Raw genomic sequence first — 503246 nt, forward strand, 5'->3', positions numbered from 1 at the left:
CCGACACGCCCCTTTTAAAAAGCCCCGGGACTTACGCACGTCCCGGGGCTCTGCGTGCGCCGACGGCCTATGCAAAATAGGCGCGCCGGCACCCTGCTCGCGTAAATCCAGCCGGATTTACGTAGGCAGGGCATTTAAAATCCGCCCGATAGTCCACAATATGTGAAATGTTATTCAAATTCAGGATTAATGAACTACTGCAATGCATAACCATGCAAAGCAGCTCAATAATGATGAAGTCTACGAAAGCAGCTTTATAGGTGAAGTTGCCCGAACAAAAACAATGCATGTAACTTTTCGACCAGGCTCACTTGCATACGGGTCCTGGCAAAAAATTATGCATTAAAAAAAAAAAAAGGACATCTGCACTTAAAACTGCACATCACTTTCTTCCCATAGTGAAGGTAATTTTATGATTCATTCCTTCATATATTTCTGGGGGTTTGATTTTTCCATCCATCGCATGTCATCACATTTTCATTTCTTACTGGGCTGTCCTATCTGATTGTAAACATCCAAAATTTAGCAACATCTCTTCCCAGAATAAAATATTAGAAAATGGTAGGAGAGCCAGCCAATCCAGGATCAGAAAGGAATCTTTGGGTTGTTTGATATGTAATTTCATTGTTATATGTTTTACATTGTTATCTGCCTAGAATATACCAAAATGTAAATAAATCTTGATTTCACTGGACTGCAGAACTGGCTACAACATGCCAGCATTCCTGCTCTCTCTCTTCCGGGTCAGCACAGGGAGAGCCATGAAACCCCCGGCCTTCTTTCAATAATCAACTCCATAGTTACTTGCTGGGGGCAAGGTTTTAGCACCTCCCACTAAGTCACTGACCAGGGAAGCAGCCATTGGTCACTGAGGCCTGGCCACTCCTCCTTGCTCAGCTTCCAAGACCTCACAGCATACCATCTGTGGACTTTACCTCCTAAAGCTTACAATTTACATGAATTATTCTAGTGGGCAAGGATTCAATATGCTGTAATTAACTGCAATAAATGATGCCCAAGCTATAAACGACTGCAAAGCTCCTTCGTTTGATAAGCCAGATGCAGCAAGTTGAAAACACTGAATCTAACTGGCACATGGTTACAGCCAGGGCTGGATTTAAGAGTTTTACACCCATACGCAGGTTTGGACAGTAGGGGGTGGGAGACCCAGGAGACTGGAAAGTAGGGGACATCCCCTCCCCCCACCACCTCCCAGAGTGTCATAAGAGTGTCCCTTTGAAGTAGATTGCTGGAGCAAGTTCCTCCTTGACACAGAGGCATTGTTTCTGGCCTGGATATTTGGTGCTTTGTTGCCTTCAAACTTCGGCAACCTAGGCAATTTCCTATGTTGCCTCTTCCTAAATCCAGGCCAGTTAAAGTGCTTTTCACCTCTAGGTCACCAGTTTAAATCCAGCTCAGGTTAGCAGTGAGAAAAAAATAAGTTGTTACCATCTGAAAATCATTTTGGCAGCCTGTGACATGGGCTGATGTTCTTAGTCCAGTTCTTGGGTATCAAAATCACAAAATACACCATCCCAATTTAGCCTCAGCTGGCACTATTGTCGGCAGTGTCAGCAGAGTTGCCAAAGATGCTTGGGTTGAGGGGGGGAAGCTTGGACTTTCACTAACTGTGCAGTGCCTGTTCTGTGGATGAGTGGAAACATAGAAACACAGAAATGACGGCAGAAAAAGACCAATCGGCCCTCCAGTCTGCCCAGCATGCTCCCACACTTATTTTCCCATACTTATCTGTTTCATCAATCACCAAGTTCAGGGCCCTTGGTGGTAACTGTTTGATTCAAATTTCCTGCCATCTCCTGCCATTGATGCAGAGAGTAATGTTGGAGTTGCATCAAAGGTGAGCATAAGGCTTAATGATTAAGTATCAAGCAAGTTACCCCGATGCTTGTTTACCCAGACTGCACAGATCAATGTCTTGTTGGATGTTGTCTGAATGTAAATCCTGTTTTCCACATTTCCCCCTGCTGTTGAAGCAGAGAGCAACGCTGTATATGCATTCAAAGTGATATATCAGGCTTAATTGGTTGAGGGTAGTAACTGCCGTAATAAGCAAGCTACCCCCAGGCTTATTTGTTTACCCAGATTGTGAAGTTCAGTCCTTGTTGGTTGTTATCTGAATGCAAATCCTCTTTTCCACATTTCTCCTTGCCGTTGAAGCAGAGAGCAACGCTGTATATGCATTCAAAGTGATGTATCAGGCTTAATTGGTTTAGGGTAGTAACCGCCGTAATAAGCAAGCTACCCCCACTCTTATTTGTTTACCCAGATTGTGAAGTTCAGTCCTTGTTGGTTGTTATCTGAATGCAAATCCTCTTTTCCACATTTCTCCTTGCCGTTGAAGCAGAGAGCAATGTTGGAGTTGCATTAACCGTGCAAAGGCTTATTGAGTAAGGGTACTAATCATCAGGTAGTCGCTTCCACTTCTGTAAACCACCCCCATGGCTCTTCTCTTCATTCCCATCCTCTAGCCTTTATGGATCCACAGTGTTTATATCCCAGGCCCCTTTGAAATCCTTCACAGTTTTAGTCTTCACCACTTCCTCCGGAAGGGCATTCCAGGCATCCACCACCCTGTCCATGAAGAAATACTTCCTGACATTGTTTCTGAGTCTTCCTCCCTGGAGCTTCAAATCGTGACCCCTAGTTCTACTGATTTTTTTCCCCAACGTAAAAGGTTTGTTGTTGACCATGGATCATTAAAACCTTTCAAGTATCTGAAAGTCTATATCATATTGCCCCTGCTCCTCCTCTCCTCCAGGGTGTACATATTTAGGTTCTCCAATCTCTCCTCAAAAGTCGTTTTATGAAGACCATCCACTTTTTTGGTCGCCCTTCTCTGGACCACCTCCATCCTGTCTCTGAACCTTTAGAGATACGGTCTCCAGAGTTGAACACTGTACTCCAGGTGAGGCCTCACCAAGGCTCTGTACAAGGGGATCATCACTTCCTTTCTCTTATTAGATATTCCTCTCTCTATGCAGCCCAGCATTCTTCTGGCTTTAGCTATCGCCTTGTCACATTGTTTCGCCGACTTTAGATCGTTAGACACTATCATCCCAAGGTCTCTCTCTTGCTCTGTGCACATCAGCCCTTCACCCCCCATCAGATACAGTTCTTTCGGATTTCCACATCCCATATGCATGACTCTGCACTTCTCGGCATTGAATCTCAGCTGCCACATCTTCAACCACTCTTCCAGCTTCCTTAAATCCCATCTCATTCTCTCCACTCCTTCCAGCGTGTCCACTCTGTTGCAGATCTTACTATCAACTTAGAGAATAGCCACTGCCATTAGCAATGGTTACATGGAATAGACTTGGTTTTTGGGTGCTTGCCAGGTTCTTGTGGCCTGGATTGGCCACTGTTGGTAACAGGATGCTGGGCTTGATGGACCCTTGGTCTGACCCAGTATGGAATTTTCTTATGTTCTTATGTTCATCTGCAAAAAGACAAACCTTACCTTCTATCCCATCCACAATGTCATTCACAAAGATATTGAACAGGACCGGTCCCAACATCTATCCTTGCGGCACTCCGCTTAACACCGCTCTCTCTTCAGAGTAAGTTCCATTTACCATCACACATTGTCTTCTGTCCATCAACCAGAAGGCTTCACTTCTTAGTGATGTCAATGTGGCATATTACATGAATACTTGGAAATACACAAACACACACAGAGAAACACAGAGTTCTTAAAGAGAGGAAAATATTTATTTAGGTAGTGATATCAACCAGGAACTTTAAATTATGCATATTTAACAGAAGGGCCTATTGCAACTGTATTTGGCCTTCACAATTTATTAATATACTAAAAATATACATTAAGATTGGTGAAGGTACATTATGGTCTAAAAATAGTTCTCAGCCTTATAATACAGAGTGCTTTAAGCAAAAGTAAGTAAAAATTATTTGAATTCCCTTCAAAACAGATCTTTGTATTATATGATTTTTATATGTAGTTTTTACACTAGCAACCTGTATACAAATAATGCCACAGAACTACTTATACAGCAAAAAGTGCAAAATAAAAATATATACATATACATACAGGGCAACAGCTACAATAACATTTCTAAGATGTGAGCAAAAACAAATGCACAGTTTATATGCCATGTTCAGATGTGATGTGAAAATGCCTTCCCATGTAATGTTCAGTCAGTCAGGACGGTTATCATAAACATCCAGTACAACCGTTGAAGGTGGATGGTGCTAGTCATGTGCCCACTACCACAGACAGGAAGAATGCAAAACCCACTCACCTGAAGCTTGCTCGTCCAGACAATCAGAAGACAAACAAACCAAGCCGTCCACCAACCAGATGGCTCAGTTTTACAACACATCGGATACGCTTCCAAGTTAGTGTGAGCCTTGCACACCATTCCAACATTACAATCCTAGGAAGGCAGCAACAAACGGAAAGGATTCCTTTGGGCAAAAAGTATTTTCTTTCCTTGCTGTTCCCTTGGATTGATGATATATTAATGGTACCCAGCGAGGCTCGCTTACAACCAGAACTTATATTTGCTGTGTCGGGCTGGGTCAACTTTGCTTTCTGGTTCACTCTCCCTAACAAATGAGCATAAAACTACCTCCAAAACAATGAAACTCACAAGGATATTTATTAAAGACATGGAGGTCAAGATTTAAAAGCTTTGTCTGGGTAACTTTTGGAGTTACCTGGCAAAAACTGAGATTTCAAAATTTACGCCTCTCCCTAACTGCTGCTAAATATTTTCCTAGTACCTGATTGCCCACACAAAATGTAGCCAGGTAGAAGGATGTGGTGCTGGGGGAGGCTAGGGGCGGGAACATTGGTTGACCTCATGAATTATCCCCAACAAAACACATGCACCACATGAAACCCAATTTAAGTATCACTTTCTTTTGCCCTGGTACTCCCTGTCCTAATCCTGCGGCTTGGTAAACCTGGAAACGTATCCCAAAGAAATCTAACTGCAAAGTTTCTCACAATGCAAGATGTATTAATAATAATCTGAATGTGAAGGTGAGAGCACATGAAAGCCCTCAGAACTGGTGACTGGGGCAGTAAGCCAGTCCTGATGTTTGTTGATGATGGTCAGCTCATTACTAACTCATGACTGAAATCTACAACCAGGATTCTTTCCATGTTGTGATACCTCTTGGTGGCCCGAACAAGAATCAGCCAGAGAGGCAGTGCTTTCGAGACCACATAGACCTTTGCCCCAGAACAGCAAATTGACTAAGAAATTGTCCGACACTTGCCTCCTGAGACTTGCCCTATGTGGTCTCAAATGCACATGCCCAACATCATCCTTGGCTAACTCTTATACTGGTTCAAGAGAAGTATTCCAAGCTGCAGAAACATCCAGCTTTCTCCAGCGCCAATGGGGCTAGTAGATCTCTGCACCATGGACAACAGAGATCCTCTCCCTTCCACTCAGGTCAAGTTTCATTTGAGGTAATGGACAGAAAGGTGGTTCCAACCAAATGACTAGAGCTCTTGCTTTTTACAGGGCAGAATAAGTGGCTAAACTAAACATGCAGCTAAATCGGAAGCCTAATGGAAAACAATATTTTATTGGCATTACTGTTAGATAAGTATTTGCGAGTAGCTTGTGTGTCAGGGGTGAAATGTCCGTCAGTCTTCCCCATTAGAGCAGCGCGCGACAGATGGAAAAGGTGCTCAGCAACAGCACATCTGACAGAGCTAAACAGCAAAACGTCAATCCATTCCAATCTAAACAGCACTGGGAAAGCAGTAAAGGAAACGAGGACATAAATACTTTAGAGAGGTCCATATAAATATATATACATACAGACCCCATTATATACAAATAGAACATTGCCTTAGGAAGTAGTTTAAATTAAGAAAAGCAGAACATACATAACAGGCTTAACTGAACTGGAGAACAAAGGTAAACTTGCCTTACCATCGGACTCTGAACGAGCGCAGCTATCTAACAGGAGTTGAAAAGCTCAGAGTCAGCAATATTTTCGGAAGCTTTAGCCGTCTGCCTGGCCTTTGATTGTATGGATCATTACATTTTATAGAGGCTCACAGCACAGTCCACTCCGCATTTCATTGCCTCACTGAAGGAACAGATCCTTATCACCATTAATACAAGAAACCACTTTTGCCCTCCGAGGTCCTGGTGTTTGCTATTATACACACCCTTTCTTTATATCTGGACATCAAACCTTTCATGAGGAAATAATTTCAGCTACGCAAACAAACAAACAAAAAATGCTCTATCTACCCTTGTCTTAGAAAACATAACATGGAAATGTTAGAGAGAGGAAAGGTTTTATTCTGACTTATGAACTAAAAAAACTAACCTTGCTCAAACCTACTAATATTGTAACTCTTTCTGCAAATCCAGGTAGTTAGTCCTTTATTTTAAGAACTTGTGTTTAAATATCCCTTTTTCTTGACCTCTTTCAGGCTAGATTGAAGGACAGAGTCTGGGCTGCGTCTTGGCCTTTGGGTGGAGATTGAGACCTTGTACACTACAGTGGGAAGGGATAACCACCTGCCACACAGCCCTATTAGAGGAATAATGATGTAATGAATACTGCCAATGCAGGAAGATTTAACTTCTTGGCTAAATAATCACCTATACTTTAGTCAAATGAAATCATGGCAGCCTTACTTCCAGGATGCAGCCCACCTCAGCCTAGTCACTTGTTTATCAAGAAGTTACATTATTTTCCTGTAACTGGGAGTAAGTGCTGACACATAACCTTGCTCTGTATTTATTGTCCTGACCTGTAGCTGTTATGGAAGCAAATCACAAAAAACGCCCCCTCCCACAGGAATGGGGCTGAGACACAACGCAGTCACTTAGTCACAGCCAAAGTGAGTTTATGCACCCACTTTCAATTCAATAATCTTACCTACTGTAACTTGAAGCCATATGTGGTTGTTTGCACCACCAGATTTGTAAAACAGAACAAAACAAGTAAGAACTTACGTTTTAGTGCTTAGAGGAATTTTAAAACATCCCCTCTGAATGGGGCCTGTTGAGACTTGGCTTGTTAAACATCTGAAAACAATGTCTGTCACTGCTAATTGCTAAATAATGTTAAAGACAGCATGTGGTTAAGAACAGATAAGACTATCTAAAATGTAGACTCCTTCTTTTTAGCACTGGTGAACACTTGAGAACATTGCTTATTTATCCTTACACTTTATATATGGCTGCTCGCCATGAAAACTCAAATGTACATCAAAACCTAAAACCTAATCCACTGGATTTGCCCAACGTTCTTACCAACAGCAGCAATGGAATTGTTGCACATTGATAGGAAGTGAAACAAGCATCTAAGAGAGAACCCATGTCTGCCGTTACTCAGCTTTCATGCAACCCAGAAACCAAGCTTTAATTTGTATATCCAGCTTAAGTACTTTGAACTATGCTGTGCTTTCAGGCCCCTGAAAAGATCTGCACCACGAGAAACAGATTTTCTTGTCCCTTTGCTCCTTATGCTTCTGCATCATGTACAGTAAATATAACAGTCTATTACCTTTTATTCATGCTACCAACAAGCACAATCAAAATGCTTTAAAGTGTTCGACATAACAGATCATTTCTTCAGCACAGAGGCTTTTCAAGCAAAAAAACAAAAAAGCCATAAATGAAAACCAAACATAGGAATCCAATATTTAAAAATAACATGCTGTTCACAAATGAACATTAAGTCAAATTCGCCAAGTGATTCTCCTGTCTCTAAATAAGTGCCACAGTATTTCAGAGCTGAGACAGGGGTGAAAGAAAAGTTGCTTCTGCTTTCCTGCTACAGGGCTTCTAGATTTATTGTCCAAAGCTTGACGCCACTGCCTGCCTCTTCTATGAGCCTTTCAGAAAAAGAAGGCATCAACACCATAGCCAGTGCCAAAAGCAAGAGTCACATCCGGCGATATTTCAAACCAAGCGAGGAAAACATGAGAACTTCAATACAGAAACCATGTCGCTATAGTGGCAGCAGATGGGTCAGCTTCCAAAAGTATTGTGTCAGCAGCATCTTGGTTACCTGGTTTATAAAATTTCAAATAGTTCTCAAGTCATGAATCAAAAGTTGTAGTGACGTGAGCTTCGGCTAACACGGCGCGGCCTCCTCACTCTTTCCAAAAGGAGCACGGCTCAGTGCATCAATCCTCACCAAGACGCCACTTCTGCGACTCTTCCTGCCGAACGTCTGGCCTGATCTGGTTTCTCATTCCGCCAAGAACATTTGAGGTTGCCTCGGTGGCCATGATGAGAGGTTTCACCACAGCAGGAGGAATCTGGCGCAGAACCCCTCCGACCGCTCCAGTTACCCCTCGGTTCTCGTGCTCCCGCGCAGCCGTTTCATAGATGGTCTGGGCAGTGTCAGTAATTCCCTTTGGGAACAAATGAAAGGGATAATTATCTAAAACAGAAAAAAGTGCTCTTATACATTTCTTTTGCTCAAGAAATCAATATTAATTTTAATGCACTTAGTTGAAAGACTGCAAGACACTAAACTGAGTAAAGACATTACCTTTAAAGAATCACAGCTGTAAGCTTTCTGGGCTACACAGCTCCATTGCCTAGGTATACAATTGTGAGCAAAGGTTTACATACCCATGATCAATGAATCTCCAAGTGACAGAACATCTACATTGTACAAGTTAAACACATCTTTCTGCAATGTTTAATGCAACATTATTACTTACTACTTACTTACTTTTAGCAGATTAAAAGTAATAAAATGTGAATATGGCATGTACAAAAGTTGGACACCCTTCCAGTTGATTCATTACTACTCCTTTTATAAAAAGTTGTTAATGCAGCCCATAACATAGACTTGTTAGGCCTTCTGTTAGTCAGGTGAAGACAATTCCACAGTTTAACAAATATTCTGACTCTGATTGTTCTATCTACTTTCAAGAACCATGGGTTCCTCTTAGCAGCTGTCTATGTATTTGAAAATGAAGATAATTCACTCTTACAGAGCAAGGGATGGCTAAAAAAAACCTCTATAAATGCTGCCAGCTATCACTTTCAACTAACAAAAACATCATTAAAAAACTGAAGTTACATGGAACAGTAGTGATCAGAGCCAGATCTGGGGGACCAAGAAAAATCTCTGGTGGAACTGCCCCAAAACTGGTCAGATCTGCACAAGAGTTCAGATTCACTCCTAGCAACAAATTCTTGGGAGTCGCCCACCATTCCAGGCCCTCTCTAATTGGGAGGGGAACCAAAAGACAAACTATGCAATTCTGTAACCTGAAGGACAAGGGAGTCAACAAGAAAGTCTGCAGAGGATGCATGTGAGCTCTGGCCCAACATGGCTGCCATCAAACCCAGAAAATGGAGGTAATCCCATACCACGGGTGCCTTTTGCAAAATAAACTCTCACACCTGCATCAATAGCTTGTTCTAGGTCAGAAAAACGTGACCTACCCTTGTGTCAAACTGGGCTCTCAGGTACTCCAAGGACAGGGAGGGATTCAGCTTGCTCTTCACATAATTCACCGCCCAGCCCAGTCCACACTGGACCACACTGGTCGAGGCATACTGGCTTTCCTGAAATGACTTGGCCCCAATAAGCCCATGATGCCATTGCTGCAATGATTGCCCTCACTTTGGAAAAGGTTCATGGTGCTGTGCCGAGTCCAAAAGGGAAAGCTCTGAACCGAAAATGTTTTCCCAGGACATAAAAACTGAAGAAACCTCTGGTAGGCCTCCCGGATCAGAATGTGAGCATAGAAATTCTCCGACAGCTAACGCTGGTAGCTTAAGCTTCCAATGTTACTGTCAAAACAACCCTGGAAACCACCGGGATCACAGTACAAACATACCACAATCCTGAGGCCGCAGAGGGTTTTGGAGTGGGTGGGAAGGTTAGGGTTGTAGTGGCATATGCGGGGTGGTGGCGAGGAGTGGCTGATGCCGGTGCCCACACCGATGCTGGGGCCATCCCCGAAGACAAGACAAGCACAGATGCCTGGACCAGCACCGATGCCAATCCCGATGTCATTCCCGATGACAGTACTCATGCCTGGGGCTCCAAGGCAACTGGAAATCTCAATTTTTCAAATGCTAATGGATAGACTCGACGCCCTCGTCGGTGCCATCCCACCACAACCTCTCCCTACTAAGCCTGCAGGACTAGGAGATGTTTCTGGTCAAGGCCCACTTGATGAACCTCAACCAGGACCTTCAGGACTCTTCAGACCAGTGGGTCCATCACTTCTACCGAGGTCTTCTCCTACCTCTTCTTCCAGACAGGTACCATATGACTCATGGGAGGAGAAAAATACAGATTCTTCATCTGAAAGCTTCATGTTTGAGCCATCTCCTCCTGAAGGAAGAAAAAAGTCTCCACCAGAAGACTTGTCCTTCACTACCTTCATCAAAGATATGGCAGACACAATTCCTTTTAATTTAGTGTCTGAGGAAGATACAAAGCAGCAGACATTACAATTCCTACAATTCGTGGATCCACCCAAGGAAGTCCTAGCCATTCCTATCCACGAAATCCTCCTGGAATTACAACATAGGCTTTGGGAACATCCATGTTCTGTTCCGCCAATCAATAAGAGAGTGGACACTACATATCTTGTACAACATGTCCCTGGTTACCAAAAGTCACAACTACCACACCAATCCGTAGTAGTTGAGTCGGCTCAGAAAAAATCTAAAAGAGTACAACCTCATTCCTCTGCACCACCAGGGAAGGATCATCGATTCCTGGACTCTCTAGGGAGAAAGGTATTCCAAGGAGCTATGCTTAACTCCAGGATAGCGCCTTACCAACTCTATATGATGCAATACCAGAGGAATCTCTGGAAGCAAATGCAGGAGCTCACTGATTCCTTACCTCAGCAATACCAAGAAGCAGCTCAAACAATAATCCATAAGGGAATAGAAGCCGGAAAGCATGAGGTCCGTGCGGCTTACGACAGCTTCGAAACCTCTTCAAGGGTTGCAGCTTCAGGGATCAGTGTACGCCGCTGGGCCCGGCTAAAAGCCTCTGACCTCAGGCCTGAGGTACAGGATAAGTTGGTGGACTTGCCCTGCGTGGGCGACAACCTGTTTGGGTCAAAGGTACAGGACGCAGTGGCCCAATTTAAAGAACACACAGAGACACTGCATCAATTATCTGTGGTCCCGCAAGACTCTTCCTCTTCAGCGTCCCGCCGTCCAACAAGAAAGGACACCAGAAAACCATACTACAGGCCGAGAAGGTATTATCCACCGGCATCTAGGGGTAGATCTTCTCGACCACAGCAAAGATCTCAGCCCAGGCAGCCTAGAACCGCTAGGCCTCAACCGCCAGCGCAGACAGGACCAGCTGCAAGTTTTTGAGGTGGGCGCCAGAGAGCAAAAGCCATCTCCACAATCCCAACCCAAACTTACCAGTAGGAGGTCGAGTCTCCTTCTTCTAAAATCATTGGTTCTAGTTGACAACAGACCAATGGGTACTCTCAATAATATCACGAGGTTACCAACTCAATTTCCTATCAATTCCAAGAGACTCTCCTCCAAGGCCTTTTTTGCTAAACGAAAATCACATTCATCTGCAAGCAGAATTATCCACCCTTCTGAGAACCAGAGCTGTAGAACCGGTACCCCAGACTCAGCAGGGCAGAGGATTCTGCTCCCGTTATTTCCTCATTCCAAAGAAAACAGGAGGCCTATGTCCCATTCTAGACCTCAGAAATCTCAACACATTTCTAAGGAAAGAAAACAGGAGGCCTATGTCCCATTCTAGACCTCAGAAATCTCAACACATTTCTAAGGGAAGAAAAGTTCAGGATGGTTTCTCTAGGCACCATGCTTCCCCTTCTTCAGACAGGAGATTGGCTTTGTTCTCTGGATCTACAAGACGCTTATGCTCACATTCCAATATTCCCTCCTCATCGCAAATATCTGCGTTTCCTGGTGGGTCAACAGCATTTCCAATACAGGGTACTACCATTCGGACTTGCCTCAGCACCCAGAGTATTCACGAAATGCCTAGCATTAGTAGCAGCTCAATTACACAAAGAAAGTGTACACGTTTTCCCATATCTGGACGACTGGCTCATCAGAATTCAATCTCAACAAGGAGCTCTTGTTTCTCTCAGACGAACAATCACTCTGCTGCACTCGATGGGGTTTCTCATCAATTACCAAAAGTCCCATCTCATTCCATCTTACCTGCTTCAATTCATCGGAGCAGAATTGAACACCATCTTATCAAGAGCTTTCCTACCCGAAGATCGGGCAGAAACACTCTCCTTATTAGCAAACTCGCTACGTTCGTAGAAACAAGCGACAGCTCATCAGTTTCTCACTTTACTAGGTCACATGGCCTCCACAGTTCACGTCACTCCTATGGCCAGATTAGCCATGAGAATAACCCAATGGACATTAAGGTCACAATGGGTACAAGCCATTCAACCACTGTAGTCTCCAATTCAAGTAACCCACCAGCTACGTTCATCTCTCCTTTGGTGGGCAAACAGGGACAACTTGCGCAAGGGCCTACCCTTCCAACAACCAGTCCCACAAATAACTTTAACTACGGATGCATCCACCTTGGGTTGGGGAGCTCACATAGACAATCTCCAAACTCAGGGTACTTGGACAAAACTCGAAGCAACTTTTCAAATCAATTTCCTAGAACTTCGAACTATAAGTTATGCTCTACATGCGTTGAAGGACTGCCTTTCACACAAGACTGTTCTAATTCAAACAGACAACACAGTAGCCATATGGTACCTCAACAAACAGGTGGGTACGGGCTCTTATCTCCTTTGTCAATAAGCAGCACAGATTTGGGACTGGGCCCTGACACATTCCATGTTTCTCCCGGCCACTTATCTAGCGGGCATCCACAAAGTAGTTGCAGATCGCCTCAGTCGTCAGTTCCAACCTCACGAATGGTCCCTTAGTAGTGACCAGGATCTTTCAACGTTGGGGACAACCAACGATAGACCTCTTTGCATCAGACCTGAATCACAAGGTGGACAAGTTCTGCTCTCTACACAATCAGAAACACCAGCCAGCCAAGGACGCCTTTGCTCGCCCTTGGAACTTGCGCCTCATCAGGACCATGTTACGCAGGTAACATGGCGCTCATTATCACCTTCAGCCTTGCAAAATTCGGCTGCCCCTTTTCTGCCTCCTTATTTTTGATGCCCGCACAAATATGTACATGCATACTTCCCGGATTCTTAACATTTGTGTTGCTCGCGAGTGGCCCACAAATGTGTGCATGGGGCCGTTTTTGCACAACGCTTTTAAAATCTGTTGGGTCTTGTTTTGATTGCTCTTCATAAGAGAAAAATTACCCTGAAGGGTAAAGAATTCCATGGAAATTTAATTTTCTTTCTCTACAGCCTTGCCCTGAGGGGTTGCAGAGTAGCTTTTTAATCAAGTTTGCCTGGAACTGGTAGATTTTCTGGTTCCAAGTGCACTGTAGATATCTATACAGATTGAAAATGTGCTGTGTGCTTAATTTAATTGATTTTATTTGTTTGACATTATCTTTCTGATGATTTGTAGTATAATATTTTTATTATACATTATGAAGTTGATATTCAAAGGGTTTGTCCAGGTAACTTTTCGATTTACTCAGATAAAACCTGAAATTTCAATATTCCCCCACCACTAAATTTTGTCCAGGTAACTCATTAAAAAGAACTGGTGATGGAAGAGTTCTAGGGCTGTAGTTACATTTTAGCTGGCGAGCGCCGATATTCAGTGTTCGGGACAACACCAGTCATAAAGTTTCTTGGGTAAGTTTAGCTGGACTTATCCGGCTAAGTTCAGCTGATTTTCTAAGCAAATTCCCATGCACCTGCCCACTAAATATTGAGCTCTATTTAATTAGGATTTTTTTGTATTTATATTTCTGTTGTACTTGGCTTAGAGCATCAATGGTGGTTAGGCGAGAGACAAAGGGAACCAAATAAATAAATACATTTCAGATGAAAGCAATAATGTTTATCTCATAATGGGAGCAATTTTCAGGAATCTGCACTGGGCCCAAGTCCACGGGTACTGTTTATCGCAGATTTTGTACCATGTTTAACCAGCTTTTTTTTTTGTGCAGGTATATTTTCCATGGAAAATAATGTGTGGAGACTTGAAAAACAGTCTTTGCATGTTAGTTTATTCATGTAAACTGTTTTGAAAAATTATCCTCCCTAAATTTAGCAAAGACAAATTTGGGTCTTCCTCCCAAGGTGAAAAGGAAGCATCATGTGCAGTGATCCAAACAGTTCCTAATGCAATAGGTACTCCTTCTCCACCTTCACGGGGCGCTCAGAACTGGGCATTGATCAGTAATGAGTGATACATAGCTCGAGAGATGAACTTACCTCTTTTACCACACTATATGCTTTGGCCACGCCCTCCCTTAGGTCGACTGGCTGCTGTGCTAAATGGTGATGAGAATAGCGTTTCAACCTTTTGGCCTCAATGGGACTGGGACCAGGGGACACCATGTCATAAGCAGTCTCTGCAGCTGCCTGTCAAAACCAGAAATAAGGAAAACATGTATCAGGGGTCTTTCCTTCTGTTATATACCACTCACTCACTCACTCACACACACACACACACACACACAATTCTATCATTGCATTTTGTAAGTATGGCAAATGCTCTAAATGCTACTCAAATTGGAGTCTCCTGTCTTGGGGGTGCTGTGAAGCGGAGCACTAGGGCTCTCATGACAACCCTTTATTTCCCACAAACAGTGCCAAGGATTTGTCTCGTAAGACTTCTGTTTGGTTCTCAATGCCAGCAAGGAGATAAATGTCACCTAAATATGCTGTATGGGCATGGATTACATAAAGAGAAAGAGACAGACGTCTAAAAGGTACACATTAACACAGTACATTATAGAAAATGTATATGAATATTTGGAAAAAATTTTTTTTTTTTAGTAAAAACCATAATGAAATCTAGCCTATAATTATTATTGTGAAAGTAACTTTATTTTTCTCCTCAGATATGCAAGGGTATTGTATAACTAGGAATCATAATTATAGTCTCTTATATTAATCCATTATTGTTGGAAGTCGGGATTTTTTGCCTGAAAGCTCCCCACAGTCAAAATGGATCAGAAAATCTTTCTGTTGCATTTATTTATAACAAATTCAGTAGTAACAGATCTTCATAAGAACAGAAGAAATGCCATACTGAGTCAGACCAAAGGACCATTAAGTCCAGCATCCTATCTCCAACACTGGACAAACCAGGTCACAAGTACCCTATAAAATTCCAAAGAATAGATCCAATCTTTCTTGCTCACAACCAGGGATAAGCAGTGACTTTTCCAAGTCTACATGCTAATGAATATCTTCAGAGTGTCTATGAAGCCAATATTTAAAGCTAGCCACCTCTGTAACATAGCTGGATAAGACTTATCTAGCTAACTGTAACAGGATATTCAGCAGCATGGCAATGCCGCTGAACATACCCAGATAATTTTTAAAGTTAGCTGGATAAGCTTGTGTGGCTAACTTTAGACCTGCTATAGGCCACGTCTAACTTATTTGTTTAACTTAACCGGATAAGGCTGAATTCACTATTTATATCCAACCCCTAGATTCATCAAAATGCGATAACATATGGATATCGCCCGTACTAAGAAAAATGTGTGTGTTTATGGAAATTTGAGAATCGGTATTATCGTGTGGTGTGATAAATTTTCTACATCTGAGGGAGAGGGAGAGAGTATCTGTAAGGCCCTCATAGAAGTCAAGTATTTATATCTCTATAGAAGGAGCATCTAATAGGACGAGGTGAGGTGTTGGTGATGGTTTAGGATTTAGGGGCCAGTTTTCCATGCAGAGTGAGACATACGAAGAGCACAGTACACCTCAGTGAAGATTTGACATCATTTGGAGTGAGGGAAGTCTCACAAAGATGATATTTCTACTATGTTCTCTCACCCTAGCTTGATGGACTCTATAACAGGGTACCATCAAGCTAGGCTGAGACTAGTTTGATGAGACTTTGTGAGACTTTCCTCATTCCAAATGACGTCAATTCTTCACTGAGGTGTACTGTGCTGTTCGTACGTCTCACTCTACATGAAAAACTGGCCCCCTAAACCCTAAACCACCACCACCACTTCATCTCGAGCTATTAGATGGCCATCCTATAGGCATATAAATAGTTGCACACTGTGAGGACCTCCCCAGAGGCGCACTCTCTCTCCCTCCCTCTCGTTTCGGTCATATCGCACAGCTGAACACCAGGAAAAAAGGTGTAGTTATTTCCGGCATTAAAACCATGCAATAGCATATGTTATGCTACCGCATGGTGCGACATTGCCCCTCATTTTCATACATCTATTTATTTATTTAAAAGTTTTTGTATACCGCGTAATAACGCATATGTATGCCCATCCAGGCAGTTTACAAAAGTACAAACATAATTTATGACAAAAAGAAAAAGAGTAAAATACAATTAAAATTAAAATACATACATTAAAATTTTAGTTCTTCTAATGATATCTTCACAGTGATATATAACTGCAGTTATTATGTTTTATAAGCACTATTAAACAAATCTGCATTTGTACCGTGTGCTAGCGCTATTATCGCATGTGTTATGGCATTAACGCGTTATTGCAAGTGTTAACACCATAACACATTTTGATGAATGACCCTGTAAAACTAAGCTTTTTTCCCATATGCACAAAAGGGAGAAAACCATTAGTAAATATCCTCCTAGGTTAGCTGGATAGGTAGTGCCATCTGGTTATGCCCACTGACTATCCAGATATTCAGCAGCAGCCACTTAGCCGGATAAGTCTGATTTATCTGGCTATGTAGCGTTTGAATATGGACCCCTATAATTCTGCTCACATCTAGAGGCAACCATTCATAATTCTGAACCCAGTTTCTTCTTTTTGTTGTTTTACAGGCTAAGAACGTTTTGTAAATGATTGCTACATAAGTTTGCATATACCTCCTTGAGAAAACTGTGACAAAATATGGTCCAAGACTACTGTAACCAGTCTCGGAGGTCCTCGCTCTTAGCTACTCCCTTCTTGTGGATCCAAAATGGCTGCTGTTCCTGCTGTGGCAGCAAGAACTCTAGTGGAAATGGCCTGCAATCATCCCAGGATAAATGACTCCATGTGCTGCCCTCTCTCTCCCTCTCCTTCCCACAAAATTTACAGAGGCTTCCCTCTCCCACTGTCTGACAGCACAACCCACATGAAATGTAAACTAGTGAGTGTTTCCCACACTCCTGAAGAGACACCACTGCGTCCTCCCCTACCTTTCTTGTCTCAATCCATTGCCAAGAAACAAACAAAACTAATACAACTCATCCTCAGGTGGCAAACCATTCATCTTCAGCTTTCCATTTTCTTTCTCTCTCTCTTTTTTTTTTTTTATTAACAGTTTTAATAAGCAAGAACCAGGCATAGCCACAGAAAAGGAGAGAAAAAAATGGGCAGGTAGGGGGGGAAGAGGGTAATTGCAGCAACCGAAGCTGGGATGATTCCTGTTCCAGTAACTGTAAGCCCTCTAGTCCATTGGTTGTGCTCAACCGAGGGAGGGAGTACAAGACTTTCATCCCAGGAGCTGCCATCCAAATTTCTATCTTCTTCACCAGGCCTAGCCAGGCCTCAGCTGGCCTCAGCTCAGGATGCTTGCCTGTCCTCTGCTGGAGACAGAGGTTACTGACAGGCTGAGAGCCTATATAGGGTGACATCAGCATGTCTATTAGTCTCAGTCTACATTTGTCGGTTGGGAGGCATAAACCCATGCGTCTGGACTGGTCTGTCTGGAGGAATGGAATCTAGATTTAATTCCTAGTCTGGGTGCCTGCTACATTGGCTGAACTGAGCTGGGAGTACTGTTGAAGCATAACTTGCAGCTCCTTGGGGATCAGGCTGAGCAAAACTCCTTTCATTGCAACACTTGCTGGCCAATGAGAGAAGAACAGGGGAACTGCCCCTGGCTGGAAATCATCCTATACCATTGGTCACAAGACAAGGATATGGTACTTGACTATATACGTAACACAAAGGAGCATGAGAGGCTAAAAGTGGAAACGATGTTTGTTTTCCTGATCAACAGGAGGTGGAAGAATAAGGAATAGAAAAGTTAAACTGAAAACAAAAACTACCTGAATAGTTTGAACCATTCTGTTTGTCAATTCCAAAGCTGCCATCGCAGTGGAGGTGCCAAATGAAGCTGCTCCTCTCTGAAATCCTCGCACAATGCGTCCATCTTTTCGATATTGCTCTATTGGTAACCACACCAAATCCTTAAGACCTTGAACTGAATATACAGACAGAAGAATGTCATTTGTTAGGTAAAAGCAGGGATTTTAGAAGAAAAAAAATTCCTTTCATGTAAACTCTGGAAGTGTACAATACCTGAAGACAAAGCCTTACGTCTTTCAGAAGCTTGCATCTTCAAATGCTTGCTAACCCTATAAAAGTATATTCTCAATTCTTTTAACAAACTGCATTTTTGGAAAGAATTAACCTCTATTTTTGAAGTATGCCCATGATTAATTAAGTTAAAGTTATAAGTAGAATTTTTTTAAAGAAAAAAAATGAAAAATTATTACTTTTGGACGTTCAATATTGGTACCCTTTGAGGTTGATATTGAAAAGACTTGTACAGCTAGCTTTGGGAGCTAGCCAGTGAAATCTCTGGGTTTAAAACAGTCCCCCTTGCCAAGTGAGTACATCTTGTATGGGAAACATTTACGCACACAAAAATTTATGTGCACAAAATGGGCCTGAGCTGGAGGAGTTACCAGGGCATGGCAAAACTTTAGCCAGTGCGTGCAGATATCCACTGCATAACGGCTAAGGTTGCGCGGGCAAGTCTGCCGGAAAATACTTGGTCTAAAGTTATCTTGGTGAAGTTACAAGCATGACTTTACCTGGTTAACTTTCCTGCTCACTGGCTTTCTGCATATTGGCCTCTCTGACTTTTGAAGGGTTTTCCATGCATTTGGTTTATTAAATACTTTTAAATGAAGGTCAACTCAATCTCTACACATACCATCATATATCAAGACCCACTGCATAAAAACTTTATACAAATGACAACACAAAACAAAGAGAGCCTCACTGTACATCAGGAAAAGGGAACTTACCTAACTGAACCAAGGAATGCATGGGGCCTACTCCTCCCAGAATTCCTGGCAGCTGATTCTTCTTAATGTCATTTAGCCATTCATTGACAGCATAAGCAAACAACTTATCCACACCTAACAAACTGCAATAAAAAACAATTAGTACATAAGGAAATAGTTAAAAGAAAGGCAGCAGGGTGGCGGGATGATAAGAGGATAAAGTGTAGCAATGATCCCTCCCCCTGCTAGCACTTGTCCAGATGAATTATATTTGTGATGAAAATTTTCATTTATTAATGTATATCTGAAGAGGGGAGCCTCTCTGGTCTCAAAAAATCCCATGCACTTCATTGTTTTTTGATGTTGGTTCAAATAAAGATAACACAACCTATAGAGAAACTACTTTTTTCCATGGCCAATAAGGCAATTACAACATTTAAGTGGTATAAAGCCTTCTGTAAATTGGCGAGGGAACAGAATTTCCATTAGAACAAGCCCTTCAGTGAATAGGGCAATTAAATCATATGGCCTCTGTTAAAACATTAAAAAGAAAACAAAAAACCCATAAATCCTCCTCCCATATTGAAATTCATCCTAAATTTAACATTAACAAAACTGAACAGCAAGTTCCGTCAGATTGAAAGCAATCTCCTTGCCTGGAACATGAATGCCAAGAAATGCTCTGCTGATTACTGCTGTATTTGAAGGATAAGAACATAAGAAAATGCCATACTGGGTCAGACCAAGGGTCCATCAAGCCCAGCATCCTGTTTCCAACAGTGGCCAATCCAGGCCATAAGAACCTGGCAATTACCCAAAAACTAAGTCTATTCCATGTTACCATTGCTAATGGCAGTGACTATTCTCTAAGTGAACTTAATAGCAGGTAATGGACTTCTCCTCCAAGAACTTATTTTGCTTTTATAACACCATAAAGACCACCTTTAAAAAATCTTAAAACCTTTACATTTTAGCTTACACCAGCAATAACCCCCTCTAGATAGGGCATTAATGGCCAGAAAATGCCCCAGTCATGGAAGATGGCTGCTGAAGTATGAATTTTAGTCTTACCCATGTCGATAACAAAGCCTCTTCAGCTTCAGCTCTGAGCAGCTCAACTGAGCAAGACCAATCAGAATCCCAGCTAATGTGCCCTGCAAAAATAAGGAGGCTGCTAACGAGAGAAACACACACACACACAAGCTACACATTCAGGCACTGGAAAAGAGAAAGCCCCTGAGGACTGGAATGAACTTCCTGGCATAGACAGGAGAGTCACTTATGTCCCATGTGCACCCAATGGCTCCTTCTCTCTAACCTTCTGGGAGAGAAACTGAACTACCCTTTGAGAACTTTCCCCAGAAAATGGGATTGTGCATTATCCTACACACTAAGAAAGTTGTGTGTGGAGCTAGCTTGTGCTTGCATTAGTAACCCGTTTCCAAGGAAAAGGTGTTTTAATCATGCTGGTATTGCCTTAGCAACTCAAGTGTCTTGTAGTCCTACCCACCCCACTTCCCGTTTTATCCTATAGACTCTTCAACAGGAACAAACACTACTTGCAGAATGCAGCAAGTAGTTTTTGTGGGATAATTTTCAAAGTGAACTTACGTCCGTAAATTTGCTTTGAAAATTGGTGTAACTTAGGCCTATAAATGTATGAAGGCTGTTACAAAAATGTTTATATTGTTATTATTCTGTTTATATTTTTATGTTATGTGCCTAGCACAGCTGGTCTGCTATAGTATTTTAAATAAATAATTCAATTACTCAGTGGTTAGTAAAGGAAAGTTTGGAGAAGCTTACCTAAAATGTAACAAGAAAAGTAATTCTACACAGAAATAAAAAGGTTGGATGATATGGTAATTATTTAGTGTAATAAATAATTGTGGGGCTTCAGGCCTTAGACAGACCTTCTGGAAGCTTAGATATTGCCCTATCTATAAGCAGTTCTCTGGAATTTGGGAGTACATGACAACTGAAGGAGTAATTGTCAGAAACTAGAGGTCTGCTTTCTCCACCATATCCAGCATCCAGAAATTATGACCCCACTCCTACAAAGTAATGGAAGGACTAAGAGTATATGGATTATGGCGAATTCTGTGAAACAGACACATATCCCTCAAATGATTCCAATACAGAATGCCTCCATGGTAATGGAAATAGAAGACACTCCCAAAAACGGATCTGTATGACGGTGGATACTCATTGTAAAAGGGAACCCAAGGGTAATGTCAAAAGATCCCAAAAAGGCAGGAAACCTGTCCTGGTGGGAGACTCAACCATCCAAAGCACTGACGTGGGGGCATGATCGGAGGCAAACAAAGTTAAATACCTGCCAGGATCCTGGGCTAGCAGGGATACTAACCCCAAGTAGATAATGGGAAGCTGATGTCAGAGTTTGCCTGGGAGCCAATGACCTGGCAAGAAACCATGACAGTATAGTACAAGGAGCTGAAGAAATTAGGGGAGAGTCTTAGGGAGTAGAAAAGGACAGTAGAATTTTCTGAGGTATATCTTGGTAATAGCAAGGGGAAAGGCCTATTTCACCTCAGCAGCTTCCATGAATGGCTGAAGAACTGATGAAAAGAAGAGAATTTTATTTAATTTATTTTAAAAGTCTTATATTCCTCGTACATTGGAAAAACCATACTAAGTGGATCCCGATAAAATATACAGAAAGTTAAAAGGAAAACACTGACAGAAGACAACAGACACAAAAACTTATCAGTAAAAGCAGACAACATGCACTTAATTGGGGAAGGTCTCAGAAAATAGAAAAGCTTTACATTTTTTCCTAAAGGACCCTAGTCCTGGATAAACAAGGGAAAGTATCTTAAATTTTCTCCTCTGGGCAACAGGGAGCCAGTGCAGCTCTTTCGGCCATGCTGAAATATGGTCTTTTATGGAAAGTCCAGAGGCAAGTCTTGCAGGGGCATTTTTGAAGTAGCTGCAAGGCTCTGAGCAAATATTTGGGGAGGTCTACGAAGAAAGAATTGCAATAAGCCATTAAGAACAAGATACATGCTTGCACATACATCTCAAAACAGCAGACCATCCTAAGCTTAAAAAAATTCTACTTTGATGGCCGCCTTTATCTGTGATCTAAAGGACATGCATGTATCCAATTACAGGCCCAGGTCTCTGACCACCTTCTTAAAGGGTACTGAAATTCCCTCAAAAACTGTGCACACATATAAAGAGGGAGAAAATGAGCAATCCAAAGAACCCCTGTCTTGGAGAGGTTTAGAATCAAACTGTTGTGCCTCATGCAATGGTTCACAGCATGTAGGCGACACGAAAGGTGATCAAATGTGGCAGAAAGATGGGTATCTGTCATCAAAAGCAGCTGTATTTCATCAGCAAATATTCCATTAAAAAAAATTCCAAACATAGTCAAAACATTACAGAGCGGTAGTAAATAAACATGAAACAAGGCTGAGAACAAGGAGGACCTCTGGGAAACCCCCGATGAAATGGCTCTTCAGGATAAAAGGAAAATTTGTTCTTACCTGCTAATTTTCGTTCCTGTAGTCCCACAGATCAGTCCACACTCCTGGGTTTTTTGCCTCCCTTCCAGCAGATGGAGACAAGAAAGCTTCGCTGAGACTGGCATATAACCTGGTGAGCCAGCTGCAGTCCCTCAGTATTGACCTGTACCCAACCCAAGATAACGCTAAATCTAAAACAAACACCCCCTCCCCCCCATAGTCCATTCCTCCAAGCGAGCAGAAAGATGTGGGAAAAAACCCTTAATGGGAACAATCCTTTTCAACAAGACAAAAAACAGCAGAAATCTGGACCCTTCTTTAGTCTAATTACAAGTACAGAACAGATCGAGTGGGCTCTCCAATCCTCTACTCCTCAATGGGCGGATCTCTATACTGATCTATGGTACTAAAGGAATGACATTTAGCAGGTAAAAAACAATTTTCCTTTCCCTGTACATACCCAGATCAGTCCAGATTCCTAGGATTTACCAAAGCTTCCCTAAACGGGATGGGATTGTGAGAGTCCTCCTTGAAGTATACTTTCACCAAACCCATAGAATCCTGAGCCTGAACATCCAAAAGGTAATATCTGGCAAATGTGTGCAACGACTTCCAAGTATCTGCCCTACAAATCTCCTGTGGCAACACTTGCTGACATTCTGCCCAGGATGCTGCTTGAGAACGAGTGGAATGAGCTATCAACCCATCAGGGACAGAGCAACCTTGACATATGTAAGCCGAACCTATCGCCTCTTTTAGCCATCTCGCTATTGTGGATTTAGATGCTTTATGTCCTTTCTTTACGCCACTCCATAGTACAAAAAGATGATCTGATAGTTGAAAGTTATTCGTGACCTCAAGATAGCACAGGAAGACCCTTCTTACATCCAACAGTTTCAACTCCCTTGTGTTAAGTGAAGACACTTCCAAATTGCTGCCTCCCAGATCCTTGGCCTTTGGGTTCCTCCTGTAGCCAGATTCAAATGAAAATGCAGATTCATCCGGAAGCAGGACCGCGAGGAGAAGGTACCTTTGGCGCCCTTCGGTTTATCTTCCAGCAGTTTATGTGACTTATTCTTACCCAGATGCTTCACCAGCTCCTCTAAGCCCTCTCCAAACAACAGCTTTCCCTTGAAGGGTAATGCTCCTAACTGGGACTTAGACCAAATGTCTACAAACCAGTTACACAACCAAAGGAGTCACCTGGCTGACACCGCTGACATCATAGTCTGTGAGGACGTTCTAATGAGGTCATATAATGTATCTGCTCCATATGCTACCATGGCTTCCAGCCACTCAGCCTGCTTTGCTTCTGACTCTGACATTGTATTATCAGACTGCAACTGTGAACCCAGTGTAAACCAGCTTGAAGCATAAAACTGCTGCATATCGCAGTTTGAATACCCAGAGCAGATACCTCAAATATCATTTTGAGATGGATCTCCAGCTTCCTATCCTGCATGTCCTTGTTGTTATTACGTATGTTTTAGTGGATCCTTGGGTGCTGTGGAGATGACCACGCCCATGGGGAGGAGCCCCGTGAGGAGCCACAGCTCTGGGCTAGACTCTGATACACAAAACACCGGAATTGAACTCTTTTATTACATAGCTTGAAGTAGCCACCAGGTGGCAGTGGTGAGTTGTAGTCTCAGGGACCTCACAGAGGGAGCTCTTCTCTCCAAGATGACGTCAGGAGGTTCCACAGCAAGGAGATACTGTGGATGAGACAGATGAGAGATTAGAGTACTCACTCGGTGTTAGCTGTTATGGATGCGATTCCACCAGATAGTTGTCGTTGGTACAGGCACTGAGGCAGGGAGAGCAGGCCCTTGAGGAGTGAGTACCTGTTCCCTGAATGGCACCTAAAAATAGAACAGAGGGCCCCCGAGGAGCGGGTACCCATGTTAGTAGTAAAACCCCGAAGGGCAGAAGGAAGGCTTCCTGCAGGCAGCAGAGAAGCGGCAGAGTAGCGCAGACAGGAACAGATTGTGTCCATTCGAGCCTTTGCCAACTCAATGAGCTAGCAATCTTGAGAAGTAGATATACCCGGAGTGGCATGACGTCAGATGAGGGAACACCCTCGAGGTTCGCGCCACTGAGCGTACTTAGACATGGGTTGCGTGTGCGCGTGCACCCTAGCAGATACCTGGGAGGAGCAATGGCGTATGGCTGCACCATAGCCATTCCGGGGACGCCAGAGAAGTCGGCTTGACGATGCTGCGGTAGCCATCTTGCCCAGGTAAGCAGGAGGAGCCGAGATAGGGGTGAAACAAGTGGGGCGAAGCCGTCGAAGACCAACGGACACAACAGTACCCCCCTTGAAAGGGCATCCACGCAATGACCTACCAGGTCTAGGTTTTTGCGGATGTAGATGATGGAAATCCTGTAGCATCTTCTTATCCAAGATATTGGACATTGGAGTCCAAGAGGTTTCTTCTGGGCCATAACCATCCCATGACAGGAGGTATTCCCATACTCTGCCTTGTTTTCTTACATTGAGTACTGCGTCAACTTTGTATTCGATGTCTTCTTTTGCATCTACTGGAGTAGAGTCAGGTATCTTGTTGTAAAATTTACTGAGTATCATTGGTTTCAATAGTGAGATGTGGAATGCATTATGGATCTTTAAAGTAGCTGGTAGCTTCAGACTGTTGGTGAGGTTGCCCAGTCATCGGAGAATGGGAAATGGTCCAACGAAGCGAGGAGCGAATCGAACTGAAGGAAGTTTGATTCTTAAATGTTTTGTTGAAAGCCAGACCTTGTCACCAGGCTTGAAGTCTGGAGCCTTGCAATGATGAGCATCATATCCTTTCTTGGCTCGTATTCCTGATTTCACAAGCATCTCTTTAGTCTGAGTCCAGAGTTGATGGATATCTGTAGCAGCAGTCTGTGCTGCTGGGGACGACACTGATAACGGAAGTGGCAGTGGTGGTAGTGGTAGTCATCCGTAGACCACTTAGAATGTGTTGATCCAATGGATGTTGCTGGATGAGAGTTTAAGGCAAATTCTGCCCATGGCAACAGTTCGCTCCAATCATGCTGTCGGGTGTTCACATAGGCACGAATGAACTGTTTGAGTGTCCTGTTCATCCTTTCTGTTTGGCCATTGGACTGAGGATGATATGCCAATGTGAAGTTGAGAACTATATCGGACTTCTTGCATAATGCCTTCCAGAAGTTAGCTGTGAACTGAACTCCGCGATTGGAGACTATGTGCTTAGGCAAGCCATGCAGGCGGAAGATGTGCATGATCAATAATTGGGCGAGCTCCATGGCGGTGGGTAAGCCTGGGAGAGCCACGAAATGTGCCATCTTCGAAAACCTGTCAATGGTTACCCAAATGGTGTTGCTCCCTCCTGATGATGGTAAACCTACCACAAAGTCAGTGGTAATGTGTCCATGGTTCTTCAGGGACCGGCAAGGGTTGGAGGAGACCCCATGGACGTCCTGGCGGCGTCTTCTGTTTAGCGCAGTTTGCGAAGGAAGCGACGTAGGTGAACGTGTCCTCTTTCATGGTGGGCCACCAATGAAAGGTTTGCAGTTTAGACAACATCCTTTGTTGCCCAGGGTGTCCTGAGAGTTTGGAGTCGGGGGCCCAAGCCAATAGCTTTTTCCTGAGGTTCTTGGATATGATAGTCTTTCCTGCTGGCACCGGATGGGTAGCTGCCAATATGACCTTCTCGGGGTCAATGATGTGTTGTGGCTTTTCGGGTACGTCCTCGGAGAGGAAGGAGCGTGAAAGAGCATCAGCTCTGATATTCTTGTCTCCTGGACAATACTTGAGCGCGAAGTTGAATCTGTTGAAAAACAGAGACCATCTCGCTTGTCTATGGTTCAGGCGCTGTGCGTGGCGGAGATACTCCAAGTTCTTATGGTCTGTGAAGACCGTTACTTGATGTTTCGCTCCTTCGAGCCAAGGGCGCCATTCTTTGAATGCCATCTTTATGGCCAAAAGTTCCTTGTCTCCAACTTCATAATTTCTCTCGGCAGGAGAAAAGCAACGGGAGAAAAATGAGCATGGAAGTGGAACCTTAGAATCACCAGCCTGGCTTAGCACTGCCCCTACGCCAAGGTCTGAGGCGTCGACCTCTACAATGAAAGGTTTTGAGGGGTCTGGATGTCGAAGGCATGGCCTGGTTGAAAAGGCATCCTTCAGCTTTTGGAATGCAGCAATCGCTTCGGGAAACCAATTAGCTACGTTGGCACCTTTTCTTCTCATAGCGGTCAGCGGAACTGTGAGTGAGGAATAGTTCTTCATTAAGGTCCTATAATAGTTGGTGAAACCTAAGAAGCGTTTGAGAGCCTTTAACCCGGTGGGTTGTGCCCATTTCTTGATACTCTCCAGCTTCTGTGGGTTAATTTGAAAACCTTCTTTGGAGACAATGTAGCCTAGGAAAGGCATTGATTCCTTATAAAATTCACATTTAGATAGCTTGGCATAGAGATGGTTCTCACAAAGCCTCTGTAGTTCTCATGGTGAGTGGTGATGTCTTGTGAGAAGATTAAGATGTCATCTAAGCAGATAACAACACATTTATAGAGGAGGTCTCAGAAAATGTCGTTCATTAGATTTTGAAAGACGGCCGGAGCATTGCACAGGCTGAACAGCATCACCAAATACTCGAAGTGGCCGTCTCGAGTGTTGAAGGCCGTCTTCCATTCATCACCAGCTTTATTGCGAAGTAGATTGTATGCTCCCTTCAGATCCAGTTTTGAAAAGATCTGGGCTCCTTGCAGTCTATCAAAAGGTTCTGAAATCAGAGGCAGGGGATAACGGACCTTAATAGTTATTTGGTTAAGGCCTCTGTAATCTATGCAAGGGTGCAATGTGCCGTCCTTTTTGCCCACAAAGAAGAAGCCTGCGCCCGCAGGAGACTTGGACGGTCTAATGAAGCCCTTGTTGAGATTCTCCTGAATGTATTAAGACATGGCTTTATTCTCGGCCACAGACAAGGGGTACACTCTGCCCTTGGGTGGCTCCATATTCGGCTTCAGACGAATGGCGCAGTCATAAGGTCTGTGAGGCGGAAGTATATCTGCAGCTTCTTTTGAAAAGACATCTTGAAAAGATGCGAATTGAGGTGGCAAGCCCGGCATTACTGGGGTGGTGGGCATGCAAGGTAATGGCTTTACCTCAGTCAGGCATCGCCTATGGCAGTCTGAACCCCAACTTGACAGTTCCAGAGTGACCCAATCAAATTGAAGCATATGCTGTTGTAGCCACGGTAATCTTAGTACTATGGGGTGCACAGCCTTCTCTAAAATAAAGAAGGAGATGGTCTCCGTATGGAGAGCACTGGTACGTAGACACATTGGTTCGGCAGGGTTCTCCATGGATGGATGAAAGAAGTAGAGGAGGCGACAAGGTGGAAGTGGGGATCCGTAGATGTTCCACTAGTCGTTGAAGAATGAAATTGCCTCCTGCCCCTGAGCCCACTAGGGCAAGAGTCTGGTACTGTACAGGACCGCAGATGAGAGATACAGGAAGAGAGAAGGAGTGGAGAGATACATGAGGAGGAGAAGGAATGGTGAGACCTAAGAAGAGTCCTCCCGCAGGACTTAGGTCTGTCCGTTTCCCGGACATATAGGGCAATTTTGGACAGCATGGCTAGCTTGTCCACAGTACATACACAGTCCTAATTTCTTCTGCATTCTTCTCTCTTTTGATGTCAGGTGGCTGTGGCCTAATTGCATTGGTTCCTCTTCGCTAGCTGCTGGGACTGTAGGGGCAGCCCAGGATGCAGTCCTGACTCGGACTTCACTCAGAAAGGGTCTCCTGGAAGTCTTGGTTTCTTAAACTTTATCTCAAAGCCGGCAATCTATTCTAGTTGCCAATTTCACCAGTTCTGCCAAGGTTTCAGGCATCTCTCTAGCTGAGAGTTCATCCTTCAGGCGAGTGTTCAGTCCTTCAAAGAACAGCGTCTTCAGGCATCTTGGGTCCCAGGATAATTCAGACGCCAGTGTCTTGAATTCAATAACGAAGTCAGCTAGGGTCTTGTTCCCTTGCTTTAGGTGAACCAAAAAAGATCCTTCAACAGAATATTGGTCAGGATCATCAAAAACTGAATTAAACAGTTCAAGGAATCCTTCAATGTTATGAAAGATCGGGTCCTCGCATTCCCACAGCGAAGATGCCCAGGACAGGGCTCGTCCATCTAGGTATGACAGGATATACGTAGGCTTCGCGTAAGCTGTGGGAAAATGTCCAGGTTGTAAAACAAAGTTCATGCAGCACTGGTTAATGAAGTCTCTGCATCTCCATACTTCTCCCGAGAAGCGGGTAGGAGGTGCTAGAGGTACAGTTGTCTTGACTGTCACCTCCGACAGTTTAGCCTCTTTACCTGAGGTGGAAGGAGTGTTCATCTGTTCGTGTAACAAATTAAATGCAGTGGTCAGTCCTTCCAGCATAGTCTGCTGTTCGGTGATCCGCTGGGCCAGGCCTGGAATGGCCTGCAACGCCGTGAGCTGAGCTGGATCCATGGAGTTGGCAATCTATTGTTATTATGTGTGTTTTAGTGGATCCTTGGGTGCTGTGGAGATGACCACGCCCATGGGGAGGAGCCCCGTGAGGAGCCACAGCACTGGGCTAGACTCTGATACACAAAACACCGGAATTGAACTTTTATTATACAGTTTGAAGTAGCCACAAGGTGGCAGTGATGAGTTGTAGTCTCAGGGACCTTGAAAGAGGGAGCCCTTCTCTCCAAGATGACGTCAGGAGGTTCCGCAGCAAGGAGATACTGTGGATGAGACAGATGAGAGATTAGAGTACTCACTCGGTGTTAGCTGTTATGGATGTGATTCCACCAGATAGTTGTCGTTGGTACAGGCACTGAGGCAGGGAGAGCAGGCCCTCAAGGAGTGAGTACCTGTTCCCTGAATGGCACCTAAAAATAGAACAGAGGGCCCCCGAGGAGCGGGTACCCATGTTAGTAGTAAAACCCCGAAGGGCAGAAGGAAGGCTTCCTGCAGGCAGCAGAGAAGCGGCAGAGTAGCGCAGACAGGAACAGATCGTGTCCATTCGAGCCTTTGCCAACTCAATGAGCTAGCAATCTTGAGAAGTAGATATACCCGGAGTGGCATGACGTCAGATGAGGGAACGCCCTTGAGATTCGTGCCACTGGGCGTACTTCGACGTGGGTTGCGCGCACCCTAGCAGGTACCTGGGAGGAGCAAAGGCGTACAGCTGCACCATAGCCGTTCCGGGGATGCCAGAGAAGTCGGCTTGACGACACTGCGGTAGCCATCTTGCCCAGGTAAGCGGGAGGAGCCGAGATAGGGGTGCAACAAGCGGGGCAAAGCCGAAGACCGACGGATGCAACAGTCCTTAAGCACAGCAGAACCAGCCATTGGGATAGTCGTCTTCTTGATGACAGCCGACACTGAGGCATCCACTGCCAAAGTGTCCTCTGGCAGTAGATATAACTTACCCATAGCTCTGCCAACCTTCAGACCGGTATATGGAGTTTCCCACTCTCCGAGCACCAGCTTCTTCACAGATTATGGAATGGGAAAGCCTTGGCGGGAATTCTTAAACCTTCCATGTCCGAGTCCACCTCCTCATGATCAGATTCTTCACTTGGTTCCTTAATACCTAGCTCCTTAAGGACATGTGGAATCAGGGGCCACAACTCCTTTCTTAAGAAGAGGTGAACCACCTTAGGATTGTCCCCTTCAACTGTTGTGGCTTGGCCCCTCCCCTCATCCGGGTCTTGAAGTTCCGGGGAAGCACCTATGTCTGGAGGGTCCATTCCCGGAGAGTGCTCTTCAGGCCACCGCGAAAAGCCCTGCAGTGAGTCACGCCAAAGGACAAATAAAAGAGCCTTTCTTTTTTTATTTTTAAACTTTAACTAACTGCCAAGAAAGAAGAAGAATAAACACTTCCCTGAAGATGGGCAGCATGCTCCAGGCATCCTCCTGAGAGGGGGAAGGGATCTGGCACCACCAGTATTCCCCCTCTGGTGAAGCAAAGGACTGAGACACCAAAAGGGGTTACCAATCCCCTGCTCGTCCACCTCTCAACCAGAAGAGATGGCCCCACCAGGGCCTGCCAACCTTCTGGGAGGAACTCCTGATAAGATGAACTCTAACTCTTTTTCTTAAAAACCTATTCTAAGATTGCAGGTTTTGCACCGCTACCATCTGCTGGAGACAGAGAAATACTGAGTGCCTGCAGGTGGCACACCAGGTTATATGCCAGTCTCAGCGAAGCTTTCTCTGTTTCCATCTGCTGGAAGGGAGGCAAAACCCAGGAGTCTGGACTGATCTGGGATGCTGCTGATCCACCGTAATGTAATAAAACTGGATCAGCAAGTTAGGGTGAATCAGCTGCATTTATTCTGAAGAGCCATTTCATCAGAGGTTCCCTAGAGGTCCCTCCTTGACCTCAGCCTTGTTTCCTGTAATATTTTGACTAAAGTCTGAAATTTTTTTTTTTTTATAGAATTTATGCTGCTGATTAGTCAAAAATAATCTGAACTACTGTAGAATGGTACCTCCAAACTCCAAGCTTGGCCAATCTTGATACTAAGATGAAATGACAGACTCTATGAGAGGCAGCAATGTCAAGTAATAATGGCTCTGCCCCTAATTCCCGTAAAATGAAATCAAATATGAAAAAGTAAGAGCTTTTTGGTGATCCACCTAAAACCCACTTTGATAGACATTTAGGACCTTGTTATCCTCAAGAAAATCATTTAACTGTGCCAAGACAACTCTTTTCAAGTGCGGCAAGATTTGATATGACCTATAAGTAGAGAGTTCACAGCTGGGAAGACTGGATGCACCAATGCCTTCTTTGGCATGACCAGGACAGACTCTTTGGAAAGGGAAAGATTTACAGGTTTTGCAGTTACTTCAGAAAAGATGGTTCGCAAACTATGGAGAACCCCAAAAGGGGAGGCAAATAGTGGACAAAAACATTACTTCATTCTCCTTACTACATTGGCCACTTCAGATAGTGAAATCAAATCAAATTATCCCATAATATATCCTAAAGACTGGCATTTGACTCAGGGGAGACAACAGATCAATCAATGGTCATTCTTTGTAGGTCAGATACTTTTCAGGAACAGTCCTTGGACAGCTAATCTCCAAACCTTCATGATAACCTCTTGGAGGTTCCAAGAGCCAGATAACTACCTCAAAAAGTTCACATGGATAATTAGGTGAATTCCAAAGGCATGCAACAAAATTTTTTTTTGAGATCTCTTCAACTCAGCTCTATAAGTGGCTTGAATAGTCCCAAAATCAACCTTATGCAGTAGGAGGTTGGCAACTTACGCCATTTCTGTTCTGTTCAGTTAAAATTCTCATCTCTTTCCCACCAGGAACTAATTAAACCAAAGAACATGCATCCTATATGGCAGTAATTTCATTTTTTATTGGCGCTAATGTCTGATTGATAGTTGTTAAATCCAGCATCGAGGATTCAGTTAAGGTTGTTGGGGACACTTCAGGCTGCTGTCAACAACCCATGTCTCCTCAAACTTAGCAAGATCAATGGGGCCACAATATTGCTTCTTACCTACCCTAGTGGGAGAAGAAGAACCAAGCTTAATGGGGAAAACAATTAAAACTCAGCAGCAGATGATCTGACCATAATACTGGGTTGACGTTAAGGTCAACAATATGGCCCATAGTACCAAAAATCTCAGGAATTTACAACAGGTTCAATATATGTGCTGCACGATGGGCAAGGACATTAACCAGTTGAAAATCATGGGGGCTGTCAGTATACATGGAAGAATGTATACCGACAGGTCCATGTAACAACGGCAGGTCCATGGATGGATCTGTCCAATAAGAGCTCAATTTTCAAAGTGATTTACGTATACTTTTCCAGCAAAATTCTACTTACAGAAATAGCAGGTGCAAGTAATCACATGTATTTTGCAGCCCCTGCAAGTCTCGAATAGAAAGTACACGCATATTTCCTCTCTGAATGGTGCAATGCCTGAGGGTAAGAAGTATGCATGGTCTTTGTCCCAATGCAAATGGTTTAAAAATTGGGCCCCCCCCCTTTTATTCTTTGGAATTGGGGATGGTTCCACAGAGAAAAGGGAAGAGAAAAATTATAGGTTGGTTAGTTTGAGCCTGGTGGTGGGAAGGCTAATGGAGAGTCTAGTAAAGGAAAGGATGGTGAAGTACCTAGAGTCTAGTACATTGCAAGATATGATGCAATATGATTCTAGCCAAGAGACAGCATGCCAAAGAAATCTGATTTTGATGGGTGACCAGGCAAATACATCTAAGGTGTGTACTGTACATGGCATACTTGGACTTCAGCAAAACTTGGAGAGGATAATTTTCAAAAGCCGTTTATTTGGGCAAATACTGATTTATTCGGGCAAAAGGCTTTCCGAAAATTGCCCACCCTCTATGTGGCTAAAAGTATATGGGTTGCTCCAACATTGCATTGCATCATACCTGATCCATTGATACATGTTTGCCGTGATAATCGAGACGAATTGGAACTTCTGAAGTAAATCGAAATTCTCTGAAAGGTTATAGACAACAGAAAAACAGTGCTAAGCTTGCCAAAAATGAATTGTCTACATTGGAATGATATAAAGTAAGTACAAAATTTCTGTACAGCATGAATTTATGCTGTGTCTGTTTTGTAATATTTCCTGTTGTTCACATTTGTAAAAGAATCCAGACGTGTTTCGGGGCTATATATGGGTCTGTGCCCATCAGACAGGATCGAGAAGATTAGTTAAAAAAAAAAAAAAGAAATTTATTGCTTCCAATAGGATCTTCCTCCCCATTGCTTCCACTGGTTTGGTATATAACTGACAGCAATGCAGCTGAGCGGGGTGATAGAGCTAACTATTGGGTGGGTTAAACTAACTTACTTTCTTAAAGCAAGACTACTACACATCTTCTTTAAAGAATATTATACAAAATGATTTCTCTTATAAAATGGATGGCAGGCTGGGATTCTAGAAACAGCACCTGGTTTAACATCAGTCTTTGATTTTGTTTTTGTTTTTTTTTAATACAGTAGCGAGATACTGGAAACCTAGCTTTTCATTTTACCACACACATGAAGTTTCTGCGGTGACATAACCGAAGTTTAAAGCAGATGTTGTTCCTAAAAAAAATCACAATGCATGCTAAGCGATCATCTACGGTAATACTCTTTGAAAACATCTGCAGAAACTTAAAATTTGGCTTTTTTCATTAAAAAAGACTTTTTTTTAAATGAAAAAAGACCTTTTTTAATGCTCTGAAATTTTCTTTAGCAGTGTTTTTTTCTTTTGCCACCTGCTGTGCACAGAGTGGTGCGTGGAGAAATGACTACCCTGATATAATGTGGGGCCACTTTAGGCTCTTTCTAAGGAGTCTTCTAGCAAAATAATCAACCTTCACACAAATGCCAGCCACCCTGCTGAAGCTGCGCTAACAAGTTATCTTTACCTAAAAAAGACGGGTTGATCACTAAATGATGTCCGCATCTCATGGACGTCAGGCTCGTTTCCGTTTACTCGATCACTGGGATCTGTGCAGCCATTCTGGACCGACTGACTCTGTCCTAGAGAAATGACTGGGCTTGGCTTCTTGAAGCTGCTGAGGTTTCTGGGCAAGCTGCAAGTGACATCGGCACCCGGAGACTTTTTCACTGCAATTATACCAAAAAAAAAAAGGGGGACCAAATCAGAGCAAATTTATTAAATGTCATGTATTTATTTTATACGTCTGTGAATAAACTCAGTAGGAGAAGGGGGCTCAAGGAAAGAAGTCCAGAGCAACACATTAAAATATAGAGAAAGATCCCTCTTATGACACTTTAATGCTTTAGGAGGCACGTTTCAAATGTTGTGGCTTGCTGGCACATCTGTAGGTACTGCAAGCAGAGGGAAATTACTTTTTACCTGGTAATTTCCTTTCCTTGAGTCCAGTCAGTCGGCTGGGTCTGTGTCGCAGGCGGTTCCGATTGTGCCCTGACAAAGGTTTGCAGCCCTTTGAAGAATTCCACCCAGGAAAAGGTCCCTGGGCCGATATTGAATCCAGGTGGGGTTAAGGTGGAGGCCCCCGAGGTGCCCTCCTGTGTAGGTGCTGAGTCAGAGATAACAGAGGTCCAGGGTGCTATCATTAGTGGATCTGGATCCCTCTAACCCTTCAGGTTACGCAGCTCTCAGGTGGCAGGTTGGGCAGAGGGCTTGTCCCTTGGCTTTCTTGGCCGGCGGTGCTATGATATGTGCGCGTGGAGTGACTCAAAACTTGTCTATGCGCGTTGGTACGCGCGCCAGGAGGCTTAGTTGTGCGCTCCGGTTGCGTCAACGAGGTGCATGCGAGATGCGCAAGATGTGCGCGTAGGCTACTAATTTGTGCGCCTGGCTAAGATGCGCGCGCCGCAGTGCGCACGGGTCTATCTGTGCGCTCAGGCCATTTGTACGTGCCGCTATGCGCCTGGCACATTTGTGCGCGCAGCTGTGCGCACAAGTCGGTTGTGCGCACGGCTCACTTGAGCGGGCAATACGGCGGTCAAGGGGGGGGGAAATGGCGCCGACGACCACACGGACAAGATGGCGACCCCCCAGAGGGTCTCCACATGTGTGGACCCTCGCACAGGATCGGGGTCTAGCCCAGACAGGGCTGCTCAACCCGATTTAACAGATGCCGGAAGGGACGATCTGTGTGCCTATTCGAGCCTCAGAGACCAGAGACTTAAGAGAAGTTTCTACCTTACCTGGTCTCAGCTTTTCCCAGTCTCGTGCCGGGCAGTCTCTGGCTGCGGGAGAGAGGGAATTACCTTCACCGCCACGCTCGATTCTACACCCGCTGCCTCTCAGCTGCCCTGGGGGCTAAGTCCACGCCGGGAGCCGGCTACCGGACCAAGGCTTGCCTCTGAGGGATCGCGGAAATCACCCAGGAATTCTCGACTGGTGGAGGGACCATTAGCTTTCACCGCAGGAGAGTGGGGCTCGTCTTCTAGAGGTAAGTTTTATTTCGTCTTTGGTTTAAAATTTCTAACACTATTCTAGTGTGTGTAGTGTCCCTATCTGCTTAGGAGACGGAGAAATAATGAAGAGCTAAGTTTCCTGCACAGGTATACGTAGACTGACGTCAGCTTTGAAATCTGACTCCGTCTCCCATCTGCTTTCAGGAGTACACTATACCCATTGGTCCTGAGTCCATCTGGCTACACGCTAGGAAATCCATACTTGTGTAGTATGACACCAAAAAAGGACCACAAAACTCTATCAAAACTCTTGTCCACATCAAAGCTTATGAGAATGGGTCCTTATTACTACACTGAACACAGTTGTCCAATAAAACAATCAATCTAAGGACAATAATACTAGATCTCCTAGCCCAAACAAAACATATCTGGTCGGAAGAAGGGATGGTAAAACTTATTTAATCGGATTTGCTAACATCTTTGCAAACATTTTTATATCTTGGTTTAAGAGAGAAATTGGGCAATAGGAGGCCAGAAGGACCAAATTATGGCCAGGTTTAGGAAAAACCATAATATTAGCTACTTTCAAAATTGCTGGCATTCATCCTTATGGACATATCCTCAAATAAAGCCTTAAGACTATCAAGTATGCACAGCTTAATAGATTTATAAAAATGAACATCAAACCATCCGGGCCTGGTGATTTAAAATTGTGAAATTCTGAAATAACAGAATCAATTTCCTGCTTCAAAATAGGTACAGTAAGAGATTCCAAAAGTAATGAAGATACTTGGGTCAGAATGATATTAGATAAATGCACCCTCATATTAACATCCTCCCTCTCAGTGGAATGTAACTTGTAATAATAATCCCTAAACAGAGCACAAATATATGTGAAGGAAGTCTTTAATTTCCCTAGATCATCTTGTATTGCAGAAATAAATGTAGAACCAAATCGTCCCTTCACTAAAATGGATAGCATTTTCCCTGCCTTGTATCCATAAAGAAAAAATGTGTGTTTTAAAGAAGTTGAGGAAAATGCAGCTCTTTGATGTAATTTATCATTTAAAAGGTATTGTGGAGCCAAACATTTCTGACATGACACTAGCATCAGGCTCAGCCATACCTTGTTTGTAATTGGCTAATTGTTGAAGGAAATCATGAACCTCATTATCCAACTCCCTTTTTTGCAATAGTATAACTAATAGTGTCACCCCTTAAAACTGCCTTTGCAGCCTCCCAGAAAAGAATTGGATTATTCTTATGCTCTGCATTATTCATTCATTTACACTGCAGAAACTCCTCAAATTTTCATGTCTTGAATTAACCAATGTGGCATTTTCCACAAAGCATAGTTAGAGTCTTCTCAAAACCACAAGGTACTGGGCATTAAAAGGATTTAATAGTGGCATTTCTGACCTTAGGAAAAAAACATTCAGAAACTAAGTGAAATCAATCCTTGATTTAGCGTCATCAGATCTAGCAAAATGTGTGAAATACTTTCTCTGGGGTGAAAAACGCTCCATATGTCAATAACATGCAAAGTTTTACTTAGAAAGGATCCAATACTGGGTCCACAACACAATTCAAGTCTTTTCATACCCAATATAATTGGTGCAGGCCCCAGTGAAGTTATATCAGGGACTTAACAAACAATGAATGATCATACTGATTAGGAACATAAACTAAGGCTAAAATAGTGTTTTTCCTGACTAGCTTCCCCATGCCAATTACAAAATTGGCCTTTTGCGTCCTTTATAATTTTAGTCATTTGAAATGAAATATTCCTATGCATTAGAATGGCCACACCACAATTTTTAGAGATATCCTGAGCACAAAAAAACCCCCATGCAACCCATTTCACCTTAAATATTATTTTTCTAACATATGAGTTTCTTACAAAAATACTAGGTTACACCTAAATCTATTAATGTGAGATATCTTTTCTCTTTGGATAGGAGTGCCCAACCCTGCAACACTGCAGGACGTGCACAGTATGAGTCCCCATCCCAAATATCAGGCATGAAAAACAGTAGAAGATACAAAATACATACTTGGAGCCACATTGTGAACCCTGAATGAGCAGCTGGCTCCACCAAGATGAAGGCTGTTCACCATAAAACACACAGCGATTGTAAAAGGGTATATAACCAACCCAACAATGAATCCAGCTTCAACAACTTTACCACCCAAATCCTCTCATACCCATCCTCACACATCTCACCAATTTCCTAATCAAGCAAATAACCATCAGCGTCAACATGGCCTTGGAAGGCTAGGGATCAGTATCAGACACACATGGGTGCCATCCCATTAAATGCAAACTTCCCTGGACTGTATTCGAGTTGGTAGAGTCATATGTAGTCCATTGCTAAAAGCAAAATACTAGCCCATAAATGTCATATAAGAAATAATAAAAATTAAAAATAATAAATAATCCACTCTTTGAAAAAGAAAGAAAAATTACATAGGATTCCTGATACATCAATAAAACCAAAGAAGGCTCTGGTCTCAGCTCTAAAGAGATCTCAATCATGTCGACTGCCATTCTACCCAAGTACAAGGGTAATGCAAGTACAAGCAGCAATAAGCATGTGCTGACTACGTTCTGCCCAGAAGGGAAATAATAAGAAATCACAGTTATGACGAAACTAGAAGGCCGAGTTTGCAAGTCTATACAAATCCAATCAGACATGTATCACTAAGCAAAATGCTCTTGGTCAAGAGATCTCAAGAATTCACAGATGTGCCCATATTACTAGGCTCCATCATTTTGTATAAGCGCCACAAAGGCTTTTGCCTCTTCAGCAGTATCAAAATCATACATAGTTCTTGATACCAGATTTGAAACCAGGCCAGGTATTGCAGAGTGAATTTCTCATGGAGCTTTACTAAATCTGAACATATAGGCACACATTCCTTCCTTTTCAATGAAAGTCTATTGGAAAAGTCTTGGAAAGCATCACTTTTTGATTCTGATATTGCATATTTCTATTTTTGTGATAAACTTGAAGAAGAAGAATTTTAGGAACATAATTGAGAATTTTAGCTATAACAATGCAAGGCCTTGCCTGCCCTATTGTTTTAGACCCCAGTTCTGCACTCATTCAAAAACAGCTTTTTCTTGATAATCTGCCAGCTTAGAGAAGATAAGGCTATCGCGGAAAGATTAAATGATTTCTTTGCTTCGGTGTTTACTGAAGAGGATGTTGGGGAGGTACCCGTAATGGAGAAGGTTTTCATGGGTAATGATTCAGATGGACTGAATCAAATCACGATGAACCTAGAAGATGTGGTAGGCCTGACTGACAAACTGAAGAGTAGTAAATCACCTGGACCGGATGGTATACACCCCAGAGTTCTGAAGGAACTAAAAAATGAAATTTCAGACCTATTAGTAAAAATTTGTAACTTATCATTAAAATCATCCATTGTACCTGAAGACTGGAGGATAGCAAATGTAACCCCAATATTTAAAAAGGGCTCCAGGGGCGATCTGGGAAACTACAGACCGGTTAGCCTGACTTCAGTGCCAGGAAAAATAGTGGAAAGTGTTCTAAACATCAAAATCACAGAACATATAGAAAGACATGGTTTAATGGAACAAAGTCAGCATGGCTTTACCCAGGGCAAGTCTTGCCTCACAAATCTGCTTCACTTTTTTGAAGGAGTTAATAAACATGTGGATAAAGGTGAACCGGTAGATATAGTATACTTGGATTTTCAGAAGGCGTTTGACAAAGTTCCTCATGAGAGGCTACTAGGAAAAGTAAAAAGTCATGGGATAGGTGGCGATGTCCTTTCGTGGATTGCAAACTGGCTAAAAGACAGGAAACAGAGAGTAGGATTAAATGGGCAATTTTCTCAGTGGAACGGAGTGGACAGTGGAGTGCCTCAGGGATCTGTATTGGGACCCTTACTGTTCAATATATTTATAAATGATCTGGAAAGAAATATGACGAGTGAGATAATCAAATTTGCAGATGACACAAAATTGTTCAGAGTAGTTAAATCACAAGCAGATTGTGATAAATTGCAGGAAGACCTTGCGAGACTGGAAAATTGGGCATCCAAATGGCAGATGAAATTTAATGTGGATAAGTGCAAGGTGATGCATATAGGGAAAAATAACCCATGCTATAGTTACACAATGTTAGGTTCCATATTAGGAGCTACCACCCAGGAAAGAGATCTAGGCGTCATAGTGGATAACACACTGAAATCGTCGGTGCAGTGTGCTGCGGCAGTCAAAAAAGCAAACAGAATGTTGGGAATGAAGAACGGTGCCGCGGGGGGGCCCGAGCGGCCTGCACTGCCCGCCGATGAACGGTGCCGCGGGGGGGCCCTCCTGGCCTCACAACCCGCCAACGAAGATCTCCCCGCTCACCTCCGCAGCCCACGAGGAACCGGCAAAATGGCTGCTGGTGAGGGAGAAAAACGCGGCGAAGCCGAAGCAGCCGCGAGCAAAATCAGCTGTAAAGAAAAACACAGAAGAATGCACTTACCCCGGGCCACAAGGTACAGCTAGCACCGAGAGAGAGAGAGAGAGAGGGAGAGACAACGCAAAAGGAAGTCATGCCGTCCCAAATTGAAGCCTTTTTAACTTTTTTTTTTTTTTTTAAAATAAAACAAACTTGATCCAACAGAAACAGTGAGAGAAAAAAACAGAGAAGACAAGCAATCACTGTAAGAAATGGTTTCAGGCAATCTGGAGCAACCCAGATTCTACTACTCGCATCTGCTGGAGTCAGAAGATACTGAACTCCTGCAGAGGGGGTAGTAGTACTTATGGTGACGCCCCCTCGAAGCTTTGGCTGACTCCATCTGCTGGATTGGGGACATAACCCACTGTCTGGACTGATCCAGGTACGTACAGGGAACCCATGCTATAGTTACACAATGTTAGGTTCCATATTAGGAGCTACCACCCAGGAAAGAGATCTAGGCGTCATAGTGGATAACACACTGAAATCGTCGGTGCAGTGTGCTGCGGCAGTCAAAAAAGCAAACAGAATGTTGGGAATTATTAGAAAAGGAATGGTGAATAAAACGGAAAATGTCATAATGCCTCTGTATCGCTCCATGTTGAGACCGCACCTTGAATACTGTGTACAATTCTGGTCGCCGCATCTCAAAAAAGATATAATTGCGATGGAGAAGGTACAGAGAAGGGCAACCAAAATGATAAGGGGAATAAAACAACTCCCCTATGAGGAAAGACTAAAGAGGTTAGGACTTTTCAGCTTGGAGAAGAGACGACTGAGGGGGGATATGATAGAGGTGTTTAAAATCATGAGAGGTCTAGAACGGGTAGAGGTGGATCGGTTATTTACTCTTTCGGATAGTAGAAAGACTAAGGGGCACTCCATGAAGTTAGCATGGGGCACATTTAAAACTAATCGGAGAAAGTTCTTTTTTACTCAACGCACAATTAAACTCTGGAATTTGTTACCAGAGGATGTGGTTAGTGCAGTTAGTATAGCTGTGTTTAAAAAAGGATTGGATAAGTTCTTGGAGGAGAAGTCCATTACCTGCTATTAAGTTCACTTAGAGAATAGCCACTGCCATTAGCAATGGTTACATGGAGTAGACTTAGCTTTTGGGTACTTGCCAGGTTCTTATGGCCTGGATTGGCCACTGTTGGAAACAGGATGCTGGGCTTGATGGACCCTTGGTCTGACCCAGTATGGCATTTTCTTATGTTCTTATATTCCAATTTTTTAAGCAACCAAGTTTCCAACAGTTGGGGAAAGTCAGCATCTAATAACAATTCTGGAATGTCAAATGATTTTCTAAAATTTTAAAATTGTGCATCCCTTTCTTTTACCTCTACTTCCAACACAAACTGTGTCCATAAGTGATTTAACCTCTTCTTCAGTGGCATTAATCTGGGATTCTGCTACATCTAACCTTGTCCCAAAGTCACCAAAAAGTTTTAAGTTCCTGATTTTGCACCTGATATTTGATCGAGCTTCCCATCAAATGCTGCTACCATCACAATAGTTAGATTCGCCACCATTGAAGCATCTGAAAGCTGTGGGCCTGCAGTTTCCTTAGTGTCAGTCATTTTATCATCAGCTTCAATTTGTCCTTCAACTTTCTAAGAGTTTTTGTGGACATTTTTCCCCGATTTTTAAAAACAAACTTGCCATACATCTAGCGAGGCTCTGATCCGCAATTTTGGGGTTTAAAGCTCAGCAATGATGCGATGATATTTATATACAATAGGGTGGCACCTAGAGCTGAGTCACATGTCTCACTGAGATCAGGGCATCCCGTGACCCCCATGGGTATTTTTTATTATATATGTTTTTATGTAATCCACCATGCACTGTGGATATATGCAGAGTAGAAAGCTTGAATAAACAAACACATTCAATCCTTCTGTTATGGAGGATCTTAAAGAGTAGTAGGGGGGAATGAATAAAGGTGGATCTATAGTCAGGCAACAATCAACAAGGACTGCATTACATAGTCTGGATAAACAGATAAGCATGGGTGTAGCTTGCTTATTGTGGTGGTTAATACCCCTTAACTAATTAAGCTATTTCACTTCGATGCAGTTCCAACACTGCTCTCTACATTAATGGTGGGGGTGGAAGGAAAATAGAATAAAAAAGAGAGAACATAAGAGAAACAGAAGTATGTGAGAGAAAAAATAAAGTGCGAAAGCTTGCTGGGCAGACTGGATGGGCCGTTTGGTCTTCTTCTGCCGTCATTTCTATGTTTCTATATTAAGTACTCCCCTCTATTGCAGGGCTTCCCAAACTTGTCCTGGGGACCCCACAGCCAGTCGGGTTTTCAGGTTACCCACAATAAATATGCACAAGATAAATTTGCATATACCGAGTCTCCATGGATATGCAAATGTATCTCATGCATATTCATTGTGGACATCCTGAAAACCCAACTGGCTGTGGGGTCCCCAGGACAAGTTTGGGAAGCCCTGCTCTACTGGAACAGTTGCTATGGGTGCACAGGGGTAAAAAATGTTTCGTTTTTTAATTTCGTTATTGGGGTGTTTTTCTTTCCACAAATTTCATTTTTGTTTAATGTTTATTTTGTTTTCTTTAGTTCATAAAATGAAATAAACATTTAAAAAATGCCATATATAAAAAAAGAAACCGGGCAATTTTGTTGTAGGACAGTTTAAATGAATTGCCGTACATCAAAATGGTGCCCGCTGCTGAAGAGTGAGGCGTCAGAGTTAATTAACACCATCCTGTCCCCAGCAGACGTCATTATCGTAAAGAAGAAGAGGACAACACGTACAAGGCTTAGGTTTCTAGTCTCCGGGCCTGGGCCTGGGCTTAGATCGAGGCCCAGGCATCAGGACCTGGCCTCAGGGTGGGTCCTGGTCTCCAGCATCGGGCCTAGGCATCAAGATCTGAACTTGTGGCTGGGCCTTGGCCTAGGCTAGAGCTTTCCAAACTTTTCATGTTGGTGACACACTTTTTAGACAATCATAATTTCACGACACAGTAATTCAGTCTACTAGCAAACCAGAGGTTAAAGGTTAAACAGGGGCGGTTTGGAATCCTTTTCCCAATTGGAGTTTCATCAGACAGTCTGTGTGGGACATTTCTTGCTGCAGTGTGAGTTATTGCCTGCTTAAAGATTTCTTCTTTGAATTCGGACGCCAGTGGGAGGAGCTAGAGGCGCGCATAAGATCCGCGGCCTGAGAGAGCTCACTGGGCGGTTTGGATTCCTTTTCCCAATTGGAGTTTCATCAGACAGTCTGTGTGGGACATTTCTTGCTGCAGTGTGAGTTATTGCCTGCTTAAAGATTTCTTCTTTGAATTCGGACGCCAGTGGGAGGAGCTAGAGGCGCGCATAAGATCCGCGGCCTGAGAGAGCTCACTGGGCGGTTTGGATTCCTTTTCCCAATTGGAGTTTCATCAGACAGTCTGTGTGGGACATTTCTTGCTGCAGTGTGAGTTATTGCCTGCTTAAAGATTTCTTCTTTGAATTCGGACGCCAGTGGGAGGAGCTAGAGGCGCGCATAAGATCCGCGGCCTGAGAGAGCTCACTGGGCGGTTTGGATTCCTTTTCCCAATTGGAGTTTCATCAGACAGTCTGTGTGGGACATTTCTTGCTGCAGTGTGAGTTATTGACTGCTTAAAGATTTCTTCTTTGAATTCGGACGCCAGTGGGAGGAGCTAGAGGTGCGCATAAGATCCGCGCCCTTGTGGCGCCCCGCTGCCGCCGGCGCTCCGCCAAAGCCGCGTGCGCGGCTTTGTCCGGCTTCGTCCGGATTTGTATGGATTTTAGGGCTGGTAATTTTCTCTTTTTTAAAGGATAAAATTTTTTTATTCTTGTTTCTTGACTAGGAAAATTCCAAACCTCTTCATAAGAGTTTTTTCTGTGTATTAGCTTGTATGTATAAGAGCTAACTCAGGATTTTAGGTTAAGTGTTAGAAAATTTCCTTTTAAGATATGCCTCATAAGAGAAAAGCCAAGGTAAGGGTTTTTCCAGCTGAACCCTCTCCCTTGTTACAACAACGCCTAATTCCTGAATATGCGTTATCAGCCATACCACAGGGGAGTGCTAGTCCCATTGGTGTAGCGGGGGTAGGGACACCGCTATCACCGGGCGAAATATCTTTAAGCCCCCCAGAACCTCGCCAGCTGCTTACAGCTTCCCCCCCAATACCCTCCATGGTTGTTGTTGGAAATGGAGCTATTTCTACCACAGTACAACAAACAACTGGAGACCATGGAGAGGATTTAGTGATAGTTAGGTCCTCTACACCAGAAGGCAAATCCGGAGTAGTAGAGGATGAAGGGATTAAAGAACTATCAGCTGTGACCATAGAGTCCTTGGCGGACATGATCAGAAAGCTGTCTGTTAGCATTCAAGAACAGTTACTAATTTTAAAAAATGTTTCCCAAAAGTTAGATTTTGTATCTCAAGACCATCAGAAAATTCTTACAGACCAGTGTGTGCAGATACAATCTCTAGGAGAAGAAGTAAAGGGATTGAAAGATTTGTCATCAGTTATTTCCCGAGATAAATTGGTAACATCTAGAAAAATGGAGTTTTTGGAAAACACCATTAAATTTCTGAATATCCGGGTTTTAAATTTTCCAAAAATTAAAGAAGAATCGTCGTTTATTACTTTTACGAAATATTTGATGGAAAATTTAAAAATTCCATCAGATAAAGTTCCAGATATAAAGAAAATTGTACAATTATCTAATAAGCAATCTTCCAATGATAATATAGAAAGAAATCCCATAGATTTTCAGAATTTAACAAGATTTCTAGAAGAATCTCAAGTGGAGATACTCACACACATTACACTCTTGATTACTTTCCAATCTGAACAGGAAAAGAATTTAGTGATGAAAGCATATTTTAAAAATATAGATATTAATTTTCTAGGTAATAAGGTTAGGTTATTCCCCGACCTAGTAAGGTGTACCCAGGTACGCCGAAAGGCTTTCCTATTATTAAAGCCTAAAGCTGAGGCATTAGGTGCTATAATGAAAATAAAATATCCATGCAAATGTATGTTAAAACTTCGAGGAACAACATATATTTTCTTTGAAATAAATCAGTTAAAAGATTTCTTGAAAGCAAAACAACAGGTTCTGAATGAAGGAAATGGTAATGAGGTTAATAAAGAATAATGGCTGTAATCTTATACAATTTTTAATGTTAGAATATTCCTGGATATCCCTATTTAAATGTTGCACAGAAATCTCTTGCAAGTATTACCTCTTTGATGTTTTAGCAATGACAAGCACAAAGATTAGATAGTATTTCTTGAAATTTATATTTGTAATGCTATTGAATAATATCATTGTGTTTTGTCAGCTATTGTATTTCACTACAAAGTGTTAAATTATAATTATCTTTGTAATTTGTCAAAAATTTAATAAAGAGAAATTGAAAAAAAAAAAGGTTAAACAAACGAAAAGTATTTCGACAATTTATGTATGTTTCCTTAAATATATACATAAATAAAATGTTTCACGAGACCACCTATCTCATGAAAACCTTTCATTTATATTAAAAATATATATTCCAAGATTAATGTTATTGTTATAATGTATGAGTAACAATAATAAAACAAATTGTATGTCCCCCACACACTCATCTCTCTCTCCCCCCCCAAGCACGTCTGGCCCTCACACACTAGCATCTCCCACCCCCCCGCATGTCTGCCTCCCACACACTCATCTCTCTCCCCTCAGGGCACATGTCTGGCCCCCATACACTAATATCTCCTCCCCACAACACATCTGTCCCCCACACACTCATCTCTCCCCCCCCCCAAGCACATGTCTGGCCTCCACACACTATCTCCCCCCCAGCACATCTGTCCCCCACACACTCATCTCTCCCCCCCCCCCCCCCCCAAGCACATGTCTGGCCTCCACACACTATCTCCCCCCCAGCACATCTGTCCCCCACACACTCATCTCTCTCCCCCCCAGCACATCTGTCCCCCCACACCATCATCTCTCTTCCCCCCCCACACACTCATCTCTCTCCCCCCCCCCAAGCACGTCTGTCCCCCACACACTCATCTCTCTCCCCCCCAAGCACATGTCTGGCCCCCACACACTCATCTCTCTCCCCCCCAAGCACATGTCTGGCCCCCACACACTCATCTCTCTCCCCCCCCCAAGCACATGTCTGGCCCCCACACACTCATCTCTCTCCCCCCCCCAAGCACATGTCTGGCCCCCACACACTCATCTCTCTCCCCCCCAAGCACATGTCTGGCCCCCACACACTCATCTCTCTCCCCCCCAAGCACATGTCTGGCCCCCACACACTCATCTCTCTCCCCCCACCAAGCACATGTCTGGCCCCCACACACTCATCTCTCCCCCCCCCCCCAAGCACATGTCTGGCCCCCACACACTCATCTCTCTCCCCCCCAAGCACATGTCTGGCCCCCACACTCACGATCCTCTTCTTTTTGATTGTTGCCAATTAGGTGCTTCACTTCCTTCAGGGTTCAAGCCTGCGGTGGTGCATAACACCTTCCATGATCACCAGACACTGTTGCTTGCAGTCAGTACTCCTCGTGGCCAGGCCCTCATCGGCAGCAGCAGCAGCCAATGACAGGGACAGCTGGGCTCAAGTCCCACCCACCAAGCCCAAAAATCCGCGATTTATAGCAAAAATCGCCCAATAATAAGCAACCCGCGAACTGAAAAAAAAAAAAAAGTGAATCGCTGGAGGGGAGCGGCTATGTGGACTGGGCTTGCGCGCACACCTGCACACTGCAGGTGACACACTAACGTGTCGCGACACACAGTTTGGAAAGCTCTGGCCTAGGCATTGGGACAGTGTCTCTGGGCCAGTCCGGTGTTGGGCCTTGGACCAACACCGGACTGGTCAAGGCCCAGGCATCTAGACCTGCTGTCTAGGTCGAGAACCGACATCGGGCCTGGTCCTGGGCTGAGGCCCTGTCTTGTGACCTAGCCTCTGGCCTGGGTCCAAGCCTCTCTGGATATGGGCATGTGTGCATGTACGCCCGCGCACAGCTTCCGCTCCCTCCCTCCTGAAGCAGGAAGATCGGTGAGCCGTAAGGCCCAGAGGCACAGGAGGTCCGCACGCTCTCCTTCTTCGGCCACCGGCTGGTTAGGCTCTGTGAGTAGCCCTCGGCCTCTTCTGTGGTGCCGGCCTGCCGCCTCCCCGAGTGTGCCACTCCATGCAAGTGCATGATATGCACACCCATTCACGCCGAGCCTGCTCCCATCTACCTTCCCCCTAGCTATTTTCACATACATACCATCCTTTCTTTGACACAATCCCACCCCAGCCCCTCTTTCCCATTCCATCAACCCCCAGCTCTTCTATTTGTATAACTCCCCACTGCCCCCCATCACATTATCCCACACTCATCAAGTGACAGGAAGACGAAGAGAAAAAGAGTGGCAGCACATCAGCCTGTGTCTTCTTCCTCTGCCGCCTGGGGCTGACTGCTCATTTGAATTGCGCAGATGAAAGATGTAATCGGCCCTGGTGGCAGCCGAGGAGGACGCAGCCTGATGGGCTGCCGTTCTCCTCCTCCTCTTTCTGCCGCCACCTCAGCTAATAAAGGAAGGTAAGAATAAACACGATGTTAGAACATCTAATTTAATGAAAAGACATGGATACAATAGGAAACAAGATGGCATGTGGTGCTTTTCTGTATCCATCCCAGGTTCGTGGTGTGGTCACGCACGACTTGACCACATTGTGCTGTGGCACACAGAGCCTGTATAATAAACTGAAAAAACATTTGCCTCACAGCATAATGCAAGTTGTAAGCACAAGAAGGGTTAAATGCATAGGCCTGTTTTTCGCTCTCTCTCACAAGATCCACATATGGTAATGTGGTCTAGTAAATCTGTCTCTGAATTCTAACTGACCAATCAGAATGCAAGGTTCATGAAGCCCATGCTTAGGCGGAATTAAAAATGACTGCTTGTTCTACCAAAAGTACCTTCTGGATCCGGTGTCACCAAGATTTCTACTTCTGTAGAAAGGCTAGCAAAGAAATCTTTCAGGAAAAATAAAGCATCCTAAAACACAGAAAATAAAGTAACATATTATTAGTTGATAACCATAATGTCAATTTGGCAACAGTGTATATAGTGCAAGATATTACTTGGTCATAATGTCTCTCTCTTCAGTTTGAGTGTGGGCAAGTTGAGTGAATTTTTAAGTGGAACTAGGGTCTGAAGTTTGGTCCACTATGAATTGCCTTAAATCTGACATGTTTTCGCAACATCCACTAAAATTAATTTATAAACATAAGGCACAGTAAATTTGATCAAATTATGTTTATTTTTTTCCTATAGGTAAGGGAAAAGCTTGTATCAATGAAGTCCTATATATGTAAACACTGGTATTTATTTAATTATAAATTTATGCATCTCTTATCAACGTTTCTAACATATACAAAATATATAGATACAATTTGTTTTCTTGTTCTGAGCATGGTCAAAATAAGCAGCATGCTCATTTCATCTACATTTGCTCTACTGAAATCTGAAAAACTTTTCCTTTTGCATGCCATTTTAAATATATTTTAATTTTTGGTGTTTTCAACCCAAATGATTACAATATGTTCATAAAAATAATACATAAAGAAATGATGAGGTTGATATTCAGAGAGACGATAAGTGAGTAAGTTATCTGGGTAAAATTAAGTGAAGGTAATTTTCAAAACAGCTCACAAAAGAAAATTGGCAAAAACATGCACAAGTTACACCACTTTGCAAAGCAGACCTACGTGCACAAGTCTGCTTTGAAAATGATCCCACTACATCTACCCAGCACAAGTTACAACTGTTTGGTGCACACAGAATTCTCCTAAAAACCTACATGCATAACTGTCAGTTTAAAGAGTATGTCTAAGTCCAAGACCCACCCAAACCCCATCCCCTTGTAAATGCACAAATATGACATGCTTTTAAGTTTTTTTGCATATCAGGCATGCGATTTTGTAATAGGTGCTTCTGGGCATCAGGAAGTCCCTCTGAAAATTACCCCCTTAAGGAGTAATTTTATATCAGGCCCTTTGGGATCCTGCCAGATTCTTGTGACTTGGATTAGCCACTGTTAGAAAGAGGACACTGGGCTCGATGGACCTTTGGTCTGACCCAGTATGGGAATATCTTTATGTTCTTAGGTCACATAAATTTGTGGACTGTTAGGCGCACAAGTTATACCATATTTCAAAATGAACTTACACATGAAAGTTCCTTGTGATAATTAGCCTGACAAAACTATGCGCACATGATTACATCTATTTGGTGTGCATACTTTGCTCGGAAAATGTATGCACATATCTGCTTTTTTTTTTTTTTATTTTAATAAATCCCAACCTGTTCACACTCAAACCCCTGGAATGCTTCTCCACTATGCGCATATTTTCTTCGCATATCGGTTATGTACTACTTTACAAGCAGAAGTCCTTTTGAGAATTATCCTCCCGCTATATAGTATTTAAAGGGCTCCATCTGCAACCAACCTGGTCAATATTGAGGCGCAGGGGCATCAGAGACACCCGCAAACAGCATTCCTGGGGAGACTGGACAGACTCTGGACGCACGTGCAAGGCTTTCACCGTCAGCTGTAAAACAGCAGCAAGCTCTAGGTGAATGCAGCAAAAATAAACCTGCAAAATACCTACAACTCATTTATACTGAGAAGGTGAAAAAAAGCACAGGACTGTTTCTACGGCCAAGTCCATAAGCAAAGCATGTCAAGCAATACTGAATTTTCAAGAAAGCTCGTCACCCAGTAAAAAATGTTACTAGCTGAAATTTTTATGGGTGTCATAAGGTTTGGAGATAACTGCAAGGAGCGGCAGTTATTACCCTTAAGAAAAATATGGGAGAAACTTGCACAGAGTGACAGTTACTACCTTAAGCTTGCTGGGCAGACTGGATGGACCATTTGGTCCTTTTCTGCCATCACTTCTATATTACTAATGTTATTATATTTGTTTCCTGTACTATGTTTACAATCTATTGATTACACTTTGGCCCATAAATGACAGCACAGAAACCAGGATACTCTTCTAGCATTCCCAGAGTTTCACCTCTGCAAATCTAAATATGAAGTCAATCACAAAAGTAAAAAATATATGCAAATTTCTCAGCTAATTGCTTGCACCATGGAAAATGAAGCCCAGGGTCAAGGTCTCATGCAGGTAGAGGGAAGAAGGTTCAGTGTAAATCTGAAGTACAGCTACTATACTGAGATGGTAATGAACGCCTGGAATTGTCTACCAGCCATGGTGTTAGTGACCAAAACAGTGACGGAATTAATGTATGATGGGGCAGATATAAAGGACAATGGGGAACGATGGTAGATGACAGAAGGCAGGGCAACTAGGCAGAATAGGTGGGCTAAGAGGGTGTTAGGCACAGACTACTGTGCTACTGTCTACAAAAACTGTATTATCAAAATCTTTCTCCAAGTCTATGATCATAGCCAGGAGATTTTTAAGAATATGGCCCTGAGTGTTAATAACATAGGAAAGAGCAGAATGTGATGGCAGGTAACTGAGAATATGGCATCTAAACATATGTTGTGAGTTTCCTTTGAACACTTGCACCTTCTTCACAAGGAGTGAAAATAGTAGAGATGTAGCACGTGCAGACTGATGCACCCTGGCAGATCTGCGTGAAGGAGCCATCACAACTCTTGACTGTGGGCAAAAACACTCACCAAAATGTAAAGACGGTAATTTACTTCTTCATCGTAAGCAGCAGCAAATAGTGTGGGAAATCTGAGTTATGAGTGTCAGGAAACATGAGATGCAAGACTGGCAAATGGGAGTGGCTACACCATGCTCAAAAGTTCATTGTTGATTTCTAACTTACTGACCTTGAAGTAACTGAAATACGTTTGAGGATACATAGTTTTCGTAGTCTTACCATGTTGGAATGTGCTTTCCTGGGCATCTCTTTGCTGCAGTAGAGATGGAGAAATTTATTCATCTGTGATGAAGCCAAGCGATCTCTGATTTCTAAGTCCTGAACGATAAACACTTGGCGGGATACTGGTTGCTCCTGTAAACTAGATTCAGAGTCTAATATATTCTGTGGATAAACCTCATGCTGAAACTTGACCTACAATGGAGGGTAAAAAAATTGAAATACTTTGCTTCAGCATGTGACACATAACCTGTGTATGTTTGACTGTAAGAAGACAATAGTGATACTGTGGGGGAAGCTTTGTACTCGTGGGCCTGCAAGCTCAATTTCAAAGAGAAAACTTCCCACGGAGTTTCCCTTTGAAAATAAGAGCTGCCACACACACATCACGAATAAAGTACCTGTGAATCCTGTGACTGCAGTGAAGCACATGCGATGATTTGTGAAAAGGCAATTACTGTACACAGTGTCTCCCCTGCCCGCTTTTACCCAGAGTAAGGGGCAGGGCCCCGGGGCGATAATCAAACCTCATTTATCCACGTTGAAACTTTTGATTATTGTGCCTTAGGATATTGTTTGTACAAAGTGCTGCAAGGAGAAACATGCCAACGATTTGAAGTCAAGCTAAAACCAGGTGGCCTTCAACCTGGGTTAGGCTGATGGAAATCTCACCTTACTGAGCTTTATTTCCATTAAATAGTCTTGATTCCGTCCTCTTCCTCTGCGTATTGTGCCCTGTCTCTGTTTCGTTGGTGTATGAGAAGGAGAACTATGAGGAGTGCTGAAGAAAAAGACATAGGTGAAATTCTTCAAGGTGAAAGTAACCCAAAGATTGCCACACCTCAGTTCTCAATTTTACAGAATGATGCTCATCCTCTTCAATACTGTGCTATAATCTTAAAAGAGAATGCAAGGCATGAAGAGTGTTGGAAAAATGTCCCCGGTAACTTACGTTAGCTGAACGAGTTTTTATTTACAGCAACTTCATAACACGTAGAAAGCAGCAGTTCTTTTTTTTAGGTAATTCAACATGCAGTTAAAGAAAAACAATTATTACCATCCACCTCTTTGGTTCCAATTTCTATTTCTTTCCTTTAGGGATGTTTAAAGTACCTGCAGACTGTGCATCTGCTGTTTATGCAGGTCAGATCTGCAGGGAAGACATGCATGGGGGTCTGTAAATCAAAGCCCTGAGCACTTGCTCATTCCCCTGACATACACCTGCCAATTTTCAAAAGTCCCTTTTATGTGGGTAAACACGGGTTCACCTGTGCAAAACACTTCGAGGTCAATATAAAAAAAAAAAAAAAGAAAGGAAAATGGATAAGTTATCCAGAATATTTAGCAGGATAAACGTCCTAATAACAAAGTTATCCAGGTGTACATAGCCGGATAACTTTGAAACCCAACAGGCTATGTTTTAAACTTAACCAACAATATTCAAAGGTATTTGCGTAAATTCTGATGGGAAAAGTATGTACACAAATAAGGGCAGGCCTGTGTGCATGCTTTCCCCAATTCAATTTTCAAAGGCAACTGTTTTCCCTTTGGAAACGGAGGAAAAGTGCGCAGGACTTTACCCTTTCTTGCATAGTCTTAAAATTGCTCCCCTCATGTACCCGGCCTGCCCATCTTTTTTATATTGAGCAGACAGGATGGGCCATACTGGTCTTTATCTGCCATCATTAACTATGTTACATGTATCCAAATAACTTCAATCTTGACTAGCTATATTCAAAGAATACAGTGGTTAAGTAGCAACGAACCCAAAAAATATAACATAGCAGGCCAGCCTCAGTCCCAAACCCTAGTGTCAATGTCAGGCATGTTGACCTGATCTTTCAGCACCCCAAGATGGATAACAAAATTTAAGGCCTTTGGGGCCTTATAGCTGTGCCTCCCCTCACCGCAATTTCTCAAAATTAACCATCCTCTGGGCATCCTCCCCATTCCCCCTTTCACCGCCCATCAGCTACTCTAATGTTAACCCTCCGGGCTGCCGGGATCATGGGTCAGAGTATTATTCTAACAGCAACACTGGTAGCTTCATCTTCCAGCACTGCTGTCGTCGCCATGCTGCAAGCCGCCAGTAGTGGTATGAGTGAACCATGATCCTAGTGATCTGAAGGGTTTTGGGGGTACTGGGTGGTTTAGGATTGGGATGGTGGGGAGGGAGAGTAGGGATGAGAAGGATGGTGTCTTTGTATATACAATGGATGGTGAAGGTTAAAATTACTCAGAATAAAAGTAAAGCATATGAAAAAACACTGAAATTATAAATGTATTTATTTATTTTACCAAACACTAGTGCGATACTAAAAGGGACCTTCATAGAACTCGTGTAAATGCTTTTCTTGCAATACTGGAACCTTTTATATCTCTGGGTCATAAATAATCATTGGTCCACAAAAATCTGCCCTACTTATTCAACTGCCTCTTATTGAACATTTTTTGAATTTTTCATTGATGCAATTAAAATGAAAAACAGTACTTTCCCCTTAGGATTGACAAGCACTGATCTCTTAAAAGTTACTTAGGAATTGTATGTGAAGGCAGTTTAGTGAAAGCACATGAAGCACTGCCACCATGAGGCCCAGAACAAACAGAATTTCTCTGCAGCTGACTGATCCATAGTCAACAGTAGGTACCCAAGATTGAAAATAAACTTTACATTACTAACTCATTGATTAAAGAATACTCACTTCTCTTCTCTTTAGAAGTGGCTACATTCCAATTGACTTAAATACATTCTTTATGACATACAAATCTTGGAAAGTGAGAAATATACGGAATTTTATTTAATTACGATGTTGGTTTCAGATCTGGAAATTTCTGTTTTGATTTGATCATCCCAATATTTACATACTTTGATCACCCTTTCTCCTATATAAGTTAATTTTGAACATAGAAACATAGAAATAACGACAGAAGAAGACCAAACAGCCCATCCAGTCTGCCCAGCAAGTTTTGCACTTTTTTTTCTTCTCATACTTATCTGTTACTCTTGGCTCTTAGTAACCTTTTGGTTCTATTTCCCTTCCACCCCCACCATTAATGTAGAGAGTTGGAGCTGCATCTAAGTGAAATATCTAGCTTAATTAGTTAGATTAATTAATTAGAACCGATTCTGATAATGTATGATTACCCATTGCCACCCCACAGACTCCCTTTCTGCAACTGAAAATGAACTTTAAGCATATACCAAAAGTTCAAGATTGCCATTATTGTTTGGTGATAATGGACAGAAGCCTACACTAAAGTGACCACTGCAATAATGTAAAATATAAACTTTACTGACCAAACTGGAAAGATGAACTAAATAATTAAAACTGAACTGACTTAACTGATGCCTTAAAAATACTGCCAGCAGCCCTGCAAAATGTTAAATGGAGTGGCTAGACACACTAATCTGAACCCATTTGAAGTGATTACTGGGCATCTATGCCAACACCTCCAGCTCGGAACATAAATTTGATTGAATGTGATTTATTTTAAATCAACAGAAAATTATTTTATATTACAAAGTACTTTTCAACAGAGCTGTGCTGCAGTGCCAAGACCACAAGCTGACATCAAGTATTACTCTCACACCTACAGCCGCAAATGAAGAAGACAAGAAAGCCTGGATCCTTGAATCACCTGCTAAAGCTTGCACCCTATCGCTAGGCCGATAAGCAGATGTCTGGACTGAACTGTTCTCGCAATGCTACTACAACCCACGCCCTTACATTCAGCTTTACAACTACAAGGACTTGACCACTGGGTCCACGCCAGTCACTGTAAAAAGACATTTGCTCCGATTACCGCAGTTACAAATGAGACCTTATTCAGTAAGGGGCGGAAAACGCGCGTCCAACCCGCCGAACCTAATAGCGCCCTCAACATGCAAATGCAAGTTGATGGCCCTATTAGGTATTCCCGCGCAATTCAGAAAACAAAATGTGCAGCCAAGCCGCACATTTTACTTTCAGAAATTAGCGCCTATCCAAAGGTAGGCACTAATTTCTTCGGGCACCAGGAAAGTGAACAGAAAAGCAGTAAAAACTGCTTTTCTGTGCACCCTCCGACTTAATATCATGGCGATATTAAGTTGGAGGTCCTGAAGGGTAAAAAAACAAAAAAAACAAAAAACAAAAAAAAATTTTAAATGGGCCGGCGGTTGTCGGGTAGAAAACCGGACGCTCAATTTTGCCGGCATCCGGTTTCCGAGACTGTGGCTGTCAGCGGGCTAGAGAACAGACGCCAGCAAAATTGAGCGTTGGCTGTCAAACCCGCTGACAGCCGCTCCGGGCCAAAAGGAGGCGCTAGGGACGCGCTGGTGTCCCTAGCGCCTCCTTTGCCTGTTTCTACCGCCGGGCCTCATTTAAATATTGAATCGCGCGCACAGGCACCCGCGGACTTTACTGAATCGGCCTGTAACTAGCCTTTGAAACGACTCAGAACAAGGAACAATCTGTATCGTTCCTGAAGGAAAGAATGAACTGAAAACAAACCACAAGTAGGCAGCCCAGGGTGGGATTGTGGATTGCTTGCCTTCCTTAAAGGAAAGAATTATCAGGTAAGAAGTAATTTTACTTTCCTTTGCACTCAGGCAGGCAAATCCACACAGGTGGGATGTACCAAAACTATTCCCAAAACAGGTAGGAGGTTGCCTGCACCCCCGTCAACACCATCCTCGCAGACTGCATCCTTTTGAGCTTTAACATCCAAGCTGTAATGCTTGGAGAAAGTATGTAAGAAGGAGCATTTTGCTGTCTGACAAATCTCGGAATGAGACCACAGTCATGTGTCCACCTACGAGACCGCCTGTGATCTAGTGAAATGTGCCCTGACTTGCCTAAGGCAATGATACCTCTGCACCTACATAGGCTGCTGTGATAACCTCTTTAATCCAACAGGCCACTGCAGCCCACGACACTGATTCTCCATGTATATCTCCACCATGGAGAACGAACAGTCGAGCAGTCTTTCACAAGTAGCGAGAGACCCTCAGGTACTGCAACAATGTCGCTTATCTAAGGTACGTAACAACCTATTTCCACTCAATTCTGCTCCTGTCTAGTGTCGGCAGGGAAATAGATTAATTCAAGTGGAACTACAACTCCACCTCCAGTAAACAGGAAGGTACAGACCTAATCTGCACCGCCCCTGGAGTTATCCAAAGAAAAGGCTCACAGCAAGAGAAAGCTTACAGCTCGGAAATGCGCCTCGCTGAACATATAGCAACCAGGAAAACCATTTTCATGTAAGAAGCCACAAGGAGAGACCACGCAGCTACCGAAAGATGGGGCCTGCCAAAAAATTCAATACCATGCCGAGGTCCCAAAGTGGCACTGGCAGACGCCAAGAAGGACATAGATGTTGGACTCCATCCAAAAACAGAGACGCATCTGGATGGGAGAACAAAGGTCTAACATTAATATGACCTCTATACCAAGCCAATGCTGCAACCAGAACCTGTAAGGAATTTAGGGCCAGATCCTTATTAATCCTTTCTGCAGAAAGCCCAGGATTAGTGTTATATGCACTCTGAAAGAGTGATAATCTCTCACTTTGTATCAACTTTCGTACCCTCTCCAAACCCTGATAGCCTCAGTAGTCGAGCCCTCTCAAGGGCCAAACCAAAAAAACAGAATCAACCTGGATTTTCATGTCCGATTGGTCCCTGCTGTAGAAGAACCTTCAGGTATGCCTCCCCCATAGGACTGTCTATCAGTAACCAAAACACAGTTTCCATGGCCAATCCAAGCCACCAGGCATACAGAATTGAGATGACTTGCAATCCTTCATATTACCCTGCAGAACATCGGCCAGGGAGGGAACCCATACAGCATCTCACTCCGTGGCCCACTGTAATGAGAGCATTAATTCCTAACATCCCTGGATCCTGTCTACAACTATTTAACATTTGCACTGTCGCGTTGTAGTAACACACCATCAGATCCAGATACGTCTGGTCCCATCAAAAGACTATGAGCTGAAAAATGTCCTCCGCCAGCTCCCTTTCTACTGATCTAAGTCATGTCTTCTGAGAAAATCGGCCCTCGCATTGTCCGTCGACACAATGTAAGAGGCTGATTGTTGTGGAAGTGGATACTTGGACCGAGGTAGAGTTGGTGCAACCTGCAAGGAGGAGCCCTGCAAGTCCTCACCTTCAGCAGGCAGAGCTGGCTGAAGCAGAGGCCCACCAGCAGCTTCACAAATACCAGCCCTCGTTCCCTTTAAGTTGAGCCCTCGGGTCATGGGCCGGCTGGACTTAGGCACAGGCCTCTGAGGAGGTGAAGATCCGTTGCGTAGAAGATGATGCAGGCCAGCACATTTAGAGAAAGCAGAATCAGGTCAAGCAGTGATATGGGCAGGCGGCAGGCAATCAGAGTCAGGTTCAGGCTGTGGTCAGAGAACACTTAGCTTCAAGGCCAAGGCACAGGGTCAGGCCAGGCAAAGGTCAGTCAACAACAATAAGCAGGCGGAGGTCGGAGGCAGGCAGGGATCAAGCAGTGTCAAGTCAAAGCCGGAACAAGGAACAAGGAGGAACACTGGGAGGTGGATTAGGAGAACTGTCCAGGAAGACGAGGACTCAAGATGAAGACATAGAAGAACAGGAACACAGCAGGAACCAGGAACAGACATCGGGTGAAGAATGCCAAGGCAAAGCACTACTCCAAAGAGACGACCTATTGCAGAGACAAGGAGCGATAGGAGAGATGGTCTTAAATATTCCCAGTCCATGATGTCAAGGGGCATCGCGGGAGAGTTCCCACTGCGGGCCCTTTAAATGCTGGCAATTTGGGGGCGCATGCAGCGTTGCTAGGCGTCAGTGGTGTGGGCATATTTGCTTCGCCCTGGGTGGCCACATCCTTGCTGCAGCATCTAAGATCAGCGTGCCAGGGTATGGGCTGGAAGAGTGTTGGGCCATAGGACAAACCCGCGATCCACTGATTGCAACACTGATATCGTCTGGATATGTTGTTCTACCCATTTCATGAGAGCATCTATTTCCTACGACATCTGGTGACTACTGCTACCGCCTTGATGGTTTATATAGGCGAATGTGGTAGCCTTGTCTAACACACCCTTATTGCTCATGCTGACAGCTGCTCAGTGAACCATAAGAACCCCAAGCGACCCGCATGAGCTTCCAATCGATTGATGGTTCTGTCGAACTTCGACATTCTACCAAGCTTATGCCATCAACTCTTGGTAGAGAGCCTCTCAACCTAGGGGGCTCACTCCCATTTTGAGCACCTACCATTCCAGGGTCTCTAAGGGTACCCTGCTCGAGAGGAGTTCCCTTTTGCAACCACCACTGCAACGTCACGCTCACTTCCATTGGCCAGGATAGCTTCACTGCCTACACCTGTGACTGTGGATTCCACTGCAGCAGCAGAGTCTACTAAAGTGGACGCTTATGCACCCTTGCCCAAGGTACTACCTCCAACATTGCTGCCTTCGACCCCAAGACCTAGATATCTCAGCAGCGTTTGACACGCTGGATCATAAAATACTGTTGTCGGTCCTTCACCATATAGAAATACAGTCCATAGTGTTAAAATGGTTCGAGAGCTTTCTATCCAACCATTCCTGTCAAGTTAATATTGGTTCTTGTTCCTCCCAATTTTTCATTCAACCAACAGGTGTTCCGCAAGGGTCTTCATTATCGCCCATTTTATTTAACATTTATCTTTTACCTCTGTGTCATATCTTATCGTCTTTGAATGTACACTTTAAGCTCTATGCAGATGACATTCAATTGTTTATCCCATATAAATCATCCTGGACAGGGACGTTTTCATTGATTCAGTTATACATCAGTACAATTGAACAATGGATGGCTCACAATCGCTTAAAATTGAACAAAAAGAAAATGGAAATCCTTTATCTCAGTTTCTTATCAAATTCTAGCAATGCCCCCCCTGCTAATATAACTTTAGGTAAAGATGTCATACAAATTACCAAACTAGTACACAATCTAGGAGTATGGATTGATACCAATTTATCTCTATCTCAACACATCTCCAAGATAGTAAAAAATTGCTTCTTCAAATTGCATGTGTTAAAGCGACTTTGTCCCCTATTATTTTTTCAAGACTACCGTTCAGTGCTTCAGGCATTGATTTTTTCTGGCATTTATTATTGCAACGGACTATACATAGGTCTACCTGATACAGCAATTAGACCTCTGCAATTGATCCAAAATTCAGCAGCCAGACTCCTTACTGCCACCCCTCTAAAGCAGCATATTTCTCCTGTTTGCAAAAACTTCACTGGTTGCCAGTCAAATTCAGGATACGTTATAAAATCATCACCCTAATACACTCTTTGCTAAATAATACAGATTCTATCTGGCTATGCTCCATCTTGCGAGTGTATAGACCTGGGAGAGAACTCAGATCAGTGGGAAAAAATCTTTTAGAAGTTCCCTCAGTGAAAATGGCCGCTTTAAATATAACAAGGCAAAGAGCTTTTTCTTTTGCAGGCCCCATTTTGTGGAATGCCTTGCCAGACTCCTTAAGATTAATTTCTAATCGAAAAGAGTTTAAGAAAGCATTAAAAACACACTTATTTAAGGAACATAGAAATTACCAACTAACAATCAAATTGTCATGAAGCCAGTTCATCTTAACCATTATTAAGAACTGAATGATGCCCCTATCATCTTTAGTTTTTCATTTTTCTTTTTCCTCCTTTTGGTTTTGTAATGTAGTAGCCAATTGCTTACTATCTCAGGTTTCACCCAAATTTTACGTTATTGATCATGTTATTAATTGTATTTTTATTCAAACTTTGTTTATTTATTTATTTTATTATGCTTCTTTTATTTTATGTTATTCTATTTTTATTTTATTATTTTAAGAGAGTGTTGATTATAATTATGTTGTTATAAACCGCTTTGGTCAATTTTTACATTGGTAAAACGGTATATAAATAAGTTAAATAAATAAATAAATAAATAAATAAATAAACTCCACACTATTGGACAGATGGCCAATCTCAAGGATTGAACCTGAGCCTCCAAACTGTCGGATACGATGCTTTGGTAGGTCCTGCCTCATGCTATATCGAAGCTCATGCTGATGTAGTCCAAGTCTGTGTTGGCTGTAGATTGCTTTTGACTAAGTTCACTATGCAGCCCAGCTCGAGAAGGAGGCAGAACACCTTGTGAGATGCCCAGATTAAGAGACGTGAGAAGGTCCTTGGGGGACCAAACGGTGATTACCACAGGCCTGGAGACAAACTAGTCTGATTCCAGCCTTTCTTAAAACAGTATAACTTTATTACAGCTTCACACATGCACAACAGTAGACTGTCTTCCCTTCAGAACAATGTACTCTCTTTACTTACAGTTCAGTACTCACAGTTCAGCTTCGTCTCAGCTCAGTGTTACGTTACAGGAGCTGCCTTCCTCCTGGAGACCTGGGCCTAGTCTGCTTATCCCCACCTGGATCCCAACTCTTTTATTCCCTAGACTCTGGTTGCGCCCTCTGAGCCCCACCTGCCCCACAGGATCCAGCCCATAGAGCATACTCTCCTTAAGGAATTTAAGGGGGACCAGGCATCTAGCCTCGTCCTGCACAGGTAAATAGGGGAATACTAGGGGCACTGTCTCATTGCCTCTTTCTGCACTGCCTTAATGATGGAGTGCAAAGTTCCACTCTGAAGTGCCCTATGCACAAATGCCATTTGACCCCTTTCAGATCCAGGAGGTGTCGAAAGGTGCCCTCTTTCTTCTTGGGCATGACAAAATAGATAGAATAGCACCCAGTATGTTCCTGCAGTTTGGGAATTGGAATTATAATCCTGAGGTTGGTCAGCCTTCTTTCCACTGCCCCTCTCCTCACTAGTGAGTTGCATGGATAAACTATAAGGGTTATCCATGCCCCGCCCCCTTCCCACCCCTTTGGTAAAACACTGGGACTTACACGCATCCCGGGGCTTTACGCATGTCACCGGGCCTTTTGACAATAGGCCCGGCGCACGTAAGGCCGGTTATGCGAGTATACTTTTGAAAATCCGGCCCTATATCTATGCAGATGACTTAACTATTAATTCCCATCAAGAACACAATTGAAGACACTCTAAAAGAGGTAGCCATGTATATGTCAATTATCAAACAGCTTTTAACAAAAATGAAACTGGTTCTTAATACAGGAAAAACAGAAATCCTTTTAGTGAACAGGAAAAATATTGACAATAACCTCCCTATATTAAAAACAGCTGCAGCTTTTAATATTTTTTAATATTGACTACTGTAACTCATTATTACTTGGACTCCCTAATAATACACTATGACCATTACAAATACTCCAGAATGAGGCCGCAAGAATATTAACAGGGGCAAAAAAGTTTGACCGTATGCCTCCAATATTAATATCATTACATTGGTTACCTGTAAAATATTGGATCGATTATAAAGTACTTTGCCTGTTACCCAAAACAATATACGGAGAGCAAACAGAATGGTTAAATGCGGCAATTCATTTACATACACCTCAATGTAACCTTAGATAGACAAATAAAGGGCTATTAACGGTCCCGTCAATAAGTACTGCACACCTGAGCGAGGTTAGATCCAGAGCTATATCGACAGCAGGCCCTAAAATATGGAATTCCTTACCAACTGAACTATGATTACAAAGTAATTTTAAAACCTTTAAAAAAGAATTAAAGACATGGCTATTTACGAAAGCATATCAGGAACAAGAGCAGGAATGAAATAACATTATTAGCATGGAGATGACTTAACAACTAGGAAGCAAACATTGATATGGAAAGTATTAATACTAGTGAGGTTTTATTTGAATAATTTTATTTTCCTGTTTTATTTCAATTTTATTTTTTACGTATTTTAAGTTTATTTTAATGATCTATTTCATGAATATTTAATGAATTACTGTATTTGATTTTAAGTTTTTGGTATTTATAATTTTATTTCACTTGTACTATGTGTTTGGTATTTATAATTTTATTTTAATTGTACTATGTATTTTGTTTAATGTTTTGTTAACCGTTGTGACAGAATACTGAACGACGGTATATAAAACCAATAAATAAATAAATATAAATAAATAAATCCATTCATCTGTACTGGTCTGACTGGATGAAGAGGAAATCCCTTTCAATATTAACCTCTCTGAAAGCTGCCCTCTATGGGGGCTATATTCAAGCTGCCCACACTGAGGTAAAGTCCATGCCTAAATACTTACCCATAACTTTTAGCTGGAGAACCCGAAGGAGCAGTCCCAAAATCCTTTCCCCCATAAAGATGCCAAACGAGTGAGATTTCCTTCATAACATATCGCACAACAGGAGTGGGGAGATGCAAGGGGGGTTTGCTGGTGTCTGTCTTTTTAACAGGCTGGCTAAAATGATTCTCTTTAATCAGGATGGTTTCCTCTATCAGTTTCTTCACCACAGGCTCCCCTTCTTTTTCCTAAGAAAAGAAATTACAGCCAGTTAAAAACTGAAAATAGAATGTTATTTTTTTGTTCCCAAATATTTGTTACAATTTTCAAGGTGTTTCCAGAATAATGCTATTATCTAGAATGAGCATATCAATTAATTTTAAGTTGGATTCTTATTTCCAAAAATAAAAAGGTGGAAGTAATTGACGTTGAGAAAATGTATTTGACCCTTTAAAAACAGGCAGGACCCTAGTTTTCTGTTCTTGTGGATAAATACAGACAAAATTCAAATTTTCAGTTTCACCTCAGTTTTTTATGTAGAAAACAGAAAATATGATTTATGGGAGGGGAGAGCAGATATGCCCTTAAATGTTTTTAAAAATGAAGAAAAATATATGCTTAGAAGCAAAACAGTGAAAGTAGAAAAATAATATGTAACAACTATGACAAATCCAGAGCACAAAATGGGACATGCTAAACAATTTGTGATTTAAATTAGACCCACATGAGAATATTTTTAAAGTCAGATCCATAGAGTCATCTGGCTTGTAAAAGTAAAAACGTAGCTAAACCTCTTCCTGGAACATGCTGATTTTCAGCTTCTCGACTGACAGGAGCTGCACAGAGTGTGGGATGAAATTATATAGCCACATGGGACCAATCTTAAACAATTATGTAAGTTAGCCGATAAGACTTATCTGGCTAACTTGCATGGGATATTCAGCAGAATAGCTAAACCGCTGAATATCCAGATATAAATCGCCAGTTAGCCAGATAATGTATATCTGGCCAAGTTAGACCTATTGTATGGCAGATCTAACTTATCCAATTATCTTAACTGGATAAGTCTGAATATCGGCATTTATACAGCTACGTTAACCAGATAAGTAGCACCGCCCTGATATGTCCATTGCCCACTTCAGACTTATCTATTTACTTAGCCGGATACATGTATTATCCTGCTAAGTGGCAACCGCTGAACCTAGCTGGATATTCAGCAACTGCCACTTAGCCGAACAAGACCCTACTTATCCAGCTAAGTATCGGCCTCCATGAATTTATGATGGGCCGGTGATAATGCTGCTGCTCGTTTTTCTTTACAGGGCAATTTTCAGAAGTCATTTTCGCAGGTAAATGGCAATTTATTTTGGATAAGGGAGCTTTTTTGAAAATCACCCATCCTCCCCTGATGGTAAACATACAATTGTTGTGAAACAGGACACACACTTTAACCCGCATTGAGTGGCGATGTTCCTGGAGGTGAAGCATGCAACTACACGTGACGTTTTGAAGGGAAAAATTATCCACAGAAAAATCAGGTGCCAATCTTTTCCCCTCAGTTATTTTTAAAAAAGAAAGTATGCACATGCTTTCCTTTTTTTTTTTTTATCACTATTGCAAAGTCTGAAAGGAAAAGAACTGGTGGATTTTGTAACCACCTGCAGACATTTCAAAACTGCCCCCGTGCACCCCAGGTTGACTTTTCACAGCTATTTAGGAGCATAAAAGTACATGTGAAACCTGGGTGCACATGTATTTTTATATAAACTGAGTAGAAGAGTTCCAGGGGACAGAGTTGGAGCTTAACGGCTGGATTTACGCACATGGCCTTTACGCGCAAGGCCGGGCCTTACGCGCACCAGACGAATTTTTGAAAAAGCCTGGCCATGCGCGTAAAGGCCGGTGAGCGAATAAGTGCTGGGCCTCTTTGAAGGGGCAGGCCGGGGGGCGTGTTCTGGTTGGGGAGGGGAGGGGCGGGATGGCGGGCGGCTGGCCGGGACAGTCCCAGGGACGCGCGCGCCAGCAGTCAGCGAAGCAGTAAGCAATAAAACAAACAAACAAAAAAAAGGTAGATAGGCGAAAGAGTTTAGGGGGTGGGGAGGAAAGGGGAAGAGGGATGGAGTATGGGTAGGTGGGTAGGGAAGTTCCTTCCCAGTCCGCTCCTTAATTGGAACGGACTGGGAGGGAACTTGTGGAGACCAGATTGCTTCACCGTGCATAATCTTACAAAATTGGGCCCCCTGCGCGCACTGCCTGTTGTGGAAGTGGACCCTTGGCCCGATGTGGTGTTGGCGCTACCCGTGGGGAAACCCCCGCGGGGCTGAACGGGAAGCAAAGGCCGACTGGAGCTTTGCCAATACCAGCCCTCATTCCCCGCAGGTTGAGCCCTTGGGTACCGGGGCCGGCTGGTCTTAGGCAGGCCTCCATGTGGTAGATCCAGGAGAGAGTGTCCAAGGCAGGACGCCAGGAAGCAGCGGAGACCCATGATCCATAGGAGCAAGGTTGAAGACAAGGCCTGGTTCCAGAAGTCCGGACAGGCAGAAGCAGGCAAACATGTAGGAACAAGTAAAGTCCGGGCCTGCAAGCAGGCAGGTGCCTAAGAAAGGCTAAGTCCAAAGCAGTCAGCTGGAGACAAGGGCAGATCCAAGCTGAAGTCAGGGCAGGCGGCTGGAGACAAGGTCAGGTCCAAGCTGAAGTCAGGGTAGGTGGCTGGAGACAAGGTCAGGTCCAAGCTGAAGTCAGAGCAGGCGGCTGGAGATAAGGTCAGGTCCAAGCTGAAGTCAGGGCAGGCAGCTGGAGACAAGGTCAGGTCCAAGCTAAAGTCAGGGCAGGCAGCTGGAGACAAGGTCAGGTCCAAGCAAGGGTCAAAGCCAAGGAATCCATCCAGAGCGTGTCAGGAAGAAGCGAGGGTCAAAGCCAAGGAATCCGTCCACAGCGTGGTGAGGAACAAGCGAGGGTCAAAGCCAAGGAATTCGTTCAAAGGATAGTCAGGAAGCTGGAACTGGAACACAAGGACTGGAACAGGAACATGAAAACTGAAACAAGGTCGGATACAGGAACAAGAACGCGAACGAGAAGCAACTAAGCACACAACAGGAAGCGTGGTGACCTTTTGCCAAGGCAAAGACCGAATGGCAGAGCCTGCCTTAAATAGTAAGGCCAAGAGAAGTCATCATCCGGAGCCGCAGGAAGGTTTCCCGCCACGGCCCCCTTTAAAGTCAGTGAAGGTGCGTGCACACGCGCCTAAGGGGGACTGGCTGGAACTAGGTGATGGTGGCGCCGCCCCTCGATGCACATGGGAAGACCCGGCTGGGACCGGAGGAGGCCGCAGAGCTGCTGGAAGGGCCTGGGAGCGTAGCAGGAGCGTGTAGATGACTGCCTACCACTGCCAAGGAGGAAGGGCCAGGTTCAGAACCCAGGTGTCGGGGATGAGTGGAGCCAGCTGCGGGCCTACCATGACCGGGAAACGCAACACCGCCCGTAAATGCACACACGATTATAAAATCCAGCGCGCATGTTATAAAATCGGCGTGCACATGGACGTGCGCACCTTTTAAAATCTACCCCATGCATATATTTTTTTATTTTAAAAAGCATGAGTGTAATTTTCAAATCTATTCATGGTACTGGATTTGCACATTTAAGTGGACGCATGGAGACTTATTCCAGTATTCTATAAACCATGCAGTGGGTTGCTGCACCTTTTATAGGTTAAACTGGCGATTCCAAGTACTTGTGCGAGTATTTTCAAAATGGTAAACGCACATACTTTATAAAATACCTGCCTATATATGTATAAATCAGGAGTAATTCTGCTCTGAAAGTACATGCAAACCCCTTTGAAAATGGGTGAATTTACCCGCACAAGTTATGCCTTTTGTGCGAGTTAATCTGTGCACGGACTGGGCTGATTACCTGAAAATTTCAAAGCAAAGTTCTGTGCATAAGTTTGCTTTGAAAATTCAGGGTCAAGTCTGTAGGAAAAAGGTACCAGAACATGCTCAGTTATAAAATTCCTTTTCCTTTATGATGTAATGTTTCAGAAGCATGCAGTGGAGATTTGTTTAGATGAAATGCATTATACAAAACCAGGCTATTAATGTAATTAACACTGCTTCACAGAGAAGCTAATTGGCAGGTGATGCACAAGCTTTTCAAATATTACAAAGAATTGTTTGAAGTGATGAGGCAAAGTGCTTTGTTTTCACTTTGCACATGATCTATTTCTAAGAAGTTTGAAATATGAAACAGCAAAAGGGTTTTCTTCTTCACGGTTCAACATTTGAATAAAGTTGGGACAATTTTTTGTTTAAATCTGAGCTAGTATAAGCGATACTTCAACATTTAGATTTAAGTGTGTTTTACAAGTTCAAAGGCAGTAAGGTGCAAGCAGCCACGTCCCTATTAAGTGCACAATGAGACACACGTGTACAAGATAAACACAAATTCATTATGGGGGTAATTTTCAGAAGACTTCACACTAATTTTCCAAACAAAAGTATGCACGTTCTTTCACTTTGTAAATTACTCTGGAAAAACTACCCACACCCGTTTACACCTAATGTGTGCAGGTAGTTTCTTTGACACAATCTACACACATACTTTTTAAAATTAAAAAGTATATATGTAAGTCCAAATCCCTGCTCAGACTCTGCCACCCGGAAGGCCTCTCTGATATAGGGGGGAAAATATATGTGTACAAGGTGTGCACGTACATTTTCCCTGCATATGGAGCAGGCAATTGTTTAAAATTATCTTCTAAATGAGAATAAAGCAAATTTGCTTACCGTAAATGATGTTCCCTGTAGACAACAGATTGACATATGGAGTGACGTCATCCGGCAGCACGGAGTAGACCTCTCTCTCTTAGCCAGTAGAGCTTATGCGAGAGTTCCCACATGGGCATTGCCTCGCAAGTCCCCTCAGTCAATTTTAGAGCTAAATCTAGCTAAGTAGTCAACTTTCCAAGAAAATGGACGGGTATTTAGCAAGGCTGATACATCCTACTGTCTACAGAGAATACAGTTAATGGTAAGCAAACTTTCTCCATTGACAAGCAGGGCTGAATTAGCCATGATACAGTATGTCAGGAGTTCCAAACTGAGGGTTACTGCTCTAACCCTACCATGGACAGTAAAGTACTGGGTGAACTTGCTATGCAAACCTGCTTGTCCAAATTTGCTGTCACTCCTTGAGAGGTTACCAAGACAGTAATGGGATGCAAAGGTGAGCACAGATAACCAAATTGCAACTTTACAGATGTCTTCAAGATGCACAGCTTGCAGATCAGCAACTGATGTGGCCATGGCTCTAACTTGATGAGCTTGATGGTGTTTGTATAGCAGTGTGCGATAGTCTGCTAGCCAGTTGGACAATGTACATTTGGTCACTGCTACACCCAGTCTGTTAGGATCATAAGAGATGAATAGGTGCAAAACCTATTGATGGGGCAGAATTCTTTTTTTGTAGTAACAAAGGCTCTTTATACAGTCTAAGATATGGAGGGCTTTCTTACCTTCAATGTGTGTGTAGCCTTGGGAAGAACATTGATAACATGATGGCTTGCCAGATATGGAAAGCTAATATCAGTTTTGGCAGAAATTTCAGCTGGATGTGCAGCACCACCCTGTTATGGAAGAATTGCATGCAAGGCAGATAATGAACTTAAGCCTGAAGTTTGCTGAATCCTCTGGCTGATATTATTGCCACAAAGATTATTATTTGCCATGTTAAAAACTTGAGAGAAGTCCACTTCAATAGATCAAATAGTGTCTTCATCAGTTATACCAGGACCATGCTTAGGTCTCATGGAACAGGTGATTTCACAAGTGGAGGTTTAATATACCATAAGCCTTTCATTAACTTGGAAACTAATGGATGAATGGATTGAGGCTTACCCTCAATTTGAGTATGATAAGCTGCTATAGCTCTAAGATGTACTCTTACTGATGAGGTGCTTAAACCTGAAGCAGAAAGAATGAGCAAACAGGTCAGTAATTGGGTTCATATGAGAACATATCCAAGGTATTGTGTAGACACCATGTGGAGAATCATCTCCATTTAAACCCATAGACTCTTCCAGTTGATGGTTTTCTGGCAGACACCATTATGACTTCAACCTGCTTGGGTAAGGAAAACGCTGCGATCATTGAGTGCTCAACATCCAAGTCATCAAGTTGAGGAAGGGAAGATTCAGATAAAATATGCTTCCCTCTTCTTGAGTTAACAAGGATGGATCTGACCTGAGAGAGATCATAGGACTGCTGGACAGCTATACTAGATATGTGAACCAAACTTGTCTGGGCTATGCTGGAGCTCTGAGGATCAGACAGGCCCAGTCTTTAAGCATGTTTTGCACCATGCTGGATATCCCTGAAATTGGTGGAAAAGTGTACATGAGATCTGCATTCCAACTGAACAGAAAAGCATCCTGAGCTGATCAGAGCTCAGCTTTCTGGGAAGAATGAAGAAAAACCTTTCCAGTTTTCTGTTTTGCTCTGATGCAAATAGGTCAATTGCTAGAAGAACCCATACACTGAATATTTTATTGGCTGTTGACTACTGCAGAGACCTTTTATGTATGTAAAAACTCTACTGAGGTGATCTACTAACGTTTTGGAGATCCCTGGAAGGTAGGTTGCTTGCAAGATAGCTTGATACTTGCATACCCATTCCTGTATCTTTATTGCTTCATGGCAAAGAGTTCATGACACTATGCTGGCTTGCTTGTTCATAAAGAACATGGTAACTTGGTTGTTGGCTTGAATGAAAAGGTGCTTCCCCCTGGAGGAAATGAGTGACTGTTAGAGCATATCTGATCGCTCTCAGTTCTAGGAGGTCAATTTGAAACTGTCATTCTATGATTGACCACGTTCCTTGAATTTGAAAGGGTTCCATGTGGACACTCCAACGTTTTGTGGAGGCATCCATTACCAATGTAATTTGGTGGGGAGATAGATGGATCCTGAAGGATGTAGGGATCTAGCCACCAGTGTAGATCCTGTTTCATTTGCTGTGGAATTCTCACTATGGTTGAGCGAGCTGGTCTGATTGATAATGGAAACTCGACTGCAGGAGTACGTGAAGGTGGGTTAGTGAAACTACATGAATTGGTACTGCTATATGGCCCAGAACGACTAGAACTTGTCTGGCTGTTGACTGATCCATAGTCAACAGTTTATATACAAAGGATCTGAGAATGTGTACCCAATCTGACGGAAGCAAAGTTCTCTCCAATAGAAAATTTGATTTTCCAAGAGGGAATCTGTGCTGATTTCTTGAAATTCACTAGGAATCCTAGTGATTTTAGTAATTTTTCCAACTTTTGCAGAGAGGTTAGCACGCCTTCTTTGGAGTCTGCTGTCACAAGTCAGTTGTCCAGGTAAGAGAAGACTCAAATACCCTGACGCCACAAATGTGCTGCTACTACAGCCAGGCACTTGGTGAAGATCCTCAGTACTGCTGAGAGGCCAAAGAGAAGCACTTTGTACTGATAGCGGGAAGAGTCCTTCATAAAACACAGGTAAGGAAAGATGGAATTATGAATGTAAGCATCCTTTAGATATAAGGTGCACATCCACTTCCCCTTCTGGGCGAAGGGCAGAATTGTGTGGAGGGAATTCATTTTGAATTTTTCATGGAGTATGTGCTTGTGCAGACTTCTTAAATACAGCATGGGTCTCAGTCCTTTGGATTTCTTTGGGATAAATACTTTTTTACTGAAATTATCAGTAACCAAAGTTCCTTCTCTGGCACAACACTGATCCATGATCCCAGTGAAGAAGGAGGTGACTGAGGAAGAATCCTTGGTCACTTGGAAGGGTATACTCCTGGTGGACATCCTCTTGACTGGTTGGACTCTACTGAAAGTGATTGCCATGGACTAGAACTACCTCTTGGGGGTTCTGATCATCATCATCATCACTTTTTATTTATTACATACTCTTTCAGCAGGACAAATGTTCAAAGCGTGTTACAAACAATAAACCTGACAATTCTTAAATCAGGATTAAATCAACTCTTAAATTGCACTGAAAGGAAATTGAAAGAGGGGGTACAGAATTTGTTTAAATAACAAGGAGAATGATCAGAATCAGGAAGAGGTTGAGGTCTTTGCTGGGAGAGAGTTGGTATTAGGAACCAAGAAGCTCAATTGGGAGGGATCTGATTGGTGGAGATCGGAATTATGGTCCAAATGTTTCAATGAACAGCCAAGTTTTTAGCCTCTTCCTGAAGGTAAGGAGGTCAGATGCAAGTCTAATGTTCAGGGATAATGAATTCCAGAGGGATGGGGCTGCTCCTGTGAAGGTTCTCTTTCTTGTGCTGGAGACCTGCATGTCCCTGGGAGCCGGAACTACCAGTCAAGGGTGAGGCAGAGTGCGCAGAGATTGGGAGGGGGTGTACATGAAGAGACGGTTTTTCAGGTAGGAAGAGGTAAATCTCCTGAATGCTTTGAAAGTCAGGACTAGGATCTTGAAGATGATGTGGTGAGAGAGTGGGAGCCATTGTAGAGTTCTGAGCAGTGGGGTGATCTAGGTGAACTTACTGGTGTTGAGCATTTTTCATACTCTGTAGGCAATGGTTCAGCTTTTTTGGGAGACTAATACACGGAATTGTGGTAGTCCAGGCAGGAGATAATGTATACCTGGAAGACTGTGGTGAAGGCTAAGCTGTCAAATAGTGGGCGAAGATGACAAAGTTTACGTAGTTGAAAGAAGGCCAATTTTGTCACTGTTAAAATTTGAGCCTAACAGGAGAGTTTTGAATCTAGGACAAAGCCTACGCTCTGTTCTTGGTGGTTGAAGGGCACAATGGAACCTTCTAGAGTTACTCTTGAGTGGATGTGCAAACAGTTGGTCTTCCCAATCCAAAGCCCTTCCGTCTTTTGGGGCTTTAACTTGAGCTTATTTTGGTGAAGCCTGGCTGCTATAGATTTCAGGCAATTGTTCAGGTTAGCGATTGTTTGGTCACGGTCAGAATCTAAGGGGCATATAGAAACATAGAAACATAGAAACATAGAAATGACGGCAGAAGAAGACCAACCGGTCCATCCAGTCTGCCCAGCAAGCTTCACACATTTGTTCTCATACTTAACTGTTTCTCTTGGCTCTTAGTAACCTTATGTTCTAATTCCCTTTTCACCCCCACCATTAATGTAGAGAGCAGTGCTGGAGCTGCTTCCAAGTGAAATATTAAGTTTGATTAGTTGGGTAAGCGGCAGCATAGCTCTCTGCCATGAAGCAGAGGGCAATGCTGGAAATGTGTGAAGTATCAGTTTTTCTTTTCCCCTGTCATTGAAGCAAGGAGTCATGCCGGACATGCACCGAAAGTGAAGAATGCCTTGAAAGTCACATTAACTATCATCAAATATTGAAAAGCCTAATAATTGGTAATACCTATAAGCCCATGAACCCATCCCTGTTTTTTTTTCTTTTTTTCTTTTCTTTTTTTAATTGGGAGATGGATGCCCTTCATCCTTCTACTCTGTGAAGGTGGACACCTACCACCGGCCACTGGCATCCCGCTCCGTTAATGCCTCTGTGGCTACTGCCGCTCCATGCAGTGTTTTACTACCTGCTCTTTATATGCGTCCTCTAGAACTGATGGATCCCATCCCTGGGTTTTTTTATTATTTATTTAATTGGGAGATGACAGCCCTCCATCCTTCCGCTCCGTGAAGGTGGACACCTACCACTGGCCACTGGCATCCCGCTCCGTGAATGCCTCTGTGGCTACTGCCGCTCTGTGCAGTATTTTACTACCTGCTCTTTATATGGACACCTACCACTGGCCACTGGCATCCCGCTCCGTGAATGCCTCTGTGGCTACTGCCGCTCCGTGCAGTATTTTACTACCTGCTCTTTATATGTGTCCTCTAGACCTGATGGATCCCATCCCTGTTTTGTTTTTTGTTTTTGTTTTTTATTTAATTGGGAGATGACAGCCCTACATCCTTCCGCTCCATGAAGGTGGACACCTACCACTGGCCACTGGCATCCCGCTCCGTGAATGCCTCTGTGGCTACTGCCGCTCCGTGCAGTATTTTACTACCTGCTCTTTATATGCGTCCTCTGGACCTGATGGATCCACAATATTTATCCCATGCCCCTTTGAAGTGCTTCACAGTTTTGGACTTCACCACTTCCTCCGGAAGGGCATTCCAGGCATCCACCACTCTCTCCGTGAAGAAATTCTTCCTGACATTGGTTCTTAGTCTTCCTCCTTGGAGCCTCAGCTCGTGACCTCTGGTTCTGCTGATTTTTTTCTGTTGGAAAAGGTTTGTCATTGTCTTTGGATCGTTAAAGTTTTTCAAGTATCTGAAAGTTTGAATCATATCACCCCTGCTCCTCCTTTCCTCCAGGGTGTACATATTTAGATTCTTCAATCTCTCCTCGTATGTCAACCGATGAAGACCCTCCACCTTCCTGGTCGCCCTTCTCTGTACCGCCTCCAACTTGTCCTTGTCTCTTTGTAGATACGGTCTCCAGAACTGAACACAGTACTCCAGGTGAGGCCTCACCAAGGACCTGTACAAGGGGATTATCACTTCCCTTTTCTTACTCGATATTCCTCTCTCTATGCATCCCAGCATTCTTCTGGCTTTTGCAATCGCCTTGTCGCATTGTTTCGCCGACTTCATATCATTAGACACTATCACCCCAAGGTCTCTCTCCTGCTCCGTGCACATCAGCCTTTCCCCCCCCATCGAATACAGTTCATTCGGATTTCCACTCCCCAAATGCATGACTTTGCACTTCTTGGCATTGAATTTCAGCTGCCATATCTTCGACCACTCTTCCAGCTTCCTTAAATCCCGTCTCATTCTCTCCACTCCTTCCGGCGTGTCCACTCTGTTGCAGATCTTAGTGTCGTCCGCAAAAAGACAAACCTTACCTTCTATCCCGTCCGCAATGTCGCTCACAAAGATATTGAACAGGACCGGTCCCAACACCGATCCTTGCGGTACACCACTTAAAACCGCTCTCTCTTCAGAGAAAGTTCCATTTACCATCACGCATTGTCTTCTGTCCGTCAACCAGTTTGCAATCCAGGTCACCACTTCGGCACTCACTCCCAAGCTTTTTGTTTTATTCACCAGTCTCCTGTGCGGAACCGTATCAAAAGCTTTGCTGAAATCCAAGTAGATGACATCTAGCGCTCTTCCTTGATCCAATTCCTTGGTTACCCAGTCGAAAAAGTCAATCAGATTTGTCTGACAGGATCTTCCCCTGGTGAATCCATGCTGCCTCTGGTCCATCAATTCTCCGGACTGTAGATATTTCACTATTCTCTCTTTCAACAGTGACTCCATTACTTTTCCCACCACCGAAGTGAGGCTAACCGGTCTGTAGTTACCAGCCTCTTCTCTGTTCCCACTCTTGTGAAGCGGGACCACCACCGCTCTTCTCCAATCACTCGGCACCACTCCCGTTTCTAGGGATCTATTGAACAGGTCACACAGCGGACCCGCCAGCACATCTCTGAGCTCCCTCAGAATCCTTGGATGAATCCCATCAGGCCCCATGGCTTTGTCCACTTTCAGATTCTTTAGCTCTTCCCATACATTTTCTACTGTAAAATGATTTTCATCTATTCCACTACCCTCCAGCTTCTTGTGTAGAAATGGTCCTTCTCCAGGGTCTTCTTTAGTGAATACAGAGCTGAAGTATTCATTTAATATTTCTGCCATTTCTTCGTCTCTCTCCACACATTGATCATTTCCACCTTTCAATTTCACTATACCACTATGGACTTTTCTCTTTTCGCTGATGTATCTGAAAAATGTTTTGTCACCATTTTTTATCTCCTTGGCAATCCTCTCTTCCGCTTGATGATATTCAGCATAGCAGCTGAATATCATCCGCATAAGTGTGGTAAGGGATCTGGAAGTCCCTGATTAGTTTACCCAAAGGTGCTAGGTAAATGTTGAAGAGTGTTTGGGATAGGATAAAGCCTTGTGCTACCCCACTTAGGAGGATGTATGTGGGAAGAGACCTGACCAAGTGAGATAGCTTGGGAGCGGTTGTGGAAGAATGATCTGAACCAGGAGCGCACCAAGCCTGAGAGGCCTAGGTTACTTAGATGTGCTATGATGAGTTGGTGATCAATGGTGTTCAAAGCTGAGGAGAGATCAAGAAGGATAATAAGAACCTGCTGGCCTCTGTCCAAGTATAGGTGTAGGTCATCCACGAGGGATGACAGGGATGGAATATTCAACCACACCGGGGATACTGAGACTCCTTCTCGTGAGAATAAATCTAATATCCTGAAAAGGAGACACTGGAAGGTACCCTCCTTATCCTTAGCCATTGCAGAGGTAAAGTAATCCTTCACCAACCCTGCTACCTGGTCAAGGTGATGATGTGCGCTTTGTCCTGGTGTGGGTGGTGGAAAATCATCTTGGTTCTGCAAAATCTGTCCAAGTACAGGTGTAGGTCATCCACGAGGGATGACAGGGATGGAATATTCAACCACACCGGGGATACTGAGACTCCTTCTCGTGAGAATAAATCTAATATCCTGAAAAGGAGACACTGGAAGGTACCCTCTTTATCCTTAGCCATTGCAGAGGTAAAGTAATCCTTCACCAACCCCGCTACCTGGTCAAGGTGATGATGTGCATATCCCCATCTGCCCTAACAAAATTCTGTGCAGGCCAGCATACAGCTGCGTTGGAAGCCCTGTAGCATGATGTGTCAAATGTGAAGCAACTTGCCCTGATGGTAAAGACATTGAAGACTGATGCATTTCATGTTCCAGAACTTGATGTGTCGAGGATTTATGTGCTGATGTTACCAGTGTCTTGTGCTTTGCCGATTCTGTGGAATTTTGCTTCAATAGTGCTTCTGCTTTGACAGCATTGATTAACCATAGCTCAATGCTTTATGCATGCTATTTGCTCTGGTGGCCCCACAGAGTGGTGCTATTTCTTCATCGACACATGCTGCTTCTGACTACTTGACTCTGAGGACTCAGCTTGTTCCACTGATGGGGAAACACTTTTGAGGCGTTCCTGCCAATTCAATACCCAGAACTGTGCTTCAGGAGAGGACTGACTGCAGCATCTGAGTGACGCAGTTCAGTTATTCTCCAGGCTCTTGATTTCTAGTATGTGGGGACATCCATCCACAATTGTAACAGTTAGACTGGTCATTATCTAGTCCCAAGCAGCGGTAGCAAGTCATGTCCACCAGTAATGGACATTATTCTACCACAGTCTTTTAACCCACACATAGTGGGTTTCTTCTTATCAGATATGGTCAAGAAAGAAATTTTCTTAATTTCCTTTCTTTTATTTTTGGTAGCACTATAAAGTGCTTTTGGGGGGCTCTTAAGCCAGCAAGGCAACTTTAAAGAAAAAAGTACCAAGATTTCCACAGAAAAACAAGACAGAGGTACATGTCCTTCAACTTCAAGTTCTATAACACAACCAGCTCATTTAACTGTTCGTTGTAAATATTTAAAATGCTATTAACCTTTTCTTTTTCCTTCCTCTCCCAGTTTAAGCATCCGTGTTTTTTGTAACTGCTTTCTTCCGCACTACAGTTCCAGTTTGTTTTATCTTTCTGTGCACCACTGTTTTAATGTAAACCAGCATGATGTGATTTTATCATGAATGCCGGTATATAAAAACCTTAAATAAATAAATAAATGTCCATGCTGGTGCTCAGATGAAAATACTGAGTGGGCTCACAAGGCAACACCCACGTGAGAACTCCCACACATGCTCAGTAGAGCAAAAGCTCTCATAGTTAAGAAACAGAGGTTTATTCAGTGTTGCCGGATGAAATCACCCCCACATATCATGGCTAAGTTAGTCCTGCTTGACGACGGAGAAAACTATGTTTTGACAAATTACATCTTGGTGTATTAGATCATAAACCATAAATTTTGTAATTTAAAAAACCCTACAGATTATTTAACAATTATCAGCAGAAATTCCTATCTTTACTTATTTTCTACCTTATACCTCCAACCCCAAATACCCCTCAATGCACACAATAGATAATTAATAACTACAGCTTCCTTTCCCTTGCCAACATACAGATTTTGCTCTGCAAATAACATTTAGAATTCCTTACAGATATGACTGCCTTAGGTGCATAAAGAATGCAAAAATCATCACTTTCAGAGGGTACATCCATCATAGCATCATTAACTAGGTGATGAGTGAGGGAAGAGTAAGTGGGACTTGCGTCTTGGGAAGCATTTCCACTTTCATCCGGAAACAGGAAGAGATCGGAGCAGGAAGGTTCCTGAGACTGAGATTTTTCATCCAAAATCCCTACGGGAAAGAATACATTAGCATGTTTGAAACTCTAACAGCTATGTTCTTGTAAAGAGGTACTGCAGCCTCGCCTTCTCAAAAGCTAGCAAGGCCAAGATGTTCTCGGAGGATATGCAGCACTAACATACGGGCAGATACAGTACAGTGCGCTCCAATGGAGCGCACTGTTAGCCGGCATTTGGACGCGCTAGCTTTACCCCTTATTCAGTAAGGGGTAATAGCGCATCCAAAATGCGCGTTCCCCCCCCCCCGAACCTAATAGCGCCCGCAACATGCAAATGCACGTTGATGGCCCTATTAGGTATTCCCGCGCGATTCAGAAAGCAAAATGTGCAGCCAAGCCGCACATTTTACTTTCAGAAATTAGCGCCTACCAAAAGGTGCTTTTCTGTGCACCCTCCAACTTAATATCATGGTGATATTAAGTCGGAGGTCCCGAAAGTTTAAAAAAGTAAAAAAGAAAAAAATTTAAAATGGGCCGGCGGCTGTCGGGTCGAAAACCGGACGCTCAATTTTGCCGGCGTCCGGTTTCAGAACCCGAGGCTGTCAGCGGACTCGAGAACCGATGCCGGCAAAATTGAGTGTCGGCTGTCAAACCCGCTGACAGCCACCACTTCCATCCAAAAAGAGGCTCTAGGGATGCGCTAGTGTCCCTAGCACCTCTTTTTACCGCCGGGCCTAATTTAAATAAATTAAAATACTGTATCGCGCACAGGAGAGTGGCCTGTGCGTGCGCCGGGAGCTCTCCCGCGATTTTACTGTATCGGCCCGATATAATGCTAGATACCCATGAGAGCCTAATATGTCATGGGAACACAGACTCCCAGAGTGTGAACCAAACCTTGTCTCATGAAATTATACTTGATTTAAGGTATTGTCATCTTTTGAACATGTATAATTTTTTTTTTTTAATTTACCATTACACACCTCTAAGGAATGTTTTTAATGGATGAGCTTGAAGTGCCAACAAGCACTCAAATTCTACATCTATGCTGATGATGTCCAGATCATCATACCCCTCCATGAAACTATTTCCACTACCCTAAGCTTCTGGGAGGAATGCCTATCATCCATCAACTCTCTACTCACCTCCCTACAACTTGCCCTCAACACCTCAAAAACCGAGCTCCTCCTCATCTACAACCATCAAACCTTTAAGCTCCTCCCCCCCAATGACCCTAAGACCCTCTCCTTAACCTCACAGCCTTCTGTCCGAAACCTTGGTGTCCTAATCGACCCTCTTCTGAACCTAAAAAATCACATCAGCTCCGTCCTTAAAGGAGGTTTTTACAAACTTAACATCATCAAAAAGCTCAAGCCACTACTTCACACACATGATCTTAAAACACTCGTCCAAGCCACCCTCTCATCCAAGCTGGACTACTGCAACTCCCTATACCTTGGACTTCCCCACTCCACCATCAAACCCCTACAGATACTTCAAAATGCTACAGCAAGACTCCTCAGCAACAGATGTAAAACAGACCACATAACCCCTGTCCTTAAGGACCTGCACTGGCTCCCCATCTCATTTCGTATCCTCTTCAAAACCCTTACCATCATTCACAAATCTACCGTATTTTTCGCTCCATAAGACGCACCTGACCATAAGACGCACCTAGGATTCAGAGGGGGAAAATTAAAAAAAAAAAAAAATTGTGCTAAACCGGCTCTGCGTCTGGGCGTCTTATGGAGCAAATTAGGGGAGTGCATAGTTTTTTTTTTTCTCCCCATTTTGTTTTCGGGTCTGGGGAGGGCCATTTCGGTCCACTCCCCAGATCAGAAAATTTTTCTTTCTGTGGGAACCCCCAAAACCCCCCCCCCATCCCTTTAAATTAACAACCTCCACCCCCCTGACCCCCCCAAGACCTGCCAAATTAATTTCCTGCAACCCCCCACCCTCCTGACCCCCCCAAGACCTGCCGAATTAATTTCCTGCAACCCCCCACCCTCCTGACCCCCCCAAGACCTGCCAAACGGCCCTGGTGGTCCAGCGGGGGTCCAGGAGCGGTCCGGGAACGATCTCCTGGGCGTGAGCCGTCGGCTGCCAGTAAACAAAATGGCGCCGACGGCCCTATGCCCTCACTATGTCACTGAGACCGACCGCTGCTATTGGTCGGTCTCAGTGACATAGTGAGGGCATAGGGCCGTCGGCGCCATTTTGTTTACTGGCAGCCGACGGCCCTATGCCCTCACTATGTCACTGAGACCGATCGCTGCTATTGGTCGGTCTCAGTGACATAGTGAGGGCATAGGGCCGTCGGCTGCCAGTAAACAAAATGGCGCCGACGGCCCTATGCCCTCACTATGTCACTGAGACCGACCAATAGCAGCGGTCGGTCTCAGTGACATAGTGAGGGCATAGGGCCGTCGGCGCCATTTTGTTTACTGGCAGCCGACGGCTCACGCCCAGGAGATCGTTCCCGGACCGCTCCTGGACCCCCGCTGGACCACCAGGGACGTTTGGCAGGTCTTGGGGGGGTCAGGAGGGTGGGGGGTTGCAGGAAATTAATTCGGCAGGTCTTGGGGGAGTCGGGGGGGGGGGGGGTGTTTGTTAGATTTTTGTTTGTTTTTTTTTTTATATTCGCTCCATAAGACGCACATACATTTTCCCCCCACCTTTGGGGGAAAAAAAGTGCGTCTTATGGAGCGAAAAATACGGTATTTACAAAAATGATTCCTCATGGCTCAGCGAACCACTCCAACTCACTCAATCTGCCCGCCCTACCAGAGCAAACCTCGCTTGCACCCTTCAAGTCCCACCCCTCAAGAAGGCCCGCCTCTCTGCAACTAGGGACCATGCCCTATCTATTGCCGGTCCAACTCAATGGAACGTCCTGCCCTCCCACCTCCGCCTCGAGCCATGCCCACTGAAATTCAGAAAAATGCTCAAAACATGGCTCTTCCACCAGGCCTTTCCAGACTAGCCTACCCCCCTCCCACCTACGCCTTCACCCCTTTCCCCCCCTCGCTGTAAATATGTTCATATCATTTTCAATTTTGTAAATATGTTCATATCCCACCCCTCCTCCCCTCTCTTCCTTGTTTGATTTCTCAGGCTCTTCCCTAGAGCCCCTATTCTCTTGTTCTCTGTACTCACTGTTTCCCCCGCCCCCGTTCAATGTAATTTCAACCTTTTGTTGTGATGTAAACAGATATGATGCCTATTTTAATGTCAGTATAGAAAAGATGTTAAATAAATAAATAAATAAATAAATAAATAAATATAAAAATTAGCAAAGAAAATATGGTTCACACAAGAAAATCAGATAGGGCCTACTACACCAACATGAAGCTCGGGAGTTATGTGTGACACCACAAACCTAAGGGGCAGTAATAAAATTGTCCCTACTGATGCAAAGTCCACGGGTCCATTTTAGCCACAGGTTTTGCACCAATAGTCATGGCAAAAGTATGTGCACACTTTTGCTTTCATTATTGCCCAGGAAAAATGTTCCTGACAGATCAGTACCTGTTTTTAATGTGGGTATTTTTCCCCTTGGAAATAACACATGTAGATTTGAAAAAGTCATCCATGTTCCTCCCTCCGAACTGAACATGCCCTCAGGGAATGCCTCCACACAATGTGAATAAAATGACTCTTCTTTATTTTAAATGCTCATGGCATTATTTGCACGCAATGGTCCTTACATTACTTTGTGTAATCCTTTGATTTTTGTGTATTCACTGGATCAAAATTTGTACATCACCCAATAACTCAATAAAATAGTTGAGTACAAATATTTTTGTTCCCCACAAAGAACATCTTGTAGTTAATGCATGCACATGTAAAGCAGAGTTACTTTCCTGTAATAGATGTTCTCCTAGGACAGCAGGATGTTAGTCCTCACACATGGGTGACATCATTAGATGGAGCCCGGCACGTAAAACTTGTTTCAAAGTTTCTGGAACTTTGACTGTGCATACTGAGCATGCTCAGCATGCCCTATTCCACATGTCCAAGCGGAGGTTCCTCTTCAGTTTTGTAACAGAGTTACGATAAAATTAAAACAAAAAAATAGGAGAAACCCAACTCTATGGGGTGGCGAGTGGGTTTCGTGAGGACCAACATCCTGCTGTCCTAGAAGAACACTTGTTACAGGTAAACAACTCTGCTTTCTCCTAGTACAAGCAGGGTAGTAGTCCTCACACATGGGTGAATCCTAGCTACAGGCTGATTAACAACAGGCACTAACCAGATGCCAATGGGTACAACATCCACAGTGCTGTTGTTAACAGAGGGGAAGACAGCCTGAATCCAAACAATGGTCCCTAGGCAGGGAGAGTTGGGTTCTATACCTTGAAGAGATTCCCGAGGACAGACTGGCCAAAACTACTATCATGTCGGCCATCCCTACCCAGCCAGTAGTGAGATGTGAATGTGTGGAGAGAACTCCACGTTGCAGGCCTGCAGATCTCCTCCACGTGAACTGCTCGCAAGTGGGCCACAGATGTTGCCATGGCTGTGACAGAATAAGCCTTAGATTTAATTCCGCTTTTCGCACTTTTTTTTCAGCTCTTCAAAGTGGATTACATTCAGGTACTGTAGGTATTTCCCTATCCCCAGAGGGCTTATAATCTAAGTTGTTGTACCTGAGGCAATGGAGGGTAAAGTGACTTGCCCAAGGTCACAAGGAGCGACAGTGGGACTTGAACCCTGGTCTCTGGTTCGTAGCCCACTGCTCTAACCAGTTCTACCTCGGCATAACAGAAGGAAATGCAGTCCGCTAGCCAATTGGATAGTGTCTGGCAATGGCAACTCCCAACCTATTCCTGTCAAGAGAAATAAAAAGTCGGGTGGACTGTCTATGGACTTCTGTCCATTCCAGAGAGAAAGCTATGGCTCTCTTGCAATCCAAATTATGCAGTGCTCTTTCGCCTCGATGCAAATGGGGTCTGGGAAAGAATGTTGGCAGGATGATTAACTGGTTAAGATGTAAATCAGTCACCATCTGAGGCAGGAACTTAGTGTGTATACGCAGGACCACCCTGTCATGAAAAAACTTAGTGGAGCTTGCTGATCTTGCGCGCTGAAGTGACCGCCACCAAAAATATGACTTTCCAGGTCAGGTACTTCAGGTCACAGGAGTGCAGCGGCTTGAAAGGAGCTTTCATCAGCTGAGAGAGTACCACATAGAGGACCTAAGACACAGTGGGTGGCCTTAGGGGGGAGGCTTCAACTGAAGCAGGCCCCGCATGAAACGTACAATTATAGGTTGTAAAGAGATGGGCAAACCATCTACACCAGTGGTTCTCAACCTTTTTTCTGTCAGGACACAACCTGATACATAGTTCCAATATGCGTGACACACTAAACACATGACAGTCACAAAGCTAACCCCACCCCTGACTCTCAGTAATGGGTATAAAGCAGAGCTAGAACATTCCCCGTACAACTCAGCATATAAAAAAGAAATTCTGGTGTTAGTTCAATAACAGCAACACAAACTCCCTCTACTACCAGGCACGATAGCCCTACTTATTAAAAGACAGCAGTTCACCACCAATGCATGACCTACTGAGAAAACACAACAAATAAGGTGAGGTATTTTACTAGCCTACATGCTAGTTAAATACCTCACCTCGGTCATACACACAAGATCGACCTTCACCAAGTACAGAAAGACCACAACTTACACATATGGAGACAGAAACTAGAATGGAAACCCAAAAAGGCCACTCTGCATGCAGTACAAAACTGGAGAAATGGAAACAGAAATATAGCACCTAACAAAGTCCCAGGATCTGCAATAATGCACACAAACTAATCTGCACAAAGTTACACCTGCATTATGGCATGCATTAACAACCCTACCTATAAAAAGGCAACACTACAAATATTAAACCAGGCCCTAAACACCAATACTCCTCCAATTAGGAAAACAGAACACGCCAAGTTGCTATAGATCACCACACAGAAATAATTGTAAAACTATATAAATAAATGTTTCAAAACAGTTGATGAACAGAACATATAACAATTAAAAACTCTTAAAAATTATTACAAATTCTCCAAACACCAATAAAATATTTCAAAACAGCAGACACATCACATACTACCGAACAATTAAAATGGCAGTCAATCAAGAAAAATGAAATTAAAAAGCCACCTTTACTTACCTTTGCCAGCAGTTCTCCTACTCCTTTCCCTTGGAGGACACACCAGAAGCAGCAGTAGTTGCTGAAGCTGTCCTCACAGTCCTCTTACTTAGGGACCACAACCACTCTCATGTCACCTCTCTGACCAGTCTCTCTCAATCATACAATGCTCTCGCTCTCTCTCACTTACACACAGGCTTTCAATCACACACATGCTCTCTCTATTTCATTTACACACAAGTTCTCAATCACATACATGTTCTCTCTATCTCACTTACAAACAGGCTCAATCGCACACATGCCCCTTCTCTCTCTCACAGCCACAGCCCGCCAGAAACATGCTCCATCTCTCTCTTGCACACACACACAAAAGCACGCTCACTCAATCACATTGACACACAAAAGCACTCTCCCTGTCTCACATACACACCACACACATACATAGAAGCACCCTCCCTGTCTCACATATACATCACACACACACACAAAAGCACCATTCTTGTCTCACATACACACCACACACACAATCACCATCCCTGTCTCACATATACACTACACACACACACAATCACCATCCCTGTCTCACATACACACTACACACTCACAATCACCATCCCTGTCTCACATACACACTACACACACAAGCACCCTCCCCGTCTCACATGCACACCACACACACACACACCCTCCCCATCTCATATACACACCTCACACACAATCACCATCCCTGTCTCACATACACACACACACACAGAAGCACCCACCCTTTCTCACATACACACCACACACTCACACACACAAGCACCCACCCTTTCTCACATACACACCACACACACACACTAAAACACACACAGAAGCACCCACCCTTTCTCACATACACACCACACACAAGCACCCTCCCCATCTCACATACACACTACACACACACACCCACACAAACACCCTCCCCGTCTCACATACACACCCACACAAACATCCTCCCCATCTCACATACACACCACACACACACAGACATACACAAGCACCCTCCCTGTCTCACATATACACCATACACACACACACAGAAGCACCCTCCCTGTTTCACATACACACCACACACACACAGGCCCCCAACTGAACGGCTCGTCTTCAGCCCCACCAGCCTGGTCTCGGGCAGCAGTGGCCAACGGCGCCGATCTTCAGCCCCGCCGACTGCGGGTAGCATGAAACACACCTGCCAGTGCATGGCGACAGGGGTGTCACTACACACTGGTTGAGAATCACTGATCTATACCATGGTTAGGGTTAGGGTCAGCATTTGACACCGTCAACCACTCCCTTCTCATCAACCAACTAATAGCCATAGGTATCTCAGGCACTGCCCTCTCGTGGTTCAGAACCTTCCTCAGCAATAGAGGATACAAGGTTAAGATTCATAACAAAGAATCCTCACTCTACCCCGCGTCAGTAGGAGTCCCTCAGGGCTCATCCCTATCTCCTACCTTATTTAACATATACCTATTACCCTTATGCCAACTTCTCACTGACCTCAAGCTCAAACATTTCCTCTACGCGGATGATATCCAGGTCCTGATCCCCATCAAGGAGTCACTCGCGAAAACACTGTCTCATTGGGAAACATGCCTCCAAAATATCAAACAGCTTCTCACAAGCCTCAACCTGGTACTAAATTCATCCAAAACGGAATTACTACTCATCACACCAGAGAACAGCTCCTGCACCCCCACTCATCCAGCCATACCAAAAACTACACAAGTGAGAGACCTAGGAGTTCAAATTGACAATCACCTGAACCTGAAAGCCACCATCAACAAAACCACCAAAGACTGCTTTTATAAACTCCAAGTACTGAAAAGAATAAGACCTCTGTTCCATACTCATGACTTTAGAACAATCCTACAATCAATCATCTTCGCAAAGCTGGACTATTGTAACACCATCTTGCTTGGTCTCCCCTCTCTACACACCAAACCACTGCAAATGGTTCAAAATGCCTGTGCCCGTATACTCACTAATACCAGGAGAAGAGACCATATAACCCCTATCCTAATGGGCCTCCACTGGCTACCCATCCACTTCAGAATAATATACAAGGCCATTCTCACCATATACAAACACATTCATCAACTAGCCCCAATTGACCTTCATTTCCCCCTCCGATTACACACTTCAACAAGACCGACAAGAGATGCTTACAAAGGATCACTTCAAGTCCCCCCCAGCCAAAACTACCAGACACATTACGCTAAGAAATCGGGCCTTCTCCACAGCCGGTCCTACCTTATGGAACTCTATCCCCCCAGATCTTAGAATGGAACCCAGCCTCTCAACCTTCAAGAAAAGACTCAAGACCTGGCTGTTCAGGCAGGCTTTTTCTAACTCCAATATCATTTAACTCCTAACAATCATCACATCACCATCAACATCACTATTAGCTACCTCTTACAATGTAATTATATGTAATTAGCTGGTTTTCCTTTTTCCTTTTTCCTTCTCATTCCAAGTTCAATTTTCCTTGTTACATGTAACTGCTATTTCCGCACTATTGTTCAAGTTTAAGTTTATTTTGCACTCCTGTTTCATGTGAACCAGCATGATGGGACTATTGTCTTGAATGTTGGTATATAAAAAACTTAAATAAAAAAATAAATAAAAATGGTGGTATGCGCCAACTGCATGCGATGAACTCTAAAGGAGTTGGTTTTTAAGCCAGCCTCCAATAGGTGAAGAAGTTAATCAAGCAGTTTTTGTGTGGGGCAGGAGAACGGATTTAGGGCCTTCTGTTCTCACTACACGGAAAACCTCCTCCACATCAGTCCACAGGACTTTGTAGTGGAAAGCTTTTAGAAGCCACTAGAACCCGAGACACATCCTCTGAAAGATCAAGCAGCTGCAGGATTATCCTCTCAACATCTATGCCGTGAGCGTCACAGCCTGGAGGCTGGGATGCCACAGCCTGCCCTGATCTTGTGTGATGAGATCTGGGAAAATCCACAGACTGATTGGTCTCCGATGGACAACACCCGAAGGAGTGGAAACCAAATCTGTCTCAGCCAACGAGGGATATGAGGATCATAGTCCCTCAGTCCTCGTGAAACGTCAAGGGAGTTTTCGTCACCAGAGGAATTGGAAGATATGCATACACAAGACCCCTGCCGCAATGTCGGGCAAAGGCGTCTGAGGCTGGTTTGCTGTCTGCTCTGTACAGGGAACAGAACCTTTCTGTTGCAGGGGGATGCGAACAAGTCCTCATCTGGGGTTCCCTAGAGGCAGAAGATTGGGTTTGCTACCCCCTAGTCCAGAGACCACTCGTGGGGTCTGAAGGCATGACTCAAGTCTGTCCACTATTACATTCTCCATTCCAGCCAGATACATGGCCTGAACACCATCCCGTGAGACAGGGCCCAGAACCAGTTCTGGACCGCTTCCTGACATAGGAGGTACAATCCCGTGACTCCCTGCTTATTGACATACCACATCGCTACTTGGCTGTCTGTTTGGATCAGTACAATTCTGTTGGACAGCCGATCTCTGAAAGCCCATAGCTTGTACCTAATTGCCTGGAGCTCCAGGACGTTGATTTGACACCGGACCATAGGCCTTGGGTGCAAAACCCCTCTACATGAGCTCCCCACCCCAGGGTGGATGCATCCATGGCTAGAATAATTTAGGTAGGGGGATTTTGGAAAGATATTCCCAGTTCCAAATTCGAGAGAACCGGCCACCAGGACAAAGAGTCTCAGAGAGACAGAATGACTCGGATGCGAGCCTGGAGGCTCTGTGTGGCTTGGCGCCACTGCAACCTCAGGGTCTATTGGGCTCTGTGCATGTGTAAGCGTGCCAAGGGAGTAACATGTCAACATTTGGGAGTGGAGGAGTAGCCTAGTGGTTAGAGCAGTGGGATACGAACCAGGAGACCAGGGTTTGAGTCCCGCTGTTGCTCCTTGTGACCTTGGGAAGTCACTCCATTGCCTCAGGTACAAACTTAGATTGTAAACCCTCTGGGGAAAGGGAAAAATACCTACAGTACCTGAATGTGATCCACTTTGAAGTAGTGTGAAAATTGGAATATAAATCTAAATAAATAAATAATAAAATAGATAGATGCCGAATGTCCTTTAAAATCATTTATTGTAGTGGAGATGCAAAAAGTGCCCGACTCAGGCCGAGTTTCGCCACTCCTCAAGTAGCTGCCTCAGGGGCTGACTTGTTCAAGATCTGAACATACATATATTGTTCTGTTTGAAGGTGAAACAACACCAGTCAATGTATGTCGTTTTGTAACTATACGGATATGTAGTCTCCACTCTTGTTGGTATGATAAAGGACATTCGGCATCTATCTCTTTTGTTGACTCCTTTACGGCTTTTATAGATCGCTTCCTTTCTTGTTTTTTTAAGGGAGTAACATGGACAGTTGCAGCCATATGGTCCAACAGCCTCAATATATGCTGAGCTGAAACCTGCTGGCTCTGTTGAATCACCGCTGCTATGGATACCAAGGTGCTGGAATGCAGCTGGAAGGCTCTAGCCTGAGCTGTGTTTAGCAGGGCTCCTATGAAGTCCAATTGAGGTGACAGGCTGAGATGGGACTTTGGATAGTTGTTAACAAACCCTAGTGACTCCAACATCCGGATGGTCAAGCACAAGGACCGATTGGCCTCTGCCTGAGAGGTGCTCTTGACAACCAATCATCCAAGAAAGGGAAAACATGCACTCCCAGTCTGCGGAGGTGCGCCTCCACCCAGCTAGACATTTTATGAATACACGTGAGGCCGAAGCTAGCCCGAACGGCAACACTCAACACTGGAAGTGCTGTTTTCACACCACAAATCAGAGATACTTTCTGTGATCTGGGAAGATCCCGATGTGAGGGTATGCATCCTTAAAATTGAGGGAGTATAGCCAGTCCCCTTTTTACAGGAGGGGAATCAGGATGCCCAGGGAAACCATCCATCTTGAACTTTGCTTTTTTGTTAAAAGCCCTTAGGTCTAGGATGAGACGGAGTCCCCCTGTTCTCTTTGGAATCAGGAAGTACTGGGAGTAGAATCTCTGCTCTCTTTGCCTTGATGGAACAAGTAAGATCGCTCTGGCCGTTAAGTGGGCAAAGCGCTCCCATTAATAGTACCTCCTATACATATAAACATAGAAATGACGGCAAAAAAAGACCAATTGGCCCATACAGTCTGTCCAGCAAGCTCCCTCACTTATTTTCCCATACTTATCTGTTTCACTAACCACCAAGTTCAGGGCCTTTGTTGGTTACTCTTTGATTCAAATTTCCTGCCACCCCCTGCCATTGATGCAGAGAGTAATGTTGGAGTTGCATCAACGGTGAGCATAAGGCTTAATGATTAAGGGTAGTAACCGCCGCATCAAGCAAGTTACCCCGATGCTTGTTTACCCAGACTGCACAGATCAATGCCTTGTTGGATGTTGTCTGAATGCAAATCCTCTTTTCCACATTTCCCCCTGCCATTGAAGCAGAGAGCAACGCTGTATATGCATTCAAAGTGATGTATCAGGCTTAATTGGTTTAGGGTAGTAACCGCCATAATAAGCAAGCTACCCCACATTTATTTGTTTACCCAGATTGTGAAGTTCAGTCCTTGTTGGTTGTTATCTGAATGCAAATCCTCTTTTCCACATTTCCCCTTGCCATTGAAGCAGAGAGCAATGTTGGAGTTGCATTAACTGTGTGAAGGCTTTTTGAGTAAGGGTAGTAATTAACAGGTAGTAGCTTCCTCTTCAGTAATCCACCCCCATGGTTCTTCTCTTCATTCCCATCTTCTAGCCTTTATGGATCCACAGTGTTTATCCCATGCCCCTTTGAAATCCTTCACAGTTTTAGACTTCACCACTTCCTCCGGAAGGGCATTCCAGGCATCCACCACCCTCTCCGTGAAGAAATACTTCCTGACATTGGTTCTGAGTCTTCCTCCCTGGAGCTTCAAATCGTGACCCCTAGTTCTACTGACTCCTAGTTCTCCTGATGCACTATTGCCCCCAAAATGAGCACGGAGGGCAATTTGGCGGGACCCCCAATAGGTTCAATTGGTACCCTTGACAGATGATGGACAGAACCCACTGATTATACTGGGCCACCGATCCGCAAAGAACCATAGCCTGCCCCCCCACTGGGTGGGCCAGCATTTTGGGTACAGGTGGCTGGCTCATGCTCCCTATGATCCAGTCAAAACCCCATCCCAGGATTTGGCTGGGGCTTGGGAGCTCTCAAACTTGGGACAGCCACGGGAGCTCACCATCTGTGAATGGGAGTGAGGGGGCCGGAGGACAGTACTTCTCTGGCGGTAGAAAGATCTCCTCTGTCCCTGCCTCACAGACCTCCTGGCTGAAGTAGGGAGGGTCTGAAATGCTGGTGAAGGGCGGGTGGATGGTCTCATGGTGGTCCCGAAGCTGGACCACTGCATCCCTCACCTTATCTCTGAAGAGATTATCTCCTGTGCACGGCAAGTCAATGAGTCTTTCCTGTACCTCTGGTCAGAGAGCCAGGGCCCACAGCCATGCCATTCTGCGGGTGCTGATTCCCACTGAAGAGACTCTTGATGCTGTCTCGAAAACATCGTAGGTTGAACGAATCTCATGTTTACCACACTCCAGACCCTGATGCACCAGTGATAAGGAGGAGTCTTGTTGCTGTTAAGGCAGCCACTCGGCCACTTCTTGCACCTGCTTCCAGAGGTTGTGTGAGAATTGGCTCAAGTAGAGCTGGTAAGAGGTGATTCAGGCAATGAGCATGGCCCCTTGGAACACTTTCCTCCCAAGAGCGTCCATCGCTCTATGATCCTTGCCTGGGGGTGCTGAGGCGTGGGTCCGAAAGCACTTGGCCTTTTTGAGAGCGGATTCAACCACTACCGATTGGTGTGACAGCTGACGCTTCTCGAATCCGGTAGCCTGTTGGACGAGGTAAACCGCATTTGCCTTCCTGTTGATGGGAGGCACTGTGAGGGGTTGTTTCCAGATCCTCAGCAGCAACTCCTTAAAGATCTTGTGCACCGGGACCATCACAATCTCTTTAGGAGCCTCCACGAACTGGAGGATTTCCAGCTTCTTGTGTTTGGCATCCTTCTCCATCATTAACTGAAAAGGGATGGCCTCAGCCATCGCCCGTACAAAACCTGTGAAGGTCAAGTCCTCCAGAGGAGACCTCCTTAGCTTGTCTGGAGGAGACAGTTCTGAAGGGAGACCCCCTGAGTCCTTAGAGGAGGATTCTGCAGTGCCGTCCCTCCAGGGGTTCATCCTCACTGTAGTCCACAGGGATGGGGCCCTAAGTGCTCGGCCCTCGTCCAGAGGCCCAGGAACCGATGGCACTGGTGCCAGCCTCGGCAGTGCAGGCCTCGGTGTCCCTGCAAGCCTCGCTGGAGCTTCCTCTTAGGAGGAATAAACAACGAGCACTGTATTGGTCAGGAGAAGCACTGGCACCCCATTGGGCATCGATGGCCTCCCGGGAACAGCCGACAACTAGGTCGGTAACACACTGAGCCGTTCCAGCAGTGGTTCCAGCAGGGTGGGGCCAGGCACTGATACCGTCTGTACCATGGGTTTGGCACCCTGCAACACCTGCTCCACCGCCAGCTGAAAACTCTGCACTCCAACTCCCCGAAAATTGCCGATGCTAAAACAGACTGGGAGGCAGGAGGGGTGGCCAGATCTTCCTCGGATCCCCAAAGTAGACTGGTGATTGGCACCAGGATCGGTGAAGACCGTCACAGACCCCCGGCATCGATGGAGAATGAGCACTCCTCGCTGCAGGATCACTTCAGGGGCATCATGGCAAGAGCCAGCGCCTTCCCAAACCTGGCACTGTGCATCGAAGGTGACCGGTGCCGATGTTTCCTCAGCTTCCCTCGATGCTCGGCCCGGGCTTTCCCCAGTGCTGAGGTTGATGACAATGAACCCAATGTCGTTGATCTGGAAGAGACCAACAAGGGCTGGTCCCTGGCGCCCCTACCCACCGACGGCATCGACGGAGCCGACAGACCCACCAATATCAATGGCTTGGTGTCCATCAGTGTGGCTCCAATGTTCATCGGTGCCGATGCCGCCAATACTGATATCGATGGCTCGGACTTCCTCATCTCGAAGAGCTTCTCCATCTTGTTGAATCGAGTGCGACGTCCCATGGAGGACATCTGGGCTCACATTGTGCACCAAGACACTGCCGTCACAGGGGTAGATTTTAAGAGGCGCGCGAACAGCCTACTTTTGCTTGCGCATCAGACTCAAGCAAAAGTACGCTGGATTTTAGTAGATACGCGCCGCGTAAGGCTATCGATTTTGTATAGCCTGCGCGCGCCGAGCCGCGCTGCCTCCCCCCGTTCCCTCCAAGGCCGCTCCGAAATCGGAGCGGCCTCGGAGGGAACTTTCCTTTGCCCTCCCCTCACCTTACCCTCCCTTCCCCTACCTAACCCACCCACCCGGCCCTGTCTACACCCCCCCCTTACCGTTGTCGGGGGATTTACGCCTCCCGGAGGGAGACGTAAATCCCCGCGCGCCAGCGGGCCTGCTGCGCGCCGGGCCGCGACCTGGGGGCGGGTACGGAGGGCGCGGCCACGCCCCGGGCCGTAGCCACGCCCCGTACCCGCCCCCAAAACGCGGCCGACACGCCCCCGAAACGCCGCGTCGACCGGGCCCGCCCCCCGACACGCCCCCGACACGCCCCCCTCCGAAAACCCCGGGACGTACGCGAGTCCCGGGGTCTGCGCGCGCCGGTAGGCCTATGTAAAATAGGCTTACCGGCGCGCAGGGCCCTGCTCGCCTAAATCCGCCCGGTTTTGGGCGGATTTAGGCGAGCAGGGCGCTGAAAATCTACCCCACAGTGAGGGAACGGAAGCAAAATAAATCTTACTGAATTGCCGAAAAACCTGACTGAGGAGACTAGGGGTGAACTGAGAGGCACCTGGCATTGGTGAGTACATGAAAAAAACCTGAAAAGACGTGGGGAAAAAGTTTTCCAGGCAATTTCTGAAAGAAAAGCCACAAGCTTACTTAAATCGCGAGGCGAAGGCTCTGCGGAAACAAAGAGACTAAAGTGGGACCCCGCGTGGATGCTTGGAATAGGGCATGCTGGGTATGCTCAGTATGAATAGTCAAAGTTCCAGAAACATTGACATAAGTTTTCTGTGCCGCGCTGGAAAAAAGTGCAAAAAGTGGAATATAAATCTAAATAAACAAACAAACAAACAAATAAATAAAATCCTGCTTGTCCTAGGAGAACAGTGCTGCTAAATTTTGTAACTCTTGCTACAGAATCTTTCCTTGGACTGCCATAGGAAACAGAAGGCCTCTTTTATAGCAGCATTGAAAAGCACAGAGCGAATGCTTACACCTTCAGGATTAAAAAGGAAAGAACAAGAGAAACTGGCTCTTTGTCTCTCAGCTCTCTGATGAAACTGATCCCTACCAATGGGCCTAATGCCAACCTAAAGCTTACTTTATTTTTATGTAAAAATTAGCATCAGCATACATGAGAACTTCAAGAGCAAACTCATTTTAAATATTCAGATATAAAATAGTACTTCACCCGTGGAAATGGCTTCTTATAAAAATGCCAGTCTGATATGTGAGTAAACTTATTCAAATATAGCCTGCATGCGTGCGTGTTTACCCAGACACAGCGGAGATGTTCCTGGGCGCAGAGCTAGGGAGGGGATGGGACTTGCATGCATACTTTTGGGTTTTCTAAAGTACGCATCTCAAAAACTTCCAACGCAGGTAGTTTTGGTGAGATAATTTTCATCCATTTGCTCTGAGAATTGGTGAAAAACTTATGCATGAATTGCCAACTTTCTTATGCAGGCTGTTATAAAATTACCCTTTGAGTGTTAAGAGTATTTCAGCCAAATGAACATTTTCTGGATTTTCCATACCATTAATCTGTGGTTTTATAGGAGAGGCAGTTTGAAGAAGATCTGTTTCTTCCATGGCATCGCTCATTAAATCTCGTAAAATCTGCTGCTCGGCCTCGGCCAGGAGAGGACCTTGGGATGAGGCTCTACCAGAGGCATCGGCCTGGAACATAAACGAGATTCAGATGGAATGTCTCAGTCTCAAAAGAAAGCTTACTGTAGTAAGTTTGCGCAAGCAGGATCCCTGTATGGGGCCACACAGTGCTGTCCACTATAAACTGACGGCTATTTGTGGGCAGTCCAGTGCATTCTAGATCCTCCTGTTTGAAAAGCTGGCATCGTATACAGTGCAGCTTATTCTAAAAAATTACATTCAAGGGTCCAATTAAACAAAACTGTGGCAGCAAGATATCTAAATTTCACTGAATTTGCTTTGGACAATAAAGCAAGTTAATCAAGCATATGGCCATTCAATTTTAATATAATCGTCAAACTATTAGCTTTTCATGGCTGTGTTTCTTCACTGATGAATGAGCAAAGATGGGAAATGTATTCCGCAGATTATAGTGTCTGAGGCAGTTGGAACAGTGCCTTTTATTTATTTAAATTTAATATACCACTTGTAAAGCAAGTTAATCAAGCGGATGGCCATTCGCTACCAATCTGACTATCCGAATCTAAGTGTGTAATGATAGCACAAGGGATTCTTGTCAGCAAGGCCTTCAGTAGACCTGGTAACCTGTATTACAAGTGGTATATTAAATTTAAATAAATAAAAGGCATTGTTCCAACTGCCTCAGACACTATAATCTGCAGAATACATTTCCCATCTTTGCTCATTCATCAGTGAAGAAACACACCCATGAAAAGCTAATAGTTTGACGATTATATTAAAATTGAATGGAGAAATTTGTTCTTACCTGATTATTTCCTTTCCTTTCCAGGCAAACCAGTCCAGACACATGGGTTAAGCCCACCAACCAGCAGATGGAGACAGACTAAAAGGCTTGCTGATGTCACTCCTTATAGGGTCCCGTGCCGACCTTAGCCAGCCAGTATACTCTGAAAAAGCTAAGAAAATTCATTAACTTTCCCTCCCCCCAAGTCCAGGGGGCTTCCAAAAGAATGCCAATTGATTAACCAGAAACGAACAATTATCAGAAAAGAATCAAATTATTTTTTTTAAACATACCACTGAGAAAGGGTGACTCCTCCAAATTTACTTCATACACTAGCGGATAATCCCATTTTGCAGAATAGGGAGGATCCTGAAGTCAAGGAAAGGAAATTATTAAGAAAGAACAAATTTCTCCTCTCTCTTCATCCAACCAGACCGGTCCAGTCACATGGGATGACCAAAGCTACTTCTAAAGTTTGCAGGATACTTACAAACCTGCTCTCAAAATTTCAGAACCAAAAGATACTTCTTCCCTGATAATGATTTGAGAAGGTATGTAAAGATGACTAAGTTGCTGCTTTACAAACTTTCTGTTGGCAAAATGAAGCTAAGCTCTGCTCATGAAACTGCCTGTACTCTAGTGGAGTGCGCCCTCACATTCTTGGGTAATAAAAGTCCCTTATCTATGTAGGCCGCTCCAAAGATGTCCTTGATCCAATGCGCTATGGTGGCCTTAGAAGCAGCAACCCCCTTCTTATGCCCTCCAAACACCACAAAAAATGATCAGATTTTGTGAAACTATTTGTGAAATTCAAGTAATGGATGAGAATTCTCCTTACATCCAAACAATGAAGTTGAGAATACTCTTCTCTGTTTGACTTCCTATTGAAGGGTGGAAGACACACCATCTGATTAAGATGAAAGGTCTAAACCAACTTTGGAAGAAAGGAAAGGACTATGTGAATCTTCAGCATATTGATTGTGAATCAAAAAGGGCTTCCTGTAAGAAAATGCTTGTAATTATGACATTTGACTTGCTGAACATATGGCTGTCAGGAGCACAGTGGGTTTTTTTGTTTTGTTTTTGCAAAAATGATTTTTTTATAGGAATACATATTTAAGAGTACATATTTAAGAGTACATAAGAATACATATTTAAAAAAGGATTGGATAAGTTCTTGGAGGAGAAGTCCATTACCTGCTATTAAGTTCACTTAGAGAATAGCCACTGCCATTAGCAATGGTTACATGGAATAGACTTAGTTTTTGGGTACTTGCCAGGTTCTTATGGCCTGGATTGGCCACTGTTGGAAACAGGATGCTGGGCTTGATGGACCCTTGGTCTGACCCAGTATGGCATTTTCTTATGTTCTTATGTTCTTAGAGTGAGTAGCTTATCAGAAATCCCCTTCAATGGCTCAAAGGATAGACCAGTCAAATAGGTTAAAACTAAGAAGAAACTGGATCCCTTACCAGAGGTAATACATTTTACCACTTTAAGAAAGCAAGACACATCTAGATAGGAGGAAAGGGGTCCACCCAAAACCCAAACCCTAAAACATGCAAGCGCCGCTACCTATACCTTCAAAACGTTTAGCAACACTCCTTGGGAGTGAGCAGCAAGGTGGTGGTATGGATTACAAACTGGTTGATGGAGAGAAGACAGCGTGTGATGGTAAATGGAACCTACTCTGAACAGAGAATGGTGTTAAGCGGAGTGCCACAAGGATCGGTGTTGGAACCAGTCCAGTTCACTATCTTTGTGAGCAACACTGCAGAAGGGATAGAAGGTAAAGTTTGTCTGTTTGCAGATGATACCGAGATCTGCAACAGAGTGGACATGTCGGAAGGAGTAAAGAGAATGAGATGTGATTTAAGGAAGCTTGAACAGTGGTCGAAGATAAGGCAACTGGAATTCAATACCAAGAAGTGCAGAGTCATGCATCTGGGGTGTGGTAATCCAAAAGAACTGTATGATGGGGGGGTGAGGGCTTTGAGCAAGAGAGGGACCTTGGGGTGATAGTTTCTAGCGATCTGAAGATGGTGAAGCAATGTGACAAAGTGATAGCTAAAGCCAGAAGAATTCTGAGCTGCATAGAGAGAGGAATAAGCAGTAAGAAAAAGGAGGTGATAATCCCTTTGTACAGCTCCTTGGTGAGGCCTCACCTGGAGTACTATGTTCAGTTCTGGAGATTGTATCTCGAAAGCGGTTCAGAGAAGGGTGACAAAAATGGTGGAGAGTCTCCATCAAATGACTTATGAGGAGAAGTTGAAGGACCTAAATATGTATACCCTGGAGGAGAGGAGGTGCAGGGGAGATATGATATAGACTTTCAGATATTTGAAAGGTTTTAATGATGCACAATCGACAAACCTTCTACACTGGAAAGAAATTAGTAGAATTAGGGGTCACATAATAAAACTCCAAGGAGGACAACTCAGAACCAATGTCAGGAAATATTTCTTCACAGAGAGGGTGGTGAATGCTTGGATTGCCCTTCCGGAGGTGGTGGTGAAGAGAAAAATGAAGATAGATTTCAAAGAGGCATGGGATAAACACTGTGGATCCATAAAGGCTAGAGGATGTAAAAGAAGAAAAGAGTGCATGGGGATAACTTGATGGTGTAGTGGTTACTACCCTTAATCAATAAGCCTTCATACTGTAGATGCAACTCCATTATTGCTCTGTGCTTTAACATCAGGGAGAAAAAAGGAAAAGGGGAATTAGATTCAGACAGCACCCAAAGACATTGAATTTTATGGTCTGGGAAAACAAATAAGCATGGAGGTAACTTGCAGACACAGCTGTTACTACTCTAAACCAATAAGCCTGATACATTTGATGCAATTCCAACATTGCTCTCTGCTTCAATGGCAAGAGGTAATGGGGAACTGGACTCAGACAGCAACCAACAAGGGTCCTGACTTTGACGGTTTGGGAAACTAAGTATGGGGGCAACCTGTATGGCACGGAAGTTGCTATCATTATGGGGATGACCTGTATGGCGTGGCAGATGATACCATAAGCTTGCTGGGCAGACTGGATGGACCACTTGGTCTTTTCTGCCGTCATTTCTATGTTTCTATCTAGGCCTTCCTGTAAAGATTGCAGGATTCTGGGCAATAAAACGTTCCTATCTGAAATCCTCTAATCAGCATAACAACCTTCAAAAACTCACTCTACTCTTACATATGCTAAAGAAGTAGAACTCTTCATAGATGGCAAAGAGTATGAACCATCTCCTGAGAATATCCCTTCTTAAACAAACAAGACCTCTCAAGGGCCAATCTGTAAGACAAAATCAAACTGAATCATCATGTACATTGGATCCTTGAACAAGAAGCCCTTGACCTGAGGTAATGGTAACTACTTCCTATCTAGTAACTTAACTAGATTTGCATACTAAGGCCATCATGGCCAGTTGGGAGCTACAAACTCACAAGATTTGTATTTATTATTTTATTTAGTTATTTTATATACCGTCTTTCCAAGTGAAGATCACAACGGTTTACAAAAGTAACAATCGTCCTTTAAGTCATTACATATTATGGTGTAACAAATGTTGGTATAATACATACTACTGTAAAATATATTTTGGAATATGATATATACATTGGAAGAGCTAAAGCGGGTCATATGAATCTAGGGTGATGTCCTTATACATTTCAACTGAGGATGGGGACAATAGGTTAGTAGGATAGGTATTCTATTTAGTAATTTACATGGTTGTAGGGAAATTGTCATGAGTTACTTTGTTCTCTCATTAATTGATGGGTTTTTTTGTTCTTGTTAACTCTGCATTCAGATAGAATTTAAATGTAGATATAAGATCTTGTTGACATAGCATTCTTATAGAATTTAAGATATATTATAAGCATTTTTAAAAAGCCAAGTTTTTAGTTCACATTTGAATATTTTTCTTTCTGGGATCAGACGTATTGTCTCTGTTCGTGAGTTCCACAGTTTAGGTCCTGCTATGGAGAACACGTGATCTCTTATCTGTGTCAGGTGTGTGCTCCGGATTGTAGGTACAGTTAATAGTCCTTTGTTTTGGGACCTTAGGGTTCTTGATGTCTGGGAATCTTCTGAATTGCTCTGCTCATCAGAGGCCAAGGGGGAACACATACAGCAGGCCTACCAGTGGCCAGTTCTGAACCAACGCATCAAAATCTGATGAACTCTTCTCTTCTTCTGCTGATAAACCTTTCCACTTTTGTGATCTTGTTGGATGTCATTAAGTCCATCACTGTATCTCCCCAATGATCCTTTATCGGAGAAAAGGCATATGTGAAAGGGTCCATTCCCTGGAGTCATAAGAACATGCCATACTGGGTCAGATCAAGGGTCCATCAAGCCCAGCATCCTGTTTCCAACAGTGGCCAATTCAGGCCATAAGAACCTGGCAAGTACCCAAAAACTAAGTCTATTCCATGTTACCATTGCTAGTAATAGCAGTGGCTATTTTCTAAGTCAACTTAATTAATAGCAGGTAATGGACTTCTCCTCCAAGATAGCAGATAATGGACTTCTCCTCCAAGAAAGTCTGACTAGTACCCACTTTCAACTTCCCTTTCTGTTTCCCAAAGCTAGATTCAAACTCACAGCCCTTGATACTCCAAACACCTCTCCTGCCAAGCTAGGCCACAGGCCTGAAAAAATTTGCTTCCATGTTGTCCACTCCCGCTATGTGCAACATCAAAATGACCTTCATGTGCTTCTCTACCCATTCCAAGAGAGAATTTGCTTTGGCTGAAACTTGAGTGCTTTTGGTTTATATACCCTACTGCAGTTGTGTTGTCCAATAAACATTTGACTGCTTGGTCCCAGAGAAGAATTGCATACTGGAAAAGCACCAACTGCATCTCCCTGATTTCTAAACGGATGATGGACCCAAGTTCCTTGAGTCACCAGGCCCTGTCAGTGAACTCACCAATCTAGCAAAAAGGCTAAGATGCAAGACACTGAAGCCCTCTGCAAGGCACCATGCCTCAAACACTTTCCACACCCGGACATAAGCCAATGATGTGATCAGTCTCCTAATCTGCAACAAAGTAGTAATGACCTCTTCTAAGTAGCCTTTCAAGCGCAAACTGTGCCTCTCGAAAGCCAGGCCACAAGACAGAAGTGATCCACCTGATCCAAGAAAATGGGACCTTGATGGAGCAATCTGGTCAGATGCCTGGACCTTAGAAGCCCATCCACCGCTAGATTTATCAGGTCCATGAACCATGGCTGAGGCGGTCACTCTGGAGTCACTAAGATCACTTCCCTCGGGTGAATCTCAATGCATTGGTGCACTCTTCCTACGAGAGGCCAGGGAGGAAAGACATACAGAAGAATCCTTGGTGCCACCGGAGAACCAGGGCATTGAGACCTTCTGCCCCACTCTCCCATCTGCGACTGAAGAAGCGCTGGGCCTTAGCATTTCCTCTCGATGCTATCAAATCTAATTGAGGAATTCCCCACCTGATGCGAATGAGAGCCATTGCCTCTTCTGCTAGCTCCTATTCTCCGGATGAGATAATCCGCTTAGATGTTGTCCACTGCGGCCACATGAGACACCAGCATAATTTTCAAGTGCTGTTCTGTCCAACAGAACAGTCCAACAGAACAGACAGTGTGCCTCCCTGGGCACTGTCAGACTCCGAGTTCCTTGTCGATTGAAATAAGCCTCCAAAGATAAGAATAAAATCAGTACTTCCCTCTGCTGGTCTTCTCCAGTGAGCCATCGAGAGGAACTCTGTGGGGACAGAGGGACCTGGACCACTGGGTTTCAACCCTCACCGACTCTGGGCAGAGACATACAAGGCTACCAACCCCTTGCTTGCCCTACTACACTGAGGGGATGGACCCTCTCAGGTCCTAACACGCCCGAGAGCAAATCCAACTTTTTTTTAAGTCTCAGACTGAAGGTGCTTTTCACCTCTACCATCTGCTGGAGACAGAGAAATATTGAGGGACTACATGACACACTGCCAAAGTACCTAAGTGCCTAAATGTTCTTATGTTCTTAAGTATTACAGGATCAGTAAAGATTTTCTTCTCTGTCTCCATCTGCTAGTCGGGATGCAAAACCCAGTCATCTGGACTGATCTGGGTATGAACAGGAATGTCTTATCCTCCAGCGGCCTGGGCACTTTAGCATCACTCCATGCTTTATCTTTTTTCTCAATGTCATCGTCAACAATGTCTTCCTTTTGAAGGGAAGCCTGGTCAGATTACTCTTAGAATCTAGTCTGCTGATCAATTACAAAACCATAGTAAATGCCGTGCTTCAACTACAGCCTTTCCAAAGTGCAGACCAACTCAAAGGAAGGATGCACCAAAAGAATTGCTCCTGGCATCATCTGAGTTGCTTCTTCCAAGGCAATGCCAGAATCCTCCAAAGAGCTTTTCTGGATTTACTGTGACCAGCGCAAGCCTGCCCTTGCCACCACACAACATGCAACCACCTGCAGGCTTCAAAGGCCTGCTTAAGTACCGACTCTATCCTCTTGTCCTGTGCATCTCTGAGAGCAGCGCTCCCTCTCCACAGGGATAGTAGTCCACTTAGCAACATCTTCTTTAGGAAATATCAATTTTTCCCTCTCCTGGGAAACCAGCAGATACATCTTAGACAATGCCCGTCTGCCCTTATAATTGGTCTTCCGCATCTCCCATTCCAAATTAATCAGATTCTTAACACATCTGTGTAAAAGAAAAGAGCTAGTCATAATGGAGTCCTCTGATGCTTCAGGGCCCTCCTCTACCTTTTCTTTAGCAAGATTAAGAATTTGTAACGAATTAGAAATTAATCCAAATAGTTCACTTCTGTGAAACAATCTCACCATGGAAGAACCATCCTCCATGACGGGGGGATACTCTCCTTTCTCTACCTCCCCTTTGCTGTCATTCCCTTTTGAGATCCTCAGGTCCAAGAGAGAAGTATCACATGGAAACCGATGTGATGTTGTTAACGAATGTCGGTATATAAAAAAAGTTAAATAAATAAATAAAGTATCCAATTTAGATGACTTCTCATCCCCCAAATCCTTCTCCTCTTCTTACTCTTTTCTTTCCCATACCTCCAGTTCCAGTGGAGAAGGATCCACCTCGGGACCCCCAGAGCAGAGTTCTGACCCATGCAAAATGCCTGAGATAAACGTCACAAAAACTCTATTGCTATTGAGGCCCAGGAGAAAGAGGGAACCATTGAGAAAAGGAGGATGCTGGCCCTTTAAAAGAAGAAGAAGCAAGCACAGCTCCAAGGGAATTAAGGGCAACCTCCTGCCCTGTGGGAAGTAAATACAGCAGCCCTGCCCGTGGTTGTAGAATGGCTGCCATTCTTGCTGCAGCAGCAAGCACTCCAATGGGAGCAGGCTGGCTCACTTGTTCTGCCACTGCAGGCCCCCATGGACGGACACCCATGTTTGCTGCACTGCTTCCTTCTTTTCTAGAAACCTATGGCAAAGCATCCCTCCTCCTACCAAATGCCGGTGCAGAGCACAGCTTGGGCGGAATGTGAGCTTCTTCCTGCGTTCTGAAGGGGCTGCCATCATACACGTTTCACTGCCAGAAAAATGGCCCCGGGCGGAGGAAAAAAAGTTTTCACCACTCACCAACTGCCAAAAAACTGCCCCGATCAAAGCCCTGGTAGCTGCCAGCACTCACTCAGATTAACTTTTTTTTTTTTTACTTTATTAGTTAGCTACAGAAAAAAATCCCAAACAAATGCAGCAAAAAAAATCATCTTTTTTTCCTTCAAACACTACTAGAGAGCAGGAGGAGGAGGATTCTGAATAGGGAAGGTGGGGGAGATGATATTGCAGAACAGTCATCCTATTTCAGATTACTGGAAGCCCCCTGGTCCAGGATTATGCTCAAACGAGGGAAGAAGTATGTAACTTTCCCCCTAGTTGCTTCCCATTGTCACTAAAATGTTTCTTCTTCATCCGGCCTAACCAGACCTCAGATTACAGCACAGGATGCTCCAACCTTTTGCTGAGACAGAGAATATGGACAGACTGAGGCCAGCACGGAACTCTAGAAACAGTGATGTCAGCAAGACTCTTAATCTCCGTCTCCATCTGCTGGTTGGTGGGCATAACCCATGGATCTGGACTGGTCTAACTGGATGAAAAGGAACGTGGGAAAAGACAGACTATGGCAGAATTCCACAGTGATAAACTATGTCACAATCTAGCAGGTAAGCACTGTTTGTGAACTTGGGGGAAAAAAAACCCTTTTGTCTTTCCAATTGTTCTCAGTACCTTTGCTCGCTGCTTGCGGGCTCCAGGCTTAACTTCTGTCCTGCTGGGAGGATGCAGGTCACCATAACTGGCGATATACTGGATAAGATTCATTAAGGCAGCGCAAGAGTCTGAGCATGTTCTGATGTGGATCACATCGCTGGAGCAGTGCAATTCAAAGCGGGGCTTACGCTGGATGGGAGCAAAAGACAATGATTATGAAAGAAAGACAAGGATACAACTATTCACCTAACTTGAAAAGTTGTGATTAAATGATAATAGCTTGTACAAAGGGAATCAAAATAAAACTGTCTCTATAGATTTATTAATAGAAAAGTGTGCATTTCTGAAAATTAGGTCACATTTAATTGTAAATCAGAAAAGCAGGCACTTCAATTAACTTATTTTTATACAAGCTATATACTGGAGGTCATTCCGTAACAGCCTGCATAAGAAAGTCTGCACATAAGTTACACTAATTTTCAAAGCAAATTTACACACGTATGTTTACTTTGAAAATTCCCCCACCAAACACAGTAACACTTGCTAATTTGTACACTTAAATTTTCTGGGAAATGTACTTGTCTACTTTTGAAAATGCAAAAGTATGTGAGAAAGTCCAAACCCATCTCCATCCCTGCCTCTGGTCAGTCCATTCCCCCGGATCTTAGAATGGAACCCAACATCTCAACATTCAAGAAAAGACTCAAGACATGGCTGTTCACGCAGGCCTTTCCTAACTCCAATTCCATCTAACTTCCTTCTTTCAACACGCTCCGCTAGCATTAGCGTTAATAGCCACCTCTTACAATGTTATTTATACATATATATAACTATCTGATCTTCATTTCCCTTCTCATTCCAAGTTATTGTTTTCCTTGTTATTTGTAACTGCTTTTCTGCACTATTGTTTAAATGGTAAAGTTTATTATAATTACACCCCTGTTTCTTGTGAACCAGCATGATGGGACCACCGTCTTGAATGTTGGTATATAAAAAAGTTAAATAAATAAATAAAATAAATAAATAAAAGTAAACTTAGGCACAAACCGGACACAGACATGTAAGTTTCCCATATCGGGCAGGCAATTTTATAACAAGCCTCATTCACAGGTAAAGCACTCTGTGTTTGGAAATTATCCTCCCTAATATTTAGAGGGTAATTTTCAACTGTGTGTGTAAGTCGGCACATGCATGTATGTGCACACAAAGTTATATCGGTATTTTAAAAACTGTGGCGGGAGCTGCAGTTTATAAAATACTGCATATTTCTGCCCTAAAAGTATGTGTGTATTTTTCAGTACTGCACTTTTTTTTTTAATGCAAGGAGTCGCATACTTTCTGTACCTCTTTTAGAAAAGTACACGCATGTACTTTACTGCGCAAAGAAAAATTGGTTCTTACCTGCTAATTTTTGTTCCTGTAGTACCACGGATCAGCCCAGACTGCTGGTTATGCCTCCCTTCCAGCAGATGGAGACAGAAAACCTTGAAGGGCACCCCCTGTAAGTACGGTGCACCTCCTGCAGTCCCCTTCAGTATAAACAGTATCAAAGCAGAAATTAAATTCTAACAGTTAACAGTAATCCAAATACGGTCAAATTTAGTGGCTAAATCAAAACTATGACCAACAACCTTGTACAGATTAAGAGCACTGAAGCCTTCGCTCTGGTATAGTCTGACAGAAAAAAAAATGGAAAATTTCGAGTGGAAAGAACCTCTACTCTGGGCGGGCGTCTGGGCTGATCCATGGTACCAAAGGAACAAAAATTAGCAGGAACCAGTTCTCCTTTCCCTGTACGTACCCGGATCAGCCCAAACTGCTGGGATATACCCAAGCTGCCTTACATGGGGTGGGATGTAGAAAGCCCCACTCGAAGCACCCCGCTTCTGAAACTCTCAGAGTCAGGAGCCTGAACATCCAAACGGTAATGCGAGCAAAATTATGCAAAGATTTCCAAGTCGCCGCTCTACAGATCTCCTGGGGGGAAACTCACTTTCTGCCCAGAACGCAGCCTGAGACCGAAGCGAATGAGCCTTAAGACCCTCCGGAACTGGTCGCCCATGACATATGTACGCCAAAGCAATAGCATCCTTCAACCATCGGGCAATGGTGGCCTTGGAAGCCTTATGCCCTTTCTTAGGACCACTCCACAAGACAAAAAGATGATCAAACGAAATTCGTTAGTTTCCTCTAAGTAACAGAAAAGGACCCGCCGAACATCCAACCTCCTCAATTCGCGTGCATGTGGAGAATCTGGATCCAAATCCGGAAAAGCAGGCAACTCAACCGAATGGTTCATGTGAAAAGCTGATACAACCTTAGGAAGGAAGGATGGCACCGTTCGCAGAGAAACACCAGAATCTGAAAACCTAAGGAAAGGTTCACGACAAGATAGTGCCAGACTCTCCGAGCCGAGCAGATAGATACCAAAAACACCGTTTTGAGCGTAAGGTCCTTTAAAGTAATGTGCTTAAGCAGCTCAAAAGGAGGTTCACACAACGTCTGAAGGACCAAATTCAAACTCCAAGATAGACAAACTGCCCGGAGGGGAGGATTCAAGTGCTTAGTACCTCTAAGAAAACGCACCACATCAGGATGAGCCGCTATGGACACTCCTTCCACCTTCCCTCCTGTTAGCGTTTTGAGGTGTTGAAGTGGATTCTTGGGTACTGTGGAGATGGCCACTCCCACGGGGAGGAGCCCCGTGAGGAACTGCAGTACTATGCTAGACTCTATACACGCAGACACAGAGAATTTGTATTTATTATACAGCTTGATGGTACTGCCTGATAGTAGTAAGGCAACCCAGTAGAAGCAGTCCAGGGGTCCTCGGCAGAGGAAACCAGTCCCACTCTTGAGTAGATGAAAGGCAGCGCAGGGTAACAGAGGCAGGACCCGGATGTAGACTCCAAACGCTGAAGCTGAAGGTGGAACAGACTGAGAGTGTTAGTACTCACTGAGTAGTTAGCTGTATTGATGGAGATCCTGGCAGGCAGAAGTGATGCAGTTGCAGGCACCAGTGTAGGGAGCGCAGGCCCTCGAGGAGTGAGTACCTGGTTTCCCAGATAGGTACCTGAAAAAGAGAAGATGGGCCTCCGAGGAGCGGATACCCAGGTTAGCGATGAATTACCCCGAAGGGCAGAGAGAGAGCTTCCAGCGGCTGCTGGGAAGCGGCAGAGCAGCTTAGACCGGAGCGAATCCAATCCTTGCTAACTCAGATTGTTAGCAAACGAAGGGCAGGCTAAATACCAGGATGTGCTGACATCACTCAGAGGGGACGCCCCTGAGGTTCCCGCCATGACGTGAATAAAGACGTGGGCGGCATGCGTGGGCGCGCGCACCCTAGGAGGCCCTTAGGAGAAACATGGCGAATGCCGTCGCCGTTGCCGATCCAGGGACACCGTGGAGAGCGGCATGAAGACGCGGTGGCAGCCAACCTCCTAAGGCTTGAGGAGAGAGAAGGAAGAAAAGTGAGGCACAAAGGTTGAAGCCGTCTGTGACCGACGGACACGACACCTCCTAAACAGCCTAAAGCTGCCACTTGCAGTCTTAGAGAACTGAAAGCCAACCCCTTCACCAAACCCTCTTCTAAGAAGGCAAGGATGTGGACTATTGAGGTGTGCTGAGGGGAAACTTTCGACCTACTGCCCCACGAATCCAACCCTTTCCAGACCCGGACATATGTAAGAGAGGTTGAGGTTTTGCGAGCCCGCAAAAGAGTGGAAATTACCGCATCCGGATAACCCTTCTTTCTCAACTGCCGCCTCTCATAAGCCAAGCCGCTAGACAAAAGTGATCCACCTGGTCGAAAAATACTGGACCTTGCCTCAGGAGATTTGGAAGATGATCCAGACGGAACGGGCTGTCCACCATGAGGTTGATGAGATCCGTGAACCATGGCCTCCGTGGCTATTCCGGAGTCAATGATCCTATATGTTCTCGCGGAGCTGGGAATACTGGCAATGCAGGCGTCCCAGGATCAGGATACGGTGGATCCAGTGCTTTCCAGCCTGTGTCCCCAGGCTCGAACTTTCCCGTTCCATCCCATGTTATTTCAGCTTATGTTTCGGACGTGGATGCTCCAAAGGCTAGCCTTCGCGTGGGCCAACCTATGGACAAGTTATACCCGCTGTCAAACGACTCTCTGGACCTCCTCAAGGTTCCTTAGGTGGATGCGGCCGTGTCGCTCCTTGTGACCTTGGGCAAGTCACTTTACCCTCCATTGCCTCAGGTACAAACTTAGGGGGTCATTTTTCAAAATGCGATAGGGTGTTTTCGCATGCGTTAAGGGCTTATCACATGCGAAAAGCCCTGTTAACGCATGCAATAGGCCCTTACCGCATGCGAAAACGTATTTACTGCGTGCGATGCAAATTCCAAAAATAGGAGGAGTTAGGGGCAGAGAATGGGCTGGGTTAGCCTCTCTGCGAAGAGCTATCGCACAGCCATAACGCCGATTTTAACTACACCTCTTTCAAATGCGTTAGGCTGTGCGATAGCTGCCGTGACCATGCGGTAAGGTTTCATCGCCATTTGCGATGTCTCCCGTAAGTCCGATTTCAGCTGAATTGACAGCTTCAGAGCCTTGGGGGGGGGGGGGGGGGGAGGGAGAGAGAGAGAGAGAGAGAGAGACAGAGAGCTTGGCCATAATATCATGGCCCACAGGCAGGTATTTGTATCCCTATGGTAGGCCCACCTTTTGCTATCGCATGCGGTACTTACCGCATTTTGATAAATCCACCCCTTAGACTGTAAGCCCTCTGGGGATAGGGAAATACTTACAGTACCTGAATAATCCACTTTGAAGCGCTGAAAAAAGGGGAAAAGCGGAATATAAATATAAATAAATAAAAATAAATAAATAATTCGGCCCTAGGAAAAAGCCTAAGGACTCGAGGATCATCCCCTTCCACCGGCACCACCCGCTCGGAATCCTCATCCGCGTCAGTCTAAAGTGGATCCGCCAGAGCGGTCTGCCCTGGGTCCCTGGTACTGGACAGTCCCCGGACCACCCAGATACAAGAGACCTCGGGAGGATCCGCCCTAGGAACTTTCGCGGGAGGAGAGGACCCAGCCGCAGGCCGACTTGGAGGGGGCTCGGGTTCCCCTGTAGGCATAAGGCTCCCTAGATAGGCCTTATGCATTAATAACACAAAGTCAGCAGAAAAGGGTGGCTGGCCCTTTAAATTTTCCCAATGGCGCCGGAGGGGTGAATCAGGAGTCCTGGGGGGGACCCAGGGCTCTAATCGTGAGGGAACAGCTAAGGAGGGAGATCCCCTCCCCCTGCCGAGAAATCTGCATTGGCGCCGGAAGCATCCAAAATGGCTGCCGATCTCGCGCTTGGCGGGAACAGCACAGGCCTTGTACCACGAGGCAGCAACTGGGAGCCTGCACCATGGGACCGTGCAGTTTGCCTCCCCCTCCCACCGACCGCTGTTGCCGACAGGCCATCACCCCGGGGAGAGACCGGGAGCAAAGGATCTCGCGGGAGAGTCGGATCGCCGGCTCCCTGCAGGCACAACATGCTGAGGCACGCGGCAGAGAGCAGGGGAAGCTAAACAATTCGTCTGGAGCACAGGAGGCCGAGAATCAGCGCTGTCTAAGGTCCTGTTTGGTTTTTAATTATTATTTATTTTTTAGCGCGGCAAATGAGCCATGCGGGCCTCACCAGAGCACACCCGGCTATCGGCTCTGGGCCAGGGGGGGGAGGGACCGGCCCACCGGTAAATCCTCCCCAATAACTCACCGTCTGCCGCTCTGGGAATACGGGTTGTCAGGCGACCTCCCACCCAGCCTACCACCGAGGAAGGAAGGTGAAAGAGCCTTCGCCTCAGGAGGTGACATGCTGTTCTCCTAATCAACTTTTTTTTTTTTTTAAAGGAACAGTGCCTGTGATTTAGCCCCAAAAAAAACCAGGATTCCTGTCTTCCTGTTTTTACTTCTTTTTTTTTCTTTTTTTTAACAAAGAATCAAGCTACCAGGACCGCAGGTTCTGCCACCTTCATCTGCTGGAGACCGACAAATACTGAAGGGGACTGCAGGTGGTGCACCGTACTTACAGGGGGTGCTTTTCAATTTTTTCTCTGACTCCATCTGCTGGAAGGGAGACATAACCCAGTGGTCTGGACTGATCCTGGTATGTACAGGGAATGCAATTAAAGTGCGGAAGCAGGTGTGGTACATAGCTTGCATGTACTTCATGTATGAAGATACTTCTGTGCGTACTGTTAATGACCAGTTTTGACAAGGCCGCCACCAGTTCACCCACACTTCCACCAGTTCATCTACATCCTCCACTACTTAATTCAGAGCTCCCACCCAAAAACTGCGGCCAAAAGGCAAGCACAATTTCATCTGCACGACTCAATTAGCAGGCGTAAAAACCTGCGAAAAAGTTTGCTAACGTATGAAGTATACTGCGTACAAAAATACTAACCTGTATACCAGGGGTCAGGAACCTTTTGGCTGAGAGAGCCATGAATGCCACATATTTTAAAATGTAATTCCATGAGAGCCATACAATATGTTTAAAACTAAATACAAGTAAATGTGTGCATTTTATGTAAGATCACACTTTTAAAGTACAATAAGTCTCTGAAAATATTACACCAGGCCTTAAGACACAAATACATCTCCTATTAGGAAAACGGACCAAGTCAGGCTGCTATAGAGTCCTACACAGAAACAACACGCCAGCAGAAAACCTCACCTGAATCACGTGCTGTCCCTCACCTAACATAGAATAAAGAGACCAAAACGCATAACAAGAAGCATGCAGACAAAAACTGAATTGGAAACTGCAACAAGCCAGAGTCTCTGTACGCAGTGTAACAAAGGAAAAAAGAAACATCACCCATCCTTATAAAACAAATCAAGAAATATAAAATCATCAGCAGTAAAACTGTACTAACAAAAAGAACATATTTCAAAACAGCTGATGAGTGGAATATCCAATAATTAAAAACTCATATAAAACATTTCCAGATACCAACAAAATATTTCAAAATAGCAGACACAAAGACCCAGTAATGAAAAATAATAAGGATACAAACATTTTTTTGCTCTGCATACCTGGGAACGTTTGATATCCAGGTGTCCTGAGATTGTTCTGAATTAGCAGGAGGTGGGGTGGTTTGCTTGGAACTTTCTCCTCTCTCAGTCACATACCAGCGCTCTCTCTCACACTGGCTCTCAATGACACACCTATACACACATGCTCTCAGTACTCACATATACACATGTTTTTTCTCTCTCACTTATATAGGCTCTTAATTACACATTTACACACATGCTGTCTATCTTTTCACGCTTACACACACACACAGGCTTTCAATCACATAGATACATGCTGTCTTTTTCTCTCACACACAGACTCTCATTCACATGCTTACAAACATGTCCTCTCTTTCTCTCATTTACACACAGGCTCTCAATCACATACTCACATGCTCCCTCACCTAAATCAGCTCTCAATCACACACAGACACACATGGTCTCTCTCTCTCATTTAAACACAGGCTCTCAATCACATACTCACATGCTCCCTCACCTAAACCAGCTCTCAATCACACACAGACACACATGATCTCTCTCTCTCATTTAAACACAGGCTCTCAATCACATACTCACATGCTCCATCACCTAAACCAGCTCTCAATCACACACAGACACACATGATCTCTCTCTTACTTATACACACAGGCTCTTAATCATATATACACATGATCTCTCTCACACACAAAGGATCTCAATCATACACACATACTCTTTCACACAAACAGGTTTTCAATCACAAACTTACACATACAGGTTCCCAATGGTAAACTTACATTCATGCTCTCTCTCTCACAGGCAGGCTCTCAATCACAGACATACTCTCTTTCACATATACAGGCTCTCAATCATTCACATACATGCAATCTCTCACTCACACACACAGGATCTCAAACACACATGCTTGCTCGCTCATTCACTCTCTCTCCCCCACCCCCACCCCGGGAACTCGCGGCAGCAGCAGCCTCCTCCCAACGCTAACCTCCTTCATTTTCAGCCCTCGCGGAGGAGGAGTCCCATCGGCCGTGGTTGAAGCTCTTCATTTTCCTCCGAGCCGCGCTGCAGTCTTCTTTTCGTGGGACCGACGCAGACCACACTAGCGTGGTCTCTTCTTCCCGCGCACGCACCCGATGCTCACCACTTCCTCTTCCGGGCCACGGGGGGGGGGTGGGGGCGGGAAGAAGAGAGCATGCCGGTGCCGCCGACTCCAGCTATTCTGCCGCGTTCCGCCCGGGCTGACAGCATTTTAAGCCCGGGCGGAGGAGGATCGGGGAGCAGCTGGGTCAGCGGGGGACTGGAAAGTGTGGCGACACTTGTCTGCGAGCCAGATGCAGCCCTCAAAAGAGCCATATCTGGCTCGCGAGCCATGAGTTCCCGACCCCTGCTGTATACGAACTATCAAACTCCAACCCGAAACGGCTTTTTTTGTTTGTTTGTTTTACATTTACACGCTTATGTCAGGCTTTAACAAAATAGTACTTGTGTGCATTTTACTTCCAGTTTTACACACACAAATCTTTTGAAAATTGCTGCCTTAAAGACTGGATCTAGGATTTTTAGTTTATGTTTTCAGGGCAATTTTCAAAGCCATTTTCACAGGTAAAACTGTGTTTTACCCACAAGAATGGGCTTTTTAAAAATTGCCCACCCTCAGCAGGGTCACCCCTGGGAGCAGGGTTAGGTTGGGGAAGACAAGAAAACATAGATTTGCATTTTAAAAAATACACAGAGGGGCGGATTTTCAGAGCCCTGCTCGCGTAAATCCGCCCAAAACCGGGCGGATTTACGCGAGCAGGGCCCTGCGCGCCGGTAAGCCTATTTTACATAGGCTTACCGGCGCGCGCAGAGCCCCGGGACTCGCGTAAGTCCCGGTGTTTTCGGAGGGGGCGTGTCGGGGGGCGGGCCCGAACCGCGCGGCGTTTTCGGGGCGTGTCGGGAGCGTTCCGGGGGTGGGCCTGGGGGCGTGGCTACGGTCCGGGGCGGCCCGGGGGCGTGGCCGCGCCCTCCGGACCCGCCCCCAGGTCGCGTCCCGGCGTGCAGGAGGCCCGCTGACGCGTGGGGGATTTACGCCTCCCTCTGGGAGGCGTAAATCCCCCGACAAAGGTAAGGGGGGGTTTAGACAGGGCCGGGTGGGTGGGTTAGGTAGGGGAAGGGAGGGGAAGGTGAGGGGAGGGCAAAGGAAAGTTCCCTCTGAGGCCGCTCCGATTTCGGAGCGGCCTTGGAGGGAACGGGGGTAGGCTGCGCGGCTCGGCGCGCGCCGGCTATACAAAATCCATAGCCTTGCGCGTGCCGATCCAGGTTTTTAGCAGATACGCGCGGCTCCGCGCGTATCTGCTAAAATCCAGCTAAAATCTGCTAAAATCCAGCAGATACGCGCGGAGCGCCTGGAGCGCAAACAAAAGTAGGCTATTCGCGCTCCTTTTAAAATCCGCCCCATATTGTTTTACACAATGAAAGTGCTTGGGAAAAAAGAAAAACAGGCATAAACCTCTTCTGCTACTTTTCCCAAAGGCAATAATCAAAGTACACACAAACCCTGCAGATTACAAGTACCCACGTTTGTACTAATGCGGGCAGTTTAGTTAATTCCCCCTTTATATATAGAACTTACCCTCTCTCGATCCGAGCCAGGCTTTATCGCAGTTATGGTTAACTCTAAAAGTCCCATATCCATAGCACGGACATAGTCTGTAAGCAAAAAAAAAAAACAAAACATGTCTACCAGCACAAACCAGAAGATCACCTCAGTGAAATTTTACGCTCATAGCTACAGAGCAGCCTGAACAAAGGCTTTCCTCCTTTTAAACCCACTCTTTGGATGCGGTACACGAGATAGGCCTGTTCTTCATCCTTACATCTCAGCTTCTCATTTTTCTTGTCCTGTAATTCATTGTGTCACATTTACAGTTTAACACACTCGTTTTAGACAAAGTCGCCAATAAGGAAATGCTCCCAGAGGGCTGGATTTTCAAAAGGTTTAACTGCTGTTTTCAAAAACATTCCTCCACTGACCAGCTAAATTCCCTCACCTAAGCTCCCAAGGCAGGCTAATTTTCAGAGCTAACCAGGTAAACTTAGGCGGGCAACCCCAGCTGCACAAAACGAGCTGATCTAGATCTAGCTGGTTAGGCTTGGCCGAAAATTCACATAAAGAAAACCGGTTGAAATAGCTGGTAATCTTATTCCTTCAGCAGCTCTTTGAAAAATTAACCCCTAAATATCCCCATCCTTCAGCTCTCAACAGTAAAATCCTTCCCACCCATCTTCCTGGATGACACTCATGTGTGACAGTATGAACACCGCCATTTAAACTCCATGCACTATTGTGGAGGGCAATATTCAAAACTTTTTACGTGGGTAAATGTGTTCACGCACGTATACTTTCAATTGATTTACGTTGTTTAGATTTATATTCCACCTTTCTAAATAGATCCTTTGAAATAACGTCCCCTCCTCCGAAGTGCGCCTACTTTTACCGGAGTTAGGTCGGGGGAATGAAAATGCTCATGGAGATTTCACGTTGCTCCTACTTCCATGCGGTGCAAAATCTGCGAGTGCAAAAGTCCCTGCAGCATGTGCATTGGCCGACTTTCTGCAGGGAATCTGTTTTTGAAAATGAGGCTGTAGGCTCGCAGGTACAAAGGAATTACTGCAGGCCTGCATCTTCATAATGTAGAAAGGCAAAAATAATTCATGAGGAACCACGATGAAATATTTTTTAGCTGAGCCAAACAGTTTCCTTAAAGCAGCAATGCCTTCTGCTTGAAGCAAAATAAAGTCCTGCTAGAAGCAGGAGCCTGGGAAATGAATACTTACCTCCTGATTTTAAGAAATAAATCTTTTGCAATGAAATAGGGACTGATAAAACTGAAAACAGAGCTTCAGCCTATGAATTTACTGGGCTCCAACAGAACAGCAAGTGGCCAGCTGCGGTATCACCTGCTCCTCCTGGTTCCTCGGCCATTACTGCCACAGGGTGTTGTGCACTGCATCTTCTCCTCCCTCCCCCCATACTCATCCTCAGTCTCAGGAGCCTTGCTCGTAGGATTTTGATGCTCATCCATAGTCAAGCTTACCTCTGTGCAAGTTCACCGTCACTGCATTGCATTTCTCAGACAAATACAAAGCCACCTCATCCAAGATAATTCTGCAGATTAAAAAAAAAAAGTGCATTACTGACAAATGCAAAGCAATCTTTTGGTTTAAAAACTCTTAAGCAGAAAGCTTTTACTTGAGAATAAGAGCCAGTCATAACCATCAAGCCCTTCTAATCAAAAACAATTTTAGCTTAGCACTCTGCTAGGTTGAAATGCTATTTTGCAGGTGTAAAATGCCATAAAAATGATTGTTCCCATTATTTGTGATTAGTGAGTATGATAAACTGTAAATTTCCTCCCCAGCAATGTCCTATTCTCCTGCCTTGTTCCATGCAGAAATCCAGACACGGCAATCAGAAGGAGCTGGAAACTACAGAGACGAGGCATGATTCCACTAACAACCAAACTAAAATAACTATAAGGCCTGCAGTCAGTCATCTCAAGATCACAGCCCATCGGTTCTCAGACGTTAGGTAGGGCCTGACTACTACTTGGATTGGAGACCTCCAAAGAACAAGCAGTGTGCTGCTGAACGGGGTGCTGGTGGTTTACAGACGGAATGCTCTTCTCTTAGCCAGAAAATTTTTGTTTTGAATTTATGAATTGAATTTCACCAAAGGATGGCCAATTAGGCTGATACTGTAAGGAGCGCAGAAGACGGGTGCTCAGTGTTGAGCACCCGCTCTCCCAACGCGCGCCCAGCCACCTCTCCTGGGCACACGATCCTGTATTTAAATGAGGGGTCTCGCTAAAAAGGAGGCACTAGGGACAACAGCGTGTCCCTAGCAGCTCCTCAGCAGTAGAAACTCAGGAGAGGTGGCTGTCAGCGGGTTCAGAAAACTCACATTCAATTTTATGAGTGTCTTCCGAATCTGCTGACAGCCATGGGTTAGGAAAATGGACACTCGTAAAATTGAGCGTCGGTTTTCCTAACCTGACCCGCCGGTTAATATCGCTAGGATATTGAGTCAGAGGATGTACAGAAAAGCAGTATTTTCTGCTTTTCTGTACATTTTTTAGGGCTGTTCAAAAATGAACGCCTGCCCTTGGGCAGGCGTTCATTTCTGAGCGTAAAATGTGTGGATCGGCCGTACATTTTTTTTCAGTATCTTGGGCTAATTACTAATAGCCTCATCAACATATATTTGCATGCGATGAGTGCTATTAGTTTTGGAGAGGGGGCAGATGCGCGTTTTTGACGTGCTGAACCCCTTACTGTATAAAGGGTAGTGGACGCACGTGGAAAACGCGCGTCCAACTGCGGATAAAACAGTGCACTCAGGTGAACGCACTTTACAACATCAGCCTGAATGGGATTTACAACGTTATACATAACTATAAGCAGCAAACAATCCTCAGGACAAACCGTATCTCATCATTCTATGACGTAAATAATCATCATACCCAATGAACCGATAACGAATCGTGAGTAACATGCTGCTGACTATGCCATTCTATGGAGGAGAGGTTCACCTAAAGCCTTGACTGTGCTGAGGACAGAAATGCTCCCAGGGCACTTTTCGCAAGAGAAGGAATGTGAGGCCAAGTGTCACGGTGGATTTCCAACACAGGTTATTTAACCTGCCCTGACAAATCACCCCCCCCCACAGCCACCCAGTAAGAAAGAACCCAGTTAGGATCAGGAAAAGCTTTTCCTCTTTCTATTGTAGTATTCCTTTACTGACTCAAATGTACAGCAATCTGTATAAAGACACTGCAATATAAATATAACAATAAAAGGAATAACATGCAAATACCGGAGAGTGGAAGAGGATTTATCCAGAGCAACACTGCTGGAAATACTGAATGTCTCTACAGTGAGAACAGACCTTGTTGGCAAATATAAAGGCCTAAAACAAAAGAAAAACATGCAATTTCAATTTCTTTACATATGATTAGCAAGTACAATAGATGAAAGATCTTTTTAAAGTGAATATGTACACATGTACTAGGGACACCCATGAATTTTCAAAGCTGAATTATGAGCATACGAATGCTTTGAACATTTGGGCATAATCTGTACCAGCAGACTTTAGCCATACGTGGGCTGCTGAGAATTTGCCCTCCCTTTGTGGATATCCTGAAAACCTGACTGTTGGTGAGGTTACCAGGACAGAGCTAGTCATCAGGAAAACATGCCAATCCCGCCATTCTAAGAGAAGGCGCCACATTTGGAGAGGGAGAGGGATTTGTTTTTCATTGCTGCCAAACTGGCTAAACATGCATGGTGCATTTTTGCCTTTCCTTGGATCACCGTGTGGAGAGAGCTGTAAAGCAATCACAAGAAGATTGGACTCTACAGGATTTCTTTCAATCTAACCAACAGTGTAACAATGCAAGACAGTGTCTGTCTAATACAGAGTTTTACAACATTGTTTCCAAGCACAGCAAAACATCCTCTGAATTTACATTACCCCGACAGAAACTCCAGGTTCCAAGAAGCTTTGATTATTCTGCTTAACCCCCATCCTAGCAAGTCTTTGTGCTTGCAGGGAGAATAACTTTAAAACAACTGTGCATGCATATATACGCATGTATATGGGTGCGAGGAAATCTACTCCTGTATTTTATAACCTGCCCAAATGTACCCAGCAACCTGTGCGCAAGTGCAAAAACAAAATACATATTACAGTTATCTGGATAAGTTCCAACCTATCCAGCTAAGTAGTGGCAAAGCTGCTAGTTAGCTGGATAAGTTTTAAAAGGGCTATTAATCTGGCTAAGATAGCCAACTTAGAAGTGGATTTTTAAAGACGCGCCAATTTTATAAAATGCACACGTCGCCGCATTCATGCTATAAAATTCGATGCCCGCGTGTGCATGTGTGGGCAGACTGCGACTCGCACACATAAGGGGGGAGAACTTAAAAAAACAAAAAAAAAAACGCAAGGCGAAGTCAAAGGTCCATTCCCAGTTCCCTTTCTCCCTACCTACTCTTCCTCCCTTTTCCCCTCTCCTCTCCAACCCTTATTTCCCAGCCAATCCCTGCCACGCCCCTTTCACAGGGCCCAGCATTTCCACGTGTACCGGGCGATATGCGCACGGCCGGGCCATTTTTAAAACGTGCTCAGCCCGACCAAGCGTGTATCTCCCGGTTTTTGTGCGCGCCGGGCTTTTAAAATTTAGCCATTACTCTTAAACACTGCTACCTGTCTGAATAAGTAGCTTTGTTTGAGACTTATCTATGTATCTTACTCAGCCAGATAATAGCACTTTTAACTTATCCAGCTAAGTAGCAGCAAAGTCTGAACTTATCCAGATAAGTGCGTAACGTCTATACTCTTGCACTTTTACTTCTAGCTTTAAAAATGTACATGTAGAAATTTTACCCGCGTAATTTACATGCTTTTTTGGGTTTTATGCGTGTTATGTGCTGATTTTTACATGCACAACTTTGGGAAATTCAGCGTAAAGGGTCTTAATATAGTTCCCTCCAGACACTAGTCCACAAATACTCATTTTTGTTATCCTTGTTGTTTAAACCTTGTTGAAGACTTTGTTTTTGTGAATTGCTGGTAGAATGCTGTTTTGAAGTTTTTGGTTTATGTATTGTTCATAGAATATTGTTCTGGAACTTAGTTTCATTGTGGTAGTAAATTATATGTTCTCGTTTGTACACTTTGCAACGTGTATTTATTGTTTAATTGTAACCAGTCTTGGACTTTGTGTTTTGGAAAGCTGGGATACAAACATTTCATAAATAAAAACACTGCTTAGAATGATTTTGGAGTTAGAGGTATACAACAAATAAATAAATAGACAAATAAATAAACAAACATACATTTGTGTTTTTACCTGTAGTCAAGTGCACAACCCCAGAGATGAATATGAAAGGTTGTAATGGAGGCTGGAGGACTATATCCCAAAACTGGCTCGTCAGAAATATTCAAAAAATACAAAATCTACAATCACAAAATCCAAACATGGTTACAATGAAAACCTGTGTCATAGCTGTAAGTACATGTTGAAGAAACGAAATGGGAGTGAGCGGACCTGTTCATGCCAGCTTAGATCTGAAGGCAGCACTCTGTGCTGAAGAGTGGCTCCTCTTAAGCCCACCGCAACCAGAAATTCCTAGAGCAGGAAATACAAATATACTGCATTAATGACCTGACCTTTCATACCCTGAACAGCTAGGGGCAGCAATAGCGAGTCTCCCCAAGGATCTGGCTGTCTGCAAGCTCATTTTCAAAAGGAAACTTCTTGCAGCTTCCCTTTCAAAATGTGGCTGGTGCGAACAGGGACGGTAACTTTCAAACGGGCGAGCGTGTGCACGTTTGCATGCATACGTTAGCCTGCGCCCAGGGATGCGGCCATTTCATAACAAATGTGCGCGTGTTATAAAATAGCCTGGCTGCACACATGTGCGTAAATGCCACTTCTATTATCGGGGATTTTAAAAGGGGCGCACGCTGACGCTATTCTCAGTTTCACCACTTCGTCCCCAGTTCACTCAGTAAAGAGATAAGTTCTCCAAACACCCCCCAATTTAATAGCCTTCACTCCCACCAGTTAGCCCGGCCCTTTAAAACTCCACATATCTGCCTACTTTTCTTTTTTCTAAACTTACCCGTCATCCATAGCAGAAATAAAGTTACGCAGCAGAGGGCTTCAGCGCATGCTGAATTGCGTCAGTATTCACACACACATCTTAGGTTCACGCCCCAAACTGTCCGCTCAGATGACATCCCTTTTTGAAAACTTTAGAGATGTGCGCGCTGCGGGAGATACGTACGTTATCTCGGCAGCTTTTAAAATCCGCTCGGTGTGTCCAAGCCCGACTTCTTCGCGCTACTCCTAATTAATGTGCACGTCAGGCTTTTAAAATTCAACTCAATGCGAGTACGTAGGTACCTGCAAAACTCTGCACCTTTTCACTCCACTCTGCCTCTTTTTTGTTGGGGTAGTGTTCCAATAACCGAAACCCAGATTTTATACAGGCAAACACACATTTATCCAGAGGTTCGACTATTTTTCCCTTAATGATCTGTATTTAGCAATGTTTTAGGGATAAATAATTCCAGCCTGCTAGAAGACATACTTTTATGTATCCAGCAAACAGAAGAGTACAATTTTGATGACTGTAATCATCTAAATACTTTCTTCTTTAATCTAGCATCCAACAAGGATAAATGCGAAGGCTACCCTTTAACATCATGGAGTGAATATTTAGACAATTGCAGGGCAATTTTCAAAAACCATTGGCCTGGGTAAACTGGCTGTCTGAAAACTGTCCAAAATGCACAGGAAAAAGGTAGGCCAGCTCAGAGACAGGTTAAGAGGCAGAGTTAGGTCAGAGAAGACAACACCTTCGTAGTTTTGCATTTTCAAAAAACAACATGTGTGGGTTCAAAGGGAAGGTCTGCGCGTACTTCCCGTTAGAAAACTGGTGCAAAGCCCACGGGTAAAAGCACCCGCAGAGTTTGTACCTGGACGGATAAGTTGTGCAAATAGCCCCACCGAAGAACAGTGCTTTATCTAATGAAGGCGAGACAACGCAATACAACGTGCAGAAGAAAAAGAAAGAAAAGAAAAGCGGCACCTAGAATAATTAAGAAGGTTCAGGGGAGCGAAAGATGCTGGGGTACTGAGAGAGGAATATTCCTGGAGGAATAGAACAAACTCTTGCCCCTGCTGATCTACCAGAAACCTGTAAAACCTACTTTGGGAGTAACCTGAGCGACGTCCATTTCCAAGAGACAAGACCACCATCGAGTAAAGGCTTTTTACCCAGTATGTCTTGGGAACACTTTAAACAAACAATATACGATAGACAAACATTTCCATTTAACAAAAAATCATTCCTATTCATATCCCAGATAAGTCCAGACAAGTGGGTTTTGCATCCCTACCAGCAAATGGAAGCAGAGAATAAAAACTTTTCAGGCACTGCTACTTAACCGAGAGCGCCACCTGCAGACTCTCAGTATTTCTCTGTCTCCAGCAGATGGTAGAGGTGCAAACATGCAGTCTGAACTTTAGTTAAAAAAAAAAAAAAGATAGATAGGAAAAGAAGAGAAGAGAAGAAGTGAAGACTGGTGCTCCCAGAAGTTTTAGATTCCTTCGTGGGCCATCCCTCTGGTTGAGCAGGGCAAGCGGTTTGGGGGGGGGGGAGGGTTGGGGGATTGGTAATTCCTAGGCAAGCTTGACTCTCGATTTCCAGGGGGCGGGAAAGCCAGGGGTGCCAGTTCCTTCGCGCCCCCTAAGGTCTTCTCATATGCCCTGTCGACTGCACCAGCCGGGAGCACCCAGAAGCAGGAAAGTATTTCTTCCTTTTTCTCTCTGGGTTGCTCGGTGGCTGTCATTTTAATAAAAAAAACAAAAACAAACAAAAAAAAATGCTTGTGCAGGCCTTCTTTGATGGTGTCGGCGGTCGGCTGGGTGGTGCGGTTAGCATCGGGGGCGAGACGGACTCGGCTGCAGCACCCGGGGTCGGGACAGTGCTGGCAGCAGCATCGCGGTTTTATTTTCTCCGTGCTCGGGGCTTTTTTTGGCCAAAGGACCACGACTGATTCATGGTGCCTCCAGCGGAGCGTGGGAAAGTTTGTTGGGCCTATGGAGTGATGCAATCACACCTTAGTGGGGCCTTGCTATATGCCGGCTGTCTCTGGAGGTAAAGGGGCCCCAGTGGGGTTGACAGAGATGGCACAAGTGGGAGTTTCTCATGTCCTTGGATCTAACAGAAGTATATCTGCACATTCCCATTCGAGCAGACCATCAAAGGTTTCTACGCTACATGGTGCTAGGAGAGCATTTTCAGTTTTGAGTGCTTCCCTTTGGGCTGGCAAGGGAAGGGGTCCCAGTACATCCACACCTGGACAACTGGCTCATTCGACTGAAGTCAGAGATGTAGTGTCGCTATTCCATCTGATGAGCCATTCGTCCTGGTATAGGTGAACCAAGATCCCCTCCCGCCGGAGGGCCGCTGCTAGGACTACCATTACCTTGGTGAAGACCCGAGGCGCTGTCGCTAAGCCGAATGGAAGAGCTTGGAACTGATAATGCTCCCCCAGGACCATGAACCGGAGAAACCGCTGATGGTGCTTGCGTATCCCAATGTGAAGATACGCCTCGGTCAGATCCAAAGAGGCCAAATATTCTCCTGAGTAGACGGCCGCAATGACTGACCATAGAGTCTCCATGCAAAATCGGGGAACCCGATGTGCTCGGTTGACTGCCTTGAGATCCAATATTGGACGGAAGGACCCCTCCTTCTTCGGGACTACGAAATAGATGGAGTACCTGCCGGCCCTGCACTCTTCTGGAGGGACCGGAACAATAGCCCCCAGGGATTTCAAGTGACTCAGGGTTTGCCAGATTACTTCTTGCTTGGTCAGAGAGCTGGCGGGAGAAATCAGAAAAAGATCCCTTAACGGGCGGGCAAAATCCAACTCGTAACCATGGGCGATGATATTGAGGACCCACTCATCCGACGTGATCCTGACCCACTCCTCGAGAAACAGGGAGAGACGACCTCCCACCACTGGAACTGGGGAGAGGGTCAGAACACCTTCATTGGGACTGCTTACCTCCGGTGGCCCCTTGAGAGCCTCCCTCCCGAAATGGCCTCCGACCACAAAAGGAAGTAGGCCAAGACTGAGCTCTCTGAGTCTGTTGTCGGGGGGGAAAGGTGGGCAGCCGCGATTACCGAAATCTGCGCTGTCCTCGGAAACGGTAACGCGCTGCCCCAAAAGGCCTGGAAGACTTAGGCTTCTCTTCTGGCAATTTTTACACCTTATTCTCCCTGAGAGACTTAATAAGGGCGTCAAGTTCCTCCCCAAACAACAATTTTCCCTTAAAAGGAAGATTACTCAACTGAGTTTTGGAAGAAACGTCCGTGGACCAGTTCTAGAGTCAGAGAAGCCGTCTAGCCGAAACTGCAGTGGCCATGTTGCGTGAAGATGGCCGCAACAGATCATGTAATACATCCGCTGTGTAAGCTACCGCAGACTCCGCCTGAGGAAGCCTGATCTGCTTCCTCAGGCGGAAACACCTGTGATGTGAGCATTTGCTGGACCCACCCGAGGGTCACTGGCTGCATGAAGCTACTGCAGACCGCCGCTCCAACACAGAGCACTGACACCTCAAAAATGCGCTTGAGGAGGAATTCTAGCCACCTATCCTTTAAGTCCTTAAGAGCCGTCGCTCCCGTAACACGAATGGTGGTCTGCTTGGTGATCGCAGTAACCGATGCATCCACCTTGGGAATCCTGAGGATATCCAAGGTTTCCTCGGGTAAAGGGTAGAGTTTGTCCATCGCCCGTCCCACCCGCAGGGTCGCATCCAGAGATTCCCACTCCCGAGTGACTAACTGCTTAAGCATTGGGTGGAAAGGAAAGGTTTGGGGCAGGGCACGCAGCCCCGAGAGTACTGGTTTCCCCTTAACTGGCTCCGAACTGGGGACTGGTCCTTCCACTTCCTCCAGGACATAGGGGATCAAGGGATCCAACTTCTCCCGGTGAAACAGCCGAGAAACCCGGGGGGGTCATCCCCCTCTACTGGAGCGGACTCATCAACACCCCCATCTAGGTTTTGGAGGAGAAGATCCAGAAAAGATCCCAAAGGGGCAGGATCCGGAGCCCCCCCAGGGGCCGAAAGGGCATCCAGAGACATGTCCCTGCCGCACAATCTTCGCCGGAGGGGGCTGCTCATCCTGCTGATGAGCTTCCGCCTCCAAAAAAGCCTTATGCATAAGTAAAATAAATTTTGCAGAAAAAACTGACTGGCCCTTTAAGGGATCCGATAGGTGAGGAGGAAGAGGAGGGGGGAGCACTGGGCTCCCCGAGGGGGTGGGCCCCGGATCGCATGGTCGAACGGGCTCAGACTGGGAGGAGAAATCGGAGAATCGTCTCCCCCAGTCGGCAGGCAGGGCTCCGACAAAATGGCCGCTGTTCCCTCGCGCGCCGGCGACGGACCCAGTTCTGCGCCTCATGGCAAAATGGGCCCAAAATCTCCCCCGGACGAGCCCTCCCCCCTGGGGAGGCAGCGGGCGCAAACCCCGTCCTACGAGAGGCACAACCCCGCCTCACATGCTGAGCACGATAGCCCTCGTGGCATCTCGGGGGGGGGGGGGGGGGGGTGTTTCCAAACAGCGCGTAGAAAAAAAAACGGAAGAACTTAAAATACCCTGCCGACTCGCGGCCTTCCGGAGCTCTGGGAACGCTGCAGCACCCGAGGAAACTTGTCTCGGGGCGCCGAGGGGAGGGACCGTCCCACCAGTTAATCCCCTTCCAGAGAGAAACGGCCCTCCAGGAACAAGGCTTTTAGAGCTGCCAGCCCCTGCCTTACCTCTACCTGCTGAGTGAAAAGCCTGGGAAAATAAAACCACACTGAGTTTTTTGTTTTGTTTTTTTTTATACAACCAACTTGCTGTAGCCGAAGGTGTTAACTAAAGATTCAGAGCCTTAGAACTCTGTAAAAAAAAAAAAAAAAAGATGTAACTAAATTTCAAGAAATTGAAAGATCAGGACCCCAGGTTCTGTCAACCCTTCTGCTGAGAGTCAGAGAAAAAACTGGGGGATCGCAGGTGGCACACCAGGTTAAGAGGGGTACCTTTTCAGTTTCTCTCTGACTCCATCTGCTGGAAGGGAGACACAACCCAGCGGTCTGGACTGATCCTGGTACATACAGGGAAAGGAAAATTGGTTCTTACCTGCTAATTTTCGTTCCTGGAATACCCCAGATCAGTCCAGACTCCTGCTCCCATATTGTTGCGAAAGACCTTTCCCATTTCTGGACGCTACTGGTGATGCTGAATTTGAATGAGTGATGCAGAATTTGAACAAGATTGTACAAAGTTTAAGAAATTTTGAGATCTGAAATTTTGTTGGGGGTTCCAACTTTAATCCTCAGCTTGTTCTAGGGAGAGAAATCCTTGGAGTTTGGGAAGTATTCATCGTGGCTTGGGTACAGGTCAATACTGAGGGACTGCAGGTGGCACTCTCTGTTAAGTAACAATGCCTGAAAAGGTTTTATTCTCTGCCTCCATCTGCTGGTAGGGATACAAAACCCACTTGTCTGGACTGATCTGTGGTATTCCAGGAATGAAAATTAGCAGGTTAAGAACCAATTTTCCTTTTGTAAACCCATGTGCACCAGCAAGTAAGTAGGACATTCATTTTTGTTCCATGACCCCGGCTCACAGTAAACCCCCTTTAATTATTTTTTATTTTAAAAAATTGTCTATGAAATGCTCATCAGTGAAAAAACAGCATGATTCTCCTACTGAATCTGTCACAAATAAAGACCTCTATAGATATGTATGCTGCTATTATTATACAGCATCTTGGCTTCTTCTGATTGTTTCTCCCTGTACAACCGAGTTACATGATAACCCACACCTATACGCAGTCACCAGAGCTGAAACCCAAGCATACAAACCTTTGTATTGCTCTCAGATTTATTGGATTGGATTTTCACTGCAATAGACAGCATGCTTAAGCTGTCTACACCAACCCCATCAGAAGCACTGTGCGTACTACTGCTGTCTTCTCCAGAGGAATAAATGGTAGGCTCCAACCAGTGCGGACGGAGCATGCTGGGCAGCTGTGTCTCACCTGGAAGGACAGCTCCATCTACCATACCTGCATAAACATGAGATTTGGTTAATAACTATGAAAGCATACAGTCTTGCTCAGATTTAAACACAAGCAAAACAAACTACTCAGAAAGGTTCCTTTATCCCACTCCAAGGGGTAAGAGCCGACTGCTATACTACATGCATTTCAATCATTTTCTCAGTTTCTAGTTAATTTCGCCAGAATGAAATTGCATTCTGAAACAGGACCATTTGAAGAGAAAAATAATTCAAACTTATGCTTCTTCCTGCTTACCACATTGATAGCTATTCTCCTAGTCACAAGCAAGAGGTACTGGGCTGCTTTAAACTCACATGGAAGTTCCGCAGATTACCCCAAGTACGGAATTCAGTTTTTGGGACAAACCTCAAAAAGGATAAGTTATCCGTCTAAGTCCAAATATAGCTACTTAGCTGGATAACTTATCCAGCTAAGTAGCGCCACCCTAATCCACCTATTGCCCGCCCACTTTCAAGCTGGTTAAGAGATAGCTGGATAAGTGACTTACTCAGCTAACAGCCACTGATATTCAGCAGACCGTTAGATAGCCAGATAAGTCCTACTTATTTGGCTATTGAGCGCTAAATGCACTTTCAATATTGGGCCTAAAAGGTTTTATGCAGTTAAATGCATGTTTGCATGCGTAAAAATAGGGTTTGAACATTGCCTCCCATTAACGCAGCTAAAAAAAAAAATATACGTGCTGGTTGATGGCATGGGGGACATCCAAGTTCACTAATTGTCCAGATAGCAAATTTAGCTGGGACAGCTCTTTCACCCAACCAGACTTAGCCCAATAACTTATCTAGATAACTCTGAAGTTAGCCGGCTAACTCAACTCCTCCCAGTTATGCCTCCAGAATTCCCCTAACTTATCCAGTTAAATTATTAGCCTGCTAGAATTTAGCTGGATAAGTGCCCAAGTCGTCATTTAGCCAGATAACGTCTGAATTACCTGGCCAAATGCTTTCGAATATGCACCTCGGTATATTTAGCCATGCTGGTGGAGTGGGGGTAGGGGCAGGGACAAGACAGTACCTGCTTCAATGCAAGTGCAAAGTATGTGGGTACTTTACACTGTCGGTGTGAGTGCATGGCTGAATTTTCAAAAGAAAACTCGCCAGGGAATTTAGCTTTGAAAAACTACTTGCAGGTGCATGGGTACCTGCAAGCTCCCCACAGGATTTAATTATTGCCCTCCCCATATTTAAGAGAGAAAATTACACTATACAAATGTATCAGTCCTGCAGGTGATTTATCTATCTCTTGAGAAGAAAGGATTCTTTATCTAGAAACTGTGGCAGCTACCATATTACATCAAATTAAAAATAAACTGGACACATTTTTAGAGGAAACAAATAATGGCGAGTATAAGGATATCGCTGCCGAGCCAAGAAAATTTCAAATTTGCATCAATTCAAAGGAGACTGCCATATTTGGGGCCACTGGGAAATTTGTGTCATTACTGCAAGATGCAAGAGGTGCTAGGAAACCTGCAGAAGATGAAGCCTGATGGAACTCTGCTCTCCCTTTACACCTAAGGAGCTACACAGTTGTGTGGACAGATCCCAGCCACTCTCTCCTACCTTGATGGTAAAGGCTGAGGCTGCTTGCATGCAGACAAATGTAGTGTTTGTTTTCAAAGCCTTCGTATTTTGTCACGCTGAACAATGAACCACTGCTAAACTCCAACCAGAATTCGCCATGTTTGCCTTCCATCCTGCTCCCATCATCCTGCTGAAGGAGAACTCAGAGATGTACTTATTACGCAGTGACTCCAGTCAATGAAAAACACATGAAATTTGAAGCGGAGATATGGGACTGGCACAGCTACTGTTATCATACTGGTTTCACTCATCCAAAGAAATAGTGGTATAATCCGTCACATGACATCAGATTCCACATTTGGAAAGTGAGGCTGCAGGATGTAATGTTATTACTGCTTTTCAAATCCAAGCTGTTACGACCAGGTAAAGGAGACAGGAAATCCCACTTATGCCCTTGTCACACCCGCAGCCAGCTAACTATTTAGCCGGATAAGTAGCTATCTGGCTATGTGGTAGTTGTTGATCCCAGGTACATTTCCAGCCGTTGGACTTAGCTGGATAAGTAGCGCTGAATATGGACCTCTAGATTCCTAAATTTAAGTGAATTTTCAGGTGAAAACTTAGGCTTCTGAGTTTGGCTGAAATTAAGTGCCTAGCTTAGGTGCCTAAATTTAGAAGCTCAACTTTTTTTTGACTACTGGTCTCTAAATATTATGACAATAAAGCACAAAATGAATATCTCAGGATACTGGTTAAATGGCTCCTCACAACTATCCTTTAGATATAATTAATTATTCACAGTTCTGCATCTTGTTTCCATCAGCTAAACATCTATTGAAAGCAACTTTATGAAGAGACCCTTGGATCACGTTAAGAATGGCTGCACTATGTTTTCTGACCTACACTAGCTCCATTTTCTAGCTAAATGTTCTCTCCTCACCCTCTACTGCTCAGTCAACTACCTAGAAAACTCAGAAGGTGTGACCTGGGAGTGGGAGAGCTGTTACAAGTTTCACATCCCCACCTGCAGGGAATGAAAATGGTGGAGCAGCACAATGATTTCCACTCCTAGAAGCTCACCTTCACATCTGAGAATATGGATACCAGTCCATGGTTGACATTGAGAAGAAGAGAAAGACAGCTCTGGGCATTCTTGTTCGGCATGTCCAGTTTTTTCTTCCTGCGAGACCGACTGCTTGGATCACTGGTGGTACCGAACTGCAGTGTTTCCTCCTCAGAACCACTCTCCTCATCTGCAAAGGGGAAAAAGACAAAACAAAACAAAAAATCTTATATCATCAACACACCCTAAATAAAGAGAAACCAATCAGAATAAGAAAGAATGCAGAATAAAAGGCACTAACATTATCAGACACAGACCTAGAAAACAATTTAGGGAGGTCATTTTGTACCAACAGGAGACCAAAATGATAAAGGGGATGGAACAGCTCCCCTATGAGGAAAGGCTAAAGAGGTTGGGGCTATTCAGCTGAGAGAAGATATGATAGAGGTCTATAAAATATGAGAGGTCTCCAGGTAAATGTGAATCGGTTATTTACACTTTCAAATAATAGAAGGACTAGGGAGCATCCATGAAGTTAGCAGGTAGCACATTTAAAACAAATCGGAGACAGTTCTTTTTCACTCAACGCACAATCAAGCTCTGGAATTTGTTGCCAAAGAATGTGGTTTGGGCAGTTCGTATAGCTGGGTTTAAAAAAGGTTTGGATAAGTTCCTGGAGGAGAAGTCCATTAACTGACTTAAGGAATAGCCACTGCTATTACTGGCATTAGTAGCATGGGATCTTCTTAGTATTTGGGTAATTGCCAGGTACTTGTAACCTGGATTTGCCACTGTTGAAAATAGGATATTGGGCTTGATGGACCCTCTGTCTGACCCAGTATGGCAACTTCTTATGTTCTTATATGTGCCAAATATGGGCAAAAGTTACACCAGTTTGGAAGATTAAGCTACTGCTATTTCATGCACACAATTTTTTTTCTTGAAAATGTACATGTATACTTTTCAAAATCAAAAGGTATGTGCTAACTTTAGCCAAACTCCAGCCCCTGAAATACCTCTGCTCTGTGAGGGTCAAAGTAGGTACCAAATAGTATTTTGTGCATCCTTTTACCCACACAAACCCTGGGCAATTTTGCAACAAGTCTTTTCAGTGCATAAACCACAGTTTTATGCATGTAAAGGGCTTTTAAAGTTACCTCCCAACATGTCTAAGTATGCATATAATGGCCTGCACAACCTTGGAAGCCATTTTGAATGACATCAGCTCCAAGAGTCTCCACTGAATAAAAAAAAAAAATGAAAACAAAGACAAAGGCAAATATGTATTAAAAAAATATTTCACACTGTAGAACAAAAATGTTATAAAGTAAACATGGTAAAAGCACAAACTGCAGTGGGAGCATTGAGAATCCAGTGGGAGCATTGAGAAGAGAAGAACATCTTGATGGTGGCTGAAGAGAATCGGTAAGGATTACTTTGGGAAATATAAGAACTTAAAAAGTTTGAGGGCAGAGGTAAACTATTGGGGTATATTCTTTTGTGTTGTGTGTGATTGTTATAAAAAGCATACCAAAAGGTAGGTAATAGCTTAAAGTTTGTATATTTGTTTGTCTTTAAACCCTAACTCATCCTTTGATTTCTAGGCTTGAGACACTTTCATGTTAAAAATAACTCAGCCGGGGGGTCACGTGGGGTGATGTGCTGAGGAGGACGTGCTTCTCACCAGCTCCGGCCACCCCGCTGCTCTAACACCGTAAAAACCGGCATTATTCATCGCAAACCACCACTCCTTTGCTTCACAGAACACCGGCTTATGTCGATAGTGCGATATATGCAAAAATCTCCGCTTCCGATGGCCTCCAGGAGCACAAAGAAAGATAAAGACAAAGACAAGAGCAAGCCGGGGGACCCTAAGATGGCGGCGGTTACTAACGACCCAGACCCGGGCCCTCCTCCCCCACTTACCGTCGAGCTTTTGCAGGAGACTATTGCCAGCACTTTAGATGAAAAACTGGCCAGTATCCACTCGAAATTGGCGGAGGTGAGCGCGGTGATATCGGAGCTAAGCCCGCGACTTGACCAGGCGGAGGGCCGGATTTCGGCGGCAGAGGAGGATATGGCGGTGGCCCAGGTAACGATCCGGAAACACGAGGCGGCGATCACGGAGCTCCGCGACAAACTGGATGACCTAGAAAACAGGTCGCGGAGGGCGAACCTGAGATTTCTGGGTCTCCCTGAGGTGGTCGATGACAAAGGCTTGGGTCCTTTTCTGGAGGACTGGCTTCCGGAGGCAGTGGGCCTCCCGGACCTTAAGGGCATTTTTCACGTGGAACGGGCCCATAGAATAGGGCCGAAACGACCCGCAGACCAGCGCCCAAGGATTGCCATCGCCAAGGTACTAAATGCGGCGCACCAGTGGCAAATTTGGATGGCTTTCAGGGCTAAGAAAGAACTGAGTTATAAAAACCACAAAATACGTCTCACCCAAGATTATTCAGCCAGGGTGACGCAACTGCGGCGCCATTTTTCGCCGATTTGTTCCAAACTAGTGGACCGGAACATCAAGTTTGCTCTACAGTTCCCAGCACTGTTGAAAGTGTGGATAGACGGGACAGTTCAGACCTTTCACACCCCAGAGGAGGCCCAAAAAATTTTTTCCACTTGACCCTCTGTTTATTTATTTATTTTATTTATTATTTTTATTATACCGAGTTTCATGATGGAATCACATCAACCCGGTTTACAATTAACAATGTGAGTAAAGGCAGAGAGTAACATAGTAAAACATTTCCCAATTCAACGTCACATATAGAATGAGACTTAACAGGTATAATAACAATATTTAGGATGTGAGAAAGTTACAAAAAACAGGGAAAAATAACTAGGATCTGAAAGGGGAGGAAATTGAAGGAAGAATATTAACATTTTATCCAACTGTATCAATTAATAAATATGTATAGTATAAAAATATAGATGAGTAGCAAAAATGATCAAATATGATGCTGTTGTGAATTATAATAATAAGATGCTGTGACTGCGTATGAAGTTAGTGGGTTTATTACAGTTCACTAACTTTGTGTTTGTGCTGATGGGTGGGGAATTTAATCCAGTTCTGGGAACGCTTTTTTAAAAAGCCACGTTTTTAGTCTCTTCCTAAAAGTTGGGGCGCATGGTTCTTTTCTTAAGTCCGGTGGGATGGAGTTCCAGAGGATTGGACCTGCTGATGAAAGAGCTCTTGAACTGTAGGATTTATGTTGGTAAGTTTTGGCATGAGGTACCTGAAGTGATTCTTTGTAATGTTCCCTGATGGGTCTGGCGGCTGTGTATTTTTTAAAAGGGATTTGTAAGTCAAGTTGAGTGTGTTGATGGATGTTCTTGTAGATAATCATGATGGTTTTGTACATAATTCTGAAGTGGATCGGTAACCAATGAAGGTTTTTGAGGATGGGGGAGATATGGTCGATTTTCCTGGAGTTTGTAAGTATTCTAGCTGCTGTGTTCTGTACCATTTGTAAAGGCTTGGTGTAAGAAGCTGGGAGGCCTAGTAGTAGAGAATTGCAATAATCTAGTTTGGAGAAGATTATTGCTTGCAGGATTGATCTAAAATCTTGCGCGTGGAAAAGTGGCTTTATTCTTTTCAGAATATGTAATTTGTGGAAGCAGTCTTTTGTAGTTCGGTTTATGAATGGTTTGAGGTTAAGACGGTTATCTAGGATGGCTCCTAGATCTCTTACATGGGTGGTTTGTAGGAGGGTAGGTGGCTTTGAGAGCGTGATGTTGTTTTCAGGTGCTATAAGGAGATATTCCGTTTTCGACGCATTAAGGACTAGGTTTAAGCTGGTAAGGAGGTGTTTGATTTCTAGTAAACAACTATCCCAATATTCCATTGTTGACGAGATTGAATCTTTTATAGGGATCACAATCTGTACGTCGTCCGCGAAGAGGAAGTGTTTAAGGCATAGTTTTGTGAGTAGTTGACAGAGTGGTAGGAGGTATACATTAAATAGGGTGGGTGAGAGGGATGAACCTTGTGGCACCCCTCTGGTGGAGTGGTGATATTGGGATTCTGTATTGTGAATTTTGACCCTATATCCTCTGTTTTCCAGGAAGGTTTTGAACCATGTTAGTGAAGTAGCTGTCACTCCAATATTTGCTAGTTGTTTTAAGAGGAGGTAATGGTTGACGGTGTCAAAGGCCGCCGAGAAGTCGAGGAGGATTAGTAAAAATGCTTTGCCTTTATCGATGCCGGCGAGGAGGAAGTCTGAAAGTGCAAGAAGTAGTGTTTCTGTGCTTGCAGCTTTTCGAAAACCATATTGGTTTGGAGACAGAATGCCGTGGTCTTCCAAGTAGTTGGAAAGTTGGGTGTTCACCAATTTTTCCATTATTTTGGCTATGAATGGAAGGTTGGAAATAGGGCGGAAGTTGTTGGGATCACTTGGATTTAGATTCGATTTTTTTAGGAGGGGTTTGATTGAAGCTGTTTTTAGATCATCTGGGTAGATACCCTGGGAGAGGGAACAGTTTATAATTTCGGCAAGGGATTTTGATATAGTATCAGGAATGAGAAGTAGCATTTTGGAAGGAATTTGATCAAAAGGGTGTGATGAAGGTTTCATTTTCTTCAGCACTGATTGTATCTCTGTGAGAGTGATGGGTTCGAATGCTTTAAGCTGTATATCTTTGTTAGGGAGAAGGTATGTGTTGTCTTGGGAGCTAGTGGTTAGTGATAGTTGATTGAGGAGGTCAGAGATTTTTTTGCTGAAATGAAGAGCCAGTTCGTCTGCTTTGGTCTGAGAGAATTCGGGTGGTATATCAGGAGTGATCGGTTTAGTGAGATTGGAAACGAAGGCGAATAGGGCTTTTGAGTCAAAGATGAGGTGATGAACCTGACGGGCATAGTAGTCTCTTTTTGTTTTCTGTGTACTGCTTTTGTATTGGTGGAGCGTGCGTTTGTAGTCTGAGAGTGAGGCTGGTGAAGGGGCTTTACGCCATTTTTTTTCTTTCTGCCGAAGTAGTTGTTTGAGATTTCTCAGTTCATCATTAAACCAGGGTTGTCTTTTGGATGCCTTTGAAGAGTGTTTTTTGGTGGTCAGTGGGCAAAGTGTGTTTGCTACTGATTTTGTTATTTTGGACCATGATTGAAGAGCGCTGTTAGGTGTAGAAACATCGATGGATGGTAATTCTGGGGCTAGAAGTTTGCTGAGGAGATCAGAGTTACATGTTTTTTTGTAGTATAACTCTGTTATACTACAAGCAACTAAGGGGCTTGGTGAACCCTGTAAATGGCGCACTTTTAGGAGTCTGGTGGTTTGTAATCTGTAAACATTTTGTTTTTGGCCGGTCTTGTTCACAGCTTGTCAATATTTCTACCTAACCGAGCTAAATAAGTTCAATTTTTTCTGTTGAGACTGTTGCTGGCCCAGCCGGAGTGAGTCACGACGCACCGGGACCAATTGTTGCTGGTAGGAGCCCGCGTGGGATATGCGTGCCTGGCGGTGGGCCGTACAGCTCCAAGTCGTCCTTAGTCCTGGTCTCCCCCGGGCGTAGGATTGGGGAGCAGAGCGACCTGATGTGAGCGGTCTTCGGGATCGGAGTCGGGCTTCGGATGCCAGAGGAGACGGAGCGACGAGAGCGGCGGGGTGTCCGTACATTCCAAAACGGACCCCACCTCTTCGCCAGGAGCGAGGACTGTTTGTGGACTGGTTGTTAGTTTTGGGAGTTGGGTTGAATGTGTGGGGGGTTTGTGGGTGTGAGTGGGATCCAGACAGGGGGGGACGGGTGGGTGCGGGATAAGGGAGGGAGGGGGGGTCCGAAGGAGGGGAGTTAAGGGGGAGGGGCAGTGGGTGAGATGTTGGAATGCGGGGGAGGGGGGGGGAAGAGGCAGAGTGTGTCCGACTGTTGGGGTCCATGAAGCCTATTCCTCTCTTTACGGCACAGGGGTTCTTATATTTGCTGTGTTTGCGAATCCTATGTTTCAGGGGGAGGCTTTATTTCTTTGGGAGTACGTGGGGGCACGGTGGGGGGGGGGCTGAGCTGGGGGCTCCCTCCTACCCCTTGGGGAGTACACCTTTCCACTTCACTAGCGCCCGGGCCAGTTCAGGATGGCTAAACTTATCTCATGGAATGTTAATGGCCTGGGATCCCCGATCAAAAGGAAAAAAGTACTGTCCCATCTTCGACGTTTACAGACTGACATAGCTTGTATCCAGGAAACGCACCTCATAGACACTGAGAGCGCTAAACTCCGTAGAGATTGGGTAGAAACTTGTGTGTATGCACCAGAGGTACACAGAAAGGCGGGAGTAGCTATCCTCATACGTAGGTCACTAGACTTTGTTATATCACATACCACCCTGGACCCAGGAGGCCGGTATATTATATTGCAAGGGATCTGGAATCAGAAACCTGTCACTATATGTAATGTTTACGCTCCCAACGACTACACACACTCGTTTTTTGAGGACTTGACTAACAAACTTCATGTACATACCCGGGGAACTTTGTATGTGGCCGGTGATCTTAACTGTGTTCATGATTCAGCCCTGGACAGGAGTCCTGCCTCTACATCGCCCCAGGGAAAGAAACGGAAAGGGGTTGCATACTTATGCCATCAGCTAGGGCTCCTTGATGTGTGGCGCATTCTACACACAACTGAACGTGATTATACCCATATATCGAGAGCCCACGGGTCAATGGCCCGTATCGATTACATCCTTCTCTCACAAGACGCGTTTTTTCAAGTGACCGCGGCGGTTATTGAAACCCAGGCCATTTCTGACCATGCCCCAGTGTCCCTTACATTGGCCACACCAGCGGCCTCGCGCACGACACGGCTCTGGCGTTTTCCTGCTTACCTTAAAGATGATATCCCATTTCAGAAATTTTTGAAAGCTAAATGGGCAGACTATGCTCACCATAATCGCCAACATGTTGATCACCCTCAGTTATACTGGGAGGCGGGAAAAGCGGTGATCCGAGGCGATATAATAGCCTATGTCCATAACCGTACCAGACTCTTAAACCAAGACATCCTACACCTTGATACCCAACTGAAACAGGCTAAGGCTGCGTTAAACCGTTCCAACACGACGGACACTAGGACTACCTATTACAGCGTGTTGGGCCGTTTGAATACTCTATTGGACCTCCGAACTAAGCACTACCTGCACAAGGGGCAACAGCATCTCTTTAAATATGGGAACAAACCTAGTCGACTCCTCGCTAACCTAGTTAAGATTCAGAAACCCCAGTCTATTATCCCTACCCTGACTACCCCTTCGGGTGCCCGGGCTAGCACAGAATCGGAAATTTGTGAGGTATTCCGGCAGTTTTATACTGACTTGTATGCCGCGGACCCTTCTGTGGGGTGGGCGGAAGAGGACAGTTTCTTTAGAGATCTGCGCCTCCCTACGCTGACGGCTGCACAACGTGAATTTCTGAATCGCCCCTTACAGACTTACGAAGTAACACAGACTATCTCAGCGGCTCCGACTGGTCGATCTCCCGGGCCTGATGGGTTTACATATGATTTTTACAAGATACTTCTCATTTCCATTGGCAACCCCCTGACCCGGTACTTTACGGATGGGCTTGCTAATCAAAGCTTTTCCCCTAGATTCACCGACGCACATATTATAGTCCTTCCCAAGCCGGGTAGGGACCCGACCAGCCCCTCTTCCTATCGACCGATATCCCTACTAAATTGTTACCAAAAGATATTGGCCAAGGTTCTGGCGCTGCGATTAAGTATTTTTCTCCCCCGCCTGGTTTCATCCCATCAAACTGGCTTTATCCGAGGCCGCAAGCCTCAGATTAACATCATCAAACTACTCACTGCTCTGACCATCTGCCAGAATCAGGCTATCCCTGCCCTGGCCATCGGATTCGATTCGGAGAAGGCCTTTGATCGCGTGACCTGGTCTTACTTGTTCTCCGTGTTACAGCGGTTTGGTATTAGCGGGGACTTTTTACGCTATATCTTGCTCCTATATGATAACCCCTCTTCCTATATTTTGACGAACGGTAGTTTATCGGGTTCGGTGGATATCCGGCGGGGGGTTCGTCAGGGCTGCCCACTTTCCCCTTTATTGTATATACTGTCCATTGATCCTTTACTCCGGAAAATAGACGCATGCAGACAGGTGAAGGGTTTTGGTGGGCCTCATCAAATCTTTAAAATTGCAGCGTTTGCCGATGACCTGTTAATGTTTGTCACTCAGCCGCAACATTCTCTCCCAGTGATTCTGGAGCTTATGCAGGATTTTGGTTCTATTGCAGGCTTGCGCATCAACTATGATAAGTCGGAGGCGTTAGATGTCACTGGGACTCTCCGCGGCGCGTGGGCAGGGGACTTCCCCCTTCGGTGGGTGTCTGACACTCTCACATATCTCGGCATACGGATTCCGGTGCGACTGGCCGATTTCTACACTGTTAATATAAGACCTCTCTTGAAGCATATGACGGATAAGCTACGGGGGTGGGCTTCGCTCCCGTTGTCGCTGGTGGGCCGTATACACCTTTTTAAAATGGTCCTTCTCCCCAAGTGGCTCTACACTATCCAAATGGCCCCCCTGTGGATCACAGCGAGGGATCACCAGACGATTAACAGGGCCCTTAAAAGGTTTCTGTGGCGCGGCAAAAAAGCCCGTTTACCTATGGCAGTTCTCACCAGCCCTGGGGAGTGGGGAGGGCTGGGATGTCCTAGTCTGACTTTGTACAACTTAGCCTGCGGCTTACGTTATGTTAGGGACTGGATTTTTTCGACGGCGACTTTTTCCCCACATCTCTGTCTCTTAGAATGGTTCGCGGTGCCCTCTTTAAATCCGCTGTTACAGATGCCTACACAGGCCCTACCTGCACATGTCAAACCACAGGCTATCCTAAGTACCTGTCGGGAGGCCTGGAAGCTGTTATGCAAACTTGGGGGTATGAAGGGTATCCTAAATTCTGCTCTCACTATCACCGGCCATGATTTGTTCCCCCCTGGGGCAACGACGGGCACTTTTAGGCGTTGGAGACGCAAAGGCCTTACATACATTTATGACTTATATGAGGGTCCGGCTGGGACCCTTTCTTCCTTTGCTTCGCTTCAAAGCCGTTTCGACTTGCCAGCCACTGACCTTTATGCATACTTCCAAATTACACATTTTATTAAGTCTAGACAGACCTCGTTAGCGGACACCCCAGCGGCTCAGCGCCTCCGAGACGTTGTTCAGGTGGGGCGGGGGGGAAAACCTGCCATCTCTTACTTTTACAAGGAAACCCTACGCTTAATAGACCCTCATTCAATGGATTCTCTCTATGAGAAATGGGCAACCTGGGATCTTTTCTCTCTCACATTGTCGGAATTTAAGCAATGTTTCCTGGATTTGTCTACTGTGTCCGATAATATCATATTGCGGGAGACTCAGTATAGGTTTCTTTGGCAATGTTACATTACGCCACAACGGGCCAAGCAAATGAAAATAACACCCTCTTCCCGGTGTCCCAAATGTGCTATGGACCCGGCCTCATACTTTCACTGCTTTTGGGACTGCACAGTGATACTCCACTTTTGGAGAGAGATTTGTGCCGCCTGTTCAGCTTTTCTGAAAGTTAAGCTGCCGCTCCACCCCCATCTTTGGTTATTTGGAGCGGACGTTCCTGCTTTGACACCATTATCCACCCCCCGGCGACTTTTTGTGGCTAAGGCTGGCCTGGTGGGCAAACGACTTATTTTGGCGGAGTGGCTCCAGACACACCGCCCCAGCTATGAACGCTGGTTTGGGCGTTTGGTGAATCTCTGTTCTATGGAACACGCCCTGGTTACGACGGCCACGCCAAAGAAGCTTATACAGACTTCTCAGATTTGGGCGGCTTTTACCGAGCATTTAGGGCCCCACACCGGTCCTATACCGGCAACCTGGCGCTCGGTCCCGGAGGATGCGGGGCTCGGGTAGACGCAGTGGTTGTTGCCCGCTTTGCCCTTTCTTTAGCAGAGCTCTGTAGTTCCCAGCCCTGTAATTGGAATCAGTACACGTACTCATACCTCACCCCTTCCCTTATGCCTTATACTGGATACTGTGGGTGGGTGGGAGGGAGGGAGGGGGGGGGTGGGTTAGTTTGTTCTTTAGTATCATGCTATGTTTTTGCTGTTGTTCATGTTGGTTATTGTTGTCATTGAAAACCTTAATAAAAATATATTCAAAAAAAAAAAAATAACTCAGCCTTTTATCTAAAACATAGGATTGCCCCAGCAATTATCCCATTGCAGGTCACTAGCAGATTAATAGTGAATATACCAATATACACATTCCTACTCCCTTAGCAAACATAGACTTAACTAAGAACTCAACAGAATTAGGATGAAGGCAGCAATGCAGCAACAAGAGGAGGGCCTTCCAGTCTTCTGCATCAAGTGTCACGTGTGATTTTTTACTCGCCGGTGAGAGGTTGTATGTGTGCACCTGATGCAAAGAGCTCCTGTCTCTCAGAGAATAGAGTCCAGACCTGGAGGAGCTGAGGCAGACAGATGAGACCTTTAGGGACATAGTAGCCAAGTCCCAACTCCTGTCTGGCAGCCTTGGAGGAGGAAGGTCTCCTGGTCAGAAAGCATCATCCTGATGCAGCAGGAAGTGATCCTGTAGCAAAGACCTGCTCTCCAGTGATGCACTGTCATCTCACACCAAGGATATGTCTCCAGGAGGGAAGGGTTAGGTTGGCCGCCATAGTTGGTGATTTGATTATTAGAAATATAGATAGCTGGTGGATGTGAGGATCGCCTGGTAACAAGCCTGCCAAGTGTGACGATGGCAGACCTCATGTGACAACTAGATAGGATTTTAGACAGTGCTTGGGAGGAGCCGGCTGTCATGGTACATGTGGGCACCAAAGACATAGGAAAATGTGGAAAGGAGGTTCTGGAAGCCAAATTTAAGCTTTTAGGTAGAAAGCAAATCCAGAACCTCCAGGGCAGCATTCTCTGAAATGCTCCCTGCTCCACGCGCAGGTCCCCAGAGGCAGGCAGAGCTCCGGAGTCTCAATGCGTGGATGAGACGATGGTGCAAGGAAGAGAGATTCAGTTTTGTAAGAAACTGAGGAACCTTTTGGGGAAGGGAGAGTCTTTTCTGAAGGGATAGGCTCCATCTTAACCAGGGTGGAACCAGACTGCTGGCGCTAACCTTTAAAAAGGAGATAGAGCAGCTTTTAAACTAGAACAAAGGGGAAAGCCGACAGTCGCTCAGCAGCGCATGGTTCGGAGAGAGGTATCTTCAAAGGATAGTAATGATGCATTAGAATTAGAGCATCCCGACAGTGAGGTTCCAATAATAAAAAAAGTAGTCCAAGTGCCTGTAACTAAAAACTCGCCTGAGCTAAAAAATTCTAACTTATCCCTATCAATTAAAAAGCAGAATGAAAATACAAACAAAAAACACACTTTGAAATGTTTGTATGCTAATGCCAGAAGTCTAAGAAGTAAGATGGGAGAATTAGAATGTATAGCAGGGAATGATGACATAGACTTAATTGGCATCTCAGAGACATGGTGGAAGGAGGATAACCAATGGGACAGTGCTATACCGGGGTACAAATTATATTGCAATGACAAGAGCGGAGCACCTGGGAGGAGGTGTGGCGCTTTATGTCCGGGATGGCATAGAGTCCAACAGGATAAAGATCCTACATGAGACTAAATGCACAATCAAATCTTTATGGGTAGAAATCCCTTGTGTGTTGGGAAAGAGTATGGTGATAGGGGTATACTACCATCCACCTGGTCAAGATGGTGAGACAGACAGTGAAATGATAAGAGAAATTAGGAAAGCTAACCAAATTGGTAGTGCGGTAATAATGGAAGATTTCAATTACCCCAATATTGACTGGGTAAATGTATCATCGGGACATGCTAGAGAGATAAAGTTCCTGGATGGAATAAATGACAGTTTTCGAAGCAATTGGTTCAAGAACTGACAAGAGAGGGAGCAATTTTAGATCTAATTCTCAGTGGAGCACAGGATTTGGAGAGGTAATGGTGGTGGGACCGCTTGGCAATAGTGATCATAATATGATCAAATTTGAATTGACTGGAAGGGGGAAAGTATGCAAATCCACAGCTCTAGTGCTAAACTTTCAAAAGGGAAACTTTATTAAAATGATAAAAATAATTAGAAAAAAACTGAAAGGCGCAGCTACAAAGGTAAAAATTGTGCAAGAGGCATGGACATTGTTAAAAAATACCATCCTAGAAGCACAGTCCAGATGTATTTCACACATTAAGAAAGGTGAAAGGAAGGCAAAACAATTACCGGCATGGTTAAAAGGTGAGGTGGAAGAAGCTATTTTAGCCAAACGAGCTTCATTCAAAAATTGGAAGAAGGATCCAACAGAAGAAAATAGGATAATGCATAAGCATTGGCAAGTTAAATGTAAGACTTTGATAAGAAGGGCTAAGAGAGAATTTGAAAAGAAGTTGGTTGTAGAGGCAAAAACTCACAGTAAAAACTTTTAAAAATATATCCGAAGCAGAAAGCATGCGAGGGAGTCAACTGGACTGTTAGATGATCGAGGGGTTAAAGGGGCACTTAGAGAAGATAAGGCCATCGTGGAAAGATTAAATGATTTCTTTGCTTCGGTATTTACTGAAGAGGATGTTAGGGAGATACCCGTTCTGGAGAAGGTTTTCATGGGTAATGATTCAGATGGACTGAACCAAATCACTGTAAACCTAGAAGATGTGGTAGGCCTGATTGACAATTGAAGAGTAGTAAATCACATGGACTGGATGGTATACACCCCAGAGTTCTGAAGGAACTAAAAAATGAAATTTCAGATTTATTAGTAAAAATTTGTAACCTATCATTAAAATCATCCATTGTACCTGAAGACGGGAGGATAGCAAATGTAACCCCAATATCTAAAAAATGCTCCAGGGGTGATCCGGGAAACTACCGACCAGTTAGCCTGACTTCAGTACCAGGAAAAATAGTGGAAAGTGTTCTAAAGATCAAAATCACAGAACATACAGAAAGACATGGTTTAATGGAACAAAGTCAGCATGGCTTTACCCAAGGCAAGTCTTGCCTCACAAATCTGCTTCACTTTTTTGAAGGTGTTAATAAACATGTAGATTAGGTAAACTAGTGGATGTAGTGTATTTGGATTTTCAGAAGGCGTTTGACAAAACTCCTCAAGAGAGGCTTCTAAGAAAAGTAGAAGGTCATGGGATAGGTGGCGATGTCCTTTCGTGGATTACAAACTGGTTAAAAGACAGGAAACAGAGTGGGATTCAATGGACAATTCTCTCAGTGGAAAAAGGTATACAGTGGAGTGCCTCGAGGATCTGTACTAGGACCCGTGCTTTTCAATATATTTATAAATGATCTGGAAAGGAATACGATGAGTGAGGTAATCAAATTTGCAGATGATACAAAATTATTCAGAGTAGATAAATTACAAGCAGATTGGATTAATTGCAGGAGGACTTTGTGAGATTGGAAAATTGGGCATCCAAACGGCAGATGAAATTTAATGTGGATAAATGCAAGGTGATGCATATAGGGAAAAATAACCCATGCTATAGTTACACGACGTTAGGTTCCATATTAGGAGCTACCATCCAGGAAAGAGATCTAAGCATCTTAGTGAATAACACATTGAAATTGTTGGCTCAGTGTGCTACAGCAGTCAAAAAAGCAAACAGAATGTTAGGAATTATTAGGAAAGAAATGGTGACCAAAATAATAAAGGGGATGGAACAGCTCCCCTAAAGAGGTTAGGACTGTTTAGCTTGGAGAAGAGTCGGCTGAGGGGGGATATGATAGAGGTGTTTAAAACCATGAGAGATCTAGAACGGGTAAATGTGAATCAGTTATTTACTCTTTCGGATAATAGAAGGACTAGGGCGGTGATGGCGAATTCCAGTCCTCGAGTGTCACAAACAGGCCAGGTTTTCAGGATATGCATGAGATAGATTTGCATACATAGGAGGCAGTGCATGCAAATCTTTCTCATGCATATTCATTGTAGATATCCTGGCCTATTTGTGGCACTCAAGGACTGGAGTTTGCCATCATTAGACTAGGGGGCACTCCATGACGTTAGCATGTAGCACATTTAAAACTAATCGGAGAACGTTCTTTTTCACTCAACACACAATTAAACTCCGGAATTTGTTGCCAGGAGATGTGGTTAGTGCAGGTAGAGTAGCTGGGTTTAAAAAAGGTTTGGATAAGTTCTTGGAGGAGAAGTCCATTAAAGGCTATTAATCAAGTTGACTTAGAAAATAGCCACTGCTATTACTGGCATCAGTAGCATGGGATCTACTTAGTTTTTGGGTACTTGCCAGGTTCTTATGGCCTGGATTGGCCACTGTTGGACACAGGATGCTGGGCTTGATGGACCCTTGGTCTGACCCAGTATGGCATCTTCTTAATCTGAAATCTTCAGAAAATGTTCTCTGCACGATAACGCCTGAAGTTCTGAAATCCTTCGGGCAGAACAAATGGCTATAAGAAACACCACATTCAAAGAAAGATACTTTAGCATTGCCTTTTTTAAAGGTTCAAAAGGAGCTATACCCAACCCTCTTAGGACTAGATTGACATTCCATGAGGACATATTTTCCAGAGAGGAGGATGCAGATGTTTTGCTCCTCGAAGAAAGCGAACCATATCTGGGTGAGCAGCCAACGACAGATGATGCTCCTTGCCTCGCAGACAGCCCAAGGCCACAACCTGAACCTTAAGAGAGCTAAAGGCTAAGCCTTTTACCAAATCTCTCTGCAAGAAAGCCCAGATATGAGCTATCGAAGCCTGAGTCGAGATTATTCCTTGACCTGTGCACCAGGACTTAAAGACCTTCCAGACCCATACGTATGATTAAGAAGTGAAAGTTTTTCTAGCCTGCTACAAGCTAGAAATGACATCCTCCGGATATCTTAACGCTCTCACACATCCCCTCTCAAAAATCAAGCCGCGAGACAAAAACAATCGACCCAATCTGAAAATATTGGACCCTGCCAAATAAGCTTTGGTAAAGAGCAAGTCGCAGAGGCCCGTCCACTGTCATGTTGACCAGGTCCCCGAACCATGGGCGCTTTGGCGCCACCATAATCACTTCTCTGGGGTGATTTTCTATTTGTCTTATCTTTCCCACCAGAGGCCACGGCAGGAACACAAAGTAGAATCCATCATGGCTAAGAAAGAATTAGCAAAATTATAGAGATCCTGCTATACAAAATATGAAAGGGTTAATTCTAATTTTATAGTGACCTCATATAGCGTGCCCAGAGGTTATTAGCTTTTGAATAAAGCTCTGGAGAATGCTAGGTCTTTTAAATCATTGGTCACTATAAATGTATTAAAGATTCTTCAATATGAAGCTATCATGGAATGCACTTATCTGAGAAATAGGTTGAAGTCCAACTTTTAGTCCAATTTTCTGGTATTGGCAGTCAACACGTAGTCCACAACCAGGTCGGGCTGGGCTTTGTAATGAAATATTCTGCTCTATCCTGACACTGCAGTGTTTCGGAGGATGCTCCTTCTTCAGGGAAACAACAAATGCTTGATGCCGGCAAACTAGAGCATCTATGCTCTCCACTCAGTATTCTCGTCTGCGACTGAAAAATAGGGGCGCCTTGGCATTTTTCTGTGATGCCATCAAGAGCATATCAGAGCCATCACCTCCTCTGACTGCTCCCACTCCCTGGGATCCAGCTTCTGGTGACTGAGAAAATCTGCCTGCATATTGTCCATCCCAGCAATGTGAAACACTGCTAGCATAGCTAGATGCTGCTCCGCCCAAAGAAACAATTCCTGAGCTTCCTGGGCCACCACTCGACTCCTGGTTCCCCCTTTGCTGGTTGATATAAGCCACTGTGGTGCTGCAGAGTAATTGTTCTCCTGGAGGAGAAGGGAAATGGCTCCTCTCCTGGTGGCCACTGACCGAGCCAGCCAAGGGTCCCTGACCCCTTGCTCGTTTCCCTCAACAGCAGGAGGGATAACCCCCACCAGAGCCTCACAACCTCCTGGGAGCATAAATTCAAAAGAATTTAAAATCTTTTTCTTTTCTTTTACACAGACTGCAGGGTTGCACCTCTACCATCTGTGGAGACAGAGAAATACTGAGGGACTGCAGGTGGCGCTCTCAGATATGTAGCAGTGCCTCAAAGTTTTGTTCTCTGCCTCCATCTGCTGGTAGGGATGCAAAACCCATTTGTCTGGACTGATCTGGGTATGAACAGGAATTAATGTTTGGGTATTTGTAACTTGGATTGGCCACTGTTGGAAACAGGATGCTGGGCTTGATGGATCCTTAGTCTGACCCAGCATGGTATATCCTATTTTCTTGCTTTATTCTTATGAATTAGCCATAACATGGACCAAAGCTCGATGATAAACTGAGCTCGCCTCACTCCCTTCCCAGCCCTCCCAGGCCTCTTCAGGACTCTTCTTCCCCAGTTTCTACCCCCCGCTTTTTTCCCTCCTGCCCCCCTCAGCCCCTCCTCCCTCCCTTCACTCCTCATATATTCCCTCTTTCTCCCTCAAATCCAAGCATCACGTCTAATGTTTTATATACTTTTATTCTGTATTGAAGTTTTACAGTTATTCCGCACTAAGCTTCTTACGGTTTGCAATTGTTCCGTTGTTTCTCCATACGTTTCGTATGTTCTTACGCTCTAATGATCAATGTTTAATGCTCTAATGTTTAATGTTTCTCCAACGTTTCGAATGTACTTTTGCTCTAATTGTTTAAGGTTTAATGTAACGCCATCCGGCAGCAGTTCTGTTTCACTATAAACCGGTGTGATCTGTATATTTTACAGGAATGTTGGTATATAAGAATTCTAAATAAATAAATAAATAAATAACACATTAGTGATATCATCTGACGGCACCAACATGGATCTAGCTTTCAGTGCACGCGAGGGAGCTCCTGCGCAAGCAGGCACTGCTTCTTTAGTACCTCAGTCTCTTCCAGAGCTTAAGCTTTAGCAAGGTAGTCGACTCTCTAGGGAGGTGGATCGGTATTAAGTATGACTGATTCATCCTATTGTCTACCGAAAACACTGTTTACAGGTGAGCAAACTTGCTTTCTCCATCAACAGCAGACACGAATCAGCATTAATACGTGGGGAGTCCCAAGCTGAGGGTTGCATTGTGGAGCAATTACTTAAGACAATTCAGACACGCCACGTTGAAAGAGGATTACTGGTTGAACAGGCTGTTCAGAACTACTTGACCGAAGTTACTGTCTCCTCGGAACATGCATCCATGTGAACAGACAAGCAAGTAGCAACTTTGTGTATGTCTTCGATGGACGTGGCCTGAGGTGAGCTACTAAAATCACCATGGATTTCACTTGATGAGCCTTGACAGTCTGTATTCTGTAAGCCAGTCAATGTGGAATAGTGTGCTATGAAGTAGGCAACTGTCCTTCCAAACTTAATAGGATCAAAACACACAAACAGTTGAGAAGCTTGACGAGCCTTCTTATAGTTCAAGGAGTGAAGAGTTCATTCTTTTTGTGCTCATGTGGTCTTGGAAAGAAAGCTAGCGGCATAATGGCTTGGTTCATGTGGAAAGCAGACACTACTTTTGGAAGGAATTTAGGGCGAGTCAGTGGAAACCAGCCTGTTGTGAAAAAACTGCAGGTATGGTCAAGTAGGAAACCAGAACCTGCGATGGTCTTACTCTTAAAGCCAAAGTGACAGCTACAAGAAACACTATCCAGGCTAGACACTTCAAGTTTACCAACTCGAGAGGTTCACAGAGAGGTTTCATGAGGGGCATGCGAAAAATTCAACTAAGCATGTAGATTTGGGCTGAAAAATTATGCACAGAGAAAACAGATGCAAACTCTGCAGGTAATTTTTCCTTGGACAATAAACCATGCAAAACTCTTTCTGTAGTTTTGTTTTATTGGTGCAAACCCCACAGGTCAAAGGAGCGGTGGAGTTTGTACCATCTCATCCAGTTTTGATTATTTGTCCCATAAAGACCAATGACAACCTGTGACCAAAACTGATTTTAGTTCTGCTCTATAACTTTACTTTGATATCACAAACTTGAGCAAGATGAACAGACTGGACATGAAAAACCAACAAAAGAGGCAGGTAAGAAGAGAGTCCCATAAAGACACCACCAGCATGTATGCTGAGGGTCACAGTTATATTTAGAAGAATGAGAAACTGACCTTTCCATGGAACATCTGGTTTGCTTTATATATCGATGACTATAGCAGCCAGTGGGGATGAGGTGAGACACAGAAATCATTACAGGATAGTGCAATTTTTCAGGAGTTAGGAATGTCTCAGAGTGCACACCACAGAGAGGGTAATTTTATAATGGTGCACATTTTGGTAAAAGTCTGCATGTACCTTTTACGTGAAGACTTTACCCTGAATTTTCTAAGCAAATTTATGCATTGAAAATTTGCAGATAAGTGCCCTGGTATGTGCACAAAATAACTCGCACAAAGTTATACCTGCTCTAGCAAAAGCATAATTTTACAATAAAAAAAGGATGCATTTAAGTTCAAAGTCCGCCCCGACTCTGCATCCAGGAAAGCCTCTTCCCAGTTAGTGTAAAAAGTACAAGGAAAACCAGGTAACACATGTACTTTTACAAACACTGAACCCTGGGCTATTGTATAAGTCATTTAAGCGCATAGAAAACCAGGCCCAACCAGCACATTTGTATTTATGGGCAATAACCCAAAGGGAATGTTATGTCGACGCAGCACACAGTGAAGAAACATTTGAACACGTTGGCTGGATCGTCCCACCAGAGTTCATTGGGCACACTGGATTAATTCAATTCCACTCTGCAATCTTTTTGTCGTTATGCCAGTTTCCTACAGCTTAAAGCTTCTCTAGTTTGCTAAAGGTCAATAAGAAAAGACTTTTTTTTTTAAATCAGCTGATTTGAATAATATAAAGAATGTAATGAGCCCTAATGAAGCCGGCAAACAGAAACACAATAAAACCAACACATTAGATTCAACTTGCACCACATCTGCTGCAGTAACTCTTTTTGCTTTTACCAGGAACATTACCATAGTGATTCGTTGACTTAAACTGACTGAAGTTATCCTTGCTGAAGGTGTTTATCAGCTGACTGGCCACAGACAGCCCAACGCCATAGGAAAAATTTTCAAAGGTTTCAACAGGAGAAGGAGCAGTGGGTTCCCACAAAAATAAATCATTGTTGATTCTAGAAAAAGAAAGTTCGGACACAATTAGACAGCTCACCCTATTGCAAACTTAAGAAGCAATTTGAAAATGTGCTTATGATGATCTATCAACACTGAACATTTCCAATCAGGATCCTGCATTTTCATGAATGGAAAAATATCCAAGATGTTTGCATTCTCACTGTCCACATTACTAGAGCATACTACATGTCACCCATCTTTTTAGACAACCTCGGGATAAATTTAATTTTAGGAAAAATGGCCGCTATCAACCAGAGTCTACATGTCTTATAAAGCAGCAATAGAAAACAGTTGGCATTGTTTTTTTATTTTGGGAAGAGAAAAAATTATAAAATGTATCTAGAAACCTACTAAAATAATCTGCTATGGGCCTTTATCCTCAGATGTTCTCTTATTCATTCATCTATCTCCAAAGCAAAATCACTGAACACTTCTCAGCTGCTGCTTTACTAGAACTCAGCACCTTAGAATACCTGATCAGGTAAAGCAATGTAACAGAATGATTAAGGAATAGACAGCCTGTATCCTGTACCAACCACTGTGACCTTGATAAAGTCACTTAACTTCCTTGTGCTCAAACAAAATGTAATATTGTAGAGGCAGGGCCACTGGACTCACATGAATTGTCACACATGGTGTTTATAGGAAAATTAGTTCTTACCTACTAATTTTTGTTCCTGTAGTACCACAGATCAGTCCAGACTCCTGGGTTTTGCCTCCTCTCAAGCAGATGGAGACAGAGAAAGTTTTTCTGACACTACCACATAACCCGAGGTGCCAACTGCAGTCACTCAGTATTGAACTATGCCCAAGACAGATGTGAAAAAACTAACAATAACTGCTGAATTAAGTACTCTACCCCGAACAAGCAGGGTGAAAGAGAAACCTGGAAATCCCAACTATGCCCATACAAAAAAACTTATGCAAGACCCAAAACTGCCTGTACCATTCTTCAGAGAAATTAGAACTAAAAAAACAGGATTGAGCAGACTCTCCAATTCTCCTCTCCCATAGTGGGCAGGCATCTGGACTGATCTGAGGAACTACAGGAACGAAAATTTGCAGGTAAGAACCAATTTTCCTTTCCCCGAATGTAACCAGATCAGTCCAGACTCCTGAGATGTACCAAAGCTTTCCTAAGAGGGATGGGACTGCGAGAGTCTTGCTCTAATTACACTTTCACCAAATCCCATGGCCTTTGGTGCCTGAATGTCCAAACAGTAATGTCTGGCGAAAGTGTGCAATGACTTCCAAGTCACTGCTTGACAGATTTCTTGTGGCAAAACTTGCTGACATTCGGCCCAAGACGTCGCCTGAGACAGAGTGGAATGTGCCCTGAGCCCAGTCGAGACAGGATGACCCTGACTGATATAAGCAGAGCTAATAGCCTCCTTCAACCACCGCGCAATGGTAGTTCCTGAAACCTTATGACCCTTTTTGGCACCACTCCATAGCACAAAAAGATGATCCAACAGGCGGAAATCGTTTGTAACCTTCAGGTAGTGTAATAAAGCATGCCTCACATCCAACTGACGCAATTCCTGTGCCTGAAGTGAAGAAGAATCCCAAGTTGTGAAGGATGGAAGTTCCACTGACTGATTCAAGTGGAAAGACGAAACCACCTTTGGTAAAAAGGACGGGACCAATCGCAGGGAGACTCCTGTATCCGAAATTCTCAAAAAAGGCTCTCTACATGACAAGGCCTGAAGTTCGGAAATTCGACAAGCCGAACAAATTGCCACCAGATAAACCACTTTCAAGGTGAGGTCCTTCATGGAAGATCGCTTCAGGGGTTCAAAGGAAGCAGCACACAAGCCCCTAAGAACCACATTAAAGTTCCAGGATGGACAAGGTTGCCATATCGGAGGATGCAAATGCTTGACGCCCCTAAGAAAACATACCACGTCTGGATGTGCTGCCAAAGAAAATCCACCAACTCTGCCCTGAAGACAGCCTAAAGCCACCACTTGAACCCTGAGCGAATTAAAGGAAAGACCTTTAGTCAACCCCTCCTGTAGGAAGGCCAAAATATCCACCACAGAAGCTCGCCGAGGGTCTACCCAGAGCTGTGTACACCACATGTAAAATATTTTCCAAACTCTCACGTATACCAGAAAGGTGGAAGGTTTCCTAGATTGCAAGAGGGTCGTGATAACTCCTTCTGAATAACCCTTATCCTCAAACACTCCCTCTCAAAAGCCAAGCCGCTAGACAAAAGCAATCGGCCTGACCCAAAAAGACGGGGCCTTGACGCAGAAGATTGGGCAGATGAGCTAGCTGTAATGGACCGTCCACAGCCAGGTTGACCAAGTCCGTGAACCACGGCTGCTTCGGCTACTCCAGAACAACAAGGACCACCTCGCCTGGGTGGACTTCTATGCGACGCAAAATCTTGCCTACCAATGGCCAAAGGGGAAAGACGTACAGAAGGACTCCTGTCGGCCAAGGTAGAACTAATGCATCTACTCTTTCTGCCCCTCTTTCTCTTCACCGACTGAAGAATTGTGAGGCTTTGGCATTGCGAAAAGTCACCATCAAATCCATGCCATGGCGTGCCCCACTCTCAGCGGATGAGATCTAGCACTTCCTCCGACAGTTCCCACTCTCTGGGGTCCAACTGATTCCAGCTCAGAAAGTCCGCTTGCACATTGTCTGTGCGCGCTGTGCGAGAGGCAGCTATGATATCCAAGTGCTGTTCTGCCCAGTAGATCAACTCTCGAGCTTCCTGAGCCCACCGCCTGGCTCTTGGTGTCCCACTGCCGGTTGATGTAAGCTACTGTGGTTGCATTGTCCGAAAACTCTCGCACTGGCTGCCCCTTACTAGGGCAGGAGCTTTTGCAGGGCTAAACGCATAGCTCTCGTTTCCAAACGATTAATAGACCAGGAGGCTTCCTCCACCGTCCACCGGCCTTGCACAGACTGGTTTCAACATACCACTCCCCATCCAGAGAGACTGGCATCTGTGGTGACTATCCAAGTCAGGATTTCCAAGTCCGCACCCCACTGTAGCTTGTCTGGTAGAAGCCACCAGGCAAGACTGGAGCGAGCGACTTCCGGCAGGGGGAGCGGGAGCTAGAAGAGTTCAGATCGTGGATCCCACCGGGACAGCAAAGCTGACTGTAGAGGCCGCATATGGGCAAACGCCCACGGAACCAACTCCAGGGTAGAAGCCATAGATCAGAGTACTTGCAAATAATCCCAGACCTTGGGCACCCGCTTCTGCAATAAGCTGTGCACTTGGTGTTTTAATTTGGAAAGCCGATCTTCAGAAAGGAAAATCTTCCCCAACTTGGTGTCGAAAAGCGCCCCTCCGAAACTCCAAATTTGGGAGGGAACCAGCTGACTCATGCCCATCCAACTGAGAGAGCGCAGTCGATGGAGAACTAAGGCCATTGCCTTGGTGAAGGTCCTGGGCGCTTTCGCCAGACCGAAGGGTAGGGCGCAAAACTGGAAATGTTCCCACAGAATCATGAATCTCGGATATCTCTGATGATTGGGCCAGATGCCGATGTGCAAGTATGCGTCGGTTAAATCCGGAGATGCCAGAAACTCTCCTTTGCGCATTGAGGCAATAACCAATTATAAGGTCTTCACTCGAAAACAAGGGCCCTTGAGAGCGATGTTCACCTTCTTGAGATCGAGAATGGGCCTGAACGTGCCTTCCTTTTTGGGGACCACGAAATAAATGGAATAACGACCCAATCCCCGTTCGCTTAGGGGTACGGGCACGATAGCCCCAGGCTGGCGTAGCTGAGCAACAGTTTCCTGCACTGTTAGCCTCTTTTCTTGATAAGCACAGGGGGAGACGAGGAACTGATCTCTTAACGGACGAGCAAATTCTAAAGTGAGCCTTGACTTATTACATTTAGGACCCACTTATCCGACGTGATCTTGGCCCACTCCTCGTAAAACAGTGCCCGATCACTGGGTCTGAGGAGTGGGCTAGCCTCACCTCATTATGCAGACTTGGCTCCTCCACCGCCAAGGGAAGGGGTCTCCCTGCCCAGTCTACGTCCCCGAAAGGGCTAGTTCCAAGATGATTGCCTACTCAAGGGATGTTGCTCAGATCCCCCCAAAGGCCTGGACGGGCGAAACTGTCGGCTGGCTCTGAAGTGGGAGTGGGAAGGCAGGGAGCTCTTCACCCTTGGCTTGTCCTCCGGCAGCTTGTGGACCTTGTTCTCCCTGAGAGACTTTATCATCGCCTCCAAATCCTTGCCAAACAGCAACTTCCCTTTGAAAGGCAAGGATCCTAACTGGGCCTTGGACAAGACATCAGCCACCCAGTTCCTCATCCAGAGGAGGCGCCAGGCAGAAGCCGTCGACATCATAGTTCTTGAGGAAGTATGGATGAGATCACATAGGGTATCCATGCTGTACGCCACCACAGCCTCCAACTGCTCAGCTTGGCAGGAGTCCGACTCAGAGAGGGACATGTCCGACTATAGCTGTTGCACCCAGCGTAATCCAGCTCTCAGCATAAAACTGCAGCACATAACCGCCCAAACGCCCAGGGCAGACACCTCAAAAATGTTCTTGAGGTGCACCTCCAGCTTCCTATCCTGAAGATCCTTCAATGCTGTCGCCCCGGCCATGGGGATGGTCATCTTCTTAGTAAAAGCAGACGCAATGGCATCCACCTTCGGGATCTTCAGAAGCTCCAGTGCATCCTCGGGAAGGGGTTACAACTTATCCATGGCCCTGCTGACCTTTAAGCCAGTGTCTGGAGTATCCCACTCCCTGAACAGCAAGTCGGTGACAGACTGGTGGAAAGGAAAAGCTCGTGTAGGACCACGCAGGCCCAACATGAACAGATCCACTGCTCCCAGTTCTGATGGCTCCTGCAGAACTTCAGTACCCAGTTTTTTAATACAGCTAGGATAAGGGGAGCCAATTCCTCCTTGAGAAACAGTCTGACCACTTTAGGGTCATCATCTTCGACTGCCTGGGCCTTCGACCTCTCCTGATCCATATCCTGGTCCCCCAGGGCTGGATCTGGTCCCAAAGGTACTTGCGCTGGGACCTCATCCACCCAGGCATCCTCAGGAGCGTCATCTGTGGTGGGTAACGGGGCCGGGAGCCTAGGATCGCGTCTAATTCTGGTGGCCCCCGAGGTCCCAGAGGGCCTAGGGTGCTTGGCCGGAGGGGCGGGCGCATCCTGCATTGCCCTGCTCCACTGGGACCTCCGAGCTTTATAAGATTTGTACAAAAGTAGCACAAAGTCTGAAGAAAATGAAGAAGAGGAATCAGACTCTGGAAGATCCACTTCACCTACTAAAGGAGCCCTCCCCCCCCCCCACCACTGGACTCCCACTGGAGGACCTGGCTCCAGCGACAACTCAGGAGGTAAATCCCCCTCTCCTCTGCGAGCCATATGGTAGATCTGAAGGAGGACAAAATGGCCTCCGTTCCTGCGCTGAGCAGGAAGCCATCATTGACTGACCTCCACGCCAGGGAAAGCCTCCCAGGCTCGTGGAGTCAGGAGGGCTTGCTTGTTGCTGCATTTCCAGAAGGACCCTCCCCACCGGAGAGGCATCTGGAGCATTGTCCGTCTCTGGACAGGTGTGCACACGCGTCCCCACACGCGGTACAATCTGCAGCACAGGGCAACACGATCAGGCCCGGGAAACTCAGGAGCCCCGCTGGAGGAGAATAAAATGAGCGCTGAGCCGATCGCTGAACACTGGTTGGCGCGGGTATGTCGGGGAAAAGTGCCGTCCCACGGCCTTTCCCCGAGACTGCGGTGCTCCACTGATGAAAAAGAATTTCCTCCTTTTTTTTTTTAATCAAAAAAACTTTAATAAACAAGAGGTCCTTCCCTCAAGAATGGCCGGAGACTCCAGTGGTCCTGCAGGGTGAGGGAACTGGCACCCCCAGGTTTCAGCCCTGCACATGGACGAAGGGCAGCGCAACGAAGGGTTACCGACCCCCTGCTCGTCCGCCTCAGGGACCCTACCAGGATCTGGCAACCCCTTGGGAGGCTCAATGATGAGAAGAGGAGAAGTCCCTTTTTACTTTTTTCAGTCCAACTGCAGGCTTTGCACCTCCACCATCTGCTGGAGACAGAGAAATACTGAGTGACTGCAGGTGGCACCTCAGGTTATGTGGCAGTCAGTAAAACTTCTCTGTCTCCTTCTGCTGGAGGGGAGGCCAAACCCAGGAGTCTGGACTGATCCGGGTACGTACAGGGAATATAAATAACAATTAATGCTATTATTTGCTCTAAACCAAAAATGAACATATGCTACTGCAAACAGTTTCTAAATACAAATGAATGCCAGTAGAGGCCAGCATGTTCAGTAGCAGTGAGTGCACTACCATGTGCAGGGTCCTGAGATCAATTTCCAGGTGGATTTTTTTTTTTTATTTCCCAGGCCCACTGGAAATGCTGCAAAAACAGAGTTCAAGGCCCCTAGGAGAGGTGGGGGTGGGGGGGAAGGTATAGTCATCATGCAATGGCAACACCTGGTAATCAAATTCAGGGTCCATGAATACAGGATTCCAGAAGGAGCTCTGGTATATGGGCCCTGGAGCCGCCAATGCCGAAGAAGCTATTGGGGGAGGCGCAAAGGAGCAAGACCGACCATGGAGCACATACTTGGTAGCTACCCTGTGCGATGGCACACCAGGTAGATAGCTCTCTTCTCCCAACAGGCCTCGCAGCGGCGCATCGCGGTCATTTCCATTGCTGCGATCCGACAAGAGGGAAATGAGAAGGGAAATGCCCTGTCGCTGAAAAAGGCTGCGCGCTGTGCCGAGGCTGCCCCGCACTCCCCTCCTGAGCTGGCACCTCCCAGCACACTGCAAACTGTTGCTTTTCTTTGGTTTTGTTTTTTTTTAGACCGGGAGAAGGGAGGAGGGGAGAAAGGCAAAGACAGAACCAGGGAAGAAGACAACCCACCCCCAAGGGCCTGGAAAACAGTCAGGAAAGGGAGAAGCCAGAAAGAAAATCCATGCTCTCCTTTTTTTTCCCTCCCCCCCAAAGGTAGTCACGCTCCCTGGCCAAGGCTCAACCAGGGTCCCCTTAATGGGGTGTGGGAGCAAGACAAGGGCTTGCACTCCTGACTGTTAATCAGTGGCTTGGCCCAGGGATCCGACTGCAGATTCACCATCGAGCTGTTGCACCAGTTCAATCCTACCATCTGCTGGAGGCAAAAATACTGGATTCCTGCTGCTGGCACCACCTCCTAACTAGTGGCTGTGATGTCAGGCAGGAAAACAGAGGGAGGGGGAAAGAACCCACTGGACTGGTGTAGCAGGATGATATGGAAACTAAAAGTAAGCTTGAGAAAAACAAGCTTGGTTCTGACTTAGCTAGAAGGGCAGAGGAGCAGAAGCAAACTGCTGGAGCAAAAAAAAAAAAAAAGTATAAATGCTTGCACTCTTACCTGTTGTACAGCTTCTCATAAAAGCTTTTGTTTGGCAGCGTCAGGTAGACATTCGGTAGCATAAGTTCCAGTACATAATGGGAGTTGCTGATTGCTTTATCCTGAAATTCGTTCATTTCCCCAGCATCTCCTGGCATCACCATCTAAACCAGAAAAGGAGAGCTTGGTGGCAGGATCTCTCTTTCAAGCATGCAGTCCTTTTATTCAAGAAACATTTTCTCTTTGTACAGAACAGAAGCACTCTTCAAGAACACAAACACATCCACTCCAGCACCAGGAGGCAAGGTTGCAGCAATGTCCAGGCGCGCATTTAAAAGCATCAAGACAAGCCAGCAACAGTAGTGCTGTCACTATTCCTTTTTTACGCACTCTTTCTTCAATTTGGAGCCCGATACTACTGATAAACTTCTTTACGAAAATTGAAATGACTTCTTGGTGTTAGAGAAGGTCGGTGATCCTGTTTACTTCTCTACCCCACCTATCTCTTTTAGAACTTGCAGATACACATGCGAGGAAAGCCAAGCATTGGGCAGCGGAGAGCAGCCAAGAGAAAAGCACATCAACACATGCATCTCAACTGCTTTTTCAGCACAGTGGCCCTGGGAAGAGAGCAGAGCTCTACAATAAACTGTGGATGCCATCTGAAGAAGGGATCTATGCCAGCTGGAAAATTCAAGCTCTCTTTGGAAAAGTCTGATCTTGGCATCACTCAGTTATATGTGTAATTCTGTAATCCGTTGAGATCTGTGGATCAACGGAATCTAAATTTTACAAATAAATAAATAAATAAATAATGCAATCACAATCCAGTGATATTTACCTTGGCAAAACAAATCCCTTTTTTTTCACCCAGAACTGATACAGCTAACAGAACCATGCTCTACTGGAAGAAAATACAAACGCTCCCCAATTTGAAGTCTTGTATTATGGAAAGAAGTATCTTTTTGTTAGTTTCTTTTAGCTTGTAAGAATCTATAAGAACCTAAGAAATGCCAGACTGGGTCAGACCAAAGGTTCATCAAGCCTAGCATCCTGTCTCCAACAGTGGCCAATCCAGGTCATAATCCTTCTTGCTCATAGCCAGGATAAGCAATGGCTTCCCCATATCTACAGGACTAATAGTGGTATACATGGGACTTTTCCTCCAAAAACTTTTCTAAACTCTTTTTAAACCCAGCTACTCTAATTGCTTTCAACACATCCTCTGGTAACAAATTCTACAGTTTAATTATGTGCCGAGTGAAAAAATACTTTCTCCAAATTTGTTTTAAAACTGTTATCTATTAGGACTAGGGGACACTCCATGAAGCTATCTCTATTGGAAGGGGTAAATCACTGAAGGAAAATTGGTTCTTACCTGCTAATTTTCGATCCTGGAATACCACACATCAGTCCAGACAAAACATTTTAGGCACTGCTAAATAATCGAGAGTGCCACCTGCAGTCCCTCAATATTGACCTGTACCCAAGCCAAAGTAGAGCTAGATTCTGAGCTTTCACAAACAGCTATCCCCCACTAGGGCGAACATGGAAAACTAGGGTTGAAGCCCCCTGAAACAGAGCCCTCACATCCAACCTAGGATCCGAAAACCTTTCAGTCCTCAATATCCAACTATATACAGAAAAAAGCTCTACAGAAAACTCCTATTGAAACCATAAAAATCTTTCAGAATACAGGGGATGGGTCCCTGGACTGATCTGTGGTATTCCAGGAATGAAAATTAGCAGGTAAGAACCAATTTTCCTTTCCCCAGATCAGACCTGACAAGTGAGATGTACCCAAGCTCCCCTACATTGGGCAGGTACCCGAAAGACTTACTCACAGAACACTCTCACCAAAGCTTGCTTTCTCTGGGGCCCGCACATCTAAGCGGTAATGCCTGGTGAAAGTGTGACGGGAAGATCATGTAGCTGTTCTACAGAACTCCTGAGATGACACCAACTGACACTCCACCCAAGAGGAGACTTGTGCCCTGGTAGAATGCACTCGAAACTCCTCCTGAACCTTCCGACCTTTACAAATATAGGCTGAAATAATAGACTCTTAACCACCGAGCAATAATGGCTTTAGACACCTTAGCTCCTTTGCTTGCACCACCAAACAAGAAAAATAGATGATCTAAATGCTGGAAACTGTTAGTGACCTTAAGGTAACGCATTAGGGTCCGCCACACATCCAAAAGGTGACGCTCCCGGCATGCGCTCCATCCACTGACAAATTCGGAAAAGCTGGCAGCTCCACAGTCTGGTTGAGGTGTAATGAAGAAACCAACTTCGGCAAAAATGAGGGCACCATATGGAAAGATATGCCATCCTCAGATATCTTCAGAAATTGCTCCCTGCAGAACAAGGCCTGAAGTTCTGAAATCCATCTGGCCGAACAAATTGCTACCATAAATATCATTTTCAAGGTAAGATCTTTCAGCGTCGCCCTCTGCAAAGGCTCAAACGGAGGACTATTCAGCCCTCGCAAGACTAGGTTAAGATACCAGGAGGGATACGTCCTTCATACTGGCAGTCGCAAATGCTTGGACCCCTTAAGAAAACGTACGATGGCCAGATGAGAAGCTAAAGGCTTTTTCTGTAACTTCTTCTGAAGACACCCCAAGGCCGCCACCTGCACCTGAAGCAAATTATAGGCTAGACCCTTTGACAATCCCTGCTATAAAAAGGCCAAGACATGCTTAAACATCTACCTGCAATGCATCTAAGCCCTCCTTCATAAACCAGGACTCAAACACTCTCCACACCCTGACATAATCTAGCGAGGTGTAAGATCTCCTTGCTTGTAGCAAGGTAGCCACAACTACCTCAGAGTATCCTTTAGACCTTAAAACGTTTCCTCTCAAAAGCCAAACCGCGAGACAAAAGCAATCCAACCAATCTGAAACTGACCCGAAACTGGAAATGCTGCCACAGCATATGGGTACATGCAGGTAAGCCTCCATCAAGTCCAATGAAGCCAAAAACTCTCCTCACCGGACCGAGGCTATTACTGTCTGCAATGTCTCCATATGAAATGTGCTCATAATCCCACTGGAACTGGCCGACCCTTACAGATATAGGCCGAAAAAAAATTTCTTCCTTCACCCATCACGCATCATGCTCTTAGAAGCCCTACATCCTTTTCTTGCTCCAATGAGCAACACGAAAAGATGATCAGACTTCCTGAAGTCATCAGTGACCTTCAGATAACACAAAAGCGATCGACGGACATCTAATCAGTGAAATTCCTTCGTCTGGTGTGCATCTGATGCAAGATGTAGAAAAACTGGCAACTCCATAGTCTAGTTAAGATGAAAGGAGGATTAGACCTATTGCAAAAGGATGGGACTGTACATAATGACACCCTATTGTCTGAAATCTTCAAAAAAAAGCTCACTGCACAATAAGGCTTGGAGCTCTGAAATCCGCCTAGCCGAACAAATGGCCACCAGAAAAAAAATGCCTTCAGGGTAAGATCTTTTAACGAAACTCGTCTCAGCGACTCAAAACGAAATTGATGCCTCAAGATAAAGGCGATCCGCCAGCTCCGAAAAGATGGGCCCCTGACGCAGCAATCCCTGTAGGTGACCCAACCAGACGGGACCATCTACTACCATATGCACTAAATCGGCAAATTACAGATGGCGTGGCCACTCTGGTGCCACCAGAATCACCCTTCCTGGATGTAGCTCGATGCCATGTAACACTCAACCTACGAGAGGTCCTGGGGGAAATATGTACAGTAGAAGTCTTGACAGCCAAGGCTGAACTATAACATCAATCCCTTTGGAACAGACTTCCTTTCTGCGGCTGAAAACCCTGTCCGCTTTGGTATTCCCTCAAGACACAATGAGATCCAGCTGAGGCTTGCTCCACCTATCTCGAATGAGGGCAAAGGCTTCCACTAACAACTCCCACTCCCTTGGATCCAGCTGTTGTCTGCTGAGGAAATCTGCTTGCACATCTTCTACTACGGCCACATGGGACACTGCTAATCCTTCTAGATGTCTTTCTGCCCAGACAAACATCTCCTGGGCCTCCTGAGCCACTAAGCGACTTTTTGGGTTGTCCCCTTCCAGGATAGAAACCTTATCTGCATCAAGACCATCATCTGCTGGTACTCCCGCAGGATCAACACCTGGATCATCTTGTGGACCATTTTGTGGGCCCTCCTAGAGACTGTTAACATTGGAATTGTCCAAAATCTCCCAATCCATACCGGCTGGGCATCCCAGGCCGAGGAGCCTCCCTCTGGATCATGCTTGCGCGTCCGCTTTAGGCTTCTTAGCCGAGCGATGGGACTTCTGGGAGGTTGCTCATTTATTTGTCGCTTCCTTCTATGCCCTATAAGACTTATGGAGCAAAACCTCCTCAGACTCACTGGACCCCTTGTCCACTGTGTCCTCTTCTGACGCCCCCAATTGTAAATCCACTGGGGACAGAGGGGGAGGGGAATCTCTAAACTCCCTAGCTGCTGCCCCACGTGCAGTCAAAATGGCCGCCGTCCCTTCCAACCCCCTCCAAGGCCTCCTGAAAGTGACCCGATGACCGGATGCAGTGCTTGCTCCCTGTGCCTCCTGCAGAGGTCCCTTCCCCTCCAGAGGCACAGACAGCACACAAATAGGCCTTATTGAGACGCGATCACCTCAAACTCTGCACACTTTCCCATGCTGCTGCCATGGACAGCACCAAAAATAGCTTGAGAGCCATCTGTACAGTCACCACTCCTCCTGGCACTGACCCAGACCCCTGGTGCTGCTGCCAAAGTGATTGAAACTCCTCTCCCTCAACCGCCACGATCCCTGGTAGAAGTAAAGTTGTCCCAGCTTTTTTTTTTTTTTTTAAACTACTTAAAGGAGCAGCAACCAACAAAAGGAAAAGTAACAGAATACTTCCCTGCTTTTGACTGCTCCTGGTTGATAGCTGACAGTGAGAGGACCTCAGAGGGAGTGAAGGAACCACAATCTCTGGCTTTCCCTCCCTCTGGAAGATGAAGGCCGAGACAGATCAGGGATGACCAACCTCCCTCTTGCCCTTCTCTATCCCAGGGATGGCCCACGAAGGAACCTGACCTCTCGGGGAACCTCTTCTTTCTTCTCTTCTAAGAATTTAAGAAACTTCTTTTTTTTTTTTAAACTCCAGACTGCAGGTTTGCACCTCTACCATCTGCTGCAGACAGAGAAATACTAAGGGACTACAGGTGGCACTCTTAGTTATGTAGCAGTGCCTGAAAAGATTTTATTCTCTGCCTCCATCTGCTAGTAGGAATGCAAAACCCACTTGTCTGGACTGATCTGGGATATGAACAGGAATGTCCATTTACCCCACTCATGATTTTATAGATCTCAATCATATCTCCTCTCAGCCAACTCTTTTCCAAGTTGAAGAGCCTTAATGGTTTAGTCTTTCCTCATAGGGGAATCGTTCAATCTCTTTTAGCATTTTGGCCACTCTTCTCTCCATCTTTTCTAGTTACGCTATAATCTTCTGTGAGATGGGATGACCAAAAGTTCACACAATACTCAGGGGGTGCGGCCCCATCATGGATTGATACAAAGGCATTATGAGATATTCTGTTTTATTTTCCATTCCTTAATTTTATTGGCCATGTAGAAGCCCAGTCCCCCAGTCTCAGAAGGTCCTCTTACAATTCCTTACCACTGGCTTGTGATTTAACTACCTACTTTGAACAGTTTTGCACAGTGCTGTAAGAGAGCAATTTTCAAAGGGGATTCTGCAGGTAAAAAGTATTTTAGAAAGTATTTTACCTGCATAAGTCAGCTGTCTGCAAACTGTCCAAGCTGTATGCACGTAGTTCCATAAGGCATACTTTAGTTTTACCTGCACATTAGTGGACATGATCCCAAGGCGGGGTTAGGTCAGGGGAAAAAAAAAATATGTGCATAATTTTGGATTTTCAAAACCACTCGTGTAGTATTGGTCAGAAAAGGTATCCATGGAACAAGCAGGTACAAATCTCGGTGGGGTAGGGGGGCACTTTTTTCCTTAGACAATTTTCAAAGAAGAGCATGCAAATTTTTCCTTTGAAAATTGGTGCAAAGACCGAGGACTACATAGCAATGCGGGCAAGTTTAAAAATTGCTCCCTGGCCGCAAAGGAGAGCACTTCAATGTGGAAGGCTTTCAAGTCAGCAGTGATGAAGGAATACTTTACTTCTTTTGCCCTTTACCTCTTCGTTTTCAAACATAACTCTGCGCGAGGAAAAAGGAGAGGGTTCGGGTCGCCGGAGGTCGCAGACGTCCTTCAAAGAGTGAGATCCTCCTTCTTCATCCTCCTGGAAGCGGCCATCGCCCTCCTCTTCCTCCTCGGTGGTCATTCTCTCCAGGATGGAGTGGATGGCAACTGGATTAATTCTCAGCACAATCCTGCGCAGTGAACAAAACAAGAAGACCTGCATTCTTCCATAATCATGGCACCATGAAAATGATATGTACGCCAGCTAGAAAGGCTACGGAAGTGCACAAACAAAGTGAAAGGGTTTTTACGTCAATGCTCATGAACATTAAAAAGCAAACTGCACATTATGAACACAAGATATAATGCATGGACAAAACCTGCATTTGCAATAATCTTGTGCTCCCAACAAAGGAACAAAAGCTAGGAAATTCATATAGTCAGTGATTTTTTTTTTTTTTTTGGTATTAGCAGTTTCAGTTCCGTTGCAGGCAGATAGCTTTCAGCAATCAGTTTCACTCACCTTGGCCAATCAAAATTGTCAGATGAGGACACATCACCGTCCATGCCACTGGACACTTTAAAAAAGTGGATGGAAGGCACTTCTTTGTCTTCTTGCAGGTTTCCTAAAGTGAGCAAGTGGGGAGAGAAAGCCCCTAATCAGGACTGCTGTTACTAATTTTAACAACTGGAAGCAGATCACTCAGAGAATCAATACGCGTGTTTCTTGGCTCCCCTGCTTTCTAGGTCCCCTTTCTTGTATTCTGTTCTCACTTATTTCCTAGGCTTATACACCTCTGTTTAAAATAAGGTTGTACCTTCTTACTGTGGCCATCCTTCACAGAATCCACCGTTCGTGGACGAGTGTAATGCAGATAATGCCCAAAGAGGGATTTGATGAGGAGTGCCCTGATTTACTGAGATGGACAATGTTCTCAAATGGATAGGTAGGAGTGGATATGAAAAATGCATACATTCATGTTCTAGGAATGACACACAAATCAGAAGAAAATAAGTATCTTACTGATTCTGTTTGGTTTAACTGATTATGGAATTATTTTAAAAAAAGGGATTGAAAAGGATGTGTCACAATACAGCAAACAGACTGTATATGCCTGCCTTCAGGCAGAGCCTACTGGGGCAAGTTACGTACTGGCTGCATTGTTGGGAAGTCCATGGCCACTTTTTATCCACCGACTTTCCATGAATTTGCACAGATTTTTACTTTGAAAATTGCCCTTGCACCTCCTTTTTCTCCCTAAAAGCATGTGCATGTTCCTGGAAGTACCACCGCATGTACATTGCTGCAATCCCGCCCTTACCTGCACCCCCGGGGAACGCCTCTCCCAAACATGGCTAAAACCATGCACCTAGCGGAACCATGGGCATGCTTTTACCTACACGCGTGGGGGTGAATTTGCAAAGAGCCCACTTCTTTCCTGCAGAAACTTATTTGAAAAGTGCCCTCGTTATGTTTAAGTTTAGTAGTGTCAATATTTATGCATTTTAAATTATTTCTGTGCAATCACATTTTCCCTTGCTAGTGCACAAATGGGGATAAAGGGATCTTTAAAGCCCCAGAACATCAAACCATTTTCAGGAAATGCTTATGGGTCATCTCCTGGCTCCAGAACCTAGTGGTCAGAGCTGCATGCTGCCAAGACAGCGGTCAAGTCCTGCTGCCACGCCTTGTGACCTTGGGCAAGTCATGTGCCTCTCCATATTTCTGTGTCCATGGGAAAAATGCTTAGTACATGAGGCTCTTAGATAGTAAACCCTCTAGGGACAGGGATATACCTAAAGTGCACCAATGCAATGTGCCTAGAGCTACTACTGAAAAATGGGAGCTAAACCTATATGAATCAAATAAATCAATAATCCAGTACAAAACTCCATCCTCCATGAGCTCCTCTCCAACCCCAAAGCCTGAACTACAGTCTCATTTTCTAATGTTCCCCTTCCCCTAAAATGAGAAAAACTGAAGCTTTAGCAGCTGAAAAGCAGGAGACATAAGAGGAAGAGCAAACAAGAACACATTATACACAAATAATTACTCTCTTTTACTCGTAGACTTTAGCCGGAATTTTCCCAAGTGAATTTATGCGCAGAAATCCACTCTGAAAACCTGCAGGTGTGCGCACCCAGCATACCTGCTCAAGAGCAGGCGTAATTCTGTGTGCGTGGATCTGCGTGACTCCTTTTGAAAATCAATAGCGTATGCATAAATTATTTCATTGCCTCTACCACGTCACCCTCCTCCCCCCCCCCCGGAACACCTACTCACTCTGCGCAGAAAAGTACGCACAAAACTGGGTTTCGCACATGCACCCAGAACTGGTTTTCAAAGGGAAATTTATGTGCCAAAGCAGAGCTTCTGTGCGTAAATTCTTTGGAAGATTTACCCCCGTCAATTGTGCCCGCTCAGAATAAGGTTTCTTTTGCTTCTGTTGCACCTTACCGGTCAGTTCTTTAAAAGTAAGCTCAAATTTAACTTGTTCTGGTGAGGAGCCACCGAGGAATTCAGTCTTAAATTCCACATCCAGATATTTCAGAAGAAGAATCTCTTTCTGCAGCGATTTCTTGAACCAGGGCCCCCGCTCCTGGTCCGACCGTAGATCGGGGATGGGAAAGCGGATCGCGAGATTCAACAGAGGCGCGGTCACCAGCACGGAAACGCGACAGTTCACGGGCGTGCGGGAGTCCTCCAGAAACATTTCAGTGAAAGCCTTGTGCTAAGAAAAAAAAATTCCAGATAGAAAACTACTAATGGGTTTTACATTCAACTAAATAAGCAAGCCTTTTGGGTTTTTTTTTTGGGGGGGGGGGGGTAATTTGTAAACCCCTCAGCTAGGCTGCAGGCCTGCAGGTACTTTGCATCCGGAGACACGGCCATTCCGTGCGCACGTGTACTCTGAATTTTATATCAGGGTATTTTATAACGGGCGTGTGTCCATGCCATGACCAGTTTCCTCAGTTCACCAATGTTAAGTGCTAGGTCCGCCAAACCCCCCTGGTTTGAGAGCCCCCAGTTAACCCAGACCTTTTAAACCCGGCAGAAGTAGCTAAATTCTTTTAAGTTACACCTCCTCCAAAGCTTAAGTAAAGGCATGTGGCAGTGAACCTGGGTGCATGCCGAGGGCGCATAACACTATTTATGTGTACATTTTGTGGCCATGCCCCGAAACACCACACCCTGCCCAGACCATGCCCCTTTTTGATTCTGAGTGAATATGTGCGCAGCAGGAGATACACACGCGTCTGGGCGGCTTTTAAAATTCAGTGGGTATGCAGGAGCCTGACTTGTGCACGCATCTCCTGATTTTGGCATTCACAAGGCTTTTAAAATTCACCTTTAAGGATCTGGCTGTGTTTGGACTCAATGACCCACAGAGCTCTGCAAATTCTTGAGACAAGTCAGGAACCTTCACCCTGTGATAAAAGCACGCAGTGTGCACAATGCGAGTCATTTTCAAAACCATTTCCAAGGGTAGAACAGGGTTTGAAGAGCAGAACTGGGCTGTTTTAAAACTGCCTGCCCGATACGTGGGTAAACTTATGCACTTATGTCCTATTCACCTGTAAGTTTTCCTGAACTCAGAAAGGTCTTCTTTGGCCGGAGGAGTTGGGGAAAGGTTTCCAATCAAGTGCATTACTTTTGCATTTTAAAAAGCCTGCACTTAGGAAAATTGGTTTTTACCTGCTAATTTTCATTCCTGTAATACCACAGATCAGTCCAGACTCCTGGGTTTTGCATCCCTGCCAGCAGATGGAGACAGAGAAAGTTTTACTGACACTGCTACATAACCCCGGATGCCACTTGCAGTTCATCAGTATTGACCTGTACCCAAGCTTAAAAAAAGTATACCGAAATCTAAGAGAACCAAAAGTATGATCCCCAACAAACAAGTTTGTATTCCATGCCAAGAAAAAAAATGAGCAGACGACTCTCCACCTTCACAGACTGAGCAGGACTGATCTGTGGTACTACAGGAACAAAAATTAGCAGGTACAAACCAGTTTTCCTTTCCCTGTACGTATCCAGATCAGTCCAGACTCCTGGGATGTTCCAAAGCTCCCTAAATAGGGTGGAACCTGGAGAGTCCCGCTCGCAAAACACTCTCACCTAAGGATCCCCAACATCCAAACAATAGTGCCTTGCGAAAGTGTGCAGAGACTTCATTGTCGCTGCCCTGCAGAGAAACTTGTGGAGAATCCGCCCACAAGGCCGCCTAAGAGCAAATTGAGTGGGCCCTCAAACCATCCGAAACCAGACGCCCTTTAGCTATGTATGTCGAACCAATGGTCTCCTTATGGCCTTAGGTGCTTGACAACCTTTTTTCGAACTGCTCCACAAAACAAACAGGTGATCCAACCTCCTAAAGTCATTAGTCACTATGAGATACCTCTCCGCACATCCAAAAGCTTAAGCTCCCTTACATGAGGTATGGAGGAGTCCATCTCAGGAAAAGCTGGAAGCTCCACAGTCTGATTCACATGAAACGCCAAGACCACCTTAGGCAATAAAGAAGGTACCGTATGCAATGACACCCCCAAGTCTGAAATCTGTAGGAAGGGATCACAGCAAGACAAAGCCTGTAGCTCCGAAATGCTTCTAGCTGAACATATGGCCATAAGGAAAATGACCTTAAGGGTCAGAGTTGCTCTTCTGAGCGGTTCAAAGGGAGCTTCACACAAACTCCTGAGGACAAGATTAAGGTTCCAGAACAGACAAACTCTTCTCACCAGTGGGCATAAATTATTTTTCCCCTGGAGAAATGGAACTACATCCAGATGAGTAGGCAGGGGAAACCCCTATACCTTACCTCGAAGACAACCCAGAGCAGATACCTTGAACCTAAGAGAGTTAAAGTCCAAGCCTCATGAAGAAAAGACAAAATATGAGACATCATAGCTTTGAGAGCTTGCACCCCATTAGCGATATACCAGGTCTCAAAACCTTCCAGACCCGCACATACAAAAGAGAAGTAGACCTTTGGCTAGCCAGAAACAGAGTATTCATAATCGCTTCAGGGGATCCCCTGAGCCTCAATCGCTGCCTCTCAAAAGCCATGCCGCTAGACAAAAGTGTATAGCCTGGTCTGAAGATATGGGGCCCTGACAAAGAAGATCTGATAGATGGCCAAAGTGTAGCGGCCCATCCACGGCCAAGTTTACTAGATCCGCAGACCAAGGCCGACGGGGCCACTCCGGCGCCACCAAAATTACTTCGCCCGGGTGTTTCTCTATCCATCGCAATGCCTTGCCTACTAGAGGCCAAGGAGGAAAAATGTAAAGTAGAACCTCCCGGCACTATGTTCTCTTCTGCAACTGAAAAACTGAAACGCCTTGGCATTTTGACGAGTCGCCTTTAGATCTACATGAGGACAGCCCCACTTCTCGCAGATGAGCTGCATTGCCATCTCCAACAGCTCCCAATCTCCCAGATCTAACACTCTGCAACTTAGAAAATCTGCTTGGACATTGTTGACCCCTGTGATATGCGATGCTGCTATCCTCTCCAGGTGTTGCTCCACCCAAAGAATCAACTCATGAGCCTCCTAGGCTATTGCCCGACTCTTAGTTCCTCCCTGCTGATTGATGTAGGCTACCGTCGTTGCGATGTCTGATAGGACATTCGCTGACTGACCTCTCATCAATGGCAGAAAAGCAAACAAAGCGAAACACACCACTCTGGTCTCTAACTGATTGATAGAACAAGAAGCCTCTTTCTTGGACAACCAGCCCTGCGCCGACTGTCACTGACAGACTGGCATCAGTAGTAAGAATCACCTAATCCGGAACTTCCAGCTCCACTTCATGGTCCAGATTAGAATGAAGGAGCCACCAAGACAGACTGTCCCTGCCGACGCCCTCAAGTGGCTGGGGAAGATGAAACTCCTCCAAGAGTGGGTTCCACTGGGCAAGAAGAGCCCTCTGCAGGGGCCGCAATTGCCCAGGGCACCAACTCCAAGGTTGAAGCAACAGATCTCAGGACCTGCAAATAATCTCAGACCTTGGGCACTGCCAGTCTCAACAACCGACAAACTTGTCCCTGCAGCTTCTGCACCTACTCCTCCATGAGAAACGCTTTGCCACTCCATGTGTCAAAATGAGCCCCTAGATACTCCAGGAGCTCCAGTTTCACCACCCAGCCGTGCGACTTGAGCCTTTGGAGCACTTTCTGAACCAACTGACAATAGAGGGCCTCTGACTTCGCCCTGATTACGGGTGATAGGGGTGTTCCAGAACTTTTTTCAGATATAAATCTGCTGACATCACCACCACCATAACCTTGGTGAAAGTTGTGGCACCGTAGCCAGAGCAAACGGAAGAGCCTGAAACTGAAATTGCTGACCCAGAACCATGAACCACAGAAACCATGATGGTCTGGGTGGATGGCTATGTACAGATACACTTCTGTCAAATCTAGTGAAGCCAGAAACTCATTCTTGCGCAGCGCCGCTATCACTGACCTCAGGGTCTCTTTCGGAAATGCAGAATCTTCAGCGCTGCATTTACTCTTTTTAAGTCCAGAATTGGGCAAAAGATGCCATCCTTCTTTGGCATGATGAAGTAAATGGAAAACCTTCCTGTACCTAGCTTTTTGTGGGGGACCTGAATTACCCCACCTAGCCTCTGCAACTGGTCCAGCATTTTCCGAAATGATAGTTGCTTGTCTAGAGGCCTGCAAGGGAAAACTAGAAACAAATCTCGAATGGAACAAGCAAATTCTAAAGCATAGCCATCTCTTACTACACTGAGAACTCAATGGTCCGTGGTAATTTTGGTCTACGCCTCCTAAAATCACGCCAATTGACCTCCTATGACAGGAACGACGGAGTGGACCAGCCTCGCCTCACTGCAAGGACTTAGCCCCAGCTGCACTTCCCCCTGTGGTATCCAGGAAAGGTCTTCAGCCCCCTTGACTGACCCCTGAGAGAGAATTGCTTCTGCGGATCTGGAGCTTCCCTTGCCGGGCAAGACCTCCTATTATCCTGAAAGCGGGACAGAGTCTGAAAGAACCTCTTGCCCTTAGGCTTATCCTTTAGCAGCCTGTACACCTTGTTTTCTCCCGGATGCTTCATTAACTGCTCTAGGTCCTCGCCAAACAAGACCCTCCCTTTGAAATGCAGAGACCCGAAATGAAACTTGGACGACACAACTGCCGACCAGATATGCAACCATAACAATCTCTTGGCTGATATCAAAGACATCATAATCCTAGACGATGTTCTGACTAGGTCATAAAGAGCATCCGCTCCATATGCCACTGCTGCCTCTAAGCACTCAGCCTTCTTAGACTCCTCACCTGAATGCATCTGAGCATCCTGTAGCTGCTGTATCCAGCACAGACAAACCCATTGCATAAAACTAGTACACATGGCTGCTCATAAGCTCAAGGCAGACACCTCAAAAATCCAATTGAGATGAATTTCCAATTTTTGACCTTTAATGTCCTTCAAAGCCATGGACCCCGCAATCGGAATAGTCATTTTCTTAGTGACTACTGACACCGAAGTATCAACTTTAGGAAGGGATAGGAGCTCCAACATCTGCTCAGGCAAAGGATAAAGCTTCGCCATAGCCCTCCCCACTCTATAGCTGGTGTTGGGAGTTCCCCACTCTTGATCCACCAGCCTTTTTACAGACTTGTTTGTACAGGATGGCTTTCGCTGGACCCCTCAACCCATCCAGGACTGGATCAGCATCTTCCAAATCAGAGTCCTCCAGAGGAACCCTGAACCCGAGCTCCTACAGAACTTGAGGAATCAAGGGCCTCAGTTCCTCCTTACGAAAAAGATGGACCACCCTGCAGTCATCTCCTTTGGTAAATGGAATCTTTTCCGGATCATCTACCTGATTCATGCCACACACATGCAGATCAACCGCCTGATCATCCACTGGTGGCCTCCCCGTCCCATCTGGGGCATCATCTGAGTGCTCTGACTCATCCACCTGATCTCCTGAAGATGGAGAAGGGCCCAACAAATACTGGACAGGAGAAGTCCGCTTTCTCTTTGTCTGGCCAGGTTTGGAACCCTTAGTCTGAAGGCTGGACCCGGGCCCCCAAACATGACTGTGCAGCATGCTGCTTAGCTAAATAGGCCTCATGTAATAACAAAACAAAGTCCGTGGAAAAAGGCTGAGAGGACTCAGGAACCAGGAAACTCCTTTCTCTATCCAAGTCCCCCTACCCCCCCCCCCCCCAATGGAGTCTGAACACACCGGGGAAAGCCTTGGAGAATCCCTCTCCATCCGCCGGCGCAGCAAAGGCTGCATGAGTATTCAAAATGGCCGCTGTTCCCGCACCAGAGAGAGAAGCCTCGACCCAGAGCGAACCCCGATACGCTTGAGGAGAAGGAGCAGGAGCCAGTCTCTGCTTTTTTGAGGCAGTAGGGCCATATGATGACCCCTCACTGCCCGAATGCACAGCCCAAGCACAGCCCGATAAGATTCAACCACGACTGAGCTGAGCCGCACACCATCACACACGAGGGGGGAAGCTTACCTTCAATCAGCCATCCAACTTGCATGCTCTGCCTTTGTAAATCCAAAAACCCCAGCCACCAGAACAGAAAAGGCAGGAAGTCATATGTTTATTTATATATATATATATATATTTATTTATTTATTTATTTATTTATTTATTTTATTCCCCCCCCCCCCCCCCTTTTTTTTTTTTTTTTTTTTAATAACTTTATAATATTTTCCTAATAGGCTGGAACACAGAGCTGAAAGAGGGACAGGCTGACAAACAGTTTCCCTGAGCCTCCAGCCACCTCATGACGAGGAGGGATCTGGACCACCAGATTTAACACCCAATGAAAGTAAGGACCGAGCGTACAAAAGGGTCCCCAACCCCCAGCTCGTCCACCTCACCCAAGAGGGATAGTCCTACCAGGACTTAAACCCCCCTGGGAGCAAGGCTCTTAAACCAAATAATTTTCCCTGACTGCAGAACTGCAGGTTTTGTACCATCTACCATTTGCTGGAGACAGAGAAATACTGATGAACTGCAGGTGGCAATTGGGGGTTATGTAGCAGTGTCAGTAAAACTTTCTCTATATCCATCTGCTGGCAGGAATGCAAAATCCAGGAGTCTAGACTGATCTGGGTACATACAGGAAAAATGTTTATATAAAATGTCTGCATGAATTTTAGCTGGTGAAATTGTGAGCGAGCAGATTTGCCAGGGTAACTTTTAAAAGCAAACTTATGTGCTTAAGTCCACTTTGAAAACTGGTATAGCTTCTGTGTGATGTTACAAAATTACCTCTCCCCCCCAATAAGTTCTGGCTTTTGTTCACACACAAGCTAGAGACAAAGGTTGCATTTTTACAGTTACTTGACTGCCAGCACCCTGGATGCTTCTGGCCTCACTGTCGTGCAGTGTGGCTGAGATGAAGAGCTTCAAAAGAAAGCGGACCTTTGCATGTGGTTAAAAAAAAAAAAAAGCCACATGTGTACTAATGCCGCTAAAACATGCGCTGCAATCGACTTCAAAATGGTCGCTGTTCCCGTGTTAACCTGCTCTTGCTGACATCCTTCCCACCGGAGCTGCATCCTTCTCCCCCCGAGCTGCCTTCAACCCTGGAGACCCATCTTGCACACAGCCCCGCCGTGGCAGGTTTTGCACACGTCTCCCCACACAAGCGGCAGCTCTTGCCGGTCTTCTTAGCCCATACCATAAAGCCTGCCGCACGTGCTGCTGCCTGCACCCTGCACGGCCTCACCGGTGGTAGGAGCACTAACTCATTGGTTTGGTGGAGATCGCCGATCCCCCATTCTGACAGCGGCTGCTCTGATCCCTTACTGCTGTGCTCCCCCAAAGCACCGCTCCCTTGCGATTTTTTTTTTTTTTTAATACATTTTAATAAAACAAGCAAAGTCCAGTATATGCCCCTGAAGGAAGTGCTGTACAGGTCACTGCTGAATTGGAGAATCAGCCAAGGACAATGAGGAAACTGGACTACCAGCTTTCAGAGTCCTGCACTCCAAGTCCTCATAATGGGTAACTAACCCCTTGCTCGGCTGCTTCAACCAGGGGGGATGGTCCAACCAGAAACCTGACAACCCCCTAGGAGGAAAAACTGGAATCTACTATCCTTTTTTACTTTTTATTGTTTTTTAATATCCTAGTCTGCAGGTTTTACACCTCTACCCTCTGGTGGAGAAAAAGAAATACTGAGGGTCTGCAGGTGGCACACTAGGTTAAGTAGCAGTGTCAGTAAAGCTTTTCTTCTCTGTCTCCATCTGCTGGTAGGAAGGCAAAACCCAGGAGTCAGGACTGATCTGGGGTACGAACAGGAACATATGACTTCTGTGCCTCAGGGAAAGGACATAACACACATACAAAGAAAGGGCCGGATTTTCAAAAGATTACACACGTAACCGGCCTTACGCGCACCGGGCCTATTTTCAAAAGGCCCGGCAACGCGCATAAAGCCCCGGGACGTGCAAGTCCTGGGGCTTTACTAAAGGGGCGGGAAGGAGCGGGGAGGGGGCGGGGTCAGAGGTTATAAAATCGAGGGTACATGTGCGCGCGCCAGGTAGCGCGCGCACATGTAGGCCGCACACACTTCTTTTAAAATCTACCCAAAGTGCAGTTCAGAAATTAATCTAGTGAATATACATGGACGACTTATGACACTCACCAGACTAATGTGTTTGTTGTAAGATGTATACAGGTGAGATGCCATCATCTCCACGGTGGTTAGCTTCTGTGCTTGAAGTAAGGAATTAAGTCTATCCACGATACTAATATCCAGTTCACAGGACACAGGACTTAACTGAATTTGTAACTCCGCTTTCTGGGGAATAGCGCTCAGCCTCCCCTGGCTGCCCTAAAAGAAAAAAAAATATTACCATTCTCAGAGGCAGTCTTACAAGATACAATACAAGCAGAAGATTAGATTAAATCGTGTACACTTAAAGGTGAATTTTCAAAAGACGAGCATGTAAAATAGTATAAACACAAGTGCATGCTATTTTAAAAATCACTAAATAAGAAATTTATTGATTATTTCAAAGTTTCTGCTTTACACAGGGGTTTTTTAACCCTTATTTCAAAAATCACAGCATCTGCGCGTAAATCAGGGTCCACGAGTGAATTTGCATGTGTAAAAAAAAAAAAGGAGTGCCAGGGCATTCCAGGGAGAGGCCAACAAGCTCGCATGTAAGTTGTTATTTTACAACCTGCCAAAGTGATGCGCCTAAGTCTTCTATTTGCATATATTTACCCTGGGTCATTATCAGGCATAAGTAATCGTAAACATCTCAGAAATGAAAAAATGACTGGGTGGATGTCTGGGTGAAGTGGGGGGGGGGGGGAGGGGCAGACTTCAAGCTGAAGAGCCAGGAAGGTCTTCACGAGCTGCAGATGGACCGGATGAACTGGTAGATCAACTGGTAAAACTGGTTATTTCATTGCCACCCTCATATTATAAAATACCCTGATATACGCGTGTAAAATCTGACTTACGGGGGTAAATATGTCTAAATAACGCAAGTAAAATCTACTTGCATACTCCTTGAAAACTGAAAATACAAACTCACGCTGGTATATCATTTACACACATTTATTGCCTAATTGCGACTTATCCGGCTAAGTAGTGCCTTTGCCGCTACTTAGATGGACAAATTTATTTATTTTATTTATTTAGGATTTTTATATACCGACCTTCTCAATACAAGTATCAAATCAGGTCGGTTTCCATAGAACAAAACTGTCGCGGTTAAGGCGTTACAATAAACAGAGTTTCTGAACATAAGAACATAAATAAATATTACATAGACAACAATAACTCGTCAAAATAATGTGAATAAATATAGATTCAAATATAAATTTGAACTTATCTGGATAAGTAGTGGTTTTATTTCCTTTTTAAGACTTATCCGGCCATCTTACATATCCAGATAAATCATAAAATGCTACGTAAACAGACAAGTAGCACTTTTCAGACTTATCTGGCTAAGTGCCGCTACTTAGCCGTATAAATCAGAACTTATCCGGACAGGAGCTGCTACTTTTCCAGATTAGTCCAAATGTGCGCGGCTAGTATTTTCACATAGGCGAGCATGAGTGTGCGCATAAGTACTTGTATTTTATAACCTGTGCATATCGTATCCGTGCAGGTTATAAAATACAGTAGCAACTTTGTGTGCGCCCATATACAAGTATAAATGGGCGCATGTGAGCAGTTTTGAAAGTTATCCTCTTAGAATATTTAGAAAGGATTTCAAAAGGCATTTTGACACTGTCATTATCTGGTTATAATAAGCAGTTTCCTTCATAAATTTACCTGAGGTCCTCTGTTATCTGAATGCTTATAATGGAGATGGACACATGGAACGGAATTAGAATCCGTTTCTTTTCCATTGTCAAATGTTAGAAGCTTTGAGGGAAAAAAAAAAGTAGAAAAAATTATTCTGCATGCAAAAACAACACAAGGTTTAAGACAGGCAGCGGTGCTTGCAGGCACTTTGTACCTGAAAGCCACTTTTCAAGGGGAAATTTCACAGCTGCTAGTGCCTTGGAGATGTTTTTATTCTGCAGGTGCAAACTATGCAAAGTGAGGAACATGGCAGAACTTTAAAATTAAATCCTCGTATGCAATTCAGCCAGCCTGCTCTGGCTCCACCCTCATTCCCCACATGGGGGGGAGGGGTCTGTGAATAAACATTCATTTCCCTGAGGAAATCTCTTTGAAAATTGCCCTCTAAAATGTACTTCTCCGGGGATCTTTCCATTCCAAACTGCTAATGCAGTGAGTGGGAAGCAATTCCAAATGAGTATATCAGGTATATGTAGAGAATTAAGCTGATAAGAGCAACTTCATTGGGCTCATCAAGTCAGCTAAATTGCTGATACACATATGGTTCTCGCTTCAATTTGAATGTTACCCTGACCTCATTATGCAAATCACTGAAGATTTCAACATGTTAGGAGTCCCCTATGACATTTTGGAATTGCATGCCAAAGAGCCTAAATTACGTCTCTACCTCTGTGTACTGAGGAGGAAAGGAATGAGAATCGGTAGGAAAAAGGCATTCGAGGAGTTCCATCTGTCCAATGGCCATATCTGTGCTGAAATAGCGAGAGCTTGATCTTTGCCTTTGCTCGTGGGAAACTTTGATGCCGATGCCCATAAACCTGTGGAATAAAGCAATAAAAAAAAAAAATGTATGTTGGCCAAGGACCATGGTATGCTCAGAAACCTGGGTACACATATGCTTAGAGAGTCTGACTACTAGAAGTCATTGCTGTGCGATGGCTGAGACTCCAGCCCCTCAGGGGGGTCTCGAGCTGCCTTGCCAACATCCTCAGCTCTACGGCCCATGGAACAGAACTCGGGCTCAAATGCTGAACCCAAGTTTCCTGTGTGGCTGTGCAGAGCACTGCCGCTGGGCTGGTCTCTTTCCCTGTTGATGTTCCACTCTGGGTGACCTTTCAGAGATCCTCAATAACCCTTCCTTCCAGCGTTGGAACTGGTGGCTCTCTCCCTCTCCTCACAGGGGCAGGAATCAGGTCTGATCAAGAACGTTATAGATTTCTTTCACCCAGCCCGACTACCCTAGTTTTCTCTCTTCTCACCACTTGAGGATGCTGACTTAGTTCATTTAGTCCTTTTTTCTTAATGGAGTGTGCCATACTTTGCCCTTTCCAATAACTATAAAGCATCAGTGGGATTCACATCGCAAAAAAAAAAAAATTACTATATAAAATTAAATTATATTAAATATATTTATCAGTAGAAAACAGGAACCATAGAGGATATTTGAGTGAGTTTCGTACAATGCTTCAGGCTTTGGTTTTAACCAGTCTCAACTACTGTAATGCCCTTTACATAGATCTTCCAGCAAAGATCCTACATCCATTGCAGCTTGTTCAAAATGCTGCTGCTAGGATCCTTACTGGTACTCTTTTACAGGATCATGTTTCACCAATTCTTTTTTCATTTTAGTGACTGCCCATGAAGTACAGGATTCAGTTTAAACTGTCAGATTAATACATTGACTTATTCATGGTGATCCAGATTGCTGGGTCAGCACAATTCTGCGGATATATAAACCAACTCGATCACTCAGGTCCAAGGGAAACGTTTTGCTGGAAGTTTGCAAGTAGCACATTTAAAACTAATTGGAGAAAGCAGAGTTGCTTACCTGTAACAGGTGTTCTCCAAGGACAGCAGGATGTTAGTCCTCACAACTGGGTGACATCATCGGATGGAGCCCAATACGGAAAACTTTTGTCAAAGTTTCTAGAAACTTTGACAGGCACACTGAGAATGCTCAGCATGCCGCTAACCACGTGTCCACCCAGGGTCCTTCTTCAGTCTTATAACACAGAGTTTGCGAAAAGTGAAATAACAAAAATACCACAAGAAAAAACCCAACTCTGTGGGGAAAAGGGCAGGTTTTGTGAGGACTAACATCCTCCTGTCCTTGGAGAACACCTGTTACAGGTAAGCAAATCTGCTTTTTCCAATTAGCTTTAAATGTGCTGCTTGCTGACTTTTAGCAACCTTCCAAGGATAATCACGATGGTAGTCCTCACAACTGGGTGATTAAGTAGTTTCAGACCTCTCCGAATATGAGCAGCAAAGAACAGGTGCCAATGTGCACAACAACTGCAGCTACAGCAACTAGAGGAGCAGGCCGGCACCCAAGAAAGGGAACTCGGAGGAAGAGTTGAGTGTTTATGGCTGGAAGAGGTTCTGGAGGACGGATTGCCTGAAATGAGAGTCCTGCCGACAGTCTTTGTTTAGGCAGTAAGGAGAGGTAAACATGTGGAGGGAACTCGGTTGCCGCTCTACAGATTTTGTGGATGGTAAGCACCCGCAAGTGCACCACTGAGACCGACATGGCCCGCCAGAGTGAGTCCTGACATGGCCATCAAGTTGCGGACCCGCCTACGTGTAGCAGAAGGTAATGCAATCGGCTAGCCAGTAGGACAGTGTCTGTTTGGAGACAGTGACATCCAATCTGTTCCTGTCAAATGAGATAAACAGCTGATTGGAGTTGCGATGGGGTGCTGTCTGTTCCAGGTAGAAGATGAGCGCCCTCTTATAATTCAAGGTATGGAGAGCATGTTCACCACGGTGAGTGTGAGACCTTGGGAAAAATAGACGGCAGCACGATCGACTGGTTGAGGTAGAACTCCAAAATCACTTTGGGTAGGAACTTCTGGTTTGTACACAGGACCACCCTATCATAACAGAACTTCATGTACAGCGGATACGAAACCAGTGCCTGCAGTTCACCTACCCTGCGAGCCGATGTGACCGCCATTAAGAAAAGCACTTTCCAAGAAAGGTACTTCAGGTTACAAGATCGCAACGGCTCAAACAGGGGTGTCATGAGTTGAGAGAGAACCCAGGAAACTGACAGGGCACGAATGGGAGGTTTCAATTGAAGCAGACCCTTCATGAACCAGCCCATGAGCAGATGGCAAGAAATTGAGGAACCATCCACACCCCGATGGGATGCCCCTATGGTGCTGAGGTGTACTCTCACTGACGTGGTCTGCAGACCAGAGTCAGAGAGAGACAACAGGTAGTCCAGAAGGGCAGAGGGGGAGCAAATGAAGGGATCTAAGCCGCAACCCTTGCACCAGGAGAACTGTTTCCACTTCAGATTATAGGATTTTCTGGTGGAAGCTTTCCTGGACTCCAGAAGAACATGGGATACCTCCTCCGATAGGCTGAGGGCCTCCACCATCACCCAGACAACATCCAAGCCATGAGGGCCAGTATCCGCAGGTTGGGGTGACAGAGCCTGCCCTGGTCCTGGGTGATGAGAACCGGTGCCATTCCCAGACGGATTGGGGGATGCACTGCCAGCTCCCGGAGGTTTGGAAACCAAACCTGATGGGGCCAGGAGAGAGCGATCAGGATCATGGAACCTTGATCCTGTTGTAACTTCTGAAGTGTCTTGGAGATGAGGGGAAGGGAAGGATAAGCATACAATAAGTCCGTCCCCCAGTGGATCGAGAATGCGTCTGCTATCGACCCTTTGCCCCTCCTGCTGAGGGAGCAAAAATGGCGGACGTGCCTGTTTTCTGCGGAGGCGAACAGGTCTATGTCAGGGGTTCTCCAACAGCTGAAGATGTGGTTCGCTACCTCCTGATTGAGGGATCAGGGTATCGGCTAGGAAGTTGTCCACTCCCGGAAGGTACACAATTTGGAGAGTTATGCCATTGTCAATGGCCCATGTCCAGACCTAGATTGCCTCCTGGAAGAGAGGAAATAACCTGGTTCCTCCCTGCTTGTTCAGGTACCACATGGACACCTGATTGTCGGTCTGCACAAGGATTACCTTGTCCACGAGAAGTTCTCTGAACACTCGTAGGGCATAATGGACCGCCCTCAGCTCCAGAAGGTTGATCTGAAGTCACGCCTCCTGAAGCGACCAGAAACCTTGTATGCAAAATCCCAGAACATGCACTCCCCACCCTGTCTGAGAAACGTCGGTGGTGAGCGTGGCTTGGGGAGGAGCTGCCGAAAATGGAAAGCCCCGCACCAGATTTGCAGGGATTGTCCACCATAGAAGAGATCGCCATAATTAGTCCATGACCTAGATGCGGGCGAGCAGGTCCTAGGACACGCAGTGTCCATTGCACAAGGCGCATGTGTAGCTGAGCGAATGGGGTAACATGCACCATCGCCGCCATATGACCCAGCAGCCGGAGCAAATGGCGAGCAGAGACTTGATTGCAGCTGGAAAATGACATGCAAGAGCCACTAAGGTCTCCACCCTGTCATGAGGTAGGTAGGCCTTGTTCTGGATGGTGTCCAGGTGTGCCCCAATGAAGTTCAGTTGAATGGCCAGCTGAAGGTGGCACTTGGGATAGTGGATCAGAAATCCCAGTATCTCCAGTGTGTTGATCATGAGACCCTTGGAAGTCCAAGCCCCATGGAGAGAGCTGCCCTTGACAAGCCAGTCGTTGAGGTAGGGAAATACATGAATTCCCTGCCTCTGAAGATGGGCACTGACAACTGCCAGACATTTGGTAAAAACTCAGGGTGCAGATGCCAGGATGAAGGACAGGATTCAGTATTGATAGCATTGTCTGCTGACCAGAAATCTGAGGTACTGCCGATCCCTGTGGAAGATGGGGATATGAGTGTACGCATCTTGCAGATCGAGGGAGTAGAGCCAGTCCCCCCCTTTGAGAAGGGGAAGTAGGGTGCCCAGTGAGACCATCTTGAATTTCTCCTTCACCAAGAAGCGGTTTAAAGATCAGGTCCAGTATGGGCTGGAGGTCACCCGTTTTCTTGGGAATTAGGAAATACCTGGAGCAGAACTCTTTGCCCTGTTGGCCATCGGGCACAGGCACAGGCTTGACCACATGTGCAGAAACAAGGGCAGATAGCTCTGCTTGAAGTATTTGATCACCCCCTGCTGTTCCCCATTTGGGAGATGGATGGAGCAGGGTGGAAGTCGCTGGAAATGAAGCTGGTAACCCTGGCGAACAATGGATAGGACCTAAAGGTCCGATGTGACTGAAATCCAACAGCAATTAGAAGGGTACTGATTCAGCTATGGCTTTGATGAACCCTGTGAAGGAGAGATCCTCAGGGAGGGATCATCGCCGTTCCTCCGGGGGGAGGGTTTAGAAGGTAAATCCTTCGATTCCTCTGAAGATGATACGGAGGCTTCCCCCTCGCTGTGATCCTCCGGGGATGCGGGAGGATGAAGGCTCACCTGGATGCATGGCCTGATGCTCGACGGCATTGAGGGAGGCACTGGAGGCATCGGAGGACCTTGAATTCTCGAGGGATCTGATGGTGCCATTGGTATGGGGGCATAGAGGGAATCGGTGGACTCGACCCCGAGGGCCCTGAGAGAGCTGGTCAATGAAGAGCCACCGCGAGCCTCCGGCCCGCCATCGAGCCCGATGGCCTGTCCTCCTCCAAGGAGTCGCTCACTGGTATGGGGGCCGGTGACGATGGCAGCAGTGTACCCAGGGGCCTCTGAGGGGCTTGTGGCACCAGTGCCGGCTGGGTGGGTAACATACCGAGCAGCATATCGAGTCGTTACAGCAATGGTGCAAGCACCAGCAGACTCCTGCGGCAGAGGCGGTACCCGGGGAACCGAAGGCTCGAGGCCCTGCAGGGCCCAGCTGACCGCCATCTGTACATGCCTTTCTAGCTTCTCCTCGAATGCTTGGGAGGAAAACACTGTCTGAGGAGGAGCCGGCAGAATCAGGGAATCCTCTGGCTGAGGGGGAACAGAGCCCTCCACCGGTGCCGGTGGAGGCAGCCTGGAGGCGTCAGTGGAGTTGGAGGGGATGATGTCCTCCGCCCTTGACTGCTTTGTGGGAGGCACCGAGGTCGATGCCTTCTCATGCTCCAGCTTGGAAGAAGAGGAGGATCAATGTTGATGCTTCCTGAACTTATCTTGGTGATACCTGTGATCCTTCCCCGAAGCCGATGGAGACGTCGAGGAGTCCGGCCGAGAACGGGATGAAACAGAGAACAGGCGGTCTGCTGCACCAATTTTGAGACCGGGCCCAAGAGGGGGAGAGCCCAGGGGCGCTAAAGCCAGGGCCTCCTTACTGAGTGGGGTGGAGGTCACCAATGATGAGGATGGCTCCAAACGTTTGGCCCCGAACAATTTTTCCATTTTGTTGAGGTGGGCTCTCAGGGTCATCTGGGCGCAAAAGATCACAAACGCGGACATCGTAGGAGGCCCCTCAGGCAAAGGACACAGATGTCATGGGGGTCTGTGATGGACATAATCCGAGGGCACTGGAGAAAGCTGGGTGATGCCATTGGGAAAAGAACGCGATGCGCGTCGATGGTCGGCGGGAACCAGGGGGAAGCGCTGTCGGCGATCGACCACGATGACCCAAGAAAACTTACTAATCTCCGAACGAGAGAGTGAGGGCCCCTATGGACACGTTGGAAGCAACAGAAACAATTTTAGCAAAAAAGAAGCACGAGCTCCTGAACCGCATGGCAACAGCTTCATGGAAAAGAAAAGACTGAAGAAGGACCCCGCGTGGACACGTGGTTAGCAGCATGCTGGGCATGCTCAGTGGGCCTGTCAAAGTTTTTAGAAACTTTGACAAAAGTTTTCTGTGCCAGGCTCCATCCGATGATGTCACCCAGTTGTGAGGACTACCATCCTGCTTGTCCTTGGAGAAAATTCTTTTTCACTCAACGCACAATTAAGCTCTGGAATTTATTGCCGGAGGATGTGGTTAGTGCAGTTAGTGTAGCTGGGTTTAAAAAATGTTTGGATAAGTTCTTGGAGGAGAAGTCCATTAACTGCTATTAAGTTGAGTTAGGGAATAGTATGGCAATTTCTTATGTTCCATCAATAAAATCTGTACAACTGGAGTCCATCTGAGAGAGGGCATTTTCAGTTGCGGGTCCAGTTTTGTGGAACTCCTTGCATGATAATATTAGATCTATTGAACGCCATAGTTCCTTTAAAAAGGCCTTGAAGACCCATCTGTTTGAGATAGCATATAAGTAAAAGGCATGATCAACCATGAACTGACCTTGCTGGGCAGTGTTAACATCTTGCAGACACAATCTGCAGTGCAGATTCTAATGGGTTGTCTTATGTTACTTTTTGATATGTGTATAATGTCATAATATGGATTGTGTATCTTTTATTTTGTAATCCGCCTCAAACAATGGTGTGACGAGTGGGGTCATTACAATTCATTTTACCATTAAGTTATATCTCTCGAAAATCTTTTAAGTAGCTCCTTGCAACATACCGAGACTTTTGGGAACAGCCAGGTTAGCAAAACTGTTACAAATTACCTAATAAATTGATCTAATTGGTCCATAGTGACTACAAAGATGCAAATTAATACCAGACAATCACATCCCATAACGTGTTAACAAATTTCTAACAATATTCCATCAGGACTGGATACATTTGGGGTGTTCCGGCGGCGTAACTGGGAGGAGTTGATTTAGCCAGATAAGCTATCCGGCTAACTCCGATATTCAGAGTTGGCTGCATGACTTATCTGGATGACCTATCTGGTTAACTCTAGTTGGCCTGTAAACCTGTCCTAAAGGTAGCTAGATAAACATATCTAGCTAACTTTAAGATAGCTGGTTATATTCAGTCGTATGGCTGAGCTGCTGAATATGCAACACTAGTTAGACAGATACATTTATCTGGTTAACTAGCCGAGCCTCACAGCAGCTAATATGGACCTCCATATTTTTAATTCAGGATTGTTATGTGTACTTTTGAAATATTTCCTTAGAATACAGAAGACAGTTTTAATTTGAATTTACATGTTGAAAATCAGATTTACAGCTTCGCTGCAGTCCAAGAGCCTTGCAAACATATTAACAAATACAAGATAATTTCTATTTTCTTCCTTATTTAATATTTTTCCAAGGATTCCTTTCTTTTTGAGTCTAGCATATTTCTTAGATTTAAAAATAATCTCTTTTTTGTTCCCGCTATGTTCCCCTTCACATTTAGCAGTGTGAAGCCTACGGGGGGGATCCGACAAGGGTCAACACAGGAAGTGACAAAGGAGGAGAACTTTCAAACATATTAAGCAGTACAGTCTTCTCAGACATTAAACAAAAAAAAGGAGGAAGCTTTCTAGCTTCAAGTACCATAATTATCATTTACAAACTGGGGTTGGTTTTTTTTTGCTAATCTTGATGTTTGAACTCAGCAATAAATAAATGCACTATATGGAAGGTACTTAAAGAAGGCTAATAAACAAACCTATAAATATTAAGGAAATAATAGAAAATGATTGCATTGACTCGTCGATGTCTCACAAAGAGAATAGAAATGCGTACCTGAGATGGTCATGAGAGCAAGCCTTGGCAAATACTGTGCGGATGGACACCAAATCATCAGCTGAAAACGTAACTGGGCAATTTTTTTCTATCTGACCAAAGAACTCCACTGCCATTGGGGTCAGAGGGTTATGGCTCACTAAGGTTTCAGCTGGTGGCAGAGGATCAATGTGGAGCACCGACACGGACATGGTTTCCACCGTCAGCCTGAAAACCAGTTCTGGCCTGGATTCATCTACTGAAACAGAACGGGAAGGGAGGGCTGAAAAACACAAGGAGAGGTCCCACTTAATCAAAGGGTGAAAGATGACCCCCGTTCTTTGATACATCAGGCACTAATATCACAGATTCCTGTATCACAATCAGGACTGTAACATGAAGATGTACCTTTCCATCTACATTAAGGTTGAACTCTTCCTCTTAAAAAAGGTTTCAAACATTTCCAAAGCAATTTACGCAGGTAAAAAGTGTTTTACCCTCGTTAACCATCTGAATGAAAACTTTCATTCCCTCTGCTGATATTCCACGACATGCACACTTAAAGCCGTGCTGAGAAGACGTCTTCCCAGGGGGGTGGGAGACATAATGTATGCAGATTGCACTTTAAAAACTTTACCATGTTTATTTCCTTGGACAAAGTACCTGCATAAAAAAGCAGATGCAAATGTACCTGCAACAAGTTTCAAAAGGACTGTTCTAGTGGAAAGACGACTCTTTGAAGAGACCGCTTATTTTCCAGAAACACACGGGCTGAATAAGGTTTGCATGGGAACCAGGACTCCATTTTTCTTTACTCAGACTGACTGCTTGGCAAAGGTCAGCAGATACTGCAGACAGAAGCCATCCTGAAGGTCAGTGGGTAATATATGGACTGATACAAGAAAATAGATTGTGAGGAGGAGCCCTGCTGTGTCTACTATAGTCTTTCTGTAGCAAGAATAAAAACTCCCACAGCTAATACGGATGAAATATATACTTATCATGGGTGCACGAAGGCTGCTGCTCATTTATGCAGAAGGCATTGTGCATAGATTCACTCCATGTTAAAAGGGCGCTATCACTTCATTAGGCCACAATTCATGAGATAATTTTCAATGGCGATACTTTCCCTATGGTTAAACCACCCATGGTATAACACTGCTTCATGCTCCAAACCTCTCTGAGATGGCCAGGTGGTAGGAAATGTTTTGCTTACAGGTTCGGCGTAAAGGTGTTTGGTGAACTAAGTTAGGTGTAAATGAGGACCCTCTTGAATGGTCTTCTGATTTACGATTATCTAGGAAATCACCCCAAGTTGGCTGAAGCTAGAGAAAAAGAGACAAAAACACATCAAAACTAAAACTTTAACAGAATACTAACAAATCCAATCACAACTGTGCATTTCATTCATCTAAACTAATGAAAGAAAGAAAGAGAATTAAGCAGTCTAGACCTATGAGAATATCACCAGATCAATATAAAAAGTATTTATTTTGCATGAATTTATTTGTGTACCCTGTTTTTCTCCAAATTGTCATTATGGCATTTTGTTGTTTTCTTGTCACTTGAATAGTTCTGAAAATTCATTCTGGTGTGCAGTACTTTTACTTTTATATCTATCAGTATATCATTCATAGAAGCATTCCAAAATGAATCAATCAGTGATGTGCCTGCAGAGACCAGATGTATCTGGAACCAGAAGGAACGCCCCCAGAAAGAAAAATTGGTTCTTATTTGTTAATTTTTGTTCCTGTAGTACCACAGATCAGTCCAGGCTCCTGGGTTATGCCTCCCTGCCAGCAGATAGAGAAAGTTTTACTGAAACCGCTACTTCTCCACATATGCCACCTGCAGTTTCACAATATTAAACTGTACTCAAGCAAAAATCAAACCGCCAAAATTTCAAAACTTAAAAATATACCTCAACAATACTATATTCCATGCTATAAAAACAGAATGAGCGGATGACTCTCCCCCTCAATAGAATGGGCGGGCTCTGGACTGATCTGTGGTACTACAGGAATGAAAGTTAGCAGATAAGAACCAATTTCCCTTTCCCTGTACATACCCAGATCAATCCAGACTCCTGGGATGTAGGCAAAGCTCCCTACTCAAGGTGGGACCTGGAGAGTCCATCTCGCAGAACACTTTCGGCAAAAGATGGGGAACCCGTATCTCCCACATCCAGATGATAGTGCCTTGCAAAAGTATGTAGCGACTTCCAAGTCGCTGCCCTGCAAATCTCCTGTGGAGAAATTAGCTGAACCTCCACCCACAAGGTTGCCTGAGAATGCATAGAATGAGCACACAAGCCCTCAGGAACCAGACGACCACTAGTAATGTAAGTAGATCCAATAGCCTCCTTAAGCCATCGTGCAATAGTAGTCTTAGATGCTTTCAAACCTCTATTTGAACCGCTGCACAGAACAAAGAGGTGATCCAACCTCCTGAAGTCATTAGTTACCTTGAGATACCTCAACAACGCTCTCCTTACATCTAATAGCTTAAGCTCCCTCGCTTGAAGAGTGGACACGCCCATATCAGGAAATGTTGGAAGCTCCACTGTCTGAGTCATATGAAACAGCAATACCACTTTAGGTAAAAAAGAAGGTATTGTCCTCAAAACAAGCCCAATATCGAAATCTGAAGGAATGTATCACGGCAAGACATGGCAAGACACGGCAAGACAAAGCCTGCAACTCAGATATTCTCTTAGCCGAACATATGGCCACCAGAAAAACAACCCTAAGAGTCAAGTCCTTAAGCATCGCCCTTCTAAGTGCTTCAAAGTGGGCCTCACACAAACCTCTGAGGACAAAATTAAGATTCCAGGATGGACAAACTCTCCGCACAGGTGGATGTAAATTCTGAAACCAAATCACATCCGGATGAGCAGAAATAGTAGAACCTTCTATTCTGCCATGAAGACAACCCAGAGCTGCCACCTGCACTTTAAGTGAGCTCAAAGACAACCCTTTGGCCAGGCCTTCTTGAAGAAAAGCAAAATATCAGGAACTGAAGATTTGAGAGGCCAAACCCAGTTAGCTGAACTGCAGGACTCAAAAATCTTCCATACCCTCACATACGAAAGATTAATAGACTTTCTCCTGGCCTGCAACAACATAGCAATTACAGCCTCAGGATAACCCTTATGTCTCAATCTCCACCTCTCAAAAGCCAAGCCGCCAGACAAAAGTGAGCAGCCTGGTATGAAAATATGGGTCCCTGATGAAGAAGGCCCACCGAAGCAAATTGGGCCGCTCATGGCCAAGTTGATTAGATCCGTGAACCATGGACGACGTGGCCATTCCGGAGCCACCAAGACCACTTCGTCCTGATGCTTTTCTATTCAACGCAACACCTTGCCCACAAGCAGCCAGGGAGGAAAGACAAAGTAGGATCTCCCGAGGCCAAGGCAGTACCAGCTCATTGATGCCCTCGGGCCCGTGCTCTCTTCTCTGGCTGAAAAACTGAAACGCCTTGGCATTCAGATAAGTTGCCATTAAAGTCCACGTGAAGGGAGCCCCACCTCTCGCAAATTAGCTGCATTGCGGATTCCAACAACCCCGACTTCCCGGATATAACACTGTGCGACAAGTAATCTGCTTAAAAGTTTTCGACCCCGGTGATGTGTGATGCTGCTATTCGCTCCAGGTGTTGTTCCTCCTAAAAGAATCAACTTTTGAGATTCCTGGGCCACTGCTCAACTCTTGGTTCCACCCTGCCGATTGATATAAGCCACCGTCGTCGCATTGTCTGAGAGAACCCTCACTAAACGACCTCTCAGTAATGGCAGAAATTTCTGTAAGGCTAAGCGGACCATTCTGGTCTTTAACAGATTGATAGACCAAGCAGCAGACTCTCTCACGGGCCAGCAACCCTGAGCTGACTATTGCTGACAAACTGTTCCCTAGCCAGAAAGACTGGCATCAGTAGTAAGCACTACCCAATCCGGAACTTTGAGGTCTATCCCCCGAGGGAGACTGGGGCCTAGAAGCCACCAGGACAGACTCTTCCGAGCAACTCCCTCGAGCAGCTAAGGAAGATGAAATTCCTCCGAGACCAGGTTCCATTGTGCAAAAACAGCCCTCTTGCAAGGGTCGAAGCCATAGAACTCAGAACCTGTAAATATTCCCAGACCTTGGGCATCGTCAACCCTAACAAGTGCCGAATCTGCCCTTGCAGCTTCTGAACATGCTCGTCCGAAAGGAACAGCTTGTCTGACCGTATGTTGAATCGAGCTCCCAGGTAACTCCAGGGACAGCGACGATTGCAGGTGACTCTTTGCCAAATTTACCACCCAGCCAAGCGACTCAAGAATACTGATAACCTTCTGAACCAACTGGCGACAAAGAGCCTCCAACTTCGCCCTGATAAGCCAGTTGTCCAGATAAGGATGCACCAGAATCCCTTTGTTGCGTCCGTCAGTTGCAGACGGCTGCGACCGCTCTGCCTCATCTCTTTTCTACCCTTTTCCTCCTTCCTGGGAAGGATGGCTGCCTCCAGTGCTGATTGCCGAAACCCTCAGTGTCTCCGACACAGTATGGGCATCCCCGTCCAACATGCTTCTTCCTGAGGCCTCCTCAGCGCGTGCGCATGCCACCTACACTTTTGAATACGTCATGGCGGGAACCTTGGGGGCGTCCCCACCGCATGACTTCAGTACCTCCGAGTATTTAAATCTCCGCTCCGCTATAGCCCAGCGAGTTAACAAGGACTTCGGTTTTGCTACTCTGACCGCTTCTAAGCTGCTTGCTTGGATTCCTCTCTCCCCTCCGGGGTGACTCACTCCTACGGAAGCTCTGTGTACCCGCTCCTCGGGGACCTCTCGCTTCTATCAGCCCTTCGGGGTTCAACTACCTAACCTGGGACACCCGCTCCTCGGGGGTCCTATCTATTTTCTTCCAGGATCCTTCGGCGCTCTTAGGTACTCGCTCCTCGAGGGCCTATCCTGCTCAGGGTATCCTGCACCTCAGACTTCGGGTCCCTCTCTCCATTCTTCTACCAAGGAAGTTACCAGCACTGCCACTTTGTGAGTATCGCTACGCTCCAGCTCTCCTTAATCCACCCAGGTTCGGCTTATCCCGCGCTGCGGAACACCACCCAACCTTGCTACATCCGGGTGCTGCCACCACCACCACAATCACCTTGGTAAAGGTGCATGGTGCCATGGCCAACCCGAAAGGAAGGGCCTGAAACTGACCCAGAATTATGACACTCAGAAAACGCTGCGAGTCTGGATGAATGGGAATGTGTAGATATGCTTCCGTTAGATCCAGAGATGCCAGAAACTCTCCCTAGCGAACTCCCACTATCACTGACCTTAAGGTTTCCATCCAGAAACGCAGCACCTTGAGTGCCACGTTTACCTTTTTTAAATTGAGAATCATCCAGAAAGTGCCTTCTTTCTTTCTGACTACAAAGTAAATAGAATATCTTCGCATGCTGGGGAAGATGGGAATCACCATCCCCAGCCGTCACAGACAGTCCAGTGTCTCCCGAACCACCACCTGTTAGTCTAAGGAACCGCAAGGGGAAACTAACAAGTCGTGAACGGGACGAGCAAATTATAAACGTAACTGTCCTTTACCACACTGAGAACCCACTGGTCCTAAGTAATCTTGGTCCACTCCTCGTAAAACCGCACCAGGAGACCTCCTAACATAAAAACATGCCATACTGGGTCAGACCAAGGGTCCATCAAACCCAGCATCCCATTTCCAACAGTGGCCAATCCAGGCCACAAGAACCTGGCAAGTACCCAAAAACTAAGTCTGTTCCATGTTACTGTTGCTAGTAATAACAGTGGTTATTTTCTAAGTCAACTTAATTAATAGCAGGTAATGGACTCCTATAATAGGAACGACAGAGTGGACCAGCTTCACATCATTGCGAGCTTTAACTCCAGATGCACCACCCCTGGTGGTGCCCTGGAACGGTCTTCGGGCACCCTGAAAGGACTGACCCCAGGACTGTCCCCAAAGAGAAAACTGCCTTTGCGAACCTGGCACTGCTCTTGCTGGACGAGTCCTCCTATCGACCCAAAAACGAGAACGCACCTAGAAAAATCTCTTGCCCTTAGGCTTATCCTCCGGTAACCTGAGGACTTTATTGTCCTCCCAGAGACTGCATCAAGTGCTCGAGGTCCTCACCAACAAGAGCCGACCCTTAAAAGGCAGTGAGCCTAACTACGACTTGGAGGAAATATCTGCCAACCAATTACGCAGCCAGAGCAATCTCCTGGTGGAAACTGCTGATCCCATAATCCGAGACGAAGTATGAACCAAATCATACAGAGCATCTGCACCATAAGCGACCATCACCTCAACACTTTTGGCCATGACCGCCTCCTCGCCAGACTTCGGCAGGCTTTTTTGCATCTGTTGCACCCAGCGCAGACAAGCACGCTGCATAAAGCTAGTACAAATAGCAGCACGCAAACCTAGAACCAAGACCTCGAAAATCCTCTTGAGGAGTATTTACAATTTACTATCCTGTACGTCTTTCAAAGCCGTAGACCCTTCCAACGGATAATCATCTTTTTTGTAACCGCTAAAACCACAGCATCGACTTTAGGCAGGGCAAAAAGCTCCAACATCTGTTCAGGCAATGGATAAAGCTTCGCCATGGCCCTTCCCACCGTTAAACTAGAATCAGAAGCTCCCCACTCTGTTTCCATCAGCTTCATAACCGACTTGTGATATGGGAAGGCTGTCGGGGGACCCCGAATAGCATCCAGGACCAGATCTGCCCTCTCCAAAACAGAGTCCTCCTCGGGCATTTTAACCCCAAATACCTGAAAAGCTTGAAGAAGTAAGGCACCTAGCTCCTTCTTCCTAAAAAGACGGACTACCTTCGGGTCATCCCCCTGGGGACCAGGATTCTCTCAGGATCATCCCCTTGACCCACACCTTCTGCCACTGAATCTACCGATAAATCCTGGCCAGGTGAATCCCCTGCCCTCACTGGAGCTACATCAGAATCCTTTGACTAATCCCACCTGGTCTGATCCCGAAGGAGGACCCAACAATCTCTGGACAGGGGAAACATGTCTTGTAAAGAACTATTCTGCCTTGGCCCCACAGAATAGCTCCCTGGTGGCTGAGACCTAATATGTATACCAGCATAAAAGCCTCATGCAGCAGTATAAAAAGTCTGCTGAGGACATGATGTCCAGCCCCCATAGGATAGGAGCTAGGGACTGGCAGCATGGGGGGGGGGGGGAACATCCCTCTCCCCCCCCGATGGTGCGGGAACGGCCAAAAGTGAATCCAAAATGGCCACCATCCCTACGCTGAGCAGGAAGGGATCAGCACCCCAGCCTGAACCTCGGAATTGTGCAAAGGCGGGAGCGGTGGACCTCTGACACTTTTTTGTGCTTTCCGGGCCATTGGATGATCCCTTTCTGCCCTCTGAGCATCCGGCGCACAACCCGAGCTGGTTGAGACGCAACTGTGCCAAGCCGCACGCACGGCATACTGACTTGCAGCCCATTGCAGTCGGGGAAAAAGTTGTCTGACAGCAGAGAAAAAAGAACTACCTCAGCACTAAAACAACCCCACAAACAAAAATAAACACACCAGCCGCCAAAGCAATGAGGAGGAAGCTGCCTACACAGCAGAACTGCGCTACTGCCTTAAGTACTTTTTTCTTTTTAACTTTATTCAACTCCACAAATTAATAATATAATAATAATAACAAATATTAATCTCGGCACAAACACCTCAACTCCGACAAACGTTACTTTTTGAACTATCATTAACAAACACACAAGTAGTGTGACTATTTACAGGTCCCAAATGCAGGAGTCTGCTGCTGTTACAGGACAGGCAAGAGGAAAGATGCTGAAAATAACGGGGAGGGGGGAAAATGGAACAGGGGTACAAAGTCGCTTTAAGCAGAATGGAACACACACCATTGTAGCTAATGTTGCCATTAATTTGACAACCTGGTTTGAGTTGCTTCGGATTACACTCAGTGCTATTCTTTATTCACTATATCAACAATGATAAATTTAAGAATGTAAAGTTTGATTATAATACAGACAAAAACAATTGTCTAGGAAGATAAGACATAAAAATAGATTATACAGAGTAAAAGGACTGTTCCCTAAAAGCCAGAGTCATAACTAGGCATTTTAGTGCCCAGGGCAGGCAAGCGTATTTGTGCCTTCTGCCCCCACCCTGATCCTCGCTCATGTCCCACTCCCTCCGCTCAAATTCCCATTTCTCTTTTCCTAACCTGTCCCCCACCAATCCAAAATGGTACAAGAATAACACTCTTCCAGGCTTTTCATCCATTTGCATTTCAGTCATGTTTCTGCCTCCAAGGGGCTTTGCACCCTGGGCATCTTCCCCTCTTGCCCACGCCTAGTTACAGCCCTGCTTAAAGGTCTCTATCCTTAAATAATCAATTCTGTACCACAGTAGCACTGAGAGGGGATCCTGCTGGAGTGTTGGTGTATGTACTTGTTAAAGACAGATCCAAGTCCACAGTGGGAGGGTCTCCGAGGGGAGGAAGACATGACAGACTGTGAGACATGTCCATATCTGCCATTGAAAAGAAAACCTCTTCCTCTGCAGACAAAAAAGGAAACATAATTCAATTCATTTCTGTCCAAAAGCAAGTAAGATCATGTCAATGAAAGAAGAAAAACATATAAGGTGAAATTTAAACTTACCTGTTAATTTCCTTTCTTTTAGTCTTGTCAGACCAGTCTAGTCAAGTGGGTTATGTACCCCCTGCCAGCAGATGGAGACAGAGAATAAAAAGCTCAAAGACGACTTCTCGCCCTCTATAGGTGTTGGGGATGTGCAATCATTGGTCATTTGTTTCATTCATTTCACAGTACACGTGTACATTTCCCACTGTACAAGCACAGACACTTACATGCATAAAGGAGATACAGGCATACTGTAAAACGAATTAAATGAAAGACCAACAAATGCACATCCCTAACAGGGGTCTAGTGCTGCCTTCAGCTCTTCAGTATCTTATGTCAAAGCTAAGACAACCAAATGCAATTGTTTGTTTTGGTTTCCAAATCACCACCAAAACCAAAACCTGCTGCTGCTAAGAAACTGCACTCCATGGTCGTTAACCCAGGAATTAGATAATCATATACCAAGGTCTTGATTAGGCTAACTACTTTTATGGTGAACAATGCACTTGCAGCTAGTTTTCTGAACCTGTCAAACTGAGAACCCTTGATTGTTGCAGCTTCCTTGGGTGGGTTCTGGATTGGTATGGCAGGACTAAAGGAAAGGTAGTTAACAGGTCCATGCCAGACCAAGCCAGACAAGTGGGACATACCAAAGCTCCACCTAGACTGGGCAGGTGGATGCTACAATAGCTTTCAGTTCACCTGCATCCAAGGAATAGCCTTTCCCAGCTTGCAAACCTACACTGAAGTCCTTAGAGCAGGGTTGCAACAGAGAAAAGGGCGCTAATCTGCCATTTCACTCTGCAAAGACAGGTGCTGATTCTGCCTATGAGGAGTCCTGCATGCTTATGGGATTGACAGCCCCTTGAACCTGAAAATTCTTGATGCAGCACGTCGAAGTGTTTCTAGATTTCCTCAATTTATTCACATCAGCTACTGGTATTTCACCGATTGCCCCCATCCAGGCTGCCTTCTCCTGAGCTACAGGCCAGGTTTTCTGAATAGATGATTGGTTTTGGCCCTCACCCCTAGACTTGAACGCATTGGTTCTACACTAGGACTCCTGCCTACTTCAGCTGACCTGAATCATAATCCCCGCCTAACCTATAAAGCTCATGCTAAAGGTGTGAAATCATCATAAAGGAGACTGCAAATCCAGTCCCTGCAGCAGACAGCTAGGAAACGTCATCTGTTCAAGTTTCTTCTCACCTCCCAAGAGGCAGAGAAAGTAGCCTTGTGGCACTGGACTACTGGATATTACCCTGAGAGGAGTGTAAATTGAGTGAGACACATAAGTTTGCACTCGGTGTACTACTTTCAGGATCTTTGCCCTGGAGCCTAGGACCTGCAGAATGTGCATGCTCACTGAAATGGAGGGGTCTGGGAACTGGGAGTAAGGTCTTCATCCCTTGAAGTTCAAGGCCATAAGACCAATTTCTTCTTTGGATATGAGAGGGTTTCCCTATACTCCAGAGACTGGGAAAGCCATAAGAACATAATATATGCCATACTGGGTCAGACCAAGGGTCCATCAAGCCCAGCATCCTGTTTCCAACAGTGGCCAATCCAGGACACAAGAACCTGGCAAGTACCTAAAACCTAAGTCTAACCCATGCTACTGATGCCAGTAATAGCAGTGGCTATTTTCTAAGTCAACAATTAATAGCAGGTAATGGACTTCTCCTCCTAGAACTTATCCAAACCTTTTTAAAACCCAACTACATTAACTGCACTAATCACATCCCTAGCAACAAATTCCAGAGTTTAATTGTGCACTGAGTGAAAAAGAACTTTCTCCGATTAGTTTTAAATGTGCCACACGCTAACTTCATGGAGTGCCCCATAGTCCTTCTATTATCCGAAAGAGTAAATAACCGATTCACATCTACCCATTCTAGATCTCTTATGATTTTAAACACCTCTAACATATCCCCCCTCAGCCGTCTCTTCTCCAAGCTGAAAAGTCCTAACCTCTTTAGTCTTTCCTCATAGGGGAGCTGTTCCATCCCCTTTATCATTTTGGTCGCCCTTCTCTGTACCTTCTCCATTGCAACTATATCTTTTTTTGAGATGCAGCGACCAGAATTGTACACAGTATTCAAGGTGCAGTCTCACCATGGAGCGATATAGAGGCATTATGACATTTTCCGTTTTATTGACCATTCCCTTTCTAATAATTCCCAACATTCTGTTTGCTTTTTTGACTGCTGCTGCACTGAACCGACGATTTCAATGTGTTATCCACTATGATGCCTAGATCTCTTTCCTGGGTGGTAGCTCCTAATATGGAACCTAACTATAGCATGGGTTATTTTTCCCTTTATGCATCACCTTGCCCTTATCCACATTAAATTTAATCTGCCATTTGGATGCCCAATTTTCCAGTCTCACAAGGTCTTCCTGCAATTTATCACAATCCGCTTGTGATTTAACTATTCTGAATAATTTTATACCATCTGCAAATTTGATTACCTCACTCGTCGTATTCCTTTCCAGATCATTTATATATATATTGAAAAGCACTGGTCCCAGTACAGATCCCTGTGGCACTTCACTACCCAATCTCCACTGAGAAAATTGTCCATTTAATCCTACTCTTATGTTTCCTGTCTTTTAACCAGTTTGTAATCCACGAAAGGACATCGCCACCTATCCCATGACTTTTTAGATTTCTTAGAAGCCTCTCATGAAGGACTTTGTCGAACACCTTCTGAAAATCCAAATACACCACATCTACCAGTTCACCTTTGATCACGTTTATTCACCCCTTCATAAAAATGTAGGAGATTTGTGAGGCAAGACTTCCCTTGGGTAAATCCATGTTGGCTGTATCTCATTAAACCATGTCTTTCTATATGTTCTATGATTTTATTCTTTAACAGTTTCCACAATTTTTCTTGGCACTGGTCTATAGTTTCCCAGGTTTCCCCTGGAGCCCTTTTTAAATATTGGGGTTACATGGGCCACTCTCCAGTCTTCAGGTACAATGGACGACTAATTACTGCTCAAGATAGTTATACCTAGAGGTTTGACACTTGCATAAACCTGGCTGTTCCCAAATGGCTTTTCTGCTCTGATTCAACCTGAGTAGTCAAACATCTGACTATAGGAGGAATCAGAGTCCCTCCCTGCATAGGAAAAGTTCTTGGAGGAGAAGTCCATTAACTGCTATTAATTAAGTTGACTTAGATAATAACCACCGCTATTACTAGCAACAGTAACATGGAATAGACTTAGTTTTTGGGTACTTGCCAGGTTCTTTTGGCCTGGATTGGTCACTGTTGGAAACAGGATGCTGGGCTTGATGGACCCTTGGTCTGACCCAGTAAGGCATGTTCTTATGTTCTTTACTATGCCTTAATCAACAGGTGCCCGTGGTCATGGTTAGCTTTCAGTAATGGATCCAGGATAACCCCTACAGTAGATAAGAGGGAATGCCTTTGTATATCCATCCTGAGAACCCACTAAGAAGAGGATGGCCATTTTGCATGGGGAAGAATAGGAGAAACCACTATCCTTTCTGGGAGACCTGAAATAAATATTACTATATCCCTGACTTCTTTTGGCCTCAAAACACATGGCTGACTGTACCAGTCTAATATCCTCAACCCTAACGCCTACACAGAGGGGAACAAGGAAGTCCTCTTGAGTGGTGTCCAACCACTCAGAGCAGAAGGCTCCAAGAATCGATGTGAGGGAAACGCCAAGAACACAGCAGCCAAACCCTTTGTCCTGAAGGAGAGAGAGATTGCCTGAGCAGATTGCTTATAGTCTCTGAAACAGCCCCAACCAGGACTGGTATTGAAGAGCTAGAAGGAAAGAGGGTCTTCCAATAAGCACCCTTAGCCAACCTCTGAACTTTGGTCCCTAAACTTCCAGGACCACTCCAAAGGACAGTTAATCTCTTAGAGAGCCTAAAACTGTAGAAAAGGTCAATATAGCAGTGGCCATCAATCTGTTGGGGAGCTCCAGAGAAGCACAAGTGTAAACACTGTGGCCCCATCTTGAACTGTGCCAGGCCACATAAGGGATCTGACTGAAGGAGCTCCTAGCATCACTTATCTCCACCGTGCAAGATTTACCAGCTGTAAATCCATCCAAGAGTTGCAGGCTTGTGAACTCCCCCCTCAGCACACTGTTACCTGTGGGGAAGGTGATCATGGCTGCCTCTGACAGATGCTGGACCCAATGCAGGACTGAGTCACAAAATCATTACACTTAGCTGCCTGGGAGAGAGACTACAGAAAAAAGAAAGATTGTTTATGTAGTCTCAATCTTTCTATCATGGGGAACCTTGAATGTTGTGATTCTAGCCACAGACTGTGATCTTAAAAGATGAAGACAACCCCCCCAGGGGATCTAACACCATATCCTTTCTCTTCCCTGAGAGGGAAACATAAATCCCTCATAGTCTTGTACAACTTAAGGCTGGATCCAAGTGTCTCAAACTGAGGAGATCCCATTTCCAAACGGTCAGAAGGAGCGGAGGGGGTCTAACAGCACCCAGGATAAAGGGATCCCTCTATTATTGCCTCCCTTTGCTCATCCAAGAGCAGCAGAAGGTCATGCCCTAGCATTAAAGGTCATCAGCTTCTCTCTCCTTAACAGTCTCTCCCCACTGAGGCATTATCCTTTTCTGAGGAGGCAACTGCCCCCTGTCTGCTGGATCGGCTATCTTTCTCCTCCTTTTGCCAGCCAATTCCCAGTGGCTATCCTAGCACCCCAAATGATACAAAGACAAGCTAAAGTTCTTCTGTGCAAGATCATGGACAAGAGTTAGGAAGGGCTTGAGAAATCCAAAATTGCTGCCCAAGGTGAACCACCCTGGAAGGTTTGGGTTTTGGTTTTTTTTATACAACAGGCTACAGAAATCTACGGCCTCATAAACCTAATTTAACCTTAAAAGATACTTTGGGAATCTTTATTTCTGCAAAGGATAAGAGACATTTCTGCAGGCTGTTCCCTCCATCACTCAGCTATCAAAGCGGGCAAGAAAGAGCAGCTGCAACACATGCATGTGAGGTCACCTGCTGAAATAACAACTCAGTAGAGAACTAGAGCTGTGTAGGATCTGCTGTGTACAACAGGAAATACGTAGCCCCACAGAAAGTCTCTGTTAGACTACCAGAGGGAAGAGGGAGGTAAAGATTCTGGAATGCTTAATTTATTATTTATTTTTGGCATGAAACAGCAATAAAATATCTGCTAATTTGGCCAAAAATGGTGCCGACCAGGCTCTGTTCTATATGCACTACAGTGTTGCTGTCCATTGTAGAGGCCAGGGCTCAGTCTGGGGAACCCACCCAGGTTTGCTCTTGGCAGAGTACTGACTCACTGCAGTTTGCAGTCAACTGCCTGGTGCCTGCCCAGTCAGGCAAATGTACCTGCTGACATGCTGAGCCATCATGACTTACCTGTGGCACCGCATTTCCCACTTTTTACAGTCATAGTGGAAGTCAGCAGAGGGCGAGAGATGGGAGAGTGATCATCTCAGATCCCCTCCATAGGAGACTGAGAGGGTGTCCAGAGAAAAGGCTGTGCTGCAAGCCTTTTTTGTTTTCAGAAAATAAACTACTGCCTCCCTGTAGCTCTCCCAGAATAGAGGGAAAGTGTACAGTCAGTAACTCTTGCTGTCAGATCCACCAAGAAAACAAAGTCACCTGGGGTTCACCTAGTGCTTGACACATCAGTGGGGGGAACTCAGACCCCAAATGAGTAGGTTCCCAAGGGGGAAGGGAGAATCAGTCCCACCAGAAGCATCACCTAGAGTACCCCCAAGACATGACCTCTGCGCCACTGGGAACTTGAGCCTAAGGCATTCTCGGGTGCGGCCTACTCATAGCTGCAGCACCGTCCACACGTCTGCACTATCTGCTGGAGACAGGGAAATACTGAAAAGCTGAAGGCAGCCCCAGACCCCTACAGAGGGAGAGAAGTCACCTTGGAGTGTTTTCTTCTGCTCCATCTGCTGGCAGGGGACACATAATCCATGGGTTCAGCTTGGTCTGGCATGAGCGAAGAGGAAAGCAGGCTTGCAACAAAAAATCCTTCCCGCTGTAATATGATAAGAGGAAAAATCCACAATGCCTTCCATGCTTTACCCACCAATGACAGAAACAAATGTTGTAAAATCTTTTAAATGTCACAACAGTTTTACTGCAAGCTGTTTGTGGAACGATCCATCTGAATCCTAAGTGTTTCAGAAAATAAATCTCAAGACCCTAAAATTCAAAATTATTCTGCAGGAACTCCTGGATCTCTTCAACTGTAAATTCACAAGTCTTTCATATCACTTAAGTGAACCAGTCTGAGGCCTTCTAAATGGTTCACAAAACGGTTGTGGAAACGAAGTAAGACTGCCGGAACGGCAAACATAGCAAATTCTTACGCAATTCAAAAGGATTTTTGAGCTACAATGCTAGAATGAACGATATGAGGCACATTTTCTCTAATTCTGTTTGTTGTGTGCTGGCATATCTATAAAATAATGAAGGTCACGCCAAAAAAAAAAAAAAAAAAAAAAAAAAGCGTGTCTGCACAGAATTTTAGGACTGCGAAGCGAGCCATCTGCCGATTTTGTATCATTCTCATCACTCACCACGGCTGGAAGGGGTTCTTGCAGTGTCTGTTTCATAGAAACTCTGCTCAGATGATGCTCTTCCGGACAAAGACTCTTTCCTTAAGCAACGTTTCAGCTCCATCTGAATGCGGTACTCATCCTCCTGCTGCATGGGACGGTTCTTTCTGTCTTTATTTGACAACGCTATCCTGCTGCAGCTCTCTAAACAAGAGAACAATAAAAAAAAAAAAAAGAGATATAATACACGGTCAATCTATGATTTCCAATCGATCAGTCACCTCTCCCTTCTGCTCCTTGACTTGCAAAGAACACACCACCCGGCGCACAGACTTTCTGTCTGTCGGCAACTCTAGTCCATATTTCAAGTCTGAAAATCCAGCTCCAAGAATCTAGGAGCTAAACAGCCCCAACCGTAGGAGAGCGGAGAATATGATGTATTTATTTAAGCTGGGTTTTTAAAAAAAAAAAGGAAAAGGAAGTCTAGCAGAATTCCCACTAATGCTTTCAAACCTGAGCAGAAGCCTGGCTACAGCTGTTCCCTCTATAAACCATGACAAGAGCAGAAACTTGTAGATCTGTTTCCCCTATGGCATTCTGGGGCGATTTCTTCACATGGTAGCTTATAGGAAAGCAACTGGGCTAACTGTTACAAAATGTGCTACTCTTCCAGCAAACATTTTACCACTGCTGCTGTACTTAAGATATTCCACAAAGGACTAATGGAACTTACTTTCCAGAAATGCTTGTCAAGACCACGTTGATCTGTCCTGAAAATGTGGTCTGGCTAGGATATGAAATAAAGGGCCAACTCTAGGCTAATCAGCATCCTGATTAGCATCCTAATACAGTCCACATTAAATAAGTATGTTCCACATTATGTAGGTGCAAAAAGTATATTTTATTCATTCAAAAAAATTTTTTTTCACTAGTATTTGCAAAAATCTCATTAATATCAGCGATAGAGGTCTTAGCCCATGATTTTTTGTATAATCAGCATCCTGAGCAAAAATTGAAACTGGTACCCCCCAACTCCAGCATAGTGCTCCCTTGTTCAGTAAATGGTTCTGGCATAGCATCGCCCCATCCAGTTTGTTGTAGTGAATTTAACACACTATTCACAGGAACGGTAACTTTAAAATGAGCGCACAGGCGCCCGCATATGTACTTATGTGAGCGCAAGCGCACAAGCACTTGAATTTTAAATTACCCATGTAAGTACGCACATAGGAGTAGATTTTTTTAAAAATACGCATGCGTGCGCACACATGGACACAAAATTTTATAACGTGCGCGCTGGCGCGCACGTTATAAAATCGGCGGGCCGCGTGCACATGCGCACCGGATTTTGTAATCTGTGCGCGCTGCGGGGGGGGGGGGGTAGATTTTAGCTAGGTGCATGGCGACGCATCGGAGCTTTCCCCAGTTCCCTCCCAGTCCACTCCAATTAAGGAGCGAACTTGGAGGGAACTTCCCTACCCCCCTAAACCTAATCTACTGGTTTTATTTTTTGATAAGTTGCTGCTGCAGAAGCCACTTGCACGCGCCGGCCAACTGCCGGCACGCGTCCCCCCGACACAGTAGCAAATGACCGCTGTACCGGCGCCTCCAGCCCCACCCTTACTCGCCCTCTAGACTGCCCCTCTCTGCCCCCCCGGACCGCCCCCTTTTCAGGCCCCGGCACTTACTCGCGTACCGGCACATGTAAGGCCCGGCCACGTAAGGCCCAGCCACGTGGGTAAACCCCAGGATTTACGTGTGCCGGGGTTTTAAAATCCAGCCGATATAATTTAAAATACGCCTATCATGTGCATGCATATATGCTCCTAATTTTAAGCGATTATGCAAGGAAACTTTATTCGCGTATTGGACCTGTCGGCTTTTACATGTGCAAGTGAGCACATTTTAAAACATGCGTGCATAAAGAAAATAGCCAGTTTGACCATTTCGTCCACCAGTTTGCTCAGTCTATCTCTAGGTCAAGACCCCTCTGGTTCTTCAGCCTGCACTCCCCCCAGTTTACAAAGAACCCTCACCCAGGCAGTTTTTGGCTATAACGAGTTATTTTCAGACTTACACCTGACAAAGAGCAGAAGTAAATTAGTGCTGGTCTACGAGCAGTGCAGTCACCGGTTTTAAAATCAGGATTTACGTATATAAATATTGGCCCTGCACTACTCTAACTTCGCCCCTTTATTTGTTGCTTGAGCAAATGCATATACTCATGTAATTTGCCAGTTTCAAAATATGGGTTGCTCGTGCTCAGCCCTTATACTCGCGTATATGGACCTTTTAAATGCAAGCAACTCTTAAAATTCACCCTGAAGATGATAATTTTAAAAGGAGTTACACATGTAAATGTACCCTATCATCGTAGCAATTTTAAAAAGTGATTTATGCATGTAAAATGCTCTTACCAGTGAATTTCCTATGGACAATTCAATGGCACAAATTGTAGCAAATTTTCAAAAACCCACTTACACAAGTAAAGTTCATTTACACATGCAAAACCCAATTTTAAGCATGTTATGCTCTTTGGTGAATAGAGCATTAAAGCGCTTTAATAATGCACATGAAATGCTGTTAAAAGTTTCATGCATGCTTTAAAGTAATCCACATTATACTTAAATAAGCTACTTGGCATAAATTATTTTAGCAGTTCATGAACAGTGAAAGCGAGTCTGGATTGATCCGGGTACGTACAGGGAACGCCATTTAAATAGAACCTGCCATGTAAAGCCCTCATGCTATCTATACCACCCACCAGGAGTTAAATCCTTGGCGACTTGAGGGTCCCAGCAGGCAGTATGCAGGCTTCTCCTGCACCTGTGCCCTGCTTCTCTCCTGGCAACCACTCACCTGCCAACTGGGTTTCTGCTTGCCTCTGGGCAAGTATCTTGTACACAAGTTACTCCCAGGTCACAAGGTTCTCAGAAAGACATTCACAGACCATTAACTAAAAATACTGGGTTCCTATAACAACTCACTACCTGGTCACTACTCAGCTGCAAACACAGTGCTAATAAACTAAAAAGTTTATAACTAAAAAGGATTTACACTGAACAAAAAAAAGATTAAAAACTGCAATACAACACATAGGGGTGAAAGAAAAGGAATTTTTACAATAACATTAACTGCTATCTTAAATCAGTTTGCTCACAGTTAGATATTGAGGATTCTGAGTAATTTGAGGAAATTACTATTTACCTGATAATTTTGTTTTCCTTAGTGTAGACAGATGGACTCAAGACCAGTGGGTAATGCACCTCTGCCAGCAGAAGGAGATGGAACAAGCTGATGTCACAGTTTATATACTCCTACAGAGACATCAGCCTGCCAGTATTCTCTTCAAAAGCAATTGTGAACAGACTAGCAAAAAACCTGATTAAAAACCGTCAACCATTACTGCACTCAATCAACAGGAAACACTGAACTCAGGCAATGAATGTATGTACCCCAATCTAGGAACTTGATGAACACTTACCAGTAGTCCCCTGGAACACGTAGCCCCAGAGGAGGACCATTAACATAATCTTTCGGCAGCCAAGGGCAGGAAGCTGAGTCCATCTGTCTACACTAAGGAAAACAAAATTATCAGGTAAATAGTAATTTCTCCTTTCCTAGCATGTAGACAGATGGGTTCATGACCAGTAAGATGTACCCAAACTACTCCTATATAGGGTGGGAGACTGCCCATGGTCCAGTCAACACTGCACGTGCAAAGGCTGAATCCTCCCAGGCCTGCACACCCAGACAATAATACCTGGAAAAAGTGTGTAAGGAGGACTACATCGTAGCTCAGCAAATGTCAATGGGAGACAACAATCTAACATCCGTCCATGACACTGCCTGAGCCCTAGTAGAATGAGCCTTGACAGGTAGATTCCACTGCCTACTTCTTCTGTGGCGAGTGGCAAGGAGACACCATGAACACATCCTGAGGAACACTGTAAAATTCCAGTGCATATCCTTCTCGTATCACCTCCAGGACCCACTGATCCTATGTGATCTCTACCCACCTCTGATAAGAGAGAGACGTCCCCTTATCTCTTGTTCCCAGGGGTGGGTTGGCAAACCTTCATTGTGAGGCTCGGGACCTGAGCCCACGCCTCGCTTGAGCTCTCTGGAATGAAAGGACTGAGACCTGCCGAAAGGCCAAGTCCTCTGTAGGAATGAAACCGCTTGGAACCCCTGAGATGACCCCTCATACCAAAGGGGTGCTGCAACTGCTTCTTATCCAGCAACCAAGGAACTGGGCATTCACCCCACTTACTGGCCAGTTTCTCCAATTTGCTCCCAAACAAGTGCGAGCCTTTAAAAGGCAATATCGTAAGATTAGCTGTGGAGGTCGTGTCAGTCAACCAATTTCGCAGCCACAATTGACTGAAGCCATTCCTCTAGCCGAGGTACAGACCAAAACACAGCCTGCATCTGCTAAAAAGGCGGCAGCGGATTACATAACTGCTCTGGAATTCACTCCAGAATCAACAACCTCCTGAGAGAGAAGCAGACTAGAGCAGCCACCAGGGCACAACAGGAAGCTATCTGCAGTACCATTGCCACTGCTTCAAATGCTTGCTTAAGGATGGCCTCAATCCTCCTATCATGCACATCCTTCAAGGGGATAGTCGTCCGCTTAGAGACGGCACAGACAAGCACATCCACTTTTGGAAAACACAGACGCTCTCTAACCACTGGATCCAGAGGGTACAGGCCTTCCAATGTCTGACCCCCTTTGAAATTTGCCTCCAGAGCATCCCACTCAACATCAATCAATTCTTGAATGGCTTCTATAACTGGGAAAAAACAAGAGGTTTTACGCAAGGAAACCAAAATGGGATTTTTCTTTGGTTTGGGCACTTCCAGCATCTTCAAAGTCTGGGAAATCAGGGCCAGCAGTTCATCTGTATGAAAGAACCGCAACATAGTCCTGTACGGTTTCAGTCCCAGAGGAATTTCCCCATCTTCCAGAAAGTCAGGATCTGCCTCATCATCAGTGCCATCCGGATTCCTGTCGGGAATACCCGTAACTAACAGAGCTGTGCTTCAGCGCTTAAACATAGAACCGGAAGAGGGAGGGGCCACTGCCTGAGGATCTGACCTGACAGGATTGGGCGGGGTTGAGGACGGTGCCTGAAGAAAAGATTGCAATCCTAGAAAAAGTTCTACCCAAGAAAAGGTAGAAGGATCCACGCCAAAACCAGAAGGCACTTGTGCGGGGTGCACTGAGCTGCCATCCCCTGCTGAGGAACCGGTCAAGGGAGTTCCAAGGTCAGGAGTTCCTCCGGGCAAGTCCTTAACCAGGCCATCATCAATCTGGGAAGAACCAGGCTTAGCAAAATCAGAGGAAGATAATTCTCCCTGAGTCTCTAAGTAGCGCTGACACATGTTAGAGGGCACTCCAAGCTGAATATGACAGACAATGCTGAGAGAAAGGCGCTTAGGTTTCTTGGTCACTGGCACCATTAGTTTGTCAGTACGCTTAAAAGGCTACTGAAGATGTGTGTCCAGGCGATTCATACAGAAAAAAAATTTAAGCCCACAAAATTTATGTGAACAAAAGTTAGGTGCCCCAAGTCTATGCACCGTAAAACTAAGCCAAACCTGGGCACACAACCGATACGTTTTAGAATGTATGCACAGATAGCGCGCCGAAAAGAAACTGGGAGCACAATTCAGATGCACAGCTGGATGCATTGCACACACCAATGGTCCTGTAGAGAGCAGCCGAACACGCATAAAAGCACGCAATAATGCCGCTGCAGCTTACCAAGCAGTGCACAGGAAAAAGTCTAACAGCGGGGCCTTGCCCACCCGAGCTGCTCAACCTGCCAGGCTGCCCAGTGCCCTTAAACCCAACAGAAGCGGGAATGAATGTCGGAACAGTGGGCCGAGCACAGAGATCAGAGGAAATCCTACACAATTCCTCTGCTCTGTCTTTCTTTTTTTTTTTTTAAATTTACGCAAACCCAGCCCTTCCTGGCTGAGTACAGAGAAGGTCTCCGGCTGTGGGGAGAAAGGGCATCTGCCGTCACCGCTGTGCTAGGCGTCCTGCACCTGCTGCCTTTAAGCTGTATTATCAGCTAAGTCCATGCTGGCTGAAAAACCAGCTACTGGACACATCTGAGGGACCCCGGAAATCACCTCAGGAATTCTCAACTGGAGAGGGACCATTTGGTATGACCGCAGGAAAGAGGGGCTTTTTTCTTTTCTTTATAAAATTCTTCTTCTAAAATCTGAAGTAATCCCCAGTAGGGAGATGCATGTCACCATCTGCTGGAGACGGAGAATACTGGCAAGCTGATGTCACAGTAGGAGTATATATACTGTGACGTCAGCTTGCTATGTCTCCATCTGCTGGCAGAGGTGCAAAACCCACTGGTCCTGAGTCCATCTGTATACCTGCTAGGAAATTTGCTGTTGGCACAAAGCTATAAATCCCAGCTGAAAGGATTCTCAAACTGCCTCCTCTCACAGCATGATGTCAGTAACTTGCTCTGGCTCATGGATTAACCCCATCACTCTGTCTCCTTTCTGAGCTTGATATCTGCAGCTCACTCTGGTTCAAGATTAACCCTGTTGTCTCCAGCTACTAGTGCTGTAGAACACAGTACTGTTAGGCTATCATCTGCTCTCCAACTTAAAATCATCAGGGAAATAAAAAGTTCTCACACTAAAAAGGAGTTTTACACGACACATGAATATTAAAACTCCCGTTTCACCACAGATTCTTTTATCTGAATGTGACATCTATGGAACAGCAGGATTTGTATGACAAAATTCAGACTTCACAAAAATAAAAAACGAATAAAAAAAACCATTGCCCTAAGCTAACGCCACTGGTCTTATTGAAATGCAATCTCCACTATCTCTTGGTGTTCACATCTGCTGATTTTAAAACTCAATTTCCAAGCTCTGAGAACAGCCTCATGACCCTTTTCTATGCCTTTGCTCTACAGTCAGTTCCTTGATAGGGTCCAGCAGGACATTAGAAGGCTGAAAGAAGTGCAGGAGAGGTAAAAACCTCTCTCAACATACAAAAAAAAAAAAAAAACTTTTAGGAAAAAAGTTATAACTTGTAAGGATGTAGAAAGTGGCAAAGAGGGAAATATGTCAACTTCTACAATTTTTTTATGCACAAGGTTATAATATAGCTTTAAACAGAAATCCAAAATTTACTGCACAGCTCTCTGTTGACATTAGACCAGTGGTTTTCAACCCAGTCAGCCAGTCTTGTTTTCAAGATGTCCACAATAAATATGCATGCAATACATTTTCATATAAATGAGACAGTGCATGCAAATATACCTCATTCTTATTCATTGATGATATCCTGAAAACCAGACTGGCTGGGTCGTCCCCAAGTACTGGGTTGAGAACTCTTGCTTTAGGTGGTTAAATGCAAAAAGGAAAACTACACATTTCTAACAAGACAGTTGCACAGGTGTCACATGCATCTTCGCATAGCACATTCACTATTATCTCAGAGGTCAATATTTAAAGAGCTTGTCCAGGTAACTTTTGGAGTTACCTGGACAAAACCCAAAACCTAAGTATTTCCTCCCCATCTAAGTTTTGCCCAGGCAACTCGTTACTTGCACAAACTTTACCAAGGTATAAAGAGTGGATATTTGGGGATTTCCCAGAGTGCAGTTTCACTTTGTCTAGGTAACACTGAAATTCAGCACTAAATGCACAAAGTTAGCCAGCTTAGGCCTGGATTTTCTAAGACCTTAGAGAATCCAGCGGTAACGGGGGCGAAGCGGGGGGCGGTCCTGTGAAAGCCAGCAGCAATCGCACCACCGCGGTGTTATCGCTGCCGGCTTTCGCACCCAATAGCGCCACCGTGAAAGGTGGTGCTATTGGGCGCGCTACTGGCAGCCACAACATGGCCTACCGCCAGCAAAGTCATCGCGGAGTCTGCCCCCACGTTGCCCCGGCTCCTCCTCTTCCGGTGTGGACTCGGCCCCGACTCCACCCCTAGTAAGCTATCGCGTGTGATCCCGTTAGAAAATGACCCCCTTAGTTTGGTTGAAAAAAATACTTGCCCTAAAAAGTTACTGGGATAACTTTATCCAGATATATTTACCTGAACACTTATCCAGGTATAAATTTATATGGAAAAAGTTCCTGCTCGCCAGATTATTCAATATTGACCTCTGATAGTCTATATTCAGCTTTTTTCAGACACTGAAGATAAATTACTTGCCTGGTCCAGCAATAGCTGCTAACATGTCCAATAGCAGATGTACCTGCCGAGGTGACAGGAAAAGGTGAAAAGAATCTATGTGTCCATCCACATTGAGCTAAAACAAAAAAGGGAATAGACAGCCTTTATAAAGAATTTGAATTAAAATAATTTTATCTGCTAAATTCATCCATAATCACATACAGAACAGTAACTAAATTCCCTCTAGACCTCAAACTGATGAAGTAAGCTCAGAATAGTGCATTCCAATAAACAGACACGCTCAAGCTCCATTCTGCAATAAAAACTGCTGGTCTGTAAATACCTTCCAAAAGGAGACAATCATAGGTCAATAAAGAGAGGAAAGGTACTTGGTGGCACTGTTAAATTTATGTGTGTTTGGTTACCCCATGGGGTTAGATTGGTCCAGGCATCACAAAGACAGTGCTTGGAGGCCTTAGGAGGCAGTTTGCTTAACATTAGCATGCTAAAAAGCAACACTGATGGGTTAATAATACAGGAAGAGAAAGAAGCAACAGAATTTGCAGAAGAGAAAAAAAGTATTTAAGGAGCTGGATGAGCAAACAAGGAAAACCAAGTGGCAAAATGCACAAATACACTGGGAAATACAAAACGTTACTTCAGTAGCCCAATGTAGATCTAAGTCTGACACAGAAATGGTTAAAGAGAGGAGAATGTAAACCTAAAGAGGAGAGAGTGATAAATACAGCTCTGGACTGTGCGTAAATAGGTTAATTAACAAAAAGGGTAGTCAGTGGGGTTTTAAGGGTCGGGGTTAATAGAGTAAAAGGGAGGCAGGTCAGGTAGGGGTTTAGGAAGTCCTCTCTTTTACTGGGGCGAACTGAGAGGGAACTGGGAAATAGGCCTAATGCATCACCAAGCGCGTCCTTGAGACAACATTCACACGCATATGCACGCGTTGATATAAAATCAGGCGTGCATGTACACGCGGAGAGCTGATTTTTTTTTTTAATATGCGCACATAAACGCACATAAACGCACATAAACGCACATAAACGCGCGCATGTTATAAAAACGGTGTGTCCATGTATGTGCGCTGGCAAATGCGCGCCACTTTGAAAGTTTCCACTTTTATGAACTCTATAATATCACTGAACCAGAGAAACACTGTGATCTCAACCCTGACAGACATGCAGAAGTTGAACAAGATGTGATCGCCTGGGACATTCCCATTCCAACCAATAAAAAGCTTGATGCTAGAAAACTGGAGAAAAGTACAAGATCAGCATTGCTAATAGAAGTGTCAGTACCAAGCAACTATTCTGAACCACATATGGAGAGACAGAAGCTCATCACGTACCAAGAGATACAATCAGAGCCCAAGAAAAATTGTGGCAGAAAGATACAGAAATAGTCTGAATCGTATTAGGTGCAACCGGCTTTATTAAAAACCAAAAAAAAAAACAAAAACCTTTCAAGCACGCCTCGATAAACTGCCTGTACAGATTACACCCTATGTACTTAAGAAGAAAGCTCTTTGGCACAATACAAAATATATAGAAAAGCATTAGCAGTAAATCTGAGAGACTGAGATCATACACAACGTACCCTGGCCTAGGAGTGAGGTTCATTCCGGTCATATTATTTGGAAAAAAAAAAAAAATGTGGAGACACTAACACCTAGAGTAAGCTTCCACTATTGGCTGCCAATGGAGAGGGGGAGGGAAGAAAATGAGAAACCCAGATAATTTCCCCAACCTTTTTTCTGTTGGGAAGCACCTGACAGCTGATGCTCACACGAGTGACACACTGAACACATGACCATCATGGGGCTACATTTAAACATATATTCTGCACCACAGGAATCCCACCACCCCCAATAACAGATTCATTTCCCTGAACAACTCACCATCCAAAAAAGATATTCTGATACTGGTATCATTTCAGTATCAGAAAAAAAAAAATCTCTCTACTGCCAGGCACATTGTAAAATACAAACCTGGAAAAAAGAAAATGCTCAGCACATGTATAGCAAACCTGTCATATAATAAGAGCACTAACTCCGAGGACTCAAACAGCAATAGCCCTACCAATAAAAAGGCAGTAGTGCACCACCAACGCATGTCCTAATGAGAAAACACAACAAATAAGACTGAAACAAATGCTTACATGCTAATAAAATACCTCACCTCGGTCATACACACACACAGAACAGGCTTTCACTTAAATCGGAATAAAAGATCACAAATTACAAATGTGGAGACAAAAACTGGAATAGAAAGCCCAAAAAGCCACTCTGCATGCAGTGCAAAATTGGAGAAACAGAAATATATTCTCTTCTACACTAAGCAAAGTACAGAGCAAGAAGAAATGCACATTCTCAAAACTGACATATTATGGCTCTTGCATCCTGTCACTCTCCCTCCATGCTCCCATCATTCCTCATTTCTCTCAATTATTCCATTTCAATCATCCCCTCTTTTTCACTCAACGCACAATTAAGCTCTGGAATTTGTTGCCAGAGGATGTGGTTAGTGCAGTTAGTGTAGCTGTGTTTAAAAAAGAATTGGATAAGTTCTTGGAGGAGAAGTCCATTAACTGCTATTAAATAAGTTGACTTAGAGAATAGCCACTGCCATTAGCAATGGTAACATGGAATAGACTTAGTTTTTGGGTACTTGCCAGGTACTTGTAGCCTGGATTGGCCACTGTTGGAAACAGGATGCTGGGCTTGATGGACCCTTGGTCTGACCCAGCATGGCATGTTCTTATGTTCTAATCCCTTTCCAGCATTCCTGACCCTCAAATCCTCTTCCCTGTGCTCCCTCTCTCCCCTGTTCAACTCTCCCTACCTCCTTCCTCCCCCTCCTTGCCAAATACCCTGACTCCCTGTGTCCCATCCCTTCCTGTTTAACAGCCCCCACAATCCCTCTGTCTTCCACTTCCCTGCCCAGCATCTTCAACCTTCTTTGCCCCACTCCTTAATAGAGTGAAGAGAACATCAGTAATATCACTTCCAGGCCCAGCGGAGGAAGACAAAGTTAGTGCTCCATCAGACCCAGAAGAGCAGGAGTTGGCAATGTCTCGCTTTGATCTGGGTGAATGGGGAAACAGCCTCTCACTGAGCCAGAAAGAGAAGAAGGAAGAAAGAGTAGCCTCCCATCAGGCCTGGTAAAGGAGAAGTCAAACAACCCCCATCTCGGCTGATGAGGAGAAATCAGCCCCTTCTGGCCCTATGACACACCTCCAAGGACCTTGTGACACATAGTGTGTCCCGACACACCTATTGAGAACCACTAAACTTGACAATTCTTTTGCTGCATGCATACAATACAAACTTGTCTAACCTTGGCTCCAGGAATGACTTCATTCTGCTTTAGTGTCAGTCCAAACTCCAGTCTCCCAGTCAAGCTCCCTATCTGCACCGGGCCGGATGGCGCAACTTCTGGTACATTTCTCATAAACTGCGGGTGAGGCTCATATACAATTTTTGGGTTCCAGCTGGGAGAAAGTTTTGGTTCAGTCTCCTTTAAAACACAATATTGGTAAAATATCAACATTTATCCCTCCATCTGTTATAAAATTATAAAAATGGATTTATAATTTATTTATTTAAAAATTTATAGCCCACCTACCTTCAGTTCTAGGCGGGTTACAAGTATACGGTACACAGTAAACACATCAAATATTAAAAACAAATAATTACTAAAAATATCTTAAAACCCAAATATAGACACAAAACTAAATACAAGATAAAACAAAATACTTTTTTACAGGTCTCTAAAACTCTTTAACAGTCAAGAGCAGGAATTTAACTTAGTAACTTCATATTTAAAAGTGCTTACTCAGCTGTCTCTAGCAAAAGAACATAGTTTAAAATCTCGGTAAAGAATAAAATGTCATTACTTTTCTGCATTTAACTGTCCCCTCCCTCCATGAAATAAACCATTGCTATTTATACTTCTACAACCCCACATGTTTAACAAACATGAAACCTCATTAACAGATCTGGACCAAGAGTTAACATGGAACTACACTGTTGAAAAAGAGAAAACAAAATCATGACAGGCAACCAATTTTATTAAAAATCTGCAACTTTTTTGGTTTTCTGAATTTTTTCATCAAAATGAAGATCAAAGAAGTTCATACAATCTGCAGGCAAACACTCAAGCCCTGCCTGGATGATTCATGCAGTTACGTTTCCTCAGTTAGACTAAAGCCCTTACTATAAACTCATCTAGTCAATGTGTTGCCTTTCAGGGGGTAGTTTTGTAAAATCACGCATGGTAAACGATACATCAATTTTCAAAGTGGACTTATGCACATTAAGTGCGCTTTGAAAATTATCCCACCAAATCTATCCACACAATTTACACCTGGCCTGTCTCCACAGGTGTTTTTCTATTTGTTCACAGTTGACCTGCTTCCTATTGCTAATGTGTGCCTGCGTTTATTCTGCCAACTGGTGGGTCAGCCTGCACGTTCCCAGCTTCTACTATATTCGGTGCAGCTGGCTCTAAAAGAACTTCGAACTGAAAGCAGGAGTGTCTGGGAGTATTTTGCCTGTGTTTTCGCTCATCTCTGGTCAATCTATGTGGCATCAGCAGCTAACCTGACCAACCTTGCAAAATTATTCTCATTTTACCTGTCCATATTTCTGCTGGTCACTGTTATAGGAAACCTGCTACTTTTCATTCCTGAAGTACCACAGATCAGTCCAGACAAGTGGTTTTGCATCCCTACCAGCAGATGGAGACAAAGAACCAAAGAGATTGAGGCACAGCTACTTAACCTAGAGTGCCACATGCAGTCCCTCAGTATTGTCCTGTACCCAAGCCAGATTATAGATCAACCACCCCAACTATTGTAAAAATAAAGGAAAAACCACTTACTCAAACAATAGGCAAACCCCTGAAGTCCAAGGGAGAGACAAACAACCAGGTCATCTTCTGAAGGCTCTTACTATGTACAACCAGACAGTTCTTCCCAAAAAAATGTGACTTAAGATGGACTTGCCACAATGGTCTTGAGCAAAACATTACACCAGGATGGGTCTCTGGTCTGATCTGTGGTTCTTCAGGAACGAAAATTAGCAGGTAAGAACCAATTTTCCTTTCCTGTTTTTACCCCAGATCAGTCCAGACAAGTGGGATGTACCAAACCAACCCTATATTGGGTGGGTCCGTGAAAGACCCCTATGCAATACACTCTCACCAAAGGATCACCCTTTTGGACCATGGAGTGATTATAACCTATGGCTTGTATAGCCTGAACCTTTTCTATACATAAGCAGGTGCCTCCTCAGCCTTTTTTAGGCGATTCTGCATTTGGGGAATGTAGTCAGTGAGGTTCTGCCCAGGGTTCCCTTCGTCTTCCTAAGTCTCGCAAACTATGTCCAAGATTCTTCTCAACCTCCTCCCATATAGTAACTCAAAAAAGGAAAATCCCATCGAGCTCTGTGGATTGTGAACAGAATGTAGGGTATCAAAGCAGCCCAGTTCTTGCTATCTTCATCCACAAACTTCCTCAACATTTATTTCAGGGTCTGACTGAAGCGCTCATCGAGGCCGGTCTGTGGGTGATACTCCGAGGTACACAGAGTTTTTACCTTGAGCAAGGCGCAGAGTTGTTTCATTACCTTGGACATGAACAGGGTTCTCTGATCCCATTAAGATCTCCTTGGATAGCTCAAGTCAAGAAAAAAAACCTCCATTAGGGCGGTCGCCACCGTTGAGGTCTTCATATTCCATAACGGCACTGCCTCCGGACATCTTGTGGCATAATCCATAATTATAAGGAGGTACTTATTTCCTCAAGTAGATCTCTCTAGTGGCCTCACAAGGTCCATTCTACTGTTTCAAAAGGTGTTTCAATTATGGGTATGGGGATGAGAGGTGCTGCCCGGATACCAGCAGTTTTATGAGCTGGCAGGTAGGACAGAACTGACAATACAACTGGAAGTGGTTATGTAGGCCTGGCCAATACAGCTGTGCCAATATTTCCTCCCAGGTCTTTTCCTCCCCTAGGCAACCCCCTAGAAGGTAGCTAGTTGCATGACCTGGCGATACGGTTTGGGAACCAGGAGTTGTTCTAGCAATTCCCCTTCCACACTTCCCTTATGGGTGAATTTTAAAAGCTCTATGTGCGCCCAAACTGGGAGATACTCGCATACATTGGCCCAGCACACACCGCGTGAATTTTAAGAGGTGCCCGGGTACGTGCATATCTCTCAGCATGCAAGTAAAATTTTTTTTACTAAAAGGGCTGGGGCATGGGTGTTCCAGGAAATATGAATGAAACCAGTGCGCAAGTATTTATGCGCACCAGTGCGCACCAGGGTCCCTTTCCATGTAACTTTACTTCTGCTACGGATGGCGTGTAACTCGTGAAACAAAAAAAAACTAGGATAGTCAGCAGGGTTTTAAGGGTAATAGGGTAAAAAGAAGGCAAGTTAGCTAGGGGGGTTTAGGAAGTCCTCTCCTTTAGTGGGGACAATCACACACGTTATCTACTAAAATCCCCACCACTTATGCGATCGAGGCGGCATTTGCACGCAGATGGACGCGTCAATGTAAAACTGTGCGCACATGTATGCATTTATAACCGATTTTATACCATGTGCGCACATACGTGCAAATGTTATAAAATTGCCATGTCCTTATGCACAAGTTGGCAAATGCACATACACGTGTGCCCGCGCACAGGTCTTAAAATTTACCATTTAGTGACTTGGTAAAGTAAGTCCCCTTTCATCACACAACAAAGAGGAACAGGGTCTGTAACCTGCACCTCAGGAACTACTTTCTGTCCACTCCTAGGCCCACTTAAAGGACTCATCCTCCCTCTGTGCCTGTCTGAAGCTTCCCGGGTCGCCGCCCTTTTCCCACTCAAAAGGGCCAGGGAAGACATTCTGAGTGGGTTTTTGTTCTTTCCCTGACTCTGCCCCTATCTTCTGGGCTGACTCTAAATTAGCAACATAACCATATTTTTCCTGTTGGCATTGCATCCAGGACTTAGGAGCCTTAGAGTCTTTATGATACCTATCTGGATCCTTCAAAAGAAAGAAAGGGTTATGGAAAGTCCAATTCTTCACTGTTGCGGTTGGATAAGCCCGTTGTGAACTGGTTCAAGAGGCTCTTGAAATTTAAACAGTCCCATCCTATCACCACGGAGTAGGGTAGCCAAGGAGGAAATTCCACCTCAGTTTGGTCTTGGCTGACTGGGATCTTTAGTTGTACCCGACTTGTTGGATAATGCTGTTGGTCCCTATGGATGCATCCCAGGGTTACTACTCTGTCATAGTCAATCTGGACTTGCTTCACTCTCTCTCTTCATTTGCGCGTTTTCACACTCCTAGAGTCCACTAATGTATGGGTTGAAACGCCATTCAACTCAATCGCAATCACAAAAGTAGAGACTTCTTGGCTGGGGACATCCACGAAATTACAAAAAAGTGTGGGGCCATGGCATTAATGTTCATTGACTCATCTTCCCTGCAGGGACAGTCTCTGGCAAAATGGCATGGTGGTCCAGCTGAGGTTTGCAGGAATTGTGAAAAGTCCTGCTGGATCTGCATTACTGGTTGTTGAGAACTCTGACTTTAGGACTCCACCATCTTCTATCTGGCTTGAGTGGCTTGTCTGGGAACCATGGTCATTCAGGCATGGTCAGGGCCTGATAATAGGCCTCCCCTGCTTCCAGCACCTTTTCAATCATAAGGTTTAGGTGTCAGCAGATTCACTGCCGCTTAGGCTGTTCAAGTCTGTCTAGGAATTGTTTCAGCAGCAATGCTTTAACTACTCCCACTCCGGTCTTCTCTTTCAGGTGCAGCTACTTGCAAGTGACATCTTTAAGTCTGTGGAATAGGTTCCTTGGGTTTTCTCCAGCCTGCAGAACTCCCCGCTGAAACTGCTGTTGGTAGACTTCTGGGGTGAATACTGCTCTTTCTAGAATGGTCCTCCCTTCAGGATAGGCAGTTTTGAAGGTATCTTGACTACTCCTGGTGAGTAGATTCCCCAGAAAGGTAGCCTACTGGTCCACTGGCCAGCCTGCCAGTTGTGCTGTGCATTCAAAGTTTTTCAGGAAACCATCGGCATCTTCTACTGGGGTCATCATAAGTAATGTTGGTGACACGGGAGGCGGACTGGTTATGGCGGTTTGCACAGCTTATGCTATCTGGGTTAGTACCGTACATAAGAACATAAGAACATAAGAAATTGCCATGCTGGGTCAGACCAAGGGTCCATCAAGCCCAGCATCCTGTTTCCAACAGAGGCCAAACCAGGCCACAAGAACCTGGCAATTACCCAAACACCTAGAAGATCCCATGCTACTGATGCAATTAATAGCAGTGACTATTCCCTAAGTAAACTTGATTAATAGCAGTTAATGGACTTCTCTTCCAAGAACTTATCCAAACCTTTTTTGAACCCAGCTACACTAACTGCACTAACCACATCCTCTGGCAACAAATTCCAGAGATTTATTGTGCGTTGAGTGAAAAAGAATTTTCTCCGATTAGTCTTAAATGTGCTACTTGCTAACTTCATGGAATGCCCCCTAGTCCTTCTATTATTCGAAAGTGTAAATAACCGAGTCACATCTACTCGTTCAAGACCTCTCATGATCTTAAAGACCTCTATGATATCCCCCCTCAGCCGTCTCTTCTCCAAGCTGAACAGCCCTAACCTCTTCAGCCTTTCCTCATAGGGGAGCTGTTCCATCCCCTTTATCATTTTGGTTGCCCTTCTCTGTACCTTCTCCATTGCAACTATATCTTTTTTGAGATACGGCGACCAGAATTGTACACAGTATTCAAGGTGTGGTCTCACCATGGAGCGATATAGAGGCATTATGACATTTTCCGTTTTATTAACCATTCCCTTCCTAATAATTCCTAACATTTTATTTGCTTTTTTGACTGCTGCAGCACACTGAGCTGACGATTTCAATGTATTATCTACTATGACGCCTAGATCTCTTTCTTGGGTGGTAGCTCCTAATATGGAACCTAACATCGTGTAACTACAGTTAGGGTTATTTTTCCCTATATGCAACACCTTGCACTTGTCCACATTAAATTTCATCTGCCATTTGGATGCCCAATCTTCCAGTCTTGCAAGGTCCTCCTGTAATGTATCACAGTCTGCTTGTGATTTAACTACTCTGAATAATTTTGTATCGTCTGCAAATTTGATAACGTCACTCATCGTATTCCTTTCCAGATCATTGCGATCCTTTCCAGATCATTGCGAGAGCAGGTGGTGCAGCACCGTATGGTGCTGCACCACCTGCTCTCGCAATGCCCTCTGCTGATCAATTTGCGTTTGCAGGGCGGTCTGTAATTGTTGCTGCCCTGTAGCAAGGACCTGTATCACTTGCTCCATCTTCTCTGCTTATCGAGCTGCCTCCAAACTAGATACCTCTTCAGGAAAGGGGGGGGAGAACCAACAATAACCTACTAGCCTGTCCAGCCCTTACTCACTGCTTGACCCCTGACTACACAGGTGTCGCTAGCCCCCTTGGCCTATTGTGCGAAGGCTGACTGAGTGGAACTAAGAGGCCCCAGGAAAAAGAAAAAAAATTCTGCAGAGCTTTTTTTCTCTACTGCTGTGACTGTGGGCTCTTGCCTCTTGCCTGAGCTTCCTGCTTAGGCAAGAGATCCCACTGCTACCACCATATGTGGTAACTTAGGCGATAATGGCTTAGAAATAGCCCGAGAAATAAGGAGGCAGATTCTGGCTGTTCCTTAGGTGTAGTTTATTTACAGTGGAAAAAGCAAAATCTGAAACAATCAGCGCAGCTCACCTTAACGTCAGGTAAAGCACAGTCCTTAAACATAACAGGTCTTGGCGTACGGTGGGTCTCTGCCTGCTCAACCCTTCTAGGCCCTTATACTCTGGTAAAGGGATCCTCCTTTCACCCAGGATTCCCTGTGGGTCTGAATCTTAAGGAGGACCAGGTAAGACAGCTATGCCCGGTCCCTTAGGGTAGTCTGAGGGAGTTTCCTATAGACTCCCTCACACTCACTGAGGAAACGGTTTGAAAATGACCCTCTTAAACAGAGATATCTGCTTAATGCCTTAAAAGGTGAATGACTGCAAATGAACCCTATACTCTTTTGAATAGGAGACTCTGATTTTGGACAAAGTGCCAGGTTTAAAAACAAAACAAAAAAAAATCAGTCCTTCTCTATAGCACAACAATGGTGAAAACTTGGTTCCTGTTACAGTACGCATGCAACTGCTGCAGTGACATCTCTGCAGCTCTGTATAGAGAGCAGCTTTTCTACAGCAATAAACAGGAATCATGCACCTCACTCTCAAAGTTGTGCTGGAGTCAATTACAAGCAGCAAGTTAAAAATAACACTAAAGAGAAGGAATACTTTTTTTAATTCACATTGGGCCTTATATAAAACAAACTCACCTCCATTCTGTATTTATGGATAAAATCTTTATTGGCTAACATCTTTTTTCATTTCCAGAAATATTCCTAAAAAGTAAATCTGTAACCCCCCTCCCCATATAAACTACAAGGATGTGCATTCGGTAGATTTGTTTTTGGATTTAGCACACATTATATTGAAATAGTGCGTACTAAACTGAAATAGGATGCACTAAATGGAAATGAAAATTTCCCAAAAGCAAAAAAAAAACCAAAAAAACCCCCACCAATGGGACTAATAGGGAACGTTTAAACGAATGTGAAAACTTTAATGAATATTTTCTGGCTGCACACCCCTAATAAACTGAACACTGTCACAATGCAAATGCCATAATAGTACACAAACTACCACTGAAGCCTTACGATCATTTTTTTTTCCCTCTCTTCTTACCACTTGTGTTGTGGAGCACACTGGGGAGGATTTTGCAGAGGCTGGAAACTCATCCCAGAAGAGAGAGACTCCCAAAAGTTCTAGCAACTTGTGGGCAAAGGCTGTAGGTTGATGTACATTTATTCCAGAGCATTCATCTGTGGTTTCATCACAATATACCGTTCTGGGAGACAAAACAAAAGCATATGAGGGGATATAACAGCCATGTTTCTTGCAATAAACAACCTCTAGTTTACTAACCTGATATTATTTTAATGGATTGTACATCTAATAAAGGAAAATTGGTACTTACCTGCTAATTTTCATTCCTGGAATACCACGGATCAGTCCAGGCTCCTGGGATTATGCCTCCCTTCCAGCAGATGGAGACAGAGAAAGTTTCACTGGCACATAACCCAGAGAGCCACCTGCAGTTGCTCAGTATTGACCTGAAACGAAGCCGAGATTATTCCTACAACAATCCTAATAAACATGCAAGACAACTTCCCATAAACGAGCAAGGGGAAAAGAGGATAAAATCCCACCTTGAAAGAAAACTCTTCATTTCATAACTCCCAACCAGGAGAACAAACTTGAAATCTGAATTAACACAGCAGCCTATATACAATATAACCATGACAAAAGAACAAGCGGACTCTCCCCCACACAGGGCGGGACTCTGGACTGATCCATGGTGTTCCAGGAACAAAAATTAGCAGGTAAGAACCAATTTTCCTTTCCTGTTCATACCTGGATCAGTCCAGACTCCTGGGATGTACCCAAGCTTCCCTAATTAGGGAGGGTCTGTGAGAGTCCCACTTGAAGAACACTTTCACCAAAGCCCATGGCCTCTGGAGCCTGGACATCCATACAATAATTCCTGGTGAAAGTGTGCAACAACTTAAAGTAGCCGCCCGACAAAATTTCCTGCGGTCACACCAGCTGGCATTCGGCCCAAGAAGTCGCCTGAGACCAAATTGCATGAGCCCTCAATCTCACCGGGACAGGACGCCCTTTACAGACATAAGCAAGCTTATTGCCTCCTTCAACTATCGTGCTATCTTAGACTTTGAATTCTTCTGCCCCTTCTTAGGACTATTCTACCGCACAAACATAAGGTCAGATATCCTGAAGTTATTAGTAACTTTTAGGTAACGCAACAAAGCCTGCTTCATTTTTTTTGAAGGGGTTAATAAACATGGGAAAAAAGGTGAACTGGTAGATGTAGTGTATTTGGATTTTCAAAAGACATTTGACAAAGTCCCTCATGAGAGGCTTCTAAGAAAACTAAAAAGTCATGGGATAGGAGGTGATGTCCTTTCATGGATTACAAACTGGTTAAAAGAAAGGAAACAGAGAGTCAATTTTCTCAGTGGAATAGGGTAAACAGTGGAGTGCCTCAGGGATCTGTACTTGGACTGGTGCTTTCAATATATTTATAGATGATCTGGAAAGGAATACGACGAGTGAGGTTATCAAATTTGCAGATGATACACAATTATTTAGAGTAGTTAAATCACAAGCGGATTGTGATACATTGCAGGAGGACCTTGCAAGACTGGAAGATTTGGCATCCAAAAGGAAGATGAAATTTAATGTGGACAAGTGCAAGGTGTTGCATATAGGGAAAAATAACCCTTGTTGTAGTTACACGATGTTAGGTTCCATATTAGGAGCTACCACCCAGGAAAAAGATCTAGGCATCATAGTGGATAATACTTTGAAATCGTCAGCTTAGTGTGCAGCAGCAGTCAAAAAAGCAAATAGAATGTTAGGAATTATTAGGAAGGGAATGGTTAATAAAACGGAAAATATCATAATGCCTCTGTAATCGCTCCATGGTGAGACCGCACCTTGAATACTGTGTACAAGTCTGGTCGCAGCATCTCAAAAAAGATATAGTTGCGATGGAGAAGGTTCAGAGAAGGGCAACCAAAATGATAAAGGGGATGGAACAGCTCCCCTCTGAGGAAAGGCTGAAGAGGTTAGGGCTGTTCAGCTTGAAGAAGAGACGGCTGAGGGGGGATATGATAAAGGTTTTTAAAATAATGAGAGGTCTTGAACAAGTAGATGTGAATCGGTTCTTTACACTTTCAAATAAATAGGACTAGGGGGCACTCCATGAAGTTAGCAAGTAACATATTTAAGACTAATTGGAGAAAATTATTTTTCACTCAATGCACAAATAAGCTCTGGAATTTGTTCCCAGAGCATGTGGTTAGTACAGTTAGTGTAGCTGGGTTTAAAAAAGGTTTGGATAAGTTCTTGCAGCAGAAGTCCATTAACGGCTATTAATCAAGTTGTCTTAGGGAATGGCTTCTGCTATTACTGGTATCAGTAGCATGGAAACTTCTTAGTGTTTGGGTATTTGCCAGGTTCTTGTGGCCTGGTTTGGCCTCTGTTGGAAACAGGATGCTGGGCTTGATGGACCCTTGGTCTGACCCAGCATGGCAATTTCTTATGTTTTTATGTTCTTATGTTCACATCCAGGCATCGAAGGTCTTTAGCGTGCGGAGCTGACATGTCCAAATCCGGAAAAACTGGAAATTCCGTGGTCTGGTTCAAATTGAATGCTGACACAACATTCGGGAGAAAAGTGGGCACTGTCCTCAAAGAAATTCCAGAATCCAAGATCTTCAGGAAAGGTTCTCTACATGACAGTGTTTATAGTTCTGAAATCCAGTGGACGGAACAAATGGCCACCATAAACATCACCTTCAACGAGAGATCCTTAACCGTTGCCTTTCCTAAAGGTTCAAAAGGAATCCCACATCCCTCTGAGGACCAGGTTTAGTTTCCATGAGGGACTTATTCTTTGCAACGGGGGACGCATATGCTTTACCCCACAAAGGAAGAAAACCACATCCAGGTGAGCAACCAACGACACACAGTGCACCTTGCCACAAAGACAGCCCAGGGACACAACCTGCACCTTAAGGGGCGGATTTTAAGAGTCCTGCTCGCCTAAATCCGCCCAAATCCGGGCGGATTTAGGCGAGCAGGGCCCTGCGCGCCGGTGAGCCTATTTTACATAGGCCTACCGGCGCGCGCAGAGCCCCGGGACTCGCGTAAGTCCCGGGGTTTTCTGAGGGGGGCGTGTCGGGGGCGGGCCCGAACCGCGCGGCGTTTTCGGGGCATGTCGGGAGCGTTCCGGGGCAGGCCCGGGGGCGTGGCCGCGCCCTCCGGACCCGCCCCCAGGTCGCGTCCCGGCGCGCTAGCGGCCCGCTGGCGCGCGGGGATTTACGTCTCCCTCCGGGAGGCGTAAATCCCCCGACAAAGGTAAGGGGGGGGTTTAGACAGGGCCGGGCGGGTGGGTTAGGTAGGGGAAGGGAGGGGAAGGTGAGGGGAGGGCAAAAGAAAGTTCCCTCCGAGGCCGCTCCGATTTCGGAGCGGCCTCGGAGGGAACCGGGGTAGGCTGCGCGGCTCGGCGCGCGCTGGCTATACGGAATTGATAGCCTTGCGCGCGCCGATCCAGGATTTGCGCGGCTACGCGCGTATCTACTAAAATCCCGCGTACTTTTGCTGGCGCCTGATGCGCCAGCAAAAGTACGCCAAATCGTGCGGTTTGAAAATCTACCCCTAAGAGAGCTAAAGGCCAGATCTTTCTCCAAACTCTTCTGCAAGAAAGCCAAGACGTGAGATATCGAGACCTGAGTGGAGATTAATCTTTGGCTGGTGCACCAGCACTCCAAGACTTTCCAGACTCTGACATTTGATAAAGAAGTAGAAGTCTTCTTAGCCTGCAAAGTGGTTATAACATCGTTCAGGTATCTTTTTCCTCTCAAACGCCGCCTCTCAAAACCCAAACAGCGAGACAAAAGCGATCCGCCTGATCCAAAAATATTGGGCCCTGCAGCAAATGATCAAGCCACAGTGAACCATCAACTGCCAGGTTGACCAGATCCGCAAACCAAGGGCACCTTGGCCACTCTAGCACCACTTGAATCACTTCTCCGGGGTAATTTTCTATTCGTCTTATCAGTTTTCCCACCAGGGGCCAAGGAGGGAACACGTACAGGAGAAATTCCCAGGCCAAGGTAGAACCAGAGTATTTACGCCCTCTGCTCAGTGCTCTCTTCTACAACTGAAAAACCGAGGCACCTTGGCATTCTTCCTCAATGCCATCAGGTTCAGAATGGGTGTACCCCACCGGCGACATATCAGTCATTGCCTCTTCAGATGGCTCTCCCTGGGCTCCAGTTTCTGCTGACTGAGAAAATTCGCCTGTATATTGTCCACTCCGGCAATGTGAGTTGCTGCGAGCATTGCCAGACGCTGCTCCCCCCCAGAGAAACAAGTCCTGAGCTACTGCCAGACTCCTGGTGCCCCCTTGTTGGTTGATGTGAGCCACCATGATCAAGTTGTCTGACAATATGCGCGTTGAGCGGCCGCTCAAGAAAGTCAGAAAAGCAAGTAATGCGTACCGCACTGCCCTCGTCTCCAAACAATTGATAGACCAGGACTTGTCTTCTGTGGACCACTGCCCCTGGGTCGACTGATTCTGGCACACTGCCCCCCAGCCAGAGAGACTGGCGTCAGTAGTAAATACCACCCAGCCTGGAACCTCGAAGTCCACTCCGTGCCCGAGATGTTCTTAACCAAGCCACCATGAAAGACTGGACCTGGCATGCTCTTCAAGCAATAAAGGAAGATGAAACTGCTCAGACAACGGATCCCAAAGCAAAATAAGGGACCACTGCAGAGGCCTCATATGCGCAAAGGCCCAAGGGACCAACTCCAATGTCGAGGCCATAGAGCCCACATTCACTTTCTTCAGATCTAAAATTGGACGGAAGGACCATAAGAACATAAGAAAATGCCATACTGGGTCAGACCAAGGGTCCATCAAGCCCAGCATCCTGTTTCCAACAGTGGCCAATCCAGGCCATAGGAACCTGGCAAGTACCCAAAAACTAAGTCTATTCCATGTAACCATTGCTAATGGCAGTGGCTATTCTCTAAGTGGGCTTAATAGCAGGTAATGGACCCTTCCTTCTTTGGGACCATGAAAAAAATGAATTACCTTTCCGTCCTTTGTTTCCCCATAGGGATGGGAATACGGTTCCCAGATCTTGTAACCGATCCATGGTTTCTTGAACCACCTTTCTCTTGCAGCAATGAGCGAAGGAGGAAACCATAATTAAATCCTGGAGTGGGCGAGAGAATTCTTATGCATAGCCATCTCTTATTACACTGTGGACCCACTGCTCTGTTGTGATTTTGGTCCACTCCTTGTAAAACAGAGTCAGATGTCCTCCCACACGAGGGAGAGAAGAGTGGATTGGCATCACTTCATTGTGAAGACTTTGCTCCACCAGAAGCCTGGCTGAGACCTTCTCTGCCTGATTTCCTGCCCCCTCAAAAGGAATGATTCCAGGATTGCTGCCTCCTGGCACCCTGCCTCTGAGCTCCTGCCAAGGACCTACATGGACGAAACTGCCTGTGCAACTGAAACTGGGAGCGTCCAGCAAAGGAACCCATGTTCCCTTTTGGTTTATCCTCAGGCAGCCTATGCCCCTTTGTCTCCCTGAGCTGCTTCATGAGCTCTTCTAAGTCTTCTCCAAACAGAAGCTTTCCCTTGAACAGTAGGGCTCCCAACCAAGATTTAAACCAAACATCTGTTGACCAGTTCCTCAACCAGAGGAGCCTCCTGGCAGACACCTCAGAGATCATAATCCTGGAAGAAATTCTGATAAGGTCATATAAAGCATCCACAACATAGCCCTTCACCTCCAGGCAGTCTGCCTGCTTAACCTTGGACGGAGATAGCGTCCTAGTAGCCTGCAACTACTGCACCCAGTATAAACTGGCCATCTGCATTAAACTACTGCACACCACAGCATGAATGCCAAGGGCAGACACCTCGATCTTCTTGAGGTGAATCTCCAATTTCCTGTCCTGCATATCTTTTAGCACCGCTGAACCAGCCACAGGAATGGTGGTCTTCTTAGTGACCGCAGACACCAACGCGTCCACAGCTCAAGTGTGTCCTCAGGCAATTAATACAACTTAGCCATCGCACGGTCTACCTTTGGGCCAGTCTCTGAAGTGTCCCACTCTCTCACCACCAGCTTTTTAACCAACTTGTGAAAAGGGGAGGCCTTCACTGGACCCCCTCAGACCATCGATGACTGGGTCCACTCCATCCTGATCCTACTCCTCCTGAGGAATCTTGATCCCCAGCTCCTCGAGAACATGAGGGATCAAGGGCCACAACTCTTCCTTCCGGAAAAGTCGCACCACCTTTGGGTCATCCCCTTCTGCCACCGGCAACTGGTCCAAACTTCCATCAGGATCCTGACCATCCGGGCTGCTATCAGGTACCGCCGGATCCTTGTCAGGCACAGCCAGGTCTGGAAAGGCAGGCCCCTGAGGAGCTCTACCCTTTGAATCACTGGAGTTGACATCCGGACTGCCTGGAAGTACCCTCATCCCGAGTACCCTGGGCGCCTTTCACAGCACCGGACCAATGGACCCACCAGGTCTTTTGCCCAGCCACAGGCTCTCCGAGAACCTCCCAGCTGCCTGGTGAGCCAAATATGCCTCATGCATAAACAGAATGAACTCTGCTGAAAGTGGAGTGGGGAGCCTCCAATCCCTGACCGGGAGAGCCCTACACCTTGCTGTCACAATCGGCCTCTTCAACCCCCCCCCCCCCCCCCGAAACAACCCAGGCAAGCCATCAGCACCCAACAACATGGCTGCCTTTCCCGTGCCCGGGGGGGGGGGGGGAGGGGCGGCCGACTTCAAAGACTCTCCCGCACTCGAATGCTGCTGAGGCTGCTGCTCCGACCTGCCTTCACCTCCAGAGAGCCAGCGGGAACACAGTCTGGCGTGGGACAACCGCACGTGAGAATCACCTCTCGAGCGGCATGCACTGCCGTTTCCCATCACAGAAAAGAATGCCACGCTGCCCGCAACCAGGCCTGGCCGCGTGTCAGCAGTCCTACCGCACCGCACAGTGAACTGCAGCACTGCCCGCTGCTCAAGAACTCACCTCCTAGCAGCCATACAAGCTTAAACACAGCCTTCCCGGCCACTAGCACCCTTGCCGCTCTGATACCTGTTCTCCTTTCAATTAAGTTTTTTTGTTTTGTTTTTTTTTAAACTTTAATGAGACAGAGGAAGGAAAAGCAATGCAAAGGGTACTTCCCTGACTGAAAAGCTGCCAGATTCCACCTGTTCTCCTGTGGGAGAGGGAACTGGCCCCATCAGCTATTCATCCCCCAGTGGCGAAAAGCTGAGACAGACAAGGGTCCCCGGACCCCTTGCTCGTTCCCCTCAACACCAGGAGGGATAGCCACACCAGGGCCTAACAAACTCCCAGGAGGAACATTAACAAATATCTTCGTTTCTCTCTCCCTCTTTTTTGTTTCTTCAGCCTGCAGGGATTGCACCTCTACCATCTGCTGGAGACAGAGAAATACTGAGCAACTGCAGGTGGCACTCCGGGTTAAATGCCAGTGCCAGTGAAACTTTCTGTTTCCATCTGCTGGAAGGGAGTCATAATCCAGGCGTCTGGACTGATCCGGGTATGAACAGGAAATGGCTTTTTCATATATGCACATGCAATGCAGCACAGCAAATCATGTGTTTTATTCACTTTAAACATTATGGAAGTAACCATCAAAACTTTTTTCTGTAGGTAAACAAATGTTTACCCATGTAAAAAGCCCTTTTGAAAAGTTTACTAATTCACAACATGTGTACCGTTCCTTGTGTGAAAAAAGCAGCAGACTTATGTCAGGGGAATGAATGCTTCTGTGTTTACTAATGAGGATGTTGGAAAGATACCAGTTCTAGAGATGGTTTTCAAGGGTGATGAGTCAGATGAACTGAACCAAATCACTGTGAACTTGGAAGATGTAATAGGCCAGACTGGCAAACTAAAGAGTAGCAAATCACCTGGACCGGATGGTATGCACTCCACGGTTCCAAAGGAACTAAAAAATGAAATTTCAGATCTTTTAGTTAAAATTTGTAACCTATCATTAAAATCATCCATTGAACCTGAAGAATGGAGGGTGGCCAATGTAACCCCAATATTTAAAAACAGTTCCAGGGCTATCTGGGAAACTATAGACCAGTGAGCCTGAATTCAGTGCCGGGAAAAATAGTGGAAAGATCAAAATTTGAGAGCATATAGAAAGACATGGTTTAATGGAACACAGTGCATGGATTTACCCAAGGGAAGGCTGGTGAATAAAATGAGAACCTTAGGAGTGAGTGCCAAGGTGGTGGTCTGGATTACAAACTGGTTGACGGACAGAAGACAATGTGTCATGGCATATGGAACTTACTCTGAAGAGAGAGCGGTGTTAAGCGGAGTGCCGCAAGGATCGGTGTTGGGACCAGTCCTGTTCAATATCTTTGTGAGCGACATTGCGGACGGGTTAGAAGGTAAGGTTTGTCTTTTTGCAGATGACACTAAGATCTGCAACAGAGTGGACACGCCGGAAGGAGTGGAGAGAATGAGACGGGATTTAAGGAAGCTGAAAGAGTGGTCGAAGATATGGCAGCTGAGATTCAATGCCAAGAAGTGCAGAGTCATGCATATGGGGTGTGGAAATCCAAAAGAACTGTATTCGATGGGGGGTGAAGGGCTGGTGTGCACGGAGCAGGAGAGAGATCTTGGGGTGATAGTGTCTAACGATCTGAAGTCAGCAAAACTATGTGACAAGGCTATAGCTAAAGCCAGAAGAATGCTGGGCTGCATAGAGAGAGGAATATCGAGTAAGAAAAGGGAAGTGATTATCCCCATGTACAGATCCTTGGTGAAGCCTCACCTGGAGTTCTGTGCTCAGTTCTGGAGACCGTATCTCCGAAGGGACAGAGACAAGATGGAGGCAGTCCAGAGAAGGGTGACCAAAAAGGTGGAGGGTCTTCATCGAATGACTTATGAGGAGAGATTGAAGAATCTAAATATGTACACCCTGGAGGAAAGGAGGAGCAGAGGTGATATGATACAGACTTTCAGATACTTGAAAGGTTTTAATTATCTAAAGACAATGACAAACCTTTTCCATTGGAAAAAAATCAGCAGAACCAGGGGTCACGATTTGAAACTCCAAGGAGGAAGACTTAGAACCAATGTCAGAAAGTATTTCTTCACAGAGAGGGTGGTGTATGCCTGGAACTCCCTTCCGGAGGAAGTGGTGAAGACCAAAACTGTGAAGGACTTCAAAGGAGCGTGGGATAAATACTGTGGATCCATAAAGTCTAGAGGATGTGAATGAAGAGAAGAGGCATGGGGGGTAGCTTGTGGGAATGACAGCTATTACCTGGAGATTAATAAACATACTCACTGTCACTGCAACTCCAGCATTGCTCTATGCTTCAACGGCAAGAGGAAATGTGGTAAAAAGGATTTGCATTCACAAAAAACTGGGGAGTAGCTTGCTTGTTGCGACGGCTACTACCCCATACCAAATAAGTCTGATACTTCACTTTCAATGCATATCCAGCATAGCTCTCTGCTTCAACGGCAGGGGGGAAAGAGGAAAAGAGGATTTATATTCAGGCAACAACCATCAAGGACTGAATTACATAGTCTGGGTAAACAAATAATTATGGGTGTAGCTTGCTTGTTACGGCGGTTACTACCCCGAATCAATTAAGCCTGATACTTCACTTCGACTACATATCCGGCGCAACTCACTGCTTCAACGGCAGGGGGGAATAAAGAAAAGAGGAATTATATTCAGACAACAACCAACAAGGACTGAATGGCACAGACCAGGTAAACAAATAAGCGTGGAAGTAGCTTGCTTATTGCAGCAGTTACTACCCCTAACCAATTAAGCTAGATACGTCACTTAGATGCAGCTCCAGCACTGCTCTCTACATCAATAGCGGGGGTGGAAGGTAACTAGAACCAAAAAGTTACTAATAAGGGCAAAGAGTAATAGATAAGTATGAGAAAAAAAAATAGTGTGAAAGCTTGCTGGGCAGAGTGGATGGGCCGTTTGGTCTTCTTCTGCCGTCATTTCTATGTTTCTATGGAAGTCTAGCCTCATAAATCTGCTTCATTTTTTTTAAGGGGTTAATAAACATGTGGATAAAGATGAACCGGTAGATGAACCGGTATTTGGATTTTCAGAAGGCGTTTGACAAAGTCCCTCATGAGAGGCTTCTAAGAAAACTAAAAAGTCAGGGGATAGGAGGTGATGTCCTTTTATGGATTACAAACTGGTTAAAAGACAGGAAAGAGAGAGTAGGATTAAATGGTCAATTTTCGCAGTGGAAAAGGGGAAACAGTGGAGTGCTTCAGGGATCTGTACTAGAACCCATGCTTTTCAACATATTTATAAATGATCTGGAAAGGAATAAGACATGTAAGGTAATCAAATGTGCAGATATCACTGCTTTATCTCAAATTGATACTGATAGCTTAAATGGGCAAGGCTGGAAAAACATTTTGAAAATATGGGCACCAACCAAAACATTTATGAGCTTTTTTTCCTTCCCTTTTGTCTAGTTTTTGGGGGGGGTTTTTGTTTTTAATTTAATTTTTGTTTTTGTTAGTTTATCCCTCTCTGCAGCTTTTCCTCTCCCCAATGCCTCAATCCATTCTTTTGATCCCCCTCTGCATCCAGTCAGGCATCTTCCTTATAGACTCAAACACAGTGTACTCTACAATTTTTTATAAGATCAGAGGGCAATTTTTTATTTCCCTGCAGTAGGTGCTTTGTATCCATGGGCTGTTTTAGGTAGAAAAGGCGGGTACTTTGCACTTACTTTTCAATTAAATATCTGGCATACTTTAAGAACATAAGAAATTGCCAGACTGGGTCAGACCAAGGGTCCATCAAGCCCAGCATCCTGTTCCCAACAGTGGCCAATCCAGACTACAAGTATCTGGCAAGTACTCAAACACTAAGTAGATCCCATGCTACTCATGCCAGTACTAGCATGGGTACTTGCCAGGTACTTGTAGCCTGGATTGGCCTCTGTTGGACACAGGATGCTGGGCTTGATGGACCCTTGGTCTGACCCAATATGGCAATTTCTTATGTTCTTATAGTCATCCAGTTTTAGCTTCTTTACATTGGCTCCCTATAAAATGGTGAATACTGTCCAAAGTTTTATTGTTGATATTTAAAGCACAGCAGCTGTGCAGGTGTGTCAACCTGATCGTGTTCTTCGACCTGCAAGCAAAAAGTTTAGAGAAGTTCATACTATAAAAGTGGCTTAACAGAATCCAAAAATCAGCTATTTAAGGTGGCAGGTCCTTCTTTATGGAATAATTTACCTGTGGACATTAGGGAAGACCAAGATCTAATTCGTTTTAGAAAAAAGCTGAAAGCACATTTTTTATATTTTAGTTTTTGGTAATTAATATTTTATAATTTTTTTTAGAGGCTCTGTCCATTTTAAGTGTTATGTCTGAATTATGGTTATTGTTTTTAGTTTTGTATTGATGTGTTTGTTAACTTAAGACTGTGTATATAATCATGTAATCCATCAAGAGTTTCAGATTGGTGGAATACTAATATATATATATATATATATATATATATATATATAATGTTTTGTTTTTTCTTACTTTGGGAGTGTGGGTGGGGAGAGTTGGGTGCAAGGTCAGGCCGTGCAACCACTACTTAACTAGTGATATTCTTTGAATGTCCCCCGTTAAATATAAAAAGTTATCCATGTTAATCCTTCTAGATAATTTTGCAACCTAAACAATGATGTTCAAATCTAGTCAGTTAGGCTGCAAAGTTATCCAGTAGGAGTACCCAGATAACTTAACCCAGGTATATCCCTAAATAAAGTTATCAAGCTAACTTTAGCTGGATAAGGTAGATGATGGAGGAGGATTCTTTGAATTTTGGTGTCAGAGTGCACAACATGAAGAGAATCAATATTTATCCCTTCCAACAGAACATTACTACTTTTTGATAAAAGCAAGCAGCAATACAACATAAATGTTACTGCCTTCTTGAAAGGACACAAAGCTCAATGTTACAGCTCTGCATATTCAGGAAGGGACTGGGGGTACCCATTTCACTCTAGCTGAATTTAAGTGCTCTAGAAATATTTATGTAACAAATATACACACTGGGGCAATTTTCAAGCGGCCTGCATTGCTGAAAAATTGAAAGAACTCTGCCTTTTTTTTTTTTTTTTTTTTAAACTTAATACAAACTTGATACAAACTTGATCCACAGAAAAAGACAACAACAAGCCATAATCAAGCAAGAAAGTGAAGGAAAAGGAGGGGAAGCCTGATTCCCCTACTCGCATCTGCTGGAGTCAGAAGATACTGGGCTCCTGCAGAGGGGGTAGTAGTATATATGGATACGCCCCCTCAAAGCTTGTGCTGACTCCATCTGCTGGATTGGGGACATAACCCACTGTCTGGACTGATCCAGGTACGTACAGGGAACTGTAGATACTTTATACCCACGATCTTTTAAACCAATTTTCAAAGTAAAAATATGCATGTAAGTTTAAATTGAAAACTGCCCCAGGAAAATGTACTGAGATTTGCACCCCCTGCTCCTGTGGATAGTTTTAAAAATCCAGAACTATGTGCAGAGCCATAGCGTGCCTATGGCCGATATGACCTCAGCCATAGGCGCCGCTACCTGAAGGATACCATAATGATGCTGGTGATGTTACCCTGAGGAGGAGGAACACCACCGCAGACTTGCTGGAATCGCTGGCAGGGCCCATGGAGGAGGAGCAATGCTGTGGCCCTTCTGGAATCGCCGGTGAGGGCCTGAAGAGGAGCAATGCCACGGCCTGTCAAAATAGCTGGTGAGGGTTACTACCCCAAACCAAATGTACCTGATACTTCACTCTCGACGCATATCCAGCATGGCTCTCTGCTTCAACGGCATGGGAGAAAGACTGATACATCACGAATTTCCAGCATAGCTCTCTGCTTCAACGGCAGGGGAAAAGAAAAACTGATACTTCACGCATATCCAGCATAACTTCAACGGCAGGGGAGAAGAAAAAAGGATTCACACTCACAAAGCGGGGAACAGCTGGCTTGTTACGGCGGTTACTACCCCAAACCAAATGTGCCTGATACTTCACTTTCGATGCATATCCAGCATAGCTCCCTGCTTCAACGGCAGGGGAGAAGATAAACAACCAATAAGGGCTGTATAACATAGTCTGGGTAAAAACAAATAAGCATGGGTGTAGCTTGCTTATTGCGGCGGTTACTACCCCTACTACCCCTAACTAATCAAGCTAGATATTTCACTTGGATGCAGCTCCATCACCGCTCTCTACATTAATGGTGGGGGTGGAAGGGAAATAGAACCAAGAGCTAAGAGAAACAGATAAGTATGAGAGAAAAAATGAGACGCGCAGAATGGCAAATTCTTATATTCTTAACTCTGTTTCCAATCTTTTAATCAGCTCCCAATCCACAAGAGTGGGAATAGATGGGTCATAGACCACCTATTTAGGACTCAACCTCACACAATCAGGGCTGCCTGTCACCAGAAGAAGAGACCTGCAGGATGGTCACCGCGATTCCCTTCCTATGTCGGCTAAAGAAGAAGAGGGCTGCTGTGGTCCCCCCTCCTGGTGGCTGACGAAGATGGTATATGTGTGTGTGTGATGGGGTGTGTGTGTGTGTGTGATGGGGGTGTGTGTGTGTGTGATGGGGTGTGTGTGTGTGCGTGATGGGGTGTGTGTGTGCGTGATGGGGTGTGTGTGTGCGTGATGGGGTGTGTGTGTGTGCGTGATGGGGTGTGTGTGTGTGTGTGTGATGGGGTGTGTGTGTGTGTGTGATGGGGTGTGTGTGTGTGTGTGATGGGGTGTGTGTGTGTGTGTGATGGGGTGTGTGTGTGCGTGATGGGGTGTGTGTGTGCGTGTCTGTCTGAGAGCCAGGACTTTGCAGACAGGGCATATTAGCAAAAAGTATCCAGTGTTATTCGTGTTGTCTGGTTCACAACTGTTGTAAATTTTCAAAACAAAAGTGTAACCTAGATAAGAGATTAATTTTACTTATTTAGAAACACTTTTCAACTCTGCCCAAGTAAAACTCACTGCCCAAGGCGATGTACAAACTAAAATCTCAGTTCCAACAATACAAATATACAGCAAACAACCCAATAAAACATAAAAGTTAACGAGCCCCAGAGGGTACATCATCCCCAAAAAGTCACATGAATCCATCAATAGCAGTAAAAACAAAGAAAAGGAAAAAAGTTGAGTAAAAACCAAGGTTGAAAGTGTAATCTAGTAGATGCAGCATAGATCTGGAAAACATAGAAACTCGGGCTCTTTCCCTCCCACAGCTATCGTGACCTTTAATAACTCACTTAACCTTCCTGGGTTGAAAGCTAAACAACTGGCCCTAAGGTGGAAAAAGACTGGGGTCCCTTGAGCTATTCTGTATTTGGATGGTAGTATATGTAGGGCTTCTGTTTTAGATGCTTATAAATTGTAAATGCAGTGTTTATTTTCAGCTAATTAGGGGTTCTTGGGCAGTACAAAAAACAAATGTTTACCACTGTTTTTGTGGGATATCTTTCCTGGATGAACCAAATACCTACATTTGAGCACTTGAGGAATCAGTGCGGAAAAGCAACAAAAACAGAGTAGAGGACCCAGGCAGGTAAGGGCAGGATAAGAAAGTACTAGAGGAAGAGGGTAACTTTCAAACAGCTACATGCGGTGGCATTTAGGCACATATATGGCCATGCGTAGATCAATAGTATTATACAGTATAACCTGCACATATCATACACATGCATATTATATAATACATATATCTTTATCCCAGAAGATATGCACACATGTATGCTTACACATGGATATTAATTCCTTAATCAGACCTTCCTTTCTAAAATGCGTATGCTTCTTTCTCTGAAGACATTTCTTTGCTCTTCTGATTTTCTTACTGTTGCACAAGCTTTGGTTCTCTGATCTTTGGACTATTGTAATTCTCTCTCTACCTAGGTTTACCTGCGTCTTCTATTAAATCTTTACAATCCAAAATTTGGTGGCACACCTAGTGATAGGTACCTCAATTTGCGAGCACTTTTCTCCAGTTTTGGCTACTTTACATTGACTGCCTGTGGTTAGTCGCATTCACTTTAAGGGGTTATGCCTAGTCTTTAAAGCCCTTATAACCTTGCTGCACAATGTATTGGTTCTGCTTTTCAGAAGTATCACTTGCTGCTTCACAAAATCTCTTGGAGATAGCAATTTTAATGGATTTATGAAATGGTATATCTCAAAACAGAAAGCCTTCTGTTGCTGCCCCTAGTCTGTGGAATAACTTTCCTAATGATATTAGGGTACTGTCAGACTTATTTTGTTTTAAGAAATTACTGAAAACACCCTTGTTCTGTACGGTATATACTAGAGAGCATCTTCTGCTTGTTGTGAACTCTGTTGGTTTTCTGTTGCCAATGTTGTGCTTGTATGAATTTTTCTGTTTTTATTTGTTTTATATTGCTAATATTGTTTTTTGTTGTGTTTTAGACTTGTATGTGCGAATGTAATCCGCTGAGAAATGCAGATCAGCGGAATACAAATTTATCAAAATAAATAAATACAGGCAATACCTACAAATGTACTGAACGTGTGTACTTTTCCTACCTATTTTAAAAATATAAGCACATATATTTTATGTGCAAAATTAAAGTAGGACATACGTAAAACCTGATTTACGTGCCCAGGTCGGCATACTTTAAAATATGTGCATGCAACTGAGATTAACAGTTCATCAATAAGTCTACCAGTTCCCCCAGTCCTTCTCCTAGACATCAAGACCCTCCCTGGTTCTTCAGCCTGAACGCCCCCTGATCTCCTACCCAGCCATTAATAGAGAATCAACAAATCAGATATCAATTACGCCAGAAAACTGGCAGACGTAAAATTACACAACTTGCCTGAATGTATGAGCGTCTTTTAAAACAGCAACATAGGCGCCTAACTGCTGGCCCTACCTTGGAATACCCCTGTGCGCACATATATGTGCACACTTTGGACTTTTAAAAATAGCAATTACAAGCTACTTATGCACGACTAAGCTAATCTTTTTACACACAGAACTCTGAAAATTACCTCCAAAGTGTTTTTCCGGTGTTTATCCAATAAACACTTTTTTTTTTTTTTTTTTGCATCAGGAGTGTTCCATTGGTGCTTATTGGTAAAACCTAAAATCAGAAGCCTTAAATTATAGGGCTTAAGTACTAAAAGGTTTCTTTTCTTTTCTTTTTTAACCATTGTCTTGCTTTAAGAAATACCCTAATGGCTGGATTTTAAAACCCCCGTGGGCGTAAAAAACGGGGGTTATGCGAGTGGCTGGGCCTTGCACACATTTTAGAAGAAGCCCGGCCTCGCGCTTCACCCCTGCTACGCGCACAAGGTGCCAGGCCTCTGTGAAGGGGCGGTCCCGGGGCGGGGCGGAACAGCGCCATTCCTCACTGTCCTGGCTGCCGGCACGCGCAAGTTACATCAGGTCGGGCCCAGAAGTAACTTGCCCATTAAAAGGTAAAAAAAAAAAAAGGGGGGGGGGGTGGAGTTTAGAGGGTGGGGAGGAGAGGGGAAGGGAGGTTACGGTAGAGGGTAGGAAAGTTCCCTCCCAGTCTGCTCCTTAATTGGAAGATATGCACGCATGTTATAAAATCACGCGTCCATGTGCGCGCGCGTATTCTTTTAAAATCTGCCCCTAAGTCTCTTGTCCTGTATATTTATCTTATTAGATTGTAAGCTCTATTTAGCAGGGACTGTCTTTTTGTATAGCGCTGCGTATGTCGTATAGTGCAATAGAAGGTTAAGAAGTAGAAGTAGTAGTAGTAGTAGTAGTAGTAGTAGTAGAAGTAGTAGTATGGGACTAATGCTTAGTACACATGGCTTTATGAGGACATTTTTCAAAGCGATTTACATGGGTAAAAGTCTTTTTGCCTACGTTACCCGTCTGTCTAAATATTGCCCTTCCTCCATGCGTTCCCGGGGCTGTGTTTAGTGGGGGGAGGAGGGAGGAAAAGTAGGCAAGTTATGCACGCATATCTTTTCAGGAAAAATCTGCTCACAGAAAGAGCTGATGCCGGTGACTCTATGTTCTTTTTACCCTTGACAAGTTTCACCATGAAAGTGCACGTGTGCTTTTGTTTTGAAAAAGGGTATCCACAGTCTTTGTCCCCATGCGACCCCTAGTGAAGCCGTGCACCACTCTTCTGGGTCTGCCGAGACAAGAAAAGCCAGATTCAATCCTCCAGCACCCCAGAGGTGAGTCACTGCCACGCTGAATCCGCTTCAGTCTCAGAAGGGAAAGGCCCTGCTCCCCTGAGCAGCCGCTCTTTCCCTGCCACCAAGGCACACTATCAAGAATTCTTTGGGTTTCTGGAAACCTTCATTCTCAAAGCCCTTACCTGCCGATTCGAATTTCGAGTGCTGTTCCAGTTTTAGAATTTTCTGGCACGTGTTCTATTCTCAAAACTGTATCTATAAAAGTTACCTTGACTCTTCTTAGAACTGAAGGGGAAAAAAGAAAAGGCAAATATAGACATTACCCAAAGTGTTTGATCACAGGATAGTTATCTACAATTAGCAAGCACAGAACTTTGATGAAACTCATGTTGATCAAGCATTTCATTTACTGTTTATTTTTGCATTAAGTTTTCCAAGTGTCTGGTTCACAGCTGCTCTATAGTTCTCTATTGAGTCTACTCAGGAGCTGCAGAGAGAGCCAGCAGCTCTTTTATGGGTAAATAGAGTAACACAAACCTACATGAAAGGAAGAAGAGTTTAAATGTAGAAATGTCTTTAACATGCATAACAAATGCAGCAAACCTGGGAATACAGAGAGCAATGTTCAAAGCCATTAGCAAGGATAAAAAAACTACATTTCTAAAAAGGAAGACTCCATATTATTTTAAATTGACTCTTTTTCATGATCTTGACATATACAAGGATTTCCCACCGACTAGATTATTCGTGTTTACTGTGACTGAAATAACTTGCTGCTGAGAAAAAGTGAGAACAAAAGTATTTTGCAATTTTCATTACCATCAGACCAGCTAACCAGAGATGATAACTTATTCTCTGTCAATAAGAAGGGCTGAACTAGCCATGACATTTGGGCGATGTCATCCGGCAGCATCGAATGGACCTTGCTCTCTTAGCTAGTAGAGCTTTTAGTCTACTGAGCATGTGCAGTAATTCCCGCTCAGCTGTTGCCTCGTGAGCACCCTCAGTATTTTTTCATCCAAGCACTAGCATGAATGTGAATCTCTGTCTCTCTGCTTTTCTGTGAAAATCTTATTAAAAACCTTTTCTTTAAAAAGTTGCTTTGTTGCCTCAGCAACCCCCAGTCAGCACTTTTCAATGCTACCAAAAAAAAAAAAGAGGAAAATTAAGAACATTTTGTCCTTACCATGCAAGAGGAAATCCACAGAAAGTGAGTTCAAGGACTCTATTTGTTATGGTGAATATATGTCCATTATAGATGGATATGAATTCTGCTACCTCTGCATGGGATTGGACCCCAACCATACAACTGTTACCACTGTGGACGGATGTCCCCATGTACCCAAAGACTGAGGGCCTGGAAAATGACAAACTGCTTAAGTCTCTCAGAAGCCACAGTCAGACCTCCACCTGAAGTGCAGCCTAATCTACCTCCCCAATATCCCTAGTTCAGGGGTGGACACCCAGTCAGAAGCCCTGTGAGGTGTTTCTAGTCCATGGCATTCGCTTGCAGCGGAATCCAGCCAGTCAGAGGATATCCACCAGGATCATACTCCTCCAAGGTGACCAAAGAGCCCTTCTCAATCACCTTCTTCATCACTGGGGTCCTGGATATGTGTTCCCATATCTTTAGGCTCTGAAGAGGGCTCGACAGGGATCCCTTCCAACTACCTTCCAGACCCTCCAGAATGCTCGATTCCACTGGATGACCTTTTTTTTACGCAAATTTCTGGTCAAGCTGGAAAAAGCATTTGGAGTTAATATGTGTAAGGACAAAAATCCTTGTATGAACGTTTTTGGGCCTCGTCCAAATTCTGGAGACATTGGAGAAACCTGCAGCAATCCCAAGCTATGATATCGTGCAAGAAATGCAAACCAGAATGTGCCCTAGTTACAAGGAAACTAGACCACAATAATAAAGTACAAAAATATCTGTGGTTTGAAATGGTACAATTACCCCACCAATCAGTTGTGATAAACTTGACTCTTAGAAGAGCAAAGAAAACATGGATATACTCGAATACACCACCAGGGAAGAGTCCCAGACTACTGGACAACATTGGTAAAATGGTTTTCCAAAGCTCTATGCTAAAGCAAGAATCTCCGCTCACCAATTCTACAAAGTTCAATACTTACACGAGTGTATATAAAACCTGAAAACATTTCTTCCACCCAGCGAAGGCAGAGTTGCATACCCTCAGCCACTCTTAGATGCAGCTAGGTATATACACCAGCTTATTCGATTCATCTATAAAGAGTTTGACACCACAGCACACAAATTGACAGCGTCCTTTGGAAAACAGTGTATGGCTTGTTTCAGAGCCAATCGCTTATGCAATGATGCCCATGACCAGTTGGTGGACGTCCTATGCCTGGATGATCACCTTTTCAGAGAAAAAAAACTTAGAGGAACAGTTGCTCAAGTAAAGGAACAGAATGTGATAGTGCAGTCCCTCTCCATGGAACAGAAACAGTCTTCTTCGAAGTGCCCTTATTACACTTTTAAAAAATCATTTTCAGAGGTGCACCTTCTGGAAATGTCAATGATACCAGATACCACCTCTGCTTTGGCAACAGCAAGAACTTCTGGGTCACGCTTGTTAGCATGAGCCCAGTCAACCAAAAACGATGCAGCAAGTCCAGCCAAAGCCTGGACCTTATTTTTAATCACCTTTCAAACCTAGCAGCAATCCTCACTGGTAGAGGGAAGAATCCAGCACTGCCAGGAGGAGTGGCACAAGCCAAAATCACAGAAAAAGTAGTCAACATCTGTCTTTCCGAATACTTGGACAAAGACAAAATTCTATCCCTGTCTCAATTTGACTTCCGGAAATTCTTCATTAGGGAAACACTCCTACTATCACTCACAGACACCATACTCAAAGGTATGGACAATGGGCATTCCTACCTCCTAGCAATGCTCAACATATCATCAGCATTCGACACTATCAGCCATAAAATACTATTAAACCAACTCACAAACATCGCCATAACAGGAACCGCTTTCCACTGGTTTGAATCCTACCTCACAAATAGACACGGTCAAATTGGGTAATTTTGAATCCGACCCCATCAACCTAACCCGAGGTGTACCTCAAGGCTCCGCCTTATCCTCTACCCTCTTCAACATTTACATGTTACCCCTCTGCCAACTCCTATCTGACCTAGGCCACATCCATTTCATATATGCGGACGACGTCCAAATTCTCATCCCCATCTCTGATTCCCTACACACCTCACTAAAAATCTGGGACAACTGCATTAATGCAATCAATCAACTACTCACAAAACTTAATCTCTCACTCAATACCACCAAAACAGAACTCCTCATCATTTCTCACAATCCCCACACCATTACACATCTTCACTCCAACACCTTGCCACCTCCTACACCCATCGCACAATATGTACGAAATCTTGGCAACCAACTAAACTTTAAAACCTTCATAAAATCAACCATGAAAGAATGTTATTTCAAACTTCATGTCCTAAAGAAACTAAGACCCCCCTCCTACACTACAATAATTTTCGCACAGTCCCTCAGGCCATAATATTTTCAAAAATTGACTATTGCAACTCCCTCCTCTACCATCAAACCTCTCCAAATGCTACAGAATACTGCAGCCAGAATCCTCACAAACATATGCAGGAATGACCACATTACACCTATCCTAAGAGACCTCCATTGGCTCACCATATCCTGCAGAATTCTTTACAGGAGCCTCTCCCTTATACATAAGACCTTACACAACCAAAACATGCAATGGCTCAACGACTCACTTCATTTCCACTCATCCAATAGACCCACCAGATCCACCTATAAAAGAACCCTTCACATACCACCCCCTAAACTCACACACCTTTCCTCCACAAGAGATCGAGTCTTATCGATAGCAGGTCCCATAAACTGGAACTCAATGCCGCCTGACTTCCGCATGGAACCATGTATTCAGAAATTTAAAAAAAAATTAAAAACATGGCTCTTCAAACAGGCTTTCACCTAATGCCCCTTACCTTCCTTTATCCTCTTCTCCCTCCCACCTATCCCCCCCTTTTTTTCCACTCTATCTCCTCCCCCTTCCTCTCTCCCGCCCCCCTGCTATCCTCCTTATGGATACCCCCCCCTTACTTTTTCACTTGTTAATTATTATTTGTATTCCTCTATGGAATTACTAAATTTTTCTCATCATACCAAGTTTTAATATTTTATTACTACTTTCTTAGCTATGTTCCTATTTAACCATATGTACCTATCTTATCTTGTTATAAACTGTTCCATGTAAATGTTTCATCCTACATTATTTAATCACCCAGTTCCATGTAAACCGATACGATGTGCAAACAGTTATCAGTATAAAAAAGCCTTAAATAAATAAGATCACCAAAGATCACTAGGTTCTTAGGATTGTACAGTCTCAATATCACTTGCATTTCTCCTGTATTCCCATGCTTGCTTGTTCCTCAGCCTTCAATCCGGATCTGTCTCATTCGTCGCAACTCAACCTGGAAGTGGAGTCATTCCTCAATCAGCAGGCAATTGAACCTGTTCTGCTATACCATAATGACCAGGGATTCTATTCCTATTACTTCCTCATCCCCACAAAAACCAGTGGATTGAGATCCATTCTGGATTTAAGAAGCTTGAACAAGCTATACTCTGGAAGAAATTCAAATGAATTCCCTTCACACAATCCTCCCCTTCATTCAGAAAGGGAAATGAATGTGTGTTCCAGATCTAAAGGATGCTTATGCTCATATTTCCATCTAACCCTCCTACTGGCATTACCTGTGTTTTATGGTGAACTTCTCCCAAAATTAGTAAAAGGTGCTCCCTTTCGACCTCTCAGCAGCACAGGGGTTCATCACCAAGTGCCTAGCTTTAGTAGCAGTGTATCTACGGTGTCAGAGCATTTGAATCCTCCCTTGGACAACCGCTTTGTGACAGTGAATGCTAAGGAAGGTGTGTTAACTTCCCTACAAAAATCAATACAACTGCTACAATCACTAAGGTTCTTGGTGATTTTTGAGAAACCTACTCTAATTCCTTCCCAAAACATCAAATTAATTGGAACATGGATATATTTTCTGTCAGATTGGGTGAATTCGCTCAGGTCCCTTATATATGAACTGTTGAATACAGATCAGTCAATGGTCAGGGAGGTGCTGATTGATATGGGCCACACTTCAGCTGTGATTCACGTAGTTTCACTAACCTGCTTCACATATGGCACCACTCAAAATGCGACCAGCTCACTCAAACCCTGACAACCAACGTGAGAATTTGACAGGAAATGAAACAAGATCTACACTGGTGGCTACAGCCCTACCTTCTTCAGAAGGTATCACCCCTTTGTCTACTTTCTCACCAAGATACCTTAGCAACAGATGCCTCCACAAAAGGCCCTTTAGAATTCGAGGAACATGTTCATTCATAGAAAGAATTTCAAATCAACCTCCTAAAACTGAGAGCAATCACAAATACTCTAAGAACTTTCACTCGCCTTCATCAATGAAACAGCATTCTCATTCAAACTGACAACCAAGCAGTCATGTTCTACGTAAACAATGGGGCATAGGGTCATGAACTCTTTGACAAGAAACGATAAAGATATGGGCAAGCAGATATCAAGCTATCTTGCAAATGACCTATCTTCCAGAGATCTCCAACATGTTGGCGGATCTCCTCAGCAGAGTTTGTTAACCTCACAAATGGTCTCTACAGCAATCGACAACTGAAAGACTGTTCAGCAAAAGGAATTCCAGCAATCAATCTGTTTGCCTCAGAGTAAAACAGAAAACTAGAAATGTTTTGCTCCATTCTTCCCAGCAAAGTCAGATCTACTCAATGCTTTTCTGTTCACTTGGAATGCAGATCATATGTATTCTTTTCCACTAATACCACTGATAGCCATAAAGTTGCATAAAGTGCTCAAAGACCAGGCCTGTCTGATCCTCATAGCTCCAGCATAACCAAGACAAATTTGGAACAGCTATTTAGCAGTCCTCTGATCCCTCTCAGATCAGATCCATCCTTATTAACTGAAGAAGAAAGACATCTGTTCATCTGAATCTTCTCTCCTCAACTTGATGACTTGGATATTGAGCACTCAATAAATAGCTGAACTGCCTTTACCCAAGGAAGATGACGACATTCTAGTGTTGGCTGGATCCCACAACCACAGGAGCCTATGGTTTTAAATGGAAAAGGTTCTTCACATGGTGTCAACACAATACCTTGAATCCATTCGCATGCAAACCCAAAGAGTTACTGAACTATTTGCTCATTCTTTCTGCTTCAGATCTCAGTACCTCATCAGTGAGAGTATATCTCAGTGCCATAGCAGCTTACCATGCTCAAATCGAGGGCAAGCCTATCTCAACTCATCCATTGGTATTCAAATTCATGAAAAGCTAATGGCAAACTAAACCTCCAGTCATAGCACCATCTGCTCCCTGGGATCCAAACGTGGTTCTGGCACAACTGATGAAGCTGCCAAAGAAACCATTAGATTCAGTTTCTCTCAAGTTTCTAACATGGAAAATATTCTTGGTAACAGCAACGTTAGCCAGAAGAGTCAAAGAGCTTCAGGCTTTTGTTTATTATTCACCTTATACACAATCGTTTCACAATACACAGGTGCTCCATACTCACCCAAAAATTCCACTAAAGGTAGTATCAATTTTTCATATCAATCGAGCCATCGTGTTGCATTTGTTCTTTCCAAGGCCACAAGCCATGAAGTTGAGAAAGCCCTTCATACCTTGGACCAGCGATTCTTAACCAGTGTGTCGCCAAGCACCAGCAGGTGTGTCGCGGCTTCCCGGTGTCTCACTGCCCCAGATATGCTTCCCTCCCTCTCCTCCAAAAATGCAGATATTCTTCCACTAACAATTCTACTGTTCCATCCAGACAGAAACAACAGTAGCATTAGTGGAAGCTAGCAACATCAGAAGCATGGCCCTTTCTTCTTCCCGCCCCCCAGGGCCCGGAGCAGTGGGCACACGGGAAGAAGAGAAGACCATGCTGCATAAAATACTGGCAGCAATGCGGGCCTGAACCAAAATGAAGCACATCCAGTGATCAGTGATGGAAGAAAGAACAGAGTTAGCCTTACAGATGATGGGATTTTTCGATCTCGGGCCACAGGGACTGGAGGAGAAGACTATTGCGCTGGCATTTGTGCTGGAGAGGAGTGGGGGTCAAGCGTGAGAGCAAGCCAAAGGGAGAGAGAGCATGTGTGTGATTGAGAGCTTGTATGTAAGTAGTATGTTTGTGCAAGTGTGATTGACAGAGACTGGGTCGCGGATTTGACGTGTGTGTGTCTGTGTGTTGTGGGCTCTAAGAAAGAGGATTGTGAGGACAGAGCTTCAGCACCACTACTGCTTCTGGTGTGTGCTTTTGGCCTGCAAGGGAAAGGAGTAGGAGAGTTGCTGGAGAGGTTAAGTATAGGTGGCTTTTTAAGTTTATTTTTCTTGATTGACTGCCATTTTAATTATCGGGTATTATGTGATATGTCTGCTATTTTGAAATATTTTATTGATATTTGGACAAGTTTTAATAATTTTTATGAGTTTTTAATTGTTGGATGTTAATATAACATTTATTAGTATAGTTTTACAGTTATTTCTGTGTGGGGATCTATAGCAGCTTGGCTTGTTCTGTTTTCCCAATAGGAACTGAATTAGTGTTTAGGGCCTGGTTTAATAGTTGTATTTTTAGATAGGATTGTTAATGTTTGAGTGTGCTCCATAAAACAGGTGTAACTTTGTGCAGATTAGTTTGTGTGCATTATTGAAAATCCTGAGAGTCTGTTAGGTGCTATATTTCTCTTTCCATTTCTCCAGGTTTGCACTGCATGCTTTTTTTGTTTTCCATTCCAGTTTGTCTCCATATTTATAAATTTGTGGTCTTTCTGTACTTGGTACTAGCTCAGTTCTGGGTGTGTGACAAAGGTGAGGTATTTAACTAGCATGTAGGCATTTATATCAGCCTTATTTGTTGTGTTTATCAATAGGACATGCATTGGTGGTAAATTACTGTCTTTTCATAAGAAGGGCTATTGAGCCTGGTAGTAGAGGGAGTTTGTTTTGCCTTTACTGAGATGTCACAAGAACCAGAACATCTTTTTTTGTATGGCGAGTTGTACAGGGTAATGCCCTAGTTCTGTTCTGCACTAACTGCTGGGGCTCGAACAGGTTGCGGTGGATGCAGAGTGTATGTTTGCATTTAGCCTCGTGACAGTCACATGTTCAGTGTGTCATGCATTTGAGTACCATCTGTCAGATGTGTTCTGACCAATAAAAGGTTGAGAAACACTGCCTTGGACTTTAAAGGGCCTTGGCTTCTACAAGAGAAAAACTTAGCCTCATCATTAGACTTAATTATTCATCTCTTACAACCCCAACAGACTGAGCAGTGGCCAAACGCACAATGCCCAACTGGCTAGCAGACTGCATCACGTTACATGCTATTAGGCCTACAAATTACAGACACCATCAAGGCTCATCAAGTTAGCGCCATGGCTGCATCAGTAGCTTATTTCTGAGCAGTCCCACTTGAAGACATCGACAAAGCTGCAACATGGTCGTCTGTATACACCTTTGCAGGACTATTTCTCAAAGAGCATCAGAAAGTTTTGACAAGCAGTTTTGCTTAGCATATCTTATGTTCTTATGTTGCCTTTACACCCAGCAGTCCACTCTTCATGGTGGGGTCCAGGGTGCTTATTCAGTAAATGCTCCGCTACAACCCTCAGCTTGAGACTCCCCATGTCACGGCTAATTCAGCCCTGCTTGTTGATGGGAGAAAGCTGTTTGCTTACAATAAAAGGTGCTCTCCACAGACAGCAGAATGAATTAGCCATGCTAAATACCCACCTGCCTCCCTAAAGAATCGACAACCTAACTAGAATTAGATCTAAAATTGAACTAAGGAAGTTCATGAGGCAACGCCCAAGCAGGAATTCATGCACATGCTCAGCAAAGCAACAACTCTACTACCTAGAAGAGAGGTCCATTTGGTGCTACCTAACAAAAGTTAGATGTAGCACCTGCAGCTGACAGTCAGGATCAAGGCACCAAAACAGAATCAGGAGGCAGAGACATAGTCAGACAGGCAGGGTTGAGGCACGCAGAGTTTATACACTGTGAGGGGGGCAGGCCAGTGTCAGGGCAGGTGGAGTTCAATTAGAGTCAAGAGGCAAGGAAGATGTCAGCAGAGGAAGCAAGCAAGGCAAAGATAAGGATCAGGCCAGGTCAGAGCTGAAATAGTAATGAGAATAGCAATGCACAGGAATACGTAGAACCAAAACCTGTGGCTCAGGCATCGACTTTGGGACTGAAGCAGTGATGAGGTCATCAAGTTGTGCCCATAGAAGATCCTGTGTGCTAGGCCTATAAAACTGCTGAGTTGGTGAGGACCCTTAGAGAGAGCTGCAGGATGTATCAAACAATCAAGATGCCAGGAACCATGTTGGAGTCAGGACCTTGAGGTATCTGACCGCTGACCGCTGTGCAGCAGGCTGCAGTTAGCAGCATATTACACTGCCAGAGGAAATCACCCCCATGTCATGGCTAATTCATCCTGTTTCTATAGAGACTACCATGTACAGTAAGCAAACTTGCTTTACCCACACCAGCCAACTCCATGGCACTGCACCAATGTGCATCAAAGAGTAATATCCAATATCTTCCCTCTAACAATCACTGCTCAAAATCCCTACACTGAACCTAGTAGGCAGCACAAGGCCCTATCTTGGCTCAGCTCCCCTGTGCAGTCATTTCATTGGTTTAATAACCCAGCTTTTTCTGTGCCGGTAGGCAAATATTTAACCAGCATTATCATTAATTAGCCCCCAGGTTAGAGGGCATCAACTTTTCTTTGGACTCTAATAAAGCAGCAGTCTGTAAATCTAAGTATCCTCGTGAATTCCAAACTTGAAACATGTCCAAGATTTTAACTCACTTTTTTCTGTAATGAACAGTCAAGTTTTCTTACATTAAGGTACAACAAAATCTAAACACAAATGCATGTCATTCTAGACAACAAAACTCCATCTGATACAGAGATGGTAAATATGAAATTCACATCTAAATCAGATCCTGCTTCAAGATGTTCGTAGAGGAAACCTTCACAAAGAAATTCTCCTATCAACAATTCAAAGAGGAGTGGAGTGGCCGACTGCAAACCAGGGAAGCCGGGGTTCAAAATCCTGCTGCCACTCCTTGTAATCTTGGGCAAGTCACTTCATCCTCCCTCACCTCAGGTACAAACTTAAGGCCGGCTTTACTCCCATTCTGTGTCTATGGGGAAAATACTTTGAAAATGAGGCCCTAAGATTGTAAAGCCCTCTGAGGACAGGGAAACAACCACTAAGCTCGAATGGTGGCATATAAAATGAAAGAAATAAACAAAGCCGAAATGACAACGTGATCATCTGACATACCTGTTTCAATGGTTTCGGCAAATTTTTCAAGACCCTCAAAAGGCTGGGATCCTTCGCCCTGCTCATCTGTCAGTTTCTGGCTAAGACACTCTTTTGCAAGTTGCATACTACTGGCCATAAAACTTGACCAGTACATTGGCTCAGATCCAGATGCTGTGGAAGAAAAGACACATCAATATTAAATCACTGAAACAGAGTCAAAGGACATGATACAGTAAAAATGGAAAAGAAACAAATGGTGGATATATTATCAAACCTAAAAAAGCAATCTTTATTATCACACTTAGAAATGAATGCATCACACAGTTTTGCAGATTTTGATTTGCAACATACTAACTGTATATTACAAAAGAAGAACAAATACACCTCCATTCTGCAAAATGCCAGAGCTGAATGAATGGCCGACTGCCTGGATATATTTAGTCTAAGGAATCTTTTTCTCATGCACCAAAAAATATTCAGTTTGGGTTGAAGGGATAATCAGCTGTATTTCTTTGGAGATTTACTCCTGCAAATAATTTTTTGCTCAGCCCCAAATTTTGTGGAACAGGAGACACTGCATTCATCAAACTTCAGCCCTCTTCTAATTCCACCTTTAAGAACATAAGAAAAATCTATTCATAATCAACAATCTATTCATAATAGTAGAAACCTGTTGCTAATTCAACAGAGGAGGTAGCCCAAATCCAGCACTTTGCCTTTGTTTTCTTTCCTACTTCTGAATCTGAGCATTGTCTTTACTGCAGTCCTTTTGCCCCACTGCCTCCCTCCAGTCCTATGATTCTGCCTGCAAGATCTGCAGGTACTTTGCAAAGAGCATTCTTGCAGGCACGGCACAATACTGACAGGTATTTGAGGGTGGGTGGTATCTATTGAGGCACCTGCCTCAATAGATACCACCCACCCTCAAAGCATATTATAGATTTAGTCCTGTGGGAATTCTGCACTGTGTGTGTTCTGTGCAGAGTGTGTGCAGTTGCACCCACTCTGCACAGAATTTGGCAGGTCCCAGTGTGCCGCGCACAGGAGTGTGTGAGAGTGTGTGTGTGTGTGTGTGTGTGTGTGTGTGTGTGTGTGTGTGTGTGTGTGTAAAAGACTGCGAGCCTGGGGGTGACAGAGAACACATGTGAAGGTGCATGGGTGAGGTGCCAGAGAAAGGGAGCCTATATGAGGAGCTTGTGAAGGACTGTGCATATGTGTGAGAGATTGGGAGCTGATGTGTGTGAAAAAGGGATTGTGTGTACGTGAGGTGATTGTTTGTGAGAGAAAGAGCCTATGTGAGAGTGTGTGTATATGTGAGAAAGAGAGGGAGCCTATGTGTAGGGGGTAAGAGTGAAAGAGGGGAGCCAGTGTGCAGGGGTGGGTGAGAGAGAGACATAGGTATCCTGAGTGAGGGTGTAGGTGTGAGAGAGAAAGGAAGCCTGTGTGGGTGTGTGTGCAAGAGAGAGAGGGATCCTGTTTGAGAGGGGGGGTGTGTGCGAGACAGAGAGAGAGGGAGTCTGTATTAGGGATGTGAATCGGATCCGATATTGGATCCGATTCACATCCGATATCGGATCCGATTCACATCTATAGAGATGTGAATCGGAACCAGAATCGGATCCGATATCGGATCCGATTCACATCCCTAGTCTGTATGAGGGTGTGTGTCTGCATAATAGAGAGAGTAGGGAGCCTGTATGAAGGGGTGTGTCTGTGCACTAGAGAGGGAGCCGGTGTGCATATATGAGAGAGAGAGAAAGACTGAGGGAGACTGTGTGAGGGGCTGTATTGAGAGAAGGGTCAAACTCTGGCTGTGGAGACAGAGTGGAAGACACTGAGCCTAGAGGGGGAGGGGAGAGATAGTGGCAGGTGAAGGAGTTGGGGCCTGAGAGGGCAAAGTGAAAGGTGACTGACTGGCCAGGGCAGTAAGGAGAGAGGGTGGAAGAAATACTCTTACAGTGAACGTCTAGGGAAATTCTGCTCAAAATATTTAAAACTCTACATCTTTTAGTAATAATTTTTTTCTGTATTACATTTTAAATTAATTACTTAAAAAGATTGTCATGTATGTTGTATTATTTTGACCCAATATAAAATATGCAGAATTTTAGGGGTAGATTTTAAAAGAAGCGCGATCAGCCTACTTTTGCTTGCGCATCAGACTCAAGCAAAAGTACGCTGGATTTTAGTAGATACGCGCGGAGCCGCGCGTATCCACTAAAATCCTGGATCGGCGCTCGCAAGGCTATCGATTTTGTATAGCCTGCGCGCGCCGAGCCGCGCTGCCTCCCCCCGTTCCCTCCAAGGCCGCTCCGAAATCGGAGCGGCCTCGGAGGGAACTTTCCTTTGCCCTCCCCTCACCTTACCCTCCCTTCCCCTACCTAACCCACCCACCCGGCCCTGTCTACACCCCCCCCTTACCTTTGTCGGGGGATTTACGCCTCCCGGAGGGAGACGTAAATCCCCGCGCGCCAGCGGGCCTGCTGCGCGCCGGGCCGCGACCTGGGGGCGGGTACAGAGGGCGCGGCCACGCCCCCGGGCCGTAGCCACGCCCCGTACCCGCCCCCAAAACGCTGCCGACACGCCCCCGCAACGCCGCGCGCTCCGGCCCCGCCCCCCGACACGCCCCCCTCCGAGAACCCCGGGACGTACGCGAGTCCCGGGGCTCTGCGCATGCCGGGAGGCCTATGTAAAATAGGCTTCCCGGCGCGCAGGGCCCTGCTCGCGTAAATCCGCCCGGTTTTGGGCGGATTTACGCGAGCAGGGCTCTGAAAATCCGCCCCTTAAGTTTTTGTGTGCAGAATTTTAAATTTGTTTGCACAAAATTCCCTCAGGAGTAAGATATATATATATATATATATATAACGTCACTGTGAGCTCCAGCGACGGTTGAAAAGCGCCTCACCATCAGGCGCCGGCGAGCGGGGAGGCCACCCTCCATCCTGAGCCCCCGCAAGAAGTGAACATCAAATTGAATGGCAGGGGGGAAAAAGATACCGAACCAACATCAGGAGGAAATGAGTGACTGCGATGTGTAACCACGCCCCCCCGACGTCACTGTGAGCTCCGGCGACAGTTGAAAAGCGCCTCACCATCAGGCGCCGCGCGCCAAAGGGGCGCGACAAAGGGGCTCTCCCCTTTGTGCACCCCTTCGTGCAACCCTTGTGCTTCTTGTAAAAAAAAAAAAACCTTTTATGTTTTTCTGTTATTTAACCTTTATTCCAATTTTTTACTTATTCTTTTCGCTTGTTAACAATTTTGATTAGAAATGTTCATTGTATTAGACTATGGAAATTTATTTCCTGCTTTTCTGTTTAATGTAAACCGGTATGATTTACATCGGATGTAAGAATGTCGGTATATAAAAATTAAAAATAAATAAATAAATATGTTGGTTAGTTCACTATTTCAATAAAATTTCTTTTCTGATGCTCCAAAATCAAACAACTGAACAATCTCCTAGAACAATCACATCTGCGGTCTCAATATTTTACAGCTTAGTGGAGGGAAAGTGTTTAAAGCAATGGGCTGAAAATCATGGAAAAACCAGGGTTCAGATCCCACTTCTCCCGCTGACATTTCTTGTGACTTTGGGCAAGTCACTTTCTCTCCCATTACCCTGGAAACTCACCTAGATAAGCCCTTTAAGATCTGCACTTCTTGTCCCTGAACGTTAACAATGCTGTAACCTGCCTTGAGCATTATTTGGAAAGACAGCCTGAAATCTAGAAATGATTACTCTAACTTCCAAGATCTCCAATGTTTTAGGAGAGGGGTTTCCATTTTTTTTTAGATAAAAGCATGCTTACCTGGTCGGGGCCTTGGTCTGAAGACCATCTCTAACCCTTTCACTTCTAGTGCACAGTTATCCTGCAGCAGTGAGCCCCAAGGAATAGACAGAGATATTGTCTGAATAAACCCCTCGGTAACCTCCAGCGGAGCATCTGCAGACTCCAGGATCTCATTCAGGCACTGGGGAGAGAATCCAGGTTCAGGGTCATAACTCATACGCTTATTACTGGTTTCTGTTTTGTATTTATAATGCTTTTATGCAAAGCATTCTACAACAGTGAATAAAAATAACTGTTCTCTTAACCATCATCAATAAATCGAGAACGTAAAGTGGAAGAGTATTTATTTTAGAGCATATAAATACTATTACGTACATTTAATATGCAGGAAAAGTACTTTATGTAGTCTTGTGGAAACTGCACAATAAATCAGACATGGAGACAATAATCTAGACTGGACTTAAGCAGCCCATGGATATTGCTAGACTTCTGCAGCTCTCTCCTTGTCAGCCTCCCCACAAAATGGGGCTGTGTATTTGACATCTCAGTCTTCTCCATGTCACAGTACCATCTCAGAGCATGTATCTGCTTAAAAGCCCCCTGGACTGAGCTTGTTGGCTACCCACAGACATGGCTGCAACCTGCTACCTTCCTCTCTCAGAACAGCTTTCTGCTCGTGATTTTCCCCATCGCTGCCCTACACTTACTGTGGATGCCCATAGCGTAGAAGGATGGATACTAGAGATGTGAATCGGAACTGAAATCTGAACCGATTCTGGTTCCGATTCACATCTATAGAGATGTGAATCGGAACTGAAATCCGAACCGATTCTGGTTCCGATTCACATCTATAATGGATACCATAAGCTCTAACTCCATGGAGAGCAGGCAGACAGACAGACACAGCAGGTACTTTGGCAGGTGCAAGACAGACGATTTGGTTTTACACTCGCAAATGAAAAACCAACATTTTGGTGCTAAGAAGAACCATCATCGGTCTTAAGTTTCGTGTTACGTGAATAGTGGGCATGTAGAAAAAAGATCGTATGCATTTAGCAACTATGAGGAGAATATGTGTATGTGCAAGAGAGGAGTGGAGGTTCAGATGTGAATGGAAGGAAAAATGCTCCTTTAATATAATGCAAGAGCTTCTATGCATATTAAACAGGTAAATGCAGGCATTAGGATAGGTCAAAGCAGTTCTTAAAAGGCAGGAGTAACGATTTCAGGTTGGGAAAAGAGTGATAGCCCTTTAAAAACAGCACTGCCATGGAAAACTTTAGGAAATCATTAAAAACAATGACTGGTTCCTCTAATTTTTGAGAAGTGTTATCTGACAGAGTTAAAGAAGAGTTGTGGTTCAGCTAAGCTTTTCTTTTTGTCTCCAAGTGTAATAAAAAAAAATATTGTGTTTTGTCAAAAAAACAACCAAGAACATAAAAAATTGCCATGCTGGGTCAGACCAGCATCCTGTTTCCAACAGAGGCCAAACTAGGCCACAAAAACCTGGCAATCAAGACATTTGGCAACGAGAAAGGCATTTGGATTGGCCTGACAAAAATAAATATCCCTTCAGCCAAGTCCATATGCAGCATTTATTTGCCTTTGACTATCAAACCCAAATATATTTACTCTTGCTTCAGGCAGTCATAACGCTGGGTCTGGGTGCTGTCCCAGCCTGATAGCCCCCAGTATTTCCTCTGGGAATGGTGCTGAGAAAAATGAAGACTTTTTCAGCTGTTAATTTCCTTTCCACAAGTCCTGCTACATCAGTCCAGGTCAGCCCATAACATTGGGTTTTATTCAGATGAATAGAGAGAATACTGAATTTTTCTCTGACATCACTGCCACTACTTGCAGGCTGTGCAGCCCAGAGAAATCCAACTACAGCAAACCAAATCAGAATAATACAATTCCAGCATTACAGGGGAGATATCCTCATATACTGAATCACCTGCAAACAAACTGAAGTCAAAGAAGCATAAAAAATGCAAGACAGGAAGAGGACCACTCCTGGCTGAATAAGACTCATTCCTCTGCAATATATATATATATATATATATATAAAGGACAGAAATTCGACGAAATAAAGACGTCTGCTACTAAGGTGGCTCAACTTCCCGGGAGGGTCCTGGACTAGTGTAGCGGGACTTATGGAAGAAAATGAACAGGTAAACAGTTCTCCTTCCATTTCATCCTTTATACCCTACAAGCAGGAAGTATCAAAGCTCCACTAACTAGGAAGGGCCCCCCGAGAAATCAAGCTCCAAAGACTGCGTCCTTTCGCCTGAACATCTAATTCATAATGGGGTAGATTTTTAAAGAAGCGCACGCGGGTGTACATTTGTGCGCACTACCCGGCACGCACAAATGTACACCCGATTTTACAACATGCGTGCAGGTTGTAAAATCCGGGGTCGGCGTGCACAAGGGGGTGCACACTTGTGCACCTTTGCGCGCCGAGCCCCAGGGGACCCTCGATGGCCTTCCCCGTTCCCGCCAAGGCCGCTCCCCCCACCTTCCCATCCCTTATCTAACCCACCCCCCAGCCCTACCTAAATCCCCCCCTACCTTGTTTCACTTTTTACGCCTGCCTATGGCAGGCGTATCTTGCACCGCCGGCCAGCTGCCAGCGCGCCATCCCCCGGGCACAGCCGCTGTGCCGAAGACCTCGGTCCCGCCCCCAGATCGGTGCCACGCCCCCTTCCCGCCCCTTTTTCAAAGCCCCAGGACATACGTGCATCCTGGGGCTTGCACGCGCCGTTGAGCCTATGCAAAATAGGTTCGGCGCGCGCAGGAGCAGGTTTTCGGAGTTACGCGCGTAACCCCTTGAAAATCTACCCCAATACTTTGAAAAGGAATGCAAAGATGACTACGCTGCTGCCCTGCAGGTATCAGCTGGGATGTCTGCAACTGCCTCCATCCAAGACAAAGACTGTGCTCTAGTAGAATGTGCATGAACAAGCTCTGGGGTCCACCATCCCTTTAGCAGATAAGCAAAATAAATGGCATCCGTAATCCATCGAGTCAAGGTCATTTTGGAGGCTTCCTCCTTCTTACGCGTCTTCCAAACAACAAAAAATATCCCAAACAATCCGATTTACAAAAGGAATTTGTCTCAAGATACTGAATGACTGCCCAATGGACATCCAGGAACCACAAAGTCCTAATTAGCATCTCTACACTGCTCCTTAGGAAATGCTGGAAGATAGACCGACTTATTATGGAAATCTGACAAGACCTTTGGTAAAAAGGAAGGTACAGGAGAAAAGAACTCCGAATCTAGTGAAATAATGAGAAAAGGATACCTACAGGACAAAGGCATTAAACTCTGAAAGATGGCAGATAGTCATTAGAAAAACCATCTTCAAAGAAAGATCCTTAAATGAAGCTTGACTCAGAGGTCAAAAGGAAGCAAAACCAAGGCCTTCAGGACCAGACTGAGATCCTACTGCAGGACTAAAGGCCAAAATGGAGACTGCAGTCTTTTGACAGCTTGAAGGAACCAAGAGATGTCTAGGTGAGATGCTATTGAAACACCACCAAGTTTACCTGTATAGCAGGAGATCGCTGCTACCTGGACTGTAAGGAAATTCAAACCCAACCCCTTATTCAGATCCTTTTGAAGAAAAGGCCAAGATACAAGGAATATCGGCACACCAGGGGGAAACCATGCAATCTGAGCAGAAATATTCAATATCCTCCAAGCTCAAATAATAGGCCAGAGAACTGGAAGTTTTGCAAGTGTGTCCTCTCAAGAGCCAAGCTGTAAGACAAAATGGAGAAGGATCCTCCATGTGGCTGAAACCTAGTATCAAGGTCTGATCCACAGGCAGATGCAGTGAATGGTCACTGTGAAATCGCCTTTGATCCCCAAACCACAGACTCTGAGGCTTGTCTGGGGCTATCAGAATCACATGACTGCTCTCTATCCAATGCAGAACCTTCTTCATCTGGCCACGGTGGGGGGGAGGGGGGGAGATGTAAAAAAGCTCTCCCATTGGACAAGGTTGAGCCTGAGCATCTATGCTCTCTGCATTGAGCTCCCTATGATGGCTGACCCCCCCACCAACAGATTTTGAGGAACAGACCATCAAAGAAGACTGTCCTTTATTAACAAAAGCTGGGGAATGCAGACCTCATAATCCTGAGTCTGGAGTGACCACTGAGACAGAAGAGAGGACTGAACAGGCCTCATGTGAGTTCTGGCCCATGGGATTAGATCCAGAGATGCCACCATGGAGCTGTAGGTAATCCCATACCCTTAGGGCTAGAGAAGAAATCCTCCTGGTCTGAGAGATCAGCTTGCTCACCCTTTCTGATGTCAAACACTCTTTACCCTCCTGTGTATTGAAGCGAGATCCTAGATATTCCAGGGTGTGGGACTGTGAGCAGTCAGTATGGCCAGAGAACAGATGCAAGCTAGGCTCTGGTTGAATATTCATGAACTTTTATTAATTCACAACAGAAAAACAACTCTACCTGTCTTTGTAGCTCATAAACAAAAAAGCAGTATCATAATTCAGTGTTTCTCTGTCTGGGCCTTTCCTAAAGTTCCTCCTGTTTCACCAGGGCCCCTGTTCCCTCTTTGGCCTAACTAAATATACACCTTCCCAAGGGCCTCCTACCAGACCAGGATTCCCTGTTGTCTGGGTCTTAAGGTATTCTGGGGTTTTCTTGTGAATATCTCTTTACACAGATCTTGGGAAGGAACAACTTGCTCTTTGCATAATTGATCACCTGGCCCAAGACTTCTAAGACCTAGATTACTCTGTTGGAAGCCTGAATCACTTCTTTGTATTTGATTCACTCAATCATCAGATAAGGGTGAACCAAAACATCACCACTACCACCATAAACTTCGTGAACGTTCGCAGAACCATTGCCAAATCAAATGGTAGCACTTGAAACTGGAATTATTCCCGTAGAACACAAAAATGGAGATACTTTTAATCTTCCCTCCTGATGGGAATGCAAAAATAAGTATCCAAAAGGTCCAGAGAGGAAAGGTACGCCCATTTCCAAACTGCCTAAAGTACTGAATGAAGCCTTTCCATCTGGAAGTTGGAAACCTGGAGATTGTTGTTCACTCCTTCAAAGTGGAAAATGGGCATGAAAGACCCATCCTAACTAGGGAACACAAAATGGATCAAATATCAGTCGAGGCTCTGCTCAGATGAGGATACTTCCACTACAATCCGCAACAACTGAAGTCTGAGCAGGGTTTTACATACCACCTTTTGATTGGCAGCCAAAGCACCAGGAGAGATCATAAAGGCATCAGAAAAGAAAGCGATTAACTCCAATGTGTAATTGAGGCAGATTATTTCCAATATCCACAAGTCTAAAGTTTTCAGATTCCACTCTTAGAAAAACCCCTAAAAGTGACTGCCCACCGGAAGAACCAAGGTGTGGATCCACTGCTCGTCACTGAGAAAACTGGCTGGCTTCTAGGAATCTTAATACAAGTGACCCTTGCCTTTTGCATCCTGCAAACCTTGGAAGGAATAAGAACCAGAAAACTTCCCCAGTTTATACCACCTAGAATATCGAGACTGTCCACAACCCCTGCAAACCCTAAAAAAGGATTGGCACTTGTCCTCAGGAAATATCTGCAGCTTGGGGAACCCAAAATTCTTTAAGAACTGCTCCAAATAAACCTTTCCTTAGCTACAGAGCCAAACAAGTCTGGCCACAATAGCCGAAGCCACTGAGGTAAAGGAAATTCTCAGATCATCACAGAAGGCATCCGACAAGAAGGTGGCAGTGGATTCCATCCTTGCCGTCTCCTCTGGGAGCTGCTGAATCCAGTACAGGAGTGACCGAACTACCATACTGCCACAAATAGAAACCTGAACTTCCAATGCAAAGGAAGTATAGAGATGCATCAAACGCAACTCATTCTTTCTATCTTGTGACTCCTTAAGTGAAGTACTTCAACCAAGATTGTAATTTGTCTGGTAACAGCAGTAACCAAAGCATCCACTCCAGGGATCTGAAACAAACACTGGACTGCTTCAGGGGAAAGAGAATGCAACTTCCCAAAATGTTTTGCCCCCTTAGTGTCTGCTCTCTGGAGACTCTCACTCTGCCAGGACCATCTTCTCTAACTCTGAGTGTAAAGGAAGGACTTGGAGGACTTACCTTTCCCTTTAATGATGGAATCTCAAAGAGGAGCCTCCTTCTCCTTCAAATCCTTAATCTGAAGGCAGGACACCACCTGATCAATAAAGGCAGCAATCTAGTTTCTCCTGAAAAGATGACTTACTGAGCCAAAACATAAGAACATAAGAAATTGCCATGCTGGGTCAGACCAAGGGTCCATCAAGCCCAGTATTCTGTTTCCAGAGGCCAAACCAGGCCACAAGAACCTGGCAAATACCCAAACACTAAGAAGATCCCATGCCACTGATGCAATTAATAGCAGTGGCTATTCCCTAAGTAAATTTGATTAATAGCCGTTAATGGCCTTCTCCTCCAAGAACTTATCCAAACCTTTTTTGAAACCAGCTACACTAACTGCACTAACCACATCCTCTGGCAACAAATTCCAGAGCTTTATTGTGCGTTCAGTGAAAAAGAATTTTCTCCGATTAGTCTTAAATGTGCTACTTGCTAACTTCATGGAATGCCCCCTAGTCCTTCTATTATTCAAAAGTGTAAATAACCGATTCACATCTACTCGTTCAAGACCTCTCATCATCTTAAAGACCTCTATCATATCCCCCCTCAGCCGTCTCTTCTCCAAGCTGAACAACCCTAACCTCTTCAGCCTTTCCTCATAGGGGAGCTGTTCCATCCCCTTTATCATTTTGGTTGCCCTTCTCTGTACCTTCTCTATCGCAACTATATCTTTTTTGAGATGCGGCGACCAGAATTATACACAGTATTCCAGGTGCGGTCTCACCATGAAGCGATATACAGGCATTATGACATTTTCCGTTTTATTAACCATTCCCTTCCTAATAAATCCTAACATTCTATTTGCTTTTTTGACTGCTGCAGCACACTGAGCCAACGATTTTAAAGTATTATCCACTATGATGCCTAGATCTTTTTCCTGGGTGGTAGCTCCTAATATGGAACCTAACATTATGTAACTACAGCAAGGGTTATTTTTCCCTATATGCAACACCTTGCACTTGTCCACATTAAATTTCATCTGCCATTTGGATGCCCAATCTTCCAGTCTTGCAAGGTCCTCCTGTAATGTATCACAATCCGCTTGTGATTTAACTACTCTGAATAATTTTGTATCATCCGCAAATTTGATAACCTCACTCATCGTATTCCTTTCCAGATCATTTATATATATATTGAAAAGCACCGGTCCAAGTACAGATCCTTGAGGCACTCCACTGTTTACCCTTTCTCTCTGGAGGGAGCTCGCCCTCCTCCAAGAGAGCACAGCTTACAGAGTTCAGCTCCTAAGGAACCTCCTCCTACTTCTTAGAGAATGGCTCCATCATTCCCTCAGATGTTTTACCGACATTAAAAATCCAAAAGGGGATGAATTCACTCCAGAAGGAGATGTGTGCTTACCTCCAGGCTTCTGGATCAAACAAAAGGCCTGATGGTGAAACCCGACTACCTCAGGGCTAAACCCTCCAAATTCTTTACTCTGATCTCAAGGAGCAGGATCTCCAACAGGAATCAGAGGGTGGGGCAGCTCTGACCCTACATCAGGCAGCTACAGAGACTGCAGGAAATTCACGAGAGGTCGTTTTCTGCCTAAAAAGGCCCATTCAGAATCTCCTCAGGATCGAACTCCAACCACAAAACAGCCGCTAAAGACTTTGCCGCTGCCGGAGATATGGCCACCAAGACCCCCACTGACTAGGAGGACTCCCGCAGACCTCTTTTGCTTGCACACACACAGAGCACAACGGTTTCCATAAGGCAACGCTGCATGAACCACCCCCTCAGAGATCACTCAGCTCACACAGTGTTCAAGCAAACATCTTACTGCTGCAGTCAAACTGAGCATGGAGTGTTCCCCTGCCCAGGCCTCACTCACTGCAGTGACAGGTCTGCTTCAGAGCCTCTCTAGCCCTCCTGCTTTTGTCCTTTTTAATTTAATTTTTTTTTTTTTATAGAGCACTGGGTGCTCTATAAAAAAGTTATTCTCTCCACCTTCCCCAGGTTCAACCAAGAACGCAGAGGGACTAGAAACCCCTTATAGGCAGGCTCGCTCTGCTGGTAGAACCAGTGACTTGGCTCTTGGACCACGACAGAGCCTTGCCAAAAATCCTACTGCACCAGCAAGGAGTCCACCATCAACTGGATGCAAAATACACTTGATTTTTCTGGGCTACACAACTTATATATAGTGGCAATGATGTCAAGAAGAATTCAGTATGCTCTGCATCCATCTGCTGGTAGGGCAGTGATGGCCAACCTTTTGCGCTCAGTGTGTCAAAATTCATAAAAAAACCGAGCATAACTCAGGTGGTGTGTCACTTCTAGTAAAATCCATAATTTTGTGATATTTGTAGCTCTAATTAATAACAAAAAGTTATAATTTTAATATATGTTCTGTATTTATTAATAAAGCATAAACAAATAATTCTTTACCTTACCTGCTTAGTGACTTTTTTGTTGCTGAATTTCATTGGCTAAATCTTCAATTAAAACACTCTCCCCCCCCCCCCCCCCCCCACCAAACTCTTACTCCCCTGGATTTTCTCATACACACTCATGCTCTCACACTCACTGGCTCCCTCACATATACACACACACACACACACACACACACACACACACACACACACAGAACCCCAGGCAGGCTCCCATTCATTTTCACACCACTCCCACTCCATCCTCCAGGCAGACACCAATTCAATCTCACGCAGGCACCCATGCATTCACACACATACACCCCCATGCAGAATCCCATTCATACACATACACACTAAAGGCAGACCCCCTCTCTTTTGCCAGCAACCTCAGAGCCTCTCTCATTCCTCTGCTGCCACTGTCACTGCTGCCGCGTGGCTATTGGGGAGATGCCGATTGCTGCTACTGACACTGAAGCCCATTCTGCTGCCTCCTCTGTGCAGGCCCCGTGGTCTTCCATTTTCTCCATGCTGATCTCGTACATTGTGAGATCCGCATAGAGAAAGTGCTATTCTTGCACATTCCCAAAGATTACATGTGCCAATCACTAAAAAGTAATTTATTTTGTTTTTTACCTTTGCTGTCTGATCTTCATTTTCTAATTGTTTGGTCACAGGCTTTTTTTTCCCACCTTCCATTTCTTATTTTTTCCCACCTTCCCTTTCTTATTTTTTTTTGCCAATTTCTTTTATATTGTCTTTTTTTCTGTTTCTTTTCTCTCCATCTTCTTCCCTCAAACACACAGGTTCTCATTCTCACATGCATTTCTCTCTCTCACACACACACACACAGGCTCTCACTGGCACATGCTCTCTCTCATACAATCATTCATACACAGTCTCTCACTGGCACATGCTGTCTGACTCTCACACACACAGGCTCTCTCTCACTCCCACATGCTGTCTTGCTCAAGCACATGCCGTCTCTGCAAACATTCAGGTCCTCACTCTCACACACAATCTCTCAACTCATCTCATACACGCACACACACACACACCCCCTCTACAGACCCTCAGCCTCTCTCTCACCTCTGGGCCTCCTCTTCGCGGGTCGTCGCAGGATGGGCTCTGCGGCAGCCCTGCTACCAGGCCTCTTCCTCTTCTCGGGCCGCTGCGACTTGGGATTCGCGGCTGCCCGTAAACGCAAGCGCTGCTCCTCTTCTGCACGCGCCGATGCTTCACCTCCTTCCAGCCCACGTGGCTCTGGAAACATTTACTTCCGGGGCCGCACAGGCAGGAAAGAGGAGGAGCATCAGCGCGTTTAAACACGATCTTTTTCTTCGGGCCACGGCCCTGCCTATCTGCCTGTCTCTGCGCCCGGGGGCATTGGGGGGGGGGGGGGGGGGGATACTAAAAAACTAGTTTTAAATGGTCGGTGCAGCCGATAAAAAAAAAAAAAAAAGGCTCAGCGCAGCCGATTAAAAAAAAATTCTCGAAAGTCCACGAAACGCTGCGCGTGTCAGCAAAAAGTCTCGGCGTGTCATAGGTTAGCCATCACTGTGGTAGGGGGACAAAACTGACTTGTAAGACTGGTGCAGCAGGATGAAATGGAATACATTTCCTGTTTGCTACTTTTTAAAGACCAAAAAAGAATGTAGCTCAATACAGCTAGGCTGGAGGCGGTCCAGAGAATGACAACTAAAATGGTATGGGGTCTGTACAGGGTCAGTGCGACCATTAGGTGGGATTAGGCGATCATCTAGGGTGGCATCAGTGGGCGAGGTGCCACCAGGGTACGCAAGGGCACCATTTTCAAAATATAAAAGAAGCGACAGCAGTCACGAACAGTTGCTAGGTTTGTGCAACAAGAGAGACAACTGTAAGAGGTTGACTATAACTTTATATATCTATCACTTTCAGAGTGCACATTCAACTCAGGGGGGTTTGGGAGGGGGGGTGTTACATTGGTAACCCTTACACCAGCTCTGGGTCTGCACCAAAAGCCATAGGAACAGTTGGTGTGGTTGGGCAGACTGGATAGGCTGTATGGGTTTTTTTCTGCCACCACTTTTGTATGCTTCTGGATGAGGCTGACAGATCTAAATATGTAAATGTTAGAGGGGAGAGATGTGGTATAGGGGATATAACAGACATTTAAATACCTCAAATACATTAATAATAAACAAAACCTTTTTCAATGGAAATGAAAATGTAGAACTAGAAGTCATGGTCCAAGAAAACAAACCAGTAATCGATCCAGTTGGATATCAGCAACAAACACAGATAGCTGGATCGGTGTAAAACAGGATTTTATTGAAGCTTGCCCGACTCTGGCCGAGTTTCGCGTTAACCTAAGCTGAACGGCAAGTGGGTATGCAATACCGATACTTTTAAAACTTTTTTTAAAAGTATTTGATCAATATATTTCTCTTAAAAAGCCAGCTGGTTCAATCCTTCCTGACTTTGTCACGTGATGTCTAAGCCAATTGAAGTGGCTTGAAAGCCCCCGAGGCAGCTCTTTGAGCGAAACTCGGCCAGAGTCGAGCAAGCTTCAATAAAATCCTGTTTTACACCGAAATAGAAGTCATGAAACAGAACTCCAAGTGGGGAGAGTCAAGAAATATTTTTTCACAGAAAGAATGGTAAGTGCCTGCAATGTTCTTCTGGAGGAGATGGTAACAAAAATGGTAATAGAATTAAAAAAAAAAAGCTTTTGATAAACAAAGGACCCCTAGTAGCAAGACAATGGTAATCAGGATCTGGGATAACCTGCACAGAGCACTGGTTGAGCCCAAAACTGCAGTAGCATGATTTCATCAGGCTTCCAAGGAAGAACTGGGGACACCTGCACAATGCAGCAGTTGCATCCCTAAACAGCGGATGTACAGCAGCATTGGGCTTCCAAGAAGGCTGCAAGATATCATGAGGGAGGAGAAAATTGGAGTTGGGTTGCATATTGGAATTCGTCTGCACGTCTACCCAAAGTGGACAAATCTCAACTGGGCAAACTGGATAGACCATTCTGGACTTTATCCGCAATCATTTATCCAATTCAGGGCAGGTTTTTTTGTTTGTTTATTTATTTATTTAGCACTTTTATATACCGATATTCAAGTAACAGAGTTACCAATCACTTCGGTTTACATTTCAACAAAAACCATGACATGAGAAATGTCTTACATTAAACCAGGGTGATCAAACTTGGATACAAAGAACTGGGTTTAACATAGAGTATGTCAAAGGAGACCTGACCAGCGAGCCTAATGTTAGTTGGTGTAATGTTCGGTGACTAGGAATAGGGCACGGGGATTAAGTGCTACTATGGTGGGTTTATTAAAGCAACAGTACCATTAGAGATTTTCCAAGGGCAGAGACTACAAGTGTTTACAATATTTTGCATGAGTCTGACTAGAAAAAGTTCACAATGTGTTTGAATTATTTTTCATCTAAGCTTTGAAACAATAACTAATAAAAAAAATGATATGGCCTACTCTGCCAGTATTTATGTGCAGGGCCATTGTCATGGGAGAGAGTGATTACCACCCGGGGCCCCATTACCCATCTCCTAAACTGGCCACAAAGTCTATGAAAAGGCATTATGACAAACATTATCCAAGTACCTAGATCACCCTAGAATTCAGATCAGATCTGAAGATGACGCACAAAATTATTCCAAGTAGAAAAGCTTGCCCAGCTATCCTGTCACATTTGGTTCTGCTTGATATCAGATTGCTAAGTTGGGCTGAAGTACAAAATTTGGAGTTTACTGTTAGCACCGAGACTGTAAACTGATTCAACCCGAGTCCAAAATGGAGTGAAGCACTGGCTATTATAACCAAAGAGTAACACAAAAAAACCAAGTGAAAGCAAACGAGATTTGATACACAGAAGCAAATTTAGAAACAAGTCTCAAGGTAATACAAAACCAAAGAAAGAAGAATACATGAGGGAAGCAATAAGGTGCAATAAAAAGATCACCATCAGATGCTGCCGGAATGGGAGGCGGGAAGGGTTCCAAAGTAAGTATCCAAAGGTCTCCACTCCAGCAATGACATTTAACAGCAACATCTTCTTCATATTTAGAATACATACAAATTGAGTTCCGCCAGTAATGCTCATCAAGTTAATCACTATTCTTCCAGAGCGATATCAGTTTTAAAGTAACCGCTGAAAGAAACTCTAAAGGCTTCCTCTGTGGAATGGAAAGGTGTCATGGAAGTGCTGCAGCTCTTTGTATCACTATACGATATGAGATGGGACAGTGTGAATCCAATATAAGAGATATGGGGTACCAAACTTTAGTACAAATCGGATGAATTATGGGGCAGAAAAATAACAGAGTGGTTTGAGGGGCAAAGCAGGACCAACAACAACGATTAGGGTCAAGCCAGCTCTGAATGATTTCCATGGCATCCAGACAGCTCTATGCATGAGAAAAAATAAAGACTGAATTATGCTGGAAGAAAGTGAAATACGTAACGATGTGTTCCAGAAATAACGCCAATCCACATCATCATCAACACAGCCTACGTCAGTCAGCCACGCAGCCTGAAGACCTTTCACAGCAAGAAAGTTTGACTTTTTCAGCAACTTATATATCTGGGAAGCAAGATGCCCTAAGGGGCCATAACCATGACAGAAACCTAATAATCGTGGAAAATGTTGAGAAGTCAGGACCAATACAATCCTGAATTTGTAGCCAAAGATAAAACTGAGATACAAGTAAGTGAAACTGAACCATTAAATTGTCGAGAGATAGGAATTTTGCATCCTTCTGGAAGGATGTCAAAAAACAAATCCCATGTGATTATCATACCCTCCAATTCAATCTTCGACCAGCAATTTTAATATAAGCATGAAATCAGGAAGAGGCAAACTGAAAAAAACTTCCATTTAGGAGAGGAGGAGGCTGGCATCCGGTCAAATTCAGAATATGCCCTGTGGATAGTTTTAAGTATGGGCGTATCAAAACAAAAAGAGTAAGGGAGGGTCATGCTAGGGATAGCCTCAAATGGAAAAGGAAAAATAAGATGTTGTTCAATGCTTACCCATCAAGGAGTACCTAAGATATGCAAAAAGTCAGACATCTAATAATATCCTTGTTGAGGAATGTAGGCCTGATAGTAACAAAAAAAGAGGAAAGTTTACTCCTCCACAACTTCTATCTGCTTTCAATTTAGAGCGCGCAATTCTCGGAAGTTTGCGTTGCTAAAAAAATTGAACAGCATACAATCCACTTGTTTATAGAAAATGCGAGAAAACAAAATGGGGATCATGGAGAAAACAAAATTTAATCTAGGGTTCATTACCATCTTAATTGTCTATAAACGTCCCCACTATGTAAAATGAAGTGGAAACCATTACAAAAAAGATTCTCAAAGCATTTGTAACAGGGATGTTTCGCAATGAGTAATGGTATCAAAAAAGAATATCCATAAATATTTAAGACCTTCCCTCACCCTTTTAAAAGGGTAATTAGAAATGTCCACATGTGTAACTAAAAAATTCATAGGTAGAAGCTCTGTCGTTTGCCAATTCACTCTGTTACCTGAAAACATGGAATAATCTGTAATAAGTGAAAAAGGTAAGGAAGAGAGTCTCAAGCAAGATATTTAATATATAGTAAGACATCATCTGCATATGCAGAAAGCTTATAAGTATCTTCCCCCTACATTCATTCCCGGAATATCGGGATGTCGTGTGATAGCCAGCAACAGGGAGTTCTAATGCCAAATTAAAAAGAAAGGGGGAGAGGGGACATCCATGTCTAGTGCCTCTATGTAGCGCAAATCTAGCGGCTTGTGGTTCAGAAGTCATACTCCAGCTATAAAATTATTTTCAAAACCAAACCAGTGCAAAATAGAAAAAAGATAATCCCATTTGACTCTATCAAAAGCCTTTTCAGCATCCAGGGGAAGAGCAATTAATGGAGAGGGGTCGGATTTAGCCAAATTAAGTAAATGCAAAAAAAGACGAGAATTATTTGAGATATAGCGCCCCTTAATAAAACCAGACTGGTTCTTATGGCTCAGATCACTCATTAAGTCCATTAACTGAAAAGCTAAAGTTTTAGCAAAAATGTTATAGTTGGCGTTAAGCACGGAAATAGGCCTATAATTGGAAACAGAGGTAGGATCTCTACCCGGTTTGAGTAGAAACACTGTGCTAGCTTTAGAAAAGAGAAGATCTAAAGTGGGAGATAAGTCAGTAAAATAAGTTTGAAGTCTCAGAACAAGGGAATTGCTAAAAGCTTTATAGAATTCTACAGAAAAATCATCAGGTCCAGGTGCCTTCCCAACCTGTAAGGAGGAACGAGCAGTAGAGATCTCATTCACAATTAAGGGTCTTTCCAGCATACACTTTTGGTTAGGGGTGAGAGACAGATGAATCACCTGAGAAAGAAGACGATTACAGAAGGCATCGAGTTTTAAGTTTTGATTTGTATAAATTATTATAAAAATCACAAAACTGTTCCAAAATATACAAATAAGCAGTAACCAAATGAGTGTCTGAAGAACAGATAGCACGTATGTGCTTCTTTTCCCTCTTTTTCTTAAGATAATTAGCCAAGAAGTGGCCACATTTGTTATTTTTGGAATAATAATGAGCCTTTTGGACAAACAAAGACTTTTCAGCTTGTGCCCTCAAGAGTTTGTTATACTGATATCTAGCTGGAGTTGTAAGCTTTTTCCAGACATTCAACTTCTGCATATAGCAAAGTCAACTCCCTGCTAAGTCTTTTATGGGTTGAGACACTATAACTAATTATTTCACCCTGAATAGTGGCCTTGAATGCAGCCCACACCATAGGGAAAAAAGACATCTGGCGTGATATTATGAATAAAAACATTCCCCATATATGGGGAGGAAACAGTCCTTAGTCCTCTATACAGATACCTCCACTCTATTACGAATTATCGTACTTTGTCCACTTTGGCATTGGGGTGGAATTTTGAGCTTGGAGCGATCTAGAAGATGATCTTTCTGATAGCTTGGCCCTGTTCAATCGTAATATTCCTTCAATGCTGATTTGGGACCAACATTTGCGAGTTATTCACAGGTTTATAATATCAGCACATAGAGCATTCCAAATGAAATTCCTTGAGAACGCGAGATGTAGGTGGTGCCCTGAACCTCAAGCTACTTTAAGTCACAGGATGTGGAATTGTCCACCTATACAGCAGTTTTGGGAAGAAGTCAGGGATTTCTGTCAAGACAAATTGAACTTATGAGTCCCAGAGCAGGCAATGGTGTGTGTCTTGGGGGTGTTGCCCGATGACTATTTCCGCAATGGATTTTAAGACATTAGTACATGCATTTGTAATGGCTAAAGTAAAATATTCTTTATTCTTGGGTTCAAAATGCAGCTGTGAGAATTATAACAGGTGCCTGAATTACTCAATGTATTACACCTAAACTAAGGAAAGTATACTGTGAAGGGTCAGGTCCAGGCAGCAGGCAATCATGTCCAAGTCCAAACAAGGGGGTCACGATCCAAATAGTCAAGCCAATGGTGGATGAGACACACTGAAGACACTGGACAAGACAAATAGGACGAGGCAAGACACAGGAACCAGGAATCACGAAGGAGTAGGAGAGCTGTTGCTGAGGTGAAGCAGAAAGGTCCAAGGAGCGCTTATAAGACTGGGCTGCTGCTGTCATCCAAGGGTGCCGCAGGTCTTTTCCTGCCACTGGCCCTTTAAGAGGAGCCGTGCACCAGACGCGTGCAACTAAGGAAGCTGCAGAGAGGAGCTGGAACAGGGTGACGGAGAGCAGCATCAGAGCCATAGAAGAGCTGGGGCCTGCATGGTCATTGCAGCGTCGGGAGTAGGTGCAGTGGCTTGCAGGGCCGACTAACGAGCCGCAAATCTTAACATGTACTGGTTGCCAATACATTTAAGAATTCAATTTAAATTTATTACAATTATCCATAAAATTCTTTATAATGAAGGGTTGCATAGTTTAGCAAAGCAAATATCCTCCCAGACATCTGTTACAGTTATCAAGGCAAAATTTGTTGGATATCCCAGCACTGCATGAGTACAGGTTACAAGCGAGCCATGGCAGAGCATTTTCATAAGCAGAACCTATGTGAGTTAATTCTCTACCTCCTGCACTGAAAGAAGAAATTGAAAGTTTATCATTTAGGGAAAAAGGCAAAAGCACTGCATTTTTTCCAAGCTTATACCTAGTTACTGAATCAGCGAACTATGCTGGTTAGGCATTTTTGTACTCTGTTTTGTCAATGTTTTATTCTGACTGTGGATATTTTTATGTTATCCACTCTGAACAATTTTTGTAATCTGTGGAATATAAGAATGTGTTAATAAATAAATCTTGACACACATTGTTCCGTTTTCCAGATCATTTATGAATGCAATACCCTATATCAAGCCACTCACCTTTATCTAGATCAGTGGTTCTCAACCTGGGGTCTGAGGGTCCACCAGAGGGAAGGCATCCAAAGTGCAAGTGCTGAGAAACACAGCAGGCTCACCTCACCTCTGAGGAGCTCTGCTCTAAGGCTCCTGGCTGCCTAATCCCATGCCAAAGAGAGAAAGATTGCAGCCTCAAGAAGCCCAAGTTGGTGCAGATAAGTGGCGGGGAACAGAGAGGCTGAAGCTGCACTGAAATGAGGAGGGGAAGTCTGCTCCTCCAGCACCTTCAATGACCAGAGGCAGCAGCAAGCAGGGTGATATTTCTCAGGAATATTGTATGTGCTCTGGCTATCCTGCTGGCCTGACAGTGAGGGCAAGAAGCTGCACTGTAGGAGTAGTATGGACATGGTAGGGGTTGGAGAGCAGGAGGGAAGGGGCCATAGTGGGATCAGCACTCAAAGAGATGGAGAAGGTGTCACAGGGAAAGCATATGAGGGAAAACACTTGGAAAGGGCCTTAAGAGGGTAGAGGGCAGAAGGGAGTGCTATAAACTGTTTGCCATGCTATAGGGGTGACTTAAACATGCTGCTACAACCTATTTTACTGAGATGTTTGTAGTCTTATTCCTGTTGTTGACTTATTTCAAGTTTAGTCTTGTTCTAGTCTAGTTTAGTTCTATCACTGATAGACACTAAGTATAGTCCTTACTGAAATCTAATTCAGATTTGAATGGTTAAGTCTCCTTCAGACTGTATTTTACCTTTTGAATTTGCTGTAACCAGCTTTGGACGAGAATCTTATTGAAAAAGGGGGTAATAAATCCAAGCAAATAAAATAAAGATCACCAGGGATGGGGCAGACCAGGAAAGGGGCCACAAGGAGAAGAGGATAGGAGGCAAGGCACACAGGAAGGGGCCATGGAAGAAAGGCAGGAGGATCAGGGAAAGGGATTCAGGAGGGAGAGGACAGAAGGGAAGGGGGCAAGCAGGGCAAGAGAGAAGGAAGAAGGGAAAGCGCTCAGGAAGGGTCTGTAGGTAGAGGGAAGGCTCTTGGTAGAGATGTAGAGTAGCATTCATGAGAGAGCCAGAAGGTGAAAGCAGGAGGGAGAGCATAGATTTTACATTTTTGACATTACAAATAATTCTGGAGTGCACATTTTTGTTCTTACATTAATCAGTTTTTTGTATGGCACTTAATGGCATGTAAAAATTAAAGACACATCTAGGGGTGCATGAAATTTCTGGAGGCTGAAAAGGGATCCATGCTCTCAAAAGGTTGAGAACCCCTGATCCATTACATCCTCCACTATCACAAAAATGTGTTTTACTTGCTCAGAATCACCATCAAAGAATGTTTCCGGTGTGGGTATGTTCCCAAAAATGTGTTAAATAAATAGCTAGATAAATCCTCCTCAGTAAAGACAGAGGCAACGAATTAATTCAGTTTTTTCCTATGATTTTCCTTGTCCTCCCTGAGCACGCCTTGCTATTCCTTGGTCATCTGGCAGCCCAAACGACACCCTCAGAGATTTTTTGCTTCATATATACTTGAAAAGGTATTTATTATTAGATTTTGTTTCTAGAGCAAGTTTCTTCTCAAATTCTCTTTTGCCCTGTCTTGCTACTGTTTTACATCTAACTTGCCAGTACTTATTCTCGTACCTATTTTCTTCATCTGGGTCCTGCTTTCTATTTTTTTGGAAAAATGCCCTTTTGGATCCAAAGGACTGCTCTGCGTGAGCCAAGAGGTAAGGTGAGTGAAGGACAGAGAGCGATGTGCGTTGGGCGACTAGCAATTTTCTACATTGGGGGGTAAAAGCTAATAGCCTCATCTACATATAATTTACATGTGATGAGTGCATTTGTTTGGGTGCACATTTTGGATGCAATAATCTCCTTATTGCTTTGGGTGCTAGGCTGGGTGCACTTTATTGCATCTGCCCCAGTGTCTTTAAAGGTTGCTAGGTCTGAGATTGCCAACCACCACCAAGGGCATGGTAGGCAGCACAACTACAGTGTTCTCTACAGCATGTCAGCTCTTAGCTCTGACTTGCAGCTGGGAGATAAGTAAACATGTTAACAACTGAGGTAAGCTGGCTACATTTCGATATTTTTTTTTCAAGATTCTCATCTTCAGGTTAGTTCTGAACACTTTAAGACCTGTTAACAACATACTTGCTGTTATCTCATATATCAGTGTGGAGTTATTTGTATCGCAGAGGACTCATGTATTTCCTTGTGTTGTGTAAGGGAAGGCAGTGCTAGAATATGAATTCGGGGTCCCCTGTTTATTGGGCCGGTGCTTTAACCAACTAAAAATCAAGAACAACGTGTTACGATGAAATATGTGTATGAATGCAGCCAGAGGCAAATCGTTTGGACCATTCTCTAGGCAACAACGGTTCTTTCCGTCATGCAGGAGGATCACTCTGTAGCCCCTTAGGGCACTGAGCTATATACTGTTATAGACCGAAAGATTTCCAAGCTCTGAGATAACAGTACTCTACTAATTACCAATTAACCAGAGCATTATAAAATGTTTGGTATCTGCTCCTACGGTAGCTTTCTGGAGTCTCATTATTGCTACTAGGTTAGCCCTTGAACTGTAGATTCCTTTGTACAACCTGAATTTGGTTTCCTCACCCCCACAGTGAATAAGCACACTCAGCTGTTGCTCTCTCAGCTGCATGCACATCCAAGCGGCAGACATCAAATAACTCTTTCCTCCCCACAGAAATAAAACACCTCAGCCGTTACTTACCACCTCCCAAGAGCCACTGTCTGATGATAGACAGACACGACTTCTGCTGTTCCTTTGCCAGAGAGAGGGAAAGAAGAGAGGGAGAGGAGCAGACGCAGACAGAGAGAGAGAGATCTGCATTTTTTTTAATAAAGGGACTACCAGGTTCCTGAGGATATAGGAATTGCTCTCCAGAGACTCCACAGGACCGACCCCAGGGTCTTGGGGTAGTCATCACTTCTGGAGGCTCCTCAGGGCCAAAAGGGTCCTGGGATAACCATTGTTATCTGGAGGATCCACAGACCCCTAAGGGTACTGGGATAACCTTCAAGGAGCCTGAGCTAGGCAAGCCCTGGGAGAATCAACCCCAAAGGCTGTTGTCCCAAGAGCAGCAAGAACTGAACAAGGTCGAGGCTGCACCCTGACTCTGGGAGTTTAATGACCCCTTCACATGTCCACAGTTGCTAGAGATGGGAGACTACTGGTACTGGACCAGGACCACACCTTCTTTATATCCCAGACTGAGGTCTTTAGAAGAGGCATATCCTCTCCAGCAGCCATGGAGAAGGAAAAATCCCATTTATAATGACTGATCTAGCAGGATGATAAGGAAGATTGCTATTGCTAAACTGCCCCACAGTATTAACTCTTTACACCAGATTTTACATTCCACTAAGGACTAGATCTGTACAATATCTGTCCTTCTTGTCGGTTTTAGGATCAGCTGCTCCATAAACAGTAATCAGGAAAACTGAACTTCTCTAGCCGGTCCTGATGAGACACTGACATATCTGAAATCTCCATTACTACTTTGCCAAATTTTATTTGCTTTTCTAATTTCTGCTAGCATTTCACAATCTGTATGCTGACTAGTGTCTTTCTGTTAATAGGTTGTGAATACAAATTTAAAAAAGACATACTTTAAAATGTTAGCATGCAAATGCCAGCAGTTCAAATAGTAAGACTGGATAATTAGAACATGAGGCATTATACAAAGCTATAGACATAATAAGTATCTCAGAGAAGTGGCGAAAGGAGGTAACCCAATGGGACATAATGATACCAGGATATCAATAAGTGGTGAGGAATTCTGCTCTTTAAAGGCCACTAAATGGTTGGATTTTCAGGATATCCCCAATGAATATGTATGAGACATATTTGCATACAAATGAGACCATGTGCATGCAAATCTATTTCATGCATATTCATTAGGGTATCCTGAAAACCCAACCTGTTGGTGGCCCTTAAGGACTGAAATTGCCCATCTCTGGTATGTGACAGGGCAGATGAAATTGGTGGAGGGTGGTATGATATACAAAAATGGCATAGAGTCAAACAGAATAGAAATCATGCAGGAAACAAAATGCACTGTGGAATCATTATGGATAGCAATTAAAGGTGTGACAGATTAAAAGTGTAGCAGTGGGTGTATACTACGGCCGCCGGGCTAAGATGAAGAATCATATTTTCTGTAGTTCTTAATCAGTAAGATGGCATGTGACTATACAGCAAGCGATAATAGCCCCGAGCAATGAAAAATACTACTATAAACAGGTAGAACGAGTAGAAATATTTCAAATAAAGCTATAAATGCAGTTAAGTGAAGATGAAAAACATAGCATACAAAATAACCCGCAGTTGACAGTCTCAATTTAATCATCTTAAAAATCACACACTGAACCTGAACAGCCGCTAGCGAAGATGCACCACAAACTGTCATCGCTTATCTTTCAATTTCTGAGTAAATGACTATTTCAGGTTTTTTTTCACTGCAAAATCGTACCATGTGACTCAAAAGAAACATGATTGCCCGGCAACAGGATACTCTGATACTTCACTTACCCATTTATCCAAGGGAACCTGTGCCAGAGATCCCGTGCCTTGGTAGAGATCCAAGGTGAGCTGCTCCAGGCTCAACTTCTCCTGCAGGAAGTGCCCCAGGTACCTCTGCAGCAGGTACCTGCAAGCCCTCTTCTTAATCGATTCCGAGAACGGCCACGGCATTTCTCTGAGCGGCTCGCCTTGACTCTCGGCTAGCTGGGCTGACTGTTCATGCGGCGGACTAACACTCGGCTTCCCCCTCTTCGCTCGTGGCCTAGCTTGATGTAAACAAGGCGGTCATGATGGGCTCCTGGTCACGGCTCCGGGCGCTAAGTAAAACAGCGCCGGGTCAGTGTCGCCCTTACCTTTGCAGGCGAGGCCCTGCCCACCACAGGACGCGCCGCCGCCGCCGCTACCACTACTACAACTACTACTACTACAGGCCTCCGACGGCGCTCAGTCGGAGACTCCGCCAGCGCCGGCGGTGACAGGAGCTGCCAAGGAGGAGAAAGAGGAGGTGCAGCCGGGAAGACCAGCCCCCCACACCGGAAGAGTGGGAGTTACTCTGCGGAAGTGACGTCAGCGGATCGGCTCGGTAGCGGAAGTGGGAAGGAGTGGGTGGGTGGGAGAAAAGACTGTGGTCCTACGTAGGCGCGTGACTGGCTGGAAGCTCGGAGACGTTGCTGGACTGGAGTTTCAGGTAAGTGTTGCCCGGTGGCGGTTGTCGCTTGGTCGCCACGGGCCGGGAAGGGGCTGCGCTGCGAGGTCACGGCGGGTTTTGAACGAGCGAAGGGGGACGGTGGTTGGGTGGGGGCGTGGTTCTGAACTGCGGCAGAGCGGGCCTTGACACTTTTCTTCGTATATTTTGGCTACAGTTTGGGAAATACCTTCTGAACTTGGCGGTGTTTATGGGGCGCAGCAGGTGAGAGGGAAGCAGCCTGGACTCGGAGAGATGAGGGAGAGGGCCACACCTTGAATTGCACTGCATTGCATTGCACTGCACTGTGGGGAGGAAAGCAGTACCATCATTAGAGATTAATATTTTGGGTGGAGTGTAGGGTTACCAGCCGGCTTCAGGCACCTAAGAAAATCAGAATTACAAGTCCATGCATGCAACAGAACTGTCTGGTAACCTTAGGTGTGAGAATAAATTAGAAACTACTTGTGAGTTTAAATATTGTGTTGTCAACTGTTCAGCAAGGTACTGATATTTCTAACGTTGCTTGTTAAAATGCTGTTAGGTGACGTGCAATGCTTTATTAGAGCTGTAATATAGTTTAGTTCTTCTTTTTTTTTTTTAATAAAAAGCATTTTTGGCCCTAAGTCAGAAAATGTTTTTACATACTTTTTTTTTTTTTTTAGCTTTTTCATGTTTCAAAGAATCTGTTTAAAATAAAGAATTTAAGAACATAAGATTTGGTACACGAGGTCAGACTAAAGGTCCAGTACCCTGTTTCCAACAGTGGCTAATTCAGGTCATAAGTACATGGCAGGATCCCAAGGGGTAGACAGATTCCAAGCTGCTTATCTCAGGAATAAGAAGTGGATTTGTGCAACTCCACCTTAATGGTTTATGAACATTTCCTCCAGAAACTTGTCCAACCTTATTTAAATGCACTTACTCTAATAACTTTCACCACATTCTCTGGCAACTAATTATGAGTTGAATAAAAAAAAATATTTTCTCATTAGTTTTGTCTCAACTAGTAACTTTATTATGTGTCCCATAGTCTTTGTACTTTTTGAAAGAGTAAACAACTGATTAATGTTTACTCGTGCCACTCCACTCATTATTTTATAGACCTCTAACATATCTATCAGGCATCTCTTCCCCAAGCTGAAGAATTCTAACATCTTTAGCCTTTCCTCATAGAGGACACACATTACCCCCATCATTGTACATCCAGTTACCATAATTAACACTAACTTAAACAGCATATAAACTGTTCCAGGGATTGCAGGTTTTCAAATAAGATGAGGACAGACAGATTTGTAGAGACTAACTGAACTATGTGGTTGGGAGGTGATTATGGGCAAGCTGTGCGGGAGACTGACAGTTTTTTTGGAAGGGGAGGTACTGTACTGAAGATTGACTGGTGATGGAGGGCTGTGCTGGCACAAAATTCCTTCAGCAGGAGTAAGTTCTTTATTGGGTAATGGATGCCTGGAATCTCCTACAAGAAGAGGCAGTAGTAACTGAAACAGGCAGATTCACGAGGTGGTAATAATAAGGGGAGGAAATTACTGCAGATAATCTGTAGTGATACAGTAGAGAATTTGGTCAAGTGGTCCTTATCTGCTGATGGCTACTATGTCACAAACCTATTGCTCATGTGTGTTTGAGCACAATGTTAAGACTGAAGAAAAATACAAAATATTAGCCACTGGCGAATAATAAATCAAATAAACTGTGGTGCTATTAGAAAATAATCAAGATTGCTCCTAACTAAGAGAAATATTTTTCTGTTTGTGAAAATGCAATTTCATTTGGAATTTAATTTTTTTTCATTTATTTTATACAGAAGATGGAAATAGATTATAACCCCATCGACTTGCCAATTAATAGTGACTTTGAAGAAGATTCAGAAGTTAAAGACATGGTGGGAACGGATGTGAAGGACATGAGATTAGAAGCAGAAGCTGTAGTAAATGATGTTCTTTTTGCTGTCAGAAATATGTTTGTCTCAAAAATCTTACCATGTGCTGAGGATGTGGCATATATCAATGTCGAGATCAGGGAAGGAAACAGATACTGCTTGGAACTCACAGAAGCGGGACTTCGGGTAAAGGCATCTCTTTGTAAATCCTTATGCATAATTAGGAATGGTTTTTACATTTTTTTAAATTTAAGTATTCAAAACTTTTTGCTACAATATACATGTATATTACAAGGTTTTTACTTAGAATTTATGCTGTTAGTGTTTATTTTCTAATTCAGTATGTAATTTTAAAAATATATATATTAAAGGGTCAGTTTGCTGAGCTGAAACCAATGCAGCTATCTCAGCATTGCTTCTTTCTCTTCTTGCTCTCTGTAGGTTTTGAATATGAGGATTCTATCTATTGATCCTTTGAGAAATACATATTCAGTTACACAAATGCTTCTTGTTATGTAGAAGCTGATTGCAGTTGCTTTTAATATTCTGTCTCTGATTCAGAGAACATTGTTGTAGTCTTTTAGAACAAGATTTATATTTATATACCTTTTTTGAGATGATAATGTGGTAACTTTGCACCATTCTGTGTGTTATATTGCTTTCTATGATAAACATTCTGTTAGAATGCTGCCCAGTACTCCAGTCCAAATGCCCTTGCCTCACTTCATCCTACCAGTACTTTGCCATGGAGCAATACAGGTAGAAAGAGATAGAAAATAACTGAACCAACTGGAAAAGGATGGTGCAAAAAGGTACTGCCAACATGTTTACACACATGCACACCTCCCTTCCTGTTCATATAGCTTTGACAAACACTTCCTCACATGTATCCACTATACATATCCCCCATATTTCTACTACATCCCCCCCCCCCATATGTGCACTGCCCCACACACACATGCACAAACCTGCTTCCAACACACCCTTGTACACACACATCCCCTGCAACTGCATACCTGCCTTCACATAGACACAGACAGCCATATCCACCAAAAAAACACACCCTATAAACTCTCCTTACACACACACTCTTGTTGCACATTATTTCCCACATCCAGACACCCGCTACACATATTCAACTTATGCATAACATCACATCCACATACATACAACCCACCCACACAAGTCCCTACCCACTCAAAACAACATCCATCTCCTTGGATACCTCCCACATATACACCTACACTACACCCAAATCTGTACTCCTCACATACACAATCCCTAAAAAAGAACTTCATTACCTACACCCATCAGTCTATTCACACATAGACATCCCACCCCACACATAAATCTATGTTGGAAAGCATTCTTGAAACCCTGCCATCAGTTGCCATGTGTTATCTGACTTTCTGTTAATAATGGACTAGGCTAACATTTGAAATACTTGACTAATAAATGATCTGTGCAAAGTTAATGAAAGCAAACTGCAAATTTTTCATGATTCTTTTATTTTACACTTGAATAACTAGGTCTTAATAGAATGAATGAATGTTTGGTCTTTTTCTTGTGCAGGTAGTGGGCTGTGCTTTCGACCACATGGATGAAAATTCACAGGCTCCATATCATGAGACAGTCTATTCTTTATTGGACTCTCTTAGCCCAGCATACCGTGAAGCATTTGGAAATGCACTGTTAAAGAGACTGGAGGCTTTGAAAAGAGATGGGCAGTGCTGACCCATTCTTCTAGAATAAGCTATACTTCTTGTTGCAAATATCTGTTGCTGGTAGGAATTCTAAGCATGAGGCTCTAAGGCTTCATTAACAATGTAGAGTAAAATGTATTTTTTTTTTTGTCTATGCCTCTCATTCATAGCATACTTAGCTGTAATGTGTTTTGTTGCAGCTACAACTGATCTGTGCCGATTAATGCCTTGGATTTTTTGCATAGAATAGTGAATTTCTATGCATGCAATGTTGTACCTTTTTTATATGGTATTCTGAAGACGATGATTTAAAATCATCAAATTTCTTCAGATGCTATGCATTTCTTTTTCTGCACCTGGTATTTTACTACCAGAAATGTTTTTGGTTGGAAGCTACCAGCAACAACTTCCTTCTATATATTGAATTCTGGATTTACTCAGTAGTTTTATTAACTAGTATTTCAGTTCATCTTGTTAAGCACATGTCTAATAGACTTCATGGGAGCTGAGTAGTTATTAGGAAGTTTAACCCTTTAAGTACATTTTCAAAACTGTATTTGGGCAACTTGGCGCACACTTCTGTGATTAGTCATAGAATTTGTGTTCTATTTGCCATGTTTCATGTTTGTTTGTTCTGAAAATGTACTAATTTAGTCAAGATGTAGATTGCTGAAGATTTGGTTCTTGGCTATGGATTATCAGATTTTTAATAAGAAGTATCTAAGTAGCCCATAGGATATATTTTGAATATATATTGTTTACATCTTAAGGGAACTGTAGTATAAAATATTTGTATTAAATAATTCAATTCACAGTTAGAGTAAATCATTAAAAATGCCCCATACCCCTGCCTATATTTAAAGGCACACTATGGAATGAAACTCACCCAGAGTTGGGCATTTGAATCTGTACAACGAATAAGGTATTTTATTTTCCAATATGTATTCAGCTTCCCTATTGCTAAGGCAATGAGTCTATTTTCTTCAGGTTGCCTACTAGCTTTAAGAGACCATCTTCTGCTTTGTTTTTTGGGTGCATAAGGAAGGGGAGAGACATTGATCCAGAGCTTATAAATAATAACATACAAAAATATTGGCACATTTTATAAGCTTTTCCAGAGCACCAGTTTGCTTTTTAGGGAAGAGAGAGATTTACTGGGTAATGGAGAGACTTTAAGAAGCCATGTTTTCTGGTAGGTTTGATTTCTGAGGAAGAATAATTGCTAAAAGTTTGATTCCTTTTCTCCTGATCCAGTTCCTCCAATAGAAATTAAAGGACATCCTGGATAGATGTAATTGCTGTGTGCTGCTATCCCCCTTACATAGGCAAAGTTTAAATAAAGCATAAATAGCTGAAGGGGCCTGACTTTAACAATGTTAAGAGGCAATAATAGGTGAGAGAAAAAGTGAAGAGTATGATCAGCAAGGAGTCAAGAAACAAGCAAGCTGATATTTTAAGGATCATAGGAACCATAGCTTGAAAGTAAATTATAAGGACATACTAACTCCAATGTAATATATGAATTTATTACTTGTAATTGAGCCAAGCACAGAAATAACCATCAAAGATGATTTTTTTTCACTAAAATAGTGTTTTCTTGAAAAGTTTGACATTCCATTTTTAAGGCAGTATTGTGGCCTAGGCTTATGACTTTTAATGTTTTGTTAAATCAGTAAAAACCTCGTTACTTTTGTATTTAGTGAAGGTCATATTTTCCAAAGTGTTTTCTCCTCTTAAGACTGCATAGTGTTTTGTCTCATAAAATTATCAAATAAACAGTTATGTTCATTTAATGGGTTTGTAAACCATATAAAGCATAGAAGTTTAAGTAGAAATTGCAGTTGATTTGATAAGTTCATTACCTGTAAGAATGTATTTTACGAGTATTGCCATAACCTTTTTAGATGCATGTTGAAACATTTTTTTAATCTTACTGCTGTTCATAGTGTCAAGTGATATTGAATTCTATGTTAATTATTTTAAGCTAATTGATGATTTAGATTTACAGACTAGAGAACAAAAAAGTTAAATTCTTTAGAATGCCATTTTACAGAGCCACCTGGTTCTAAAGATCAGACTCTTACAATAGTATATTTTAGATCATGATGTTGCTGTAATCTTTGGATACAGCCATTTTAGTAGGTAATTACCTGACTCATTTTTTTAATTTTTTTTCCATCTATTATCTACTAGTAAAAGCTGTGACTGGCCTGTATTTTTATATTCTTTACGGTTGGGAATCTTTTATTCTTAGAGACATCTTTCTTGTGACCTGTGCATAGTTCACTGGAGTGCACCAAGTGATATTTTACCTGTTTCAAACTAATATTCAGAGGCACTTCATATTATATTTTAAAACTGTTTTTACACAGTTCATACTCGCTTCCGTTTAAGTATTTATCACTTAGTGTTTCCTTTTTTTAACCTAACAGTGACCTTGGAAAATCTGAGTAAATGAAAGGTCATCTTAAAGGACTTGAACAACTTTTAGAAAAAAAAAAAAAAAAGCATGTGTTGAATGTTTTGATGGCCTCCACTTTACTGGTAGGGTTACTAGGATTGCTGCAGCAACTCTTGCCATTTTTCTGAGTATGGTTGACGTATGGAATTTGGTGTATAGGGTTATGTTTGAGTGGCAAAAAAAAATTAGTACCTACAGTGCTTCTCTGTCCGAGGAGCCATTTTCACTGTAATTGGGCTCAGGCCTGAATAAAAGCCACTTATGATGCAGCAGGATCCGGCCTGGAAGGAACTGCCCGCGCTGCAGCAGGCTCTGTCCCAAAAGGGGTCACCACCAGCCAGAAGTGAAGATACCACCACTCCGATCAGGCCCTGGGCCTTTGCCAGAAAAGGAGATGTTGCTGCTGCTGCAGTCGGACCCTGGGCTAGCAAGAGCAGTCGCCAGTCCAGATCCAGAGAGAGAGGCTGTTATTGCTACCCCCATCCTGGCCTGATGGGAGAAAAAACTCCCAAAATGATTTAAAAAAAAAATAGTGAAGTGTGTGAAATAAGGAATGAAAACATTTTTAAAAAATTAGGAAAAATTAGTGAAGCAAAGAGTTAAAAAAAAAAAAAAAAAAGTGGGGCAGGGCTTTTCCCCAGCTCTTTAAACTTTGTGGCTGGGCTCCCAAGTCTCCAAGTGCTTAGAATAATTTTCTGCCCCTGGTTGTGCTAGTTCATGTATGATTTTGCTAAGGAACTACAGCGAGGGTCCTGAAGAGGCAAACGAGGCTGTCAACTAGTGTTTTACTTCCACTTGCAGGATATACTCCCTACATTGTGATTTTGCTGATGGCATAATATCTGTTGATAAATCAGTAAATATATTCATTTGGTGTACCTTTCAGTGGTATTTTATATTTTACATGATTGTAATTAACACTTAGTTGCAGATTAGTACATTATTCTGTTAGGTATGTTTAGTAAAATTAAAATAAGTTTGTTGTACTCCAAAAAAAAAAAAGCACAAATAGATTATTTCATAATTATACTATTTTGTTTGTTGCCTCTTATTTTAAATGTATTGTACAAGGACATAATATGGAGTTTGGATTGATTTCTGTTGATCCTAAAATATGCCTCTAATCTTCTTTGAGATTAGATGTTGGGTTTATCCATTTTTAATGCCCTGTTTTGGTTCTGAGCCTCTTTTCTGCTGGGTCTGTGTGGGGTTAGGTGTACCACAGAGTCAGCCATAAAGAGCAGGACTGAGGCAACCTCCCTCCAATCCTCAGGGTCTGATCTAATTCACTGAAAAATAACAGAAAATGGGAGAAACTGTTGAGCTTGGTAGATCTGTGAATACATGAGGCAAACTTCATGAAAGCAAAATGGAATGGCTGGTGCTGACCAAACAAGGTTTTCAAGTTAACAGGTTTTATCCTTCTGGTGCCTGAGCTTCTGCATGTTCTGTTTCTCATTCAGTAATTAGGATACAGAATTTCAGCACAGTCCTCAAGTACCCACCAGCCAATAGTATTTTCAGGCTGTCCACAATGACCATGCATGAGAGATTTGCATACATTACCTCATGCATATGTATTGTTGATATCCTGAAAACCAGACTCACTGGGGAAGAGGGGGTAGTGTATCCGATGACTGTGTTGCAAACCTCTAAACTGGAAAACTGATCTAGGCTCAAGCTTAACAGATGTTTTCCACACTGTGTGAATTTGTTTACAAATCTACTCTTAGAGGGTCTTGGGCTGGTGCAAATGAGGTTAGTCTAAGTGAAAGCAGAACAGTTTTGGGGCTACCTATCCTCTCTGGCTGAACCCTTGTGTTCCCAATAAGGATAGCTGAGGACTACCAAAGCAGTCAGTGCTACTATAAGCTATTAGAATAAAGTTCTGAGCTCTCTCTCAAAACACAGGCTTTAAAAAATGTCAGATACAATAAGCTTTAGAAAGTATAAGCATTATTACAAAACAAATTCAGCAATGCACAGATTTGTAGAAAGCCCTGACTAGAACTAATAATTTAACATGAAATTAAACATTTTATCACTTTTAGATGCAGAAATCTGTACAGTAATTAAGAACATTAAATAGAATTTTAAGCAAGAAAGCAATACAGAGTCACTATCTAAATTATAATATAGTACAGATAAGCCATTGGCTAGTGGGCTTAGGAGAGAGACCTGAAAAGGCTAGTTAAATGAGGAGGAGAAACTACCGGGCTCAGCATGCTGCTCTCAACAAGTGATTGCAGTTGCCCAATACAGTTAAATTATGTTGCTCTCATTTTTTGTAAATGACCAAACCTTTTTATTTTTATTTTTCTTTGGTGAGAGGATTATATTCCTTCCCAGTGTTATCAATGCAGGGATGATGTTGCTAATTTGATACTTTTTACTTTTCCTAGCGAGGAACAAAATGTGACAAATTTCGTACCTTTCAGTGCTGTGGCCAGTGATTAGTTAGAGAGAGGAATTGCTAGGTTGGCACTCCTGCAGGCAGCACTGCAGATATTTTTCTATTCAACCCTTAGCCCACCGCCCTTCAAGCCTCCTGTATCAAGAGATGGTATGCCATGCTCAGAGCATCAACTGTTTATCCCCTTTATCCTCTAGAGCCACGGTGCTGGCAGTCACTTTATTTAATTCAGTCACTTTAAAAAAAATTCTCAGAGCAACTCCCATCACAAATTACAATAAACAGATCATTAACAGCAACATTTACCAGCAGCAGTGACAAATAACTAAAATTGTCTTAAAAGATGGTGAGGATGGAGGTGAGGGCAGAAGCTTTCTGGACAGTTTGGCCATGCTATGAAATGTCGAGCCTGTTACAATGCTAGCAGTGAGCATGGGTGCAGTCTGCCCCCTGCTTTGTTGCTAATCACATCCTTTCCCACAATAAGAACCTCTCTGGTGTCCCCTCCCTAAAAGATTGCCATCCTGTGTCTTGGTGCTGGAAATCACTTTTCCCAGCTGGATAAGGCTGTTCAGAGGGAGGTATCTTCAAAGGATAATATTGACGCGTTAGAATTAGAGCATCCAACAGGGCACTTCCAATAACAATAAAAATAGTCCAAGTGCCTGTAATTAAAAACTCACCTGAGCTAAAAGATTCCAATATATCCTTCTCAATTAAAGAGCAGAATGAAAATACAAACAAAAAACACACTTTGAAAAGTTTGTATGCTAATGCCAGAAGTCTAAGAAGTAAGATGGGAGAATTAGAATATATAGTAGTGAATGATGACAGACTTAATTGGCATCTCGGAGACATGGTGGAAGGAGGACAACCAATGGGACAGTGCTATACCGGGGTACAAATTATATTGCAATTGACAAAAGCGGAGTATCGGGGAGGCGGTGTGGCGCTTTATGTCCGGGATGGCATAGAGTCTAACAGGATAAACATCCTGCATGAGACTAAATGCACAATCTAATCTTTATGGATAGAAGTCCCTTGTGTGTTGTGGAAGAGTATAGTGATAGGTGTATACTACCGTCCACGTGGTCAAGATGGTGAGACGGACAGTGAAATGCTAAGAGAAATTAGGGAAGCTAACCAAATTGGTAGTGTAGTAATAATGGGAGATTTAAATTACCGCAGAAACCACAAGTGCAGGCACACAGTTCAATCCTGACAGAGTACTCCAAACCGGTGTATATAATAAATGCTTTTAATTCTTCAATATGGCAACTCCTCTGGCTCATACAAACATCAGACTTAATGGTGTCCCCCGACACGGTACCCGTGTTTCGCCGCGGGCTGCATCGGGAGGGCTCGCCAATAGGAATTCATAAGAAAGCTGTAGAAGATAAATATACATCAGGACAACACAGCAGGACTTATAACCGAATATACAGTGCAACAATATACAACATCATAACATACCTGACAGCATGAGAACTTCAAAGTGACAGGGAGCGCACTACCCTTTCCCACTGACAGGTATTTAAAGCTGATTAAGGCGCCAAAACAGGAAGACAGACCACGTGGGACTTCAACGTCCCATTCATTGGCTGCCGTTCCTGTGATGCGCCTCAGCAGGCGTTCTTACTCTGATTGTACTATGGCTGGAGTCATCTATGTGATTACATGCCCTTGTCCTCTGATCTACGTTGGGAAAACATCCCGCATGGTAAAAACTCGAATTATAGAGCATTGCTCTAATATTCGTCACTCCCGTGAAAACGAACCCCTCGTAGACCATTGGGTTAAAACATCACACACCTTGTCAGATCTTACATACAGTGTTCTTGAGGTATTCCCGCGGTGCCCACGAGGGGGTAACTATTCTGAACAACTGGGGCGTATCGAACAACGTTGGATTTTTATGTTGGATTCAGTATCTCCTAAGGGGTTAAATCGAGATATTGAATGGTTTCTGTTCACATAGAGCTCTCCCTTAGCGTCGGTCATTCACAAGCACTGTTTGGTTTACAACCCTGCTGAGGCGCGTCACAGGAACGGCAGCCAATGAATGGGACGTTGAAGTCCCACGTGGTCTGTCTTCCTGTTTTGGCGCCTTAATCAGCTTTAAATACCTGTCAGTGGGAAAGGGTAGTGCGCTCCCTGTCACTTTGAAGTTCTCATGCTGTCAGGTATGTTATGATGTTGTATATTGTTGCACTGTATATTCGGTTATAAGTCCTGCTGTGTTGTCCTGATGTATATTTATCTTCTACAGCTTTCTTATGAATTCCTATTGGCGAGCCCTCCCGATGCAGCCCGCGGCGAAACACGGGTACCGTGTCGGGGGACGCCATTAAGTCTGATGTTTGTATGAGCCAGAGGAGTTGCCATATTGAAGAATTAAAAGCATTTATTATATACACCGGTTTGGAGTACTCTGTCAGGATTGAACTGTGTGCCTGCACTTGTGGTTTCTGCGATATTGCTTGGAGTGCAGGATTTTGCTCCTATGTACTGTTGGTCTTAGATTTAAATTACCCCAATATTGACTGGGTAAATGTATCATCGGGGCACGCTAGAGAGATATAGAGTTCCTGGATGGAGAAAATGGTTCAGGAACTGATGAGAGAGGGAGCAATTTTAGATCTAATTCTCAGTGGAGCACAGGACTTGGTGAGAGAGGTAACGGTGGAGGGGCCGTTTGGCAATAGTGATCATAATATGATCAAATTTTAATTAATGACAGGAAAGGGGACAGTAAATAAATCCACGGCTCTAGCACTAAACTTTCAAAACGGAAACTTTGATAAAATGAGAAAAATAGAAAAAACTGAAAGGAGCAGCTGCAAAGGTAAAACGTATGCAAGAGGTGTGGACATTGTTTAAAAAATACCATCCTAGAAGCACAGTCCAGGTGTATTCCACACATTAAAAACTGTGGAAGGAAGGCAAAACAATTATTGGCATGGTTAAAAGGTGAGATGAAAGACGCTATTTTAGCCAAAAGATCTTCATTCAAAAATTGGAAGAAGAATCAAACAGAAGAAAATAGGATAAAGCATAAACATTGGCAAGTTAAATGTAAGACATTGATAAGACAGGCTAAGAGAGAATTTGAAAAGAAGTTGGCCGTAGAGGCAAAAACTCACAGTAAAAACTTTTTAAAATATATCCAAAGCAGAAAGCCTGCAAGGGAGTGAGTTGGACCATTAAATGATCGAGGGGTTAAAGAGGCACTTAGAGAAGATAAGACCATTGTGGAAAGATTAAATGATTTCTTTGCTTCTGTGTTTACTGAAGAGGATGTTGGAGAGATACTCGGTCTGGAAAAGATTCATGGGTAATGATTCAGATGAACTGAATCAAATCATGGTGCACTTAGAAGATGTGGTAGGCCTGATTGACAAACTGAAGAGTAGTAAATCACCTGGACCAGATGGTATACACCCCAGGGTTCTGAAGGAGCTAAAAAATGAAATTTCAGATCTATTAGTTAAAAATGTCATCACATTTTTTTATTAAAATCATCTATTGTACCTGAAGACTAGAGGGTGGCTAATGTAACACCAATATTTAAAAAGGTCTCCAGGGGTGATCCGGGAAACTACAGACCTGTTAGCCTGACTTCAGTACTAGGAAATATAGTGGAAAGTGTTCTAAAGATCAAAATCACAGAACATATAGAAAGACATGGTTTAATGGAACAAAGTCAGCATGGCTTTACCAAAGGCAAGTCTTGCCTCACAAATCTGATTCACATTTTTTGAAGGGGTTAATAAAAGGAGATATAGTTGAACCAGTGGATGTAGTGTATTTGGATTTTCAGAAGGCATATGACAAAGTTCCTCATGAGAGGCTTCTAAAAAAAGTAAAAAGTCATGGGATAGGTGGCGATGTCCTTTCATGAAGATAGGAAACAGAGTAGGATTAAATGGACAATTTTCTCAGTGGAAAAGGGGAAACGGTGGAGTGCCTCAAGGATCTGTACTAGGACCGTGCTTTTCAATATATTTAGAAATGTTCTGGAAAGGAATACGATGAGTGAGGTAATCAAATTTGCAGATGATACAAAATTATTCAGAGTAGTTAAATCACAAGCAGATTGTGATAAATTGCAGGAGGACCTTGTGAGACTGGAAAATTGGGCATCCAAATGGCAGATTAAATTTAATGTGAATAAGTGAAAGGTGATGCATATAGGGAAAAATAACCTATGCTGTAGTTACACGGTCAGGTTCCCTTATTAGGAGCTACCACCCAGGAAAGAGATTTAGGTGTGATAGTGGATAATACTTTAAAATCGTTGGCTCAGTGTGCTGTAGCAGTCAAAAAAGCAAACAATGTTAGGAATTATTAGGAAGGGAATGGTGAATAAAACGGAAAATGTCATAATGCCTCTGTATTGCTCCATGGTGAGACCACACCTTGAATATTGTGTACAATTCTCTCAAAAAAGAGTTGCAATGGAGAAGGTACAGAGAAGAGCAACCAAAATGAGAAAGGGGATGGAACAGCTCCCCTGTAAGGAAAGACTAAACAGGACTTTTCAGCTTGGAGAAGAGACAGCTGAGGGGGGATATGTTGGAGGTCTTTAAAATCATGAGAGGTCTAGAACGGGTAAATATGAATTGGTTATTTACTCTTTCGGTTAATAGAAGGACTATGGGGCACTCCATGAAGTTAGCATGTGGCACATTTAAAACTAATCGGAGAAAGTTCTTTTTCACTCAAGGCACAATTAAACTCTGGAATTTGTTGCCAGGGGATGCAGTTAGTGTAGATTTATTTTATTTATTTATTTTCTTTTATATACCGACATTCGATCGAGATATCACATCGGTTTACAGGTAACTGAGAGAACAGGGCGGGTCTGCCCTGTTTTACATTATAACATGGTAACAATTATGACATATAACATATATACATTATAACATGGTGACAAAATAAATTTAGGTTTCAGATTTGATTGAAGGTAGGCAGAAGGGATGGGTGGAGGGGGGAGAAGGGTCAGGGGGGGGAATAGGGGTGTGAGGGTGGATCAGGGGAGGGCGGTAAGGGGGGTGAGATGCATGTGGGGGAGGGTGTGATGCGTTCGGGCATGTTAAGGGTCTGGTGGGAAGGCTTTTATAAACAGCCATGTTTTGAGATGTTTTTTAAAGACTTGCGATGAGGGTTCATTTCTGAGATGGGTTTAAAAAAGGATTGGATAGGTTCTTGGAGGAGAAGTCCATTACCTGCTATTAATTAATAACTTAATGACTTAGAAAATAAACACTGCTATTACTAGCAACAATAACATGGGATAGACTTAGTTTTTGGGAACTTGCCAGGTTCTTATGGCCTGGATTGGCCACTGTTGGAGACAAGATGCTGGCCTTGATGGACCCTTGGTCTGACCCAGTATGGCATGTTCTTATGCCTGTGGTAGAATGGGTTCCTGGATGCATGAGCGAGGGCTTGTGTGTGTGGTAGAATGAGTGCCTGGATGCGTGAGTGGCAGTTTTGTGGGAGTGTGGTAGAATGGGAGCAAGAGCATTTGTGTGTGATTGAGAGCTTGTATGTAAGTGAGAGAGCATGTGTGTGATTGAGAGACTGGCCGGAGATGATGTGTTTCTGTGATAGACTGGTCAGGAAGATGACTGCTGTGTGGTGAGTGAGAGAGAGACAGACTGGTCAGGCAGGAGACTGATGTGTGTGTGTGAGAGAGAGACTGGTCAGGGAGGTGACTGGTGTGTATATATATATGAGTCAGACTGGTCAGGAAGGTCTCTTGTGTGAGAGAGACAGAGACTGGTCAGGGGGTGATGTGTGTGTGTGTGTGTGTGTGTGTGACTGATTAGGAAGGTTACTGGTCTGTGAGTGACTGGTTGTGGGCCCTAAGGAAGAGAACCGTGAAGACACAGCTTCAGCACCACTACTGCTTCTGGTGAGTGCTATTGGCCTGTAAGGGAAAGGCGCAGGAGAGTTGCTGGAGAGGGTAAGTAAAGGTGGTTTTTAAGTTTATTTTTCTTGATTGACTGCCATTTTAATTACTTACTTGCTTTTATATACCGACATTCGTTGGCATACATCACATCGGTTCACATTATAACAGAGAAATAGTATGACGGGGGTTGTACTATTATACATTGTAACAATAATTTATACATTATAACATTTATACATTGAAACATTCCCATTGTAACTGTGAAATAGATTGATATAAGTTGTAACATTAACTTTAACTTTAGAGGGAAAACATTAATCATATGGCAATAAACCTTGGAGATAGAACAGTTTAAACAATGATAATGATAGGTGTTAAAGGATGGATGTTGAAATTTTAAGTTATAAAACTGTGCTGGGGTATCTGAAGGGCAGAATCAGTAGATGCAAGGGCAAGGTAGAAACAACAGATAGAGTATGTACAGATGGACATGTACCTGAATTAGCTGGGAGAAAAGGTGAAAGGGGAGAGAGATGGTGGGAGGGAGGGGGGAGGTGGAGTTAGGTAGCGTGTTGGTAGACTTTCTGGAATAGCCATGTTTTCAGTTGCTTTTTGAATGTTTGGGGGGAGGGATCCAGTCTGAGATGGGAAGGTAGCTGGTTCCAGAGGGTGGGACCAGCTACTGAGAAGGTGCGTTGTCTGGTGGAGGTCAGGTGAGCAAGTTTTGTATGGGGTATGATAAGGAGGCCTGTGTTTTGGGAGCAAAGGTTTTTCTGGCTATGGTGTAGTTGGAGAGGGTCTTTGGTCCATTTGATTTTTTGGTTGTTGATGGTTTTGTGTAGTATGGTGAGAGTTTTGTATTGTGATCTGTGGGATATGGGGAGCCAGTGTAGTTCTTTTAGAATTGGGGTGATGTGTGAGGTTCGGTTGGTGTTTGTGATGGATCTGGCTGCGGCATTTCGGAGTAGCTGAAGTGGTTTTGTGGTGGAGGCAGGCAGCCCAAGGAGGGAGGGAGTTACAGTAGTCCAGCTTGGATAGTATAAGGGTTTGGAGTACTGTGTGGCAGTCGTGGTGGAATAGGAGAGGTTTGAGTTTTTTGAGGATTTTTAGTTTGTAAAAGCCTTCTTTGATTGTCAAGTTGATGTGTTTTTTCATTTTGAGGTTTGCGTCAAAGGTGATGCCTAGATCTCTGACCTCATTGGTGAGAGCGGTGTGTGGCTGACTGGAGGTGCTGACTTTGTTGGTTTTGGTTGTGCTTTTGTTTGATATGTAAAGGATTTCGGGTTTTTTGTGGTTGAGGGTGAGGGATATCTGCGTGAGGAGATTTGATATTTGGATGGAGAAGGGAGTTCCAGAAAGCTATGGTGTTAGGTATGCTTTCTTTGACAGAAAGAAGAATCTGGACGTCATCTGTGTAGATGTAGAATATGAGGTCCATGCTGGAGAGAAATTTACAGAGAGGGAGCATGTATATGTTGAATAGGGTAGATGAGAGGGATGAACCTTGTGGGACTCCATGAGGGAGAGGAAATTGTTCTGATTCGTTGTTGTTGAGGTGAACTTTGTAGGATCTGTTGGATAGGTATGAACGAAACCAGTTGAGGGTTTTTTCGCTTAGGCCAATCTCCATCAGTCATGTCATCAGTATGCTATGATTTACAGTATCGAAGGCAGCAGATATGTCCAGTAAGATGAGAAAGTAAGACTATCTGGCATCTAAGCCTCTTAAGGCTGTGACTGTGAGTGATAGAAGGAGGGTCTTGGTGCTAAGGGATTTTCTGAAACCATGTTGGGTGGGGTGTAGGATGTTATGATTTTCTAGGTGTTCAGAGAGTTGGAGGTTGACGTGTTTCTCAATGATCTTGGATATGAATGAGAGATTTGAGATAGGTCTGTAGTTGGAGAGGTCGGAGGGGTTGAGATGTGTTTTTTTGAGGATGGGTTTGATAATGGCACATTTCAGGGCTTCTGGGAAGATGCCTTGATTAAGTGAGGTGTTTATTATGTCCGCGATGGGTTTGGTGATGGTGTCAGGAATGAGTTTTAGAGACTTGACTGGGATTGTGTCGATAGGGTGTGATGCTGGGTTGATTTTCTGGATGATCTTTTTAACTTCAGTTGAGGCGATGAGTTCAAAGTTGGACCAGGTGGAAGGTGTTTCATTGAGTGAGGTAGGTGTTTCTTCTGTTGGTGGAGGTTGGGAGTTATGAGTTTGCTGATTTTATCTGAGAAGAATCGGGCAAGATCTTCGCAAGTCTTTGTGTTGCTGTCTGAGGGTGGTGCGAGAAGGTGAGGTTGCGTCAGTTTGGTGACGAAGTCGAAGAGGGTTCTGGGGTTGTGTTGATGAATTTTTTTTCCAAAGAATTCACGTTTGGCTTTGTCGGTGTCTGTTCTGTAGATGTAGAGGAGCGTCCTGTATCTGTCGAGGTGAGGTGGGGTGTCTTCTCCAGGTTCTTTCCGCTTGACGGAGTAGTCTTTTGGTGTTTTTTCAGTTCGGGGGTGTACCATGGAGTTTTGTAGGAGTTGCTGTTGGGAATTGCTTTGCTGATGATGGGGCATTTAGTTTTGGCGATTTTTGCGTTTATGTCAATCCAGGAATTGATGGCCGTGTTTGGATCTTTGAGGTCTAATGCGGTTAGAGCGCTGGGGAGGTCTTTAGCAAGGACGTCGCTGGGGCATGGCTTGTGGAAGCTGATGTATTTTTTGGAGTCATTTGGTGTGGGGTGGTAGGTTTTGAGGTGAAGGGTGGTCTGGATGAGTCTGTGGTCAGACCAGGGAATGCTGGTGGTGGTAGGAGGACTGTTGGATGTTGAGATTTTGCTGTTGATGAAAATCAGATCGAGGGTGTGTCCTGATTTTTGCGTCGGGGAGTGAATGATTTGCTTGAAGTCCATCGCATTCATGGTGTCGAGGAGGAGTTTGCATTGTGGTTGTAGGGGGGAGGAATCCATGTGGAGGTTGAAATCTCCTAGTATTATTGCTGGGGGTCCAGGTTGATTTGTGAGGTGATGGTTTCGATGAGGGTGGTGAGGTTTTGACCTAGGCAATGGGGGGGAGTATAGTAGGAGGATTTGGAGGTTTTTGGATTTAAAAAGGCCTATTTCTAGGGGGGGGGAGGGGAGGTGATGGGGATGGATGTGAGGTTGAGCTCTTTTCGTGCTATGAGGAGAAGACCACCTCCTTTTTTTCTTTGGTCTGTGGAGGGGGAAGATGTTGTAAGTTGCATGAGGCAGTTGGTTGATTAGAGTTGTCAGATTTTTTGAGCCATGTTTCGGTGATGCATAAGATGTCTGGGTGATTGTCTGTGAGGAGGTCGTGTATAATGGGGATTTTTTTGGAGATGGATTGTGCATTGATGAGTAGCAGAGCTATTATTGATAGGGCTGTGGGAGGGAAGATGCGGGTGGTGGGGATTGTAGTGAGGTATCTGGGGTGTGATGGGGGGTAAGGTCTATTGCGGGGGAGGCAGTTGCAATACGGGGGTGGTGGGTTGAGGGGGGTGTGCATGGTGTGGCTGGTATCGGTGGCTTTGGGGTGGATGAGGCAGGTTTGGGGGGCTGGTCTGGTGTAGGGTGTGTAGTGGTTTGTTTAGGTAGGGTGGATGCACGGGAGGGCGCCTGAGAGAGGTGCTGGCCGTGGGTACCTCGGAAGAAGCAGTGCACGGGGGGGGGGGGAGAGCTAAGAGAGATTGAGGTTCAGATGAGAGGAGAGAAGTTGGCAGTTTGGGGGGAGAGGGCAGCTCAAAGAGGCGGCACAAAGGGGCGCGCTAAGAGGCCTGCCCCTTAGTCGCATGGTGCCTGAGGTAGGGCTGATTTTAAAGGGCCTACCGGCGCACCTCTGATGCCATAGGAGACTGGGCGGGCCTCGGGATCGTCCGGGTGGCGGTCTGGGGCGGCTGGTCGCGTTGGGCCTCCAGTGACCCCGATGGGTCGCCACCACCAATCGCGGCGGAGGAGGAGTAGCTGTGCCAGCCGTGTGGCGAAGAAGAAGCAAAATCCCACCAGTGGGTACTATGTGATGTCTGCTGTTTTGAAATATTTTATTGATATTTGGGCAATTTTAAATAATTTTTAAGAGTCTTTAATTGTTGGATGTTATTCTGTTCCTCAGCTGTTTTGTAACATTTATTAGTATAGTTTTACAATTATTTCTGTGTGGGGATCTATAGCAGTTTGGCTTGTTCTGTTTTCCTCATAGGAGGTGTATTAGTGTTTAGGGCCTGGTTAAATATTTGTAGTGTTGCACCGTTCTGTATCGACCTGTAAGGCAGCAGCTTCAGCAAAGCTCTCCCTTCTTTGATGGTTGGCTTTGGCACCACACCCTCTAGGCCTCGCACTGGTGGGATTTTGCAGCCCTCCCTCCCAAATTTTGGTGCTCTAGTGAAAGCTCCAGCCCTGGAGAGTGGGAGAAAAAGAGGGGGAATGCAGAGCATGGAATGGACTGGGAGAGAGAGTGAGATGCAGTGTACAGAATGGATTGAGAGCTAGAGAGGGATGCAGGAGGAGTGGAGGAGAAGAGACAGGGGGTTACTAAGAACATAAGACATGCCATACTGGGTAAGACCAAGGGTCCATCAAGCCCAGCATCCTGTTTCCAGCAGTGGCCAATTCAAGTCACAAGCACCTGGCATGTACCCAAACATTAAATAAATCTCAAGCTACTATTGCTTATTAATTAATAGCAATTTATGGATTTTTCTTCTCATAACTTATCCAAACCTTTTTTTTAACCCAGTTACGCTAACTGCCGTAACCACATGCTATGGCAATGAATTCCAGAGCTTAACTATAAGCTGGAAAGATGGGGGTGTTGCTATGCTGGAGTCATTGTTATTAGAGGTACAGCTGTGCCTTTGTTTCCAAAAGAGAAAGCTGTATGCCAGAGCAGTTACTGGTGATTAGCGGAGGGCGCTGCAATTCGGAGTATCTGCTATATCTGCCCCAGGCACAGAAAAAGCTGATCCTGGCACTGCCTGGAGGTACTTCCTTACACCTTCACCTTAGCTGGACAGATAATACAGGCAAACTACACACAGCTACCCAATTTTCAGATTGTTCAAGTAATGTGGTATATTTAATAACATGCCCTTGCAATCTACATTATGTGGGTCGTACAAAACATACCATAAAAACTCGCCTTATTGAGCATCAAAGCTGCATTAGGACGGCCAAAATACAGGCACCAAATAGTAGCGCATTGTATTCAACATAACCATACTTTTTCTGATTTAAAATGGCGAGTCATTGACGTGGTACATAAGAATCCAAGAGCAGGAGACCCAAAGATAGTTCTAAATCTGATGGATTTTTTTGTCTGAACACTACACATCTGAAAGGTTTAAATGCTGCTGTGGAGTGGTACTCCTGTATTTAATATCAATGGATTTTCAGTCACAAGTGGTGGGAGGTGGGTGATCTATTATATTGGCAAATTTCAGCCTTTGAAATATTTCAACACATTTAGAAATTTTCAGTGCATTTTGCGTTCACATTTTCATAATTTAAAGTTCTTGAAAGTCTTTTTGACATTTCAAAATGGCCGCTGAGGTTTTCTATCTCGTTAGGTAATTGGAGCTTTAACAATCGCTACTATAGTTCTCCATCCCGTCAGCCTTTTTGATTGACATCTTAGTCCTTTAAAAATGGCACTAAAATGGCAGTCTTTCCGCTGATACTGGAAATGAACGCAGTCAAGCCATCATGTTGTAAGCGGAAAAATTGAATGCGGGAAAGTAAGTTTGTTCCGGACTTGTTCTAAGGTTTGACGTCCTCTAAACATCATGAGTTATTTTAAAATGAAGTGTTATAAATACTTTTTTTCATGTATAACATCTGAACCTGTTTATATTTTAGTAAATGAGCCCTTGAAAAAGGATAGTTTCGACATCCGAAACACGGTCCCGTGTTGGGCAGTTTATACTAGGCTGTGTGAACAAAGCGGCTTCTATATACAAAGCTAAGTAACATGACTGATAAGATACGGTATCATGATTTATAAGAGCACATTACAGGTGGCATTCACATGAGAGGATTTGCAAGTTAAAAATACAACAAAAATTAAACATCAGTATTGACCAATGATTAAATATAAGGTGGTGTGTGAAAGTGAAACTATGCTGTACGATGAAGCCTATTTTGAAGGTCAATGAAGCCTAGTATTCATATTCACATTAAAGGTTCTTGGGGAAGGAAATATTAATTTGGACACTTTTGGTATTCTTTGTGATTATAGGAAATACCCAGAATTATTATCAATTTAAAGTCTGTGGTTATAGTGTTGATACTTCCTTGCAAACAGGGGTCAGCTTGAGCAGCTGCATCCGTCAAACTAGTTTCATTAAAAGGGCAACCTAGCAGCAATAATCTTTTAAAATGATCCAAATGCCACCAGCATGCAAATCATATGCACTTTAAAGGGAACTTTCGGAAGAGCAGGCTGCTGCTCAGGCTGAACAGGGCTTGGAGAAAATGCAGGCACGATGAAGTGCCATCATAAACTTTTAGGCAGGTGCCTGTTCCATCCAATTGGAAATCCAGGCCTGCACTAATCCTTGGATTTTAATTCTTCCTTACAGGTGCCTTTTCACATTGGAGAGGAAGTCGCTGTGGGTACAGAGTTTTTCTTATCAGATTTATCAATCACTCTTCCAGAAAGCGATTTACACCATATCAATGAACAATAAAATACAGTAACAATCTCAGGGTTAGACGGCTACACATACATAATCTAAATCATAACTTTTAACATTTTTCTGCAGCCTTACCTACACTTTGAACAGTTTTATAAAGCTGTTTTAAAGGGTACAGTGTTAGCAACCGTTCACATTTGGTTTCGTGCCCTTTTTTCGGCGATATTTGAATGTTTAAATAGAGCGACATCTAGAGGCTTTTCAGGGTTTCCCTCGTGACTTCTTGCTTTCTGGCAATTCTGTTCCTTCCTAGTTCCCGAGACAAAGATGACATCATTGCGAGCACATGGCAGGCAGCAGTGCTCCCGGTTTAGTAGGCCAGCGCACTGCCTGTCAGGGGTCCCCTCTAGGACCTCCCTCTCCTCCCCCCCCCCCCCCCTAGCAACTGCAGAATCTGGTCGTGTTTGCATAGTAACGGGCTCCCAGAGCTTTCCCAAGCGTCAACATGGTAGACGAGCAAGACCGAATCAGGAACAAACGGATTTTTATTAACTATATCGATTCCTATTCCTCCAGTAATATTGGCAAAGTAAGAGAGTGCTCTTATTTCGTTTAGATGCAAATATGGTTTATGTGCTATGATGACGAACCTTAACTGATGAGAAGATTCAGATGAAGAAGGGAAATGAGAGACCTCTTATGAAGGTGGCCGGTTGTTCCCTTTATCCAGGATAGTCCTGATTTCAGAGGACTGTCCTAGAATTTTTGCAATTTCAAACAGGATGTCCGATTGCCCTTTCCCTCCCCTCCCCAGTTACATCCTATTATACAGGACATATTGGAAAAGTAGATCGGGAAGATCGGGATTGGTACAGTGGTAGCACCGAGCCTGGTCCTAACGCTGGAGCAGCGTTGGAAGAGTCCAGGTCACTCTTCTGTCATGACATTACTCCAGGGGGGCTTCTGCGCAAGTGCGCTGCTTGCACAGAATTCCCTTCCTGCACAGAATTTACATTTTTTGAGCCGAATTTGGAGAGAGGCGGTGCCCATCTCGCGTGCAGCGAAGAAGGGAGAACTGATGAGAATGAGTGAGAGAGCCTGTGTGCAAAGGAGTGTGTGAATGTGAGCAGAGATTGCGAGTGAGTGTGTATATGCCTGAGAGATTAGGAGTTGGTGTGTGTGAAAAAGGGATTGTGTGAGGGAGTGAACGCGTTTGTAGGAGAGAGCACCTGTGTGTTGTGGGGTTTGTGTGAGAAGAGGGACACCTATGGGTACAGTATGAGAGAGGGTCGAACTCTGGGAGTGGAGATAGAGTGGAAGGGGTTGAGCCTAGACAGGGAGGGGAGAGATAGAGAGTGGAGGCGTTGGAACCTGATAGGGCAAAGTGAAAAGGGTTTGGCCAGAGGAGAAGGGAGAGAGGGTGGAAAGAAACTTCGTTTTTATATTCTTACATTAAAGTTTAAGGGACAGATGTACTAATTTTTTTTGCCCCATAAATAAAAAATGGGGAAAACTCTTTAGTACATCCTGGTACTAAATGTGACTGCAGAACATTGGCTTAGGCTCACACATTTACATCCTGAGAGCTTTTGTATTGTGATCATCCTGAGATTGTTTTTGATTAACTGTGGGAGGAGCTTGTGTATCCGCTTTTTATCTTCCACCCACTCCCCATGCTAATCAACACTCTTTCTCTGTCTCCCACCTTTCCCTCTCCCCCCTTCAGGGATGACTCCAGCACTCTACTTCCCCTCCACCTCCTATAAGTCGTAGCTCCCCAACTTGTGCTCCCTCACTCAACTCTCAGCTGAATTCCAAGTCCTGAATCACAGCTGCAGGGTAAGCTATGTCAGTCTGAGCCTTTACCCTCCAGTTTCTCCCCAGATGCTGCCTGCAATGCCTGCTTCAAGCTTACCCCTCATCTCCTGTTCCTTGCAGGCTTAATGAGGCAGGGGAGGGAGTTGAAATTGGAGCAGACTCTGCAAAGCAGAAAGCAATTGCTTGTCTCCTTCTCCCACCCCTCCAGTTCTGTTCCCTGCAAGGTTCCTGAAGAGGAGTGGCTGGAGCAATAAACAGAGAGGCCCTGAGCTTTCTAATGTTTCTCCGGACACTCAGTAAGTGATACTTGGCAATTCCCTGGGTGAAATCTGGAGAGTTTCCAGGTATGTACATCGAATACAAGGTAAATTCCCACATTGCTAGTGTGAAAATCCACCTGTTAAGAGTGACTTAAAACCCATAGACTTGGGGGACAGCAGGGTATTGACTTTGGACCTAGAATATGCAGTGTGATTCCCACCTTGTACCTGTCTCTGGAACAAAGATTCAGATGTTGCTTTCTGGGACTCAGTGTTGGAGGTACAGGGCCAGGAAGAGGAAGTCTTTCCCCCACTGCTCTGTGCAGGAGAGTGGCCAGGAAGGCAGTGGGAAGTAGTAGTAGCCACTCCTATCAGAAGTCCAAAGCTGAAGGTGATTCTTTGAGTGTGGGGAGTGAGAGCTGTAGGTGCTATAGGAGGTGTTGGGGATGCACTCGGCATTCTCATAGGCTCTTTACTGCCTATGAGGACCTGGAGCAGCCTGCCTGTGCTGGTCTGGCTCCAGGGCCTTTCTTGGTGAGGCAGTGATTGTCCCCGAGACCATAGCTACTGCTAGCACTATCATCTCTGCCAGAGGAGAAATCACAGGATGAGTATCTCTTGCAAAAGAGAGGTTTCAGGTCATCAAAAGCACAGCTAGGGGCAAGCTGAAGCCATGCTCATTGCTAATGTCCTAAGTGAGAATGTAACCAAGCCAATGTGTCTGCCTATAACACAGCTAAGCTGCTTGGAGAATTTGTCACCACTTCCTTCTACCTCTGTGTCATTTTTAATACAAAACCACCAAAAAAGAATTTGAAGATTGCCATAGAGGCAAAAACTAATGATGAAACTTTTTCAAGTACTATCAAAGCAAAAAGCTTGTGTTACGCTCCACGGCTGCAGACAGCTGCGACCTCTGCTGCTCACCTCTCTTTTTACTGCTTTGGCTCTGTTGGGTGAACTCGCGGCCTCGGCCAGCTACCACCGGCCTCCGTTCCCGGGCCTATCTGAGCAACATGGACGCTGCCGACCGCCATCTTACCCTCGGGGTTCCCTAGGCTCGCACGCGCACTCCCCGACCTGCTTTAACCACGTCATGGCGGGAACCTCGGGGGGCGTCCCCATCAGATGACGTCACTCAACTCCGATACTTAAGCTCACCAGCCCATTCAGCCAGCGACTTGGCAACGAGTTCACTTGCAATATCTACCTGCTCTCACTTCAGCTTGGTTCCGGTTTCTGCTTCCGTGTTGTGAGACTATCAGGTACCCGCTCTTCGGGGGGCCCCCCTCGTCTCTTGGCTATCCGCTCCTCGGAGGGCCTTTCACCCGGACTCGTGCCTCACTTCCAGATCCTTTCTACGGAACTACTACTAGTCTTCAGTCGCTGTACCACGCTGTGGACCCCTGTTGTGATATCTACATGGGAACCCTCTCCGGTGTACCCCGCTCTGCGGACCATTGCTGTGATTCTTAGAGGAGCCACTTACGGGTCTACCCTGCTCTGCGGACCTGTGACGTGATATCCCTGGAGGAACCCTCGCTGGTGTACCCCGCCCCATGGACCACTACCGTGATCTTCCAACGAAGAACCCTCCTGCGCACCATCTCTACGGACCCAGTGTAACTACAGTGACTGTAACTTTCCCTGGCACCCCCGCTCCTCGGGTAGTGCCGCAGCTATTGCCTGACTCCAGTCTTTCGAGCTGAGTCTGATGTCAGCATCTGCGCTGTCGCCCCATGGCCTGCTTCCTGGGGTCACCCTCTTTCTCTCTATCTATACCTCTGCTGTATTCTATCCCGCAACTGAGGCTCCACCTCCTGACAGTGAAGCTCAGCAGGGCTCCCCTGGGCTGTATCACTTCTCACCTCTGCCAAAGGGCTCACTTACTTACAAATCCTAACAGCTTGTGAGTGAGTCAGTTGGATTGTGTTATTATTTGTGATAATTGTGGGTGGATCCTTGGGCCGGTGGCAGATGACCACGCCCCCGGGGGAAGATCCCGAGAGGGACCACCGGTCAGGCTCAGAGTTGGGAGACAGAAACACACTAGTTCTTTTATTAAAATGTATAGTGAAACACCAGAGATGGCAATAGTGAGCTGGAAGAGCCCGGCTGGGCTGTAGTCCCTCAGGCATTGGAACAGCGATCCCAGGATGGCTGAGCTGTAGAGAAACTGAGATAGTGAGTAGGCAGAGTATGCAGAGTTCAGGAACAGAACCTTGATGGTAACACTCACACTGTAGTCTCTTGAAGCAGCCCAGAGGCTGGAATGAAGTAGGCCCTCGAGGAGCGAGTACCTGGTTCCAGGGAAAGCTCTGAGAGAGAGATGGTAACTCACTGGTGTTGTAGGCAGTGGTGACTTCCTGGCAGAAGTAGTATTCGGTAGCAGGTCCGGGAACATGGGCACTCGAGCGAGTACCGGTTCCAGACTGCGAACTGAAAAGCAAGAGAGAGCGAGGCCCCCGAGGAGCGGGTACCCCTGGTAAAGTCCGAGGAGGCAGAGTAGCAAGGTATGCAGATAGCAAATCCCATCCGCAGCGATACCTGGAGGAATCCCCATGCTAACTCGAATAACTAGCAAAAACGAAGACCTTAAATATCCGGGTTTGATGACATCATCTCAGGGGGACGCCCCTGAGGTTCGCACCACAGCTGGTACTTGAGTCGGGGCCGCGGCAAGCGCGCACCCTTAGGCTTCAGGAGAACATGGCGAAAGGCAGCGTCTGGCCAGTCAGACGCCGGAGGAGGTCGGAAAGATGACGCCACGGCAGCCAAACATCCATCAACCAGAGAGGGAGCCGCAAAAGAGGTAAGGTGGGCGGAGTGGAGTCGGGCAGCGACGGTCGCAACAGATTGCTAGATAACCAAGAGGTAAAAGGGGTGCTCATGGATAGCAAAGCCATAGCAGAAAAACTAAATTGATTCTTTGCTTCAGTCTTTACTGAGGAGGATTTTGGGGAGATACTCACACAGGAAATGTTCTTTGATGGTGATAATTCATAAGAGCTGAAGAAAATCACTGTGAAAATGGAAATAGAGTAAACTGACAAACTAAAAAGTAACAAATCACCAGGACAGGATGGTATTCATCCCAGAGTTCAAATATGAAATTGCAGATTTGTACTAGTAATTGTAATTTATCATTAAAAATAGCCACCGTACTTGAAAAATGAAGAAGGGTGGCCAATGTAGTAATGCCAATTTTTAAAAAAGGGCTCTAGAGATGATCCAGGAAACTATAGACCAGTGATCCTGACATTGGTACAGAGTAAATAGTAGAAGCTATTCTTAAAACAAGATTACTGGCTGTTTGGATAGACGTGTCCTAATGGATAAGAGTCATCATGGATTTAGCAAAGGGAAGCTTTGTTTTACCAATCTACTGGATTTTTTGAATGAGTTAATAAATATGTGGATAAGGGTGAGCATTCAATGTAGTTTACCTGGATTTTCAGAAGGCATTTGACAAAGTCCCTCATGAGAGATTCCTCAGGAAATTAAAAAGTCATGGGTTGGTAACTGGCTAACAGACAGGAAACAGAATGTATGACTAAATGGTTAGGTTTTCCAGTGGAAATGCCGCACGGATCTGTATTGGGACCTGTGCTTTTTAACATATTCAGAAATGATCTGGAATGGGAGCCAATGCTTGAGGTGATCTAATTTGCAGATGATACAAAATTATTCAGAGCTGTTAAAACAATAGCTGATTGTGAGGAACTTTCTGTTTCAGCAATCATTTAATCTGTGATTGTTAATTTGGCTAGGAACAGATACTACAGGTGTTTTTATTATGCTGTTTTATTGTTTTTATTATTTTTATTGTCTATTTTATGTCTTATTTGTTTTATTATAATGTTTTATGTTACTGTAATATTATGAATGTTTTTCTGGAAACCACCTAGAAATGTTGATAGAAAGTTTATAAATTTTGAATAAATAAGTAAATAATTGCAGAAGGACCTTGCGAGAATGGGAGACTTGGCATCTAAATGACAGAATTTAATGATGACTGTTGCGATCCCCCCTGTTGCTGCGCTACAGGTGGGCTCTTACCTTCCTCCCGGAGGCCGCTGCGAAGCCAGGGCCTCTCCTGTACACCATCCGGGACTTGCTCCAGGGCCTGGGAGGCCTAGCTGTTCCTGTGGCCTGCCTGTGGCTTGCATGCCTCTGCATTTGGACTTCCTGTTTGGCGACGCCCTTCTCCTAGGGGCCGGCCCGCAGCTCTCTACCCCACTTATAGGGCCAGCGAGGGGCGGTCCTGGCAAACTCCTCCCAGGGAGTTGCCTACAACCTCCAGTATATAAGGACTTTCTTGTCACTTGCAACTGGCCTGCGGATTGAGCATTACAGTCGCCTGTAACCTTGCCGATCCAGGTCCTCCATGTATTGATGGCTCCTTGTCCTGTCTCGGTCCGGATGTCCACTACCTGATGTGTTCCTGATGTCTGCCTTGATGTGTTCCTGATGTCCTGATCCAGTTCCGCTTGTACTGCCCTACGTCCTGTCTGGTTCCTGAGCCTTCTGTCCTGTTGGGCCCTGGAGTGGCCAACAGGAGGGATTCGTCCCCCGGGCTCTGGAGCTTCCCTGCCTGCCAGCCGAAGGGGCTTCGGATGTCAGTATCCCAGCATCGGAGTTCCTGCTCGCCTGGATCTTCCCTGCACTCTCCTGCTCCCCGCGTGGTCCGCGACCAGCCTTCCTGGGCTGTGTAGGGCGCATAGGGGACGGGTGGTCCGCGACTCAGTCCCGTGGGTGGGCTGAGTAGGGCGCCCTCAGGGACAGTGCCCGTGTCTCCTTCCAGCCCTCCTCTTCAACGTCTTGCTTCAGCCTGTCTTGGATGTCTGCTTCAGCCCCCGTCTGACGTCTTCTGTGTAAGGACTCTGTCTGCCCTCGCCTCTGTCCGGCCTGCTGCCCATTGCCGTTCCCAGCGGCAGGTCCGAAAGGGCCGGGAACAGTCGGAGGACCGTTCATCAGTCAACTTCCCAGTGTTGGCTACCATGGGCGTGCAGGTCCGGCTGAGGGTCGGACTCCCTGCTTTTGTACCCGCCTGGCTCCCCATGCCTGCTCAGCTCACCTCCCACGGTGTGGCTTTGGGCTCCTCCTTGAGTCCTGCCATGGCCCAAGGGCTCACACCCGCTGGAGACGACCGCGCCCGCGCGCGCTCGTAACAATGACAAATGCAAAATGATCTGCAGAGTCAGAAAAATCCTAGCTATAAGCACACAATTCTGGGTTCCATATTAGGAGTCACATCCCAGGAAAAAAATCTTGGAGTCATTCTGGACAATACGTTGAAGTCCTCAGCACAGTATGTGGTGGCGATCAAAAGAGTAAATAAAATGTTAGGAATGATTCGGACAGGAAGGAAAATAAAATGAAGAATATCATACTACCTCTATATGAATCTATGGTGCAACCACACCTTGAATACTATGTGCAGTTCTGGTCGCTCCTTAAAAATTGGAACTTGAAAAGGAACAGAGAATGGTTACAGAAATGATAAAGGGGATGGACCAACTCCCTGATGAAGAAAGGTCAAACAGGTTAAGGCTCTTCAGCTTGGAGAAGAGATCGCTGAGAGGGGATATGATAGAGGTTTATAAAATCAGTCTGTGGGGTGGAACAGGTGTGATCCTTTTCAGGCCACTAGAGTGTGTTTTGTGTTTCAGCTTTAAGAATTTTCCAGCAGGGGAAGATTTGTGGAGAGATCAGGGAGGGTGAGTTTAGATATTGACTTGTGGGAGGTTCTTTCTCTCTAGGGGGATGGGCTTCTGGTATAATATAAATTATGCTTCTCATGAGGCACCAAGGGAGAGATCGAGGAGATTTGAAGTGGACTAGAGTAGAGAGGTACTCAGTGGTCAGTGCTGAGGGTTTACACCGAGGTGTATGTGAAGTTCTTAGTAAGAGCTGGAGATGTCTGCAATTTACAATCAGGGAGATTGCAAGACTTGATTGTGGAAGCCTGATGTTTGCTGAGTGCCAGCCAGGAGGATCTAAGAGGATACCATCCTACTTGGGGAAGCCAAGTCAGAAAAGAGTGAAGAAAAGAAATTTGGATAACTCTATTTTGTCAATGGGGTTTTAAGGAGATTAGAAGACCTTGATGGTGAATTGGAAAAAGAGCTTGGTCCGATGACCTAGGGCTTAGACTTAAAAAAAAAAAAAAAAAGTAAAATAATAAAGGCAAGATATTTTTAAGGCTGACTAAAGAGAAGGATAGCAGCCCACGGGGGAAGGAGCAGTCTGAAGAGGTTTTGCCTCATTCTCCCACTCCCAGCCTGCTACTACAGGAGTCCTCGCTGTTCACGGTGTTGTTTCACTTGCCCCCCCCCCCCCCCCTCACTCCCATGCCGCGATCAGCATTCTGTGTAGCCTGCGGAGAGTCTGCCTCGCAGCTCTCCCGCAATGGTATCTGCTCGCTATGTTTACCCAGCAGGGAGGGACTCTCTTCCGCGCTGGGGAAATCGGCATTGTGAATTAGAGCAGGAAAGCAGGCTGGCCCCGTCCCTTCAGACCGTGGGAACAGCAGCCATTTTAGATTCAGTCTTCATGGCTGATCCTTTGCAGGAAGAGGGCAGGAATTCGGATTTTCATCATTCCCCTCCGGATTTGAGCCCTGTGGACCTTCCCCTGCCAGTCCCTGACCCTCAGCTGAAGGTTTCACCACCTCCAGGACCTGGGAACATTCCCCAGCATTTTACCCCCGATTTTGTGCTTTTCTTACATAAGGCCTATGTGGCTAGCTTGCAACAGAATCAAACTCTTCCAGATCCTCCACCAAAGAAGATGTCGAGGGCTTCTGCCTTGCAAGCACTCAAAACCCCTAATCCTCAGGAGACAAATCAGGGCACTAATTAGGTTTGGACTGTTGCGGGGGACCTCAACCTTCTGGGTCCCATCTTCTCAGCCTCCGGACCCTGACACAAATGCAGATACAGTGAATCTGAATCCCCCGGTCGAGGGGGACAATCCACGGGTCCTACGCTTCTTCCAGCGCGAGGAAATTGTATCCCCTAATCTCCTTTGTTTTATCTGAACTGGGGATAGATGCACCTCCAGAGGAAACCACGGCTCCCCCAGGATCCAGCAACATGGACCCTATCCTGGCGGGACTCAGGGTGCCTCCGCGTACCTTTCCTTGTCACCCCATGCTGATGCAGCTACTTCTCAGAGAATGGGAGTCGCCTGACTCCGGTTTGTGGGTCGGCAGGGCAATGGACAATCTTTATCCACTACCAGACCAATGCCTAGAGCTGCCTAAGGTTCCTAAGGCAGACTCTTCGGTTTCAGCTGTTACCAAAGGAAGTACCATCCTGGTTTTGGGTGCAACCATCTTGAAAGATCTTCAGGATCGCAAGTTTGAGGTTCACCTTAAAAGAATCTTCAAAGTGTTAGCATTGGTGGTCTGAGCAGCTGTCTATAGCAGCCTCTTGCAGCGAGCGAGTCTTAGATGGGTACAACAACTACTCAGCACACAGGATCTTCCGCCTGCAGAGGCTGAACAGGCGGAGCATCTCGAGGCTGCGATATCCTCAGAGTCCTCGCCAGATCCATGGTGTTGGTTGTTTCGGCCAGATGCCTCCTATGGCTGCAAAATTGGGCAGCGGTCTCCTCATCTAAGTCATAGCTTGGCAAGCTCCCATTCAAGGGTAAACTTCTGTTCGGTGAACCCTTGGAACAGCTTATAAAATCTTTAGGGGAAAACAAGATTCATAAGCTTCCTGAAGATCGTCCAAATGTCTAGATCCTTTTTCCCCTCACGCTCTCGTTTCCGATACAACTGCAACAGATCGCGAGGAACTCCACAGATGACAAGGTCTCAGTTATGGTCTCATTCCTTTCATGGGCACTGAACCTTCAGAGACGGAAATCCTCAGAGTTTCTCTACAGAGGCCACTCAATGAGATTTGGCCGCCCATTTCTCCATTCCCCACATCGGAGGCGACATTCTCTTTATTACGGGGAATGGGTCAGGCCAATGGGTTCTGGAAGTCATAGAACCCGGCTATGCTTTGGATTTTGCTCAGTCTCTTCCAGACCGGTACCTAATTGCTCCATGCGGACCACGAAAGCAACAAGTGGTGCGCCAGACGCTCGACAGGCTGCAGGATCTCTGAGCCATCACCCCTTTCACTCCTGGGGAGTAGGGGTCAGGCCAATATTCCATTTACTTCATTGTTCCCAAAAGATATGGCTCCTTTTGACTAATTCTGGACCTCAAAAGAGTCAACAGAACACTTAAGGTACCCCACTTCCGGATGGAAACCCTGCGGTCTGTCATGGCAGTGGTTCACAGCGGCGATTTCCTGGCCTCCCTGGACTTAACGGAGGCTTATCGCCATATTCCAATATGCCTGGAACATTGGAAGTATCTCCGCTTCAAGATCCTGAGGCATCATTTCCAGTTTTGTGCGTTCCCTTTTGGCCTACCCACCGCTCCATGCACATTTAACAAGCAGGAGGGAGTCCCGGTCCATCACTATCTGGATGACTGGCTCATTCGGGCGAAGTTAGAGTCTCTCTGCACATGCACATTGGCAGTCAATAAAGTATTGTCGCTTCTCAACTCTCTAGGTGGGGTGGTCAATTTTTCCAAGAGCAATCTCAGACCTTCACAGGAGCGCACTTCGACACTCGCTCGGGCAATGTTTTTCTGACCATGGAACGAACGCTCAAGCTCATGGACCAAGTTCGACATCTGGCATCTCTTTCGGTTCCCACAGCCTGGGACTACTTATAGGTCCTAGGTCCTATGGCTTCGACTATAGATGTGGTTCCTTGGCCCTTCGCACACATGTGTCCTTTGCAGAGAGCATTGCTGGAAACCAATAACGGAGGAGTTTCAGACCCCGTTGCCACTCTCAGATGTGACCATCTCCAATCTTCAGTGGTGGCTGTCTCCCGAGTGCTTGTTAAGGGGAGTGCTCTTGGAGACCCCTCAGTGGGTGATTGTGACAACGGACGCCAGCCTCTCCGGCTGGGAGTGGTTTGCCAGGCTTTGCCGACACAAGGTCAGTGGTACCCGGAGTAATCTCTTTGGCACATCAATCGCCTGGAAACTCGAGCAGTCCGCCTGGCGTTGAAGACTTTTCTTCCCTTCATCTGTCACAAGGTTGTGCGGGTCCTGTCCGACAATGCCACCACAGTAGCCTACATCAATCCCCGGGGCGGAACTAGGAGTCAGCCGGAGGCCCTGGAGGCAAGCAAGCTATTGGACTGGGCGGAGTGTCGTCTGGCCCGACTAGCAGCCTCCTACATCGCAGGACCGGGGAATGTTCAGGCAGACTTCTTAAGTCATCAACGCCTGCACCCTGGAGTGTGGAAATTGTCTGAGAAAGTGATGGCCCTCCTCATAAGCCGTTGGGGCACTTCTCACCTAGATCTAATGGCCACCGCCCGGTTCTTCAGTCGCAGGAGGGAGCACAGATCAGATCGGAAGGCGTAAATGCTCTCATGCTACCATATTCTCCTCTACGTGTTTCCACCTTGGCCCCCTGGTGGGCAAGGTGCTCAGGTGAATAGAACTCCACAAGGGACCACTGAATGGCCCAGAAGACCATGGTTCGTGGACCTGGTGAACCTCATGGCGGAGGGTCCCCTCCATCTTGGGCATCTTCCGAATCTCCTACGACAAGGTTCAGTATTTTTCCACCAGGCGGATTTTCCGCTCACAGGCTACATCCCAGGCGGAAAGCCAGTCAGCCTCTCCACAAGAGATATGTAGAGCAGCTACTTGGACATCTCTTCACACTTTTGCTCATCATTATCGCCTTTATCTGGAAATCTCTTCACACTTTTGCTCATTATTATCGCATTTAGATGCAGGCATCAGTTTTTGGGGTTTTTGCAAGACAGGTGCTTCGAGTGGGACTATTTCAGTCCTACCCTATTTAGGGAAGCTTTGGTACATCCCACTGTCTAGACTGATCCGGGTACGTACAGGGAAAGGAAAATTGGTTCTTACCTGCTAATGTTCGTTCCTGTAGTACCACAGATCAGTCCAGACTCCCACCCTTCTGCTTATTCTTAGCCATTCTCACATCAGATGCTCAAAGATGTTCTTTTTGAAGATATTGCTACTGAAAGGGCACTCTTCTATATAAGAGTGATAAGAGTGTTTACTCAAGTACAATTCTTTTCAAACCATTTTTTCTGTATATAGTTGCTTGCTTGATCCTGTTCCTAGTTCGCTTTACGGTTTACGATTAATTTTTTCTCTGCTTTGATAACGTTTATACTGAAGGGGACACAGGATGAGCACTGTCCTGATACAGGATTAGGAGACTTGAGGAGTCCAATGCAGTAAATGTTTAAAGAGTAAGTTTCTCATTTTAAATTTGGGAAATATCGTTTGTATATATTGTTAATAGGGGAGTTAATAATGGAAGCAATACATGTTTTATAGATTAAACAGTGAATACATTGTGGAATTATATTAATGGTGGAGGAGGTTTCAGTGGACGGGAGTAGAGAGCTTCATAGTGAATTATAGTTGGTATATGAAATATAGTGACAAAAATAACTAATGGGTTATTTATAAAAACATTTTTAAAGTTGAAGCATTGAGTTCATTTGAAGCAGAAGGATTTCTATGGAAATTAAAATTGAGTGCTGAGCGGTAATATCTTTTATAAAAATATAAGCAATATCAGCACCTGAGATTTGAAGAAATCTGTTAAGAATTGACCGATTAGCAAATGAAGATTGACAGCCTTAATATTAAAAGTTGATGGATTATGAGCGATTTTGGAGTGGGAAGAATTAGGTCATGGAACTCTCCAGTTAGAAGACATCATGGTGAATAGAGTTGGATTTAAACACTGTAGAAAATTCCCCGAGGAAGCCTAATTCAGGCGAAACAAAGAGGATCCTGTTTTATTTATTTTTATTTATTTATTGGTTTTTATATACCGCCGCTCATCAGAGATATCGCGTCGGTGTACAGAGAACAAAAAACATACGCTGTAGCATTATACATAGAACAAGATAATAATAGTTGAAAACTAATACATAAAACAACTAAAAACAGAAACAGTGAAATAACTTAAGGCAAACTTATAAGGTAACAATAATAACTTAAGTTGACAGAGAAACATGGGGAGGCTGGGCAGGAACAAAGAATATATAAAATTTGGAACTGAAAGGCAATGAAAGGCGCTGCATCTTAGAGAAAGCATAAGAGCGGAGAAAAAGGCACAGAAAGTGCCGAGTAGCGATTACATAAAGGATTATCTAGGGTACAGAGGTAGAAAAGATGAGCGTGAAAGAGGAGACACATTAAAGGAAAATATTTATTATGAGGGGGGGGGGGAGGGGCAGTAGAAGGTTGTAGAGGAGCGTGTGGGGATCATGTGTAGGCTTGAGTGAACAACCATGTTTTGTTGGGTTTGGATTTTCATGATGACAGTTTTAGTATGTATGGTATGAGTGGTGTGAATGATGAACGTGTGGTATTATATAGATGTCTTTTGTATGTATTTTAAGTGATGCAAAGAATTAATTGAGTAAGAATAACTTGATGTTTGTAAAATGTTCTAATAAGAAATATACAGTGTGAAATAAATCATATATTATTGTTATTTGTGAAATATTTACTTGGAAGTGTTTCCTTTAGGTTTTGAGGTTAATTGGGTTTAGGAAACAAGATATACTTTCTGCTGTTGAATGTGACATAGAAAATAATACCATCTAAACATACAGAGGTGCAACTAAAGCGCTGGCTGTGCATACATGTGCAAAGAAGACTGTACCCCTGTCTTGAAGTTTCCCCCATCCTCCTCTCCCTCTGCAGTTTCTCTCTACTTGTGAGGTGGGGTCTTCTCTTGAAGAAATGGAAGACGAAGACGAGGAAGAGGAGTTTACACCTCGTGATGACCCCTTTAATTCACCAAAGGGAAGAACTTTCCAAATAGTGGGAACACTTTTCAGGAAAGATGTCAAGAAGCCAGAGTTTGCTGTGGAAGCTTACACGGTAAGCATTTATTTAGTTTGGTTTTTTTTTCTTTTTCTGAAGTGAAATACAGCTTCCATGTAACCTCAAAGAACAGCCCTTATACTTAAAACTCCAGCTCCTTAGCAGCTGCTTGTAGCCGGCTTGTGGCCAGTGGCTCTAGCAGTCTGAAGCTTTGATGTGTGCCCCTTTTTGTGGAAGGGAACAGATGCTGCTGGGCATGCACCCAGCCACTGAGGGACAGGACTTTCAAGCTAGCCTATCAGCTTTTATTTTTAAAACTCACATCTAGCCAGGAAGATATTTTCACCTGCTTTAGCTCTGGGATTACTTTTTCAGGTGGCACGAAAGTTCTCTGGCTTATTTCTGGAATCAAATGTGATTTTACTTTTTGACTGGAGAGCTTCGTTACAGCTCCGGCAGAGCCTGCCTTAACTGAGCCTTCATTCGCAGCTGCTTTGGGGCTCTTTTCCCCATTTTATTCCCTCGCCCATCCAGCCCAGCCATCACCCTGACAATCATCCAGCACTGGCCTTGGATCCCTCTCAAAGGCTGGAAAATGCTGCCTTTGCAGCTCCCAGAGTCCCACCCAGCCCAGGAAGCAGGAGCTGGCTTTGAGAAATTTTCAGCCTGGCCCTGTAAACAGCCTCCGATGAAGCACTTAAATGATACTGACAGCAATAGATGCACAAAATGATGCACACGAATCTTCCGGGCCCCACCTCCTGGGCCAACTCAGGGGTAGACTCTGCGGCACAGTTTTTAAGATTTCGCAGTACTTCTGTGCATATTTGCATATTCTACATTCATTAACAAGCAAGCAGCCACATTTATTGAACATCTTTGGAATTTGAAATATAATCCTTTTTAAAAATGCCTACAATACCTGAATGTTGTCTGCTTTGAAATAGTTGAAAAGGCGGAATCTAAATTAAATAAATCGCAGTAGTTTTCTAACACTTTTTGTGTGTTTAGGTAGCTTCTTTTGTTCTTTTCTCATTTCTTTCCTTTCCCCCCCTCTTTTCTATTTGTACTTTTTATTCTTTTCTCTTTCTCCTACTTTGTATCACCTGCCTTCATTCTCTTCCTTTTGGCCTCTTGTCCCTTTTTCCTGTTTTCGTTGTTCTCCACCCTCCCTCATAGAATCTTTCCAACTTCTCCTCCTGTCTCTCCCCTCTTTTGCTAATGCGGTATTATATCCCTCATCTGGACTCTCCCCTCCCTCTCTCAACCAGTTTCTCTTCCTCCCCCTCTTTATCTCACATAGTTTCCTTCTGTTCGTCTAACCCTCCTTCAGTGTCTCATCCTCTCCCACACTCTTTTCTCCCTTCACTCTCTTCCCTTTCTTTTTCGCCTGCTCCTTCCATTTGACTTCCCTCCGGTCCTCTCTTTCTATTGAGGGGTAGAAGAATGTCTTTTTGGTTGGGGCGGGGGGCGGCAACCAGGCTCTGCCCAGTTCTGCCCCCAGCTCTGCCCCAATCTCCACCCATGTTCCCACTGCCAGTATTTTACTTTACATATACAGTTAATGTACTCTCTCTTACAGAAAGTCTTCACTTAAATCATGCAGTATAATTATTCATTCCCAGACCAAGTAAATGCTTGATGCTAGAAAACTCGACATAGTGGTAAACGAGAAAACGACAAAAACAGCATTACTAATAGAAAAAACCAAAATGATAAGGGGAATGGAACAGCTCCCCTATGAGGAAAGACTAAAGAGGTTAGGGCTCTTCAGCTTGGAGAAGAGACGGCTGAGGGGGGATATGATAGAGGTGTTTAAAATCATGAGAGGTCTAGAACAGGTAGATGTGAATCGGTTATTTACTCTTTCGGATAATAGAAAGACTAGGGGGCACTCCATGAAGTTAGCATGGGGCACATTTAAAACTAATCGGAGAAAGTTCTTTTTCACTCAGCGCACAATTAAACTCTGGAATTTGTTGCCAGAGGATGTGATTAGTGCAGTTAGTGTAGCTGTGTTTAAAAAAGGATTGGATAAGTTTTTGGAGGAGAAGTCCATTACTTGCTATTAATTAAGATGACTTAGAAAATAGCCACTGCTATTACTAGCAACAGTAACATGGAATAGACTTCGTTTTTGGGTACTTGCCAGGTTCTTATGACCTAGATTGGCCACTGTTGGAGACAGGATGCTGGGCTTGATGGACCCTTGGTCTGACCCAGTATGGCATGTTCTTATGTCAGTACCAAGTGACCATTCTATACTATGTATGGAGAGAGAGAAGATCATCAAGTACCAAGAGATGTAATCATAGAAAATGTAAAGCCCTAGAACAGTCCTAATTGTTTGGTCACCACCTCTGTTGTGTTCCGAGGCCATCCCCTGCGCGGCCCCCTACCTCTTTTGCCGACCAGGCCAGCGGCAGCGTCAGGGCCGATTGCCCCGCGCCGAGCTCGGCACCCCCGCGCGGCGGCGCAGGCCTTCGGTGTGGCTGCCAGGATCGGAGCCGTCCCTGCTCCTCCCTCGCGGCCGCTGCTGCTCTCCTCCGCGGCCCGGATCCAAGATGGCCGCTGCCATCCTTAGGCGCGAGGCTGCGCCTCTTCACTAGACTTAAAGGGACCTCGTCCCTTTAATTGCCTGCAGCTGATTCCTATCCACAGGGCCAGAGGAAGTATAAAAGGAGACTTCCTCTGACCATTCCTCGACTTGGCAATGTCTCCTGTGAGAGTTGTTTGAGTCTGCTTGCTTCAGTGAGTTCCAGCGTCTTGACTCCTTGTTCCAGTTTCATCTTGATATTCCTGGTTCCGGACTTTGGATCGGCTAGCGGTGATTCCTGGTATTGACTTCGGACTGGCAAGCGGTGATTCTCTGGTGTGTGACCTCAGACTGGTAAGCGATGACCCTCTGGTACTTAACCTTGGACCTTTTCCTGACCATCGTCTTCAAGGGCCCACCTAAGTCCCAGCGGCTAGGGTCCCTACGGGCTCCTCCCGGGGGGACCGCGGGCTTCCAGGGGTGAAGCTCCAGACAGCCCTTGCACCGTATGGCTGTTCCTTGATCTCTCAAAGGTCCACCTAAGTCCCAGCGGTCCGGGTCCCTACGGGCTCCTCCTGGGGGGACCGCGGACTTCCAGTAGCGAAGACATACTTCCGTTCCTTGACGTCACGACTCTTCATCTGCCTTCACAGTCGCATCTGTCTCCAGTGCCTAGAGTCAGTTGGTCACCTCTTCTGTTCCTGCCTCGCCACTCGACGGGAGAACCTACGGATCTTCCTCCAAGGTATACTATCCTTCCATCGGCCCAAGGGTCCATAAGCCTGAGTATAACAACCTCAATATGTTGCCTGTATATATAACCACACATGAAGGTAGAGAGCAAAGAGTATTGAACAGTCCAAACACTTTTAGATTGGAACGCAATTCTGTATTTAATATATATTTGTCAAAACGGCTACTCCAAAAGTCATAAATGCAGTACAGTGGTTTTCAACCAGGTCCCCCGACACGGACCGTGTTTCGCTGTAAGCTGTGTCGGGAGGGACTGAGAAGAGTGTATAATTTCAACCACTACAAGAAAATAAAATTCATACATTAGCAAATTAGGGACTGTATATGGGGAAATATCAAACTGTAATAGCTGGGACACATACCTTAACGCAGGTCCAATTTTAGATCAGAAGGAGAGCAAGCATCGCTTACAGAACCAAACATTTAAAGGGGTGAAAATGGCGCGAAACCCCAAGCCAATTACAGAACAGTAACAACAATGACGTCAACTCATCAAGATAGTCTGCTGATAGTCAAAGGAAGCGGAACCATTCGATTTCATTGTTTAGACCTCTAGGGGTTAAACAATTCAAACGAAAGATCCACTTCTGTTCCCTACGTGTCAACATTTCTGCAAAGTTACCTCCTCGTGTCGGGGGAGAAATTATGTCAATAATGAAAAACTTTATGTCTGATTCAGAATGAGAGTGGGCAGACCAATGGGATACTATGGGGCCATTTCACGATTAGTGTGTATATTCTATCGATGCTCAATGATCCTGGTGCGGATAGATCTTATAGTCTTACCCACATACAGTTTAGGGCAGGGGCACACCACCACGTATACCACCCCCCGCGAAGAACACGAGGAATGGACCAAGATCACGACGGATCAATGGGTGCTCACTGTGATAAAACAAGGCTATGCTTTAGATTTTGCATGGCGTCCTCGGGACCGGTTTCTAGTCTCTCCCTGCGGAAGCACGGACAAACGTCAGGCGGTTCAGGACACTTTACGGCAGCTAAAAGCCATTGTCCTCGTGCCCGTAGGGGTAAGGGGGAAGGGTCAGTATTCCATTTAATTCCTAGTTCCGAAGAGGGTGCATTCTGGCCCATTCTGGATCTCAAGAGTGTAAACAGATTTTATTTATTTTTATTTATTTATTTGCTTTTATATACCGACATTCGATCGAGATATCACATCGGTTTACGTATAACTGAACAAATAAGGCAAGATCTACTTATTTTACATTGTAACATTGTAACTTGTATAAAAGAAAAGCGAGAATCGTTTATATTATAACATTGTAACTTGGGAAGATAAGTTATAGATTACGATCTGGAGTCTTGGAGGGGTTAACTTGTGTGGAGACTTTGGTGGAAAGCATTTTCGAGGCAGCGATGAGCCCGAGGGGGGCTAAGTATCTAGTAAGAAGGCTTTTCTGAAGAGCCAGGTTTTGAGTTGTTTTTTGAATACTTGTGAGGAAGGTTCATTTCTGAGTTGGGGTAAGAGGGAGTTCCAGAGTGTGGGGCTCGCCACGGATATGGCTCGTTTGCGGGTGGAGGTGAGGTGTGCTGTTTTGGAGTTGGGAACAGTGAGAAGGCCAGAGTCTGAGGATCTGAAATTTCTCTGTGTGGAGTATGGGAGTATGGCATTGTTTAACCAATTCATCTCGTTGTTGTTTATTTTTTTGTGGGTGAGGGTTTTGTATTGAATTCTTTGGCTGATGGGAAGCCAGTGGAGTTCTTTTAGTGTAGGTGTGATGTGGTTGCATTTTTTTATATTTGTGATGGACCTGGCAGCGGCGTTTTGTAGTATCTGAAGAGTAGTTTCGGGGAGGCCAAGAAGTATAGTGTTACAGTAGTCGAGTTTTGAAAAAATTATAGTTTGCAATACTGTTGGAAACTCCTGAGCGTGAAGAAGGGGTTTGAGTACCAAGGTTTCGCATGGAAACGCTTCGCTCGGTCATAGCCTCTGTCAGAAAGGGGGAGTTTCTGGCGTCCCTAGATCTCACAGAGGTGTATCTTCATATCAGCATCAGGCCGACTCACCAGCGGTTTCTTCGCTTCGCCATCCTGGGCCAGCACTTCCAGTTCCAGGCTCTTCCCTTCGGTCTGGCCACGGCTCCTCGCACGTTCACCAAAGTAATGGTGGTGGTAGCGGCACAGCTTCAGAGGGAGGGACTGTTAGTGCATCCCTATCTGGACGATTGGTTGATTCATGCAAAGTCGGCTGACCTCGCGCAGAGGGCGGTTCACAGAGTCATCCAGCTCCTGCAGACATTAGGCTGGGTGATCAATCTATCCAAGAGCAAGCTCATGCCCTCGCAGTCCCTGGAATATTTTGGGGCGTTCTTCGACATGCAGCAAGGCAGAGTGTCTCAGCAGACCGAATTGTCAAGCTACAAGCCCAGGTCCAGGGATTCTTGCTCAAGAGTTCTCCACAGTTTGGGATTACTTACAGGTGCTCAGATTGATGACTTCCACCTTAGAACTGGTACCCTGGGCTTTTGCTCATATGCAGCCCTTACAATCTGCATTGCTATCCTGTTGGAATCCCGTCTTGGAGCTATTTCACCTGCCTCTGCCACTTCCGCAGGCAGCGCGGGCCAGTCTCCCAGTCCTGCACTGAAAAATGCACTCTCTCAAGATGAATAGAGAATAGTTAATTCTAAATAATTGGAGCATTTATGGAAATACATTAAACTGGTATGCTTTACCTCCACATCTTTGTCTGTATCATGAGCAACACCTTAGATTTCTACAGTTTTTTAGTCTGAAGATAAAGTATTGCGTTCTTAAGAAATAGAAGATGGAAAAATATTCTTTCCACCTACAGTTCAGCTAAGTGTGTAAAAGTAAAGATTCTGCTTTGATTGCAGATCACCGCTCGAGAAGAGTTGTTACAGCACTTGCTGGAGTGTGATGTCATCATTTATAATATCACTGAGAACAGTCAACAGATTGATGAAGCCTCCTGGGCTGCTTCTGGTGAGTACAGTGAGAGCATCACTTGTTCTTTGACTGTGGAATGTTTTATATTTGCTAAAAGTATTTCTTAAGGACAGAGCAAGTACATTGGAATAGTCAAATAGAAAAGCATTAAATAAATGGCATTGTTATATATGGGGTATGCACATCCCCTACAGAAGTAATGCTTAAGTTTAGTGTTTGGAACTCACAAACAGATAATTTGCTTATCATCCATACCAGACCAGTTCAGACGAGTGGGCTACGTCTCCCCTTCCAGCAGGTGGAGGCAGAGAAAAAGGCTCTAAGGTGACTTCACTTCCTCTATAGGGTTTTGGGGCTGTCTTCAGCTCTTCAGTATTTCTCTGTCTCCAGCAGATGTTCCAGACTTGTGGACCAGGGCTGCAACTAAGAGTAGGCCACATCCGAAAAGGCTTTAGGCCCAGTTTTTTGCTGGAGCACAGGTTGAGTTGTAGGGGCGCTCTGAGTGATGATCCTAGTGGGACTGATTTTCCCTTCTTCCTTGGGAACCAAACCAGGAGAGGTCCAAGTTCCTACACTGATGGGTCAAACACCGGGTGGTCCTGGATGACTTTATTCCCTTGGTGAGTCTGGCAGCAGGAGCTATTGACAGCACACTCTCCCTGTTCTTGGAGAGCAGCAGGGAGGCAATAATGTTTAATTTAAAAAAGGCTTGCAGTACAGCCTTTTTCTTGGATTGCTTTCAATTCTCCTGTGATACTGTGCCAGATTTGGACTCAGTCAGGAGATCTGAAATGATCACTCTCTCCTTTCTCTTCCTCCACTTGCTTCCGGTATAGCTATAAAAAGAGGGCGGCATGGTGTTGCAGGTAAGTCCTAGTGGTTCAGCATGTCAGCCACTCCACCTGGCTTGTGAGCATGCAGGCACTAGGATGGCTGAGTCTGCGGCAGGTCATCATCCTGCCAAGATCTAAACTGGGTGGGTTCCCCAGATTGGAAGGGAAGGCAGGTTCAGTACCTGCCTGCCCGCAGTAATATGGTGCCAGGCTCACTCGACGCAGGCCTGACTTGTCAGGGGAAGAGGGAAGAGGTTTTGGGGGGGGGGGGGGGGGGGCCAGCTGGACTGGAATTCCAGTCCATTAGTGCAGGGATGGTGGTTTGAATTTCAAACCACCTGGAAGCCAGGAACTGATTGGTTCCTATGGGCTGGGGTAGTTGGGTAGTGTGTGGAGCTGGGGTGCATCTAGAGGATGGGCACAGCAGGACAAGCGTCACTTGCCTGCTGCTGCTGTTGCCGCTGCAACTGGTGTCTTCCCTGTAGCTTTTGGATGGATTCTGAGGAGGCCGCGATGCCATTGGAGGAGTCCCTGATGCCGGTGGTGGTCGGATTTCATTAGCAGAGGTGGTGACTCGCAGTGGTGTGGTCATCCCTGCAGCCCACCCACCCCCTTGCAGTGAGTGACTCTGGCATGTGTTCGGTGGCGAAGGGTGGCCCCGGGTGTTCGAAACCAGGGGCTCTTGCAGCGGAGCCATGGAGACTCAGGATCAGCAAGAATCCCCTAGTAAACATCAAGCGAAACAAAGTTAGGGTGACCCTGCCTCTAGAGGCTCCCTATTGGACCAACATTAGGTGTGGCCCAAGTAAGACTACTGTATATAAGGAACTCCAGCCTGCTACACCATTGCTGGTCCAATAGCTCACCTGGCATCTGCCCTGCAGAACCACTACCTATTCATTGCGATTTACTGGCCTTGTTTCTGTGCACCCTATTTCCTGTTTTCAGCCCTGCTCTTTGGCTGTTCCTCTGATGTCAACAAACCTTTTCCATTGGAAACAATTTAGTACAACTAGGGGTCACGATTTGAAACTCCAGGGAGGAAGACTCAGAACCAATGTCAGGAAGTATTTCTTCACGGAGAGGGTGGTGAATGCCTGGAATGGCCTTCCGGAGGAAGTGGTGAAGACTAAAACTGTGAAGGATTTCAAAGGGGCATGGGATAAACACTGTGGATCCATAAAAGGCTAGAGGATGGTAATAAATAAAAAAGCTAAACTGGCTGGAGCGGCAGTTACTACCTTTAAGAGAAACATGGGGGTAACCTGCACAGAGCGGCAGTTACTGCCCTTAAGAGAAACATGGGGGTAACTTGCATGGAGCGGCAATTACTTCCCTTAAGAGAAACATGGGGGTAACCTGCACGGAGCGGCAGTTACTACCTTGGGAAGCTTGCTGGGCAGACTGGATGGACCATTTTGGTCATTTTCTGCCATTATTACTATGTTACTATATATGTTACTATGTTACTCTGGCTTCCAATTCTTGCTATGGTCCTGGTTTTCAGCCCATTCCGATTCCTGTTTTTGGTAAAAGTCCTGGAGGCCGCCTGAACCCAGGAGCTCAACCCAAAGGGAATGGCGGCTACCTTAAGAGAAGAAACTGGGGGTGAAGTACTCAGCCTCTCAAACTACTTCTGAGCAGAGCCAGCACTCCTTTTCCTCCATCCTAAAGTGGAGTGAACTGTGACACTGGTATGGCACAAATGATAAGGAAGGTGAAATTTAAACATATTTGTGAATTTCCTTTCTTTTAGTCCTGCCAGACCAGTTCAGAACCCACCCAAGGAAGCCACAATGATCCGGGGCTCTCAGTCTCGCAAGTTCAAAAAACAAACAGCAAGTACGTTGTTGCCCTCTCTAAAGGTAGTTAGCTTAATCAAGACCTTAGGATAGGGATTATCTAATTCCTGGGTTAATGACCATGGAGTGAAGTTTCGAGTTGCATCAGGTTTTGTTGTGGTAGTGATTTGGAAACCAAAGCAAAAAATGGCCTTCGGTCATCTTAGCTTTGACATAGGATACTGAAGAGGAAAGCAGCACCAGAATCCTATAGGAGCTTTTCTTCTCTGTCTCCATCTGCTGGCAGGGAGACACTATCCATTTTTTCTGGACTGGTCTGGCAAGACTAAAGAAGAGGAAATAAACAGGTAAGTTTACATTTCAATGTGTGCTGGACCAATTTATTTTCAAATTTATTATCATATCCATACCAAAAGTAACCATAGTCCTATTTAAATTTGTAATTTTAGATTTTAGTTTACGCATTATAATTGTGTTTTATTTATGTGTATGTATGATACTGTTACCCGCTTTGGATAATTTTTATTAGAAGTAGCAAGCTATAAGACTTTTAAAATACATAAATATAAATACATAAAATTACTCATTGAATCCAAGTATGCTTCCTGTTTATGTATTTAGGATTTTCTGAGGACTTGACTGGCTTGTTTGTGGCTCCTGTGCAGCATAGCTTAACAAAAATGTATTTTGTCTCATAACTGTTGAGCTGAAAGGGTATCTCAGCCTTTATGTGTCTTTCACCCTTGACAGTTTTGCAGAGGCCATTGTTGTTATAGAGCAAATATTTACAGAGCAGAGCTCAAAGTCCTTGATTCAGTGAAATTCAAAGGTGGACAAAAAGATTATGCAAAGAAATGTGTGGACGGATTTTGCCATTAAAAATATTCAATTCGCCCAATGGTCACAGAAGCAGGAGAGCAGCATCTTCAGCTGCCAGTCAGAGCCAGGGATCAGCAGCAGCGTTAGCTTTGGCTGTTAATTGGGGCCTGGAAACTGGCGGCAGGCATTATTATCAGGGTCTGGCAATTAGCAGCAGTTGTACTGGGGTATGACCCAGAGGAGGGTGGGCTGGGGAAGACCTCTTCGGCTCCCACTGGGGGTCAGGGCAGCAGGGATGAAAGAGATGGCTCCAGCAGAGCTGAGGGGGAGAGGAGGAGAGAGAGTGGGCTGAAGGTGGAAGGGAAGTGGAAGAGAGTGAGAAAGCTGAGGGGAGATCTGGGTATGGGGAAGGAGGGATAGAGAACAGAGAATGAAAGGGGGCAGGGCAAGAAGGTTTGAAGGGATAGAAAGAGGAAAGTGAGAAGGCAGTGGAGTAGGAAGGTGACTGGAGGAGTGGGGATGAGAGGGAGTAAGTTGGGGAAGAGAATAAGAGGGCTGCATCAGAGTGGGGAGTAGAGAAGGAGATTGAGAGGTCTGTACCGTCCAGAATGGTGTGGTGGTGAGGGATGTGCATTTATTAGGAAAGAAATGCACTTATTATGTACTCCTGCTGCCTTCCCCTACAAAAAAGATATTGGGAGATGGGGGAGAAAGGCAGTACATGGCAAGTGCATCCCATCCCTGCTGAGGAAGTTCTGACATCTTTGAATCCATGCACATTCAGGGACTGATTTTAAAAAGCATTTACAAGCGTAAAACTGGATTTTACTCGAGTAAGTGGGTTTTTGAAAATTGCTACAATTTATGCCATTGAATTGTCCATAGGATTTACTCACGTAAGTGCACTTTTTCTGTTGATAAGCAGGTTAATTAGCCAGGCTTTCTGGGTGGCGTCATCTGATGGCACATGGCACGGCCATCTCTCCAAGCTTACAGATTTGCTTTCCAGCGCATGTGAGGTCTTTCCCACGCGATTCTCTGAATCTCCTCAGTTCTATTTTTTTCTGTACTGCGTACGGACTTGTGGAACCTCTCACTCCACTTATTTCTCCTCATACACTTCTAACTTCACTAATGCGAACCCCAAACAGCATTTTTAATTGCTACCATGTCTAAAAAAATGCCCAGTTTCAAGTACTGCCAATGTGAGCACAACTACTGCTACATCTGCCTGGGGCCTTACCACAACTAGTCAGCCTGCTGAGATTATGGATGGATGTCCCCTCAAGCTCAGAGGCAAAGAACCCAGAAAATAGCACATTTAAAGGAGGAAGAAAGAGCAACATTGGCATCAGGTAGCTATGCTCCTTCTCCCCCAGCCTTTGAAGGTTGATAGATCTTCGGACCCGGAGAGGACAGGTCAATCACCCAGGCCACCAAAGACTAGCTTTGTCTATAGGCCCAATGGGAGGTGTTGCGCTCGGGGGTGGACCCTTGTCCTGGGGCAAGGATTGAATGGCTCCTGAAAGGGAACAGGAGGTAACTGACCCCAGGGGGTGGAGCACTGGAGGAGACAGAGGTTAGGTAGAGCTTCACTACTGGAAGCCAGATGTCCCCCCAGGAGGAACCCGTAGGGACCCGGGCCGCTTGGACTTAGGTGGGCCTCACAGGGTCTCCTGGGAGTATGAAAGTCCGGCGTGCCCACAGACACAGAAGGCACGCGGTCAGGTTCGAGCTGGAGCAGGGAGAACCAAAACAGAGTTGGTGATGACAAGGCGAGGAACAGAGCCAGAATCTGGAGACGAGGTCAGGCAGGTGAAAGGTCAATGTCCATATGTCAGTCTGAGGAGTGGTCAACGAGGCAAGGGTCAGATACCGGAGGTCAGACGAAGTTAGAGGCAAACAGAGGTCATGAGGCAGGCGGCAGGCGAGCAGGTCAGGAGCAGGCTGAGGTTTTGAGGCAGCCGGCAGACAGACAGGCAAGTCAGAAACTAGCTGAGGTCGTAGACAGGTGGCAGGCAGGCAGGTCAGGAGCAAGCCGAAGTCAGTACCAGAAAGTCAGTCCAAGGGTACTACCTGGGTAGACAGACGAACACAGGAACAGGCAGGACTCAGGAACATGGATGCAGGAACAAGTCAGGAACTGGAACAGAAGGACCCGATTGCCAAGGCAAGGAAATGGAGGCAGGAACTTCCTTATATTGTTAGATCAATCAGGGCGTGCCGCGGAACCAAGACCCGCCCTCGGCCCTACAAGTGTCCGGGTGGTCCGCATGCACGTGCGTGTGCGTAGGGGAGTGGCTAGCATGGCAGGAAACACCAAACCTCGGCGTGAGGCCTGGCGCGCAGAGGAAGGCCCAGCGACCGCTGCTGTGGGACGCCGGGGCCTAGCTGGGCTAGCAACTACCGCGAGGGAGGTCGTCCTGGGACCCACTGAGCAACTATGCAGGTGAGCAGTCCCGTGCGCGGGATGGCTGCAGGCGGGGCGCGTAACAGGAAGCACCTCGGCTCAGGCAAGTCCTAAAGTTTTGACATAGAAACATCCTTCCTCAGCTTGTATGATAACATTTCCTAATACCTGAATAATGTTTTATTACAATTGTGAATGAAGATTTTTTGGCCTACCTTGAGCATGCAGTGGTTTTGCTTGTGTAACTCCTAGGTGAGAAGGATCCTTGAGCTGACACCCTGGGGCACATAGAGGAAAAGAGAATGGATCCTTTCTGCACACAGCTCCTCTTTACTCTTTCTGATTCTCACAGATAGCAGTTACATTCCAAGTTCCAGGATAATATATGGGGGTTGAACAATAATTCTTATACCCGTTTCTTTGCAATACACAGCACTGACAATCAACAGTCTTTCAGCTACAAAACACACTGGTGGTTTCCAAGATCGTTTACTGATAGTTGATTTGATGACTGAATAATATTTACAGCTTCAATTCAGATTTCAATTAAAGTCAATAAATAAGACAGCAGAAAGGTTAATAAACTTGTGACCTAACTTCTTTAGTAAAGTCTCTCGATTTCTTTGGAAGCATACTTCTCAACACTTCAATTACTTCTCTTTGCAATCAATTCAATTATTCAGATTGAAGATCAGTCCTCTTTAGATTTCAAATTTATATAGATGGTTAGAATATAGTCCCAATATTTTATCAGAACTTAGTGTAACACACTTGGTAATGGTAGACCCCTAGTGCTGTGGTATGGTTGGCGCAGCCTAGCAGGCAAGCCTGCTAGGCCCACACCAATAGCTGGTGGATGTGTCCTGTAGTAGGACAGGCTGGAGCTTTACCTATACCAGCTGCCTCCTCAGCAAGTTGAGCCCTTGGTTTCTGGCAGCCGGCAGGACTTAGGTGGGTCCCTAGGGCAATCCAGAGAATGAGAGTTCAAGACCAGGTGAAGGTCAGGGCAGGCAGCGGATACCAGAAGACAAGCCAGAGGTCAGAGCAGGTAGCAGATACCGGAAGACAAGGCAGAGGTCAGAGCAGGTAGCAGATACCGGAAGACAAGGCAGAGGTCAGAGCAGGTAGCAGATACCGGAAGACAAGGCAGAGGTCAGAGCAGGTAGCAGATACCGGAAGACAAGCCAGAGGTCAGAGCAGGTAGCAGATACCGGAAGACAAGCCAGAGGTCAGGGAAGACAACAGCAAGGCAAGGTCAGGTCCAAGGCAGAAGGTCAGATTCAGGCAGCAATCATTGAGTGGTCAAGATTCAAGCAAAGGTCAGAACCAGAGAAGCAAGTCAAGAGAAGACAAGACGAAGACCAGGATAACAACAAGACAAGACAACAACTAAGGCAAGGCAGGATGAAGCGGGCAAAGATGGGATTCAGGAACAAGACAGGAACGCAGAAACAATCAGCACGCACTAAAGACTAAGGCTCTTCAGGAGACCTGTTGCTAAGTGTCTTTTGCCCCTCAGGGGGGGTCTTAAATAGTGAGGAGGTAATGAATTCATCAAAGGGGCTGCAGGAGCTTTCCCTCCCCAGGCCCTTTAACTTTAGGGAGTCCAGGCACCTGCATCTAAGGAGGTCGCGGGCAGGTGGCATTGATCATTTGGTGGCATGGAGGCCATGAAGGAGCTCTAGGTGCATCTGGGTGAGTGTGGCGGCTTGTGAGGCCGTCCTGCAAACCACCAAACGTAACACTTAGTCCCATGTTCTCAAATAACCATGTTTTAACTTACTGCTCAGAAAACTGTATCCGCTGGAGAGAAATTCAACTAATACAGCCCCTGAAGAAGACATTGTTTTCGAAATGGGGTCCTTTTGTTCTAAAAATCAAACCGGGTTTGCTGATTTGAGTGGTGCTTTTTCAAGCTTAAGTTTTGTCATTATGTGCCAGAATTGATTGATATAAGGTTTTTAATTACAATTAAAAAATATTTCAAAATCATTTTTTTTTCAACATTGCTTAACTTTTTCCCACTTAAATTTTATTGGGTGGGTAGGTGGTTTTGATGATTACATCTGTGGCATATGTACCTGGAATGGTCATGAGCCAATAACATATGAAAGTACCACCTTCCATCCTAAAACTTTTTTTTATTTAAGTTGGATTAAATATTTTTGGAACAGCTGAATGACACTTGTGGGGAACACTTTCCCATTGTTCAACAGGATCTTTGAAGTAGACAGGCAAGTATTAACCAAGACACACAATTATCTTTTTAAAACATATAAAGAGAAGAAAAAATACAGTGTTTCAGGAATTTTGCAGAATGATGCTTTCAGTTAATAAAAGTACTAGGACAAGAAGATAAATTCAGTTAACTTTTTAAGTTAATTTAAATAATTCTCCAAATAATAAAACTAAACTATATTTCGTATTAAATTTGCTTTGGCAACAAAATTGGAAGAATTTAAACAAATGCTTATCATGGAAAACAATGGACGATACCAAAAAAATCTAGATTTTATTGCTTAGCACAATAAATGTGACCAACTTAAATATTACAAGAGTATGAAGACATGTTGAACAACAAAATTATTGTATGCATTTTGTTTCTCCAGCACTACACACAGAGATAGAGAATTTTTGGGCTCCAAAGATGTTCATCTTAATTTCAACAGTAATGACATGGTCACAAAGCAAACTTCTTGACCCAGTAAGTTAAGTTAAAAAGTTTAATTTTAATGGTATGCAGAGGAATTCAGTGATCTATTCTGTTAAATGTGCTTTTTTTAATTAGACTTTTCAGGGCTCAATTTAAATTAAGACCATCTAGAGCTCAATTATAATTCTAATGGTTGTGGGAAGTGTATCAAGCAGAGTAAAAGATGACAAATATAATTAATTACCGTACCTCACTATGTGGTATTTTCATTAAAGTATGGTAACCTATGCTAACATGAATGAGGGTTGCAAAAAATAACAGGAGTTGGGTGACACTGTATAGACTAATCAATTTATTGAAGCATGAGCTTTCAAGGACAATGTCCACTTCGTTAGATGCATGAAGTGATGTAAAGGAGATGGGTAAAATATATATTTATTATTTATTATTTTATTTATTAAAGGCTTTTATATACCGACTTTCTTGATACAAATCAAATCAACTCGGTTTACATCGAACAAGCAGTAACTATATATAGAACAAAGAGTGTCAGGATCTCTGAGCTAGGGGTACATTGCCCGAGGAGCGATACAGGACTACAAGGTTGGATGCTGAGCAGGACTAGGGCTGGTCTTCTGCCTATCCAGCCCCTTCTCCAGAGGTTGAGTCCTTGGGTTCTTGGGGCCAGTAGATCTCTGTGGCAGCAGTATACATTATGGTGAGTCGAGCAAGGCTTGGACAGGCTGTACAGTCTGGAGCAAGGCTTGGCCAGGCTGGATAGGCTGGAACAAGGCTTGGACATGGAGTGCAGGCAAAGCAGGATACTGGGCAGGACCTGGAATTAGACAACATACTGACTGAGGCAAGGCAATGACAGGACACAGGTACAGAAAAGAATTAGGCAAGGCAAGACTACAAGGACTGTACTGGGCAGGGCACAATAAACCCTGACAAGGGCAGGACTAGGACAAGACAGACTAGGACAAAACCAGACAAGGACAAGACTAAAAAAGGCAGATTAGGGCAGGACTTAGACAAGGCAGACAAAGGTAACACAGAACAGAGAACATATAAGCTAAAGGCCCACTGGCCACTAGAGAGGCCCGGGAAGCCACAAGGCAAGGTAAGGCCTAGTATAGGACACAGAGCAAGAAATAGAAAGGCCCACAGGCCGCAAGGCAAGGAGCAAGAATGGCCCTTAGGCCACAAGTCAAGACAAGGCGCAAAAAGGCCCATAGGCTACAAGGCAATGCAAGAAGCAAAAAGGCCCGTAGGCCGCAAGGCATAAGGGAGGGAAACAGCGGCCATGTCAGAGAGCCAAGAGTGATTCCATGAGAAGGTTCTGACAAGGCAGGGTTAAATGAGGCTGGAACCAGGGTATGGTGTAGGCAGAGAGGAGGAGCTTGGCAAGGCTGGATGCTAAGCTCACTGAGGGCTCGTAATGAAGAGGAGGCTGTACTGCAGGCTGAGTCAGGATGCCATTAAGGAGCTGACTTGGATAGATCTGAACAGAGCTCACCGGAGACCTCTGTTTATGAAGAGGTGTCATAGGCAGACTCATGGCAGGATGAGCCTGTGAAACAGATGAAATCCTAATAAAGAGAAGGTATTGGATTAGGCAGGACATGATGTAGAGAGAGTGTTAATAGCTTTAATGCTATTAACACTCTCTCCACCCCATATCCTGCCTAATCCAATGCCTTCTCTTTGTTCTGTATATATTTTATCCATCTCCTGTACATCACTTCATGAATATGATGAAGTGATCACTGTCCTCGAAAGCTCATGCTTCACTAAATCAATTAAGCTATAAGGTGCCACCTGACTCCTGTCATTTTTTGCTACATCAGACTAAGGGGGTCATTTATCAAAGTGCTATATGGCGTTTTTGCATGCATTAAGATGTTTTCGCATGAAAAAAACGCCTTTAACACATGCGAAAACGCCATAACGCATAGTGCGATGCAAATTAGAAAAAGGGGAGGAGTTTGGGGCAGGTTTTGTGGGCTGGCTTCATAATTTGCGAAGCCATATCACTCGACTTTAATGCATATTTTAACTACACCTTTTTCATTTACGTAAAGCCGTGCGATAGGGCCCTCCTACAACCACGGAGAGAGAGAGAGACGTAGGAACAGAACAGTGCACTCTGTTCTTTTCGTACGTCTCACTTTGAATGTCAAAGTACCTACCCAGTATGAGGGCATTATGGCTAGGCGCTTTCTCTCTCTCTCTCTCTCTCTCTCTCCCCCCCGTGGTTGTAGGAGGGCCCTGATAGCTAGGCTGGCTCTTCAGGAGCTTAAAACTACTAAAAATGGTCCCCCCCCATTGGTAGTATGTAGAAAATACAACAATTCTGGCACTTATCGCAAAGTGCGAAAAAGTTATCGCAATTTGTGCTAATACCTATGCGAAGCGCTAAAATAGCACACTTTGCGATAAACTGCCTATTACCATAAAACACGCCCCTTTTCAGGTCACATGCGATATTTAGTGTATTTTGATAAATCCAGGCCTTACAGGGCTATCCCTCTAAAGATTAACGAGGATTAATGTTTGTGTTAATTGTTGTGGGCCTATCATTTCCAATGGGGCAGAGTCACTAAATAACGCATGTGTTACCCACACTTTAGTGAATATGCCTATATATGGGCCTGATTCGCTAAGATTTTTTTCCCCATAGACTGTGAAGCAAATCCTAAGTACCTGAAACTCACAAGTTTCTCTCAAAAGCTATGTATAGCAATTGTCCAAATATTATAATAAAATGTGATGAAAATATGTAAAAAGTAGCTTTGTAAAATATATTTTTTGAAAATCTTTTCTATTTACAGTGAAATAATCTACCATATTTTTGACTGAGAAAAATGCTTTTCAGAGCAGTTATTGGTACAAGAATATCCCATGATAGTACTGTTATGCTTTCTTTAGTGCATGTTGATCATACAAAGATTAAATGGAAAAAAAAGAATGGATGTTCTTGTAAAATATATTATTGTTCCACTTAAATACCACTTGATAAAATACATAAAATATTCAAAATGTTAATACAGTACTTTTCTGACACTTGCTTTACTATTCTTATTTTAATAGTTCCCTATTTTCCTACTATAATATCATTTTTTTGTTATAATTAGGGCCAGGATTAGACTCACTGGGGCCAGGACAAAAACTAAGGAGTGGGCCCAGCCAGTGATAGGTGCCTTAGTAACATCATTCAAGTGATACTGCAACTGCTCTGCTTGCCCCTGCTAATACTGGCCCTGATTGTAAAAATATAGAGGTCCATATTCAGTCACTGTCCAGATAGCAAAGTTAGCCAGATAAGCTTATCTGGCTAACTTTGGAGGTATATTCAATAGTGCAGCCTCACTATTACATATAGCCAGCTATCTTAAAATTAGCTGGCTAACTTTATCTGGATAAACTTTGGTCCAGCCAGACCTAGCCTTTTTTTTTCAAAGAGGATTTATTGGGGAAAATAGCCACAGTAAATCTATCTTATCTGATTTTGACTGACTAGATTTAGGTAAATATTCAGCTGAAAATCTTTCCAAATAAGGATCAGCTGAATATTAGAAAACAGGCTGATATTAGCCCGCTATCTTATCTGCTCCAGGCTGTTTGAAAACTGATCTCAAAATTCTTTCCTCATGCCTTAAAAAAGCTGACCGATTTGTTAATATCTTGATGTAAGCAATTTAAGTTTCTGAAAAAAAACAAAAACCAGTTCTAATCAGCACATGTAACCGATAACAGAAAACAGCTCCTTTATTTCTGTGGATAGGATGATCCGGACATTCCATTTACCGAAGAGGATTATCGAAGGAGGAAAGCGCACTCTAACTTTAAAGATCATATTAATGCTGAAAAACTGATCATCAAACTAGGAAAAACTGTAAGGATTACAAAGTAGATATTGTCTCTTTTGTTCTGAAAAAAAGCTACCAATTACTTCTTTCTAAACAGAAACAAGATCATTGTTTTTCATACATTTTCATTAGAATATTAGTGCTGTAATGAAGATCTTTGTAGCCATGCTATGAGGCAACCACCTTATGATTTTTTTCTCCCATTTCTGTTCTTCCTGTTTTGTTGGGTCATAATTTTCTTAGTGTGCTAAGCAGAGGGAGCAGTTATGAGCTAATTATAATAATACTTATCATTTTTATAGCACTATGGATGTATGCTGCATTGTACAATGGTAGTAAGTATTCAGGCACAATAAGTCCGTGCCTAAAATATTTTATAGCCTAGTGGCATCAGAAACTAGAGTGATTTTGGGCTTGGGTGTTCACTATGTCTATGGGTGAGGTACACTACATTGCGTTTAATGTTAAAGGGTTAAACTCCCCATTTAAACGGCAGCTGTTGTTTAAGGAGCTAACGAGACTCTCTGCATCGGTAGTTTTCCTGCAAGAAACTCATCTCCGTCACTGTCATGAATGAGTCATGGTCTCAAAGAGGTTTCCTCTTCAATACTATGCTCCAGCCACAAATCAAAGGAGATGTAATGGAGTAGGAATCCTCTTTGCACACGGATTATTGGTACAAGTTTCTAAGTTTTATGCAGACCCTCAAGGCCGTTTTCTCCTCCTTAGTCATAATTCATGATCGGGAACTGGTGTTAGTGAATGTCTGTTGCAGACCCACTCAGCAAAGAGAGATTTTAGAAGAAGTACTAAAACAAGCCAACCAATTTCCTGGGCAGCATATAATTGTGGCGGGAGATTTTAATATCGCCCTCTCCCCATCCCTAGATACTTCTGCACAGACCATTTCAGGGTCTCATGGAGTGCGTAAGGCCATGAAACATTTCATAAAGACCAGCAATGTGGTAGATATTTGGAGGCTGTATTTCCCCCACAGTCGAAATTATTCTTTATTCACCTGCCCACAATTCATATACCAGAATCGATTATTTTCTCATAACTAAGGATCTTATGGGAGTTACATCCAGGGTAGATATCGAGCCTATCACCTGGTCCGACCATGCCCCAGTTTGTTAGACGGTGAACCTGACATCAGCAGATACTGTAAGGAAATTTTGGAGGCTCAATGATTCATTACTGCATGAGCCAAAATATTTTGACCGTATCGCTGAAGTGATTGAGACCTTTCTTCTCCTTAATTGGGGACGAAGTGGTCTCTCCTATTGCACAATGGGAGGGCCTGAAAGCAGTCCTATGAGGCCATTTTATTAGTATAGCCTCCTATCATAAAAAGCAGAAACAGGCCAAGAAAGCAATTCTATTACAAGAGCTGAGGGATTTAGAAGGACGACACAAGGGGAAATCGGGGTCTTTTCCAGTTAGATTAGTAATTCAAAAGAGGGAAGAGATTGCAGCCCTAGATGTGGAGGACATAGCCTTTTCCTTAGATATTCTCAAGCAATGGCACTATGAATTTGGCGACAAGCATAGTAAACTTCTGGCCAGATGCTTACAGATAGATCATTTCTCTATTTCTTTTTATCGCATTAAGGCTAAACAGGGAAAGATGCTATTGCACCAACCAGAGATCAGGGACAGGTTTCTGGAGTTCTATGAGGAATTATATCAACCGGAGGTGGCACCATCTGAGGAAGAGATTGCGACTTTTTTGGAGCCTATCCCTCTACCAGAGCTGTCAATAGAGGGCCAACACCAATTAGATAAGCCGATATCCCTATTTGAGATAGATTGGGCTATCAAGGATTTAAAATCGGGGAAGTCACCAGGTTTAGATGGGTTCACGCCTCTTTTCTATAAAAAATTTAGAGACTTACTACGGGGCCCATTAGTAGCCATGTTTAATAAATTGAGGGAAGGGGCGACACTCCTCCCACATGGGAATATGGCGGAGATTACGCTTATTCCCAAGCCGAGAAAGGACCCTAATAGTTGCACCTCATACCAACCTATCTCACTCATAAATGTTGATTTAAAATTTTTGGCCAAAATTTTAGCATTCCGATTAAGTGGTTATATTGTTGCGGTCCCGGTCGCTAGACTAGCGACCGGGTCCTTACCTGCCTTTCCCCGCTCTAAGCTCCGCCGGAAACTGCCGCGTTTCGGGCCTTCTAGGCCGCATGGCAGCGGTGTCTCCACGAGGGAGACGCCGCCGAGGCCCGCTTCTGACTCCGCGCCCTCTGAGGCACGCGCGCGCGCGCAAGGAGCGTCGTTTTAAAGGTCCAGCACCCGGAAGTGCTGGACAGCCCCAAGATGACGTTAGACGCCGGTAAAGTATTTAAGCCACTGTCTGCCTGCATGGAGCTGCCTTGCAACAAGGTCTTTCTCGTGAGTGTCTAGTTGCGTTCCAGTTGTCCCTGCATTGGATCCTGCTGTTCCTGACTCCGCTCCTGCTGTTCCTGTGCTGACTTCTCCTGATCTTGATCCAGTTCCAGTTTGTTACTCTGGCTTCTGACCCCGGCTTGCTTCCGACTCTCCGTGCCTGCTGCCTCCTCGACCTTGGATCGTCTTCTCTACTCGTCTCACTGCCATCTCCTAAGTCCCAGCGGTCCTGGTCCCTACGGGCTCCTCCTGGGGGGACCTTGGACTTCCAGGGTGAAGTTCCATCTTCTCCGCTAGTCTCGCTGCCGTCACCTAAGTCCCAGCAGTCCTGGTCCCTACGGGCTCCTCCTGGGGGGACCTTGGATCTCCAGGGTGAAGACTCCACCTGTACTTCCGCTGTAGTTCCGCCTCCCGGCCTACCTTCTTCTGCGGAGCTCTCTATTCCGCCAGGCCGGCCCAAGGGTCCACCATCCAGTTTGCAACATATATAGAGACACTTATTCATGCTGATCAAGCAGGCTTTCTGCCGGGTCGAGCGACATCTGATAATATCTGAAAGATAATAGATTTAATGCAAATTGCTAAATCCAGTAATGCCCCGGCGATCTTTATGACCCTAGACGCTGAAAAAGCGTTTGATAGAATTTACTGGCCCTATCTATTTGCTGTTTTGTGGAAGATGGGTCTGGGGGGGCCCCTTCGCAGTTTGGCTCCAGGCACTCTATCGTGAGCCATCTGTATGTATTAAGATAAATCATGGCTATTCGGTGCCTTTTCAAATTCTGAGGGGTACAAGGCAGGGCTGCCCACTTTTGCCGCTCCTCTTTGCTTGTAGCCTAGAACCCTTGGCGGAGTGGATTAGGAGGGACAGAGAAAAATATGGGATCCAGTCTGGCAGAGAGACCCATAGAATTCCTCTCTACGCAGATGATGTTATCTTGTCTCTCTCTCAACCTATGACTTCTATGCACAAGGTCATATCTATGTTGGACCTATATGGAAGAGTGTCGGGATTTCGGGTTAATCTTGATAAATAGGAAATTCTCCCTGTGCATTTTACTGAGCACTTGATGTGGAAAGGTAAGAGTGAGTTCCTATTTCGGTGGACCCCAGGTCCTATACGGTATCTGGGGGTTAATCTTAGTTTGGATCCCTCTCAATTAATATCTCTAAACTATAAACCTCTGATTCGCAACTTGATGGGTGATATAGACAGATGGGAACGACTACCTTTTTCATGGTTTGGCAGAATGGCTGCGATTAAGATGAATCTTTTACCGAAAATTGACTGACTATTTCAGGTTTTACCATGCCCCTTTCCTGTCATGGACATGAGACCTCTTCAGCGTAAAATGTTTGCCTTTATATGGCGTAGAAGACCCCCACGGGTCTGCCATCTGATTCTCAGCCAAACACGTAGAGATGGAGGGTTGGAACTGCCTTCCCTACTACACTATTATGCCGCAGCTCAGTTAAAAGTTATTGTCGATAGCCATGATTTACAATCGCCTAAACAATGGGTCGGGATTGAGAGCCAATTGATGAGGGCACGCCCATTCCAGCTTTATTCTGGCCAATGACTAGCACCACCAGGGAATTGAAATCCTTTCCTTTAAGCATCCAGACAACTCTGATGGTCTGGAAAAAAATGGAAACACAAATTGATAGGCAGCAAAAATTACTCTGCCCTGTCCCCAACCTTTGCAGCTGCACCTTTCAGTTTTTTTTCTAACTATTTTCCTCATTTTATCAAAGCTTCCCTTTTGAAAATTTAGTGTTAGAGCTATAGATTTACATATTGTTCTCCTTCCAGTCATTAGTTAAAATTTGATCAAGTTATAATCACTATTGGAAAATGAACCCCATCACCCTTACCCCTCTCACCAAATCCTACATTCCACTAAGAATTAAATCTAAAATAGCTCCCTCTCTTGTTGGTTCCTGAACCAATTGCTCCATGAAACAGTTGTTTATTCCATCCAGTATCTTTATGTCGCTAACATGTCCTGATGTTACATTTACCCAGTCAATATTGAGGTAATTGAAATCTCCCATTATTACTGCATTGCCAAATTGGTAGCTTCCCTGATTTCTCTTAGCATTTCATCACCTGTCTGATCATTTTGGCCAGGTGGACGGTAGTATACTCCTATCACTATACTCTTACCCAACACACAAGGGATTTCTACCTATATAGATTCTACTGAGCATTTAGTCTCTTGTATGATCTTTATCCTGTTGGATTCTATACCCTCCCAGACATAAAGTGCCACACCCCCACCAAGTTGATCCTCCCTATCATTGCGATATAATTTTTACCCTGATATAGCACTGTCCCATTGGTTATCCTCCTTCCACCAAGTTTCTGAGCTGCCAATTATGGCATCATTCACTGCTATACACTCTAACTCTCCCATCTTACTTTTCTAGCATCGGCATACAGACATTTTAAAATGTCTTTAGTATGGACTTCAGTATGGAGTTGAAGAAGGAATCTTACATCCTTTTTTTAAGGTTAAATATTCTAGTACTACCTTTTTATTATTAGAATAAGTGATATTTAGGTCTTGTATGTATATTATTGTTTATATTAACAACTTATAACAAATTATATTAAACTCTGGAATTTGTTGCCAGAGAATGTGGTTCGTGCAGTTAGTATAGCTGTGTTTAAAAAAGGATTGGATAAGTTCTTGGAGGAGAAGTCCATTACCTGCTATTAAGTTCACTTAGAGAATAGCCACTGCCATTAGCAATGGTAACATGGAATAGACTTAGTTTTTGGGTACTTGCCAGGTTCTTATGGCCTGGATTGGCCACTGTTGGAAACAGGATGCTGGGCTTGATGGACCCTTGGTCTGACCCAGTATGGCAATTTCTAAACCTGCTTTTCAATTGATAGGGATAATTAGGAATTCTTTAGCTCAGGTGATTCTTAATCCTTCGTCACAACTAGTGGGTTGAAAGCCAATTTCTAGATAGATTTTTATAAAGAATATGCTAAAAATATATGGAAATTAGTTGGGGAGGAAGACTTGTTTGTAATTTTTATGTTGGCTAGCTGAGGTGCAGCTCTTATCTAATTTTGTGACTAAATACAAATACAGGCCATATATCTGACTTGCTTATAGAAAATGTAAAAATTTAGTGGACTTTATTTAAGCATGTGTTTTTCCCCACAGAACAAAAAAAAATTCACAACTTATGTTGTTGCGGCTGGACTTCAGTATGGAGTTGAAGAAGGAATCTTACATCCTTTTTTTAAGGTTAAATATTCTAGTACTACCTTTTTATTATTAGAATAAGTGATATTTAGGTCTTGTATGTATAGTATTGCTCAAATAATCATTCTCTGGAGTACCAAAACAGAATAATATCATTCAAAGGATAAATAGATATTATATATCTGGCTTGCATATTTTATTGATTAGTGGTTATTGTTAAATATCTCATAAAAAATTGCAGACTGTTTTGGATCATTTAGAAACGAGGGCTATGAAGTTGCAAATATGTGCAAGTGTAAGGTCATGCATTTTAAGAATAAAAAACAAATTCTAGGAGGTTCATTTTCATCCGCTGTGCAGCTTGGCTAGTTAGCCAGATAAACTTATTCAGTTGCCCAGCTAAATAGACCTGGCTATCTTAAAGTTAGCCAAATAAGTTTACCTGGCTAACTTTAGGACAGATGAGCAGCATGACCAGAATTAGCTGGATACATTATCCAGCTAACTCTGAATATCAGAATTAGCTGGATAATTTAGCAAGGGCTGGTGCCAGAAAATTTGACGCCCTAGGCAAACCTTTAGTCATTCATCCCACTCTGCAACTTAACTATTGGCAGCAGCTTTAGTGCAGTGCTCCCTCTATTGGTGGCAGTGGCTCCATCACAGTGCTCCTTTCTTTAGTGGTATTGACTCTGGTACAACATTACTCTGGACCTTCTTCTGACAGGATTTTGCTACCCCCCAAAATCTTGGCACTTTCCCTGACCGTTCCCGGATCAGTTCAGACTCCTGGGTTTTGCCCCCCCCCCCCCAGCAGATAGAGACAGAGAAGTTCTAAAGGACTCTGATGTATATAGCAGGGCGCCACCTACAGTCCGTCAGTATTTCTCTGTCTCTAGCAGATGGAGCAGGAGCAAAACCTACAGTCTGTGACAGTTAGATAGCTTTAAAAAAAAAAAAGAAACTAATAAGAGTAAGGTTAATTAGTTTTCTTTATGAAATATTTTCTTCAAAGAGGACAGAAGTGAGACAGGCTTCAGCCTCCCAGGGGTTGTCAGGTTCTGAGAGGACCATCCCCCTTGGTTTTAGAGGCAGCAGCGGCTGTGGGTCGAGGGCCCTACTAACAGCCTAGTGCAGCACTGGGGGTGATACCGGGGAGCCCGGCTCACTCCCCCCAGTTGGACTAGGACCCGGAGGCTATTGGGCAAGTATAAAATAAATAAATTTAAAAAAAAAATTCTTTTTTGTAAATTTACTTTTTCCTTTACCTGGACTCTCCCTTCCCTCGCGGTCGAGTGGGGCTCCTCCATTTATTTTTTTGCCATCGTTTTTGTTTATTTTTAATGGTGAAAGTTTGAATTCTTCTGAGGTAAAAATGCCGCGGAGGTTAACTTGCCGGGCTTGTGGAACCGCACGTGCACGCCTGTCAAGGGACGGCCTCTGTTCTATCTGTGTGTCTGGGACAGAGGGAGCCTCCACAACCCCTAAGGGTGTTTTACGGGTCCAGTCGGTCTCTGGAGTTTTTCAGGACTTACAATCTCCTGTCATCTTGTTCCCACTGAGTGCGGGAATGGGCGCCATTTTGAATTCGCTCGAGTCGGCAAACTTGGCGGCCCTGTCAGTGGCGAGGGAGAAGATTCTCCCGCCTTTATCCCCTCAAAAAATGGTCCCCGAGGGGGACAACTCAAGAGGGCTGGGCGCAAAAGTCAGCACGGATATCCCCGAAGGGGATACAGATGCTGCTTCTTCTGACTCTTTTTCATCTGATTTTGTACTGCTTCTCCACAGGGCTTTTAAGGCACGGAGAGCAGGGAAAAAGAGAGCGTGGGATAAATCCTTACTATCGGATTCTCCGGCCAGGCCTAAGAAATGGGCCAAGTCTCATGATGAGCTTGAACCCTCTAAGTCTAAGCGGCCTTTGAGGTTAGTGACTCCTCAGCCTGATTCCACTACTTCCACGGATTCTGACAGCCTGGATGGAGTGGATGAGCCTTCACAGCCTCCGCAGGGAGCTGATGGGGACCCGGACCAGTCTCAGGGGGTTCCCCGGGGGTCCCATGTTGTGGAAGAGGACAACCCGAAGGTAGTGTGACTCTTTAGGAAGGAAGAGTTAGGGCCTCTCATTCCCACTATTTTAGGGGAGTTGGGTATTGAGGCTCCCCATGAAGAATCTCGGCTGGGATCTTCAGATCCAGTATTGTTGGGACTCCGTGGACCACCCTTCTCTTTTCCTTTTCATTTTTCAGCCACGGATTTGATTTTCAGGGAATGGGACACCCCAGACTTGGATCTGAAAGTTGCAAAGGCTATGGACAAGCTATACTGTTTACCAGAGGAAGCTTTAGAGCTGCTTTGTGGTCCCAAGGTGAATGCAGCGGTGTCAGCTTTTACTAAAAAGACCACCATCCCGGTTACAGGAGCAACTGCTCTCAAGGATTTGCAGGATAGAAAGCTGGAGCTTCAATTAAAAAAGAGTTTTGAAGTCTCGGCACTTGGAGTCTGAGCTGCTATGTGTAGCAATTTTTCTTTGAGAGCGGGTCTTCGTTGGCTGCAACAGCTTCAGGCCAAAGATTCGCTGTCAGAGGTGGAAGCCCTCCGAGCTGGCTGTCTTGAAGCTGTCATTGCTTATAGTGTGGATGCCTTTTATGATTTACACCGCACATCTGCTAGAACCATGGTATCGGCTGTCTCTGCCCGTCGTCTGTTGTGGCTACGAAACTGGTCGGCAGATGTTTCTTCCAAGTCCCGGCTGGGATCTCTTCCTTTCAAGGGCAAACTGCTGTTTGGTAAGGAGCTAGAGGATCTAATAAGGTTCATCATTTGCCGGAAGATCGGCGAAGCAAAGGGGTTCTTTTTCCTCAAAATCTAGGTTTTGGGAGGGTCAAAAGTCTAGGGCTACTCGGGCACCCACTCCCTCCTTTTGACAAAATTCCAATAGGCAACAGTCATGGTCTCAGTCCTTTCATGGCCAACATTTTGCCAGACCGGGTATGTCCCAGTCCACACAGGGTGGAAAGCCTTCACAATGATGTGATGCCGGTCCATTCCTCGGTTCCAGTAGTCGGAGGCAGATTGTCTCTGTTTTACAAGGAGTGGACCAAAATAACACCGGACCAGTGGGTTCTCTCTGTGATAAGACACAGCTACGCTTTAGATTTTTCATGCCATCCCAGTCCCAAGTTCCTGGTTTCCCCATGCGGGTACGCAACCAAGTGCCAGGCGGTAGAGGAGACGTTACAGTGCTTGTTGAACCTCGGTGCAATCATTCCTGATCCTCCGTCTCAACAAAGAAGGGGCCGTTACGCCATTTACTTTGTGGTTCCAAAAAAAGAAGGAACCTTCCAGCCCATTCTCAATTTAAAGCAGGTCAACAGGTGTCTTTGGATACCCCGCTTCCATATGGAGACATTGAGGTCAGTCATCGCCAAGGGGAGTTTCTGGCGTCTCTGGATCTGATGGAGGCGTATCTGCACATCTGGATCCGATCCGACCACCAGAGGTTCCTGCGATTTTCAATCCTGGGACTTCATTACCAGTTTCAAGCTCTGCCTTTCGGCCTAGCAACCGCACCCAGGACATTCACCAAAATAATGGTTGTGGTGGCAGCGCAGCTTCGTCAAGAAAGATTGTTGGTTCATCCATATTTGGACAATTGGCTGATTCGAGCAAAGTCGGAGGTCCTTTGCCAGGAAGCGATCCACCAGGTGATTCAGTTGTTACAAACACTCGGATGGTGTTCAGTGGTGAGTTAACAGTCTGCTTGGGAGTTAGTAATCTGATGTTATTTAGAAGAGTTGAGGGTGGATCCTTGGACCGGTGGAAGGTGACCACGTCCCCGGGGGAAAGTTCCCGAGAGGAACCACCGGTCAGGCTCAGAGTATGGAGACAGACACACACTAGTTCTTTTATTAGACAGAATACTGAACCACCAGAGGTGGCAGTAGTGAGCTGGAAGGCCTGGCTGGGCTGTAGTCCCTCAGATACTGGAACAGCAATCCCTGGAAGCTGAGCTGTAGAGAAACTGAAATATATATTGAGTAGGCAGAGTATGCACAGTTCATGTACTGCACCAGATGGTAACACTCACGCAATGTCTCATAGAAGCCCAGGAGCTGGAATGTATAGGCCCTCAAGAAGCGAGTACCTGGTTCCAGGGAAAGCTCTGAGAGAGTGATGGTAACTCACTGATGTAGTTGGCAGTGATGATTTCCAGGCAGAAGAGAGTACCGAGTAAGTCTGGGAACGAGGGCCCTCGAGGAGCGAGTACCAGTTCCAGACTGTCACCTGAAAACAAAGGAGAGAGCGAGGCCCCCGAGGAGCGGGTACCCCTTGTAAGTCCGAGGAGGCAGAGTAGCTTAGGTAGTGTAACCCTTGCTAACTCGATGTGTTAGCAAATTCTAAGACCTTATATATCCGTCGCGGGCGACATCATCTTTGGGGGACGCCCCCAAGGTTCGCGCCATCACCGGTACTTCAGTCGGGGCCATGCCGTTCGCGCGCCCCTAGGCCTCCAGGAAACATGGTGGTTTGCAGCGTCCACGCGGTCCGGGACACCGGAGGACTTCGGCAGAAGAACGCCGCGGCAGCCAATCTTCCCGCGGACGAAGAGGGAGGCGCCAAAGAGGTAAGGAGGGCGGAGAGATGGAATCGGGAACCGACGGACACAACAGATGGGTTGTCATTCTGGCCAAGAGTCGACTAATTTCCTCCCGGTCATTAGAATATCTGGGGGCCCTGTTCGATACACGATAAGGCAGAGTTTTCCTGATGTCAGAATGCATTCTAAAATTACAAGGTCAGGTGCAAGTATTGTTGTCCAAGCATCCTCCAAAAGTTTTTGGGATTATTTACAGGTCCTGGGTTCGATGACCTCGACATTGGAACTGGTTCCCTTGGCTTTCATTCACGTGCGACCTTTGCAGTCAGCGTTGCTTTCCCGATGGAACCCAGTATCCGAACAATTTCACCTTCCCCTTCCACTGACGGAGACTGCTCGATCCAGTTTGGATTGGTGGCTGCTTTCAGACAACTTGACCCGCGGAGTTCCCTTGGTGGTTCCGGAGTGGACGGTAGTGACTACGGATGCCAGCCTTTCTGGTTGGGGGGCATTGTGTCTGACAAATTCAGTACAAGGACAATGGTCCCAAGAGGAATCTCAATGGTCCATCAATCGGTTGGAAACCAGGGCGGTTCGACTGGCCTTACAGAAGTTTCTTCCACTCCTCAAGGGGAAGTCAGTCTGCATACTGTCTGACAACGCGACCACGGTTGCTTACATCAATCGCCAAGGAGGAACCAAAGGCCAGTCTGTTGCATTGGAAGCTCACCAGTTGATCAGTTGGGTGGAACAGCACTTGGTCAGCATAGCGGTGTCCCACGTTGCTGGGGTCGACAACATTCACGCGGATTTTCTCAGTTGACATCTTCTCGATCCAGGAGAGTGAGAACTTGCCGACAAAGCCTTTCAGCTAATTTGCGACCGGTGGGGCACTCCTTGCATGGATCTCATGGCGACATTCAAGAATTCCAAAGCTCCACGCTTCTTTGCTCGCCGCAGAGACACGGCGGCGGAGGGAGTAGATGCTCTGGTGCTTTCTTGGCCGAAGAATGTTCTACTTTGTGTTTCCTCCTTGGCCCCTAATTGGCAAAGTGCTCAGACGGGTAGAACTACATCCGGCAGACGTCATTCTAGTGGCTCCCGAATAGCTGCGTCGTCCATGGTTTGCGGATCTGGTCAATCTGATGGTGGAGGCTCCTCTGAGGTTCCTGGAACTTCTGAACCTGCTTTATCAAGGGCCTGTTTGTTTCGACCAGGTCGATCGCTTTTGTCTAGCGGCATGGCTTTTGAAAGGCAGTGTCTGAAGGGTAAAGTTATTCGGATGCTGTGGTGACTACGCTTTTGCGGTCGTGTAAAACTTCCACTTCCCTGTCTTATGTTCGAGTATGGAAGGTTTTTGAGTCTTTGTGCTTAGACCGCGATATTCCTACACGGGCATCTGTGCCAGATATTTTGTGTTTCCTTCAAGCTGGTTTAGCTAAGGGCTTATTGTGTAGCTCCTTGAGGGTGCAGGTAGCTGCTCTTGGTTGTTTACTTGGTACCATTCAGGGTCGAACGTTGTTGGCGCATCCAGATGTCTCTCGCTTCCTTCGGGGAGCAAAACATTTACGTCCTCCATTCAGACATCCTTATCCATTCTGGAATTTAAATTTAGTCCTCACAGCTTTGTGTGCTGTGCCCTTTGAACCTTTGAAATGCGCAACCTTAAAGGATCTTACTTTGAAAGTCGTGTTTTTTGTGGCAATTTCCTCGGCTCGTAGATTATCTGAGCTTCAGGATTTATCCTGCAGGGAACCCTTCTTAAGGATTTCTGAGTCTGGAATATCCTTGCGAACGGTTCCTTCGTTCCTGCCAAAGGTTGTTTCCTCCTTTCGTCTTAATCAATCAATAGAGCTTCCGTCCTTTTCAGATTTGAACCGGTTGGATCCTATTGCTAAGGACCTAACAGGTCGATACAGTAACGTGCAGTTAAAGATTGCCCGTCTGTAACGTGCTGGGAGCGCACAATACAGACGAGTAAGGCGATCCAGCGATACAGTCTCCAGTTTCACGCGTCCTTAGCGCTTCCTAAAATAGACTCATAACCCTTTCCGCACCCAGCATGTAAATGAACGAAAAAGCTGTATAATGAAGGAATTAGCTATTCCCCTCCGATACTGTAACGGGCGCTGATACTATCTCCTCAGTAACCCGCTGTTTTGCCGCGGCCTTAACCTGCTAGTTTACCGCCTCCCCCTAGTAGGAGTTAGTGTAGTGTAGTGTAAAAAACATTGCTTACCCGCCCTGGTCCCGTCCGGTCTCCGGTCCAGCCCGTCCGGTCTCCGGTGTAGCCCCAGTCCGGTCTCCTGCAGCCCGTCCGGTCCCCTCCTCCCGAAGCAAAAAAAACCAAAAAACGAAAAAGTAGCAAGGCTCGGGCCTGCTACGGCAGTCCCTTCTCCCTTCCTCCCGATTTCGCACAGCCATTCATCCAGGCAGAGGGAACCGGTGGCGAAAACGGCCCACGGTTCCCTCTGCCTGGATGAATGCACGGCCACCGGCAGTGAAGGAATGGCCGTGCGATTTCAGCACTGAAGGCAGCCACATGCCGTGACCACGGCATGCGACTGCAGGCGCGCATTCACTGCCGGCAACCCCCACCGGCAGTGAATGCGCGCCTGCCGGTGGGGGTTGCCGGCCCGCCCCCCGGATCCCGCTGCCGCGTCCACCCAATCGAACACGCGCCTACCCGCCCGCGGCCTCAATCGAACACCCGGCTCCCGCCGCCGGCCGCCTGGACCCACGCCGCTGCCTGGATGACCGCATGAAAGTGACAGGTATTTAAAAAAAATTTTTTTTTTAACACTCAGGTTTTTACATATTTTTGGGTGTTTTTTTTTTTTACACTTCCTGGTGCCTGTCATTTGAAATGACATTTGAAATGACATTTGAAATGACAGGTAGCAGCGCACCCAGGTTACTGTATAGGCGCTGTATTAAGCACCTATACAGTAAAATGGGTTACACGGGCATAACCCTTCCCTAACGCTTTAAAGCCGCGGCATGCATTTGCATGCAATTAGAAGAGAGTATCGGGGACTAAGTGAAGAGAACTGTGCGTGCGGGGAGGAAGGGTGCGCCTGACACTGCCGCACTGTTTCTACCGCGGCCTTACTGTATCGACCTGTAAAGAAGTTGGATGTTCGCAGGGCCTTGATGCATTATCTGGAGATCACTAATAGTTTTCGTGTGTCGGATCACCTCTTTGTACTTTGGAGTGGCTCCAAAAGGGGTAATATGGTGTCTAAGACAACAATCGCCCGATGGTTGAAGGAGACTATAAATTCTGCATATTTGTTGCGTGGCAAGCCCTTACCGATGGGTCTTAGGGCACATTCTACACGTTCTCAGGCGGCGTCCTGGGCAGAATGTCAACAAATTTCGCCGCAGAAGATTTGCACATACAGGTAATGGAGAGTACGCTCTGTCAGCAATTGTATACTTTTCGTCTGCAGATCAATCTTGTTTTGCAGAGCGCACTGTTAGCCCGCGTTTGGACGCGCGTTTTCGACGCACTAGCTTTACCCCTTATTCAGTAAGGGGTCGAAAACGCGCGTCCAACCCCCCCAAAACTAATAGCGCCCGCAACATGCAAATGCATGTTGATGGCCCTATTAGTCATTCCCGCGCGATACAGAAAGCAAAATGTGCAGCCAAGCCGCACATTTTACTTTCAGAAATTAGCGCCTAACCAAAGGTGGGCATTAATTTCTGCTGGCACCAGGAAAGTGTACAGAAAAGCAGTAAAAACTACTTTTCTGTACATCCTCCGACTTAATATCATGGTGATATTAAGTCTGAGGTCCCAAAAGTTAAAAATAATTAAAAAAAAAAAAAAATGTAAAATCGGCTTGTGGGTTGATAACTGGACGCTCAATTTTGCCACCGTCCGGTTTCCGAACCCGTGGCTGTCAGCGGGTTTGAGAACCGACGCCGGCAAAATTGAGCGTCTGCTGTCAAACTCGCTGACAGCCACCGCTCCTGTCAAAAAAAGAGGCGCTAGGGACATGCTAGTGTCCCTAGCGCCTCTTTTTACCGCGGGCCCTCATTTAAATACTGAATCGCGCGCACAAGAGAGTGGCCTGTGCGCGCGCCGGGAGAGCGGGCGCTCTCCCGCTCTCCCGCGATTTTTACTGAATCGACCTGATAGTTTGGGTTTTTTCATCCATTCGGCTTTGTGACTGAGCAATACTGACGGACTGTAGGTGGCGCCCTGCTATATACATCAGAGTCCTTTAGAACTTCTCTGTCTCTAAATGCTAGAGTGGGGACAAAACCCAGGAGGCTGGACTGATCCGTGGTACTACAGAAACGAAAATTATCAGGTAAGAATCAATTTTCCTTTAGGCAACTGCCTAGTGACATCAGTATCTCCCGGGAATATTTGCCTAATGGAAGCACCAGCCTGGAATTTAGCTAGCTAATTCTGCTCCTCCCCAAAACATCTCCTGTCCACCCCCCAACTTATTCGGCTAAATTAGCCGGATAAGTCGCTATGTCGTTTTTGCCATTTAGAGGGATAACTTTTAAGTTAACCATTTAAATGGTTTTTGAATATGGACCTCAAAAGTTTATAAATTGTAAGGAGAAGATTTAGGAAGATGTCAGAAAGAGACTTGGTCATCCTGACAACTTAAAAATGACATGAGAGTCAAATGGAAGCTGGCAAGGTATTGAAGGGTCAATTTTCAAACTGCACACCTAGTTGCAAACTATGAAGACAGGTTTGACCTGTGGATTTTATCTGAATTTTCAAAGGCAAAGGGAAACTACAGTAGTAATTTTCCTTTGAAAATTTTCACACAGTACAGGCATATAAACCGCCCATGTACCTTTCAGCTCTCTCTTTTGTGCAGGCAGCCAAGAGGGAGAGAACAGCATAATATCCTGACCAAAGCACATCCAAAGGCATGCTCCTTTTTAATGCAAGTACACACATTGCAAAAAGCATTTTGGTACTTATGTATCTATGGATGTTTCTTTACAGGATGATGGAGTAGTGTTGGTGAGTCTGTAAAAAGACTCTCTAAATATTATTGCCTCACAAGTCAAGAAATTCATTCCAAAATAAAAAAAAAGTATACTCATGAGTTATGCAGTCTTCCAGTCTCTTTGTCCGTAAAAAGATGTTGGAAGAAACTATACCTAGAAATAAGCTGAAATGGTATGTGCTAAGCTGTGGAGAGTAGCTATGTGTCAGAAATCGCAGAAGATCCTAAATTATTCATTAGAGAAGAACAGCATAAAGTGACAAAGAATGGATAAAAAACATTTTACGGGACCTCAAAGTTTTTCTCAGAAGCGCAAAGTAGGAGTAAAACCTTTATAGGACAGACCCCAAATCTTTTTGCTTGTGTTCATTTTCTCAGCTCACTTTCCTTGGTCTCCATGTTACTCTAGCACCATTGTCATAACTGGAAAGTTTGTTCCCAAGGCATTCTCTGTGGAGTCAAGACAGTGCATTGGTACATTAAGTGCATATTGCTAGTAGCCTCACTCCTCCAAAAGAAATTCTTTTTTTTTTAAAGAAGGAATTGTGGAACCAATACATAAACTTGTTGTTTGAATTTTAATTTTACCAAGGCTTTTTTTGGGGGTGTGTGTTCTATTTCAGGCTGCATGGCTTGGCGAAACTCCTGCATTAGAAGTTTATGGAGATGGAACCAATATCGTTCCGTTAATTCATGTTACTGATTTAGCAGGGTAACTTATTTTTCTATATACTTTTTTACTGTTAAATCATCTTGATAAATGTAGTTCATTAGCTTGTTAATATTCTAAGAGTAATGGTTTATAGCTGGCATTTTTTTAAAAAGTATCTTGCTAATATGTAAATTTGCTTAAAATTCTGCAACATATGGTAGATTTTGGCCTTCTGAACCTTAAATTTATCTTTTGGTATTTTCATTAAAGATGTGAAAAACCTGCAGATTTAAAGTTCATTAAACATTTTGCAGGAAATCTGAATTTCCTCTTCATCCAGCCAGAACAGTCCAGATGCTTGGGTTAATCATCCCAATCAGCAGATGGCGACAGAGACTAACATGTTTGCAGACATCACTTATTATAGGCTCTCCTACTGATCTCAGCCTGCTAGTATTCTCTGTCTCCAGCAGATGGCAGGTAAGCATCCCATGCTGTGAGCTGAGGCCTGGTGAAGAAGATAGAAATTGGGATAGCAGCTCCTGAGGTCAAAGTCTTGTACTCCCTCCTATTGTTGAGCACAGCCAGTGGACCAAGGGGCTTCCAGTTGTTGGAACATGGGTCTTCCCAGCTATAATTGCTGGGATTACCCCCTTTTGTCCCTTTCTTCCCCATACTTTTTCTCTCCTCCCCTTAAAAAAAGAAAATACTATTCTCTCTGTTTTTATCCTCCCTTCTCCTAATCCCTGGTTCTTGCCTGTTAAAATTGTAAAAAAAACCAAAACAAAACAGAAGGCAGAAGAACGGTTTGCATTTGAGGGACTGCTGTTGAGGCGGGAGAGGTAAGGGAGAAAGCAATTGTGTTTCTTCAGGAGTGTGGGAAGTGCTCAGTAGTTTACAGCACATGTGAATCGCAGTATCAGGCACTGGGAGAGGGAAGCCTCTGTACATCTTGAGGGGAGGAGAGGGAGAGAGAGCAGCATGTGGCGTCATCTGCCCTGGGAAGGCTGCAACAGAGGGGTTGTCTGCAGGCCATTCCTGCTGGGTGCTTGCTGCTGCGGTGGGAGCAGTGGCTATATTAGAACTGTTGGAAGGAAGAGCAGGCGCCTGATATGCTGGTTCCAGTGATCTCGGATGTTGCAGCGATTTCATCCGCAGCATTTGCATTAGGCCCTTTTTATAGGGCAGAATGTAGTTCTAGGTTTCTCTTCTGTGGATCCCCTCCCTGAAAACTCTTCCTTGAAATCCAGAGCAAAAGAATGAGAAAAGGACTGGGAGGAGAGAAGGTCCCGTGGCTTTGGATCTGTGATATGTGTTGCATTTTGCGGCTCGCAGAAGAACCCTATAATTCCCGTTACTCCTGACACCGGGCCTCAGCTATCCTGTGATGCAGCGGGATGCTGCAGTGAGCGCTGCCTCCCAGCAGCCCTCCTTAGGCGCGCATTCCCGACGACTACTCATTTAAAGTGCCTGCGGCAGGAAAAGGCTGCAGCACCCGCTAATGATGTCATCTACCCTGGGTCTATTTAAGGGCTCCTCAGTCGTTCTTCCTAGCCTCAGCAACAAGTCCAGCTACATTAAAGTGTGTGTTGCTTCCTGCCTTCGTCTGCCCAGTCTGCTCCTGCCTTGCCTGCCCTTCCTTTCCCTTTCCCTTGGACAGATACCTGGTTTTGACCTTTGCCTGGACCCTCGACTTCCCTGAACACTGCCTGCCTCAACCCTTGCTTGGACTCTTGACTTGCCTGTAAGCTGCCTACCTCTGACCATAGTCTGCCCTTGGACCACATACTTAGTCTTCAGCAGAGACCTTCGCCTAAGTCCTGCTAGCCCCGGCACCCAAAGGCTTAACCTGAGGAGAACATTGTAGGGAGAAGGGCTATAAGTTCCAACCCCATCTCCAATTATGTGTAAACCTACTTATTTCACCAATGACTCTCCTGTCCATTTGCTTAGAGAATTACCAAAGGGTTTGTCTGAAGAAATCTTATTTATTTCTAAGTTACACAGGGCTAAGCTTCACACTTCCAAGATAATTTATCAAAATGCGCTATGGTGTTATCACGGGGGTTAGACGGACAGGTAGCGCTTTTCAGACTTATCTGGCTAAGTGCCACTACTTAGCCGCATAAACTGGAACTTATCCAGATAAGTGCTACTGCTTTTCTGGGTAAGTCTGAACTTGTGCGGCTCACGGATTTTATGTATACGGACATTTGTGCGTGCATATGTTCTCGCATTTTATAACCTGTGCATATCATTTGCGCATAGATATCATTTGCGCATAAAACACAGTAGTAAACTTGCATGCGCCTCTATACATGCATATATATGCGCACACGAGCAGTTTTGAAAGTTATCCTCCCTGGTTTTAAGAGAAAGTGGCAGTGAGGGAGAGCTGGAAGAGAATAATTCAACTATGGTTCGGTTGTTCCACAAAAAGGAACTATCTCCCATAGATTCACAGTTGGACATAACGAAAAAAAGAAAAGTGGATAGGAGTCTGTTAATTCAGAAGAAGATCCTAAGTTGAGTTTAAGGAAATCATTCAAAGTGTTTCTATGCCATAGATAAGAATTTGATTTCTGTGTAATGGGATGTCCCAGAGTTAAATTTTAAAGGGGGTAAGGCTCTATTCCCTCCTGTCTCAGGAAAGAGAAAAGCTGGAATTTCCTCAAGTGGACACACTTATTTGTACTGTCACTACTAGGACCACTATTCCTGTGGAAGGGGGTCCTGCTCTCAAGAATGCTCAGGATAGGAAGATAGAGGCTGTGCTTAAGTGGGCTTTTAAGGCTACTGGTTTGGTGCTGTAGGTTGTTGTGTGCAGCAGAATTGTTGCTAGTGCAGGATTGTGTTTGTCTCAAAACATACAGGAAAATTCCTTAGAATGTGGGGGGGATGATCCTGGAGGATGTAGCTCAGATGGCATTGGGGGCGATGCCTGATATGACTTGATCCGAGCTTCAGCTAGGAGTATGGCTTCCATTGTAGCTGCCCCTCATTTGCTGTGGCTATGTAACTGGTCAGCAGTTTCAATTTCCAAGACAAGGAAGTCCAAATGTTTTGTCTAGGGAAATCTTTTTTTGGAGAAGATTTAGGAAAGCAGATGAAAGCATGGGGGAGGGGAAGCAAAAGTCCTCAAATTGCCCAAAGGTAAGCCTAATAGGAAATTGTTGTTACATGCGCCGGCCGCAGCAGACCCGCGGCTCGGCCCCCTCACCTCTTTCAAAGTGATCCAGCACTTGGTCCCTTGTCTCTGGTGGCTGTGAGCCGCTGGCTCCATCCTCAGGCCGCCCCTGGGGCCTCCGGCTCTGCTACAGTTCCTGATGCTCCGCGTCAGGCCTTTCCGTGTGGCCCGCGGAGAGACGCCATCCCGACCAACACCGCGCCCCTCCCTAGGCTCGCGCATGCAGTTGATCCTTTAATAGGGCCCACGGTGGGAACCTGGCTGCGACCCTGGATGATGACATTGGCTAAGCTCCTGTATATAAGGCTGGGCTCCGCTCTCTCAGATTGCCTTTGCAACAGGTCCCCTCGCTAGTCGAGTACTCGTTGCTTCTTCAGTTCCTGGTTCCTGATCCTGATTGCCTTCATTCCTGTTCCCTTGTTCTAGTGTTCCTGTTCCTTCTTCTCTCCTTTGGATTGCTAACCTGATTTGACCCTGCATTGCCTGACGATGCCGTTGCCTCTCTCCAGCCCCGGACCTCTGCATCGCCTGACTTCTCCGTTGCCTCTCTCCAGCCCTGGACCGCTGTATTGCCTGACTACTCCATTGCCTCTCTCAAGCCCCAGACCTCTGCATTGCCTGAATACTCTGTTGCCTCTCTCCAGCCCCAGACCTCTGCATTGCCTGACCCGTCCAGGGTTGCTTCTCTCCAGCCCTGGACTTCTACTTCGTCTGACCATCCTTTGACTCTCTCCTGGGTACAATTCTGGTCGCCGCAACTCAAAAAAAAAATATAGTTGCACTGGAGAAGGTACAGAGAATGACGACCAAAATGATAAAGGGGATGGAACAGCTTCCCTATGAGGAAAGGCTGAAGAGGTGAGGGCTCTTCAGCTTGGAGAAGAGACGGCTGAGGGGGGATATGATAGAGGTGTTTAAAATCATGAGAGGTCTAGAACGGGTAAATGCGAATCAGTTATTTACTCTTTCGGATAATAGAAGGATTAGCAGGCACTCCATGAAGTTAATAAGTAGTACATTAAAAACAAATTGGAGGATTTGTTTTCACTCAACGTACAATTAAGCTCTGGAATTTGTTGCCAGAGGATGTGGTTAGTGCAGTTAATGTAGCTGGGTTTAAAAATGGTTTGGATAAGTTCTTGGAGAAGTCCATTAACTACTATTAATCAAGTTTACTTAGAAAATAGCCACTGCTAGCAATTGCATCAGTAGCATGGGATCTACTTAGTGTTTGGGTACTTGCCAGGTACTTGTAGCCGGGTTGACCACTGTTGGAAACAGGATGCTGGGCTTGATGGACCCTTGGTCTGACCCAGTATGGCAATTTCTTATGTTCTTATGTTCCTCGTCTAGACCTCAGCCTTGCTTGCCACTGCTTCCAGACTGTCGCCAGCCCAGAACCCAGCTTGCTTAAAGACACCTCTTCAGCCTTTGTCCTGGATGTGGTTCATTCAGGCTTCGGCCTGCTCTTGCTCGGGCGCCCTCTGACAGACTGTGTTTAAATTGGTGCCCGGGTCTCCGGGACTCTGGCTCGTCCAGTACAGATTGATACCTACACCAGTTGCTGCCTCTGGGCTGACTTCGATCCACCCATCGACGACCACTGATGGAGGCCACCTAAGTCCTGCCGGCCCCGGCACCCAAAGGCTCAACCCACGGGGAACGAGGGCTGGTATTGGTGAAGCGCCAGCTGGCCTCCGTCCGCAGCCCTCTCTGCCTGCCGATGGTGGGGACCCATAGGATCCCTCCTACAGGTAGCGTCAACCCCACCTCGACCCAAGGGTCCACTTTCGGTGCAACAATTGTGGCCAGCTCCAAATGGAGGCACTTTAGGGAAGCTGGGGAGGGTAGTGCATGGCCAGGGATCTAGGCCCTTTAATAGATTCCAGTCCTTTTGGAACTCTAAGAAGGGAAGATAAGGATGGAGTCTTGCACACATTCCGGAAGTTCTTGGACATGCCAATGAAGATGTGGGAGACCACTCTCTAATATAAGGGCTAAGCAGGGAGTTATCAGACTTTTATCAGAAATAGATCCACATTACTTCAGATGAGTGGCTCTTAAGAGTCATCAGAGATGGCTATGCTCTGAGTTTTACAGCCTTTGTTCAGATGCTTTTGGTTTCCTTTTGTTGATCCATTTATAAGGAGAAACCATACGTATGATGTTTTTGTGGCTGCTGCATATAAGGGCAGTGGTTCTGGTCCCATACTCTCAATGGAGTTAGGGTTGATACTCATTTTACTTTGTGATAGCAAAGAAGGGGGGTACCTTTCATCCTATTCTGGAACTGAAACAACTCAACAAGGCCCTGTAGGTGTTCCATTTCAAGATGGAGATAGCAGCGTGACAAGGAGAATTCTTAATGTTAGAACTGATGGAGTTGTATCTGCATGTCCCGATTAAAAAAAAAAAAAAAAAAAAAAGGGGGGGGCATCAGAAATATCTTTGCTTTGCAATAGTGAAGGGAAGGGGGACAACTTCAATGTCAGGCTCTCCCTTTTGGGTTGGCCTCAGCTCCAAGCGAAAGTATTTTGCATTGGCCTCAGCTCACAGAGCAAGTATTCTGGTGAATCTGACTGAAACTGGCCCAAGAAACAAATCAGTGACAGCCAAAGTGATGCAGTTACTGCAGGATCTAGGCTTGGTTTCCAATTTCGACAAGAGCATCTTGTTTCCCTTTTGAACCCTGGAGTTACTGGGGATTCAGTTCGACACTAGGGAAGGTCGTGTCCAGTTGATAGACATAAAGATCTGGAAGCTGCAGAACCAAGTTCATGGTTTATTAAATATTCAGAGATCCATGGTATGAATTTATCTTCAGGTATTGGGTTCCTTGGCAGCTACCTTTGGAGTTAGTGCCTTGGGCAAGGATGCATATGAAACCCTTGCAAGAAGGACTTGCTCTCAAAATGTTCTCCTCAGTCCCAGGAGTATTTCATACAGCTCCATCTGATGATGCAAGCCAGAGAGAGTTTTGCTTTGGTAGCTAGTCTGTAAGGACCTGATAGTGGATCTTGAATCTATTGTTTGGATTATGATGACCTCTAATGCCAGTCTCTGGGGCTGGGGTACTCACTGTATAGTGGTTAAAGAAACTTAGAATCCAGAAGAAACAAAGTATTCCATCAATCGGTTGGAAACCAGAGTGATAGGGAAGGCACTCCTTTTTAGTTTGCATCCATTCTTCAGGTTCAGGTGGTCAGGATCTCATCAGCCAATGCTATGGCAGTGGTAGATGTGATTCCCAGAGGTGGGATCAGATGTCGACATGTTGAGGAAGAGGTAGGTCTGCGGTTAGCATTGGTGGAGAAGAATGTAAAAAGGCTCTCCGCCACTCTAATAGTGAGAATAAAGAATGTCCAAGTAGACTTTCTCAGCTGCAACAGGCTGGACTTTGGAGGATAGAGTCTGTTCTATGAGGCATTCTCCCAGATTGTGTCCAAATGGGGAGAACCACTGATGACCTATTGGTGGTCATCTGAAATACATAGGTGTGTAGATTTTTGAGCTGAAGGAGGATAAGAGCTTGTTCGGATGCCCTGACTGAAGACTGGTCAGTTCAGGATTTCCTCTGTAGTCTCTGGTGGGCAGAGTCTTGCAGAAGATTTCTGAGCACTAAGGGCTAGTGATAGTGATAACTCCCAATTGCCCAAAGCATCCTTAATGTGCAGATCTAGTGAGGATGTTGGAGGAGATTTGCTATTGTTGCCTCAGAGCAGGGGCTTACTATTCTGGACCCAGTGGTTCATGAAGGTCTGTCTCGGTTTTGTCTTTTATCTTGACTCTTAAGAGGGCTTATTTGTCAGAGAAGGGATATTCCTAGGTTGTAAATATCCTTTTGTGGGCCAAGAAAGATTTCGCATACTTGGCATATGTGTGAGAGCCTGGAAGTTGTTTGAGGATTGGTGATCGATTAGGAAGCTCTCAACTAGAGGAGCTTCAGTGCCGGTAATCTTAGAATTCCTGCAGGAGGGATTGGATAAGTGTTGGCCCTTAACTCCCAAAGGTGCAGGAAGCAGCTATTGCCTGTTATAGAGTCTAATTGATGGGCAGACTTTTATCCGAATGTTCCTTGTTTTCTTCAGGAAGTGAAGCATATTTGACCTTCAATAAGAGACTTAATACTTCCCCAGAATTGGAATTTGATGTTGTCATGCCTGCTTGGCGATCCATTTGAGTCTTTAAGAGAGGCATTGCTTAAGATGCTTACTCATAAGATGATGTTTTCTGGTAGCAATCTGTTCCACCAGATGAATTTCGGAACTGCAGGCTCTATTGTGAAGAGATCCCTTGTTGGGTATCTCAGATGAGTATGTTAAAATTATTTTAGGCTAGTAGCTAGATTCTCGGAAGATTATTGTGATGTGACTATGGGTTAGCTATGAATCAAAACAGGCCCCCAATAATTGATAAATGTGGATCTATCTATCTATATATATATATGGCACATTTCAGCATATGGAAATGCTTAGCATAGTTTAAGAAGCATTAAGACATGATACATAGCCAGCACAATGCATATTGTTTTTTGCTTTCTTTCTCCCTTAGAATGCCTGATACTAGTGAATTGAAATAGGGCTGGAGACAGCTGGTTATTGTTTCTCTAACAAGTATTTTCTTATAAGATAACACGGGTGAAAGAGTCTGATACAGGATATTCCTTAATAGCCAAAGTTGTGCCATAAAATTCATTGAAAAACTGTGAATCTTAATTGGTCATAGTTTAACAAGCTGTAAATGTCAGAACTATGGGTGCAAATTGAAACATCTAACTTGCAGACATTAGATTGAAGCCAGAGAGAATGAGATATAAGAAGCTGCAAGTGACAACATTCTCTAGATGAGCCACGACATGAGCAGATAGCTTGTGCATGGAATCTCTGAGCTTGCAGTTTTCCGTTTCACAGAATGCATTGACACATAGACAGGAAAACGTATGAGGGAAGTATTCTTTGTAAAAAAAATATTTTTCTTAGTTCTATCTTTCATTACTGCGATAACTAATTGTCTTGATTAATCTATGTAATGCTTACTAATGCTGTCTGCTTATTGCTGATATTTGCTTTTTTATATTATCTTTGCTGTTTATACAGTTTTCCACCAATTATTCATTATATTTAGTAAACTAAGTTTGCTTTACCAGACTGTGTGTAGCGTGTTCTATGACATAATATACCTCTGTTCCTGGCCACCTTATCCAACGAGATGGCGTAGATTCTCATGGTTCCTTCATTCCTTCCGAAGATAATTTCACATTTTTTCATCTTAGCCAGATGGTATGTCTCCTTTCAAAAAGACATGAGTGGAAAAGAGTATGCTCAGTTTCATCATTTAGATGTTAGGAGAGTTCTGCTGTAAACATCACTAATAGTTTCATAACCTTTGGAGTATCATTTATTTGGTTTGCTGGTTCCTGAAGATTCCAACCAGCTTCGAAGGTGTCAATAGCTCATTGGAGCAAGGAAGTAATAGGGAAGGCTTACATATCCAAGGGACTGCCGCTTCCCAGGAAATTGAGGGGGTACTATACCAGGGCACAGGTGGCTTCATGGGCAGAACTTTGCCATTGGAGATTTGCAGAGTGGCAATCTTGTCTTCCTTGCATACGTATTCAAAACACTATCATCTCAACCTTCAAGCCAGGGAATAGGTTCCCTTTGGTTTGGAAGTCTTGAGAGTAGACTTGGCAGTGTTCCACCCTGTAGAGGGATAGCTTGGATATATCCCATTCATCTGGTCTGGTCTGGCTGGTTGAAGAAGAAAGGGAAATTAGTTCTTACCTGATAATTACCTTTCTTTTAGTCCAGGCAGACCAGGTCAGGATTCTCCCTGTCCTGCCAAATGTAGTTTTCTCCTGATTAATTTTCAGAATTACTGCTTGTGTGTACTAGTCGACATGCTGAATGTTAAGGTAATAAGTAAGTAGAGAAGTCACCCATAAAACTACCGCTAGTACACATAGGAAACTAGACTTGATTTTTTAAAGAAAAATACATAAGGACCATCATCATACTAAGCATTCCTGGTCCAAAACCCTTCATTGCTTTTTATATAATCATCGGTTCAAATATATTTTTTGGATTTTTTTTTTTTTTGCAAATAAAATAGAGAAGAACAAGCACTTATCTTGGTCCTTTTTTATCTTGATATGAAAATCCCAGCAGTCCCGACATGTGCCGTGTTTCGAGGGAAAATCTCTGCCTCAGGGGATTATCTTAAGTCACACCAATTCTGAAATAAAAAAAAGAGCATTAGAACCGAATGCTAGCCCATAGCACAACAAGTAGAGTAGCAAACACACCATTCATATAACACTCTAACCTTATCAAGGAATGCATGTTATGTCTATTCCGTTTCTTGATTCTGTTGTTTATTTCTACCTTGTAATCTATCTGAGTTTTGCTTGGGGGTGAGAGAAAGTTTAGTGTATTAAAAATTATTATCTTAGCTTGTTGCATAGAATACTGGCAGGCCGAGGTCAGCACGAGAGTCTGTAAGGTGATGTCAGCAAACCTGTTAGTCTCTGTCTCTATCTGCTGGTTAGGAGGCATAACCCATGCATCTGGACTGGTCTGACTGGACTCAAGGAAAGGAAATTATCAGGTAAGAACTAATTTCTCTTTTGTATAACATTTATGGAATTTTCAAATTGAGACTAATGGAGAGCATTTCTATGTACTGATGAAATGCTGTGAAACTGCAAAGAATACAGAGAACATTGTGAAATTTAGGCTTATACAATGGGACTAAATGAATTTTGTGGCATTTCAATGAAAATGCATTAGACATAGTAAGGTCCATATTTAGACATAGTCCAGATAACAAAGTTAGCTGGATAAACATTTCCAACTAACTTTAGAGACATTTAATAGTGTGGCCGCACTATAAAATATAGCCAGCTGTCTTAAAGTTAATTGGCTAATTTTATGCAGTTAACTTTAGGACAGTTGTACTGCATGATCAGACCTAGCTGACTAAGTTATCCAGCGAACTCTGAATAGTGGAGTTAGCCAGCTGGCTAACTTAACTCCTGCCAGTTATGCCCCCAGAATGCTTCTAATTTATCCAGCCAAAGTTTAGCCGACTATGAAGTTATCCAGCTAGAATTTGGCCGGATAAGTGCCCAAATATTAATTTAGCCAGCTAACTTCTGAATTAGCAGGCTAAATGCTTCTGAATATGGATTTCAGTATTTGTTACATGTTCTGTTCTTTAGCCAATGAATTGGGGAAAACTGTGATAAATCCTTATAGGTGAAACCAGCAAAATTCTTTCACTGGAATAATTTGCATATCCTAGGTTATAATGCTGTCACAGTTTTGCATGCTGTGCAGTCTTTCCATGCCAAGGTTCTGCCTGCAATGCAACCTTCCTTCCTCCCTTCAGGGGTCCTCAGCGAGCCTCACTCCTCACTCTGCCAGTTAGCTCCTCAGTGGTCACACCATGGCTCAGCCTCAGCTCTTCTTAACCCGGCCTTCTGAATGCCTCAGTGCCCTCTGTATTGAGTCACCTCGGATCTCTGACCTGGTCACACTTTCCTGGTTATCCTGTCTTGCCTTGCGGCCAACCTAGGCCTTCTGCATTGTCTTGTGGCCCGTCCAGGCCTTCTGCCTTGCCTTGCAGCCCATCTGGGCTTCCTGCCTTGCTGTGCAGCCTCTCTTGGCCTGTCATCTTGCTCTATGGCCTCTCTTGGCCTCTTGCCTTGCTCTGGGCCCTTCCAGGCTTTCTGGCCTTGCTCTGTGGCCTCTCAGGCCTCCCAGCTATGCTATATGCCCATCTGGGCTTTTCTGCCTTACCTTAGGTCTCTGGGCTTACTAGGATTACCTTGCCCAGTCGTGTGCCCTGTTGGGCTTTCTTGTTTCCTATAACCTGTCTATTCGTCCTGTCCTTGTTCAGTGTGGTTCAACCCTTGTCTGTTTCCCAGTCCTTGTCCTTGTCCCTAGTTCAGCCCTTGCCTGCCCTCAGTACCTAGTTCCAACTTTCAACCAGTCTCTGGCTCCAGTTCCCAGCCTGTGCTTTGTGTCCAGCCCTCAGCTAGTACCTGTATCCAGTCCTCGGCCAATACCTGTATCCAGCTCTCAGCCTGTGCCTGCCCTCAGCTCCCAGCCTGCCTTGCCTTGTCCAGCCTACGCCTGACCTCAGTTCCCAGCCTGTATTCAGCTCCCAGTCCGTACCCTGATGTTCCATAGAAGACCTGATCTACCGGCCCCCAGAACCCAATTGCTCAACCTGTGGGGAGGGGGTTTGTTAGACAGAAGTCTAGATCTAGTACTGTCCTGTAGCCCTGACTCCAGCCTGCCAGTCCGTGACACATGCATACTAAGGTGTTTTTATGCCTACGAAGTAGTAGCATTGTTCTGTGACAAAAGCAGGCTGCATATTCTTTTATGGCATAACTACTTAATACAATTTTTAATTGCTACTAGCCATTTTGTCTCACAGTTATTTGGAAAAAAACACTTGCTCTAATTGATTTCCATTTTGGAGAAAAATTACACTTATTTTGTTTTCAAGAAGACACAATTAGAAATCATTCACTGATCAGGATATTAGATGTTTCTTTCCCATGAACTGAGAAATATGAATTTTAATAGAACTAAAAGTGAATACTTTTTGATGGCAGTTAGAAAACCTGCTCTAGAGAACTATTAACAACACTAGGTTAGGAGGACAAGACTATAGGACATTCTGATGATTATAGGAAGCTGCTGTTTCTCTTTAGTGTTGACTCATTTTTTTCCACAGATTTTCTCCCACTTTTGCTTGTTATAATAAAGATTGATAAATTCCTGGGAAAAATAAAATAAAAACTTAAAATAAAGGTCTCTACTTATGGCCAATGTTCCTCCCTATTGCCTGTCTTCTGACAGCTACTATGCTTTATTTTCCACAGATTTTCTCCCACTTTTGCTTGTTATAATAAAGATTGATAAATTCCTGGGAAAAATAAAATAAAAACTTAAAATAAAGGTCTCTACTTATGGCCAATGTTCCTCCCTATTGCCTGTCTTCTGACAGCTACTATGCTTTATTGTAGAGTGATACAAAACATAATAGACCATAAGCCAAGAACGCACTATCTAATTGGAGTGGATGAAGCAGCACATTCACTATACGAAATCATCAAGGTAAACTAAAACAGAGTTTATATAGCATTTACGTTTTTTTCCTCACTGAAGTAACACAATTATTAATGAACACTGACATACATCTTCAGAATGAATAGCTAAAATAAAAAAGAGCTACAACAATATGAGTGGTACCTATTGTGACTATAGTTTGTAATCTTGATTATATAAATAATAGTCTATTTAGTACAGTTCGATTTTCGCCAGATCTGTCATGGATGAGAGATTTTAAAAGTGCACTAATTTAACTTAGGGCTAGATTCATCAAAGTATCACGTGCAATAGGAAGAGTGTGTTTTGTGGTAATAGCCTATTTATCACAACATGCACGATACATAGGTATTACTGCAAAGTGTGTTAACTTTTTCGCACTAATACCACAATGAGAGAGAGAGAGAGAGAGTGATTATTTGTATTTTTATTTATTTTAAAAACTTTTATATACCGACGTTCATAGGCATATCACATCAGTTTACAGATAACAGGGGATAAAAATATATCACAACAGAGAGGGAAATATAAAGTTACATGTAACAGGGTCTGGAAAAAACTTGGAGGGGGTTGTAGGAAAAGGTCAGGTGACCTAGGCAAGAATCTTAAGAGAAGGAAATATAGGTATAACACTATGTACATAATATACCTGAGTTAAATTAGCAGTGAGGATACGGAAAATAGCTGAGGGTGGGGTCTCTAACTAATATAATAGTCTATTTAGTAGAGGAGGAATAGCCTAGTGGTTAGAGCAGTGGACTATGAACCAGGAGACCAGGGTTCAAGTCCTGCTGTCGCTCCTTGTGACCTTGGGCAAGTCACTTTACCCTCCATTGCCTCAGGTACAAAACTTAGACTGTAAGCCCTCTGGGGATAGGGAAATACCTACAGTACCTGAATGTGAACCGGTGTGATATCTCAATTGAGATCAAATGTCAGTATATAAAAAATAATATATCTGAAGTGATTAAGCAGATAAAAGGATAATATGACAATCTCGTACCCATGTAAGGATGCATGGGTACGAGTTACAAGGTGGTTAAACATGGAGATACAATTATGGATCAATCAGTTTCGGCGGGATAGAGGGGTGTGGGGAGCCAGGTGGAAAAGGGATGTACATAATGGTGTCTAGGTTTGATTAGCATCTGGGTACGCCTGCTTGAATAGCCATGTCTTGAGTCCTTTTTTAAACTTGTATGAGGATGGCTCTAGGCGGAAATATGCGGGGAGAGAGTTCCATAGGGAGGTACTGGCTATCGAGAAGGCTCTTTCTCTGGTGAGGGCCAGGTGAGCAGTTTTGAGGGATGGGGTGTGTAAGATTCCAGCAAGGGTAGTTCTAGTGGGGCGCTCAGATGAAACGTGGCATTTCCTCTAGCCAGGGGAAATTATGTTTGTATAATGAACTGTGTAGGATGGGAGAGAGTTTTGTATTGTATACGGAAGTTGATGGGCAGCCAGTGCAGATCCTTTAAGATGGGGGTTATGTGGTCCCTCCTGTGGGTATTGTTTATGACCCTATCTAGTAGTTAGCTATTTATATCTCTATAGGAGGCCCACCTAGTAACTCGAGGTGAGGCTTATGTAGTAGTGTAGGAGGTAGGGGCCACTTTGACATGCAAAGTGTGAAGATTTGATGTCCTTCGGAGTGAGGAAGCTCACACAAAGATGAGATTTGTACAATGTTCTCTCAAAATAACTCCCTCTTAGAGCTTGATGAGCTGCCTTCTACAGCTGCACAGAGGTTTTCCCTCATTGTTATGTCCTCTCAGTTCAGTCCTCTGACTGAGAGGCACAGACTCTGGGTTTCCTCTGGAATTTGGAAGATGTCTGCTCTTGAGCCAGCCAGAAGGTGTTGCTTTTGTGTGATGACTCATCCCCTACTCCAGTTAGCTCAAAGAGCAGGACTGAAGACCAGGAACCTTAACCAGGACTACAGATCACAGACATAACAACTGTAAAAAATACAAATACAATCATGCCGCTGAATATACCTGGCTATCTTAAAGTTAGCTGGATAAGTTTAACTAGCTAACTGTAGGCAACTCTTCTGGCTGTTCAAAGTTAGCTGGATAAGTCATCTGGCTAACTCTGAATATCTTATCCAGTTAACTCAATTCCTCCCAGTTACACCCTAGGAATGCCCCTAATTTATCTTTCTAAATTCTAGCAGGATAACTTATTATCCGGCTAGAATTTAATTAAATAAGTGACTAAATTTAAGAGCCGGAAGAATACAATACAATATCTGTATAGACTTTGACCCACCACCACCTCCTGTACATAGGTTTCTGATTAGTTCGTTATCGCAATTTAACTAGACATGTTTATTCTCTGTAACCTCCTCTAAGTTCCTTTATGCCCCTTTATGTTATATTTTATTTATTTTTATTTAGCATTTTTCTATACCGACATTACAGACTTCTGTTCTTCCTTAGCTATAGGGCTTTTTATAATCCATGTAGTCACTCCAGGGTAGGTGCAGTCTGATTTAGATATGATGAGCCCAATATTCAGCACTGGCTGGGTAAGTAACTTAGCCAGATACGACTTATCTGGCTAAGTTACAAGAGATATTTAGCAGCATGGCTATGCTGCTGAATATCCGCGGTCAAGGCAATACTTAGCCAGATAAGTTAAATCCGGCTAAGTTAGATCAGCTCTATGGCTGATCTAACTTATCTGATTAACTTAACTGGATAAGAATGAATATCGCTACGTATCCGGTTACGTTAACCAAATAAGTAGTGCCACACAGATCCGCTCACTGCCCACCTACAAATTGACCGGCTAAAAGATAGCCAGATAAGTCCTACTTAACCAGCTATCTAGTGCTAAACATGCTTTCAATATCAAGCCCGATGAATTTGAGAAATTAATCCTGTGGGTTTTATCCAATAAGGACTTTTCCTTATAGTGCACCTATGAAAAAATCTTGCTTTGATAGGGCCCCCTTTGTCTTTGTGATAGAATATTTCTTGGCTGAAGTACTTGTGTGCTTCAAAAAAGCTGTACATACTGTGGATATGTTGCTTTCTATATATACAATATATAGCTAGCTCATATCCTTACCAACTAGTCACAACTTTATTTATTTAAAAATTTATACCCACTTGATCTGCAGTACTCAGTGGTTTACAAATTATATTCATAAAATCACTGTACATAAAAACAAAGACATATTCATGATATGGTTTCACCTGCTCCATTGTCCCTCAGCATCAACTATAAGGTTAGGATTAGAATTAAATCCTGCAAGCAGCCATAGCTTTATCAGATAAAAAGAATAAGGTGAGCGTGGATCCTTAGGGCGAGGCAGGGTTGACGCATCCTGCAGGAAGGAGCTTCACTTTACCAGCCCTTGTTCCCTTTGGGTTGAGCCTTCGGGTGCTGGAGCTGGCAGGTCTTACAAGGGGGCTTCTGCATATGGTGTTAAGTGGAGTGCCACAGGGATCGGTGTTGGGACCAGTTCTGTTCAACATCTTCAGAGCGACATTACGGAAGGATTAGAAGGTAAAGTTTGTATATTTGCAGATGATACTAAGATCTACAACAGAGTGGACACGCCGGAAGGAGTACAGAGAATGAGATGGAATTTAAGGAAATCGAACATATGGCAGCTGGGATTCAATGCCAAGAAATGAAGAGTCATGCATCTTGGGCATGGTAATCCAAAAGAACTATATGCGTTGGGGGGGGTGAAGGGCTGATGTGCACAGAGCAGGAGAGAGACCTTGGGGTGATAGTGTCTAACGACCTGAAGTCGACGAAGCAGTGTGACACCACTATAGCTAAAGCCAGAAAAATGCTGGGCTGCACAGAGAGAGAGGAATATCTAGTAAGAAAAGGGAAGCGATAATCCCCTTGTACAGGTCCTCGGTGAGGCCTCACCTGGAGTACTGTGTTCAGTTCTGGAGACCGTATCTCAAAGGAGACAGAGACAGGATGGAGGCGGTTCAGAGAAGGGTGACTAAAATGGTGGGTGGTCTCCATTGAATGACTTATGAAGAGAGGCTGAAGAACCTGAATATGTATACCCTGGAGGAGAGGAGGAGCAGGGGAGATATGATACAGACCTTCAGATACTTGAAAGGTTTTAATGATCCATGGTCGTCAACAAACCTTTTCCATTGGAAACAATTTAGTAGAACTAGGGGTCACGATTTGAAACTCCAGGGAGGAAGACTTAGAACCAATGACAGGAAATATTTCTTCACACTGAGGGTGGTGGATGCCTGGAATGCCCTTCCAGAGAAAGTGTTGAAGACTAAAATTGTGAAGGTTTTCAAAGGGGCATGGGATAAACACTGTGGATCCCTAAAAGGCTAGAGGATGGAAATAAATAAAAAAGCTAAATCTAAGAGAAACATGGGGGTAACCTGCATGGAGCGGCAGTTACTACCCTTAAGAGAAACATGGGGGTAACCTGCATGGAGCGGCAGTTACCACCTTGGGAAGCTTGCTGGGCAGACTAGATGGACCATTTTGGTCTTTTTCTGCCGTCATTACTATGTTACTGTGTTACTAAATACTGCCGAGAGGCATGCACATGTGCTACTAAGGCATGAAGGTGTGCAAGAGCGGTGGCGTCTTGCCATGTAGCAGAGCCACCGCTCAACCAGAATCACTGGTGCTGGGACTAGACTTGGAGGTAGGAGCGGTAGGATCCCTACGGGTTTTTTGGCTCAGGATTGGTTTTCTCCCATAGTTCATGCAATTCCTGGGACTGAAGCTGAGCAGCAGACAAAAGGATGGTCTCTCTTGGGCTGCTGTGGCAGAGGACAGGCCCCACTTACAGGGGTGGGGATAACTACCCTCTTTTCAGAGTTCGGACTGGTAGGACTAGACGAAGTTATAGGGTTCCTTTCCTTCTGCTGAAGTCGGGTATGCAGGATTCATATCTCTTCAATTTTTCTGATGATTAGAATCTCAAGCCTTTTTGTGGCACAGTTATATTCCTTTTCTAGACTTTCACTTTTGGATCTGTCTTGTCCCAACTGTTCTTGTATGTAGACTATTTTAAGGATATTTTCCAGGAGATGCTTCAGAGAGTTTTGAGTTACTCTGGACTCCCTGCAGGGAATTGGAAGTGTTGAAAGGGTGGAGGCCACGATTACTGTGTGAGACAAGCCTTTGGAGGACATATATGAGTCAATGCATCCAGGTCCCAATGAATGAGTTCTGATGTGGACCAATCAAACTGTGGCTAATGTCTCCGCTACCATGGCAGACCTAAGATAACCAAATTCGTGGCTCTGGTTAGGATGTGGAAACTGATGAGTTTTGTGTGCAAGGGCCCAATATGTAGCATGAGGGGCATGGTGGACTGGGACACCTGTCCTGAAAGGGGATTTCCAAAGATGGAGGAGAGTACCAGAGTTGGACTCATGGACACATTAGGTATTTGGAATTGCTCGACAAGTTCTTGCTGTATAAAGCTCCCCCCTGAGCCGGAGTCCACCAAAGCCCGAGTAGAAAAACATATGGGAGACTGTTCCAAGATGACTGGCAGGATGAACTGGTATCTGTGCTGTAAGCCCTAGGATCAATTGTCCAACTGATTCAAGGTGGTGTACACTCCTCATTCTCTCAGGGCATTGAACTAAGACATAACCTCGGACCACGCAATTTAGCAGAGGCTTAGTTGTCTGCGTCAGTTCTTTTCTTCCGGAGCCAGGCAACATGGGCCCAATTACATGGGCTCTTCTGGTGGAAGATTTACTGACATAATGGTATCTGGCGCCGGCGGAGGTTGGAAGGGTGGTGCCCATGGGGTATTTTTATTTATTTATTTATTTTATTTATTTATAGATTTTATATACCGATGTTCATCAGAAATATCACCTCGGTTTACAGTATAACAGAGAACATACGCTTGGAGGCATTTTACACAGAACAAGAATTAGTAACTTAATAATAAATATGCATGGGGGAAAAGTAATAAGAAATGAAGGGCAGATATTAACAAAATAACAGTAATATGATAATAACAGAAATGATCAATTATATACATTATAGTAAAAAGTGCAGTATAACATTAAGAACCATTGAAATGGCATAGAATTTTATGAGATTTCCTGTGGGGAAGACTGAGGAGGTATAGAGAGAGGGCGAAATGTGCTGAGAGGTCCTAGGGGTATGCTTTAGTAAAGAGCCAAGTCTTGAGATTTTGTTTAAAAGTTTTAAGGCAGTCTTCCTGGCGTAACTCCACAGGCATTGAATTCCAGAGAGCAGGCCCAGCTACTGAGAGTGCACGGGCACTAGTGCACACTCAGATCAGAGTGATCCAAGAGTGATCCAAGTGAGACAAGCCTATAGAAACAACCTTCATATCCCACAGATGAAGTCAGCTTTAAGTAAAAGAGCTTTCTCCACAGCTGGTCCCAAACTCTGGAACACTCTCCCGCCAGAACTCAGATCAGTGCAATGCTCCACTACATTTAAAAAAAGACTCAAGACTTGGTTATTTAACCAAGCTTTCCCATAACATCAACTGCGGATTATCCCTGCCAATGATCCCTTCGGTGGTAACACGCTAGAGATCTTTTTAGATCATCTCTAGAACTCACTTGAACTTTGGCAGTCTAATATCAAAACCCAGTATCATAACTATTAACTGTTTATTTAGCCTACATTAGGCACCGTATCTTTTACTTATGTTACTAACCCCATATATACTAATCCAAGTTATATCGACCTGTTCATTGTAAGACATTTACCTGTCAATGTTATTGTTTAGAATGTAAACCGAATTGATCAGTAATTCTGTTATTGGAAAGTCGGTATATAAAAATGCTAAATAAATAAATAAAGATATCGAATGCAGCAGAAATGTCCAAGAAAACTGCAAAGTATTTAATGCCTGAGTTAAACCGCTTCAGAATGATTTTGAAAGAGGCCAGAAGGAGAGTTTCAGTATTGTGATATAATAGAACCCAAATTGGAAGTCATATAAAAGATTATACTTCTTAATGTATTCTTGCAACTGATTTAGGACTCTTTTTTCCATTATTTTGACTAGAAGTGGCAGTGTCGAGATCAAACTATAATTAGCTACTTCGATAGGGTTCGAATTCACATTTTTTAATATGGGTTCACTGTGACAGACTTCAGAGTAGGGGGAACATATCACTCATTAAAAGAGGCATTGACTAGTCTAGCGATGAAAGCACTCACACTGGAGCACAAAACTTTAATCCATGCTGTGGAACATGAATCGAACACTCAGTAAGTGTCCTTCATTGTGTTTGAAATGGAGGATATTTCTATCGATGACGTAGGGGAGAAAGTTCTCCACGACCGAATGGCTAAAACCAAGTCATCAGAGTGAGTTATAAATGGTTTAGCCATGATGGAGGGCATAGAGACAGCTAACATGGAAATCTTCCTTAAAAAAGACAATGCAACCTCTTCACAGGACTCATGGGTAGCTGCTAGTTGGGTTGGAACAAAATTCTTACTAAAGGAGTAAACAATTCCAAAAAGTTTGCGTTGTCATGAGGCAGCACCCTCAATCCTGGTGGAACACCTCTTACACTTGGCATTATCAATTGCTTCTCTATAAGCAGTGAGTTTATCGTGATAGTCTGAGAAGGCAGCATCATTTTTCTTCTTCCACCAAAGACATTCAGCCTTCCAAACTGCTCTTTTTTTGGCACATAGCTCAACAGAATACCAGGGAGCCTGATATGCATGTTTCAGGTAAACTATGGAATCAGGAGCCTGAGCATCTAATGCATTATGCAGTGATAATTGACATCTATTTACAATGCTAGTAACATCAGAGTCATAGGACTGGATGAGATTCGGAACCTATTGATCTCAAAATTGGTCAGAATTAATTGGAGGCCACCTCAATACTTTAATGGATTCAAGTGTCTTATGGAAGATCAGGCCAGGTTGTTTTATCAAACAACTCACAAAGGCCTGAATTCACTATTCTCGCAGAGAATAGTGAATCGCGCGGTACTGGGGGGGCGGGCCTGCGAAAGCCGGCAGCCATCACACCATTGTGAAACTGGCGGCAATAAGGGTCCTTTCGCCGCAAGCGATGTCTCCGCAGCATCGCCCCTGGTGCCGCCCCGACTCCTCCTCTTCCGGGGCCGACTCCGCCCCGATCACCCTATCGCATGCAAAAAGGGACATTTCACGTGCAAAAGCTATTGAAAATGACCCCCATAGTAATGGTCTGACCATGCAGTGCAGTCACAGTCGAATGGTTTCCTGGAATGCCAACTAGTTCTTAAACAAATTAATTCCAAAATGTGTCCTCCCTGGTATGTTGGCTTATCAACAAGCTGTGACCTTGCATCAACATGCATATTAAAGCCGTTGAATATTAAACAGTTCTTGCATTCAGTTTTGGAGTCTTACCATTGTTGTATAAAGAGGGAGTGTGTCAATAGGGTCTGGACTTGGCAATCAAGACCACCCTGGAGGGAAGGTGCATACCTGAGAGGCAAGGTGGAGGTCAGGAGTTGGAGAAGAGCCAGGAGAGACACATGGAAAAGGAACAATGGAACTATACACATTCAGGAAGGTTTATATGCAGGATGTTGTGCTCAGCATTTTGTGGGCTATTTCCGCAGACTGCCACTCTCACCGCCAGGCCAGCCAGTGCGGATGCACCAGGTCCAGGCACGGGGGACAGCTCCCTGCATTCCGTGCTACTGCCCGCGATGGAGGTGGAGCCAACTCCAGGCTCAACGCAATGATTCCCGATGTCGAGGGAGGCCCCCGCTTCAGAACACTCCAGTCCACCGGGTACTGCCATCTTCGTGGCTGTCCCTTCTGACGCCAACAGCCCCAGAGGATTCAGGTAGTGGGTCTCTCATGCAGCCTTCCTCCAGCGCTGCTCTCTGGGCCTCCCATAGGCATGTGCATGCCTGACTGAGCTCCCTTAAAGGGCCCACACCAGGAAAAGCCCGAGGGAACCTGTAGTCTAGAAAGGGACTACTTAAGGCTTCCCATGGCAATGCCTCCTTGCCTCGGCAATAAGTTGTCTCTTTTGAGAAGTGCATTGTCTCAGCATTCCTGATTCCTGTCTTCTGATCCTGGTTCCTGATTCCTTCTGTATTCCTGAGTTTTTGTATTCCTCTGTCTTGTTCCCTGTTCGTTTGGCAGTCTGGTTCGTTTTGAGTTTGTCTTCCTGGTCAGTCTTCCTTGTCTGTCTTCAGCATCCTTTCCTGCTCCTGTGGTCTCTTGTCCTCTTCTTCGTTCCTTGTCTATTTGGATTGGATTTCTGGCTTTGACCTCTTATTGGACCCTAACAATGCTTGACTTCTGCCTGCCACTGACCATTGCCTGTTTACTGTTTCTGATCGAACTCCGCTTGGCCCGACCTCTACCTGAACCTCGATGCTGAGAGAACTCTGCCCACCTTGACCACAGCCTGAACCTGACTCTGATTACCTGCCACCTGCCCTGACCTCTGCTTGACCTGACTCCACTTTCCCTACTGTGCTGGCCTGCAATTCCTTCCACAGAGGCCCATGCCTAAGTCTAGCCGGCTCCGGCATCCAACTGCTCAACCTAAGGGGAACGAGGACTGGTATTGATGAAGCTCCAGTTGGGCCTCTGCTTCAGCCAGCTCCGCCTGCCGACAGTGGGGACCTGCAGGGCTCCTCCCTGCAGGCTGTGCTAACTCCCCCTCAGCTCAAGAATCCATAACACAGGAATATTAGAACACAGATACAATTGCAGGAATCATGGAACAGGATTCTTATACTAGAACAAGGCTTGGAAAATCTGGAAACAAACGGATAGTGCTTCAGCGGGGTTAACACCAAGAGGGCTGTTGGACCAACACTGTGTGCCTTCTGAGCATGCCTTATCTACTGCTGGGAATATGAGCACACCCGGTGCTGGTCCTATTGGGAGACTGCAGGGGCATGTCTGATTTTCCCAGGAAACAGGAAAAATCTACTAAGACTACTGGGAAAGGGAGCAGCCTTCTCAGCCTTGCGGCAGGTTCATGGCCTAGAAATCCCAGGGTTGACCCTGACAGAGTGATAGGTAGTTAAATAGCCAGGTGGACTATAGACTAAGAAGAAACTCGAACCCAAGGGAGAAACCACCATCAATGTTTCAATATGGGAATGTCATAATGATTCTTTAGCAATAATTGATAGGCCACCATCATATTTACCTATCCGAAAATATCTCATAATTAGCCATTTATAGCTGCTTAAGCAATAGTGTGTCAGATCTAAGAAGCCAGGTTTGGTCATACAAGAGAGGTCAGGACAATAATCTTGAATTAATTCACATAATATTAGTATCTTTTGCCTAATGGCTTGGCCATTGACTAAACAAGCAGACAAAATTAAAAAGGAAGACATACACTTCTTATCTCCTATTGGTAAAGACACTAAGACTGAGTGCGGTCTAACCACTGTCGGTGAAAAACATCTAGAGAAATCACTGTACCTATCATGACTCAATACAACTAGGATTGCCTCACTCTGCACAAGATGGCAAGGTACAGCCAAATTATCAGCCATTAACATTTCTTAAGGAGAATTAAACAGCAGATCAGTTCAGGCTGTACCACTCAGTCACACACAATCGCTCATGAAGGAACACATAAGAGATTTTCTGACCTGATTTGGCTAGTGTGGTTTGTTTATTCAGAAGTGCCTCACTAGAGGGATGGACACAAGACTCACAAAATAAAGCTGAGATGCTGTGGCCCTATGGCAATAATAAAAGCATGTCCCTTTCAGACACCCTACAGCAGCTCTATTAATGGGTTATTCATCAGTGATCCAAAACATCCTCTCTCTTGCCCACCATTCAAACAATACATGGAAGTAGTTTATTGAGAGTGAGCACAAGCAGGAAATCCCCTATAGAATGCCCAGGAATACAACACTCCTAGCAGACTGCCTAAAGAAAAGTGTACTCAACATTTAAGATTTTTAAAGTGAAGTGAAACACATTCTGGGTCAATTAAAAACATTGCTTTCTCAAGGTTATTATTGAAATTCTTGCTTTGGGATGAGAAAGGAAAATGTCCTGAAGAATACTTTGAAAGCTCCTGCCTAGATTTTTAAAGCTCCCTACAGCTCCTAGTAGCTATTTTATGTACAACTCCACTAGAAATATGATGCAAGGAGTGAAATGTGCCTTGGTGCATTACAGGGGGATTTCCTAATCGTTTCAGAGTTCCACCAGGGAAGGATCCTACTGTTCTTTCCACACGCTGAATTCCAACATTATGGCAAAAAACATTCATCTCTGAAGCTTGTCAAGGACCATTTGAGTGGCACTGTTGCCATCTCTTGTACACCTGTTTGCTATAAAATGTTGATTATATTAACGTAAACGTTTTCTATAATTGTTGAGCCAGCAGCCATAAATGAACGTTACTATTCTCCTTTGCAGTGCATCAGTAAGAATCTTGGGACAGGCAAAGTCGAGAGGGTTCCAAAAGAGAATGCTTTCCTCTCCAAAATGTTAACGGTGAGTTAAACAACAGTATTGCTATTTCCGTGTTTCTCTCCTAGAGAAAGGCTTTAAGGAAGTCACATCTTGTATGGCACAGAGTTTTAGGCCATGATTTTCAAAGGGATTTCCACAGGTAAATGGGTGTTTACCTGCAGAAACCCCCCTTCTGAAAATTGCTCCTGGGCTTCTGCAGGAAAGAGGGGTGGCACTGTGGGCAGGGTTACAATTGACTGCTGGAAGTGCACACCCAGATTTCATTTTGAAATTCCCACACATTCTTTTCCCCCACATACTTTGCACCTGATTTTATATAATGTTCTTTAATCATTATCTTTTTTAAGATACTGTGATAATTATTTATGTATGCATGACAGATGCTGTAAACCGCTTTGAACACGAGTGTAGTAAGATTGCAGTATAAAAAATCCTGCAAATAAATACATAAATAAACATAAAGAACTGCTGCAACACCAGCTGCCCACTGAATAAGGAGTTTCCTTCAAATCCAAATGCAGGCCTTCGGATATCAAGTACCCAGGAGCCTACAGGTTCTGCAGCAAGGCTGAAAAGTGGCCTCCCATGAGTATCTAGGGTCATCAGTATCATTTTATGTGCCCATTACCTTTATCAAAATATCTGGTCTTGCTTCTGTTTTCAGTATACAATGGAATTATTGTATTAGTCCAGTAAAATGTATCTGATCTTATACAGGAGCTTTCAAAATCTTCTTTGGATGTACAGCATCATCTTTGCATAATTATTTTCTTTAAATTTTTCTTTATGCATTTACAATATAAACAAGACAAATCTTGACAGAAAAAATGATATTGATATATAGAACAAAGGAATTTAAATCACCATCATTCATAGGACAACTCAGTTATATTCAATACCCTTCCAAGTCCTCAAATGGAAGAGAGATTCAAGGTCACATCTTAAAGAAATACATTATTAAGTAAAAGGAAAAGGCAATGATCCATTAGTAAACAACAGCCATACTACTATGTTGGGAACAGATTACGAGTTATAACGGCTGGGAGTTATCAGGAGGGTTAACAGATGTTCCCTGTACGTACCTGGATCAGTTCAGACAGTGCGTTGAACCTCCTTTTCAGCAGATGGAGACAGAGAAAAATTCGAAGGGTATCCTGTATCAGGTTAGTGCTTCCCCTGCGTCCCTTCAATATTTCTCTGTCTCCAGCAGTTGAAGGTGGCAGATCCTGCGGTTCCCACTTTTCTTAACTAATTGCATTCTTTGAGGACGTTTTTTCCTTTTCTTTTCCTAAATTTCTCAGGATCAAGCAAGTATTGCTCTAAAAGTTGTTAAACTTTGGGGGGGGGGAGTTGGTTTTCTCAGAAGATACAGTTTTTCTTTCTCCTTGCTCTTATATGGGTCCTAGGATATTTTTGTTCCCCCTTGATCCTTCAGCCTAGGACCCTTCCCGGTGACCTACTGCCTGGCCTGGGGTGATACTGGTAGTCCAGTCCCTCTCCTATTGGGACCCCTGAGATGTTTAATGTCTTGGGTCCTCTATTAACAGAGAAGACAGCATTCCTCTGTTCCCTTTAAAAAAAAAAACAAAAAACAAAAACAACTACAGGGTAAACCTACCTAAGCGTCTCTTTATTGCTTTAACGATAGTAGTCTTGGGGGAAGGAGCGGAGCGCAAGGCTGATTTCTCCTGCTCCTGCTCAAAGCTGGGCACAGCTGATTCTTGCCGTTTTCAGCGGCAGTTTTCTCTTTTTTTCCCCCACTTCTTGGTATGCCTCGATCTCAGTTCTGTATCGCATGCGGGGAGCCTGCCTCGCGGCTCTCCCGCGACGGGGTTTGTTCAGTCTGTTTACCCGGCGGGGAGGGCCCTTCCTCTGCAGCGGCAAAGTCAGCGAACTGTGGTCAGGCCGTCAAATGCGCGCTCAGACCTGCCGCTTCCCTGCAAACCGTGGGAACAGTGGACATTTTGCCTGCAGATCTTGCTGCTGATTCGGGGCCTGAGGTGGGAAGGGACTCTCATTTTCATATGTCTCCTCTGGATTCAAGCCCCGTGGACTCTCCGGATATGGTGCCTGCCCCTCCCCACGATGTCCCACAACACCTGGGAAATCCCCTCACCATTTTTCTACAGATTTTGTTCTGTTATTACATAAGGCCTATATTGCGAGCTTGCAGCTACCGGATGACCCCTCTCCGGACCCCCCACCCGCGAAAATTCCTCGGGTGTCTACAGAACAGGGACCCAAACTCCCTGATTCTCAGGGGACAAAACTCCCTGATTCTCAGGGGGCTGTCCGAGTCAGGACCATACCGGGGGTCCCTGATCCTCCAGATCCTGCCAACACGCCACCTCAACTCCCAGACCCCGACCCAGATGTGGATATTTTAGGTCAAAATCCTCCAGTCGAGGGAGACGACCCGCGGGTGTTGCATCTGTTCCAACGGGAGGAGCTGGAGCCGCTCATTCCTTTTGTCCTATCTGAACTGGGGTAGATGTTCCGCCAGACGAATCTGCGAATATCCCGACTTCCAGTAACGTGGATCCGGTGCTGGCTGGGCTGAAAGCTCCCCCATGTACATTTCCCTTCCACCCTATGCTAATGCAGCTACTTCTCTGGGAATGGGAATCTCCAGAATCTGGTCTTCGGGTAGGCAGAGCAATGGACAAAGTCTATCCCCTTCCAAATCAGTGCCTAGAGATGCTAAAGGTACCTAAAGTGGACGCTTCGGTTTCCGCGGTCACCAAACGAACTACCATTCCAGTGGTGGGAGCAACAGCTTTAAAGGATCTTCAAGATCGCAAGTTGGAAATGCATCTCAAACATATTTTTGAAGTTGTGGCGTTAGGAGTTTGGGCGACAGTCTATAGCAGTCTCATGCAGTGGGCAAGCCTTAGGTGGGTTCAAAAACTACTCAGCACCCAGGACCTCCCGACTGCAGAGGCGGAACAGGCGGAGGCCGTGGAGGTGTATGGTGCTGATGCCCTCTATGATCTCCTCAGAGTCCTGGCCAGATCCATGGTATTAGCGGTTTCAGCCAGGTGCCTCCTCTGGCTGCGAAATTGGGTGGCGGACTTGTCTTCTAAAGCACAGTTGGGCCCTCTCCCTTTCAAGGGTAAGTTGCTATTCAGGGACGACCTTGAACAGTTTGATCAAATCCTTAGGCGACGACAAGATTCATAAGCTGCCTGAGGATCGCCCTAAAACGTCCAAGTCCTTTTTTTCCTTCGGGCTCTCGCTTCAGGGGGCAGCGCAGGTATAACAGACCGCGGGTGGGGGTGGGGGGGGGGGTCTGCAGTGAAACCTCTCCACAAGGTCTCAATCGTGGTCTCATTCCTTTCGTGGACGATGGCCATTCCGGGACGGTAACTCCCAAGGTCCCGCCATCTCTCTTTTTTATGAGGAATGGGTCAAAATTACTTCAGATTGATGGGTCCTCGAAGTAATCGAACGAGGCTATGCTTTAGAATTTGCTCGATCTCTCCCAGACCGCTACCTAGTTGTTGTGTCCGTCGGTGCCTGACGCCCTCTCTCTGCCCTCCTTACCTCTTTGGAGCCTCCCTCTTCGTCCGCGGGAAGATTGGCTGCTGCGGTGTCCTTCTGCCGAGGCCCTCCGGCGTCCCCAGACCGGCTAGATGCTGCAACCCGCCATGTTTCCTAGAGGCCTAGGGGCGCGCGGGCGGCGCAACCCCGACTGAACTACTGGTGATGGTGCGAACCTTGGGGGTGTCCCCCGAAGATGACGGCACCCGCGATGGATATATAAGGTCTTAGAATTTGCTAACACATCGAGTTAGCAAGGTAATGACTACGGGCTCGTTTCGACTTTCCAAGCTACTCTGCCTCCTCGGATTTACCAAAGGGTTCGGTTACTCTACCTAAGCTACTCTGCCTCCTCGGACTTACTAGGGTTACCTGCTCCTCGGGGGCCTTGCTCTCTCCTTTGTTTTTCAGGTGACAGTCTGGAACCGGTACTCGCTTCTTGAGGGCCCTCATTCCCAGACTTACTTGGTACTCTCTTCTGCCTGGAAGTCATCACTGCCAACTACATCAGTGAGTTACCATCGCTCTCTGAGCTTTCCCTGGAACCTGGTACTCGGTCCTCGAGGGCCTATACATTCCAGCTCCTAGGCTTCTGTGAGACATTGTGTGAGTGTTACCATCTGGTTCAGTACATGAACTTCGCATACTCTGCCTACTCCCTATATTTCAGTTTCTCTACAGCTCAGCCTCCAGGGATCGCTGTTCCAGTATCTGAGGGACTACAGCCCAGCCGGGCATTCCAGCTCACTACTACCACCTATGGTGATTCAGTGTACTGTCTAATAAAAGAACTAGCGTGTTTCTGTCTCCATACTCTGAGCCTGACCGGTGGTCCTTCTCGGGATCTTCCCCCGGGGGCGTGGTCATCTGCCACCGGTCCAAGGATCCACCCACAACTCTCCTAAATAAGAACAGATTGCTAATCCCAAGCAGACTGTTAACTCCTCACTGAACACTGGTATCTCCTTGCAGACCCTCTTGGAAACAGCTGATGGTACGCCAAACTCTCGACAGACTCCAACAGCTCGTAGCCAGAGTCCCTGTACCCCCCGGGGAGCAGCGGTTAGGCTAGTATTCCATCTACTTCGTGGTTCCAAAAAAGGACAATTCCTTCCGACCAATCTTGGACCTCAAGAGAGTCAACAAGGCGCTCAAGGTCCCTCATTTTCGGATGGAAATCCTGAGGGTGGTCATAGCTGCAGTTCGCACCGGCGAATTTCTAGCTTCTCTGGATTTGATGGAGGCATATCTTCATATCCCGATCTGCCTGGAACATCAAAAGTATCTACGCTTCAACATCCTAGGGCATCATTACCAGTTTCGAGCACTCCCGTTTGGCCTCGCCACCGTCCCCCGTACCTTTAGCAAGGTAATGGTGGTAGTGGCGGCCTTCCTTCGTCGGGAGGGAATACTGGTTCATCCTTATCTGGACGACTGGCTCATTCAGGCGAAATCAGAGAGTCTCTGCTTACTGGCGGTCAACAAAGTCTTGTCACTTTTCCATTCCCTCAGGTGGATAGTCAATTTCCCTAAAAGCAGCCTCAAGCCTTCTCAGGTACTGGAGTTCTTATGGGCCCGCTTTGACATGCGCATGGGCAAAGTTTTTCTGACAGAGGGCTGGGCGATCAAGCTCATGGATCAAGTTCGACATCTGTTATCTCTCCCCGTACATACAGCTTGGAACTATCTCCAGGTCCTGGGCTCCATGGCTTCAACTATAGGTTTGGTTCCCTGGGCCTTCGCTCATATGCGTCCATTACAGAAAGCATTGCTGTCCCGCTGGAAGCCGGTTTCAGAGAAGTTTCGGACACCTTTATCACTCTCGGACTTTATCATCTCCAGCATACAGTGGTGGCTGTCGCTCGACCACTTGCTGAAGGGGATGCATCTGGAAACCCCCCAATGGATCATTTGTATGACAGACGCCAGTCTCTCCGGCTGCGGAGCGGTTTGTCAGACTCAGTCTACACAAGGACAATGGCCTCAGCTCAATCTCAATAGCACATCAATTGTCTGGAAGCCCGAGCGGTCCGCCTGGCGCTGAAGACATTCCTGCCCTTAATCCATCACAAAGCGGTTTGGGTTCTCTCAGACAATGCTACCACGGTAGCTTACATCAATCGCCAAGGAGGGACCAGGAGTCATCTGATAGCCCTGGAAGCCAGCAGGTTGTTCTCCTGGGCAGAACGGCATCTGGCCCGACTGGCATCCTCCCACATTGCGGGGAAGAACAATGTTCAAGCCGACTTCCTAAGTCGTCAACTTCTAGACCTCGGAAAGTAGGAGTTTTCCGAAGCGCCGATGGATCTTCTCGTTCGCAAGTGGGGCACTCCCCACTTAGATCTAATGGCCACTCTGAGACATGCGAAGGCTCCCAGATTCTTCAGTCGCAGAAGAGAGCACAGCTCGGAAGGGGTGGATGCCCTGGTGCTACCCTGACCTCAGGACATACTCCTCTATGTGTTCCCCCCCTGGCCCCTGGTGGGGAAAGTGCTCAGATGAATAGAACTCCACAAGGGGCCGGTCATTCTCATGGTGCCAGAATGGCCCCAAAGACCTTGGTTTGCAGATCTAGTAAACCTCGCAACGGAGGGTACTCTCCATCTCGGTCACCTCCCGAATCTTCTTCGGCAAGGTCCAATATTTTTCAATCAGGCAGATCGCATTTGTCTAGCGGCCTGGCTTTTGAGTGGCGTAGACTGAGGAAGAAGGGTTATCAGGAGGAAGTTATCTCCACTCTATTGCGCACGCGTAAGATTTCTACCTCTCTCGCATACGTACGGGTTTGGAGAGTATTTGAGACTATGTGTGCGGACTCAGGAATCCTGGCACGCAGGGCTCGTTTCCCAGGTTCTATCTTTTCTTCAGAATGGTCTCTTCAAAGGTTTGTCTTTCAATTCTCTTCGGGTACAAGTCTCAGCTCTTGGTTCCCTTTTAGGTTGAGTTGATGGTTACGCTCTGGTGGCCCATCCTTATGTCATTCGGTTCCTTAAAGGGGCAAAGCATTTGAACCTGCCTGTCCAGGCTACATGTCCATCTTGGAGTCTGAATCTGCTGCTTCAGATCCTCTGTGAGTCGCTTTTCGAACCCCTCAGACGGGCCAAGCTCAAGGACTTGACTCTTAAGATGGTTTTCTTGGTATCTTTTTGCTTAGCCCAGGAGAGTGTCCGAGCTCCAAGCCTTGTCTTGCAAGGAACTCTTTCTTCGTTTTTCTGATTCAGGTGTCTCTCTCAAGATGGTGCCATCTTTTTTTTTTTACCAAAGGTTGTGTCCTCTTTTTATTTAAACCAGTCAGTTGAACTACCTGCCTTTTCTTTAGAAGGCACTGAGACCAGGCATGGCAGTGACCTGCGGCACCTTGATGTGAAACGAGTGCTGCCAGTGGCGTAGCTAGACAATTTGGCACCCGGGGCAAGAGACTTCTTTGGCGCCCCCTCCCTCCATCAAGATTCCAGTCTTAGTCATTTAAAAATATACATTTTCTAAAGGCTTAAAAAAAATAGCAAAACCATTTCAGATTGGAACTATTCTAGTCTTCATGCTTAAATTATGCTAAAAAAACCCCAAAACCTGGCATCAGTATCTTAAATTTGTGATTTTGCTGAGATGAACATTTTAAATTGTTTAATTTTTTTTGCTTTAGTATTTGTCTCTACCCACTTTGCTAAATTTTATTTTCTAGAAGAGGGATGCTTAACATTCAGTAATTTAATCTTTCATCCAACTTTTCAAAAGTTGCACTACCAGCACAAATTTTTTTTTTAAACTGGCAGATTCCTCTCTCACATACATACCGTATATACACATACAGAAGCACCATTCCTTTCTCATACACACACACCGCTCCTTTCTCACATACACACAGAAGCACCCTTCCGATCCAAGGTTGAACAGCTGGTCTCCGGCGGCGGTTAGCAGACCGGTGTACACTTCTTCGGCCCCCGCCGGCCTCGATTTTAATGTCTTCGGCCCTCTTGGTCTCCGGCGGGGGGCCGAAGACATTAAAATCGAGGCAGGAGGGGGCCGAAGAAAAGAAGATGGGCGCCGCCCAGTCGGCCCCCGCTTGAGGCTGGCTGGGAGGCACCCATCTTCTTTGCTTCGGCCTCCGCCGCCACCGCCGGCCTCGATTTTAATTTATTCGGCCCCCGCCGGCCTTCGGGGGCCGGCTGTCTCCAGCGGAGGCCGAAGAAATTAAAATCAAAGCCGGCGGCGGCCGAAGAAAATAAGATGGGTGCCTCCCAGCCAGCCCCCGCTTGAAGCTGGCTGGGAGGCGCCCATCTTCTTTTCTTTGGCCGCCGCCGGCCTCGATTTTAATTTCTCCAGCGGGGGCTGGTTGGGAGGTTCCCATCTTCATTTCTTCGGCCTGTGCGCCGCTGGCTCACCTGGCTGATCTTCTTTTCTTCGGCCCCCGCCGGCCTCGATTTGTATTTCTTCGGCCCCTGCCGGCTTGGCGAAGGCGCTGAGGCTGGGCTGAAGAAGAGCCACGCGGTCGAGACCACGTGACCAGGTAGACCGGCCCACCGGGGGATGCCCAATCCCCCGATAGGTCAATCAGCCCCTGACCATTACTATAAATCTCTCATAACAAAACAAAACAAAAAAAAAGACGATCTGCCAGTATTCAACAACACTTACATCTGGGCTTAAAATACTAATTTCTTTTTTTATTTAAATAGCTTTTTGGCGCCCCCTTAGACCCGGCGCCCCGGGCGGCCACCCACCCCTCGCTACGCCATTGAGTGCTGCTGCGATATTTGGAAGTCACAAACGAGTTCCGGGTCTCAGATCATCTGTTTGTTTTATGGAGCAGACCCAACAAGGGGAATAAGGCCCCTAAGGCTACAATCGCTCGCTGGCTAAAGGAGGCGATTGCTTCATCCTATATTTGTCGGGGTCGGCCGGTCCCGAAAGGTTTAAAGGCCCATTCGCTCTGGTCGCAAGCTGCCTCTTGGTTAGAAAGCCAGCTGGTCTCTCCACAAGAAATATGTAGAGTAGCTACTTGGAAATCTCTTCATACCTTTGCTCGTCATTATCGGCTCAATGTTCAGGCACCAGTTTTTGGTTCCTTTAGCAGACAGGTACTTCGAGCAGGACTGTCTGGGTCCCACCCTACTTAGGGAAGCTTTGGTACATTCAATTGTCTGGACTGATCCGGGTAGGTACAGGGAAAGGAAAATTGGTTCTTACCTGCTAATTTTCGTTCCTGTAGTACCACGGATCAGTCCAGACACCTGCCCTTAATGGAGGGAATCTGTCAACCGCTCGAAGTCCTATCATTCACGATTATGCTGATTTGCAAGGCACCGGAAGTATCTATTGCATATATAAGAGCATTACTCAAATTTGTTTCTCAAGTTCCATTTTGAATGTTATACATTTTTACTTGCTTGATCCTTTTGCTAGTTGAGGTTACATGTTTCTGCTTTGAGAATGTTTGTACTGAAGGGACGCAGGACCATTGTCCTGAAACAGGATACCCTTTGAGTTTTTCTCTGTCTCCATCTACTGGAAAGGAGACTCAACCCACTATCTGGACTGATTCGTGGTACTACAGGAACGAAAATTAGCAGGTAAGAACCAATTTTCCTGTATTTTACCAATCAAAAATTGGGTCAGCTGAGGGGGATCTGAAAATATAAATGAATTATTCTGGTATTTTACCATGCATGTGCAGGGAAATTTAAGAAAGAAAATACCCCCTATTTGCTGAACTTGAGATCTCATGAACAAAAATTGTTTACGCTTTTTTGGGGTTTGTCTCGAGACATCTGGGAAAACTTTTACTTTAAACTGCATGAAAGGATCTAATGTATGTCGGAAGAAAAGTCTCATCAGCCAGTCTTTATCCGGTTCAAGAACCAAAGTTACAATAAGGGCTAGATTTTAAAAGCCCTACGCATGTAAATCCTGCCGGATTTACGCGCGCTGGCGCACCTATTTTGCATAGGCCGCCGGCGTGCGCGAAGCCCCAGGACGCGCAAACGTCCCGGGGCTTTGTAAAAGGGGCGGGAGGGGGTGTGTCCAGGGGCATGACCGGGGTCAGGGGGTGGGTCCGGGGGCGGGTCCGGGGGCATGGCATCGGTTCAGGGGCGGGCCGGGAGGGCGGTCCCAAGTCCCCCAGCACTGCGGCCTGTGCCGGGGGATGCCGAGGCGGCACGCGCAAGTTACACCTTCTTCAAGCAGGCGTAACTTGCACAACAAAGGTAGGGGGGGGATTTAGGTAGGGCTAGGGGGTGGGGTAGATAGGGGAAGGGAGGGGAAGGTGGGGGGACGCGGAAAGAAAGTTTCCTCCGAGGCCACTCCAATTTTGGAGCGGCCTCGGAGGGAACGGAGGCAGGCTGCGTGGCTTGGTGTGCGCAGGCTGCCAATTTTGCGCAGCCTTGTGCGCGCCGACCCCGGATTTTATAAGATACGCCCGGCTACGCACATATCTTATAAAATCCGGCGTACTTTTGTTTGCGCCGGTTGCGCGTACTTATTTAAGATCTACCTCTGTGTTGCTGGGACTGCCATCTCAGTGAACGAAGTTTCAAGTAAAGCAGAAACATCCACAAAGGGACCTTCAACTGGCCGCAGCATTTCCAATCTTTCCCTCTGTCCACTATCAGTCTCCCTTTTAAACGGTGGTAGATAATACATTTTTGAAACAGAAGGTATTGCATTCTCTGGAACCTGTAATATTTCAGTCAAATATCTTTTAAACATCACTTTGGGGGATATTAAAGGCACTTTGGGAAAGTTTATAAATCAAAGATTTTTATTCCTTAAGGTGTTTTCAAGGTTTTCAATCTTTAATGCCAAATTAGCATTTTCCTTCACCAAAGCAAGCTGGGTTTCTTGCATTGAGTTTGCTTGAACACGAATTGTAGTTAGCTGTTGACCCAAATCAATAGTGGTATTTCCCAAAGCATAAACTTTCTGTACTAACTCCTTGTACTTCTGTACAACAGGAGAAAAATGTTGAAAAATAGAACTTCGAAGCTCTACAATGGTGTCCCATAAAGCTTCCAAAGATAACTCGGCTGGTCTTTGAACAGGAGACAATGCTGGAGATAATATTTATTTATTTATTTATTTATTTTATTTATTTAAAACCTTTTATACACCGGCATTCGTTGTGGACATCATGTCGGTTTACAGTCAACAAGTTAAGTTTGGAAAATTACATTTTAACAGGGAAGTTCAAACTGGGAGAGGGGGTAACGATAGGCAGCTAAGAAAAGACAGGGTAAACAAAACAAGGTACCTCGCGGTGAGGAGATGGGTTATAAAAACATAGTTCCTCAATATGAGAAAAAGGGAGTAGACGTATTGTGGTCTACATTGGCATGGGTTGATGACTTTTTATTCTGGGTAAGCTTGGTTGAACAACCATGTTTTCAATTTCTTTTTGAAGTTGTTCATACAGGGTTCAAGGCGTATGTCAGGCGGTAGTGTATTCCAGTGAGTGGGACCTGCAATCGAGAGAGCACGGCCGCGTGTGGAGGAGAGATGGGCAGTCTTCAAGGAGGGCACAAGTAGGGTGCCAGTTTTTGCCGTTCTGGTGGGTCGACTGGACTTAGGAGTTGTAAAAGGGAGGTCTAACCAGTTGGAATTGTGTGTGTGGATTGCTTTGTGGATTATGGTGAGTGTTTTGTAGATAATGCGTGATGTAATGGGGAGCCAGTGTAAGTCTCTGAGGATGGGGGTGATGTGATCATATTTGCGGGATAATATGATATAATAGCAAGTCACCAAAAACTTCCCCGTCATCTCTCCCGATACTGCCCCTTTCTCCGTCTCATAAATCAACCCTGCCCGGCTGTCCATTAGACTAACAGCTGCCGAGACTACCCTGCCAATCCCCGCTGAGCTCACCATATTCACAGCGTGGTCTAATGGCGTCTCAACTGGCTCTTGGGACGTTCTTGCAGATGCAGGATTTCCGGGTGGTGTTCCCTCGGCTGGGCTCAATGGTGAAAGAGAGCCAGGGAGAGAGGGAAGCTCAAATTCCCCTTCCCCTCTCTCCAGCAGCTGATTCCCCAGCATTAGGCTGCTGCAAACGACGTGGGCGTCCATCAGGCCCGCTGAAGATGACTTTGGAGGGGCTGTGGGGAAACCGTCCTTGGTTTTCTCTTCCGGCCCATCGAAGAAGAAAAAGGAAACTCCCATCTTGAATCTCAGGCCATCTTTGCATGATTCTTATATTAGTCCAATAACAGAACTTGCAAACTTCAGAGTATCCAGTATTCTCTAGGACCGTAAAAATGCCAGAACTCTGCACTACTAAGTCTAAAAGCTCTGTTGGTTTTTCTCTTGTCTGTGTCTAATTATCTGTTTACTGGCATGCATCTACTTGCCTTATGAAGCTTATAATATAAATGATGCTACTTTTACATATATATATATATATATATATATATATATATATATATAAAAGTAAAAGTAAAAGTAAAGTAAAAGTAGCATCATTTATATATATATATATATATATATATATATATATATATATATATATAAATGTTGCTACTTTTACATATATATGTGTGTGTATATATATATATATATAGTGTTTTAAAATAAGCTGCCACTGTGTAACTCCAGACAAATAATCACAGAAGCACTGCTACCTATTGAATCAAAACACTCAGTGGGTTTGAAATCTGCAGATGGCCATGCTGAATAATAGCTACACTGAACAAGATTTATTGAATGAGTAGTGGCTTTGGCTAAGAAATAATAGTGCTGAATACTGCATTTCTATACCTGTGCCGCTGGGAGCTAAATAGTAGCGGCTTTGGATATTATGTGCCGTTTGAATGCTATTGCGAAGGGGCAGCTTGCATATGAACTTTTTCTGCTTTATGGCTGTTTTGAGCTGACAAGAACAATGCTGTTGTGATTTCAAAAAGTATCGCTGAACGATCCCCCTGAGCAAGCTCGATTGTGGGTGAAATGGCCGTTTGAGCCTCCCTGAGGTGATACGAATGACGCTGCTGTGAGTTGGAAAAGTTTTGCTGAATGATCCCCCTGAGGAAGCCCAAACACGGGTGAAACAAAGGCCTTTAGAATGTTGTCAAGGAATATTTTACCTTGATTAAGTACAGTATTAAAAAGTGCTTAGTATAATATATTGGAATAATATTGTTGCATTTAGGAGATGTGGGTATGTTGAGTTTTAATGTTGAATGTGGTATTAATGTTAAGTATGTGGTATGAATGGTTTTTAAGGGATGATGATCTGGCATGTACAATATATTTGTATAAAATTCAATAAAATAACTTTGAAGTGTTATCTATTGTACTGCGGATATGCAATATGGATAATGGTTTTACTATATATATATCTATATATAGATAGATAGATAGATGTCAAATGAAGGTGCACGAGGTGCCCATGACTTTATAAAGTTTAAAATCCTAATTAATTTAGACCTCTATTTTATAACAGCCCACTTCAGCCCTAATGTTCAAATGTTCAAAGTTGACTTACGCATGCAAGTCAACTTTGAAAATTAGTGGAACTATGTGTATCTTTGTGCAGCATAGGCACACACATTTATACCTGCTAGAGAGCAGTTGTAAATTTCCATACAAAGATTTATATGCATACTTTTGAAAATCGAAAATAAGCATGTAACTGATTTTCCTTCTCCAACTCCACTCCTGGGAATATCTCTTTCTCCATGGACAAGCACAACAATAGTCATACGAGATGGGTGGCATCATCTGATGGTGTCAGGTCGGGACTTTTCTTACTCCTAGATCAGAAGATTTCAACAACACTTTCTGAACATGCATGACAATTTCCACACTAGCACTGCCACATGCTCCTCTCCTCGCAAATGATTGGAAAGACATGGTTTAATGGGACACAGCCAACATGGATTTATCCAAGATAAGTTCCTAGTGGTTAAATCCATAAACTGCTATTACAGTAATTAATAAGCAATAGTAGCTTGTGATCTATCTAATGTCTGGGTACTTGGATTGACCCAAGAAACACGAAGGTAGGCAATCTAAAAAAAGCCGTTACAAAGACAAAAGGATAGATGCCTGGGTCTTTTTCAAATCTTTATTGAAGTATTTATTTATTTATTTATTATTTACTTTTCATTTTTATATACCGATGTTCCTGTAAAGAATACATATCACACCGGTTTACAAGGAACTGAACAGTCGCCTCCAGGGCGGAAATACAATAAAACAGTTGCCTCAAGGCAGAATACATTAACACAAGTATACAGGAAAACTATTAAAGAGAACTTTCATAAACTCAATTAAATGTAACTGGGAACCATAAATCAGGAACATATGTACAGAGGTGGGTATATCGTCTGTTGCTTCACCAGATTTTAGCTCTCAGGGAAAGCTTGAGTGAATAGCGAAGTCTTTCGCTTCTTTTTGAATGTCGGAAGGCATGGTTCTTGGCGGAGGTCCGGTGGGAGCAGGTTCCAAAGATGGGGACCTGCAGTGGACAGAGCTCGTTTCCTCAATGAGGTTTTTGTTGGCTGGGTGTGAAGCATGTTCTGGTATGCACTTCTGATTGGTCTATTGGAGATGTGTTGCTGTAGTTGGAAGGATAGGTTGAGGGGGGGAGATGTTGTGAAGAGCCTTGTGAATCATCATGAGGGATTTAAATTGTATCCTAAATTTTATGGGCAGCCAGTGAAGATTTTGGAGGATAGGGGTGATGTGATCCCATTTTTTGGTGTTAGTGAGAATTCTGGCCGTCGCGTTCTGGACCATCTGAAGTGGTTTGATGGTGTTGGCTGGTAGGCCCAGGAGGAGTGAGTTGCAATAGTCCAGTTTAGGGAGGATGATAGATTGTAGTACCAAGCGGAAGTCTCGGAAGTGTAGAAGAGGTTTTAATTTTTTTAAGACTTGCAATTTGAAAAAGCAGTCTTTGGTAGTTTTGTTTATGAACTTGGTGAAGTTGAGTTGGTTGTCCAGAAGTACACCAAGATCTCTTACTTGTGGCGTGTGGTCGATTGATGTGAAGGAGAGTTGGGTGGAACTAGTTGGGTTGAATAGAGAGCACTTGTCTGGAGCTATTATGAGGATTTCAGTTTTGCTAGTATTTAGCACGAGGTTGAGGCTTGTTAGCATGTTTTTGATTGCCGAAAGGCAGCTGTTCCAGTAAGACCACGTTTTGTGGAGGGATTCCATTATCGGGATGAGAATCTGAATGTCATCCGCGTATAGGAAGTGTGTTAGCTTGAGGTTAGATAGTAGATAGCAGAGTGGAAGGAGATAAATATTGAATAGTGTAGGTGAAAGGGATGAACCTTGAGGTACCCCCAGCTTTGATCTGATAGGGAGTGATTCTTTGCTGTTAATCCTAACCTTGTATTGCCTGTTTTCAAGGAAAGATTTGAACCAGTTGAGCGCTGAACCTGTTATACCAATATCTGCTAGACGCTGAATGAGGCAGGTATGGTTCACAGTGTCGAACGCTGAGGAGAGGTCCAGTAAGACGAGAAGGAAAGGTTGACCATTTTCCAGGTTGATGAGGATGTTATCAGAAAGCGAGGCTAGTAGAGATTCAGTGTTCAGTGACTTTCGAAATCCAAATTGATTGGAGGTTAGAATGTCATTCTCTTCTAGGAATTCGGATAGTTGTCTGTTTACTACCTTCTCCATGATTTTTGCAATCATTGGAAGGTTGGCAATTGGTCTGAAGTTAGCTGGGTCAGTGGGTGGAAGGTTAGGTTTTTTAAGGAGAGGCTTGAGAATAGCAAGCTTGAGTTGGTCAGGGACTTGACCTTGGGAGAGCGAGCAGTTTATGATGTCTGCTATCGGTTTAGCGATGATGTTAGGAATGGAGAACAGTAGATTGGATGGGATGTGGTCAAGTGGGTGGGACGAGGGCTTCATCTTCCTAAGGATGTTTTCAATTTCTAAGGCGGACGTCTGCTCAAGGGAAGCCATCGAAGCTGTAGTTGCTTTGTATTGCAAGTGGGTTGGGTGAGAGTGTTGTGTGCTGGTGGTGGGAGGGTAGTTCGGTTGAGGAGAGGGCCCCTTGAGAGGAGTGAGGAGGGTGTCTATTTTTTTCTCAAAGTAGCCCGCCAGTTCGTTGGCTTTGTTGGATGCTTGTGCGTCTGGTATAAGAGGGGTAGTTGGTTTAGTGAGGGCTGACACATAGGAAAACAGAGCTCTAGAGTCGAAGATAAAGTGGTGGATCTTTTTTGAGAAGAATTCTTTCTTGGTTATATTGATGATGTTTCTGTAAGAGTTTAGGCAAGATTTATAAGCCAAGAGGGTAATAGTGGACGGGTTTTTTCGCCACCTGTGTTCCTTACATCTGAGCTCTTGTTTGAGCGACTTCAACTCCGGCGTGAACCAGGGTTTCCTGTTGTCCTTTTCAGGATGGAGCAATTTCGTGGTCATGGGGCATACTTGATCAGCCACCCTATTGGTGATGTTGATCCATGAGGTAGTGGCAGTGTTGACGTCTGAGAGGTTTAGTTGAGCTAGTTCTTTGGATAAATGAGAGCTGAGGATTTCTCCAGTACAAGGTTTTCTGATGGCAACTGAGGTTGCATGTGTAGTTTGGGGAGGGTGTTCCATGATCTCTAGAGCCGTGGAGATGATTCGGTGGTCCGTCCAAGGGACCTGTAGGCATGATGGATTGTTAACAGACGATATTCCTTCATTTAAGAAAATGAGGTCTAACGTGTGACCTGCCTTGTGGGTGGGTTCGTTGACAATTTGCCTGAACCCCATGTGGCCGAGGGAGGAGAGTAGGGTTTCGCAGTTGGTGGAGCGAGGTAGGACGTCCACGTGCAGGTTGAAGTCTCCCATGAGGATCGCTGGTTTTCCTGCATTAAGATGTTTGGCGGCTAGTTCAATGATGGGGGATGGGTCTGCCTCGAGAATTCCTGGGGGAGCGTAAATCAATCCGATTAGAAGGTATTTTGATTTGAAGAGGGCAAATTCGAGGTTAGCTGTTGTAATTGTGGCTTGTAGGGTCAGGCCTAATCCTTTTTTGGCGGCTAGGAGCAGCCCTCCTCCTCTTTTTTTGATCCTGGGAATAGAGAGTAGGTCATAAGCCTGGGTAGGTAGCTGATTTAGAAGTACTGTATCTGTAGATTTTAACCAGGTTTCTGTGATAGCACAGATGTCTGGTTTAGTATCGTTTAGGAGGTCGTTGAGGATGTGTGATTTTTTAGAGATGGACTGAGCATTGAATAAAGTCAGTGAGAAAAGTGCCAGGCCTAGTAGTTGTGTGCAAGGCGTTATAGAGATGGGGATGATCCTCTGTTGTCGGTTGCGTGAATGTGGGTAGGGCTTAGGGAGTCTTCTCAGACGGTTGTAGAAGATAGGAATGTTGAAGGAATGCATGGTGGCTACTGGAACTACGGGCAGTGCTGGTAGATCGAGTGGGGCTGGAAAGGGAGGAGCCTGTGGCTATGATAGCTGGTGGAGCTCTGAGGCTTCTCAGAATGCCTGAACCACCAGGATGTGGTAGAAGAGGGCAGAATAAGCAATAATGGAGGCGAAGCAAATGTTAAACCGTACTAGAGGCCGAGTCTCCACTTGGGGCTGCACGAAGGGGCAAGTAGCACTGCTGTGGTGGGGTAGTGTAGCGAAAGGAGGGCCTTTCGTCTGAATCCTCACAAAGGCTCACAAAGGAGCGCACTAAGGCCCCTTAGGTCGCGCTCCTTCGGGTGCACGACGCCTGGTGCGCGACGCCCCAGGGAGCGTCTGCAATTTAAGGGATTGAAAACAGTGCTGGGCTAGACAGCTGGGTTGGGGGTGGGAGCAGTATCACTCACCACGTGGTCCTGCTGCTTCTCTTTATTTTGCAGGTTTCTGAGCCCTCTTCTCCCTTTTTTTCTCTTAATTTCCCGGTTCACTGTTCACTGCTGGCTCACAAAAGGGAGGGGTGAGCGGGCTCTTGCCCCGACTGAGCTGTGCCGACCGACCGCACGAGCCCCTGCAGTGGAGGAGGAGAGAGACTGAGAAAGGATCCCGGCAGAAAGAGGGACGCCCAGGGAAGTGTCTGTAATTTAAACGCCTGAAAACAGTGCTGGGCTAGATGGCTGGGTTGGGGGTGGGAGCAGTATCACTCACCATGTGGTCCTGCTGCTTCTCATTATTTTGCAGGTTTCTGAGCCCTCTTCTCCCTTTTTTTCTCTTAATTTCCCGGTTCACTGTTCACTGCTGGCTCATAGAAGGGAGGGGTGAGAGTGTTGTGTGCTGGTGGTGGGAGGGTAGTTCGGTTGAGGAGAAAATGACGGTTGAGGAGAAAATGAGTAGAGACGTAGTTAAAATATAGGGCATTCCAATAAAGATTTGAAAAAGACCCAGGCATCTATCCTTTTGGGTACTTGGATTGTCCACCTTTGGAAACAGGAAACTGGGCCTTGTCTTATATTCTGCAGACTGGGAGTGCATGTTTTTTCCTAACTAGACAATTGGCTGGTCAAGAGCATGTCTCAGCTGTTGAAGTCACTAGGATTTGTTCTCAACTACCCAAAGTCCCATCTCAGTCCATCACGTTAATTGAACTTCATCAGAACCCTGCTAGATATGGCTGTGCCAGGGGGCAGTAGCAGTTATTGGGCCACATGACCAGCTATGCATGTTTTTTTTTTTTAAATTTATTTACTTCAAAGCAGATTACATTCAGGTCTCCTGACTCATAGCCCACTGCTCTAACCACTAGGCTACTCCTCCACTCCAGGGCATGATTACACATGTACAGAGTCCAAAGGATCCTGAGATCTCAGTGGAGGCATGCCACACAGAGCCTGCAAGATCGCATCCAAATCACCCCTTCCCTCCGGGACTCCTTGTCCTGGTGGCGGGTACTTTCCATACTGGAACAGGGAGTCTTCCCACTCAAATTGTGTTAACTATGGATGCATCTACCCTGGAGTGGGGAGCTCATGTGGATGGGCTCAGCACCCAGAGCTTATTGTCTGCTGAAAAACATTCATGTCAAATAAATTTCCTGGAGCTCCAGGAAATCAGGTATGTGCTATGGGCTTTCAGAGATAAGCTGTCCAACAAAGTTGTTCTGATCCAGACTGACAACCAAGTAGCAATGTGGTATGTCAATAAACAGGAGGCACGGGATTGTACCTCCTTTGTCAGGAAGTGGTCCAGATCTAGTCTTGGGCTCTGTCCCATGGGATAATGCTCAGAGCCATGTACCTGGCAGGGACAGAGAACATGGAAGTGGACAGACTTGGTCGAGCCTTCAGACCCCATGAGTAGTCCCTGGACCAGGATGTAGCAAATCGGATATTCCGCCTCTGGGAGAGCCCGGATGTAGATCTATTCATGTCCCCTTGCAACAGGAATGTGCCTCGGTTCTGCTCCTTGCACAAGACAGATGGCAAACCAGCCTCAGATGCTCTCGCCCGACTTTGGGGCACTGGACGTCTATATGTGCATCCTCGGATTTCCTTAGTGGCAAAGACTCTCTTGAAGCTTCGCAAGGACAGAAGGACTATGATTCTCATAGCCCCTCATTGATCGAGACGTCTGGTTTCCTCCTCTTTGGGAGTTATCCATCCAGAGACCGATCAGTCTGGGAACTTCCCCAGGTCTCATCACACAGGATCAGGGCAGGCTGCAGCATCCTAGCCTCCAGGCCCTGTAGCTCACAATCTTGATATTGAGAGGTTATTTCTGCAGCCGCTCGATTTTTCGGAAGATGTGTCTCAGGTCCTGGTGGCTTCTAGAAAGCCTTCCACTAGAAAGTCCTATGAACTGAAGTGGAGGAGGTTTTCCATATTGTGTGAGCAGAAGGTCCTAGATCCGTTCTCCTGGCCCACATAAAACACTGCTTGATTACCTTCTACACCTATTGGAGGCCGGCTTGAAGACTGCCTCCGTCAGGGTCCATTTTAGTGCGATTGGCGCTTACCACCACGGTGTAGATGATATACCTATCTCTGTACAGCCCATAGTTATACATTTTATATGGGGTCTGCTTCAGTTGAAGCTTCCATAAGACCTCCCACTGTGTCTTGGGACCTCAGCGTAGCTTTAGCTCAATTGATGAAAGCTTCTTTTGAGCTGCTGCGTACCTGTGACCTGAAGTACCTGACTTGGAAGTTCATATTTTTGGTGGCAGTAAGTTCAGCACTCAGGATCAGCGAGCTCCAGGCCTTAGTGACTTATCCACATTATGCTAAATTCTATCAAGACATGGTGGCCTTGCACCCTAGGTTCCTGCCTAAAGTGGTGACAGATTTCCATCTTAACCAGTCAATTGTCCTGCCAATATTCTTTCCCAGGCCCATTTGCACCAAAGCGAATGAGCACTACACAGTTTGGACTGCAAGTGAGCCTTAGCCTTCTATCTGGAGAGGACAGACGCCCATAGACAGTCCATCCAATTTTTTTGTTTCTTTTGATAATAGTTTGGGCATTGCCATTGCCATTGACAGACACTATCCAGTTGGCTAACAGATTACATCTCCTTCTGTTATGCCCAGGCGGGATTGCATTTTGAGGGTCATGTCAAGGCTAACTTTGTCAGAGCCACGGCAGAGTCAGTGGCTCACTTGCGAACAATTCCCATGGAGGAGATCTGCAAGGCTGCAATATGAAGTTCTCTTCACACATTCACATCCCTTCACTGTCTAAATAGGTATGGCTGATGCGACAATAGGTTTGGCCAGACTGTCCTCAGGAACCTGTTCGAGATGTATTTTTATTTTTATTTTTTTATTTATTTGTGTTTTTCTATACCGGCATTCACGGAAGTTCGTATCATGTCGGTTTACATAAAACAAGGGGTGAGCAATACATTATAATGTACATAGCTAAAACGTAAGAGTATACATTACAAAAGTATAACAAGTGCATAGAAGAAAAAGTTACAATAAAACAGGGGTTATTCTATCTGGGATTAGAGTTAGAGGAGAGATAAAAAGTTTAACAAGAAGTAAAACATTGTAGTGATTGGTTGGTATTGTCTGTTTCAGTTTGATAGAAGATGCTCAGTGTTGCTGCATTTGATGGAAGTGAATCATTAAGGGTCCGGAAATGTAGAACCCAACTCTCCCCTCCTAGGACCTGTTGTTTTGGTTCAGAATGTCTCCCCCTCTGTTACCAACAGCACCGGTGGTGTTGTGCCTGTTGATACCTGGTTAGGTGTCTGTTGGTCTCCTTTTTGTGTTGGGGAGCAGCCTGTAGCTAGGGATTCACCCATGTGCGAGGACTACCATCCTGCTTGTCCTTGAAGAAAGCAGAGTTGCTTACCTGAAACAGGTGTTCTCCAAGGACAGCAGGATTTTAGTCCTCATGAAACCTGCCGGTCACCCTGCGGAGTTGGGTTTCTCCTATTTTTATTTTTTATTGTAATTCTATGTCACGAGACTAAAGGATCTCCTCCACGGGAATTGCTCACAATTTGGCCACTTGGACGTGTGGTATAAGACATGCCCAGCATGGTCAGTGTGCCTAGTCAAAGTTTCTAGAAACTAAGTTTTCGTCATCAGGCTCCATCAGATGACGTCACCCATGTGTGAAAACTAACATCCTGCTATCCATGGAGATCATCTGCTACAGGTAAGCAACTCTGCTTTTTAAAACTATATTTTTTCCTACTATATAATCCGATAAAAGTAGTAGAGACATATGCTAGTATAAGTTAAGTTAATGTATACTTACAGTATATGGAGATATATATTTTAAGGGCAACTGCATTAAATTACTTTGCCATATCCTTAAATGACTTCGCTTTGGATCAGCTAATGTTTCTTTTGACCTTTTATTTAGCAAGCAGATATTGAGCATCTATTGGTGAATCTGAAAATGGAAGCCGTGTTTTTGAAGGAGAACTTTAACATTAAATGGATTGCTCAAGCAGGACTGCTGGAGAGCATTGCCCCTGTTGTAAAAGAGTACAGGCAATGTCGAGGATTACTGGTAAGGCGTCATTCTTGAAAATTGTTTTAGATCAGCCTTAACATTTGCTGAAAATGTTGGTTAACCAGAAAAATACTAAAAGATGTTTTGCAACAAGGAAATTGAGTTAGAGGCTGCAAAAAAAATAAAATAAAAAAGCTGAAAAGAGGATGTTAAAAAAAAAAAAAAAAATGAAGTGTGCATAATTCCACTGTTCCCTTTAAGCTGGGCACTTATGCATGAGCACACAGGTCATGAACCCCGCGCACACAGCAAAACATAGCGTGCACAAGAAATTCTGCTATTATTTGCATTATACTGGCTTGTGGGCACAAATTTGAACCCAGCATATAAAAAGCTATACAAAAAAAAATGTTTGCACACATACAAATTAATTTTAAACGAATCCATGTGCGCCCATACATGCTCGTATTGGTGTGCAAGCAAAGAGACGCTGGAATTTTAAATCGTGTGCACACTTGTGCACGTATGTTTTAAAATACATCAACCACGCTTAAGTATGCTTCTAATTTTAAGAGGTTACTCGAGCACAGCTAGCACATGTATTTTCCATAGGACTTTGATGGTTTTTACTCATGTATGTAGACGGATTTTAAAACAAGCCCGCACAAGGGACAACCCAGTTTTTCCAAATATTACACTAGTTTTGCCAGTTAATATCGAGATCTTCCAGTCCCTCTGTTCTGTTGCACTTGGCCAAACACAGGCCTATCCCGTGGCCGGCCACACTCACCTGAAATACGGGGCAGCAGCCGGAATGTTGACACTGCCACGATTCTTCTGACTTAGATGCAGCAGACCACTGCGCTTAAGGGACCATGGCGCCCTGGGGACGCCAATATTCTGTGCAAGCGTCACTAGGCATGTGAGCGCACGTCTCTCTTCAATTTAAAGGGCCCATGGTGAGAAACTTCCCACGGCACCCAGCAATGACGTCACTGCAGCCTTTCTATTTAATCCTGATTTGGCCTGCAGTAGACGACACCTCAGCAACAGGTAGCTGGTTGCATCTCTTCATGTTCCTGATGCCATATTCCTGATTCCTGCCCTTCATCCTGCCTTCCTCCTGGATTGCTTCTCTGGCTTTGACCCAGTACATCTTTTGGACTTCTCCTTGATTGCCGCCTGCCTTGACCACGTGCTCACTTCTTGGACTTTGCTTGATTGCCGCCTGCCCTGATCCTTTGTACATCTTGATTCTGCTATCGTCTGCTGCCTTCATGGGATTCTTCATCATCGGAGACCTGCACCTAAGTCCAGCCAGCTCTGACAACCAAGGGCTCAACCTGTGGGGAACGAGGGCTGGTATTGATGAAGGTCCTGTTGGGTCTCTGCACCGGTCAACTCTGCCAGCCGACGGCGAGGACTTACAGAGCTCCTCCTTGCAGGCAGCATCAACCTCGCCTCAATCCAAGGGTCCCCGTCCCCCCCCCGCAACAGTTTGCTGAGGCCATGGACCCAGCAGAGCTCTGTGGCCTCCAGGCCATCTGGGCTTGGCTCAGAAAAGACAGCAGCAGCAACAATTCCTGGAAGCACTGGCAAGTTCGATGGAACGGCTGAGCACCCGTCTTGACATGACCACTGCCTTGACTAGTCCAGGGGTTCCAGCGACACCAGTAACTGTGGCAGCCCCCCCCCCCAAGTCTGTTTCCCAGTAATCCCACATACGCGAGGGATCCCAAACAATGTCGCGGATTCCTAATGAGTGCTTTATGCAATTTTCAACGGGCACAGTTTTCCAATGATACTATGAAAACCACCTTCATCCTCTCTTTCCTGATTGGGAAGGCCTCTGGGAGCGTGGAGATCCTTTACTTCAGGGCATACAACTCTTTGTTAAAGCTTTTAAACAGTTATTTGAGGAACCGGGACGTCTGGCCACTGTGGGATCGGATGTACTGTACCTGCGGCAGGGTACCAGACCCCTGATGGAACATGCCATCGAGTTCTGCACGATGGCCATGGAATTGAATTGGCAAGAGGATATCCTCCGGAACATTTTTTTGTAAGGAGTATCCCCCCAAATTAAAGACAAAGTTGCTGCCAGAGAGCTGCCTGACTCGCTAGACGCCCTCATAGATCTGACCGGGATGATTGACCGACATCTTCAACAGAGAGCTCAGGAGTTGCGAACACCACGCAAGCAGGTGCTACTGGTCCCATCATTTTCCCATCCCGTATGCCAACCATGGCCAAAACGCCCGCTTCAGCCTGTCTGGAAGAACCCAATCAGCTCGGGCAGAGCCACATCATGTTGGAGGAGAAACACTATTGCTGTACCTTGGCCCTCTGTTTCTACTGACCAGGCAAGGGGCATCTTCTAGCACAATGCCCAGTGAAACAGGGAAACTGATGAGCCTAGGAACCAGTGGGGAGATGTACCTAGGCTATACTATTCCTGTTCCCCAACTCACCCTTCCTGTGGAGATCACCTCAGGAGACCACGTATTCTCCACCATAACACTAGTGGACTCTGGCGCGGGGGGAACTTCATCATAAAGGCACTACTTGAGACTATCCACAGTTCCCAGAGACACTCCATTGATCATATCTTCCTTATACGAGGAACCCCTCCCAGGTCAGATTACTTCAACGACTGCGCCACTTCGCCTCCGCACTGGCGTTCTACATGTGCAGGAGATAACATTGTTTGTCCTCGAGAAGGCTGTACACCCAGTTGTGCTCGGATTGCCCTGGTTGCAGCTTCATTTTCCCAGTTTAGATTGGGGAACTCCATAATTAGCAAAGTGGGGCCCTTGCTGCCATACCTCCTATCTTCGTCAGATTCAGCCTCTATCTCCTGTTCCTCTAGTTACAACCTCCTTAGGATTACCACTGCAGTATGCTGATTTTACAGAAGGCTTCTCTAAGAAGAAAGCAGAGACCTTACCAGAGCATCAATTCTTTGATTGTGCCATCAATCTTATACCTGGTGCCACTCCACCGCAGGGAAGAGTCTACCCACTATCTCTGCTAGAAACAAAGGCTATGTCCCAGTACATCTAGGAGAACCTCACAAGGGGTTTCATTTGACCATCCAAATCCCCAGCTAGGGCAGGCTTCTTTTTCGTTTCAAAAAAGAATGGTACACTACGACCCTGCATAGACTATCGAGGTTAAATGCTATAACGAAGAAGGATCGCTACCCCTTGCCCCTTATCTCTGAACTTCTTGATCACCTGCAAGGAGCCAGGATATTCACAAAACTTGACCTCCATGGAGCGTACAGTCTTATCCACATTAAATCAGGTGACAAATGGAAGATGGCATTCAACACACAGGATGGCCATTACGAATACTTGGTAATGCCCTTTGGACTCTGCAATGCTCCTGCCGTGTTTCAAAACATGATGAACGAGGTTTTCCAAAATCTCTTGTATGTCTGCATGGTAGTCTACCTTAATGATATTCTCATCTTCTCCAAAGATCTTTCTTCTCATCGTCAATATGTCCAGCAAGTTTGCCACTGCCTACACACTAATAAACTGTATGCCAAGCTTGAAAAGTGCATTTTTGAAAAAGAGAATTTGCTCTTCTTGGGATACATAATCTCTAGTGGCTTTTGCATAGACCCTGAGAAAGTGGAAAGTATTCAGAACTGGCCGCAACCCTCTGGTCTCTGTCCTCTGTAACATTTCTTGGGATTTGCAAACTTCTATCTACTACACTTTATTTCCAGTTACTTCCAGATCACAGCATTCCTCTCGACACTCCAGAGGCAGTCAATGTCTTCCTCAAATTGAAGTAAGCCTTCCTTCGAGAGTCCTGCCTCTGCCATCCGGATCCCACACGTCCTTTTAAACTTAAAGTGGATGCTTCTTCTGTGGGAGTCAGGGCAGTATTAAGGCAGCATTCTGACACAGGGATCTTTCATCCTTGCTCCTTCTCTCAGATGTTTTCACCTGATGAACAAAACTATGGCATTGGGGACAAGAAATTGTTAGCTATAAAGATGGCACTCAAAGAATGGTGACATTGGCTGGAAGGAACACAACATCGCATCATGGTTTACACCGACTTTAAAAACTTACAACACCTCCACCATGCCCAGCGTTTGAATGCCCAGCATGCCTGCTGGTCTTTGTTTTTCACCTGCTTTGACTTCAAAGTAAGATACAGCCAGGCAACCAAAAACACCCAGGGGGATGCCCTATCTCGGTCCTTCGAGGTAGAAGATACACCTGACCCGCCTGGGTACATCATTGACCCGGCGTAAATCCTACTGGCTACCACCATGACCATCCCCCCAGGAAAGATGGTCGTTCCACTCCACCTCCATCAAAAGGTTTTGGAATGGTCCCATGATTCTCGTGTCGCGGGCCATCCTGGTCGGGCCTGGACCCCCTCACTCCTCCAGCGGTATTACTGGTGGCCCCAGATGCAAAAGGATGTCCAGGCCTAGGTGGACTCTTGTCGACCTCGCCCAGCAAAAACCTATGGTGGGACAATTTTGAATGCTGTTACAGCCATTACCAGCCCCCAAGGAATCTTGGTGGTGGACCTTCCCCTTTCTAACAGCTGCCATATTATCTGGGTCATCATTGACCGCTTCTCTAAAATGGCCCACTTCATCGCCCTTCCTGGTCTACCTTCTGCACTCAAGTAAGCAAAGCTATTCGTGACCTATGTCTTTCGTCTGCATGGGCTACCTCAGCACATTACCTTCGATCGAGGGGCTCAATTCATGGCCAAATACTGACGTTCCTTATGCCATAAATTCAGCATCACTTTGGATTTTACCACAGCATACCATCCTCAAGCCAACGGTCAAGTGGAACAGACCAACTGCACACTAAAAACCTTCCTCATATCTTTTATCAATGAGAGCCAGGACAACTGGGCTGCTTTCCTCCCATGGGCAGAATTTTATCATAACTCCCACACCAATGCTGCCATCAGATGATCTCCATTCCTGTTGGTTTATGGGCGACAACCAGCCCCTCCACTGCTGGTACCATTGTCCGTTATGTCCTCAGCGGCTCAATTAACAGCACAGGAACTTCGGGACCTGTTTGTTGAGACAGAGGCCATGTTTCAGAGAGCTACCCTGAGAGCAAAAGAGAGACAGATGCCCACCAACGTCCTGCCCCACAGTTGAAGGTTGGGGACAGGGTCTGGTTAAGTACTCGCTACATATGGCTCAGAGTACCCTCTGTGAGGCTGGCTCCATCCTACATCGGGCCTTTTCCCATTGCCCGCCAAATTGGTCCCATCACTTACCAACTGTGCTTGCCTGCCTCCATGAAGATTCACACTGTATTTCACATATCTCTCCTAAAACCCGTAGTGCTGACTTGGCCCACTCGGAAGATTCCTGACCCCCGAAACTATCTACCGAAGAAGACCAAGTCTACCACGTGAGAGAGGTTCTGGACGCCCTTAGGCAGAACAAGAGATGGGAGTATCTCATCGCCTGGGAGGGGCATGGGCCAGAAGAGAACATCTTGTAGTTCTCCTCAAACATAATAGATTAGAATCTCCTCAAAGCATTCCACGCAGCCCATCCTAGGAAACCCTGGTCCCAGGGAGAGGGCTTAGAGGAGGGGTTACTGTTGCGCTTGACCGAACACGGGCATATCCTGTGGCCGGTTGCACTCACCCTAAACCCGGGGCAGTGGCCAGAACTTCGACACTGTCGCAATTCCCCCAACTCAGATGTGGTAGGCTGCTGCACTCAAAAGACCAGGCCACACCGGGACTCTGCTATTCTGTGCAAGCGTCCCTAGGCTCACACATGTCTTTCTTCAATTTAAAAGGCCCACGGCGAGAAACTTCCCACGACGCCCAGCAATGTTGTCACTGCTGTCTTTCTGTTTAAAGCCTGACCTGGCCTGCAGTAGACACCTCAACAACAGATCGAGCTTCTAGGAGTAGTTGGTTTCATCTCTCTGTATTCCTGACTCTGTGTTCCTGATTCCTGCCTTCCTCCTGGATTGCTTCTCTGGCTTTTACCCCAGTACATCTTTTGGACTTCACCTTGATTGCCACCTGCCTTAGCCACGTGCTTGCTTCTTGGACTTTGCTTGATCACTGCCTGCCCTGATCCTTGGTATTATTTGACTCTGCTATCATCTGCTGCCGTCATGGGATTTTTCATCATCAGAGATCTGCACCCAAGTCCAGCGGGCCCTGGCACCCAAGGGCTCAATCTGTGGGGAACGAGGGCTGGAATTGGTGAAGGTCCTGTTGGGTTTCTGCCAGCCGACGGCGAGGACCTGCAGGGCTCCTCCCTGCAGGTAGCATCAACCTCGCCTCGGTCCAAGGGTCTAGCCCCTGCAACAGGTTCTTCATCTGCAAGCCCTTGACTTGTAAACCACTTTGAGCACAAATGTGGTAAGATTGCGGAATAAAAACTCCTGCAAAACTTGGTTATTCAAGCTTGCCTTTCCAGAACCATCTTGTTAGCTTAAAGCATTCTCTTCATCTCTTACTACACTTCTCTGTTTATTTCTCTCCCTTATATGGTTTGATCTGTTATTAGTCTTAGTCTTAGTCTTTTTCATTTATTCTGGTTCCCTCTGAAGAGACCCTTAGTCACTCTTTTGACTTTCCCTTTTATTTAATTTTATATTTATTTATTTATTTATTTTTATTTTATTTTATTTAATTTTAATTTTATTTAATTTTATTTTTATTTTATTCTATTTCATTCCATTTATGTCTTCCGCTATTCCCCACTCCTCTTTATACATACCTTCTCCCTATCTAAGCCTAGTACAAGAACAACATATTTTGATTTATACATTTACTGGACTTTTATTACTTATGACCTTCATTACTATGTAATCCAATTCCAATTCTTATCTACCTTGATTACTATGTAATTTAAATTGTATATTTAGTTTTTCTTCTCTTTGACTATTACTTAAAGTTGCTTAAATGTTCATTGTTCCATGTAAGGCCGTTTGGCATGTTTTTGTTCTTTGTAAACCGGTTTGATTTGCATCTAATGTAGGAAGATCGGTATAGAAAAACAAATAAATAAATAAATAAATAAACAAACCAAACCCAACCCAACCCAACCCAATGCCCTAAAAAGCTTGATCTCCAGACTTGCTCCTCATTAGGACCAACAGTAAAGTTACACAGATAACAAGCCAATGCACGCCATGGTTACACTCTTTAAAATACAAACTTACACACATTAGGTCTTGGCCCAGTCCCAGAACGTCCGTGACCCACTTCTTTTCCACTCCCTTATTCTTGATGCGTGCATGGGCATGTTCGCATGTACTTTGCAGCTTCCTAAAATACACCTTGCTTGCACACAGCCCGCATACATGCATATGTGGGCATTTTTGCGCAAGCAACGCTTTTAAAGTCTACCTGATAGCTTTTAAAAATTAGAGGGAACATTGCTGTGGATAGCTAATGGCAATACTATTGTTCTTTATTTGTTTCAGCCAATCAAAATTTGTGTTCTTGGTCCTACAGCAGTGGGAAAAACTACTGTTTCTGCAAAACTTTGCAGGCATTACAAACTGCATCATATTCAGATCAAAGAAGTCATCACAGAAGCAATAGCTAGGCTGGTAAGTATAGAAAATAATCTTCTCAAGCTCATTTTTCAAAACAGTATCAGAGTAAGATAAGGTTTTTAGTAGATGATAGTAAAATTCATCTTAGCAGAACTGATTTCTATTTATACTGTGCTTCAATGTAATAGGAAATTCCCTAAGCAGTGGATTTCTGCAACTCTTCCTTAATAATGGTTATTGGACTTTTCCTCCAGAAATTTGTCCAAATCTTTTTTAAATGCAGCTACAGTAAAAGCTTTCACCACATCCTCTGGCATCGGATTCCATTGCTTAATTATGCAATGTGGATAAGTGCAAGGTGATGCATATAGGGAAAAATAACCCATGCTATAGTTACACAATGTTAGGTTCCATATTAGGTGCTACAACCCAAGAAAGAGATCTAGGTGTCATAGTGGATAACACATTGAAATCGTTGGTTCAGTGTGTTGCGGCAGTCAAAAAAGCAAACAGAATGTTGGGAATTATTAGGAAGGGAATGATGAATAAAACGGAAAATGTCATAATGCCTCTATATCGCTCCATGGTGAGACCGCACCTTGAATTCTGTGTACAATTCTGGTTGCCGCATCTCAAAAAAGATATAATTGCGATGGAGAAGGTACAGAGAAGGGCTACCAAAATGATAAGGGGAATGGAACAACTCCCCTATGAGGAAAGACTAAAGAGGTTAGGACTTTTCAGCTTGGAGAAGAGATGGCTGAGGGGGGGGATACGATAGAGGTGTTTAAAATCATGAGAGGTCTAGAATGGGTAGATGTGAATCGGTTATTTACTCTTTCGGATAATAGAAAGACTAGGGGGCACTTCATGAAGTTAGCGTGTGGCACATTTAAAACTAATTGGAGAAAGTTCTTTTTCACTCAACGCACAATTAAACTCTGGAATTTGTTGCCAGATGATGTGGTTAGTGCAGTTAGTATAACTGTGTTTAAAAAAGGATTGGATAAGTTCTTGGAGGAGAAGTCTATTTCCTGCTATTAATTGAGTTGGCTTAGAAAATAGCCACTGCTATTACTAGCAACAGTAACATGGAATAGACTTAGTTTTTGGGCACTTGCCAGGTTCTTATGGCCTGGATTGGCCACTGTTGGAAACAGGATACTGGGCTTGAAGGACCCTTGGTCTAATCCAGTATGGCATGTTCTTATGTTCTTATGCATTGAGTAAAAAAATGTTTTCTCTTATTAGTTTTAAATATATTACTTAGTAACTTCATTGTGTGATCCCCTGATCTTTGTACTTTTCAAAAGAGTAAAAAACTGATTAACGTTTACTCATTCAATTCCACTCATTATTTTATAGACCTCTATCATATCTCCCCTCAGCCATCTCTTCTTCAAGCTGAGGAATCCTAACCTCTTTAGCCTTTGTTCATAGAGGAATTGTTCCATTCCCTTTATCATTTTGGTCACCCTTCTCTTGTATACTTCCAATTACACAAATTTACAGCATCAACAAAATGTTGAGAACTGTTTGGAAGACTCCCAGGATTCATACCCACATTTACTCCTATTTTCACTCCTTGCAAACATCTAATTAGACATTCCAGGCATCGTTATCCTTTGGGCATCCAAACTCTCCAAAACAGGCTTTCAAATTCCATCTCCAGCAAACCACTAAGCTCAAATGTTATCTTAGCCATTGTACAAATGTCCCAAATATGAATCTACTAGTGACTTACAGTTGCAGAATCTGACTACTTCCACTTATATGCAATGCAGATTCATGCATCCCCCAACCAATGAGAGACCTATTCAGTCAACTTAGGCCCAATTCTGGGGATCTCCAGTTCAAATATGAAAATCTTAGTTTCATGAAATTATTTCAGATCTGTTAGTTAAAATTTGTAACCTATCATAAGAACATAAGAACATGCCATACTGGGTCAGACCAAGGGTCCATCAAGCCCAGCATCCTGTTTCCAACAGTGGCCAATCCAGGCCATAAGAACCTAGCAAGTACCCAAAAACGAATTCCCTGTACGTACCAGGATCAATCCAGACTGCTGGGTTATGCCTCCCCTCCAGCAGATGGAGACAGAGAAAAGCTGAAACGCACCCCCCAGATATACTGGCGTGCCACCTGCAGTCCCTCAGTATTTTCTCTGACTCTAGCAGATTGAGAGGCATAACCTGCGGTCCTGATCTCTTGGTTTATACATTACTGATCCAGGTTTTGTTTAATCTATATTACCCTGACTAGATCAATTCGTTCTCCCTTCCTTTCTTGGTCTGTCTAGTTTGGGAAAAAAAAAAAACTATTATTAAGATTAGTTAAGGGAGTTTGGTCTTGTTTGGGTGCTTTGTTGCGCAGCGAGGTCACACTTCTCAAGGCAGGCTTGTAGGGCATTGCCCTCTCTCGATTTCCCGGAGCTAGTATAGTCCCAGGGGACAGGGGGAGAGCTTACCGGTGGGCCGGTTACCCTCCCCCACCCACATGTACCATTCCAGAAGGTCTTCTGAAGGGGGCTGCTAAATTTTGTTTCTTCTTAAAAAAAAAAAAAAAAAAGAACGGCTGCTTAAGTCCTGTTGGTGGCAGGCAGTGAGCCTCTTTATTTCAGCCCCGGCCTGCCATTACTAGGTCCCGGGACTCCGGAGGGGGTGGCTGGGTCACCCAGCGCTGCACTGCTTACCTTTTTGGTGCACTTTTTTCCCTTTGCTGGCAGTTGCCCTTGGTTTCCCGCGTCGGCATGCCGCGTTCTTCGGCCTGCACAGCCTGTGGGGGGGCGGGGGGCGCGACTCTCCCGAAAGGGTCTCTGCTCCCGATGTCTTCCCGGGGGCAAAGGACCCTCTCGGGGGTCGAGCGCTGCCCGCAGTGGATCTTCTCTCCCCGGTGCAGCGCGGCAGAAAGGAGGTCGAGTTTCCCGTTCTTCGGCCCCGCCTCCTGCCTTCGGGGGGGCAGCGGCCATTTTGAACACGCGGCAGGCAAGGGAATCTGCGTCGGAGGAGGATTCCTCCCCATCTCCTTCACCGCCTACCTTATCTCCTCGGAGCACGCCCGATTCGGAGGCGCACCGGCCCCCCCTCCCTCCCAGCCCGTGGCAGACAGCTTGAAACGGTCAGTGACCCCTTTTTCTTCCCAGTTTGTGCTTTTAATGCACAAAGCCTTTTTAGAGGCTGAAGCGGGTATGGAGGTGGATGGGCCACCTCCACCAAAGGTCCCCAGGGCTGGTGAAATATGGGAAGGGCTGGGGCTCGCGTCCCTCGCTCACAGGGGGGGGGGGGGGGGGCTGAAGGTCCGGAGGTGCCGGATTTTGCCCCAGATCCCCCGGAGACACCCGGGTTGGATGGCACTGCCGGGCAGGGGACGGTGGAAGGAGATGATCCCCAGGTGCTTAGACTTTTTAGTAAAGAGGAGTTAAGCTTTTTAATCCTTCATGTGTTGAAGGAATTGGAAATCGCGGCCCCGCATCAGGAAGCTGACACGTCCACGGGGGATGTGGCCATGGCGGGCCTACGGGCCCCCCCCCCCGCAAACTTTTCCATTCCATCATAAGGTTTTTCAGATAGTGTCTAAGGAATGGGATCTCCCCGAAGCATCTTTGTGGGTTAGCAGGGCTATGGATAGGCTGTACCCCCTACCGGTGGAAACCTTGGAGCTCCTCAAGAACCCGTCAGTGGATTCAGCGGTTACGGCCATGGTAAAGCACACTACCATTCCTGTCTCGGGGGGCATTGCATTGAAGGATGTCCAAGATAGGAAATTGGAAGTTTTATTGAAGCGCATCTTTGAGGTTGCGGCATTAGGGGTCCGGGCGGCGGCTTGTAGCAGCCTCGTGCAGAGGGCAAATTTCTTCCTCCTGGTAAGGCGGAGCAGGCCAACTGCGTGGAGGCTGCGGACGCTTTGTATGACCTGCTGCGGACCTCGGCGCGGATCATGTCGTCTGCGGTCTCAGCCAGGCGGCTACTCTGGCTCCGTCGTTGGTCAGCGGATGCATCCTCTAAGGCACGTTTAGGTTCTTTTCCCTTCAAAGGTAAGGTATTGTTTGGGGAGGAGCTGGATCAGCTCATTAAGGACCTAGGAGATAACAAGGTGTATAAGTTGCCAGAGGATAAGCCCCGTCAGCCTCGGCCCTTCGGGAACTCTAGGGCGCGTTTTCGGGGTCAGCGACGGTTCCGCATGGGGAGAGGTGGTTCCTTTTCCCAAAGAAATTGGTCTTCTTCCTTTTGCGGCAGATAGTCGCAACGTTCCGGACCCTCGCAAGGATTTGTTCCTAACAAGACTTCGCAATGAAGGCGCGCAGGCCCATTCCTCTCTTCCGTGCATAGGGGGTCGGTTGTCCCAGTTTTGGGAGGAATGGGTCAAGATAACCTCAGATCAATGGGTTCTCGATGTCATCCGCCACGGTTACGAGTTGGATTTTGCTCGTCCCCTCCAGGATCCTTTTATGATGTCACCTTGCGGTCCTCCGGAGAAGCAGCTGGTGATCACCCAGACTTTGGACCGTTTGAGATCTCTGGGGGCGGTGTTGCCGGTTCCACCGGCCGAGCGCAAGACTGGCCGGTACTCCATTTACTTCATGGTTCCGAAGAAGGAGGGCACGTTCAGGCCCATCTTGGATTTAAAGGTCGTAAACAAGGCGTTACGCGTTCCTCGCTTTCACATGGAGATGCTACGGTCTGTTATTGCGGCCGTCCACAAAGGAGAATTTTTGGCTTCTTTGGATCTGACCGAGGCGTACCTGCACATTGGAATCAGGGAGCATCATCAGAGGTACCTGAGATTCATGGTGTTAGGGAAACATTACCAGTTTTGTGCTCTGCCGTTCGGCTTTGCGACTGCTCCGAGGGGGTAACTCACCAGAATGATGGGTAACTCACCAGAATGATGGCTACTGCCTGGACACAATACCCTTATTCAATAAACATACACATGGTTACTGTGACTCCAACATCAATCTAAGCTTCAACAGCAAGAGGAAATGTGGAAAAAAAGGATTTGCACTCACAAAGCCGGGAGTAGCTGGCTTGTTACGGCGGTTACTACCCCAAACCAAATGTGCCTGATACTTCACTTTCGATGCACATCCAGCATAGCTCTCTGCTCCAACGGCAGGAGAGAAGAAAAACTGATACTTCACGCATATCCAGCATAGCTCTCTGCTTCAACGGCAGGGGAAAAGAAAAACTGATACTTCACGCATATCCAGCATAGCTTCAACGGCAGGGGAGAAGAAAAAAGGATTCACACTCACAAAGCGGGGAGTAGCTGGCTTGTTACGGCGGTTACTACCCCAAACCAAATGTGCCTGATACTTCACTTTCGATGCATATCCAGCATAGCTCTCTGCTTCAACGGCAGGGGAGAAGAAAAACAACCAATAAGGGCTGTATAACATAGTCTGGGTTAAAACAAATAAGCATGGGTGTAGCTTGCTTATTGCGGCGGTTACTACCCCTATTACCCCTAACTAATCAAGCTAGATATTTCACTTGGATGCAGCTCCATCACTGCTCTCTACATTAATGGTGGGGGAGGAAGGGAAATAGAACCAAGAGCTAAAAGAAACAGATAAGTATGAGAGAAAAAATGTGTGAAGCTTGCTGGGCAGACTGGATGGGCCGTTTGGTCTTCTTCTGCCGTCATTTCTATGTTTCTATGTGTTCACCAAGGTTCTCGTGGTCGTGGCAGCCTTCCTGCGCCGTCAAGGAATTCTGGTCCATCCTTATCTCGACGATTGGCTCATCCGGGCGAAGTCGGAAGCATCATGCACGTGGGCGGTTCGGCTGGTGGTACAGCAATTGCAGGCGTTAGGTTGGGTAGTCAACTTTGCGAAGAGCCGGCTGGAGCCGACCCAACAGTTGGAATTCTTGGGGGCCCGATTCGACACCTTGATGGGCAAGGTGTTTTTACCACTTCAACGTATGGTCAATCTGATGTCGCAGCTGTGGCACCTGATGGAGATCCCAGTACCTACAGCCTGGGACTATTTACAGGTCATTGGTCATATGGTTTCTACTCTGGAGATGGTTCCGTGGGCTTTTGCGCATATGCGGCCTTTACAGAGAGTGCTTCTCTCTCGTTGGGACCACAGGTCCAAGGATTACGGCATGGAGTTACCATTAATGGAGCCAGCCCGTTCCAGTCTTGCTTGGTGGCTAATCCCGGACTACCTTCTGCAGGGGGTGGACCTAGAGCATCCATCGTGGATAGTGGTCACAACGGATGCCAGCCTCTCTGGCTGGGGGGCGGTTTGCCAGTCCAGAGCAGTGCAGGGAACATGGTCGGCCCAACAAGCCACTTGGTCCATCAATCGGCTGGAGACCAGGGCGGTGCGGCTGGCCTTGTGGCTCCTCCTCCCGATGCTACGCGGACGAGCGGTGAGAGTTCTGTCAGACAATGCGACCACGGTGGCGTATATCAATCGGCAAGGAGGCACAAAAAGTTGTCCGGTGGCGGACGAAGCGTCGGTATTGATGGCCTGGGCGGAACGTCATTTGTCACGCTTCGCGGCCACCCATATTGCAGGCGTGGACAACGTACAGGCGGATTACCTCAGTCGCCAACTCCTGGATCCAGGGGAGTGGGAGCTATTGGCCGAAGCGATGTATCTCATCACCCAGCGTTGGGCAGTCCCGCACCTGGATTTGATGGCGACTTGGTTAAATGCAAGGGCCGCGCGGTTCTTCAGCCGAAGGTGAGAACACGGCTCGGAAGGCGTGGATGCGCTGGTGCTGCCGTGGTCTCTTCACGTCCTCCTCTATGTGTTTCCTCCGTGGCCCCTGGTGGGAAAGGTGTTGAGGCGCATAGAATCCCATCGGAGGCTAGTGATTCTCCTGGCTCCGGAGTGTCCACAGCGTCCGTGGTTCGTGGATCTTGTCAATCTGGCCGTGGACGGTCCGCTGCGATTAGGTCATCTTCCGAATCTTCTTCAGCAGGGTCCGGTATTTTTCGATCTGGCGGATCGCTTTTGTCGGTCATTGCCACACTCCTGCGTGCGCGTAGATCTTCGACCACGCTCGCTTATGCAAGGGTGTGGAAGGTGTTTGATGCTTGGTGTGGTGCCCTGAAGATATCGCCACGGTGGTCTTCTGTGACGCATATCCTCACTTTTCTGCAGGAGGGTTTGAAGAAAGGTTTGGCCTACAGTTCCCTTAGGGTTCAGGTAGCGGCTCTGGGGTGCTTGAAAGGTAAGGTCGAAGGATTCTCTCTCGCCAGCCACCCGGATGTTGCTCGTTTTTTGCGGGGGGTTAGGAATTTGCGCCCTCTGGTGTGGAGGCCATGTCCTTCCTGGAGCTTGAACCTGGTTCTACGTGGTCTCTGCGCGGTACCGTTTGAGCCCCTTAAGTTGTCCTCGTTGAAGGACTTAACTCTCAAAACGGTGTTTCTAGTGGCCATTGCTTCCGCTCGGCGAGTCTCGGAATTGCAGGCTCTTTCTTGTAGGGAACCGTTCCTGCGGATCTCGGAGTCGGGAGTTTCATTGCGTACAGTTCCTTCCTTCTTGCCCAAGGTAGTTTCGGCCTTTCATGTGAATCAGACGGTGGAGTTGCCTTCCTTTTCGGAAGAGGAGCTTCGGTCTACTCAAGGTCGGGACTTAAAGCGTTTGGATGTCCGTCGGGTGCTCCTCAGGTATTTGGAGGTGACTAATGATTTTCGGAGATCGGATCACTTGTTCGTCTTGTGGAATGGTCCCAAGAAGGGTCTTCAGGCATCCAAGACGACGATAGCTCGATGGTTAAAGGAGGCCATCGCTTCCACATACATTGGATGTGGTAAGGCTGTTCCTGATGGTCTGAAAGCTCACGCTCTTCGCTCTCAGGCAACTTCATGGGCTGAAAGCCATTTTGTGTCTTCTCAGGAGATTTGCAGGGCGGCCACTTGGAAATCCTTGCATACTTTTGCGAGGCACTATCTCCTGGATGTTCGTGGTCCGTCATCCGAGTTTTTTGGGAGCAGTGTCATTCGAGCGGGACTCTCGGGGTCCCACCCCATTTAAGGCAGCTCGGGTATATCCCAGCAGTCTGGACTGATCCTGGTTCGTACAGGGAAAGGAAAATTAGTTTCTTACCTGATCATTTTCGTTCCTGTAGTACCAAGGATCAGTCCAGACGCCCGCCCAAGTCTGTTTTGCGGAGAGCCCGCTCGTGGTTATTATGCTCTTACAGGTTTTTTGTCTACAAGAGTTTACACACTGTACACGGTAAGTTATTGGTCTTGCATTCTATTCGGTACAGGAAATTTCTGTGTTTAGAGAATTACTGTGTTTTCTCTTTTGTCTGTCGTTCAAAGGAGTTGATCTGGTCAGTGGTTGTTAAAAAGAAATAAAAAAAGTGTTGGCGGAGGTGGTCATTGAGTCCTTCTGCTTTGATATCGAATATACTGAGGGACTGCAGGTGGCACACCAGTATATCTGGGGGGTGCGTTTCAGCTTTTCTCTGACTCCATCTGCTGGAGGGGAGGCATAACCCAGCAGTCTGGACTGATCCTTGGTACTACAGGAACGAAAATTATCAGGTAAGAAACTAATTTTCCTGTCTATTCCATGTTACCATTGCTAGTAATAGCAGTGGCTATTTTCTAAGTCAACTTAATTAATAGCAGGTAATGGACTTCTCCTCCAAGAACTTATCCAATCCTTTTTTAAACACAGTTATACTAACTGCACTAACCACATCCTCTGGCAACAAATTCCAGAGTTTAATTGTGTGTTGAGTGAAAAAGAACTTTTTCCAATTAGTTTTTTTTTTTAATTTATTCTTTATTAATTTTTTAATGATTTACATCATGAAAACCTAAACAAATATGTATCACAGTACATTTACCATAGTACACATTTACATAATACGGGGGAGATAATCTACTATTAGTCAGGAAAATTGTATCTAATTAGAGTCCCCAATAATTAAATGAGGCTCTCTTTAGTCAATATACAATAATTGGAGACTGGAGTATATTTTCCCTACAGAGGCCTTTTACCATTAATTTACAATTTCGCTTACTGATTTATCCCTTAAGAATGTCTCTAAGTGAATTGGATCAGTGAATCCAAATTTTTTCCCTTTATAATTAACATAACACAAACAGGGAAACTTTAAGAAGAAAGATGCTCCTAGAGCCACCACTCGATGTTTTAAAGCTAAAAAGGTTTTCCTTCTTGCTTGGGTGGCTCTGGCCACATCAGGGAATATTTGAATTTTTGATCCACAAAAAGAGACATCCTTGTATACAAAGAACTTTCTGAACATCTTTTCTTTGTCCTGTTCTGAAACAAAGGTAATAAAAAGGGTAGCCCTATTCTCGATCAAGTCTAGGGACTCCTCCAAGAAGGTTGATATACCAATACTTGGAGGTGATCTCCAATTAGTTTTAAATGTGCCACATGCTAACTTCATGGAGTGCCCCCTAGTCTTTCTATTATCCGAAAGAGTAAATAACCGATTCACATCTACCCGTTCTAGACTGGAGGGTGGTTAATGTAACCCCAATATTTAAAAAGGGCTCCATGAGTGATCTGGGAAACTACAGATCAGTTAGCCTGACGAAAGTGTTCCAAAGATCAAAATCACAGACCATATAGAAAGATATGGTTTAATGGCACAAAGTCAGCATGGCTTTACCCAAGGCAAGTCTTGCTTCAGAAATATGCTTCACTTTTTTTAAGGGGTTAATAAAAAGGTAGATAAAGGTGAACCAGTAGATGTACTGTATTTGGATTTTCAGAAGACATTTGACAAAGTTCCTCATGAGAGGCTTCTAAGAAAAGTAAAAAGTCATGAGACAGGTGGCGATGTCCTTTCGTGGATTACAAACTGGTTAAAAGACAGGAAACAGAGAGTAGGATTAAATGGACAATTTTCTTAGTTGAAAAAGGTAAACAGTGGAATGCCTCAAGGATCTGTACTAGGACCCGTGCTTTTCAATATATTTATAAATGATCTGGAAAGGAATACGACGAGTGAGGTAATGCAGATGATTCAAAATTATTCAGAGTAGTTAAATCACAAGCAGATTGTGATAACTTGCAGGAGGACCTTGTGAAACTGGAAAATTGAGCATCCAAATGGCAGATGAAATTTAATTTGGATAAGTGCATGGTGATGCATATAGGGAAAAATAACCCATGCTGTAGTTACATGATGTTAGGTTACATATTAGGAGCTACCACCCAGGAGAGAAATCTAGGCGTCATAGTGGATAATACATTGAAATTGTTGGCTCAGTGTGCTGCAGCAGTCAAAACAGCAAACAGAATTTTAGGAATTATTAGGAAGGGAATAGTGAATAAAACAGAAACTGTCATAATGCCTCTGTATCTCTTCATGGTGAGACCGCACCTTCAATACTGTGTACAATTCTAGTCGTTGCATCTCAAAAAAGATATAGTTGCGATGGCGAAGGTACAGACAAGGGCGACCAAAATGATAAAGGGGATGGAACAGCTCCCCTGTGAGGAAAGGCTAAAGAGGTTAGGACTGTTCAGCTTGGAGAAGAGACGGCTGAGTGGGGATACGATAGAGGTGTTTAAAATCATGAGAGGTCTAGAACGGGTAGATGTGAATCAGTTATTTACTCTTTCAGATAATAGAAAGACTAAGGAGTACTCCATGAAGTTAGCATGTGGCACATTTAAAACTAATCGGAGAAAGTTCTTTTTCACTCAACGCACAATTAAACTCTGGAATTTGTTGCCAGAGGATGTGGTTTGTGCAGTTAGTATAGCTGTGTTTAAAAAAGGATTGGATACGTTCTTGCTGCTACTAATTAAGTTGACTTAGAAAATAGCCGCTGCTATTACTAGCAACAGTAACATGGAATAGACTTAGTTTTTGGGTATTTGCCAGGTTCTTATGGCTTGGATTGGCCACTGTTGGAAACAGGATGCTGGGCTTGATGGACTCTTGGTCTGACCCAGTATGGCATGTTCTTATGTTCTTATCAAATTTTCAATTTCTATAGAACTTAAGTTTCAAAATCAGACCATCGAATATGTAAGAGGAAGACAACCTTTTACTATACAGGTGGAGTCAAGTCATTGATTAAATTTGCAATCTTGTCTTTAAAAAAGGTAGCGAAAGCATTACAATCATTAATTTACGCAAGGTGCTGTGAGGATGTTAAGACAGGTTTCACTAAATCATGAACATAATTAAATAGCATTCTAGAATTAAACATATATTCATGAATTCTCTTTCCATAAAATTCTTTTTGGCCTCAGAAATCTTGGACCTATATTTACACAGAAAAGAGCGGTAAATAGGTAAGGACTCTCTAGAGCGATTTGTCCTCCACGCTCTTTCCTTCTGTCTAAGAACTTTTTAAGATTCCTTAAATCATCATTATACCAGAGGTTCTTTGGTTTTGAACATGACTTAATTACTCTCTTTTTTAATGGTTTTATGTCATTCGCTAGAGTGGTAGTAGAATTAATCCAAGAATTAACAGCCGATTCAATTGAATCAAATTGAATGGATGATATAACTTTAGGTAAAGAGTCAACTAATTAATCTGTTGTAAATGGGGGTCGATAATCAAAACATAGTTTGCTGTAAGGGAGTACTACATTTAGGACAGAAAGAACAACCCGCTTTAATTAAAAAATGGTCTGACCAAGGAACAGGAGTACAAGACGGGGGCGCTATACTATCAAGTTTGCCATTGGTAAAAGTTAAATCTAGTATATGGCCAGCTTTGAGTTGGCTGGTCGACGATTTGTGACAATCTTAAAGTATAAGAATGATGTATTTGTAAACACAGTATAAGAAGGATGTATTTGTAAACTACCTCGAGGAGTTACCTTCTGTTTCCTTTATTCTATTTAGTTTAATATGTTTTATGCTAATTTTTTGAATATGTGTATTTTATTAATTTTAGGTTTTATTTCTCTTAACAGCTAAATTTTCTTTTTACCCTATATAATTTTTAGCTGTTACTATTTATGACCATTGTATTGCTGATATTGTTTTATATTGTGTAAACCAATGTGAAGGCTTGTCCGATGTGTCGGTATATAAAATTTAATAAACCACTAAACCAGCTAGCAAAAATAAAACATTTTCACAAGTTGCTGATTAAGGGTTTGCATCCATATGTAAATTAAAATCTCCCAGCACCAGGGTTGGAATCTCAGAATCTAAATTCTCGGTCAAAGCTTCTATTAGTGGAGAGCTGTTATGATCAATTGCTCCAAGAGGGGCATAGATCAGACCTATCTGTAACTGTTTATTTTTAAAAACACCAGTTTCAAAGGGGGAATCATATCAGTATACTGATAAGTTAAATGTAATTCTTTTTTGCTTAGTAGGAGTAAACCTCCTTCCGTTTTATCCGTAGGAATAGAAAAAGTATTATAATTGGGGTGAGAAAGTTGATTAATTAATACCAGGTCAGTCCTTTTAAACCAGGTTTCGGTAATGTATATAATATCAGGAGAAGCATCAGAAATCAAATCATTTATAATGGGGATTTTTTTTCATAAGACTGGGCAATTAACTAAATAGATGGAGAACAATGATGCAAGAATCACGTGAGAAGTCAACACCCGCGAAAGAGGCCTAACAATTTTAACCTGGTTCGATTTTCTTATTCCCAAATTTTATAATCAGATCTATATTGCCCATTATTCAGAACCGTATTAATATAAAAAAAACCTCCATTATGTTACTCATACCAGAAGACAATGAATAAAGTCAAACAGGAAGTCCACGAGAAAATTCTCAAAGATGCCCAAAGGGGCGCACCAAGAGGCGATCCCCTTAGTCGCGCAACACCTCCAGCGTTGCGCTCATACCCTTAACCTCCCATGCAGTTGGATGATGTCAGCAATGGGAGGGACTAGCCCTCACATGAAGGGGGGAGGGGGGTGCACGGCGGATGGTCCGTGAAAGTCAGCAGCAGGAGCCGATGAGTTTTTAAGCAGTCTCTGGTGATTTTGAGGCAAGGTGCAGGAGAGCAGAAATGAAGACAGCCTCAGACATTGTGCTCGTGCCCTTAACCCCCATGCAGTTGAATGATGTCAGCAATGGGAGGGACTAGCCCTCACATGAGGTGGGGGGCACGGCGGATGGTCCGTGAAAGTCAGCAGCAGGTGCCGATGAATTTTTAAGCAGTCTCTGGTGGTTTTGAGGCAAGGTGCAGGAGAGCAGAGAAGGCAGAGCTGAAATGAAGACAGCCTCCGATGTTGCGCTCGTGCCCTTAACCCCCATGCAGTTGGATGATGTCAGCAATGGGAGGGATTAGCCCTCACATTGGGGGGGGGGCATGGCGGATGGTCCGTGAAAGTCAGCAGCAGGAACTGAAGAGTTTTTAAGCAGTCTCCGGTGGTTTTGAGGCAAGGTGCAGGAGAGCAGAGATAGAAGAGCTGAAATGAAGACAACATTGACAAAACAGAAATCATCCTCTTAGAAAGAAAGGCCTCAATCACAAATCAAACATCAGTAACATTGCAAGTTAACTTTACAATGACATTAGCAGATAACGTACATGACCTAGGAATTATTATTGACCCTGAGCTCTGTCTGAAAAAACACATAACAAACAAAGTAAGACAGGGCTACGGCAAGCTTATGATACTTGATTTGAGAAGGTCGGTATATAAAAATCCTAAATAAATAAAATAAAAATAAATACTTAAGCGATTAAAGCCATAACTATCACAAAATGACTTTAGAACAGCGGTTCTCAACCTGGGGGTCGCAACCCCGGCGGGGGTCGAACAACCACAACACAGGGGTCACCTAAAGCAGGGTCCCCAACCACCGGTACCGGGCCGTTGGGGTTTTTTGCCGGTCCGCGGCGCCGCGGCTGCTGCGGGGAGGCGGGGCGAAGCTGGAGACCTGCCTCCTCCAACCACAAAAGGAAGCGAGTCGCGGTGCTCCTCCTACTTCCTTCCTGCCCGCCCTGCCCCGGAAGACAAATGTTGCCGGAGCCGCACGGGCAGGAAGGAGGAGGCGCTTCAGTCGCGTGCAGAAGAGGAGCAGCGGGGCGGGAAGACTAGGGCCGCTGCAGAGCCCATCCTGTGGTAACCCGTAAAGAAGAGGCCCAGAGGTAAGAGAGAGGTGTGTGCGAGTATGAGATGAGTTGAGAGACTGTGTGTGTTTGCAGAGACAGCATGTGAGAGCCTCTGTGTGTGTGAAAGAGACAGCATGTAAGAGTGAGAGCCTGTGCTTGAGCAAGGCAGCATGTGAGGGTGTGAGAGAGCCTGTGTGTGAGACTGACAGCCTGTGCCAGTGAGAGCCTGTGTATGTGTGTGTGAGAGAGAAATGCATGTGAGAATGAGAACCTGACTGTATGTTTGAGGGAAGAAGACAGGTGGAGAGAAAAGAAATAGAAAAAAAGGCAATATTAAAGGAAATGGCAAAAAATTAGAAAGGGAAGCAGATGTAAAAAAAAAAACATTTTATTTTTTTATAGCAGTTAATGCCCTCACATACTCATACCCCTCTCCCCACCCCCCTACAAGCAAATCTCTGGCCCCCACACTCTCATTCCCCCCTCCCTAACCCCTCCTAGCACATCTCTGGTCCCCACACTCTCATTCCCCCCCCTCTGTAACCCCTCCGAGCACATCTATGGCTCCACACACACTGATTACCCCCTCCCTAACCCCTCCAAGCACATCTCTGGCCCCTCACACACATTCCCACCTCCCTAACCCCTCCCAGCACATCTCTGGCCCCCACACTCATTCCCACCTCTCTAACCCCTCCGAGCACATCTCTGGCCCCCCACACGCTGATTCCCTCCTCCCAGCACATCTCTGGTCACCACACTCTCATTCCCCCCCCTCCGTAACCCCTCCCAGCACATCTCTGGCCCCGCACACACTGATTACCCCCTCCCTAACCCCTCCGAGCACATCTCTGGCCCCCCACACACTCATTCCCCCTCCCTACATCCTAATTCCTCCCCTCCTGCTACCTGGCTGTAGCTGCACACTCTGGATTCCTTTGCTGTTGCGCTCCAATGCCGTGCTGCTCTTCCCGTTCCGCCCACGTGAGATGCTGTGCAGTGCTGGCAGTGTTGCCAGGTTTTCATGAAAGAACAAGCACTTTTTTCCAAAAAAACAAGCCCAAAAAAAGCCCAACACACATGAGATTGAAACATTTTATTTTTTTATAGCAGTTAATGCCCTCACATATTCATACCCCTCTCCCCACCCCCCTACAAGCAAATCTCTGGCCCCCACACTCTCATTCCCCCCTCCCTAACCCCTCCGAGCACATCTATGGCCCCCCCACACACTGATTCCCCCCTCCTAGCACATCTCTGGCCCCCACACTCTCATTCCCCCCCTCCGTAACCCCTCCGAGCACATCTATGGCCCCGCACACACTGATTCCCCCCTCCCTAACCCCTCCTAGCACATCTCTGGCCCCCACATACTCATTCCTCTCTCCTCAGCCCCCTCCAAGCACATCTCTGGCCCCTCACACACATTCCCACCTCCCTAACCCCTCCGAGCACATTTCTGGCCCCCACACTCATTCCCACCTCTCTAACCCCTCCGAGCACATCTCTGGCCCCCCACACGCTGATTCCTTCCTCCCAGCACATCTCTGGCCCCCACATACTCAGTCTCCTCTCCCCAGCCCCCTCCAAGCAAATCTCTGGCCCCCACACTCATTCCCACCTCCCTAACCCTCTCCGAGCACATTTCTGGCCCCGCACACACTCATTCCCCCCTCCCTAACCCCTCCTAGCACATCTCTGGCCCCCACATACTCATTCCTCTCTCCTCAGCCCCCTCCAAGCACATCTCTGGCCCCTCACACACATTCCCACCTCCCTAACCCCTCTGAGCACATTTCTGGCCCCCCACATTCATTCCCACCTCTCTAACCCCTCCGAGCACATCTCTGGCCCCCCACACACTGATTCCTTCCTCCCAGCACATCTCTGGCCCCCACATACTCAGTCCCCTCTCCCCAGCCCCCTCCAAGCAAATCTCTGGCCCCCACACTCATTCCCACCTCCCTAACCCTCTCCGAGCACATCTCTGGCCCCTCACACACATTCCCACCTCCCTAACCCCTCCGAGCACATCTCTGGCCCCCACACTCATTCCCCCCCTCCCTAACCCCTCCGAGCACATCTCTGGCCCCCACACTCATTCCCACCTCTCTAACCCCTCCGAGCACATCTCTGGCCCCCACACTCTCATTCCCCCCTCCCTAACCCCTCCGAGCACATCTCTGGCCCCCACACACTCATTCCCCCCCCCCCCAAGTACATCTCTGGCCCACACACACTCATTACCCTCTCCCAACATACTAACTCATTCCCTCCTGATACCTGGCTGTAGCTGCACACTCTGGATTCCTTTGCTGTTGCTCTCCAATGCTGTGCTGCTGGCCTTCCCGTTTCGCCCACGTGTGATGCTGTGCTGGCTGGGTCTGCCCACAAAATGTGCTCCTGACGTGTGCATCAACAAGGCTTGCAGCTCCTGCTCTGATTGGCTTACTGCTGCAATATAGGGATAGGGTGCGCCTGCTATGGACAGGCTTCATCGCAGCAGCAGCAGCCAATCACTGTATGATTCAGAGCACAAGCCCCGCCCAACAAGCCCAAAAAAATGCGACAGGCAGAAAAAAATAGCCCAATTAAAAGCAACCCGCGAATCGGAAAAAAAAACCGCGAATGACTACAAAAAGAAGCCCAATCTCGCGGTAAATAAGCGAGGTTGGCAACACTGAGTGCTGGCTAGGTCTGCCCACAAAATGTGCTCCTGACGTGTGCATCAACAAGGCTTGCAGCTCCTGCTCTGATTGGCTTACTGCTGCAATATAGGGATAGGGTGCGCCTGCTATGGACAGGCTTCATCGCAGCAGCCAATCACTGTAACATGATTCAGAGCACAAGTCCCGCCCAACAAGCCCAAAAAAACATGACTGGCAGAAAAAATAGGCCAATTAAAAGCAACCCGCGAATCGGGAAAAAAAACCGCGAATGACTACAAAAAGAAGCCCAATCTCGCGGTAAATAAGCGAGGTTGGCAACACTGGTGCCAATAGCAGCAATTAGCGCCTCCCCAATAGCCACGTGGCAGCAGTGGCAGTAATTAGATTAATTGTTTGACTCAGCTGGAGGTGACAAAGTATGAAGTGGGATGTGAAATCAGCTTGATCTGGTGGAGAATTAGGATTGCTGTTACACATGAACTGTATTTGGCAAACATTATTAAAGGGAGCCAGGATAATCAATTGAAGGCTGCAGCTGAGGACTGATTCATTATGACTCATGTAGAAATTAGTGTTTTTTCCAGATTAGTCTGCATAACACAATTCTCAACATTCAGCATTATTTCTGCTGCATAGACTTTTATCTGAGAGGCTCTGAGGTTGTGAGGGAGCCAGTAAGAGTGAGAGCATGAGTGTGTATGAGAAAATCCAGGGGAGTAAGAGTGTGTGTGAGTGGGGGGGGGGGGGGGGGAGAGTGTCTTACACCCTGAGAGTGTATCAGTGTCTGTGAGAGGTTATGGTGGGTATAAGAGCATGAATGTGTATTTATGTGACAGTGTATGTGTGAGAGAGAAGGGACATGTGAGAGTATGTGTGAGAGAGAGAGGATAACCTCCTAATCCTCGACAATATCAGGGTGACTGGAAATAAAGAGCTCCCATGTATGGACAGCAGGGGCTTTTTAAAATCCTTATTAGTTTTCATTATTGTGTGTTATTTGATATATGTGCTGTTTTGAAATATTTTATTGGTGTTTGGGAAATTATAAAAATGTATATGATTTTAATTAATAGAAATTCTATTTATCAGTAATTTTAAAATATTCTTTTATTAGTATGGTTTTACTATTATAACTGATGCTTTATGTTTCTTAATTTTATTGTTTTATGAGGAATGGTGGTTCTGTTTATAAATGTCATAATAAATAAGTATGCACTAAAATCCAACCCCATCCATAACCCCGCATGTGAATACGGCCCCCTGGTCATAGTAACAGGTGTGTAATAGAAAACAACACAGGGAATAGTAAATAATAGGAAACTTTAACAAACTATTTAGACGCGACCATCTTTTATTTTTTCTTAGTTTAGCAAACCATCTCATGACAATGGATCCTGTAGACAAGAATATTAGGAAAAGAAAATACACTGAGGATTTCTTGCAGTATGGTTTTACCTCAATAATTACAGCAGGAATTGAGAAACCACAATGTGTTATTTGTTGTGAAGTTCTCTCAGCTGAATCTATGAAGCCGAACAAACTAAAACGCCATTTTGATAGCAAGCATCCAAGATTTGCTGGCAAGGATATCGACTATTTTAGAAGCAAAGCTGATGGACTCAAGAAATCTAGATTTGACACTGGTGGCCAGTACCACAAACACAATGTAGCAGCTGTTGAAGCGTCATATTTGGTGGCACTCAGAATCGCCAGAGCTATGAAACCTCACACCATTGCTGAGGATTTACTGTTGCCAGCTGCAAAAGACATAGTTCGAGTGATAATTGGAAATGAATATGTTCAGAAATTGAATGCAATTTCCTTATCTAATGACACTGTCCGCAGAAGAATAGAGGACATGTCTGCCGATATTCTTGATCAGGTGATCCAGGAAATTAAATCTGCACCACTACCAATATTCAGTATCCAGCTTGATGAATCTACAGACGTGGCAAACTGTGCACAGTTATTGGTTTACGCGAGGTATATTGATGATGGCGACTTTAAAGATGAGTTTCTTTTTTGCAAACCGCTTGAAACAACAACAACTGCACATGATGTTTTTGACGCAGTTGGTTCTTTTCTAAAAGCGCATAACATCTCCTGGGAAAAGGTTTGCGGTGTTTGCACAGATGGTGCTCCTGCTATGCTAGGATGTCGCTCAGGATTTCAACGTTTGGTACAAAATGAATCGCCAAAAGCAATCGGAACACACTGTATGATACATCGCCAAATATTAGCGACTAAGACACTGCCGCAAGATTTACAAGAAGTAATGAAAAGCGTCATAACATGTGTCAATTTTGTTAAGTCGAGCGCCTTAAACAGTCGGCTGTTTTGGCAATTGTGCAACGAGCTAGATGCGCCAAACAATGCTCTGTTATTTCACACTGAAGTCAGATGGTTGTCAAGAGGAAAAGTTTTAAAACGTGTCTTTGAGCTTCGTGATGAACTGAAAACATTTTTTAATCAGAAAGCAAGACCGCAATTCGAAGCACTTTTTAGCGATAAAACTGAGCTGCAGAAAATAGCTTACTTGGTGGACATCTTTGTCATCTTGAATGACTTAAATTTATCACTGCAAGGACCAAATGCAACGTGCCTCGATTTGTCCGAAAAAATTAGATCATTCCAAATGAAACTTCAGCTTTGGAAAAATAAATTGGATAAAAATAAAATTTACATGTTTCCTACATTATCTGCCTTCTTTGAGGAACATGACTGAGCCAGACAAAAAAATTATGATGATAACTTCTGTGAAAGAACATTTGCACATGCTTGCAGACGAAATTTCATCATACTTTCCTAATCTACCTGACACCCCATTTGCACTTGCCAGAAGTCCATTCACAGTGAAAGTTGAAGATGTTCCGGAGACAGCGCAAGAAGAGTTCATTGACCTAATTAACATGATGCAGCGAGAACAGATTTCTCTACGATGCCACTGACAAAATTCTGGATTAAGTGTTTACAGTTATATCCTATTCTGTCTGAGACTGTGCTGCGCCGCCTTCTTCCTTTTCCAACAACATATCTTTGCGAAACAGGGTTTTCCAGCTTGCTGGTAATCAAGTCTAAATACCGAAGTAGACTTGTTGTGGAAAATGATCTTCGCTGTGCCCTTGCAAAGACTGCCCCAAGAATTTCTAAATTGGTAAGCAAGAAGCAACCACAACCATCTCACTGAATTTGGCAGCATACTGTTGCAAAATATTGCACTGTTGTTTACTGTTATATTACTGTTATATTTAAACCCATGCTATGCCATGGTGAAATGTTATTTATTTGGAATTGTTGTTATATTTAAACCCATGCTATGCCATGGTGAAATGTTATTTATTTGGAATTGTTGTTATATTTAAACCCATGCTATGCCATGGTGAAATGTTATTTATTGGAATTAGTAATAAATATTTCTCAACATATCATTAAATATTGTTTTTGTGATTAATCACTATGTTTAAATTATGTTTGATTTGTAGCAATGAGAATACATAATGCATATCATGTATTTACATTCCGAATCAATACTGTAGCAAAATTACAGTTTTGAAGTAGCCACCAAAATTATTTTTTGGTTTGGGGTCACTGCAACATGAGGAACTGTATTGCGGGGTCACGGCATTAGAAAGGTTGAGAACCACTGCTTTAGAACAATCTTACAATCCTTGATTTTCGCAAGCACAGATTACTTTAATTCACTATTACTGGGCCTTCCGACCTCCACTATTCGACCTTTACAGGTACTGCAGAATGCGGCATCGAGAATTTTAACAGGCAGTAGAAAAAAAGATCACATTACACCTATTCTAGTTGCCTTGCATTGACTGCCTATTGAATATCGTATTCAATTTAAAACACTCTCTACATAAATTAATCTATGGCGAGCAAGTGGATTGGTTTAATGCAGCGATTCGGCTTCACACTCCTCAAAGAAATTTAAGGTCTGCAAATAAATGCCTGCTATAAATACCTGCTGTAAACTCCGCCCATCTCAGCCAAGTCAGAGAAAAAGCTATGTCGGTCGCTGGGCCTAAATTGTGGAATGCGTTACTTATGGACAAGATTGTAATCTGACTTCAAGAAGTTTAAACAGGATCTAAAACCCTGGTTGTTTGGGAAGGCTTACATGGTTAAAAATGAGATAGCTTTTTAATATTTAATACTTACTTATTTTAATATTTAATTGTTGTGGAGCGCTTAGGAGAGCGGTCCCACTTCCTGGGAGATGTGTGTCCTTGGGCCACGGCTGTTCAAGTGGAGATTTCATCGTGAATACGCTCATGAGATCCAATAATGCTGTTGGTCACATAGTCATCTATATGACCTTCGACATACAGATAACCTTAATTGTGAATCAGAGAGAATATAAGCCCCTGAGGCAGCCGTTTTCAAACGGCGAAACTCGGCCTGAGTCGGGCTAATCTTGTGTCTCCACTTCAATAAAGGAATTTACAAGACATCTGGCATCTATCCTCTTTGTTCATCGTGATGACTGGGAAGACAGGCCCTCCTCCGGACCTGCACGCTTCGGAAGACCCAACAACGCAATGTTGGTCTTGTGAACAGTCCTCCGACCGTTCCCAGCCCTTTCGGACCTGCCGCAGGGTACGGCACAAAGCGGCAGGCCGGATGGAGGCCAGGGCAGCGAAGACTGGAACATAGAGATACTGACGAGACTTCAGGAACGACGTAGACTCAGGCACAGACATGGACTCAGGACGAGGTACTGGATGCACAGAGGTGGACTCAGGCACAGACGTGGACTCAGGACGCGGTACTGGATGCACAGAGGTGGACTCAGGCACAGACGTGGACTCAGGATGAGGTACTGGATGCACAGAGGTGGACTCAGGCACAGACGTGGACTCAGGACGCGGTACTGGATGCACAGAGGTGGACTCAGGCACAGACGTGGACTCAGGACGAGGTACTGGATGCACAGAGGTGGACTCAGGAACGAGGGCTGAAGGAAGACATAGGCACTGTCCCTCAGGGCGCCCTACTCAGGCCACCCACGGGACTGAGTCACGGACCACCCTGTCCCATGCGCGCCCTACACAGCCCTGGAAGGCTGGTCGCGGACCACGCTGAGAACAGGAGAGCACAGGGAAGAAGAAGCGGTGGATTACTGCACTCCTGGCAGTCTAAGGCAGGTAGCTGCACTCCTGGCAGCCGAAAGCAGGTTAAAGCATCAGGGTCAGGAACAAACACTACGGATACTGGAACAAGAGACAGACCTCAGAGCTGGAACATGGACAACTGGAACAGCAGGTAACATCAGGACTGGAACACGGATACTGGATCAAGAGACAGACCTTGGGACTGGAACAGCAGGCGGACATCAGGACTGGAACAGAAGGCAGACATCAGGACTGGACGAGGAGCTCCAACAAGAAACAGGAAACACAGGACCTTGCAGAAGTGCTGGAACAAGGACGACTCCTGGAGCGAAGGATCTCAGGAGTGACTAACTCCTTGTGAAAGCAAAGTTAGACTGGACGCTGAGCCCTTTTGTAGGGCTGATGAGGACAACGCCCAGGGAGGGGTCAGCAGAGGGCCACACCTGGCTGGCCCTTGAAGAGGAGGAGAGAGGCGCGCGCCCTAGGAAGCTGGAGAGAAGAGCGCTGGAAGCTGGTGGCGTCCTCAGCCACGTGGAGGGCCCAAGGAAGCCAGGCAGGCAGCGGAGCAGCCCTGCCCTGAAGCTGGAGAGGTGGCAGGCTGCTGGAGCGGCTCCCAGCCGCGAAGACTGAAGCAGGAAGGCATAGAGAGGTAAGGCTGGCTGCAGGGAGCTGTGGGAGACTGCAGGCACCGGCAGGGACGGCCTCCCTGCCGGTTGAAGACCCCGGGAAGCCTGCAGAGCATTGGGGAACACAGGAGCGGTGGCAGCTGTCCCAGCCGCATGGGAGAGCTCCCGGTGGCCCGACCCTGCCGCGCAGGGCTGGAGGCAGCCTGGGAGGAGCCCGGCAGCGGCCGGCTGGCCGTGAGAGGTAAGGAGCCTGCCCGCGAGGAGCGCGGGCAGGACCGCAACACTTAATCATCTTATTATCTTTTAGTTCTTTTATATACACTATTTTACAATAATGTGTTTTCTTTTATTGTACCTCAGATTGATTATAGCTTATGTTTAAATGTTTCTTATAATCTTAGGTTCGCTTTTATCTTATGTATATCTTTCTTAAAAATTGTAAACCGTCGTGATGGCATGTCTGAATGACGGTATAGAAAATCTGACAAATAAATATAATAAATAAATAAGCCTCCGGCGTTGCGCTCGTGCCCTTAACCTGGGAGGGACTAGCCCTCAGATGAGGGGGGGCACGGCGGATGGTCCGTGAAAGTCAGCAGCAGGAACCGATGAGTTTCTAAGCAGCCTCCGGTGGTTTTGATGCAAGGTGCGGGAGAGCAGAGACGGGAGAGTTGAAATGAAGACAGCCTCTGGCGTTTCGCTCGTGCCCTTAAGCCCCATGCATTAAACCAATCCACTTGCTCGCCATAGATTAATTTATGTAGAGAGTGTTTTAAATTGATGTCATCAATGGGAGGGACTAGTCCTCATATGAGGGGGGGGGGGGGCACGTGAAAGTCAGCAGCAGGAACCGATGAGTTTTTAAGCAACCTTTGGGGGTTTTGAGGCAGGGTGCAGGAGAGCAGAGATGGAAGAGCTCTATCAGCAAACCCAGTTGAATCATAGATGATAGAGATTAATGTCCTAATCTCTTTTTCGGTGCTTTGCAGTGTACTCACTACACAGACTTGCAGAGATAGTCAGGAGCTCCTGCTCCTGGAGATGCTGGGCCTCCTGAACCCAGCTTTCCATAGACTGGAAAGTATGCAGCAATTACTCTATGTCTGCAGATGCAGTTTCCTCTGCAGGAACGTCCACCTCCATATAAGAAAGAGAGGAGAAAGTTTGTGCACCCTACTCCCACTAATCAATGACAATCTCAGGGTGACTAGAAATCAAAAGTTTCCAGGTATGGAGAGTGTGAATTTTTAAAATCCTTTTTAGTTTTATTTTTCAGGTGTTATTTAATGTCTGCTATTTTGAAATATTTTATTAGTGTTTGGAACATTTAAATAAAAATTGAATATGAGTTTTTAATTATTTGATCTTTTATTTGTCAGCTGTTTTTAAGATATTATTATTAGAATGTTTTTACTGTTATGATTATGTAATTATATTTCTTGATTTTGTTTGATGTTTGAGGAATGGTGATGGTTCTGATATTTTATTGTTGCACTGCTTAGAGAATCTGGCTTCTTGTGGTTTCCAGTTCAGGTTTTGTCTGCGATTGTAATTCTACTTTATGGTTGTTCTATTCTGTATTTGGTGAGGGTCTGTTTAGGTTCTGTATGTGTGACTGAGGTTACCTATTCTCCTAATAGGAAGTATATTAGTGTTTTAGGGCTTTCGGAGGGTCAAGCCTATACACAACACACATTATAATAGACCTAATATAATATGGATTCCAAGTGTGATTTCTGGTTGGCATCACAACAGTGCATGTAAATAGAATACAAAGTAAGTGATATTTTTACATTAGAATACTGCACTTTGATATGTTTAAGGTAAAATATTGTTATAAATGCATATCTCTTAACTGTGCCTGTGGAGCAGGCTGGGAGGTTATAAGGTTCGCCTCGGGCATCTAATGCCTTTGCACTGGCCACGGATTCCGGGACAAGGGGTGAAGACCCAGGGTTTGGGGGAGGTGTCTGTTTTTAGAGTTTGTATTGCTGGAAGGAGTTGGGCTGTTTTTTTGTTGTTTTTTTTTTTTGCGGGCAGAGAAAAAGCTAACATTTGCCCTGCCTGAGTGCATGCTTTCTGGGGAGGACCTATCTCTGTATCTCTGTCAAGTTGAACAACCTTTTTCAAGCCCTGATTTTTTTCTCCCGGCCATAGTATCTATTTCACAAATTATTAATACACATATATCCACCTCCCATCATATGCAGGTATTATTTATTACATGTGAATATCAGCAATGCATTGAAATCATGTTCTTTTTCTACCTTATTTAATAAATATATGTGCATATATTTTACATGCAAAAAAATAGAACTTGTTCTCATGAAACTCTGATTTATATGCAGAAGTAGATATATTTTCAAAAATGTGCACGTAATGAAAATGACCATTTTGCCAATACCTCCACCAGTTCACCTAGTCCATCTGCAGTTCTTTGAGACCCTCCCACCCAGCCATAGCAGATAACACAGATGAGTCTGGTATCAATTACTGAAGAATAATTAGCAAGTGTAAAATTGCATGAATAAATTGCCTAATGTATTCGAGTAAATCTCATAACTTAGCAACTTACATGCCCAGGCCCAGAACACATCTAAACTTCCCCTTATTGTCTACTGGTAAATGTGCGCACGAAACTGAAAATACTTGCGTACTGTTGATGTTTATAAAATAGCATGCATTCAAGTACAAGCTACTTATGCACATAATTCCTCTGAAAATTAACTCAGTAGGCTGTATGGAGTTTGGCCAAGGGTTTTTGTTTTTTTTTATGCTTCAGGTGGATTGCATATATATATACTAGCTGTGTTATGAACGTACGTGAGAGGTCACTATATTAAACAGTTCTCCATGGATGTTTAGTGCAACTATGTTATGCTGTACCTCTTTAGTGGCAAAAATAACTTTAAAAACAAAATTATTTTCCTTCATATTTGGGGGGGGGGGGGGGGGGGTTCTCAGAGCTCTCTGGCCCCTGCTGGAATATGTTAGATACTGGACACAGCAGAGGTGTAGAGGGCAGACTGGAAGTCAGCAAGAGCAACACTCCAGAACAAATTTACAAATTTTTACATTAACTTTTTATTTTAAAACACTAAACTTTTGGTAATATATAAATATAAATATTTCTATGAATGAGTATCAACATAGTATTCTGTAGTTAGTGTAAACATTACCCTACATAATGAAACTGAAGTGAGAAGGGAAAAAAGAGAGAAATAAAAACAGCATTTCTGAACTAAAGTAGACTGCACATTGAGAAAATCAGATATTGGATATCTTAAGCATACATTCAAAAGAAGGTACTTTTACCTAAAGAGATGAAATAAAAGAGAAATCTGCAGTTATGTGATAAACAGAAAATACTGATCTTCTTTATACTCTTAATTCAGGAAGCACTCTCTCTAATCACTCGTAATGAGGAGGAGGAGGAAGAGGAGGAGGAGGAAGAAGAGGATATAGGTGATGCACTGGAGGTCTTAGAGGCTGTCAAAGAAAACATGGAGCAAAATGCAGGTAAGAATCAGAACACAGTTTATATGGAATATTATGCTTGCTGTTACATTAAATGCATTTTGCAAAAACAAACATTTAGGAAATTAATTTGCTGTACTTTCATTCACCCATTTATATATATCATTCTTTCATTCCAAAACAATTAGTTTTAACTTAATACAAGCCAAGAACACTGCCTTCAATTTTTGCATTACAAATTACAGCATTACCCCTCTCCTACCCTGGGTGAGCCCAAACCCACCAGATCTTGGAAACTAATCTGAGTTGGGTTTGGCTTGTGCCTGGATGGGAGCCCAGACCATTGCAGGAATTTTTGGTCATGTGATGGGCTGTGATTGCCAAAATCTGTGAAAAATGGAGATGGTACCTACTACCATCACTTATAGTTGGAAATAAACTGTTTCTCTTCATCCAGTCAAACCAGTCCAGACCAGTGGTTTATGCACACCAATCAGCAGATGGAGACAGAGATCAACAGGTTTGCTAATGTCACTCCTTATATACATTTGTGCTGACACCAGCCTGCCAGCATTCTCTGTCCCCAGCAGATGATGTCACTATGCTTGGGCAACTCCCTCCCTCTGAACTTGCAGTGCCTCCATGGCACCAATACTTAATGGTATAGCTCTTTTTACAGAAGAGCCCCTATGTTCCTTCCTCTGCATAATGCAGAAAGAGTTATGTTTATTCCAGAATGGTTCCTTTAGAGGTTAATTTATATGTGATTGCTAGATCGAGTTGTCCTTTGGGCTCAAGGATGTCAGCTGCTGAGCTATCCAGAGAGATGACAGCCTTGTGGTGTTTACGTTCGGACCTCTAATCTTTGAGACAGTAGCTGCCCTTAAAGGTCTTCAGGGAATTTGAAACTCTTGAGGAGGACTCTGCAGATGTTGGTTTGTTGCAGCATTGTCTTCTGTTCTGGTTTAGAGTGGATGCTCTATTTTTTTTTCTTGTTGGGAAAGACTCAAATGTTCCCAGGCTTTTGGAGGTAAGTCCCATAGTTGACCCTCACATATAATTTACCATACTGGGTCAGGCCAAGGGTCCGATTAGTCTAGTAGCCTGCTTTCGTCAGTGCCCAATCCAGGTCACCAGTGTCTGTTAGGATCCTTAAGTATGAAGTGGTTCAATGGTTCTGGGGCTCCTGATAGACTAATTTGAAAATGTGTGGCTTCTTCTCAGACCAATAATACATTTCAGATTTTTGGAGCTTCAGGAAAGAATGATCTTTAGAGTGCTCATGGATCATGCCTCCCTTTTTGGTAGCAGTTCCTTTGGCTGCACTGCAAGATTCCCTGGCCTTGAGCACCCAGTACTCCTGACAGCCAGAGCATTTCCAGGTATGGTCCTCATGGGTTCTGAGGTGATTTCAGGACTTTAGTATGGCTGACAAGCAATTTTACTGATGCAGAAAGGAGAGTTTCTGGCATCCCTGGCTTGGATGGAGACTTATCATCATATTCCAATCCAGATGGTATATCAGAAGTTCCTCTGTACAGTGCTATACCGGAATTTTCAGTTTCAGACACTACCGTTTAGGGCTAGCATCCGACCCAAGTGCCTTTTTGAAGGTAATAGTGGTGGTGGCGCAAGGAAGGTATTTTGGTTCACCCATAGCAAAGACGTGTCTAAGATCCTATCAGCCATATGGCCATACAGGAGTTAGAGTAGATTATCAATTTCCCCATGAGCCATCTACAGCTGTCTCAGATACTGGAATCTCTGAGAGCTCACTTCATTTTAAAGAACCAAAGAATTCACAATTGTGTGATTCAGCTAAGAATCTAGCGGTATGGTCCTACCTGCAGGTTCTCGGAGCCATGGCAGCAGCGTTACATCTAGTGCCTAGGCATGGATGCACATGTTTTTTGCTAGGGCCTTGCTTTCCAGGTGGCATTCCCAGTCTCAAGACTATTCCAGGCATCTGACATTGCCGGAATCAGCAAGACATAAAATGCAAGTCTGTCGGACTGGGGTGGGGTGCGCTGTCAGGTTCTGTTTGCACTAAAACAGTCGACCCCAGAGGAAGTGAGCTGATCCATCAACTGGTTAGAGGCCAGGAATATATGGCTGACTCTCTTGGCTTTACGCTGTGATTAGTAGGGCAGGCGATCAAGGTGATGGCTGACAGCTCCACAACAGTCAATATTAGAAAAAACTGGCAACAATGTGACTAGATAACAACAATAGAAAGAAAAGGTCACATTCTATTCATGGTTTTAAAATGTGGAAAATACCCTCATACCAGGGCTAGTGCACATTTCCGCCCACCGGCGTCTTTTACTTTTATGTACTACCGCCAATTTGGCTGCCCTATTAAATTGCAATCATGGGGTAACCACTTTTTATTTAAACCATGATATACTGCCGCATTTCTTAGCAGTTTAATTCATTCCTCTTTTGGTTTTCATTTCCCAATCTTATCTTTACAAAAAATTTTTTTATGAAAGGTTTTCTTCTTTTATATTTTTTTTAAATAACTTATTTGCTTTTTCAACCACAGTTTTGGTCTAAAAAACTCTTGTACTCTCTATCGCTTCTCATTTTCAAATTGAAAAGTGCTAAGAAAGAGTTTTTATCTCGCACTTATCTTATTCATTTTCATGAGAGTCAGAGTTCCAGTGTTCCGCCTGCTCGTAAGAGCCAAAGTATAACGTGCTCCACAAAAAAGGCTGTGGAGCACGTTATACTTTGGCTCTTACGAGCAGGCGGAACACTGGAACTCTGACTCTCATGAAAATGAATAAGATAAGTGCGAGATAAAAACTCTTTCTTAGCACTTTTCAATTTGAAAATGAGAAGCGATAGAGAGTACAAGAGTTTTTTAGACCAAAACTGTGGTTGAAAAAGCAAATAAGTTATTTAAAAAAAATATAAAAGAAGAAAACCTTTCATAAAAAAATTTTTTGTAAAGATAAGATTGGGAAATGAAAACCAAAAGAGAAATGAATTAAACTGCTAAGAAATGCGGCAGTATATCATGGTTTAAATAAAAAGTGGTTACCCCATGATTGCAATTTAATAGGGCAGCCAAATTGGCGGTAGTACATAAAAGTAAAAGACGCCGGTGGGCGGAAATGTGCACTAGCCCTGGTATGAGGGTAAGCTCCACAACAGTAGCATGCATAGATTTATTTATTTATTATTTATTTTATCAACTTTATATACCGACTTTCAAATTAATTTCAAGGCGGTTTACATTAAATTGAGTTGCAGGGCAGCTGTTTGGATTTAATCACGCCTGCATTGCCAGAGAAAAGAACTTTTACCGTGCCTGTGGATACAGAGTAAAGAACTTTTTCCTTGGTCCCTGGACCCCGTGACTGTCGGAGGAGGAGACCGCCTATAAAACCGGCGGGGCTGTAGCAGGAAGCTGCAGCTGTTTGGATTTAATCACGCCTGCATTGCCAGAGAAAAGAACTTTTACCGTGCCTGTGGATACAGAGTAAAGAACTTTTTCCTTGGTCCCTGGACCCCGTGACGCTCGGAGGAGGAGACCGCCTATAAAACCGGCGGGGCTGTAGCAGGAAGCTGCAGCTGTTTGGATTTAATCACGCCTGCATTGCCAGAGAAAAGAACTTTTACCGTGCCTGTGGATACAGAGTAAAGAACTTTTTCCTTGGTCCCTGGACCCCGTGATGCTCGGAGGAGGAGACCGCCTATAAAACCGGCGGGGCTGTAGCAGGAAGCTGCAGCTGTTTGGATTTAATCACGCCTGCATTGCCAGAGAAAAGAACTCTGTGGATACAGAGTAAAGAACTTTTTCCTTGGTCCCTGGACCCCGTGATGCTCGGAGGAGGAGACCGCCTATAAAATAGGCGAGGCCACGGCGCATTGTCGCCGTCGGCGCTTCGCCAAAGCCGCGCGCGCGGCTTTGTCCGGCTTAGTCCGAGCGTGGACGGAGTGGAGGCGGAAAATTTGGGTCCTCTCAGCTGCCCTAGAACCAAAGCGTGAGTAAAACCCTGAGGGAATAATTACCTGGGAATTTACTTGAGACCCGATGCCTCATACAAAGAGAAAGGGGAAAGTCAAAGGGGACCCTCCAATCCCTCTGACCAGTACCCCCTCGCAACTTACCATAGGTAAATTTTTCCCACGAACTGGTTCCATATACCCAGGAGAGACGCCAGGTACTGGTGAAAGTATAGAGCAAATACGATCACCTCTGGATTTTAACATCTCATTGAGCCCTGGGGAACCCGCGACCCCTCCACTGCCTAGCCTTGCACAAGCTCTGCTTTTGGGAGGGGATTCTCTACCTATTGGGTTGAGTAAATCTACCCCTAATGGAGGGGAAACGGAGAGAGAAGGTGCAAGGCCAAAAAGTGGGGGGAGTGTAAAGGAACCCCTCACAATGGTACCATCATTAGCGATGGAAGGGAGGGCAGAGAATTTGGAGGAGAGAAGTAGACTCTGCCCATTAGGATCAGTAAGTTTAAATAACTCCTTAGGCTCACAGACACACCCGATAACGCTGGAGACTATTTGGTCCACCCTAACTGATTTGAAAGTATTAATTTTGTCCCTAAATGCATCTGTTAATGGAACAAAAGATCAGATATCCAAAGTTGAACCCTTAGTGGCACAACATGAAGAGAAACTAATTAGTATCTCCACAAAATTAGAACAAGTGGAAAAAACTCAGACTACTTTGATACAGGGAGACCCCATAAATACAAAGAAAATAGAGAATATTGAAAACCTCTTGAGGTATAATAATTTGAGAATTTTAAACTTCCCTAAAGTGAAGTTAATTTCTCCCTTCGAGCAGTATAAACAATATCTAATAGAAAATTTGAATTTAAAAATAGGAGAAATTCCAATTATTGAAAAAATTTTCTTTGTTGTAATGGGGAAAAAGAAAATTGAAGTAAGTCAACATAATGTGCAACATTCAGAAGTAGGCAATTTGACGGCCTTTTTGGAACAGTCAATGACTGATCAAGTAGAATGTCGTGGCACACTGTGTGTGAAATTTCAGAATAGTGGAGATAGAGATAAGATATTAAAACTTGCATTAATAAATAGGGAAAAATTATACTTAAATCAAAAAATCTGGACATATCCTGATATAACCAGGGTGACTCAGTTACGCAGAAAGCATTTCCTTCAAATGAATCCTGAACTAAATTCTATTGGTGCTCAGCATATGTTATATTATCCTAGTAAGTGTGTGGTAAAATACCAGCAGGAAAGGTATGTGTTCTTTGAACCTTTAGAGTTACGTAAGTTTCTTGATGCCAGAATACCTGTTACTGTATCCTGTCCGAGTTAAATAATTATGAAAAAGGAACCACAATATTTCTGATAAACAATTTACTTTATTTTGCTCATATTATTAACACGCACTGGTTCTATTTCTTTATAACAGGGATAATACCGTTTATATAGAGTGGTAAAATAATACTATCTCTTGTACTATTGTTTATTTTCTTGCACCTGTTTCAAATGGCAAGCGGATATTGTTGTCTGTATTGTTCAAAATTGTATAAATAAAGAATTAAAAAAAAAATTTTTGAGTTGCAGTAGCAACACTCAAATACATCATCAAATAGATCATCAAGGAGGGACCTGAAATGCTCAAGTATTGTTGGAGATAGACCAGCTTCTTCATTGGGCATAATTGAATTTAAAGCTCTTGTCGACATCTTCAGTTAGTCAGCCAGAGTGACTCACTGCTCTCTTGATTAACAAATGTTGGTCCCTATTCAAACCCAATCACACTACCTCAACACCTTTCCAAGGTGAGTAACTGAGCTGAACTATTCAACTTTTTTACTTAGGTATACACTGCTCCTAGCTTATTTCTAGCTTCTGGTTACTTTTTGTTTTGTTTTGTTTTTTGTGGGGTTTGTTTTTTTTTCAATACAAACACTCAGTTTGTATTAAATACAAACACTCAGTTCTTTAAAAGTCTGCAGAACACTATTGCTTACTAGCTACCTTATTGACTGACTATTTAAAAATACAAACAGTCTAACTTGTTTATTCACTGCCTTTCTGACTATTAAAGGCACAAACACACTAAATAATATTCCCAAATAGTTAAGTTTGCCCCAATACTTTTAAAAAAGACAATGTCCCAAGCAAAAATTTACTGATTCCTTTCAGCCACCAGCAAGGTGATCCTCTCCTCTCAGTGTCATTGGAATGTCAAGAGTTATGGGCGTTTTCTTATAGGGAACCATTTTCTATTGGTTACAATGGACAGGGTCCAAATTTGTACCATTCCCTCCTTCCTTCTAAGGGTTGTTTCAAAATTCCACCTCCTTCAGTCAATCTCCTTGTCTTCATTTAGTAAAAATAGACAGATGGCAAGGTCTATACCTTTCTTCATTCTTTGGCGATGTGGCGACATCTTTTATGGTATCTCAAGGCCACAAGCATATTTAGAAGGTTGGATCTTATATTTTGGTTTTGTATAGTACAGTACAAAAGGGAGATGTAGCCTACAGGTTTAAGATGCTTTGATGGATTGAGGGTGTTATTATTCTTTGCTGAAGCAGATACAGACTCGCTCCACAAAGGTGTAGGTGACTTCATGGGCCAAGTTAAGATTGGTTTTCCCTTTAGAGATCTGTAAAGCAGCAACTTGGTTTTCTTTGCATACTTTCACTAAGCATTAAAGCCTGGATTTCAGGGCTAGAGAGAGAGCTTCCTCTGGGAGTTTTGCGAAGGGCCTGAGCAGTATCCCACCTATAAGGGAGTAACATGGGTGCAAGCCACTGGTCTTGATTGCTCTGACTGGATGAAGAGGAAGATGTAATTACTTTTTACCTGATAATTTTTTTCCATGAATACAGTCAGACCAGTCCACCTATGTTCTGATTTCTTCAGGGTCTTAATTTGCTCTCTGCATTGCAGAAGAAGTTTTTTGAAGACAAGTAACCAGAATCGGGACGTTCAGTGAACGTCTATGTGAATCACTGCAGTCGAGTGGTTTCCTATTCTACTGTTTGGAAACTTCTTTTGTTTCTACTTCCTGATTCTTCTGAGAGTCCTCTGGCTAAATTTTAAAAGCCCAGCACACACATTAATTAGGGATGCACAAATAAGTTGGGCTTGTGGACTCCGAGCAGATTTGAAAAGCCACCCGGATAGGCGCATATCTCCCACAGCACGCACATCTCCAAAGTTTTCAAAAAGGGGCAGGACGAGGGCAGGGAATGGGCATTTTGGGGCTTGAACCAGAGATGTCTCCATAAATAATTTTGTGCCTGGGCGAGCGTTAAGAGACCATGCCTCGTAAATTTACTTCTGCTATGGAAAAGGTGTAAGTTAAAAAAATAAAGGCAAATAGGGAGATCTGTGGGGTTTTAAGGGTTAGGGCTAACTGGGGGGAGTGAAAGCTATTAAACTAGGGGGTTTGGATGACCTACCCCTTAAATGGGCAAACTGGGGATGAACTGGTTTACCTGGCAATGGCGTTGGCGCACACCACTTTTAAAATCCCCTGACTTATCCGGCAGAAGCGAGATTTGTGCGCACTTAGTGCACCTATTTAAAATTTGGCCAGACTATTTTATAACATGCTTGCATATGTTATAAATGGCCACGTCCCTGGGCGCGGGCTGATGTATGTGCACAAATGTGTGCTTGCATGCCAGTTTGAAAGTTACCATCTTAAGGCCTCATTTTCTAATGCTAGCGTAAATGTGCGCTAGCGTCATCGGGGCGGAGTCGGCCCCGGAAGAGGAGGAGTCGGGGCGTCACCGGGGCCGACCCTGCGAAGAAGGTGCAGACAGCGAAAAGGTAAGGAGCCTTTTCGCTGCCTATTTTACGCCCAATAACTACAACTTTTATGGTGTAGTTATTGGGCGCGACGCCGCCGGCTAGCGCAGGACCCCCCCCCCCGTTTTGGCCCCCTGCCCCTCATTACTGCATTTTTCTAAAGTACCGCAGGCTTGCGATACTTTAGAAAATGAGGCCCTTAGCTTGTTACAGAAATACCGGAAGCCGGTTGTAGTATAGATGTGTATAAGGAGTGACATCAGCGAACCTGTTGATCTCTGCCTCTCTCTGCTGGTTGGCGTACATAACCCACTTGTCTGGATTGGTCTGACTGTATTCAAGGAAAGGAAATTATCAGGTAAGAAGTAATTTCATCTTTTTAAAAACCCTGAAGTGATGCTTATAGGACAGTTTCCAGACTTCCTACGGAGCTTACAGACTCATGAGTACAATGCAATTTTTAAAAGGGAACACCCCACAGAGTTTTGCCCTGGGGATTATTTTTTACCTCGCATATAGTGAAGGTACAAAGTGTGTGAGGCAAACAGCATGTGGGGATTTCAAAATGAAATTCCTACATGTACTTCTGGCTCACCTAGGGCCTGCTCCTATCTCTGCCATGTCTCCCTACCTGGGACGGGGTGGGTAGAGTTTTCCAAGGTGGTGAAGAAATACCAGAATCCCTTTGAAAAGTGCCCTTGTATAGTGTAGTTTTGTTTAGTAAGTTGGAGAGTTTATCAAATTCATAATTATGCATACAATTGGTCTTTTATCCATCAATTCTTCAGCAGCTTTTTAAAGAGAAGAGGAAATATGTTTTATATTTTTAGAAAGTTCCCTTTTTTTTGCAGCTTTTAAATTGATTGTCTTGTCTCTTATAAATTGTACAGTTGACATTCAAAGAAGTTTGTCCAGCTAAGTTCAGGACAGACTGGATAAAACCTGGATTTTAAATGCTCTGCCTTGCTGAATGGGTTTTAGATGGATAAATCAATACCGTCCTTAAAATTAACCGGATAAAAAAATAGGCAGGGTGGGGGTTGTTCTGGAGCATTCCTTAGCTGATAGTGAAGGGCCAATTAGTGAAGGAATGAAGTGAACATATTTAATACATAAGTGCCTGGAGCTGTCAAAGCTCCACCAGTCCCGAACCTATGGGTTCATCCTCTCGTCCATCATAAATGGAGACAGAGTTCTAAAAACATTTTTTTTAATGACATCACTAGAATATATGTGATGCTCAGAACTAATTCAACTAGTGATCGCTGCCTCCCACAGTTAGATGGGAGTTTAGAGTTTTTGCTCTTGTAACTGTATAAAAAAAAGATAAAGAAGAGAAGTTATTATTTTATATTCAGCACTTTTACTATTGTCAAAGTGGCTTGAATTGTGGCCATGCTCCTTCAGAGACGCGAGCCCTAGAGACTATAATTTTGTTTACTCCTTTACCGTTTGTGTTTAGGAGGAGAAGTCTCTGCTCTCTAAATTCGGCCAATTTTTGGGTGATTTAGATTGAGTTACCTGCATTTTCGCAGTGAATTTCTGAGTCCTGCCACAGCCGGGAGCTATGAGTTCATTAATCTCAATGTCAGAAAAGGTCTGTCGCTGCGGCGGTTGCAGGGCAAAGCGCAATTCTGCTGAAGGAACCTTATGGTCCCTTTGCCGCAGTAAAGCTGAATCGCCTGAATTAAAAGCTACGGTGACAGCAAAGAAGGTAATCGATGCGGTAATGAAACAAAAGCCCTCATCTCGGGCAGCTTCAGTTACTGGGGAGCCTTCAGTAGCAGCCATTCTAATGGCTTATTCAGACACGGCAACCATTTTGATTGCGACACCGGGTGCATCATCGTCAAGGGGAGTTCCTATTTTAAGCCAGGGACCTCCCAAATTGGTTCCGGGGCTTGATTTTTTTAACTGATTTGAGACAAGAAGCCTCTGGGAGTTGTTCTGGAACATTTTCCCCTGAGTTTTTCAAATTTTTACATCAGGCATTTCATGCTTTACAAGAGGGGCGGGACGATACAGAGCATGTTTAAATTAATTTGTCTGCTGAAGTTTTTAGATCTCAAAAAAGAAAAAGAATAGATGCTGATGATGCTGAATCTTTTCCTATGGATTTGGAATCCATATTTTAGGATGGAGGATGAGAAAAAAGAGGAAGAGTTATTGAATCTTTGGAAGAAGGTGAGATTAATTCAGCAGAGGACGAGGAGGAACAGATCAGACTGTTCTATAAGGAGGAGATGTCCGCATTAATATTTCAGGTATCTGCTGCGTTGGGCCTTGAGGAGGAGAAATTTGAAGAGGTTCCAGGCTGGGATCCAATCCTTAGGGGCACACATAAAACAGCCTCTTCTTTTCCGCTCCATCCAGAGATTGAGGCTATGATTATGGCTGAGTGGGATTCTCCTGATGCCAGATATAGACGTCTGAGAATTTTTAATAGATTGTATCCGTTTGCCTCACAGTAAAAACTTTTTAAAATATATCCGAAGCAGAAAGCCTGTGAGGGAGTCAGTTGGACTGTTAGATGATCGAGGGGTTAAAGGGGCACTTAGAGAAGATAAGGCCATCGCGGAAAGATTAAATTATTTCTTTGCTTCGGTGTTTATTGAAGAAGATGTTGGGGAGGTACCCGTAATGGAGAAGGTTTTCATGGGTAATGACTCAGATGGACTGAATCAAATCACGGTGAACCTAGAAGATGTGGTAGGCCTGATTGACAAACTGAAGAGTAGTAAATCACCTGGACCGGATGATATACACCCCAGAGTTCTGAAGGAACTAAAAAATGAAATTTCAGACCTATTAGGAAAAATTTGTAACCTATCATTAAAATCATCCATTGTACCTGAAGACTAGAGGATAGCAAATGTAACCCCAATATTTAAAAAGGGCTCCAGGGGCAATCCGGGAAACTACAGACCGGTTAGCCTGACTTCAGTGCCAGGAAAAATAGTGAAAAGTGTTCTAAACATCAAAATCACAGAACATATAGAAAGGCATGGTTTAATGGAACAAAGTCAGCATGGCTTTACCCCAGGGCAAGTCTTGCCTCACAAATCTACTTCACTTTTTTGAAGAAGTTAATAAACATGTGGATAAAGGTGAACCGGTAGATATAGTATACTTGGATTTTCAGAAGGCGTTTGACAAAGTTCCTCATGAGAGGCTTCTAGGAAAAGTAAAAAGTCGTGGGATAGGTGGCGATGTCCTTTCGTGGATTACAAACTGGCTAAAAGACAGGAAACAGAGAGTAGGATTAAATGGACAATTTTCTCAGTGGAAGGGAGTGGGCAGTGGAGTGCCTCAGGGATCTGTATTGGGACCCTTACTTTTTAATATATTTATAAATGATCTGGAAAGAAATATGACGAGTGAGATAATCAAATTTGCAGATGACACAAAATTGTTCAGAGTAGTTAAATCACAAGCAGATTGTGATAAATTGCAGGAAGACCTTGTGAGACTGGAAAATTGGGCATCCAAATGGCAGATGAAATTTAATGTGGATAAGTGCAAGGTGATGCATATAGGGAAAAATAACCCATGCTATAATTACACAATGTTGGGTTCCATATTAGGTGCCACAACCCAAGAAAGAGATCTAGGTGTCATAGTGGATAACACATTGAAATCGTCGGTTCAGTGTGCTGCGGCAGTCAAAAAAGCAAACAGAATGTTGGGAATTATTAGAAAGGGAATGGTGAATAAAACAGAAAATGTCATAATGCCTCTGTATCGCTCCATGGTGAGACCGCACCTTGAATACTGTGTACAATTCTGGTCGCCGCATCTCAAAAAAGATATAATTGCAATCAGTGGCGTAGCCACGGGTGGGCCTGGGTGGGCAGGTGCCCACCCAACTTAGACCCAGGCCCACCCAGCTGGCACCGGAACTGCAAGGCTGTCGAGGGATCCCATCCCTGCGACGGCGAACAAGAGAACCCACGCCTCGCGCGCCATCACGGCACACATGGGGAAGTGCTGCTGCGGCCGTATGGCCAACCGGTCTTCCTGTTCGGGGGGGGGGGGCGGAAGCGCCGCGCGCAGCTTCCGCTTCCTCCCCCCAATGCAGGAAGATCAGCTGCCTCTCCTGCTGCCACCCGTTCTCCTGCTATCTTCGGGCCAAACGGCCCGCCGAACTTCCTGTTTGGGGGTGGGGGAGCGGAAGCGCCGCGCACAGCTTCCGCTTTCTCCCCCAAAGCAGGAAGATCAGCTGCCTCTCCTGCTGTCACCGGACTCCTGCTATCTTCGGGCGTCGGGCCCGCCGATCTTCCTGCTTGGGGGGGGGGAGGGAGGAAGCGGACGTTGTGCGCTGCGCTTCCACTCCCCCCCTCCACAGGAAGTTCGGCGGGCAATACAGCCCGACGCCCGAAGATATTAGGAGGCCGGTGGCAGCAGGAGAGGCAGCTGATCTTCCTGCTCTGGGGGAGAAAGCGGAAGCTGTGCACGTGCTTGAATGTGTATGTGTGGATGAGAATGTGGGTGAAAACTGGAGCCTGGGTGTGTATGTGGGTGAGAATGGAAGCTTGAATATGTGGGTGAATGGGAGCTCGAATGTGTGTATGTGTGGTTGAGAATGGGAGCCTGGGTTTGTGGGTGGGTGAGAATGGGAGCTTGAATGTGTGTATATATGGGTGAGAATGAGAGCCTGGGTTTGTGTGGGTGGGTGATAATGGAAGCTTGAATATGTGGATAAGAATGGGTGCTTGAATGTGTGTATGTGTGGGTGAGAATAGGACCTTAAATGTGTATATGTATGGATGAGAATGGGAGCTTGAATATGTGTGGGTGAGACTGGGAGCATGGGTTTGTGGGTGAGAATGGGTGCCTGGATGTGCGTCTGTGTGTGCATAAGAATATAAGCCTGGGGAGGGGTGAGAAAGTGAGAACTTGTATGTGTGTCTGCAGAGAATGTGAGCTTGGGGGGGGGGGGGGGGGGGGGAGAGAGCATATGAGAGTGACAGCTTGAGTGTGTGAGAGGGAGTCTGTGAGAGAAAGCGTGTATGTGTGTGTGGAAGGGAAGAAGACAGTAATAGAAGAAAGACACTGAAAAGGAATTAGGAAATGAGCTATAAGGGAAAAAATGGGAAAAAGAGACCAGGACCAACTGATTAGAAAAATACAAAGATCAGACAACAATGGTAAAAATATATATCTATATTTTGAGATGTTAGCAATTTAAATATAAGCAACACAACCGCTCTCTCAAAATTTATGGACAGGTAGGAGCCGTGTATAAAATCGTAATAATAAGAAGGCTAAAGTACCACAAATCACCGTGAATTATGTTTGTATCATTAAGTAAACCTCATACTTAGGCGTAGATGTGAATGCTATGCTGCATAATTTGGCATTATTTATCAGTAAAAAAACAACTAGTAGACCTGCACGCCTACAGCCCACCCATGTTAACCTTGTGCCCACCCAAAAAATCAATTCTGGCTACGCCACTGATTGCAATGGAGAAGGTACAGAGAAGGGCGACAAAAATGATAAGGGGAATGGAACAGCTCCCCTATGAGGAAAGACTAAAGAGGTTAGGATTTTTCAGCTTGGAGAAGAGACGGCTGAGGGGGGATATGATAGAGATGTTTAAAATCATGAGAGGTCTAGAACGGGTAGATGTGAATCGGTTATTTACTCTTTCGGATAATAGAAAGACTAGGGGGCACTCCATGAAGTTAGCATGGGGCACATTTAAAACTAATCGGAGAAAGTTCTTTTTTACTCAACGCACAATTAAACTCTGGAATTTGTTTCCAGAGGATGTGGTTAGTGCAGTTAGTATAGCTGTGATTAAAAAAGGATTGGATAAGTTCTTGGAGGAGAAGTCCATTACCTGCTATTAAGTTCAATTAGAGAATAGCCACTGCCATTAGCAACGATAACATGAAATAGACTTAGTTTTTGGGTACTTGCCAGGTTCTTATGGCCTGGATTGGCCACTGTTGGAAACAGGATGCTGGGCTTGATGGACCCTTGGTCTGACCCAGTATGGCATTTTCTTATGTTCTTATGTTCTTAAGGTATTGGATCATCTGTTTCAACAGCCTAAGATTGATGCAACAGTTGCAGCGGTTGCTAGGTAAACTACTATTCTTGTGGAAGGAGGTGCTTTCCTTCATGATGCTCATGAAAGGAAATTAGAGGCAGTACTTAAGAATCTTTTTTTCTGCAGGTTCTTTTGTACTACAGGGAACAATTTGTACAAGTTATGTTGCCAGGTCTCTTCCATTGGATTCAACAGTTTTCTGAAGTAGCTAGTTCAGCAAAGCTAGAATCAGCTAAGACATATATTTCTGATGCCTTATGACATTATCAGAATTTCGGCTAGATCCAGTGGGAGCCAGAAGGCTTCTTTGGTTAAGAAATTGGTCTGCTGACTCTTTATCAAAATCTAGACTTTCTCGTTTGCCTTTTAGAGGTAAATGCCTGTTTCGGGAAGAATTGGATCGTTTAATGAAAAATCTAGGAGATGCAAAGGTTCAGAGATTACCTGAGGCTAAGATTAAACCTAATTTTCATCTTTATAGACGCCTTAATCAGTTTATGGAAGCTAAAAAATACAGACTGGGCAAACAAGTAATGCCTCAATCTTCTAGAGGTAAAAGTAGATTTCAGTCCTTTCGTGGGGCAAGAAGACTAAGGGGAGAGGTTGCCCACTCCTCTGGTGGGCCAAACAATACACAATGGAATCAGAAGGATTCATTTTTCAGTAGAGCCTATAGGGGGCAAGACTACAGGGTTTTCTTGGAGAATGGATCCTCATTACTTCAGATCAATGGGTCTTGGACATAATTCAATATGGTTACACCCCAGAGTTAAAAAAGAGAGTAAAGGATCATTTTGTTATCTCTCCTATCCATTCTCCCATCAAGATTGCTGCAGTTGATAGGACGATGAACAAATTGATTCAATTGCAGGCAATTCGTCCAGTTCCAATATCAGAACATCAAAAGGGATAGTATTCAATTTATTTTGTGATTAGAAAAAAAGACAGTTCATTCAGACCTATTTGGAACTAAAAGGGGTAAATCAGAGTATATTTATCCCTCAATTTCATATGGAATCCCTTCTCACTGTCATAGCCTCAGTACGCAAGGGCAAATTTTTATCTTCCATAGACTTGAAAGAGGCCTATTTTCATATTTATTTATTTATTGATTGATTTTATATACCGTCATTTGGGGGGTGCCATCACAACAGTTTACATAAGCAGATTAAATAATCATAAAATAATGATACAGTATAAGAGTATTCCACAATAAAATCAATTTAAACATAAAATCAGATAAAATGCAATATGCTTAAAGAAAAGAAAAAGAAAAATTCAGAAAATTCTTAAATTGTTACTGGATTTTTTTTCTGATCGTACTCGTCATAAGCTCTGCGAAAAAGCCATGTTTTTAGGACTTCCTTGGTCTCCTTGAAACCTCCAATCATCTGCTTGTGAAAGGCATCTTGCTGACAGGAGCGCGCTCTATCGCTGTCCTTGCCTGACAGCAAGTGCCTCAGTTCCAGATGGATCTCGCTCAGCTTGTAGGTGGCGCTGAGAAAGACATGCCATGCTTTCTCCAGGGTGCCATACCGGGGACCTTTTTCCACTGCTGACTGCCACTTACGGGACTAGTCGGTCAGCTGCTGCGAATAGCTCTTCTCTATCTTGGCACGTTCCTAGAAACATGAGACAAGCTCCTTACAGAGCCCGTGTCCATCATCTATGCGCCTCACTATCCGCCAGTAGTTACCTGCCTCCCAGAAATTACCTCCCAGAACCTCTCCTCCAACCTCATCCTCACTTGTTGACATCACCCTGGTATCTTTGCAGCAAATAAGTTTTGCAGCTTTTAATGTACCTGAGCAGCGAATCTGTGTCCATCCAAGGAGCGTCTCCACTGCACACAGCGCTGTTACAGCTAGAAATGTCTTTGTTTTTGTATAATCGGTGTTATGTTTTAACTGGGTTTGTGGGCCCTTGGGTCGTGGAGAGAGCTGACTCTGCCCACAGGGAGGAGCCCTGTGGGGACACTCCACGACAGGCGGGGTCTCAGTAGAGATGGATACAGGAGTCAGAGAATATTTATTATACAGCAAAGAGAAACCCGAGGAGTGGGTTGTAAACTCAGTCCTGGAATTAGAAGACCTGAAATGGATTCTCCGGTAGTGGTCCGCAGAGCGGGGTAACCCGGAAAGTACTTGCTTCTAATGTAGCTTATGCGTTGTACTCTGGTAGTAGTCTGCAGCATGGGGTAAGCCAGAGGTAGGTGATGGCAAGTGGCACACGAAGGCGTGGATCCGGTAGTGGTCCACAGTGCGGGGTAACCCAATGATCCCACACCGTATGATAGAGGAGGTATTGCAGAGTAGGTCTTATACTCACAATGCAGTAGAGAATTCGTAATGGCAGCAGCGGAGGTCTGATGCAGGAGAACTCACTTAACTGAAGAAGGTGAGACAGGCAGGAGAGGCTCTCCAAGGAGTGGATAGCCCTGAGTGCAGCAAGGCCCCCGAGGAGCGGGTACCTGAGTCACTCAGCCAGGAACACTGGTGCAGAGAAGCGAAGCGTCTCAGAGAAAGGAAATAGCAAGATGGAATCCTTGCTAACTCGTAGGTAGGAAAGTCCAGTTAGCTTAAATACACGTAGGCAGTGACGTCATGCAGAGGGGACACCCCCGAGGTTCCCACCATTACGTGCACAAGAAGGAGGCAGGCGCGTGCATGCCCTAGGTCACTCCGGGTTCAAGATGGCGACCGGGATCTCCCTCACCATCCTGGGAACGCCAAGGGGGTTGGCATGCAGAGGTAGAGACTGCCATCTTAGCCAGAATCGAGGCTACTGGGCAAACTGAGGTGAGCAGCAAAGATCGCAGCCATCTGCGACCGATGGGCGCAACAATCAGCCAACGTTTTCAGTTTGTTGCTCTTCCTTTTGGATTAGCAACGGCACCAAGAACCTTTACAAAGGTGATGGTTGTAGTAGCTGCCTTTTTAAAAAGGAAAGTAATTGTAATTTATCCTTATTTGGATGATTGGTTAATAAGGGCCAAACCTTACTCCAAAGGAGAAATATCGACAGAAAAGGTAGTCTCTTTACTTCAGAGTTTAGGTGGAGTACAGCCTTCCCAGAAGTTAGAACATCTAGGGGCAGTGTTCAGTTCTTCAGCTGGTATGGTTTATCTTCCGCAGAAGAGAATTTTAAAGCTATGTGTCCAGGTGAAAAGGTTTTCAGTGCAACAAGCTCCAGCTGCTTGGCATTATCTTCAGCTTTTAGTGTTGATGGCTTCGACTCTAGAGTTAGTGCTTGGGCCCATATGGGACCTCTGCAGATTTCATTCCTTTCAAGATGGAATCCACAGATTCGGGGGTTATCAGGTGTATCTTCCATTATCCATCGAGATTTGAGAATCTCTAAAATGGTGGACACATTCACCAAATTTTAAAAAGGGAATGCCTTGTTTAGAGAGTCCAGTTTGGGAGCTTCTGACTACAGATGCAAGTCTGCTTGGCTGGGGAGCTCATTACAAGGATCTTTATACTCAGAGAGTGTGGCATCAAAGCAAGTCACAATGACCAGTAAATCGCTTAGAGACCAGGGCAATCAGTATGGCTCTATTGCTTTTTCAGCCTCAACTTCAGGAAAAGGCAGTAAACGTTTTATGCAACAATGTAACAGCAGTTGCATATATAAACAAGCAGGGAGGAATACACAGTCAGGGTGTTCTGGAGGAGACAGACTTCTTGTTTGCTTGGGCCAAGAATCATCTGCTTTAGTTGACAGCTCAACACATAGCAGGCCAGGTCAATGTTCAAGCAGATTATCTAAGTCAGAATGTATTAGATCCTGGATAATGGGAATTAAGGCAGGAGGCTTATTCGCAGATAGTGTAGAAATGGGGGCCACATCAGTTAGATATAATGGCTTCCAATCAAAACAAGAAGGTAAGAAGGTTTTTCAGTCACCGCAGAGAATTGAACCGTTAAGGAATAGATGTTTTTCCACAGAGTTGAAAGAGTTACAATCTTCTGTACCTTTTTTCCCCATGGCCTCTATTAGCTCACGTGTTAAAGATAGAGAGAGAAGGTGTGTTAGTGGTGTTAGTAGCTCTTGATTGGCTAAGAAGACCATGGTATGCAGACCTGAGGAGATTATTCGTAGCTCAACCCCTTCTCCTGCCACAGGTCAAGGTTCTTCTACATCAGGGTCCTGTAGAGATGGCGGATCCAACTTCATTCTTGTTTACTGCTTGGTTATTGAAAGGGCAAGGTTAGTAAAAAGAGGTTACTCGCCCTCGGTGATTAGTACAATGTTACACTCTAGAAAGAATTCTACTTCTTTGTTTTATATAAGGGTTTGGCGCACATTTGAGGAATTTATTTCCATGGAAGGCACATATAAGAGATATTCTAATGTTTTTGCAGTGTGGTTTAGATAAAGGTTTAGCTTTAAACTCTTTGAAAGTGCAGATAGCTGCCATTTCATGTTTTCAGGGGCAAATTAATGGTAGTTTGATTTCTTTCCATAGGGCTATTTCCTGTTTTCTAAGTGGGGTTAAACATTTATGTCCTACCAATAGATCTGTTTTTCCTCAGTGGAGTTTAAAATGAGTTTTGCAAGCGTTAAATAAACCCCCCTTTGATCCTTTAGGTAATTCTTCATTTAAGGACTTAACTCTTAAAACAGTCTTTTTGGTTGCAATTACTTCTGCAAAGTGAATTTCGGAATAACAGGCCTTGTCATGTCAATCTCCCTTTTTGAGGTTTACAAAAAAATTGGTAATTCTGAGGCTAGTTCCTTCCTTTTTACCTAAGGTAGTATCTCTTTTTCATATGAATCAGCGTCTTGTTCTATCTGCTTTTAAGAAGAGTGAGTGTAAGGGAGATCTAAATTCTTTAAGATTTTTAGATATCAGGAGATGCTTAAAGATTTTACCTTGAAAAAACTAAGGTTTCTCCAAGGACAAGCAGGATGGTATCCTCATACATGGGTGACATCATCGGATGGAGCCCGGCACAAAAAACTTTTTCAAAGTTTCTAGAAACTTTGACTGGCACACTGCCCAGCATGCCGCTAATCACGTGTCCATGCGGGGGTCCCTCTTCAGTCTCTTCTTTTCTGCGGTGCTATCGCCTTCAGTTTTGGAGCTTGCACTTCTTTTTGGCATTTTTGCTACTTCGAAGTGTTTTTCTCCTCCCTCACGTCTCATAGGGTCCCTCGCCCTCCTCGGGCAGTGATTTGTAAGTGTTTTGTGTCCTCACTGTCTATCGCTGATGGCGTCCCCCTCGATGCCTGCCAAACATTGACAGTGCGCCATGGCATCAACCGGTTTCCACCAGTGACCCCAGTGTCCCCGGACTCTGTCCATCCCAGACCCCGACGAGGTCTGCGTCCTCTGTCTGGAAGCTTCCCATGATGTCCACGCCTGTGATCTTTGTGCCCAGATGACCCCCAAGGGTCATCGGGCCCGTCTTGACAAAATGGAAAAACTTTTCGGGTCCAAGCAGTCGGATCCGTCCTCTGCGTCGGGGATCTCCAGCCCGCTAGGAAAGGAGCCCCCAACTGCAAGTCTGTCCTGTTCGCCTCCTCTTGGTTTGCCTGGCCCCAAACTAGGTGCAGGGGACTGTCTGCCATCCCTGTCATACCTTTCTCGGTCGGGTTCCTTGATGTTACCATTGGTACCAGGCAAGGACTGCGGCAATCATCGAGAAAGATCGAAGAAACACCGTCATTGATCATCCTCTTCATCGAAACCAGACCATGAGAGGGCATCGACCTCAGTGCCTCCCATGAAGCAATCGAGGGCAGAGGAGGCCATTCCCTCCGACCCTACTGATGCCTCCAGGTGGCCTCCACTGACACCAGTGGAGGGCTCAATTCCCCTTATTCCAGAGGATGCTCCGATTCTGCCAGCTCCTCTTCGGGCCTTTCTACCTTCGGCGGCCTTTGAGGAGGAGTTAGGGAAGCGCGTGCGGTTGGCAGTCGGCCGGGCCCTGCAGAGCCTCGAGCCTCCAGTTCCCTGGGTACCGCCCCCACCGCAAGAGCCTGCACCACCGGTGCTTGCACCTTTACTGGAGCGGCTCGACCTGCTGCTTGGTATTTTGCTGATGCAGCGGCTCCGGTGCCCCAAGCCCCTTTGCGGCCAATGGGTGCACCGCTGCCTCCGCCACTGTCCCCCATATTGGTGAGCGACTCCTCTGAGGAGGAAGGGCCATCGGGCTTGATGGCGGCCTGGAGACGCATGGTGCCACCTCACCTGTCAGCTCTCCCAAGGCCCTCGGGATCGGTTCCACTGATGCCTTCAGTACCCCCGATCCCACCGATGCCGTTGGATCCTTCGCCGCTCTTGTGGCCTCGAGGCCCATCGATGCTTCCAGTGCCTCTCTTGGTGCCCTCGAGGGCCATGCCATGCCCATCAATGGGCCTTCAACCCCCTGCATCCCTGGAGGGTTACAGTGAGGGGGAAGCTTCCTATGACCCCTGGGAGGGAGAGGCATCGGTATCCTCCTCCGAGGAATCGGAAGATTTGCCTTCTGAACCCTCTCTACCAGAGGAACGACTGCAATTTCCCCCCCAGGATCTTTCCTTTGCGAGATTCGTCAAGGGCATGGCAGAATCGGTGCCTTTCCAACTGTTGACAGAGCAGGACTCCAGGCATAAAATGCTTGAGATCCTGCAATTCATGGATGCCCCGAAAGAGGTGGTGGTGGTACCAGTCCATGACATTTTCAAGGAGCTGGTGACCCACCTTTGGGAGCATCCCATCTTGGTGCCACCAGTTAACAGAAAAATGGATACAGTGTACCTAGTCCAACCATCCACTGGATTCGACAGCCATCAGCCCTGAAAAAGGCTAAAAGGATATATACCCACGCCTCCGTTCCTCCAGGATGTGAGCATAAAACTCTTGACGCACTGGGGTGCTGGTTGTTTCAGGGCTCCATGCTCACTGCACGCATAGCCTGCTACCAGCTTTACATGGGACCGTATTCCCAAAACCTGCAGAAGCAAACCCTGGAATTTAGTGAGCGTCTGCCACAATTCCAGAAGGACTTCCAATCTATTGTTCAGCAGGTCCTGGAGTGCAAAAAGCACGAGCTTCACTTGGCTTATGATGTCTTCGAGACATCCATGAGAACCGCCACAGCGGGCATTGGTGCCCAATAGACAGCATGGCTACAGGCCTCCGACTTGCGCCCTGAGGTCCAAGACCATCTGGCGGACTTGCCGTGTACGGGGGAGAATATGTTTGAAGACAGAATTAAGGAGGCTGTGGCTCCGCTGAAGGATTACCAGGAGATCCTTCAGCAGTTGTGGCTATTTCTTCCTTCACCCAGCCCGCCAGAAAGTCCCCATGGCAATATCTTAAACGGCCTTTCTATTGGCCTCGTAAATATTACCCGCCCACATCGAGGTGTAGGACTCAAAGATCTGTCCCCAAGACAAGACAGAGACAACCTAGGACACCCCGGGCACCTACAGTTCTGCCACAGAACCCCGCCACGGGGTTTTGACTGGCAGACAGGGAGCATGAGCCAGCCTTCTCCATGGGATCCCGGGTTGACTCCAGCTATTCGCAGATTGGTGGATCTCGATCACATCGGACCTCTGGGTCCTTTCCATCGTCCGTCAGGGTTACAGGCTGCATTTCCATTGATTTCCACCCTGCTCCCCTTCGTGTCTCCGCTGGAGAGTGGCAGGGGACTTACGGATACTTCGAGTGGAACTTTCCGCCTTCATTCTAACTCAGGCGGTCTAACCCATTCCACCCAGCCAGTGGGGCGAAGGATTCTACTCCAGGTATTTCCTAATCCCCAAGACGTAGGTGGCCTCTGGCCCATTCTGGACCTAAGCGCTTCAAACCATTTCTTGGTAAAAGAAAAGTACAAAATGGTCTCACTGGGCACCCTGATTCCCCTTCTCAAGGCGGGGAGACTAGTTCTGCTCCCTTGATCTAAAAGACGCATACGCCCATATCCCCATCTTTGAGGCGGATCAGCAGTATCTGAGATTCATGGTCGACAAGAACCACTATCAGTATCGAGGTCTGTCCTGTGGCCTAGCATCTGTGCCCCAGGTCTTCACCAAATATCTGACAGTTGTCGGTGCCCATCTTCGAAGGACGGGAATTCATGTTTTCCCCTACCTCGACAATTGGCTCATCAAGGGCAACTCCCGACAAGGGGCTCAGAGTGCCATGTGCCTCACGATCGACACCTTGAAGACTCTGGGATTCTTGATTAATTATCCAAACTCCCATCTCCAGCTCTCTTTGCATCAGGGGCACACCTGGACACTGTCCAAGTGAAGGCTTTCCTACCTTGAGACAGGGCAGAGATCCTTGTGGCTCTTGTCCAATACGTCTCTAGTTGCCCCCATGTCTCCGCTCACTAGTTCCTCTGTCTGCTGGTCCATATGGCGGCAATTGTGCATGTTACCCCATTTGCTCGGCTACACATGCGTGGGGCACAATGGACATTGTGCTCTTATAAGAACATGCCATACTGGGTCAGACCAAGGGTCCATCAAGCCCAGCATCCTGTTTCCAAAAGTGGCCAATCCAGGCCATAAGAACCTGGCAAGTACCCAAAAACTAAGTCTATTTCATGTTATCGTTGCTAGTAATATAGCAGTGGCTATTTTCTAAGTCAACTTAATTAATAGCAGGTAATGGACTTCTCCTCCAAGAACTTATCCAATCCTTTTTTAAACACAGCTATACTAATTGAACTAACCACGTCCTCTGGCAACAAATTCCAGAGTTTAATCATGCGTTGAGTGAAGAAGAACTTTCTCCGATTAGTTTTAAATGTGCCACATGCTAACTTCATGGAGTGCCCCCTAGTCTTTCTATTATCCGAAAGAGTAAATAACCGATTCACCTCCACCTGTTCTAGACCTCTCATGATTTTAAACATCTCTATCATATCCCCCCTCAGCCGTCTCTTCTCCAAGCTGAAAAGTCCTAACCTCTTTAGTCTTTCTTCATATGGGAGCTGTTCCATTCCCCTTATCATTTTAGTCGCCCTTCTCTGTACCTTCTCCATCGCAATTATATCTTTTTTGAGATGCGGCGACCAGAATTGTACACAGTATTCAAGGTGCGGTCTCACCATGGAGCGATACAGAGGCATTATGATATTTTCTGTTTTGTTCACCATGCCCTTTCTAATAATTCCCAACATTCTTTTTGCTTTTTTGACTGCCGCAGCACACTGAACCGACAATTTCAATGTGTTATCCACTATGACTCTTAGATCTCTTTCTTGGTTTGTAGCACCTAATATGGAACCCAACATTGTGTAATTAAAGCATGGGTTATTTTTCCCTATATGTATCACCTTGCACTTATCCACATTAAATTTCATCTCAATAGTGTCAAGCTCTGCAGGACAAGCATGCTCATATTCTAATCACAACAAGGTTGCAGTAGTCTCTCCAGTGGTGGACAATCCCCTCAAACCTGGAGTGGTGTTGCCCCTTTTAGAGTGCTCAACCCCAGGCCACATTTACCATCGATGCTTCTCAGACGGGGTAGGGATCGCATTTTTCTGGGCTTCAGCACCCAAGGGTTCTGCAGGAATTGCAGCTCCAGAACAACCTCTTGGAGTTGTAAGCAACCTGCTACGCCCTGCGGGTGTTCCAAGAGCAGCTTTTGAACAAGGTGGTTCTTGTTTAGACTGACAATCAGGTGGCCATGTGATATGTGAACAAACAGGGGGGGAGGGGATCATTTCCCCTCTGCCAGGAGGTGGTCCATGTTTGGTCATAGGCCATTGAAAACGGCATCACCCTCCAGGCAGTGTACCTTCCGGGGGTGGACAACATTCTGGCCGATGCCTTGAGCTGGATGTTCTGGCCCCACGAATGGTCCCTCAGTCAGGGGGTAGCAAATTGTATCTTCTGCTCCTGGGGGACCTCAGACATAGACCTCTTTTCCCCCTTGGAGAACAGAAAAGTGTGCTGCTTCTCCTCCTTTGGCCAGAGGGGCAGGGGATCGATAGCAGATGCCTTCTTGATCCACTGGGGCACAAAGCTGCTGTACACTTACCCTCCCTTTCCTCTCATATCCAAGATGCTCCAGAAGTTGCAGCAGGATCAGGGCTCCATGATTCTGATCGCCCCTTGCTGGCCCCGTCAGGTCTCATTTCTGAATCTTCAGGACCTGGCCTCGCACCCCCGATCTGATTGGGGATGGCTCCGGACCTAATCACCCAGGACCAGGGCAGGTTCTGCCACCCCCAACCTGCAAGCCCTGGCTCTCATGGCTTGGATGTTGACCGGGTGATGATAGGAACCCTCAGCTTGTCGGAAGGGGTAGCTCATGTCATTCTGGAGTCCAGAAAGCCTTCCACCAGAAAATCCTATAATCTGAAGAAGAAGCGGTTCTCATCTTGGTGCGAGGGTTGCGGTCTGTATCCCTTCTCTTTCTCCCCTCCTGCAATCTTGGATTACCTGTTGTCCTCTCCAAGTCTGGTCTGCAGACCACGTCAGTGAGGTTCACCTCAGTGCCATTGGGACATACCATCTTGCTTCGGATGGTTCTGCAATTTCTTCCACTAGTGGGCCGATTCATGAGGGGCTTAATACAACTAAAGCCCCCCACTCACCCTCTGGCAGTTTCCTGGGATCTCAGTGAGGTCCTCTCATAACTCATGAAACCTCCATTTGAACTGTTGCGTTCTTGTGATCTAAAGTACCTCTCCTGGAAGGTTATCTTCTTGGTTGCAGTTATATCAGCTCGCAGGATCGGTGAACTGCAAGCTCTGGTGTTGTACCTGCCTTATGTAAAGTTTTGTCACAACAAGGTCATCCTACGGACACACCCAAAGTTCCTTCCCAAGGTGGTTTCGGAATTCCATCTCAACCAATCCATTGTGTTGCCTTCTTTTTTCTCGAGGCCTCATGCTCACCAAGGTGAACGTGCTCTACACACATTGGATTGCAAGAGGGCACTTGCCTTTTACTTGAATGGACAGCACCCCTCCGCGTCTCCACTCAGCTTTTCTTCTCCTTCGACAGAAACAGATTAGAAGTCACTGTCTCCAAGCAGACTCTATCCCAATGGCTAGCAGATTGCATCACTTTCTGTTATGCACAGGCTGGTTTGCAGCTTGACGGCCATGTCAAAGCTCATGCTGTCTGGGCCATGTCGGTTTCGGTGGCTCTCTTGCATGCAGTTCCCATTCACAAGATTTGCAGGGCAGCGACCTGGAGTTCCCTCCACAAATTCATCTCACATTATTGCCTGGACAAGGATGGCCGGCAGGACAGTCGTTTTGGACAGTCCTTCCTCCATAATCTCTTCCAGCCATAAAAACCCTACTCTCCCTCCGTGGGCCCTATGCTTGGGTGCAGGCTTGCACCTGTTTTGGCAGCTACAGTTGTTGTGCGTATTGGCACCCGTTCTTTGCTGCACATGTCCAGAGCAGCCTGGAGCTACTTAATCACCCATGTGTGAGGACTACCATCCTGTTTGTCCTTGGAGAACTGTTTTCGAAAGTCTAAAGGTTATTTATTCTTTTTTGTGGCCCATGTAAGGGAGAATCAGCTTCAAAGTCTTCAATTGCTAGATGGCTGAAGAATACTATTTCTTCGGCTTACTTTGTTACAAGGTAAAATGGTACCTAATATGATTAAGGACCATTCAACATGTGCTCAAGCATTGTCATGGGCTGAAAGATGCTTAGTAAGTCCATTGGAGATATGTAAGGCGGCAACATGGACTTCTTTGGGAACATTTGCAAAGCATTATAGGTTGGATCTTCTCACTAGACAAGATGCCATTTTTGGTTCGTCTGTCTTAAAAGCGGGATTGTCAGCCACCCACCCTTAGATGGGCTTTCGTATTTCCCATAGGTTCGGGACTGGTGGAGCAGAAGGTAGAGGAAAGAAAAATTATGTCTTACCTATTAATTTCCTTTCCTTTACATCTGCTACACAAATCCAGAACCCCACCCTTTATATTTGAAGATAAGATTTTTTTTTAGTCAAAGTTATTATTATTATTTTGAGTATTTACATTTACTGTTTGTTGCATTTGGTCTTGGCTTCCTTCAAATAAGAATTGAGTATCAATCATTTTATTTAGTATATTAATTTCAGCTTTAGGCTGTAGCACTACAAGTTTAATATTTGAAAATGTGTTGTTTTTTCTGCTATGTTTTTGTTCGTTAATTTTTAGCTTTGACAATAGTAAACTGGTTGAATTAGTTCTGAGCATCACATATATTCTAGTGATGTCATTTTGAAAAAGGATTTTAGAACTCTGCCTCCATTTATGCTGGATGAGAGGATGTACCATAGGTTCGGGACTGGTGGAGCAGAAGGAAAGGAAAGGAAATTAACAGGTAAGACATAATTTCTCCACTTCTCCCTCTCTACACTGAGGAATCTTTTAGGGATTGTCTCAAATATTTTAAGTTAGAAAAGGGCAGGGTAGGATCAACCCTGCTTGAGTTGCTACTATTTTGAAGAGATTGGAGGGAGAAGAGGGGAAGAGGGAGGATCTGTTGCTAAATTTTTTTAAACAATATTTAGTAAGCCACTGAGTGGCAAAGTTACCTGGATAGTTTAGCCCAGTTTATTCACTGGAGGATTTATTTCACTGAATATTTGGCTAAAATTATCCAAGTCATTTTAACTGAATACCTTAATGTTCGCCACCCTACTGAATGCTGACCTGTAATTTTAGCAGATTTTTTATTTCCATATCTTAATTCTTAATCTTAAAAACAGAATATTTCATATTTACTCTATAACTATCCATGCTGAAGGGCTGAATTAAACATTCAGAATTGAAGCAAATGTACCCATAGGCATATATTTTATGGTCTTCTCCCAAAACTGAAGTGCTTTTTATTTTTTCTCCTATTGCTTATTATTATTTTAATAAAATATACTAGTTTCTTGGAAATGTAAATAACAGTTAAAAAAATTACAAGTGACTTGTTGGTGTTGACAAATTCACTAACAGGCTTTAAAATCTAGCAGATTGTACACTGGAGGACAAGACAGCAGTCTGATACCACATAATTGTGAGCTTACAACCCAAATTATGTTGATACTGAAAAAATGCTAAATGCTTTTGGTAAAAATTGTACATCTGAATGTGCACATTTTTTTCTGGTTTAGGCCGGCTAGATGACCAGTATGTCATTAAATTCATGAAAGAAAAACTGAAGTCTATGCCTTGTCAAAATCAGGGCTATGTTCTGGATGGTTATCCCAAGACTTACGAGCAGGCTAAAGAGCTCTTTAACCGTAAGTTCCCACACGGGCATGCATTTGTCATTCAAACTTACTGTACAGTGCCATAATTCCTCATGCAATGGTCTATGCATATTGTCAATCTGCATACAAGTTTCCTTTGTTATAGGGAGAGCCCCCAGTTTCTTGTGGCAGATTTTTCAAAATTCTGTGGCAATTAGGTGGCAAATTTTCAAAATTGTGTACTATGATGGCACACGAGTAATTTGTAATCTATACCACCCATATTTCTCTTTATCGTGCCCTTCTGTAAACCGTTGTGATGGTATTTAACTTAACGACGGTATAGAAAATTTTTTAAATAAATAAATAAATATATTTGCAGTTTATATTTATAAAGTAAAATAATTCATTATTTAAAGTTCTTTTCTGAGAGTTCTGTGTCCAGTTAATTTTTTGAGTTCTTTATTAAAGGAAAAAGGACCTTAGTTATTGCGGCTCCCGGGGAGTAGTAAGCCTCGGCCGGTCCCCCCTACCTCTTTGCTGCCCATCATCGCTGCAGCCTAGTGTGGCGCGCCTCCACGCGGCCGCCATCGCCGTCTTCCTCCAGCCAGCAGGGCTCCTCCTAGGCGCGCGCGGGAGGCTCCGCCCTTTAAAGGGGCCACGGCGGGAAACCTCGGCCCATCCCCGAGAGATGACATCACACTACCAGGGTATTTAAACCCTACAGCAGTCTCCAGCTCCTTGCCTTTGCAACAGGTCGTCTCCTCGGAGTGCTAGTTGCTGTTCCAGACATCTCTTCTTCCTGCTCCTGTTCCTGGTTTTGTTCCTGCTTCTGTTCCAGTCCTTGTGATCCTGTGTCCAGTTCTGCGTTCCATTTCCTGCCTTCCTAACTGTGCCTTCATCCTTGCCTCCAGCCTTCTCCTTGATCCTCAGTTTCTGTGACCCAGTCCTCAGCTTGATCTCCTGGTTTGACCTCGGCTTGTCCTCTCGTCTTTGCTTGTCTGCTGCCCGTCTCGACCCTTGGCCTGGTACTTTGCTCTTGCTTGTCTGCTGCCTGCTCCGGACCTTTGGATAGGACTCCGTTCCGCACCTTCGCTGCCAGCTCTGACCCAGACCTCTGACCCTGTATTCATCTTCAGCTCCGTCTTCATTGAGGCACCTGCACCTAAGTCCTGCCGGCCCCGGCACCCAAGGGCTCAACCTGCGGGGAACGAGGGCTGGTATAGGTGAAGATCCTGCTGGGTTGTCCTCACCAGCTCCACCTACCGGAGATGAGAGCTACTGAGGGCAATCCCTCAGTGGCACACCATCACTCGTCCCGGCCCAATGGTACACAACCATAACAGTTTGCAAAGGCCATGGACCCGATGGACTTGTCTGGTCTTCAGGCCATTCCAGGCTTGGCTCAACGTTTGCAGCAGCAGCAGAAATGCCTTGAGGTTTTGTCCGCTGCAGTGGAGCGCTTGGCCAATCGCCTGGAGCCTGCTTCCGGATCCGGAGCTGCTGCCCCTGCCCCAGCGGTTTCCGCTTCACCGTCTCCATTGCTACATTTGCCTGCTCCACCTCATTATGCCGGGGATCCGAGGCAATGTCGAGGGTTTTTGAACCACTGCTTTATGAGGTTCTCCCTCCAGGCCACGCAGTTCCCAACTGATCAAGTTAAGACTACATTCATCCTGTCTCTGCTAGATGGCAAGACCCTGGCCTGGGCTTCTCCGCTGAGGGAACGTGGGGATTCTGTTCTTGGAGACCTGCCCTGGTTCATTCAAACCTTCTGTCAGGTGTTCGATGAGCCGGGTCGTCAGTCCACCGCCGCCTCTGAACTGCTCCATCTCCACCAAGGTTCCCGTATGCTGACCGAGTATGTGTGGAGTTTTGCACCCTGGCTTCTGAACTGGGCTGGCGGGAGGACAGCTTATGCAGCATCTTTCTCGAAGGTCTGTCCTCTCGTGTAAAGGATGAAATGGCAGCTCGAGAACTCCCAGAAGAACTGGAGGCTCTCAGTGACCTGGCAGGCAGGATTGACCAGCGACTTCAGCAGCGCATGAAAGAACTGAAACCGGTCCATCGAGCAGTGCCTTTGGATCCTACCTTTCCTCGCCCCTTGGTTTCACCAGCAGCCCCTGAGATTCCGCCGGAACGCGGGGAGGAGCCCATGCAACTGGGCCGAAGCTGTTTAACCGCAGAGGAGAAGCAGTGCCACAGGTCCCTTGGACTTTTTCTTTACTGCGGCAGCAAGGGGAACCTATTGGTCCAATGTTCTGAGGGTCCAGGAAACTCTCAGGCCTAGATGGCACCGGGGAGCTGACCCTAGGCTGCATCAATCCCGCTCCTCAATGTACGATTCCGGTGACACTCCAGTTTCCCGGTGGTACCTATTCAAACCAAATCACACTACCTCAACACCTTTCCAAGGTGAGTAACTGAACTGAACTTTTCAACCTTTTTACTTAGGTATACACTGCTCCTAGCTTATTTCTAGCTTCTGGCTAACTTTTGGGATTTTTTTGTTTTTGCTTGTGTTTTGTTTTGTTTTTTTTATATACAAACACTCAGTTCTGCTTACTAGCTGCCTTACAGACTTTTAAAAATAAACACGCTACCTACTGATTACTAGCTGCCTTATTGACTGACTATTTAAAAATACAAACAGTCTATCTTGTTTATTCACTGCCTTACTGACTATTAAAATCACAAACACACAAACAAACTAAATAATATTCCCAAATAGTCAACTTTGCCCCAATACTTTTAAAAAAGACAATGTCCCAAGCAAAAACTTACTGATTCCTTTCAGCCACCAGCAAAGTGATCCTCTCCTCTCAGTGCTCCCACTGGAATGTGGGTTACTGAGCTCTTCCCTTGCAATATATAATGTGCTTCTAAGGTAAATTAGTGCAAAACAATCTCTTTGGAGATTTACACTTCAGTAAGTTGTCCTGAGTGATTCACTGCTGTTCTGATTAACAAAGAATGGTACCTAATCAAATCAAACACACAACCTTAACACTTAGTTAGTCAGCCAGAGTGACTCACTGCTCTCTTGATTAACAAATGTTGGTACCTATTGTAACGTCACACTGCCAGCACTGCCCGGATCTGCCACTCCTCTGGGTCCCTGGTTACGTCATCAGTGAGTCACTCTTTGCCCCTGCAGCTGCCAGGCGCTCATAACTCCCCAGGTCCTGGTCTAAGCATGCACTGTCTCTGCTTGGCTTCAGGGTTCTCCTTAGAAGGAGTGGGTGGTGAAACCACCCCCCAATCAAAAGATAGTGCAAAGACACAGTTTTCTTCAAAACAGTTTATAAGGCAATTCAAATGTTCTTTACATTTACTTCTTCAGCTCCCACCTCCACCAGTTCTTGGGAACTCAGTGCCTGAACATCCAGGTCTGTATCCCAGCTCTCCCGCTCCCCAATGGCGAGTGCTTGACCAGTGTTACTATTTAAGTCAAAAATCCTCTTTTAAGCATTTAAACACAATATGCTCTTTAGAGCCCTTCCTCCCACCTTCCTTTAAGGTATCATTTGTAACCCTCTCGCTTCCTGGTTACCCAATATCCATTACTGAGCTGGAGAATTCCTCTCCCCCAGAACCTACCTCCATCCCTTCCTCCTCTTGTTCGGAGGAGCTGGCCTTTTCTGGCCATCGCCACCATGCTGGCACGCCCCCTTCCTCCAACTCCATCGATTCAGCTGTGTCTGACTCGTTATCCTTTAACTCTGACACCTGTTTCCTCTCTTGCTCTGCCCACGGGTCAGGTGGTGGTTCTAAGAACCTGGGAGTTGTAGTTTTTTGTGTCTTCAATGCCCTCTGCTGTCTGCCTCTGGTATTATCTGACCTCATCCTATGGTGCTGGGGCTGTTCCTGACCCTGGCAGTGCTGCACTGCATCACACTATTCAAACCAAATCACACTACCTCAACACCTTTCCAAGGTGAGTAACTGAACTGAACTGAACTTTTCAACCTTTTTACTGGTCCTAGCTTATTTCTAGCATCTGGCTACTTTTTGGGTTGGGTTTTTTTTTTGTGTGTTTTTGTTTTTTTTTAAATACAAACACTCAGTTCTGCTTACTAGCTGCCTTACAGACTTTTAAATAAACACACTACCTACTGCTTACTAGCTGCCTTATTGACTATTTAAAAATACAGTCTAACTTGTTTATTCACTGCCTTACTGACTGTTAAAAGCACAAACACACTAAATAATATTCCCAAATAGTTAACTTTGCCCCAATACTTTAAAAAAGACAATGTCCCAAGCAAAAACATACTGATTCCTTTCAGCCACCAGCAAGGTGATCCTCTCCTCTCAGTGCTCCCACTGCTGTACCACTTTCTCTTTGGTTGTAAAGCTGTGAAAGCATACAATAATATCGTGGCTTTGATTTGCCATGGGAGCGCGCAGAGCTCTTTGTGCTCTGTTTAGCACAATATCTGGTAATTCCACGTACTCTTCAGAAGCAAAGTTTTCCACAAGGCCAAAAAACAGCCAAAGTGAGCTCACTCACACCGTGAGGCTTAAGCTCCTCAGAAAAAGAGAGACTGGAGGGCATGATGAGCATGCTCAGTGTGCTTAGTCAAAGTTCTAGAAACTTTGACATGTTTTCTGTATCGGTGCTCCATCTGATGATGTCACCCATGTGTGAGGACTACCATGCTGCTTGTTCTTGGAGAATACTTGTTATAGATAAGCAACTCTGCTTTCTCCATTCTCTCCCCCACCCCCAGGATGGCCCTCATGAGATTTTTGTTCACCTTCTCTATGATACATTTTCCTCCTCTAGTACCAATCTGGCCCAGACAACTTGTTCAGAGTCAGTATTGGGTATGTACAATGAGGGTGCCTACACCTCCAGGAAAAACACTATGAAGCAGAAATGATACAGAACCCTTCTGTGATGTCATGCAAGGATTCTTTACTAGGAAATCTGCAATAGGAAAACAATAAACATTGAGTTTTCCTGTCGATAAGCAGGCTGAATTAGCCGTGCTGTCTGGGACGTCCCTCTGGGGCGGCCAAGGTGGAGCGTCACAAAGATCACAGAGCTTTGGTTCTGTGTGGCTGTGCGTCCTTTCCCACGTGGTTCCATCTTTTCTCTTCAGTCTATAACATAGCTTGTCCTTCGCAGCATCGAACCCAGAGGCTGTCCAGGGAGGTGGGTGGGTCAGCATGGCTAATTCATCCTGCTATCTATATAAAACACCATTTATGGTAAGTAAATTTGCTTTTTTCCAGTCAATAAGTAGGCTGAATTAGCCATGCTGTCTAGGAGTCCCCAGCTGAGGGTTGGGAGTGCAGTTTGATGACTCATAGATGGGACGTAACAGGGTCCTGCAGTCCTGTATTGCCACGGTGCGCTCAGCCCACCCTTGGTGTGGAGAGCCTCGTTATCTTGTCGCTGATTGTAGCACTGCCGAGCCCAGTGCTGCATCTGAAGAGACCTGCTGATAAAGACAGTAATGAGACATGAAAGTAAGCAGTGATGATGACATGGCGGCTTTACAGATGTCCAGCAATGGAACCTCACACCCTACACCTTGAGATAGCCTGGGTGATGGTGCGCCAGATCTGGCCCTTGGATGCCCTCGAGGTCTTGGCCGAATGGTTGCCGAAGAGCATGGTATAATGTTCCAGGATCCCAGCAATGATCATCTCATTGTCCTCCGGGCTGAACTTCAGTGCCCTCAGATGAACACATCCTGCTGCCTGGCTGCAAGACCGGGCTGCCACTTCCGCTTCTGGAGAGGTATCCTCCTTTTCCTCACTCTCTCTCCCACTCCCCTCTCCCTTCCCTTCCTCCCCACCCGTGCCTGCCCTACCAACCCTCTTAGGCTTTAGTATAAGTTAATTGCTTGCTTTCTCATAATAGACCTAGTGGAATAACTAAAATAAATAGACTCTTGCCTGTTCGTAAACATTTTGCAGTGCAAAACAGTAAATAGGAGTTCACTCAGAGGTTGGCCTAGGGCCTTCAAACTAGTCTGTGTCTGGGTGAGAACTTTGAATCCATATGGTCTACCCTCTATATACTTAACAAAAATGACTCCAACATACCTGAAAGGTTTTAATGATGCACAATCGCCAAACATTTTCCATTGGAAAGAAATCAATAGAAATAGGGGTCATGAAATGAAACTCCAAGGAGGACGATTCAGAACCAATATCAGGAAATATTTCTTCACGGAGAGGGTGGTGAATGCCTGGAATGCTCTTTTGGAAGAGGTGGTGAAGACAAAAACAGTGAAGGAATTCAAAGGGGCTTGGGATAAACACTATGGGACAGATTTTAAAAGCCCTACACTCACCGGGCCTATTTTCAAAAGGCCCGGTGGCGCACGTAAAGCCCCGGGACGAGTGTATGTCCCGGGGCTTGAAAAAAGGGGCGGGGAGTGGGCAGTCCAGAGCAGGATGGGGGCGTGGCCAGAAGCAGGCACAACTTATAAAATAAAGGTATGGGGGGGTTTAGGTAGGGCTGGGGGTGGGTTAGGGAGGGGAAGGTGGGGGGGGGCTGAAGAAAAGTTCCCTCCGAGGCTGCTCCAATTTCGGAGCAGCCTTGGAGGGAACGGGGAAAGCCAGCAGGGCTCAGCGCACTCAAGGTGCACTATTGTGCACCCTTTGTGCGCGCCAACCCCGGATTTTATAACATGCTTGTGGCTGCACTCGCATGTTATAAAATCGGGCGTACTTTTGTGCGCGCCGGGTTGCACACACAAATGTACGCCCGCATGTAGGTATTAAAATCCGGCCCTGTGGATCCCTAAAGGCTAGAGGATGGAATTAAAGAAAAGAGTGTATGGGGGGTAACTGGGGGTAACTTACTGATGTGACAGTTGCTACCCTTAACAAATAAGCCTTGATACTGTTAATCCAACTCCATCATTGCTCTCTGCTTCAACAGCAGTGAGAAAAGGGGAATTGGATTCAGCCAGCACCAATGAGGGCCCCAACTATTACGGTTTGGGAAATAAATATGGGGGTAACTAGATGATGCAGCGTTTACTAACCTTAATCACTGAGCCTAATACTTTTGATGCAACTGCAACATTGCTCTTTGCTTTCACAGCAACGATTAAGGGAAATTGGATTCAAACAGCATCCGAGGGTCCTGACTTTTATGGTCTGAGAAACCGACAACCATGGGGGAAACCTGCACAGTGCAGCAGATACTGGCATAAGCTTGCTGGGCAGACTGTATGGATCATTTGGTCTTTTTCTGCCATCATTTCTCTGTAACTTACCTCCTCTACTCTAATCAGCCTAGACACACCCTCAAAGAGGCAGCTGCAGGAAGCCTTTATATATAAACTGGAAAAATAACGCGCCACACATAAATCAACGTGCACCGCATAAAATGATGCGTGAATCACTGACATATCATGAGATGCGATAACGTAGCATGCTTAGCGGTAATTACCTACATGGTGCAGAACAAGGAAATTAGTCTAACCACTCCCATTTATTTTTTTAGCATGGCCACATTTCCTTTATTTAAAGCATTTTGATGAATGTAAGCCACAAACTGCAAATATGTAAGCAAGTTTATTCAGTTATTTATTTATTTTAGATTTACAGAAGAATATGAATTTTTATAGTGATTTCAGTATGCTTTGTTTTATGTTATGTTTATAGTTTATTGTTGTTAGTATCATTTTATATGATTGGTTTTCTGACTGTTGATTATCATCCGCACTATTCAATTTTTATTGGAAGTAGTAGAATATACATGTCATAAATAAATAAATGTCGCTGGAAAAGGGATTCCTGACCCGGAAGGCTTAGTTATGACTAGCAAGGCGGTTACACAGCCGGAGACAGGAGTTCTTGACCCTGGAATTCCAAGTTACTGCCACAGGGTTGCTATATAAGAAAATGTATAGAGGATATTAGATTCCTTTATATAAAAAATATTGTTATTACTTATCATTTAAACAATTTAAATCACATTAATTTCAGGGTTATCTGTGACATAACACAAATTTCTCTGTGCACAATGACAAAGAGAAACTCCCCCTTCCCTTCCTTCTATTCAGAAGGCTTCATGAAAATATGCATATACAACAAGTCTTCCTATCGGGCATTCATACTGAAGTTTGAGCAGATCCATTGTAGTACACAAAAAGAACAAACAAAGGCCTGGATTCACCATTCCACCGCAGAATGGTGAATCCAGCGAAAACGGGGGGCAGGGGGGGCGGGCCTGCGAAAGCCGGCAGCCATCGCACCACCGTGGTGTTATCGCTGCCGGCTTTCGCACCCAATAGCGCCATCGTAAAAGGTGGTGCTATTGGGCATGCTTCTGGCGAGGATAACGATATCACTGCCAGTGAAGACATCGCCGGAGTCCGCCCCGATGCCGCCCCGACTCCGCGATAAGGTAACACGTCTTACCTTATCGCCGCCAGTGAAGACATCGCCCAACTCCGCCCCTAGCATGCGATAAGCCTCAGAAAATGACCCCCAAATGTGATTAAAACAAGTGTTGGAATTTTGATTTTTTTTTTCTGCATGTTATATTGCCTGTTTTATGATTTGTGTGCTCTGTATTAATGTTTTCTCTAATTTTTATGAGCTGTAATATGGATTTTTGCTGAATGAAAATTGCTTAAAAAAAAAACCAAAAAAAAGTGTTGAGTTTTTAAATATAGATGACTGTGATTGCAGGAGGTGGGGCAGAAGTGTGGTTTGGGCATGGTTTGTGGAGGGACATGGATGGGGGCTAGGCCTTTATTTCTATGGGAGGGGTGGCCCATGGGCAAAGTTATGGGCAGGATGTGGGAGTGGCCTGGACCAGAAGTGAACGCTGTCATCCTTATCTCACCTGTCAATCAGGTTATGTTCAGTTATGCACAGCTTTAACTGTGTAAACAATTGGCCAATATTTTACAATATGCTAATATTGTAATGCTGAATAGTTTACAATATGATACAACATTTTTATGGATATTTGCATAATAATCTCCACAGCTAAACAGTTCATTCTTTCCCATATACACAGTTTATTTTATTAAATTTGGCTTTATTATTAATTTTAAATTGTTATTATATTGACAAACTTGAAATTTCATATTTCTTCCTTGTTAACATAATTTACCTTGTCTTTTTTACTGTGCTGTTTAGGTAATTTTAAAAAATCTATATGAAAAACAAAAAAAAAATGTGCCAGGAGTGAAGGAAAAAAATGTGTTTCCACTTCACACTGCTATATCAGTCCAGGCAGGTGGGTTTATGTCCCTGTACCAGCAGTTGCAGGCAGAGAACACAACTTTCTCAGTGACCTCATTGCCACTATATGGAAGTGGTAGAGCACAGAGAAAACCAGTATTATGTGCCTCCAGCAGATGGTAGGCCAGCTGGTGGTGCAGCAGGATTTTTGTTTAGTCTGCCTCCTGCTTGAAGGGTTTTAGGCATTGGTTAGATTATTTTTTCTTGGGCCAGGTACATGGTTTCAACCAGAGTAGTGCACCCTTTGAAGGCTCCCTGTCCCAGAAGGGACTGGGAGTTCTTTTAAGGATTGCAAACTGGTTAAAAAAAAACAACCAGAAAACTGAGAGTAGGATTAAATGGCCAGTTTTCTCAGTGGAAAAAGGGAAACAGTGGAGTGCCTCAGGGATCTGTACTTGGACCGGTGCTTTTTAATATATTTATAAATGATCTGGAAAGAGGTAGGACGAATGAGGGGATCAAATTTGCAGATGACTCAAAATTATTCAGAGTAGTTAAATCACAAGTGGATTGTGATAAATTGCAGGAGGACTTAACGAGACTGGAAGAATGGGTGTCCAAATGGCAGATGAAATTTACTGTGGACAAGTGCAAGGTGGTGCATATAGGGAAAAATAATGCATGCTGTAGATACATAGTGTTAGGTTCCATATTAGGAGCTACCACCCAGGAAAAAGATTTAGGCATCATAGTGGATAACACATTGAAATCGTTGGCTCAGTGTGCTGCAGCAGTCAAAAAAGCAAACAGAATGTTAGGAATTATTAGGAAGGGAATGGTTAATAAAACGGAAAGTGTCATAATGCCTCTATAACGCTCCATGGTGAGACCACACCTTGAATTCTGTGTACAATTCTGGTCGCCGCATCTCAAAAAAGATATAATTGCGATGGAGAAGGTACAGAGAAGGGCTACCAAAATGATAAAGGGGATGGAACAGCTCCCCTATGAGGAAAGACTAAAGAGGTTAGGGCTCTTCAGCTTGGAGAAGAGACAGCTGAAGGCGGATTTGTTGGAGGTCTATAAAATCATGGGAGGATTAGAAAGAGTAAATGTGAATCAGTATTTACTCTTTCAGATAAGAGGACTAGGGGTCATTCCATGAAGTTATCAAGTAGCTCATTTAAAACAAATTGGAGAAAATTCTTTTTCACTCCATGTACAATTAAGCTCCTATGGAGCAGTAGCAACATGTGCACACTGGCGATCCCTTCCCTGGTACAGCGGCAAATGGCCGCCGTACTGGCCGCCTCCAGTCCCGCTCCTCCCCGCTTCCCAGACCACCCCTTTCATTCGGCCTGGCACGTCTGCACATAACAGGAGATATGTGCGTGGCTGGGCCCCTTTGAATATGCGTTTGGAACGCGAAAGGCCCGGCCACATGCTTAACCCCCCATTTTCCACACACGCAACATTTTAAAAATCTACCCACTGCTATTACTGGCATCAGTAGCATGGGATCTGCTTAGAGTTTGAGTACTTGTAGCCTGGATTTGCCACTGTTGGAAACAGGATGCTGGGCTTGATGGACCCTTGGTCTGACCCAATATGGCAACTTCTTATGTTCTTAATTTTGAAGTGTCATTTTGCATTTTTTATCACATTAATATGTTTTGGTTAGTGCTTTGTCATAGATATACTGGGTTTCTCTGTACTGCACCACCTCAATATAGTGGTGATGGGGTCACTGAGAAAGCTGTATATTCTGCCTCTGTCTGCTGGGAGAGAAACATAAACTCACCTGTATGGACTGGTGTGGCAGGATTCATGGAAAGAAAATTAACAGGTTATAAAATTTCTCCTTTTATATAGTCCATTATGGAGAACATGCACAGCTGTATTATTTACAATGGCCCCCTAGCACTTCCCAGTCTTCATTGGAAGAGTCAGCTCAACTGTCCCTTGCTCAGTGTTTAGGTAATTGTTTGGAATATGGGAACCTCTTTTAAAGTGCTGTCTTTCTGCTTTAGTTGGTGAAGATGAGATAGAAGAAGAAAGTGGAAAAGCATTCCACTGTGATAAAACCATCATTCCTGGTGAGTGACCATTTTCAGAGAGGAAGCTCTCGTTCATCTCTTTCAGCTTATCAAGATACCAGGCAGCCTTTCCAGATTTTGTTCATGTTTTATTTAGATTTTGACAAGAAACTTTTTAAAAGGAGCGACTAAAAGGAGATGTAGGTCTGGTTATGAAAACATTGGATCCTTGTGAAAACCCATTTGGTGCAGACCCCATTTTGGCTTATCGCACTTCACATGAAAACATTTGGGGGTTTTGCAATCTTCCAGCCACAGGTGTTCGATACACACCTGACCAGCAATGAGAATTAAATAATACTTACTGAGCTGCAATGTGCCATTAAAGTGTTACAGAACTGCTTTTCTTTCAAATCCATTTTACAAAAGAAGAAGAATAAGGCACGCTGAGGAAGTGTGAGAATTCTAAAATGACATTTCCTGGGATGTTGAAGGTATGCGTCGCTTTGAAATGCAGGAGAGAAGCTGAAATATACACAGCTCGAACTGCTTGCTATTCTAACCATGAAAAACTTTATTTCACAGATCATGTGATTTTTCTGGACGCTCCTGACGAATTCCTTAAACACCGAGTGATGAATCTTCCTGAGAGTGTTGTTGCTGGGACTCATTATACTCAGGATCGATTTTTAAGGAGCCTGATGCAATTCAGGGAGATAAACACAGAGGATGAGACTATTCTAAACTATTTTGATGAACTTGAAATCCATCCACAGCACATAGGTATCAAATAGAATCAGAAGGAAACTCAACAGAATTAGAAATTCCCTAGGCTGTTAGTAAAGTTGATAGGTGTGTATTTTTGGTCTTCGGAGGGAGTTTTTATGTGGGTCTTATATGTAGGGGTGTGAGGCACAACAGATTAAAACTGTGAAGAGAGCTTTTGTGGACATGCAGAATATGGGAAGAGTTGTGTGACTTTAAAAGAAATGGTTGTGTGAGAAACTACATTGTATGAGTGGAGTTGATGGATTAATGGGGGTGAATAAGTTGGGGGAAGCCAAGAGTACAGAGGGGAGAAAAAGTAGGAAGGGGCAGCAAAATGGGGGCAGGCCAAGTAGATGGGGATGGAAAAGGCTTGAGAGACTCAGTGGAGAAAATGTGAATAAAGGGAGAGATTTTTGCTAAAAAAAAAAAAAAAAGTACATGCAGAGATTTGAAATTGTCATCTACACATGTACTTTTCCTCCTCCAACTTAAACACATCCCCAAGAATGCTTCCATCCTGTCAATGTGCTAAAAAGGTGCTCATTTTAGAGCCGCATTGAGGGAGGGCAGTTCTCAGATAGCCAATTGCTGTGGTAAAATACTTTGAAAATGTTCCTCCCCAGGAAGCAGTGAGACTGCAGGGCTGCTTGGAGACTCCGGCCAAGTTAACAGAAGGGGAAAAAATGCTGCAGATCAAATTCTGTGAGCTTTGCATAGCTGCTGAATTGGGCAGAAGAAAAGGTGTAACAAGTCATGTTGCTGGCAACAGATAAAGTCATTTCCTCTACTACCCTAAGCAACTGATGTTCCCCCTGTCTTCTGGATTGTTTTCCTTATAAAGATGTGTCGAAGGATGATGACCCGAAGTACAGTGACACACAGAAACACATTATCCAGGCAATTGGGGAACCACACAACTATGGTTTGACACCGGAAGAATTGGAGGAGAAGGAGCGCAGAGCAGCAGAGGAGCACCTCGCTATGGAAGCAACAGCAAAAGCCGATCGTGAACGCAGGGAGGCAGAGGAGGCAGCTGAAAAGTTTGCACGCTGGGAGGAGTGGGTATGTTTTCATCGACTAAAGGCAGGCTGAAAAATCAGAAGCTTTAGTTAAAAACCCAGAACTAGATTTTACTCTTGCCAAATAGATGAAATAATACTGAACAATTTTTTTTAACTATTTAGGATAAAGGAAATATTTTTGGGCTCCTGATGCATTGTCTTGAAAAGGTTTCAATTTTTCCTCACTTAGCATACATTTTATAGTAGGAGATATTTGCTTCTCATTGACTTTGAGGGATATCCAAGCCATTGAGTAAGGAGTTGTGGTTAGCCAGACATGAAAAGTTTGATTATTGACTTGTCTTAGGTTACTGTGACTTGTTGAATTGCTATAATAATGTTTGCTTTGCATGGGTATTTTGAAGAGTAAACGAATGGAAGAAGTGAAGAGACAGGAAAGAGAGTTGCTTGAGGCCCAGTCCATTCCTCTGAGGAACTATTTAATGAAGAACGTCATGCCCACCCTAATTCAGGGGCTGAGTGAGTGCTGCAAGATCCGGCCCGAAGATCCAATTGATTTTTTGGTAAGAACATACCTACGCTCTTTGAATGGCAAAGCCAAAAGCAAGCAGTGCATCCGCATAGAGACTGAGCTGTTAGCAAAAAAGAAAAAAGAAAAGGTAGGGGACTTTAAAAAACCCAACCAAGTATCTCCTTAAAAGCACTTTGTTCATGTGGGGCCCCAGTATTCAAAGATATCCAGTTATCTAAATTATCTGGATATAACTTATCTGGATAACTTAGAAGGAATATTCAGCAGCAGGGGCTATACTGCTGAATATAATTGGATAATTTCTAGTTAGCTGGATAAGTTATCTCTGGATAACTTTAGACCTGCTATTGAGCAAGTCTAACTTATTTGGTGAACTTAACAGGATAAGGCTGAATATAGAAACTCATCTGGTTAAGATAACTGGCTAAATTGCTGTGCCTCAATCTGCCCATTGCCCGCTCTGGAGATATCTGGCTATCTACTTATCTGGCTAATTGGTGGCTGCTGAACATAGATGGATATTCAGTAACTACCACTTAGCCAGATAAGTCCCTATTTATCCATCTACGTAGCACTAAATATTGGCCTCAGTATCATTAAAGATAAGAACTTACAGCACTATCACAGTGTACATGTTGTGAGTCCTTATTGATTATGGGCTCGATTCACTCAAATTCAAGACTAGAAAAATGTATGGCTAAAAAATAACATGCAAATTGAAAATCAGGATACAATTATTTTAGGTTAAAAAATAAAGCAAAATAAAACATAGCTCTGAGCAAGGTTAAAATATATGAAAATATCAACGTCAAGGGAGGGATCCCCTCATAGGATGTGGGGGATGTGTCGGATGCCCACGATATAAAGGGCACATTCTCTGAATCCCTGCGTCTAATCACCTTACCCAGATGATACTCGAACACCTAATTGCTCCTGGCTTAGAAGTCCTGTGTGTCTTTAAAAAAACAACTAAATTATTCAGTTTTTCAGACCAGCCTCTACTCTGACATAAATAATACATTATTAGGGCTTCTGTTCTTAGGTTTTTATAAAATTGTAACTTTAGGTGTTTATTTTCCAGCTAATTAGGGGATTTTTGAATGTATAAAAAGTGCTTATCATGTTTTCACAGCACAAGTGTTATTGCTGATTAACTTTTCTGGTTACATTAAATACATACACTTATGCAGCTGAAGAGTTAGCATGGAAAAGGCAAAAAAACCAGAGTGAGGGACCCAGCCAGATAAAAGCAGGATAACAGAGTACTAGGGGAAGTGGTGTTTTTCCAGTGTTTGTCCAATAAATACCTATTTATTTTTTTGCATCAGGGTGTTCTACTTGTATTTATCAACTAAAACCTAAAATCAGAATCCCTAACATTATCAGCCCCATTACAATATACATGAATTGTGGGCTACTGTGAAGGGAGGGCTAGCAGGGGAACTGTGTGTAAGGTATTCCAGGCTGCTTTTGGCAAAGGAGCAGAAGGGTGGGTGACTGCACAGCCTGAAGCAAGACTTGTTTCTCAGTAACACAAAACTACATGCAGTCATTATAAACAAATCATAAAGACAAAATTACACACTAATACAGCATATTACAAAAGATGGACTCAAACCAATCAGCTTTTTGTTTCCTATGACCTGAACCATCTGGGAATAGCACTAGTTAAGCATACCTTGTCTAACTAGTTAGCTGCGTGCATTCATCACTGCTATGACTTAGCAGGATTACAAATCCCAGATTCTGTTAAAGCTCATCTTTGAGTTGTATCCATTCAAGATATCTGTAACGCTGCAACTTAGTCTTCAGTTCATAACTTCACTTTCCTAGTGTGTAGCAGATGGACTCAGGACCAATGGGTATAGTGTACTCCTGATAGCAGTAGATGACTGATCAGATTTCAATCTGACATCAGCCCTAGTACATATACCCCTGCAGGAAGTGCAGCTCTTCAATATTTTCCGTCTCCATAGCAGTTAGGGACTCTATGCACACTCGCACAGCGTTAGAGTAATTTTACCAAAGAAAACCAAAATAAGAAGAAATATTACCTCTACAGACGAGCCCCACTCTCCTGCTGTGACACCCCTTGGGTCCCTCCCCCAGTTGAGAATTCCCGAGGTGATTTCCGCGAACCTTCGGAGGTAAGCTTCGGTCCAGCAGCCGACCCAGCGGTGACCTAGCCCCCGACATCGGATGAGGCTGAGAGGCAGCGGGTGCAACTTTGAGCGCGGTGGTGAATGTATTTTCCCTCTCCCCCCCCGCAGCCGGAGACCGTCCGGAACAAGACCCGGAAGCCCCGAGACAAGGTAAGGTAGAAATCTATTTAAAAGTCTCCGGTCTCCGAAGCTCGAGGAATCGCACAGGTCGCCAGCCGGCACCAGTGCCACCGGGTTGATCTGCCCTAGCAGGGCTAGACCCCGGTCTGATCCGAGGGTCCTCCCATGTGGACACCCTCCGAGGTGGTCGCCGTCACCATTTTGATCTGCTCGCCGCCCTGTCTGCCGTTCCAATCCGTGCGCACAGAGCCGAGCTGTGCGCACAATGTTGCGCCGTGCGCACAAGTGACACACATAGCCACATGCTTACTGTGCCAGGTGCATAACCTCGATCTGTGCGCATAACAGCGCGCACTTCTCACTGAGCACGCACCAAACCTGAGCGCACAACTGTATCTTACACGCACAAGCCATGGCACCACCAGAAAAGAAACTCAAAGCTCAGGGCCTTTGTCCAGCATGCCACATTAGAGCTGCACAACATGAGGAGGCCACAGCCCTGTGTATACAGTGCGAAGAGGCCCTAGGGGATCCAACTTATGGCCCTCCCCAGCCGGTACCGGGTTCCAGCCTCTCGAGCAGTACGCTGGACCTAGTACTGCACAGCGGGACCCCCCCCCCTCAAATGGGGCTCCCCAGGGACATGGCACCCCTTAGTCTAGACCCAGCGTCTACCTCCTGGGTGGAATTCTTCAAAGGTCTGCATACCTTCGTCCACATGCAACCGGGGCCTCCTATAATACAGCCACAAGCTCCACCAGAGGACCTCAACATCCCGGATCCATCTATGCCTAGGGAAGTGATCTCACCGCCCAGAAGCTCCACCTTCAGGGACACAGACAACTCTGATGAGGATTCAGAGCCCCTAGAGGAAGGGGAACTGCCTTCGGGGACAGAGCCCCACCGAACTTGGGAGTCCGGTTCGACACCAAAAAAGACAAGGTCATCCTGACACCAGCAAGGAGATCAAAACTGATGACCCAGTTGCGAACCCTGTTGAGCGAACTTCGCCCAACAGCATGGGATTACCTACAAGTCCTCAGCCTCATGGCATCCACACTGGAAGTAGTGCCATGGGCACGAGCTCACATGAGACCCCTACAACGCTCACTACTATCACGATGGAATCCACTGTCCCAGAACTACACCGTACGTCTTCAGCTCCTGGACAGAGTTCAAGCCCAACTATGGTGGTGGCTACAAGAAGGCCATCTGAACCAGGGAACAAGACTATCCTCACTAACCTGGATCCTGCTCACCACTTCTTCACCAAGGATGAGCTTCCAGACCTGGTCACACACAGCTTAAAAGAGCTTGCTATCCCGGGCACAAGTGCCTCGGGGGAACCTAAGACAAACCCACTACTAGAGGGACTCCGTCAGACCTCCCGCCATTTCCCACTATTACAAGCCATCCAGCAACTAATTGACCTGGAATGGGATGCCCCAGAAACTACGTTCAAAGGGGGCTGGGCTCTGGCAGCCATGTACCCTCTGGACCCAGCCGCCAAAGATCTCTTGGCATGTCTGAAAGTGGATGCCATGGTCTGCGCGGTTTCGAAGCGAAGTACTATCCCGGTGGAGGGAGGAGCAGCACTCAAGGATGCTCAAGACAGACATCTGGAATCTATCCTCAAACAGTCCTTTGACGTCTCCACTATGTCTTTACAGATCGCAGCCTGCTGCGCCACGTTGACATGTGCCTGCTTAGCACAGACCAGGAACAACACTCCTGGGGAGGCCCTGGAACAAGCAGTATCATTCCTTGTGGACGCTGCTTCTGATCTGGTACGCACCGCAGCTAGAGGAGTATCATCCGCCGTGGCAGCCAGAAGACAAATCTGGCTCCAAAACTGGTCGGCCGACGCATCCTCCAAAACAAGCTCACAAGAATGCCTTTCAAGGGAACACTCCTGTTCGGAAGCGAACTAGAGAAACTAGCCAACAAATGGGGTGAGTCCCCACTGCCGCAGCTACCGGAGGACAAGAATAAGAGAAACCAGCGATCCTTCCCCCGAACCTCCAGGGGCAGATGATCACAGCGCTTCAACCCATATAAAAGCTCATATCAAGTGGCCCGCCCCGCAGGCCGGAGCCAGTCCTTTTGGAACAAGCATAACAAAAGGGGAGCCAGCTCGGGCTCAAGCCCCAGCCGCACTCCACAATGAAAATCAGCCGACCCGTCCAAAGGAAGAAGCCATAGGGGGCAGATTTGCCCTATTTTACCAAAGATGGGTTGAGATAACTTCAGACAAGTGGGTCCTATCCATCATTCGAGAGGGATATTACCTAGATTTCCACCACTTCCCTCTGGACAAGTTTGTGGAATCTCCCTGCCATGACCCTTCCAAGAGGATGGCAGTGGAAGCTACACTGACCAGATTGCTAGCCTTAGAGTCTATAACACCGGTGTCCCCACAACAAATAAATACTGGACATTATTCCATCTATTTTATCGTCCCCAAGAAAGAAAGAATGTTCAGACCCATCCTGGACCTCAAGTTTCTCCTTTCCTCCAGAGTATACATATTTAGGTCCTTCAACTTCTCCTCATAAGTCATTTGATGGAGACATCCCACCATTTTGGTCACCCTTCTCTGGACCGCTTCCAACCTGTCTCTGTCCCTTTTGAGATATTGTCTCCAGAAGAGAGGGCGGGAGGTTATTCCAGAGATAGATACCCCCATCTATATCTTAATCCCTTTTCAGTTCCCTTTTTTGCTAAAACCAATGATAGAGAAAGAGAAGCAGTTAACTTAACTCTGTGTAAAGTTTCTGTCAGTGGATAGCTCCCCTTCTGCCTCTGCTTCTCCTTCCTCCTTTCCTTCCATGTGTTTCTATAGTGGGACTGCTGTTGGCACTGGCACTCTGGAACCTGGAACTTCTCATGTCAGGGAACTCCCCCCATTTATAGCACCTGGTCACATTATGGGAAATCTGCTGAGTCACTCTGGACCAGCCTGTTCTTGCTCATGTTCTCTCAGAAATTGAGTACTGGGAATTCTGGGAGTTGTAGTTCCCTTTGGCAACCATATTAGCTTTTCTTTATATTGCCAGGTAACTTGATCCTGTCTACCAGTGCATTATTTATGCAGGGACTATCATGAATACTACTAATCCATCACAATATATTAAAGAAGCACCAGTCCAAATACAGATCCCTGAAGCACTCCGATGTTTACCTTTTTCACTGAGAAAACTGGCCATTTAATCCTACTCTCTGTTTCCTGTTTTTTTAGCCAGTTTGCAATCCACAAAAGGACATCGCCTCCTATCCCATGACTTTTTAGGTTTTTTGGAAGCCTCTCATGAGGGACTTGCTCAAAACACCTTCTGAAAATCCAAATACACTACATTTACCGGTTCACCTCAACATTTTTATCAACTCCTTCAAAAAATGTAGCAGATTTGTGAGGCAAGACTTCCCTTGGGTAAATCCATGCTGGCTGTATCCCATTAAACCATGACTATCTATTTGTTCTGTGATTTTGTTCTTTAGAATAGTTTCCACGATTTTTCCCAGCACTAAAGTCAGGCTCACCAATCTATAGCTTCCAGCATCACTCTTGGAGCCCTTTTTAAATATCGGGGTTACATTGGCCACCATCCCATCTTCAGGTACATTGGACGATACATTACAAATTACTAGTAATAGATCTGAAATTTCATTTTTCATAACCCTGGGTGTATACCATCGAGTTCAGGTGATTTGCTACTCTTCAATTTGCCAATTTGGCCTACTACATCTTTCAGGCTCACAATGATTTGTTTCAATTTTTCTGAATCATCACTATTTAATACCATTTCCAGCATGGATATCTCCTCAACATCCTCATTAGTAAACACCAAAGCAAAGAATTAATTTAGTCTTTCCTAAATGCCCCTTTAACACCTCAATCATCTAATGGTCCAACTGATTACCTTGCAAGCTTCCTACTTTGGATATATTTTTTAAAGATTTTATTTACAGCCAACTTCTTTTCAAATTCTCTCTTAGCCTGTATTATCAATGTTTTACATTTAACTTGCCAGTGCTTATGCTTTTTCCTATTTTCTTCAGATGGATCCTTCCAATTTTTGAAGGAAATTCTTTTGGCTAAAATAGCCTCTTTCACCCTGCCTTTTAAGCATGCTGGCAGTCATTTGGCCTTCTTTCCACATTTCTTAATGCATGGAATACATCTGGACTGCGCTTCTAAGATGGTATTTTTAAACAATGTCCACGCCTGTTGTACACCCTTAATCTTTGTAGCTACACCTTTCAGGTTTTTTTTCTATTTTCCTCATTTTATCAAAAGTCTCCCTTTTGAAAGTTTAGAGCTACAGCTATAGATTTCCAAAAGGGAATATTTGATCAAATGAGGAAAATAGTTAGAAAAAACATTAAAATGAGCAGCTTTAAAGGATATGTGTGAAATAGTAGGAATAAGGGCAAATGACAAGACCTCTCCTGGGAGGGCATTCCAGGCATCCACCACCCTTTCCATGAAGAAATAGTTCCTGACATTGTTCTTGAGTCTTTGCCCATAGAGTTTCATATTGTAACCCTTAGTTTTTCAGCTTCCTTTCCATTGGAAATGATTTGATTTTTGTGCATAATTCCTTTCATGTTGTAACGTCTGGTTGGTCGTATGATGGTCCCGTAACTGGCTGCACTCACTCCCGTTCCCACTGCCTGGAATCATCACTGACATGGTTGGGTTGCCACCTTGTCACTCCTCTTTCAGACCCTCCTAGGCATGCGAACACGCATTGCACTGCTAGTGAAGGTCCCTGCGGTGGGAAACATCTTTGCTGGTGCCCAGGGATGATTTCACACAGCTGGGTATTTAAACTCAAGCCACGCTACAAGCCAATGCCTCAGCAACAGGTCCTCCTGCCTAGCCTGCAGTGCATTTTGCTTCATGTTCCTGCCTTGTCTCAGCTCCTGCCTTGATACATCCCAACTCCTGTCCTGTCTTGTTTCTAGTCCTGCTTGTTCCTGTCCTTCTCCATTTCTCCAGCCATGTTCCAGCTCCTACCTTGCCTTCTGGTCTAGCCCTTATCCACCTGTGTCTTGTCTCCCTCTGCCTGATTTCTGGTTCTGTCCTCAGCCTTGGATTCCAGTTACTCTACCTGATCTCCACCTGCCCTGACCTCTGCCTGGACCTTGACGCTGATCTCCGCCTGTCTTGACCTCTTCTTGAACCTAGACACTGCTTGCCTGCCAACTGCCCTGACCTTGGCCTGTTTCCAGACTCTGCCTATTCACTCTCTACAGGACCCTCGCCTAAGCCCTGCTGGGCCCTGGAACCCAAAGACTCCACCTCTGGGGAACGGGGTTGGAATAGGTCCCAGTTAAACCATGTCTACCTGCTGTCAGTGTGGGCCTAGCACGTTCACCTGCCAGGATGCATCAACCACGCCACAGCCCAGGGCTCACACTCTGTGACACATGAATATGAATGTCTCAATGTATCATATCTCTCCTACCTCTTCTCTCTTCCGGGGTATACATATTAAGTGTTGCGCCGGAGGTGGAACCTGGGGCCGAGGTCCGGTTGATGGAACCCATAGGAAGGGTCCTACGGGTCACCACCGTCGGCAGGTGAAGTGGGCTGATAGACGGAGGCCAGCTGGCGCTTCACCAATATCAGCCCTCGTTCCCCCTTGGGTTGAGCCTTTGGGTACCGGGGCTGGCTGGATTTAAGTGGGCCTCCGTATGTCGTCGTCGATGGGAGGATTGAGGTCAGCCCAGAGACAGCAACAGAGGAATAGTACGGTCTGTACTGGACGAGGTAGAGTCCCGGAGACCGGGTGCCAAAGGAACAAAGTCAGACAGGGGGCGCCCAAGCAAGAACAGGCTGAAGCCTGAATAGGCCAAGTCCAGGACGTAAACTGAAGAGACGTCGTAAGGCAAGCTGGAGTCAGGGCTGGCGGCAATCTGGAAGCTGTGGCAAGCAAGGCTGAGGTCTGAACGAGGAGATAGTCAAACGTAGTCAGGCAATGCAGAGGTCTGGGTCTGGAGAGAGGCAACGGAGTAGTCAGGCAAATCAGAGGTCTGGGTATGGAGAGAGGCAATGGAGTAATCAGGCAATCCAGAGGTCTGGGTCTGGAGAGAGGCAACGGAGTAGTCAGGCAATGCAGAGGTCCGGGTCTGGAGAGAGGCAACGGCATGGTCAGGTGAAGCAGAGGTCCAGGCTTGGAGAGAGTCAATGGCGTGGTCAGGCGAAGCAGAGGTCTGGGCTTGGAGAGAGTCAATGGTGTGGTCAGACAAAGCAGAGGTCGAGATCCGAGAAGGCAATCCGAAGGTAGGTGGGAGAACAGGAACACAAGAACGAAGAAACCAGGAACAGGAGTCAGCGAGGTTCAGGAACACAGGAACGAGGAGAATCCCTCAGGAAGCAACAAGTACTCGACCAGTGAGGAGACCTGTTGCAAAGGCAAAGCTAGGAAGCAAAGCTTGGGCTTATATACCGGAGTTCCACTGGCGTCATCATTTGGGGCCACGGCTCGGTTCCCGCCGCGGGCAGTGATGTGCACGTGCATGCCTAGAGAGGGGCGCGGGGCCAAGTAGCAGCGTGTCTCCACGGGCCATGCGGAGAGGCCCGACACAGAGCACCAGGAGCTGTAGCTGAACTGGAGGCACCAGGGGCGGCCCGAGGACAGAGCCGGTGGCCTACTGCTGCCAGAGACGAGGGACCAGGTGCTGGATTCACTTGACAGAGGTGAGGGGGCTGGGCTGCGGTTCTGCCGCGGCCGGCACACATAACATTAAGGTCCTTCAGTCTCATCTCATATGGCTTTCTAAACAGACCCCACACCATTCTGGTCACCTTTCTTTGGACTGATTCCATTCTGTCCTTATCCTTTTATGAGATGGTCTCCAGAACTGAACTCAGTATTCCAGATGAGGCCTCACCAAGGATCTGCACGTGGCATTATCACCTACCTTTTCCTGCTGGCTATGCCTCTTTCAATGCAGCCCAGCATGCCTTTGGTCATAGCCACTGCTTTGTCACATTGCTGTGCTACCTTCAGATTATCAGACACTATCACCATGGGATTTTGCTCCTAGTTCATGCATATAAGTCTGTCGCCCCTCAGCATGTACAACTCCTTCAGATTGCCATACCTCAAATGCATGACTCTGCACTTCTTGGCATTGAATTCCAACTGCCAAACATTCAAACACTTTTCCAGTTTTTCTAGGTCACTTGTCATTCTCTCCACTCCTTCAGGTGTGTCCACTTTGATGCTGATCTTAGTGTCATCCACAAAAAGACAAATTTGACCTTCTAATCCCTCTGCAATATCTCTCACAAAGATATAGAGCAGAACTGCTCCCAGAACTGATCTCTGAGGAACTCCAGTTATCACTCTTCTTTCTTCAGAATAGGCACCATTTAGCACTATTCACTGACATCTGTTAGTCAAACAATTTGTCATCCATTCTACCACTTTGGGACCCAGGCTTCTCATTTTATTTATGAGCCTCCTGTATGGGACCATATCAAAAGCCTTACTGAAATCCAAGTAAACTGCACTGAGCACTTTTCCTTAGTCCAATACTCTTGATACGCACTCAAAGAAATCGATCAGATCCATTTGACAGGATCTTTCTCTGGTAAAACCATGTTGCCTTGAATCCTGTAACCCACTGAATTGCAGATAGTTGATTATCCTTTCCTTTAGCAAATTCTCCATTCATTTTAGCACCACCATGGTAAGGCTAACTGGCCTGTAGTTTTCAGCCTCTTCCCTCCTACCACTTTTGTGAAGGGGGACCACCTCCACCTTTCTCTAGTTTCGAAGTACTACCCCTCAGTCCAAGGACCTTTCAGCAGATCTGCCACCATGGTGTGGAGTTGTAGCCTAGTGCTCAGAGCAATGGGCCCTGAATCAGGGAAGCCAGGGTTCAGTTCCCACTCAGGGATTGCTAAAGGCAAATTATCTCTCTCTCCAGCAAGAATAAATGCGGGGAATAACCTTTTTCCTTAACCATTAAGCCTTGCGATTCACCTTTGATGCAACTCCAACCTTAACACTCTGCATCAACGGCAGGGGGTGGCAGGAACTTCAAATCAAACAATTACCAACAAGGGCCCTGAACATGGCGGTCGATGAAACAGATAAGTATGGGAAAATAAGTGGGGGAGCTTGCTGGGCAGACTAGAAGGGCCGTTTGGTCTTTTTCTGCCATCATTTCTATGTAAATATCTATGTACATTCTATATGTTGGAAATCATAAAGTTGGTGTTTCTTATAAAACTGTTGGTTCCAGTAATGCTCCAGTGATAGGAAAGACACCCTTAATTAATAAGTGAAATCCTATGCCATTTCTCTGGAAACAAAAACAGTCATGGAATTTAAGAAGGTGTGAGATAAGCACAGAGGACCCCTAGTTAAGAAGAAATGAGGAAAAAGCCAGAGGTCAACTGAGGTATATGGCATGACATCAGGAGTGAAACTGGGAAGATTGAATGGGCTTTATGGTCCTTATCTACTGTCATATTCTATGTTCTGTGGTTCTCTAACTGCTTAAATGAATAACTCACAATAGGAACAGAGAAAATCTACTGGTAGTGTAACAAGGCGAATTCTCTGATACTTATACTAATATATAGCTTACATGTAAAATGGTATATAATGGGTGTCAGCAAGCCGGGAGTAAGTGCAAACCTGTCTGATACACTGGAGGTATCCAAAGGAAGGATAAGCTAAAAGACCGAATAATTTACCAGAGAGAGTTCGGTCTTTACATCATTCATCACCTCCGATAAGTTCCCCTGATGCAGTTTCATACGAAACGCCAGCTGATGTCAGGATTGGGGTCTTGAACTTTTGTGATTTAGTCTACACTTGAGTATAAATTGTGGTGATATTTTTGTGACATGGTGTTTAAACACATTTTTGATATGCATGTGAAAAACTAAACAAAATATTGACCTCTTTTTGAGTTGGGTGAATGATTGAGTGGTCCAGGATACCACCAGTATATCAGAGAGGTTTGCACTTGCTGACATCCACTAAACACCATTCTACATGTAAGCTGTATATTAGTATAAGTATCCGAGAATTTGCCTTTTACATTACCAGTAGATTTTCTCTGTTCCTATTGTGAGTTATCTATTGTTGTTGGAACAGAGTGTTTGGCTTATTTTTTCAGTCTTGTAACTACGTAAATGGAACGTAATACAACTGAAAACTAATATTGCACTTTAACTTAAAGCATGCTAATTTCTAAGTTTTACATCTTCTGTTTACAGGCAGAATATCTCTTCAAGTATAACCCTCAGATTGAAGAAGACATGTAAACCTCAAGTTATTACAGTATTAGATAAATATGTAGACTTTTGAGATTTATTTTAGTCATATGTTGTATGATACTTGTTTCTTAGTTTTCTTTTTCATTTGTTGCAAATAGTATTATAGGTTAAGTTTATTGTTATGTGGAATAACTTGCGCTAGGAAGTTTACATGGCACTATTTTGATTGGAGCAAAAAAAGAGAGGCTAATTTCTGACCACCATAAAATATTCAATTATAGTAAATATGATGGTTTTTCACATATAATAAAACTTAATAAATTATAACATCCTAGTTGTCTCTATTATGTCTCAACTCATGTTTATCATTCAGCACAGGGAGAAAACCTAAAAGAGTATTCTTAGCAAACGGCGAAAACTATCCCAATCATGACACTAATTTTTAAATCCAATTGTGCCCCCCACTAAAAAAAAAAAAGTGAAATTAATTATAGTGATACGTAAGTATAGATAATGTCCAGATAGGAGTGTCATTGCAGTCCATCTGAGCACTGAAAGCATAGAAGTCAATATTCAAAAAAGCTAACCCATAAATGTAGGCATTTAAGGGCCTCATTTACCTACAGTACTTGAAAAAGGCTGAAAAATGAAATATAAAGCAATAAAGAAATAAGCATTTTTCCTATAGACACAAAATAGGAAAAAAACCTTAGTAAATCAGGCCCTAAGTTAGGTGCTTAATTTCAGCCGAAGTTAGGCACTAAAGATCACTGAAAATAGATGCCTAACTTTAGGTACCTAAATGGAAGCCCTTAAATCTAAGCCTGTTAGTCGCTCGCATAACTTCAGGTTCCTAAGTTAGGCACCTAGCACTAGAAAATCAGCACTACACCCATTACTTTGTTATGCCAACTAGAATGCTCTCCTGACCCTAGTCAAAATATGCACCTAAATTTAGGTGCTCAGGGAAAATTTTCAGTTTGCCAGATCTAGGCACCTAACTGCTTAAATTAGGTACCTAGATCTTTTCAATACTGGCCTTGTAGTCACAATCTTTATAGATGTCATCTGTTAGCCCAATGAAAACATTATTTCTTCCAATTCATCACAGGGTGTACATTATAGCCACCTGTCTACAAATTGTCTGTAGACAGCCACACAATTGGGTGACGACATCCAACGGCACAAGCTGGAAAAGCTCCCTTATAGCTCAGAAAAACTGAGGTTTTACTGAGCATCCAGTACATAATCATATCTGGAAATGTTTGAGTTCTGTTCCCCCTGAGATTTGTGTAGATTAGCAGGAGGGTGGCAAGGGGCAGGGCTTGGTAGTGTAGGAAACTTTCTCTCTTATCACACCCAACACAGTTATTCTTCCTCCTCTCACCATAGTCCTCTCTTCTTTTCCCTCTGGCTGCAGTCCTTTTTCCCTCTTCCTCCAGCCTATGCAGACCACTTCTTCCCTTGCTGCTACAGATCATCCTTCTCTCTTACCACTTCTTCTTTCTTCTGCCACTGCAGCCCTTTCTTTGTCATTTTCTCCCTACATATATTCTCTCTGGTTTTCTCCCTCCTCCTTGCTGCATACTTTCTCCCAGTCCTCTTTCTTCCTACCTCCTTGATCTAAGGATTCTCAGCTCTGCTCCTCTGCCTCCTCCCAGTCAATCCCTTGCCTTCTTTCTTCCTCTAATTTGATCCAAGAATCCTCAGTGCCCTCCCTTCTTTCTATCTGCTCGAGTCCCAGTTCCACTCTCCCTCCCTCTGTTGTCCCTGCCCGATCCCGTTTTCTTCCTCTCTCCTCCAGCATGACCCCCATTCACCGGTGACTCACTAAGAGCCTTGATCCAGCCCCCTCCCCCAACATTATCAAAATCAGGCATTTGAGAGATCTGATCACTTGATCAAGCTCTTACCATCGCCTCTGCTTTTTTACTCATCTGTCTTCTCCAGTCCTCAGGCTGGCTCCAGGACCATGCTGCTGCTGTTTCAGGCAGTTCAGATCCATTTAGTACAGTACCCGCAGCCTCTTCAGAAGTACGTGAAGATGCTTGCAATGCGTGGCAGGAAGCACAGCACTGCACATTTGCTAACACACTAACATTGGCTCCAGAGCATGGCCAACATGCTGCGGCAGAAAGGAAAGCACATCATATTCTGGCCTCAATCCAATGGTGAGCCTTCGGAGGAGTGGTCATTGCTCTTGGATACAGAGGTTAACTATACTTGGGCTCCCTCATGAGTCAGCAGCCTCCATGGCTCCATTACAGGTTCTCAGTCTGCAACTCCCAGGTCCATGGGTTCAAACTCTCATCACCTCTGATATCTTGCCCTCATTTCAAGAACCTATGTTCCCAAACCCTGCACTAAGTGGTCCAGTGCTCTGCAGGACTGGTAAGTGTGGCCCCTCTCCGAAGGGAGAGTTACATAACTGTATATAATCTCCACACAGGAGCATCATTCACTGCAGTCCATCTTACCATTTGAAAGCATTGTCACACTCTTTAAAGATGTCTATATCCTAATCCAGTAAAAGATACAATTGGATCTTACCTGCTAATTAACTTTCCTTGAGTCCTGACAACCTGTGGGATTCTCCTTCCTGTCCGCAGGTGGGGCAGAGTGCAAATGCTTCCTTTCTGACATCACCACTATATAGGCTGGCCCAGCAGAGGGGAAGTCAGTCCTCTTTTGCCAAAACATGGCTCATACGTTTTGTTACCCTTCTCCTTTTTACATGTAATCTAAGGAGACTTACCAGCGTGCTACCCAGCCTGGTCCTTTGTCTGTCTCATCCATCCCCAGTGTGTGTCCCTCCCTGGCTCCTTCGAACTCTAGTCCCCTATTTCCTGCAGTTTGGGAGTTCACAAACACAAAAGAACCAAAAGAAAGAAAAATAAAATATATATAGCATACAGTAAACAAAGAAGAAAAGTAGGAGAGCAATCTCCCTTCACATCATGCAGTGCTTCCTTGCTTGACTGTCTGTCCTGTGTATCTGCTTACTTGTCCACACTTTCTTATTTTACCTTTGGGAAGGATCTGTCTGGACTTTAAGGAAAGCTAATTAGCAGGTAAGATCTAATTGCACCTTCCTCTTCTTCCTGCCAGAACAGCGAACCTGTGAAATGTACCTAAATTGTACTTATCCCGGGTAGGATCCCTAGTGCTGCCTCTAGAATACCCGAAGCAAACTTTGTCTCCTTTCTTTCGCAGAGATTCAGTCTATAATATTTCATAAACGTGTGCACCAATGCCCAAGTGGCCATCCTGCATATCTCCATGGGACTGATTGCCTTGTGTTCTGCACATGACATTGCTTGTGCTCTTGTGGAATGTGCCCATAGTCCTTAGTCCTTGTTTTTCATTAAGTAAGCTGTTGCTATCATCTCCCAGATCCAACTGGTGATCGAGGCCTTGGACACTGCCTCTCCTTTCCTGGGGCTTCCTGTCTGACTTCTTGAAGTCATTGGTCACTTCCAGGTACATCAGAAGGATCCTGCAAACATCTAAGAATCTCAAGTCTCTGTGTTTCCTTATACAATCTGCCTTCCTGAACCCTGGCAGTGTGATGGCCTGATTGAGATGAAATTCTGATAATGACTTTTAGGAGAAAGGACGGTACGGGCCTGATTGTCACCTTCGCTTTTGAAAAAGGTAAGGATCCCTGCAAGACAGCGCTTGTGTTGTAAACTTTCCTACTTGGCCCGGAAGGAAAGTTTAGACAAGGTCCCTTAATACTCGGCTTTGAATCATATTGCCATAGAATAAAACGTCTATTAGGAAACAAACTGACAAGGCAGTTTGACAATTTACGCTTCCTTTATTTGATCACATAGCATGCTAAATAGACCAGGCTGGTAGCCCAAAAATGAGGAACAAAACATTCTGTATCACAGCAGAAATTACATCTTATATGCGTAAGAGTACATTACATATCTTATTCACCTTGTCCAATAGAAATGCTAGAAGATATTTCTAACAAATCAAAATGTGTATCTCTGTCTCCTAAACAATGCTTTGCATACATGATACATCGCATGCTCTAGTGGTCAGTCTAAAAGTAGTAAACAACTTGGATAAAGGTGAACCAGTAGATTTATTTATTTATTTAACAACTTTTTTATACCGACATTCGTGGGTACATCATATCGGTTTCCATTGAACTAAGAGAAATACATGGAACAGGGACGGGTGGAGCCACAGAACGAGGAAAGCTAAACAAGGAAAAGGCAGTAGGAGCGAAAAAACTTAGGGGGTGGCAATAACAGGGAGAATAACATTATGTAAGTATATAGCAGAGAATAGAAAATAGGTAACATTAAAACATAATAATAGTTAAAGTGGAATAGCATAAAATAGGAATAAAATAAAAAGGGTGATAGGGTAGAGGATCAGTGAGAATTATGCTGGGAATGCCTGCTTGAAGAGCCAGGTCTTTAATTTTTTCCTAAATTTGTACAGGCAGGGCTCAATGCAAAGTTCAGCTGGTAGAGTATTCCAGTGTGTGGGACCTGCAACTGAAAGGGCTCGTTCCCTCGTAGAGGAGAGATGGGTGCTCTTAAGGAAGGGGGCCTTTGTGGGTGGTTCTAGCGGGGCGGTTATGGAGGGTGAATCGCAGGGGCTCTTCAAGCCAGTTGGAGTTGTGGTTGTATAGAGTTTTGAGGATAATGGTTAAGGTTTTGAAAAGGATACGAGAGGGTATGGGGAGCCAATGAAGTTCTTTGAGTACAGGGGTTATGTGGTTGAATTTGTGGGAATTCGTAAGAGTTCTGGCAAACGCATTTTGCAGCATTTGAAGAGGTTTGATGGTAGCGTATGGAAGGCCCAGAAGTAGGGAGTTGCAGTAGTCCATCATAGATGTGGTGTATTTGGATTTTTAGAAGACATTTCTAAGAAAACTAAAAAGTCATGAGATAGGAGGAGATGTCCTTTTGTGGATTGCAAAACTGGTTAAAAGACAGGAAACAGAGAGTAGGATTAAATGGTCAGTTTTCACAGTGGAAAAGGGTAAACAGTGGAGTGCCTCAGGGATCTGTACTTGGACCTCTGCTTTTCAATATATATATAAACTAGCCGTTAAGCCTGTTAAAATGGGTGAGATTCCCTTTTCCTTCCATCCTCTCTCACCTCACCTCTCTCACCTCATCTACAACCCCTTCCCTCTCCCAGCCCTCCTCCACTCTTTTTTCTCTTCTCCAGAACTTCTTACCCTTCCCACTTGTTCAGTCATATCCTCTTCCCTTCCCCTCTCACCTTCCCTTTTCTTCCCCTTCTCCCCTCTCCCTCAGCCCTCCTCCACTCCCTTTTTCTCTACTCCACTTTACCCTCCCCACTTACATCCTCTTCCTTCCCCTCCCACCTCCTCCACAACCCCGTCCCTCTCCCTCAGCCCTCCTCCACTCCCTCTTCTTCTCTCTGGCCCACCTGACACTTAGATACTGCCGCCGCTGCTTCATGGGAGGTCTCCGGGGGTCTCTCTCTTGCGCGCACCTCTCCACCGGGCTCGTTGCTGGCCTGCCCGACGCTCGGTGATGAGGCGCGCACGAGAGAGAGACTCCCGGCGACCTCCCATTTCTGTGTCTGTGCCGCCGCCGCTGCTTCTCCCCGTGGGAGAGAGACCCCCCGGAGACCTCCTGTGCTGCCGCCGCTGCTCCTTCTCACCATTTCCAAGACTGCTGTCCGCTGGGCTCCCCTCTGACCAATGTGCTCTCGCGCATGCGCAGTAGAGCTGCTCTCTACTACGCGTTTGTGGCACGTCGGTCCAAGCCCATTTATATGGTAAATGATCTAGAAAGAGTAACGACAAGTGAGGTAATCAGATTTGCAGATGACACAAAATTATTCAGAATAGTTAAATCACAAGTGGATTGTGATAAATTGCAGGAGGACCTTGCAAGGCTGGAAGATTGGGCATCCATATGGCAGATGAAATATAACGTGGACAAGGGCAAGGTGTTGCATATAGGGAAAAATAACCCATATTGTAGCTACACGATGTTAGGCTCCATTTTAGGAGTTACCACCCAGGAAAAAGATCTGGGCATCATAGTTGATATTACATTGAAACTGTCAGCTCAGTGTGCTGTGGTGGTCAAAAAAGCAAACAGAATGTTAGGAATTATTAGGAAAGGAATGACAAATAAAATGATGTCATAATGCCTCTGTAATGTTCAATGGTTAAACTGCACCTTGAATACTGTGTACAATTCTGGTCGCTGCATCTCAAAAAATATATAGTTGCATTGGAGAAAGTAGAGAGAAGGGCAACCAAAATGATAAAGGGGATAGAATGGCTTCCCTATGAGGAAAGGCTTAAGAAATTAGGGCTGTTCATCTTGAAGAAGAGACAACTGAGAGGGGATATGATAGAGGTCTACAAAATCTTGAAAGGACTTGAATGGGTAAAGGTGAAACAGTTATTTATTCTTTCTGATAATACAAGGACTAGGGTCACTCCATGAACTTAGCAAGTAGCCTATTTAAAACAAATCAGAGAAAATTCTTTTTCACTCAATGCACAATTAAACTTTGGAATTCATTGCCAGAAGATGTGGTTAAGGCAACTAGTGTAGCTGGGTTTAAAAAAGGTTTGGATACGTTCCTAGAAGAGAAGGCCATAAACTGCTATTAATCAATAGGGAATAGCCACTGCTTATTGCCGGCATTAGTAGCATAGGATCCATTTAATGTTTGTGTACTTGTCAGATACTTGAGATTTGGATACTGTTGGAGACAGGATAGGATACTGGTCTGAGCTAGTATGGCATATCTTATGTTCTTATGCTTATCAGTTCTTAGAATACCTTGTTTTTTCCTAGCACTTATAGCAATGCTTAGCCATGTAACTTTCATTCTTGCTTAAGCTCAACTGTGCAATCTCTGTAGATGGCAGCTGTTAGCATCATAACAATAGAATTTAACTAAAAATTAAAGTAAAATCACCACTACCCCTTCCTCTTGATGTTCACAGCTGCCACCAGCCTAACTATTCCTCAGTCCCATGATTAACCTTGAGAGAGGAATGCTCCTGAAATTCCTGACACTAAAGGTTTTGAAGACATTGAATAGGTAAATATCACCATAAGGGTGATGGTCGATATTGAGGTTAGCTTCTTCTTGCAGAAAGACATAATAAACTGCACAAGAAAATAGGCATATAAAATCAAAATTAAACCTACAGCAATAATGAGTAAGAAATTAGCAATTTTCTTTCCCAAACCACCCCCAAATAGAGATCCAAACCCCAAAGTATCCCGATCCCCATCAACCTTCATTTCCCCAATACTTAATTCATAGGCCTGGTTGACCAAGTCATGTATGGTGCTAAGTGATTTTTTAATATCCCCTTGCTTATCAATGTAGGCACAACAAGAAGTATTAATAATATGGCAAACCCATCTCTCTTTGGCTAACAACATGTCCAAGGCTTTACGATTGTTTAGAACTACCCCAGATAGGAATGAGACTTCTTGTTGAAGGGTAATACTGGCAGTTCTAATTTGGTTGGCAATGTATTCAACAGTGATGCAAAGGTTAAGGACTAATTTCTCAATTTCATAGACACCAGTACTTGGGAAAAAGAGAACAAATTTACTTCAGCCATCTTGCTTTAGGGGAGTTTGCATTTCTCTCTCGATTCAACAATGAGGATGAATGTCAAGGTGGTACAGAGAATCCAGACTGTCATTGTGGTGATGAATGTGATAAACAAAGAAATATGGGCATAAAGCTTTTTAAAGGCCCTGCTCCTAGTGACATAATATAGACCTTGCCATTGCCACAAGGTTTTGTAAACCCTACGACCCCAGGGGTAGCAAGTTCCCTGTTTGTTGCTTCAGAATAGCATCATTGTTCATTTGAATATAGGGATCAACCATTTGGGTCCACAAGCTGAGGAACATGTTATGGTGATGGAATTTGGCAAAAATAGGTAGATTTTCAGAAGGCCCAAATCAGGGTGTTTTTGCTGTATCTTTACATAAATGTAATGGGATTAATGAGGACCAATTCATAGGGGCCAAAGACAAGAAGACTCTGAGGATACCACATCATGCAGGTAGTAAGTTTCAACCAGGTGTCATCACGAGTGACCCTTCCATCAGGGTGGGCATAAAAAATGTTATGACATAGCAGGTAGTAATCAGAACTATTTGTAGCTGAAGATGAAAACATGGAGGTATTGGACCACAACTGGGAACACCAGTCAGCCAGTTCGTTGACATCCGAGAGCATAAGTGGGTAAGTGGAGGATGGTGGACAGGTTTCTTCACTTGGCAAACAACAGGTGGCTGATAGAAATCTCCCCAGTTAGCAAGAGTGAGATTAACTGAGTGAGCTGTGGACATATTGACAAAATCGGTTACTGCTGCAGGCATGAAGAATCAAAGCCAGCACTGATGGAATGAAGTAATTTTTCCCCCTTTTATTTTGATGAAATTTATAAATTTAACACAAGCATTCTTATAACAGAAAAAAGATGAATGATGTGCAATACAATATAGCCATGAGAATACATTTTAGATGCACTATACCTCAATATAATAAGAAAAAATAATGGAAACAAAAAGAGAAAAAGAGTGAAATTTTCATTGCAATTAGGAATAAGAAAATGAAAAAAGAATGGCATAACAACATCTTATTACAAAAGCTGAGTTATCATAAAGATCTAATCATTAGTGTGGGAGTCCAAAATAAATCTCAGCTGTGAAGGTTCAAAATATACATAATTAACATTATGATGTTTCACTACACATTTGCATGGATATCTCAGTATAAACTGTGCACCAAGTACAGAAACATTTGATCGCATAAACAAAAACTTTTTTCTACAATCTTGGGTAACCCTGGTAATATCAGGATATATCCAGATTCTCTGACATAAAATGGAACTAGCCTATTTTGGAAAAAAGAATCTGACAACAGAATTTCTATTATTTGAAAATGAAAAGGTAAATAACAATGCCCCTCTTTTTGAAACTAGGAGCCTCCTTTGAAGATTCTAAGAATTCCATCATATTTAAAGTAGGCTCTTGAGGGCTGCGAGTAAGGCCACGTTAAGGGGGGAGATTATTGCATACGTCATACGACAGAAGAAATTAGCTAGCAAACAGATTCTAGGCTTGGGGAAGGAAGTTCGGAAAGCTAAAGGCAGACTCATAGCACACCCCACCACCCAGTCTAAGCAAGATTACAGGGGTTTATTGCATACTTTAAATTGCTATATTCATCGTCGGACACAACAGGATATATTATATTATTCTCATAAATTATACAGATTTGGCAATAAAATGGGCAAACTTCTAGCGAATCAAGTTCGAGCACAGAGGGGCACAGCGTTTATTCCTGCACTTAGGGATAGTCAAGGAAAACGACATACTTCCGGTCCACAAATATGCGAACTGTTCCGGCAGTTTTATGAAAAACTATATACTGCTGAATCTCCACCCCTAGACACCTCAGCAGAACACAGTTTCTTTCGTAATTTGTCCCTGCCTATACTTACCACAGAGCAATTAACTTTTTTAAATGCCCCAATCACTACACGGGAAATTTGGGAGGGTATTGGTTCTAGTCAATCTCACAAGGCTCCCGGCCCCGACGGTTTAAATGCAGACTATTATAAACTTTTAAGGAGCGAAATTGGGGAACCTTTGCGACTCTATTTTTCAGCAGTATCCCAAGAGGGGTTCCCCAAGGAAGCCACCACAGCGTACATCACTGTTCTCCCCAAAAGTGGCAAAGACCCGCTTAGCCCTGCCTCTTATCGCCCAATATCATTATTGAACTATGACTTTAAATTAAATGCTCGAATACTTGCTACCAGGATGAGTGGGATTCTCCCTCATTTAATATCAAACAGTCAGGTAGGATTTGTGCAAGGCAGGAAGGCGAGTCGGCACATTCTTAGTCTTTGGGTAGCCATGACACATTGCAAGTCCCGCAATATCCCAGCCCTAGCAGTTGGGTTTGATGCAGAGAAAGCGTTCGATCGAGTAGCTTGGGACTACCTGTTCTCTGTGCTGCAGAGATTTGGATTCCAAGGGCCTATACTCCAGAACATTATGAAACTTTATCAACAACCCTGCTCCATTATTGTAGCCAATGGCCTGCTCTCTGCCCCCTTTGAGATATGCAGGGGTGTTAGACAAGGATGTCCTCTCTCTCCTTTGCTCTATATTCTATCCTTAGATCATCTTTTAAGAGTCATAAATGAAAACAAAGGGATAAAGGGTCTGAGGGTGGGCAATAACACCATGTTCAAAATTGCAGCTTTTGCTGATGATGTGCTCATTTTTGTGGTAGACCCAGTTCCTTCATTGATGAGGGTACTATCCTTACAAGCCCAATTTGGCACGTTTTCTGGTTTAAAAATTAATATGGAAAAATCTGAAGCTATAGACATTACTGGTCAGGTGCACACGAGTTGGCCTGGAGTATTCCCACTATGGTGGGTTACCTCTACGATGAGGTATCTGGGTATCCACATACCGATAGATATAGGCAATATCTGTAATGTAAACTTTACTCCACTGTTAACTGGGACAAAACGGAGACTACAGGATTGGGTGAGCCTACCTTTAACCCTATCTGGGAGAATACAGCTTTTCAAAATGATAGAACTGCCAAAATGGCTTTATGTTATGCAGATGCTACCAGCCTGGATCCACAAACAGCATATAGTAGAGCTGCAAGCAGCACTCAGGAGATACATATGGCGCAATAAAAAAGCAAGGATTGGACTAGCCACGCTCATGCGACCCGTCGCTGATGGGGGTCTGACTTGTCCCAACATCCACCGCTACAATGTAGCCCACCTGCTGTGCCATATCCGGGACTGGCTAGGACCTAGCGCAGCTTTAACACCGAGAGACTTACTTAGGGACTGGTGTAAGCCATTGGAACTGAGCAATTTATTAGTGGCCCCAGGCTCCTCGCTCCCTGTCCACATCCGTTCTTTCCCATATTTTGCAGCCTGCCGTTTGGCATGGAAACGAATCTGCTTGCAACTCCATGTCTCCTGGTGGACATTAGCTTATGCGACTATTGTGGGACTCCCCACCTTCTCTCCTAGTTGGGAGAACTCAGCATTTACTCACTGAAGGGACGCCGGTCTTACTCATATTTCTCAATTGCTGGACTCTTCAGGAAGTCAATTATGTTCATTTACGGACCTGCGAGCGGCCTTTGGGATCTCACGCAGGAGTCTCTTTGCTTACCTTCAAATTAGACACTTTCTGCAAACCTGGGATGGCCACCCAACAACGGTCTTTGATCTGGAAAGTCTAAACAAGTTCTTCTCACCCAGACAGCAACAAATGACTTGCGCTTCTATGGTGAAATTATTGCTCCCTCTGGAAACTTCGGACAAACTACTGAAATTAGCGAATATGTGAACATAGGACTTGGCAAGTCCAATATCGGTATCTCAATTGGCAGGCTGTTTTAAAGCCATCGCACATAGTGTGGAGAATGTGCAGTTGCGAGAAACACGCTATAAATTGTTACATAGAATCTATATTGCTCCAAATGTGGCCTTTAAATGGAAACTGACGACTTCCGCGACCTGTCTGAAATGTGCGGCAGAGGTTGCCAATCTCCGCCATAACTTTTGGGACTGTGCTGTCATTCAACGATTTTGGGACAAAGTTTTGGGCTACCTAGGACGCCTTTTGGCATGGAGCTTGCCCATGGATCCTAAATTATGCTTGTTATCCCTTATCAGAGACACTGTACCAGGGATTCACCGTCAAACACAGCGCACTTTCCTGAGTAAAGCTCTTCTGTTGGCCAACCAAACGATTTTAGCACAGTGGCTTCTCAAAGAACCTCAGACATTCATCCATTGGAGACTGAAACTACACAAACTTATTGTTTATGAACAGCTCTCGACGAAAACTTCTTCCTCAGTCAAAAGATATGACATATTCCTAGACATCTGGAAACCTTATCTGCTTTCCCTCAATCCTCGGGCCCGCAGTAAAATTCTGGACCCCACAGTGTAGTTACATTCTCAGGTCTCACATGGGCTGAGGCCTATTGTCTACTTTTCCGACCGATAACTCTCATTAGTCCGCCTACTCAACCTTTGGCTATGGAGTTATTGTTTCTATTGACAGCCTGAAAGAAACCACCCGTAAGCATCCTGAAAGAAAGGAAGTACTTCACTATGGTTTAATGATCCTGGTACCTACAAGCTATAGACATTTCACAAACCATCGATGACTGTTTATACTCAATACTGCTGTCATGCACGTATGCCTCTATAGGAGTATAACATTATTGGCCGATTGGATTAGCGCTGGGTGGGGGGGGAAGGGGGGGTAAATAATAAATAATTATTTATTATTTACCCCCCCTTCCCCCCCACCCACACAACGACTAAAAGGCAAACTGTTTATTTGTTTATTTATAATGCAGTTGTGGGATGGCAACATGATATGTTAATGTCACATTTCAAGCGTTACCACGTGTCTTCTAGTGGCGGGAGGCCCTCTGCTCTCCTGGATGTCCTGGACTTTTACTTACCTGATTTTAGTTTGTCTTTCCTTGTCTCCATGTTTCAAGTTCCTCGTCTGAGTCTCCACGTTCCAAGTTCCTTGTCTGCGTCTTCAGCTCCAGTGTCTTCGTCCGCCCTTACCTCCTGTCCAGCCTGCCGCCTCTGCTGTTACCCAGCGGCAGGTCCGAAAGGGCTTGGAGTGGTCGGAGGACTACTCAGAGACCAACCTTGCGTGGTTGGCTTCACCGAGGCTGTGCAGGTCAGCAGGGGCCTGGGCTTCTGGTCTTAGCCCAGACAGGACTTCGTCTCACCTGCCTCGCGCTTCCTTGGAGCTCCTCTCCTGGTTCACGGAGGTCCAAGAGCACACTTCTCCCCGGGATCAGGATCGGGAGCACCCCCTAGCGCTCCCTCCTACGGTTCCAGAACAGTGTGTATGTAAGAGAGAGGAGAGAGCCTCTGTTGCTAAGGAAAGAGTCGAACCATCTGAGGGCAGGTCCTGCGACTCCTATGCCTGATAACCGGTTTATAAGGGTAGTATGATTTACGGTGTCAAAAGCCGCTGAGATATCAAGAAGAGCTAAGAGGAAGGACTGTCCTTTGTCAATGCCAATGTATAGCTGATCTAGCAACGAGATGAGGAGAGTTTCAGTGTTGTGATCTTTTCGGAATCCATATTGTGACGGGTGTAGAATGTTATGTTCCTCCAGGTAATTTGAAAGTTGATTATTTACGATTTTCTCCAAGATCTTGGCTACAATGGCAGATTTGATATGGGGCGGTAGTTGTTAGGATCATCCGGGTCCAAATTCGTTTTTTTGAGTATGGGTTTAAGGGTAGCCAATTTGAGAGCGTCCGGGAAGATTCCATGTGAGAGGGAGCAGTTGATAATATCTGCTAGATGTTTAGAGAAAGATTCTGGTATGAGAATCAGGAGTTTGGATGGGATTTGGTCTAGAGGGTGAGAGGAGGATTTCATTCTTTTTATCAGAGTTTCCACCTCAATGGCGTAAGTAGGATCAAAGGATTTCAAACCAACCTCTAGGTTTGGAGGGAGTGGAGGATCTGGAGACAGCATGTTGGGGTTAGTAGGTAGTCTAACCAGGGTATTGGAGATTTTGTTCTGGAAGAATAAGGCCAGATCATTGGCTTTCGATTGGGTTAGGTCGTCGGGGATTGTAGGGGGGGGCAGTTTTGGTGAGTTCTGATACGTACGAGAAGAGAGCCTTCGTGTTGAAGATCATATCATGTATACGGTGGGCGTAGAAATTTCTTTTTTGTTCGTAGCGTTGCAGTTCTGTATTGGTGGAGAGCGGCTTTGTATGCGGTTAGGGCGTGAGGGTTGGGGTTCTTCCTCCATTCCTTTTCTTTCCATCTCAGGCCTTGCTTTTGGGCGCGGAGCTCTTTGAGAACCATGGCTGCTTGTTTTTTTGAGAGGGGTTAATGTTTTTTTTCAACAGTGGGCATAGGTTGTTGGCTATAGTTTCTGTGATGTTTTGCCAAGAGAGGATGGCTGCATTGGGGTTTGATAGATCAAGGTTAGTGAGTTCTTTGATCAGAGAGTTGCTGAGGGCTTCTGATGGACAGGGTTTCCTATAGTGGAGAGTGGTGAGCTGAGGGGGTGCAGACAATCTTGTCATCGATCTAAGGGTGGAGGAGATCATGAAGTGGTCTGACCATGGGACCGGCAGGCAAAGAGGGGGTGAGAGAGGAGTGAGGCTGGTGTTTGTGAAGATAAGGTCAAGAGTATGACCTGCTTTGTGTGTGGGTTGGTTGACGAGTTGTTTGAAGCCCATGTTCGAAAGGGAGGATGAGAAGGCTTCGCAGTTGGAAGACTGAGGCATGGCATCTATGTGTAGATTAAAGTCCCCAAGGATAATGGCTGATGAGTCCAGGTTTAAGTGTTTGCTATGATTTCCACTATAGGAGAGGCATCTAGGTCTAATAATCCAGGGGGTCGTATGTGAGGAGGATTTGGAGTGATTTGGATTTAAATAAGCCAACCTCTAGTTTTGGTATTGTATTGATAGGTTGTGGGGTGAGATTAAGTGCTTTTTTGGCAGCCAGAAGGAGACCTCCCCCTTTTTTCTTTTGTCTAGGGATGGAGAAGACATCATATATCTGGGTAGGAAGTTGATTTGTCAGGACAGTGTCTGTAGGCTTCAGCCAGGTCTCTGTGATGGCACAGATGTCTGGTTTGGCGTCAAGCAGGTGGTCGTGTAGAATGTGGGTTTTTTTGGTGATTGATTGGGCATTACATAGTGTTAGAGTGAATAGGGCAAGTCCAAGGAGTTGAGTAAGAGGGGAGGTCATGAATGGGGTGAGATTTCTGCAGGATATGAGATGGTATCGCAGCGGAGGCTTCGGAGGCTTCATCTTGAGAGAGGTACTGTGATATAATATGGGAATTGAATATCCTAGCATCCTAAGTGGATTGTCGTCTTCGCTTGGACCGGATTTGTCAGCAGAGGTTATCCTATGGTCTGAGAGGATATGATGAGTTGTGGATATGGTCTATGAGGGGGGTGAGGTTGGTGAAGCGTAGCGGATGGATGACTGCTGGAGTGGCTGAGTAGATACTGGATGGATGCTGGTGTGGCTGGATGACTGCTGGAGTAGCTAAGTAGATGCTGGTGTGGCTGGATGACTGCTGGAGTAGCTGAGTAGATGCTGGATGGATGCTGGTGTGGCTGGATATCTGCTGGAGGAGCTGAGTAGATGCTGGATGGGTGCTGGAATGGCTGGGTGGTTGTTGGAGAGACTGGTCAAATGTTGCAGGAGAGCTAATATAGGAGAGCTTGAGTTCGGTGTGAGTAGAAGTTCCGGATGGTGTAGAGTGTGTGATTGCAGCTTCTATGTTCTGGTGCGCACGAAGGGGCGCACAAAGGGGCAGGCCCCTTTGTTGCGCTCCTTCGGCGCGCGGCGCCTGAAGGGAGTGCTGGGGTTTAAAGCCCCAGAAGAGGCCTCCCTATTGGTCTTCGGGCTTCCTTCCCTCCGATTGGTGGATCCTTGGGGAGGAGACGGAGCCCGAGGTCTGAGAAGAGCGTCGGGACGGTGCAGTGAGCCTCGTGGCCGGTGGGGGAGACGTCAGTGGAAGGTAAGAGATATTGCAGGCCTTACCCCGACGGGCTCTCGCGCCGGCTACTCAGGCCCTGGCTCCCACCCCTGTCCGGTCGTCCGCTTGAGTTCGCCGGGTCCGGGCGCGCGAGGAAGAGTCTATCCATTCTATCCATCAGCTGTTTTGAAATTATTTTATTAGTATGATTTTAATATTATGATTAATGATTTATATATCTTGATTTTATTGATTGTTTCATGAGGAATGGTGAAATTTTTGTTTTTCCATTGTTGCACTGTATAGAGTCTGGCGTGTTGCGATTTATAGTTCAGTTTTTTTCTGCACATTTCTATTTATACTTTATGTGGCTTTGGTCTGTATTTGGTGAGGGTTTGTGTTCTGCATGCGAGACTGAGATGAAGCATGCTTTTAGCATGTGGTTTCTCTGTAGGGATCTGTAGTAGCTTGGCCTGTTCTGTTTTCCTGATAGGAGGTGTATTAATATTTTAGATTCTGGTGTATATATTTGTGGTATTCTTTTTCATAGGTAGGATTGTTATTCTTTGAGTGTTGGCAAATAGTACTGTGTTGATATGGGAGGACCATGCCGAAACATATTACAATAGATGTGATGCCATATGAATTCTGTAAGAAACAAACAAATTCATCTCTGGGAATAATAATTTATTAGTGAACACAAATCTGTGAAAGCATCTTAAAAGATCTTTATTGGACAAGCTTGCAAGCTGGGTGTCATACAAGAGTAGGCACACCCCTTACAGAATCCCACAAGGGACCCTTTTGCTAGCAGAAGCTCTAGTTTCACTTCCCCGTTTATCTTCCTTGTTCTTACTACACTGATAAGCACCTTGCTTCTTGTTCCACCCTTCTAGTTATCTTTTCTTTGCAACTGTGAAGAGCCCCTTGCCTCCACCCCCTGGTGCTTATCAGTTTTTGGCAGGTATTTCTACATGCAGTTTCTAAATGATATGGCTACAACATCTTATCTTGTAAGAGGTTTGCACAGAAGCAGAAACTGCAAGTATAAAGAAATTAAGGGGGGTTATCTCTATGCCATCCACCATTGTCCTCTGTCAAGGAAAGGCCTGTAAGATCTGTCCCTAACAGATAGCTGGTGGTTTCAGTGTAAAGGAGAAGTTTGTGTAAATGTTTGATACAAAGCTCAGGAGAGGGTTCATAGTGAGGGTTAACTCTAACCTCATGCTTTTCACTTATGCTCTACCAGGAAGAGGCCCATAACCGTTCTTCAGGCCTATTCTGGGCAAAAGCAGCTTGTAGTTTTATAGGAAGAAAGGGAAGTTAGCACAAGCTGTCAGTTCTCTTTAGCAGCTGCACAAGGTTAGTGATTTTTAAAGGTCATTTTAAAGAAAAGATTTTTAATATCTGGTTTAATTACTGAGCTGGCTTATTTACTAAGACAGCAACATTTAAAGTCATTTCTCACACTCCTCCCTTTTTCTTTTAGTACTTTTGTTGCTATCTCATTCATTCTCTGTAGGATCCTGATCTAGGGTCCCCAGCATTATTTCATAGACAGTTTGTTCTTCTAGCAGCCTCATCACATCAGCATATGAGGTGGTCCTAGAGGCATCTTCTTTGAGATCACAGTCTCTATCAACCTCTGGACTAACCCTCGCACGCAGGGAATAATACAGCACCCCAGGGCTACCAGGACCCCTGCCACAATCGCTAGAGTAGTCAATATTTGGACTGCCAAGTGTTTCCATTTCCTGAAAAAGTTCTCAAACCATCCCATTACAGAAGTATCTATTCCTGAATTTTCTGCTAATTCTTCGTACAGGGCCGTAAGCCCTCTCAGGACTCTGGTGATTGTCCCATCTGGAGTTGTGTTATTAGGTATATAGGTACAGCAGTCTCCACCCAACATCATAAATACTCCCCCTTTCTCGGCCAGCATCATGTCTAAGACCATCCTATTTTCCCAGGTCATTCTGCTGGTGGCTGCCAATTGCTACGCGATTCCTTTTACTGCATCTCTTGTATAATTAATGAATCTCTGTTGATTATAGTAGATATAATTAATCCAGTCTACATTTTTGTTTGTTGTGGCCCACCAGAAAAGGGCAGATTCAAACCCTGCTGCTAGTTGGTTTCTTGCCTTGAACTCATCTGGGACTCCCCTTGGAACTCCTATGGCATCTAAGTATATCTTGTTATCAAAGGATCCCTTTACCTTGTCGTCCCTTGCAAATGACAGTCCTAAAATGTCCTAAGTACTCCTTTTCTCCCTCTTTGCTTCTTTTTGTTCTTTCTTAAATGCCAGGGTGTTGCGTTCATGCCTGCTTTCGCCCTCGCTCCACCCTCTCTACTGTGTGGCGACTCCCTCCATGCCTGATGGACGGCTTGATGCCACGGCGTCTCCATGCCGCTTCTCCCTGGCGTCCCCGGTCCAGCTCGATGCTGCGGATCCGCCATGTTCCTGATAACGTAGGGTGCGCGTGCGTGCTCCGAAGTATGTACCAGCAAGGGCGCGAACCTCAGGGGCGTCCCCCTGTATTGATGTCATCCGCTTCCAAATAAAAGGTCTTTACTTTTGCTAACAGATTGAGTTAGCAAGGACTCCGATTGGACTAGCTTCGGCTGTCCAAGACTTCTTTGCACCCAAAGGATTGCTTGTGGGATTTCCATCAAACCCACTCCACTCTTGCAACATTGCTTCTCTGGACCTACCAGGGATACCCGCTCCGCGGGGGCCTCATTCTCTTTCTCTATTTCAGATTACAGAAAGGAACCAGTACTCGCTCCTCGAGGGCCCATGTTCCTAAACTCTCTGAAGACTCTATATTGCCTGGAAGCGATCGCAAGAGACGGACATTGTGAGTTATTATTTCAGACTACCGATAGGAACTGGTACTCGCTCCTCGAGGGCCTATGTTCCTGAATACTCTGAAGATTCTCCTTGTCCAGAAGCTATTGCATGTACAGACATTTGTGAGTTACTATTTCAGAAGGTATATAGGAACCAGCACTCGCTCCTCGAAGGCCTATGTTCCTGAACACTCTGAAGATTCTCTATTGACTAGAAGCTATTCCAGATACAGATTATTGTGAGTGACCACCGCTCTCTCAGAGCTTCCCTGGAACCAGGTACTCGCTCCTCGAGGGCCTATCCCTTTCCAGCTACTGAGCCATCTCAAGACCTTATGTGAGTTATCATCTAGTACTGGCTATGTATATCTGCATACCCTGTCTATTCACTTTCTCACAGGACAAGCAGGATGGTTGTCCTCACAAATGGGTGACATCGAGGATGGAGCCCAACCACGGAAAACTTCTGTCAAAGTTTCAGAAACTTTGACTGGCCCCTACTGGGCATGCCCAGCACGGCACTAACCCTGCAGCCAGCAGGGGTCTCCCTTCAGTCTTCTTTTTTCCGCGTAGCAGTTGCCACGCGGTTAAGGAGCTCTTACCACATTCCTGACAGGAATCTCTTCAACTTTATTCTTGAAGAAAAAATTGCCCCTCAGGGGTCTCCCTTCTTCAATTTTTACTCCGCGATACTTTGGTAAGTTTTATGCCGTCGTTTTTGTCGACTACCGTCGAATTTGGCCCTCGAGGCCTGTTGGCAGTCGACCGTCCCGCGGCTAAATTTTTGGCCTATGGCCATGGTGTCGGGGTTCCGTCGGTGCCCAGACTGCACATGCACTATGTCCATCACAGACCCACATAGAGTCTGTGTTTTGTGTTTAGGGAGTGAGCATGATGTCCTGACTTGCACCAAATGTGCCTTAATGACACCAAAAGGTCGCAAAGCTAGAATGGAGAAGATTGGACTCCTTTTCCATGCTCATACTCCGACGCCATCGATTGCATCGACGTCATCGGAACCGGCACCGTCGAAGTCCCATCGTCATCGACAGCCTCCCGGTGACCGTCCGCCATCGACGTTTTCACGGCCATCAACGCCTGTCCCTTCCCCCGAAGATCGTGGGGATCGGAAAGACAAACATCGCCATCGACGTCATAAGTCTCGGACCGTCGAGGAATCGAAGTCATCGACCTCCGTGCTGTCCGAGCCTCCGTCGAAGAAGTCTCGACCAGAAGTGGCACCGTCCACTCCTGTCTCGCAGACACCGAGGCAACCCTCACCCCTCCGGGGTTTGGGAGCCGCGATTCCACCGGTGACGGTGGTCCCTCCGGCTCAGCCTCAGCCTCCCTCTCCCGTAGAGCCGGGTCTTGTAACCCCAGGTCTCCGGGTAGAACTGGACCAGCTGGTCCAGGAGGCCATCGATAAGGCGATGCTACGGTTCCAGACTCCTTCGGCACCGACCCCGGCACCGAGAGTGGAACCGGTCACCGACCCGATTCCAGCAGCACTGGCACCGCTGCTTGCTCGGATGGAAGCGCTTATGAATGCCCTTCCACCGGCAGCACCCGGGTCACCGACAGCCTTCTCATCAGGTGGAGAAACACCGTACCGAATTCCCCCTTCGGGGGTAGTTCCATCGGTGCCTTGTCGTCCCTCGCCACTGATACATTCCTCGGGGGCGATACGCAGATCAGCTCCACCGAGATTTTCGATGACGGCACCGATTCCTTCGATGCCGACACCGATTCCTTCGATGCTGGCACCGGCACCGATGCCGGCACCGATTCCATCGAGGAAATTCTTGATGCCCCCGGTAATTCCTTCGAATCTCTCGGAGCCTCAACCGGGGCCTTCAGGTATACAGCCCCCTCATGGTCCTACAGGTCAGCAGCCTGATCCTTATGACACCTGGGGTGATGATACCTCTACTGACACCAATGATTTGCCTTCACCACCCTCTCCTGCGGAGAGTAGAAAGCGTTCTCCCCCTGAGGATCTCTCTTTCATAAATTTTGTGAAGGACATGTCGGAGTTGGTCCCTTTTCAGCTTCAATCAGAACAAGATGACAGGCACCAGATGATGGAGTTGCTCCAATTCTTGGATGCCCCTAAAGTCATCACCTCTATTCCAATTCATCAGGTTTTTCTGGACCTTCTAAAAAAGAATTGGGAATCTCCTGGTTCTGTTGCTCCAGTGAACAAAAAAGCTGACTCTACTTATCTTGTACAGTCAGCACCTGGCTTTCAGAAACCACAATTAGATCATCACTCTGTTGTGGAAGAATCAGCTCAAAAGAAAGCTAAAAGATTAAAGCCACATTCTTCCATACCTCCTACTAAGGAAAATAAATTCCTAGATAGTATAGGTAGGAAAGTATACCAAGGAGCTATGCTAATTTCCAGAATAGCTTCTTATCAATTGTATATGACCCAATACAATAGGGTCATCCTGAAACAGATGCAGGAGTACTCAGATGCCTTACCAGAGCAGTTCCAGCCACAGCTTCAGTCCCTACTAAATAAAGGGTTTGAAGCTGGGAAGCATGAAATAAGAACAGCTTATGACATCTTTGATGCTTCCACTAGACTTTCTGCTACGGCCATCTCTGCCAGACGCTGGGCTTGGCTTAAGTCGTCTGACCTTCGCCCGGAAGTTCAGGACAGGCTCTCTGATTTGCCCTGTCTAGGGGATAATTTATTTGGTGAGCAAATTCAGCAAATTGTTGCAGAACTGAAGGATCATCATGAGACACTTAAACAGCTCTCATCTATTCCTTCTGACTTGCCTTCTAAACAACCATTTAAGAAGGACTCAAAAAAGTCATTCTTCCGTCCACGGAAGTATTATCCCCTACTAGCCAAGTCTAGGCCTGCGAGGCCTTACCATAAAACTCAGCCTCATCAGTCTCGAAAACAAAAACCCGCAACAGCTCCACAACCTGGCCCTGCATCGGGTTTTTGACTTTCAATTAGAAAGCAGATGCCAAATCCCTCTTCCAACTATACCAGTAGGAGGTCGGTTAAGCCACTTTCTAGAAAAATGGCAGCATATCACCACAGATCAATGGGTGGTAGCGATAATTACACAGGGTTACCACCTCAACTTCCTGACTCTCCCTTCGAACTCCCCACCCCTGCAGGCGTGGAGACTCACCGATCACTCTATTATTCTAGAGCAGGAGGTTTCCCTTCTCCTCCAGTCAAACGCTATAGAACCCGTTCCTCCCTCACAACAAGGACTAGGGTTCTACTCCAGGTACTTTCTGATCCCAAAAAAGTCAGGAGGACTTCGACCAATCCTGGACTTACGAGCCCTCAACAAGTACCTTCACAAAGGGAAGTTCAAGATGGTAACCCTGGGCTCGCTTCTCCCTCTGCTGCAAAGAGGGGACTGGCTATGCTCTCTAGACCTAAAAGATGCCTATACTCACATTGCGATAGCTCAGTCTCATCGCAAATACCTCCGTTTTTTAGTAGGCCGAAATCACTACCAATACCGAGTGCTCCCTTTCGGCCTGGCATCCGCACCACGAGTTTTCACCAAATGCCTTGTGGTGGTTGCAGCTTTTCTCAAGAAGGAAGGTGTCCACATCTACCCCTACCTGGACGATTGGCTAATCAGGGCCCCAACCCAGCAAATTGCTCGGTCCTCCCTGACCCTAACAATTCAAACTCTGCTTTCTCTAGGGTTTCTTGTCAATTACGAGAAATCCTACTTAGTCCCATCTCAGACCTTATCCTTCATTGGGGTAGACTTGGACACCTTACAGGCAAAAGCCTTCCTTCCTCATCACGGGTTCAAATCCTTGTGTCCCTAGCTCGCCAGCTGCAGTCTCAACCTACAGCTACAGCTCGCCACTTCCTCATTCTACTGGGACACATGGCCTCCTCAGTTTATGTGACTCCCATGGCCCGTCTGGCCAAGAGAGTCATGCAATGGACTCTGAGATCACAATGGACCCAAGCTGTTCAGCCTCTGTCCTCCATTGTTCGCATCAACCAATGCACTCCGTCTGTCTCTTGCCTGGTGGACAAATCAAGTCAACCTCCTACAGGGCTTGCCTTTTCTTCCACCAGACCCTCAGGTAATCCTCACCACCGACACTTCCAACGTCTGTTGGGGAGCCCATGTAAACAATCTACAAACTCAAGGATTCTGGTCACTAGAGGAAGCCAAACACCAGATAAATTTCCTGGAGCTGCGAGCAATTCGCTATGCTCTCAGGACTTTTCAGGATTGCCTATCGAACCACGCAATCTTAATTCAGACGGACAACCAGGTGGCCATGTGGTACATAAACAAGCAGGGAGGCACAGGCTCCTTCCTTCTGTGTCAGGAAGCTGCGCAGATTTGGGCAGAAGCCCTCTCCCACTCCATGTACCTCAAGGCCACCTACCTGCCGGGAGTAGACAATGTATTGGCAGACCAGCTGAGCCGTGTCTTCCAACCACACGAGTGGTCACTCAATCCCTTGGTAGTGACCTCTCTGTTTCACAAATGGGGTTATCCCCACATAAACCTCTTTGCGTCCCCTCAGAACCACAAAGTAGACAATTACTGCTCTCTCATTCGGAGCCACCACTCTTGGCCGAGGGATGCATTCTCCCTCACGTGGACAACCGGTCTGCTCTATGCATTCCCTCCACTTCCTCTTCTGTCGAAGACTCTCGTGAAGCTGCGTCAGGACAGGGGAACTATGATCCTGATAGCACCGCACTGGACACGCCAAGTGTGGTTTCCCATACTCCAGGATCTCTCCATCCGCAGGCACATTCCTCTGGGAAAGGACCCGCATCTGATCACTCAAAACGACGGATGCCTCCTCCATCCCAACCTCCAAGCCTTGTCCCTGACGGCATGGATGTTGAAAGGTTAGTCCTTCAGCCATTTAACCTTTCAGATTCAGTTTCTCGTGTCCTGATCGCTTCACGAAAGCCTTCCACAAGAAAATCTTATTCCTACAAATGGAAAAGGTATACATCATGGTGCACTTCTCAGTCCCTTGATCCCCTTTCCTGTCCAATCTCTAAATTCTTGGACTATCTCTGGCATCTATCAGAATCAGGTCTAAAGACCTCTTCCATTAGAATGCATGTCAGTGTGGTAGCCGCCTTCCATAAAGGTATCGGGGGTGTCCCTATTTCAGTACAACCCCTTGTAACACGTTTTCTTAAAGGATTGCTCCATTTGAAGCCACCTTTACGTCCTCCGGCCCCATCTTGGGACCTTAACCTGGTTCTTGGTCGCCTTATGAAACCACCTTTCGAACCTCTTTACTCCTGTGACTTAAAATATCTCACATGGAAAGTATTATTCCTTTTGGCTATCACCTCAGCTCACAGGGTTAGTGAATTACAGGCCCTAGTTACCTATCCGCCTTACACTAAACTCCTGCAGGACCGGGCGGTGCTCCGCACTCACCCTAAATTTTTACCTAAGGTAGTTTCGGAGTTTCATATTAATCAATCCATCATACTACCTATCTTCTTTCCCAGGCCCCACTCCAACTCCGGAGAACAGACTCTGCATACCCTAGACTGTAAACGGGCTCTAGCTTTTTATCTAGACCATACAGTTGCCCACAGGAAGAGCACTCAACTATTCATCTCTTTCCATCCTAACAAGTTAGGGCAACCTGTTGGTAAGCAGGCTCTTTCCTCCTGGTTGGCGGATTGCATCTCCTTCTGCTATCAGCAAGCTGGCATTCCTTTTCAAGACCGTGTTAAAGCACACTCTGTGAGGTCCATGGCGACTTCAGTAGCACACCTTCGATCGGTGCCGCTTCCTGACATCTGCAAGGCTGCAACCTGGAGTTCCCTCCATACATTTGCAGCCCACTATTGTTTGGACAAAGCTGGAAGACAGAATTCCATCTTCGGCCAATCTGTCTTGCGTAACCTTTTTCCAACATGATGTACCAACACCCTTCCACCTTCCCGGTTGGGTGCGGATGCCCTCTCCCAAATTCCACCCCAGTTGTTGTGCCTGTTGCACGCCGTTGGGTACATTTGGTGCACGTTAGGACATCCTCAGCTCGGTACTCACCCATTTGTGAGTAGGGATGTGAATCGTTTTAGGACGATTAAAATTATCGTCCAATAATTTTAATATCGTCTTAAACCGTTATGGAACACAATACAATAGAGATTCTAACGATTTATCGTTATAAATCGTTAGAATCGTGAGCCGGCACACTAAAACCCCCTAAAACCCACCCCCGACCCTTTAAATTAAATCCCCCACCCTCCCGAACCCCCCCCAAATGACTTAAATAACCTGCGGGTCCAGCGGCGGTCCGGAACGGCAGCGGTCCGGAACGGGCTCCTGCTCCTGAATCTTGTTGTCTTCAGCCGGCGCCATTTTCCAAAATGGCGCCGAAAAATGGCGGCGGCCATAGACGAACACGATTGGACGGCAGGAGGTCCTTCCGGACCCCCGCTGGACTTTTGGCAAGTCTCGTGGGGGTCAGGAGGCCCCCCACAAGCTGGCCAAAAGTTCCTGGAGGTCCAGCGGGGGTCAGGGAGCGATTTCCCGCCGCGAATCGTTTTCGTACGGAAAATGGCGCCGGCAGGAGATCGACTGCAGGAGGTTGTTCAGCGAGGCGCCGGAACCCTCGCTGAACGACCTCCTGCAGTCGATCTCCTGCCGGCGCCATTTTCCGTACGAAAACGATTCGCGGCGGGAAATCGCTCCCTGACCCCCGCTGGACCTCCAGGAACTTTTGGCCAGCTTGTGGGGGGCCTCCTGACCCCCACGAGACTTGCCAAAAGTCCAGCGGGGGTCCGGAAGGACCTCCTGCCGTCCAATCGTGTTCGTCTATGGCCGCCGCCATTTTTCGGCGCCATTTTGGAAAATGGCGCCGGCTGAAGACAACAAGATTCAGGAGCAGGAGCCCGTTCCGGACCGCTGTTCCGGACCGCCGCTGGACCCGCAGGTTATTTAAGTCATTTGGGGGGGGGTTCGGGAGGGTGGGGGATTTAATTTAAAGGGTCGGGGGTGGGTTTTAGGGGGTTTTAATGTGCCGGTTTTGCGATTTTTAGATTTTTAGATTTTTCACGATTTTTCACGATTTTTCACGATATTTTACCCCCCAAACGGCAACAATACGATTCCCTCCCCCTCCCAGCCGAAATCGATCGTTAAGACGATCGAGGACACGATTCACATCCCTATTTGTGAGGACAACCATCCTGCTTGTCCTGTGAGAAAGCAAATGTTGCTTACCTGATGTAACAGGTGTTCTCACAGGACAGCAGGATGTTAGTCCTCACGAAACCCACCCGCCACCCCGCGGTGTTGGGTTCGTTTTTATTTTATTTTTCAGCACTGCCTGTAGCTTTGAAACAAGACTGAAGGGAGACCCCTGCTGGCTGCAGGGTTAGTGCCGTGCTGGGCATGCCCAGTAGGGGCCAGTCAAAGTTCCTGAAACTTTGACAGAAGTTTTCCGTGGTTGGGCTCCATCCTCGATGTCACCCATTTGTGAGGACTAACATCCTGCTGTCCTGTGAGAACACCTGTTACATCAGGTAAGCAACATTTGCTATCTACAGTAGAGATGTGAATCGTGTCCTCGATCGTCTTAACGATCGATTTCGGCTGGGAGGGGGAGGGAATCGTATTGTTGCCGTTTGGGTGTGTAAAGTATCGTGAAAATCGTTAAAATCGTGAGCCGGCACACTAAAACCCCCTAAAACCCACCCCCGACCCTTTAAATTAAATCCCCCACCCTCCCGAACCCCCCCCAAATGCCTTAAATTACCTGGGGGTCCAGCGGCACACTAAAACACGGCACACTAAAACCCCCTAAAACCCACCCCGACCCTTTAAATTAAATCCCCCACCCTCCCGAACCCCCCCCAAATGCCTTAAATTACCTGGGGGTCCGTAGCCTTAAATTACCTCCGTAGCGGCGGTCCGTAGCTAAATCGGGGGAAGGGGGAGAGCAGGAAAAGCGGCACACTAAATCGTGTAGTCTTCAGCCGGTGCCATTTTGCAAAATGGCCGCCGCAAAATGGCGGCGGCCATAGACCAAAACGATTCGACGCAGGAGGTCGTTCCGGATCCCCGCTGGACTTTTGGCAAGTCTTCTGGGGGTCAGAAGGCCCCCCCCAAGCTGGCCAAAAGTTCCTGGGGGTCCAGCGGGGGTCCGTGAGCAATTTCCTGCCGCGAATCGTTTTCCGTACGGAAAATGGCGCCGGCAGGAGATCGACTGCAGGAGGTCGTTCAGCCGGGGTCCGGAACCCTCGCTGAACGACCTCCTGCAGTCGATCTCCTGCCGGCACCATTTTCAGTACGGAAAACGATTCGCGGCAGGAAATCGCTCACGGACCCCTGCTGGACCCCCAGGAACTTTTGGCCAGCTTGGGGGGGCCTCCTGACCCCCACAAGACTTGCCAAAAGTCCAGCGGGGGTCCGGAACGACCTCCTGCGTCGAATCGTTTTGGTCTATGGCTGCCGCCATTTTGCGGTGGCCATTTTGCAAAATGGCGCCGGCTGAAGACTACACGATTTAGTGTGCCGCTTTTCCTGCTCTCCCCCTTCCCCCGATTTAGCTACGGACCGCCGCTACGGAGGTAATTTAAGGCTACGGACCCCCAGGTAATTTAAGGCATTTGGGGGGGGGGGGTTCGGGAGGGTGGGGGATTTAATTTAAAGGGTCGGGGGTGGGTTTTAGGGTGTTTTAGTGTGCCGGTTTTCCTGCCCTCCCCCTTGCCCCGATTTACGATTTTTTGACGATAAATCGGGGGAATTAGTATTGTATCGTGGCCCTAACGATTTTTGACGATTTAAAATATATCGGACGATATTTTAAATCGTCAAAAAACGATTCACATCCCTAATCTACAGTCTCTTTGCAGCTCAGCAACCTTGGAATCGCAGTTCCAGTATCTGAGGGACTTCAGCACTGCCGGGCACATCAACTCACTACTGCCACCTCTGGTGGTTCTACTAACCTGTCTAATAAAAGAACTGTCTGTGTCTGTCTCCATACCCAGTCTAGCCAGTGGTCCCTCCTGGGACTCCTTCCTGGGGGCGCTGTCATCTGCCATCGGCCCAAGGATTGACCTATCTACTTTCTGTCCAGCTGAGCACCATCTCTAGTACTCCGCTGGTACAGATTGCCAACTCTGCAGTCTACATCATAACATATTGCCATTCCTTAGCAGAAAAGTCCAGAAAAACACTGGAGCACCACTTGCACTCAAAATATATCCAACATCCACAACAAGTGCAAGAATAAATTAAATTCCTGGTCAGGATTTCAGCAGTAGCAATTGTATTTTTATTCAGGCAACTCCTCAATTTAAACACAGTATCTTGCAACAAGTCCCCCTGACAATCGTCATTGTTCCAGGCTGTTTCCTCCTGATATAAGGCCAGAATGCACGCCATTTTTTCTGGACTTATGTTCCAGCCAAAAGGGAATGGCACTATCTGTGATGTAGATCTCCCAGCAGAACAAGCATAACAGTCGCTTTTGTTTTCACAGTATATTTTACCCACTCCATCCAGGCATTTATTTCTCCAAATCCTGTTTCTATTTCAAGAGTTTTTCTCAGAACTTCTACAACCATTGTCTTTATTATTTTGGGGTTGTTTAGGGGTGGTTCAAATAGTTTAATGGTGGGCATGTCTCCCAGTGAGTCATTCCTTATTCCCTCTACAAAATTATTCTGAACCTTGCCACTGGATCCGTCCCGGCTATATCCGCCCCCGACCCATAGGACCTTTCTGTCATTTCTTCCATGATCCCACCCGGAGTTGGTTCTTTCCAGGCAGCTGGCTTTACTGCTAGTATTATGGGGTTACACTTTAAATTCCTGCAGTCAAGACTAGTTCTCCCTCTTATTAGGCTTAAGTACCTTCAGAGGGGTTTACCTCGGGTATATGGTGGGGCCTCCCAGTTACTGGCCATGCTAAACCACACATTACTCCAGCCTTGGCATGGGCTTGCTCTTTGCAAAGGTTTCGTGTTCCTATTATTTGGGTTCTCTGGACACATATATATATATCAGCACTGCTTAGCCTCCTTTGATCTTGTAGAGATCCACAACTCAATATCTGGCAGGTATCAAAGATTATGATGAATGGATCATCCCCTCCCATGATTACATAAAACCATTGGGTACTAACCAGTCTCAAACCATTTATCCTGTTCCCTGTAAATCTGCAACTGATCGCAGTTTATCTGTGTTGGTATCCAGCAAAACTGAAGAGCAAGAATCCATATCATCTTCTCCCCCTTTCCCTGGTTCACACCACCCCTTTCTGAACATATACCAAAGGCCGACTGGCAGTTCCACAGGTCCTTTGGCTCGGGAATGATGAGTCCACCCTTTCTCAGCAGTTCGGACAGCAGTTTCTGTGGTCAGGAGGACTTGGAATGGGCCTTCCCACTTTGGCTGTAACTTGGGCTCGTATCTTCACACCTTTATCAATACCCAGTCTCCTGGCTGAAACCGGTGCACCATAAAATCCACCGGAGGAGTTTGTGCCAGCAATCCCTTTCTCCTTAAATAAGAAAAAGAAGATAGTGTTGCGACCATCGCTGCCCGTCATCTCCACTCCACCCACCTTACCTCTTTGGCGACTCCCTCTTTGGTTGATGGAAGTTTGGCTGCCGTGGCGTCATTTTGCCAACCTCCTCTGGCATCCCCGGACCGGCTAGACGTTGCCTTGCGCCATGTTCTCCTGAAGCCTAAGGGTGTGCGCGTGGCGCGGCCCTGACTCAAGTACCAGCTGTGGCGCGAACCTCAGGGGTGTCCCCCTGACGTGACATCATCATCGCCAGATATTTAAGGTCTCTTGTTTTGCTAGCTAATCGAGTTAGCAAAGGGTTTCCTATCTAGCTGCCTCCAGGTATCGCTGCGGATGGGATTCGCTCTCCACTTACCTTGCTACTCTGCATCCTCGGACTTTACCAGGGGTACCCGCTCCTCGGGGGCCTCACTTTTCAGGTCGCAGTCTGGAACCGGTACTCGATCCTTGAGGGCCCATGTTCCCGGACCTGCTACTGAATATAACTTCTGCCAGGAAGTCACCACTGCCTACAACACCAGTGAGTTACCATCTCTCTCTCAGAGCTTTCCCTGGAACCAGGTACTCGCTCCTCAAGGGCCTACTTCATTCCAGCTCCTGGACTGTTCCAAGAGACTATTGTGTGAGTGTTACCTTCAAGGTTCTGTTCCTGAACTCTGCATACTCTGCCTACTCACTATCTCAGTTTCTCTACAGCTCAGCCATCCTGGGATCGCTGTTCCAGTGCCTGAGGGACTACAGCCTAGCCGGGCTCTTCCAGCTCACTACTGCCTCCTCTGGTGGTTCTTTAAAACAGTTTAATAAAAGAACTAGTGTGTGTCTGTCTCCCAACTCTGAGCCTGACCGGTGGTCCCTCTCGGGATCTTCCCCCGTGGGTGTGGTCATCTGCCACCGGTCCAAGGATCCACCCACAATTATCACAAATAATAACAGATAGTGCCAGTATATAATTTCTCAGAAACAAATCTTTCGTTTCAGAAATGGGTATTTCTCCCTTCCCACCCAAGAAGGGCAGTCCAAACATCATTTCATACAGAGAGACTCCTGTGTCCTTCCTGGGATGGGTCCTCACCCTTAGCAAAGCCAGGGGTAAGCACTTAATCCTGGGCAGTTTGGTCTCCAACATAATTTTGGAAATTTGCTATTTCAGGGTTTGGTTAATCCTTTCCACCTTCCCTGAGGATTGTGGATACCAGGGAGTATGGAAATGCCAGTTAAGCCCCAACCCTTCCATGATCCCCTGCAGGACTCTGGAAGTGAAATGTCTCCCCTGCTCTGAGTCAATGTCCTCTACCAATCCATATCTTGGAATAATTTGCTCCAGGAGGACATTTATGACCCCTTGCGCTGTGGCTGAGGTCATAGGAAAGGCCTCAACCCATCCTGTTAGGTGATCTACTATTACTAACACAAATTTCAGTCTTTTCGTCGGGGGCAGTTCGGTGAAATCTACCTGTATACTTTGAAAAGGTCTTAATCCTGGGTCCCTTCCTCCGGGGACTGTTTTCCTCAGGATTTTCTTATTTATTCTCTGGCACACTGAACACCTCTCACATATTTGTTTAGCCACAGTGTAAGTCCCTACACAGCCATACTTCCTAAGGACTGTATCACAAAGGGCCTGGGTTCCCCAATGGCTTCCCTGATGCAAGATTGCCATAATTTCTCTCATTATTTGTTTATTTAACATCTGATGTCCATCCGGAAGGAGCCAGGCCCCTGTTTCAGTTTGGACCGCCCCCATTTCAACAAGTTTGGCTTGTTCCTCCTGACTGAACTTGGGCGTAGTTTTGACCGGGGGCAAGGTTGGTACCAATGTACACAGACTAATACAATCTTTCTGTAAGGCCGCTTCCTTAGCCGCCTCGTCTGCTAATCTATTTCCCCGTGCTTCGGGGGCTGTAAGTTTCTGATGGCCTGGTACATGAACAACTGCCACTTCCCTTGGTAACATTAAGTGTTCCAATAACTGAGTGAGCAGTTCCTCATGTACTAATTCTTTACCTCTGCTGTTTATTAATCCTCTTTCTTTCCAAACTTTTCCAAAAGTATGTACTACCCCAAAGGCATATTGCGAGTCTGTGTATATTGTTCCTTCCCCTTCCTTCATCAGCTGTAATGCTCGATCCAGGGCATACAGCTCACAGGTTTGAGCTGACCAAGTGTTAGGTAGTCTCCCTGACTCTACCACTTCTAAAGTTTCCCCATCTACCACGGCATACCCACTATGCCGTTTCCCTTGGAGACACCTGGATGATCTGTCTACAAATAAACCCTTACATCAAGGAAGGAGGTTATCTGCCAAGTCCACTCTGACTTTAGTCTGATATTCAATTATATCTAGGCAGTCATGTATTATGTCTGCCTCCCCCCCTTTCTCCCTTCGAGAGGAAAACAACTGGATTAATGCACAAGTCTGTAGCAAGAATTAAATCATCCTTTGCCATCAGAATTGCCTCGTATTTTAGTATTCTAGAATCTGTAAGCCACCTATGGGCCCATTGTGTTAGGATGGACTGGACTGAATGTGGGGTGCTTACAATTAATGCACCCCCGAAAGTTAATTTTCTACTTTCTTCTACCAACAAAGCTGTTGCCGCTACTGCTTGGACACAATTTGGCCACCCTCTGGATACCGGGTCTAATAATTTAGAGAGAAAGGCTACAGGGTGCTTTTTCCCTTCCCATGTCTGAGTGAGCACCCCGAGGGCTGCTCGGTCATCAACTGATACAAATAGAAGGGTTTGTCTAAGGAAGGCAGGGCCAAAACAGAGGCTGAAATTAAATGCTTTTTCAAATTTTCCAATAGCTGTTCTTCTTCTTTTGTCCATTCCAGACTGCCTTCATCCCCTATCAATTTAGCATAGAGGGGTTTGGTTTTCTGAGTGTATGAATCAATCCACAACCTACAGTACCCAAATAGTCCCAAAAATGTTCTCAACCCTTTCTTTGTTTTCGGAACTGGTTATTCTATTATCCCCTGTATTCGTTCGGGATTTATTCTTTATTTATTTATTTATTTGATAAGTTTTATATACCGTTATTCGGTTAAGCCATCATAACGGTTTACAAAGGTATATATCTTGTAACTGAGCAGTAATGAGAACATTAAACATTAAACAGATTCTTAACCGTTGGGTAGCAGTAAAATCATATAAACCAGTTAAACACTATCAGAGAAATGGAGATCTAGTCCAGGAAGAAATATTATAAGGTAGGCGGGGGAGGGCATGCCGGAGCAGGGAGAGGGGGGGAGTTAAGCGTTAAACGATTGAGAGTTCAGTTGAGAGTCGGGATGATTAGATGAATTACAGTCAGTGAGGAATTTGCGGAACATTATTGTTTTTAAGTCCTTTTTGAAGGTTTTTAGGTCATGTTGAATTCGTAAGAATTTAGGTAGGGTGTTCCACATTTTGGGTGATGCGATTGAGAAGGCTCTTTCTCTTGTGGTAGAAAGATGTGCATCTTTGAGGGGAGGAATGTTTAGGTAACCAGTTGGAGCGTAGGTTTCTTGAAGGCTTTTGAGGGATTATGTTTAGTGAGTTAAGACCTTGATTATCATTATTTAGGATTTTGTGGATTATAGTCATTGATTTGTATGCAATACGTGCGTTGATAGGTAGCCAGTGAAGTGCAGACAGAATTGGTGAGATGTGTTCACTTCTTTTTGTTCCAGTTAGAACTCTGGCAGCTGAGTTTTGTAGTATTTGAAGTGGCTTGAGGGCTGAGAGAGGTAATCCAATTAGTAAGGAGTTACAATAGTCGAAGGTGGAGAAGATGAGAAGTTGGAGTACAGTTCTGAAGTCGTGGGGGGAGAGGAAAGGTTTTAGGTGTCTTAGGGTAAGGAGTCTGTAGAAACCTTCCTTGGTTTTGTTTGTTATATGGTTCTTGTAGGAAAGCTCCTTATCAATGGTAATTCCAAGGTTTCTGGTATGATTGGTAGGGATAATCGTTATGATATGTTTGTCAGGAATTGTCAGAGGTGGTAGAGTTGGATTAGGTTTTTTATCCATGAGTAATATTTCAGTTTTGTCGAAGTTGATTATGAGTTTAAGGGAGTTTAGTAGGTTTTTGATTGAGATGAGGAGTTCAGAGGTTTTTTTGTATGTGTCATCAATCGAGTTGCGAATGGGAATGAGGTTCTTCTCTTTCCTTCGCTGATTAAGTATCCCAAATATTTTACTTCCTTTTCTACATATTGTAGTTTAGCCATGGACACTCTCAAGCCCTGTTTCCCCAGGAAATTCAACAATTTATTAGTGGCTGTCCTCACACACACCTATTTCTTTCCAGATATTAGTAAATCATCCACATAATGCAATAACTGGGTTTTGGAGGGCAATGGGAATTTTCCCAACACTTGTTCCAGGACCTGCCCAAATAAATTTGGGGATTCTGTGAATCCTTGAGGAAGAACCTTCCACCTATACTGCTGTTTTCTCTCAATATACGGGCTCTCCCATTCAAATGCAAATATATCTCAGCTTCCTTCAGCCAAGGGGAAGGTCCAAAAGGCATCTTTCAGATCTATCACGCTAAACCACTTATGTTATCGGGCATTTTACCTAATAATGTATACTGTGTTGTGGTCCTGGCCGCGAGCACCGCAACCAGGCCCTTACCTCTTGATTCCTGGACCTGCTCCCGCCTCCAGAGTCCTGGCTTGCGGCCTGTTTGGCGGCGTCCCCGCTGGGGCAGCGCCACCGTGGAGGTTCCGGTGGACGCCCTGTTTCTAGGCGCGCACGTGTGCCACTTGGGCACCTTTGTAGCCTGTTTCCCGCCAGTACTGACTTCGCCCAATTCCTGACGTTAGACGCCGCGGCCTTGATAAGCCAGCCGCGGCCATCCAGCCTTTGCCTTGCAACGGGTTAGCATTCTGGTTTCCTGTTGCATTGTGCCCTGGAGTGACCTGCTTGGATACGTCGCTCCGTTCCTGCTACAGTACCTGCTTGGTTCCTGCCTGGTTCCAGAACCCGAGTCTTGCTCAGTTCCTGCCTGGTTCCAGTACCCGAGTCCTGCTACAGTTCCTGCCTGGTTCCAGTACCCGAGCCTGCTACAGTTCCTGCCTGGTTCCAGTACCCGAGCCTGCTACAGTTCCTGCCTGGTTCCAGTACCCGAGTCCTGCTACAGTTCCTGCCTGGTTCCATTACCTGAGCCCTGTTACAGTATCACTACTGTCCTAGTCTGGTTCCAGTTACCTGTCCTGATCCACAACCCGCCTAAGTCCCAGCGGCCGGGCCCCTAGGGGCTCCTCCCGGGGGGGCTTCGGCTTCCAAGGGTGAAGCCACCTAAGTACCAGCGGTTGGGCTCCTACGGGCTCCTCCCGGGGCAGCACCAGCTTCCAGGGTGAAGAGCATCTACGTCCCGCCTGAACATCTGCCTCCCAGCCCGCTGTTCATCTGAGACATTGTCCATCTTTTCCTAGTCTCCAGCAGGTCGGCCCAAGGGTCCACTAAACTGAGACAACCACAACATACGGGTTCAGGACTACCGGGTGTCTGACTTCTACTATTTTGTTCAATTCTCTCAAGTCTTGAACTAACCTAAAGGTACCATCTGGTTTCCTTACTGGGAGGAAAGGAGTATTATAAGGTGACATACAGGGCTCAATTAGTTCATCCTGCAATACCTCATCTATTACTGGCTGGAAGCCCTTCCTTCCTTCAAGGGAAATGGGGTACTGCCTTTGGCATACTATCCTCTTCCCCTTGTTTCAATTTAATCTTTAGAGGCAAAATATCTAGCCCTCCCCTATTACCACTCCTTTCCCATACTCCTGAATCTATCTCTTCCTCATCTTGGGTCTGAAGGGATTCATACTGACAGTCAATTTGTTTCCTGGCACTTGAATTTGTATCCCCAATTGAATCAGAAGGTCTCTACCCAGTAAATTACACCCTGCTTCCCCTAACTTCTCTATCCTGATTCCCTATGTTAGTTTCTTCTAAGACTGGAACTGAAAACTGTTCCCCTTTTACCCCAGATACTGTTAGTTTCTGAGAAATCACCCCTACCTGTTGGCATAGTTATAACTGATCACCTGACAGCTCCCGTGTCCACTAAAAAAACTATTTCCTCCTTCCTTGGTCCTACCTTCAAATTTATCAAGGGCTCTTGGTAGGACCTTAAAGTTAGTAGCCCCTGACCTCCCTATTCACTTTCATCCTCCACTACTGAGAAGACTCTACTTTCTTTCTGCACCTGAAGACATTCCCTCTTTAAAAAGTCCTTCTTGTCCACAATGGAAACAGCTTGCTTGGTTAGGATCCCAGCCCCCTCTGACCCCTGGGCTTCCACTGAAGCCTCTGCCTCTCTGATGCCGGCCTCTCCCCCTCTGCCAACCTCTTCTAATGTTCTCTCTTCCTCGCTCTTTCTTTTTATCTTGTGTTCCTTTCTTGAGGATTTCGTTTACTGTATTTACCATGATTTTGGCCTTCTGTTTCTGCTTTTCCTCTTCCCTCCTTACAAATACTTTCTGAGCTTCCTTTAACAGATCTTCAGTTGATTTCTCATTCCACCTATTTTCTGTAACTTCTTTTGTATGTCTGGCCATGATTTGGTGACAAAGGTAATCTTTAATATCCCCTGACTTATGGGGTTGTGGAAAGATAAACAATTTGGGGTTTACCACTAGCAGAACTAAAAGTTTTTACTAGGGGATCCTGCCTGGGAAAAAAACCCTGTCTCATTTTTCTTTCTACCCTTCTTGTCTTATAGACAGAAGTTTATTTTTTTAATTCAGAGATGTGACTTCTTTTTTCTTTAGAATTTATATAGCATGCAGGGAAATAAACCAGACAATATGTAGTAAAAATATCTTCTTTATTCCAGATAAAGAAAAATATTAAATCTTAAAATCTCTAAATGATTCTATGAAACATTTCTATGTTCAAAACTTATTCTAATCAAACAATACATTACAATTAATGTGAAGACTGTTAATACAGTAACAGATAATATTGATATTAAATAAATGTCTACTAAGGACATATTCTTTTATTTAACTGATGCCTTTCTAAATCATATATCAATTTAGAAACAATAGCATTTAGTTTAAAAAGGGTTCTGTATGCTGGAAATAAAGATAATATCTACCAGATATCTGAAGCAATAAGTCCCGCTCTCTGTCTCTCTCAGCTGCACGTGTCAG

General features: G+C 44.9%; 3 protein-coding genes across 6 annotated transcripts; 2 read left to right on the forward strand and 1 right to left on the reverse strand.

Annotated features, from left to right (window-relative positions):
- Positions 1-3710: 3710 nt before the first annotated feature.
- Positions 3711-267091, reverse strand: ATG2B (autophagy related 2B). Of its 3 annotated transcripts, none has more exons than XM_029597896.1 (42): positions 266397-267091; positions 244901-245063; positions 241110-241262; positions 230847-230949; positions 213517-213679; positions 206029-206208; positions 202721-202817; positions 194533-194715; positions 187694-187848; positions 180489-180597; positions 179294-179531; positions 171501-171651; positions 170801-170893; positions 169154-169342; positions 160957-161230; positions 159022-159124; positions 158494-158689; positions 152319-152461; positions 144775-144932; positions 125796-125968; positions 124755-124905; positions 122972-123174; positions 116585-116665; positions 116387-116493; positions 114349-114441; positions 112571-112641; positions 111106-111182; positions 101460-101630; positions 92333-92474; positions 76138-76340; positions 62078-62304; positions 51546-51654; positions 50874-51068; positions 49460-49561; positions 47927-48005; positions 33992-34193; positions 32999-33068; positions 20151-20233; positions 19101-19222; positions 18114-18268; positions 14342-14491; positions 3711-8383 (listed from the first exon to the last, which is right to left on the reverse strand). In XM_029597896.1, the coding sequence occupies exons 1-42, from the start codon at positions 266556-266558 to the stop codon at positions 8153-8155; spliced, it is 6210 nt and encodes a 2069-aa protein (XP_029453756.1). In that variant the 5' UTR covers positions 266559-267091; the 3' UTR covers positions 3711-8152. The 3 variants fall into 3 exon arrangements, with proteins under 3 accessions (XP_029453756.1, XP_029453755.1, XP_029453754.1); XM_029597895.1 differs by having other exon boundaries at positions 124755-124902; positions 179294-179555; XM_029597894.1 differs by having other exon boundaries at positions 179294-179555.
- On the forward strand, positions 266996-274165 carry GSKIP (GSK3B interacting protein). The gene is made up of 3 exons (XM_029597897.1): positions 266996-267075; positions 268898-269158; positions 270545-274165. Exons 2-3 carry the CDS (start codon positions 268901-268903, stop codon positions 270704-270706), a joined length of 420 nt encoding a protein of 139 aa, XP_029453757.1. The 5' UTR covers positions 266996-267075; positions 268898-268900; the 3' UTR covers positions 270707-274165.
- Positions 274166-287134: 12969 nt separating this feature from the next.
- Positions 287135-467466, forward strand: AK7 (adenylate kinase 7). Of its 2 annotated transcripts, none has more exons than XM_029597899.1 (18): positions 287135-287200; positions 301973-302152; positions 308246-308354; positions 316792-316886; positions 320623-320733; positions 326290-326373; positions 336540-336628; positions 348796-348886; positions 360263-360340; positions 381581-381730; positions 389134-389262; positions 415032-415155; positions 442022-442150; positions 453298-453363; positions 453889-454086; positions 454913-455133; positions 455498-455656; positions 467155-467466. In XM_029597899.1, the coding sequence occupies exons 2-18, from the start codon at positions 302012-302014 to the stop codon at positions 467200-467202; spliced, it is 2022 nt and encodes a 673-aa protein (XP_029453759.1). In that variant the 5' UTR covers positions 287135-287200; positions 301973-302011; the 3' UTR covers positions 467203-467466. The 2 variants fall into 2 exon arrangements, with proteins under 2 accessions (XP_029453759.1, XP_029453758.1); XM_029597898.1 differs by lacking the exon at positions 287135-287200 and adding an exon at positions 288550-288686.
- The last annotated feature ends 35780 nt before the right edge of the window (positions 467467-503246 follow it).

The sequence above is a fragment of the Rhinatrema bivittatum genome, chromosome 4 (assembly GCF_901001135.1).
Source record: "Rhinatrema bivittatum chromosome 4, aRhiBiv1.1, whole genome shotgun sequence".
NCBI lineage: Eukaryota > Metazoa > Chordata > Amphibia > Gymnophiona > Rhinatrematidae > Rhinatrema > Rhinatrema bivittatum.

What these genes read in the sequence shown, in the direction of transcription:
- ATG2B (XM_029597894.1), bottom strand. Translation starts at nt 266,558, where the DNA reads ATGCCGTGGCCGTTCTCGGAATCGATTAAGAAGAGGGCTTGCAGGTAC. An exon ending in TACTTTTAAAGAACTGACCG is followed by an intron (nt 159,125 to 160,956) that starts GTAAGGTGCAAC and finishes TGCTCACTTTAG; the next exon opens with GAAACCTGCAAGAAGACAAA. An exon ending in TCTCCAGCTAAAAGTTATGG is followed by an intron (nt 51,655 to 62,077) that starts GTAAGTATTTAG and finishes CTTTTTCTTCAG; the next exon opens with CACTCCTCATAGTTCTCCTT.
- GSKIP (XM_029597897.1), top strand. Translation starts at nt 268,901, where the DNA reads ATGGAAATAGATTATAACCCCATCGACTTGCCAATTAATAGTGACTTT. An exon ending in TCACAGAAGCGGGACTTCGG is followed by an intron (nt 269,159 to 270,544) that starts GTAAAGGCATCT and finishes TTTCTTGTGCAG; the next exon opens with GTAGTGGGCTGTGCTTTCGA.
- AK7 (XM_029597898.1), top strand. Translation starts at nt 288,603, where the DNA reads ATGGTAGACGAGCAAGACCGAATCAGGAACAAACGGATTTTTATTAAC. An exon ending in CCTCCAGTAATATTGGCAAA is followed by an intron (nt 288,687 to 301,972) that starts GTAAGAGAGTGC and finishes CTCCCTCTGCAG; the next exon opens with TTTCTCTCTACTTGTGAGGT. An exon ending in TGATAAAACCATCATTCCTG is followed by an intron (nt 453,364 to 453,888) that starts GTGAGTGACCAT and finishes TTTATTTCACAG; the next exon opens with ATCATGTGATTTTTCTGGAC.